Genomic DNA, 576,716 nt, shown 5'->3' on the forward strand with positions numbered 1-576,716 from the left:
GGCAACCTGGCTGTACCCACGCTTGCAGCCACCCCGACCTTCCTGCCGGGTCCCCTGTGCCAGGCATGTCCTGCCCCAGACATGACTGGGGCCTCTTCCCGCCCACAGTCAGGCGTCCTGCCCTCCCCAGTTCTTCCCGAATAAAGCCCCTCCTTCCACGTGAATCCAGCCCCAAACCTCTCCACCTCTGCACACAAGGCACACGCGGCCCAAGCAGAAAGCGCGAGGTCAGCATGGCACCACTGCAGAGCATCGCGCCTGTGGCACATGGACCCGAGGTAAGTCCCATGTCACCCTCTCCCAAAAAGCCTCAGGCAGAAGGAAAAACCACTTCCTCCTCGGTGTTCCCTGTGCTGCGTGGTTCATAGGTTATCGTGTTTAATCTTGGTAATGACCTGCTTTTAATCCCATTTTACAGAGGAGCCAGTGAAGCCGAGGCTCCCACGGGGCAGGAATTCGTCCGGATTTTCCTACACGTAGGTGCTGCAGACTGAAGAAGGGCCTGACACGGAGCCCACGGCCCACGGGTCGTGCTTCAGCATTTCCTCTTCTTATGCCTAAGCTTCACGCCTCGGCACCCGTCAGCCCGGCGGTCAGGGAGTGCTGCTGGGTGCCGGTGCTCCTCATTAGCAGAGCCAAACCCAAAGCGGCTGCGTCCAAGACGCCCACGGGCTGGTTCTCCTCCTGTGTACCCTGCAGTGCAGGGCCCGGGGGGGACAGTTCTCCGGTGTCATTTTTACCTGAGATTATAAATCGTGACTCAAGACAAATGGCCTCCCTCCTCTGCAGTCTCTGGCCTGGCAAAGGGAATCTATTTTAGGATTTCCCACGTCCGCTGTGGTTCTAAGTAGTGCTGAGACTTGTTATCTAGCAATTAAGCAAGAAAAGATGGGAAATTGTATTTACACTTTCCACACTATTGAACTTTCGGTTCCTAACCTTGAACACTTAATTCTGTGCTGAGTTATGACTCATCGTGGAGCAATGGTTTTATTTATAAAAAGAAAAATGAAGCTTAACTCTCAGAAGGACGACATTTACAGAGAAAAGAAAATACAGAAAGCATATCAAAACTGCCAATGACGGTGATGAAAAAGAAACTACTTTCCTCCTAAAGCATAGCTTTTCAGACCTTCACCCTCCTACTTCCTAATCTCTGCCAAAACAATAACCCAGCAATGGTGCCAATTCCATATTTCCACCGGCCTCGCCGTGATCCACGTGCAAAGCCTGTCCGCAGTGATGCCACCACCAAGTCTGTCCCCTTTGAGGGTCAGCCTCCCGCCGCTTCCCCACGACCCCCCTGCCCTCCTCTCCGGCCACATGACTGCCCAGGATTGAGCCCTTCCGTCCACTGTCGATATACAACTTCCTACAAACTGGAAACTACTTCAGAGTGAGGTTTTATCTCTCAGAACCACAGTTCCTGGACGCAATCGTGCAGCTGTGGGTATCGCTGCCATACATGTCCCCCAGCGCACTCCCTCTATCTTACTTACGGACACAGAGTGGAGACTCGAAAGATTCCCAACGCCTTCAACACCTAAGGCCGAATGCTGCAGTTATGCTGCAGTCGGTCTGTTTTCCATGGGAAATCTGTGACAGCATGTCCTCACGCCTTCATGTCCACGCACTGAGGTGAAGCTGGGCAGACACGGACAGGGTGGACACCCTAAGTCATGTGCTCGGAGGACATGCGGACACCTGGTTAAGTGTTAATTCTTCACAGGCCAGCAGGTGAGAATGATCTACTACTGTTCTAGTTTGCTAGTTGCCGGAATGCAACACACCAGAGATGGATTGGCTTTTAATAAAAGGGGATTTATTTTGTTAGTTTTTCAGAGGAAAGGCAGCTAACTTTCCACTGAGGTTCTTTCTTACACGGGAAGGCACAGGGTGATCTCTGCTGGCCTTCTCTCCAGGCCCCTGGGTTCCAACAACTTTCCCCTGGTGATTCCTTTCTGCATCTCCAAAGGCCTAGGCTGAGCTGCAAGTGCTGAGATGAGGTGTGCTGAGCTGCTTGGGCTGTGCCACGTTGAGCTCTCTCATTTAAGCCCCAGCCAATTAAATCAAACATCATTCATTGCAGCAGACACGCCTCCCAGCCGACTTCAGATGTAATCAGCAACAGATGAGGTTCACATGCCATTGGCTCATGTCCACAGTAATAGAACTAGGTGCCTTCACCTGGCCAAGTTGACAACTGACTCTAACTACCACAACTACCCACTATGCTTTGCTTTTCTGTCACTTCCAGACAATACAAAACTCAATCCTGAGTCCAGTCCAGTGGGCCCCAACCAGCTTGGCCTTAGACTCATCCAGGGAAATAACACAAATTCCCAGGCCCTGCATCCAGAGGCTGGGAGTCATTTGCATGGGGTGAGGCTAAGGCATCAGTATTTGTCAACCTCTCAAAGCAGCTTTCACACGCAGGCCAGGGGAGAGCCGCTGACGTAGGGCGCGGTTTATTGATTATTATCTCCCTCATAGGTGCCCCAAAAAGAAGATATGGCAGCCCCGCCTCCAGGATGCCTCAGGAAAATAGGGATTTCTTAGGTTTTAATGGAAAGGGGACAGTAGTAAAAGACACGGTCCTGGGCATGCAAATGCCCATGGCACTCGTGGAAGTCAGGCAGTGCAGCCTTCGTTCCTCCTTCCCTGCATGCGGCAACTCTGGACCTGGCGGGGTCAGTGCCCGCAGCTCTGGACATCAACCTGAATGACGGCAGGGCCTTGGAATTCATCCTGGATGTGGTAAACCAGTCTCGGATTGGATGCGCCATGTTTAGGTTTTCCTTATAGAACGAAAGCTGGTGACCGTGAGGAATAACTGAGGGAAAAATAATGGCAAAGAATCCAGTATGGAAGCAATTATAAAAGCCCAACTGAAAAATTTAAAAAGCAGCTGAGATCAACTGTTTGAAGATGGAATCAGTCATCAGCTGGGTTGGGTGAGGAATGGAGTGCAGAGAGCATCACCAGGGACCCTGCAGGGGCTTGGAGGCTGAGGGGTTCCTGGGAAAGCCCTGTAAGTGCCCGCAGGTGCCTTCCAACCCACAGCCCATGCTTCTAGGGAATTTCTACCCCATTTCTTCATGGAAATTCCCTTCGCGGTGTTTCTCTACAATTTGTCACTGAATTTGGGGGGCTTTTATTCACTTGCTTTTAAACTTAAGGCCCATGAAACAGTAATTGCTTGCAAAGGTTGGCACAGACCAAGCAGAAAGAAAATTAAAGCTGTGTTGGACACAGCACAGCTCCAACCCCAGTACTTGCTCGGATTCTAGCAACGACAGACAAGGTGACTTTGGTTTCCCATCTGTGAAACGGGTGCAGAGCTACTGAAGGGACGCATTGCAAACCGCCTAAGTGAGAGCAGGAGATGCCGGCTGAGTCTGTGTGAGGGGAGGTTAAAGACGGAAATATGAAGAGCCTGAAATGGACATTCAAGGGCAGTGGCTGTGAAGGAACTGGCCGCTGGCTTGGCTGATCGCTCCGGAGAGGAGCAGTGCACGACCACTCTTCCAAGTCCTGCGATCAAAGCACCTTTGGAGAAAGAACAATTTAACCTGATTCTATCCTTTAATTTTGTTGTCTTGACTATCCTCTCAACTTTCCCTCTTGGCGGATATTCCATTTTTAGCTTGGACATAAATAAACGTATAAATAAAAATCCGAAAGTAAAGGTTAAAGATTGATTATAAAATGTCAAGTCCTGAAGTGTTCTTACCACCCAACCTGAGACCCTGAGATGAGGCTGCTGGCCCTGAGTCCTCAGGCACCTGCCGGGCTCCATGTCTCTGCACAGAGAGGACCGTCAGGGTTGGCCTCACGGCCCATCGTCCACCTTGTCAGTCTCTTAGCAACTTCCGACAAGCGGTGTGCACTTTTCTCCGTCGCAGCGGCTGCCACAGGCACCGTTCCTGCCTTTGGAGAACTGCTTTGTTGCGACAGGTAATACCATCTCCTACGGCACCCTAACGTATTTGTGACATGTGCTAACTTTTCTTTGCAACAAAGCTGACTCAGTCAAGTTAAACCAATGCTCGGATAAAGCAATGTCCCCATGTCCTCACAGAAATAAGGAAGCACACTGTTTTTCAGTAAACACTGAGGAGCTTTTTTCCTTACTTTTTGTCCTGTCCCACCACCCCCACCCCCATCCCGGAGACTGCAGAGCTGGCAGAGGATGGGGCTGAAAACAGAGGAGAGAGTGCGCAGTCGGCGAAGGGAAAAGGGTGTAGGAGCGAAGGGGACGTTCCTCAAAGTCAAAAGTACAAGCACTTCAGTTCCTGAGGAAACAGGCCCCGATTTCCAGACTAAAACCAGTGCTGTGATCGCTGCTGTTCCAGACAGGAAGACAAACCTGCCTACAGAAAAGAAAGGAGAAATGCTGCCACATGACTTATTTCTACTTTTTGACCAGTCTTTTTGGTCACATCCATGTGTATCATGTGAAAATATAATTTTAAAATGGTCCTAAGTGAAAGGGAAGATGCAACCTGAAAATTTACATAGAACTGGTGGTGTTACTTCTCTCTTTTGCAAAATTGTCCTATTGTTATATTGTTCTTATAATAAAAAACAAAAAGGCTTTAGATACAAGGAAAGAAATTATGCTTTTGACTACAATTTCCTCTCCAATATGGCAAATATTTGTGGGGACAGCATATACATGCAAAAATAGCTTGTGAGTCAAAAATCATTCCTGCAGGAAGTGCTTTTAAAAGTGTGTAATTAACCTCAAAGAAAGGCAAGTGAAGGACAGCTCTCAAAGGGAGCCGTCCCCAGCCGTAGAATTAGTTCACTTTTCCCTTCCGAACACAAATGACTTTCTTTGATTCTCTTCCCACGCACTATTTCAGATAATCCATGCAGCATGAAGCTTTTTAAATACGGAGATAAGACTTCTCAAAGTCGCATTAACATCTGAAAACGGGCCTTTCACATTTCACAAACATTTAGAGATCTTGCACACAAATTCACCAGTTTTACCATTTTGACTGTCAGCTTTCTGTGATGGCTGTGCTCAGACGGTCAGGACGTGCTGAGTCATTGCACACTGCCCTCTCGTCCTCAGCAGCAGCAGCCGGATGGCGTGAGCGCCAAGGGGAGACGACACCCCACAGCAAGGTGTCAGGGAGGCCACCATCTCATCCAACCTGGGAACAGGGGCCAAACTCAGCAAAAAGAATTTCGGCAAAGTAAAATAATGAATATTTTAGTAAAGCCAGAGTCAGGTAGGTTACCCAATGACTGCGTTTGCCTCCTGAGACATGGGCCGTGGGCACAGGGCCACCCACGCTGCCTCCGCCTCCCCTCTTCACTGCGGAGGCCGCCCCCCTCCACCCCCCGGCCACAAGGCCCACCCAATGTGACCAACGCGGCATCAGAAATCAAGGGCTCTTTGTGGAACTGGCAACGTGTCTGTGGACAATTCCCACGTGTGCAGCCGACGGGGTCCACGGCCGGGCAGAAGCTGAGTGTGAGGCCGGGTGGACGCACCACGCCTCACCCCCTCATCTCCCAGCCTGGCCCAACGTCACCACCAGCAGGAGCTCCGCAAATGCAGATTCCAAGGCTGCCTCCGGGACCAGGCCCTCCTGGGGCATCAGAGAAGAGGGAAGCAGGGAGCAGCCCTGAGGCTCCATGCCTAGCCACCACGTGGCCAGAAGGCAGGGACCCGGTCCCTCCCCGCTGCTCAGACCCTTCTCTCCCGTGCCGCTGCAGCACTCTGCAGGCTTAGCCACGTCGGCCCACGGTGGCCAGGAGCCCTCCCTCCTGCTTCTGCTCCCGCCTGCCGAGGCCGCTGGCAGAGCCAAGCCCGGGTGGCCACAGCCTGTGTCCTCGGGGGTTCCGGCCGGGGGGCACGTGCTGCGAGACCCCATTGCCGCCTGGGGCTGCCGGTCCATCTTAACAGGGGCCCCTCGCTTCAGGCCGCAGCAGCCAGTGCCCACGCCGCTGCCCGCCCTGCCCAGGCCGCGGTCCCGTGCCCGGCCTCCCGCCTCCTGCCTCCCTGAGGCCTCTCAGCGCGGCCCTAACATTGCGTGAGCTTCCGTCTCCCAGAGAGGCCACAGGGAGGCACAAAGTCCGCACCCACAAATGAACAAGATCCACCCATCACCCGGGCTTGGGGGCCCCCTCCCTGACCCCACCCGGTACCCCCAAAAAGAAGTCATCGGTAACTGGGTTAAGGAACTACGAAGTTCCCTGCAGGAAAACCACTGAAAATGGCTCCAGGGTGGCAGATTGGGGAGTTCCCCCACCACCCCCCGGCTTTTCCTCCATAACCCATTTGGGGTGCCTGTACCTTAAGCCACACAGGGCGACGAACCCAGATTGGGGGGCCTCATCTACACCGCACTCCTCTTCCATCGCTGAGCCCCACATGCCATGTCCCTCTCACGGCCATGGCGTCACCCCCTCCGCTCATCACTCCTACTTATTTGCTTCACAGCCCTCTCAGGCATCTGGGGCAGCCAAGTTCATTTTATCACCCCCACAGCACATACCCACCTCTGCACGGCACCCTCACGTGCACCACCAGCCCCCACCCCAAGGCCCGACCCCCACTTTCCCCAGCCTGACCACAACGGCACTTGTGGGCACCTGGGCACGTAAAGCATCTCCGGAGGTAGGAAACTTCGCGTTCCTTCAGCCGCTCCCCAGGCCCGCCAGCCCAGCGCAGGCCTGGCCACCTGATACTTCTTGGTCACACTGACCTGGGCTGGGCACTGCCGGCTCCCACGTGGACACCCTGCCGAGGCATCCAGCCCACTACTTTCCGGCTGCCTCAGCGCTGCCACCACTCTCCGCCTGTGGCCACAGCGCCCTGAGCCCGCTCAGCCTCCACCAGCCCCCCACTCCAGCCGCAGCCCCCGACTCCAGCCACAGTCCCCCACTCCAGCCACAGCCCCAGGCCCCCGGACACTGGGCTGGCTGCTGCTTTTCCTGGCCCTCCAGTGTCTGTGATGCCACAGGGAAAGCAGCTGAACCTACAAAAGGAGGAATCACTTCAGTGAGGTTTCTTCCTGCTGACAAGAAGCCGCCACTGCAGAGAACTCCAGGGACCACAGGAGACGAAAAGAGAAGATGGAGAAACAGCCCTCTTCTTGTCCTCCAGGCAGGTGCACCTGCCGCAGGCTGGAGCCGCACTCAGAGCCACCACGGTCTGCACAAGGCAGATTGGACGACCATGGGAGCTGCGCCCGGAACCACGACTTCTCAGAGCAGGGCAGGAGGGACTCTGCCAGCAATGCACGACTGGCTGAACATGACGGGAAACGTCCACTCCCGGGCACTGCAGCGAATGGCTCTGGGGCTTAGATCCAGCCCCTGGGTCCAGGCTCGTGCCCTGTCCTTTTGACACCTTGAAAACCAGCAGTGCCCGGCTGCCAGCATCGGTCTGTCTGCCTGCATCCTTGTGCCCACACCCAGGCCTGGGCTGTCGTCCTGCCTGTGGGGGACTCTGGCACTTGTGGCACTTTCCAGGCTCTTAAGGATCCCTGCAGCTGCCATAAGCCCTGAGCCATGTCTATGCACAAATAAGAGGCCTTGTCACAGAGCCGGGCTTCCTGCCCACTCCTTCTCCCAAGCACAGCACTTCCCCAGAGGGCTCAGCCAAGGCTCTCAAGCCACAGGTGCCCAGCTCCACACGGCCCAGCCCCTGATGGCAGATGCACCAGGGTCTCCAGCTTTCCTCCGTGCATGAAGCTCCTTGAGAGCCGTGACCCCAGAGGCACATCCGTCTCCCTCTCCATTTCCCGCATGGAGAAGTTCGGCTGCTCAAGGCTCTGCTGCAGCACCTCCGCCTCCACCCCCACAATGGGCTCCCTCGCTCTGGCCGGAGCACGCAGGTCAGTGAGGGAGAGACGGATGTGTTCAAGGCTGACAGGGGTGTTGGGGTGTGCAGAGGTGTGCGTGTGCAGGGGTGTGCTGTTCAGGGCTGTGCATGTGCATGCGTGTGTGTGCATGCACAAGAGTGTGTGTGCGCATGCAGGGGTGTGTGTATGCAGGGTTGTGTGTGCACAGGGGTGTGTACACAGGGGTGTGTGTGCAGGGGTGTGTGTGCGTGTGCAGGGGAGTGCTGTTCAGGGGTGTGCGTGTGCATGCGTGTGTGTGCATGACAGGAGTGTGCATGTGCGCAGAGGTGTGCATGTGTGCACAGAGGCCTCTTGAGCAGGGTCCGGGGTGCAGGCGTCAGACCTGTGGCTGTCAAGTGCACATACCCAGCACCTGGGAACCTGCAGTGTGGACAGAGGGCTCCTCCTGAGAACCTCACCTGCGGGATTCACAAGCCCCCTTGGGGGCCCCAGGCAGGGAGCTGGGACTGGCCTATGGGGCATGCACAGACACGGGAGGGGTCCAACCTTCCCAGGGGGACAGCGGGGCTCTTTGTGGTGAAAGGCCTGATGCTGCAGATGCTGCCCCGGGCCTCAGAGCCTGCAGCACTTCACCAGCCTGGCCGTGAGGTCCCAGCTCTCGCAGATGCACCCCAGTTCCCACCCAGCAGGCAGCCCCCACCCAGCCCTCGGCTTCCCAGTGTCACCTCCTGGCCAGCGGGGAAGCCACTGAAGCCCATCACACCCCGTGGGCCCCCTGCCCCCGGCCCTGCCGGCAGTACAAAGCGACCCCCTCAGGCTCACCCTGCCCCGAGTGACCCCCAGGCTCCACCCGCTGTCCAGGGCTGGGCATCGGGTGTTTGGCCACCTCCCTCTGTCTGGGGGCTCCCCCCTCCTCAGCGGGGGTCATGGGGGCTCTCAGAACTGCCCCGACTGTGGTTGTCCCTCGTCCTCGCTGGAACATCCACCACCTGTGTGCACAGACGGACGGGCCAAGCTGCGCCTCTCAGAGTCGCAGGGGCCGCTGCCTCTGGGAGCCCCCCGAAGCCCTCCGCCCTCTTCCCGCAGAACTCACCCTGGCCTCAGTGCTGTCGCTTTTCCTCCAGGTTCGGGGAGGTCGGGATATCCCCGGGAAGGTTTCCAGAGACACTTTCGTGGGTTCCCACGTCCTCCCCGCCGCATCCCCCAGTCACAAAGCCGACAGCCTTCGCTCGGGGGGAGGTTCCAGGGGGAGCTGGAGCAGCCGGACCACAGCATTTCTCGGGGAGTCTAGAGGTGGCCTTGGCCTCTGCCACACAACTGGGCTCTGGCTGCAAACCTGCTCCCTTTCCAGGCAAGCACCGAGCACCCCCCATCACCAATTCCATCCTGTGGAAATCATGACCCTTCCTGCCAGCTCTGCACACAAGTGTTGACTCTGGAGCAGGCGAGAAAGGGCCTTGGCTGGCCTCACAGACCAGTTCCTATCCTGCTCTTAACAGTCACGTGTTCAGTGAACTTACACAGTTTTCTCCTACTTAATTGCACCTATTTCCCCAGTTTTAAATGAAAGCTTGGGCATGCTATCCCTAGGACGCCTTCCAGCCCCAAGCGATGCTAAGGCAGAACACAGACTCATCTCCCGTGGGCTCTCAAAGTGCCTGCTCAGAGGGAAGGTGCTAAGCCCTGGGTCTCAGACAGAGAGGGCCCACCCATCCAGAGGGAACCCACAACAAAGGGTGATAAATCAAAAGAGCTGGATGTGCAGGACACAGCTTCCCAAGCTGCCTCCCAGGAAATACCACCTCCCTGGAAAATAAATAGGCATTAGCATTATTTTTCAAAGTGTTCTATGGTTAAATTCGTTTGAAAAATATTCAGTTTAAAACTGGCTTCCTTTGCTACAGATCTTCTCAGAGTATTTATGCTCTATAGAGCAAATGAATTTCTACAGATTTAGCCCATTCTGCAAAAGGAGAATATATAAGTGTGTGAGTGTGTGTTTGTGTGTGTGAAGGTAGATGTTGAGCAGAAAGGGGTCGGGGATGTGTAGGGAAGGAAAACTACTTTACGTGTGTCCTCCAGACTAATGATCTAATTAATCCAAATTAACCATGGTTTAAAGTCATGTTGGGTGTCAGCCTGTGTGGTCAAGATGACATGAGAACGACAGTCGGCACGCGCAATCAGCGCTCTGTGGAGAGGCAGGACTGAGGCTGGTCCTTTAGGAATTTGATTAGTGTAGACCAGATGATAATCTGACACAACCGAGCGTGTAAGATCCATCTCCATTTATACGTTGAGAGCTGGCAAATTCGCCGTCACCCCAGCAGTGAAGGACTGGAAGTGCTGCCATGAAGCGCAGAATTGCTTTTCTCTACCTAGAGCCGACTGCAGTGTATGGCCATTTCTCATTTCCTCTTTAATACGCAATTCTTCCTGCTCCCCCCCCTCCAGTCTACACAATCAATCCACAAACTGCCCTCTCGTTTTCCAGATTCATGTCAGTTAATTCCCATTTCAAGCCCCAATTTATTGCCAGTCTCTTAAGAAATCCAAGAAAAATGCCAGTCCCTCATCATTCCTTTCCCGTGTGGAGCTCCTGAGATCATGCTCATGGGGTGTGAGCTTGGCACAGGGCTGGGGGGACCTCCAGCACTGGGGCCCATGGCCTCCCCACCTCATGCCAAAGAGCCCACAAGCTCTCTTTAGATGATGTCGCAGTCAGGTTCAGGTGCCAACCGGGCCAGGGGATGGTGCCCAGCTGTTCTGCTGCATTGGATCTGAATCATCAGCACGTGAACTTCATCTCCGGCTGGTGACATCTGTGGTCGGCCAAGGGGAGAGACTTCTGCAATGAGTGAGGTTTAAAGGGGAGGTCAGAGGAGAGAGCAACAGCTCAGCACAGCTCCGAGGAGCTCAGCGGCCAGTGCACCTCGGCTCAGTGCTCCATAAAAGAGCAGTTCAGATCTTGACATTTGGAGGTACCAGAGGAATCACCCCAGGGAAGGTTGTTTGGACCAGGAAGCCAGGAGAGAGGGCCAGCAGACATCACTTTGTGCCTTCCCATGGGACAGGGAAAGCCAGCTGCCTTTCCTCCAAGGAACTGTAAATTTGAGATTAAACAAATCCCTTTTATAAAAGCAGTCCATTTCTGGCGTATTGCATTCTGGCAGCCTTAGCCAGCCAGGACACATGGTATTTACCAGAATCAGTGAGTCGAGAACTTACCCTGGATAACCTCAGTAGGTCAGTGCATTACTCAAAGAGTCGTGCTCAGCCATTTGCCTGGTCGCTGTCTCCAGGACCACTTCCAGTGAGCCACGCCTCCCTCCACCCACTTCCTTTCATGGCCCCTCCCCACCGTCAGTTGCCTCTTAACCAGCAGAATGTGCCAGAAGTGGTGCAGGGTGACTTCTGAAGCTCGCGCATCTAAGGCCTTGAAGAGTCCGCCTTGGTGTCTTGGACACTCCCTCTTGGAATCCTCATGCAGCCCTAAGCAGTACCACCACCTGCGTCCATCACGCTGTGAGGACGCAAGCTTCTGAGAAGGATCTGAGATGAGATGCTGTGTGGAGAGAAGAGAGGCCAGCGGGGGTGGGGGCCCAGAGGTGAGTGAAGAGGTCATCATGGAAGGTCATCATCCAGCCTCAGCCATCCCAGCTGATGCCATGTGGACACCCAGACGGAGCCTCCTGAACTCCTGACCTCGAGTCATGGGCAACAGAGGACGGTTACCTGGCACCACTAAGCTTGGGTTAGTTGGTTACACAACAATTAGAACTTGCTGTCACCCGATCCAGGAGTTAACTTCAAACAAAGGACCACACTGAGTCAGTTTGGATTGCTGACGTCAGAAGAACTGACATAAAAGCCCAACTAACTGGCAAAGGCAACCTTTGCTCTGGCTGAAGGACTTCCATTTCCAATGAGAAAAGAAACTGGACATCTGGATTGTGGGCGGGAGGAGGAGAGCAGAAGGTCATGTGTAGAGGCCAGCTCCTGTCCCGGGCATGGTCAGGCATGCCATCCTGTACTGTAACACTGTTCAAAATGCCATTATTATGTTGGTCACGTCAGAGGTGAGGAAACTGAGGCAGAAACAGGTGCCTGGCCAGGCCCAGGCCTGAATGATCGAGCTGCTTCCCACTGGGAGGAAAGCAGCCCTGCATGCTGCCCGCCAGCTGCTGCCTCGAGTGCCCGCTCCACGTTGACCTTGGAAGAACAGGCGGCCTTAGAGGTGCCAGCCTGGAGCCCGGCCTGGACCTCTTCCAGGGGGGGCCTTAGGAGCGGGATGGGAAATCAAAGCCCCACGGAAAAATCCAATTTCAACTCCCAAGCTCACTCTGAGGACATTTCCCTCAACATGTGTCCATTGAGTGGCCATGTGAGCCGGGGCAGGGCCACTAAGAACTACCCTTGAGGCAGAGAACTCGCAGCCTGGTGCGGGGACATTCCTGTAAACAGGGACTTCACTAGGACACAGGGCCAGAGCGGGAGCTGGCCTGAGCCCGGCAGAGGGGTCGGGAAACGTGCCCGAGCAGCAGGTGGCCGCGCTCAGCTCTGCGGGCCGGAGGCCTGGGGGCGACGTCCCACCACCCTCTCTGCAGCCCCAGGAAGGTGCCATGGCGCTCTCCGCCTGGTGAACTCACACTGAATTCCAATACCACCTAGAAAGAAAGTGCCTGTGAGACGCTGAGGCTGGATGTTCAACTGAGGGAGCTGAATTCTCCGCGTGCAAATACAGTGCAAATGAACGTCCCTCAAACACGATGAGAAGTTTTTGTTGTTGTTGTTTTTGTTTTTGTTTTAATTTATTTTTTATTTTTTACATGGGCAGGCACCGGGAATCAAACCCGGGTCCTCTGGTATGGCAGGCGAGCCTTCTTGCCTGCTGAGCCACTGTGGCCTGCCCAACGATGAGAAGTTTAACTCTTCATTGCTACCTGTCCCTCAAAGCACACTTCAGACTCAGTTGGTTCCCAGCACCGGCTGAAATCTCCATTTTCTGTGGCTTTGCTGAGGTTTATTCCAAATGCTCCTCGCTTTCCCCAGGAAGCGCCATTTCTCATCTCATTTTAGGATGCTGGGTCCAACCCACCCAAAACCGGAGGCAAAAATACCAAGGAGGGAAAGGGCAATCACCTCCAGCTCTGATATCCCCTCTGCCCCGTTCTCTTCCCCTTTCTCCTCTGTCACGCTCCGAATTTCTCTGTGTCCATCTCTGCCTGTATGTCCATCTCTGTCCTTTCACTTCTCTTTCTCCCCTCCGAAACTGTGCATTGCCATGCCCCCCTCTCTCTTGTTCCACCCTTTAAAACACATAAAATTTAACGTGAAAAAAGTGCTCTTCCTGCATCAGCTTCTAGTCATGTTAATTCCAATCTTCTTCTAAACCTTCCCAGCACATTCACACTCACACCCCTGCATGCACACGCCAGCAGGCACTCTGTGCATTCTGCATTTGTCCTCTCACCCCTCCTCTCCGCCCTCACCAGTCCTCTCCACCCTCCCCAGTCCTTCTCCGCCCTCCCCAGTCCTCTCCACCCTCCACAGTCCTCTCCGCCCTCCCCAGTCCTTCTCCGCCCTCCTCTCCGCCCTCCCCAGTCCTCTCCGCCCTCCCCAGTCCCTCTCCGCCCTCCCCAGTCCCTCTCCGCCCACCCCAGTCCCTCTCCGCCCACCCCAGTCCCTCTCCGCCCTCCCCAGTCCTCTCCGCCCTCCCCAGTCCTCTCTGCCCTCCCCAGTCCTCTCCGCCCTCCTCTCCGCCCTCCCCAGTCCTCTCCGCCCTCCCCAGTCCTCTCCGCCCTCCTCTCCGCCCTCCTCTCCGCCCTCTCCAGTCCTCTCCGCCCTCCCCAGTCCTCTCCGTGCTCCCCGAAGGCCAGCTCACCTGCTTTCCTCCAGGAAGGCCTGGGTGGACTTGCCAGCTGCAGAGACCTCTCATCCCTTCGGAGCTCTGGGGACATGGATTTCTGTACCACATACCTTGGTATGAAATGAAACATTGTCCAGAATTGTTCTTGCTAAATTTTTCATCCTGAGAAAAGTGGCTGCTTCTGCAGAGCCAGCAGCCGCCTCTCTCACAAACCATTCCACTCTGCTCTCGGGAGCCGCAGCCTGCTGCACGTCTCAGACTCTCTCCGAAGCACCGTCAGCAGAGGAAAGCGCACACGCTCTCACAGGTCTGCGTGAGGCCAGGGCTCCCGCTCACAAAATCTCCTTAACATCTCATGGGTCAGCCTTAAAAATGCAAGCAAATTTTACATTATAACGTATAAGAAATAGGATGATGTATTTTATTCCACGGATAAAACTCACCTGCAAATACATGACAAGGTGGACTCGAGACCAAGAAGTCTAAGCAGCAGAGGCCGTGGCGAGGTGGGGTGCCTGGAGCTGGAGACCATAGTGGGGGCACGATGGTGCATCAGCGCCTCAAATAATATCCTGTGGTTCCCATCGCCTCCAGGACTCAGCCCCAACTCTGGAGCCGCCCTCCAGTCCCATCGCTGCTCAGCCACCACTGCTTCTCCGGAACCATCTGTCCTGGGAGCTGCCTCTGTGCACGGCACACCCTGCTCCAGCCACGGGAGCAACCTTTTCCCCACACCGCATGCCCCCCACGAGGGCCCCCATTCCAGCCCGAGCCGCCTGGGAACCACTTTCTGCACCCCACAGACGGACACCTGCGACCTGCACGATCCCACAGGCAGCAGGTCCTGTTCTCGCCTCCATGTCACACAGGACCCCGAGGCCAGCTGGGAGCAGAGTTGGGATTCCAGGACCTGAGCCCACATCCTGCGTCTCTCGACACCTTGCTCGGCCTCCCCCTGAAACCGCAGCTGAGTCCCACCGTCTCCTCCCCCCAGGGGGAACTAGCCCCCCCCACTTCTGTAAAACACCTCCACCTCCATGTTATTTCATTCATGGCTTAAAAAAGGGAGGTGGGGCACAAAGCTGATTGACATGATAAGAACTGGAGGGTTTAGTTAGAATGACAGGCAAGCAAAAAATTAGGTATAAGCAAAAAAGTCAACCTTTCATGAAATGGGGACTTCTCCCATAGTATAAGAAGTGGGAAAGGCATTTGAAGTCTTATATTTACTTTATTAAAAGCACCTCTGTGATTCTACAAAGTTCCATGCACTAGGGCAACTTTCCAGAAACCTACAACCTCCAGATGGGTCCCTGGGCCAAATAAGTCCTGAAACCCAGAGGGCCCAGCCTCTCCAGAACATGAGCTAGTTCCATCCCCGTCCCCCATGTTATCGACAGCCCCTTCCAACCTGAAAAGTTAGAATGGCCATAGCCCAAATACCCCTAAAGAGAGGGATAGAAAGATCAAAGGTGATGGTGGAGTCATACAGAGAAGGTCAGGTTTTACAAACGAATATGCATGCTGAATATATTATATTGATATTTCTTTTAGTCCTCAGTACTTTAGAGTAGCTAGAAGTAAAAACTTTAATTGTGGAATTGTAACCTATACCAAACTCTGAATTCTGCTCCCTAACTACTTGTTACCATGTACTTCGAAATGTATTGCTCTTTTGTGTATATGTTAAATTTCACCATTTTAAAATATTTAAAAAGCACCGGGTGGCAGGGCGGCGGGGAGCAGAGCGCGAGGCTGAGAAGGGTCTCACCTGCTTGGCCAGAGCAGGAGGGAGACACCGGGAGGGGCCCGACCTCCTCTCCAAAGCCGCCCTCCTCCCGGGCCCCCCTGGCCTCTCCGATGTGGCGTCACCAGGTGCTGCAGCGGGAGCAAGTGAGTTCGCCGTAGAGTCATTGCACGGACCCCAAGAGCTCCTACAATGGCACCCAAACGGCTGCCCTGTGCCCCGTGAGAGAAGATGCGGTTCCTGCTTTGGAGGTGGGCCTGGCACTCTTCGTGGGGGCGAACAGAATCCTTCCGAGAGGGGAGTTGATGCAAAGAATCGACCAGGGCTGGCTGGAGAGCTCAGATATCCGGCACTCACAGAGGATAGCCCTGGCCTCGGGAGTAGGGGTTCTCATGCGGAGTCACTGCCCACCCCCGCCGTGTAAACTGGAGAACGCTCTCCCCCAGTGAGGAGGGCGCACATTTTTGAGTTTCACCGAGACGAGGCCCGCACGTGATGACACAGGTTTGTGTTGATCCCCCAGGAGGCTGGGAGAGGCTGTGGTGGGCATCTTGCAGTGGCAGGATGCACAGCAAAGCTGAGCCAAGCGCCTGCCCTGGGCTGCAGGTAAGACTGACTCTGAGCTCCAAATCCAGGTATACTCTTTTCAAAGCACATTTTCCCTCTACCATTCCAGGAACTGCACCGACCTCACTGTATTCTGTGCTATTTTTAGTTACGATTCAAAGGCCAGTGAATTGATTGTCGTACACCAACCACTGTCCAAAATGTATAGTGGACTAGAGACCCACAAACCCGAAGCTGTAGACTGGCAAAACGCCTCTCCCTGAACTCACCGGGGCTGCAGCTCTCCCCACTCAGCAGCACCGGCTCCACGGTGAGCGCTTGGCCTCTCCTGCCCTCTCCCGCCCGAGGTTTGCCCGGGGCTACTTCTGGATTCTTAGCCAGCTTTCTGAAAAAAAGCAGCCCAGTTACCTGCTGAAATGGGATCAATTTGAGGCTAAGCATAATTAATTGCTAACCCTAGCATGCCCTGCAGCACCCACACTGCTAATGAGCTTCTTTTGGATTTTGCAAACAACCAATTAAAGAACTGCAACAGCAGTGGATCGCATAAGCCGAGTTGCTTTTAAATAACATTTAGTCATTGGTCTTGGCCTCTAACTCCTATCAGTCCCCATGTGCACGAAGATGCACAATTATAGGCAGATATTTCTCCAGAGTCTGCCTTGAGCCCAGCGTGCTCCTGGAGGGGCACAGGGCTCCCAGCCAGCACGTGGGCACAGACGCGGCCCAGAAGCAGGGTCACTGCGCAGAAGGCCTGGTGCCCGTGGCCCCGCTGGTGAGGCTGCAGAAGGGACTCCATGCTGGGTCGCCTGGACATTCGTGGGTTGCGACCCTAAGGGAAGTTTCTTGCAGGGCCCCATCCATCGTGAGCTGACTCCCGAGAGAAGGTAGGATTGGATCCGGAACAGTCAGTTCTAGGGTCCAGGCCGGGTCGAGGGGAAGCTGGGCACCTGGCCAGGGCAGCTGTGAAGACCCTCAGGTGTCAGGAAGACTTACAAGGGGCACAGAGGAGGTCTCTTCCAGGGGCCTCCAGGAAGGGCTGGAAGCCGTGGGCTGCACCCAACCCTAAGGCCCAGGACCACTACTCCAGGGCTGTGAAGCAGACTGAAGGCGGCCAGCAGGAAGCCGGAGCACTGACCAAGGAACACACAGGACTGGCTGGGCAGTGTGAGCGCACAGGGCCACGGACACCCAGGCACCTGAGAGAAGGCCCAGCCCTGCGGGTCCCTGGAGGCCGAGCTGCCGGCTCAACAAGGCGCCTTTGTGTGCACATGCCTGTGAACTCACCGCATGTGCAATCACTCTTGTGAAGACGTCTGTGTATCAGGCACCACTCAAAATGTCCCACCAGCATTTGCCTGTTTGAAATTAATAACAACCCTCTGAGGCAGGCACTATTATATTATTCTTTTTATAGATTAGGAAACTGAGGCACAGAGAAGGTAAGAAAGTTGCCCAAGGTCCCAGAGCTAGAAATTAATCATTATTTTAAATTTTGTCTGGGACATGGTGTATTAATCAGGGTTCTCTAGAGAAACAGAGCCAACAGGAGAGATCTGTAAATACGAGACTTTTAAAAGTCTCGCACAACTGTGGGGACGTAAGAGTTCAAACTCCCAAGGTCAGGCCACGAGCTGGTGGCCCCAGTGAAGGTCCTCCAGGAAGTCCCCAGGACACACGGCTGAAGCGGGGAGAGGGATTCTCTCTTCTGAACCCGCCTTAGAAACCTTCAGATGATTCGACTAAGCTTCGCTCGTTGCAGAAGACACTTCGCGTAGCCGACGGCAGACATCATCAGCTGTGGCTGCCGCCGACCTGATCATGATTTGAGCCCATGAAACGTCCTCACAGCAGCAGACAAGCCAGCACGTGCCTGACCGGACAACCGGACATCATCCCCTGGCCAAGCTGACATGTGAACCCAACCGTCACACCTGGCAAGGCTTTTCTACCGCGACACAACTACTTCTCAGTTCTATAAAATGCTGTACCTAATATACATTTTCTTATTGTCTCTCTATTCTATCACTCTGTTTTCCCCCTTTGGAATGACTATCATTCTAGGATTAGACATTTGCTTTTCAATCCTGTATCTATTATTTTCTCATTTAGTATTTTTATTTTGTCCCTTATGAGTTTGGAGAGAGTACTTCAAATTTCTGTCTTCTTTTAATATTTCACGTCTCTTTCTTCCATTTAATGCAGATTTTTATTCAAATACTGCATTTTGTTCTTCTTGGATTCTTTTGCGTCAGAAGAGGTGTTTATTTGGTGCAAAATTTATATTTTCTGAGCATAATATCTAATTTACCTTGATGATCAGTTTATTTGCACACCATAATTACATGGAACCTTGCATAGGAAGTGAGAGCTTGTTGGTTTGTACAAATACTCTGATACATCTAATTTGCCCAGGAATAAAAAAGTGTTGGCAAAGCCCCTTGAGGGGCAAAGGAAAAATGTGGAAATATTAAACTCCCTCACCTGGGGAATTCCTGATATTCTCACAAGCATTGAGGACAATCAGTTCAATAGGCTGAGCCCTCAATTTTGGGGTTTGCCTTTATGAAACTTATTGCTGCAAATGAGAAGTTAAGCCTATTTATAATTATGCCTAAAAGTCACCCACAGAGAGCCTCATTTGTTGCTCAGATGTGCTCTCTCTCTCTAAGCCAACTCCGCAGGTGAACTCACTACCCTCCCTGCTACATGGGAAATGACTCCCACAGGTGTAAATCTCCCTGGCAACGTGGGATAGAAATCCTGGGATGAGGTGGGCGCCAGCACCATGGAACTGAGAAAGCCTTCTTAACCAGATGGGGAAAGAGAGAAATGAGACAAAATGTAGTTTCAGTGGTTGAGAGATTCCAAACAGAGTTGAGAAGTTATCCTGGAAGTTATTCTTATGCATTATATAGATATCCCTTTTTAGTTTTTAATGTATTAAAATAGCTAGAAGGAATAGCCTTGATTTTGAACATGGTTGTGTAACTATACAGCTTTTACAGTATGACTGCGTGTTTGTGAAAACCTGTGGCTGACACTTCCTTTATCTAGGGTATGGACAGATGAGTAAATAAAATAAGGACAAAAAATAAATAAGTAGGGGGGATATGGGACATGGGATGTTTTAGGTGTTCTTCTTCATTTTAATTTTTATTCTTATATGTATATCTTTGGAGTAATGGAAATGCTCAAACACTGACTATGGTGGTGAATGTACAGCTACATGATAACCCTGGAGACCACTTTGCATGATTATAAGGTATGTGAAAATAGCTCAATAAAATTACATTAAAAATGCATTAAAAATTTATTTCATTTCAGCCAGGTCCCCTTTTCACTACCTTCAATGCAATTTGGTCTCTCCTTGTGACTTCATATAGCATTAGATGGAGACGGGCCAGCTTACCTTTTATTAAGTACATCGAGCAAAGGGTCTCTAAGACTGTCTTCTACTTTCTGAAGTAAGCTATTTTCTGAAGTCTCTTCTCTTCTGACTATTCTTAGATAATTCTCCTTGTTCAAACAGTGTCACAAGATGACACAATATGTGGATTATCGTCCCACCACCGCACCAGACACACACAGACCACATGAATCCAGCGCTCAGCATAAACATGGACTGGAGACTGATATGCACAGCCTGGCCCAATTCTAAGGCTATGCAATGACGTGTGGCTCCAGCTGGTCCAGTAGGAGGTGCTCCTTGCTGGGTGGCCTAGGAGGAGGTGCTCCCTCCCAGGTAGCCTAGGAGGAAATGCTCCCTCCTGGTGGCCTAGGAGGACGTGCTCTGTGCTGGGTGGTCTAGGAGGAGATGCTCCCTCCTGGGTGGTCTAGGAGGAGGTGCTCCCTCCCAGGTGGCCTAGGAGGAGGTGCTCCATGCTGGGTGGCCTAAGAGAAGGTGCTCCCTCCCAGGTGGCCTAGGTGGAGGTGCTCCCTGCAGGGTGGCCTAGAAGGAGATGCTCCCTCCCAGGTGGTCTAGGAGGAGGTGCTCCATGCTGGGCAGTCTAGGAGGAGGTGCTTCATGCCAAGCAGCTTAGGAGAAGGTGCTCCCTCCTGGGTAGCCTAGGATGAGGTGCTCCCTCCCGAGTGGCCTAGAAGGAGGTGCTTCCTCCCGGGTGGCAGGCTCCCTGAGACGGATTAGACACAGGCTATGGCTCTTCTTTGAACGGGTGCACGATGGCTGCTCATGGCCCAGCAGAGGTAACTGCGCAAAGAAACCCCAGGGGAAAAAGGAGCACCTGGGTGGAGAAAGGCAGTCCCTGATGGACCTGGCATGTCTTGAGGCAGAGAATTCAAAAAGTACCTCTGATTTATTCCATACTTAGAAAAATAAACAAGCCAGGCCAAGATCCAACTACCCTGTGCTTAGGCATCAGAGGCTGTCTGTGGTCCCTCCACAGTTGAGGGTTCAGAACTGTGGTCGCAGCCTGCCCCCCTCCCATGCACTGGGCTGGCCGGGCAGGGCAGCACCTGGCGTGCTCAGTGTCAGGGGCACCCGTGGCTGCTTCATGGCACAAATCGCTGTCCCGCTTCTGCCCAGTGCAGTCAGGCAGATGGGAGGTCGGCTCTCCTAAATGGGTCCTGGCGGATGCTGCACAGCGAAGCTCGTCCACTGCTGCGTGGCAGGCCTCTGGTCCCACGCGGGGGCTGCCCGCGAAAAGAGCTTCATTGAACATGGAACACTGGCCTCCATTCCATGCTTGTCCTGCCGGAAGCAACGGCCTTATGGTATAGAAATTCTTGGCGTGACATGTCAAAATCAAAACCCAGTTTCATGAAAGAATACAAATCAGCCAGATGGCCTTGCTGTGCTCGCCACTGCCAACGAGGAGCTGGTGCACAGCAGCCAGAGGGAGTGTCTCTGCTATTTAATTCAATTACTTAATTAGAACAATGTTCCCTCTTTAATTGTCACAGTTTTAATAAAACATAAAATCACAGTAAAGTTGCGATTGGACATTTTCTGATAAGCAGCACTCGAGTGTGTAGAAGAGAAGCCTCAACCAGTACTGCACGGAGTCCCAGAGCTGTGCCCCCTCCCTCTGCCCGTCGACTTGTTCCCATCAGGTGCATCAGAGCCGCCCCCATGGCGCGGGGGAAAGAATGTCGGCAGCAGGAGCCGCAACACTGAGCACAAAGTCCCCGGCGCGTGAGAGCTCCTTGGCCTTGCAGCGGGAACCCCCAGGCCGTGGTGGAAGCTAAAGGAACCTGGCTACCTCTTTGGAGCTGGGAGGCTTTTCTGCCTCTCCACGTTTAAATGCACACACGAGGCTCGGTGAGAGGGTCCATGTCCTTTACTAATTAAAAGTGAATTTTTGCAGGGACATAAGCCCCGTAAAATGGCGGGAGGCCTATGGAGGGAAGAAGGGACGGAGGGAAGAAAAGAAAGGAAGGAAGAAAGAAAGAAGGAAGGGAGGGAGGGAGGGAGGTATAGAGAGAATGAGGAAGAAAGGGGAAGAAAGAAGGAAAAAATGTCTTCCATCAACCGTGGGCCGCACACCTATGTTCCGTCAGGTGACAGGTGCAGAGCTGGGGGCCACGCAGCCACGGCACACCCGATGCATTCCGTGGTCCTTTAACTCACCCGGATCATCTACTCCAAGCCTCTGGCCAAGGCGCTGGGCAGGAGGCGTCTTCACATGCCCCAGGTGAGCCTTGCAGCAGCCTGGCCAAGAGTGACAGCTCCGCCAAGTTAGCCAGGACGGCACTTGGGGATTTAAGTCGCCCCGTTCGAGAAGGATCATCACGGGGAATGCAGACCCCATCCACAGCATCTGGAATTTCTTCCTAGTCAAGCTGAAAGTGAGCTGCACGTTAAAAAGAAGTGATGACTGGACTGTAGAGAGGCAAAGGCAACTTCAGTATTACTTAGAAGTGCACAGAGAACAGTTCACAGTTTTCCCTTTTCGAGCTAGGGCTGTTGGTGAGAAAGCCACCCTCGTGGCTGACACAGCAGAGCAGAGGGGCTGGCACTGCTGTCGGGCCCCCAAAGGCCTGCGATCGGCAGGAGAAAACGCCCAAACAAAGCAAAGCAAAGACACCAAATTCCACCTAGATGATTTTAATTCTTCAGCCTTTCTCCGACCTGTGCATTTACTTCGATTTACAACCATTTGGTAAGCAGTTGACTCTGTGGTTTCAGGGCATTTCTTTTGCCGGAAGGGTCAGCATGGTGCCAAGAAGCTGGAGGAGCACAATGGGGGTCAGGGGAGGAGGCAATATTAGGAATTGCTCGTTTTCTGTCACTGAATCCCAGGGGAACGATGTGGGGTACCCGAAGTGAAACTTGTTCCATACCCTCGGGAGATATTTCAGACATGACGACTTTCTCTGTGGTCAGCTGCACATCAGTGAATGCCCTGCTGGGGTCTGCTATGAGGACGCTGCTCACGAGGCTGCAGGAGCTGAGCCCAAAGAACAAAGAGGCACCAGGAGCTGAGGTGACCTGGAACTCGAGCTCCCAGGACAGGCTCCCGCAGGGCCTCTGAGCCAGGGCTGCGGCTGCAAGCCCCTCCCCTCCTGACTTGCAAACCTCCCACCACCCCCAACCTGCAAACATAGCCCCCCAGCCTGCAAACCTCCCCTGCCAGCTTGCAAACTTGCCCCCCACAAGCCAGCCTACAAAGGTCACCCCCTGGTCTGCAAACCCCCCGACCCCAGGCTCCAGGCCTCCCCTCTGGCCTGCAAACCTCCACCGCCCCAGCCTCCAGGCCTGCCTGCCCCCCCCCCTCCCCCCGGAGCCCTGCCTGCCCTCTGTCCAGGCCCCATGCAGGCGTGATCATATCTGGCCATTAGTCTTGTGAGTTGGCTTGTCCATTGTTTATACAAATTCTGATTGAGATGTGTAGTCTTGAGACAGTGATGACACCAGATAATGTCTCCAAAGAACATCTTCTACAGTTCACAAAAGGCTCCACAGGGCTTTATCCTGGATCGAAATCCCAGATGGCTCTGAGGAGGCCGCAGCCCCATTTCTCCTGGTGCTCGGCACGTGGACGTTTTCTACCGTGGATGTCAGGGCACTTAGGTAACAGCGACAACTTTCTCGGAGCACAGCTATGCTGGACGGGCCCCTTCCTCCCTGCTGACTCCTATGAGCCCATGTAGCTGCCTGGTCAGGCCACGGTCTATTATGGCCAAGGCACCTTCGGCTGGAACTGCCAACTTACTGACCTCGGCTCAGGGAAGCAGAGGTTGGCAGTGCCTGTCAGAGCTGGCAACACATGCACCCCCACGGGCTGCACCCCAAAGCTGTCCAGCAAACCAAGAACAGTCGCCAAGGGTGCCCCCCTCCCCATCGAGCGAGCGCTACTGTCTAGTCAGAGCAGCAGCCTCCTGCCTTTGGAGGATCGCCAGGCAGAAGCGAGGTGAGAATGCAGCCAAAAAGCCGAGAACACACACAGCCCTGTGGCCTGCAGTGCCCTGGACCCTGAGCAGCGTTCCCCGCCCTCCACAGCAAACAGGGTCCACTCTGTGTGGCCAAGGGATGCACTGCCCCTTGACCTTTACGAGTCCTGTGCAGTGGGAAGAGTGCTGGACGCTGAATTGTGAAGAGCGGATTTAAGTCCTCGCTCTGCCACTCACTACATCAGTAACCTTGACCAATTCATTTAATATCTTTAAATTTTATTTCCTGATTTGCAAAAGGGTGAAATACCAATGATCTTGTTCCCATATTAAAAAGTTCGGGTGAAAAGAAAATCTGTGAAACATAGAACAACATCTTGTGCATCAAAGATAGTCAATGAGTGTTGGCCATTGTTGTTTTCATCATTACAACAAAATAAGATAATTAAGAAACTGCTTCGGTCACCAGGTAGGTGCTCAATAAACGGTAATCATTAGCTGTGTTTACAGATAGAAGTGAGGTTCTGAAGCAGCGGCATCTCTATCATTTACAGAGTTGCTTATCACCCGTGCTCTCCCCTTGCCAAGTGGAAACGAGGAGAGAGTTGCTGGGAAGCCACAGCCCAGGCCCTGTGGGCAGACCTGGAGGGAAGTTTCCCTCTGTGGGAGAGGCCAGTGCATATTCTCTCATGCACTTACAGCGAATCGCCTATTACTGCCACTGCTACACTTTCCTTCTAGAAGCACAAATGTTATTGACATGGAACAAGTTAATATCTATTGAAGCAGGAATATCCATATGCAGCGAGACTTCCAACCAAACTGAACCGAGAGCTAGCAAATCTCAGAGACCTCTGGAGAAAGTGCCATGGAGAGCTAGCTTTCTGCTCCGGGTCTCAGGGGTGAGGACACGTCATGGCCTGCAGACCAGCCCCTGGGCCGCCCAGCCCCCCGACTGCCTCGTGGGTGAGGGGCAGCACAGGGGAGGGAAGTGATGTTCCCCCACAGAGCTCTCCTGCTGCTGCAGGGTTGAAGCTCAGAGCAAGGGGGCTCGGCGAGGAGCAGCAGCTGAGCCTCTGAGACTGGCAGGATGGGTGCGGCTGGTAGGTGGAGAAAAATAAACACTGGTAGACATCAGTCCACTTACTAAATCAGTTGGCTCTTCAATACTTGGGGCAACTTGTTTCTGTAATTTCACCTGTCTGAAGGCTGCTAAGACTGTTTTCTGATCATTCACATCTAAAAAAAGGAAGAAAACCAGAACCACACACCTGGGCCAGCCTCCTAGAAAGTGAAAGGAGACATGCCACCACCGAGCTGCCATCCCCAGCTGTGCTTTCCGTCTCCCATCCCTCATGGCTTCACAGCCACGACAATTACAGATCAGGCCATGCCACAGCTGTTCTAAGAGAAGCTGACCACATCTCCACCCTATAGAGGGAAAGCTCGGGGTGGGCGTTACATCCTGTGACACTCCATTTCCTAGCCTGAGCTGATAGAACCAAGTGTTATCATAGAGCCAAAGAAACCTAATCCAAATGGAGACAGTCATTTGTGATGTGGCCTGGCATGAAAACAGGGACCAGGACGTTCTCTCAAAAACTTGAACTTAAATCCTGAGAGCATGAGGGAGAAGTGGAGGCTACACCGAAGACATGCAATGAGATAAAGTTCATCATGCAAGAGAGAAAGGTCTAAGCAAGCAGAAGGTATGTGCAAGAGCTATGAAATACAGAAAACCGTGCAGGGCTGAAAAGGTGAGTAAGTAAGGCACAAATGCCTTAGTTACTTGGAAGTCAGCAAGTGGCTGTTTGAACGGACGTCCACAAGGCAGGTGAACAAGTTAAGGAGACGTGAAGGTGGTATCTGCAGCCCCACTCTCCTGAGACCAGACTGTCCAGCCTCTCCTGGTCTCCTGTGCACATGTGCATGTGTGGTCCCGTGTCCCGTGAAGTCACTGAGTGTACATGAGTAGATGAGAGCATATGTGAATATATGTGAGTAGATGTGAGTGTATGTGAGTAGATGTGTTTGTGAGATGTGTGAGATGTGATGAATGTGAGTAGATGTGAGTGTGAGTAGATGAGTAGATGTGAGTGCATGTGAGTAGATATAAGTAGATGTGAGTATGAGTAGATGTGTTTGTGAGTAGATGTGAGTGCATGTGAGTAGATGTGTTTGTGAGTAGATGTAAGTGTGAGTAGATGTGAGTGTTTGTGAGTAGATGTGAATGTATGTGAGTAGATGTGTTTGTGAGATGTGAGTGTGAGTAGATTAAGTGAATGTGAGTAGATGTGAGTGTATGAGAATAGATGTGAGTGTGAGTAGATGAGTAGATGTGAGTGTATGTGAGTAGGTGTGCTTGTGAGTAGATGTGAATGTATGTGAGCAGATGTGAGTGCATGTGAGTAGATGTGAGTGTATATGAGTAGATGTGTGAGTAGATGTGAGTGTATGTGAGTAGATGTGAGTAGATGAGAGTAGATGTGAGTGTACATGAGTAGATGTGAGTGTATGTGAATAGATGTGTTTGTGAGTAGATGTGAATGTATGTGAGCAGATGTGAGTGTATGTGAGTAGATGTGCTTGTGAGTAGATGTGAATGTATGTGAGCAGATGTGAGTAGATGCCATCACCTGAGTGAGTTTCTGTCCCTCGCATCCAGCAGGGGCTGACCTCCTCACCTCTTCCCCTCACCTGACATCCCTGCCCTGGAGCCACCCACCGACTTCTCCAGGAGTCCCATTATCTTCTGGGCTCACTGGGCTCTGGGCTGTGCCTTCAGCTTAGAAGATGCGGCTAATTTTCTTTCCTTCCACCTTGTCTGCTCGCCTTGCAGAGAAGAAATACCCTGTATAAATGTCAAACTTGCTGGTTTCCACCCAGCATTCTGGCCTCTCACATTCCTGTTTGATTCCACTTTGAAAGGCTCCCATCACCTGCAAAGTTCACGAGATTCTTACACAATACCTTCTAGATCTTAACTACAAATGTCGCCCAAAGGCAGCTCAGCAAGTTAATTCTCTAGCAACAGGCAATGTTCTCAGCTTTCAAGCCAGATATTAGTGAGGAAGTTATGCTATTGGCTGCACATAGGGAGAAAGGAAATTGCACACTACTTCCAATACTGCACTCTTCCTCAAAATAAATAGAAACGGCCTTTCAAAAGCTCCTGAAATGAAGTTAAAAATATTAAAAAAAATTCTTCCTTCAATAGTCGGAAGGCAAAAGGAATGTCTGGGCTTTGCTTGTTTATATTTCTATGAACTTTTGCTGTGAATTCCAAATAGAATAGGCAGTGTGAATATAAAACGTGGCATTTTGTAGGGCTACTCCCCAAATGTACCAAAATGTGCATATTTAACCTATAAAAATATTCACAAAGATGTGCAAATGCAGTTTGTTTGTGTGTGTGTGTGTGTGTGTGTGTGATAATGCTCCTTGCAGCATTATCTGTAATGGAAATCAGCTAAATAAATTTTGGTTCGTCCATATAATGGGATGCTGTGCAATCATTAAAAGACGACACGAGACAGGAAAAATCAGAAAGACAGCGAAGGGTGGCCGCCTGGAGTGGGACGGGGAGTGAGCACTGACTGCAAACAGGCACAGGGGAGACTCTAGGGACAGTGGAAATGTACAAAAACCAGATTGGCATAATGGTTATGCAATTGGATAAATTCATCAAACTGCACACAAAATCTAGGAGAATGGTTTCTAAGCTTCCAAAAGGAGTTTTCTCTGAAAGCGGGGATTCTGAAGCACTTTGAGCACAACCATCCTATATTATTTTAAATAGTACTAAATATTATGTTACAGGTAACTTATAATTTAAAAATGTTCTTAAAGAATATCTATCTTAAATCAATAAAAATAGCATATTTAGTGGTAAAAGCCCATTATCCCATTAATAATGTAAAGGTGATTGTACTAGCACTGTTTTTCAATGAATGAGGCACAAGTCGTAAAAATGAAAAGATATAATTACTATTGTTTGTAATGATTTGATGATCTGAAAAATGTAAGCAAAGCAACTGACAGACTATAAAATCTAATGAAGTTGGTTATGACACAAATGTTCATAAATCGATACTTACATTTTTGCAATAACAGAGAAGAGACAGTGAAAACAAAAACTAAAAAGTACTTTGGATGAACTCAGTGACAAATGTGTAGACCTAGGTAATGGAAACAGGCTTTTCTAAGGGCAATAAAAGAAACATAGCATCATGGACAGCATGCTATTTCCCCAGATAAGCTGGCAAGGTTTTTAAGAGGACAATTATATGCAGATTGATGTACAAATGTACTGTACAATAAAATGTCTACATTTATTTTTATAAATTTAAAAAGAATTCTAAAAGCAACTGCCTAAGAATAAAGGACTTTTCTAAAATTAGCGATTATGACCAATTTAATATTTATGTATTAGGCATTAAAATTCCTTGTGCAGCGCCCACAATTTAATGGGTAGCATTGGCATTCCAATTCATGGCAGACAGAGGAACTGAGTGTCAGGCCCCAAGTCCAGGTGAGGAGAGACGGCATTTCAAGGTCGGAGGAGAGGGAAGAAGTACTCAGTATGCGGAGTGGGACCCAGCTGATCTGGTAGAAAATCAAAGCTAGATTCCTGGTTCTCACTTTGCCCCCAAACCAAATTCCGCATGGGGCTTGGCTGGCACAGCCAGGCTGCAGAGGCAATGCCTTGGAGGTTAGGAAGGGACCCAGGGACAGCCCCAGTGGGCTCGCTGCACCAGGTCCAGTGTCTGACACAGGCCTGGGGAGCCAGAACACAGAGGAGCACAGAAAGTGGGGAAAGAAGTCGCTTCAACCGGCCAAAAGAAGCTGCTTCAACCGCCGGACAGTGTAGAGAACGGTAGAAACGACGTTTTTAAATCAGGCAGATGTTAACAGGCTCCACAACTTTCTAGGAAACTGCTCAGTCTTTCTCCTTGCCTCAGTTTTCTTTTCTATAAAGGAGAATAAATACTATATGCCACATTAGCTCATGAGAACTAAATGAGAAAGTCAATCCGAGGTGCCTGGCTGGCACTACTGTGTGAATGTGACTGAGCCCACTGCCTGTGCCACCCCATGCCACCCCCGTGCCACCCCTGTGCTACCCCCTGTGCCAACCCCTGTGCCTACCCCATGCTACCCCCATGAAACCCCTGTGCCTCCCCCGTGCCACCCCGCCCCCAAAGACAGCAGGGCAGGAAATGCTGATAACCTGCACAGCTGTGGCTTTTGTTGTTTTCTCTAAAACTTAAGGAGGATAAGAACAGTCACTGACCTGTTCAAAGGATGTTTAATAAGCACCTACAGTATGCCAGGAGCGCCACTGATGTGGACCCACCAGGCAGGTCCTGCTTCACGGGGCGCCCGCTCGCAACCTCCCCCCAGTCTGCCGGGTCCCTCCCTCACACCGCGATGCCCGCCCTCTGTTTGGCAGCCTCAAATTTAAGACGTTCACACTCCACGGTGTCTCCGTCCTGGAAAAAGCAGTGCAGGCGAGTGGGCAGCCTCAGGACCCCGCCACACGCGGGGACAGGAGGCCCGTCGGACCCAGGGCACAGAGCAGCTGCGGAGAGGTGCGGACGAGGCACTGCCAGCCGCGGCCTCCTACCCACTCACGCGCGCCCTAAGGGCCCTTCGGCGGCCTTGCCACGCGGATCGAGGCGCCAAAGCAGATTTACTGAGACAGTTCCTTCCCCTGCTCCCCACGGCGGCCTCGTGGGCGACACCTTCACCACCATGGGCTGCAAACGGGGTCCCGCAGTCGGGGCCCTGCGCCTCCGCCCGGGGGTCCTTTCGCTTCCATGAGAGTGACGCTCGCTCAAGGCAAAACCCGCAGACGCTAAGAAAGAGCCTGAAATGAAACAACAGTCTCGCTCCTTCTCTCTCCCATCTTTGCCCAAATCCTTTCCCGGGCCCACCGAAGCGGCCGCCCGGCCTGGTCCTCGCGGAAGGGAGGCCGCATGGCATGCCGAGCGTCTGGGCAGCCCCTGGGGGTAAGAAGGCGAATGGGCCCGTCTCGTAAGGGACGCTCTGCGCCCCCCTCGTGTCACCAACGACATTCCCTGGAGAGCTGCCCAGGTGAGTATGTGTCGCTCTACCTCTCTACTTTCATTTCTCCAGTACACAGCTGGCACTCAGGAGAGCCCAGAAAGGATCCAGCTTCCACCTCTCGTCGGCGGGTGTTTCTGCAACCGGCCTGAGGGAAGGTCCTGGCGCGGCGGCTGCGTGGAGGACGGCGCTGGGTCGGCATCTGGCCATGCCACACTCGCCCCTCTGCAGAGAAAAGGCATTTCACTCCTGTTTCCATGGACGCAGGCTGAGGACAGGGGCCCTTCCTGGAGCGCATCCCCAGGCTACCAGACACCCAGGGGCGTCTCATCCTCTCCTCAGCCCTTCGTGCTGCAGATAAAAATGCAGAGAACCCGGGAAGGCAGTGAAGGCCCCTTAGCCCGGAGGCGGAAAGACCAACCAACCTGCTTGCTATTCTTTTGAGTGGTTACTTTGATGAATACAGACTGTAAAAGACAAGTGCTCAGCCTGCAGGCCCACCCGGCCGCTCTCCGCCTGACCCTGAGGCAGCCTCTGCCGCAGGCACAAGCCCACGGCAGTGAGCCCAGCAGGGCCGGAGCCAGCGCCCCCAACTCGTGGCAAGAATAAGGAGACCTCACTTAGGGGGAAAGATGGAAACTGCTGCCCAGCAAACATTGACTTTCCCAGGAGCCCAAAGCCCGAGGTCACGACTCCCCTGAGCCAAGGGGCGTCTGGCCCCCAGTCGCCGGTGACAACGGAGGGTCTGCCCCGGGGCCACATGCCTCCTCAGAGCACCTCTGGGCCAGCAGAGGCTGATCCCCCACCCGCTGCCGGCCCCAGGGGAAACGCACTGGGAAAGAAACACCAGCTGGGAGAGCAGACGTGCGGACCGAGAGGGCCACAGAGCCGAAGGCCTAGGCACGGCTGGATGGTGCCGGCCACGTCTCCATGAGGTGCCTTTGCCACCAGCCTGCCTGGGCTCGGTGTGCTGGTTTGAAAGGACGTATGTACCCTAGAAAAGCCATGTTTTAATCCTATTCTCATTTTGTAAAAGCAGCCGTTTCTTCTAATCCCTATTCAATACTGTATGTTCGAAACTGTAATCAGATCATCTCCCTGGAGATGTGATGTAATCAAGATGGTTGTCAAGCTGGATTAAGTGATGACATGTCTCCACCCATTTGGGCGAGTCTTGATTAGTTTCTGAAGTTTTATAAAAGAGGAAACATTTTGGAGATTGGAGATTTGGAGAGAGCAGAGAATCTACAGCAGCACGAAGAAGAGAATCCATGAGCCAGCAACCTTTGGAGATGAAGAAGGAAAATGCCTCCTGGGGAGCTTCATGAAACAGGAAGCCAGGAGAAGCTAGCAGATGACGCCATGTTCACCATGTGCCCTTCCACTTGAGAGAGAAACCCTGAACTTTTTTAGCCTTCTTGAACCAAGATCTTTCCCTGGATGCCTTAGATTGGACATGTCTATAGACTTGTTTTAATTGGGACATTTTCTCAGCCTTAGGACTGTAAACGAGCAATTTATTAAAGTCCCCTTTTTTAAAGCCATTCTGTTTCTGGTGCATTGCATTCCGGCAGCTAACAAACTAGAACACTCAGGATGTGGGGACAAGACGCCATCTTCATGCGCGAAGGTTTCCAGGTGTGAAGTGGGAGAAAATAAGCTACACAATCACCATGCACTGTTACAGATGCCTGAGCTGAAGAAAGCCGCAGGGTTAACGTGGGACACCAGAGGGGCCCCTGATCCGAAATGCTCAGACAAGAGTCAACAGAACGGTGACGGCTGAGCCCTCACTGGAAGCTGACTGTACCGGCTGACTCAGGGGAAGGGACATGAGAGACTGAAGCGCTGCAGGGAGACGTGCCCCATTGCCTTTATACCTTTCCGCATGTTTTGAACTGTACAACCTTTGCATGAATTACCTACTCTCAAATTACTAATTAATTTAAGATAAAATGGTGGTAAAAGTGAAGAACAATAAGAATAGATTAGTCCCCATGAAGAAATAGCAATGCATTTGAATTTGTATAAGCATGTTTTAAATTAACAAACCTTTCTTTTATAACAGGGTCCCAGATTTTATGCAGTCAAGTCACAGGCTTAACAAAATACAACGTTGGTCATAGCATAAATTGGTGTAACCACTCATAAACAGCTTTTCTTTGATGCACCTCAGAGTCACCTGGAGGGCCAGTCAAAGCACAGATGCTGGACACCGCGTCCAGAGTTCCTGATTCCATAGGCCTAGGGCGGCGCAGCCATCTGCAGTCCTAACAGCTTCCCCTATGCCGACCCAGCGATGCACAGGCTTCGAGAACTGTAAGAGAAACTCAGGCGGGCGCCCACGAGGGCCCCCAGACAAAAGTGTTTACAGAAACATCTGCCATGACCCCCCGAGGGGCAGCCACGGTCAGCAGGAGGGCGTTCGGGTCGAGGGACCTCACTGGACCTGCACCCACAACGGGAAAGGAGCAGCCGCACCAGCTCCAGCACAGCTGACCCTGGAGGCAACACGGAGCTCAGGTCCCAACGCAGCGTACTCAGTGCGCCCTCGTTCCTAGAATGTTCCCAGGGAGAGGAACGACACGAACTGTTCACAGATGCAAACATGGGGCGAAAAGTACAAAGTGAAGAGAGGAAATGGACACAGAAGTCCGAGCGCCGTCCCCAGAGGGTGGGGTGGGGGCTGCAGCTGGGGGTGACACGGAGGGGGCGGGGGGCAAAGCACTGTCTCCCGACTTGGGTGGCAGAAAGCGCCGTGCTAGCCTGATGACTGTTTGCTAATGCACTTTTCTTTATGAACGCTGTATTAACAGTAAAAGAAAGCGAAAATATTCACAGGGGAGAGATCATTTAGATACGGGGAAGTGGGGAAAAGCTTCACAGAGATGCTGAGACAAACTTCAGTGAAAGAAATATAAGATTTTTAGTGAAAAGAACTAAGAAATTCTATTGAAAATAGAGTTGTTAAAGAATTTTTTTAAATATATTATTACATTGGTAAGGTGAACTTAGGAATTACCGTATTTTTTAACCAATAAAAGGTTTCATAAATTAATACCCATTTTGTCTTGTTGCCAAATCAACAGAAATAGATTTTTGAAATAATCTATTTTATTACTGCTTTGAGAATGAAAAAAAGTTTAATTTATTATTATTTAACACACTTTAAGTGTAGAATCTAGCTTCTTTCTGTGCTGGGCAGATTCTAGGTGCCAAATCACAAGGAAAGCCCATGCCTAGGATTGAGTCTGCTCAACAAATTATTACGTATCAACCAACGTGCTGTGATCCAAACTTCTCCCAGCACATCTTCCTCTCTTCTCCAGAAATTAGACAAGAACTGTTTTCCTCCTCAACACAGAATTCTTACCTTAATCCTACAGAGGTGAAAGGGTTTTCAAAGTACCTACCACTTCAACAAAAGTTTCTGGGTGAATCAGAGCACTTCTGCTGCATTTCTCATTTCACTGAATCATTCTGATTGTGCATCATGAGGCAGCATTTTGAAGTTGGACTTGCTTTTCCTTTTGATGTGCATATCTACAGAAAGGTGCCTTGACTAATTCTACAATTCAGAATTACCTTATTATTCTAACAATTGAAAGGTCAGCTTTCTCCTACTCTTCTCTGCCCCTTCCCAGACTTGGCCAGGAAAATCGCAGGTTAACCAGGAACCTGTGTGAGACGAAACTTCAGGGGCCAATACATCCCACTCCACGGGGCCCCCACAGACCCACTATTAAGTGCCCAAGCTTAGTTAGAAAGATAGTGGCCACTCATCCCTCCGATTGAAGATAGAAAGGCACTTGGACTCGGGGATCACATGATGCCTTGAGTCCTTGCACCGCGCCCCCCTCCCGCTTCCTCTAGGGTTTGGCCCACAATCAAATAATCAATATTCTCTCTCTCTCTCTTCCTCTCTCTCACTCTCTCTCTCTGTCTGTCTCTCCGTCATTTTTCGTTTCCTTCTTATTCTGATCCTTCTCTTCAGCCTAGACACATGCCCCAACCAAAACCAAGATAAATCAACAACAAAAATATCACTTATTGTGATGGCTTGGCCACCCAGAAAGACACGTTTTAACCTTGATCCATGCCTTTGGGTGTGAACCCACTGTAAATACGACCTCTTGAGAAGTTCCTTCGGCTGTGTGCGGCCCACGGGAATCAGGGTGGGTCTTGGTTCTGTTACTGGATTCTGTCCAGACAAGGCCACGGGGGCAGAGTCATGGTGTGGCCAGAAGGTGGGAGTCAGCAGAGCCCAGAGGGTAACGGAGAAGACAGCACCCCATGCGCCATCATGACAGAGAAGACAGGGACTAAGGGGTGTCTGCCAGCCAGAGGATCCCAGCCCCTCATAGAAGCCTCTGAAACCGGAGCCAACAAACTCCACAATTGAGCCATTGGACAGTAAGTGGAAACACTTTCATCCGTAACCGTCTCCGCCATAAAGCTTCTCGGACTCTAGTCCACAGCCAGTGAGTGCCTCCTCCTCCAGGGACCGGCCCAGACTCAGCTCCTGCCCGCAGGCAGGGTGTTCCCCGCATGGGCACCGCAGAGCCCCCCGGTCCCCACAAGGCTGTGGCCGTGGCTCCCCTGTTCACTGAGGAGGGAGGAAGAGGCCACCTTCCAGCCGTGTCCACGTCCACCCAGCACCATGACTGGTTCCCAAAACGCCTGAATGTAATGCCACTCCCTCTTAACTTCACCTGCCGCAGTCTTCCCCAAGCAAGGTGGAAGCTGAGAGCAGCCCCTACGTGTGGAGCACATCCGCCTTCACGGACGCTCAGTCACATGCCGCTGGTGAAACACAACGGGCAGAGCGAAGAGTGTTACAAATGCTGTGACAGGGCTATAGACGCACAGGCATGCAGGAGGCAGGAGGACGTTCCCAGTGGACTCGTTCGAGAGCTGAGAAGGGAGACTCCGGCAGAATGCCGCACTTTGCAGGTGATACCCCAGCCCCCAGCCCCATCACCCCAGCCCCCGACCCTGTCACCATGTCACCCCATCGCCCCAGCCCCCAGCCCCATCACCCTGTCACCCCAGCCCCGTCACCCCAGCCCTCAGCCCCATTACCCTGTCACCCCAGCCCCGTCACTCCAGCCCCGTCACTCCAGCCCCCAGCCCCATCACCCTGTCACCCCAGCCCCATCACCCCAGCCCTCAGCCCCATTACCCTGTCACTCCAGCCCCGTCACCCCAGCCCCATCACCCCAGCTCCCAGCCCCATCACCCCAGCCCCCAGCCCCATCACCCTGTCACCCCAGCCCCCGGCCCCATCACCCTGTCACCCCAGCCCCCAGAACCATCACCCTGTCACCCCAGTCCCATCACCCCAGCCCCCAGCCCCATCACCCCAGCCCTGTCACCCCAGACCCCAGCCCCATCACCCCAGCGCCATCACCCCAGACCCCAGCCCCCAGCCCTGTCACCCTGGATTGAATCCCTTGTGATTATTTCTCACTGCCCACTTCTTTTCAGTCAAATGATAATTCCCAAATGTTTTTGGAAATGGCCCTAACCTCCAGCCTTACCTTTACAACTGCACTGCCGCTGCCTAATACATTACTTCTGCCATGAAATCAATGACTGCGATAGACTTTTGGCTAATTCTTTCTCTTCCCCATCAATACATCTGATACAGTCTTTCAGGCGTTCCCACGGGAACCTCTAATCCTGTCACTTCTCTGCACAAATGCCTTCAATGACCCCACTAACCACTTAATAAACTTCCAGGTCCTCAGCCCGGCCTCCAGGTAGGGTACGACATGTCCTGAATCGACCACTTCAGCCTGATCTCAACTGCCCCTTCCCTCGACCCTGTGCTTCCAGCCAGTGCTGCTGCTCAGCATCCCCAGACAGGCCCTGCCCCTTCCTGCCTCACGTTTCATCTTTCTCCCTCTGCTATGACTTCCCGACTCATCTCCACCCGGCAGAGTCCTGGCCGGCTCACAGGAGGCACCCAGATATTTCAGATGTCACTTTCCTGATTAATCCTAGCCCCTGCTGGCCATCCTTCCTGCAAAGCAAAGCTTCAGGGAGGCCATGAAGGCGTCACTAAGGTTGGAAGTGTGGTCGTACCCCTTTTACTGCCTACAGCGCCCTGTGCAGAGGTGGCCCCAGAAGAGCACATGTTGGAGGAGAAGACACAGACAGATGCTACAGCTGAACTGGGTCATCAGGCAGGAGTCCCCTGGGCTCTTAGAATGCCGCAAGACCAGCTGAAGACATCGGATTCCTCCAGCCATGTGAAATACTGACCCGAGGGGCGTCAGCGAAGACCAGAGGTTCCCGGGCCTCTGAATCAAGGTGGCCGCGTCACTGCCAGCAGGACAGCTATCGGCCTGGGAAGGAGACGTATCCTGAGGGCCGGGGGCCTTCTCCTCCTTCAAGCAGTGCTCCCTGAATGAGTGCTCAGTGCTCTTTCAGTGGGAGTGAGGCACCAACAGATCTTCTACTAATAAGAGCTACATTCGGAAATAGATTCAATCACTAGCCCACTTCTAATGTCTAAAGAAGAGTTAATTTCTGGGGAAAAAGTAGGAAAGCAGTTCCTACTTTTTTTGCAGCTGTCTTGTAATTTTCCAAGCCAGACACATCCTGAGAGGCATATTAAAGGTTTGGAATTTATATAACAAAATAAATAATTCATTCTCGAGAGACAGAAGCATGCCTGCGTTATTTGGTTTCGAAAGTCCAGCTGACTCTGAATGATGATGAATGCACATGCTGCAAAGGCGGTCGCTGGGGCCAACACCCTTCTCCCAGGCAGAGAACACGGTGTAAGCTCCTACTAGATACCATCTACAGTGTCGGCAGGAGGAAGGATTTACACTTAGCCATTTTATTCCGGTGACATTTAACACCCTGTCTCTTAAACCCGAGAGTCCCAGACGGCTGCCCGCCGGCCTCCTGTTGGGCAGGGGGGGTGGAGGCCCAGGAGCAGGCGGTGACATCACTCTCCTCTCCTGTGCTGGTCTCCATTCCATGGAGTGAAAATCTGGGTCCTCGTTAAAGCCACGTCAGTTATCAACAGACGGGAGGTGTTGGGGCGGGACCTGCGTTTTGCAGGTCCGCCACACTGAGACCCCCTTCCAGGGCCTCCCTCAGAGGGGCTGAGAGCCGGGTCTGGAGGGGACGACCTTGAGCTGTACCCCTGTCCACTCACGACCTGGGGGTTCGTGGTGCGGACACAGACATCCTGCCTTTCCCGCGGCACGTTCTCTGCCGTCCCACCCAGGGCCTTGCTCGCTCATCTGCTGTACCCCGCCTTCCCGTCTGTAGGCACCCACTTTACATGCCCTTTGGAGGCTTGCCTGGCCCCAGTCAGGGCCAATGGCTTCCACCCCTCAAACGCTGGTGAGCGTCCTTCCATGCATCCATGTCGCTCACGCCGCCTTACAGTCTTCGTTCACATCTGTCTCCCTCCTGGACTGCAGTTCCCCGGGAGCAGAGAATATGCCGGTTGCATCTCTTCTCGTTAAAGCGGGCAGTCTCCTCCAAGCCTTCCATCCTCGGGGGCAGTGTCTGATGATCCCTCTCATAGACACACACCCTCATGAAGGAAATTAATAGAAGAGAAACTATTCAAGACCACCGTGGCCTCCTGGCCGTGACAGGGCCTGGCCATCGCTGCCGTAGGGCAGCCGCCGCTCCCGCCTTCTGAGCCCTTCCCTCCACAGCGCCACAGCCTGAGCCCTGCCTTGTGCGAGGATGACGACGGCGCTGCTGTGCCCTGGTCCACGGAGACCAGATGTGCAGCCAACTCCACGTGTCGCTAAGGAGACAGGAGGGCAGCCGGCAGGGACACGGCCTCTGCAGTCCACCTATCCCTGGTTTTACCAATCAACAGCTTCTTAATTTTGGCAAACTAATGTTTATATTTTCTTATGATGCACATTTCACAACTTTGGGTCAATAGAAACTGATGACTACTTTCTCGTGTCGGGTTTTATTTTTCCCTTAGTAAAAAACATAATAGATGCAATTGATTTTTTCTTTGACAACCCTGGCTTTATTCCACAATATGTATATAGCACTCTCCTTGTTATTAATTTCTCACTGGTATGTAATTGCAGTTTTGATTTATTCTTTGGCCAAATTTTATTTGAGAGAATTGGTTTTGTTTTGGCATGGCTCATTCTTATGAAATAGATTAGGTGGTAAGTTTTGTTAGATTTCCAAATTTATTTCATGGGGTTTTGCCTATAAAGTTATATATTTCTGCTACTTAGGGTCTTTGCTAAAATTGCTCCTTATATAATAAAGGAGAAAAAAGCCATATTCTCTCTTCTGGTTCTTTGGGAGACGGCCCTGTCGTGGCAAGTGGAAAGCAGGGCTCATACCTCACCATGCCACATGGGCAGGCAGCAGGTATACGTCTCAGCCCTCCAACCTCTGCTTCAGCCGCTTTGCTTTGATTTGTAGGCCAGGCATTTATCATCTGGTTAGAGTAGAAGAACAGTTCCTACAGAATAAAATGACCAGGCTCAGGCAAAAAATAAGTCTGGCAGCAAAACCCATTCAGCTATGAGAGATGTTAGACACTTGATACATTTCTGTCATTTAAAGGTTTTAAGCACCCTTTTAGAAGAATGTCAGTTCACATACTGATTTAACTGCTGCATTTTTATCTGATTTTCAGTCTGTTGCTTCTCTTACCACTTCTCTTCCTTTCCCTTTGGACTCTCTTTCGCTCCAGCTCAGCGCTTCTGATGTGCAATGCCTTATCCTTCACCTGCCTTTTCTAACGAACAGCTCTGAACCAGCATCGCTCCAAATGCACAGCCTCCACAGCCACCTGGTTAAGTCCCTGGCGTCCACCTCGGCACCCGGGGTGTCTCCAGCAACGACCCATAGTTCCTGCAGACACACCAAGGGCTCACACTCATCCTCACACCCGTGGAGGCCAGGCGGGGCCACTTAGCACCAAAACCCCCGGCGCCGAGGCCAGGGCTGACCTCAGCATTGCGGGTCTCTCCAGGGGCTTCCCAGAGCTTTCTTAAATCTAGAGCCACAAACTCTCAAGTTGGCAGAATCCTCAATTTTTGTTTTCTTAATTAAGAAACAATCACAGCAAAGGTGAGAGTCACAGCCAGGAAACAAGCAGCTGCAGCCAGCCTGACAGAAGGCTGGTCTCTGCCCCGGCTGGGTCTCCTGCCCTCCCCACAGCCCTCCCCAGCTCTCCTGCCCTCCCCACAGCCCTCCGCAGGTTTCCTGCCCTCCCCAGAGCCCTCCCCAGGTCTCCTAACCTCCACAAAGCCCTCCCCAGGTCTCCTGCCCTCCCCAAAGCCCTCCCCAGGTCTCCTAACCTCCCCACAGCCCCCGCAGCTCTCCTGCCCTCCCCAAAGCCTTCCCCAGGTCTCCTGCCCTCCCCAAAGCCCCCCAGCTCTCCTGCCATCCCCAAAGCCTTCCCCAAGTCTCCTGCCCTCCCCACAGCCCTCCCCAGGTCTCCTGCCCTCCCCAAAGCCCCCCCAGCTCTCCTGCCATCCCCAAAGCCTTCCCCAGGTCTCCTGACCTCCCCACAGTCCCCCCAGCTCTCCTGCCTTCCCCAAAGCCCTCCCCAGCTCTCCTGCCCTCCCCACAGCCCTCGCCAGGTCTCCTGCCCTCCCCACAGTCCTCCCCAGCTCTCCTGCCCTCCTCACAGCCCTCCCCAGCTCTCCTGCCCTCCCCACAGCCCTCCGCAGGTCTCCTGCCCTCCCCACAGCCCTCCCAGGTCTCCTGCCCTCCCCAAAGCCTTCCCCAGTTCTCCTGCCCTCCCCAAAGCCTTCCCCAGGTCTCCTGCCCTCCCCACAGCCCTCCCAGGTCTCCTGCCCTCCCCAAAGCCCTCCCCAGGTCCCCTGCCATCCCCAAAGCCCTCCCCAGCTCTCCTGCCCTCCCCAAAGCCCTCCCCAGGTCTCCTGACCTCCCCACAGTCCCCCCAGCTCTCCTGCCTTCCCCAAAGCCCTCCCCAGCTCTCCTGCCCTCCCCAAAGCCCTCCCCAGGTCTCCTAACCTCCCCACAGCCCTCCCCAGGTCTCCTGCCTTCCCCACAGCCCCCGCAGCTCTCCTGCCCTCCCCACAGCCCTTCCCAGGTCTCTTGCCCTCCCCACAGCCCCTGCAGCTCTCCTGCCCCCCACAACAGCCCTTCCCAGGTCTCCTGCCCTTCCCACAGCCCCCCCAGCTCTCCTGCCCTCCCCACAGCCCCCCCCCAGCTCTCCTTCCTCTGCCTTTCTTCCTGCACCACCTTCTTCCTTCTCGTCCATCTTTTCTTTCCATCTCCCTCCTCTCCTCCGTCCCTCCACTCTAGTTCCCTGTGAACTGTTCTGTGCAGTAATTTGTCACTTTTATCTACATCGACAAACTAGAACGCAGCATAAATTCTGACTAACTGCGCGCACAGGCCATCAATAACTGTAAGAAACTTAGTGTGGTTCCCGGGGCCCCAGGCTGTGACCCAGCGTCAGGTCGGGAGGGGCCCGCTGGGGGCCGGCCATGTGCTTTCACCATGACGCACAGCTGCACGAGGACGCTCACACTGCAGCACCGCCACCCACCTGCCTGGTGTGCAGACTCCCAGGTCAGGAGAGGAAGAGGCGCCTTAGGCCTCATCAATCCCGCTTTCCAGTGAAGAAACAAAAGGTCCAGCAGGTAAGTGACCTGCCAATAGGACCCAACACTGCACCTGGCCCCTGACCCCCCACCGAGTTCTCCCACTGCAGCCCCCCAACCCCCCGAGTTCTCCTGCTGCAGCCCCCCGACCTCCCGAGTTCTCCCGCTACAGCCCCCCAGGCCCCGAGTTCTCCTGCTGCAATCCCCCAGGCCCCGAGTTCTCCTGCTGCAGCCCCCGACCCCAAGTTCTCCTGCTGCAATCCCCCAGGCCCCCCAAGTTCTCCCGCTGCAGCCCCCAACTCCTCTGAATTCTCCCACTACAGCCCCCCTACCCCCCAAGTTCTCCCACTGCAGCCCCCATCTCCTTCGAGTTCTCCCACTACAGCCCCCCTACCCCCCGAGTTCTTCCACTGCAGTCCCCTTCCCGAGCCTGGGACAAAGTGCCCCTGAGCAGCAACTGAGCTGTCCCAGCCCTGAGCCTGGCCTGCTGCCAGCCCCACACACGGCGCTCAGCCGATGCTCTTCCCATGTGTCCTGCTGCCCTGATCAGGGAGCACTCCTGATCAGGGAGCACTAAACTGAGTGCTCCCAGACCCCGAAGGCCTTTCTTCTGGGGTAGCACCTGACTCATTTTCTCAAAGTCCCAAATGAGTGTGTCCGAAGAAGAAAGTCCTCCCTGCAGGGCCAAGTCCCTCAAGGCACAAGTCCCCTCTGCTCTCCGTGCTCTACTGCCTGCGTCCTCTCATATGCTCAGGTATCCTCACTGCCTGCCTCCTCCAGGAAACCTCCCCACTGCACTCCTCCTGATTTGTTTCTGACTCATGCACCTCCCCTGGGTACTGAACACTCACAGCTTTAGTTAAAACTCACTCAGCTTTGCTCCTTGAATGGACAGCCACAAGGGCCAGCTTTCCCTTTCCTGCCCCTCCCCAGCAGTGTCCAGGCCGTGGCTGGCCATGTCAGGGGCCAGGAAATGCTGAGGAGCTCAGGTCACTCACCAGCAGCAGGCTGGGGTCGATCACCAAGAGATGCGAGAGAGTGTCCCCTCCTCGCCCCCCACCCCGGCACTCTCTCTACCAGGTGGGCTCACGGTCAGCGCAGAGGCCAGACCCAGCCCCGAGCTGCTGCTGCTAACTGCACCCGCGGCCTGGGAGATGAGTTGAGCCCAGGGCAGGAGGCCCTGAACAAGCTGTCTTAGAGAGTCCCCCAGCTTCCACGATCCCCATCCTGTGCGGCTCCCCCCCCCCAGGCACCCAAGCATCCCTTCCCCTAGAACGTCTGGATTTGCCTGTTCAGGCCCCAAGGGGCCCATGTCCTCCCCCACCCCCCATGAAAAGCATGGCTGTCAAAGCGGGGCCCCTGCACAGAGAGGAACTTGGGGCGGGTGTGGGCAACTGGACAGTGGGTGTACAAGGTGGGGACCCCAGGCGGTGGGCTTGGGCTCCCAGGGCCCAGACTCCACAGCCCCTGCACCGGACCAGGCTTTCCTGGAATGTGACTTTCTCCCTCCTGTATTCACTTCTTGACCATTTAAACTTTCCCCTTTTCCCCTTTCTTTCCTTTTTCCTTCCTGTTACACGGACACTGAGGAGGCGCCTGTGGGGCTCACGTTACCAGCAAAGGCCGTGGATTTTCCACCTGACACACTCAATGACCAGTTCCTGAGAGCCGGGTTCAAAGAGAGAAAGAGTGTATCCCAGGCATGCAGTAGGAGAGCAGGTGGCCTCGTGGCCCAGAGTCTGTCTCCCCAAACTGCATAATTCGGGCCATTCAATTAGAGGGAAGGTGGGCAGGGCTTAGGGTAATGAGCACATGGCCCCAGATGATGTCATTAGAGGGGAACTGATTATTGATCACACACAGACTAACCACATGCCCAATCACAGAACCCAGAACGGCCACGGAATGCCGCCTGCAAACTTGTAGGTTAAAGTCTGAGCTTCTGTGCATGGCAGGAGGCCCGCGCTGGCTCCATCCATAGAGACAATTTGGGACTTGGGGTGGGTCCGTTCCAGGCAGGCCCAAGACCCTCACTAGCAAACACTAGGGGCTCTTCAGTGATCACAAACTCAAAAGCTGAAAAACTAGGTATGAATGAAGGCCAGTCCGAGGTCTTCACAATCACAGGGCAGATGATAAGGGCTGTACATCCAGAATCAGAGACCAAGGCAGCCGGGTTACAATTCAGAGACCTCAGGAATTTCCCTGTCCACTCCAGTTATAGTGGAAAGCAAAAAGGAATCATCCCTTAACTCCTGCCTTCGCGGTTGCATTTGCACCGACTGCTTCAGTGCAGAGGCCGTCAGGGTGCGAGCTCACCATAAACCAGAGTGGCAAGGACGGTGCAGGCTGTGCCATGTCGTGAACGTGAGGAACGCGGGGCACCCAGCCTCTGCCTGACCTCCAGCAGAACTGGGGCACGGGGCGGGGGCACCCCATTGCAGCAGCTACACCACACCCTCGTTTTTAACTGATACTTCAAGAACCAGATTCAGCTCTTGCTGGAAAGGAGTGGCGTGAGGTCGGTACAGAGCCAGGCCGCACTGTCCGCGGGGTCAGGTGCCTAGGACGGGCGTCCAGGCCCAGGTGGCCACACTCAGGGGCCAGGCAGGGCCACAAGGCTGAGAGGAGCGCAGCAGGCGGAGGGAGGGGTATGTCCCAGGAGACCCTCCTAGGCCTAAGGGGGTCCACCCAAGCTCTTCTTGTCCCTTCTAGCAGGTCTCAGGGTTCACAGACCCACATGTAGGGTGCTCAGGTGTCTCCCGGCCCTCACCCCAGAGCTACTCCAGAAAGGAGAGGTTCCAGTCGCTGTGCTGGCCTTCTGTCCCCGCACCTAACACAGGCGCCTTCACGGGCTCACCATGGGTGGCTAAGCGGACGAGTGGACGAGCTGAGGCCAGCTCTAAGGAACACTCAATGGCACATATGAATAAACTGTTACTGAGCAAAACTAGGCAGCCATTCATATTAAAAGCTTTGAAAACAACTTCTTTATGGGTTGGCTATGCCACTCCCCTCTGGCCCATTTTCCCTTCTGTAGGATGAGACCCATTTGGAATGCATTTGCATTGCTAATCTTGAAAAACCGGGCAGCTGTTCAAGGTGTGTCGTAAATCTCATCGAGGAGCAATAAATAAGAGGCTTACCGTTTAAAGGACCACAGTAAGGATACGGAAGGTCAGCCCCTACTTGGATATTCCTTGTCCCAGAATTTTAGTAGGTTTATGAATTTAGAAAGAGATCCAAAGGACATCCTCAGCGCATAAATCCTCTCCTTCTCCAGAGCCAAAATCTACCTCCGAGCTGGCCAGTGGGAGGGGAGGGGAGCGGAGAAAATGGAGCAGGACCTGCTGGCCAGGGCCCAGCTCAAGGACAGCCCAGCTCGCAGGGGCACCTCTGCCTGGGGTGGACAGCAGGGCCTCAGGGCTGCGGCTGGCAATGGGCTGTAGGCGCATTTCTCCACCCAGCACCCCAGGAAAGGACCCAGCCTCGCCCCGAGACTGCGGCTGGCTAGTGAGCCTTCTCCGTCCGTCCCCCTCGCATTGTAAAGGAGAAGGTGCACACTGGGTTCTGGTCTCGCCTTTCGTTCTACTCAGCTAACCCAACGCTCCCAATTGCAGATGACGAAACTGCGGCAGGCCCCAGGAGCTCAGCTGGTAATGGAGGTCACTGAAGGAGGAGACTCAGATGCCCGCCCTCAAGTTCGTGGGTCTCCACCGTCCCTCCCATCACATATTCCCTTAAAAGACCCTATCCGCCATTGCTTCCTGCCGCCACCCTTTCCTTCAGTCCCCACTGCCCTCCTCCCCCTCGACCTCCTCACCCTTTCTCCCATGACCGGGCCCTTCTCCAGGCCGAGACCAGAGCTCTGTGCACAGAAAGCCCAGCTAGAATTCCTCCCTCCATGAAACTCTGGTCCACAGGGCCCCTTCCCTTCTCCGGCACCTGAGCTCTGGGCCCCTTTGGCACTTGGCATGGACTTCCTTATATTTTTCTGTTGTCCTCGGTTAAGGGAAATGCTTCTCCTCACCCCCAGTGAACCTGCCATGAGCAGCCCCTTATAGGCATCTCTCTAGCCCTTGATCTGCTCCAGGACCGAGTAGAGTGGGGAAGAATACGTCTGCAGTGATAGACTCGGCTCTTCCCTTTCCTCTCAGAGAGAAGCTGTCCCACAGGGGCTGGCTCCTTTGTGACCACTGGGGAAGAAGCAGTGTGCCAGGGATGGACAGTGACCAAACACCTCAGCCTGGGGCAAGTGGCCTCGGGACCCTGGGCTGAGCCGCGTGCACCCTCACCTGGCCTCCATCCACTAGAAAACAAGGAAACGTGGCTCCCCCATGCAGCCTAGGTTTGTTTCATTTCTCAGTAAGCCCAGCACTGAGGAGAGAAGGTGTCACTCTCGAGGCCCACAGCATTCTCACTGCGTGTTGAAGGCTCCTGCTGTCATTCAATCCAGGGTCTTGCACCCTTTCCCTTCAGCTCTAGTATGACGTGCGGGGGTGGGCACTGAGTATAAGTTTTCATCCCCTGGAGCCCTCAGTTCAAAGCTTTGCATACAGCAGGTTCTCAATTGATTTCTGTTTAATGAAATATCTGTTGAAAAACACTTATACCTCCTAGCAATCAAGTAATTTTCCTAAAAGTGTTGTTACCATAATTCTACCACATATAAAGATCTGTAACCAAGGAAACATCTTTCCTTTTCTAGCTAAAACATATCCTGTTCTTTATAAACTTCTTCCCTGCGTGCCTACCCTCCTCCTCCATCATTTCTCTCCTTTGTCTTGTGGAAATAAAAAGCTCTACTGCGGTCTTGAGGAAGGAGCCGTGCCGACGGAGGTGAGGTCACTCTGACCACTCACCACCCCTTTTCATTCATCGTCCCTAAGATGTGCTGGCCTTTAGACCCTGTCAGCTCCGGCTGGCAGAGCTCAGGGCTCCTGTTTCTGCAGCAGCAGACCCAGCATCTGGGTAGGGACGAACCCCAGGCAACACTGCAGACTTCTGGTTGCAGCAGTCCCATCCTTCCATCTCAGGCTGCTCTCACCCAATCCCGGCGGCCAGACCCATTTCCTGGCCCGACTCGGTGCCCTGTCGCCCAGACCCAGTCCCTCTACTGCCTGGCAGTGAGTGTCACCTGCTGGCTGTGATGCTTTCTGTTCTGGTTTGCTAGATGCCAGAATGCAACACACCAGAGACAGATTGGCTTTTAATAAAAGGGAATTTATTTTGTTGGTTCTTCAGAGGAAAGGCAGCTGACTTTCCACTGAGGTTCTTTCTTACGTGGAAGGCACAGGATGGTCTCTGCTGGTCTTCTCTCCAGGCCCCTGGGTTTCCAACAGCTTTCCCCGGGGTGACTTCTTTCTGCAACTCCAAAGGCCTGGGCTGAGCTGCAAGTGCCGAGATGAGGAATGCTGAGCTGCTTAGGCTGTGCTACATTGTGCTCTCTCATTTAAGCACCAGCCAATTAAGTCAAACGTCACTCATTGCAGCAGACACGCCTCCTAGCCGACTGCAGATGTAATTAGCAACAAATGAGGTTCATGTACCATTGGCTTATGTCCGCAGCAACAAGACTAGGTATGCTCACCTGGCCAAGTTGACAACTGAATCTAACTAACACACTTTCCCACACGGCTCCAGCTGAGACCCCCGCCCCCCCACTGCCCCAGCATGGCAGTCTTGTTACAGACATCTGGCCGGACAGCACCTAATTTTGCCAAGACTTTTGGGTCTATGTGGGACCCCTGAGCAGTCTCTACTAGGACCTTCCTTTCTAGACAGTTGTTGTCCCAGCTCCCATGAGACATGCCCTTCTCTGCACCCATCATTATCATTATAGCCTGAGGCTGCCTGATTTACTCCAGAATACACCATGGGTGAGATCTCAGAATGAAAGAGAAGGAAAACTTTGAGATGTTCTACTCTGACCCAGTCCCCCTGTATTAGTTTACTAATGCTACCAGAAAGCAATATGCCAGAAATGGAATGGCTTTTAAGAAGGAATTTGATAAGTTACAAGTTTACAGTTCTAAAGCCATAAATATGTCCCAAGTAAGGCATCCAAGGAAGGATACCTCAGCTCAAGGAAGGGTGATGTGGGAAGGCACGCGGCTGGTGTCTGCTCGTCCTTGTTCCCAGCTCTGTTGCTTCCAGCTCCCAATGCCAGGGGTTCCGAGTGCTCCCAATGCCAGGGGTTCCGAGTGCTCCCAATGCCAGGGGTTCCGAGTGCTCCCAATGCCAGGGGTTCCGAGTGCTCCCAATACCAGGGGTTCCGAGTGCTCCCAATGCCAGGGGTTCCGAGTGCTCCCAATGCCAGGGGTTCCGAGTGCTCCCAATGCCAGGGGTTCCGAGTGCTCCCAATGCCAGGGGTTCCGAGTGCTCCCAATGCCAGGGGTTCCGAGTGCTCCCAATGCCAGGGGTTCCGAGTGCTCCCAATGCCAGGGGTTCCGAGTGCTCCCAATGCCAGGGGTTCCGAGTGCTCCCAATGCCAGGGGTTCCGAGTGCTCCCAATGCCAGGGGTTCCGAGCTGGGAGCGCTGTGCCTCCACTGCGATAATCTAATCAAGAGGGTTTCCACCCATGCTATTAAACCAGGGTTAAAGGACATGACTTTTCTGGTGTACACAACACTTTCAGACCAGCACACCCTCCCTCTTCATTTGAGAGATGAAGGCACAAAGGTACAAGGGGCTAAGGAAGTTGTCCAAGTGAGCCAAAGACAAGTCAAGACTTAACTCCAAGTCGCTGGACTACCAAATTTATATGTCAATATTTTTAAATAGATAGAAAAATAATAGCAACAACTGATATGATTTACCATTATTATATAAAAGAGAACTGCCAAAAACCATACTGATTTCTCACAAACCAGTGCCTGAAATGCAAGGTATTTGAGCATTGAAGATTGATTTTTGGCAGTCGTTATGAAATGGATATTAACCTGTAACACACAGCAAGGGCGAATGTTCCTCTATCCTAAGAGATCAACAATTCCGTCTTTTAATAGAAGACTGGCAGTAAAAGAAACTCTAGAAGCCTCTGAGGTCTTATTTTCCATTAGGAATATAAATAGCAGTTATAAAGCACAAAGCTAAAGGATTTCCACTATAATGTTAAAAGGAAAAATACTCAACAAAATAACATCAAGAAAATTTAATAAAAGGTATGACTCCGAAAAAAATGCAAATCCCTAAACTGCAATAAAAATGCAATGCGCTCCTAAAAACAAGAAAATCCTGTCATATGTATAATGAAATCATTTGACTTGGTACAAAACAAAATGCCTATCCTATCACCTTCTGAACACAACTTTCTTGACTATTCAATATTTTGTGGTGACATATTATAAAATTTATATATTTGCCAAAATGATGTACTATAAAACAAAGAACAAAGAATATCCCTAAGTTCAAAAATATATTTCCACTAAAGACACTCCACATTTTTGCTGTTAAATTCCCACTATCAACCCACAAACTGTAAATTAGTTTCCATCAATACAGCTCTGTGTTTTCGCAGTTAAATGACTCCAGTATCCCAATGTACTTATTGAAATAGTCCCCATACATTTCACATTGATAGGTAATGTTTCAATTCACACCCTAACCACCAACTATATGGGGGGGGGGGTTGGTTATGCACGAATTTGGGCTCTCAGAATCAAACATAGCCCTCTAATTCTGGGGAGAAAAGTGAACTGTCCTGACACGGCAGGTACGGCAGCAGCGGGCAGGGACTGGGGCGCAGCATCAGCGCTGGGCGTGAGCGGCAGGCGCACAGGGTCAGACACGGTTTCTCATTTGATCTGTTCCCTGAGGGGGTAAAGTGGCCCCTGAGCCTCTGCAGAGAGTGTATTTTAGGGTGGAGCCTCCCAGAGCCTCAGCGATTTTATCAGGCTGTCAGATCTCCACCTCGCAGTTACTCCCTGAGGCAGAATGATCAGGGACTTCACACTGGATTCAGTGCTTTAAATCGCATTAATGTACTTAATCCTCATTTTGCAGTTGAGAAAACTGAGTCACAGAGAGGTTAGACAACGTGCCCCAGACTAGGGGCAGAAACTGACTTCCGTCCAGCAGTCCTGCAACACCATGCAGTATGGGTGACCCCGAAGAAAAAGACTGCTTTAAAATAAAAGATTAAAGAGAAAAGGCTGGTGCAGAGAAAATGACAATTTAGAACAAACTCCTCAAAATCTCAGGACCTTCAAAAAGTTTCTCCCAACAAAACATTGTCTCCATTACTCAGCCTTCATAGCTGTAAAAAGCAAGAATATCATTCTGCTTTCATTTTTGGTGGCTGTAAGATCCAAAGAGCGTAACACATTTCTTCTGGAAGAGAATGTAGCGCGAGTCAAACACAGAGTTGTGTAAGAGCACCAGTGAGTCACTGTGGACGTGGGCTTTCGAGAGACACTAAGTGAAAAATAAAGGCAAATAGCAATTGCAGGTCAGCGGGAAATGCACCCCAGTCACCAATGTTCCAGTAAACACAATCCAAAGATGAGGGAAATTGGGGCTGAAGATCTCAGCTCTCCCGGAGGGGCAGCGCTAACGTGACCCCCCCACTGTCACAGAACCCAAGGTGGAACAAACACCAGGAGCCAGGACAGGCCTCCCCGCACCGTCCCAAACCCACCCCAAGATGTGTGACTTGGAGCAAGACCCTGCTTGGGCTTGTTTCAGTTTCCTCCTGTGAACACTCAGGCCCCTACCAGCCACAGCTCTCCTGTCCCCCAATCCCGGTGCCTGGTCGAGTGCCAAGGCTCAAGCGTGTCACAAAAACCCTACAGGCCATAACTTTGGGCCCCTTTCCTCGCTAACACTAAGGGCTGGCAAAACCTCTGCGATGGGCCACGGTGGCTCAGCAGGCAGGAATGCTTGCCTGCGATGCCAGAGGACCCGGGTTCATTTCCCAGTACCTGACCATAAAAACAAAAAAACAAAAAAACCCTCTGTGACCCTGAAGAAAGAGTAAAGAAGAGGCGGGTGGTAGGACCTAATCCTATAGGTTTGACCTCTTAGACGTCTCTCATATCCAACGTCCCCGAAGCCACGTGTCCACCATGACCCTGCCTGGTTTCTGGTCCATGTCCCTGTCCTGGGGATTCTGGCAGGAGTACAAAAGGCTCACAGCCAGGCCCTACATCTCCAGTCCCTCTGGACTATGCAGAAGTTTCCCTTGCCTCAGGGATCCCTGCAGATGAGATCTGATCACAGCAGGGTCCGTCCTGAACGCTGTGGCGTCAATGTACCCAACAGTGAAGTACCTTCTGAACTCGGAGATAAAAGGGTCTTCTGAAATAATCCAGTAAAGTATTATAAATGTACATTATAATTATAATGCATAATTACAGTTGTATGTACAATTATATAATCTTAACTAATTTATAAGGGAGGGGGCCAGGGCAGTAAGGTCAGGTAGGATTGTTATCTTAGTTTGGTTTCCCCAGGTAAGGACCCTGAGGCAACAGTCTGAGAGCAAGAAGTGCATTTGGGAATGATCTCAACATGGAGAAGTGACCCAAAAGCGGGAGGAGAGACACTCCGTGTGCACTCGTGAATCCATGATGGGTGTGGCCGCAGAGGCACAATGCCGGGGCACCTTCTGAAAGCATGCAGAGCATATTTCAGGATGTCGCACTGAGAGGCAAAGGGGTGAGGCATTTATCCACCATTCCTGACCCTCCTTGGTGGCACTTTAATTCTCCAGAATTCCCCTTCTAGCCAAGGCTCAGCAGGGCCCAAGACCAGAGAACACCCTCAAAGAAACACAAGAAGCCATAACGAATAAAAATTGTCTACAGAAGTCCTCTGGGGGGGGCGGGTAAGCCAGACACCAAAAACTGAGTAAAAGAGAAAGTAGTAACTTCCAGTGGTGTTAGCAGACCTGAAGGAAAATTATCAAGAGAAGAAAGGAGATCTGCATGGAGGCTGATAAAGGGATGCCAACAAGCAAATATGTGAGCATTTAGTCAAATTTTATGAAGCAGAAAAATATCAAATCATATTTTGCAGGAAAGTAGAAAACTGTAGTATGGCAATGTGCCAGCATTAATATTACCCGTAATCTGTCATCTTCAGTGCCGGCGTTGTGTTATACACTGAGGGTACTTTATGCTCATCATCTCCTTAGGGCAACGCAGCAAATAAAACTGTGATTTGGAGGGAGTCACTCATGTCTCAAAGTCCCAGCGCTCATAGATGCCAGTCCCTTACCTGAAGCCTCCCATGAAGTGGCGGGATTCTGTGGCCCCGGCTTTCCCCATCACAGAGACAACACTTCCAGGGGCTCTGACCGTGCTCCTGGCCCTGCCAGCTGCTACGTGCCTAGAATGTCCTATTTGAAATCCATACCTGGGTGAAGCTGAAATTCACCTATTCCTGTCGTAAGGACTTGGAATAGTGCCCTCCCTGATGCCTGTGAAAATCCAAGCTCTGTCCAAATCCAACGTGCAGGGTCTTTCCATTACCTTTTCCACTGTCCTCTGAAAAGCAATGTTGTTTTGAGACGATGGTCACCACACTTTAATACTGGGGGAAGCTGGATGGACAATGCAAAGTTTATCCTATTCAATTAACACAGATGTCCTGACTTCTTATTCTATGAGCCAAGTCATATGCCAGGCACATTCGGCAGCACAGAAACAGATAAGAAATGATTCCTGCACTCAGGAGATTGGTAATATTGAGGTAGGAGAGGAACTGCATAAATGAAAAGCTCTTTCTCATGCATTATCACTTTCAGTTTTCACAACAGTTCAATAAGGTCGAGAAGTAAATATCTATGTCATTCTTCGCCACAGGAATAGATTATTTCTCCCTTGTTCTTTACCCAGAGTTTTACCAAAGTCAAGTGTAAGACACTGGACTCATCTCATAGTTCCATTCATAAGCACACGGCTACAGTAAATATTCTCAACAATTTGCAAAACCCCACACTGATTCCAATTCGCAGAACCCTCAAATGGATCCTGACAGAATACAGAGTAAGAACTACCATGGTTTGAAAGACTAAAAAACAGCGTGAAGTTCCCCCCATCCCTACCAAAATACAGATCAGAAGAAGCACCGTGGAGGTGGCACACAAGCTGCAGCCTCAGCTGCGGTGGGAGCAGCCAAGGGGGGTCAGGGCAGCTCCCAGCAGCTGAGTCAACACCCAGACCACAGGGCAGGCCCCACTGTACAAGGTCCGAGTCCTGGGTTCCCGTTGCCTCCTCAAGGACCCAGAGCTCATTCGACCTGGAGGTTGCCAGGCGGATGGCCACACTGGCCCGCAGGAGCCGTGGCTAGTGGTACCCAGACCTGCCCGGCCTGGAGGGCATGCTCACGGAGGCGGACCAGATAGCAGACTCGGCGTCCAGGAGCTCCTGCCCACCTTCCATGAGGCCACAGCAGGACCTGCCTGGGGACAGCGGGCTGAGGGTACCGGCGACGCGCTCCAAGGTCAATGCAGCCCACAAGGACACCCAAGCTGCCAAGAACTTCCTTAAGCCAAACTCTAAGCTTTGCCATCTGCCGGTAAACTTGAAGTTGAGTTAAAAGCCAAGAAGATGAGCAGAAGAGGGAGGAGGCTCTGCTGGGCAGCCTGCCAGGAGCTCCGGGCAGCTTCCAGTACCTCGTTGGCCGGCGGACACCTGGGTCTTCAGCTGCGTCTCACCCACGCCCAAGAGGCGGCCGTGCCTCCTCGCCCTGTCCACTCCCCGCGCTCACACCCACCGCCCCATGCCAACTCTTCAGACAGCCTTGCTGGGGTGCTAGGGCTGCCCCATCCCAGTGGGAGCCGCTCCTGGGGACCCTGAGGTGGCTGGGTGTCTCGGCGCTCCTCTCTTCAGCCGTCACTCCTCTTTCCCCATATAGCCAGAACACACTGGCCTCTTTTTGGCCACCTTTTGCTTTTCCCTTATCCCTTTACCCTGAATCAAAGAGTGATGTGCTGTGTTAATTTGTACAGATACTTCTTCATTGTGGAGTCCTCTGTGCAAACAGAATACTCCCTGGAGGGCTGACATTTTAATGCTGCTTTTCCCTTAGGTGATTCTTCCCCACACCCCTTTCCTTAGTTTCCCATCCAGCGCCCCTGTGCGCATTCTTAGCCTGATGTGGCTGCTTGTTCTGGCATCTTCTCTCCTTTGGTGCCACTGGGGTTTCAGGGAGGGGGGTTAGAGCACGACCCACCCCCTGTCCACAAGAAAGTGGCCTCTTCCTTACAGGAGAGAAAATAGGGCAGTTCATTCCCCTCCACTGTCCTCCTTTGTCCAAGGCATTCCTGACGGGTCCACCCTCTTCTTTCCCCCTTATTCATATTTTCCCACTTCAGCCTTTTCTCATCATTAAATAACACAATGCTTAACTGTAAGAATGGAAGAATAATTAGAAATAATATTACTGAGTAGAAGTCCTTTTCAACACTGACTATACGCAAATTATACTACAGTAGATCCCGACGTTCCCAACTGAGAAATCCAGAACTTCCCAAATTCCCGAAATCCACGAGCATCGTCATCACCTGGCCATGTCCCAACAGCAGCTCCGCGGCGTGCCATGAAGCCAGTCTCAGTTGCTGATGCTCACACATGCTGGGCCGCATTGTATTAAAATCTATTCCTGACGTAATTTGCACTACTCCTCCTTTGTAACTGCCATCTTCATGGTAAAGAAAGCGTCTGCATTTCTACTTAGAGCTGTTTCTCATTAAATAAATTGTACAAAGGAACTTCGTCATAAAAAAAGAAAATTTGCATCCTTGGAGGAATCATAGAGATGGCGCCATAAAATCCACGAAGGGGACACGTGCTGCCTCCCGCAGCTCCCGCCCACCTTGCCTTCGGCCGGCTCTGAGCTTCAATGGGCCCGCTTGGCTCTGAACTGGGGTTTCTGGCACCTAGTTAGCAGTTACTGGCAGAGCAAATGCATGTTTATCCATTCCAGGGGATGGAGCTCACCAGGGACTCTGCCTCCTCCTAGGAGACAGAGGGTGCCTTCACTGTCCTAGGGACGCCAGCTGTGGGTGCTAGGGGGGTGTGCCAACTCTCCAATTCCACGCCACAACGTCCCCCAAGAGCCTCTCCCGATCCTCTAGGAGTCTACCCATTAAAGGGATCATGTCAATGGGACACAGGGTGCAGGAAGAAAAGGGAAATGTTTGGTTCATCAGACAAAAAGCCTCAAGCTGTGCTGGACTCCAGGGCAGGCTGCTGGGGTGTTCGCGCTGGTGGCTTCTGGGCCCAGCCTCGCCCCTCCCCAGGTGCCCTCCATAGCTGATCCTTTATGGAAATGGTTCCTAACTTGCGAATGAGCTTGGAGAAAGACTCAACCCGCAGCCACGAGCGCGTCAGCCTCTGCCCTGTGAACTTGCCGACCTCTCCGCAAGCATCAGCTGGACGCTCGAGCCACCTCTCCAGGCATCAGCAGTGGGCAGAACGCCCTGCTCACACCTGAATCACATGACAGCAGGACAACCATTCAGAGGCTCTGCCCCTAGGCTCATTCTCTAGGTTTGTGTTTTACACTTTTGTGCCAATACACTGCTGAAATAAGAACGCGAGAAACCTGCCGTTCAGCATACCCCCGCGTTGAGCGGCTGGAGCTCTGTCTCTGCAGCCTGCGCTCCCAGCCCTGCACAGTGTCACCTTCTCCGCAGCTGCAGACTCTCTGTGGCGTCAGGACCGTCTGCTCACTGGAGATAAGACCGGCTACTAAACACCCCTTTGTGGATTCTGAAAGCACACACTTTTCTCCTGGAACTAAAACTAAGAACCAAAATCCCATTTCACATATACCATGATGACAATTCCTGTAACACCTTGTGAAATATGGTGCTGCAGCAGCAGGAGCAAATAGTAATTACTGGTTTAATAACATCCAGCTCACTCGCACTGCAAAGAAAATTCTCCAAAACTTATATCCTCAGCTAGGAGGTGTGTGTAAACGTGCTGCCACTACAGGCTAAATACCAAAATGAACATTAACTTGTTAACAAAAGCAACATCCACAGGCATCTTAATCTGAATTTTGTCCATGTATTTGTCTTTTATCCTTGGGTCACTTTAATTACATTTAATGCCTAACACAAAAGGAAACAATGACCAACTTCACAGCCTAAGGAACCCTGGGGATGTTGTTATGGACACTACTGTCCACGCACAGCTTAGTCATAAAAATCCAGGACGGACAGACCTCGGAGTGAAGTCTGGAACCTTCCTGGCCATGCGAAGCCGAGTGAATGGCTGGACCCCCTGTGCATGCGGCGGTGGGTTTAAATGAGGCCACGGATGCTAAGGGCTCGCACAACCCCGGACACCAGTCAGACAGTCAACAAGCCACCCCTCGTGGCCACTGGGCCAGCAGAGCTGCTTTCAGAGGCCCCAGAAAGCTCAGGAGGGGACTGTCATCAACGCCGTGGACTTGCTCTTCCTGCAATCCTGACGGCCGATTTAAGTCCTGCTTCTGATTCGGGACAACTGGGCTGTGGCTTACAAGACACATTCCATTTCCAGATTACAGAATGCTTTACAGAAGTTCTCTCCCAGTCCCACTCAGCAGGATGCAAAGATTCACGAACCCGAGAATCTAAGCTGCATGCTCCATAAACAGTACTGGCAGGGAAACAGAGGCTAGGCTCTGTGGTCCTGACTGCTCAGGGCCCCTGGGCACCTCCAGAAGGAGCGGCACCCTGCACGGAGGACAGAGGGGGGGCAGCAGCCTCCTCAATCCCCTGTCCCCCAGCCTCCCTCCACCCCCCACACACCCCCACATGCCCCCAGTGTTCTAGTTTGCTAAAGTTGCCAGAATGCAACACACCAGAGATGGGTTGGCTTTTAATAATATGTAGTTCTTCAGAGGAAAGGCAGCTAACTTTCAAATGAGGTTCTTTCTTACTTGGGAAGGCACGGAGTGATCTCTGCTGGCCTTCTCTCCAGGACTCTGGGTTCCAACAACTTTCCCTGGGTTGATTCCTTTCCGCGTCCCCAAAGGCCTAGACTGAACTGAGAGTGCTGAGACGAGGTATGCCGAGCTGCTTAGGCTGTGCTGCATTGAGTGCTCTCATTTAAGCACCAGCCAATTAAATCAAACATAATTCAAAACAGCAGGCACACCTCCTAGCCGACTGCAGATGTAATCAGGAACAGATGAGGTTCATGTACTATTGGCTCATGTCCACAGCAACAGAGCTAGGTGCCTTCACTTGGCCAATGTGACACCAGAATCTAACTACCACACCGGCCTCCCTGACCCCCGACCTCCTCGGTCCCCCGGCCTCCCTGGTCCCTTTGCCTTGCAGAAACTATTTGTGGCTTCAGAGCAGAGGCATCAGTCAGGAGAGGCTCCTGCCACTCAGTTATTGATCAAAGCACTGAGAAAGGCCCAAAGATGTGTCCCTGTTTTTGAGCTCTGCACTGTATTTATATGCAAGCAGTTTTGTCATCCTCACTTCAAAATCAGCAATCAAGGAATGGACTTATTTTGGTGATAGAACTGGGTAGAGGGTTAAGACTGTGCTACTAGAGGCCCTGAAACTGCAATGACTGGACCCCCCTCAAGCCCAGCACCTGCTCCCCAGGCACGTGGCCCCTGTGGCTGTGATGACCAGTCTGATGTCAGCCTGGTGGGGTCCAGCTGTCCAGTCGGACACCAACCTAGATGCTGCTCTGGAAGCATTTTGCCAACGTGATCAGCTACAGTGAGCTGACTTGAAGAAAAAGAAATCACCCCAGATCATGGGGGAAGCTTCACCCAGTGTCTTGAAGGCCTTAAGAGCAAAATTGAAGTTTCCAGAGAAGGATAAACTCTGACTCAAGACTTCAGTTTTACCTTATTTGACTTTCCAGCCTGCCCTACAGTTTCATTCTTGCCAGACCCCACAATCACATGAGCCAATTCCTTATGTGAAATCTTTTTAGATATAAGTGCATGTGTACATGTGTGTGTATATATCTATAGATGAATAGATGGATAAATGGATGGACAGATGGATGGATGGGTAGATAAACAGGAACCCTATTAGTAGGAGAGTAGGCTATGCATGGCCTATTAGTTGTTTTTCTGGAGAACGCTGACTGGTTAAGATAATTTCTGACTCAGACTTTGAGCAGAGGGAGTCCAAAGAGCTGAGTGGGTGAAGCCCTGACACCTCAGATGTGCTGTCTTCAGGCCTCAGCACTGGGTTTCTGGGCAAGGGGTCCCTTCACCTCCCGGTGGGCCGTGACCTGGCAATGGAACGAACGTTCCTTTCCCGCTTGGCTCCTAAGGGCTATTATGAATGTTAGATTGCTAGGGTACGCATGTGGTGAGATGTTCCAAGGAAAGGGATAGTAACCAGAAACAGTTTAAAATATTTGGTGAAGGTCAAAAGGCAAATTTCATCAAGTATGTTCAAAGGACTGAGTACCAAGAAGAAAATGAAAACATGACACACAATTCCTGTCATTCTGAATCTCATATACTTGTCTTAATTAATAGGCAAGCACACCTCAAAAAAGGTAGCTGAGAAGCAATCCATGCAGTGAGCATGTGCCAGAGGGGACGTACATGAGAGCAAGGACACAAAGTATGGACAGACTTACAGACCTAAAGACAAATGGGAAGGAAAAGGGAAAACTCAGGCAGGTGGGATGCTTGAGCAAGGAAAATACAGGACTCCTCTGGAGCACTAGAGACCAATTTGCTGGAGAGCAGATGGTTTACCCAGGAAAAGTACAACAAATTAAATCAGAGATGGAAGGCCAAGAGCACTAGGTTAAGATTCAGGCTCAACCGCATATCTACAAACACACCCAGTGGGAAGGAACGAGGGAAGGGAAACCTCGCATATGATATAAGTAAATAAGTAAGTGGGCAAGTAAGACAGATAAAACAACAGGTCTAAATATGAACACAGACTTGACAGAAAAAGAAATACAAGTGTCCCTTTAATGTGAAAACATGCTCAACTTCATAATGCAATGCTTCCAATTAAAACTACACAGAGATACCATTTCTCACTTATCAGATCGTCAAAGTTTCCAAAGTTTATTCTCTTGATAAGGCTTTGGGGAAGAGTCTCATACATTGCTGGTGGAAATGCTAACTGGCACAACCCCTAGAGAACAGAAATTAGTAATATGTAGTAAAATTATACATGTCTTTACCACTGTAATCAGCAAGTTCATGTTGAGGACAGTAATACAATTATACACTGAACAAAAAATGACACTACATAAACACAAGGCTATTCATAGTGGCATTATTTTTAATAGCAAACTACTGGAAGCAACTCAAATGTCCACTTAATAGGAAATTGATTTAATAAACTATGGTACAAGATGGCAGCTCAGTGAGGTGCAGAATTTAGTTCATCTTCCAATTCATTCTCCAGAGCAGCTAGAAAATGGCTAGAAACAGTACAGAACAACTGCTGGGGCCACATCAGCGACCGGACACCCAGCGTCCACCAGTGTAGACGAGCTGGACCAGGGGAGACATCACCCAGAGCTGGAGGCCCTGGTAACAAAAGAAGAACTGAGACACAGAGAACCAGAGACCGTCCAGCTGGTGCAGCCCCTCCCGCATGGAGGCCCAGAGCTCTCGGGAGAGCACGGGCAGGGACACCGGGACTAGGAATGCGCTACCTCTGTGTGCCCCATGCTGCAGCCTGCTCCTGCGCTCCACGGTCTGCCTGAGCTGCACCTCATACCCATGGCCTCTGCACTGCCCCCTTACAACCCCACGACATGCACCTCACACTCACAGGCACCAGCATAGTTTCCCTCACCTGTGCCTACACCTGTGCTGCAATGCATCACTGTACCACTGTGTCCTGACCTGTGCCTCGCATCCTCTCCATCTCCACCCTGCAAACACAAAGCTTTAGACTACTGAAGGAAATCAACTCCCAAAGTAAAACCAATCAAGATATTTACAGGCCACTGAGAAAACAGAAGCATATCAAGGGGCAGACAGATATAGCCCAGCCTAATGACCAAACTGAAACATCAGGGGAGACACAGACTTTGGAACAACTAATCAAAAATGTTCATACAACTCTACTAAATAAAATAAATGTATTGGCTAATGTCAAAGAGGAGATCAAGAAGACACTAGAACAGTAGAAAGAGGAATTTGAAAGAATAAATAGAAAAATAGCAAATATCACAGAGATTAAAGATGCTGCAGACCAAATAAAAAATATACTAGAGGCACATAACAGCAGATTTAAAGAGGTAGAAGGAAAAATAAGTGAACTAGAGGACAGGACAATTGATTTTGAATGCTCAAAATGTCAAATGGCAAAACAGATGGAAAAATTTGACTAGGTTGTCAGGGAAATGATGGACAAAACAAAGAGGACAAATATAAGAATCACTGGTGTCCCAGAAGGAGAAGAGAGAGAAAAGAGCTAAGAAGATTAGTTGATGATATAATGGGGAAAGCTTTCCAACCCTTATAAAGGACAAGAATATACAAAGAAGCCCAACAAACTCCAAATAGGCCTTCCCCAAGATACATACTAATCAGTCTGTCAAATGTTGAAGAGAAGCAGAAAATCCTGAAAGCAGCAAGAGAAAAACAATCTACTACATACAAGGGAAACCAAATAAGACTGAGTTCAGACTAAACTGGGATCATGGAGGCAAGAAGGGAGTGCTGTGATGTATCTAGGATCCTTAAAGAGAAAGACTTACAGCCAAGAATTCTGTACCCAGCCAAATTGTCTTCCAAAACCGAAGGAGAGATTAAAATTATCACAGATGAACAAATCCTGAAAGAATCTGTAAACAAGAGACTGGCCCTACAAGAAATACTAAAGGGAGTTCTGCCAGCTGAAATTTAAAAAAAATGACAGGAGAGGGAGGTCTGGAGGAGGGCACAGAATTGAAGAGTACCAGCAAGGGTAACTTAAAGGATAAAAAGAGGTAGAAGGAAAAAATATATACAGATCTGACAAACAAAATCCAAAGGATAAGATGGTGGATTCAAGAAATTATTTTTCATGTAATAGCTTTGAATGTTCATGGACTAAACTTAAAATTAAAAGATACAGATTGGAGGAATGGATTAAGAAATATAATCCAGATACATGCTGCTTATGAAACTTATCTTAGACATAAGGATACAAACAGATTGAAAGTGAAAGGATGGAAAAAGATGTTCCATGCAAATTGTAAACAAAAAAATGCACGAATAGTTATATTAATATCAGACAAAACAGACTATAAAAGTAAAGACATCATAAGAGACAAAGGACACTATATATTAATAAAATATATATTATTAATATATATTAATATACTTGGACAATTCACCAAGAAAAAATGACAATTATAAATGTTTATGCTCCCAATCAAGGAGCTCCAAAGAACATGAGACAGACATTGGCAAAACAGAAGGGAGCAATAGACATTTCAGCAACAATAGTAGGAGACTTCAATACACCACTCTCCTTTATAGGTAGAACAACCAGACAGAGTGTCAACAAGGAAATAGAGAAGTTAAACAACTTGATAAATGAATTAGACCTAACAGATATATATAGGTCATTGCACCCCAAAACACCAGGATATACATTCTTCTCTAGTACCCGGTGGGATATTCTCCCAGATAGATCATATGCTGGGGAACAAAGCAAAGCAGGTCTTTATAAATTTAAAAACACTGAAATTATTCAAAGGTTAGGTTGTGCTAAGAGAGAAATTTATTGCCCTAAATGTCTATATTAAAAAACAAGAAAGAGCAAAAATCGAGGACTTAGCTGCTCACCTGGAGGAACCTGAGAAAGAACAGCAAATTAACAACAAAGCAAACAGAAGAAGAGATATAAAAAAATGTTAAAGCAGAGTTAAATGAATGGGAGAACAAAAGAACAACAGAAAGAATCAATAAAACCAAAAGTTGATTCTTTCAGAAAATCAATAAAACAATGGGCGACTAGCAAGGTTGACAAAGAAAAAAAAGAGAGAGGATGCAACTAAACAAAATCAGAAATGAGAGAGGGGTCATTACCATAGACCCTGAAGAAATAAAAGAAATCATCAGATGATACCATGAACAACTAACTATATGCCAACAGACTAGATGACTGAGATGAAATGGGCAGATTACTGGAAACACACAAACCAGTGACACTGACTCAGGAACAAACAGAAGATCTCAACAAACCAATCACATGTGAAGAGATTCAATCAGTCATCAAAAATCTTCCTATAAAGAAAATCCCAGCGCCAGATGGCTTCACAGGGGAATTTTATCAAACATTCCAAAAAGAAGTAACACCGATTGTGCTCAAACCTTTCCAAAAAATAGAGGAAAAAAGAAACACTAGCTAACTCATTTTATGAAGCTAACATCACTTTAATACCCAAACCAGGTAAAGATGCTACAAGAAAGGAAAACTACAGGCCAATTCTTCTAATAAATATAGATGCAAAAATTCTCAACAAAATACTAGCAAATCGAATCCAACAACACATTAAAAGAATTATACACCACAACCAAGTGGGGTTTATACCAGGAATGCAAAGATGGTTCAATGCAAGAAAATCAATTAATGTAATAATAGTACATTAACAAATAGAAAGGGAAAATTACATCATCATCTCCATTGATATTGAAAAAGCTTTCAACAAAATTCAACATCCTTTTCTAATAAAAACACTTTAAAAGGTAGGAATCAAAGGTAACTTCCTCAATGATAAAGGGCATATTTGAAAAACCAATAACACGCATCACACTCAATGGAGAGAGACTGAAAGCTTTATCCCTAAGATCGGGAATGAGACAAGGATGCCCTCTGTTGACACAATTATTCACATTAAACTGGAAGTGCTAGCTACAGCAATCAGGCAGGAAAAGAAATAAAAGGCACAGAAGTAAAACTTTCATTATTTGTAGATTACATGATACTATACTTGGAAAATCATGAGGAATCTATAAGAAGGCTATGGGCTGTGTTTAACAGGAAAACATCAGAACTATCACAGCAACAGCAGAGGTAGATAATGGGGGAAGGGACAGGAGTTAAGGGGACATTTAGATTTCCTGTTTGGTGAAGGGGTGTTTATTGGTTTTCTTTCTTTTGGGAACAATGACTATCTAAAATTGAGAGTGTTACTGGACTGTGGACTTTGGGCATTATACACGATGCCTAATGAAAGTAGGCGTTCATTATCATCAGTGTTGCACTGACTGAGAAGTAGATTAGTGAATGATGGTGAATTCGTATGACTGAATATTCTGCTGCTACTTGAAGGCCAAAAGCCGTGATGCCTGCCACACTGTGAATGAACCTGTGGGACATCTGGTGAGGCAAAATAAGCCAGAAAGAAAAGAACAATTATTGTATGGTCTCCTTTAGAAAATGCTTGTAAGAAAACAGGGGCCTAGACTGTAAGCTCTTGTAGCCATCACATTTAGTCCGGAGTGGTGATTGTAATTTCTGGATTTTTAGAGGCTATTTTATGTATGTATAACCTGGTGTTCAGAGATTAGAATAAAGCTGATCAGGTCAAGATTAAGGTAATTTAGAACACAGGGGTAAGGAAGACATTGTCTATATTTTAGAACTTCATCTACTCTTTGAGATTAAAGGAAGAAAGGTTTGTTTTGCCCAGAACCTAAATTTTCAGTAGCATGTAACCTAACTCAACCTATCTATACAGTTCATCTAAACAAATAGAAACACAGAGAGCCCAGAATAAAAATAAGGTCCTTTAATGCAGTATAGCCTAATGTAATATATGGATATATACTAGAATATACTAAGCAGATAATCAAAAAGTATTGGCAAAAAGGGTGGACAATGGCAGCTCAGTGGCAGAGCTCTCACCTGCCACGCCAGAGACCAGGGTTTATCTTCTGGTGCCTCCCCATTTAAAAAAAAAAAAAAAAAAAAAAATCAGTATTGACAAAGTCCCTTGAAGGGTGAGAAAAAATATGGAACTATTAAACTTTACCACCGGGGAACCCCCTGATACTGTCAAACATTAGGGACACCCAAATCAATAGGCCAAGCCCTTGATCTTGAGGCTTACTCTTGTGAAGCTCATTTAGGTAGCGGAGAAGCTTAGACCACCTATAGGATGCCTAAGAGTTACTTCTGGAGGACCCCTGTTGTTCTCAGATGTGGCCTCTCTCTAAGCCCTACTCTGCAACTGAAATCATTGCCCTCACCCTTTCGTGGGACGTGATATCCAGGGATGAAAGTCTCCCTGGTGGTGTGGGAGATGACTCCAGGGATGAGTCCTGACCAAAAGGGGGAAGAGAAGTGTAACTAATAAAGTATCAGTGGCAGAGAGAGTTCAAATAGAGTTGATGGACTACTCTGGAAGTCATTCGTATGCAAGCTTCAGTTAGACCTTACTACCTCTCATAACCTGCCAAACCCCAATTAGAACCATTCCAGGCAATCCTAAAGAATACCTAGGGCAATATATAAGATTCTGCAAAGGTTCCATGCACTAAAGTAAGTCTGCAGAAACCTACAACCTCCATGTGGGTCCCTGGTCCAGATAAGTCCTGAAACCTAGAGAGGTCAGCCTTTCTAGCTAGTTCCATCTTCTGACCTCTTATTATTGACAGCCCCTCCAACATGAAAAGGGTAGAACGGGCATAAACCCCTAAAGAGTGGGAGAAAAATCAAAGGTGGTGGTGGAGTTATACAGAGAAGGTTGGGTTTAATTAAAGAGTATGACTGCTGAATCATTATATCGATATTTCCTTTAGTCTCCAGTACTGTAGGACAGCTGGAGTCAAAACCCAAAAATTGTGGAATTGTAACCCATCCAAACTCTGAAATCTGTTCTACAACTAATTTTTGTGCTGTGCTTTGAAATGCATTGCTTTTTCTGTATATATGTTACTTTTCACAAAAAAGAAAAAAAGTGATGATAAAAAAATATGTATTTCTTCTAGCATCCAATGTTCTGGAGCAGCTAGAAGGAGAAATCTGAGAGGACCTTATGGTAGCCATGACAAACTCTGGGATTTGTCTTATAACTATTTGTTGAAGAGTGCTTTGAAAACTATTGCTTTTTTTTTCTTGCTTTGCTTTGTATATATGCTATATTATACAATAAAAAAGTTAAAAAAAATAAACTATGATACCTCTACACACTGATATGGAACCAGTGTATGAAGGAACAAGGAGTGTCTCTAATGCTGTTGTGGCATGAGCTCCAGGAAAATATATCCTGGAGTATATCACAGATGAAATCCAGTAAGTCTGGTATTTTTAATACCAATGTAAAGAGTAGGCATGGAAGAATTTTTGTGGGTGTAGTTCATGCCACAACAGTATTAGAGACAATAATATATATAAATATTATGTATCTACACACATCTTATATCAAAATAAATGGAAGCATAATCAAAATCCTAATAAACATAGTTACCTACATAGGGAGAGAGTAGAGTTTAAGTGATAAGCACATATGCAACACATCTCTGAATATACCTTGCTTTATTCTCTTGATTTGGAAATCATGTAACTGGCTTGCGAAACTAAAAACAAAATTAATCAAAAAGATAAAAATAATTTTTAAGCGTTGGAAACAAAAAGTAGCCAACAAATTTAACTGTGTACTGAGTTGGTTTTACCACTTGGAGGAAAATGATTTCACGTGACTTGAAAGCACCGTCATTTGCCTGAACGTCCCTGCAAGTCGATTATCACAGCGACGGGAAACACTGGGAAATGTTTCTGCTCTGGGGGCTTTGGCGGGCGCCGGGGCCCGTGAGTCAGCACTGTCGCCCGTGGGCAGCTCCGCGGGTGGTGCCGAGAATAAAATCCTCCCTGCGGGAGAAGCGCGATACACCTATAGAATCAGAGCCTAAAAACCCTGCAATGGTGAATTTCACTGAAGAGGTATCAGTATGCATTTATTATGTATTTTCTTTTAAAAATATACATTCCTACTTCTGTCAGCTAATAAAACTAGAAATAATGACCAAACCAGCGGTGGGGCAGCCCAAGGCCCAGGACTGTCTCTCTAGGACATTTCCCACCAGAGAAAACCACATTACCTAAGGGAAATTAAGGGTTCCAGGTCTGAGGCAATAAATGTACAATGTTTTTAATTTCAGAAAATCAAGGAAGTTATCAAAACCTGCTAGAGTTTTATCAAAATGACTCAGAAGCCAACTTGAAAAGGCTAGCCAAAAATAAAACTTGAACATTAAAATCAGTGATGTCTTCAAGAGACTTAAAGCCATCAAATATGTTTTTAGAATATTCTAAAAATAAAAATAAAAACCCAGCTCATTAGTCATCATTGGAGGATGCTAGGAAAACCAACACAAATTCTGAGAGCTTGTAGAAAATTGAACAAACCAAGCTTACATATACCTCAGAGTGACCAAACAGTTGATGATGGAAAGCTATTCTTCTTTTAATATTTTTATTCATAAATCTTCACACATAATCAGTCCATACATGGTGCACAATCAGTGGCTCACAATATCATCACATAACTGTGTATTCCTCACCATGATCATTTTTAAAACATTTGCATCACTCCAGAAAAAGAAATTAAAAAAAGAAAAAATTCATACATCCCATACCCCTTAGCCCTCTCTCTCATTGACCACTAGTGTTTCCATCTACCCAATTTATTTTCCCCTTTGTACCCCTATTATTTATTTATTTTTAATCTGTATATTTTTCTTACTCATCTGTCCATACACTGGATAAAAGGAGCATCAGACACAGGTTTTCACAATCACACAGTCACATTGTAAATGCCACATATTTATACAATCATCTTCAAGAATCAAAGCTACTGGAACACAGCTCTACAGTTTCAGGCACTTCCCTACAGCCACTCCAATACACCATAAACTAAAAAGGGATATCTATATAATGCATAAGAATAACCTCTAGGATAACCTCTCAACTCTGTTTGAAATCTCTCAGCCACTGAATTTAATTTTGTATCATTTCTCACTTCCCCCTTTTGGTCAAGAAGATTTTCTCAATTCCTTGATGCCATGTCCTGGCTCATACTAGGATTTCTCTCCCACATTTCCAGGGAGATTTACATCCCTGGGAGTCATGTCCCACATCGGGGGGAGGGCAGTGAGTTCACCTGCCGAGTCAACATAAAGAGAGAGGCCGCATCTGAGTAACAAAGAGGTTCTCTTGGGGTGACTCCTAGGTCTAATTTTTTTTCATTCAGTGTACTTATATTCTGCTACAATCAAGTAGAATTGTGCTATCCATTTCTGAATTTTTACAATCAGTCCTATTGCACAATACGTATTCCTTCAGCACCAATTGCCTCATCTCTACCCTATTTCTATCTCCTGATAACCTGGGTTCTTAACATCAATTCTCCAAGTTCACTTATTAATTTTAGCTCATATTAGTGAGACCATACAGTATTTATGCTTCTGTTTCTGGCTAATTTCACTCAGCATAATATCTTCAAGTTTCATCCACGTTGTTACACATTTCATGACTTTATTCTGTCTTACAGCTGCATAACATTCCATCGTATGTATATACTACAGCTTGTTTTGCCACTCATCCACTGACAGAAATTTGGGCTGATTCCATCTCTTGCTTAGGCCTAATTTTAAGTAGCTTTAGGCTATCCTTTGCAGGAATAAGTTTCATAGGGGTGAACCTCAAGATCGAGGGCTCGGCCTATTGATTTGGTCGTCCGCACTGCTTGGGAGAATATCAGAAATTCTCCAAATGGGGAAGTTGAATATATCCTCCTTTCTCCTCAGTCTGCCAAGGGGAACTTGCAAATATTTCTTTATTCACTGCCCATATCACTCTGGTATTTATTGGGGCTTCACACTAACCTGGACAAACCAACAAAATCTCACGCCCTATTCAAGATTCCATGCACATATGGTATTCAACTAAACTGACCATACACATTAAATTAGAAAATGCACTACCCAAAATATAAATTTTGCACCAAATAAACATCTCTCACCATTTTGCTTCACACAGAAGTTGAAGTTTTAAAATGTGGACGATATCACCCTTTATCCTGTACTCTGATTTACCTTAGTCCTATCCGGATCAGCTTCATTCATATCTCTACTCAAAGTCCGATCACTTTTTCAACATTTTTAACAGTTCCTGTATGGGGTACTGCTGACTTTCATAGCTTCAGAGCTCTAACTCAGAATCTCAGTTGTCACATAAATACCCAGAGATTGTGGGAATGAACAGGTTATAAACAAACTATTCAGAATCTCAGAATTTAGAAATAACAGTTACAACTCCTGAATAGATGTGATTGCTGTAAGAGTTTACAATATAGGACCTTTTACAATAGGCCCCAACCTGATAACCCATGCTCTCAACTTTAGTTCACCCAATTTTTATATTATGGTTAGTCCGTATGATTGAGGCATGATAATATATGTCTTTTTGTTCCTGACATTTCATTCAACATACAGTCCTTAAGGTTCATTCACCTACTTGCATGCCTCACAACTTCATTCCTTCTTGTGGTCACTCATAGTCCATGTATGTATGCACCACAGTTCCCACGTCCATTCCTCATTCTTGTACCTTTAGGCCACCTCCATTCACTGTGGATCAGGAACACTGCTACCACAAACACCAGTGTGCAAATGTCCACTCATGCCCCACACTCAGCTCCTCCAGGTATATACTGAACAATGGGGTTGCAGGATCCGATGGCAACCCCACCCCTGGCCTCCTGTGGACCCACCACACTGCCCTCCAAGGGGCTGTACCTCTCAGCTTCCCTACCAACAGTGAATAGGTACATTCTTTCTCCACATTTTCTCTGACACTTGTTCCTCTCTGCTCATTTTTAAACAGATTTGTTCACACATCATACCATCAAAACTAAGTGTATAGTCATTCCTCCACCACCATAATCTATATGAAGACATTTTCCTTTCTTCCACAAAGAATCAAATAAATGGAAGGGCATATCATGTTCATGGATAGTTAAGATGATAATTCTACCCAAACTGATTTATAGATTCAATGCAATACCAATTAAAATCCCCAAAACTTACTTTGCAGAACTAGAAAAACCAATAACCAAATTTATTTGGAAGGGAAAGGTGCCCTGAATAGCTAAAAATATCCTGAGAAAGAAAAATGAAGTTGGAGGTCTCACATTACCTGACTTTAAGGTGTGTTACAAAGCTACAGTGGTCAAAACAGCACGGTACTGGCATAAAGATAGATATACTGACCAATGAAATAGAATAGAGTGTTCAGATATAGACACTCTCATCTATGGACAATTGATCTTTGATAAGGCAGTCAAGCCAACTCACCTGGGACAGAACAGTCTCTTCAATAAATGGTGCCTGGAGAACTGGATATCCACATGCAAAAGAATGAAAGAGGATCCATATCTCACACCTTATACAAAAATTAACCCAAAATGGATCAAAGACCTGAACATTAGAGCTAAGACCATAAAACTTAGAAGAAAATGTAGGGGAATATCTTATAAAATTTGTAATAGGATGTGATTTCATAGACATTATGCCCAAAGCACAAGCACTGAAGAACAAAATAGGTAAAGGGGAGCTCCTCAAAATCAAACACTTTTGTACATCAAATAACTTTGTCAAGAAAGTAAAAAGGCAGCCTACATAATGGGAGACAATATTCGGAAACCATTTATCAGATAAGGGTTTACATCCAGAATATGTAAAAAGATTCTTCAACTCAACAACAAAAAGACAAACAACCCAATTAATAAATGGACAAAAGACATGAACAGACTTCTTCTCAGAAGAGGAAATACAAATGGCTAAAAGGCACATGAAAAGATGCTCAACTTCCCTGGCTATTAGGGAAATGCAAATCAAAACCACAATGAAGTATCATCTGATACCCTCTAGAAAGGCCATTATAAAAACAAAACAAAACAGAAAACAACAAGTGTTGGAGAGGATGTGGAGAAAGAGGCACACTTATCCACTGTTGGTGGGAATGTAAAATGCTACAACTGCTCTGAAAGGCAGTTTGTCAGTTGCTAAGGAAGCTAAGTACAGAATTACCATCTGATCCAGCAATCTCATTGCTAAGTATCTATTCAGAGGATATGAAGGCAAGGACACAAATGGAAATTTGCACACTGATGTTCATAACAGAATTATTTATGATTGCCAAGAGATGGAAACAGCCCCAATGTCCATCAACGGACAAGTGGCCAAACAAGCTGTGGTACATGCATACGATGGAATATTACACAGCTATAATGCAGAATAAAGTCATGAAGCACATAACAGCATGGATGAACCTTGGGACATCATGCTGAGTGAAATTAGCCAGAAACAAAAGGACAAATACTGTATGGTCTCACTAATATGAACTAACATTAATGAGTGAACTTGGAGAATTGAAGTTAAGAAGGCAGGTTATCAGGAGATAGAAACAGGGAAATTGGTGCTGAAGAAATGCAGATTGTACAACAGGATTGATTGTAAAGATTCAGAAGTGGATAGAACAATACTACCTAATTGTAGCACAATAATGTGGGAACACTGAGTGAAGATGAATGGGTATTTGGTTGAGGAAGAAGGGCTTCACATGTGCATTCTATCAGTCATTGAGGAAAGAATTAGTACCAGTCCCGATCAAACCTTTCAAAAAAATTTAAGAGGAGGGAAAGCTACCTAACTGATTCTATGATGCCAACATCACCCCAATACCAAAGCCAGACAAAGATACTACAAGAAAAGAAAGTTACAGACCAATCTCTCTAATGAATATAGATGCAAATATCCTCGACAAAATACTTGCAAATCAAATTTAGCAGCACAATAGAAGAATTGTACACCATGCTCAAGTGGGATTTGTTCCATGTATGCAAGCTGGTTCAACTCAAGAAAATCCATTTATATAATACACCAAATAAAAAAATCAAAGCATCTAGTCCTGGACTTTTCTTTTTGGGGACTTCTTGATGACTGATTTAATCTCTTTACTTGTGATTGGTTTGTTGGTCATCTATTTCTTCTCGAGTCAATGTTGGTTGTTCATGTCTTTCTAGGACCTTGTCCATTTCATCTACATTGTTTAGTTTATTAGCATATAGTTGCTCATAGTATCCTCTCATTACCTCCTTTATTTCTGCAACATAGTGGTTATGTCTCCTCTTCCATTTCTGATTTTATTTATTTGCATCCTCCCTCTTTGTCAACCTAGCTAAAGGTTCATCAATTTTATTGATTTTCTCAAAGAAGCAACTTCTGGTTTTCTTGATTTTCTCAATTGTTTTTATGTTCTCAATCTCATTTATTTCTGCTCTAATCTTAATTATTTCTTTCCTTTTGTTTGCTTTGGGGTTAGTTTGCTGTTCTTTCTCTAATTCTCCCAGGTGAACAGTTAATTCCTTGAGTTTGCTCTTGTTTTTTCTTTTTGGGGGGGTGGTGGGCAGAGCATGGTCCAGGAATTGAACCTGGGTCTCCTGCATGAAAGATGGGCATTCTAACCTCTGAACTACCCGTGCACCTCTTCTTGTTTCTTTTTAATATAGGCATTTAAGGCAATAAATTTCCCTCTTAACAATGCTTTTGCTTAATCCCATATGTTTCAATATGTTGTGTTTTCATTTTCATTTGCCTTGAGATATTTACTGATTTCTCTTGTAATTTCTTCCTTGATCCACTGGTTGTTTAAGAGTGTGTTGTTTAGCCTCCATATATTTGTGAATTTTCTGGCCCTCTGTCTGTTATTGATTTCCAACTTCATTCCGTTATGTTCTGAGAAAGTGTTTTTATTGTTTCAATCCTTTTAAATTTACTGAGACTTGCTTTAGATCCAGCAAATGGTCTAATCTTGAGAATGATCCATGAGCACTTGAGAAAAATGTGTATCCTGCTGTCGTGGCTGTAATGTTCTGTAAATGTCTGTAAGTCTAGTTTGTTTATCATATAATTCAAACTCTCTATTTCTTTATTGATCCTCTATCTAGATGTTCTGTCCATTGATAAGATCAGGGAATTGAAGTTTCCAACTATTATGGTAGAGGTGAGGTATCAGCGTTGTGAGTTTTCACCTCATGTACTTTGGAGCACTCTGGCTCAGTGTGTAAATATTTATGGTTATTATGTCCTCTTGTTGAATTGTTTCTTTTATTAACATATAATGTCCTTTTCTGTCTCTTCTGTTGTACATTTGAAGGCTAATTTGTTGGATATTAGTATAACTCCTCCTCCTCTTTTCTGATTGTTGTTTGCATGAAAATCTTTTCCCAACCTTTCACTTTCAACCTATTTTTGTCCTTAGGTCTAAAATTAGTCTCCTGTAGACAGCATCTGGTTTTTAATCCATTCTGCCAGTCTTTGTTTTTTATTTGGGAGTTTAATTTATTAACATTGAATTAATATTGTAAAAGCAGTACTTTCTTCTACCGTTTTGTCTTTTGGATTTTGTATGTCATATCTAATTTTTTTTTGTCTTTTTACCTTTACTGGTAGTCTTCATTTCTACATTCTTCTCCAGATCTCTGTCTCCTGCCTTTTCCTATTTGCCTACAGTGCTCCCTTTAATAGTTCTCGCAGAGCTGGTCTCTTAGTCACAAATTCTCTCAGTGACTGTTTGTCTGAAAATATTTTAATTCCCCCCTCATTTTTGAAGGACAATTTTTCTGGATATAGAATTCCTGATTGGCAGTTTTTCTCTTTTAGACTTTATATAAATCATACCGCTGTCTTCTCACCTCCACGGTTTCTGATGAGAAATCCACACATAGTCTTATTGGGCTTCCCTTGTATAAGACGGACTGCTTTCACCTTGCTGCTTTCAAGATTCTCCCTTTCTCTTTGACATTTGACAATCTGGTTAGTAAGTGTCTTGGAGTAGGTCTGTTTGGATCTATTCTATTTGAGGTACGCTGCACTTCTTGGATCTGTAATTTTACATCTTTCATAAGAGATGGGAAATTTTCAGTGATTTCTCCATTAGTCTTTCTCCTCCTTTTCCTTTCTTTTCTCCTTCTGGGACACTCACAACACATATATTCATGCACTTCATATTGTCATTCAATTTCCTGAGACCCTACTCATATTTTTCTATTCTTTCCTTATATTTTCTTTTGTGTGTTGGATTTCAAATGCCCAGTCCTCTAGTTCACTAATCCTTCCTTCTGCCTCTTCAAATCTATTGTTGTAGGTTTCCATTGGTTGTTTTTTTTTAATCTCTTCTATTGTGCCTTTCATCCTCATAAGTTCTGTGATTTGTTTTCTCAAACTTGAGTTCTTCTTTTTGTTTGCCCAATATTTTCTTTATATCCTCCTTCATCTCATTGATTTGATTTTTGATGAGAGTTTGCACATCGGTTTGAACATCCTGAGTTGATTGTTTCAACCCCTGTACCTCATTTGAATTGTTGGTTTATTCCTTTGACTGGGCCATAGCTTTGATTTTCCTAGTCTGACTTGATACTTTTTGCTGGCATCTAGGCATTTGATTTCCTTAATTAGTTTATTCTGGAGGTTGTTTTCACTCTTTTACCTAGGATTTTCTTGTTGGATAGCTTTTTCTCAATCTGTTCTTTGACATTCAGTTCAACTTATTCTAGACCCCTAGCAGAGGTTTTGTTTAACAGACCAGAATTTTTCAGTTCTTGTTTTTCTGTTTCTTGCCTTGCCTATATGGAACTTCTTTTTTTTTTTTTTTGAGGAGGGTCTCCTCAGGTATTATAGACCCCAGTCAGATTTTCCCAGACCAGACAGGCCAATGTCTCAGGAGAAAAGAGTCTCCAGCATCAGTTTTCCATGAGTGTGAGACCCAGCAGATTGTCAGACTTTCCTAGGAAGCCTCTAGATTCTATATTTTCCTTATCCTGCCCAGCTTGTGGTACTTGTCAGCCCACAGCATCCCATCAACTTAAAGTGGTGCAGTGCTTATAATTTCAGCCAACTCTCCTTGATGGGGCATGGTGGAGATGGAGGGGAGATATTAGGATGGCTTTACCTGCTTCAGTTTTCCAGTGCCCAGGGCCTGAATTCCTGAAGGAGGGATTCCACCTGAGCTGGGCCCCACCTTTCTCCTGGGGAAGGTATAGCCTTTAGGGAATTAACTTCTTTCTCCTGACTAAGTTACTTTGTCACTCAGACAAGCTTAATTCCCCACTTGCCTGGGGCAGTGCTGGAGCCTGAGAAGGCTTCCAGTTCTATGTAATGAGCCTTAAGGAGTAGGAAAAAAAGTCTTATCTGAGCTGGACCCCTGCTCCTCAGGTCTGTCAATCAAGCGTTTAAGTTGGTTCATGGCTCTATGTATCTCCGGGCTTTATGTGCCCACTTTTCTTTGTGTCCAGCCCTTTTCCAGTATTTTGTGCTGTCTGACTCAAAAAGCCTTTGCTTTTCTCCCCCATCAGCCCTGTCCCCTCTGTTGGGGCAAAAACTCCTTGTACCTTTAGTGCTTATTGCAGGTTTATCTGAGCTGGGGGTTTATTTCTACTAGTCAGAATTTTAATTAATTCCACATCTGGAGCTTGGTTGAGTTACGCCCTTGCTGCTAGTAAAGTCTGTTTCCTTTCCCCTTAGGGGACCAGACTGGGGTACGCTGTGTGTCTGGCCACTGGTATGGCCCCAGCAGTTATTCTGTCCTGTTCTTGGCTATTTACTAGCTGCTCTGAAGGACAAACTAAGTTTACACCTCACTAAGCTGCCATCTTGCCGTGCTATCCAAAGCTATTCTTTCAAAAGAACTATAGTTAATTAATAAATAACAATGCCACTTTGCAGCCTTTGGTGAAACAGTGATTAAAGCAATGGTCACCAGTGGCTCTGAGGCCATCAGGAGAGAAGCTGACGGGGCCCCGTAATGACTGGTTCCCACCAATGTCCATGGACCTATGACTGCTCCCAACCCCACAGACAAGGAGACAGGCAGCTTTGAGTCCCCAGGGGTGATGAAGTAGGAAGTTCTCACCACGACCCATGTGCTTGCTAAAAATTGAAGCTAAACCTGATCACACCTCAACAACAAATTATCAGCTTCAACCACAAAAAGTGCCAATATTTGACCATTTTGACCTAAAAAATTGCAGTTTCATTTGGTTTGACCTTATACGTAAATAGAAGAGCAATGAAGAATGTGAAATTAAACACCATGGGACTGCAACAGGCTAAACCCAGACAGGACAAATGATTTGGTTTCTGCAACAAAAGCAAAAACAAACTTACAAGGAAATTAAAAGGCAGTAGGGAGAACAATATTCACAGATTGAAAAACAGTAAAGAGATTTACAGATAAAGCAAGAGCTGTGAAGGCATTATGGTCCTGATTCTAACAACCACAATCTCTGAAAAAAAGAGACAATTAAATTTTAAAACTGGATATTTGTTGATAATAGGGATTTACTGTTTATTTTTAGGAATGTCAATAGCATTGTGGCTATTTTGAAAAGGAGTACTTTTCTTTCAGAAACATACACTGGGATGCATTACAGATGAAATCCAGCGGGTCTGGTATTTGCTCTAAGATAATACAGAAAGCGGGCACGGAAGAGAAGGAGACGTGGGGAGACAGAAACGAGGTGGACAATGTGTAAATAATCATGGAAGACAGGTACTGTACATGTAATTATAATGTATTTGTATATTCTATTTCTCTCCATTCTCTTTGTTTTCATATATACATATTTAATAGTTTTCATAATTAAAATTTGGAGAAAAAGAAGATCCATCCCATCACCATTTAAGAGTCACTGCAAGTCTCTCGTGAAGGGAAAAAGCAAACTCAACATCAGATTACACACATGACACACCCACTCCAAGGCTCTGGTTTATTCCTGTCTTGCATTTCTCAGGAGGACTTGTAGGAACCCAGCAGTTCCTTTCAAGCTGGCTGCTGGCAGCCCAGAGCAAAGGTATCTCCAGCACACTCACCTTGCAGCTATTGTTTTATTTTAAGAGAGAAATAAAAGAAAAAAGTCAGCATGCAAGTCAGATCTTTATGATTCTCTAACATTCCAAGAGATCAGCTGGGAAAAGCTTCCCCGAATAGACTGATGTTGTATAATTCAAAGTCATGAAAGGGTGTGTGAAGTGTGTGCATCTTTTGGGGGCACAACTTAAGAAGTCGGCAGCTTTAAATTGCCTGAGCAGAAAGTTAAACTGATACGTGATTTTGTCCTCTAAAAGAAATAGTTCTGTACTTTCACAGATGCTTAGTAACGTAAGACACGTTAACATATCCTCCCTGCACACTTGTTTAAGTTCTAAATTTTCTTCAGAAAGCCTCTTTCTAAAAAGAATGCCAGGATAAGGTTTGGACTTGATGTGTCTTTACCTTTATTTATTTAGAGCTCGCACAGAGCACCCAAGTATTTTCCAGCCTTGCAGCAGCAGCAGGTCGCAGGAGCAGCAGTCTCAGGTTGTCCTGGCTTCCCCCGAGAGTGGACAGAACCTGTGACGTGCTTCTAACAATATAATCAACAATGGCCAGGGCCAGGCTGCTGCTCCTGCGACCGGGTTACCTTATATGACCAAGGTGACAGACGCGCCCCCACGACTTGGTTCGAGGGTATAGTGTCCGACTCCGTCTTCCCAGCGTGGCCCGGGGAGACTTTCCCGCTGACCTGCGGCGAGCAGCTGCTGCGGCTGTGAGCGGAAAAGGCCCCACGCAGGGAGCTGCGGCAGCTCCAGAAGAAGCTGAACCAGCTACACCTACAAGCCTGGACGAGAACCCCAAGCTCTAGAAAGGAGCAGCGCCCTGAGTCCAGCCTTGTGGGCCCTGGAGCCCCGACGGCCCGGCTGAGACTCCTGCCCTCCGTGCAGCGTGAGACAACTAAGGAGCGTGTCTTTAACCACTAAGTTTGCGGTCATCGCGGCCACATCCGCACGGTCCCCGTGGCTCTTCCTGCTGTGCAGCTGTGCATCCCCCAGCACAAGCCTGAGCTTGTCCCTTCTGGTCGGCTCTCCGGCCCCGACCCCGCCATTCGCCCTGGCGGCAGCCTCTGAGGCCGGTGCGCCCTGCGCTGCTGCAATGCATGAGTGTGGCGTCTGCCCGCCCCTCCCAAACGCCGGGCTCTCGTTTAATTCATTTTGTCAGCAAGTGTTTCTGCCACAACGTGCTGGAGAGTGGGGTCGATGCTGCTCAAAAGACACAGACCATGTTTTATTCATCTTTACATTTCCTGATACGTGCACATCTTCAACAAACAAAAATTAAACTTGGGGGCTCTAGGTTATTTTGCCAGAAAGTCAATTTTCCAAAAGCTGTAGGACAAATGACCAACACACCAAAAATGGTCAAGCCCCTGAACTTGCCTTTTACAGCCATTTCACTATGAGAGACAGAAATGGGTTCAGGGTCTATCCCTGCAAAAGTTGGGAACTGTATTTAAGGAAAACTCCACTCCTTGGACATTGAAAACTACTGGGGCTGTAAACTAGGACTCCGATGAAGAACTGACATCTAGCCGTGGAGCTCTATGGTGAAATGACTCTAGCAAAGTACACAAAAAGGCCATTTGGTGACTTGCTTCGGGAATTTGGTCTGATTGGGGTTCCGATGCTTTTCTGCTGGGTAGAAACAGTAGGAGCTGCAGTGGATTAAGGACAAAGACCCGCAGGAGCTGGAGAGACCCGAGAAGGCACCTGGGGGGGGCCGGAACTGAGCTTTGAAATCAGAGATGAGTCCCAGTGAACGAGTAAAAGGACTTGAGGAAAAGCTGATAATTTACAAGGACAGTGAGGTTACCTTTCGCACTAAAGCAATTAAATTCAAATCTAATGAATAATTTATGCCCAGGACACATAATCATTTAAAACAAAGGGAATTAGAGTACAGAATTGCTCAAAGGGGGAAAAGCCCTGTGGGAGGGCTGCGTCCAGCCCCACTCCGATTTTGACTTGAGAACATTTAGAATGGGACCCAGGGAGACCCTGAAGTCTTTGCAAACCTCAGGCTTACTTTAAAAACAAAAGCAAATACAAAGACAGCCCCTCAGAGTATCACTCATTTTCTTTACTGCTTTTTCATGTCCACCGTCAGAGCTTTGTACATTAAACTGAGTGCAGACCGTTCCTCATGTTCAGTCGTGTTTCCTATTCTTTGGAGTTGTTCACGAAGTCCTGGAATTATTTCTTCCTTGAAACTGGTAGAGCTCTGATACAGCCATTTTGACTTGACACTTCCCTGCATTTATAGGGATTTTCAGGTTTTCTATTTCTTTCTAAGTCAATTCTGGTAAATTAAATTTCTCTGGGGATTTTTTTTCCTTCCATCTATGTTTTACATATTGGCATAAAGTTGCCCATAATATCTTTATATTATTTATTTAGTTTCTTAGGAGTTAAGACCTTTTTCACTCCTAATGACATTTATTTGTACCTGCACTCTCTTTTCATTGATCAAACTGCCATTTTTATTTGACAATTTTATTTTTTCAAGTAATAACTTTTGGCCTTGTTGAATCTCTGTATTCTATCATCATTTCCTATTTTTGTTCATTACTATTTTTTCCTTTATTCTACTTTTATTAGATTTATTCTGTTTTTCTTACTTTTGAAGTTGAATGTTTCACTTCTTTAATGCATGAGTCTTTTAGAGTCCATTTTTTTTCCTGGATGCATTTTTTCCTAGTGGCCTTCTAGTATTGATTCTAACATAATGTGGTTCATTTCAAATTTATTGAATAATGCTTTGTGGTCTAGCATGCTCCCAAACTTGAAGAATTTCCAATTTTGGGGTATAATATTCCAAATATATCCCTTATTCAAGGTTATTATTTGTAACACTCAACTCTTCTCTATCATTATTGGTATCTTTTGTTTGAACTGAAATACTAAGAGAAGTTTGTTGCAGCCTCCGTCTATAGTTAATTAATCTCTCTTGAATTCCACCAAGGTTTGTTTTATGTATTTCGAACATATGTTCTTTTGTGCAAACAAGCTAGAATTGTTATACTTCCAGAGGTGTTGAACATTTATCTCATTTCATATAGCTAGCTCAGTATCCTTTGGTTTGTTTTTGCCTGTCATATCTTTTTCATTCTTTTATTTATTTACTCTGTACCTTTATGTTTCATGTGTGACACCTGAAAGGCCACTTTTGCTCCAGGACCAGCATCAGCCTTGCTGGACTTCTTTAGAACTGCCCTACAGCCTAGGGTCTCCCATCCAGGCTTTCCTCCTTCCTTCCCACTTTCCTTACAGACGTCAGAACAGCACCATGGTCTGGCAGCTCCCCCAGGTGCCCCCCACGACCATTTTCCCAAGTAAATCCCTCGCACGCCATCGAATCCTACTTGGAGTCTGCTTCGTAAAGACCCCAGGCCAACAGAAGTGGTGCCAGAAGTGGTCCAAGGAAACAAGAAGAGGCTCAGCCACCACCCAGTGGGCAGAGAGGAAGCACCCTGCCTGGGAACTTCACAGATGAGCCCCAGAGAGGAACAGAGGTTCAGATTAGTTCAAAGAACTGTCACGGTAACTGCCGAAGGCCTTGGGAACCAGGCAACCTTGCTGTGGGAATTCTACCCACGCCACACCCCCATCCAGGCAGAAAATCAATGCCAGCAGGAAGGCACAGGCACCTCACTCTTAAGAGGCATGGAGGAGGAAGGGGGAAGAATCTGCAGAGGAGGCAGGCAGGGTGGAGCACCCACTGCCCAGAGCGCTGGCCGAGCAGTGCAGCGGCAACAGCAGAGCCCACCCCGCTGGCCTCTGAGGGGGCCGGCAGCCGGTTCCCAGCAGCCGGACCATGGGCAGGCAGGCTCAGGCTCCGTGTGCCTAGCACTGGGCCTGCGCTTCCCACTGGCCATGGTCCACAGTCTCTCCTTAGACCAGCGAAGCCGTGACCCAACAAAGCACGTGGAAGAGCCTGCCTTGCCAGGCACTTCTTTCCGACATTCTCACCGTAGATCTGATCCATTCATCTCACAAGCTTCCCTTTTCCTGCTGATTTATCGGAGGGTGGTTTGTGTTTGAGCGTTACTAGCCCAAACTGATTATCTAGGCTGAAAGCACCTTCTCCTGTTCTGCCATTTGCCTCATATATGTCTGTCTTTACTTTTATTTATGGTAAATCCTGGAGCCCTACAGACCTAGGTTCAAATTAAATTGCATGACTTTGGACAAGTGATTTATTAAAGCAGAAGTTTTAAACTTCAATTTATTCAATCTCTTGCTTTTCCTTTAGAGTGTATGCTTTTTTGTTTTATTTTTAATAAGTTTTTCCCTACCCAGAAGTTACATACACATTCTCCTCCATTTTCTCTAACAGTATAATTTTTCATCTATGAGGATTTAATCTCCTGGGGGGTATTTTTGTTCGGTATGTGTAGGAATCTAATTTTCTCCATATGGCTAATCAGTTATCTAAAATCAATTGGTCCCGTTTCCCCTTTCTGTTCATAATGCCTCTCTGTTATCTTCCAGCCCTCCTAGGCCGAGTGGTTCTGTTTCTGGACTCCACGCATCATTTTCACAAAGTTCCAGCTACTGTTGCTTTATTTTGAGCCTTGTCTTTCTCCCTGAAAATTGCCTATTCTTGGCCTTTTACAAATCCATATGAATTTTCAGATCAGCTTGTAAACATCTATGAAAAACTCTAAGGAGTTTTGTTTGGAATTACCATAAATCTATGGTATGGAAAATTCCCATGTGTCAGATATTAAGTTTTCCCACTCATGACTAGAGTACATCTCTCCATTTAATAGTCTTCTTTTATGTCTTTCAATGAAGTTGTGTCATTTTCCCCATAGTACCCCTGAAACCCTTTTGTTGGATTTATTTATAGGAACATATAGTTTTCCTGTTCTTTTGATTAAAGCTTTTATTTTTATATTATTTTCTAATTCTCGTACAAATACAGGACAGCTATTCATTTTTGCAAATTGACCTTATGTTTAGCAGCCTTGCTTTACTCTTTCATTAATTACGATCACTTATCAATTTTCCTAGCCTTTCCATGTAGAAAATCATATTATCTCTAAATAACTGCCAACTTATGAGCTGCACTAACTACCTCTTCTGTGCCAACCCGTTTAGATCTCTAACACTTTCTTGTATAATTTTGAAATAAGCAAATTAAAATCCCCCATTATCATATTTTTCCATAAATATACACACCCATTTTCCCATTGGTTTATTTTGAAACAATTTTCAGATATCATTTCATCCATAAATATTTCAGTATGCATTTCTAAAATAAAAGCATAACATTATTGGACCTAAAAAATGATAATAAATTCTTAACATCAAGAAATGCCAATGTTGGGACACCTAGATAATTACAAGAATAGAATTAAGTTGGACCCCTACCCTACTCCATACATAAAAATTAACTTGAAATAGACCAATGACCTAAATATAAGAGCTAAAACTATAATTAATGACCTTGGATTTGGAAGTGGCTTCTTCAATTTGACACCAAAAGCACAAGCAACAGATGAAGAAAAGAATTGATAAATTGGACTTCATAAAGTAAAAACTGGGGGGCCTCAAAGATCATTACCAAGATTGTGAAAAGACAACCTACAGAATGTGAGAAAACAGTTGCAAATTATGTATTTGATAAGGATTTAATATTTAAAATATATAAAAACCCTTATAACTTACCAAAAAGAAGACAAATAGCCCAATTTAAAAATGGGCAAAACACTTGAATAGACATTACTCCAAAGATGATAAACAAATGACCAATAAGTGCATGAAAAAATCTTCAACATCATTCATTATTAATGAAATGGAAACTGAAAACTACAAGGAGATACTCCTTCACATCCTAGAATGGCGCTTATTTAAAAAACAGAAACAACAAGGTCTGGCAGGGACGTGGAAGAACTGGAGCCCTAAGATACCACTGGTGGGGATGTAAAATGGCACAACTTCGATGGAAAATCGCTTGACAGCTCCTCAAAAAGTTAAATACAGAATTACTATATGACCTGTGAAGTCAATTCTTAGATATATATACATATATATATATCCACACAAGAAGAAACAAGCATATGTCCGTTACAGAAACTTATACAGAAATGTATATAGCACCATTATTCATAATTGCCAAATGGTGGAAACAACCCAAATGTCCGTCAGTAGATGAATGGATAAACGAACGGTGGTATAGGCATACAATGCAATATTCATGAGTCGGAATGAAGCATTGATACAACGGGGATGGAGAAACATGATGCTAAGTGAAAGAAGCCATGTACAAAGGGTCCCACAGTGTATGATGCCTTTTATATGATAAATCCAGCAGAGGCAAGTTCATAGACAGAAAGCAGATTTGGCATTACCAGGGGAATGGGAGCAATTGCTTAATGGGCAAAGGGGGCTTTATAGGGTGAAGAAAAGTTTTGAAACGAGAGTGGTCTGGTAGTTGCACAACACTGCAAACACACGAAATATCATCAAGGGTGCACTTCAAAATGGTTACTTGTATGTTATATGAATTTATTTCACGTAAATAAAAAATGCATACATACATATATATGGCCATAAATACACATATCAGTAAAAAAATTTCCAGTCAGGACTCCCATATTGGCAAATGTCTCATATATTTTAACAATTTGTTTGTTTGAATCAGGAATCAAAAAATATCTATACATTGGGATTTGCTGATAAGTTTTCTCAAATCCAGTTTAAACTATAAGCTTTCCCTTTAATTTTTTTCTTCCATGCAAATTATTGGTTGGTGACCCCAGGCCATTTGTCCTATAGAGCAATGGGGGTCTTCCAGACACCACAGGTGAAGGTTTAAATTGTACGGCTTTGGCAAATGCATTAGGAGCATCTGCTCCGGGCGACCAGCAATTGTACTGCAAGTTATTTGTCTAAAAAATGCATATATACGTGCACCAAGGAACATGTACTAGAATTTTCCAACAGTGCTAGTCAGAGTAGTGCAAAAGGGCCACCAGAAACGGGATGGATACGTATATTCACACAGTGCAACCGGGACAGCTGTCAAAAAGAAGGGACTACTGCCACACACAGCAGCCGGATAACTATAATAATCACAGTGTGGATCTAAAGAAACAAGACACAAGGGTGTACGTCAGGTACTATTCCATTCACAAAAAATTCAAAAAGGGGCATTACTAATCTGCGGCAATAGTGTCAGATTAGGTGTTACCTCAGAGAGCACAGAATTAGAAGGGCTGAGAGAGGCTGCTGGTGTTTAACTCTGCATAAATTCATTGAACTGAGCACCCAAAATTTTACAATTACAGCACCTACATTGTATTAAAGTAAAAAAACTTGTTTTAAATCTCATTGGTGTTTTCATAGAACTCAATAAACTGATTCTAAAAGGTATATGGAGGATCACAGTGTGACTAGTAGCCAGAATGCTCCAGAACAAAATCCAAGTAGGGAATCAGTATCGTCAGATATGTGGGCTTCTATAAATCTAAATAGAAAGCCACATGTCCATGTAGGAAAAGACCAGCGAGTGAACTGAATGGCCAGCCTCAAAAAGCCCCACTCACTTACGGAGCCCTGACACGTGGTGTGGCCATGAGGGAAAGGAGGACTGGTCGATAAACCCTGTGGGTAGCTGGTTATCTGTGTGGACAAAATAATAAAAATGGATCCCTGTCTCAAAACATACTCAAAAATCAAACTCAGGTGGATCCTTGAATTAAATGTAAAAGATAAAACATTTTAAAAACTAGAGGTAAATTGAGAAGAAAATATTAGAAAACATTGGGGTATGTGATGATTCCTTAAACAACATGAAAACTAATGCAAACCCTAAGAAAAAGGATACCTCTGACTACATTAAAATTAAGAACTACTGTTCTTTAATTGTACCATAAAAATGAAAATATAAGCCACAGACTGAAGAAGATATTTGAACAATACTCAAATGACAAATGATTGATATATGGAATTCATAACAATGTCCATTTAATAATATGAAAATGACTAACGGGCCAATTAAATTGGACAAAATATTTGGACAGACATGTCACAAGTGAGGACACTGAAATGGTCAATAAAAACACAAAAAGATGCTCAAGCTCAGTAGTTAGAGAAATTCAAATTGAAACTACAGTGAGATACAAATTCACATTAGCAACAACTGATTGCCTGACTGTAACAGGTGTTACGGGGACATGGAGACAGCAACGGGCAGCTGTGGTCCCTGCCGGCGCAAGCTTAGCTGGCCCAGCCACTCAGGCAAACACTTTGCGTTGCCCTGTAAAGGTGGCAAAGCACGTGGCCTGTGTGCTGGCTCCAAGCCCTGTCCCCCCGATGTGACCTTAAATGTGACCCATGCCCACGGGGGACCCTCGTAAATAGCACTGTTGATGAGGCTGGTCCATGAAAGCATGACCCGGCTGACTCAGGCTGGTCTAGAGCCCGTTAATGAAGGCCCTACAGGCAGGTCCGAGGGAGAGAGCAAGGGAAGAGCAGCAAGAAGCTGGGATTCCCGGGCACCCGGGGGAGCAGGGGCAGCGCTGTGTGCACGGCCATGTGGCCGGGAGCCAGGGCCAGGACAAGACGCAGCAGCTCCGGCAGGGCTCAGTCCCCTGAGAGACAGTGTCGCCTCCACCGCAATTGAGTTTGGATTTCTCCTAGCCTTAAAACTGTAGCCAATAAATCCCTGTTGTTTAAGCCCACCCACTGTGGTCAGGAAACTAAACCACCTCGTAACCTGGGCCACACCTTAGAGACACCTTGTTCTTATTTACTGGGAGATACACATTTATAACAGCAAAACACAGGAAGCACCAAATGTCCATCCACAGGTGAAATCTCACATAAAAGTGGTGGGAGAGGTTGTGCTTGTCTTAGTCCTGACTTTAAAGGGAATACTTCCAATAATATCTACCATTAAGAATGATACTCGAGGGGCGGGCCGCGGTGGCTCAGCGGGCAAAGTGCTTGCCTGCTATGCCGGAGGACCTCGGTTCGATTCCCGGCCCCAGCCCATGTAACAAAAACGGAGAAACAGAATACAATAAAACAAGAAAATGTTTAAAAAGATGTTTCCCTTTCTTCCTTCCTTCCTTCTCTCTGTCTTTCCTTTAAAAAAAAAAAAAAAAAAAGAATGATACTCGATGTCGGTTTTCATAAAGACCTTTATTTGGTCAAGGGAGTTTCCTTTCCATTTGTAATTGGCCAAGCGTCTTTTCATGAATAGATTTAAAATTTAGAAACTGCTTTTTCTATATACATTGAGACAGAACCTTTTCCCCTTAAAACTGTTGACTGGTCAATGGGTAGTGTGCAATCAGTTTTTGGGCCATGGGAGAAATTAAATTCAGTAATGCTACATCACCCTCTGTATCCATGGCTAGATCACATGTCAAATATCTTGCTGAGGATATCTGCATCTCTATTCATGGATGTGATAAACCTGTAGTTTTCATTCTTTATATAGAATTTTAATTACTAGATATCAAAACTATATATATCTCACAGAATTAGAGTCCCCCCCCCTTTCTCAGAATTGGAATTTTGAATTAAGATGCCACTATCTTTTAATTTTCATCATTGATGATGATAAGTTTCTTGTCCATTCACCTTGTGCGCTGGTTTGAATCTGTGGCATACCCCAGAAAAGCCAAGTTCTTTAATCCTCATTCAATATTGCTGGGTGGGAGCTTTTTGATTGTTTCCATGGAGATGTGACCCACCCAACTGTGGGTGGTAACTTTTGATTAGATGGTTTCCATGGAGACGTGTCTCCACCCATTCAGGTTGGGTTCCTTACTGGAGCCCTTTAAGAGGGACCATTTTGGAAAAAGCTTCAGAGCCACCAGAATGGACAGAGGCCCAGGAAGCCGTTGAAGCAGCCTGGAGAGGAAGCCTGCAGGCATTGGCACATGGCCTCCCAGCTGACAGCAACCCCGAACTTCATCACTCTTTCTTGAGTGATGGTAACCTCTTGTTGGTGCCTTAATTCAGACATTTTCACAGCCTTAGAACTGTAAATTTGCAACTTAATAAATTCCCCTTTTTAAAAGCCATTCCATTTCAGGTATAATGTATTCCAGCAACTTAGAAACTAAGACAACTTGTCAATACCTGGTTGCTTTAAAATTTTCCTTTCTGTCTCTGGTATTCTGTAAATTTTACTAAATTATGTCTAAATATGGGTTTGTCTACGTACCCTGCTTAGTTATAATCGAACTTCTTAAGGATTCATTTCTTTCATCAATTTTGCAAAATTCTCAGTGATAATTTCTATAACCTAACTTCTCCATTTTTTCCCCTTTTTCTTCTTTTAGAACTCCAAGCAGACCTACTTAAACCTCCTATGCTCTCTTGAGCATTTCCTTTAATTACTGTTTTATATTTTGCACTTCATCTCTTTGATTTAAATTCTAGATAATTTCTTTGGCTTTTTCTTCTATCAGGCTAATTCTTTCTTCATTTGTGTTCTAAATGCTGTCCAACCCATCGGCTGAGTTTTGTTTAATCATTATAATTTTATTTCTAAAAGTTATACTTGGTTCTTTTTTAAAAAATATCAATCTACATGCTAGCTATAAACTTTTTTTTTTTTTTTACATTTTTATGCCTTAACATCTACATTTAAAGTTTTTCTAAGCTGGTTTCTATTTTTTGTTTTGTTTTGTGTTGCTACTCTCACCATGATGCCTTGCTTTCTTATATGATTTATAGCCATTTACTGGTATATTGTATTTGGAAATATACATTCGGAAATGTATCTATGGGAATCCTTTGTCTGGGTTGACAGCGTGCTTCTCTGAAATGTATTTGCCTTGTGGGATGCCTCAAACTTAGGGGTTCTCCATTGCTGGAGTTTAGGAGTTCCCATTCATAAAATTTCCAGATATTGAAATTCTTTGCAACTTATTAATTTCTTTAGGCTTTTTCCCTCTTCTCCAGCAGATTATTTTTTCTGAATAAAATGTAAAAGCATAGATTACTGGACTCAGACCCATGGACTTTGATTTGGCCTGGAGTAGGTATATAAATATTTTCCAATAAGGGCCCTAGAAGATTCTAATACCGTTGTTCTAGGAATCATACTTTGAGACACACTGTACTAAGAACTTTGTATGTTTAACACACATTCAGTAGGGAACTAACAAACATTAATCAGGAATATGAACTCCTCAGCTTTAAAATTACTCTGATGTAACAGACAGGGAATGGTTTGGAGGCTGCTGGAGTTGTAATGAAGGGAGCACTGTAGCTGATAGCTCTGAAATCAAATGTACAAGATATGGTGACCAACTGGATGCAGGTACGGGACAGAGGGGGAGTCAGTGATGCCTTTGGAAGTTAGTCGTTTCATATTTTAAAAGTTATTTGATTTCAGGGCAATGAATTCTATGGAACTCAACTTTTCTATACTTAGAATTTTATATTTTCTTAGGAAATACTACTTGAATATGCAATGAAAACCACCTCATGATATTTTCTAAAGGAATATGAAACACACACACACGTCTATAAATAGAAAGCCACTTCACGGCCTCTCACCCTGGGTCTGCACTGAGCTTGGTATTTGGAAGGTAAATGTTATATATCATCATTATAAGGGTTTTCCCTTTTGGCATTTGGGAGAAGCACAACAGACTTTTTATTTTATAAAAGGAAAATTAGAAAAACTTACACAAAGCCCAATGTCATAGGGGGTCAAAAGTTTATCCAAGATTCTGTGACGATAGTTTGGGGGGTAAGATCAGGATTTTTTTTGAGTTTCCAAAGTAGCCCAGTGAAAGTGAAATATGCCCCAAATATACCTGAGCAGTGAGCCCCAAAGCACAGGCCAGCAGGTGCTGAGCTTCCTGCTCCAAAAAAGCATCCTGAGTGGTATTCAAAGGTGATTTCACTTCCTTAAACATTCGCTGGGAAGCGAGTCTCAGGGAAGCCGGCTCACGCCAGGAGAACCAAAGAAACCATAAGCCTTCCCCTCGCGGCCGCTTGCCCTCACCACCAGCACCTGGGCGCACTGCCTGGGCCCGGCATCTCCCCTGCAGGTCCCGCCACCCACACCTGCCAGGGCTCTGCCCCCACCCCCGCCCCTGCCTGCCCCCAGGGGGGGAGAACCCTGCACGGGGCGTTTCACATGACATCTGCTCTGAAACCCACAACTCTTCATTTTTCACAGGTTCTGCTTTGAGGGTCAGGAAATTTAGTGGAGAATTACAAAAATGTGAACTCTCCAGCCCACCTGGTTAAGAAAAAAAAAGGATTTTGAGTTGCCCAAAAAGAGGTGTCAGTCTTAGTTCTCGAACATGGGTTCTTTTTTGAAAAGTCAGCAGTTTTGTTTGTTTTTTAAGCTTTCTCTAACTGTTTAGCCAGTCTCTCCAAAGATTTTCCAAGCTGGAAAAGTTCCATAACTCTCTCGAATATGCTTTCTCTAACCTTGCTAACTCAGAAGAGCCCTCTGATGTTGAAGAATCGACAAAACCATAAGGGCCGACTGCTGCGAGAGGGGACTCTGGCTGCAGGACGGTTTCCTGGGTGCCCGGTGCTGGGGGGTGCGGGCCCGCCCGGCCACTGCTCCATGCCTCAGTTTCCTCAGCCTGCAGAACTGCCAGCTGACCATCTCACGAGGGTCTCCCGGGCAGGTGAGGTCACAGGTCACGTGGACCATCAGTCGGGGGGCTGCCACCCACCCAGCACTTTCCTCAGAGCAACTGGGAAGTTTGTCATAAGAGCTTGTCCGTCTCAGGACGGTCCTGTTCCCAGAGGGCGCCTGCGGCTTCTCAAGTCCCCACAGTGGCCTCCCCTGGGCCGCGCTGACCGCTCTGTCTCAGGAGTGTGTGGCTGAGGGTCCGGGCTCCCCCACCAGCCCGCCCAAGCTCACAGTTTCCCACACGCGCCTCTAAAGCACGGGACCTGGAGCCGCGCTCCACGATCAGGGCTCCACTTAATTCCTTTCTTACAATTTCCCACATGAGACTCCCTCTGCACACCTTACGTGACAATGGCAACACACCGTCAGTCATGCCTGTGACCGTCCCCCAGCTCTGCCATCAGCTGGACCTTCGGGTGAGTCACAATTCTCTGACCCTCTTTCTTCACCTGAAAAACGGGCGAATGGGGGTGAAGGCCGCAGAGACCAGCTGTCCAGGAACAAAGTCAGCATAGTGGCGGCGCTTGTTTCAAGGGGCCTACCCAAGACCCCCTTGCGCTGGTGACCCCGCACCCCGACACCCGGCTCCCAGTCTCACCCCGACATCCCGACTCCCCCAGCTTCACCCTGACACCCGACTCCCAGCCTCACCCCGACATCCCGACTCCCCCAGCCTCACCCCGACATCCTGGCTGCATGAGTTTTCCAATTTGTGAAAACGGAAACCAGAGGAACCCACACGGGATGGGTACTTGGTGGGAGGTGTGTAACAGTGGACAGGACACGCAGCTGGGCCAGGCGGATTTACCAACGCCCACTAGGTATGGGCTCTGGGCTCCGGTCGTGGCCGTGGGGTTTATGAGGGTAGCAGGCGGCATGCTGCGTGGGGGAACGGCCAGAACCCAGTGTGTGCAGAGGACCACGGCGCGGTGACCAGGAGGTTCACGGACCCCCACAGGGCCTCTCACCCTCCCCAGGCTGTACAGACCCAGGACCATGAAACTAGCTCCAGCGACCCTTCTCGCAGGCTCAGATATGGCAGCAGGAACTGCCAGCACCGAACTGCCTCCTCAAAGGAAGCGGAAGACCAGGCCCGGGCTGGCCGGAGCCAAGGTGCAGTGGCCAGTGCCAGAGCGGACCCGGGCACACGATGGTCAGCAGGGACATGGGAGGTGGGGCCGGAGCATCCACGCGGCCTCCCTGCGAAGCTGGGCCGCCCACCGAACGCCAGGCTGGCACGCTCCGTGTCCGCGGAAGGGCTCCAGGCAGCTGAGACAGAGTCCTACGTGGGCCGCAGAGCGGAACTTCTCGGCCTTTCAGCAGCTCTCAGGGAGGCAGTTGGCACCCGGGGCGGCCCCTCGGGAAGACGCTGCTGCGCGGCCTGGCCTGACCCCGTGACCTTCCACCTGTCGCCCCAAGGGACTGCGGCCGCTTGCCAGGGTGACCGCACAGGGGAACGAACTGGCTAGATTTTCAGGGACTACTAGACACCGGGTCTGAACAGACGTTAAATTGAAACCTCACTGTGGCCCAGAGGGCAGAGCAGGTGGCCGCGGGTCAGGGGCCAGCGCGCTTTCCCGCCTGAGCACCCCCTGCCTGGCCCCCAGGCGCCCCAGCGCCCCACGTTCTGGCCCAGGCTCCCCACCGCCGCCCCACCCCCCTGAACTCGAACCCCTGCCCCACTCGGCGCCGCCCCTACTGACCACCACGGCCCCTTCAGGGACCAAGACCTGGCTCTCTTCGCTGGAAAAGCTCCCAGGAAACCCACTCCAAGTGCAGAGTGGGTTTTCCAATTTGTGAAAACAGAAACCAGAGGAACCCACACGGGATGGGTACTTGGAGGGGGGGTGTAACAGTGGACAGGACACGCAGCTGGGCCAGGCGGATTTACCAACGCCCACTAGCTATGTGGGTTGGTAAATCCGCCCCCCCCCCCCCCCCCCCCCCCCCCCCCCCCCGCCAGACAAGGCAAGGCGCCGGGCCCTGCGGCCGCATCGCGTTAGGGGCGCGTTGATTCCACCCATCACATTTGGGGTGCCTTGATTCCACAGTGCCACACTACACATCCCATGATATATTTAACTAATTTCTGTATTTCTGCAAACAGTGCTTATCAAGTAATATTTTTACTCTGTGAGCAATGATTTAAAAAAAAACAGTAGCCATAAAAAAACTTTTTTCAAGAAGTGGATATGAACTAAAAGGAGCAAGACAAAAGGAGCTAAAGAAAAAACACGAGGAAAAAAGAGAACATGAACGGCCACCAAACTACAGCTATGTTGTGTGGTGTATTTTTTTAATAAATGTATGTATTTTTCCCATGTATAAACATGTTCATTCATCCTAACCCTCAAACTAAGTTGGTAAAAATCAAGGTACGATACATGTTTTTCTAAAAAATGCTTGATTATGTAATTGCGTTAAATGTTAAACATCATTTAAATATGGTGTTCAATGAGATTTTATTGTATGTGTGTATAAGTCAAATTATTTTAAAGTGAATTTACAGTATCTTGTGCAACAAGGAAAGTAAAGTGGAGGTTGCAAGGCGGTCACGGCGGCCTCTGCTCTGCGGGCCGGAAAGGAGGTGCTGAGCGCGGGTCTGCGCCTCCCCACCGGGTGTGCAGGGTGCGGACGCCTCGTGGTCCTTCCGCCCTGTCCTCTCGCCATGGGATAAGACCTCAGGCTCGCGGCCTCTGCAGCTGCCGGGCTTGGAACCCCGGGCTCCTCTGGTGGGGCCACCACAAGCCTCAGGACCGCCTGGGAGTGCAGCGGCCCCGCCTCCCCATCCCCATTCCCCCCGCCCCCCCCCCCCCGCTTCCTCTACATTCCCCCCACGCTACCCCCACGCTCCTCCCACACGCCCCCTCTCCCCTCCTCGCTCTCCCCTGCACTCCGTGCTCCCTCCGTTGCTCTCCAGCTCCCTGCGCGCCCCATCCCCGGCTCCCTCCGCGCACCCCCACCCCGCTTCCTCCGAATACCCCCTCTCTCTATGCCCTCACGAGTCTCACCCCACGTGCTGTGCCGCAGTGCCCGGCCCCTCCGCCCACCCAGAGCTTCTCTTCCTCACCCTCAGCCAAGTCCACCGGCCCCCCCAGCTCCCGTCCCCCAGGGGCGAGCACAGCAGGGTGGAAGGGCGCCCTGCATGGGCAAGGAGCATTCTCCAGGCCGCCCCACTTCTCATGTCTTCAAAGGAAAAAGCCCTCAAGGCAAAGTGGGCAGCCTTATCCTCCCCCTCGGTGGCCACTGATTTCATCCACGTTGAATGTTCGCACGAACACACTTTAGAAACTGTAGGTTCAGTCTCAGGGTGTCAGGCGCTGGCATAACCAGGCCGCAGTGCTTGTGGTTGGCAGTTTGGGGTACACAGCTTAAGAGACTCCGGGACACGTTGGTTTGGTCACCGAGTGTCAACCGCGAGAAGGAAATAATTTACTATCAAGGACATGCAGAGCAAAATCGCACAAAATGATGGGCCGGCCCCAAATCACTAGCGGTGCTGTCTTTCCCGGCGAGGGTAGGCAGGCAGCTCCTCTTGTAGTGTTTCTGCGTTGCTGCTCTCAGTGACGCTCAGCCCTGCAGAGGCAGCTCCGCGGTGCCGGGCCTTTCACCGGGACTTCCCTCAGGCTCCCAGCAGGAGGTGGCCAGGCCAGCACCTAAAACGGCACCCTCCCATCCCTGCGGAAAGAGGAAGGCCCTGACCTAGATTTACCAACTGCCTTCTCTGGGTTATTTTGCCATAGGAAGGAAGAAATCTTTTTTTTTAAAGTAACTATATCCAAAAAAAAGGTATTTGCAGAGTATATGGGGACTTCGCTTCTCAATAAAGCCTGGAACTTTAAAAACTGCCCTGCTTTACCTCCCTGTGAAAGGACCGATGCTCAGTGGTTTCAAAGAACAGGATTCCCACCCTGCAGAGGTGGCCGCCCTTCCCAGAGATCAAGCACCCCACTGCCCTTTCCAAACACAGCAGAGCTGTCAGGGCTGCTTCTGCTCAGGGGTCTCCACTGGGGTCTCAGTGGCTGCAGCTCCACCCTGACCAGTGAAGGAGGGAGGGGCCTTCCAACATGCCCCTGCCCACTCAGCGCACCCAGGTTTATCAAGGCTCGTTCTGAACAAAGTTGCCAAGTCACACCACACGGGGATAAAAACTTATTAACTGGTAGCCATTCAGGGAATTCAGAAATACAAAACAAAATTAAATAAACAGGACAGCATCCATTTACATGTCAAAGTAATACTTATAAAATGCAACAAGTATTGTAACCTTAAAAGGATGCATTACAAATATTCTCACTGGGGTACCGAGTAATGCACTGCAGACATCTGCTTACTCAGGCCCAACTCTAACACTAGGAAGAAAAATTTAAAACGTCACAGAAACAGACGTGGCCAAACTGAGGTGGGTTTGTTGCCATGTTACCATAACAGATCTTTTTCCAGATCATAATGACCATTGGTTTACTTTGGTTTCCTTACTTCAGAGAGTCTGAAGGACACAGATTTGGGATGTGCAGGTTCATGCCCAAGAGAAAAAAAATGAATAGATTTTCTTTGATTCTATCTTCTTCAGTCACTGAGTTTCACACTGCACTCCACACAGCGCCGTCAGGAGCTCTCCTCCCCTTGGAGAAGATCTCAGTTTTAACTACTCCTCACAGTTCTCAAGGCTTGTTGAATTAAAATAGATTCCACCATCTATGTAGATTCTCGAGGCTTTCCTAAAGTGAGATTTGAAGGAGAAAATGCAGGTATATGAGAACAGTAGAAAAGCGTTCAGTGCCCAGCCACCAGTAAGCTTTTCAAAAAAGGATAAGGAAATAATTAATTGAAATCGTAATTCCTTTTTTCCAGTTGACTATAACGAGGAAGGATAAGATATGATGAGCTAAACCAAACCCAGAGGCCAAGTAAACAGAGAGGAGTGAAAGGGATCCCTGGTCAGACCAGCTGCTAAGGACTGCACCAGGCCCTGGGACTTACTTGGACCTCCTTGAGCTAAAGTAAAGGGACACAAAATAAGAAGGGGCGCTTGAGGCATGCGTCCTGCAGAGGAGGCAGCAAACACAGTAAGAAATGATCAGGTCACACCCATGGCGGTGAGTCTCGAGCTGTAACTGGAGGAAGTATGACGGGGGAGAGGTAGAGGCATTATTTCTAGGTGAGGCTGATGTGGCGAGGTTCAGATGGATTTCAGAGCAGGAACGTTTTCCACACTCTGTCCCCGTTGTCCCTTGCTGGTGGAGCTCAGCCTCCGGCGACTTCAAAGGGAGTTCCCTGTCCCATGGGGTCCAGTCGGGTAGGCCGAGTGCATCTGGCCCAAAGGCCATGTGCCCCCCATCCTTGCCCTGGCAGAAGGTTTGCAGTACTCAACTGTGATACATTTACATTGACCACAAGGGACTACACAAAGGTGTAGTAAAAGGCTTTGGGACAGATGGTTCAAAGTAGGCTGAACATGAAAGAAGGTGTCTCCAGAATCATGACACGTTCAGTGTGCAGTGGGCAGTGTGCAGTGGGCAGTGTGCAACCTCAGTGTACAGTGTGCAGTGTCCAGTGCTCAGTCTCAGTGTGCATTGTGCAGTGCACAGCAGGCAATGTGCAGCCTCAGTGTGCAGTGCGCAGCCTCAGTGTGCAGTGGGCAGTGGGCAGCCTCAGTGTGCAGTGTGCAGTGCACAGCCTCAGTGTGCAACAGGCAGTGTACAGTGTGCAGTGCACAGCCTCAGTGTGCAGTGGGCAGTGTGCAGTAGGCAGTGCTCAGCCTCAGTGTGCTATATACAGTGCACAGCAGGCAGTGTGCAGTGCGCAGCCTCAGTGTGCAGCAGGCAGTGCGTAGTCTCAGTGCACAGCCTCAGTGTGTAGCGTCAGGTCCCACAGGGCAGCTCAGTAGAGGGCAGGGGGCGGCTTGGGGTCAGAGCATCTCCATGCAGTGCCCAGCGGGTCCTGTGGAGAGAGCACGCCTTGCTGAGTACTCGTCCTGCAGGTTTTTTCTGTGGGGTTTGGGGTTGTGGTTTGAAAGTGCTCAAAGCTTTCTCTCGTGTTAATTCTGGCTCGCTTGCTATTAAGTGTCATCTCTGAGTTTTGGTACATTTAATTTAAACTCCATTTTTCCTAATTAATAAGATTTTATTTTTATATCTTCACAGTTTTAATATTTTCTACAATAAATGGAATATATTTTAGTAATAAGAGAGCTTTTATTTTTCATATTATTGGGAATATGATTAATATAAAATTTTAAATAGAACCTTCCATCAAAAATATGGTTTCAACAACAGCAGAATATATGATAAATAACTAAAAACAAAATTTATTAAATGCATTACAGTCTCTTGTCATTTGTGTTAATTATAGGAAAGAATAAATAAGACCAGTCTAAATGAATAAAATCAGAAGACAGAAGTATTTTAAAACAAATCATTTAAAGTCTTAAGTTTATATAAATATATGGTACTATTAAATATTTACTATATTTGAATTGCTTAAGAACACAATGTCATCAATTTGTTCTTAAGCCAACATTTTTCTTACATGCTACTAGGTACGCCTCACCCATAAAGGGGAGGATGATATTTCCTTCCGAGGGAATCTGAAGGCCAGCATGCAGCGCGCGTGGAGTAGCGGCTGGCAGAGAGCAGTAAAAGCAGCCCACACTCTGCCTCTCCCTCCACGCCTGCCATTGCTGCAAACGCATGCCCGTTTTAGACACTTCACAAGAGAAGATTTACAAGTGGCCAAGAGCACAAGAAAAAGTGTTGCCAGGCGTCAGGAAGTGTAAATTAAAACGACAACGCGCCCGCTCACCCTTCTGAGCGGCAACGTTCACGAGATGCGGGAAGGGCCGGGCATCAGGCCTCCCTCGCCCACAGGGCTGGGGACGCGGCCACACTCCACTGCTGTGGGAAACAGTTTGGCAGTTTCTTAAAAAGTTAAACACCAATCTACCCTGCGAGTCACAGTTCCTCTCCTAGGCACCTATCAGGGAAATGAATGTGTGTATCTGTCACAGAGGCTGCCACAAAGTGTGCCCACGCCCTGTAGAGTCACGGCCTGGTGCGTGAAAGAGCCAAGCATGGCACAGCGAAGGGGCAGTGCTACTTGCACTGCAGAGCAGTGCAGGGCCGATGCTTACACAGAGGCAGCTGAATCTCCAACACACTGTGCCAAGCACAATAACCCAGACACAAAAAAATGTTAAAACTACATTAGTCCATTTGTTTGAAAGTCTAGAATATGCAAAACTAATCTCTAGTAATAGAAAGCACATCAGTGGGGTTTTTCCCCTGGTAGGTATATGTGGGTGAAGGCAGGGGAGAGAGCAGCGCTTCTCTCTCTTCTTTTTCTTGGGACCTGCCCAAAGTTTGTAATTTTTTAAGTTTAGAGTGAAAGGGAGGCAGATCTTTTCAACGTAACAGCTTTTTGTCATTGTCTTCTTTTTTAATGAAGGCTCTTCTTATCTTTATTAATTTTCCCATTATTTCTGGTTTACCATATTAATCATTTCTGCTAGTTGCATGTTTTTTAATATATTACCCCAATGTAAGTTTGAGTAACATCTCTTGAGTCCCATGCTTGGCTACATTTCTTTTATTTTGCTTGTCATTCCTAGATAAGTTTGTGATTCCACACTTCTTTGATTACCCAAATTTTTGCCCTCTAAGACAACGAGACTATGCAAACTAGGGCCTTACAGGAAGGAAGTGTTCTCACTCTGCCATCTTGAGCAGACGCATACATCACCCACTGGTATTCTTAAAACAGGCCTTCCTGCTCCTCAGTACTTGCTATCATTGTCTTAGAATTCTCAGAAAAATTCAGGATTTGTTATTTTAAAACACGTATTGCCCTGGCATCTGTTGTTCTATGCAAGATCAGCAAACAATCTTTTGTAACATATTAATGTGGAAAATCCAGCAGACACGGTTAAATGAAAACAGGAAGCAGAGAGACAGTAACAGTCTCCCACAGATGGAGAAAACAGAGCTTGTACGGTGGAAGCCAAGCAATTATCATTTTCCAAATGTTCCCAACGTGTTTTCATTTGCTTGTTGACTCCTTTTTATCAGAAAGGAACACTAAAGGCCCTCGCATCCAAAGGAGATAGAAGACAGTTTTTACTGAGAGCAATCACATGGCAATTGCTGGATGTGGGAAAGTCTTGTTGAAACATTTTGGCAAATCGGAAAGGAAGAAGTAAAACTCTCATTATCTGTAAATGACATGACACTACACTTGGAAAATTCTGAGAAATCTAAGACAAAGCTTCTGAGGCTCATAAACAAATTCAACAAAGTACTGGGATACCAGATTAACATGTGTGCTGGTTTGAAAGGAAGTATGCCCCCTAAGAAAAGCCATGTTTTAATATAAATCCCATTTCATAAAGGTAGAATAATCTCTATTCAATCCTGTGTGTTTGAAACTGTAATGAGATCATCTCCCTGGATGATGTGATTTAGTTAAGAATGGTTGTTAAACTGGATTAGGGGATGACATGTCTCCACCCATTTGAGTGGGTCTTGATTAGTTTCTGAAGTCCTATAAAAGAGGAAACATTTTGGAGAATGAGAGATTCAGAGAGAGCAGCACCATGAAGCAGAGTCCACCAGGCAGCGACCTTTGGAGATGAAGAAGGGAAACGCCTCCCTGGGAGCTTCACGAAACCAGAAGCCAGGAGAGAAAGCTAGCAGATGATAATGCCATGTTCACCATGTGCCCTTCCAGCTGAGAGAGAAGCCCTGACTGTGTTCGCCACATGCCTTCTCACTTGAAAGAGAGACCCTGAACTTCATCGGCCTTCTTGAACCAAGGTATCTTTCCCTGGATGCCTTTGATTGGACATTTCTATAGACTTGTTGTAATTGGAGCATTTTCTCAGCCTTAGAACTTTAAATTAGCAAACTAGAACAACATGCAAAAATCAGTAATGTTTCTATGTAATAACCTAACTGAGGAGACAATTAAAATATTCATTTAAAATAGCAACTAAAAGAATCAAGTGTCTAGGAATAAAGTTAACCAGGGATGTAAAGGACCTGTACACAGAAAACTATAAAACGTCCTAAAAAGAAATCAAGGAAGACCTAATAGGTGGAAAGAAATTCTGTGGTCATATATAGGAAGGCTGAATGTAGTTAAGATGTCAGTTTTACCCAAGTTGATCTACAGATTCAATGCAAGACCAATCTAAATTCCGACTTACTTTGAAGACTTGGAAAGGTTTGTTATTAAATGTATTGGAAGGGAAAGAGACCCTGATCAGCTAAAAATATCCTTAAAACGAAGAGCAAAGTGGGAGGTCTAACACTTCTTGATTTTAAAGCTTATTATAAAGCCACGCTAGTCAAAACAGCATGATAATGGCACATATATAAAAGTATTGGCCAACAGAATTAAATCAAGAGTGCAGAAATAGATTACCAAATCTATGGTCAATTGATCTTCAACAAGGCCCTCAAATCCACTGAACTGGAACAGAATAGTCTTTTCAATAAATGGGCATGGGAGAACAGGATATCAATAGCCGAAAAATGAAAGAGGACCCCTACCTTACACGCTATACAAAAATTAACTCAAAGTGGATCAAACACCTAAATATAAGAGCCAGTATCATAAAACCTCTAGAGCAAAATGTAGGGAAACATCTTCAAAACCTAGTAATAGGCAGCAGCTTCTTAAACTTTATACCCAAAGCACAAGCAACAAAAGGAAAAATTGATATAGGGGAACTCCTCAAAATTAAATACTTCTGTGCCTCAAAGAACTTTGTCAAAAAGGTGAAGAGGCAGCCAACTCAACGGGAGAAAATATTCTGAAATCACTCATCAGATAAAGGTTTGATAGCCTATATACATACAGAAATCATACAACTCAACTACAAAAGAGAAACCAACCCAATTATAAAATGAACTGAAGTTATGAATAGACAGTTTCCAAAGAGCAAATATAGATGGCTAAAAAGCACATGAAGAGATGTTCATTTTCATTGGCTGTAAGGGAAATGCAGATCAAGACTACAATGAGATACCAGCTCATACTATAAGAATGGCTGCTATTAAACAAACAGGAAAGCACAAGTATTGGAGAGGATGTGGAGAAATTGGGAAACTTATTCACTGCTGGTGGGAATGTATAATGATACAGCCACTGTGGAAGACAGTTTGGTGATTCCTTAGGAAACTAAATATCAAGTTTCCCTATTACCCAACAATACCACTACTCAGATGTCTGCAATAACACAAGCAGACATCTGCACATCAATGTCCACAGAAGCATCATTCGCAGTTGTCAAAAGATGGAAACATCCCAAGTGTCCATCAACAGAGAAGTGGATATACAAAATGTGGTCTATACCCACGATGGCATATTACGCAGTAGTAAGACGAGAGGAGGTCCTGAAGCATGTGACAACATGGATGAACCTTGAGGACATAATGCTGAGTGAAATAAGCCAGACCCAGAAGGACAGATGGTGTATGATTTCACCATTATGATCCGTGTAGAGTATAGGGGACCTAGAGATACACAGAAGATAGAGATGGGTAAACAGTTAGCTAATGAGGTTGAACCTAAATGCAAGGGAGGGGACAAACGTGAAGGTGGCTCATTAGTGGGCCTATAAGTAATATTGCCATATTAAAGGTGAGCATGATTGAAAGGGGTTGTATAGACCTATGCATCACACCAATCGACAGTACAAATATAACTAAGTTCTTGGATGAACAACTTCAAAGGTATGACTCTTGTACAAAGAGCCCATAATAGAGGGGTACAGGGGAAAACTACTACAGCATGCTATGCACAGCAATACCAGGTTAATAATTGGGGTGAAGGGACAAAAGGTGAGGGAAGGTTTGGATTTACTGTCTGGTGAGGGTGAGTTTATCTCTTATTTCTCCCTTCAGAACAATGAAAATGGTCTACAACTGAGAGTGTTGAAGACTGAACAACTTTGTGAGGATAGTGTGAGACACAGACTGTCGACTTTGGACATTATCCATGATGCCCAATGGATGGAAGTAGCTGAAGGATGCACCAACTGAGAAGCAGAAAGGTCAACTGTGGCATATACATATGATGGAATATTGTAGAGCTACAGAAAGGAATGAAGTAATGAGGTATGCGAAGAGGTAAAAGAACCTTGGGGACATAATGCAGTGCAAAATAAGCCAAAAACAAAAGAACAAATATTATATGGTCTCTTGTACAAAATACCTATAAGAAAATTGGGGCCTAGACTATAAGCTCTTTTAGCAGTCACATTTAGTCCAGAGCTGTATAAATGTTAATTTTAGATTCTGAGATGCTGTGCTCTATATGTATAACCTAGTATTTCCCTGGTAGTGTGGGTACCTATGTGACCCCTAAGACTCAGAGTTGGAGTTCTGCAGCTCTGTAAGTCAGCATTGCTACATACAACAACTGTTAACGAAACCAAAAATAAAGAGATCAGGCTTCAAATAAGAATAAGAATGAAGCTGATGTGGTCATGACTAAGGAAAATCAGAATACTGGGTAGAGGATGATATTTTAGAATTTTGCCTACTGGATGAGACCAAAAGAAGAGAGGGTTATTTTTGTCCAAAACCTAAATTTTCTGTAGCACATAATCTAACTCAACCTGTCAGGGTAGCTCATTTAAACAGTCCAAACACAGGAGCCCAGAAGAGGAGTGAGGGCTAGTAATTCTGGATAGCTTAATGTAACTCCCAATACATCCCAGAGTGTGTTGATTAGAAAGTGTTGGCAAAGTTCCTTGCAGAATGGGAGAAAAAACATGCAACTACTAAGCTTTATCACCAAGGGAACCCCTGATATTGTGTCAAACATTAGGGACACCCAAATCAACAGGCCAAGCCCTTGATCATGAGGCTTGCTCTTGTGAAGCTTATGAAGGTAGTGGAGAAGCTTAGACCACCTACGACATGCCTAAGAGTTACTTCTGGAGGACCTCTGTTGTTGCTCAGATGTGGCCTCACTCTCTCTAAGCCCAACTCTGCAAGGAAAATCATTACCCTCCCCGCTAGGTGGGACATGACATCAAGGGGTGAAAGTCTCCCTGGCAACATGGGAGAGGACTCCCAGGGATAACTCTGGTCCTTGAACCGTGGGATCAGCAATGCCATCCTGACCAAAAGAGGCAGAAGAAAGGTAACAAAATAATGTGTCAGTGGGTTAGAGAGTCCAGAGAGAGTTGAGAGGCTGCTCTTATGCAACCTTCAGCTAGACATTGCTAATTGCTATGATTTGCCAAACCCAAAACCATTCCTTTTAACCCTAAAGAACACCTAGGGTTCTACCTGAGCGTCTACAAAAGTTTCACGCACTTTTACTTTCCAGCAACTTACAACCTCCAGATGGGTCCCTGGACCAGAAAAGTCCTGAAACCCAGAGGGGCCAGTCTCTCCGGAACATCAGCTAGTTCCATCCCTTATCATATATTGTCCAATGTGAAAAAGTTAGAATAGGTATAACCCAAATACACCAAAAGTTTGGGGAAAGGATCAAAGAAGAAGGAAGAGTTATAACAGAGAAGATAGGATTTAACAAATGAGTATGACTGCTAAATTAGATTGCTATATATTTTGGTCTCCAGTGTCTTGGAGAAACAAGAAGGAAAAATCTGAAATTGTGGAACTGTAACCTATACCAAACATTGAAATTTGTTCTACAACTACTTGTTACAATGCACTTTGAAATTTATTTCTTTTGTGTATATATGTTATATTTCAAAATAAAAGAGATTTAAAAAAGATTATACCCAAATAACTAGTAAATTCATGAAAAGCTACTCAACTGCTTTAGTAAATATGTAAAAGGCAAATGAAAACCACAAGCAAGTCTCAATTTAAAACAAAGCAAAACACAGTCCCAGTTTTGGTAAGAATGTTGCTTAATAGGAACTTTCATACATTGTTCTCGGGAGTATAAGTTTTTATCAACCCTTTGAAAAACTACTTGGTGTTATCCAAAAAATTTAAATATATATGGACCCTACATATTTACTACAAGGTTTATGTACAGCCAACAGAAATTGTCCACCCACCAAAAGATAAATGCAAAAATGTCCACAGCAAGTCTTTCTGTAAGAGCTGAAATGAACAAGCCAAATGTCAAAAACCGGATGAATAGCGCATTCGTAAAACAAAATACAATATACAGCAATGAAACATGTTCCAGCCACACGTTATGATGCAGAAGAGTCTGATAAGTAATACACCGAGCAAGAGTCCAGGCCTGGCATACAATTTGCAGGTGCCATGTAAAATGAAAATGTGGGCACCCTTGTTCAGAAAGCGGGGGGAAGCTATCATTTACGGTGGTATAAGACTTCCCCACTGCCTGTCTCAACTTGTCTTATGCGTTTTATTTGCTATTTAAAATAATTCTGAGTAAAACAAAATAAAAAATTTAAATGTCAGCACACATTTTACCATTCATCTTTATAGCACACAATGACTGTTTTAATACAAACAGGAGTCAGTGCATCTAAGTCAGGTGCCAGTCACCAAAATTATCCAATTTGTATTTTGAGGCTCATTCCCAGAGGGCTTCCCTGGTTGACCAGAACAGGAAGGAAGAAGGATGGACGGAGGGGGCTGGAAGGAGGGGGCTGCAGTCCCGCAGGGCTGCCTGGGAGAGGCTCCCCGCAAAGACCTCCCCCGGCGACCAGCGCCGCCCCCAGCGGCGTGGAGCAGCCTGTGCCCCTGGCACCGCCAGCTGTAGCCTCCCAGCCCGGTTGGCACTGAGCGGGCACCTGGGTCCAGCAGGAACGGAAGCCAGGACCATCCACTGGGCAGTCCTCCGGCCACGGCCCGCTGCCCCAGCTCACGGCGAGGGCTCTCGTCCTGCGTGCTGGGTGTGTCTGGTACTGGGGTTGGGGCACTTGAGGGGCCGTCCCCGCCGTCCCCAGCTCGGACAGGCAGGCCAGCCAGGGCACGTACATCCAACCCTGACCCTGTCGTCCACACGGGGCCCCTACCAGGGCAGGGCAGCAGCCGGCCAGGGGCACGGAGGGAGGCTGTACAGTGGGACAAAGGCCCGTCACAGGGCAGGCAGTGGGCAGCAAGGTCCCACCCCAGAGACGCAGCGGCCTGCCGGATGGCCACGAGCCAAGGTTCTAAGCCTGCCCCATCAGGTTTCATTCAGAAAACACTAACGCAAAGATACATTCTCCAGAACTTCAAAACTGGGACCGCAGAACATCACACCCTAACCAGGGACCCTAGGCAGCACATGCCCAGGCAGCTGCCCTGCTCTAGACACAAAAGAACCTGCAGCAGACAGCAGCCCTGCACATTGCCTTAAAACCAGAGGAGGCCAACAATTCCAGAGAAGCAGGTGATTCCAGATCTGCAACAGGAGAAAGGGCACGGGACACAGGACCTACGGTGTCAGAGGTGAGGAAGTGCTCAAAGATAGATAAGGATACAACAACGAAAAGTGCTCGCAGCACATTGAATAAATGAAAATTCATGAGTACATTGTGATTCTCACAAAGAAAACGAGAGAGCCACAGAAGGAGGGCGGGAGGAACCCACGCGCTACTATCGGAGGCAACTACTGTGGCAACTCTTCACTCTGAAAATTGCTGATCAGTAAAAAATAATTAAGCATTGACCCTGCCTTTTTAAAAGTTGAACCATAGTTCACTGCCAGTTGAGTGAAAGCTCTTCTTTAGAGAAAAATTATCTGTAATAAAGGTAGAAGGAATGGTAGCTTTGAAATATAAAGGAATCATGAGAAATAATTAACCAGTCAGGATCCCCGTTAGATGAGAGGTTATGGGGAACAGGGTGTCCACAGCGAACTGAAGTATAACAATGTAGATGAAGCTTTACAAGAGAGATCCGGTGATTTTACCACCTTAACTAGCACCACTAATGGTGACATTTTACATCTCCCGATATGATAACAGGAGACTTGTGAAGAACTTGTTGCCAAAATTGCATAATTGAGTCTAATTGAGCCTTTGACCTAATCGTCAGCTGATAGGAAACACAGGGAACAGAGAAACAAGTGAAGGGACACATAGGAAGCAAACCTAAGTCCATACATGCTACAAGACACCTAGTCCGGACTCTTCCCAAATTCAATGCCACTCAATATCAAGGCCAAAATGGAGAAAGATATTCTAGTCTAAATCGCAACAAAATGCAATGTGAATTTTGACAGATTCCAGGTTCAAAAAAAGAACAGGTATAATAGCCATTTGCGGGACAGAGTTGGGAACTTTTAAAACATGTATTAAGCATTAGGTTATGTGTTAGAATTGTTCATTTTCTCAGGTGGAATAATAGTGTTTTGTCTATGTGAGAAATACCCTTATTTTTAAAAGATCACATACAATCTTCTCTTAGGGGAGCAAGTCTCTCTAAAATGATTCTGCAAATAGGGTAAAATGATAACAACTGTTGGATCTATACACAAGCATATGTACTATTTTTTCAACTTTTCTATGTTCCAAACATTTCCAGAATTGAAGTCAAAAATCTCACATAAGCTGGCGGTCCTCTTCACGCGCAGCTGAAGCCTTTCTTCAATCACAGCCGACCGGCGCACAGGAAGGGAGGCCGAGGGCAGCTGAGCTGTCGTGGATGAAGGTGGTGACCAACCCCCGCCCGCAGCTCCAAACCCACAGCTGAGCGGACTTCTCACGTGCGACAGGAGGGGCAGGACGGCTGCCAGCCAAGTACCCGAGGGAAAGGGATGACACGAGCTCAAAGAAGGAGGGGACATGGAAAAGGGAGATGGGAAAGGTATGTAGTGTGCGTGTCGGTGGTGCACATTTCACATTCCTGTTTCAGCTAGTCCTGCCTTAGGATACTCTGGGGGCCTTGGGTGAGTTCTCAGGGACGTGAGGGCCAATCCGCCCAGGCTCCACCCAGCCCTGAGAGGGGGCCTACAGTCCCTGGATGGCCTGGTGGGGCGTGGCACAGGGACAGACAGTCAGGCGGCCTCCTCTGGGCGCCCCGTGAAGGGCCCCAAAAGAAGGGCCAGGACAAGATGTAAAAGCCAGTTACTGCGCTTTAGTTATTAAAAACTTGAGACTTGATGCGGTCTCTTACAGAAACAGCCCAAATTAGACGAGTTCTCCTTTACTTGCTATTTGAAACACTTTTCACTTTAGGAAAATAGCCTACTAAATGTATGCATGTTTTAATTATGTGCTTTTTACAGCATAATTAGATAGTATGAGTTTTAATGAGTTACTGAGCCTTTATTTTCCCTCTTTTGTGTGCTGCTGGGTATGTGCGGGTGTTTATGAGTTCAGAAGCCTGACTCTTCCTTAATTAGTTCCCACCCACTCTGATCTTTCTCTGAAATAATAAGCCAAATAATCTGTTGTATACATCTCAATAGGTACAATTTTCTAAGAGACCAAGTTTTTCTGAACTAAATTTGTGAATTTAGTAAAACGATATTTTTTCTGGGTCTTGCCTTTGGATTGAGGCTCAGGTTCAAATTTCACACATCTTTGTCATTATCACGAATGCCTAAGAATTGCCTTTTTACAAAAATTGTAACTGGTGGAGTTCCTTTGGAGCATATTGTAAAAGAAATTTATAGTCTTCTTGAGTTTAATACTAATAATTTCTAAGATAATTTTTCTTAGTATCCACATTCTTTTGAAATTAAACCATAGACTGTAATGCAGTAAACAGCCAGGGTGTCCTTGTGTGGACAGCAAAAGGCGCTGGCGCCGCCAGCAACCCTGAGGAAGATCATCTCCCTACGGGAGAGGTGAATGAAGGGAGGAAAGCAGCCAACATGTATTGAGTGCTTGCTGTATGCTTCTCCTGTACATATATTGTTCTAGTTTGCTAGCTGCCAGAATGCAATATACCAGAAATGGAACAGCCTTTAAAAGGGGGAATTTAATAAGTTGCAGGTTTACAGTTCTAAGGCCATGAAAATGTGCCAGTTAAAGCAAGTCTATAGAAATGTCCAAATTCAGGCACCAAAAGAGGTCGCCTTCACTCGAGAAAGGCCAGTGAGGTTCAGGGTTTCTCTCTCAGCTGGAAAGGCACATGGCGAACATGGCAGCATCTGCTAGCTTTCTCTCCAGGCTTCTTGTTTCATGAAGCTCTCCTGGGGACATTTCCCTTCTTCATTTCCAAAGGTCTCTGGCTGCCTGGGCTCTGGCTCTCATCATTCTCGTGACTCTGTTCTGTTGCTCTCCCGACGTTCTCACACTTCCTCTTTTAAAGGATTCCAATAAACTAATCGAGACCCACTGGAATGGTGGAGTCACATCTCCCTCTAATCAAAGGTAAATACCCACAAGTGGGTGAGTCACATCTCCGTGGAGATAACCTAACCAAGTTTCCAACCTACAGTACTGAATAGGGATTAAAAGAAATGGTTGCTCCATTTAATCCCAACAAGATTGGGATTCAAACTGACTTTTGATTAGGATTCAAACACGGCTTTTCTAAGGTACACAAATTCTTTCCGACCAGCACATATATCATCTCTCTTAATTCTCATGACAACCCTACAGAGTAGATACCATTTCTCCTCTTTAAGTGCTCAAAATGGGATAAAGTACAACATGGGTTGTTTCCAAAATATCAATTATCATTATTAGAAATTAAAATTTAGTAAGATAGATGAGAATATGCCACACCTACAGAAAGCTGCATACTTGTGAAGTAAACAGTTTTTATAACAGATACAAAATCATAATGACAATAATTAAAGCATCAAAACAGATGCTTTTCAGCCTGTGTTAAAGCTTGAAGGGAGCAGGCACTGTGAGACAATGCAGAAGTTCTCTCATTTTTCTCAAGCTACAGGATTGAAACATTGAACACTGATGTTCTTTCTCTGTCAGAAGTGTCACGTGTTGAAGAGAAAGGGCACGACTTAGGAAATGTGAGCACCTAAAGGAAACATCAACTGCATAACGTGGGGGGCCCAGGGCACCACAGACCACCCCGGCCAGGGGCAGACCTGGCACTCTGGAGCACAGCGCTGCTGGGTTTCTCACTGGTAGGTGTATTTTTAGAGCCAACATGTGAGCCCAGAACAGCAGCAAAGCAATGGTCTACTAAAAATACAAGCACAAGCACCCTCCATCTGACACCTTAAAGGTGAGCCTCACACCTGTGGAGCCAGCCTTAGGGCTAACTGAGAGCAAACACATGGCAGCCACCTCGTACCTGACACCCCAGCTCCCCAAAGCCAGTTCCATGCAAATTCCTGGACCTTGTGAGTGTTGCTTTAACTGGGAAGAGGTCTCTGCAGATGCAATTCGAGATCTGAGATGAAAAGGTGCTCTAGATTATCCGGTGGGACCCCCTCCACACAGCCTCCCGCCGAGAGGAACACGGGATGTTGGGGGGCTGCTGGGAAGATGGAGGCAGCCCCCACTCCTGCAGGAGCTACAGCAGCAGGAAGGCCCCTCTGCAACCTGCAGGAGACGGGCGGCCCTGCCTCTCCCTGACCCCAGCTCTGGCCTTCAGGATGTGTGGAAATGAAATGCTGTGGCTTTGAGTCGCCAAGCTGTGGCCATTGTTGCTGCAACCAGGGGATGTCAGCCAGCCCTTGTGCTGCTCCCTCGAGCCTGCAGCAGGGCTTCCAACCCGCAGGCCAACGGCTGGGCCCTAAGACCCGCCTTAGATGGTGGCAGGTGGAAGAGTGATCCTGCTCTCGGCTGTTTCTAAAATCTCCCAAGGAAACATGACCTGGAGCAGATGGGGAGACCCACTGGCCGCGCTGCTTAGCCGGCACCTTCCCCTGGCCCTGAGCTCCGTCCGGGCAGGGCCACACTGCCCCCATCCTGCAGCCCAGCAGCGAGTGCGATGCCCGGCATGTGATGCTCTAGTGAGGAGAGAGTGTGCCTGGGCCCCTCCTGTGAGGCCCACATGGGCAGTGAGGGGACAGAGAGGCCGTCCAGGGTAAAATGCACCAGCTAGAACTGCATTTGTCTGCAAACGACAGAGGCCAGGAAACAGCACTGGGTCCAGATGTCAGCGCTGCCTCTCCCGCCTGGTCACAGGGCCGGGCCGCTGCTTTCTGCGCTCTGCCTGCTTTGCCACCCACGGCCAGGCCCCGGGGTGCTGGGTGCAGGGAGGGCCCGGGGAGGCTGGGCGCGGGGAGGACCAGGCCTGTCCCAGGAAGGAGTCCCCAGGGCCGGTGGAGACACCGCCCCTCATACCCCGACAGCTTGAGCATGGTCACACGGCCATTCCTAGGAGGAAGAGCGCCTGGGCCAGGTCCCCATTTCACAGCGGCCCACCCAGCTGGCCACGAGGGTTCTGTGCACCAGTGAGGAAGCGCAGGAAAGGAATATTAGGGCCTGGGCCACCGTCCCTGCGCCACGGTCACTGCAAGAGAACTGAAAGCGTAGAGGAGTCTCACACATCCTATGACCTGGGCACGGTGCCTGGGCGTGCAGAGACAGGAATCACGATGCCACTGCAGGCGCCCTGAGCTGGGCCTGCAAGATGAACAGAACTGCAGCAAGGTCAACAGTGCTGCAGGCAGAGGGAACACGCCGAGCAAGGCACCAGGTGGGAAAGTGAGAGAAGACAACTCGTCCAGGGACCGAGCGAGCATGGTGCAGTGGGCAGACCACAAGGCCCAAGCTTAGTGACCGCCCTGGGCTTCCTGGACCAGCAGCCTTGCCCAAATGACGTTCTAACATCAGAGGAGAATACGAAATACACTTTGCAAATAATAAAGCTGAAAAAATACATGGAGAGGATGAAACAGAAGTCCAGGGTCACTGAAGGACTGACCAATAAATGTCACACCAAGAACTCCGGATGTTTTCAATTAGTAATAATGAGATAATTGAGCATAATATTAAAAATCATTCTAGTCCTTCTTCATTGAAATTCCATTTCTCTGTGGTAATTTTAATAAAACATCTTGGTGATTTTAACTTAAAAAAACATTTGTTACAATGAAGAAATTTGCATACTACCTCAAAATTCTTTAACATCATTTTATTCCTCCTTTCAGCTTTCAAACCATCTAAAAGACACATGAGAAAGAAAAGTAAAAGACGTTTTATAAACTCCAGATGGCATTTGGACTTGACTCAGATGAACTATGAAAAGACATCCAGACATCAGGGTGGATATCCAGCGAGCCTATTCCATCTGACTCTGCGGAGTAAAGTTTATCACATTTTCCTAATTGCTGTCTAATGTGGACGTTCAGAAGTTACACTGCCCGGGGGCAGAGGCGTTGGGCAGGAAAGAGGGAAGGATGGAGCTCAGCAGCTGGTTATTCAAGCTGCAGGGCACGTGGCACAGTGCCTGGTTTATATCCAATGCCTCAGTTAAGCCAACGACCTTACGACCTAAATTTAATTGACGTTCAGTGAGGTTACGTGTCTTGCCTAAGGATTAAAAACCCAGTGGCCAATGAGTTGAAATACTTAAAGTACTAACAGAAAACAACTGTCAGTCAAAAAATTTATATCTGGCAAAACTTTCTTTCAAAAATGAGGGAAAAATTAAGACATTCTCAGATAAACAAGAGAGAGTTCCTCACCACCAGAGCTGCCCCACAAGCAATGCTAAAGGGAGTTTTTCAGATTTGAAAGAGAGAGCACTAGACAGAAGCTCAGAGCAGCACAAATAAATCAATCTGTAGTAAAGGTAACCGTTTGGGTAATTCTAAATATCAGTGTTACTGCAGTATATTCTTTGGTATATAACTCTGCTCCTTACCTCCTACACATACAAAAATGTATAAAAAGTAATGATAAATCTAGGTTTTTGGACATTCAATGTACAAAGATATAAGTGGTGATAAGTTAAAAAAAAAGGTGGGAAGATGGGGGAGAGGAGGGACAAAGGGGTATAGTAATAGTGTATGTGCTATTGACATTTAGCTGGTTTCAAATCAAATATGATTGTTACATAGTTAGGAGGTTAAATTTTAACACAATGGAAAACACAAGGCAAACATTTAAAAATGTATATCCAGATAGAAATATATATACAGTACAATATAGTACAATATAAAAAGCAAATGAATATAAAAGTAGGCATTAATGGAAATGAGGAACAAAAAAAGGTATAAGACATACAAAGGCAAAATAGCAAAAAGGCTGTGTATTTTCAGTAGTGACTTTAAATGTAAATGGATTAAATTCTGCAGTCAAAGACAGAGATTGACAGAATGGATTTAAAAAGCATGATTCAACTAAATTCTCTTTGCAAGAGATTCACCTTAACTTCAAAGATACAAGTAGTTTGAAAGTTACAGGATGGAAAAAAAAGTTAAAGGATACAAGGAAGAGCTAAAAGAGAACTGGAGAAGCTATACTAATATCAGATAAACTAAATTTTAAGTAAAAAACAGCTATGAGGAACAAAGATGGTCATTATATACTGAAAAGGGGGGCAATTCAAGTTTTTACAGCTATAAATATGTATGCATCTAACAGCAGAGTCTCAAAATATATGACAAAAATACTGACAGATTTGAAGGGAGAAATTGATGGTTCACTATTAACAGTAGGAGACTTTAATATGCCACTCTCAATAATGGATAGAACATCTAGTGAGAAAATCAATACGGAACTGAATTTGAATAATGCTGTAAACCACCTAGATATAACAGACACATGTAGCCCACTCCACCAACAAAAACAAGACACACATTCTTCCCAAATGCACAAGACTCATTCTTCAGGATAGACCATACGTTATGGCACAAAACAAGTCTCAATAAGTTCAAAAATATTGAAATAAAACACTGTGTATTCTATAGCCACAAAAGAACAATAACAAAGGGAAATGGGAAATTCACAAATATGTAGAAATTAAACAACATATCCTTAAATAATCAATGTATTAAGAAATAAATCAGAAGTAGAATTAGGAAATAATGTGAAACAAATGAAAGTGAAAACATAATATACCATAAAATTTATGGTATTCTGCAAAGGCAATGCTGAGAGGGAAATTTATACTTCTAAATGCTTACATTGAAAAAGAAGAAAGACTTAAAATCTGAAACCTAACCTCAAAACTAGAAAAACTAGAAAAAGAAGAGCAAAGTAAACCCAAAACAAACAGATGGAAGGAAAAAACAAAGATTAGAGTAGAGACAAATGAAATAGAAAAAAAGAACAGAGAGTATCTACAAAAAACATATTGGCTCTTTGAAAACATCAATAAAATTGACAAACCTTTAGCTAGGCTGACAAAGTAAAAAGCAAAGGATACAAATAGCTAAGTTCAGAAATGAAAATGAGGATATTACTATGGACCCTGCTAAAATAAAACGGACTATAAGAGGATACTGTAAACAACTGTACAGCAATAAATTAGATACATTAGGTGAAATGGACTAATTCTTAGAAACACACAAACTACTTATATCGATTCAAGTAGAAATACAAGATCCCAACAAACCAAAAACTAGGAAAGAGATTGAATCTGTGATTAAATCCTCCCAACAAAGAAAAGTCCAGGGGCAGATGGCTTCACAGGGAGATTCTACTAAATATTCTAAGAAGACTCAAATCCAATTCTACTCAAACTTATCAAAAAAAATTGAAGAGGAGGGAACACTACCTAATTCTATGGGGCCAATATCACCCTCATACCAAAGCTAGATAAAGATCCCACAAGAAAACTACAGACTAATATCTCTTATGAACATAGATGCAAAAATTCTCAACAAAATACTAACAAAATGAATTCAACAGCATATGAAAAGAATTACACACCATGATCAAGTAAGATTTATCCTTGGTATGCAAGGTTTTTTCAACATAAGAAAATCAATTAATGTAATACACCACAAATAGAGAAGGAACGAAGGGGGAAAAAAACACATGAACATCTTAATTGATACAGAAAAGGCATTTGACAAAATCCAGCACAGCTTCATGATAAAATACTTAAAACACTAGGAATAGAAGTATGCTTCCTCAATATGATAAAGAGCATATATGAAAAGCCACAGCTAAAATTATTAAGAAATAAATCAGAAGTGAAATTAGGAAATAATGTGAAACAAATGAAAATGAAAACATAACATACTAAAATTTATGGTATTCTGCAAAGGCAGAAAGCATTCCTTCTAAGATAAGGAAGAAGACAAGATGTCCACTGTCATTCAGAATTATACTGGAAGTTCTTGCCAGAGCAATTATGCAAGAAAAAGAAATAAAAAAGCATCCAGATCAGAAAGGAAGAAGTAAAACTTGCCCTATTTGCAAATGGCACAATCCTATATACAAAAACCCTGAAAAAAACTACAACAAAGAGCCTAGAGTAATAAAGGAATTCAGCAAAGTGGCAGGTTACAAGATAAACACCCCCAAATCTGAAGTGTTTCTATACAGAAGCACTGAAAAATTAGAAGATGAAATCAAGAAAAAACTCCATTCATAATAGCTACTAAAAGAATCAGATACCTAGGATTAAATCTAACCCAGGATGTAAAGAACTTGTACCCAAAAAACTACAGAACATTCCTTAAAAAAAGGCAACTAAGACCTAAAAATAATTGGAAGAACAGTATGTGTTCATAGATTGGAAGACTGTTGTTAGGAGCTCAATCTTTCCCAAAGCAACTGATAGAGTCAGTGCAATAAAAATTCCAACAATCTTCTTTGCATAAATAGAAAAGCCAATCATCAAATTTATATGAAAGGGTAAGGGGCCCTATATAGTTAAGCCATCTTGAAAATGAAGTACAAAACGGGAGGACTCACACTTTCCAATCTTAAAACTTATCACAAAGCCACAGCAATCAAAACAGCATGGTAGTGGCACAAGGACAGACAGATAGACAAATGAAGTTGAATGGAGAGCTCACAAATCAACCCTCACTTTTATGGCCAACCAGTTTTTGACAAGGATGAAAAGACTGCTCAACTGGGAAACAAATGGTGCTGGGAAAACTGATTATCCATTTGCAAAAAAAAAAAAAAAGGAGAACCCCTACCTCACACTATATACAGAAATCAACTCAAAATGGATTAAAAACCTTAATATAAGAGCTAGAATGATCAAACTCCTAGAAGAAAACGTAGGAAAGCATCTTCAGGACCTTGTGTTAGGCACTGGTTTCTTACACTTTATACCCAAAGCATAAGCAACAAAAGAAAAAAAAATAGATAAATGGAATGGCATCAAAATTAAATTTTTTGCACCTCAGTGGATTTTATTATTAAAGTAAAACAACAACCTACAACATGGGAGAAAATATTTGGAAACCACACATCCGATTAAGGTTTAATATCCAGAATATATAAAGAAATCCTTCAACTTAACACAAAAAGACTAAGAACCCAATTAAAAATGAACAAAAGGCTTGAATAGACATTTCTCCAAAGATGACATACAAATAGAAAGCACATGAAAAGGTACTCAGCATCATTAGCCATCAGGTAAGTGCAAATCAAAACCACAAGATACAATTCCACACTCATCAGAATGGCTGCTATTAAGAAAAAATAATGAAAACAAGTGTTGGAGAGGATGTGAAGAATTAGCAGCATCCATTTGCTTCTGGTGACAAAGTAAAACGATGAAACAGCTGTGGAAGACATTTTGGCAGCCCCTCAGAAATCTAACAATAGAGCTTACATGTGACCCAGCAATCCCACTAGTACACAGATACCCAAAAGAACTGAAAGCAGGGACTTGATCAGATATTTGCATATCCACATCCGTAGCAGCATTATTCACAATTACCAAAAAAATGGAAGCAACCAGTGTCTATTAACCACTGAATGGTTAAATAAAAATGTGGTGAAGACACACAATGGAATATTGTTTGTTTTTGTTGTTGTTTTTGTATGCTGTATGGCGGGGTCTCATTTCATGATTTTTCCATGTGAGTATCCTGTTATTGCAGCACCATTTGTTGAATTTTTGTTTCTTTCTTTTGCTTTTTATTTATTTGTTTGTTTCTTGGGAAGTGCATGCACTGGGAATCAAACCTGGTCTCCCACCTGGCAGGCGAGAATTCTACCCCTGAACTACCCCTGCACTCCCCATACAATAGAATATTATAAGTAAAAAGGAATGAAGTCCTGAGATATGCAACACTGTGGATAACCTTGCAGATATCATGTAGAGTGAAATAAGCCAAGCACAAAAGGAGACTGTATGAGCTCACCGATCTGAAATCTTTAAGCAAGCTCACAGACTTGGAGTCTAGAATACAGGTCACCAGTGGGCAAGGTGGGGACAGGGGCAGGAAGTTGGTGCCTAAAATGCACAGAGTTTCTGTTTGTCCTGATGGAGGCGATGTGGTGATGGATGGTGGTGCTGGCAGCACACGGCTGTGAACACAATCAATAGCACTGAAATATAACCTGAATGTGGTTAAAAGGAGCAATATGATATTGAATATATGATAACTCAGCACAAACTTTAAAAAAGAACCCATGGGAATACACTACACAAAGATTGAACCTAAGTTAAACCATGGATTTTAATTAGCAATATAACTATCTTTAAAAGTGCTATCATCAGATAGAACAAACGTTGCACACCAATGCAGAGTGGCGGAGGTGGAGTGGGACATGGGAATCCTGTATTTTATGCATGATTTTTTGGTAACCCTACAATCTGTTTAATAAAAAAAGTGACAGAGATCATAACCCAGTCTAACTTTAAGTACTTGCTTGTTCCACAAAGATGGCATGCACTCTCTCACTCGATCAATCGCTCACTACTTCCTATTTCACTCTTAACTCTACTTCCAGCTTATTTCATCAGGCTTCCAACCAAACCTTTCTCTCTTCTCTTTACAGACGTTCTCATTTTCAATATTCACTTATTTTTTTTCTCCAGTTCCAAGTTTTCCCACTTCCTGATTTATAATGTAATACAAAATCATTTCAACATTTAAGAAACAATCATACCAATGGAGTTAACATGTACCACTTAATCTGCCTTTGAAAGCTTCCCAGTATTCCCTGTCTTTGCATACACAGCTGCCAATGAATTTTTAAAGTATCTTCCTTTCTCTTTTCTGCAGGTGCTTCCTTATGCATCAGCAGTGGGCTGAAGTATATGACAACTCTATCTACTCAAGAGGAAAATTCATATCTGTCCAGACACTAAGCCAATTGCATAGCACCTAACAGAGACTTCCTTTATTCAAACAACAGTGGCAAGAGGGATGTGAGCCAGGAGTATGCAGCTTCTCTTACAGTCCTCACTTTCGTCCCCATGCTCCCGCTCTCTTTCCAGCCTTGGCTTTCCACCCTTCCCTCAAACAGATTATCACATTTGGACTATTTGCCATTCTTTAAACATTTCTCCCTACCCAGAAGGACCATTCCCAACTCACCTCGTAAGAATCCTACTCGTCCTACCACATTCATCTCAGCTCAGAGGCCACCTCCTCCAGGAGACCTTTCTGACCACACAGCTGGAAATGCTCTTTCTTTCTTCAAACTGCCATAGCATTGCATTAGCTTTTCCAGTTACTTTTACTAATCTTTCTATTGTACAATCTGCACAGACAGAGAAGTCCACACACACCACATGTTTGGCTTAATGCATTAATATTTGCATTATATTTATTTCTATAATAAATATTATTATATATTTATTTATATCAATATATAATAATTTATATATCTTGACATATACCTGATGTCATTCCCCATTTAGCAATTTCTATCTCCCAAAAATGTCCATACTCTTCAATGTGGCATTTAAGAGCCATTCTAGCCCTAAACCTTATCCTGTACCCCTCCTTTAACTAAATCCTCCCCTCTGGCCAATTTGGTCTACTAATACTTTGCCTCCACTGAAAACACACCCATCTCTTCTTTTCATTCATCAAATGTCTAGGTCAAAACCCTGATGAGGTGGCAGTCCCTGGGTGGAGACCTCACTGATCACGCCGGCCTTGGATTAGTTTCCCTTCCCCTGAACTCTCTCCTGAAAGTGCTTTATCTGTGTATCAGTCAATTAGTCCTTATCATTTTCTGGCTTCTATTATTATTATCCTCCCATATCCATGTGTCCATCTTCCCAACTACAGAGAAGAGGGTGGAAACTTTACTGTATCTGCCACTGTGTGTAGGAGAGTCCTAAATACATGGAGAAGCTGACGACATGTTTGATTTACTGCCCGACCATTCACAGGAAAACAGAAGTGAGCAGGTAGGCTCTCTCATTCCTTGAAAAGCAAACTCTAGCAGAAAATAAAGTGAACACATGAATTCTGCACTCTTCCATCAATTCACACAGGCTCATTTTAGCAAAAATGTAATCAATACTTTCTAAATTTCAATTTTTAATATTAAATAAAATAACCCCAACGTGTGGGAGGATCTTTCTCCACCCTTTAGCACTGTCATCGACCACACACGGAGGTGTACAGAACCCGCACTCAGAGTCAAGCCTGATGAGCTCTACCCGTGCTCTAGCCTATCCCCTCGCTACACCCCATGCCTGCCCTCACTGCCCGTCCAAGTCCACAAACTCGGTTCACAAAGTTAGTAATTCAGCTCTCCTGATGACCAAGTGGCCATACCAGACATCTCGATCAAGCCAACATCCCAGCAAAGTGCAGCAGACAATTTCCTCAGGAGGCATTTTCTGTGCATAACCACAAGAACAAAGTGGGTATGAAGAGGCGACACTGAAACACCTTTTCAGCTGGGATTGAAAGCGTACGGAAGGCCACCTATAGGCGTATTTGGGAAATACACGCACGTAAGTTTAGATGAACCACCTACCATGCCATCGAGATAATCCCCCCTATGTAGTCATGCAAGTGCTTCAATTTGGGATTGTAGCTCATTTACTATTAAACACCGCTTTGCCCTTTCATACCTGAACTTCTTAGTGATGGTGTCTATGCCCGTTCACCTTACTGTAGTCAATAGTGTTAAGTCTAAAAACTTCCATGCATGGTTAGGAGATCCAAGAGAAATGAAAAATCTTAAATTCTCAAACCCTGAAATATTTTAATCTCAAAGCTAAAATCTTTAAAGAATAATCAATATCGAGATAAACTCTCAAAGCTGGCCATTGTTATTTATCATATGCATGAATGGAATTGTTCTTGTTCAATACTGACCTTGTGCCAAGGCGAACAATTACAAATTCATTTCCACATGCTGAGGACAACTTCTCCTCACAGGAACACGGAAGGTGACTAGTCAAACATTTTCTATTGAAACAAAAGAACCTTCAAAGGCACAAGTTTCCCTCAGTAACATCTTTCCGAAAGGGACATCAGGAAGCAGAGGGAATATTTAGGGATAGAATATAACAGGGTCTTTTACGCATTACATGCACAAAAAGGATATGATGAACTTGATTCCACATTAAAGCGGCTACTTTCTCCCCCTAACCCTAAAGTGGTAGAAACACAGAAGATGGAGGAATAGCTGTCCAGAGGGTCTCATGAGAAAGACAAAAAGAGGTATTCTGAGAACCACTATTGGGAGAATTATTTATCACCTTTTGAGCCATTAATAAATTGTTTGTTTATTAGCACAGACAAAAGATGATTGCTGTGATGCTAAATCTGACCAATACTAAAAAGATACTCTAACTTTGTCATTTGACATGAAACTAACATCTAAAGGCCAAAATGGCCCTTGAAGCCCCTGAAATAAAAATACTAATAATAATCTATACCTAGTAATAATTTAATAATAGGAGGAGGAGAAGGTGAGAAGGAAGAAAAGCAGTTGTAAACGTGTGCCTGGTGTTTTACATAGATTACCGTATTTAATTCGTCGTAGGTCTGCAGGTCACTTGGGTAAGTTCGCAGCTGAGAAGTGCGGGAACGTGAGCAGGTTCTGAAGCCCTCGTGCCTTCTCCACGTTGAAGCCGCCACTGCATAAGGGAGGAGAAGGGCGGGAGGGACGCCAAGGAGCCGGCGGGCCACAGGTGGTGGCAGTACCCCACCTAGAGCTCCCGCAGCTGCCCGGGCCGCACAGGTCTGGCTCCCGCCCCGCCCCTCCCTGCTCTTGGCAGCAGCGGGCAGGTGGCCGATGGAAGGGAGGGGGTCCTGCAGCCCCCAACGAAGAGCACCGGGGAAGAGGCTAGCGGAGCTGCAGGGCATCTGCGGCGCCGGGACTCAGGGTGGAAGCGCGAGGGTTTGGTGACGCGTCCAAGTGAAGGAAGGGAAAGCAGGAACTTAAACCCCAGCACAGCAGAAAGGAGGCAGGGAGAGTGGTCCTCCTGAAAATCTCTTTCTATAGTTATTCAGAAATTTGTCTACAGCATATTGGGATTTTGCTCTAACTCTCTCTAGAGAATGCAATTCTAGACTTATCTTCTTTATTATCAGCTCCCATAGCCAAGACCCTATGCTCAACATATAATTTTTTATTTTAGTGTGAATATTTCCTTTTATTTTATTCTTATACATAATTTTTAAAGCAAAAATTTATAATAGGTTTATGACAAAAAAGCAGTTCCTTTCCTTGCTTCTCGATACCTCCTAGTTCCAAAAGCACTTTCAATTATTTCAGCGATTTCTTCTGATATTTTATATCTGTATTTCTGAATAAAATTTATATTGCCATTTCTTGATGTGTCAATTTTAGAAAGTATCTATTTACTTTCAATTTTAGCAGATCAATATTTAATATATTTTAAACTACTACTCTTACATCAGCTCATCATCCTTTATTCTTGCAGTACCACCATGTTACAATTTTTGTTAATTTAGTAGTGTTTAAATCATTGTTACATTGTACCTACTCATTAAAAAGCCAAATAATGTCCTAAAAGTCTATGTCCTTTGTTTATAGCTCCACCTCCACAGATTTAATAATTGCCATTTATTTCTCTTGCTTAGTTTTCCAATAAAGTTATCTGTGATTATTTTCAGATGCACCATTAGACAGGCATATAACCACTGCATTATTTTCAAATGCTCAGGAATTTCAAAACGCACATCTGTCCCTTCTGCCCAGTAGCCTGTCTCCCAGCACTCTGGGGCCGCGGTTCTGAGGCCTGAGGCAGAGCTGTCCTTCGGGCCCTCCTTTCCTCTTTCTCCTCGTGTTTTCTCAGCAATCACACAATACAGACACGATTTTCTCTATCCACTCATCCCTCTTCTGAAGTTTACTGTCTGTCCTCCAGTAGTTTCCTGATGAAGGATTCACGGAGGGTAGATTTTCAGGGTATTTGAAAGTGAAGTTGTTTTCCCCATAACCTCACACTGAACTAAACATTTGGCTTGTTATAAGATGCCGAACAGTTCGTCATTTTCCCTCGGACTCGGCGCTCTGGCCTAGTCTCTCCTACAGCTTTTCAGCGCTATCCAGTGAGCGCGCTGTGTGCGCTGTGGCCGGCGACATCTCTCCACGCTGCAGCGCGCGGTGAGCTCCTGTGCAGCCCGCGCCGCCCGTGCGCCCTCACCCGCCTCCGTTTGTCTCTTTGCTGGAGAAGGTGGGATGAGTTAATCCTGCACTGAATGAGCGTGTGCTCTAGCGACGCCCTGCATGCTCTATCACCTAAAGAAGTGGAAAGTTCATCTCGCTCCGGGGAGTTTTAGCCAGCCGTTGCTATAGTAGGGCGAGTTTATTCGTTTCATCAGGAAACTGGACTTGCCCGAGAGGCACGAGAGGCGGGTCCAAGAGATTGACTGTTCCGTGGCCTTGAGTTCCAGGGCTCACCCACCCGAGCAGCAGGTAGCCACGAGCTGCCCACCCCCCAGACTGCTGACTAGCCTAGCTTAATAATTACTTTGATATACTTGTGTAGGAAAGAAAGAATTTTTCAAATATTTATAGGAACTGCATTCAAGAAATATTTGCAGATATCTTTGCAGCTTTGTGATTTCACTTGAGCTGTATATCAATGAACACCTGAGAAAGAAGAGCAAATTGATTAACTGAGATTTTTTTCCTTCTCAGGATAGATTTTTGTAGTGGAGTGTAGGTTTTCCAAGGATTTTCCATAGCCAGATACTAATAGCAAAAAAGAGAGAGAGAGAGAAAGAGGAAGGAATTCCAAGAGAGAATAAAGAAAATGGAAAACAATGAAAATAGAGAAAAAAGAAGACATTGAAGAGAATGGTTATCATGCATTTTTTAATGAAGAAATACAATTTAAAAGGTTGGAAAGAAAAAAGTGATTAGGCAACAGAAGAAAAATGAAGCCATATTGCTGACATTTATGAGTCAGTTTTCAGAGAACCAGCTCTGAAAGAATGGCGCCACCCCAGCCCCGCACCTGCAGGCCACCCTGGGCTGCTCCTGCCTTCCCCAGATGGACGGCCAGCGGCGGCCTGGGGCAAAGGTGGCCTGGTCTTAGGGTGTGAAAGTTAGAGACAAGACAAAATTAAGTTGGCGAAAGCACTGAAGGAAGGATTAAGCTTCACTAACGGCTCTCTGCGAGGACTGAGCAACCATCCTCAGAGCGCCGGTGGACTAGAGGACTGGACTAAACAGCCTCCCTGCCCGGAGCACGTTCCAGGTCACATAACTGAGGTTCCTTCTACGTGCCGTGAAGTCCGGCCTGTGAGTGCAACTCGGTGGGTTTTCAGTAACTTCATCAGGTGCTGCATCCACCACCACAAATCAGTTTTGAACATTTTAGCCCCTTCGACGCCTTCATGCCCACTTAAAGCTGAACCCTTTTCCTACCCTCAGCCCGAGCAATCACTCGGCTACTTTCTGTCTCTATAAATGTGACTTTTGGGGCCATTTCCTATTAATGGATCATGGCCTAAGTAGTGTCCTGTGCTTGGACACATCCACTCAGCACAATGTTTTGGGCTTATCTAGACACAGCTGGCCTCTGGGGCTGGTTGCTCCTTAGTGCTGAATTGTGCTCCACTGTGTGGGTCCACCACACCTCTACCCACTCACACACTGAACTGTGTGGTGCTGTGCGCGTCCACCACACCATCTGCACACTCACGAGCTGAGGGGCCTTAACGGTCTTTCCGACATTAACCCCGAGCATGATGCTGCCGCAGCCTCTCCCTGCAGGTCTGCATGGACGGGGTCTCCATTGCTCTGGGGTCAATACTGGGGTGGAGTCACTGGATCATACAATGGTTTTATGTAGCTCTTCCATAACCATCCAAACTATTTTCCAAACCATCTGCACCATTTCACATTTCCACCAGCATTGTATGAGTGTCCACATTTTGAACATCCTTGCTAAGGCTTACTATTCTCTGCCTTATTATAGCCAGTTTAGTGATTGCAAAGTGACAGCTCATTGAGGATGTAATTGCATTTCTCCAGTGACTAATGATGCTGGGCAGCTCATAGCATTTTGAAGTTACATGATCCCTAATCAAGCGCCTTAGTTTACAAATTAAGAAACTGACAGCCAGAGAAGTGATTTACCTAAGGTGATTCAGAATTTCATTGCAAAAATAGAATACACACATTTTAGCTCTATCTGGTATGTACTTCTCTATGAACTAGAGAATAAAACATATTATAAATGAAGTTGAGACCCCTCAACCACTAGATCCCACCTCTGAAGCAAAAATGAAGATCTCTGTGTCTCAACTCTCAACTCGTTTTCTCAATCTCTCCCCTGGAGCTGTACAGACACATGTCAGGGGAGAGCTCCAGAAGTGTCTGTGTGAATGAGTTAAGGAATGAATAAAAGCCACTAAATGTTGATGCATACTATGCACCTGAGGAGAGACCACAAGATGACAGAAACACTTTACCCAAAATGTGTATGTGAAAATCAGGTATACCTTTCGATCAGCATGAGATGGGTCACTTCCCTGCTACCTCCAAACTGAACATATGCTCACTACCCCACTTACACTTCCCAAGCCAAGTATTTTACCATCTCTTCATTATGGCATGTCAACAGTAACAAAACCAACCTTCCTGCCTTCACTTCACTCCCAACCTCTGCCCATTTTGTAAAATAAAAGCGTGAAGTCATTCCCCTGCCTTAAACCTGCTGCAGTCTAGCTGGTATTCTTAAGATAAAATCCAAAATATTGAATATGACTTATAAGGTCCTTCACAATCTGATTGCCTCTGCAGCCTTTTTCTGGTAAATAACACTCATCGCTTCCTCTGTGAAACATTCTCTAAGCCTTGCAAGCAGTGCATCCAGCCCCTCCCCCATCCCAGCTATCTTAAAGTAGCCCATTTCTGCTTTCATTCCATTTATTGTAGTACATTTTAATGCTAATTTAATTGGTTTTCTGCAAACTTGTCCCCAGAACCCCACATGCTTATATCTTGAGGCAATATTACCATGCCTAGAGCACTATTGATGTACAGTATTGATTTAATGAATAAAGGACTACAAATTTCTAGAATAGAAAAGAGAGGCAGTTGTCACCAGAATCATTTATCCTAGTCCCAGAGGTGGGAAGAGATGAGTGAATAAGAAACAGACAAATGAGTATATGCTCAATACCACACTAAGCAGGTGCCTTTATGGTTTCATTAGCCTTCAGAAGGAGCCAAGGTACATATTCTCACCCTCCTAGAACCCCAGGGTACGAGACATGAACCAGTTTCCCTGAGGGCACTCAGCCAGTGTCACAACAGGGACGCACGTCCAAGTCTCCTGGATCCAAACCACCTGTCTTTAAGTGATACTATGTCACCAAAGCAAATTCATAGAACAAATCCATTTTTATAATTGAAATTACAATCCCCACCTAACAGTTTTCTGAGATAAGAAGAGAAATATTTACTTGGAGCAGAAGTTCTGTAATGTATTAGTTACTGATTCAACCAAATTGAGAACTTATTCCATGTAAGTCATTTTATAGAGGCCACAGGAATTTTCAAAAAGTATAAAACATGGCTCAAGGAGGTCATCCTCTAACTGAGTTATTCACATAAAGATATAACTAGAATGTGAAGTAATAGAAAGAAAGTACTGTTTGAATGAAAGGAAAGCAAAGGTATTTGAGAACCAGGACCAAATCAAGGGATCATATCAAAGTATGCAACTAAGTGAGTGAGCCTTAAGGGCAGTGTGTTGAATGAAACAGCAAAAACAAAAAGATAAATATCATGCTTCGTCCATATGGACTAACTATAATGTACAAACTTGGTGAACTGAAGTCGAGGGCATGGGTTACCAGACTGGGGCTTATTGCAAAGACTGTAAGATCTTACAGCAGCCACATCTATTCAGGAGGCGTAACTTCTAAACTCTGAGATACTGAGCTGTTTGTGTGTAACCTGGCCATTCCCTGGAGCTTTGGGTGTTCGGGTGATAGCCAGCACTCTGAATTAGAGCTCTAAAGCTATGAAAGTCAGTACCCTATACAGCAACTATTAAAAAGTCAAAAAAAAGTGATCAGACTTCAACTAGAGGTAGGAATGAAGCTGATCTGGATAAGACTAAGGCAAATCAGAACAGGGTAAAGGAAAATATGGTCCTTATTTTAAAACTTCAATAGCTGTTTGATACCAAAGGGAGAGATGCTTATTTGGTGCAAAGTTTATATTTTAGGTAATGCATTACCTAATTTAACTTGTATGGTCAGTTTACTTGAACACCATAATTTCATGGACTCTTGAATAGGGTGTGAGATCTTGCTGGTTTGTATAGGTTAGTGTGATGCCCTGATATATCCCTAGAGTAATCTGGGTAGAGAATAAAAAAGTGTCTTCAAAGTCCCCTTGTAGGACTGGAGAGAAAGGATGAAATATTCATCTTCCCCATCTGGGGAATTCCTGATATTCTTGCAAACAGTGGGGACAACCAATTCAATAGGCTGCGACCTCGATCTTGGGGATTGTGCTAGTTTGAAAAGATGTATGTACCCTAAAAAAGCCATGTTATAATCCTAATTCCATTTTGTAAAGACAGCCATTTCTTCAAACCCCTATTCATTACTACATGTTGGAAACTTTCATTAGATTATCTCCATGGGGATGTGACTCAATCAAAAGTGGTTGTTAAACTGAATTAGGTGGGTCTTGATTAGTTTACTGGAATCCTATAAAAGGAAACATTTTGGAAAAAGTGGGAGATTCTAAGAGAGTGGGACAACATAGCCACAAGAAGCAGAGAGTCTACCAGCCAGCGACCTTTGGAGATGAAGAAGGAAAATGCCTCCCAGGGAGCTTCATGAAACAGAAAGCCAGCAGGGAAAGCTAGCAGATGATGCCATGTTCACCATGTGCCTTTCCAGATGAGAGAGAAACCCTGACCATGTTCACCATGTGTCTTCTCACTTGAGAGAGAAACCTTGAACTTCACTGGCCTTCTTGAACCAAGGTATCTTTCCCTGGATGCCTTAGATTGGGCATTTCTATAGACTTCTTTTAACTGGAACATTTTCTCAGCCTTAGAACTAGAAACTAGAAACTTATTAAATTCCTCTTTTTAAAAGCCATCCCATTTCTGGTATATTGCATTCCAGTAGCTAGCAAACTAGAACACTGGTCCATCAAAAAGTTTGAATTGGATCTCAGGGAAATGATGGACAAAACAAAGTATGCAAATATGAGAATCATCGGTGTTCCAGAAGGAGAACAGAAGAGTAAAGGGCTAGGAAAATTAGTGGAGGATATAATGGGGGAAAACTTTCCAACCCTTATAAAAGACATATATATGCAAATCAAAGAAGCTCAATGAACCACAAAAAGAATAAACTCAAATGCCCCAAAACACATGCTAATCCATCAAAGAATGACAACTTTTGCAAATACATGGAGATTAAACAACACACTCTTAAACAACTAGAGGGTCAAAGAAGAAATTGCTAGAGAAATCAGTAGCTATCTGAAGATGAATGAAAATGAAAATACAACGTATCAGAACATATGGGATGTGGCAAAGGCTGTGCTGAGAGGGAAATTTATTGCCCTACATGTCTATATTTAAAAAGAAAAAGCAAAAATCAAGGCCTTAACTGCTCACCTGAAAGAACATAACAAAGAACAGCAAACTAACCCCAAACAAATAGAAGAAGAGAAATAACAAAGATTTAAGCAGAGTTAAATGAATTGGAGAACAAAAGGACAATAGAAAGAATCAATATAACCAAAAGTTGGTTCTTTGAGGAAATCAAAATTGACAGACCACTAGCAAGACTGACAAGAAATAAAAAGAGAGCATGCAAAAAAAAATCAGAAATGAGAAGGGGGTCGTTATCACAGACCCTGAAGAAATAAAAAAAATCATAAGAGGATACTATGAACAACTATATACCAACAAACTAGACAACTTAAATGAATTGGGAAAATTCCTGGAAACACATGGACAAGCTCCACTGACTCAAGAAGAAATAGAAAATCAACAAACAAATCACAAATAAAGAGATTCAATCAGTCTTCAATAATCTTCCTACAAAGAAAAGCCCAGGGCCAGATGGCTTCACAGGGGAATTCTATCAAACATTACAAAAAGAACTGCTCAAACTTTTCCAAACAACAGAGGAAAAAGGATATTACCTAATTCATTTTATGATGCTAACTTCACTTGAATACCAAAACCAGGTAAAGATGCTATAAGAAAAGAAAACTATAGGCCAATCTCCGTAATGAACATAGTTGCAAAAATTCTCAACAAAATACTAGCAAATCGAATCCAACAACACGTTAAGAGAGTGATACACCATGACCAAATGGGGTTTATACCAGGAATGCAAGGATGGCATAAATATTTGAATTTATTGAAGAAAACAATTAATGTAATATAGCACATTAACAAGCCGTAACAGAAAAATCACATGATCATCTTGATTGATGCTGAAAAAGCATTCAACAAATTCAACATCTTTTTCTGATAAAAACAATTCAAAAGGTAGGAATCAAAGGTAACTTCCCCCATATGGTAAAGGGCATATATAACAAACCCATCAAAAGCATCATACTTAATGGTGAGAGAGTGAAAGTTTTCCCTCTAAGATCAGGGATGAATCAAGGATGCTCTCTGTTACCACTATTATTCAACATTGCACGAGAAGTTCTAGCTAGAACAATCAGACTGGAAAAAGAAATAAAAGACATCCAAATTAGAAAGGAAGGAGTAAAGCTTTAATTACTTGCAGATGACCTGATACTATACTTGGAAAATCATGAGAAATCTGCAACAAAGTTGCTTGAGCTAATAAACAAATTCAGCAATGTGGCAGGATATAAAATTAATGTACAAAAATCAGTAATGCTTCTACACATAAGCAATGACCTCACTGAGAAGTCAATTAAGGAAAAAGTTCCATTCAAAATAGCAACTAAAAGAATCAAGTATCTAGGAATAAACTAAACTAAGAATCAAGTATCTAGGAATAAACTAAACTAAGGATACTATACTTGGAAAATCATGAGAAATCTGCAACAAAGTTGCTTGAGCTAATAAACAAATTCAGCAATGTGGCAGGATATGAAATTAATGTACAAAAATCAGTAATGCTTCTACACATAAGCAATGACCTCACTGAGAAGTCAATTAAGGAAAAAGTTCCATTCAAAATAGCAACTGAAAGAATCAAGTATCTAGGAATAAATTAAACTAAGGATATAAATGACTTAAATACAGAAAACATTGCTAAAAGAAATCAAAGAAGATCTAAATAGGTGGAAAGACATTCCCTGCTCATAGATAGGCAGGTTAATGTAGTTAAGAAGTCAGTTCTACCCAAATTGGTGTACAGATTCAATGCAGTACCAATCAAAATTCCAACAACCTAACTTGAAGTCCTGGAAAAGCTAGTTACCAAATTCGTCTTGAAGGGAAAGAGACCCCAAATACCTAAAAGCATCCTAAAGAAGAAGAATGAAGTGGGAGGATTAACACTCCCTGATTTTAAAACTTATTATAAAGACACAGTGATCAAAACAGGATGATACGTGATAAAGATAGAAGTATTGACCAATGGAATTGAATCAAGAGTGCAGAAATAGACTCCAATTCTGAAATGGTTTCTCCAAGAATTAAAAACTACTTGGTTATGTTTTATTATCAGTCTTTCTTGAGTGAAAGTAACCTCTTGTTGGTGCCTTAATTTGGACATGCTCTTGGCTTTAGAACTGTAAACTTGCAACTTAATAAATACCCCTTTTTAAAAGCCACTCCATTTCTGGTATATTGCATTTCAGCAGCTTACAAACTAAAACAGGTGGTATACAGGAATCCTGTATTTTATGCATGAATGTCTTGTAAACTCACAAATTCTCTAATAATAATTTTAAAAGGTTATTACAAGTGGGCAATGGTGGCTCAGCAGGCAGACTTCTCACCTGCCATGCCAGAGACCCAGATTCGATTCCCGGTGCCTCCTCATGTGAAAAAATAAAGGGAGGAGGGGGCATTACAAGAAAAAAAGCTACAGACTAACATCCCCCATGAATACAGATGCAAAACTCCTCAATATTTAGCAAAGCTTATGCAGTGATATTAACAGATAATAAAACATGACCAAGTAGTTTTTAATTCTTGGAGAAACCATTTCAGAATTGGAAAGTCATAATTACATTACTAAAATAACAAAAGATAAAACTAGCCAATCATCTCAATCAACACAATATAAACATTTGGCTAAATTCAACACGATTTTTTTAAAAATTTTCAGGAAATTGATAATATAATGGAACTTTCTCAATCTTTAAGGGACATCAATTTTTTTAAAACTTACTATTTTGAATATAATCCTAACAGTGAAAGAGTGAATTCTTTTCTCCTAAGCTCAAGAACTAAACAAGGATGTCTAATCTCACATGTATTCATCATGAGATCCTACCCCTGTGGCCCAATACAGATTGGAAAAGGCAATTTAGCCTGTCTACACAGAGACCAGTGGTTGTCTATGTACAAAATCTCAAAGAATCTACCAAAAGAAACTACTAGAGCTACGAAGTGAGGTTAGCAAAGTCACAAGCTATATCCTCAATATTCAGAAGTTAATTGTATTTCTATACAGTAGCAATGAACAATTGGAAACTAATACATGTATATCTATGCCTACACATACACACACACAGAGGCAGATATGTAATATGTATATCATAGGGAATTCTGTTTGCAATGTTTTGGCTTGTTTGCTTTTGGGGGAGCATGGGCTGGGAATCAAACCTGAGTCTCCTGCATGGCAGGTGAGAATTCTACCACTGAACTACCTGTGCACCCTGGAAACTTAAATTTTTTATACTAATTATGATTACATAAAAAAAACATGAAAGGCAGCTGGAAAACCAACAAAATATGTACAAATATGCTGAAAACTATAAAACATTGCTGAAATTAAAAACCTAAATAAATGAAGAATTACACCATGTCCATGGATCAAAAAACTCAATATTGTTAAATTGTCACTTTTCACCAAACCAATTTATAGATTCAATGCAATTTCAATAGAAATCTGAACAATATTCTATAAGAAATTTGCAAGCTGATTCTAAAATCTGTGTGGAACAGAAAAGTCAAAAGAATTTTGGAAAAAAGGAACATATTGGAAGACTCAAACTAACTGATCTCAAGACTAAAGGTATAATAATCAAAATAGTGTGGTGCTGACCTAAAGATAGATGACAGATGACAGACGGATATGATGAACACATGATAGCTGATGGGTAGATAGGTAGGTAGGTAGGTAGATTAACAGATAGATAAATGGATAGGTAGAGACAAACATGGGTGGGTGGGTCTGAGAGAGAACCCAGAAATAGACACGCCAATTGATGTTTGACAAAGGTCTAGGAAAATTCTAAGGAGAAAATACAGTCTTTTTTTATAAATGGTGCTGGAAAAATTGAGTATTTGTATTTTTAAAAAACTTTGACTTTTACATTTAATCATATACAAAAAATGAACTTAAAATCAATTATCAATCTAAACATAAGAGCTAAAACTATAAAATTTCTAGAATAAAACATCGGAGAAAGTCCTTATGATCCTAGTATAGGCAAAGATTTCTTAGCTAGGACACAAAAATTAAAAAACCAAAAGAGAAAAAAATTGATAAATTGGACTCCATCAAAATTAAAATCATTTGATCCTTAAAGACATTAAGAAAATGCAAAGATAAGTACAGAGTAGGAAAAAATATTTACAAAACAAATATCTGTTGAAAGTATCTAGAACATAAAAAGAATACTTACAACTAAATAAGAAGACAATTTCTAAAAATGGGGAAAATATTTGAATGGATATTTCATCAAGGCTAAAACACAAATGGCAAAAAGGCTCTGAAAATGTGCTCAATTATTAGTCAGTAAAGAAATGTAAAGTAAAACCAAAATGAGGTTTTTTAAAGGTTAGAAAGACTAATCCTAAAGAGATCGATATTATCAAGTGTTCACAGGGGTATGAAGGAACTAGAATGCTCACATACTCCTAGTATGAACACAAAACAGTATACTGTGCTGGTTTGAAAGGATGTATGTCCCCTAGAAAAGCCATGTTTTAATCAAAATCCCATTTTGTAAAGGCAGAATGATCCCTATTCAATTATGTATGTTTGAATCTGTAATTAGATCATCTCCCTGGAGATGTGATTTAATCAAGAGTGGTTGTTAAGCTGGATTTGGTGACGACATGTCTCCATCCGTTTGGGTGGGTCTTGATAAGTTTCTGCAGTCCTGTGAAAGAGGAAACATTTTGGAGAATGAAAGCAATTCAGAGAGAGCAGAGAATGCTGCAGCACCGTGAAGCAGAGAGTCCACAAACCAGCGACCTTAAAGATGAAAAAGGAAAATGCCTCCCAGGAAGCTTCCTGAGACAAGAAGCCAGGAGAAGAAGCCAGCAAACCAGAACATATACCTATTTGGGAAAATAAATTAGGAGTTTCTTTAACAACCCAGCTGTTCTAGCAATAGGTTTTTAACCAGAAGAAATTAAGCATATGGTTCCTCAAGAACTTGTACGTGAATATCTATATTAGCTTTATTTGTAGTAGCCAAAATTGGCAAAACCCAGATGTTCATAAATAGGTGATTGAATAAATAAATTATGATACAGTCACACAAGGCAACACTCTCCAGAAATAAAAAAGTGATATATGAAAACATGGATGATCATCGTTATGAGGAGTGAAAGAGGCTATGCCCAGAAGACTGTACACGGTGTGATTCCTTCGTGTGACACTCCAGACATGAAAAATTACAAAGAAAGCAGATCAGTGGCTTCCAGGACCTGAAGGTGACGGGAGAGGACTGACGCAAAGGGGCATGAGGGAACTTTTGGTGACAATTAAAATGTTCTCAATCATGATTGTGGAAGTAATCAAATAACTATATACATTTGTTAAAACTCACTAAACTATACACTTAAAAGTGAGTGTGTTTTCTATTTTATTATGCCTTGTAAAACGAATTTTAAATGGTACAGTAAAAAATTGATAATTCCTGAAATAAATGTAAATATTTTACTAAAAAATATGAGGAGAAACACTAGAAAAGAAAAACAATTCACAGAATTAAACGTGATTGCCTCTGGGAAGCAGGACTTAGAAGTGGGAAGAGATACTTCAAAGGATTGTTGCATTTCATAATTATTCCTTCTGCAATCTTTGATTTTGAAAATAGCTTTGATAAAAATGTTTAATGTTTTTAAAGTAAATGTATAAGAATACTCAAGAAATTTTTCTAGAAAAAAGAGGCAGGTGTCATGTTGGTGCAAGAAAAAATAAGTCGATGGAGCCCGGGAGTCCATCACAGAGCCACAAATACGTAAGAATTTGATGAATGATGAACATGACATTTTTAGATCATTGAAGAAAGGAAGATCAATTAAGTTAATGAATCTGTTTGACAAATGACTTTCCATGTGGATAAACATCAAATTAAATCCCTACATTACAACATACCTATTTATAAAAATAAATTCCAGGTGGAATAGAAACCTAAGTATTTTTCACAAAACTTTAATATTATTAGAAGGGAATATAGAAGATTATCTTTATGGCTTCAAAATAGGGAAGATTTTCTTAAACATGGTACAACAAGCAAAAATGAAAAAGGAAGCTGACAGAATTAACTATATCCAGACTAAAACTTTTGATGAAAAAAAATGCCCGTTAAAAAGAAGTTGGAAGACAAGAGGCACACTGCAAGAGAGTTTTCCAGCACGTGCAATAGCAAAAGATTTGTCTTCCAGATATAAAAAGAAATCTTACAGATAATACAAAACAACCCAATAGAAGAAAATGGGGACCAAAGATATAAATGCAATTCAAAGAAGAGGAAGAGGAAATGCCAATACTGAAAAAAATGCTTGAGTTCTCTGGCAACCAGAGGAGCATATCCTAAAACAACGAGAAGCTATTTTTCACACAAGACATTGAGAGCAGTTTTAACCATAGATAATCTCAGTGTTAACACATTGTGAGGCAGGTGCTCAACCAGTATGCACCTGGGGCTTACCTGTCCTGAGATGAAAACATGCTTTACCTTACCTTTAGGTATCTGCTCTAGAGGACATGTGCACACAGTTCAAGGAAATCTGGACACGTGCACTCACTGTGGCATTGTTTCCACAGTGAGAGACAGAAAATGAAATGCTCATGACATGGGAATGGATAAATAAGGTGTGCTGACTAGCTGCAGGTGAAGAGCCATGCCAGCCTTGTGTTAGAGAAGATGGAGGTGCAGGAAGAAAGCCAGGGAAAAAAGGTGAGCTCTTACCTGAGTCCTGCAGAACACTCCTGCTGTATGTCCTATGGAGAACTCCCTAGCTGGGTTTGGTTCGGGGCGAGGTGGGGGCCTCTCTGTTTCTTAAGAGCTTTGTCCAAATCCAGGTTCAGTGTCCACGTATCACTGCCTGTAGCTGGCCATCTCCAGTGGTCAGCGTTCAGGCTGAGAGCAGGTGCTGCGCTGTGCAAGGTGGGGCAGCAGATCTGCCCACTCCTGCTCTGGAGAGGACCCTGACGCATCCAGCAGGTGGACACCAGGACCGAGGGCCTCGCCCAGAGCTCTGAGGCTCGGGTCTCGTCAGGCAGACGGCCCTCACATAGTACACAGGGCTCGAGGGCGGAAAGTGGGGATGAGAACACCACAAGGAAATCACCACTCGAGGCAGGTTTTCAACCCAGCCCATAGCATCGCTTAAACACTCAACGTGTAAGCCCAGGACTTGCAGGCCTTCCTCTGCCTGTGAAAAACCAAATAAGTTGTCCTTTAATTGTCCTTTGTGCTGTGTGGGTGGGACGTGTGGGCATTTCTAGCAGAGGCTCCATCCCTATCCCAGAACCTTCTGTGCGCAGAGCCATCCTCACCCCCACCCACCCAAGTCGACTGAACGTGAGCCTCAAGCAGCAGGACGCAAGGGCATGTCCTCCGAGACAGCAAGCACCAACTGCAGAAACCCCACCGACACTTTTGTTCTTGAGCAAGGAATCCCAGCCGCGAGGACGACTCACCCCCCGTGTCCATGTGCATTTCACAAATACTAACTCAGATTAATGCATCCCTTTGCACTTGGCACGCGTGCCCATCCGTCAGAGCAACCGCAAATGGGATTGTGACAGAAGATCCATCTAAGCAGAACACCACGCTCCTTCCAAGTTCTGGACAATGTAACCCACGGACAGGCCAAAGTAAATACCGTGTGATGAGCAAGCATTCCTGCCTGCTCTTAATTTGTCAGATTCATTACATATGCTTTCAAGAACACCTCTAAATTTTTTTTTGACGACACATTTGATCCACATTTTTGAGTACGATTAGATGTAATTTCATTTTTGCCAAAGTTAATGCCTTTTTCATGGCTCAAAATGACCCACAAATTTTGTGAAATACCAAATAACAGAAATGTGGTGAAAGTTTTTAACAATATTTATTATGCAAGCCTTATTGAAATACAGTTATCTGTACAAGTGTTTTTAAGCATCATGTAAACTTGAGATATAATGGCATATTTTTGTAGACATTCCAGATGGTAAAACACCTAAAAATCCTTAAATAATTTTTAAACCATGGCATAAACAGTTTTTGCTGGCATTCCAGAAACCCACGCATTTTATTAGCATATGCCTCCTTGTCATGTTCAACAGTCCCTAATAATAACCAAAACACTTAGCACATAAATAGCATTGATAAGCTGAGCCAAACTATAAAGTGGAGAGACATTATGGTGCAGTGGCAGAGCCCTGGAAAAACACCAGGACAGATGGCGTCCAGTCTTGGCTTTAGCACTAACCGTCAAGTCTTTGACAAGTGTCCTCACCTTTGTGAGCTTCTTTTTCTTTCTCTTTTACAGGAGAGGTCACCACCAGGGTTTCCTGAGAGCCGTGGTAAAAGGTCTACATGCAAGTATTTTATTTGGGAGACAATCCCAGGAAGCGGAAGGATAAGGAGAGCGGAAGAGTGAAGGGGGCTCCGGTGGAAGGACACCGGCTACTGAGCTAACCGCTCCTTTGGGTGACTGGCGTGCGTGTGCTCCCGGAGCCCTGGAAACATCAGCGCAGCCCGCCCAAGGCAGCCGTTTCTTTCTGTGACGCACAAAGCATCTACACGCGGCAACGGGGACATAGCCACAGTCAGGACAGGAGAGGCAAAAGCCCAAATCCTGGGTAAAGCACATATGAACACCCCGTCTAGAGGTGTTGGAGAGGAGAATTAAGATGAGGGTCAAGTGTGAAGAGACAGCAGCCAAGGGCGTGGGGAGCGGGGAATCCTCGCGCTCTGGAGGATGTGGCTCCAGGTCTGGAGCATGCGGCGTGCAGGCTGGTCCCTCCACGCACAGGAAACTCCAACCGCTGCTACACCTCAGCCCATTTTCAAACTGTGTCAGAACTCCCTAAATGTTTGTCAACAAAACACACATAAATGCACACGCACAAGTGCACCAATTCCTAGAATCCTGCCCAAACCCAGTGAGTAAGAATCTCTGAAATTAGGATTCAGGATTATGCAGTTTAAATGAGATGAGATGATTGCTAATGTGCAGCAAAGTTTGAGAATCCAAGGTCCAGGCCACGGCGACGGAGCCTGGCCCTGACCCCACGGGTGAGGAGCTGCTGCCTGTTCCAGAGCGCGGACGCAGCCCAACCCAACCGGCCCTGCTTTCTCTGCAGCCCAAAGCCTAACAGTGTATTTCATCAACAGCCAGAAATACTTAAGATCAGCAATGCTTAACAAATTCAATTATGAGCCACCAAGAGCAGAGGAGAATGAGACTTAACGTTATTTAAAATATAAAATTTTCTCATTACAGTACAGTATTCCCTAAACCAAAACAAAAACCAAAAGAAGATTCATTGCATGTCCTTTTCTTACATTTTCATCAGCGTGTGCTAGGAGTAGATTAAAGTTTCTATATCAAAGCTTTTCAGGCTTCTGAAGTGCTTAGCCAGTATTGGAGAAGCAAAAACCATCAAGTGTTGCTTTTTGCTGTGGAATAAAAAAAAAAGCAGAAAAAACAGATTCTGTGTGATAGAAAAAGACCAACAAATCATGAAAGATAACAACCTGAATAAGAGTCAACAAAATAAGTTTTTTTTTTAAGTAGATACAACTGAAATTCATAAAGAAGGTTCAGGATTTAAGAATTATCAAATAATCTGTCCATTATATTCTACACCAGTCGCACACTCAAATATGGATCTAATTCTGGAGTCCTGATATACAAAAAAGAAATATGAAAAACTTATAAAGGACTCAGAGAGCTAGACCCTGATAATAGGCCTAGAAAACACTGTTTAAATCAGCTTAAGTAGTGAAAAAAATAAAAGCAATGAACTTATTTCATGTATAGTCAAGGAGAAGTATCTTGTTAAAGCAAAATTCTCTAAGAAATGATATTTATTTAGTCCTCTTGAGGCATCAGAATCTTGACTTCATTATTTAGCTAAAAACTCAATAACAACTTTTAGAAAGATGCTGTAACCCAAATCTTTACAAAAACACCAACTAAGGCTTAACTGAAAATCCACATAATGGAATAGACTTACATGTAATTTCATTTCCAGTGAACTTGGGCAAATTTATGCATATCTAACCATTTATGATACACAGGTGGGCTCTGAAGCCATTTCCAGTGCATTCATTCCACAACACTTATCAAGGAGTTATGTGCCAGGTGTTATTTCAGGTGCTATATGTAACGGCAGTTAGCAAAGCAGGCAAAAAACTGCCATCATGCAAGTCAGACAACAAACATAACAATGAAGTCAATTACACAGTATTTTAGATGGCAATAACCCAGTAAAGAATAAAGCTTGAAAGGTGGGAGAGAATGCCGTAAATGAAGTGGGGGACAGGATACCCAACCTGGATGGGGTGAAGACAGTGTGTCTCGGTGGGAGGGTAGGAGGTGAGCGAGGGCCGTGGGGAGAGAAGGGTGGGGCCATGAGAAAATCTGGGAAGGACTTTCCAGATAGCGGTCAGCAATTACAAAAGCCTATGGTGCGAAACCGATTGTCCGAGGAAAAGCTAAGGGGTCAGCGTGCCTGGGCCAGAATAAGCCAAAGGGAACAGGGCAGAAAATGAGGTCAGAGAGGCGGCCAGGGGGGGCAGGGAGGCGGGCAGGTGTGCGGCAGATGCCAGCCGCTGTACAGGACCGTCCTCGTGCTAAGTGTAGAATAGATTCGGGGAAGGGCGAGGGCTGAGGAGGGAGAGGAGGTGGTTCTAGCATCATCCCAGGGGAGAATGGAGGCTCGGAGAGTCATCAGGGCGTCTTCTGAAGGGAGGGCCAGGAACATCTGCTAATGGACCTGTACGTGGGGATTGAGGGTGAAAGGGGAGCAAGGGTGACCCCAAGGACTTTGGCCTGAGTGACTGGAAGGAGTTGAGATGAGGGGCCTTGAGAGGTGGCTGCTGCTTCCTGTTTCAGGGCTTGCTTCCATGTGTGGAAAGAACGAGAACGCCAACTGGCCAGCCTTGCCCTGTTTCCTTTCTGTCTGGCTTGGTTGGTTGGCTTTAGCTAATGTTAGATAAGACTGGTAGAGCTTAAGATTGGGAATTTTATAATTGTGTTTGGCCTTGGAACGTTCATTGGCTCCGATTCTGCAGAGGCTTCTTCAGAAGCTGGGAAATGACCGGTCACTGCTACGTGACAACATTAGAAGAAGCCTCCTTTCCCTGTGATGGCATGCTTGCACAGATTAACACGCTTGTACAGACACACATGTGCACATATACTCTTTCACAGTTTACAAAGCATAAAGAAATTTGTTGTTCTAGATACCTGTATCTTAACAGCAATATATGTTATGGTAGAGAAAACCCTGTATGGGAAATCCGTGCTGATGCTATAATTCCCCATGACTCCTTAGGAGACATACTTATTTTACAAAGTCTCAGTTTTCTCAACTATTACAAAAAGGAAATAATAACTAGCTTAAGGGATTAGGTGAAAAGTTACATGAAATATTTATAAAAGGGTCTATAGAACATATGAGAATTTTATTAAGGATGAAAATTTTATTGAAATGTCTATATGTTTTCTTTTTTAATCTTATTTTTTATTTTTGCAAACATACACACACTTCCTTCCCCCCTCTCCCCAGCTTCTGGTATCCTCTTATGCACTTCCCTTCTCTGTGATTTTGCAATTTCTTGTCATCCCTTACAGGTGATATCATACAGTGTGCCCTTGTGCACTTCACTTATGCCACTGAGCATGTTTTCAAGGTCCTTCCATGTTGCAGCACGTGTCAAAGCCCCATTCTTTCTTATGACCAAATAACATTCCATCGTGTGTATATACCACATTTTGTTCATCCATTTTTCTCTTGATGGATACGTGGGTTGTTTTCACACTTTGGCTACTGTGAATAATGCTGCTATAAACATTGATACATAAGTACTTGTTTGAGAACCTGTTTTTGCACACTTTGGCTGTATACCAAGAAGTGGAACTGCCAGGCTAGATGATAATTCTGTATCTAACTTTGGGAAGAATCACCACCTTGCTTCCCACTGTGGCTGCACCATTTTACATTCTCACCAATAATGCACTAGAGTTCCAGGTTCTCTGCATCCTCTCAACACTTATTTGCTATTTTTTAAATAATAGCCATCCCTGTGGGTATGAATTAACATCTCATTGTGGTTTTGATTTGCATTTCCCTAATGGCTAATGATGTTGAGCACCTTTCATACACTTGTTGGCCATTTGTTTACCTTCTTTGGAGAAATGTCTATTCAAGTCCTTTGCTCATTTCTAAAATTGGGCTGCCTAGGTATCTACTCAGAGGACTTAAGGGCAAAGACACAAATGGACATTTGCACACCAATGTTTATAGCAGCATTATTTACAATTGCAAAGAGATGGAAACAGCCAAAATGTTCATCAACAGACGAGTGGCTAAACAAACTGTGGTATATACATACGATGGAATATTATGCAGCTCTAAGACAGAATAAACTTATGAAGCATGTAATAACATGGATGGACCTAGAGAAAATTATGCTGAGTGAGACTAGCCAAAAACTAAAGGACAAATACTGTATGGTCTCACTGATATGAACTGACATTAGTGAATAAACTTGGAATATGTCATTGGTAACAGAGACTATCAGGAGATAGAAATAGGGTAAGATAATGGGTAATTGGAGCTGAAGGGATGCAGACTGTGCAACAGGACTGGATATAAAAACTCAGAAATGGACAGCACAATACTACCTAACTGTAATGTAATTATGTTAAAACATTGAATGAAGCTGCATGTGAGGTATAGTTTGTTTTTTTTCTCTCTATTATCGTTTTATTTCTTTTTCTGTTGTCTTTTTATTTCCTTTTCTAAATCGATGCAAATGTACTAAGAAATGATGAATATGCAACTATGTGATGATATTAGGAATTACTGATTGTATATGTAGAATGGAATGATTTCTAAATGTTTTGTTAGTTAATTTTTTTAATTAATAAAAAAATTGGGCTGCTTGCCTTTTTGTTGTTACATCTTTATATTTTCGGGATATTAAGCTCTTATCTGATAGAGGGTTTGCAATTATTTTTTCCAATTATGTGGATTGTCTTTTCATATTCCTGATAATTTCCTGTGATGTACAAAAATTTAATTTTGAAGAAATCAAGTTTATTTTGCTTTGTTTCTCATGCTTTGGTGTCATATCTACATTATCAATTTCAGATCAGGAAGAATTGGCCCTGTATTATCTTCTAATCGTTTTATAGGTTTTGCTGTTATATGCATGGCCTTGATCCATATTGAGCTGATTTTCGCATGTGGTGTGAGATTAGGGTCCACCTTTCATTCCTTTACATGTGGTAGTTTTCCCAAAACCATTTTTTCATCATTGCACATATTTGGCACCTTGTCAAAAATCAATTGGCCATTGATGTTTGACTTTAAATTCTGTATCGTTGTTTCGCATGTCTATCTTTATACTAGTATCAAACAGTTTTGATTTCTATAGCTTTGTAAGTACAATTTGAAATCAGGAAGTGTGAGTTCTCCAAATTTGTTCTTCTTTTTCAGACACTGTTTAGCAGTTCCATGTGAATTTGAGACTCTGTTTTTCCATTTCTACAAATATGACTACTTGAATTTTAATAGGGATTGTAGTGAATCGGTATATTTCTTTCAGCAATATTGACATCTTAATGATACTATCTTTTCCAACCTGTGAACATGGCATGTCTTGCCATTTAATTAGGTCATCTTTAATTTCTTTCAGTTGTGTTTTATAGTTTTCAGTATAGTCTTTTATATCCTTGGTTAAATTTATTCCTAGATAATTTATTTTTTAGATATTATTCTAAATGGAATTTTTTCTTAATTTCTTCTTTGGATTGTTCATTGCTAGTATATAAAAATACAATCATTTTTGCATGCTTATCTTGTACCCTGCTACTTTTCTGAACCCATTTATTACCTCTAATAGTTTTCTCATGGATTCCTTTCTTGCAGATTTTCTATAGATCAGATCATACCTGCAAATAGAGAAAGTTTTACTTCTTCCTTTCCAATTTGTCTGACTTTCATTTCTTTTTCTTGACTAATTGCTCTGGTAGCCTTGCTCTGTTAAAGTGCCATGGACAGAACACTGTATATTCCTTCCTAATTTGAATAAATATCGTTTTTTACTTTAAGTTACTCTCCTGGGCTAGTTGTATAAGTTGGAATTGATTTGCTATATAATTATTTAGTATATGTTACCCAGAGAGTTACCATAATTCCATCAAAACCCTGAGCTAGGCCAAACCTCAAAGCGCTAATCAAATAATGAAGAAAATGATAATTCAGAAATTGTTTGAGATTGCTGTCACTTTGGCTTGCTGCCAAGCCAACAAACAAGAGGTGCCAAGGCTGGGCCTAAAATAAGGTCCACGTGAGCAGACGCCCTAGCGCCTCTCTGGTCTTCACAGCCCAAACCTCGGTGGTGGGCAGTGCTAGAGCCTCTCGGCCTTGGGTTTGGGGAAGGGCAACATTGGCATCCACCCGCACCTGACTACTGTGTCGGGCACCTCTCACCGTCAAGTCATTTAACTGTGTTTCCTACTTGTCATGGGTCAAATAAGAGCCTGGAGTGAATGGTTTCCTCCTATGGAGTGGCCACTGGAGAGAGCTAAGTCCATGTTGCTGTCACTTAAATTAGCACGAGATTCAAAAACAAAGGAAACTATTTTAATTGCTTTAAGCGCCCCAAATCATGAATTTGCATGAATAATTCCTTCATATGTCACTAGCCTCAGGCCTGAAGGTCTCCTGATTTATGGAGCATAAATAAATCTAACGTCACAAGCACACACCTGGGGGGCTGGAGAAAAAACAGGAGTAGTTAATTATTCAACTTGTACTGTTGACTGACACAAAGGAAGGGGGAGTTGGAAAACTTGGCTTAGCCAACCAAGAGCATCTAATATAATGGTATTAGTCCCATTTATACATGAAGAAAAATAATCTTTATCTCAAAGAATTTAAAATAAAATAGCCAAGGTATGATCTTTAGAAAAGCCAATTTCATCACTGAAGAAAGAAGCACATGCCCCGGCTCCAAGAAAATAAGGTGGGGTCAGGAAAGTTAGTCTCAGTGTCTAAGTACCAAGGTTAACGGAGCAGAACTGTCTGGAGTCTATCAAAGCTTATAGAACAGGCCTCTGAAGTGATTTTCCCAGTAGCAACCAGTGGGCCTTTACCTTTTAACAGGAGCATTCAAGTCCAGGCGGTGCCATATCCAACCAGGCTCTCTAAATTTAAAAGATCCCCCTGGTTTCTAAACAAACATCACCAATATTATTAATAGTATTATTCACCAAAGTGAAAAAAAAAAGAAAACACTAAACACAATGGCAGGTATAGAAATTCAGCATTCTTGGAAAAGAATTAGAACTTACTGCCTGAGCAAAAACTGAATTGCAACTTCAGCTAGGTTTTTTTCAAAAGTAGTGGAACAAGTTGCAAATAACATGAAAACCGCAATATACAACTTCCAATTCAAAATGCAATATGGTAGAATGAACTCAACCTGTACTTCTCCCTCTGAAAATCCTATTGGATGACAGAAAGAATAGGAACAGAAAGGATGATACTGGTACTTAAAGGGATAATCTCATCAGATAAAACTGAATTTATGGAATTGGGCTACTGTGGAACCACCTCAGATGTGAGAATTTAAACAACTCAACATAGTTTAAAGAGGGAACCCAGGAGAAAAGAACAGAGATGAAGGGAAAACAAATTCAGAATTGGTAGATTGGTAGAATGCGTGAGTCTGGGTAAACACTGAGAAAGCACACAGGAAATGGGTACTGTCTGTAAAGTTTGTACATTGAAATAACTCTTGAGGTAAATTGGGTAACTGCTGGGCTGGAGAAGGCAGTGCTCCTAACTCTCAGGAAGAGGGAATGTGCCCTCAGAAATCATCGATCTCCTTTACAGATAGAAAAAAAATTAAACACAAAATCAGCAGGGTTGACTCAGCATGGCAGTGAAATCCCCTAAAGCACTTTATCTTCAGACTATTGCATTTCCTATATCCTCAATCTAGGGAATTCTTCAGATTGCCAACTTGTTCTTTCACAGTAAAACCTTCACAGACAGCTGGATGTTGGCATGACTCACGTGTAGCCACCACAAGGCAGCCATCAGCTGCCACGAGTGCTGGGCCTGTAAGAGGAAACCCAGAGTGGTCACAAGTACTCCGTCTTCGTCTTTCACTTGAAATTGTGATCCTACCAAAAAGTATCAGACATTTGGGGGAAAAAAACAAGAGACTGAAAGGGAAGAGTCAAATTAACTACTTGCTTAGAGAGGTAGAAAAATTAATCACCAAGAAAATACATAAATGGATAAAACAGAAGAAAACTTTTTTTTAAAATTAGTATTCTCTGAGGGACTCTAGAGACAATAAAATGAAAACATGAATCTGTGGAAATATGACAAGAAAAGATTTGGGGAACAATAACACATGACAGAAAAAATGTCTGTAGAAGGACAGGATGGTTGAATGGACACAATCAAAAACCTAGTTATTGATTTGAAAGGCCAAAGAGTATTTCTGAAAAATATATTAATCCTCAAACTGGAATCTTTTATAAGAGAATGAAATTCAGACAGAGAGGGAGGCAGCCACAGGAAGCAAGAGGCTAAAACGACACCCAGAAGAGAAGGAGAGGCCAGAAGCTTCCAGATGTGCTTGCCCTGTGACAGCGCCAACAGCACTGGCAGCCAGCGCAAAGCAACAGTCTTCAGAGAGAAAGCACCACTTTGGTGATGCCTTGATTTGGACACTTTCCCAACCCCAAAACCATGAACAAATAAATTTCCCATTGTGTAAAAGACAATTCAATTTAAAAGTGGGCATAAGACTTAGGGATATCTCCAAAGATATACAAATGGTCACAAAGCACATGAAAAGATGCATAACATCATTAGCCACCAAGGAAATGCAAACCAAAACTGTGAGATACCATTTCACACCCATTAGAATGATTGCTATTTAAAAATCAGAAAATAGCAAGTGTTGGAAAGGATGTGGAGAAATAGGAACACTCATTCATTGCTGGTGGCAATGTAAAATGGTGCATCATAAAATGATGTGGAAGACAGTTTGGTGATTCCTTAGAAAGTATAGAACTATTATCTGACCCAGAAGACCCACTACTCAGAATATATTCAAAAGACTCGAGAGCAGGGATTCAAATGGATATTTGCACATCAACGTTCATAGCAGCGTTATCCACAACTGCCAAAATGTAGAAGCAACCCAAGTGTCCGTCAGCCAATGAACGGGTAAATACAATGTGATATATACACACAATGAAATATTATTCAGCCATAAAAAGGAACGAACTCTTGATATATGCAACCACATGGATGAACCTTGAAGACATCATGTTGAGAGGAAGCATGGCAAGACAGTGGCATAGTGAGTGTGGAATTTAGTTTGTCCTCCAGAGCAGCTAGTAAATAGTTAGTAATTGTATGGACCAACTACTGGGGGAACATCAGTGACTGGACACACAGTGTCCACCAGTCTGGACGGGGTGAATAGCTGAGACCCCACACAGAACTGTAAGTTCCCAAGCCATGGAGTCCGGCAACCCTTCCCCATGGGCACAGTAGGCTCATTCCCCAAGGGGAAACAGTCTTTACTAGCAACAGGAAATTAGCTCAACCAGGCTCCAACTGTGGAATTAACAAATTCTGACTAATGAAAACAGGCCTCAAGTACAGATAAGCCTAGAAAAAGCACTAAAGAAACCAGGAATTTTCACCCCAGCAGAGGCTGATGGGAAAAAAAAGCCAGAGGCTTTTTGAATTGGACAACACACAGTATTGGAAAAGGGCTGGACCCCAAGAAAAGGGGGCACATGGAGCCTGGAGATAAACCAACTCAACTACTGATTGACAAATCCCAGGAGCAGGAGGCAGGCTCTGAAAAGGCTTTTTTTGCTTTTCTGTACTCCTTAACAGCTCATTAGATAGAACTGGAAGCACTTTCAGGTTCCAGCACTGCCCCAGGCAAGTGCAAAATTAAGCTTGTCTGAGAGACAAAGTAACTGGTCAGGTGGAAAGGGTTAATTCCCTAAAGGGGGTGTCTTTCCCAAGAAAAGGTGGCAGGGCTCAGCTCAAGTGAAATCCCTCCTTAAAGGAATTCAGTCCCCAGGGGCTAGAAAACAGAAGTAATCAAAGCCATCCTACTACTTCATCTCTGTCTCAGCTACACCCTTGGCAGGGAGAGTCTGCTGAAGTTCAAGGCACCGCATCACTTTATGCTGGTGAGAAGCTGTGGGCAGACAAGTGCCAATGTTGGGCAGGATGGGAAAAGCACAGAGTCTACAGGCTTCATAGGAAAGTTTGACAAATTTCTGAGTCTCTCCCTCAGGGAAAACTGATGCAGGCAACTCTTTCCTCCTGAGAAGAGGCTTATCTGTCTGGGAAAATCTGACTGGGTCTATAATATCTGAGGATACCCTCCTCAAAAAAAAAAAAGGCTACAAATAGGCAGGGCAAGAAACAGAAAAACAAGGACTGAAACATTCTGGTTAGTTAAACAGAACCTATGCTAGAGATCTAGAATAAGTTAAACCGAATGCCAAAGAACAGATAGAGAACAAAGCCATCCAGCAAGAGAAGCCTTGGTTTAAGAGTGAAAGCAACCTCCAGAAGAAACTAATTAAAAGAATGAAATGCCTAGATGCAAGAAAAACTTAATGAATCGTACTGAGAAATCAAAGATATGACCCAGTCAAAGGAAAAAACCAACAATTCAAATGAGATACAGTAGTTGAAACAACTAATTCAGGATTGTCAAAAGACATGGCAAGTCTCATCAAAATCAAACCAATGGGTTGAAGAAGGATATAAAGACATTGGGCAGATATAAAGAAGAATTCAAAAGTTTGAATAAACAAATCACAAAACTTATGGAAATGAAAGGTGCAATAGAAAAGATGGGAAAAAGACAGTGGAAACCTACAATAATAGATTTGAAGAGGCAGAAGAAAGGATTAGTGAACTAGAGGACTGGACATCTGAAATCCAACGAAAAATATGAGCAGGTTCTCGGGGAATTGAATGACAATATGAAGCACATGAATATGCATGTTCTGGGTATCCCAGAAGGAGAAGAGAAAGGAAAAGGAAGAGGAAGACTAATGAAGGAAATAATCACTGAAAATTGCCCATCTCTTATGAAAAACATAAAATTACAGACCCAGGAAGTACAGTGTACCCTAAACAGAATGGATCCAAATAGACATACTCCAAGAACCTTACTAATCAGATTGTCAAATACAAAAGACAAAGAGAATTTTGAAATCAGCAGAGAAAAGCAATTCATCACGTACAAGGGAAGCTCAATAGGACTATATGTGGATTTCTCAGCAGAAACCGTGGTGGCAAGAAGTTAACAGTATGAAATATTTATGATTCTGGAGGAGAAATACTGCCAACCAAGAATTCTATACCCAGCAAAATTGTTGTTTAAAAATGAGGGGGAGATTAAAGTATTTTCAGACAAACAGTCATGGAAGGAATTTGTGACTAAGAGACTGGCTCTACAAGAAATACTAAAAGGGTGCATTACAGTCAAATAGGAAAAGATGGAAGAGAGAGGTGTGGAGAAGAATCTAGAAATGAATACTTTCAGTAAAGGTAAAAAGAGAAAAAAATTAGATATGACATAAAATTCAAAAAACAAAATGACAGAATAAAGTATTGCCTTATAGTAATAACATTAAATGTTAATTGATTAAACTTCCCAATCAAAAGACAAACATAAGCAGAATGGATTATCTATTTCCTGTCTACAGGAGACTCACGTTAGACCCAAGGACAAAAAATGTTTCAAAGTGAAAGGCTGGAAAGATATTTCATGCAAACAACAACCAGAAAAAGAACAGAGACAGCTATACTAATATCTGACAAATTAGACTTCAAAAGTAAAACAATTAAAAGAGACAAAGGAGGACACTATGTATTAGTAAAAGGAACAACTCAACAAACCCAAAGCAAACAAAAGGAAAGAAATAATGAAAATTAGAGCAGAAATAAATGAAATTGAGAATAGGAAAACAATTGAGAAAATCAACAAAAATGGAAGTTGGTTCTTTGAGAAAAATCAATAAAATTGATGGACCCTTAGCTAGGTTGAAAAAAGAAAAGAAGGTGAGTATGCAAATAAATAAAATCAGAAATGAAAGAGGAGATATAACCACTGACTCTGCAGAAATAAAGGAGATAATGAGAGGATTCTATGAGCAACTATATGCTAATAAACTAGACAAGATAGATGAAATGGACAACTCCCTAGAAAGGCATGAACCACCAACACTGACTCAAGAAGAAATAGGCGACCTCAACATACCAATCACAAGTAAAGAGACTGAATCATTCATTAAGAAGCTCCCCAAAAATAAAAGTCCAGGACTAGATCACTTCACATGTGAATTTTACCAAACATTCAAGAAAAAATTAGGACAAATCCTACTCACACTCTTCAAAAAAATAGCAGTGGAGGTTATACCACTTAACTCACTCTGTGAAGCCAACATCACCCTAATGCCAAAGCCAGACAAAGATACTACAAGAAAAAAAATTACAGACCAATCTCTTTAATGAATACAGCTGCAAAAATCCTAAACAAAATACTTGCAAATCAAATCCAGCAGCAGATTAAAAGAATTATACATCATGGCCAAGTGGGATTTATTCCAGATATGCAAGGATGTTTCATCATAAAAAAAATCAATTAATGTAATACATCATATCAACAAATCAAAGCACATAAAACCACATGATCATCTCGATTGATGCAGAAAAGGCATTTGAAACAATTCAACATCCTTTCTTGATGAAAACATTTCAAAGGATAAGAATAGAAGGGAACTTCCTCAACATGATAAAGGGAATATATGAAAAACCCACGGTTAACATCATCCTCAATTGGAAAAGACTTAAAGCTTTCCCTCAAAGATCAGAAACCAGACAAGGATGCCCACTGTCACCATTGTTATTCAACATTGTGCTAGAATTTCTAGCCAGAGCAATTAGATAAGAAAAAGAAATGAAAGGCATCCGAATTGGAAGGGAAGAAGTAATTTTCTCACTATTTGCAGATGATATGATACTATATGTCAAAAATCTACAGCAAAGCATTAGTGCTAATAAATGAATACAGCAAAGTGGCAGGATACAACGTCAACACCCCAAAATCAGTAGTGTTTCTATACACTAAGGATAAGCAATCTGAAGAGGAAATCAAGGATAAAATTCCATTTACAATAGCAACCAAAAGAATCAAATATTTAAGAATAAATTCAACTAAGGTTACAAAAGGCCTATATATAGAAAACTACAAGAAATTGTTAAAAGAAATCATGGGAGTCCTAAATAAATGGAAGTGCGTACCATGCTCATGGATTGGAAGACTAAATATAGTTAAGATGTCAATTGTATCCAAATTGATTTATAGACTCAATTCATTACCAATTAAAATCCCAACAATTTACTTTACAGAAATAGAAAAACCAATGACCAAATTTACTTGGAAGGGCAGAGTGCCCCGGAATAGCCAAAAATATCTTAAGAAAGAAAAATGAAGTGGGAGGTCTCACACTACCTGACTTTAAAGCATATTATGAAGCTACCATGGTCAAAACAGCATGATAATACTAACCAATGGAATCAAATTGAGTGTTCAGAAGTAAACCTTTTTATATATGGACAACTGATCTTTGATAAAGTAGTCAAGCCAATCCACTTAGGATAGAGCAGCCTCTTCAATAAATGGTGTTTGGAGAAATGGATATGCATAGGCAAAAGAATGACAATGGATCTATATTTTACATCGTATACAAAATTAACTCAAAGGGGATAAAAAAAAAAAAAACATAGGCATAAGAGCTAAGACCATAAAATTTTAGAAGAAAATGTAAGGAAATATCTTATAAACCTTGTAATGAAAGGCAGTTTTCTACATATTACACCCAAAGCACGAGCATTGAAAAAAATAAATAGATACATGGGAATGCCTCAAAGTTAAACACCTTTCTGCAAAAAACTTTGTTGTGAAAGTAAAAAGGCAGCTACTCAGTGGGAGACAATATTTGGAAGCTACATATCGGATAAGGGCTTAGTATCTAGAATGTATTATTCTAGTTTGCTAACTGCCAGAATGCAATATACCAGAAACAGAGTGGCTTTCAAAAAGGGGAATTTAGTAAGCTGTAAGTTTACAGCTCTAAAGCCAGAAAAATGTCCAAATTAAAGCACGTCTATAGAAATGTCCAATCTAAGGCATCGAGGGAAAGATACCTTGGTTCAAGAAGGCTGATGATGTTCAGGGTTTCTCTCTCAACTGGAATGGCAAACGTGGTGACATCTGCTAGCTTCCCCTCCAGGCTTCTTGTTTCATGAAGATCCCCCAGGGGATCTTCTTCACCCCTGTGTGGGCTCTCATGGTTCTCGTGGTTCTCTCACGGCTCTAAGGTTTTTCCAAAATGCTTCTTCTTTTAAAGGATTCCAGTAAACTAATCAAGACCAATCTGAAATGGGTACAGTCACATCTCTCTCTAATCAAAGGTTAATATCCACAGTTGGGTAATCCACATCTACATGGAGATAATCTAATCAAGTTTCCACCCTACAGAGCTGAATAGGGATTAAAAGAAATGGCTGCCTCTACAAGATGGATCAGGATTAAAACATGACTTTTCTAGGGTACATGGCACTTTCAAAACAGCATATATATAAAGAGATTCTTCAACTCAGCAATAAAAAGACAAACAACTCAATTAAAAGTGGGAAAAAAAGACATGAGCAGACACTTCTCAGAAGAGGAAATACAAATGGTTAAAAGCATAAGAAAAGATGCTCAGCTTCACTGGCTATAAGGGAATTGCAAATGAAACCCACAATGAAATATCATCTGACACCCACTACAATGTCCATTATCAAAAAAACAGGAAACTACAAATGCTGGAGAGGCTGTGGAGAAAGAGGCACACTCATCCACTGTTGGTGGAATGTAGGATGGTATAACTGCTGTGGAAGGCAGTTTGGCAGTTCACCAGGAAGCTAAGTATAGAATTGCCGTATGATCCAGCAACCCCATTATTAGGTATATATTCAGAGGACCTGAGGGCAAGGACCTAAACGGACATTTGCACACACCAATGTTTATAGCAGCATCATTTATGATTGCAAAGGGATGAAAACAGCCCAAATGTCCATCAGTGGATGAGTGGCTAAACAAGCTGTGGTATAAAGTATAGAATACCAAGACGCTCTAAAATAGGATAAAGTCATAAAGCATGTAACAATGTGGATGGACCTTGAGGACATTATGCTGTAAAATTAGCCAGAAACAAAAGGACAAACACTGTATGATCTCACTAATATGAATAATAATAATGGGTGAACTTGCAGAATTTCAGTTAAGAATACAGATTATCAAGGGATAGAAATAGGGTAGAGATTGGACATTTGGTGCTGAAGGGAAACAGATTGGGCAACAGGAATGATTGTAAAAATTCAGAAATGGATAGCACAACACTACTTGATTGTAGTATAATAATGTAACTGCACTAAATGAAGCTGAATGTGAGTATGATTGATGGAGAAGGGCTGGGGGAAAATATGACACCAGAAGGAAAGATGGAGTATAAAGACTGAGACAGTATTTAGGAATACCTAGTGTGGACAATGATGGTGATTAAATGTACAAATTAAAAAACGTTTTGGATGAGGGAGAACAAATGAATGTCAAAATTACAAGGTGTGCTGGTTTGAAAGGATATATGCCCCCTAAGAAAAGCCATGTTTTGATATAAATCCCATTTCTAAAAGGTAGAATAATCCTTATTCAATACTGTATATTTGAAACTGTAATGAGATCATCTCCCTGGTTGATGTGATTTAGTTAAGAATGGTTGTTAAACTGGATTAGGGGATGACATGTCTCCACCCATTTGAGTGGGTCTTGATTAGTTTCTGAAGTCCTATAAAAGGAGAATGAGAGACTCAGAGAGAGCAGAGAATGCTGCAGCACCATGAAGCAGAGAGTCCACCAGCCAGCAACCTTTGGAGATGAAGAAGGAAGATGCCTCCCGGGGAGCTTCATGAAATAGGAAGCCAGGAGAGAAAGCTAGCAGATGATGCCGTGTTCGCCATGTGCCCTTCCAGCTGAGAGAGAAGCCTGACTGTGTTCGCCATGTGCCTTCTCACTTGAAAGAGAAACCCTGAACTTCATCGGCCTTCTTGAACCAAGGTATCTTTCCCTGGATGCCTTTGATTGGACTTTTCTATAGACTTGTTTTAATTCCCGGCCTTAGAACTGTAAACTAGCAACTCATTAAATTCCCCTTGTTAAAAGCCATTCCGTTTCTGGTATATTGCATTCCAGCAGCTAGCAAACTAGAACACAAGGTATTAAAAATGAACGGTATACAGGACAAAGTACTATCAACACAAGCTAGGGTCTCCAGTCAACAGTAACATTGTAATATGCTTCCACTGAATGTAATGAAGACATTATGCCAAACTTTTTGTCAACAGGCAGGTGTATGGGGAAGTGGTAAGGAGTCTTTGTAGAAGAAAAGAAAATGTCTTCAGATAGAGTATGGTGGCGAAGGCATGGTAAATTACTTAGGGTGGATTATATGATGTGCAAATAAAACTGTTTGAAAATGAACAGAGAGAAACAAGTGCTGGAGAAAATGTGGAGAAAGAGATGTACCTACTAACTGTTGGTAGGGAAGCTGAGAGGTGGCCTAAGGTTACAACAACTGAGGGAAGGAAGTGGGAAATGCGGTGTTTACATAAAAAGGACTACTGAGCAGCCACAAGAAGGAATGAAGTTGTGAGGCATGCATCTAGGTGAATAAACCTTAAAAGCTATATATAGAATGAAATATTAAAAACAAAAAGACAAATATTATCATGCCTCACCTGTAAGAACTAATCATAATATAAAAACTTGGAGAACTGAAGTTGAGAGCATGGGTTATCAAGTTGGGGCCTATTGTAAAGGGTCCTAGATTGTAAGCTCTTACAACAGTCATATATATTCAGGAGTAGTAACTGTTATTTCTAAATGCTGAGATTCAGAGCTGCTTATTTACAACCTAGTCATTCCCAGAATCTGCAGGTACTTATGTGACACCTGAGACTCAGAGTTAGAGCTCTGAAACTATGAAAGTCAGCAGTACCCCATAAACGAACTGTTTAAAAAGTGATAAGACTTTGAGTAGAGATATGAATGAAACTGATCTGGATAGGATTGGGGTACTGCTAGGGTACTGGGGTACTGCTGAAGTACTGGGGTACTTCAACTTCTGTCTGAGACTGAAGGGAGAGATGTTTACTTTGTGTAAAATTTATATTTTGGGTAGCACATTACCTAATTTAACTTGTCTGTTCAGTTCACTTGATCACCATAAGTACATAGAATCTTAAATAGGGCATGAGATCTTGCTCATTTGTCTGGATTAATATGATGGAGTAATTTGGGTAGTGAATAAAGAAGAATTTTCAAAATTCCCTCGGGAGACTGGGGAGAAAGGAGGAAATATTCAATTTCCCCATTTGGAGAATTACTGATATTCTCACAAGCAGTGAGGACAACAATTTCAATAGGCTGAGCCCATGAGCTCAGGGTTCGACCCAATGAAACTTATACCTGCAAAGGATAGGCAGAGCCTACTTAAAATTAGGCCTAAGTATCACCTGCAAAGAACCTCTTTTGTTGCTCAGATGTGGCCTTTCTCTCTAAGCCAATTCAGCAGGTGAACTCACTTCCCTCCCCTCAATGTGGGATACGACTCCCAGGGGTGTAATTCTCCCTGGAAGCATGGGACAGAAATCCCAAGTTGACCAGGATCTGGCATCAAGGGATTGAGAAAGCCTTAGTGGCCAAAAGGGGGAAGAGAGAATTGAGCCAAAATATAATTTCAGTGGCTAAGAGATTTCAAACAGAGTCGAGAGGTCATTCAGGAGATTATTCTTATGCATTACATAGACATTCGTTTTTAGTTTGTGGTGTATTGCCTAGAAGAAGGTACCTGAAACTGTTGAGCTGTGTGCCAGTAGTCTCCATTCTTGAAGGCAATTGTATAAGGACAGAAGGTTTACACTGTGACTGTGTGGTTGTGAAAACCTTCTGTTGATGCTCCTTATATCTAGGGTATGAACAGATGTGTAAAAAAAAATATATGGATAAAAAATAAATAAATAATAAGGGGCTCAAAGGGTAAAAAAATTGGGTAGAGAGAAATAACAGTGGTCAATGAGAGGGAGGCATAAGGGATATGGGATGTATGAGTTTTTTCTTTTTGTTTCTTTTTCTGGAGTGATTTAAAAGTTCTAAAAATTATCATGGTGATGAATACAAAACTATGTGATGGTATTGTGAGCCGTTGATTGTACACTATGTACGGAATGTACATGTGTGAAGATTTCTCAATAAAAATATTTTTACAAAAGGCATCAGGTTGAGTGAAATTAGCCAGAAACAAAAGGACAAATATTGTATGATCACACAGATTTGAAAAAATCACAATAAGCAAACTCATGAAGTCAGAATCTAGAAATAGGTTCCCAGAGAACAGAGTGGTGTCGGGAATGGGAAGTTAAAGCTTGAAATGTGCAGGGTTCCTATTTGGCATGATGGAAATGTTTTGGTAATGGATATGAACAGTAGCACAACATTGTGAACGCAATTAACATCACTGAAATACATACATGAAAGCGATTAAAAAGGAAAATGTTAGATTATATACATGGTAACAAAAGAAAAAAATGTTTTAAATCCATGGGACAAAATCCCATTAATTAAGCTGAACTGTTTCATGGTATTTGCTTGAGCAGCCTAGGAAACTAAAACACCAATATCCGATATATTTATGTTCTTTTCAAATGTTTAAATCATATTAACAAAAATCAATTATGTACTAAGCAGCAAAGAAAATCTTAAAGCATTATAATATGCAGAAATCATAGGCCACACTGTCTGCCTGTGGGGCAACAAATTCAGACATTAACATTCAGGAAGGTCATTAACTGTTGCCAAGCTTGGCAGCATCACCCTTTTAGGATGGGTGTAGAGATTTTCCCCCCTCTAACCTATTAAAGGTCCAGGGGCCTTATCCCCTATTCTTGATTTTAATGAGGTGATCTGAAAGAAGAAGATGTGAAGATGGGTTAAATCAGTGAGGGAAAAAAGAATTTCTGAGCCTGGAGGTCCTGTCAACCCCCTTGTTGTTTATAGGCTCCACAAGCGCAAGAAATTCCATTTTGTTCAATGATGTAATATATCTCAAATGCCTAGAACAGTGCCTGAAACATAGTAAGTGGTCAATAAATGAATTCTAATAGTTATTTTACTACTAAATAATAATATGCACTTGGACAACTGCTTCATGACAGTACTAAGTTAAATATTCATTGTTACTACTTATCCAATGCCTACCATGTACCAAGCATCTTGGGCAACTTTATCTAATCAACTAATGCTGATAACAGCCCAAAAAGATAGATAGATATTATCAACAGTTTGCAGATGGAGGGGCAGAGAGTCTAAGAAGCTATTATGAATTGGAGTCAGATTTCTCTAACTCTAAAAGTCCATGTTCTTTCCACTACAATATGCTGCTTCTACTTTCTGTTTTTTTTTTTTTCACGCTTTTTTGGAAATTCAAAATATAATGTAGCCAAAGTTCATAGCATGCATTTATTTTGATCTCTTAACTGATTCCCTTTTTCCACCATAAAACCACAGCCCAACTTGCTGCATGTGGTTCCATGCATCAGAGAAAGAGATTCTAGCCCACATTTTTTCCATAGTACTCAAGTTAGAAATGTTTAGGAACTAAATATTAGGTCAAAGAGAAGAACATTCAATATAGACTCCTATGTCATGAAGCTGAAAAGTAAAACATTCTCATTAGGCAAAAGGTTTTTATTTTCCCAGCTTGTTTCAGAAGAGGAAGATGCAGCAGGCACGTGTTGTCAAATACCGTATCTTCTAAAACTGAAGAGTCCTTCATGGCTAAATGCACAGCAATGTCACAAGGTTTACTTAAAGAGCACTGAATGTGTATATACTAACGAGATTTAAAGAATACTGAATATGTATATACTAGCAAGATTTAAAGAATATTGAACGTGTATGTCAATACATCCTTTATATTTGTTTAACTCCCATCACTAATACATTTCACTTTATATAGTAGGTAGTGAGGAAAGGGATGAGGTAATAACTCATTATTAACTCATTTTAGGGATTAACTACTGTTATGCAAAAATCCTTTGATATATTAACTTATTTATGAGTATTGCCAAATCTGGTCTTATTATTCTAATCTTGTCCAGTGACAACTTCAAAAACAAGTTGAAAAGTTGTGTTTCAATATTTTAAATCATATGCCCTATGCAATAAATTTTTGATGTTTTCTACCGATTCATCAAACTGGGTTTCAGGATAAGAATTATAATATATGCATAAAGTCCCTTGAGGGAATGGAGAAAAATGTGGAATTATTAAACTACCAACCTGGAGAATTCCTGATATTCTCTCAAGCATTAAGGACTCCCAATTTAATGAGCCAAGCCCTTGATCTTGAGGCTTGCCCTTGTGAAATATATCCATAATGGTGAAGCTAAGCCTTCTTATAATCATGCCTTAGTGTCCCCTGAGAGAACCTCTTTTTCGCTCAGATGTGGCCTCTCTTTCTAAGCCAGACTCTGCAAATAAACTTACTGCCCTCCTCCTACATGGGACATGACTCCCACAGGTATAAGCCTCTCTGGCAGGGTGGGACATGACTCCTAGGAATGAGCTAGGGCCCAGCATCACAGGATTGACAATGCTTTCTTGACCAAAAGGGAGAGGAAAAGTAAACCAAAATACAGGTTTCAGTGGCTAAGAGATTTCAAATAGAATGGGAGGTCATTCTTAGGCAATCTTCGGCCAGATATTGCAAATTGCCACAGTATGCCAAATCCCAACCCACAGTGTTCCTGAAAACCCTATAGAATACCCAGAGCTGTATTTAAGACTCTATAAAAGTTTTCTTTGTAAGTTTATTTTTTCAGAAACCTAAAGCCTCCAGATTGTTCCTGTGCATGATAAGCCCTGAAACCAGAGGTGCCAGTCTCTCCAAGAGCATCAACCAGTTCCATTCTCTCTACCCCATAAGGTCGACACCCCTTCCCAGCATGAAGTTAGGGGGCTCATTGCCCAGCAGCCCCTGAAGATTAAGAGAATTATCAAACAAGAGGGAGGAGGGATAACTGAGACATTAGGATTTAACAAATGAGTATGACTACAGAATAATTATATTGATATTTCTTTTTAGTTTCTAGTGTATTAGAATAACCAGAAGGAAACACCTGAAATTGCTGAACTGTTATCAAATGGCCTTGATCTTTAATAATGATTGTGTAACTATATAGCTTTTGTTATGTGACTGTGTGATTGTAAAAACTGTGTGACTGACACCCCCTTAATCCAGTATAAGAGTAGATGAGTGTGCTGGTTTGAAAGGATGTATGTACCCTAGAATAGCCATGTTTTAATCCTAATCCCATTTTGTAAAAGCAGCCATTTCTTCAAATCCCTATTCAATACTGTATGTTTGAAACTGTAATCAGATCATCCCCCTGGAGATGTGTGATTCAATCAAGAGTGGTTGTTGAGCTGGATTAGGTGATGACATGTGTTCACCCATCTGGATGGGTCTTGATTAGTTTCTGAAGTCCTATAAAAGAGGCAACATTTTGAAGAATAGGACAGATTCAGAGAGAGCAGAGTAGAACGACATAGCCACGTGAAGCAGAGCCCACCAGCCAGCAACCTTTGGAGATGAAGAAGGAAAATGCCTCCCGGGGAGCTTCATGAAACAGGAAGCCAGGAGAGAAAGCTAGCAGATGACGCTGTGGTCGCCATGTGCCCTTCCAGCCGAGAGAGAAACTCTGTCTTCATCGTGTGCCTTCTACTTGAGAGAGAAACCCTGAACTTCATCAGCCTTCTTGAATCAAGGTATCTTTCCCTGGATGGATGCCTTTGATTGGACGTTTCTATACACTTGCTTTAATTGGGACATTTTCTTGGCCTTAGAACTATAAACTAGCAATTTACTAAATTCTCCTTTTTAAAAGCCATCCATTTCTGGTATATTGCATTCCGGCAGTAGCAAACTAGAACAATGAGTAATAGAATAAAGACATGCATGAGTAATAATAATAGGTTGGGAATATGAGGGAAAATACCCCTACGTAAACTATGTACAATAGTTAATAGTACTACTTCAATAATCTTTCATCAATTGTAACACATGTAACTACTGTTAAAAAAATAGAATTACAAAAAAAGTGCTACCATCAATCATAACAAATTGTCCACAGCAACACAGCTGGTGGTGGGAGGTGCATGGGAATCCTGTAGCTTACGAATGATCGTTCTGTAGATCCACAACTTCTCTATAACACATTTTTCATTAAAAAATATATATGCATATATGTTTAAAGTGATAAGGATTGTGACCGTAAACAAATGGATTGTTTTGTGCAATATTTTGATTATATAATCTAATACGCTTGAATTGAATCTTCATATATTGGTCTATTTAGTAGTGTCTTCTTTCTTGACCATACTGGCAAGGTGCTAACATTTAATGAGCAAATAATACAGACCACATTTTCAGAGTTTGCTCATCAAATCCATAAAACCCTAATGTCACTTAATGTTAGGTCATGCCTTTAATGTCTAATATAAAAACTATTTTTAATCAGGGAAACAAAATTTAACTTCCCCACTAAAACTTTTCTCCTTTAAACCAATATTCTAAATTATGAAAATTCAAAATGTGGTTTCATGAACATAATTGTAAACAGGAAGAAATGTTTTAACAAGTTAAAGGTTAAGATATTATGTATTAAGAACAGATAAATCCCTGTTTTTTAGATTTTCTTTCTACTTCTTGTCTGAAAGAGCTAACTTTTTAGTGTATCACCCTATGTCTCCCCAGCCAGCCATCAGGCCTGAGATCAGAGACTGTATTTCATATTCATTTAAATTCAGGAGTCAGCCTGAGGTCATGTATACAGTAGGACTGCAGATTACTGAAAGGTCATTTGTTCTAGATTCTAGAATTTCAATATATTTTCTTCCTGCCAGAGAGCCTCTTTTAACTTTCTGATTTATTGCTCTTGAAAACACAAATTAAGTTCTCAAAACTAAGGAATAAGTTTTCATTATAAGAGATTTGACTCCAATTTATTTTCTTTTAATCTATAATCCCGCATAATTTTGTATAAAACATAATAAAGGAAAAATATACAATTAACCAATATAGAAATCTTCAGCTAAACTAATTTTTTGTCTTCATGTTGTTCTGAATACAATATATTCCCACCCTACTCTGATGCATAATTTTCAAAATTCTTTTAAATTTATTTCAAATACACTTGTTTATATAAGCATCCTCCCTCTTGCCAGTAAGAACTAATCAATTACTGCATTCCCATAGCACTCAAGTTTTTTCACTTTCCTGTATTATTTGTGAATGTTTTTCTTTCTAAATTAGATTAAAACTGTGTCTTGCCTAGCTTGTCTGTCTTTGTAACTGCAGCAGTACTTAGCTAAGTGCCTTGTCTAAATCAAAGCCTCAAAGGATGTTTACTTAACTGAATAGTGTGTTTTATTCACTAGAATCTGACACTTCCATGCTTGCTTTCATTTACCAATAAACAGGATCCTTCCATGCCTACAGAATGCTACTTTGTACATTTAATTTAATTTCAAGTATACACTATTTTATTCACAATTCTGTCTCACAATTAAACTTTCCTTCTAGGTTTATTGTCTTTGTAAGAAAAAGGTATTGAGCAAAGAAACTTCACAACCAAGTCCTTACGTCCCGAGCAGGTTTTTAAAGACATGGAGGGTGTGATAACACAGCCTAGAACCCTACCATCAAATCAGCTTGGGTGGAAAGCCAGAAAGAGTCACAAAAGTGAGATTTTTTCCCTTTTGTTGTGATGGGATTATGATGCTGCTTTGGTGTCAAAAAAAGAAAAACTGAGGAAAAAAAATGTATTTTAAACACAGGGACGTTCAAAACTTCCACATCCTTTTAACAGTCAGTTTTTGGAGTAAAAGGCCCCCCACGGTACCTGGTACAATATACCACCCATATCAAGGGTCCACAAAAGCGGGGAGGAGACCCCTCACGGCCGCCTTTGGAAGGCCAAGGCTGCGGCCAGGGCGGCAGTCAGTCGGCGAAGGGCAGCGCCCCATCCACCTCCCCAAGGCCAGGGCGCCATGGGCCGCATGAGGTCACAGCTGGGGGGCAGGGACATCTACCTGAGAAACAGCTGTGGCTGCTCCTGGGCCCAGCAGTCAAGGCCACCTCGGCCTGGCCTTCAGATCGGAGTCACCTGGGGCTGCGAGTGGACACCCGCTGAGATCCCTCCTGCCGTGGACACCCGCTGAGACCCCTGCCCACGGTGGGCACCCGCTGAGACCCCTGCCCGCGGTGGGCACATGCTAAGACCCCTCCCGCCGTGGACACCCACTGAGACCCCTGCCCACGGTGGGCACACGCTGAGACCCCTCCCGTGGTGGACACCAGCTGAGACCCCTCCCGCCGTCGGCACCCGCAGAGACCCCTCCCGCGGTGGGAAGGTGCCAGGGCTGGGCAGGGCCAGGAGATGCCCCACAAGTGTCCGTGACTGCCCCAGCGCGTGTAGTGCTTGAATCAGACCTGAAAAGGTAACTTCTGAAAAGCACATGTTCAATAAACACAATAAGAGAAAAAAAAAAAAAAAAGGAAGAATATGGAGTTCCAAGCATGCCTCTCCTTCACTCACCCCTGATAGGTGAGTGCTCTCAAGGCAGGAGACCCCACATTCATCGTGGCTGGTAGGCTGTCAGCACAGCATTGGCATATAATATCAGCCAAATACTGAATTGTATATTTGAAAGCTGTTCAAATGGGAAGTTTTAGTTGTATACAAGTTAGCAGGAGAACATTTTTAAAAACCATAGAACTGTAGGATGCAGTGGACCCTAATGGAACTATGGGCTACAGCTGATAGTGTAATTGCAACACGGTTTCATCAATGGTAGCAGAAGTGCCACAGTGACACGAAATACTGATAAAGGGGAAAACCTGGGGCAGGGCCCATGTGGGGGCTCTGCACCTCCTGAGTGATTTTTCTGTAAATTGCCAATGTCTTCAATAAAAATTTAAATATATATTTTTAAAAAATTAGAGCTAATGAAACTTCATTTTTTTCAAACCTGGGGAAAGTAGGCCACATCTACAGGACTGTTTTGAAAACAGACTTCAGAAAATCCAAGCAATAATATGGATCTTCTTATATTATTAATATGGAATACAAGTACATTTAAGAACAAATTCCTTATTATATCATTATACAATGCCAACCCATCCCACAGGTAGGTTCCGTTAAAAAGGAAAGGTGCTATATAGAAAGAATTGATAATATAACCTGAGTTTTTAAATGAGAGAATTTATAGAAATGAGATCATTTGTTCAGTTCTAGACCCTTAATTAATATTTGTTGAGGGCATGAATAAATGAATAAATGAATGATTTATTCAACACATCTTTTGATACTTCCTATTTGAGATGTATGAAAGGTAAATAATAATAACTATATTGATCTTATTTTTCTTTTTATCAGCCTTTAATATCAAATAAAAGTTATTAAATATCTAAAAAATTAAACATTATTTTTATTTACATTTAATGTGTTTCCCCCTTAAGATTTTTCCTTATATTTCCATTTAGTGACTCACAATGTGTTTCAGTTACAAAACAACATGAAAACAGAAGTTATTTTAGTAATTATATCATTCCAAATAGAAAACATCTGAAAACCAAGGTCTTGCAGAGAAAGTCAGAACGAAAGATCAAATCTCCTATTTTAATTGTTTGATAGGTTTTGCCTCTTAGATTTTGTCAACTAAAGTTATATACTCTCTAAAAGCAAGGTCCGTGGGGCGTATACACAAAACCCACACACCGCCAGGCAAACAGACATTGTTTGGGGTCTGAGTAAACAGTTGATCGTTATTAATGTTCACCTTAGAACTGCAGCTACTGGTAGTATTCTGATACTTGTGCCGCCCAGCATAACACACCACAGCAGGGACACACTAAACAGTCTCCGTGTAATGGCTAGCACTTTGAATTTGCATTTCTGGGCACTTTTCAAGCCTGGTATAGACTTTTGCAGCACACTTGTATTCTGACCATTTAGTGCATTTTGGCTCCTAAGTGCAGCTGTTGCTAACAAAATAGAGGATAAAACCTCCTTTGGCGCCATTATGTCAAGGCTTAAAATGCTTTGAAATGTCTCTGATCACAGGGAAGTTTATCAGTGTTCACAGTATATTCCCCTGAGGCTCAGAACCCCAAAAAGGAAAATCTATGACAAAAACTTTCAGAAGTTGATACATGGGCACAGCTGCTCTTTAAAATGAGTTTTAATGACTATGTTATTCCCTAAGAGAAAATGCAATGATAGAAGGCTAAGGCCTGAAATATTTGGAATTGATGTGTTCTTCAAGGAGACGATCCATCCCCAGAAAAGCTGGTATTATGAAAATGTTAGCAGTTTATTAAAACTGTGCTCTCTCATTTCTTAACAAGATTTTTAGTCTAGTATGAGATTGTTATATCTCTTCAGAAAAGCACATTTATAGCTCTAACTTCATAACATGGTATATTTATGAATTATTAAATTGTTACATTGTATTTCTTTGCAACCATCTCCAAACTTCTTTTTCTTTGTACACAGGTACCTTTAAAAACATTCCTAGATTCAATGCCATTTGTGGCATTCTAAGAAAAATACTTTGACAAATATCTTTCCTGGTTGTGATGGTTGGGTTCAGGTGTCAACTTGGCCAGGTGAAGGTGATGGTGCTCAGTTGTCTGGTCAGGCACTGGCCTGACCGTTGCTGCAAGGATATTTTGTGGCTGGTGATAAACGGAAGGCTGGTGTATTAAATTATCAGTCAGTTGACTTCATCCGCGGCTGGTTACCTCTCCCAACAACTGAGGCGTGTCTCCACAAATGAGAGAATCCAATCAGGTGGAGTTGATCCAATCAGTTGAAGACTTCTAAGGGGGAAGACAGAACTTTCTCTACTTCTTCAGCCAGCGAGCCTCCCCTCTGGAGTTGTCCAGACCCTTCTTTGGAGTTGCCAGCCTGGCAGCCTACCCTGCAAATTTGGGACTCTTCCATTTCCACTGTTGGGTGAAGCACCTTTATAAATCTCATATTTACAGATCTCTCCTGTCTGTTTCTTTAGAGAACACTGACTAAAACACTGGTAAAACATTAGATATTTCTGTAGTTTTTAATATTGACAGGCTAAAAAATATATGTGTGAATTGTCAGTTTTTATAAAAATAAGTCACAAAATGTACCTCAAAATAACACAATGGGCTAATTTCTACACTACTCTACCAAATGCAGATGAAATTTTCTGTCAGTAAGTTTTTAATTTTTCATGTCAAAAAAAGGGGGGGATTTGAAATAAGCTGAGGAATTTTGTGAAAGTACATCAAAGTATTTAGCAGCACTTCTAAAGTGATGAGATGAAGGAACATGCTGATCCACCCAAAACGCTAGGAAAGAAGCCCTTGGCTCTGCCCCTTGCAAATAAATGGCCACCAAATTTTTACACTAAATGCATATATCCTCTAGCAAGTTACCCTACCTCATAGAGCCCTTGATGAATGATAAGAATCACACACATCTTCATTAAGCTTTTGGTGAAAATCAAGGGATTAAAATAAGTGTGTAAGCCTATTTAAGTAGGTGTTAGTCATTAGAAAGCATCTATACTAGCACAGGAAGAGATGGAGAGGGTCAGCGAGAAAGGATGAAACACAAAAATATGCCAAAAAGTCCCATTGAATTTAACTGTATTTTCTTGTGCAAACCAAAAATGTCTACAAACTTACCAGACATCAAAAATATTAAGTCAGACACCAAAAATGAATAATTGTAAATCAGTAAATGCTTTTGAGTGCAAGACATTGAACAGTGCTTTAGAGACTACAAAGAACTTTCAAAAGTGTTGCCTAGCCGTGAGCTTAGATAGGTGAAGAGGCAGGCTGGAGTGATAAATGCTTGATGAGTGCATTGTCAAAGGAATAACTACTATTATTCAGAGGACATCACAATCAGGAACGATTCAATTAGTTGGAGGAAGCTTTATGGAGTAGTAGGAATTTAAGGATAGGTGAGATTTACATAGGTAAAAGAGAAGAGCATCTCCTAAAAGGAAAGATGCAGCAAAATGGAAAACAGATGTGTGAGACAGTGGGGTACTAATTCGAGTACAGTTGTAGGGAAATTGTGGGGTAGACATCTGGAAAGTTATATTAGGTAAAGCCACATTCTAGAGCCCTAAAGAACGGGAAGGAGGAATGGAGAGGGTAAAGAATTCCTTGGGAGGAAGAAGCAACAGGATTTGACACATAAAATAAATGTCAGGCTAGAGAGCTGGGCTCGATGATGACTGTTGGGTTTTGATAAGCTGAGGTGAGGTACGGCATGGTAAGGAGCTCTGACCTGAGCCAGACTGCCAGGGTTGACTGCTGAGTCTGCCACTTACTGCCATGTGGCCTGAGACAAGTTACTTAAACCAGCAGTATAAAATGGAGATGGTAACAGTATCTGATTATGAAGTAATTGAAGGGTTAAATGATTTAATATGTATTGTATGTATATAGTTAGAATAGCTCCTGACCCATGGTAAGAACTTAGAATTTGAAAAAGTTAAGGACTAGCTATAATTTGGTGCCAAACCCATAAAGTTGGTATGTTAAATGACCCATGAAAATCAACGAAATTTCTCGGGAATAAAATCCAGGAAAAAGGGCAAAAACCCACAGACTGCACTTTGAAATATGCTTGTATCTAAGAATCAAAAAGTGGAAGAAATAGTATGGTCAGAGAGAGAAAAGAGAAAACAAGGTAGTGCATAGTCACAAAATTTAAGCAAAATGAAAGTTTCAGGAAGAGCAGGCCGCTAGCAATGCAATGTAATAAAAGAAAATGCAAGTTGAAAAACGGTCGAAGTTCTCTGTGACTCTAAAGAGCTCTCTTACTGGAGAGAGGAGGCAGAGGCCACAGGAGAGAAGAGAAGGGAGGTGGGCAAGTGTTGATGGAAGTTCCAGAGAGAAGTGAGAAGAAATCAGAGCTAGTGTGTGGGGGGCAGTGAGATAAAGGAGTGACCTTTGAATGGTAATTAGCCAGCAGTAGAATCAATCAAAAACACTTTTAAAGGAAAATATAATTAAGCATGCCAACAAAGTTATATTTACTGAAATATAAAGATCAGGTTCAAGTAATATTAAGAATGTTTTCTAAAAAGTAAAAATGAGAAATTCTAAAGTTGCTTCAAAAATGAACGCAATTTTCAGCAGCGCAGGCTCTGGAGACCCAGTAGGGGTTGGGGGCTCGGCCCAGGGTGCAGAAACTCTGCTGAAAACAACTGAGTACAAGCTGAGTGAGTGTGAACTAGCGATCCTGTGAAAAAAACTGAAGAACTGAGGTGTCTGTCTTGCGGTTTTGGTGCATGCGGTTGATTATTTCCCATCTTTCTTAGCAATCGTGAACTTCAGCATGAAATAAATAAATGGAACTTTCAAATCTTCCTTATTCTGTGTTTTATGTAGGCATATAAATGGATTTATTCCTAATTGTAACTTCGGTTGAGACTTCATGATTGGCTTTGCTGGATTATTGAGGGAACACAAACTTATGGACATCGTACAGATTCATCTTCTAGGCATCATGTCCTAGAGTTTCATGTCACTCTTTCGAATGTAAAGTGACCCTGTTCACAAAGGTCCCTTCCCCTACATTTCCACTGCTATTTGTCATAGTTACTCTCCCAAGAAAATTCTATTTTTTCTATAAAAAGGCAGAAAATGAAAAAAATGCAAGGCAATAGAAAATACTAAAAGAGCATCTCTTTCCCTCATTAGTTGAAAGAGAAACCCTGAAAGTCATCGGCCTTGTTGAACCAAAGTATCTTTCCCTGGATGTCTTGATTTGGACATTTCTATGGTCTTGCCTTAATTGGTCCATTTTCATAGCCTTAGAACTGTAAACTTGGAACTTAATAAATTCCCCTTTTAAAAGCTGCACTGTTTCAAGTATATTGCATTCCGGCAGCTTGCAAATGAGAACAGGGGGAGATAGACAATAAACAAGATAGATAAGTAAAAAAAAAAAAAAAAATCATACGTCAATAGTGAAGTATCATAGAGAAAAAATGAAAGCAGGGAAGGGGGATACAAATGTAAACAGGAGGGAAAGTCCACAAAGAGAAGGTGACATTTGAGAAAAGTTCTTAAAAAGGGGTGTGAGGTAAGGCACGTATCTCCGGCCGAGAATTACAGGAAAGGAAAGTAGTGCAAGCCCCGAGGCAAGGGCCATGCCACACGGGTTCAGGAAACACCCAGGCCGAAGCCGTCTCAAGTGGAATGAACAAGGGGAAGAGTGGAGCGAAGCTCGGGAAGAGGCAAAGGATGGGATCATTACACACCTGTTATACATCAAAGTGAGACCTTGCCTTTCCCGCTGAGATGAGGAGCCATTGGGAGGCTTTGCGCAGAGCTGTGACATGCTGCTATGACTTGCATTGTAAAGGATCACTCAGATTAGACTGAAGGGGAGCAATGATTGAAGCAGGGAGGACAGTGAGTTAAAACTGATCCAATTCATTACACTGGATTTTCAACCCTGGTGCAGCATAATAGGAGCCCGAGGCCACAATGCTTGAGGAAAGACACCTTATTACTTGCAGGTCCTTGAGACTCAGAGCAGGGCCTTGAGGGTCCATGGTCAGGGGTGATTGAACCAGCAGCAGAGCAGAGGGTCAGTCCCGTGGGCTTGTGCCTTTATTATGGTCTGGGGGTAGAGGAGTAGAGAGTCCCACAGAGGTCAAGGATTGGGCAGTTTAAAACAAATGCCTGTGAAAAGGGAAAGTGACTGGTGGGGCTGGTGAGCTCATCTTTAGGCACCAGCTGGGGTTTGGGGTAAGATGTGTGCATGGTAGCTGCAGGGGGGTTGGCTCCGGGAGTTCTTGCCCCAGCACTAGAAAGCTGCTCACTAACTAGGCTGGAGGTCAGGCTGGGGCAGGAGGCCCAGCCACAGACAGCAGGTGTCCAGGCAGTTGGTAAAAAGTGTTGGAAGTTATAACCCTGTTGCAAAAATCCAGGTGAGAAACACTGAAGCTATGGATGATGAGAAAAAGAAGTGTCATGAATGACTCCAAGGTTTCTGACCTGAGTAAAAATAAGGGTGGCTTTCACCGAAATAGGAAAAACTGGGAGGAGCCATTTAGGAGAACATTAGGAGCTTAGTTTGGGGTGCATTAAATGTGAGACACCAACAGAGAGGATGAGTGGATAGCTACATGCGAGTCCAATTCAGGACAGACGTCTGCAAGGTTTTATTTTTAATCACATGCATTCCATATAGGTAGATTTTACAAAATTACAGAAACTTTAAAATTAATGACCATGAGCATATCCTTTTGCCCATAGCATGTATAGGTGAAATATTTTAATGATTATTTCTTCTAAATGCACTCTTACAGCATGTGCCTGTGCTTAAAATTATGAAATAGAAAAATCTATTAAACATACTTTCAAATAATTACATATATGTTATATATATTTTTGTATGCTGTATGGTGGGGTCTCATTTCATTCTTTTCCCATGTGACTATCTTGTTATTGCAGCATCATTTGTTGAATTTTTGGGAGTGGGTGGAGAGGATGGGCTAGGAATTGGACCCAGGTCTCTAGCATGGCAGGCAAGAATTCTACCACTGAACTACCCTAGCACCCCTTGCAAATAATTACATATTTTGTGAAAGAAAAATGGAGTAACTTAGACTAAGAGACTTAAAATGGAATCAGAGATCGGCACATACAGAAAAGCTCCTACACCACCCCCTCAAACCCCAAAACTGGTGGTTATAAGTGAAACCTAAACAGCTAACAAAACTATTCCCTCTCTGAAAAAACAAAACCTATTTCTAAGACTCTGGCCTTATCAACTTCTCTGTTATTTCTTTCTCTTTTTCCTTGTAAAAATCCTTGCCTGACAGCCCCAACGTGGGACACAATTTTGTTTACTACCTGAATCTGTGCTTCGTGAACTGCAATTCTAAGACCCCAAGTAAATGTTTTTGTTGTTTTACAGCCCAGTTTGTTATTTCTTGTTGACGATGTTTTACAACAAAATGGGGGAAATGAGGGCTAAAATGATTTCAGACCTTTCTGATATCTTTATATTCTTTTTCCCCTTTGCCCAAAGAGTTTTGTTTTGTTTTGTGGCAGTATAAAATCTACCACAGAGAAACTACTATGTATATATATAAATGAAACAATGGCTGACTCTATATTCATTTTATGTGGAAATTTAGATGGAACTTAGTATCCTCTTCACTGCATATATTGCGTTCCATTTTTCCTTAGCTAAACAAGGTTGAACAGATACAATTAACTCAGAGGATTGCGTACTTAAGGTACTATCAACAAAGCTTTTTCAAGTTGATTTAATGTAAGGCTCTGCTTCTTTTCTCCTGCTCACTGTTATGCACCCAAAAGCTTGTTACTTTAAACTGAAGTAACACTGAGCTTTACTCTAAAGTTGAATAAAAGCAAGTATTTTTTTAACTGAATATTTTTCTACTGGTCTGAAAGCATTCAACTTGTACATTTCAAGAACACAAAGATAGTGATAATAAGGTAGAAAGGGGATGGATTTCAGTCTTATATCCAGTCCCCAACGTAGCCCCTCCAAACCTGCCACTAAGACACAAAAACATAAGAAGAGCTAAAATGTCACCTCCTTTCCAAATACCAACTTTCTGCTTCCAGGGGCAGGACCGCATACATAGGTTGGAGAGAAAGATGGTGTGTGCGTCTGTGTGCATGTATGTGAGTTTCAGTAGAAGGCAGTGGGGGAAGGGATGCTTAACTGTGGCACTAACAGCAATAGGCTTTGCATTTTCGGAGGTGACATCCCTACAAGGAAATGCAGAGCAAAGCAGTGGTTGGCCAGTGGCACAGAAAAACACTGAGCGGCACAGCATGTGCTGGGAGTTTAACCTCATCACATTCGATCAGTTCAGAGTATGAGAGAGCAGGCAACGGTTGAGGATAAATATACCACTTATTAGAAAAAGGATGAAAGCCTTCTCGAGATCAGGAATAAGGCTGGAAGCACACAACCTGTCTTCGAGAAAAAGATCTGAGTAGAGAATTCAATATTTACACATGGTGAGAGAGAAGAAAGAAAAGAATCATCCAAACACAATATGAAGACAAACCTGATTGTGATGAGATTTACCTTGTAGAAAGACAAAAGAAAAGTCCAACATTTGTCCTATAATGAAAAGGAGAAGGAGGAGGAGGTGAACCCTTGTGGAAAAAAAGTAAAAGGATCTGCTTTCATATGTCTCAAAGAAATCACATACTCCTGAAAATAATGCAGGATCCAGAAAAAATTTCAATAAACAGTGGAGCGTTCTAAATAGTTATTCATTAGTAGTACTTGCTATGTATCAGACCTTTCCTTAAATTCATGATATGTATTAGCTCATTTAATCCTCACAATAGTCCCATGAGATAGTATCCTATTTTTAAAAATGAGGGTTTGTCCAAGGCCATAAAGTCATTAAGAATTTATAAATTCATTTACTCAGTGAATATTTTCTGAGTACTTGTTGGGAGACAGGTACTATTCTAGGCCCTTGGAAAACTAGGCCCTTGGAGGGAAACATGCCTGGCTAAATTCTAGTAGGGGGTAAATTACATAGAGTGTGAGAAAACGATGAGTTCTGTGGAGGAAAAAATAAAAGAAATTAGAGCAGGACATTGGAGTGAAAGGTGTGTGCTAGAGAATGTCAATAAATAGAGATGGATTCAAGCTGTTTTTAGTGAGTCTATGAGTCTTCGCTTGCAATAGGATAATTTAATCCAGTCACATTTATTTTGCAAATTGAGATATTTAGTCTGTCTTCTATAGGGATATGCTTTCTAGTTTTTATGCTTTCTTAATGCTTTCTTTTTTCTTATTTTATATTAATGAGCTTGTTTTAGTGTTACTTCTATGTCTAGTGTTTTGTAATATGTATTTTATTCTACTGGTGACGACCTTTGAATGGTATATATTTTTCTCCCAATTTCAGACATACAAAGTCAGCTCCCTGAAGGCAAGGTCTTATCCATGACTTCTCTATTCTACCACTAGCTCTAATGCAACACCTGGCATATAGCAAAGTATTAAAAAATACTTTGTTCTGGGCCACAGTGGCTCAGCAGGCAGAGTTCTCACCTGCCATGCTGGAGACCTGCGTTTGGTTCCCGGTGCCTGCCTACACAAAGAAAACAAAAACAAAACAATACTTTGTTCTATGAATGAGTAAATGAATAGTAGATATTAACTACAGGATCATAATTCTACTCCGTGGCCCATGCTAGGTAAATGCTAGAGGAGGAAATAAAGATAGAAAAAGAATGCAGAGCACAGTGGCCAGAATGCTGTAAGGAGAAAGGCTCTATCCCAAGCTGATACTCATCACATGACCTTGAAAACACTGCACCTCTATCTTCTCATATGATATTTGAGGGGAGTGGATTATAACAATGGTTTCTTACTTTTTTATGAGTTACAGATCCTTTTGAGAAACCTATAAAGGCTCTTAATGTTCTCCGCAGAAAGATCATATATATGCATAATAAAGAATAGTAAAATCAATATATTTCATGAGATCATGAAAAGCCTTTAATGTCTACATTGTTAATATGACATGACAATATCAATGAAATATTTTATAACATTTAATAATGAAAACATAATTCACACACACACAAATTTCCATACTTTATAATAGAGAAAACCCAAAAACCCCAATCTGGGGGACAAAAACACAAACATTTATCCAAAGAAAGTAAGAAAATATTTCTAGATGTTAAAAAATGCTTGGAAACATAAGAGTCCAATATCTTCATTTAAGTTCTTGTAACGTTTATTTCAGATAGGGATGAAGCTGTTTAAGCTTAGCTTTTCTTGACAAACCAATCCTGATTGGCCGACTGCATGTCTTAAGAGGGTATACTCTTGAAATTCCATGTGAAAAGTTGCTACCTAAACAGATGACAATAGAATTACATAACGGGGTAAAAATTGCCAAAAGTTTCTATGCTTTAAAATGTTACTAACTTCTAATCACAATAATAGCAGCCTTTACTGAGTAGCTGAGTGCTTTAAGTGCATTATTTACTTAAACCTGTCCCCATTTTTAAAACAGGGAAACCTAAGCACAGAAGAGTAAAGTAAATTGCCCATAAAATAGCAACTAAATAAAATCAGTATTCCGGTCAGGCAGTCTTCCTTAACAATAATGACACAACAATACAGACTTTAAAGTCAACCGGCTGCAGTGTCTTTAAAGAACATGTTTTTCTTTTAGAAGCTAAACAAGGCTATCTTGTTAATGGTTATGTTTAGCTTCTAATAGAGATTATTATCAATAATAGAACCCAAATTTTTTTCATCTGTTATACACCATGAAAAGCTTTGATTTTGAAATTTTTATTTAACATTATAGTATATAATTTTTAAAGAGGTTCAAAATATTTCATGGAGATACATCTTTTCTTAAATCAGTTAACCAAATGGGTAGGTTCAACTGCCCTTGATAATGAAATACAACAATACCTCTAGCTTTCACAGTGTATTTTTTTTAAATAAACTGTGAGGTACATAGTTAGAAATGTAAAGTTATAAATGTAAAGAAAGTTTTAATGAGTTAGTATGAACTTAATCCAATAGCACACTAAGTAAAAAGGATATAATCAACCCAAAGTTAAATGTGGCAAAAGGTAAACAGCATGATTTCTATTTAATGGAACCAAATCAAATCTCTGGGTGTATTTATGTAAATATTTCATATTATAAAATTTAAATTACGTGTATATGGGGAAAACCACAATAATAGCTATAAATCAACCTATGATACTTTATTCAACATTAAAATCATAAAGTTAATTATAAAGAGTTAGAGAAAAAGAATGTTTTATTGATAAAGACTTTTCTAAAACTTAAAAAAAACTTGTCCAAAAACAAAGCAAAATTGTTGGATCATATCTGATATACTAGGTTCTAATATAAATTAGAAAATTTCTGCAATTTATGCTATGCACTTCTTTATTATAAGATTACTATCTCAGAAAAAGCCAGGATTAATAACCTATTTGATTACTTTTACTAAGTATACTTTTCCTCTTTCATTTTCTAACATGATACTTTGTTAATTTTGTAACAAGTGAGAAGTCACTGAACCCATTTGTATCAACAGCAGGGCTTTTGCAAACCACATGCCTTCAAACTTAGTCATAAGTTGTGGTGGTGAGGGTGTGCTTCCTTATCTCCTTGAATTTCCTACCTTTTTATTAAATGGGTTATAATTCTTTTTATTATTGTTATACACTGAATTAATTTTTTTGCTTTACAGTATTTAAAAATTCTGGTCATTCAAGCATACTATCAGAAAATACTTGTTCTAAAAGTCAGTGTTAAAAAAATGTCAGAAAATGTGTTAGTGGTCTTTTAGAAATAATACTACCTCAATTATTTTCTAAATCCTTGCAATTAAAATCACAGACTAGGGTAGGTCATGGTGACTCAGCAGGCGGAGTTCTCACCTGCCATGTCGGTGATCCGGGTTCGATTCCTGGTACCTGCCCATGTTAAAAAAAAAATCACAGACAAGGAGCATCTTTATCTCCTGGGAGCTTGTTAGAAATGTAGAATTTTAGGTCCCTTCCCACGAACAAATCAAAATAATTTAATGAGATCTTCAGGTGATTCATATATATATATTACAGTTAGGAAAGCACTGGTCTAAATGCTATGTAAAGTACCTGGCAGACTGGCTGGCTGGCATATAACGCATGCTCAAAATAATTTCTACATATGTGCGAAATAATTGCCTTCTCCACACCATAGAGAAAAGACAGAGTAAAAAAGGGTGCACTGGAGACTTACAGTGGTAAAAATAAGTCACTTAAAAGAGAAGGCATCGTGATGGCAAGTGGGGAGGAATCAAGTGTTTTGGAACAACTGGGCTGTTCCGCATGCCTTTAAAAGCACGCTGTAAAAGCAGGCACCAGGGTGGGCCGGTACAGTGACAGAGTTCTCACCAGCCATGCTGGAGACCTGGGTTCGATTCCCAGTGCCTGCCCGTGCAGAAAAAGAAAGAAAGGAGGCACCCATCCACTCAGCAGTTAGTGCCAGTGCCTGCCCCTGTAAGAAAAATAAAGGGGGGGGGGGGGAAGCAGGCACCCATCCACTCAGCAGTTAGTCCCTTCTTGTTATCCCACTTCCCAGTAACTCCCAACTTTCCCCTTACACTATGGATTTGAACAAACCTCAGAAAGACAATTCCCTTTTTATGTGCCTTTAGAGTGAATTTAAGATAGCTATGCTTACACAGTGTTAAGTAATTGTGCTGACCTCACATTATTTTTCATATTTTGTGACAAGGAGGCACTGTGCCTTATGCAGAGAGAACCAGGTTATTATGAGTTTAGGTATTTCAAACAAATGAAATGTTTCTTTTCCTATTTGTGCACATACTTTAATTAATCTTCTTCATATATCTATTTCATTATCACAAATATAACAATTATGACGATATGGGTGGGTGCCCCTTAATCTTCCTCCGTTCCAAGCCAAAGTTATGTTCCTAAATCCAATCTTAGACTTATGGAGTAGTGCTCTCTCAATTATTTCATTGATTCAGGGAAGGAAAGATGATGTGTGTGCTCCTGAGCTTCCAAGGACATAGACTAATTTTTAAGATTATTTCATTGTAAGCTCAGAAGAGAGGAAAAGCAGCAATTCTGGGCTGACTGACTTCAGGGACCAGAGACAGCCTCTGCTGACGACGAGAAGCCCGAGAACGGGCGCCCAACTGAGGGTGACCAGGTAGTTACATTTCACCTCCATCACTATTCTTCTGGAAGCCTATTGTCACCCAATACCAGAAATCTCTGGTCAGACTATTGCTTTGCCTAGTTCCCTATTTTCAATCTTACTACTACCTGACCCCCAGATGTCATACAAGTTACAATCAATGTTAGGTTTCTTGTATCTTATTCTGATATCGTGGACCTCTTAGGCAAAGGCTAGAGTTAGCTGCCTAACTTTTCTTTAGTTTCATTTTTTAAAAAAAAAATAGCAGTCAAATGTCCATATAAAGAGCCCCATCACAATAAAAAGTACAGAGAAATATTGATAATAAATAAATAATTGGGAGTGGCATCTCATCACTGGAAACCCACTTAGACAAGAGCATTTTTGGTTTTGCAACAGAATGTTGCATACTTTAGAAGGTATGTTATATCCACATACCTACCATTCCACATAGTTACTGCAACACATCACTGCCAATATTCTAACACAGTTTGGAAGACTGTATTTCTCAGTAGTATTCTAAATGGCATTTTAATTTCTAACCAATTTTTAATCTATCACTGGAATTTGCATCAATATATTTATACATGTTTACAAAATAGCAAATCTTGGCATTTATTTTCTAACAAGTTAAATATCTGTATTTTCCCATGATAAAAATACAAGAATGCAATAATCATCTTAGAAGGTATTCTAGAAGATAACCAAAAATGTTACCTCTGTTAAGTGAATAATTCAACTTTTCTTCTTTACATTCGTCAGAAAATAAAGCATTTCTTTGAGGAAAAGATTTTTCACAATCTGAAAATTAAAATCAATGTATTATAGAAAAATAACTTTTATATAAACTGTTACTACTAAAGCAAATTATTTTTTCAGAAATATTTCCTATATTCACTCCTAATGTTTAAAGAAATGTAGCAGTACTCTTCACAGCTCCTTCAAAAAGTTTAATAACTTATTGACTTGCACTTCAGCATATCATTTAATGTTTGAATGGCCCTCATGCTCAAAATACAAGAATGCAATAATCATTTTAGAAAGTATTCTAGAAAATAACTAAAGGTTTTGCCTCCCTTCAATAAACAAATGCATTTATCATCCTTATGTTTGTCAGAAAATAAAACAGGTGTTTGAGGTAAAGATTTTTCACACTCTGAAAAAAAGTATTGATAAATTATAGCAATAAGTAACTTTCATATAAAATATTAACACTATAAGCAAATTATTTTTTCAGAAATATATCCTTCAATTGACTCCTAATACATAGAGATATGTAGCAGCACTTTTCAAAACCCCTTTTAAAAGTTGCATAGCTTGTTGCTCTTGACCTCGGTGTATTGTCTAATGTCTGAAAAGCCCTTTATGGGAAAATAACATTTATCAATAAATCTTGTCCTACAAGTAATCTCTATCTTCATTTGCCAACATTACATGTTTTGCCTACAAAAGAAAAGAAGCCGGACATGTCTTTTCTCAGGTGCAAGAACATTTTAAAACCACTGCCATACCTTCCCGGGAAGTGGGGTGGAGGGGTTCCTCCCCCACTGCTGGGGGGCAGCAGTGGGCCTGGGGCAGCCCTCGGGCCCCAGCCCTGGGCACCCCTCTCCACTGGAAGGAACTCGGATGTCTTCTGCGCACAGCAGGGCCTGCTGTAGTGTCCCAGAGCAGAGAGGCACGTTTTTCGTAATCCTTTTCTGCCTCCTTTTTTAACAGTGAGTCCTCATTTTCTCCCAAGCAATTCTCTTGCCCATTGTTTGTTTCCACAGTGCTCAGTATTTCTTTGTCCTCACTAATTTCGTGAAACATTTGAAGTTCCTTAAGTACCAAATCAAATTTACTCTTCATTTCAAAATCCTTTCTTATCATCAGAGCTTCTGTTAGTAAACACTTAGCAGTTAAGTCCTGAAAACATTCTTTGTTCCCTGCACTCAAATCAGTTTCAAGATGGTGATTAACACATTCTGTAGAGCCATTGTTTGGATAAAAACACTTTGAATTAGCTAGCTCACTTTCTTGCAGAATACTCTCAAATTGATTTTTGTCAGCTATGTTATTTTCATTAGCACATGTTTGGTTTTTCAGTAGAATTGCATCATCCACATTTAGTGTCTTATTCATTAATGAAACTGACCAAACAGAAAATGTGCTATTCAATGAAGAAGAACCACCTTTCTCTTTCTTTTCTGTCTCAATATCTTTATGGACAGAATAGTGGTGACTATTGGTTAAGCTTTGTGTGATTTTTATTTCCTCCTTGGAGATTAAGACCTGTTTTCTTTCCTTTCTTCCACCTGGGAGGTTACTGAGACCCAGCATGTGGCCTGGGGTGGTGGTGCTGGTGTGCATGGTGCTGCTGTGTGGGGTGCTGGTGTGCAGCATGTTGGTGTGTGGGGTGCTGGTGTCTGCAGTGCTGGTGTATGGGGTGCTGCTGTGCAGGGTACTGGTGTGCACATTGCTGGTGTGTGGAGTGCTGCTGTGCACGGTGCTGCTGTGCACGGTGCTGCTGTGCGCAGTGCTGGTGTGCACGGTGGTGTGCAGGGTGCTGGTGTCCGCAGTGCTGGTGTGTGGGGTGCTGGTGTGCGGGGTGCTGCTGTGCGCAGTGTTGGTGTGTGGGGTACTGGTGTGCAGGGTGCTGGTGTGCAGGGTGCTGGTGTGCGCAGTGTTGGTGTGTGCAGTGCTGGTGTGCAGGGTGCTGGTGTGTGGGGTGCTGGTGTGCGTGGTGTTGGTGTGTGCAGTGCTGGTGTGCGGGGTGCTGGTGTGCAGGGTGCTGGTGTGCGGGGTGCTGGTGTGCATGGGGCTGGTGTGCAGGGTGCTGGTGTGCACAATACTGGTGAGCGGGGTGCTGGTGTGCACAGCCTGCTGCCCCGCCCTGGGCAGAGCCTCACCTCGGCCTGCAGACTCGCCATGCTCCTGGGGCCTTTCGGTGCCTAAGTCCTGTTGGCACATATTTAAGTCACAAAAGTTTTCACGAATGGATCTTCCATTGTTCTGTGTAAACTGAGAACAAAAATTAGGATTGGTTTTAACGGTAATAGGACTAAAGTGAGCCAAATTTTCCACATTCACGACTTGTTCAGGACAGTGCTCATTCTTATAACCAAGTTCTTTCATCAGAGAAAGTTCATCCACGTCATCAGGATCTATTAGAGGAATTTTTTCATAAGTGTCAAAAATTGGAAAATGTGCATTCTGGGCAGCCCTAGAGGATGAATTGGTGGTTTCTTTCTCACACCCTTCCAAAGCATGTTCAGGTTTTAATCGTTTTCTTTTCTTTACCATAGGCTTCCTATTTTCTTCTAACATACTTGAAAAAGTTGAAATCCTCACTAGGTGTGCCGTATGATTTTCCACTATGTCTTTTTGATAATTTAAGTAAACTGTCCATTTGAACATGTACTCCTCCAACTTGCATTCAACTTTGGTTCTCGAGAAAGGGTCAGAGGTGGGGCCGGGCGCGCTGACCGAGGGCCCCCAGGGGCCGGGCGTGCGGATCGGGGGCCCCCAGGGGCCGGGCGTGCGGGTCGGGGGTCCTGATGAGCCGAGTGCGCGGATCCGGGGCCCCCAGGGGCTGAGCGTGCGGATCGGGGGCCCCCAGGGGCCCGGCGTGCGGGTCGGGGGTCCTGATGAGCTGAGCGCGCGGATCCGGGGCCCCCAGGGGCCGGGCGTGCGGGTCAGGGGCCCCCAGGGGCCGGGCGTGCGGATCGGGGGTCCTGATGAGCCGGGCGTGCGGGTCGGGGGTCCGCAGGGGCCTGGCGTGCGGGTCAGGGGCCCCCAGGGGCTGAGCGTGCGGATCCGGGGCCCCCAGGGGCCGGGCGTGCGGATCCGGGGCCCCCAGGGGCCGGGCGTGCGGATCAGGGGCCCCCAGGGGCCAGGTCTAGGGGCCGGGCCGGGCCCCCCGCGTGGGCCGCTGGAGGCAGGTCTGGGGCGCCCTGAGCCATCTGCGGGGACACCGGGCTGTGCAGGGCGGCCGCCCTCGCCGCCGGCGCCTCCCGGGGCCTGTGGGGAAGGCCGCTCCTCTCCCGCGGGCTCCGCCTGCTCGCGCTTCGCCCCGGGGCGCCTCAGGAGGCCGTGGCTGTCTCTCCCCAGCGGGCGCCCTACGTCGGGGCCTGCGGGGGTCCGCGGCCTCCCCGCGCCGGGCCGCAGAGGGTCTCCAGGGAGGGGTTCCTCGGGGGCGCCCCGAGTCTCCTCAGCCGGGACGGCGTCGCGCGCCAGCTCCCGCGCTTTCTCCACCTCAGCCGCGCCAGGCGTCGTCGCCCCGACACCGCAGGGAGCTCCCCGACCCGGACGCGGGCTCGAGGGCGCCTCAGCTGCCTCAGCCGCCTCAGCTGTGGGCGCCTCAGCGGGCGGGGTGGCCGCCCGTCGCCCAAACTCAGCCAGCCGTGGCCTGTGTGGCAAGAGCGACATGCCAGCACCTGAGGACGTCGGTCCGCAGTCCACGCACGTCAGCCTCCTCGGTGTCAGGAGGTGGCCCCGCCCTCTAGGCCCCGCCCCTCCGGGCCCCGCCCCGCCAGGCCCCGCCCTCTAGGCCCCACCCCGCCAGGCCCCGCCCCACAAAGCCCCGCCCTCTAGGCCCCACCCCGCCAGGCCCCGCCCCACAAAGCCCCGCCCTCTAGGCCCCACCCCACCAGGCCCCGCCCCACAAAGCCCGGCCCTCTAGGCCCCGCCAGGCCCCGCCCACCCCTGAGGGCGCCCCTCCAGGCCCCGCCCTTCTCAGCGGCTCTTGGTGGTCCCCAGCCAGGGCAGCCTGGGGCGGGTGGTCCCCGCCAGCGCAGCTGCGCGTGAAACTCTGGTGCGCCAGCTGAGCACCCCTGGAAGAAGTCGGTAGCAGCGTGTGAAAATTATTATCCAAGAGTTGCTAATCGTCGCTTAAGACGATAGAAACAATTTTCACATGAGCTGCAGGGTTGTCTTCTCCAATTTTCTACTTAAAATGACTTCACTTAGATGTAAAGTTTTATATTTGAACTATTCCATTTATTGGAAGCATAAATAAAATACAGTCTGACTTATTCAATAACAATTCTTTTGAAACATTTTTCCTTTTCATCTGCTTTGAGAATCATTTCTTTACGATTTCCAGTCAGTTTTGACTTTTGTGAATTCAATAATCATAAAGATAAATTTTCAAGATGTTTATTATTATCCACATGCTTATGAGGAGACATGGTCACCAAAGACCTCAATCCCCTTGGCTGGTGGTTGTTTTGAATTTGGTTTATTTTATGTTCCTGGAGATAAAAATTTGTAACTACAATTACATCAGGGCCCAGGGCTGCATATACGGTCATCACCACCAGCAGATGCTGTGGGTGTAAATGCTCTCGGCCTCGTGGCTTGTGCACTCTTACATACATTGTGTTTCCAGTTCTGGTCATCCGCTACTACTTTAGCTTGTAAATTCCTCACAGGACTGTTTGCTTAAACTAGTAGGAAGCCTGGCAGGAAACACTATAAGTAAGGCCGTGGCGGTGGCTCCCACTGCAGACCAGTGAGTTCTCACAGTGCCACCTCTGTGTTCCTATGTCCGAGGTTTTCCTTCCCCCAGACTGCCCACAGATGCACACTCCACACCGAGGCAATCTGCACTATGCCTGCCACCAGCCCTAAGAACTGACTTGCAGAGGTAAGGTGGATGTAAACAGTGCACCGGCACATTGAGTTTTCCATTTGTAAAGAAAATGCCATGTGCTCCGTGGTTTCTAGATTATTCTGTAACTTGGTGTTTGGCTTGTTTTGGGGGCTAGGAGGTCATGTTCCAGGAACAGAACCCGGGTCTCCTGCACGGAAGGTGCCCTCTACCTCTGATCGTCTGTGTGCCCACGTGTCTGACTTTGACTTCACTTTGCTGGTATGTCCAAGAACACCGAGCTCTTCCCAGACTGTTTTTTAGATTTTCATCACAACTTTTTTATTGGATAAGTTTACAGAAAAACCATACAGAGAATACAGAGCTCCCAGTTCCCATACATTCCCCTATTAACCCCTCGCATTATCAGTGTGGGACATTTGTTATTATTGGTGGAAGATAATTATCATAATTGTACTATGGTCCGTGGTTTACACTAGGGGTCCCTATTAGTTTAAAGAAAAAGAACTATTCATCATTTAAAGACTAGAATTCAAATAACCCCCTGAAATATTAAATTCAGTCCAACAAAAGTTTGAAAACTATGTTCAAGACACTGTTAGGCATACAGAAATATGCAGTTTGTTTCCTCTATCCTGAAGAAACTTAGAGCAGTAAATCCAGGAAAAGGAGTTTTTTCTTGCATTTACTTATTCAAACATTACCCTAATAACCATTCCTATTTCAATCAATGCCTATTGAAACTGTAAGTTTTATGCAGGTTTTTTGTTTTACTTTTTAAATGCTGTGCCAAAATAGACCAGTTAAAGGTGAGAAATGTAGAAAGGTGTAGCTTCAGCTCATGATATTCAAAATATAAATGAGGTGTTCAAATTGTACCCACCTTTCAAGTCCCATCTGAAATGCCATGTTCTTCTACACACTTTACCTGCCCTTTCTGTTAAAGCACTCAACTACCTTGTTTACATGAAATTGTCTTTAAAGGCAGTACCTGTCTGAGTCATTTTACCATGTTCAGACCTGAATAAATGAAAGAATGAATGAGTTCATGGGATAAATTCTGCACTAAAGACACGGCACAAGCTCTTGTTAGAGTTGTTAGAAGTTCACTCAGTAGCCAAGGTGGTCTGAAGTCCAATGTCCCTAGCATGCTATGTCAGAGCTCACAACAAGGCCTCACCTTCATCTTTCCATCTTCATCTTTATTTTTTCATTTGCTTCATGCTGTCTACACCATGCCATCTCATGCATATTCTCAATGCCCTCCTCTTTCTCCACCTTGCAAACTCCTATTCAGCCTTCAAGGTCCTACCCCAAATTTACCTCCACTAAAAAAGCGTCTCAACTCCTTCCCTGTCGTGTCTAATACCTGCGTGGAATTACTTGCTTCTCTATCTCTGCTGCCGCACTACCTTATTCTTAGCTGTATTGGAGCACTTCATCTTATTGTCATCAGCTGCTTCATGCCTGCTCCATTAAAGTCTGTTAATCAAAGACAAGGGTTTATTCATTTTATGCATCAGTGCCTCACACTAAGTCCCTCAGTAATGAGAAGAAATGAAATGGCATTATTGGTGATATACCTCCCCAAAGCAAGTGGATTTAATGTTGTCTTGAGAGTGTTTAAAGTTACTGGTTTTGGTTTGACTTTGTATTTTAAAATGGAGTTTTGCTTGACATTATACCACCATAAGGGCCAAACTTTGACTTTTAAGTATTACTGTTTTAACATCACTTCAGTTTCATGGTCTCCAGATAATTGACACAGCGTTTATTTTCTCATTTTTATCTTTTAACAGATCATGAATATGGTAAATAAATAAAATAAACCTAAAATCCTGTTACAAATGGAAAGACATTAAGATACATTTGAATACTTAATGACTAACAAAAATATTTAAACAAATATGAGGGGTTGCAGAGTAAAATAGTACCACTTACTAAAAATATTTTAAATAAATATTGAAGTATAACAAGTAGCACTTTTTATCAAGTCAATGATGAAGACCAGGTGAGATAATATCTAAAAAGCCACGATGCTCTGCATACCCGCATATGTAATTAACCTTTCAGCAGAGCATACTGGTAGATGAAGTGTAGTTTATAACAAACAGGTTGTAAATGAGACAACGGGCTTACAAATGCTCTAAGCGATTAACCACCATCTTATTCTCAATTTACATCAACAGCTGCATTATCTACCCAGTCTAGAAACCTTCGTGTTGTTAACTTTTTTCTTTTTTACCATCTTTCCCCAACAATCAACCCCCATGTAGCTAGCGATCAGATCTTGTAGATTCCCTTCAAATATGACCCTGAAATTAATCTTACCTTCTGTGCCGGTTTGAAACAGTTACGTAGGCCAGCAAAGCCATGCTTTAATCCTGATCTTATCTTGTGAGGCCAGACCTACTGTTTAGGCTGGACACCTGTGACACACCCAATTGTGGGTGTGACCCTTTGATTAGATGGCAAGGTGGCCCCGCCCACTCCAGTTGTGACTTGATTAGCTTACTGGGGTCCTTTTTAAAGGGGGAAGCATTTTGGAGGAAGCAGAGAGGCTTGGAGAGAGCAGATGTACATGAGACTCAGACATTTGGAGATGCAGAAAGAAATCGCCCCCTGGGAAGCTGTTTGAAACCAGAAGCCAGAGACCCAAACAGAAACCAGCTACATCCCTTCTGTACCCATCAGCCTTTCTTGAGTCAAGGTATCTTTCACAGGATGCCTTAGTTAGGACAATTTTACAGCCTTAGAACTGTAAACTTGTAACTTAATCGATTGCATTTATAAAAGCCAACCCATTTCTGGTATATTGCATTCCAGCAGCTTTAACAAACCAAAACACCTTCTTTATCCTTAATGCTTCAGCTTTAGTTGAGGCCTCATTGCCATTTGCTGCTACTATTGTAGCATCTTCTTTGTACTAGTTTCTGCTCAATTTCTGTCTGATCCCCACACTATACAAGAATTCTTTTCTTAAAGTGTAAACCACATCATGACTTCCTTACTTAAGAACTTCTCCTGGCTCTTTCATACTTAAAGAATAAAATGCAAACTCTTTAAGTAGGTATACAAAGTTTCTCATAGTCTAGCTCCAAACTGTTTTTCCAGGTACAATGTCTACTTATACAGCACCAGTTGCTCTCCTACAGCATTGGATTTGTCATTCCTTAAATATGTGAGACCCCATAGTTCCAGTCCTTGCATATGCTAAAGTGTATTTCAGTAAGCAGACCTTACTTAAAGTCCTCTGAAGTGATTCCAAAGTTTACAGTCTTCTTGTATTTTTAGACACCTACAATTTTATCTGCTACCCATTCTTTTTTATTTCTAAATCTTACCTCGTTGATGGACTATTACATTTTCTGCAAGCTTAACTAGTCAGAAAGTACCTTTTTCCTTCATGCACTAAGTTTTGGAAAACCAGGTGGGAATGTCGACAATTTACCACATCCATTTGATGTTCCAATAAATTTCAATTAGAGGATTCTTTGTCACTGAAATAAAAGCAAGAGTTTTTATTGTATCAGATTACCTGCAATTGAAAACACACCTCTTTTTTCAAATTACTGCATCCAGGCAGAATGAGGAGGTAGGGAGGGGAGACTAAGTGGCACCCAGCCAGTCTTCAGAGCATGTGGACACCTGCCCATGAATGAGTGAAAACCCAGAGAATTGGACAGCAGTGAACCCAAATGTAAGCAACTGACTGTAGGTAATTGTGTGTTTATATAGTTCATCGATTGTAATAAGTGTACTACATTAAGGTAAGATGTAAATAAGAGGAGAGCTATTGTGGAAGGAGAACTTTCTGTACTTTCCACTCATTTTTTCTGTAAACCTAAAACTGCTCTAGAGTTGATTAAATTTGAAAACATAATTGTGAATTCTTTTCAATTAACCTTCCACAGGAATCTTTTCAAGATTTTGAGAGGGCAAAATTTTGTTTTATATTTACATGGACTTATAATTACTTAGATTGATTTCTCATTTACTACAATTACCTACTGAAAAAATTTGTAATTCTGGTTTGGGATACTCCATTAATACTTAGCTGGACATTTCAAATACATATAACTTCCTGTTACTTCAAATATTGAAGGAATTAAAGTACAAAACACATTTAACATGAAAACTGCAGTGAATATACTTTAACTTTTGATCCTGACCACAATGTAGAATAGTCACTGGTGGGTAGGCTCTGAAATCAACTCAGTTTGAACATATGGTCCACCTGTGCCGAGCTGTGGAATTTGAGCGAATCGCTCATCCTTTCTGAGACACAGATTCCTCTGTGTGAGGGCTGTAAAGTAGAACATACCTCACAGGCTGTCGAGTGGACTAAATGAGATAAACCATGTTAAGCATTTAAAAGTGTGCTGGACACACTGCAGGTGCACATTTAAAAAAATTAGGATAGTTACTATTAACATCAAACCAACAGTCTGCTGGGGCTGTCCACAGACCTAGAGGTTCTGATTGTCAGCATCTTTCCTGAACCCTCATTCCAGTAACATCATGCCAGTTGCTTGATGTGGGAGTATTTATAGTGCTGGGATGAGCACAAATCAGAGTTGGTTTTTTTCCCTTCATTCCTGGAAAGCCTGTTAAACAGTTACCATCAGACTACTGCATCAAACTCTTACAATATCTTGCATTACTAGATAAATCTGTTCTCACTACAGGGTTGTAGCCATAGTAAGGTAGGCAGTTTGTTATATCTTATCTGGCTTATGCCAAAGATAGGCAGTTAGATTGATTTTATATTGATGCCAGAATATATTCTGAAAACTTCATTTAAAAAAAAAAAAGCTTTACTCTCAGTTTGTTTTCTTCTCATTTGATACTATTTTATAAGTGGAGAATTCAAAATGAGTCACATACAAATAATTATTTCAGTAGTATCAGTTTGTTTATAATTCTAGAATTTCAAAGGAAATGATGGATTAAAAGAATTTTCCCATATCATTATCAAATATAGAGTATAGGCATGGCTTATCATCAATCAATCAACACTATCAAATAAATAATATACTATAGTCTTTTTTATTTTTGCACAGGCAGGCAACGGAAATCGAACCCGTGTCTCCGGCACAACAGGCAAGAACTCTGCACTGTGCCACTATTGCCCGCCCAGTATAGTCTTTAAAATGCACTTTTAAAAGCCCTTTTAAATGGATTTTCTCATCTGATGATTTAGTAAGTTCTTTGGATTTGATGAACACCTATTATGTACAAGGAATTCTGGCAACACTGAAGTAAATATGTAGCATTAAAGTAAAATCCTTGTTCCAAAAGAATGCGCAAGAGACATGCATAGAAAAGAATGGCTAACAGTAGTTGGCATATCATGTAGCCTGATTAATCATGTCTTAGACTTTTTTTTTCTTATATTGTATTCAGTCACTTCATTGCTCTCTGCTCTGTTACATTACCGCCACACAAAACCACCTGCCCCCTGCCCCGCCCTGCACGCACGCCCCGCCCCACCCCACCCCCGTAAGCCCCACTCTGTATGCACGCCCCGCCTCACCCCCATACGCACGTCCCACCCCCGCACGCACGTCCCGCCCCACCCCCCACGCAGCCCCGCCCCGCCCCACCCCCGTAAGCCCCACTCCGTATGCACGCCCCACCTCACCCCACCACGCGACCCCGCCCCGCCCCACCCCATAAGCCCCGCCCCGTATGCACACCCCACCCCACCCCCACGCAGCCCCGCCCCGCCCCACCCCCGTAAGCCCCACTCCGTATGCACGCCCCGCCTCACCCCACCACGCGACCCCGCCCCGCCCCACCCCATAAGCCCCGCCCCGTATGCACACCCCACCCCACCCCCACGCAGCCCCGCCCCGCCCCACCCCCGTAAGCCCCACTCCGTATGCACGCCCCGCCTCACCCCCATACGCATGTCCCACCCCGGCCCAGAGCATCCTTGAAGCGCTAGGAGACCCTGACAGAGCTGTCTTCCTGAGAGCTCTTGAACAATTAAATGGCTGCAGTGCCTGAGCAAAGACTGCTTTAAAAAAGGGTAGAACAAGCTTGTGGCGCCCTTGCTGGCCCCTCCCCCACCCCTTCCCCAGCAAGGTGTGGCGCCCACCTGCACGAACACTGTGGGTCCCTGGGTCTGTCCAGAAGGGAGCCGCGGGAGCCCTGTGCGCATGCGCGGAGGTTGCGCTCCTGTGCCGGGCAGGAGCAGCTTGCAGCCAGCAAAGCAGTGTAAGAAACAACTGAGTCAAAGCAGCCTGGGGCGAGGGATTACATGCTGTAAGTCATACAGTAGGACACTCAGGAGGGGGAGAAAGTCTATTTCATGGTAGAGGGGGCATTCAAATGCCTGTCAATAGGGGAATTCCTAAGGCCACCAGCAAGCAGTAGCCCAGGACAAGATGCATACTCAGAAAGGACAGAGAATGTTCTTCATAGGAGGCTAAGCTCTGAAGGAGAACACAAGCCAAAAGAGAATCAGTTTGCAAAGACTGACAGCTACTTTCCATGTTGCTTTGCTTGTTCTTATGAGCTCCTGGTTCTCAAGGTTATCTCTGTTTTATCATTAGCTGGAGGCACACAGCCCAGGGACTAAATCTCAGAGTTAATACTTTAAAATAATAAAATGCACTATGTGCAACAAAAATTTACAGGACAAACAACAAACAGGAACACGGCCATCCAAAGGAACAAGATAAAAACCCAGAAACTATGGCCATCCAAAGGAACAAGATAAAAATCCAGAAACCATCAATGAAAACCAGACTTCTTAAAAGTGGTCCAGGAAAGACTTTTTAATATAATGAAGGAGATAAAGGAAAACACAGAGGGGGAACTAAATGACATCAGAGAAACAATGGATGAACAATATGAGACGCTCAATAAAGAAATAGAAATTTTAAAAAGGAACCAAATGGAAATACTGGAGTTGAATTCGTGAGAATTTTTAATCAACAGCAAAATGGAGCTGGTAAAATTAAAATCAGTGAACTCAAAGACAAGGCAACTGAAAAAAGGCAAGCTGAGAAATAGAAAGAAAAACAGATGGAAAAGAACAAAAAGAAGCTAAGAGACCTGTGGGGCACCATCACATGTACCCACACAGTCATTATGGAGTCCCAGAGAGAGAAGGGAAAAAGGCATATTCAAGGAAATAATGGCAAAAAATAAACCTCCCCAGACTTAAAGAAAGACATGATATGCACATTCACGAATCCCAGTGAGCCCTAAGCAGGATAAACTCAAAGAGAACCATGCCCAGACACAGCAGCCACATGGTGTAATGCCAAGGACAAGGAGAAATTCTGAGAGCTGTAAGAGAAAAGCAGCGTGTTATGTACAAGGGAACCCCCACAAGCTTAAGTGCCAGTTTCTCATCGGAAACCATGGAAGCAAGAAGGTAGTGGGTTGAAATACTTAAAGTGCTGAGAGAAAACCACTGTCAATAAATAATTTTATGTGAAAATTAAATTTTATGTGAAAGACTGTCTTTCAAAATGAGAGCGAGATTAAGATATTCCCGGATAAACAAGAGCTAAGGGAGTGTATCGCCATTTGTCATGTCCTGCAAGCAATGCTAAACGTAGTTCTTCAGACTGTAAGAAAAGGATACTGGGTGGGCAGTAGATTTAAGTGACATAAAGAAATAAGGCCTCTGGTAAAGGTGACCACATGGGCAATTATAAATGCCAATACTTTGTATTTTATATTTTTACATGTAACCACAATCTTGCTCCTCACCACTTCTAAAATACAAAAGCACAAAAAGTAATGATGAAGGAGTGCGAGGGTGGTTCCATGGTAGAATTCTCACTTGCCATGTGGGAGACCCGGGTTCGATTCCTGGGCCATGCACTTCCAAAAAAAATTCAACAAATGGTGCTGCAGTAATGGGATAGTCACAAGGGAACAAAATGAAATGTGACCCCCACCATACAGCATACAAAAAAAAGTAATGATGAGTCTATGGTTTGGGATATATAATGTATAATGATATAATGTGAAATAATTACGACAAAAAGGTGGGGGCCTCGGGGGTTAGAAAAACAATGTGTATGGGTGCTATTGAAGTTAAGTTTATATCAAATCAAACATGATTGTTATAGATTTAGAGTGCTAAATTAAAACCCATGGTAAGCACAAAGAAAATGTATAGAGAAAGAAAGGCAAAAGGACTTAAAATGGTACCCTACAAAAAATCAAATAAGTATGAAAGTAGACAAGAATGGAAGAACTGAAGGATAAAAATTTGTAAGAATTACAAAAGAAAAATAGCAAAATGGGAGATGAAAGTCCAGCATCATCAGCAGTTACTTTAAATGTAAATGGATTAAGCTCACCAGTCAAAAGGCTTAGATTATAAGACTGAATAGAAACGCATGACATCTAAATGATGTTTACAAGTGAGTCACATTAAATTCAAAGACTACACTTACTCCAAATGCAATAACAACAAGAGAAAAAATAGCTAAATGGAACTTCATCAGAATTAAAACTTTTGTGCATCAAGAGACTTCCCTATGAGGTGGTGCAATGGTGGCTCAGTGGCAGAATTCTTGTCTGCCATGCCAGAGATCTGGGTTCGATTCCTGGACCCTGCCCATGCTGAGAGAGAGAGAGAGAGAGAGAGACTTCATCATGAAAGAAGAAAACAACTTAGAGAATATGAGAAAATATTAGGAAAACAAATATCTGAAAAGGATTTAATATCCAGAATATATTAAACAACAACATATATGAAGTTCTGTAATTTCTGCCTGATTTCTCTGTAAACCTGCAGCTTCCATAATAAAACATAATTTTAAAACTTCTATTAAGATATGTGTACAAGGTACTGTTGAACTTATAACAAATAAAAAAGCAATATATTTAATATATTTGGCAATAACAGCAGAAAGTTGGTTGGTGGAAGCAAAGCTATATGGTCCAAGGAAATGATGTCACAGTGTAAAAGTAGAATTACAACAATGTATGACTGGGTTGTTAACATCAATAGGTGCAGTTTGTATAACAGTAATACTGTAAGAGGGAGGGAAAGGAAATAGAGCTATATAGGGGGAACATTTTACTAGTAAAAGATATTACTAGAATTAGGCTACTGTAAATTTAAAGCTGATTCAGATAAGTTAAGATGTGCATACTAAACTCTAAAGCAATAAAAAAACCTCAAAAACACTCAGTGAAAAAATTATCAATAATATTAAAATGCTACACTTAAATTTTTTCACTTAAGGCAAAAGAAAGCAGTTAGTGGAATAGAACATTAAAGGCATTGGACTTATAGAAGACAAAAAGTAAAATGGCAGGTGTAAATCCAAGAATATCAATAATAGCATTAAATGTGAATGGATTGATTAATAAAAGGCAGAGATTGCCAGAATTGATTTTAAAAATTCCATCCAAATATATATTATCTACAAAAGACATATTAGAGTTTTAAAGACGCAAGTAGTTTGAAAGTAAAAAGATGGAAAAAGATATATCCTGCAAATAGTGACCACTGGAAAGCTGGAGTGGCTCTTCTAATGGCACTTAAACTAGACTTGGATGCAAAAATTTACTAGAGAAAAGAGAGATATTTTCCAATGTTAAAAGTGTCAATCAGAAAGACATGACAATTATAATCTATATATCCACCTAAAAACATATGGACCAAAAACTGACAGAAAAGAAAGAAGAAATAGATAATTACATAATAATAGTTGATGACTTCAATATTCCACTTTCAATAATGGCTTGAACTAGATAGGAAATCAGCAAGTTAACAGAAGACTTGAATAACACCCTAAACCAACTAGATCTAAAAGATATCTCTAGAAATCAGCAAGTTAACAGAAGACTTGAACTACACTCTAAACCAGCTAGATCTAAAAGACATCTCTAGAACACTCCACTCAACAACAGAATACACATGCTTCTCCAAAGCAAATGGAAGCCTCTTCAACAAATGGTACTTGGAGAACTGGATATCCATATCCAAAAGAATGAAAGAGGGCCCCTATCTCATGACTTATACAAAAATTAATTCAGAGTGGATCAGAGACCTAAACATTAGACTAAGACTATAAAACTTTTAGAAGAAAATGTGGGGAAATATCTTAAAGATCTTGTGGTAAGAGGTGGTTTCCTAGACTTTACACCCAAAGTGCAAACAATGAAAGAAGAAATACATAAATGGGATCTCCTCAAAATTGAATATATTTTTGTGTCAAAGGTCTTTGTTAGGAAAGTAAAATGGCAGCCTATGCAACAGGAGACAATATTTGGAAACCACATATCAGATAAGGATTTAATACTAGAATGTATAAAGAGTTCCTACAACTCAACAACAAAGAGACAAACAACCCAGTTAAAAAATGGACAAAAGGCATGGACAGAGATATCTCAGGAGAGGAAATACAAATGATTCAAACACATAAGAAAAGATGCTCAACTCCACTAGCTTTTAGGGAAATGCAAATCAAAACCACAATGAGATATAACCTCACACCTTTTGTTAACAGCCATTAACAAAAACCAAAAACTATGTGCTGGAGAGGATGTGGAGAAATAGGTACACATTCACTGTTGGTTGGCATGTAGAATGGTGCAGCTGCTCTGGAAGGCAAATATAGAATTAGCATATGATCCAGCAATCCAATTACTAGGTATGTATACTATGGAGGAACAGAAAGCAGGGACAGGAATAGATATTTGCACACCGATGTTTATAACAGCATTATTCACTATTGCCAAGAGATGGAAACAGCCCAAATGTCCATCCATGGATGGATGAATAGATAAACTGTGGTCTATACATACGATGGAACACAGCTGTGAGATGAAACAAAGTCATGAGGCATGCAACAACATGGATGAGCCTTGAGAACATTATGTTGAGTGTAATAAGCAAGAAACAAAAGGAAATATACTGTTTGGTCTCATATGAACTAACTATAATGAGTGAACTCTGAGAGTTGAAGTTGAGAAAACAGGTTACCAGGAGATTTAAAAAAAAAAGGGTTGAGATTAGGCATTTGATACTGAAGGAGTACAGAATGTTCAACGGGATTGAGTGTAAAGTTTCAGGAATCGGCGGCACAATACTGTTATGAAAGTAAAATTAACAAAGTAAGTATAGTTGAAAGTAGAAGGCTAGGGGCATGTATGACAGCAGAAGGAAAGAGAGGATAAAACTGGGACTGTACAACTTGGCAAAACCTAAAGTGGATAATGATGGTGATTAAATGTATCAATATAAGAAGATTTTTGCATAAGGAGAAAAAAGGAATGCCACCACTGCAAGAGGTTGAAAACGGGATGGTGTTTTAATCTGCAAGCTGCTGGAAGGTGATGCACCAGAAATGGAACAACTTTTAAAAAGGAGAAATCATTAGGTTGCTAGTTTGCAGCTCTAAGGCTGTGAAAATGTCCAAATTAAAGCAAAGCTATAGGAACGTCCAATCTAAGGCATCTAGGGAAAGATATCTTGGTTCAAGAAGGCTGATGATGTTCAATGTTTCTCTCTCAGCTGGAAAAGCACATGGAGAGATCTGCTACTTTCTCTTCCCTGGGACTCTGTCTGCTCTGTTGCCTCTCATGGCTCTGTCATTTCTGGTGGCTCCAAAGCTTTTCTAAAATGGTTCCCTCTTAAAGGGCTCCAGTAAGCAACCCAACCTTGAATGGGTAGAGACACATCTCCATGGAAACAATCAAAAAGCTCCTACCCAACAATACTGAATGGGGATTAAAGAACTTGGCTTTTCTGGGGTACACAACAGATTCAAACTGGCACAGAAGGTATAGGGAAAAAATATAATTAGTACAAAGTAGGGTCTTTAGTTAACTGTAATATTGTAATATTCTTTCATTAATTGTAACAAGAGAAATATACCAAAGCTAAATGTCAATTAGAGGAGTATATAAGAGAGAGTGATGAAATTCTTGTTGTTGATGTTGTTTCTCCTTCTTCTCTTTTCCTCTTCTTTCATTATGGAAGAAATGGAAATTCCTCATATACATTGTGACCATGAATGCATAACAATGTGATTATCCTAGGAGCCATTGACTGTACACTTAGGATGGATTATATGGTGTGTGAATAAAACTGTTTAACAAATAGGCAAAATGATACAAATGTTGGAGAAAGTGTGGAGAGGGAGAGATGTACCTATTTAGTGCAGTGGTACAGCCCCTCTGGAGGGCAGTATGGTGGTTCCACAGGATGCTACATAGAGGGTTGCCATGTGATCCTGCAAACCTGTTATTAGGTATTCTTCTAGTTTGCTAGCTGATGGAATGCAATATACCAGAAACAGAATGGCTTTTAAAAAGGGGAATTTAATAAATTGCTAGTTTACAGTTCTAAGGCCAAGAAAATGTCCCAATTAAAACAAGTCTATAGAAATGTCCAATCAAAGGCATCCAGGGAAAGATACCTTGGTTCAAGAAGGCCAATGAAGTTCAGGGTTTCTCCCCCAAATGGAAAGGCACATGGTGAACACAGTCAGAGTTTCTCTCCCATCTAGAAAGGCACATGGTGAACACAGTCAGGGTTCTTCTCTCATCTGGAAGGGCACATGGCAAACATAGCATCATCTGCTAGCTTCTTCTCCTGGCTTACTGTTTCATGAAGCTCCCCAAGAGGTGTTTCCTTCTTCATCTCCAAAGTGCTGGCTGATGGACTCTCTGCTTCGTGGTGCTGCAGCATTCTCTGCTCTCTCTGAATCTCCCATTCTCCAAAATGTTTCCTCTTTTATACGACTCCAGTAAACCAGTCAAGATCATTAAGTGGAGACATGTCATCACCTAATCCAGCTTAACAACCACTCTTGATTAAATCACATCATCCAGGGAGATGATCTGATTACCTTTTCCAACATACAGTATTGAATAGAGATTATTCTACCTTTATAAATGGGATTTTGATTTAAACATGGCTTTTCTAGGGGACATACATCCTTTCAAACGAGCACAGGTATGTACTGGAAGAGCTAAAAGCAGGGACACAAATAGACACTTGGCATGCTGGTGTATGTCATGATGTCATGTGGCATGCAACCAGGTGAATGAACCTTGCAGACATTATGTTGAGTGAAAGAAGCCAGGAAAGAAAGGACAAATACTGTATGGACTCACTAATATAAACTAACTATAATGAGAAAATTCTGAAAATTGAATTTGAGAGTATGGGTTATCAAGGGATAGAAAGTAGGTAGAGATTGGACAATTGATGATAAGGAGTACAGAATGTTCAACAAGGCTCATTGTAAAGGTTCCTAGATTGTAAGCTCTTAGTGCAGTCATATCTATTCCTGAGTTTTAACTGTTAGTTCTAAATTCTGATATGCTGTCCTGTTTGTGTATAACCTGGTAGTTCCCTGGAACTTTGGGTATCTGTGTGACAACTGAGACTCAAAGTTAGAGTTCTGTAGCACTGAATGTCAGCATTACTCCATACAGCAACTGTTAAAGAAGCGGAAAAAGAGATCAGACTTCAATTAGAAATTTGAATGAAATGGACCTGGTTAGGACTAAGATAAATCAGAATACAGGATAAAAAATGATATTGTCTGTATTTAAGACCACAACTTCTGTGTGATACCAAAGGAAGAGATGTTTATTTTGTCCAAAATTTAAATTTTCTATAGCACATCATCTAATTTAACCTATCTGGTCAGTTTCTTTAAACAACATAATCACATGGAACCTAGAGTAGGGAATGAGAGCTTGTTATTCTGTACAGGTTAATGTAATATTCCAATACATTCCAGAATATTGTGGGCAAACAATAGAGAAGTATTTGCAAAGTCCCCTTGAGGGAATAGGGGAAAATGTGGAACTATTAAACTTCCCCACATGGGGAATTCCTCACATTCTCTCTAGCATTAGGGACTCTCAATTTTAAAATGCAAGCCCTCAATCTTGAGGCTTGCCTTTATGAAACTTACTTCTGCAATGCAAAGCTAAACCTACTTACACTTATGCCTAGGAGTCACCTCCAGAGAACCTCTTTTGTTACTCAGATGTGGCTTCTCTCTCGAAGACAACTCTGCAAATAAACTGACTACCCTACCCCCTTCATAGGCACGATGCGCAGGGATCTAAGTCTCCCTGGCAGTGTGGGACATGACCCCAAGGGATGAGCCTAGCCCTGGCATCATGAGATTGACAACATATTCTTGACCAATAGGGTGAAGAGAAACGAAACAAAATAAAGCTTCATTGGCTAAAAGATTTCAAATAGAATGGAGAGGCCATCCTGGAGGTTACCCTTATGCAATCTTCAGTCGGATATTGCAAATTGCCACAGTATGTCAAGCCACAACCCACAGTGTTCCTGAACCCCCTAAAGAATACCCAGGGCTGTATTTAAGACTCTATAAAAGTTTTTCTTAGTAAGTTTATTTTTTCAGAAAGCTAAAACCTCCAGATTGTTCCTATGCCTGATAAGCCCTTGAAACCAGAAGTGCCAGTCTCTCCATGAATGTCAGCAGTTTCATTCTTCTACCCCATAAAGCTGACACCCCTTCCAGCATGAAGTTAGAGTGGTCATTGCCCAGGTCCCTGAAGATTGAGAGAATGACCAAATGAGAGGGAGGAGGGGTAACTGAGATGGTAGGATTTAACAAATAACTATGAGTACTGACTCATTACATAGATATTTATCTTTAGTTTCTAGAGTATTAGAATAGCCAGAGGAAATACCAGAAATAGTTGAACTGTAATCAAGTAGTCTTGATCTCTGATAATAATTGTATAAACATAAAGCTTCTATCTTGTGACCATGTGATTGTGAAAAGCTGGTGACTAACACTCCTTTTATCAAGTGTTTGAGTAGATGAGTAATAAAACAAAGACCAAAAAATAATAATAATAGGGGGAGAAGGGGTATGAGGTGTTTTGTATTTTATTTTTCTTTCTTTTTTGAGTAATGAAAATATTCTAAATTGGTTCTGGTGATGAACGCACAACTGTATGATGATATTGTGAGACACTGATTGTATATGTTGGATGGATTATAGTGTGTGAATATATCTCAATAAAATTGCTCTTAAAAAAAGCAAATGGAACTTTCTGTAGGATAAGCCATATGCAAGGCCACAATAAATTTAAAAGGATATAGGTAATCAAAGTATATTCTCCAATCAAAATGTAATGAAATTAGAAGTCAATACCAGAGAACAACCTGGAAAAATTACAAATATGTGGAAATTAAACAACACACTCCTAAATAACCAAACAGTGAAAAAGAAGTAATAAAAGTCAATCAGAAAATACTTGAAGATAAAAGAAATGAAGATGCAATATACCAAAACCTAAGGGATGTACCAAAAGCAGTGCTCAGAGGAAAATTTATAGCTATAAAGATTTTATTAAGGAAGAGAATCTCAAATCAATAACTTCCACCTTAAGACACTGGGAAAAAGAGCAAATTAAACCTAAAGCAAAAACAAGAAAAGAAATAACAAAGATTAAATGGAATTAATGAAATAGAGAATAGAGGAATAATAGAGAAAATCAATGAAACCAAAAGCTGATTATTTGAAAAGATCAATAAAATTGACAAATCTGATGTCTGCCCATGCAAAAAAAAAAAAAGAAAGAAAGAAAGAAAAAACTGACAAATCTATAACTGGACTAGTTGAGAAATAAAGAGAGAAGATTCAAATTACTAGCATCATGCTCCTTTTATGCAGGGTATGGACAGATGAGTAAAAAAATATAGATAAAAATAAATGAATAGTAGGGGGGATAAGGAGTAAAATAAATTAGGTAGATGGAAATACTAGTGGTCAATGAGAGGGAGAGGTAAGGGGTATGGTATGTATGAGTTTTTTCCTTTTCTCTTTTAATTTATTTTTCTGGAGTGGTGCAAATGTTCTAAATATTATCATGGTGTGAGACAGAACTCCTGGTATCATTACAAAACTATGTGATGATATCGTGAGCCATTGATTGTATACCATGAATGGAATGTATTTGTGTGAAGATTTGTCAGTAAAAATATTTTTCAAAAAAATTACTAGCATCAGAAATTAATGAGGGAACATTACATACATAATTACATAAAAAATGAAACACACAGGGGTAGATTTAACAAAAGAAGTGGGAAACTTATACTCTGAAAACAACAGAACATTGTTGAGTGAAATTAAAGATATAAATAAATAAGAAAGCACCCTATGTTCATGGGTCAAACAATTTAACACTACTAACATGGCAATACTTCCCAAACTGATAAATAGATTTAATACAATCCCTACCAGAATCCCAGCTGATTTCCTCAAAGAAATTGACATTTAGAAATTATTCCAAAACATAAGAGTCCTGCAAGGGACTTTAAATAGCCAAAACTATCCTGAACATAAAGAATAAAGTAAGAGGATTCACACCTCCCAATTTCAAAACTTGCTACAGACATATAGATCAGTGGAATAGAATTGAGAGTCAAAGGCAAACCCATCCATTTACAGTCACCTGATTTTCCACGAGTATATTAAGATCATTCAGTGGGGGAAAGCAGAGTATTGTCAACAGATGGTGCTGTGACAACTAGAGGGCCACAAGCCAAAGAAGGAGATCGGACTGGCAACTCACAGCATGCAGAAAAATTACCCCGAAATGAAGACCGGGGATAATGTTAGAATTCTTCCTGCCGTGTGGGAGACCTAATCCAAAGGTCCTGTGCACAATAGGTCCCCACCCGCAATTCCTGACCCACGCACTTCCCCTGCAAAAAATTCAACAAATGGGCTGCAGTAACAGGGTAGTCGCGTGGAAAAAGAACGAAATGTGATCCTGTCATACAGCATACAAAAAATAAATGAAACAAAGCCTATGTGTAAGAACAAAAACTATAAAACCCTTCTGATAAAGCGTAGAGGCACATCTTCACGGCCTTGGATTTGACAAGAACTCACATATATGATTCTAAAAGCATGAGCAACAAAAGAAAAACAGATAAATCAGACTTAAAATAGAAAACTTTTGTGCTTCAGAGGACACTGGCAATTTGGAGCTATTCTGTACCCCAGAAAGGCATGTTCTTAAATTTCGTGCACTCTGTGGGTGCAGGCCTATTGTGGGCGGGACCTTTGGATTAGGTTATTTCCAGTGAGATGAGACCCCAACCCCTTCAAGGTGAGTCTTCACCCTCTCGCTGGAGTTCTTTATGAAGATAAAATGCAGAGAAGCTAAGAGATGAAACTCAGAGAAAATCTCAGAGAGGAGCCACAGAGAAGCTGAGAGGAAGCCACGAAACCCGGGAGACAAGGCGAGCAGACCTCACCATGTGCCCTGCTATCTGACAGAGGAGTCCCAGCTTGCTAGTAACCTGAATTCAGAGAAGTTATTGTCCTGTCAGGGCCCTAACTGGGACATTTTCACAGCCTTCAAACTGCAAACTTGTAAGCTCACAAATTCCATTGTTAAAAGCCAGTCTGTTTCTTGTAGGTTGCATTCCATCAGCTTTAGCAAACCAAAACAGACACCACAAAGAAAGTGAAAACACAACCTATAGGATGGATGAAAATATTTGCAAATCATATATCCGGTAAGGGATCTGTATTAGGAACATATGAAGAAATGTTAAAATTCAATAATAAAAAAGACAAATAACCAAAGTTTTTAAAAGGGCAGAGGATATGAATAAACAATTCTATAAGGAAGATATGCAAATGGGCAGTAAACATATGAAAAGATGCTCAACATCACTAGTTACCAGGAAATCAAATGTCTCTCCAAACCCACTAGGATAGCTAGAACCAGAAGTCAAATTACTAAAAGCATAGGTGAGAATGTGGCGAGATTGGAAGCCTCATGCGCGCTATGGGAATGTAGCTGACACAGCCACTTTGGATAACAGTTTGGCAATTCCACAAGTGATGAAAAAAAATAGGCATTCCACTTTTAGGTATACACCCAGGGAAAATGACAACATATGTCCATGCAGAAACTTATACACAGGTATGTGTGGTAGCAGTATCCATGACAGCCAAAAGGGAAACAACCCACCTGTCCATCAATTCAGGACTGGATGAACAGAATATGGTATAGCCATAAAATGGAATGTTTTTCACCATAAAGAAGAATGGAGTACTAATAAATGCTACAAAATGAATGGACCTTATTACAATAAATGGAATAAGCCAGTCACAAAAGACCAGATCTATAATTCCATCTGCATGAAAGTTCAGAAAAGGGAAATCTGTAGGGACAGAAGGTAGAAGGACAGTTGCACAGGGCCAGAGTGGCAGCGTCAGGGAGGGTGATAGCTGAAAGGCTGCTTTTCCAGGTGATGAAATGTTCGGACACTGACAGTGGTGAGGTCTTTACAGATCTATGAATATAACCCTTTGGATCACACACTCTAAGTCCATGAGTTGCATGTACGGGAATTGTATCTCAATACAGTTATAAAAAATAATTAAATAAAATGAAGTAGCATGTTTGCAACAAGCAGAAATATCATAATTCCATTCTCTCAGCTCTTTTTTGTTGTTGTTATTGCTGTTCTAACTATACATGATTACGGTCAAAATGGTATCATTTCTATCCTCTGTGTTACTTATATGTGCTCACGTGACACCTATAAATTCTTTGTGGGCATACCTCCTAACTCTCGACGAAAATTAAATCTCCTATCTCCTCTCATTAGCACAGTGGTTTGGTTTTTTTTTAAATATTTCAAATTGTGATTATCACCAAATGGCTCTAAGCAGTTACTCCTTGCAGATATTTTCTTTATTGTGTTATATGGTAAATTTTAATTCCAATTTTGGAAATAATTTCAAAAAATTAGCTTAAGTGTGAGTGGGCTACAGAGAATATTTAAATCAACAGCATATAGATTTCAGTGTCACATGCATGTAGTCAATCATTCTCATAGCAAATGATATTTCACTTAGAAGGCATAAGGGGGAAATTATTTCCACAAAGGCTTTTCAAGGAACCTACCAGATGAACAGTTAGAGAAAAAACTGAAACCTAGCACCTCCTTCATTTATCAATAGTAAAAAAAAAAAAAAAAGAACTACATAATGAAGAATATAAACATATTTCTTGGCTTTGAAATGATTAAGTCGAATGCCAAAAGATGGTTCCCAGTATCTACTGCCAATTGAAAAGTCTGTTGCCCAGTTAAATAAACCTAGAAACTCCCTCCTGTCAATTCTAATTTCCTTTTTCTTTCGACAATCTAATCACACGGTGTTCATGGAAATTAAGTCAAATGCTAACTCATTTCTGGTTTAAATAGTTTTCAAATATATTCCATCATAGCTGGTGGAAACTTATATTGAATAATGAGAAGCATAATCAACTGATGAAAGTTGTCAAATTTCCTCTTCAAAATCAGTATGAGAAACCACTTTCTACTGTTGTTAGTTCTGTAAATGGAGACTTCTGCACCACACCTAGTATACAATTATGAAGTATAATAATTATCAAGTTATAAAAATAATCCTACCAGTTATTAAAACTCAAAACTGAATTTTAATTCTTTCAGATAGTAATATCACAGAAAAAACAACCCACTGAGAATGAAAACTCGAGAAAGAGGAAATTAATCAATCAAACAATTGCTTAACTATTATGAAGGAAGATGTGGCATACTGAACTGCACAAAGTAGAAGTATGAGACAGCCTGTGCTAAGATTAATAATACACTTGGATAATAAAATTTAAAAGGAGAACTATGTGCTGTGGTAATATTTCTTTGACTCTTCTATTCATTTTAAGTCTACTGGGAATTGAAAATATCACTGTAGGACAGATAATAAAGTCTTCACGGATTTGAACAAGACCTTGGAGGATAAGCAGGAAATGTCATGGCTATCCAAATTAAGCACTGCACTGTAATCTGACTCCACTTGTGGAACTCTGATTATCTCAATGTTAAGTTCCTCATTCTGGGGCACAAGTTTGGCTGGGGCCCAGGGGATACTACAGATCAGAGGGTGGCAGCCCTTTGGTCTGGGCACACTCTAGCAAGTCAGAAGATCTTTCAGAGGACTTTGCTCTGCTCAGAATTATTTAGGGGGATCTGTAAATATGAGGTTTATAAAGGTGTCTCATGCAACCGTGGGAACGGAAGAGTCCAGAATCCACAGGGCAGGCTGTGAAGCTGGCAGCTCTGATGAAGGGTCTGGACAAACTCCGCAGGAGAGGCTTGCTGGTTGAAGAAGCAGAGAAAGAGGCGCTCTTCTTATTTAAACCCTGCACCTTATTGGATTATCTCATTGTGGGAGAAACTCCCTTAGTTGATGATGGCTGTGATCAGCCACAGATGCAATCAATTGACTGATGATTTACTATCCCAGCCTTCCGGTTTATCAACCAGCCATGAAACATCCTTGCAGCAACCATCAGACCAGTGCTTCCTGACCAGACAACTGGGTGTCATCTGTTGGTGATGGTGACACCAGCACCTAACCCTTGCAGGTATCTTTCCATTTCTTTTTACTATTTGAATAATATATGCTACCAAGGGATAGCAGACTTGTAATAGGATGGACTAAAAATAAATATTCAGAGGAGGAAGTACAAAGTGCACTCACCTGCTAGCATAATGGACATGGTATCTTAACTCCTTTAATGTTCCTGGATGAGGCTTTCTTAGCTTTAAAGTGACCTGACATGTTCTTTTAGCAGCTGCTTGAAACACAAGGATGGCTCCGAGGAAACCCAGGGACCTTAAGCCACAAACAGAGTAGGAATCCTGTATCCTTTCCTATAGACCAAAGTGGCAAATTGTTCACTCAGATTTTATGATTAAAAAGAATCCACTCATTAATAATATCATGAATATCCATTGTTTAGTTTGCTAAAGCTGCTGGATTGCAATATGCCAGAAATGGATCAGCTTTTATAAAGGCAATTTATTAATTTACAAGTTTATAGTTCTAAGGCCTTAAAAATGTCCAGACTAAGCCGTCCAGATGAAGGCACCCTGACTCCAAAGACATGCCAATACCTGTCACATGGGAAGGCACGTGGCTGTGTCTTCTGGTCCTTGCTGCTGGTTCCGTTGTTCCGGCTTCATTAGAGGAAACCAGTGGTTTCCTCTCCAAGCGTCTGTGGGTCTCACTCAGCTGTGCCAGGGCAACACTCTGGGTTTCATCTCTTAGCTTAGCATCTCCTGGGGCCAGAGATTTCTCCTCTTAAGTTCTGGCTATTCTGTGAGTCCTTGCTTTTAGCACCCGGGTTTTTCTGTCTCAATCTCCAAACGTCTGCGTGTGTCAGCTCTCAACTGTTTCTCTCTCCATGAGCTCTCTTAAAGTGGGGTCACATCTCCAGCTAATCAAAAGTTCACACCCACAATTGGGTATGTCACGTCTCCATGGAACCTAATCAAAAGGCCACACCCACATTTGGATGTGACACGTCTCCATGGAAACAACTGAATCAGGAGATCTCACCCTACAATACCGGAGCAGAACATGTCTCTTCTGGAGCACGCACCATTTCAAACCAGCACATCCATTCTCTCAGATTAATACATTTATTAGCTCTCTATGAAGAAAAAGCTTCCATCTATTTAGAAGTCTTTTTAGAAAGGCCTTTTTTAAAAATGCATGTTGAATCCATAAAGATCAAAAGAGTGAATTTTAGCTTTTTCATAACTTACCATAATCTGATGGTTTCAAACTGCTTTCAGAATGGTCATGATCTCAAGTCTCAAAGACTCATCCTTCAAGTGGTACAGTAACGTTTGAAAATTTTAATAATGCCTCAGATAGCAGGATTTTAATAGAATTTGGACTTTATAGATCCAATATTTGGGCTGAATATATTTGTGAATGACCCTGCAGGCTGTCATGATTGACAGTAATATGCTAAGGCACAAACGTGAGTATTATGCTACTATGACACTGGAGCTTGCAACTGAGTAACTAAATTAGCAAGTCTGGTCAGCTGATGCCCAGCATCTGCATTGCAGTATATTGCTGCTGTTATTCAGGTATTAATCATTTAATTCTTTATAAGTAGGCAATAGCTTGGGCATTTTATCAACAAAGCAATTTTATTTCAGAGTGCTATTCAGATATTGGGGAATCAGGAAGTTCTTAGGAACATATCTTTCATAAGTATTAAGGATCTACAGTATATAAAAGAAGTAATACAGTTAATCTCCTAGTCGAAGTAATACAGTTAATCTCCTAGTCATATATTTTATCCAATCCACAATCAACACACTTGAGCTTCTAATACTACTCTACAATCAGCAGAGCCAGAACCCAGTAAGGGCTACAGTCAATTAATGTTTCCAAAAATATTGTATGAATCACTGGCAAAGTGTCATATAAGTCTAATCTCAAAATATTGTTTAGCACTACAATGTTAGTAATACTCAATTTTATTAGAATATCCCATAAACTGCCCTGGGGGTCTTCAACAGACTTCGCAGTGCTTCTCCCCAGAGTCCTGTCATCAGTGAGCCCAGTCAGATTTCCATGAGCAACAATATGAAAGGGCTCTGAGGAAATTATTTTAAATGAACTTGAAACCAAACCATGAATTTATTGCAGTTTTCAATTGGAAGAAACTGGCTGACTATCATCTTATGTGCAAATTAACATTATTACCTTGCTATCCAGAATTTTGTAGGTGCCCAATATCTTGAATTTTTGAATCATGGAGCTCTAATCGAGGCATGAAGGGAGCTTAAGTGATTAGCCCAAGATAAATCTAATGAGTCTGAAAAGTTGATTCTTGAATCTAGGACTCGATTCAAATTCTATTGATCATCACAGAAAAAAAAAGATATCCGTGCGTACAAAAGAAAACCCATTCTTTCTGTTATTTCACTACCTGAATGTTCTCTATTAGAAACAAATCCCTTCATGGTGAATTTAAATATAATTGTCCACTTCCCTAAATGGTAATAGAGAACAGCTAAAAACCATCTTTTCTATCCTGAGCTATTTGCCCTTCTTTGGCTGAAACTTTTTTAAGAAGTTAACATTATGTAGTCCATTGAAAGGATCCTGAATTTGAGTCTTCACTGTCCTCTCCATGACTGACCAAATCTAAAAAATTTCAAAGTTAGGACGCGTTTTCCCATGGATTGGGTCAGTCATGTTAGACACTGTGAAGGACTGATGCTTGTCCCCCCGAGAAGGCGCGCTCAGGTCCCACCCCCAGCCCTGGAGGTGTGCACCCATTGGCACACAGGCCCTCTGAAGATGTTATCAGTCAAGGTGTGCCCAGGCTGAGAGGGGTGGGCCTCCAGCCAATGCGGCCGAAACTGAGGAAACAGGACCCAGAAGACCAAGCCACGGGAGGGGCAAAAGCCTGCAAGTGGACAGAAGTCAGAAGAGAAAGGAGAAGACACAGACCGTGAAGTCCCACGTGATGGCAAAGTCAAGGACTCCAAAGAACTGCTGCCTGGCCAGGAGGCACCAACCTTGGAAGAAGAGAGCCTTCCAGCCTAGAAACCGGGAGCCAATAAATTCCTGTAGCAAAGCCAACCCATTATATGGGATTTGTTTTAGCAACCAGGAAACTAATACAGTCAACTCAGGAGGAGAGGCAACGAAGGCGCTGGTTTATGGAGTAGGAAAACTCCACCAAAAGCATCTCCCACTGAACCCAGCTGTGAAAACAAAACTACACACACACACACACAAATATACATTTACATTATATGTAATACACTTACAATCTATTGCATATGTATTTATATGTGTGTATATGTTGATAAATTAATCATTATTTTAATTACATATTCATATTTTATAAAACAATTCAACCAGCATGCATAATTTGTAATTATTATATTATTACTATAATTATTAGTTATGGACCACACTGTCTTTCTGCTGTGTTAAATGCACCTACGAACACTTGACAACCATTGTTTTAATCTCACATACATTTTAAAAACAGTATGCTAAATGCTACTAGAAGATACCAAAATGAGTAAAATAATCATAACTGCCTAGGAATTTGCAAACAAACATATAGGGAGAAATAAGAAGTGCCCAATCAATTCCTCCAAATTCCTTCCCACAATCTTAGATGATTCCTAAAGCTCCCCCCTTCTTGTCCGTTCTCTTTCTTTCTGCCCCCTTGTCAATCCGTCTCATCTCACGGACTCAGCCACTAGGTCTGCGTGACTAGAGGCAGACCTCTCAACAAACTTCAGGACTTGGGTTTCGTGATGTGGGCTGGTCTCCTCCTGCTTGTGCCAACAGCCTTTCAGATGTGCTAACACGTCCAGAAGGCAAGCTCAGCAGCTTTCTCTCCTTTCCCTCAAATCTGCATATCTGTTCCCTTAAAACCAATACCATTGTCCCAATGACCCAGTTCCAAGTCTTACAATTGTGCTTTAATTAACCGTCTACTTATCTAATCAAGTGAGAAATTCTGTGGCTCCTACCCCACCAGTATCAAAGTCATACTCTTTCCATTTCTATAGCCACTTTTCTGGTTCAAGTGTTCATTACTTTTGATGTGATTGTAGAAGTTGTTCCTCCAGTTCTTTTTACCTCCTGTTATCCCCCTCAAGTTCCCCAGTGGTTTAAAAAAAGAATTAGCAGTAGGTACATGTTCAGAGGGCCTGAGTGCAAGGACACAGACAGACATTTGCACACCTATGTTTTTTGTTTTGTTTGTTTGGCCTGGGTAGGCTCTGGGAATCAAACCCAGGTCTCCGGCATGGCAGGTGAGAACTCTGCCACTGAGCCACTGTGGCCTAACCTGCACACTGATGTTTATAGCAAAATCATTTACAATTGCCAAGAGACGGAAACAGCCCAAATGCCCATCAGTGGACGAGTGCCTAAACGAGCTGTGGTATATACATACGATGGAATATTACACAGCTGTAGGACAGAGTAAAGTCATGAAGCACGCAACAACGTGGATGGACTTTGAGGACATTATGCTGAGTTAAATTAGCCAGAAACAAAAGGACAAATACTGTATGGTCTCGCTAATATAAACTAACATTGAGTGAACTTGGAGAATTGATATTAAGACACAGGTTATCAGGAGATAGAAACGGTAGAGATTGGGCATTTGGTGCTGAAGGGATACAGATTGTGCAACAGGACTGATTGTAAAAATTCAGAAATGGATAGCACAGCACTACCTGATTGTAGCACAATAATGTAAGTACACTGAATGAAGCTGAATGTGATATGATAGAGGGAGACGGGCTGGGGGTACATATGAAGCCAGAATGAAAGAAAAACAGAGGATAAAGTCTGAGACAGTATAAAAAAAAAATTTAAGAATGCCTAGAGTGGAAATGATGGTGATTAAATGTACAAATAAAAATACATTTTTTCATGAGGGAGAACAAATGAATGTTAATATTGCAGAATGTTGAAAATAGATGATATACAGGAAAAAGTACAAGCAACGCAAGCTAGGGTCTATAGTCAACAGTAACATTGTAACATGTGTCAATGAATGTAACAAAAGCAATATGCCAAAACTAAATGTCAACAGGCAGGGGGCATGGGGGGGATATGGAGTCTTTGAGGAAGAAAAGGAAATGTCTTCAGATGGAGTATGGTGGTGAAGGCATGGCCATACACTCAGGTTGGATTGTATTATGTGTTAATAAAACTGTTTAAAAATGAACAGAGAGAAACAAGAGGAAATGTGAAGAAAGCGACGTACCTATTCACTGTTGGAGGGAAGCTGAGAGGTGGAGTCCCATGCCTCCAAGGGGCCTCCAGTGTGGTGAGTCCGCAGGAGGCTAGGGGAGGGGTTGCCATCTGATCCTGAAACCTCGTTGCTCAGTATACCTGGGTGTGGGGACACGAGCGGACATGTGCGCACTGATGTTTCTGGCAGCGGTGTTTGATAACCACAATGGGTAGAGGTGGCCAAAGGGACAACGACTGAGGGAAGGAAGGGGGACTGCAGTGCGTACATATAGTGGACTACTGAGTGACCACAAGAAGGAATGGAGCTGTGAGGCATGCAACCAGGTGAATGGACCTTAAGGACTGTATGTTGAATGAAACGTCAGGAACAAAAAGACAAATATTATCATGCCTCACTCATATGGACCAACTATAATATAAAAACTCGGTGAACTGAAGTTGAAAGCATGGGTGTTCAGGTTGGGGCTTATCGTAAAGGGCATAGAGTGTCAACTCTTACAGCAGTCACGTATATGCAGGAGTCGTAACTGTTATTTCTAAATGCTGAGATACTGAGCTGTTTGTATATAACCTGGTCGTTCCCAGAGACTCTTTTGTTATTCAGATGTGGCCTCTCTCTCTCTCTCTCTCTCTCTCTCTCTAGGCCAACAGGGCAAGTGAACTCGCTGCCCTCCCCCTCCCCTACGTGGGACATGACTCCCAGGGGCAAACCAGGACCCGGCATCATGGGACTGAGAAAGCCTTCCTGACCAAAAGGGAGGAGAGAAAAGTGAAACAAAATAAAGTTTCAGGAAGCTGAGAGATTTCAAACAGAGTTGCGAGGTTATCCTGGAGGTTATTCTTAGGCATTATATGGACATCACCTTGTTAGTTTATGGTGTATTGGAGTGGCTGGAGGGAAGTACCTAAAACTGTTGAGCTGTGTTCCAGTAGCCTAGATTCTTGAATATGATTGTATAAAGATATAGTGTTTACAATGTGGCTGTGTGATTGTGAAAACTTTGTGTCTGATGCTCCTTTTACGTAGGGTATGGACAGATGGGTAAAAAATCAGGATAATAAATAAATAAATAACAGGGGGACAAGGGATAAAGTAAATCGGGCAGATGGAAATACTAGTGGCCAAGGAGAGGAAGGGTAAGGGGTATGTATATATGAGTTATTTCTTTTCTCTTTTTCTTTCTTTCTCTGGAGTGAAGCGAATGTTCTAATGATGAATCACAACTATGTGATGATACTGTGGCTGTTGATTGGACACCATGTTTGGAATGTATGTGTGTGAAGATTTCTCAATAAAAATATTTTTAAAAATTAGCAGTGATATATTTTTTTCAAATAAAGTCATACATGGAAATTAATTTTATTGAAAAGATTGAACTAAAACTGTTCTCATTATATGTCCTTTTTGCTGGTTTTAAATTTTGTTTCTCTCATTAAAATACAGTATATACTAAATCAGTCTGGAATGACATCGTCAACTGCATCTCTGTGATCAAATATCAGCAGATTGCCTCAAAAATTCTATAGAGTTCATAGCAGCATCTACCAAAATTTGTTATGTTTCAAACAATTTGAACAAAAGCAGGTTCCTTAAGACCTCTGAGTTTGGGGCAAAAGATGCATAAATTAAAATGCATTTGTAGGTGTATAATATGTGGTTTAAGTGTAAATGTTCATGGGATTAGACTACAAATGCTTACTGGAATGGCCAACACCCTCTGCTTTGTGGTTTCAAAGTACACTGGTTTCCGAATCCAGTGAAACAAAGAGCCAAAGTTTTCCTCTCTATCAGATTAAGGAGCGGTAAATCGCCTTCCTCCTAAACTACCGTCACTCCTGTGGGGTCTTGTCGTGCCCAAGGAATGCAGGAGCTGGGGCAGCAGACGCCAGCACGGGAGAGGAGAGACTGGAAACTAGGGGTGGAGGACTGACTGGTCACCCGTTCTGGCACATGAGAGCCGGATAACTTCTAAAAATACCATAATTTGGCCTAAGATGGTTAATAATCTACGAGTTAATAATATCACCTGTAAACTGAAGATAATGAAATGTCTCAGAATCAAATAATACAATGATTGAGATTGTGCAATCACTTAAAAGCTATAAAGTACAAGGTATTTTCATATTGTTCTGACCTTACAATGTATGCCTAGTGTCCAGAAAAAACAAACAAAAAGAATAACAGAATAAATGCCATTGAAAATCAATTCATTTAGGTGATGCTTCTGAATACTTTGAATGCGGATTAATTGTGTAACAGATATTCAATACGTGTGATAGTAATTTAACCAAAATGGAAGACGCTCACGTGGAAAGGTTGTACCATTCCTCACATCAGACCTGGGATTCTAAATTCAAAGGCCACGCACTGGTCAGAGCAATCGGAGTTTTGTTCTCACACTGATGGCAGATGTTCGTTTTGCCTTCGGAAGTAAAAAAGGGAGCGTATCCTTTCCTCCACCATGTGGAGGGGCCGACTTTCCATTCCTCACGTTTCCAGGGTGATACGCAGGCTGGGAAGGTCTCCCCTGCCCAGGTACCTGCCCCAGCGGGTGTGTGAACAGGACCCTTCCGCGAGGAGACAGCGCTCCGGCTGGACTGCAGGTTCTCGGGGCTTGGGAGAGACGCCCCAGGAGCAGCGAAGGAGCCTGAGCCCAGGCGCAGAGGCACCCTCTGCCCACCAGGGAAACATGGCCCGGCCCAGTGCGCACGGACCAGGGGCCATGCCACCGACCAGGGCCACATGCGCTGACCAGGGCCACGCCACCCACCAGGGGCCACGCCACCCACCAGGGGCCACGCCACCAACCAGTCTAGGTGCACCAGGGACGTGCAGGTGGCTACATGGCCAGTGGACAAAGCGCCCTGTGTGCCACGTATGTAATTTTGACTTTGGCTATTTACAGTGGGAAACTACAGAGGGTTTTCCTCGGGGGACGATGTGGTTCTGAGTTTTTCCAGCCCTTATGGGTATGAAACAACAAGCCTGAGCAAGGCACTGGAGGCCTGAGCTAACGCAAAGGCCGAGGGCATGGAGCCAAGGCTGTGGGCAAGTGGTGACTGACGGGGAATGAGAAAGGGGTGGAGAAGGAGGTGACTCTGGCTCGAGTTTAGAGGACTGGTGAAAGTGGGCACAACTACATCCCCGAAGCGCAGGGCTGCACAGGCTGGTGGAGGTGAGCTGGGGCAGGGGCGGGGAGCCCAGTGGGGCGATGCTGAGTTTGAGGTGTCGGAGAGAACCACGGGCAGGTGCTCTGCAGACAGTTACAAATAGGAAGTGGGAATGTGCAGCTAAAATGTCAATGGTCACTTTTTCTCTTCTTGAACCCCTCTTGGGTGGGGCCATCAAATGAACCTTACTGGAGGTTTTACACTGGGAAGCACCCTAAAAGGCGAGCTATTCCTCCGCACCTCCCTCCTTGGGTGGCGGTGTGAAGCAGGGATGCTGGGACATGCAGACCATTTGGGCAGGGTAGACGATTCTGAACACATGGTGTACTGGTTTGCTAGCTGCCAGAATGTGATGCACCAAAAACAGAATATCTTTTTAAAAGGGAATTTAATACGTTGCAAGTTCACAGTTCTAAGGCTGTGAAATTGTCCAAATTAAAGCAAGTCTATAGAAATGTCCAAATTAAGGCACCAACCAGAGGTTACCTTCACTCAAGAAAGACCAATGAAGTTCAGGGTTTGTCCCAACTGGAAAGGCACATGGCTACATCTGCTGGCTTTCTCCCAGCTTCTTGTTTCATGAAGCTCCCCCAGGGTGTCTTCCTTCTTCATCTCTAAAGGTCTCTGGCTGCGTGGGCTCTCGTGGTTCTATGGCTCTGTTGCCCTCTCGAAAATGCTTCCTCTTTTCATGGGTTCCAGCAAACGCATCAAGACCCACTGGAATGGGCGGAGTCACACCTCCGTGGGGATAATCTAATCAAGTTTCCAAGACATAGTACTGAACAGGGTTTAAAGAAACAGCTGCCTTCACAAAATGGGGTCAGGATTAAGACACGGCTTTTCTAGGGTGCATACATCCTTTCAAACCGGCACACATGGTGTAGGGATTTGCATTTTCTCAGCTGGAAACAAGTGACTGCTGAAGGGAAATAAAATTATCAGAGTATATAGAAGACGTACCTTATATAGGCGTCTGGCTGACAGGAGAGCAGTACGTTATACAGCTATAATCGAAATCTTAATTGAAGTGGGGTGTATAAGAGGGTGAAACCCAAGACCCCTGAAACAGGCATCTGGAGACACCACCGCTACCTGCTTCACCTCAGCTTCGCCCTCATTTGCATAATGGGTTATAATATAGGTAGAAAGGGTTGCTGTGAAATGGAATATTGCATATATTGCTCAGCACACTGCCTGGATTAAGTGGGAGCGTGACAGATGTTTGATGACTCAATAATGAGCCATGTCAAAAGGAATCCAACCAGCACCCATGACTAAGCATCACTTCTCGTTACTGGAACATTTTTTCTTTCTAACACTGTCCATTCACCCAGAGACTAAGGTACCAGCACCAAATCAATACCTGGGGGGAAAAAAGACAATCAAAGATCAAGACTATAAAGTGAATTGTGAGAATCTTTTGGCAAAACGATGTGGGTCTCGTGGATGGCCTTGGGAGGGGCGTGGAAGGTACTATCTTTACTTTCCCTTACACTTGACGAAAAAATTCTCGTTGGCATTGAGAGTTTCATCAGAAATTCAAAGGAACTGTGTGAAGGAAATGGAGCTTGAAGGGAGAACCCAGTCAGTGAGATCTGCTTGAGGCCAGGTCAGGCCTTTGAAAACCCTTCTGGGTCAGGCGGTGTCTGAGGTACAGGGGACCCAGAAAATAGACCCATGATTTTATCTGCATGGCATTTCACAGAATTCAAAAGAAGTGCAGCCAACCATTAAGAACTACCTGGAAAGTCATGGAGGAAAAGAAATAGGGGCATATTGATCCATCTCTGCCATCGTCTCCTTAGGGCTCTCCCTAGCAGTAGCGGTGGGAACACCCAGGTAAGAGCCCTGACCTGAGGCCCAAACGCAGAAGAGAGTGGAATAAAGCATTTTCATTCTTTAGGTTGCAGACCAACTCCATTTGTCGTGACCATTTCTGAGGCTTCAACAAACTTCCAGGAAACTCAGTGACTCATTTAGCAGGGCCTTAAGAAACATCTACTTTGTGGATTGTTCAAACTTTAAGGGAAATTGGGGACCACATCTAGAAAGTGGTCTTTCAAACAGTATTTAGGTCCACTCATGGATTTCAGAAATAAACTAAAATATAAGTGCCAGTACTATTGCTACTCCATCTTTGGTGTGTAACTCCACTTTTTACTTCCTACCGCATCTAAGAGGCAAATGCATGAAGAAAACTCATAAATCAGTGATTCCAGACTCATGATGTATAAATACAGAATTTGTGATAAGAACCGTTTAAGGGTGGGGGTAGAGAAGGAAATAGGAACATTGTATATGCTATTGAAGTTAAGTTGGTCAAAAGAAATGAAATTGTTATACATTTAGGATGTTAAATTTAAGCCCCATGATAAACACAAAGAAAATAATAGAAAATATACAAACTCCCGGAGACAGAAACTGAGCATAGGTTCCGGGGGGGGGGGGGGGCAATGGAGAGTTCGTGTATGAAGAGTGTGTGCGCTCGGCGTGAGTGGGTGGGAAGCTCTGGTAAGGGGTGGCAGCGAGGTGCTGTACCATCGTCAGGGTAATTAATCTTTGGTAGCGGTTGAGACGGGAAACTTTTCAATGTATGTTTCCATAATTCAAAAATGAAGAGCAACTAAAGAGACGATGCCAATTAAATGCAAGATGTGATCCTGGGCCAGATCTAGTGACGGAGAAATGATCCAAAAGGTCATTATTGAGACGTGAAAAAATTGGAATATAGATGATAAGCTTTACATCAATGCCAAATTTCTTGAATTTGATAACTGCACTTAAGGTGGTTGTGTATGTGAAAATATACCCTTAATCCTTAGAAAACGTACATGAAAGTATTAAGTTCAAGGAGCATGAGCTACACAACCTACTCTCAAGTGTTTAGAAAATAGATAGACGGAGGAGTGGGTAGGTGGAATGATATGGTGAATGTGGCAAAATGTTAAAATTGATGGGTCTGATATTTGGGGTGAAGGGTGTATCGGCATTCTCTGTATGGGTTTTGTATTTATTAGTTTTTCAGTTGTACTCTAAATTCAAAAAGGTATCAAAATAAAAAGTTGGAAGCAAGCAAGAAAGAAACCAGGGGAGGACAGGGAGAAATAGCCAACGGGGTCCAACAAATCCTAGACTGCTCACCCCTCCTCTGTGTAGACAGGCGTGGAATGGCCTCTGTCCGACTGGCAATCACAACTCCCTCACCTTGCCTTTTCCCACTTGTTTTAGAAACACATTCAGAAGAGTACAAACATGTACAATGAAACATGTTATGTACCAGAAAGTTTGCTGTGAAGTTGTATTCTAGGAGATGGCATCCTGTCTGACTTTAGGGGAGTTATTTTATTGATTCCGTCCATCCATATGTTACAAGTTGAGTTGTGTCTCCAAAAATACATGTGCAGGCTTCCCACCCTAATGCTGTGACCATAGCCCTATTTGGGAAAAGGGTCTCTGAAGCTGTGGGTAATGAAGACGAGACCAGTGCGCATGAGGTCGAGCCCTGTTTCAACACAGCCTGTCTCCATGAGAAGGGAAGAACGGACAGAGATGGAAGGAGGTGGCCATGCCGCCGTGGAGGTCAGGACCAACCCAGGATGGGAGGCGAACTGCCAGAAGACTGGAAGAGGCAAGGAAGGGTTTTCCCCCACAGGTTTTGGGCTTCTAATCTCCAGAACTGTGAAACAATACATTCTGGTCTCGCTAAGCCACCTGGTCTGTGGTGCTTGGAGGCAGCCTTAGGAAACTAAAACACCATACATTTTAAAAACAGGATAAAAAGTAAAGATACATGAAATTATCTTACATAACACTTCTCTGTAAAGATAATAACCTTAGCTTTTGGAATAAAGGCATTTTGCCCATACAAGAAAATTACTGCCATAATTCTTTAGGAATTTAAATGAATATCTGTTTTCCAATTCTTATCGCTTTTCATTTTCTAATGAGAACTTTAAAACACCTTATTTTTCTTCCAGTTTTCTAGCTGCCCTCATGCCTTAAGTTCTACAGTTCTTTCCTCATATTTATACACAAACATTTCTAACAAATGATATTATAATGAGATTGCAGAACCACAAGTTTAGACCTGTTGTACTGCTGGTATTTTCTCATTTTTACTGTCATTCTCAGTGTGTCCGTGCCACATTTGACACAATTGGGAATATTAAATGTGGCTGTGGCCATCTTTAAAAAGTATTCTTGGTTTGATTTCATTTTCTTTGCTTGAATCTTTGAAGGAGTGTGGTGGGAGTGAGGCTAGGAACCTGCATAAAGAACGTGATTTGCAACTGAGGAAAGGAAAATGCCTAAGTGTTTCTGGGCAACTGAGGAATTTCTCCCCAGACTCATGAAGGAATAAACAATTCCCTGCCCACAGCATCCCACTCCCCCTAAAATAAAATAAAATAAAAACCCTCCACCTGGACCTGCCTTGGGTAAAGAGAGACAGCGGCTGAGCGGCAGCCCCCACCCCTACTCCCACCCCGACCCCGCCCCCGGGCGCAGGCTGGGCCTGGCTCCTGCAAGCTCACCAGCGACGCGCAGCTCTGCAGCAGGAGAGGCCCAGCGGGCTCGGTCGGTTTAGATCCCTACTACGTTCCCCTTTCAAGGTCATGCTGCCGCCCTAAGGAGGGGAACCGCTTTCTGCAATTAAAGGACAGTTTAGAATTGGCTTCTCTAGTGTGGCTTCGTGCTACAAATAAAACTCGACCAAAGGGCATCTGAAAAAAAAACAACTGAACAAAAAAGATTAGGGCTCTAAAAGCCACAGAACAGCTGGCGATTAAAAATCAAGATATAGCATTAAGGGCTTCAAACCACGCTCTAATACAACGGAAACAACCCAACTTCAATTAAGGGGGAAAAAAGCCTGCCCAATCGGACAAAGCCGCCTTACAAAGGCGCAGAAAATAAATCCGAGGCGCGCGACCCCAGCACGGCGGGGCGTCGGGGGCACATCTCCCTGGACACAAGTTGAAAGGGAGTTGCATGGAACGAGGAAGTCACCAAAACGACCTCCGGGGCGAGAAATAGGGACATCTCTTTGAAGCAGAGAAACCGCCTCGATTGATGCCGATTGCGGGGGCGGGGCGCGGTGTTTGAGAATGTTTTGGGGAGAAAAACCGAAATGCCCAGGGCAAGCCGCTTCTGGGGAGGGAGCCTATAAAAGACGGAAGATTACTCCGAAAGCCTTGGAGACTGTCTCCCCAGCCAACAGAGCTGAGTTTAGCCACCCCCTCCCCCACCCCAGGAACCACGGGGCGCGCGCGGTGGCGGCGCGGGGAGCCCCGCTGCGCAGTGCGGACTGCGGCCCCGCAGCGCCGAGCCGCATCCCGTGCGCCGCGGCGCCGCCAAGGACAGTACCGCTGCCGCAGCGCGCCCTGCTCCGCGCCGCTCCGCGCTCCGGGTTTCCCGGGTCGCCGGCACCCGGCCGAGGAACCCCGCGGGGAAAGGCGTGCCACACGCCGGGTCCCCCGAGTCCGAGAGCGCACACCCCCCGCCCCCCACCCCCCACCCCGTGCGTCGCTTTCCAGAAGCGCGGGGCCAGCGGCACGCGGCTGGGTGCTGGGTGCTGGGGGCGGGGGCCGGGACCCGTCGCGCTTTGAGCTGGGACGCCCGAGGGTCGGAGCCTGGCCGCAGCCTTCGAGGCCCCGACGCGTGGAACCGCGTTCTCCAGGTTGCGCGCAGGTGGCCGGGATCCCTTCCCAGCTGGGGCCCCCAGGAGAGCCCTCCCCGGCAGCCAAGGTCTGCCACGAGAGACGCTCCTGGTGTCCCCAGCGCCGAAAGGTTCAGTGCCGTCTCCCCGAAGGTGATGGGGGAGGGCGCTGTGCAAACTGTCAAGTTCTCTACTTGGGGGGAACGTCCTTCCTCGTGGAGTCCACATCACTCCCCTCCCCCGGAAAAAGGAAAAATCTCGCCTGACTGTAAACGGCCAGTGCCCAGAAAAGTGCCTTTTATGGAGGCAGTGGGTGTCCGGGGTTCAGGCTGGGGGGCTGCTGCCCATGCGCGCAGCCTTGGGGTGAGCGAGCAGGCCGGGAACATCTGGGCAGTCTCCCTGCTTTCCTGGTAGGGCAACGAGCAGACATTTACTGGGCACGACTCCTTGCCAAGTCTTCTAGGCTTTGGCAGGCCATCGGGAGCGAGGCAGGGCTGGCACGCATGGGGTCGTTCAGGGACGCAAGGGGGCGTTTGGTGAGGGCCTGCACCCCGGGTTCGCAGGATGGGCCATCCCCTACACCCAGGCATATTCAACAGCGTTTACAAAAGGCATACAGAAGGCGCTCGTTTTTAAACCTTCGCTGCTGGCGAGCATGACTTGTTGAAGGTCGCACAGGGCAAGAAGCACACATTTCTCCCACGCCTGCTTTGGGCCGGGGCCCTGCGCCCCCAGGGCTCCAGCTGATGAGCCCGGGATGAGATGCCCCCGGCCAAAGTGCCCGGGGACTGTCCCTTCGGGGACCCGGCGCCCAGCTCACAGGCCTCCTCCGAGGAGTGTTTCTGCCGGTTTTCCTGCACCTCATGCGCCACCGAGGCCTGAGCCGGGGTCGGCGAGGCCCGACAGCGGCTGGAGGCAGGGTCCCCGCGTCCCCTCTCCGGCCTTCCGCGCCAAGGCTGGGTGGCCGCGGGGCCGAGCCCAGCCCGCCTCCCCGCGCGCGCGCGCCCAGGTGCCCGCGTGGCCCGCAGCCCCGCGCCCGGCGCCTGTCTACCTTCCCCGGAGTTTCTGCTAAAAGCTGGAGATGCGGATTCCGCGCGCGCCGGCCCCGAGCCCCTCAACTGAGCATGCGCCGGCGCGGGGCGACTCTGGGTCCCGCGCTCCCGCGCTCGCGGGCTGGGGTTGCGGCGCTGCGGGCGGAGGGCGGGCGGGAGGAGAAGGGGGAGGGGCGCGGGGGGAGGCGGAGGCTCATGCGCCTGCGCACCGGGCTCCAGGGCCCTCGGCTTTTCTATGGGATTCCGGATCTGCAGCAGACTCAGGCAGGCGGGCGCTACTGCGGAGCGAGTCCTGCTGCTCCAGAGCTCCGTGGGGAGAGGCAGCGCAAGAGAACCCCACTCGAGACGGCTTCACCGCTCACCCGAATTAAACACACCACATCCATACAGATAAAGAGCTGCTGAGTGCTCTCCTTCGCGGGAAGGGGCCCTGCGCAGCGCTGAGACTGTAAGTGGCCCAGGCGACTTGGTTGCCTTCGTGCGCGGTAGCGCAGGCAGCCGCCAGCGCGGTGCCTGGGCAGCTGGCACAGACCTCGCTTTGCACGGGTGCGTGCAGGCGCACGGGGCCAGCCCCTCTGGTTGAAGCTGGCGGCTGCAGGGTAGCGTGGGGGGGACCTCTCGGAATAAGGTGGGGGAGGAGGGGGTGCTGGCGGCGCGATGCGGGATTGTCTGAGGCTCGATTTCAGAGAGGGTGGTTGAAAGGCTGTTTGGTGCGTCTCCACGCAGGCGGGTTCTCTTGCCCAGATTTAAGTCGCTAATTGACGGGCTGGGAAGTTTTCCCGCTGCTGAGGGAGCTATGGAGCGGCCGCGGAGGAGCGCCAGCCTGCCCTCGGGGCTTGGTGCACGGTTTCCGTCGCGGGAAGAGCAGCAGGGGTTTGCTAAGCGAAGCGGAGCGGACGAGATGGTGTGCAAGTCAGGGCTGGTTTCTCAGCGGGCTGCAGGGTTCGGACCCACTGAGTGAGGCGCAGCCTGGGCACGTTCCTCTCCGTACCTAGAAAGGAGTCGATCATTTTTCTTTCTGATTGTTTGTCGCGGTGGTGAATAGGCAGAAAAAAAGGGGATGGGGGCTCCCGCCCAGTCGGCGGTGGGTTCCGAAAGGAGGCTGCGACTCGAGACGCGCGCTAGTTGGCTGCCTGCGCCTACCTGCCCCTGCCTGCGCCTGCCTGCTCCGGGCTGCGGGGCGCCCCGAGCCAGATGTGCCACTCTCGGGCCCTGGGCTTCCTTAAAGGAGAAAAGGTCGTTGGGATTTCGGTTCCGATGGGTGGTCCTTGCCCAGAAGCTGAAGAAGTGTCCTTACAAGGTCAAACTCCGCTTGGAAACCACCTCGGAGGCGCAATGGCAGCGATGGGGACGCGCGGGCGGGGGGCTCCAGTAAACGGCAGGTCCCTGCGAGAGTGCGGTGGGCGCAGGGCACTTCCCTGCGAGTATGCGGGGCTGCGCGGCGCGGTGGCCTGGGAGTGGCGAATCCATTTTCCTGGAGTTGCCTTCCTGTCCATATTTTGGAAACCAAAATAAAATGGAAATGCTGGCGGGTGTGGAAAACGCAAGCTGTGGACTGTCTGTGTGTGGCTTCCCACTTGAAGGCAAGAGGAGAGAGAGAGTTTTATTTCTACATATTAAAATTTAAGGAAAAATAAAGGAACTTCAGGTTAAGACAAATCAAAATGAAACTCTTGTAGAATCTCATTTTACCCCCACCCCGTCCAAGCCGCCTGCGTGTGCTGGGGGTGGGGCTGAGAGCGGGAGTCCCGCATCACGAGCATTTACTCGGTAACCCGCGCTCTTTAGGCCTCGCGTCTTCAACAAGCCCAGGAAAAGCTGCACTGGAGCAGCTTTTAGCAGACAAGGGAAGAGTGTGGCCAGTGTGTGATTCCCAGGGAAAGCTCGGGTCCAGTTTCTGAGATAAAATAAAATGAAAACTCCCCCAATAAGGCAGATCCTTCTTACAGGGATCCCTGTTTGGCCCTTTTATCCATCCAACTACCTGGAGCCTCTTACAGGAATTCATGATTTATTTAAATGGGTGGAATTTGAAGTTGCAAATTTGAGAATATCTCCTTAGAAACCCAGCAGTCATAAAGCCTACCCTGTCAGCCCCTTCCTCACTCCAGGTCACAGGGACCAGCCATTGTCACAATGGCGACTACTGCCTGCCCTCTCTTGAGAGGCGGCACCGGTTCCGTGAGGGGCAGGCTCCAGTGATTGATAGGTGCTGGAGGAAAGGGGAGCCCCGACTACATCACAGAGATGTTTGGTCTTGGATTCCCTGGGTCCTAGGCTTAATAAGGGTCAGATTGGGAAGAGACTTTAGAAGGCGTGAGGTCAGTCCCTTGTTTTACAAATGAGGGAACTGAGGCCCGGCGCCATGGAGCTGGAAAAAGAAATCAATTGACTACTAGTCTGTGGAATAGGAAATGAGTAAGTGATGTTGCGTGCAGTTGCCAGTGTGATGGTGCTGCAATCTCAAAAAAAAAAGAAAGAAAACCACCTCTGCTCCTGCAGCCCGTCTTTTAAGCTCGCCTCCGGGACCATGACAGCGCTCCCTCCTCTGCCTCTCTTTTCCTAGGAAGCTCTCCTTCCATCTCTTTTCTGTTTCAGCCACCGCCGATAACCTGCCTCGGCGGACGTTCTCTTGGCCGTTCCGGCCTCTGCATCTCGGGCAGGTTCTCTGGAACCCTCGGGGTGCTGGAGAGAAGGGGCAGATCAGACGCAGCCCCTGTTTGCCGGCGCGCGCCCCCCCCCCCCCCCGCCCCCGTCCTTCCCTGCCCTAAGCCCCAGGACCCTTCGGGGAGTCCAGCCTTCGGGACACTGCGGTGCCACCCCCGCCGTCCGACCCGTGCACCCTCTTCCCAAGCGGGCCTGGTGCCTGGGAGGCAGACCCCGCTCAGAGGCGCAGCCCTGCGGGATCCTCCGGACACGGCAGGTCGGGCGAGGCGGGCGAGGCTGCAGAGGCGGGAGGCTTAAGCGGAGCCCACGTGGGGAGCCGCGCGGCCATTGCGGCCCTGGGCTTCGGAGGCGCTGGCGCAGCTCCATCACGTTGAGTCTGGACAGGTGCAGCCACGCAGGACACCGGCCTTGTCTTCCCTCCTTTTCCTCTCTTCCTCCCTTTCTTCCCTTCATGAAAATTTCCCGAGGGCAAGCCCAATGAAATCCTGGCCTTCTGCGCCTCTGCAGGCACCGGGGAGGATGCCGCAGCCAGCGGAAATGCCTCCTGCAGGGAGACCTCCAGGATTCCTACCTGAGGCGCTGGAGCACCTGGAGAGGGCGGGGGGGTGGGGTGGGGTGCACAGCAAGGCGGAGTCTGCCCCTCCCGGGGAGATCAGGGAGGACTTGTGAGAGCCGCTGCGGGGGCTGAGGGGCGGGGTGAGTTTGTGAGTACCTCGGCTTAGCCACCGACTCTCCCTCGCGCGTGGACGGGCTCCTGTCCTGGATGGGGTCTGGGCCCAGCAGACGCTCAGGTTCGAGGCCCCTGAAACCGCGCGTGGCGGGACTGCTCTGAGCGCCCGCGGCGTCCGCAGAGGGCGAGGGGGCAGCGGCCGAGGGTCCTGCAGGGATGGGCTGCACCCAGAGCCCCGCAGGGGTGCCGTGGGTACCGGCGTGTTACCTTAGCAGGCTGTGGGTGCTCTCCTGCGCTGCATATAAAGCTCTGGATTCCAGACGGTGCTCAGCTGGGTCCGCGGACACACCAGCCGCACACCTGTCCCTCCTGACCAGCGCGGTGTATTTAATGTTGAGTGACTCCTCTTATTTAGGAAGGTAGTAAAGGCCCTTTTTATAGGAAATATCAAATTCAACTAACCTATTTAGGAATTAGCAATGGCCAACTCAGTTATGTATAGAATATATACAAACATAATTTTCCTGAAGTATCAAACGGCACAGAAATAAATTTAAAATGATTGAACTTTCTACTATCCCTGTGGTTAGTTCACATAATCAGTAGACTATATGAACTGGATTGGGTCCATATAAGTTACCTAATATAGCTCTCCAATACATAAAAAATACACATATATCTGTATAAGGGGAAATTTTATTTAGAGACATGTCTATGAATGAAATTATAGCCTGCCAGGGCAGAGATTTTAATGACTTTTTTCATATCCCCATGTATCTGAACAATGTCTATCACAGTAGGTGCTCTATAATTTTTGTCAATTAAATATTTGTTCTAATAAGAATAGATTGCATAAAACTTGCTAATTATATCAAGAAATTAAATCATCTACTAAAACTGCACAAATTAACATTGCTCCAACTATCTTTATATTACTAAAAGAAAAAAGCTGGACTAGAGACTATTGTATAATTTATTTTCTAATAGAAATATAAAAGTATTCTATTAGTACTTCTACAAATGCTTTTTAACCAGCATATATAATTCCAGTACCCCTCTTTGACCTCTTAATAAGTAAATATATTTATATTATTTGATCTATTTACAAAAGTGCCATTAATGGGTGACAGAGGGGCCATAATGGAGCGCACGGCCGCTGTCCCCTGCACATTCAGGGGCGGGTTGTTGGACTGTAGTTGCTTTGACCCACTCACTGTGAAGGGCCAGCACCTCTGCTTTCTCATTTACAGTTTGTTTCTAAAGATAGCTTCTGCTCTCTTAAGTGAATCAAAATAGTTTGAGTTGTTCCCAGCTTGATTCATTGAGAATTTACAAATGGAAGGAGATGAGGATGCTTTGGAAACTATTTCATGAATGAAACAGAAATGGAATAGCAAATCACTGAAGAATCCTCAAAGAGGTTTGACATGTTAATAATAAGGTGCCTGTGAATACATTAAAGAGACAGTCTGTACCCTTATCAGCTGATCTGGGAAGTCAGTTCTTTATCTGGATGCTTAGCTTTCTCTGCATTTCCCTGCTACCTTCCTTCTTGCATTCTTGCAGTCTGCTGTGCTAGCACAATTGACTAAATTGTCAATTCTAAATAAAAACACACTTCAAGGCATTTCCAACAGTTTGTTGGATTATTTGCACTTAGCAGTCCCTTCCGTTTGTGCTAAGTGGCGGTTGAGACGTGCAGTGTCATCGCTCACTGAGGGGCCTCCGTCCGGTGGCTGCTGAGCTTCCACAGAGCCCAGCCTCGGGGCCGCCCAGCCCAATTTCGCACAGCGCCACTGCTGAAAGACGAAGCTGTGCAAGTCCCCCAACTTCCTGGCAGTTATTTCAGATCCAGGGAAGGTCTGATTTTTTAAAAATTCTTGTTCAAATCAAGTCTTTTCTAAGTATAGAAATCTGTTGCTTTAAATATGTTATTTCTCCCATTCCTTTGGCTTTTGTTTATAATCTGTTTGGCTCTGAAAGACTGTGAACTTTAAAGGAGCTGGATGTAAATAGAGATTTTTGGCAAATCATTAACACATTAAATATGCTTTGGACACTGGGTGATTTTTTTCTTATGCAAATAACCACAGACCCCACTGATTCTGTGGTTTTATATTTAAGAGTGTTTATTACAAGTTATGGTTAAGTAGGACTCAAGTGTTACAGCAGTCTTGGTGTTTGATATTTTGCACTAGTTTTGTTAATTTGTGATTAGTGTGTTCAATTCTGGTTTCTTGAAATCCAATCTTAAATTATGAGTAAAATGTCCCAATGGAGGCCCATTAAGTATTATCAATAAATTTGAAATATTTATCAATATAATATTTATTTTTAATATACCACATGCTATAACAGTCTCCAACGAGTGATATCTGTGTGATGTAATTATTTGGCATTTGATGCTATGAGTTAATGGCAAACCATCAATTTTGTTTATTCCAGAAACAAAGTTCAGAAGTTCAAGTGTTTCTGAAATTGATATGCTGGGTGCTTGGTGATCTGGGTACGGACAGCCTGTCTCGTTCCTGTTTCTTACTCATAAGGGGGGGCTTCATGAAAAATAAATTTAAATGCTCTGTACAAAATTGTTAGTTTTCCTTCTAAATGGTATAAAGGTGCTGTTTCCTCAGAGTGAGAAGCGCCTAGTTCTGTCCTCGCGTTAGTCTGAGAGCGGGGAAAACCCGCACCCTGACCATGCCCGGCAACCCCAAGGGAAGCTCGGGAGGAAATGCAGCAAGTCTGGAAGGCGGACACCAAGAGACCCGGTTCCACGACGCGTCCGACCGCCTGGGGTGAGCGGGTCCACGGCTCAGCTTTGGTTTCTATTTGAAACAATTGTTCACAGTGATTTGATTGTAAAGAAAACAATATCATGCTTCCTCGCTGAAGCTGTCCACTCCATGATATCACTGCTGCTGCCCCTTTCATCGGACAGCGGGCGCTCCCAGAGCGCGCTGCTCTCCAAAGCGCGGCAGCACCAAGGCCCCGCAGCCTCTGGCGGGAAAGGGTGCCACACGCCACCCGACAGACGCGGGTCGAGTGGGCACGCCAAGCACGGCGGGCACTGGGAACCATGCAATAAGGCACAACTGCAGCCTTCAAGGAACGCGTGCCGAACAGAAAGGACAGGTAAGCGCAGTCCAGTGAGTCCAGGGAAATGAAAGGCGATGTGGGTGCGAGAGGAGAGGATTCTAGGAGCCATTGGGCTGACCCTCAAGCCTCCTGTCTCTCTCCTTCCTTCTTTAAACCTTCCCCTTTCCGTCCTGCCTTTTCTTTACCTCCGCCCCACCACATGATGCCAGCTTATAACTGGGTGCAATAAGCTATGGAACTGAAGACGATTTATAAGTGTATTTCCATGTTGAATACACTGGAAGGTTTTCTATTCACTGTTTTTCAGTGTAGATAAATAATGTGGCCCCTGCCTCCTCCTTACACAGTGAGATTTCTATCCTTCAATCCCTTCCCTAAAAAGAGTTTCTATCTGATACTCTCCCTTTACTTCCTCATTATTCCAACCCATTTCATGACTAATCTTTCAATGAACATCTGTGGGAAGAGTCTCATGTCATCTCTCCTTTCATTCTTTTCTCCCAGGGCTTTTGCAATAAAGAAATTATGTCTCCCAACCCCCCCTTACTACTGAAAGGAAAGCTTTTTTCCTGCCCCCCCCACACTCCCCAAACCCAAAGTGGCGTTATTCATTTCAGCACTTCTTAGAGCCTTTTTCAATCCCCCCACGTTTTTTTCCTTTCTCTGCCTCCTGAATTCCCTGTCTCCACCTCCCCTCCTGCCCCCCCACCCCTACCTCCTCCTGCCCCCACCTCCCTTCTACCCCCCACCTCCCCTCCTGCCCCCATGTCCCTCTGCCCCCACCTCCCTTCTTCCCCCCACCTCCCCTCCTGCCCCCCGTCCTGCCCCTCCCCAGCCCATTCCTGCCCTGCCCTGCTCTGGCACCTCGCCCTGCGTTCCCCACTTCTCCTACAGTCGGCTTCTGTGTCCTGCTGCACTCTTTCCAAGCCTACCTGTCCTCACTTGCTGTGGTTAATAACAGCCGAGGTGCGCACAGAGCAGTTAGAGGGGGTGGTCCTGGAAAAGGTGTGCCACCGAAGGCGTGCTGGAGCTTAGGCCCTCAGTGCCGGGTGCCTGGCTGAGCGAGCACTTCCATTCACCCCTGTCACACCTCCTGGGCTGTCCAGCCCATCCTGCGGCCCTGGGGCAGGTGACACACCGTCCGCACGATCCAGCGCTTTCATGGCAGCCTTCGTGCTTCGTGCCAGGGCACGTCCGCCTCTTCTGCTCGCCTCTTCCTCCAGCCTCGAGCCTTCTGCATGGCGCCCCTCCTTCCCCACTTCTGGCTCTAGCACTGTCACTTGTCCATCGAGTATATGTCCATCAACGCCAAATGAAAGGCAGAGGCTGGGGCTGCCCTGTGGGTGGCAGGACGCGTCCACTCGCTGGGGGGCCGCCGGGGCCCGGGTGCTGAGTGGGGAGAGGCAGAAACGGGGTCGTGCCAGAGGCGAGGTGGAGCCTTCATGCAGGAACCACCCGACACGGTCAGTTCCTGTGATAGGCGCTTTGTACATCTTTAAGCAAAACATTTTAAGAGCGATTAACTTTGTAACAAGTCGGCACTTGGGAGGCGACGCCGGAGGAAAGCCTGTTCGCTCAGTTAACCGCCAGTGGACTGCGTGGGAAGGCTCTCAGACTTTGCTTCTTTACAAGAAGGAACGTGTTTCCAAACTGTGTCCCGTGTGATTCACTGATAGGTATTTGCCCTCAAAACGTTTTGTGTCTAACAGTTTTGGGGAGCACTTGGCCACTGCGTCCCCCACTTGGATATTCTGAGTGCAGGTGGCGGTGGGAAGGGGCTGGCTCTTGTGGGACAGCCCACCGGGCAGCTTCGCCCCACTCACTCTGTCTCCAGACACGTCTGCCCAAGGAAGTGCCACTAAAATACACCCCCTGGCATGCCATCGTCACCTTGGGAAGCCACTTTGAGAGAAGAAAGCTGATCTTCAGGGTGGAAAAGGCACAGGCCCGCAGGCGTGCGGCACATTCAGGGCTCACCGACGTGCAGCCACGCAGAGGCCCTGCCTCGTGTGGAAAAAGTGGGCTGATCACCTCTCTCGTGGGGGCCCCAACGGGTGAACCCCCCGCACCAGCCAGGCCGGGCAATGACCGGGGCTCATTGTTCAACCTTAAAACATCCTTGAGCCGGTAGGTGTAATTTAAGAATTGAAGGTCTGGTCTTTGCAGATTGTTACCTCAAGGAGCTGTGTCCCTGCCCAGCCCAGCCCAGCTCCTGGGCAGATCGCCCGGCCTGGGTGATAACTACGAGCACGTCTTCAAAGCAAAACTGGAATGCAGTAGCCCTGCAGGGGAGACCCAGATAGCGTGAGGTTTGGGGTGCGTCTCCATCGTCCCCCCAGAATGTGTCGTGGCCTCTCTGAGTGGCGTGAGCGTGGCTGTTCCCAGGAGACACGAGGAGAGGAAAGCCACATGGCACGTGCCCGCCCCAGTGGGAAGCTTTGCAGATGAGACCTTTTGTCCTGCTGGCGTGAAGGGAAGTCTGGGGGTGACGGGGACCCCAGCCACGGAATCAGCACGGACCAGCTGCACAGACGGTGTGTGGGAGCAGGGTTCGTGGGAAGACAAGGGACCCCAGTGTTCAGGCTGCCACGGGGCACGGCCCAGGAACAGGCCTGCCGGGGCCAGGCCTGTGGGGACAGGCAGCGACCGGCCTCTCCAGGGGCGATTCTCAGCCAGCCCAGAGTCTCCGGGGCCAGCCGGGCCGAAAGCTGACATTCAGCGCTCTGGCCGCAGCCCTGCCCGTCCCCGTCGCAGGCCAGGCTGGTTCACCTGCATGCGCAGGGGCTCTGGGAGGGGACCGGGCAGCTCTGCTCCATGGCTGAGGCCATCGAGGGGCGCAGCGGGGCTTGGGAGGCTCTGCAGAACTGGAGAGCCGCGTCCGGGCATCTGGTGGCCAAAGGGGCCGTGCCAGGACCCACAGCGTCGCCTCACCAGCCTGGGCCCCTCTAGAAGCGGCAGAGAGGTGACGGGGGCGGGAAGCAAGCGGAGAGGAGGAGGGATGGTGACCCCCCCCCACCGCAGGACATGAGTCTCAGGTCGAGTGGATTTGGGAAACGAGATTGAATCTGACGTGGCCAGAAGTTTACGTGTAGACTGGGCCGGGCTTTTTAATACCCAGTAACAACTACTCTTCCCGTTCCTGAGGGTGACCTGGAGAGATATGGCTCAGCCCGTAACACCGTCCCTGGACAGGAAAGGGGGACGAGAGAGAAGCTGTGAGGCGTGACGAGAAGTAACGCTGTCGCCCGGCCCAGGCAGCAGCTGGCTGCGCAGGCTGATGCGAGGTGGCCTGGACAGGCTCTCGGGGCAGCCAGCGGGGCGGAGGCAGCCGGGGTGGCCGCAGTGGGAGACCCGGGAGGCCGGAGCAGCCCCACCTTCCCCCGAGGTGCCGAGAGGAGCGGGGCACACCGCCCACAGCTCCCGCTGCCCGCCGAGATGGCACGCTGGTCACTATCGGAAGCTTCCTCCAGGCGGGGTCACAGGTAGGCAGTGCGGGCAGGGACAGCATTTGCCTTTTCACAGCAATGGCCACCGAGCCTTTAAAGCACGTAGCAGGCGCTGAGCTTGGGTCTCGCACGTGATCGCATCCACTCCGCGTGACAGCGCCGCGAGTGGGTGCCACGTGCCAAGACGAGTGGGGCTCGGAGACGACACAGAGACCCGGCTCCTGGTCCAGCCCCGGACGCGCTCTCAGTCCACGCCGCCTTCCTGTTGCTGTGGGTCCCTTTCGTGACGGGAAGCTCACCCTTCTGGACACAATATCGAAATGGGCCTCCATGTACCCTTCACTTGTTATTAAGGTCACTTTTTTTTTGCTTCTCTCCCATCCTTCTTTGCTCCAAAGGATGTGTTTGAAGCAAATGAAACATTCTATACTTTCATCTGTAAGTATTTAAATGTGCATCTGGGAGAATTCTTAAAAACAATACTATTATCATACCCCAAAATACTAAATATCATCAAATATCCAGTTAGTAGTCAAACCTCATACATATTTTTATGCTTTGCTGAATCAGAATCCAAATAAAGTCTATGCATACGGTTGGCGAATGGACAGAAGCTTCTGCTATGTAAGTGCAATGGAGACACGAGACCTGCCTTTAAAGTCAGGCCCAGGAACTCTGGGCGAAAGTTGTCTACATTTTGAAAACTGAAAACGCTCCCTCTGAGATTAATTGCTTTGTCTGTGAAAGCACTTGGAATGCTGTCTGGCATGTACAAGGCCTTCAAGGAGTGGTAATTTCTGTTAAAAAAAAAAAAAACTAAACTAAATAATAGGCCAAAAGCTGTGGAAACTTCTTGGATTAAAAATAATAGAATAAAATTTAAATCTGACATGACATTCTATTAACAGAAGACAGCATTATGTTACAGAAATGACATAATTTTAAACAAAAACAAAAACTAATTGGAAAGTGAACCTGATTCGGATCTGAGCCCGCTGCTTCTTCATAAAGCCCATCTCTAGGGAGCGTTGGCTCCTTGGGCCATCAGTGGGAGTTCCGAATAAGGCGATCCAGCAACCTGAGAAAATGGAGACAATATTGGACCATATAAATCTGAACAAAATTTGAACTGTGACTACGTGGCCTTGGGCAAATAATTTAATCTCTCTGAACCTCAGTCTTCTCTTTTGTTAAATGTAAGTTACAACCTATCTCACAAGATTGTTGGAAGGACTAGAGATAATATATATTAAATACCTAGCACACCCCTGGCATTTAATTGACACTCAATAATGATCATTATCATGACTGCTATTTTTTAATAAAGAAGTAGTACTTGCTGTCCTTAAAGAGCCTTGGATTTAAATTGAGACGTTAAGTGAATGCATAACCGGAAGCATGGAGGCAAGCAGAGCTGAAGACCTTCTGCATCAAGAGCGTCTGAAACCACTTGTGAAGTCAGTGAGCACTTCGCCTAGAGCAGGTGTGTGAGTCAGACATTTATTTGTAAGGGCTCATGGCACAAAGATGTAACCATGCTCCTGAACGGCTTATGCCAACGAAATGCAAAGTTTCTTCCATGGTATGTGCGAACCACTTCCTAAATGCCAATGGGAGGTATGAAGTACTTGGATTTTGTAACAGTCCTGGAAGGGTATAAGTCTGTGAAAGGAAACGCATCGGCAGATGGTTTAGTAGAAGGAAAGTTGAAAGTCCATACTGAATTCCGGCTAGTTTCTGAAATTATAGTTATAGATTCCTGTGGTAGATAACGAGGGAATTGCATCATTTCTTTGAATTTGGGCCTAATTTGGACACCGCTGATTGTTATCATGGTGATTAAGATTGGTTTATTATAACAGAAACTATTCCAGCTTCGTGGAATTCCAGTTTCATGGTTACCTAGGAATACAAATAAGTACAGGATTTTTCTTATTTAATTGAAAGGAGATATAGCTTACTTTTTTCTTTCAGAAGATTTGTTTTCTGGTTTTACAAACTCATTTAACAAAACTCTTCTGCATAAGAACTAGACCCAAAGAAGGCTGCAGGTCCAGGTGATTCACCGAACAAATGTTTGGTTCTCCAAGTTCTTACTTAGTACTACCGCTCTCCACTGTACTTCCTGGAGAGATGGGGACTTGCTCTCTTTAGGTACACAGCTATGCCTTTAATGATTAAAAGGAGTAATCCTTGCTCATCATAGGGAATTTAGGAAACAAAGCTTATAAAAAAGAATAAAATCATCTATAATCTATTAACAGGTTCTATTTCCCTCCTTCGTAAATAGTTTTGTAGTTGAGACAGCTCCTTTCTTTAAAGTTTTCATTCTATTTTTTTCCCTTAACATTCCAGAGAGAATGTTAAAACGCTTTGCTGACGTAACTGTAGATACCTCGGCTACCCTCCCCAGTGTGACTGCCCAGAGGCCGCCCTCTCTGTTTATTGTGACACAGTTTCTTCTTAAAGCCCACTGAAGAGAGCACAGCACGCTGACTTGGGGCATCCTCCACGAGCTTGGGGTTGGGGTTGGGGTTGGCGTTAGGGTTGGGGTTGGGGTTGGGGTTGGGGTTGGGGTTGGGGTTGGGGTTGGGGTTGGCGTTAGGGTTGGGGTTGGGGTTGGGGTTGGGGTTGGGGTTGGGGTTGGGGTTGGCGTTAGGGTTGGGGTTGGGGTTGGCGTTGGGGTTGGGGTTGGGGTTGGGGTTGGGGTTGGGGTTGGGGCTGGCGTTGGGGTTGGGGTTGGGGTTGGCGTTAGGGTTGGGGTTGGGGTTGGGGTTGGGGTTGGCGTTGGCGTTGGGGTTGGGGTTGGGGTTGGCGTTAGGGTTGGGGTTGGGGTTGGCGTTAGGGTTGGGGTTGGGGTTGGCGTTAGGGTTGGGGTTGGGGTTGGGGTTGGGGTTGGCGTTGGCGTTGGGGTTGGGGTTGGGGTTGGCGTTAGGGTTGGGGTTGGGGTTGGGGTTGGGGTTGGGGTTGGGGTTGGGGTTGGGGCTGGCGTTGGGGTTGGGGTTGGGGTTGGCGTTAGGGTTGGGGTTGGGGTTGGGGTTGGGGTTGGCGTTGGGGTTGGGGTTGGGGTTGGGGTTGGGGCTGGCGTTAGGGTTGGGGTTGGGGTTGGGGCTGGCGTTAGGGTTGGGGTCGGGGTTGGGGTTGGGGTTGGGGTTGGGGTTGGCGTTGGCGTTGGGGTTGGGGTTGGGGTTGGCGTTAGGGTTGGGGTTGGGGTTGGGGTTGGCGTTAGGGTTGGGGTTGGGGTTGGGGTTGGGGTTGGCGTTGGCGTTGGGGTTGGGGTTGGGGTTGGCGTTAGGGTTGGGGTTGGGGTTGGGGTTGGGGTTGGCGTTGGCGTTGGGGTTGGGGTTGGGGTTGGGGCTGGCGTTAGGGTTGGGGTTGGGGTTGGGGCTGGCGTTAGGGTTGGGGTTGGGGTTGGGGTTGGGGCTGGCGTTAGGGTTGGGGTTGGGGTTGGGGTTGGGGTTGGCGTTGGCGTTGGGGTTGGGGTTGGGGTTGGGGTTGGCGTTAGGGTTGGGGTTGGGGTTGGGGCTGGCGTTAGGGTTGGGGTTGGGGTTGGGGTTGGGGCTGGCGTTAGGGTTGGCGTTGGGGTTGGCGTTGGGGTTGGCGTTAGGGTTGGGGTTGGGGTTGGGGCTGGCGTTGGCGTTGGGGTTGGGGTTGGGGTTGGCGTTAGGGTTGGGGTTGGGCTTGGGGTTGGGGCTGGCATTAGGGTTGGGGTTGGGGTTGGGGTTGGGGTTGGCGTTGGGGTTGGGGCTGGCGTTGGGGTTGGGGTTGGGGTTGGGGTTGGGGTTGGCGTTAGGGTTGGGGTTGGGGTTGGGGTTGGGGTTGGGGTTGGGGTTGGGGTTGGGGTTGGGGTTGGCGTTGGGGTTGGGGTTGGGGTTGGGGTTGGGGCTAGGCAAGTCATTTCCTCAAAGCTGGGCTCACTGCGCCGCGGGGAGGGTGAGCACACACACCTGGTTGCAGAGGCATTGAGACTTTGAGGAATTGTATCTAAGTGCGTCGGTAATTGTTAGGCTCAGGGGCGGTGCCTGCCTTCCTTGATAAGCCCTGGAAAGTCTGCTTTGGTCAGAACCTACCTGCAACTGCCTGAAGTTCCACTGTTTCTATTACATCGTTTTGGGGCATAAAACTGGGAAGAAGAGCAAAATCTATGCAAAGGTGCCAAAGCGCTGTTTTAGGCCGTTTCGTGGCATGCTTGGCTTTTATTTTCGTTGCTGTCAGTACCATCATCTTGTCCCTGCCGTCGCCTGCCTCAGCCCTTCTTGTCTTCCTCACCAGCCTGGAACCTGAGAGGGTGGACTCAGTGCCTCCTTAGTCCTTGGGTCTCTCCGTGGACTGGACCCTGTCGGACACTTTCAAAACCGAATTCATCCATGTACATTTTCGCTTAAATTATTTCACTGTTTTTCTCTCAAAAGCAAGTTGTATGAGATGACACTAAACACAAGACTGTGGGTTTCTAGCATGTAGTTAAAGACGAATTTCACGTGCTCGGAGTTGTGTCCCACGCCTGCCTCTCACCCCTCCCTGGCGCCCTGAAGGGCCTCATGGAGAAGATTTTCTCTCACCCACACAGCAAGCAGCTGCTGTGTCCCTGCAGCGGGCAGGGGTGGAAGTGGGACCCCGGGATACATGATGCCTAAGAAAACACTCCTCCTTCACGGAGGTCCTGGTCCAATGAGGGAGCGGCCTCCAGGGCCTGGGGCTTCAGTCTAGATCGCTGAGAGACTGCTGTTTGGCCACGCAGAATCCTGCCTCGATTATCTGACTTTTAAGACGTGGGATTGCACAAAATGGCGCAAGCACAAACACACTGTGGCCTTGTGTGGGTTTGGTGTCTGCAGGGTTGACACCCCCAGTCTGAAGGAGAACCCTTGGGGCCTGGCTGATTTTAAGGTTAGTTTTAGAAGAAATCTGTACCAAATGCAGGGAAGACCCAGCGTTTATGAGTCCATTTCTACATCAGGTTTTACAAGAAACACATACGTTAAAATGAACAATCGTAGACAAATGCTGCTTAATAAAAGGAAGCAGATGATAAAATAATGCCAGTTCACCAATTCTTAAATCAAGTAGACCAAAAAAGTCATTGGCTGGCAGACACATGGAGGAAAGAAATTTATGTCTGTAGTGTCACGTGGACCTGAATTCGAATCCTGTCATCACCATTCTCCAGCTGCATCGCTTTTGTTTTCTAGCCTATGAAATGGAAACAGTTCTAAGACTGTCTTGCGTGTTTGTCACAGAGAGTAAACTAGATTAAGCATGTGGGGAACCTACTGCGGAGCTGGGTAGAAGAGCGGATGTGTGGTACCAGGAAGCATCCATTGTTTTGTTTACAGTGCTGTGTGAATAATTAAGACCTCTACGTCTTCCCAGGACTGACCTATGCAGAGCCCTCAGACCGAGCGCTGCTTGTCTTTCAGATTCGCCCCCGTATTGCAGAGCCGAGTCCAGGCCAGCGTCCAGCATACTGTCGGTGCTCGATAAATGTGCATCAAGATCGAAGGACACCAAAAGGTCCCAAATACTTGTTGAAGAGATGGAACACGGAGGGGAGGGTTTCTGACCACATGGGGAGGAAATTTCAGGGCAAAACAACCTTCCGTCGCCGGAGTGGCGCCCTCTGAGCTCTAACACCTTTCACACGCCTCGTGTGCTCAGGTACTCCCAGACGCCTGCAGTGAAGCCAGCAGAGAAGGGACAGAGGGGGGGAAGGCTCTCTGAAATGCACTGTGTGTAGACACCCCTCTGCCTGTGCCACCTCTGCGTCCCAAGCACGTCATGCATGTGTTCCCTCGTCCATTTCCCCAGCAGTCCAGTGAGGTAGCCGTCTTCTTCCAGGTGAGGAAACTAAAGCTCAGGGGACTACCTTTCTCCGGGAGCATCGGCTTTGTAAGCAGCGGTTGCATAGCCCAGCCCACCTCCTTGTTGCTTCTTTTCTCACTGTTTTGTGCTCATGTGACGGCGTGTCTGCCCCATCCGTTCATCCCCTCCTTCAGCGGTCTTTCCCGGACCTCTCCCTTGCCTGACCCTGGGCGCTCGCGGCTGACCGCGCCAGAGGCCTGCCCTCGGGGGATGTCAGTCTAGTGGGAGAAGAGACACGAAAATCATCACAAAACAGCCTAAAACCACTGATGAGGTGCCGCACCATGGAAGAAAACACAGAGTGCTGGGAGATGTGTGTCTGGCTGTGAGGCGCTGGGCTCCACGGCACTCCCGGCAGGTCTGCGTTGGCACCTGCGCTCGGGCTGCGGGGACCTGCTGCCTGCTCCTGGGAGGAGTGCCTTGTTCTCAGCGGCCCCAAGGCCCCCGCAGCGCCAGCCCGGCAGCTCCGGCTGGGTCCCCCCACGGCCGCCCCGCCACGGGCATGTGGCACAGACACGGGCGTCTCTGGAAACACGGGGACTTCGGCCTCCCACGAGGTGACCGACGGCTCGGCGCTAACGAGTGTGTGTTAGGGAGGGGCCCGCTGGGGGACACGGGGAACGGGGAGGGACCAATGACAACGACAAGGAGACCTGGGGGCCGCGTCGCGGACTCCCAGGGTGGGGCGGCGGCGGGGGCGCGGCTTGAAGGGCAGGAGGCTGAGCGCGGAGGGGGCGTGGGCACAGGAGGGGGCGTGGGGACGGGGGCACGGGGGCGGGAGGAAACATGGGCACAGGAGGGGGCGTGGGCGCAGGAGGGGGCGTGGGCGCAGGAGGGGGCGTGGGCGCAGGGCTGCTGTGCGGGGGCAGGAGCCGAGGCGGTGGTTAAGGGTGCGGGACCTGGTCAAGCAAAACGGAGCCTTGCATCGGGCTTGGCTCCCGCAGCTCTGCTGCCTCCAGGGTTATGCGAGCCCTGTTACCCGTGCAGGCAGAGCGCCATCGCTGGGGGGCTTAAATGGTGATACTGACGCATGGGCATCGTCAGCCCCTGCCTTTGGGGGGCACATGGATACTACTGCAGAACCGGCTCAGGAGGAGCTTACAGCAGGGACGGCAGAGCAACAGGTGTTTACAATGGATGGGCACGGCTACTATGGGAGAACAGGTAGCAGAGAGACCCCGTCGGAGACGACCTGGCACCTGCGGACCCGTCGGAGACGACCTGGCACCTGCGGACCCCGTCGGAGACCACCTGGCTCCTGCGGACCCTGTTAGAGCCGAAGTGGCACCTGCGCTGAGATTTTCGTGGGGAGGGCGTGGGCCGGGTGGAGAGATGAGCAGAAGCTGCTCAGCAGAGGAAGGTTGTGTGCTCAGGGCTGACTCTGACCACGACCATGGAGAGAAGCTGGCGCTGGGAGAGGTGTGGGGCGCACGGAGGGGAGGCGGCACAAGCCGGCCTGGACGTCCTCGGCAGGGTTGAGGGTTGGTGGCAACCTCGGCACCTGCCAGGGCAGACCCTCTGGAGGAGGAGGGAGGCGCGGGAAGTGCACGGCTGTGCAGGCAGTGGCTGTGGTGCAGGTGGGATAATGTGGTCTGCTCTGCCTGTGGACATCACTTTGCACATAGGACTTATTTTAAGGATAAACATCAAAACTACACCTGGGGAGGCATCGGGATCCGAGGGTTCTGCTGCCGCTGCCCCCTTTCCCAGGTCCATGGGACGCCAGCTGCCCCCTGACCACATGCAGCATCTCAGCCTCTCTGCAGGTTCGCGGCTCTGCATCCACTCACGAGGCATGGTCAGTGCTGTCCACCTTGCATTCCAGGCCTGCAAGGGAGCAGGTCCGACTCCCTTGGCTCCCATTTGCAGAGCCCACCCTCACCCAGCCTCACGGGTCTCACTGCTCCACCCTCACCCAGCCTCACGGGTCTCACTGCCCCACCCTCACCCAGCCTCACGGGTCTCACTGCCCCACCCTCACCCAGCCTCACGGGTCTCATCGCTCCACCCTCACCCGGCCTCACGGGTCTCATCGCCCCACCCTCACCCAGCCTCACGGGTCTCATCACTCCACCCTCACCTGGCCTCACGGGTCGCATCGCTGGCCTGTGCCCGGGTCAGCCTCTCGCCCTGAAGAAGGACTCAGCTCAGCATCCCCAAGTGGAGACAAGGTCCCAGCTAAAAGCAGAGGTGGTGTTCTCTCATGCCGCCAGGTCAGGCGTGGTCCACTTGGAAGGCGGGAGGAGAGAGGAAGAGACTAACCTCTCTATGCCAAAATGGCCCCGGCCAATCTGCAGAGCAAGGTTGTGCCGGGTCCCCATTATCCCCGCAGAAGAGAGGAGGTCAGCGAGGCCTGAAGCCACTGAGGCACGTGCTCAGCCATCAGAGCCAAACCCGGTCATGCCAGAGCTTGAGTGTTTGAAAACTCAGGGTAGTCAGAGTGTTTGTGTGCGTATTAGTGGAAATGGAGAACATTCCCTCATCAGCTTGGCTAAAATTAGATAGTCAAGAGCACTTTTGAGGCATTAAGTAAATAGGTAATTGCTAAACATTTGAGGATCGTACACTATCTATGTAAACAGGTCTTTTAAAAAGTAATGGACATGGCAGGCCACAGTGGCTCGGTGGCAGAGTTCTTGCCTGCCATGCTGAAGACCCGGGTTCAATTCCCAGAGCCTGCCCAAGCCAAAAAAAAAGAAAAAAGTAATGGGCAGTTGTCATTATAAAGTTAAGATGATAATGATAAAGAATCCTGAAAATACTAAAGTAGGAATATCTGAAAGCATTCTAATATTCAAAGGTAATTATTGTGAATATTTTAGCATATTTCTGTTTTTTCCCTACATTTTTACACAGAGTTGTGATTATAAGATAGATCAAAAGATCGGCACCTTTTGCACTGCCTTGCACCTTCTTTTTGTTGAACTGATGTCTCATATCCCCATTCACGGCTGTTACGCTGTTTTTAAAGACACTTACCGCAGGGCGGAGGCTGCAGGGTGCCCTCAGCTTTCGGCCTGGCACCGAGCATTCCCGCAGGCCTGACCTGCACACGCAGCGGACACCGCCAGAAAGCAGCCACCAGATCAGGGCAGCGTCCTTGAATTTCCATGCTAACTTGTGATACCAAATCTGTATATCATGAGAATGGAATCATTTGAGAATTCCCAAGGGAACATCAAAGACCCGTATTTTTTCTGAACTTCAAATGGACCCGACTTATAGCTGCCAGTGGCACGTGTGGGTTGCGGCCGCTCCCTCTCCACGCTCTGCTCACTCTTCTGCCACATGCCTGGCGACTCTGCTAAGAGGCGGTGCCCCTGGCTGATCAACCCCCCAACGAGCCCAGTACCCACGAAGGGACTCGGGGTGCAGGAGAGAAGAAAAGTCCCAGCTGCAGGTGCAGTGGCCACAACAGAGATCATGGAAAAACCTTCCCCTTTAAATGCTTTAAAAGAAAATGCATTATTTCTATCGTGAAAAATTTCAAACATGTTTCAGAAAAGTTCAAAGAATGATAAAATAAATGTCTATTGATCTCCTGCCCAGAGTCCACAAATACTAATGCTGTCTTATGTTTCGACATTGCCTTTCTTTCCTCTCAGCCCTGCTCATTCCCTGCCCACCACCGTCTTCCTCAGAAACAACCATTGCCTTGAACTTGGTGGGCATTTTTCTCAGGGATATTTTTATTCTTTTTACCAAATATGTATTGTCATGGTCAGGTTCCTGGGTCAATTTGGCCAGTGGTGGTATCTATTTGTCTGGTTGGGCAAGTGCTGCCCTGTCTGTGGCGATGAGGACATTTCATAGAATTAAATCATGATCACATCGGCTGCATCAACAGCCGATTCCATTTGTAATCAGCCAAGGGGAGTGTCTTCTGCAATGAGTGATGCTCAGTCTGATCACTGGATGCCTTTTAAAGAGGATTCAGAAGAGACGGGCTGTCTTCCTGCTTTGGCTGGCGAGCCTCTCCTGTAGAATTCGTCCAGACCCTCCATCGGATCACAGCCTGCCCTGTGGATTTCGGACTCTGTATTCCCACGGTTACGTGAGACACTTTTATAAATTTTATATTTATAGATATTTCCTGCTGATTCTGTTTCTCTAGAGAGCCCTAACAAATGCATGTATCTATGTAGTATAATTTTGAATGTTTTTGATATTTAGGAAGGTATCATACTGTGTGCATTATTCTCTAAGTTGATTCTCAAATACTTTTTAGATCACTCTATTTTTATTCATACAATAGCATTCGTTCATTTTAAAATTAAAAATTTGGAGTTTTATTACTTTTTATCTGGATTCATTTTTTTTATTACCTAAGTTGTGGGTTTATGAACCATCCTGTATGCAATACAGGGGCCCATACCCTTCTGCTGCGTTGGATGCGACTCATGACATCGTGTTCCTTGAAAACCAAGGATTATCTCGTCAGATGCCCACCCCCCGTTCACTGCCCGTTTGATGGACATTTAGGTCACTGCCTTTTTTTCCCGTTTTGCTGTTACAGAGTTGCAGTGTACATCCTCTTCCCATGTCCCCTTGTATGTATGTGTTAGAGTTTCTGAGGGTGTGTACGTTGAGATGGAATTCCTGGATCATGTACTGTATATGTCTTCTACTGTGTCAGATATTGCCAAATTTTTCTCCAAAAAAGATATACCAGTTTATATTCCTGCCAGTGATATATTAGAAAGAGTTCCTATTTCTCTACAACTTTGCAAACACTTGGTATCAGCATTTAAAAAAAATTTTTTTACCAAACTGATGGTATAAAATGGTGTTTTGTGATCCTCCATTTCCCTAATAATCTTTTTACTGGCCATTTAAGTTTTCTTCTGTAAATTATGTTTGTTTTGCCTATTTTCAATAGCATTTTTCTATGTTTCTTATTCATTATTTAGAATTCTTTATATATTCTGAATATGAATCCTTTGTTATATCCATTGCAAAAAACTTCTTGCTTGTCATTTATTGAATCTTGTTCATAAATTTTGTCATAAAAACAAAATGAGGTAGTAGGATTTATCAGTGTTTTACCATGATTTGTGCATACTGTGCTTTTTTTGGTTTTTACTCTGAAATATATTTTTGTGTTTGGCATAAGGTTGGTATCTGATTTGATTTTGCCCTACAGAATCCGAGCACATTCTATGAGATAGCTTTCGCTTTCTCTGGTGTTTCTTTATGCCCCACGCATAAGGATACTGAGGACTTTTAGCTCTCTGTTCTTTTGCATGGTTTTGTTTCTCTTCCCTTGCACCGCACCACACTGTCTTAAGTGCCCTGGCCTTACAATAAGGTTCGATACTTGCAGAGCAGCGCTGCTTCCTTGTTCTCCTCCGGGCTTGTCTTAATTACTCTTGACCCTTTGCTTTTCCATTTGAACTTTAAAGTAATTTTACCAAGCTTCATGAAAAACCCATTTGGGATTTTTGTTGGAAGTAATGAGGAGAGAGTTAATACATCAATGTGATTTAATTTCCAATTTATTGAGATATTTCTGTTTTTTTCAATCAAGTTCTCTAATTTTCACCATGAAGTTTTACACACATTTATGAGGCTTATTCTTAATTATCTTACATGTTCTGTTCCTAATGTTCATAGGGTCTTACCTTTTATTAGATTTTCTACATGGTTAACACCCTTGCATAAGACAACTGCTTTTTTTCTTCTAAGACAATCCTGATATTTATCAAAATTTCTGACCTTTCTCTCATTATTTATAATTATTGCCATGAAGTATTGAATTTTCCTCTGTAGTCAATCATAACCTTATCAAATCACATCCTTATCTTTTCCTTTCGTGCCTTATAATTCTTATTTTTTTTCTTGTCTTATCACTTTAGCTTGGTCTTTTAGTTGTAGCAATGGGGACGGGATATCTGCATTTTTTGTAATCTTAATAAAAATGCTCCTAAATCCTCATGATTGCATCAGTTTGCTAGAACATTTTAAAAACAAACATTAATGGGTGCTTAATTTTATTGAATGCTCTTCTAACGATCATAGCTTTTTCTTCTTTTCTCTATTAATGATGCCAATCCTAGAAATAGATTTTATAATATGTATCAGCTTTATACTCCAAGGAAAACTATAATTAGCAGTGACATTTAAAAAATGTTTTGTTGTTTTACCTCTCTTTTCATAAGTTAGATTAGCATATAATTTTCTTTATATGGTTCCTTATAAATGGCGTATAGATGGATTTTTAAACAATTCAATCTAAAGCTTTTTATCTTTTAGTGGGTGGATTTAATTCAATTACATTTATTATGATTACTGATATATTCAGGCTTATATCCACCCTCATATTTTATGTTTTTACTAGGCTTTTGTTTTGCTTTCTTCTCTATTTTCTATTGAATTGAGCTTTATTTGTTCCTTTTTTTCTCCACTGAAAGGGAATTTTTAAATTTCATTTCTATCCTATTACTGGTTTTGTTATATTTTCAGTAGGCATGCTTAACAAAGTCTAAGGTTAATCAAAGTCTTCACTTGTCTCCTGAACAAATGAAGGGCCTTAGAATGCTTTCACTCTGAATTGCCCCTCCTGTCGCACATGCCACTGCGTCTTGCGTTTTGTGGCACCTTGCTTGCTTGCAATCCTCAAACAGTACTTGTCACTGTCCTTGTTTTACAGCAAATATGTATTTAGATTTACCAACTTGTTTACCTGTTTCTTTGCTCATTTGCTTCTGGCATCCGGTTCTTCACTTCAGCTTCAGATTCCTTTTCCCTGAAGTATACCCATTAACAGTTTCTTTGGCTAGGGTCGGTGATTGGTATTTTCTCTAATCTTCATGTGTATGATGATGTCTTCACCTCATTCTTATCCTTGAATCGACTGTAACTGGGTGTATCATTCTAGGTTCAGTTACTTTCCCTTTTCCTGGGGAAGTGAGCTGCATAGTTCTAGTTCCTGTTATCAGGTGGGACAACCTTTCCAGAGACCCAGCTTTACAAAGGAAATTCATTTTCAGCTCCCCATTCACCAAGAGCCTGGGACCCCAATATGCCTTCCCCAAACAGTGGCATTGAAACCCTCTCCCTTCCAGGTGTAGTCTCTGGGACTTAGCGTCTGAACCTAGTTCCTTAGTTCTGTCTTTATTCCTCAGCCTTTTTCCTTTCCCATCAACTTAAAGCATCGTGTCTACATGTTTGGAAGAAACGCATGCACAGTGGAAGAAAGGGGCTTCCGCTCGGGCTGCCATAGTAGCCCAAAGCCTCTAGATGCAGCGATTTGAATTATCTTAGGAAAGGAGAGGTGCTTGTGGAGCTGTAATAAAGCTTTGCAATATTTCTTATTTGTAAGATAGTCTTTAAAATACTTTGAAAATATTTTAAAAGTAGTAAAAGTATTCTCTCTTCTCTCCCACACCCATCTTATTTACCTTTGCAAGTTCTTTCACTTCGGTTTGCTTCTCAATCCAGTGATCTGACTTATCACAGATTCTAAATTTGTAGAATGCAGCCTGATGGGTGTTTTCTGTTACTGCTGTATTTAGCTTTTAAAACCTTCTGTTTTCATTTCACATTATAGACTTTCCCATGTCATTTATATGATTTGAACACATGGTTTCAAATAAGGATGTCATTTTCCAGCCTGTAGTGACTTAATTATTCCCTTAATTATTCCTTGCTTTGTTCCTAATTGTCAATGCCGTAAAGAACTTTAGCATGAGCACCTTTGTGTCCACTGAAGACAATTCCTCAAGTTAAATTCCTGGATTGAAGGACATGAAAGACTCTTAATAAATATTGTCAGGAAAGCTACATTTTTCGAGTTGTTATACTAGTATGCTAAGAACATCTAACATCAGGTATAAAATTAAACACCTTTAAACTTTTCTCTCCTCCTTACTCATGGTGGAGGATAAGAGCCTAGGAAATGAGGACGCTTAGCCGGACCTTTGAGAGTTCTAGTAATTGTCTTTGCAAATGTTGGATGAGGGATTTTTTCTGCTCAGTGTCAGATACGGGAGGGCACATCCCCAACTCCTGGCACATCTGTAGAGTGAGTGTCTCCCTTACGGAAACCCCCTTCATGAGAGCCAGTGAGTGTCCCCCCTTCTCGTCACACCCATCACCACAGGAGCAGAGGCTTCCTAAGGGGCCATTTCCACAAAAGAACACAGCTTCTCAGTTTGGGCTCTTGCTTTGTGACCTCGTAGGACAGACCTTACAGCGTGGGGGAGGGGGCTGGGGGTCCACAAGGCCAGGCTGAGGGCCGGTGTCCGCTGGGCCTGTGAGCAGGGGGCCCACCAGCCCCCATGACTCCAGTTCCTGTTCCCGAAGCTTCCCAGTCACTTTGCTCCATGGGCTTTTAGGGCCATGATGCAACAGACGGAATCTCATGTGTTGACTTTTAATACCAGGGTTCAGGGCCCTTGGAATCAGAATGTTTTGGGAGGTGGCTATCTATGATTACTGTTTCATAAAACTTTTTCCAAGTGCAGTAGGAAGGACGGACTGGTACAATCTGGTAAGACAAGCTTTGCGTTTATAGGGCGTTCACTGCATTAGCCCCCATGGCTGAGTTTTTACTTGTATTTCCTCTAGCTTCACAACAGCCCTTTTGTCAGGTGTTATCTCAGCTTTACAGATAAGAAAGCTGAGCCCCAGAGATGAGTCAGTTGTTGAGAATGAGGAGGCTAGCTCACCCAGAGTGAAGCACTGACCTTTCCACTGTCACCTTGCTTAATAAAACCGCCCAAAGCACTCGGCAGTAGCGTAGAAAGAAATCAATTGATAACCTAACAATATCCAGAACAGCAGGAGACTCTGTGGGAGAGGGTGTGGCTGGATGCGCCCCCCATTTACCTATCCCAGGAACTACTTACCTCTCAGCCCTGGCCCCAACCCCATACAACTAATTATTTTTCTTAAACAACATTGTAGCCTCTGGCCTGGCCTGAGGCAGTCTGTCTCAGCTCTCCCTGCTCTGGTTATAATTAAGAAATCTAGTGGCCATCGAGCTCCTTTGCAGGTAGCCAGGGGAGCTTGAAGTTCACCACACTTCCAAGCAGTTTGGCCAAGACAGCCTCTTCGTGTTGGCCTATGAAATGAGCATCTCCATATATCAAGCATCAAAAGCTGTCACTGATGAGAAAGCAAGGCTGTATTTGAAGGTGACATCAAGTCAAGATATTCACTTAACAAATACCTAGTGGGCCCTCACCAGGTCCCAGGAAAGGGAGAGGCCGGCACGCATGTACCTGAATAACTAGGGGTGCTCCCTGCAGGGGGTTCCCTGGTGGGAAGACCAGGACAAGGCGACGGGGCAGCTGCCCGCAGGGAGGACCCAGCCGAACGGTCCCCTGAGCCCCCACCGGAGCCCAGAGACCCTCGGGAGGGTGCGCTGAGCACAGGCCCGGGGTAGAGGTGCTCCTGGCCCTCTGTAGGGGGAGGGTGGTAGGAGGGGAAGTCATGGGAGTCCCAATGTCCAGTTTGCCCAGGACGGGCCTGTCACCACCCGCTGACCTGCTGAGACCGGCGGTGGCTCCTTCCACTGTCGGGGGTCCTGTCTGGACGATAAATGGAGTGGCCTGTCCATGGAGCAGTGGCTCGGGCCAGACGATTTAGGTGTGGACAGAATGGGAGGAACCTCACGGAAGGTCTGTGCCCCTCGCTCGTCTGGAGCCGTCGGTCCTGCAGGCGCAGGAGGAGATGGTGGGTGTGGGGGCGGCTGCAGAGAGCACCCCGGGGAGAAGTTTTGGGTTTGGACCGGGAGCGCCTCCCTCACTCAGCCTTAGGCTGCACCATGCACCTCACATCTCCTCTCCCCTGATCTGGGCGCTTCCCAAACCCTGCAGGAGCACTTAGGTATAGCTGGATCTATTTCCAGACTCTCCATTCTGTTATGCTGATCTATTTTTCTATTTTGGGGCCAATAAATCCTTCACTTACTTGAGGAGAGCTCAGATTTCCTCTCCTGAGCCTCTGCTTCTCCAGACTAAACATTTCCATTTCCTCCCATCGTGGCCAAGCCTCTGCTGCCCCACCAGGGCCTCCCGGGGACCCCACCCCTGCCTCCCGGGGGACCTCACCCCTGCCTCCCGGGGACCCCACCCCTGCTCCCGGGGACCCCACCCCTGCTCCCGGGGACCCCACCTCTGCATCCAGGGGACCCCACCCTGCCTCCCAGGGAGCCAGGCTCACAGCAGCTCCCCGGCAGGGAGAATGCGCATCTTTCACATTTGAATGACAGCTTCTGCCCTGGGGCGCACTCTCTCGCCTCTCAGTGGCTAAAAGCCCACCACCACTCAAATCTCATCTTCTCCACTGTCTTGCTATGTGAAATTTCTCGGTCTCCCTAGGCCATGTCTAAGGACACACATGGCTGCCCGCCTCACGAAGGTGAGGGGACGGAATCCATGAGCATGGTACGTTCCTGGTAACAGAAGCTATTATTACTGCTAACGCATTAGTCGTACAGATTTGTTATTTCATTTAACCTTTTGAGGTAGCTATTAATATACTCAATTTAGAGTTGAAGGAAGAGGGTAGAAAAGCCCATTCCTTCCCCACGAGCACATGCAGCCAAGCCGCCACCTCCCCTGCCGGCCGGATTTCCCGGCCTGGACTTCCCTGCAAACCGTGCGCTGCGGAGTGTGGGCCAGGGGCCTGGGAAGGGGTTCCCGGGCTTCTGTGGTGGTCACACAGGTGAACCTAAGAGCGCCCGGGCTTAGCGGAAGGGGAAGGGTCCCACACATGACTGCTTCAGAGCTGCCTTTTGCTCTAGAGCTGGACAGCCCTCGATTCATGGGAAAGAAGGAAACGGTGCCATTTCCACTGGCAGATTAGCCGACATGCAGTCGTGGCCCTTCAAGCTGAGAAGGACTCAACACGCTGCCCACGTGGCAGGGACAGGGACACAGGAGCACTGGTCATCCCTCACGGTGCAGGGAACGAGCACTCCTCACCTTCAGAGTGGTCACCTGTGTCCACAGGAGGCCTCGGCCAGGCTCGGGTGGAGGGTGCCGCCGGCACACGCTGCCGAGCCGGGCAGCCGGGAGGCCTGATTTTAGCCCTTTGACCTTGGCATTGTCCCTTTTGGAGAGGGACTTTTCATGCACCACAACGAAGTCTCTTGTCCCAGCCTTGCTGGGTGCGTCACAGAGGCCCTCAAGGATGGCGTGAGCTGGACACACATCAAAGAAAGCCCCCACTGGAGAGGCCAGTGCCCCTCCAGCTCCCCTCTAGCACCCCTCCAGTGCCTCCCAGCACCCCTCCAGTGCCCCTCCAACTCCCCTCTAGCACCCCTCCAACTCCCCTCTAGCACCCCTCCAGTGCCCCTCAGCACCCCTCCAGTGCCCCTCCAGTGCCCCCCAGCACCCCCCAGCACCCCTCCAGTGCCCCCCAGCACCCCTCCAGTGCCCCCCAGCAGCCCTCCAGTGCCCCCCAGCACCCTTCAGCGCCCCCCAGCTCCCCCCAGCACCCCCCAGCACCCCTCCAGTGCCCCCCAGCAGCCCTCCAATGCCCCCCCAGCACCCCTCCAGTGCCCCCCAGCTCCCCTCCAGTGCCCCTCCAGTGCCCCTCCAGTGCCCCCCAGCACCCCCCAGCACCCCTCCAGTACCCCCCAGCAGCCCTCCAATGCCCCCCCCAGCACCCCTCCAGTGCCCCCCAGCTCCCCTCCAGTGCCCCCCCAGCACCCCTCCAGTGCCCCTCCAGTGCCCCCCCCAGCACTCCTCCAGCACCCTCCCAGCACCCCCTCTTCCAGAGTGCAGGGAAGGGGCCGGACTGCCCTTCTCCTCCGGCCGTGCACTCCCTGCCTCCCACCTCTCGGCTGTCTGCCCGCTAATCAACAGTTGTCTTTCCTGACGTTTGCCGGGGTTGCAGTTTTCTCCCCCTTCTCATCTCCGACTCACGAAGCTTCTTTCCATGTATCTGGGTCTTGTTTTCTTTGCTGAGATGCCGTGGAAAGTGCATTACATTTAGAGCTGGAAGCACTTTTATGATTTACAAACTGCCTCCTATCAAAGTACCGGACACTTTGGGGAGACCCCAGAAAACTCTTCCAGCCTATTGCGGACTCTGGGACCAAGAGTTTGGGCCGAGGCCCAGCATAGGGGCTTTCCCCCACACACAATCAGCCATCACCTCCTCTCCCTGGGAAGGAGGCCGGGCGGGTCGGTGAGCCAGAGGCAGAGCCAGACACGGTACTGTCTCGGAGCTTCCTCAGACCTTTGCTCCTTCTGGAGATCTCCTCCAGCCTTCCCCAGACAACCCAGACCCAGGCTTGGGCAGCAGGCGTGCTGGCCCCTGGGAGATTCCTCATCCTGACTTTTCCGATTTCAGTCACTGGAGGGAACGTGGGCTGATGCTTTAGCATCTGCAAAGCTCCTTCCACTCTGCATCTCCTTTAGGTCTCGTGCTGATGCCCCCAGCGCGGCGCTGCATCGTCTGCCTCACTGATGATAAACGCGGACACAGAGACGTGTGTGCAGCTTGGCGGGCCCTGGGGGCACCTGACACGGCCTCCTGCCTCTGAGCCCGGTGCCTCCACATGGCTTCTCCTCCGGATGACAGGCTCGGGCAGTCCCAGCTGGTAGCAGCCCTGGGGCTTCTGCTCCAAAGCCACCTCTCCACCCTCAGACAAACTGAGGGGCCTCAGAGCCAAGGCCTTTATTTAGCCCGCAACTGCACCCTGAAATACTGTGAATTGGTTGGTCTCAGAAGGAGTTGATTTCACTGAAAGCACCATGAGAATTCTCTTCCCAGGTATCTGGAGACTATTCTATGACATTTTCTTTGTTAATTGGTTGAAATGGAAATATTGTGCCCATTTTTCCCGATTATAAATATTATGTCCTCATTATAAAAAGTGCAGAAAGATACTGAGGAGAGAGTGAATGCGCCATTTCCCACCGGCCCCTACCAGGTGGTTTTGCTGTGGACCCGGCGCTGTGCGGTCAGGTGCGTAGGGAGAAGCCGGACCAGGAGGCGTCGCACGCGGTTTGCTGTGACAGCTCATCGCAGATGTCTTCTCTCTTTTGTTCTTTCTTTGCTCTGCAACTGTATCATGCCTGAAGCATGGGGCGGGGCTGCACACAGCAGGGAGCGCGTCCTGAGTGGGAGATGGGCCTGAGTGGGGCGGCCGGGTGGCCGGGTGGCGAGATCTCGTGAGCTAAGGCCAGCACTGGAGTTCAGAGTGAGGGTGCTGGGGAGTCACTGAGGGTTCACTGTGGCTGGATGGGGCATTCCGGAAGGCCGTTCTCGTGTCGTGAGGAGGATGCACAAGGCTATGGGTGGGGAAACCCATTGGGACCTGGTGTCATGATGGAGCTGAGAGTCAGCATTGCCTGGCCTGGGGCCAAGAGAAGGAGATGGACTGAGAGAGAGAGCTGGGGAGGAAAGTGGGATCCACCAAGTACCTGATGTGATGATCGACTGGGTCTAAGAACGCGATGGGTGGGAAGGAGCCCGGATGGAGCCTGGGCTCTGCTTGGGCCCCTGGGTGGACTGTGGGGTCCTTTATCCAGAGAGGCCCACAGGAGAAAGGAGATTTCAGGGGGGAGAAGAAGAGGCAGTCACTTTCGGGTGGAATGTTGAGTATGATGTGCTTGTTGGCTCCGAAAGTGGAAATGTCTACGCGGCAGATGAATGAATGTATTTACTTCCCAGGAAAGGTAGGAGGGGCAGATTTGGGAACCGTATTTATCTTTGTTGTATATGATAATGCTGAGTAAAAATTTGTTGGATGAGTGAATGGATTTTAGTGTCTTCCTTCAAGTGAAACATTTAATTTCTGCAGAACCAATTTATTTGTGAATTTCTGAGTTCTCTGTATTTCAGACCACACAGGTGAGATAAAATATTTTCTTAGAATTATGGTAGAAATAATGCCCGAGAAGCCTGGTGTGTGCAAATGCTTCCGGAGAGGGAAGACAGGAGTGGGAAGGCTTGAGTGTAAGTCCTCACCGCCCTGGCTGGCAGAACTTGGTGAATCCCTTGGTCCTGGCCCCCCAGGAACCCCATGCTTCCGCAGCTCCCACAGCATCCTCAGCTCCCCTCCTTCCGCAGCTCTCCTGCTCTGCACTGAGCCTGGGTCCTGCCCGCTGAGCTTGGCAGCGCAGCCCGGAAGGCAAGCTGTTGGACAGAAGGCTTGTGACTTTTAATGACAGCATTTCCTGTGCCGCCTCCCAGAGCCGAGTGCAGCTTGGAACTGCCAAAGACGGGCTGTTTCCTTTCATAGAAATCAATCCTCAGAAATACACAGGATGGGCAGAGACTGCACACCCAGGGAACAAAGATCCCATGCAGAAAAGGGGGTGACCACGGGCGGCACCCCCTGATGAAAGGCCCCAGCGCGGGCTCGGCACCCTCTGGGGCCGGGTCAGGAGCCTGTTGCGGCAGCTGGGCGCGGTCAGGGTGTGGGGTCCTTGGAGGCCCCCGGGGCAGGTCGGACAGGGCGTGGGGTCCTCGGAGGCCCCCGGGGCAGGTGGGTCAGGGTGTGGGGTCCTCGGAGGCCCCCGGGGCAGGTGGGTCAGGGCGTGGGGTCCTCGGAGGCCCCCGGGGCAGGTGGGTCAGGGCGTGGGGTCCTCGGAGGCCCCCGGGGCAGGTGGGTCAGGGCGTGGGGTCCTCGGAGGCCCCCGGGGCAGGTGGGTCAGGGCGTGGGGTCCTCGGAGGCCCCCGGGGCAGGTGGGTCAGGGCGTGGGGTCCTCGGAGGCCCCCGGGGCAGGTGGGTCAGGGCGTGGGGTCCTCGGAGGCCCCCGGGGCAGGTCGGTCAGGGCGTGGGGTCCTCGGAGGCCCCCAGGGCAGGTGGGTCAGGGCGTGGGGTCCTTGGAAGGCCCCCGGGGCAGGTCGGACAGGGCGTGGGGTCCTCGGAGGCCCCCAGGGCAGGTGGGTCAGAGCGTGGGGTCCTCGGAAGGCCCCCGGGGCAGGTCGGACAGGGCGTGGGGTCCTCGGAGGCCCCCGGGGCAGGTCGGACAGGGCGTGGGGTCCTCGGAGGCCCCCAGGGCAGGTCGGACAGGGCGTGGGGTCCTTGGAGGCCCCCAGGGCAGGTGGGTCAGGGCATGGGGTCCTCGGAGGCCCCCGGGGCAGGTGGGTCAGGGCGTGGGGTCCTCGGAAGGCCCCCGGGGCAGGTCGGTCAGGGTGCGGGGTTCTCAGAGGTCCCTGGGCAGGTCAGCAGTGTTGTCACCTTGCATTGGAGTCTCAGCAGGGCCGGTGCTGATGCCAGGCCAGCAGCTGGTCACGTGGGTACAGAGGTGAACAGAATCGAGTCCTTCCCTTCGCGGAGTCCTGTTTGGGGGCCATACACGGATGGACAAATATGTTTGTGACATGGTGGTCACAGCCACACTCCTGGCTGTGCGGGCACCCCGCAGTGGGGAGAGCAGCCAAGGCGAGGCGCGAGGTCAGGGAGGCTGCACCGGACTCGAAGGAACTGGAGCTTGATCCCAAGTCACTAAAGGATTTTTAAAGCAGGACCCACAGGTCGGGTTGGAGTTTCCAGCGGTCACCAGAAGCACCAGCACAGTGACCTTGGGTGGACTTCCCCGGCAGGGAGGGGCCTGCGGGGAGGGGCCTGTGGGGACAGGGCTGTGGGAGAGGGCTGCGGGGAGGGGCCTGTGGGATGGGTCTGCGGGGAGGGGGCTGCGGGAAAGGACTGCAGGGAGGGGCCTGTGGGGACGGGGCTGCGGGGAGGGGGTTGTGGGGAGGGGGCTGCCGGAGGGGCTGCAGGAGGGGGCTGCCGGAGGGGCTGCGGGGAGTGCTCCAGGTTATCCCCGTGAGTCTCAGAGCCAGGGGTCCCACCCGACAGACACGGCAGGGACACGCCGCGGAGGCGACAGCTCATGAGAGGCCATGGATGGGGCAGAATCTGATCCCAGCTCTGACTCAATACAAGCCCCTCCCCCCCACTAAACTAAGTCCAAGTGAAAATAAGAGACGCTGGGTCCGACAGAAAGAGAAAATAAACCAGCAGAGGGGATGAGAGGTACTCTGAGTCTCTCCCACAGCGTCCCAAAGTCCCGGAGCAGCCCCCTCCACGCAGGCCCCTCCCCTGATGGCGGGCTCTTGGCTCCTTGCAGATCCAAGGACATTGCCTCCAAGCGCCGGGTTGGTTTTAGCTTGGGGCCACATAGTCAGCTCCAAGGACAAATGTCCACTGGCACTCCTGGTCACGGTCAGGGCTGTGCCATCCAGACCAGGCTCCAGGGTCCTCGCAGGTGCTCAGCTGCGGGCAGGCAGCTGTGACAGGCTCTTCCCAGCCCTGGCCACCAAGCCCGGCCAGCCCATCGCATGCCCAGGGCCCGGTAGCCAGAGTCCCGCAACCCTCTGTCCCTGACCTGCTGTGTCCCCTGGCATCGGCCCTGCACACAGCATGGGCCCTGAACAGGAAGGACCCAGGTGACTGGCTCCAGGGCCCACGTCTCCTTTTACCTTCCGTGCATTTGTTACACTTTCTGCAGTGGAACTCATCACTTGCTCTAACAGTGCCATTCCACTGCCATCAAAATATTTGTCCTCATTTATTATATATCAGTTAAATGCTCTTGGCTTCTCTTGAGGCCTGAGATGTAGTGTGTGTCCCCCACGTGCCGTACTTGGGGCAGAACCACAGCTGTGATCCCACAAGGGCAGGTTTTAAGGCCACGTTGCCACGGTGTGCGTTAGCAGGGAGCCTCCTCTCTCCTCAAGCTGCCCCGATCCCCAGAGACGGCACGAAATGCCAGCCTGTGATCCACGGCCTCTCTGCACCCTGGGAAACACTGCGGGGCACTTGTAAGTATTTGGCTGCCAGGAAGGATGAAAAAGAGAGGGAAGAAAGAAGCAGGGTGTTGGTTGGTTGTTTTTCATTATCAGACAAGGAAGCCCTACAAAATATGCTGGGCAACCTGGAGGCATGGTTCTCAGGGCTGTTTCACAGTCTCTGGAAACTAGCAACCTGATGTCATTTGTTTACAGAATCCCAGAGGGCTGCTGATGAGGTTGTTTCACAGCATTTCACAGAGGTCTCTGGTAGGCGAGTATGCTCAGGGCTCAGCGGGCTTAGCAGGGTGCAGCTCACTGCGGGGGCAGGCACCCGGCCAGCTCAGCCTGCACCATCCCGGAGAACCCAGAACCTTCCCGAGCCTCGAGTTCTCCCATCGAAAACCAACAGGCCTGAAACAGAAGTGCATCGTGGCAAGTCTTTCCAAGCTCAGGCCTTCCGGAGTCCCATATTACCTTTTGAAATCTTAATGCCAGTCCCCAATGCAAGGGACACTGGACCCAGGTCAGGGACGCCAGCTTGGGAAGTGAGGAGTCAGAGAGAACCTGGAATCCATCCATGCTGCGTTGGGTGCTTTCTCCTTAGACCAGGGACATGCTTTCTCCACACTCTACATCAATGTCCCCAAATCGGTTGATGATTGTATCCCCCGTGGCTTGTGGAAGGCGCACATTTCCAGCCCTGCCCAAGACCTGTGAAAGGATAACATTTTGGGAGGGTTCCCATCAATCCATATTTTTAACTTGGTGGCCAAGATTGATTCTCATCAGGCAAGTTTGGGGAACGCTGCTAAAGTTTTCTCTGTGGGACCAGTCCCAGGTGAAGCGAGCCTGGCCTGGAGGGAAATTGTCCGTCCTCTGGGTTTAGCTCCCTGCTATGATGTCCATCTCATCCTGCCCCATGGCCCCAGGCTTGTGCCTGTCTCCTGCAGCCAGTTCTGAGCCCTTCAACCTTAGCATCATGCACCCCTCCTAGCCCTCTGTGCATGCCCAGCTCAGGGCCGATCCCATGCAGGAAGCGAAGAAATACTGCCAGGTGGAGTTGCCAGAGGGTTTTCTTGCAGCTTTAGTTAATCGGGCCATGAATGATTATTTTTGCAAAACCATATATCAAGTACTGGGAGAAGAGGGGAGTAGTGAGAGCTGGTAGAGAAGCATCATGGAGAGGCAGGACTGGAACTGAGCCTTACAGGCGGAGCATGGTTTAGAGAGATGGTAAGGAAAAGAAAGGGCACTCGGGGTAGGTGTCTCACTGTGGGCAAGGCCAGGAGGGAGTGTCTCCCAGGCACTTCCTTGTGCAGCTGAGTCTAGACACTCACTCCAGAGAGAAGGCGTGCTTCACTCACAGTCACTGCCGAGCCGATGACTGGCGCTCGAGCCAGCCCACGTGCCATGGCTCATTCAACCCAGTCCACACCCAGAGCTGTCCTGTATTTCATGAGCCCATCCTGAGTGCCCAGAGCCCGTCTTTCTCCAGGGATGTTTGCCTGCCAATGTGCTGCGCATCTGCAGTGGGAAGGGTGGCTCAGCTGAAGCTTTAGCTGAAGCAGTCTTCAGCTGCATCTCCCCAAGACTGAGCCAAGCTAAGGGCTGGTTAGGTGGGTGCACAGCTCTATGTGCCTTGGGGTGCTCAGCAGGTCCAGGGACCTGAAGAAGGTGGTTTAGATACCAGTGTGGGTAAGGGACAAGCCAGGACAGCACCCACACACGCGGGTTTTATTTGAACCCTTTTTAAGACAATGATGGCTTGTGGAGAAGAGGGTCTTCTCCCCTGCTGGGTCCTTTCACCCTCCAGGAAGTTCTCCGGGCCCTCCCCTAAGGGCATTTTTTGCCTGTTCTGCCTTTTTCGCTATGGAGCCATGCTGTCGAGGTAGGGAAGGAAATGGAGGAGAGGCAAGAGCCAAGGCAGGAGGCAGGTGCAGCCTCCAGCCCGAGCAGGTGAGGCCTGTGCTGGGAAGCAATGGGACGCTGGAGAGTCACAGCCACTCTCACCATGTGTTTTACCAGCTGACTGAGCCACGGTAGATTACTTACTCTCTCTGCGCTTTGCACTTCTCATCAGTTCAGTGGGGATAATAATTATCCCTCTCTTACAGCATTGTAATGTAGGTAAAATCTTGTTGTGCAAAAGCCTTTTGTCCACCATTAAGTACTGTGTGCGCTGCGCTCATCTCTGGGTAGGGTTTGCAATGAGGCAGAGCCACCTGTGCCCCCGGGGCTGCCCCTCGGCCTGTCCTGTCCACCTGCGCCCCCGGGGCTGCCCCTCGGCCTGTCCTGTCCACCTGCACCCCCGGGGCTGCCCCTCGGCCTGTCCTGTCCACCTGCGCCCCCGGGGCTGCCCCTCGGCCTGTCCTGTCCACCTGCACCCCCGGGGCTGCCCCTCGGCCTGTCCTGTCCGTCCACCTGCGCCCCCGGGGCTGCCCCTCGGCCTGTCCTGTCCACCTGCGCCCCTGGGGCTGCCCCTCGGCCTGTCCTGTCCACCTGCGCCCCCGGGGCTGCCCCTCGGCCTGTCCTGTCCACCTGTGCCCCTGGGGCTGCCCCTCGGCCTGTCCTGTCCGTCCACTGCGCCCCCGGGGCTGCCCCTTGGCCTGTCCTGTCCACCTGCGCCCCCGGGGCTGCCCCTCGGCCTGTCCTGTCCACCTGCGCCCCTGGGGCTGCCCCTCGGCCTGTCCTGTCCGTCCACCTGCGCCCCCGGGGCTGCCCCTCGGCCTGTCCGTCCACCTGCGCCCCCAGGGCTGCCCCTCGGCCTGTCCTGTCCGTCCACCTGCGCCCCTCCAGTGGCCCGGGGTGAGGCCTGGCGCTCAGCTGCTCGCTACTGCAACTGAAGCTGTGAGAAACTCTTTTGGTTTGGGCTGGGCTGGTTTTTCTCTTCCAGCCTGGAACCCAGCTTGAAAGGATGCACCCGGGTTTCTGTCACCTCCTTCTTGGGGAGGAAACTTTCAGGTCCTGGAGGTCCCCAGGCAGAGCATCCACAGCCACCGCTGCTGCCCCTGAGTCAAGCCAGTTCAGAGTCGTGACTCACAGCGTCATATTTATGAAAAGTGTCTCGCAGTGAAGTGAGTGGTAGAGCTGGAAGCCCTCAGACACGGCCTGGTCCCCTCACTGACGGTCCAGGAGCCCGAGTGGCAGGGAAGGGGCGCTTTCCCGGGATCACAGAGGAGGGTCAAGGCAGGGCCGGGCGCAGCCCCTCCACACCACGTCGTGGGGCCTCACTGGGGAGGCCGGAAGTGTCACCGTTGTTCTTCGTCTCTGTCACCCCGGCCCCGTAAGGAAGGGTGCTGTTGGCCCTGGCGTGGCACCCACGGCGGGAGAGGCGTGCAGGGTGCGTCCTCCCCCAACACCGTCCTTCCGTGACCAGGTGCTGCGGCACCCCCGAGCCTGCTGAGAGGGACGAGCCCGGCCCACCATAGGGCGCTGGGCAGACGGGCTCCAGGAGCGCTGTGGCCCCCGCTGCTGCCCGCATGTGACGTGTGCACAGAGGACGGCACCCCTCCTCACAGAGAGCGTGACGAGTCGATTTTCCCTGGGGGAGACATTTCAAACGCCACCCCCTGCTGACGGGGCCGTGGCTCCTCGCGGGACACTTCACGGCCTCTGTGTCTCTAAAAAATGTTTGTTGAGCAGCAGGATGGAACCAGGCCCCAGGGCAGGTACCAGTGATACGAAGATACACAACGACTGCTCTGTCCCAGGAGGCTGTGACTCCAGGAGAGAAACAGATAACGGTCACCGGACTTTGTACACAACCAGGTTGTAAGAATTTGAGAGTTTTGCCATGCAAAGGAGGACTCCAAGAGACGTTCTCTCATGCAACACACAAGGGGTTTATTTACCACACATGCGTGGGGCTCACTGAACACGCAGGAACAGAGAGCCCCGAGCCTGGGTTTGGAGAAGCTTTTAAGGGATAGGAGGAGGGGGTGAGGGTCGAGCATGGGTCACAGGTGCTGCTTCATGCAAGAAGCAGATAACAAACATTTTTCGCGCATGAGTCATGGGAGCTGCTTCATGCAAGAAGCAGCTGTCTCGTTGTGCAAAACTCCCTTACTCAACCTTCTCAGTTGCATTCTTAGATAAACTTCCTCCGGCAGTTACAACCTTGCATAACCAAGGCAGCAGATAACCGCTCCTGGGAAGTCCCGGGTTGTTTTTCTTAGCCTGATGGGGCCCATAACTCTTTTCTTTACAATTCTTAACTCACACCAAATGCATAGCAGTGAATATAAAATGACACAAATGCTTTTGCTGGATATTTCTATCATTCCGAAGCTAAAATATATGTAAATAGCTAAGTTAAGCAAGAAAAATTAGCTACTGTTAAGCTTTATAAAATCCTTCTTTACAAGGTCAACGTCTCGGGAGTCTGCCCAGTCCGTGCGGGCTTCCTGGAGGCGGCGGCGTGTGAGCGGGGACGAGGCGGGGGAGGGAAGAGAGCTGCCGGCCAGACAAAGGGGGAGGCAGCCTCTGCGAGGCCAAGAAGGTGGGAAAGCCAGCAAGCCCAGGACCGGGCATCGTCGATGGAGGAAAGGGGCGCCGGGGGAGGGGCCGCCCGCCTGCGACTTGCGTGGCTGAGGAGGTGGGCTGCAGCTGCAGACCCGGGAGCCAGCGAGGGCCTTCGGGAGGGGCAGACGGCGATCCGGCCCCTCAGGCGCCTCCCGCGGCGGCAGGTTCCAGGGTGGGATGGCGTCGGGGCGGCAAGGGGACGGCGCAGCACCGGGCTCTGTGTGGGGCTCCCCTGAGGGCTGATGCCAGCCGTGACCCGTAGCCCGGAAGCAGTTCTCTTGCGGCTCCCCTGAGGGCCGATGCCAGCCGTGACCCGTAGCCCGGAAGCAGTTCTCTTGCGGCTCCCCTGAGGGCCGATGCCAGCCGTGACCCGTAGCCCGGAAGCAGTTCCGCAGCCCAGTCCCCAGACGGTGGCTGTCGGCCTTGGCCGGGCCTTGGGGAGGAGCACAGCGGGGAAGGTGAAGGCGCCCCGGGGCTCCGCGGAGCTCCCCAGCCTGCCCAGCCGAGAAGCTGACGCGTGGCGGAGCTTCTGAAGGCGCTGGGGGTGGTGGTGGTTTTGAAGGAGGTTTTCCCGCCCTGAACACAGACGTCTTCTCCAGCCTGTGGGTTGGTAGAGCTGCGTCTCTGCCACACCCAGCCGGGCAGGTGGCCGGCGCCTCTCGCCCGGGCTCTGGCGCAGCTCTTCCGGGCCTCCGGGCCTCGGCCCCTCCCACGGCCCCGCCGGCTGAGAGGTGACGCGGCCCCGGCGGGCCCCGGCGGGTCAGACGGAAAGGGCGGGGCGTGCTGGGAACGGCGCCCACCCCAAGGCCAGCCCCGCGGCCGCGGCCGTGACCGCTAGGAGAGTCCGTAAGAACTTCACGGGAAAAGAACAAGGAACTACTGAGCGCCTGGGAATGCGTCTTTTGATTAAAGAGAAGGCCCTTTAATTAGTTTTCTCACCCGGATTAATTAAACCTGACACCTGAGTACCCACTTGATTGCCATATCGAGCTGTGAAATCCTTCAGTAACTTATAATTAAGCCACAGTTGGCTAAAAGGATCGAGGAACTTGAAATTAAGAGCAAAAACAGGTGGAGAAGTTGTCTGGAGAAGGGAACAGCTGCTGGTCCCGGGGCCTCTGCTGGAGCAGACGCGGCTCTTGCACCTTTCCGGAGCCTGCGACTCTTCTGTGCGCGGCCGGACTGCGGCCCAGGAGGACGCGTTCCCTCCACGTGGCAGGGGTGGTCGGTTCCATTACAGGGAAAGAATTGTTCAGGGTCAGGGCGAGTTACTGACAAGGGCGTGGAATCCTTTGAAAGAGAAGGTAAAACAAACAGCAGTAAAAGTGAGGTCTGGGACGAGGTTAGCCCTCCTCCGCTCTGCAGGTTTAGACCTGCGTACAGCCTGGGAGAGAATTTGTGTCTCGAGCACGTTGCAGGACGTGAGTAAGTTCTTCAAAACTTAGTTCTTTCTCCTCTAAGAGCATTTTAAACGTCTTCTGGCACTTTCCTCATTCTGGGGATCCTTCACTTATTCGAGTTTAACTTGACTTCTTTAACCAGTCTGTGGTTACTTTGTTTTTGTTTTAATTCTTTTGTTTTTAATATTTATAATACAAGACAGTAAGGGAAAAATTTTTTTAAATCCTTAATTTCCCCACAGTGGTACTACAACTATTTTTTTGTTAGAGTGTTCTTTTGGTCTTTGTTTACTTATTTCTTACTAGTTCTGTTATTAAGTCTGCTTTATCAATGAAGAAACTGAAGCATAAAGAGGTTAGTTAATATGACCCTAAGTAGGTAACATTTGGAGCAAATGGCCGAACAGGGAGTAAAAATCAAGAGTGACTCCAAAACTTGTGCTCTGTTCTTACCCCAGCAGTGGCCACACAGCCTGGCCCGTAATCAACGTAGGCAATGTAAATTTTTCCACTGTTTTTTTGTTTTTATTTTTCATCATTAATAAATGTAGATCAGTAAACCATAAACAGCGTAGAATTATGTCAGCCAATCCCTAGAAAAAGCCACCAAGAGTTGCCAATTTTGAAGGCATTGTAGGAAATCTCTGAAAATGAGAGGAGAAAAAGAGAATAAATGTAAGAACCAGATGTTTTCATTTGAAAAAAAAAAAAGCTGCAACCTTAGAACTAGACCAGCTGAGACTTCTGCCATTGCTGATCAGATTTTCGAAGCCATTTTCTGAGCATTTGACTATAAAACCTTCTTATTATTCTTGTCAATAATCTAATTTAACATCTCTGCAAACTCAACATGGATTCAGGCACTGGGGCAGCTGGGCCAACGATCTGTAACCCAGAGGAGGCGTCGAGGGACGGCCTCTGCTTCCTTTACGCCAGCAGCATAAAGTGGGGTGATGCCTCACTGCAGGAGTCAAGGCCACGTGAATGTGACAAGATGAGGCAGTAGGATAAGCTCTGCCATTTTGAACTGTCACAGGAGCCCATGCTTGTTTGTTTGTGTTAGAGACATTGTATGCTTACAGCAAAATCATGCAGAAAATAACAGAGTTCCCATATACCCCTCCTCACACAGACAGTGTTTCCTATCATTTACCCTTTGCATTAGCACGGTACCTTTGTTAGAATGCAGGAAACAACATTATTATAATTATACTATTAACTCCAGCCCATAGTTTCCATTATTGGTCACTTTTTGTGTTGTACAGCGCTTGTTTTTTAAAAAACATAAATGCTTATTCTAGTAACATAAATATATCCTAAAAATTCCCCCTTTTTGCTGTATTCAAATAGATAATTCAGTGGTGTAAAGTACATGCACAATGTTGTACTACTACCACCACCATCCCAAGAAACTTTTCTTTGATCCCATACAGAAGTTCTGTACCAAGTAAGCATTAGCACCCCAGTTCTGTCCCCAGGTCGGTGCTTGGTAAGCTGCATCCCAGTATCTGATTCTGGGAATTGACTTATCTATTTCATATCAGTGACGTCATGCAGCATTTGTCTTTGTGCCTTGCTTCTTTCATTCGACATCATGTCCTCGGGGTTCCCCTGTGTTGGCACGTGTACCAGGGCTTCGCTCCTCTGCACAGCTGCATAACATGCCCTCGCAGGCAGGCGGCGCGTTCTCCCCTACGGGGGACACCTGGCTTCTCCCTCTTGCCTACGGTGCACAGCGTGCGGAGAGCTCTAGTGTGCAGACACCTCACTGAGCCCCTGCCTTCAGCCCTGTGGGGTGTAGGACGAGAGTGGGACAGCGGGTCTGAGGAAGCCACCTATCTTCCCGAATTCCAAGAAGGAGGCAGGCCTGGGAGATGGATGAGACCCTGTAGGGTGCCACTCGTGGGGCCGGCTCGGCTCCTGATGGCTGGCAGGGCCGCACTGTGGTGCTGACTGTGTCCGTTTGCTCTTCTCCAGGCAGGATGGGGAAGCAGACCAGCAAGCTGGCCCCGGAGGTGCTGGAGGACCTGGTAAAGAGCACCGAGTTCAATGAGCACGAGCTCAAGCAGTGGTACAAAGGCTTCCTCAAGGACTGCCCGAGTGGAAGGCTGAACCTCGAGGAATTCCAGCAGCTCTACGTGAAGGTAGGGTGTGTTTCCACCTGTTTTTCTGGCCAGAAAAAGTTTTCTTCATGAAATGTAGCTGAGGATGGAATTCTCACTCTACGTAGCCAAAATGCAGATGTGTGAATCTTGTTCCCAAGAGAAGTTGAGCAGTTTCTGAACCACAAGAGCCAATCAAAGCACTGAGTAGGGTTCAGGGATGACAGCGCCTGGTGGAAGAACTAGGCACATCTCAGCGCGTCGTCTTTGCTGCTGCTGCTGCTGCTGCTACTGGAACCGCTGCGAGTGACAGCGGTGTCTGCCTCGTTGTCCGCCCCTCTGGCTTGGGAGACTAGGGAGTCCTGGAGGGCCCTCTGCCCACGAAACGCCCTCTTCCTTGCATATAAGAGCTCACATTCCCCCGCAGCCCATCTGCATGGGCTGGACACACATCTGGGCCTCAGTACCGGTGGGTGCCCTTCATTCAGCATGTCGTCCAGTTTAGACGCCATGCTTTCCTGGGCCGCACGTGTGCAGCATTGTTCTTGTCTGTCCAGTTTTCAGGTCACATGGGTTCTAGAGTTGGCATGATCCAAATTCCGTTTTGTGTTTAAATATATAAAGTTATGCTTGCAGAAGAAATCATTTTTCTTTGAGCTTTTTCTGACTAAAATTCAAGTTAGAAAATACTTATTTTATCATATGATTGTAATGGTCATCCAGATGCACATGTATCTGGTGGCTGTGTGAAAAGTCTCCTCAAGTTGAACTTCTCACACACCCCGTGACCCAGCAACTCCACTCCTGCTAGAAGGGTCATACACGTGAATACTTCTAGCTGCTCCGCTCACAACGGCTGAACCTGGAAATGGCCCAAGTGCCCATCAAAGGGAGAGTAGAAATAAACCGGCATAGTCACACAATAAAATGTTGTACAGCCGTCAAAACCTTTGTACTATAGCAACCATAAAACGTTAAGTGCCAAGAGTTAGGCTGCAAAGATTCTGAATTAAGCACAAAGGAAACATAAATGTATTGGATGGGACTGCAAACAGACGCAATAAAATCCCACACAAAGGGAAGCGAGGAAGTTGATGAGCTGGACGGAGGGTAGCCTCGGGTGGGGAAGAGGCCTGTATGGAAAGGGCTCACCCACCTGCCCGGGTGGCGATCCCTGTCAAAGTCCAGCTGCGATCTGAGAGGGCGCTAACGGCCCTCGAAACAGCCAAAGGCGGGGCGCTGCGTAGGGCCCCCATGCCTGCTGGGAATGCAGCAGCGCGCCCCACGCGGTGCCTGCACCTGTCGTCCTTAGGGGTGAACGGAACCGCCCCTTCCACCTGTGTAGAAAGGTGCACACACAGCTGCCTGTGCCGTGCTGTCCTGTGGCTGGCATGTTCCGGAAGCTCCGAGTCAGTCACTGTGAGCATGGAGACCCTCTGAAGCAGAAGCGCTGGGGCGGGTGTCTGCTGCTGGCTGGATGCCAGGCCACAGAGGGGAGGGGGGTCAGGTCCTAGGCTGGCGGGCGGGCCCAGGGTTGGGGCTGCGTCCCCGCCGCAGCGGTCGTGAGGGCTGCCACCCTTGTTCAGAGCGTCCTGTGTGCCTCGCTCCTGGCGATGCTTCAACGTGAGGGTTTGCCTCTGAGTGGGGATGCAGGGAGTGCATGCCCTATGCAGCCCATGGGTGCCCAGCTGCGTGACCCCAACCTCGGGCAGGGCGTGGAGATGCTCCACCTGCCCCCCCCCAACTGCTGCCGGAAAAGGGCCCGCGTCTTCCCCCACCAGCGGCGCCCGGGGAGGGGGCGGTTCTGGGGGGTAGGAGGGGGACGTGGAGGGGGAGCGGGCCGCGACCCTCGCCCAGCGCTGGGCCCTCCTCAGCACCCCGCCCGCCCCTGATGTGTAGATGGAGACACCGCCTCAGGGAGGTCCTCCTGGAGCATCTACTGCTGTTGGCCAGCCCGGCCCAGCCTCTAGGAGAGCCACCTCTGTGCCGGCGAGGGCGTGGGGGCAGGTCACAGGACAGGCCCTGCAAGGCCAGCAGCCACGAGTCCCGAGTGTGCAGAAACTCCCTTACCAGCTCCGTCGTAAACTGTCTAAAAGGAGGCTCAGGAAAACCAGGTAGCACAGGACCGACCTAAGGGCATGGCGCTCTGCGCTGATCCCCCGCCCTGGGGGCCCCTTCGGTGGGTACGCAGAGTACCTGCAGCTGGTAGGGACCAGGCAGGGCCCAGCGCAGGCCCCGTGTTCTCCCCACGGCCCCACACGACGGGGCGGCCCTTCAGGGGCCCGAGGAGAAGCGGGAGGCTGGGGGAACCGTCATGCGGTGGCCGGGAGATGCGCGTGTCTGTGGGAGGTGTCTGCCGAGGGGCTCCCTTGCACAGCGTGGGTGTGCCGGACGCTGAGGCCGGGTCCGGTTTCCAGAGGAGGAGACAGGGCCAGGGGAAGAGGCAGCTCTCCCAGTGTCCCGACTTCGCGTACCCCCCTGCCACGCCACCCCCTCCACGCAGCCCGCTGGAGCGCGCCGGGATCCGGCTTTGCCTTCTCAGGCATGGACCCCCCCAGAGCATACTCGGCCGTGCGCCCCAGGGTGGGCGGAATTCTGAGCACCTGCCGAGCCATCCAGGTCCAGAGCTGCGTGGCAGAGGCGCAGAACCCAGGAGGTGCGGGTGGCTGGGAGCCCGAGCGGGGCTGAGGGTGCCGAGAACGGGATGGAAGCGCTGTGCCGATGCGGCATGGAGGGGCATTTCGCTTTGGCCTTTGAGAAGATGAAATGTCTCCGAGTAGGCATTGTGCTCCACGTTTTTCTAGCTTGGCACCTTTTCCTTTCTGGGGTCCGAGGGCGGCATTTCTTGTCTCTGACCACAGAAGTTATGGCACATGACCCACCATGCTTGCCACGGCCTATGCCAGTGGCCTGGGAAGGAAACTTTTGCATTTGTCACCAGAACCACCTACGTGATTCTCCCCAACCCACTGCGGGAACTTCTGTTTCCAGCAATCCTAGTGTTTGCCAAAGTGAAATCACAAGTTAGGGTGCAGAGTGTGCAGGAATAGCTGAGTTGTCAGAGACACAACCACAGCTTTAAGAGAAAACTGGCGCTGGGGGAGCAAGCAGCTGTGTGAGGGAGACATGTCCCTGCCCAGGCCCCCTCTGGGGCAGCCTGATGTGGTCCCCATCTTGAGTGGCCACAATGACATCTGAAGCCAAAGGAGCAAGAAGCACACCTGGTAGAGCCGGCAAAGGGCCCTGAACAGGTGCTGGTGTTTGGGATTTGACTGTAGAGGTTATTTTCATTAGGAGCCATTTAGACGGGCTCGGATTGAGTTGACAAGGCAGTTGCAGGGTTAGTTGTAAAGTCCTGGGGGTTGGAATTGGCCAGAGCTGAGAGTAAATCAGCTGTGCCATGTCTTCTGGTTCTCACTTCTCCGAATTTCAGTTTCCCGTTACCTCACATGCTGAGTCTTAAATGGAAGAATGAAATCTCAAATGGTTTGCTACGATAGCAGAATTGTTTGCCATCATGCCTGATGGTCTACTTATTTACTCTCACAGAGTCAAGATGGAAAATAGGTTTTCCTTCTCATGTCAGACCCAGCAGCAACACCGACTGGTGGACAGAGAAGGACATGCGTTTCGTCAAGGTTAAAGAGGAAAAGACTCCCTCATCGGGCAGAGCCGTCCACCAGATGCTATGGCTGGGGCCACGGCAGGTCGCCCACGGGCAGCTCTGCCACTCCAGTCCATGGTAGACTCCGAGACACGAAGCACTGTGTCTCCCGAGCCAAGGCCTTCCAGGGCTCGCTGCTGGCAGACGGGACAAAATCTGGGCCCCAAGGCCTTCTTTATCCAACCTCTGCTGGTCAGCAGGTGCCTGGGCTTCACTTGCCCCCGTTGGAGAAGAGACAACCTCACCTCAGCCCCACTTCTCACCACTCTACAGATGAAGAGAGCGATTCTGCTGGGCAGAGAATCCTTCTGAGAGGATGCAACGGAGAGGTGCACCTGAGCCGGGCAGGGGGTCCTAGAGTCCAATCCGATCATCCCTGAATCAACATATTTCATGTAATGAAAGAGCCATTCCATGTCCCCCCAGGTGGTAATTTCCTCAAGAGCTTCTGTAGTCTGGTCATCAGAAGATGCATTTCCAGCTTCTCCACCCAAGCGTGGGCTCATTCATCCATACACTCATTCATTCATTCTAACACCTTTTCTTTGTGCTTTTGGTGGGACAGGCTCTGTCCTGGGCACTGCCCTCAGGAAGTCAGAGCCTTGAGGGCAAGGTGTGTCATCTTATTTTTGGATAATCTTTTCACTTCACAAAACCATCTTTATTTTACAACACACTCTACAGGTAGAGTTCCATTCTATATGAAATTTTCTAGACAAATATTTCTAGACGCAAGGCTTTGGAAATACAAGTTATGTCAAATACCATTGACATTATGTTATTGACATAACTGCCTAGGGACACGTCTTAAAGCAAAATAAAAATAAATGTCATTATATTTGATTCCTGGACCATGCACTTCCCAAAAACAAAAACAAAAAGCAAACAAGCAAAACAAACAAAAACCAACCAACCAGACAAAAATTCAACAAGTGGTACTGCAAAAATGGGATGATCACATGGAAAACATTCCAGGTTCCATGATAGCAGAATTATTAGATCTTAATTTACACTAAGATGAATGAAGAAAAAAATCCCTTCTAAACTAAACTTTCCAATAAAAATTTACTTGGCATAAGAATAATCATATGTTTCTAATCTGCACTTCATTAAATCTGCTTTCAGTTTATAGACGATACTTTCCTTGTTCATACAGGGCCCATTACTTGAGTTTTCATTTGTCTAGAGTTCCATGCTGATGCAAACGGGGGATCCCCGAGACGGAAGCTGTGATTCTGCTTCTCGTCCATTCTCCTCGCTCTCTAGTGAGTGCACTGAGAAAAGCCGCTGCCCTTAGGCAGCACCTGGTCTGTTGCTTGCCTGGGGGGCTTATATATATATTAGAACCAGAAACCGCTGGGCAGGGGAGCTCAGGGTTGGTTTGTGGGGAGCTGACATGAAGCTGATCCAAGCAGGGGCTTGGACCTAACGGACTGTCATTCTGTCTGGAAACTCAGAAATCTCATTGACTAGAATCACAAAAGCTGGATTAAAACATAACTGTTGTGTCTTCAAGCCCTGTGCATGATCTCAATAGGAAGCCCATCAGCTTGAGTCTGTTAGTTTAAAATGAATAAATAAACCCAAACAAAGAACCAAACAGAACACCTCTTGGCAGTCCTGCTGCAATAGCCCGTTGAATAGCCTACTGAAGAGAAAGCTCGTGCACTCCAGGGGCTCCCGCCGCAGGCCCCCTCTTTCCTGCCCCTCTCTCGCCCTCTTGTCTCTCTCCCGTGGCTTTATTCTCTTCCTTTCTTATCACTGTCAAGTGCCTCCTCTAGCCCTCAGCACTCCTGACTCACCGTGGCCCGAGAACCAGGCTCTGGAGGCAGCAGCTCCAGGGGCTAGAAGAGTCTGGAGACCTTGTCGAGATTACTGAGTGGACCGCAGAGACAACACTGGGGTCTTCGGCCAGCCAGCATTCTCTCCACGTTCTGTGCTTCCTGAGGTCTTCAGCTTTATTTGGGAGCAGATATCTGAGAGTTTCTCTGATCTATTTTGTTGGGAAGCAGAATGCGTCAAAGCCTAGCCATCCTTCCAAATCCTAGCCACCAGCAAAAGCTTCTCCCTCAATAAGCCTCCCTTGAGCTCCCCAACTCCAAAAGCCCCTCTTTTCCCGTGACCTTATTTGGGCCCCCTTTTAACAAGGCCCTTCTGTGTTTACAACAAAATTTAGCAAGCTTCTCTCACCTTCTCTTGGTAAAGCCCCTCCTCACTTCCTAGAGCCTGGTACTGCCACAGACAGCAGTTTTACCCGAATACGGGTAAATGCAGTGCGTTTTAACAAGAAGAGCCGAATGTGGACCTGGCTCTACCTGCGCTAGCTCCATGAAGGTGGGAGAGTCATTTAGACTTAGAGGCTTGTTGAATAAACAAGTTTCCAAGCAGTAAAGCAGGGAGAATCCTCTGAGCCAAGCTGTTATGGCGACAAGAAGGTGGAGAAAGGAAAGTGCTTTGTGGATTGTGCGTGGTCCTGCCTGGGTGAGGCTGCTCGGGGGCGGCTTGGTCTTAGGGACCTGGACATGGAGGGTTCCCGGCCGCCAAGCACCCAGGCTGCCAGGCTGGGCACCGAGGGCTGGCTCACCGCCAAATGCTGTATCAGAAGCAATTGTGACAGCGATGGCTATCATCTCTTCTCCACATCTGATTCAAATCCATTTTGAAAATACAACTCTTGCCTAAAAAAAGACATTCTGCTGATTGATTTTCAGGGATTCAGATTCTACATGTTGATAATAGGTAATTAGGAGTCGGCTTTATTAAAAATTTGTTGGGCAGAGCTATACACAGAAGCGTTTTAATTCCTTGGGAAATAGACATTACATAAGATCCAAAATGTCATCCAGATTGAGCTGGCGAGGATGTTGCAATTTTTAGTGAGAACCTGGGAACTCATTTCTATTTGGAATGTTTGCCAACATGGTTGAGGCTGCACTTCAGCCTGAATTAATGTGGAAAACAAGAGCTGGGGTCTGAAATCTCAAGGAGGAGGTGAAAACAACGTTACAGTTCCAGGAAATCAGTCTCCCATATGAGGCTCAAAAAGGCGTTTCGTTACAGTGAGAGTCTCCGGGCAGAGCCAGGTGGTGGTGTGTCTTGAGAAGTCCTTACCCCAGAGGGGTGAGGAGTGAGCCTTACCCGGTCTTGTGGGGTGTGAAATGGTTTGGGTGGCTTCCACACTTTGGGACTTTGCTTCCCCATTGTAGAGCAGGTTGCCAGTTCACGGGACAGCAAGGCTTATGGCAGTTATGGAATCCCAAAGGAGTGTCTCAGGTGATGCCTCCATTTCTTTGTCCCCAACATAAGATTGGAAAGAACTCTTTAGAAGTCTCTTGCTCCATCCGCTTCACCCTGTCCCCATTTTACCAACGAGGAAACTGATACCCTGAATGGGGGAAGGGCTGCCCAAGGTGACACCATTTCTTAATTGCTCTAGTTACTTACATCCACTGGGGTGAGTATGTCCACTCCAGCCTTATCACGGGTTTTAAAAATGAAGGACCTACTGTTCTCCTCTTCGTTGTTCTCTACAGCTGGTGGTTCAAAGGGTAACCCATTTCTAATTGGAAATAGAGCCCAAAAGGCACATCCTGTTCCCATGGCAGAACTGGACTTGAGGATAGCGAATTGTGTCTTGGATCAGTAAATATAAAGTTGGTTTTCATCACGGGGTTTTCCTGACTGTTTGAGACATGTGATGTGGGCTTGGGTCTCAGATGGGGCTGGTGGCCTCGCCTGGATGGAAGCAGGTCCTCTCTCCTCTCCGGGGATGACCGAGTGCCCTCTGGAAGAAAGCACCCTGCACCACTGGTTCTTTTCTCTCGGGTCTCCACGCGGACAGCTTCTTGGGCCACCGAGCATCTCTCCATGAGAGCTTTCAGTGGAGCCTCTGGGCCCACCTTCCTGACGCCAGCAGCCTTGCCGGGGACAGGATCCTGTGGACTCTCGTCCCCCGCAGGCTCTCATCCCCCGCGGGCTCTCGTCCCCCGCGGACTCTCGGTCCCCCGCGGACTCTCCGTCCCCCGTGGGCTCTCGTCCCCCGTGGGCTCTCGTCCCCCGCGGACTCTCGGTCCCCCGTGGACTCTCGTCCCCCTGGACTCTCGGTCCCCGTGGACTCTCGTCCCCCCTGGACTCTCGGTCCCCCGTGGACTCTCGTCCCCCATGGACTCTCGGTCCCCGCGGACTCTCGTCCCCCCTGGACTCTCGGTCCCCCGTGGACTCTCGGTCCCCTGTGGACTCTCGTCCCTCGTGGACTCTCGGTCCCCCGTGGACTCTCGTCCCCCACGGACTCTCGTCCCCCGCGGACTCTCGGTCCCCCGCGGACTCTCAGTCCCCACGGACTCTCGTCCCCCGTGGACTCTCGGTCCCCACGGACTCTCGTCCCTCGTGGACTCTTGGTCCCCTGTGGACTCTGGTCCCCCGTGGACTCTCGGTCCCCCGTGGTCTCTCGGTCCCCCGTGGACTCTGGTCCCCCGTGGACTCTCGGTCCCCGTGGACTCTTGGTCCCCTGTGGACCCTCGTCCCCTGTGGCGTGAGCTCTCAGTCCGCTTCTCCCCTCCCAGGTGAAATCCAGCCCCACCTCATCTGGGAGAGAGATGGGAAGCTCAGCCCCAAATAGGTCTGATCTGTGTCTAGGGGTCCTGGGGCCCCATCAGCCCCACCTTAGGGGACCCACTTTGTGGGCAGTAATCCAGAGAAGGACTCGCAGCCACGCACGGTGGACAAACTGCGGAAGGGCGCCTGAGAGCACGTCTTTACCAGGAGCCGTGGGGGATGTGAAGTTGGGGTCAGCAGGGGACATCAGCTAGAAACTATGACCCTCTGTGTGATTAACTAAAAGATCAGATAGAGAGTGACGTGATATCGGCCCCAGGACAGGTGCAGATGTTCTAGCCTCGGAATGTCCATATAAAAATCTTCATGGAAGATTTTAAGATGCTTTGAAACAGAGAGGGTTTGCCGCCGCCGGGATGGATTCCTACAGGATGGCAACAAGAAGGACGCACAGGAAGTCGGTTGGGTCGGGCACAGCAGGTGCATCTGTAGGCTGGAAAGTGAGACACCTGAAGAGCAATCCCAGCAGACGACGCTGTGGCCAAGGTGGGCCTTAGGTCCTCGAGTGCTCTGGAGGGGGAAGAGCGGAGTGACCAGGGCCGGGCTCCTGAGTCAGTGAGGCTGTTGAAGCTGGGCTGGGGTCCAGGGGACGGGGTGCAGGCTCATGGGGCTCAGTGGGCGGGGAGTGGGAGGAGCAGGGGGAGGCCCTGAGAGGGGGCTTGTCCGCTGGCCACATCTCTGCCTTTCCTGGGGGGCCGTGGGTTAGGCCAGCCCCTCCCCACCATGCAGGGCAGGCCAGGCCGTCCTGCCATCATGCCCCTGGCTCCCTCCTGGTGGTGCTGCCCGCTCCAGCCACCCACGGACTTAGGGAGCAGCCCTTAAGCCTCGTGACCGCTCTGCCCGCAGAGGTGCAGGGGCGACTCGCCAGGAAAGAACCGGGTCCTCACCTCACCACGCTATGCGTCCCCCGCGGTCAGCTCCCACGCAAGAGGCCACGCCTGTCTCTCCTGAGAAATCGCTTCCCCCTGAAATTAAAGACGCGAGCGCTCCATGTGGGCAAATGGGCTGCCTTGTCACAGCAGCTCCCACGGTTTCTGGAAGAAGCTCCAGGTGCTTAGTCGTGCTTCTGTGGGCGACCAAACAGCGCAGACACGGGAGGTGACGCGGTCCGCGGCATCATTTCAGGCTGGGTTGGCTCTCGACAGTGACAGAGAAGCGCTGGGGCACCCCAAGCCTCCAGGTGGAGCAGCTGCAACCGCGGAGAGTGTGGCCGTGGGTCACACTTGCCGCCTTGCGCCCGTGGTTGCCGCCAGGGCTGGGCAGGTCGGTTGGGAGCTGTCTGTCCAGGCTCCGCCGCTGTCGGAGGACCCGTCAGAGGCCCCGACCCCCTTGCTCGCCTGCCAGGGACGGTGCGTGGTAACAGCAGCTGCACAAAGGAGACTGCCTGATTTCTGGGGCCACATGGCTGCCAAGCCACCCTCTGCCCGAGACCTTTTGGCTCTGTCCAGGCTGACAGCCCCCGGCCTTTGCCTGCAACTCCTGTGCCACCACTGTGCCCGGCCTGGGTGGGAGGAAGGGCACTGGTGAGGGCAGCAGTGCAGTGTCATCCCCTCCCAGAGCGCCCAGGCCGAAGCTGCACGGCCCTCGGGAGAGGGGCCCTAGGGCCCCATGGGCGTCCAGGCTGGAGCTGGGGGGGGGCATGGCGCAGCCACCCCACAGGATGACCAGGGCGGCCCCTGCACTGTCCCCAGGCTTCTGCCGGTGACAGGGACCGTCACCCCTGCAGTGGAGGGGCAGGGCCTGGGTTTGACCTTTCAGCTAAATTCCCTCGAAACCAGGCACCTCGAGTCCTCTCTGGACTAAACCAAGGGATGGCCAGCTGGACAGATGGACAGATGGCTGATCCTGAGAGCTGACGGGAGAGGAGCATGCCCTGTGCCAGGAGTTGGCAGCATGTTAACTTCTTAGTCTTCACAAGGCCATAGGGAGGGATGTGCTGACCCCACCCCCGGTTTACAAGTAGGGACACCGAGGCACGAGGATGGTACGGGGGCCACGCCATGCCCACCTCGGTGCCTGGCCCCACTGTTGGGCCCTTGCCCCCCTCGAGGGTGCACTGCTAAGTGCCTGGGCTCTGCCGTGCAGAGAAGAGGGTCTGGGTCACTTGCTTCCCTCTGCTCTTTAAGCAAAGCAAAACCAAACAAGGACTGAGGTGGCTCGAGGTGACCTCCAGGGCACACTGGGCTGTCCACCCGCGCTGCTGCCGGCGGGGCCTGTGTCTGCACCCGCAGGTGGAGTGGCCTCTAGGGCACGAGTGGACACAGTGGGGGGCACTGTCGGGGCCCACCCTTCGGGGCGGGGCGTGGGCATTGCTAGGAAGGGTGGTGGCCGGAGCATGCCCGTGAGGACGGACCATGGCTCATTCCAGCAGGCCTAAGGCCACCACCCGGGAGCCATGCCGTGACCCACCCCCACAGCTGTCCCTCTCTGGCCCAAAACCACAATGCATGCTTTCCTGTGTGATGTGTTTCTCAGACATGCCCATTCCTGGCCAAAAGGGGCCTGAGAAGAGTCTGCAGGGTGCAGGTGTTGGGGGAAGGGGGAGCAGGTTCTGGGACGGCTCTTCCTCCCCATGCTGGCTTTTGGGGTGTCTGCATCTGGGTCTGGGACCCCGTCTCTCGGCCCTATGGGGAGGCAGTGCTTCCAGGCTGACCAGGGCGGTGGACAGCAGGAAGAGCCTGAGTCCTGGACAGTGTCCCTGAGCTGCCAGGCCCTGGACAGTTCCCTGAGCTGCTGGGTCTGGGCCACATGCAGGCAGGATGGCCGGCCCTCAGGCCGCAGCTCGCTGGGGCTCCTGTTTCTTGCAGCCAGAAGACTCTTACCTTCTGGGAAGGGGAACGGGGTCTGCTGGGGATGCTGTTGCCAACAAGACATGGGATTCTGGGCAAGTGAGAAAGCTCTTTGAGTTGCAGGGTCTTGGTTTACTAGTAGAGGCTAGCAATGCCGGCCCCACCGCCTTCTTGGAACACTGCATTTAGCAAGCAGTTCTTAAGCTCTGCCTCCTATCTGATCTGGAGGCACAGAGAACATGGCACGCCCGCGCGGGGAGTGAACTCCAGCTGGAGGTGCAGAAGGAAGGCAAGCTGGCTGAGCAGAGGGCAGGAGGGGCAGGTGGAGAAGGCAAGTCAAGAGAAGCAGGCCCAGCCTGAGTGCCCCCACCTACACTCCTTCCAACGCCAAGGGCCTGGAACCCAGCCAGAGCCGCCTCGGGGCCTCAGCTGGAATGCCGTCCAGGCCCTTGGGATTGTGGCCGTTTCCCTAAGTGCCTGTCCACAAGGTGCAGACACCTCTCGGTCGTCTCTGTCACCCCAGCACCCAGGAGCAAATACGAGGTGGTTGAAAGAATGAATTAATAGATGAACAAAGATCTCTGTCTTGAGCTTCACTGAAATTCAATTCAAGATAAAAATAAAAGTGTGTTATCCAGAGCAATAAAGCTACCAGATTCACAACAAACCTCCCCCCATGCAGAGGGACTAAAGAAGCAGAATGCAGCTCAATATAGCGAGGAGGCAACGTCCTCATGCACGGCGCCTTTGTGGGCAACGGCCAGCAGGAGAGTGGTCAGTGAACTTCTTTAAATACTTTTTCCCAAAGAGAAGATGGAAGTAGGAGAAAATGTGGAACTCAAGATGTCCAATATGAAGCAATCCAGGACTTGAAGACGAGACTGCTTAAATTTGAGCTCATAGTGAGATTGTCAGAGAAAAATGTAAGGACTTAAAGGATTTTCTTTTAGAAGCCATAGACGGTCTCTGAAAATAGATAGCCATGTCTGCTCTCTAAGTAAATCTCATGGCACAGTCAAGGTGAGACTTATTTTTATCCATGTTCTTTTAAAATATGTGACATGTCTGTAGGAGCATGATGGAGGGTGGCACGTAGAGCTGCTGTGCTGTGGCTCATTGCCCAGCTCCATCCCATCTCCTGCAGCCCGAGGCCTGTGCCCGACACATCTTCTAAGATGTCCCAGCTGGTTGCCAAGGAAACGCGCTGGATGAGGATGGCTTTGGGAGAGATGACGTAAGACGAGACCCACTGGGTAAGGTCACGGGCTGCCCTGGGGGAGAACCTGAGGCTGGTGTGGGCCCGGCCCCCAGGGTGAGAACCTGGGGGCGTCCCTTGGGAGCACCCGCAGATGCTGGGCTCAGCGTGTGACTGCACATGTCCCAGGGACCAGGCCGAAGAGGAAGGGGCCAGCTCTGAACAAGGACCAGCTGGCGGCTGTGATGGGACTGCCCGGTTTCCTAAGAACTGCGTCAGTTTCCTAAGAACTGCTCTCAACATTCTTTTTCGAATTTCAAAGACGTTGAAGATTTCCTGTACTGTGGTGTTGGGGACACGCGTTAATATGAGCTTATTCTTCAAATGGTCCTGGAAGGACCAGGCTCTGTAGAATTAACAACTTCCCATGGAGGAGACGTGAAGAGCCTGCTGAGTGAGTGTGTGTGCGTGTGTGTGCGTGTGTGTGCGTGAGCGTGTGTGCGTGTGCGTGAGCGTGTGTGCGCGAGTGTGCGTGTGTGTGCGTGAGCGTGTGAGTGTGCGTGCATGTGCGTGCGTGCGTGTGTGTGCGTGTGTGTGCCTGGTGCATTGGTTAGGGTTTGGGTTCTGCTGAGTGTAACGGAGGCGCAGATGGTTGAACAGGACTGGAGATTCTTTCTTTCTGGGCAACTCTGCCCTACACCCCGGCCCTCGGGCTCCTCCTCACCCGCTGCCCCTCCTTAGGGGTTGCTCTGAGTGTCATAACCCCAATGCTCCCTGCAATGTCCCATCTCCAGCTGGTGGGGCAGACAGGGGGGCCCTTCCCTTTAAGGGCAGGATCCAGAAACTGCTGATATCCCCTTGCCTGTGTCCAGAACTCCTGATGGCAGCACCTCGCTGCCAGGGCCATGGGGGACATGGCCTGATTTGAGTGGCCATCTGTCCAGCCACAGAGCCCGTCCCCATGGGGGGAGTGGAGAGAAGATAAGGAGGGACAGCCAGCAGTCTCTTCACAGTGGGAGTGTTTGGGGAGGTTCTGTTCTGTGTCTCCTGAAGGTCAGGAGCAGAGCGTGCTGTTTAGGGATCTTCCTTGGGGTGGGATGTGAAGCCTTGGAAGGAGGAGTGGGCTCGCCTGTGTGCTCCTGCTTCCCCCAGAGTGACTGCTGCCAGGGTGCTGGGGGCTGTGCGGTTGTCACCGAGGTTGAAACTGTCGTTTCTCTCCTGGCGTCAGCTTGGCAGCCTGGCACTCGTTCACCCACCTGCCGTGAACGTCACACAGCGAGCAGATCTGCAGTGGCATTAGACAGGCATGGCTCTGAGCAAGGAACAAAGACCAGCAACTGCTGAGAGTCACTGAGTCCTGGGCGGGGACCGGTAATGACGTGCCTCGTAAGGTTCCTTCGTGCGGGGTGACCGTTTGCTCTTTCATTTCTTCCATCCAGCTCTCCATCCATTTGTTCCCCCGCTTACTCATTCGGCATTACTGAGGTCCACTTCCAGCCCTGAGTCGAGGGCTGGGGATGCTGAGAGGAGCCAGGCAGGCTGGCCGAGACCTGCTGGCAGAGAAGGGGTGCTGCGGGGTCAGCCCGGGGCCCACCGTGTGCCCTGAGAGGTGGGTGTGCGGGGAGAGGGTCAGGAGCTGCCCAGGAGGAATAATGCTCAAGCCTTGTCTTAACAGAGGCAGCAGGTGGGGGTGAAGCGAAGGACTCCTGGCAGCAGAAAGCACTTGCCATCTTTTTGTCCTGCTAAGATTTCTTTTTTCCTTACCCTGGTGCACAGCCCTAAATATTTCTAAGTAACTTTAAAAGCACACCCATCATCTAACAGAAACAGACATGCTGGCAGGCGTCCCCCTTCCTGCCCATTAGCCAGCCCCATGTCCAGGAGCTCGGGAGGACGGGCCCCGTGGGGGTGAGGTGGAACTGGAGACACGGGCGCTCAGGACCATCCTGCTGGGTCCCGGGAGTCCCAGCCAGGCTGGCCGCAGCCCGAGGCCCCACTTGGCGCCTCCGTTTCTCAGTGCTCTTCCCCGAGGCGGACAGGACGCTCCTGCCCAGCCCCGGTCTGCTGGGGGGCACGGCCACCAGACCCCCTGAGCCCCAGCCCCTTCCCCTAAGAGTGCAGGGCCCCCTGCCAGGGCAGCGCCAGGCCCCACGAACCACGTCCAATGGTTATTACTCTTCTACCGAGAGGCCGCACTTGGAGAGGGGCGACTTGGAGGTGGAAGTGCTGTGGTGGGGGCCCAGGGCCAACCCCAGGCTGCTTCGGGTGGCCTCTCCCTGAGCTGGGGCTCCAGCAGCCACAGGAGACCCCTGCCCAGCAGTGTAAAGCACCATGCAGGGATGCTGAGGAGCCCCCAAGGAGGACAGTGATCAGCAAGGTTTGGGATAGGCCCTTCTGCCCCCAGACTCCCCACTCCCATGTTTCAGTGCTGTTCCCTGCTCCAGAGAGCCCACCCAAGGCCCCCTACGCCACTCTCGTCCTCCCCTCCCCCAACCTGCTATCCCCAGTTTCTAATCCACTTATTTAAACTGAAGTGTTGATGACTAGACATAATGCAGTGGTGGTGAAGTGCAAGGCTGGAGCAGGGACCCATGTTCTGCAGAGCCCTGCACACCGACACGGTGCAGGCAGGCCTTGGTGGGTGACCTGGAGGGTGCAGCCAGCCCCCCCAATGGGTGGCCAGAGGAGGGACCGGGCAGCGGAGGCTGTGGCCTGCTTTGACGTTGGGCACAGACCCTTCAGCCAAGGACCGAGACGCGTCAGCCTCCAAAACCCCGCCGAGGATGGGAGCAGAGGCCAGGGCTGCCTGACTCGCCTGACCCCATGGAGTGACTGGCAACCCCCACCCGAGCTGCCCTGCCCTTCGCAGGCCCCTTCTTCCCCAATGCGCATCCCGCCATCCTCATCAGAGGCCCTGGGGACGCGGGGCCCCTTAGCCCCTCCCCAGTGCAGCTGTCCCAGAGAGCAGGGGCAGGACGATTCTGGGAGGTACCCTGAGCACCCACGCTGTCTCTGGTGGCCATGAAGGAGCAGCCTCCACCACCTGCCGCCTCGAAAATGCTCCCCCTGCCACCCCCAGCCCTACCACCCCTGCAGCAGGACGCACATTCCTGCAGTTCCTGAGGCTGCCTCAAGGCCAGGCCCCCACTTGGTCCTCAGTGGGGGGCACAGAGGTGGATGAGACAGCTGGCCCCGCCCCAGGAACCACAGTCCAGGGAGGCCCCATCCTGCCTCCCGAGGCCATCCCCCTCTCTGAGGCCATACTGCTCTGAGGACCCTGCCCCAAAAGAGTGCCAGCCAGCTCTACCAGAGCATCACTGAGGGTTAGAGAATGGGGTGAGACTGGAGAACAGGCCTGGAGAGGTGGCTGACCAGGAAGGCTTCCTGGAGGAGGTGGCATCACAGCCGGGCTCTGAACTGGGATAGAATTCCAGCAGGACATAAGTGGGGAGGGCACTTTGCAGGGAGGTCCTTCTACTTGGGTAAAGCCCCTCTGGCACAGAGCTGAGCACGTGGCAGGAGTTGGGGTCCCCCCAGCTGCACACATGCAGCATCTGAGCTGCAGGTCACCCTGCTCTCCTGCTGGCAGAGTCCCCAAGGACAGCATGTGACGCGTTCCTGGTGAATCCTGCTGGCAGCTCTCCACAGCTGTGGCTCCCGGGCATGCCAGCGACAGCATGGTCACCCCTCCTCACTTCCGTCAGTTGTCGTTTTCCCAAGAGCTGTGGCGGTGCCTCCGCCTCTGCTCCACAGCCGAGGAGCCCAAGGGGCTGCCTGCGCCACACCCCGCCCGCACCCTGTGGGGGCTGGACCCCTCAGCGTAGGCTCTGAAGCATTTTGTCCTCTCAGCAGGACCCGCCCATAAGAACTCTCCAGGACACACTTCCGGTTCTGCCTTCTGGGGAGCCCAGACCGTGGCATTCGGCAGCAGGAGACGTGGGCGCTCCCAGGGCCTCGTCACGGCCAAGAGCAGGGCGACTGTGCACTGATGGAGCCCGGGGGGCCGCACAGTCCGCTCCCAGGACGCTGGCAGCACCTCTCGGGGACCCCAGGCCCAGTTCAGTGTCTGAAAGCACCGTTCCCCTGCTTGTGTCCCTCCCCCAAGCCCAGCTCCGGAATGCATAGCTCTCATCAGGCCAAGGACGCCACCGTAAGATGCCACGCAGAGAGGCCCAGCATGGCCCACCTCTGCACCTCTGCTAAATATGTACACGCGCCTGTCTCTCTTGCTGTTTCTGTCAATCTCCGTGTGCACACACAGTCACATCCAGAGCGATATGTTTGCACGTGGGTTTGTACAAGCAGAACAGGCAGGGTCAACAGCAATTTCCTCCTGGTATTTCACTGCAGAAGCAGGACTGCTGAGAGGGAGGCCCGCCACCTGGACGCTGCTGACTGTTCAATCATTTCCAGTGTGCGCATACTTCTTTTTGTTGTTAGCTCGTTTTAAAAGCCCTATTAGGATTTCTTCACCTCTTGGAAAAAGTCAAACTTGTATTTCCTTGCACTGGACTGTATCAGTGACTTAAGTAACAGGAAATCCAACAAATGGTCATTTCGACAGACAGAAGTTTATTTTGCTTACATAAAAAGAAGTTCAGAGTGGGCATCTGTTTATGTTGGGTCGTGATGTGGGAATGTCTCTGAAAGCGCTTGGCCTTTCCCCTCATGCCAGACAGCTGCTGCAGCTCCAGGCATTGCATCACTATTCAAGTCTGGCAGGAAAAGGGAAAGGCTCCCAACTGCACCAAAAGGTTTCCAAAAGGTGCCTCCTACCCACCCACCTCCAGCAGACTTCCTCTTCTGTCTCTTTGGCCTAAATGATATCACATGGCAAAAAGTTAAGAGCAAACAACCAAGGACTAGGATTCCCAGAGTTAGTTCTAGTCCAAGCCGCAGCTCTTGCCTGGGCTGGGGGCCTTGTCCCTTAACTAGGCCCAGCTCCTTCACCCAGGGCTCAGGGCCCCCTCCTGCCCCACCGTGCCGTTGGTCCTGCTAACACTAGCTGCTTAGCCCCCCACCCTTCTCCAGCATGGCCTTCCGACCTGCCCCACTGTGCCATTGGCCCCAGCCTGTGACGGGCCCAGCGCCCACACCCTGGGGGTGCCCCTGCCCACTCCGTGGCCCCTGCTGGTGGGGCTCTGGGGTGGTGAGCTTCTGGGGAGTGGCACAGTGGCCACAGCATCACGGGCATCCCCCAGGGAAGTGGGCCCTGCACGTGGCCTGCCATGCCACCAGAGCACTTCCCCAGAGGCCTTGCCAGCAGGGTGTGAGCCAACACTGACCTGCCTTCTGACCCAGCTGGCCTGCCTGGTGGCCTCGTGACTGTCCCAATGCCCTGTGACCATGAGCTCCTGGGGGCTCTGCCAAGGGCACCAGGGGCAGGCACCCTTCCTGCTCACCTTGCTCGGGCCACAGCTCGGTCCCGGGGCAGAGTGAAGGCACCAGGCCCTCCAAGCTGGGCAGCCGCGACCCCAGTGGCCAGGACAGTTCCGGAAGCCCCGAGACGCGGCCGCCAAGCTGACCCTTCTGAGCACCGCCTTGTCCCCTCGCTGGGCTTACGGCTGCCCCACAAACGTCAGCCTTGGGGGTCATCCTGGCCACCCCCTGCCCCTGCTACAGCAGTGGGGCAGAGACTTTCACACAGAGGCTGTGAGCCACCGCCTCTCTGCCCTCTGAAGCTCGCTTCCTGCTGCCAGCTGAGCTCGTGCCTGGGGCCACCTCGTCTGCCGGGGTGGGGGGGGCGGAGGGCGCGGTGTTGGGAGCACACACAGCAAGCACAGCCAAGGTCCCAGTCTCCATGGCAACTGCCTTTCTCCTGGGCCCACTAGCTTGGGGCCTCTGGAGTTGAATGGGGCTGAGCTGTGCACCATCATGTTTGGTTGTTTGAGTTTGGAGCACCCTCCATGTACACACGCACACATGTGCACACACGCACATGCAGGCACACATGCACATATACATGTGTGTACACATGTGCACACACATGCACATGCAGGCACACACGCACGCCTGCATGCACACACGCACACACTTTTCTCCTGGACCTATGCCTAGGGAAAGGCAGCAGTGGTTCCCAGTGGCAGTGTCAGTCATGGCAGCCCCTTCCGAGCCCCAGGCAGTGCCAGGGCCCCAGGGAAGGGCCTGCAGGGGGACGGAGTGGGGGCAGCTATTTCCAGGTACTTCCAACAGGCAGAGTGGGCGCTTGATGGTCGTTGCTGCTGGTGGTGCTGGAGGACCTGCCCACCTGCCCCCTGGAACCTGTGGGTGTCGATCATACCACAAACCCCGTGGCTGAAAAGAACAGTTCTGGGGGCCCTTCGTCTGACGCACGTCAGGGTCAGAGGGTTGCACCCCATCTGGACGCTCACAGGGAGAAGCCATCCTTGCCTGGCCAGCTTCCAGAGGTCACCTGGTTTCCTCGGCTCAGGCTGATCCCATTTTCAAAGCCAGAGCATGGCGTCGTCTCCCCACCTGCCTCTGCCGTCATGTCGCCTTCCTTGTGGTTACCTGTGGTTACCTGTGATCACCTGGGGCCTCCCCAAGGTCCTGGGCACAGGTGGGGAGGAGGAGAGGCAGAGGCAGGAACAGCCCCAGGTGTACGTGATTCTGAAGTGAACACCTGCCCTTATGTCACCCCAAAATTCTCCAGCACCTTAGGCCCATGAGGGCCTCGTTGTTGTGCTCTCAGAACTAAATGAATGGGGTGCTGGGGGAGGGGCTGGGGGGTTCGGGGATGGGAGAGGTTTGCGAAGGCAACTGGTGGATCGGGATGAGACAAAGAACAAACACTGAAACCTCCTGGGTGCCTGGGCTCCCCTTCATGTTTTCCCAGCCGCCCACAGCCTGCCTGGGCTGGGGGCGACCAGCACCCCAGGGGACCGAGGGGCCCAGCAGCGCCCGAGCCGGCTAAGCAGCAGCACAGCCACAGTGGAAGGCCTGGAAGCCGGTCCACTTCTCCAAGTGCAGGGCGGGGCTCCTTCCTCTCCTCTCCCCTGCCGAGGCCCCCGGGAAAGGCAGCTGGGCTGGGCAGAGACTGTCGCGGTCCATCTGCCCCAAATGCCCATTTCACGTGAAGATTGCAGGGGCGTAACTGGCAGCTACTTGTACACATCTCATGTTTGGAAAGGGGACACTTGAGAGAGTGGGAGGCAGATTCCACATAAAAATAAAGTGAGGGGGCAGTGCGGGCCTGCGGTGCCCCCAGGCCTCTTCCTCTGGCACTTCGGTGGGGCCCTGCGCAGGCCTGGGCGAGGGTCTCCCCATCTGCTGCCTGGCAGCGGCGCCTTGCAGGGTGGGGGGCGGAGGCACGGAGTCTCGGGCGCTCAGACCCGACCCGCCACGTGTGCCCCTCCCGGCAACGGGGGTATCAGGCCCCCTGCTGCACCTCGAATCGTGCTGACACCGGCGGTTCAGAGACGAATAGTTTCAGCCTTTAGAAAAGAGACAGGGAAGCGGATGCAGCTTTCAGGGAGCGCGAGGTCCTCGGGGCTTCTCTTGCCGTGCTGCAGGCCTGGTTGCCCAGGCTGGGGGGAAGGTCACTGCGTGCTCCCTGCGGGAGCCTGGGGCGAGAGGGGCAGGCCTGAGGTGGGAGCTGCCTGCCGGCCACTGGGAAGAGAGCAGCACATGCTGCCGGAGCGTGAAGTGTGCCCCGGGCAGGAAGGGACCCCGAATGCAGGGTGGGGACTGAGGCACGCCACTCCCAGCCCAGGGGCCCCTCCCACAGGGGGTGCACGGCATCCCGGCAGCAGCGTGGGCAAGGGTGGGCCAAGGAGGGGGCAGCTGGTGCAAGGGGGACCCGGGAGGGGCGAGGGGGGACGGGGTACAGGGCCCCTGCGCCCCAAAGGCTTGGGGAGGGCTCCATGGCAGTCCTGGTAGGAAGGTGTTTTGGGCAGAGGGGCTGTCCCCGGCCCCCTGCTTCTCTCGCCACGGTCAGGTGGTCATGTGGAGCTGGCCAAGCCACAGGACCCCGCCCCGGGGGAGGAGCGGGCAGCTGGGCTGCGTGCTGCCCACAGCTCTCTCCTCTGAGAAGGATTCCACACCCACCACTGCCTTTTTCTAGGGACGTTACAGACAGGCTCAGACACTGAAGAGGGTGCGGCGTGGAATACCTGCACGTGCTTGTGCCGGAAACCAGAGTGACCTTGATAGGGTCAGAAGGGAACAGTGGAGTGACACGTCGCAATTTAAACTCACTGAGGAAGGCTGATTTGAGTCTTACATTGCTTCTAAGGAATGTAATTTTAACCCTCTCACATTCAAGCTAAGAGAACATCCATGTAACCGGATGCTAGTGAGCAGAGTGAGCGGGAGAACAGGAGCCGCCGGTGGGCGCGTCCATGCAGCCCAAGTTGGGGCCACCTCGGCCCTCCCTGGCCAGGGGCTGCCTCACCCTGCCAGCCTGTGCCCGCAGCCGGCCCGGGGCTCTGAGGACGGTCCTGGTTTGAGGGTGGGTCTTCCTGGGTGGCTGGGAGACCCTGAGGCTCCCAATGAGAGGGGGCTGCACAGGGGAGGCTGCCTCGCACCTCCGTCCCCCTCCCCAGTCCCACGGTCCCTCCTCCCTGCCTTTCCCCTCCCCAGTCCTGGAGTCCCTCTTCCCTGCCCTTCCCCCTCCTCAGTCACGGGGTCCCTTCTCCCTGCCCTCAATCCTCCCCAGTCCTAGGGTCCCTCCTCCCTGCCCCTTCCCCCTACCCAGTCCCACGGTCCCTCCTCCCTGCCTTTCCCCTCCCCAGTCCCAGAGTCCCTCCTCCCTGCCCCTCCCCCCTCCCCAGTCCCAGGGTCCCTCCTCCCTGCCCCTCCCCCCTCCCCAGTCCCGGGGTCCCTCCTCCCTGCCTTTCCCCCTCCCCAGTCCCGGGGCCCCTCCTCCCTGCCCCTCCCCCTGGAGGATCCGCATTAGCTGTCTCCTTCCAGCCTGTCTAATTACCCTGGCACAAGCTCCCCTCTGCACATTGATGTCAGATCCTCAGTGAATGCTGGTAATCCATATTTAGGGCATTCTAAAACAAGTGTTTGCCATATCCCGAGATTTAAGAATAATTTAGCATTAGCTGTATCAAAAACTATAAATACTCTATCATGTAAGTCATTAAAGGAAGAAAAACATATAATCACTTGAATAGGCACAAATTAACCACAGCATCTCCTTCCTGGCGACCCTAAAGCACCCCCAGGGCTCTGTCTCAGGCACTGTGAAGGCTCCAGGCACTACGGTTACTTTCCAGAAACCCACAACCTCCAGATGGTTCCAGGCCAGATGGTTCCTGAACTAGAGGCCCAGCCTCTCAGAGCATCACCCAGCCCATCCTGTTGTCCCATATTTTTTTTACCCCTTTACAACATGAGAAAGTTAGAATGGGCAGAGCCCAAAGACCCCTATGAGTGTGAGAAAGGTCAAAGGAGAAGGAGGAGTTATAACAGAGATGATAGAATTTATCAAATGAGTATGAGTGCTGAATCACTGTATTGAGATTTCTTTTAGCCTCCCATGTTTTGGAGCGGCTAGAAGGAAATACCTGAAATTGTGGAACTGTAACCCATACCAAACTCTGAAATCTCTTCTGCAGCTACTCGTTAAAATGTACCTTAAAAATTATTGCTTTTTCTTTTTTTGTATACGTTATATTTCACAATAAAAACATTAAAATATAAAAAAAAAAAACCAAAACAACAGCATCATCTAAAAGAAAAAATCTTTACTATTAACCGAAGGCTGTTTTCAGGTTGAGGAAGGTTTGCTCCTGATGCTGACATCGGGGCCACTGCTAACAGTGACCATCGTTTAAGATCAAGGCCAAGTAAAGGGCAGCCTTGGCCTCCCACCTCAGCAGGTGTCCCAAGGGTGAGTCTGTGAAGGCATCTGTCCTTTATTGCTAAGATATACTAGAGATGGCTTCTGACCATAAGCATTCATAGCAATTCTTCAGTCGACTTTGATGTAATTCAATGTCAATTTAAAAGTAGTCCCTGTGCACCTAGGAGAAGACATAGCTGTGTCCAGCTGACATCCAGTAGGGGAATTCTTGTTCTGTCAAGTATGAGAATGTTTTCTAACTTCAGTAATTAAGCAAGTGTGGCTCTGGTGCCCAGTGGAAAATGGAATGAATAGTTGAGGTGCAACCGTTTCAGGCATATCTAAGAACTGCGGGTCGGAGGAGGTGCCTTTGCCGGCCAAGGACCCCTGACGTCTGGCTAGCTTTGCACGGGGAGAGGATGGAAAATGTGTTCAGAGCCTCTCCTCTCCCAGACACCAGATAAGTTCTTGACAAATTAGCTGATTGTTTAAATTATGTACTAAGAAAGCTATAAAGAGATAGAAGTGGTATTTATTGGTTCTCTGGATGCGGGGGACCCCAAGAGCAGAGGGAGCGGGGCTGTCTCTTAGGCCACTCTGTGACCACGTGCAGATTCCAGAGACACCCGTTCCGCCGGCCACGGAGCAAGTGGGATTCTGCGGGGGAAACACGCTGGGTGAGTCATCCAGGGACTCAGGAGCTCACCAGAAAATCCCTCCTGTGAAGCCAACCCCAGGAAAGGTTTTCCCCCATGTTCGTTTCCAGAGGGACCTGGGCTAGGCAAGGTCAGGCCCGGGACTGCAGGGCCAGGCCTTGGTGTGGGTGCCTGTTCCTGGGAGCCGCACCACCTCTCTGGGCCTCCCGCCTCTCCGGTAAGGCGGGCGACAGCGAGCGTGGGAGCAGTCTCACCCCAGAACCCGGGAATACGCCAAGGCTGCGGGTAAGCCAGTGAGGCTGGGGAGGTAGCCCCGACTTGTGGGTGCATCCGGGGGCAGGTGAGGGGCAGGGAAGGACCAGCGCCTGAGACTCCTAGGTTTAGGGTGCTCCCGCAGCCAGGGCTGCCCCACGACGAGTGCTTGGTGCCTGGGGGCCTAGTGGGGGTGCCCCACCCACTGGCAGCAGCAGCCCAAATGGGAGCATCTGCGTGGCATGCGCGTGGGAAAGGACTTCTCTTCTTCCCCCTGACCCTGCATCCCGTGATGCTGAGCCCTGGGTGTGCCTGTCTCAACAGCACCTGGTGAGGTTCCGTGAACTTTCAGTCACTGTTGTTGGTCATTAGCAGGGCCTCATCTCAGGTACTTACGGCTCGATCCTGTTCATTTACAAAATCCCACGGCCCACGGTCTTCCCCACCCAGCACGGACCAACTTGCCAGGCTGCTTCGGACAGCTGCCAGGCCTGGCACAGGGGCTGGGTGGGGGTAGGCTGGGCTGGAGACAGGGCCGGGCGCCGGGGGTTGGCAGGGCCAGGGTCACTGACGGGCTCTGACCCCCACTTCCCCATCCCCTACTCCCCACCGGCTCCTCCAGCCTTCCTTGAGCAAGGTGGGCCTGCAGCCTCCCTTCCTGACCCCTGGTTCTGCTCACTGCCCGCGGGCCTGGGGAAGGCTGCCCGAGCTCAGGATGCCCACTGGCCCCAAGCCAGGCAGTCTGGGGTGAGCTCTGACCTGGCTGGCAGATGCAGGCTGCCCTCCCGGGGGGCTGCATGTCCCTGCGCCGGGCCCCCAGGCCACCTCGTAGGGCAGTGGGCACAGGACGAGAAAGGCTTGGCCCCCACCCTCCCATGCCCACCCCCAGCCCCCTTCCCACAGGGACGGTCTGGGCAACCCTCTGCCGGGGAAGGGGCTGCCGGCCTTTCTTCACAGGAACTCCACGTCCTCTCTGGTGACTCTCCGTAGCCCCGTGCCCTGGCTTTGGGGGTGGGAAGCACTCACCCCCACTACCTTGTGGGAGGGAAGGGGCCGCCGCATGCTGAGCTGAGGGCTGGTAGAGGGAGGACTGGGTCATGCTCATGCTGTGCGAACGCCCCGCTGTGTGACCGCCCCGCGCCGTGGCTGGCCTGGACCCCTGCTGCCCTCCCCCGGGGCAGAATAGGGGTGCTCAGCGCCTTACCCTGGTTTCAGGCCCGCCGCAGTGCCAGGGCTCTGCTTAGAAGCGCAGGAGGCGCCGGCAGGCTCATTCCTCACTTCTCCTCCACTCCAGCCGCTCGGCCGGCCAGCTCAGCCTCGGTGGGCGAAACCCCCGCAGCGTCGCTAGCAGTGGAGTCTGGGAAGGGCGAGTGTGCCGAGGCCCCCATGCTGACCCGCTCTCAGAGCCAGAAGGGAAGCTGAGGCCCAGGGGCACGCCGGTGCAGGGCCAGGCTGGGTTTCTGCAACGCCCACCTGTCTTGGTGTTCACGGGAACGGCTCGCGCCTGGCCCTGCCAAGAGATGTGCAGGGCGACGAGGTGGCCTTCCCCTCGGTGGCTTTGCCCGGCCCAAGGGCCACTCAGGCCAGCTGTGACCCAGGCACCCCAGGCCAAGGGTGCAGAGGAAGTGAAACAAAAAGGGGAGGCTGCAGATGGGGAGGCCCAGCCCCCGGTTCCAGAGCCAAGAGGGGCGGCAGCACCTCGTCCTCTGTCCGTCCACTGCAGGTTTTCCGCAAGCCTGCGCAGGGACGGGGGGGGGGGGGGGGGTCCTGGTTTCAGCTCGCCCTGACCCCGTTGGCCTCAAGCCCCCACTCGGCCACCCTGAGCCCCCGGCGGTGGGTATGGCCCTGACAATGCAGCCTGGGTGGGGGAGGTGGGGCTCCGGGGTCGGGGTGAGGGGAACAGGGCCCCAGGAGGAGCCGCGGAGCAAGGGGCGGGGGGAGGGGGGGGACGGAGAGGATCAGGGTCAAGGAAGGGGGGCTGGGGCTGGGCTCTGCCCCGGGCTAGGAGCCCCACTCAGGGTGGCGCCTCTGTCCGACTGAACAACGCCGAGGAACAGATGGGACGTACCTCGCGGGGAGGCGGGTGTGGAAGCGGGTGGTGCTCCGGCCCGTCCCCTCGGCAGCTCGGTGGGAGGGGAAGGAGCTGCGGCTCCCCTACCCCGGCAAAGAGGAGCCCTAAGGACTCGGAACTGCGGATGCTGTTCTCCCGCCTGAGCATCCCGGCGCAGCAGTGTCCCACACAGCCGGCAACTGGCCTCTACTGTGCCGCAGCACTGAGGCAGGACGTGATGGGGATTTGGAGAAAGCCAAGCAGTGCTGGGGGTGGGGGTGGGGCAGGAGGAGGCGGGAGGAGGGACAAGGGTTTGAAGCCCCCAGGACTTCTTTCTCCTGTCCTCTAGGCCAGGGGGGCCTAAAGACGTGAGGGCGGCTGGGTCTGCGCCCAGCGCTTTGGGAGGAGACCCACATGGGACGTGGGTGGGGGCGGGAGCGGTGCTCAGGGGCTTTGTTCCCGGGGAAGACCTGTGGGCACTGCTCTGAGCCAGGTGTTCGGGCGCACGGTCAGATGGCCCGGCAACCAAAGGCTCAGGACACCCGGGACGAGGTCTCACGGCCAGCCCAGGAAGGAAGGCACTGAATGCCGGCTGAGACCCGCGGACAGGCGGACAGGCGGGCAGGACCCGAGCACAGGGGCGCGGCCGGGGTCCCCCAGGAGCCAGCCCTGCTGCGTGCTCAGCGGCCGGAGCACCACCCGCTTCCACACCCGCCTCCCCGCGACTCTGCGCTCAGGCACGTCCCATCTGTTCCTCGGCGCTGTTCAGTCGGACAGAGGCGCCACCCTGAGTGGGGCTCCTAGCCCGGGGCAGAGCCCAGCCCCAGCCCCCCTTCCTTGACCCTGATCCTCCCCACCCCCCCCCCCCCCCCGCCCCTTGCTCCGCGGCTCCTCCTGGGGCCCTGTTCCCCTCACCCCGACCCCGGAGCCCCACCTCCCCCACCCAGGCTGCATTGTCAGGGCCATACCCACCGCCGGGGGCTCAAGGCCAACGGGGTCAGGGCGAGCTGAAACCAGGACCCCCCCCCCCCCCGTCCCTGCGCAGGCTTGCGGAAAAACTGCAGTGGGTGCTCCCGCAGTCCCCTGAGGTGGGCCTGGGTGGACGGCAGTTCACCGCGCCCAAGCGCACGCGCGCGGCAGAGGGCATCGCTCCAGAGGAGGCGTATTTAGTCCTGGGGGGCATCTTCCTAAGTCCTTCCTCTGGGTACTCCCCCGAGGTCCGTCCCCTCGGCAGCTCGGTGGGAGGGGAAGGAGCTGCGGCTCCCCTACCCCGGCAAAGAGGAGCCCTAAGGACTCGGAACTGCAGATGCTGTTCTCCCGCCTGAGCATCCCGGCGCAGCAACTCACCAGTCTCACTGGCTGCTGCTTTGGCGCGTAGCCTCATTATTCTGAAGGTTCAATAATATCTGAGAAAGAAGAGTGCGGGGCATGCCCACGACATTCCGGAACACACTGTCAGCCTGCAGTGCTAAAGCACTGTGAATAACCCAGAGGAACTGACTGACAGCCAAGAAAACAGAATAAGAATCAAGTATAGGTCTACCGCATAGGGTCACTGGATGGCGACAAAGGTGGCATTTCACATCAGGAAGGAAAGAATGGACTCGACTACATACAAATTTTAAATTCTGTCAAGAAAGAAAAAATCATAAGCAAGTTTACTTTCCTTTTCTCAAAGCAAATAAAAATGATATACCACTTCATGAAAACTCAGACATGCAAACATGCTTGGGTGATAATGGCGGCTTGGTTTTCATCTATCAAGGAGGAGAGGGGAGAGAGAAGGCTGAGACTCGGGACAGTCACACTTGGAACAGCTGTTGGAGGGCCGCTGGGCAACGTGACTCAGAATTAAAAGTTGTATACTCTTTAGCCAGCAATCCATTTCTAGGAGATAATCAGATTAAATTCTCTAAACAAACATTTCTACTAAGACACTGATAACAGTGAAAACAGTCTAAACTGCTGTCAGAGGCAGACGTGGTTGGACAAACTGTGGAACACCCTCATAATGGAACATTAGTAGCCGTGTGAAAGAGGCCAGACATGTAAAGCCAGTGAAAAGTTGGAAAAGTTTCATAGCCTCACTCAATGAAAACCTAGTTAGCCACTGCAGATATGTGTGTATGTGTGTGTGTGCGTGCAGAACCCGCAGTGCATATACATGTGGCAACAAGCACGAGGGCGGCTCTTTGTCAGCAGGATTTCACAGATGATATGATCTTCTATATAGAAAATCCCAGAGAATCCCCAAGAAAGCTATTTCAGCTAATCAAATTCAGCAAAGTTGCCGGGTACAAGATCACACAAAAATCAGTTGTGTTTCTGTATTCTGGCAATGAACCATCTGAAAAGGAAATTAAGAAAGACTAGACATCTCTCCAGAGAAGATATAGAAATGGCTGATAAGCACAGGAAAAGATACTCAACATTATTAGTCATTAGAGAAATGCAAATCAAAACTCTGAGATACCACTGAACTAGAAGGGCTATTACTAAAAAGTGGAAAGTGACAAATGGGTTGGCAAGGATGTAGAGAAATGGGAACTCTTCTGCATTTTCAGTGGGAATGTAAAATAGGTCAGCCAGTGCAGAAAACGTTTTGGTGATTTCTCAAAAAGTTAAACATAGAATTTTCATATGAGCCAGCAATTCTGCTTCTAGGTATATACCCTAAAGAACTGAAAGCAGATACTCAAACAGATACTTGTGCACTGATGTTCATAGCAGCATTGTGCACAGTAGCCAAAAGGTAGAAACAACCCAAGTATTCCTCCGGAGATGAGAGGAGAAACAAAATATCTATCTATATAAGGGAATATTATCCAGCCATAACAGTAATGAAGTTCTGCTCTGACAGGGATGAACTTTGACAGCATTATGCTCACTGAAAGAAGCCAGGTAGGAAAGGACAGATATTGTATGGTCCCACTTGTATAGGGTATTTAGAGTAAGCAAATTCTTTTTTTTTTTTAATTAGGTAAGAACTTTGTTAAGTACACATGCAGAGAAAAGGAGCATATGAGCACTCTTGCAAGTAAAGAAAGATGGAGGGCAAGATACTATAGGCAATGTGGGACCATTTGCTTTTCTTTTTTAGAATTTTAACTTTTTAAATTTATAGTGTAACATATATACAAAGCAAAGAAATTTAAAAAAGCAATGGTTTTCAAAGCACCCTTCAACAGGTGATTACAGGACAGATCCCAGAGTTTGTCATGGGCCACCACCCCATCCTCTCATTCTCGTTCTTTGGTGGTTGTTGAGATCCACCTTCACCCCACTGTGATCAGAGAAGGTGCTGTGAACAATTTCAGTGTTTTATGTGTATCAAGAGCTGTTTTGAGCCCCAGCTTATGATCTATCCTGGAGAAGGTTCCATGCGCACTAGAGAAGAATGTATAACCTTGTGTTTGGGATGCAATGACCTATGTATGTCTGTTAGGTCTAATTCATTTATTAAGTTATTTAACTTCTCTATTTCCTTGTTGATCCTCTGTCTGGTTGTTTTCTCTGTAGAGGAGAGTGGTGTATTAAAGTCTTCTACTATTATTGTTGAAACATCTATTGCTTCCTTCAGTTTTGCCAGTGTCTGCCTCATGTACTTTGGAGCTCCTTGATTGGGAGCATAAACATTTACGATTGTTATATCTTCTTGGTGAATTGACCCTTTAATTAGTATATAGTGTCCTTCTTTGTCTCTTATGATGCCTTTACCTTTAAAGTCTATTTTGTCTGATACTAGTATAGCTGCTTCTGCTTTCTTTTGGTTACAACTTGCATGGAAAATCTTTTTCCTTCCTTTCACTTTCTTTTTTTTTTTATTAATTAAAAAACATTATAAGAAACAAACATTACCAACACATACACTCAGCAATTCACAATATCATCACATAGTTGCATATTCATCATCATGATCATTTCCCAGAACATTAGCATCAATTCAGAAAAAGAAATAAAAAGACAACAGAAAAATGTAACAAACAGAAAAAAAAAAATTTATAGGCCATACCCCTTACTGATCCCTTTCACTGATCACTAGCATTTCAAACTAAATCTATTTTAACATTTGTTCCCCCTATTATTTATTTTTATTCCATATGTTCCTCTCATCTGTTGGCAGGGTAAATAAAAGGAGTATCAGACACAAGGTTTTCACAATCACACAGTCACATTGTGAAAGCTATATCATTATACAATCATCATCAAGAAACATGGCTACTGGAACACAGCTCTACATTTTCAGGCAGTTCCCTCCAGCCTCTCCATTACATCTTGGATAACAAGGTGATATCTGCTTAATGCACAAGAATAACCTCCAGGATAACCTCTCAACTCTGTTTGGAATCTCTCAGCCATTGACACTTTGTCTCATTTCACTCTTCCCCCTTTTGGTCGAGAAGGTTTTCTCAATCCCTTGATGCTGGGTCTCAGCTCATTCTAGAGTTTTTCTCAATCCTTTGCTACTGAATCTCAGCTCATTCTGGGATTTCTGTCTCACGCTGCCAGGAAGATCCATACCCCTGGGAGTCATGTCCCACGTAGACAGGGGAAGAGTGGTAAGTCTGCTTACTGTGTTGACTGGAGAGAGAGGCCACATCTGAGCAACAAATGACGTTCTCTTGGGGGTGACCCTTAGGCTTAATTTTAAGTAGGCTTGACCTATCCCCTTTGGGGTTAAGTTTCATATGAACAAACCCCAAGACTGGGAGCTCAGCCTATAGCTTTAGTTGTCCACACTGCTTGTGAGAATATCAAGAATTCAACTTGGGGAAGTTGAGTTTTCCCCCGTTCTCACCATTCCCCAAAGGGGACTTTGCAAATACTTTTCCACTCACTGATCAAATCTCTCTGGGATTCATCAGGGCATCACCTGGACAAACCAACAAAATCTCATGTCCTATACAAAGTTCCATGTACTTAAGGTGTTCAATCAACTATCTACATAAGTTATATTAGGAGATGCACTAGTCAAAGTATAGATTTGTACCAAATAAACATTTTTGCTTTAGTCTCACACATTAGTTGAAATTTTAAAATATGAAGTACCATCTATTTTCAGCACACTGCAGTAGTGACATTCTTTTGTTCTTCCTCGTGCAAAAACATTTTTTAAATTTGTACATTTAGTCACTATCATTATACACTCTAGGCATTCCTAGATTACACCATCTCAATCTTTATCGTCTTTCTTTGTGATTTCATTTATGTCCCAGCCCTCCTCCCTCTCCTTTCACTTTCAATCTATTTGTATCCTTGCGTGTAAGATGAGTCTCTTGTAAGCAGCATATAGTTGGATTATGTTTCTTAATCCATTCTGCCAATCTGTATCTTTTAATTGGTAAATTTAATCCATTAACATTCAAAAATATTACTGAAAATGCGTTTCTTGATTCTACCATCTTATCTTTTTTATTTTATTTGTTAGACCTATACATTCTTTTCTTTCTTTCTCTTTTTGTTCTTTAAATTACCCTTAGTGGTACTCTTCAATTCTGTGCCCTCCCCCAGATGTCCCTCTCCTGTCTTTTTTTTTCAGCTGGCAGAACTCCTTTTAGTGTTTCTTGTAGGGCTGGTCTCGTGCTGACAAATTCTTTCAGGACTTGTTTCTTTGTGAAAACTTTAATCTCTCCCTCAGTTATAAAGGATATTTTAGCTGGGTACAGAATTCTTGGCTGGAAGTCTTTCTCTTTCAGGATCTTGAGTATATCATACCATTCCCTTCTCGCCTCCAGGGTGTTAGTTGAGTTGTCTGAACTCAGTCTCATTTGATTTCTCTTGTATGTAGTAGATTGTTTTTCTCTTGCTACTTTCAGAATTTTCTGCTTCTGTTCAACATTTAACAGACTGATTAGTATGTGCCCTGGGGAAAGCCTATTTGGATTTATTCTGTTTGAAGTTCTTTGGGCTTCTTTGACTTGTATACTTATGTCCTTTATGAGGGTTGGGAAGTTTTCCCCATTATATCCTCAACTATTCTTCCTAGCTCTTTACTCCTTTCTTCTCCTTCTGGGATACCAATGATTCTTACATTTTTGTGCTTTGTTTTGTTTGTCATTTCCCTGAGATCCAATTCAAATTTTTCCATCCTTTTTGCCATTTGCTGTTTTGAGTCTTTGAAGTTAATTATCTTGTCCTCGTCCACAAAACAGAGTTCACAAAGTCAGGTCTTGTCGCAAGTAAATAAAACACGTACTTGGAGGGCCTCAGAAGCGAGCCCACTCTGGTGCTGTGTGAGGCTCATGAAAGCATCCCCAGCCTTTTGCTTTTCTCCTTGTGACTTTTAGAAAAGTCTTTTCCACTCCAGTGAGCATCTCCATAATGGGTGCCAGCCTCAGTTTCCCCAGCCTCAGTTCTAGGCATGTCTTTCAATTAGAGAGGCATTGTGGACTCACCGTTCCCAACACCACCCTGGGGAAACGGGGCTTCCGGCCCACCTGAGGCCCTTCCCTGAGGGGCATGGCCAGTGCCTGGTTCCTGCACGTGTGGCATTTCACCTCTCTGCTTTCGACGTTCACCCTCGGAGGGAGAGAACGGCCCTCCCTGCTCCTGCAGCCTCGCTGCCCCAGGCTGACGATGGGAGAATTACCATGACAGTTTCTAGACCTTTCCAAGTCCACAGTTCCTCGACCATAAAATGGAGCTGATGACAACGCTTTGCAGGAATAGTGCCAGGACTGCGGACATGGCACAGAGAAAAGACAGGTGCCACTGGCCACATGTGGCCATCTAAATTTATGTGGATGTTAAATGACATCTGAGAAATTTCGGTTCCTCAGTCACACCAGCCACATTTCCAGTGGTCAGCAGGTTCATCTGACTAATGACCCCCGTTTTGGACACAGCAAATAGAAACAATTTCTGGCATCATGGGGAGTACTGTGGGGCAGGGCTGGCTGGAGTATAATAAATACTCCATCAATGGTACCTGTGACTAGCTCAGCTTTTGGTCCTGATTACCTTGGAATTAGCACCTTAAATGCTTCTTTCATTTGGTCCTTCATGAGATTTTTTCCAGCGGCTACCTGTGCATGCCTGTAAATATGAGCTGTGCAGACAATGTGAGCAAGCCAGCTTTGCACTCTGGAATGTTCAGTTCAATAACAGGCATTAAACAAGCATCTAAATAAATATGGACAGGTGGCACCAACACCTCTGACCTTAAAACCCGCTTCTCCATTACCAAACAAGAATTAAGAAGAGCCAAACTGTCCCCTGGGTTGTGAAGGTACTGAAAGGTGTGGGATGTGTGATCTGATACAGCTGCACCATGCAGCGATCAGGAAGGACAACAGCAGGAAAGAATAGTAAAGAACAGTTCACTCGTTCACCCACTGGTTTTACTGAGCAGATACGATGTGCAGATGAGCCAGGGAACAAAACAACAGCAGCCACGGCCCCTTGCCCTCCCGCAGCTGCCATTTCTCAAGGAGGGAAATGAATGGTGAATAAATATTTAAAATATGTTCACATGATGTTCTTTTGGAGAAAGCACAGCAGGGAAGGGGGAGCTGCGGAAAGAAGTGCCCAGTGGCAAACAGGATGGAGTGAGATGCTGCCCGGGTCTCTCTCTGGGAGGCCAAAACCGAGAGCTGTGGGGTGAGAGGTGAGCCGCTGCCCTGTAGGAACAGAGACAAGAACAGAAATTATTATAATCTAAGGCACAGTGCTTGGAAAGATTCTTCTAGAAATAAATGAGGCACAAACCACATGATCACAGCAGAGGAGAGATTCATTCCAGTCAAGAAAATAGCACGTTTCATGCAGATGACCCCTCTGAGCTGGGCATAAGTTGAGAGAGAGGAAAAATATGAACTATGACAACAAGAGCTTGTGTGGTACACCTGGGCACACGGATCAGGCGGGCACACGGGAGATGCCACCGAGGCCCAGGTCCAGCATGGCTGGGGGACCAGCTGTCCCTGCTGCTGGTGGGCAGAGAGAAGCAGGCTTTAAGGCGTATGTCGGCTCAGATTGTGGAAGCTTGAGTGTCAAGCTGAGGAGTTTAGATTCTATCCCGCTAAGTGTTTCTGAGAACTGAAATGGCGGGATCTGAGCTGTATTTTAGGAAGCTTAATCTGGCTCTGGATGCTGGGCCTGGCAGAGGCCAGAGGCAGGAGATAATTAGGAGATGAGGCAAGAGTCCAGTGTGAGGGGAAGGAGCTGAAGCAGGCAGAGGGGGTAGAGAGAAGGGGCGAGTTCCTGAGCAGTCCAGCACAACACCCTCCCGGGGCAGCCTGCATGTGGAGAGGCAGAGGAGGCTGTGGGCTCTGTGGCATCGGCTGAAGGACAGTCACCGAGGGAAGTGGTGAAGGAGCTTCTTTGGGAATTTCTGAACACACTCTCCTCAGCAACGCCAAGGAATTAATGGTCCATTGTCTGATATTTGTGAACTTTCCCAAGGGACACAGGCTGACCCTACTCTGCTGGGAGCTGCCGAGGGCTCAGTGGAGGGGTGCTGGAAGACTCCCCCCACCCCAGAACCTCAGGAAAAGAAAGCAGTGAAGGCAGCCCTCTTTGTCTCAGCTCCCCACAACCTGAAGATGGCACAGTGGCCACCTTAGACAGAGGCACACTTCCTCTGCTTGCTCATCTGCAGGAAGAGAGCAGGAGTCCACAGCAGCAGCTGTGCTCCATGTCTCCCGGGCTGATCCTGCTCAGGGGCCCTGCCTTGTGGAACCTGCCTGGAAACTTGGGGTCCCTTTCCTCCCCTGAGAGATGGCTGGAGGGCTGTGCTTTCCTTGCTCCCTTCTGCTCCTGGCCCAAGCCTGGGCATGAGCAAGGAAGAACCAGGGGGCCTCCCCTGGCTGGCCTCTTCTTAAAGCCTTCACTCCTCATTTCCAAGGTTCTCTTCCTGAGGGGATGCTATCCTTCTGGGGCCCCCCACTCTAGGCTGTGCCCACATCTTCCAAGTAACACCTCCCTCATTGGGTTAACAAAGGCTATGTGGGGAACACAGAGCTGAATGAAGTAGGGAATTCATGGTACTGCAGAGCAAAGAAGCATGTACAAAAATAATTCTAAAAGAAGGGAAGAGTGGTCAGGACATGTTTGTAGAGAAGGTACTGTGGGAGGAGGTACTGAGGGAAGAGACAGCCCAGATGGTAGGGAAGAGGTAGACCAGATGCTGGGAAAGGGAAGACCAGATGTTGGGAAGAGGTAGACTAAACAGTAGGAAAGCGGTAGACCAGATGCTGGGAAGAGGTAAAACTGAGCAACAGGGGAAACAGGCTGAAAGATGCATCCACAAGTAAGCCCAGGGCATTTACTAGGATTCATGGGTAACTCCACTTGGCCCCTACATAAAGGTTTTGTTAAAACCTTTTTTAACATAGTTGAAAAGAAAAAGGGCATGCCCTTGAAATTTGTAATTTGTTTTTGGTTTTGTTTTGTTGGCATTAGGGTTACCTTTTCCTACAGATGCTGTGCTACCCTTGGTGGTTGAATCTATTCCCACCAGAAGCCAGCAACCTCCAAGGCCTGTTTCCTGGGAGCGTAGTGGGTGCTGGAGCGGCATGGACCTGAGGCTAGAAGGTCACCAAGGTGGTACCTTCTGCTGGGGGCCTGCTCCGAGCCCCCAAGCTCCCCAAGTGGAGGGCTGTGGGCCTGCCCTGGGGCACTGGCTCTAGAGGGAAAGGCCACTGCCTCCAGAAAGCCACCTCAGGTCGGCCATCAGCCTCTGGCCCCAGGGAGCCTCGGGCCACCAGGTCACCGGCAGCCCCAAAGAACACTGTGTCCAGAGCTGGAACTGAAGATGCAGTGCTCATGTTCCCAGGGCTCAGCTGGTTGCCTGCCCCACTGCTAGCCTTCTCTCCAGTGTCCTTGGGGCATAGGCTGCCCCTGCCAGTGCCACAGAATGGGCTCTCACTGGTGGGGCATGGGATTCCCTGGCAGACCTTAGCTGATGGTCGCCAGCTGCCTGTTTCCCCTCTTAATGGAAATACAGGAAGTGATAGTCTGGTGCTGTGTGTGCCCCAGAAAAGCATGTGCTGAAATCCAGCCCCTTCCTGTGGGTGTGAGCCCACTGTAAGTGGGACCCTTAGCTGAGGCTACTTCAGGTAAGCGGAGGCCCATCCCAGTCAGGATGGATTAATCCCCATCCTGGAGCCCTTCGGAAGCCGAGTGAAATTCAGACACAAGCGAAAAAGAGAAAGCCACAGGCAGCAAGAGAGGCTAGACTTCCTCAGACCCCGGAAGAGAAGAGAGAGCCCTGGAAACCCTGCCATGTGCCTTGCCACATGACAAGCTAAGGCCCATGGCTCCTGCCACCGTTTTGGGGAAGAAAGCATCACCTTGGTGGTGCCTTGATTGGGACATTTTCCTAACCTCAAAACCGCAGCAAATACCCACTGTTCAACTCAGCCCATTGCATGGTATTTGCTTAAGCAAACAAGGAAACTGAGACACAGGATATACTTGAGTCAAATTCTTTTGACCAGAAAAAGAAAAACCAAGTGCGCGTGTAAGTCCATATGCATAAAAGACAGAAAGGCTGAAGTCTGTGGACGATAGATGAGAGAAGGCAATGCAGCTGTGAAAACTTTTCATAAATTTATCTTCTTTCAAACAAGTGCAGTGTAGACCTATATATAATAAAAATATATCTAATATATACCAAAATACAAATTTTTAAACTTCAAAGTTCTTTTTTCATCTATTAAATTAAAAGGTTTGTAGATTGTCAATACCACCAAGAATTATTTCCCCATCAACGTTTAATACAGAAATTTGAGCCAAATACAATGAATTTAAGAAATAAACTTGGAGCAGCACCGTGTAAAGTACTGCCCACCTGGGCACCAGTGTCCTTGAGAGAAATGGAGCTGCTTTCAACAACCCTGACCTCTTCCTAAAGAGACGGAGGGGGCTGTGGCTTCATTTTCCCACAGTGAACTGTCCACAGAGGCATTATTTCATCAGAAGGAGGAGCATACTCCATCAGAAAAACCATGAGAACCCAGAGGGAAGAATTTTCTACAGGGAACCCGGGCCCCAGCACCTGAGGACTCACACTGGAGCCTTCAAGGTCAGGAAGGAGGTCCCCTGCAAGGCACATGGGAGGTTCTCATCCCCACCCTTACAATGGATTTTCCCCTCAAGGATTTTCAGATGTAAATTAATTGCTAAAGTATTGACCTAAGGTGGCCAGCTGCTTTTAAGTCAAACTGTCAAATATCTGGTAATTTAGAGGGACGCCTGAGAATATGAACTCTGTTGGCTTTAATTGCCCCTAAACGACTTTCTAATGACAGCGGTGTGGCCTGCCCGTGGGATGGTGCGTGTGACAGGTGCAGCTGTGCTCTCATCTTTTCTCTCACGTGCACGCGCACGGGCATGTGAAACAGGAGGGCAGGCTTACACGGTAGTCTGCAGAGCGAAGGGTCTGCTGCCAGCAGGCCGTGGTGCACCGCGCCGGCACAACCTGACCCGGCCGAATAAAACCAGAAGTATGTTTCAAAAAAGAAAGAACAGGCCGTGCGGGACGCCAAGGTGAAGCGGTCCTGGCCAGAACCCCGCGCTCGGGCGCGAAGACGGGGTGGGGGGCTCAGGGCCCAGGCCGCGAGGCCACGACGGTCCCGCGATGGGCAGCGCCACCTCGGCCGTGCGGTCGTGAGGGCAGGAGCCGCCGGCGCCGGAGGGGGCCCGCAGGGGCCTCCGGGACTGTGGACGAGGAAACGGAAGAATCGCGCACGCGAACGGCTGCCGCGGGCAGGAAGGGACGGGCAGCCGGGGAGCAGCGAGGGGCAGATTGGGAGAAAAGACCTGGTGCCCAGACGTGAGTTTCTGTGATGATGAATCACGGCTGCTTTACGCCGCCGAGTCCTGCGCCTCTGTCCCAACGTGGGGAGCCCGGAGCCGCGAGGGGATCTTAGTGGGGTCCAGAGCAGGGCTGAGGGTGGGGTGGGGGCTCAGCGCACCCCGCCTGCTGACCGCCCCGCCTCCTCCGCGGGGCCTCTGCTGGCTCCGCACGCGAGAGGTGGCGGCGTGGACGGCGGGCGTGGGCGCGGGCGGCCGGCCCTCCCCTGGCTGGCGCTCCCCTGCGAGCTCTCTGTGCGCCCGCGGGGAGCCGCCCTGCCCTGCCCTTCCCGGGCTTCTCGCTTCTGCTAAGAGGCAGCCTCTGTGAAGGAAGCCGCGGAGCAGAGCCTGGCCGCGGAGGCGGCGCGCGAGCTGGGGAGGGCTTCGGCCCTCCTTGCTGGCTGTGAGCTCCGCGCCCGAGTTCCTGTGCCCACCCTGCCCGGAAGGGAAGGGCCCCCGCCTCGGCCCGGGCCGGGGACACCGGAGGACCCGCCCCCCCCCCCCCCCCCCAAGATGAGCACGGGCCGCCCGCCTCCCCCGGGGGGCCTTGGAGACCCCGCAGGCCGGGAGGGCTGTGTCGTCCGGCCGCGCCCTGCCCTGTCTCCGGGCCCCGCCTCTCCCCCCTGACTCTGTCTGCTCCCTAACCCGTAGTTCTTCCCGTACGGAGACGCCTCCAAGTTCGCCCAGCACGCCTTCCGCACCTTCGACAAGAACGGGGACGGCACCATCGACTTCCGAGAGTTCATCTGCGCACTCTCCATCACCTCCAGGGGCAGCTTCGAGCAGAAGCTGAACTGGGCCTTCAACATGTACGACCTGGACGGCGACGGCAAGATCACGCGGGTGGAGATGCTGGAGATCATTGAGGTGAAGGGGGGCGCGCAGGGCCACGTCCCTGGGTGGGGGGCGGGCGGCTGGGGCGCAGGGCCATGTCCCTCGGGGGGGAGGGGGCGGCTGGGGGCAGGGCCACCTCCCGTGTGGGTCTGAAGCGGGGATCCCCAGCTGGCACAACGCTGGGGAGGCGCGGGACCCCCGCCCCCAGCCATACCCGGGGAGGCCTGAGACCCCTGGGTTTCCAGGATGCTCGCGGCCCTTGTTGGCCCCGTGCTCACCCTTCTCAGGCAGCTCCTCCGGCCTTGGCACTGCGGCCCGGTGCATCCATCCTCCCTCTGCACAGAGCAGGTGCCTTTGGCAGCTCCCTTGGCTGCTGCCCCCTCCCGGGCCACGCAGCCCGCGCTGCAGCCCAGACACCCGGGCATGCTGGTCCCCTGCTCCCAGGCTTGTCACCTTCTCTCCCTCTACTCGAAACCTGCGCCTGCCTCCCGGGTGCTCTCCCTTCACTCACCTCTGCTCTCCTCTCATCTCCCAGTCCCAGGCCCACCCCAGCATGTCTCAGGATTTTATGTTCACAGCATTTACCACACTCCAAGTGCCCCATAGGCTGCAGTGTGAGGACAGGACGTAGAGCAGTGTCTGGAGCTGGCAGGCCCCAGCCAAAGAGGAGCCCTTGGCGGCCCTTCCTTCAGTGGGTGCCTGGGGGTGTGTGCGGCTGCTGCAGCCACCTCCAGGACCCGAGGAGGGAAATGCTCTTGTTGCCAAACGCCACCGCCAAGTGTTCCTTCCCCAAAATTAAGCTGAAGCACAAACATTGGACGCAGTTTCCAATGAAAACTGGGGACGTTTGCAAAAATTGGTAGCCGAAACCAGAGTAAAGCAGCCAAACGCTACAGCTGGCCACTGCGGGGCTTTCTTTCCTCCCCAGTGCCTCTGGGGGGGTGTCTTTCCCCCTTCCGGCCTCTTGCAAGAATTCTGCCTGCTCCCTAGCCCCATCCCTTAGCATCTCCAGTCTCTTCTCCTTTGGCTCCTTCCTATCTTCTGTGCGTGTTCTCCTTCAAACAGGTCCTACAAGCCAGTTATCTGGATTCTCTATACTTCCTTCAACTAAGCCTGTGCTTCCAAACAGGTTATGAGAAAAACACAGCATGAAAACTCTAGATTCTGTCATAATTTGAGCATCTCTCTCACTCCTTACTCTGATCCATTCCTTCACTCTTCTCCTGGCTCTTACCAATATCTCCAGGGCCTTTGTACCAAACAGGCTTTTCCAAGTTTATGCTCCTCTTTGACTTCTTTCCCCTTTTACCTTTGAATGACTAATTCTCCCCCAAACTCTCTTCTCTAATCCTTGTCAATGGCCTTCAACCAAAGCCCACCAAGAGCATAGGTTCAGTTGAACAGATTAAGTTTGTCACTCATCCTGGTGAGAAGACTGTGGGGTAATTCAGTAAGAGGGCATTAGAAAGGATTTTTATAGGATTTAGGCTTTGTTGTAGAGATTTGGGGAAGGTCCAAGGAAGCAGGGGCTAGCTCTGGATTGGGCACTGTCAGAAAGCAGGGACGATGCTAGAAGTGGGCATGTCCAGTCTGCTGTAGAAGAGGTTCCCAAGACCTGAGCCCCGGGGCGCTGCAGTGCTCGGAAGTTGGGTACCTTAGTGGGAACCAGGAAAGGAGAATGACAAAGAATGGCTGGTAAAGTCAAAGTAAGAAAATACGAGTAGTTCTGGAAGGGAAATAGGGAAAATGTTTCAAGGGGAAGGAATGTGTAATCACATGAAATGCTGCCTATCAGAGGAGTAAAAAGACAACTCATAGCTGTTTCGTGGATTCTGAAGCCTGGAGGCCATTGGCAAACTCGCTGAGAAAACTTTCAGTGGCCTGATGGGCAGAGTCTTACGTGGAGTGGCCGAGAGAATGGCTGCGGGGAAGTGGAGGCAGTGGGCACAGAAACCTCTTTCGAGGAGCTTTGCTGGGAAAGGAGAGGAGCAAGCACTAGCCCTCCCCAGACGGCCGCAGGTAGGACCACTGCCCACCGCTGCCCCGCCCAGTGCCCTCACTGTTCAGAAACTCCTCGCGGCTTTCACCCGGCCTGGGTGCAGCGTTTCTTCTGCCCAAGGTTGTAGGAGCTGTGGGGCCTCTGGGCATCGCCTGCTCTCTGCTTCTCCCCTGCCGACGGATGCTAGCTGGTTCTGCCTCCCCAGCCCCCCATCTCTGTCTCATTAAGTTCAGGGAGACCCGGGGCCCTGCGTGGGCTCCTCCTGCGCCCAAGGCTGCATTCCTTCGTATCCTTCTTGCGGAATCACAGGCTACACTGACCACCCGGCTGACAGCAGTTGCCTGCTTTTGCCTGGGCTTCCGCTGCTCGGTGGGAGGCGAGTCTGGGCTGGTCATTCCGGCTCGGCTGCAGCTGCAGAGAGGGTCAGAGCCCGGCCCTTCACTTCCGGGCGGCGACCTGAGCAAATGACAAACCAAGCGCAGGACGGGGCATACACGAGGCACTAGCCGCTGGCGGAGGGGAGCTGCTGCCGCGGGCCCCTGCTTTGCTCCCCGGTGGCCTGCCTTGGAAATGCCGTTCATTCTGCCCTCTCGTCTCAGCCCGGCCCCTGCCCGTTTCCCTCTTGGAGCGGCGCCCGGATGCATCCCATACCCCGCCCCGCGCTCGTCTGGCCTCGCGCCCCAGAGCTTCTCGCCAGCCGGCTTGTCTTGGGCCCCGCTCGCTCGGGTGGCTGGCGCCCCTCCCCAGCCCCCGCCCCGCCCCCACCGGGCCCCTTGGCTGGAACGTTCCCGCCGGCCTGGAAGGTGCGGTGGCCCTGCGCCTGTCCAGCCGAGTCTGTCCTGAGCCTCCCCGCGAGGTGGCGAGGTGGCGCGAAAGGATACGGCGCCTGCTCTCAGGCGCTCGCTGGCCCCCCACGGAGCGACACGGGTGTGGCCGTGGGTGTCACGTGCCAGGAGAGAGGAGGCCACATGCCCCCTGCTCTCCACCTTCCGGGGCAGCCGAGCCCTGTGGCTCCGAGGACGAGCTGGGTTTAGCCAGGCAAGGGGGGAAAGGACAGCGCTTCAGGCGGACGCAGCCACCCGGCTCCCCCGCCCCTGTGCGCCCCGTCTCTCCCGAGCTGTGGCCGCTGGGGACAGCGCACCCAACCTGAGCGCCTGCGCAGGCTGGACGAGACCTCAGGTGCTGCCTTGAGGCTGGACTAGGAAAGCATGTGCGTGACACCCCAATTTATGCTGGGGACGCACCGGGAGCCCCCAAAGCCGCGCGCAGCGGGGTCTGTTCTGGCGGCCCAGCTGTAACGTTGGGGTAAATCTCACAGTTGCATCATGTTTAAGCTTCGTGATTCGCTGCCGATTTCTGAGTTGCCGATGAGCGTGCGTCTCCCGAGTCCGTGTTCTGTGCCCAGACTTCGCGAACTGCGTGGTTGTTGAGGGGCTGGCAGGGCATCCATCATTTACTCCCTTTGCGTTTCACCTCTGAAGGGTTGGCGGGCAGCGGCGGTCCACGCGCGCCTGGGGAGAAGCCCCGGCCTCTTCTAACGCTCTCGCCCTCCGCAGCCTCCACTTCTCCGTGCAGCTGCCGAGTGTCCACACAACCAGACGTGTCAGTACCTGCTTCTTTCAAAGTCAAATTTCTTAAGATGTTTCCACCACAAATGAACACACTCTAGCCACAAACATGAATAAAAAACATTTTATGTCAACAGACATTTTAACTTGTTAAATAAAACACTTACTGATGGTTTATTATCTCTAATTGGCATTTTAAGAAACTTTATGGAGATATAATTTATATCCCATAAATTCACCCATTTTAAGTGCACAGTCCAAAGATTTTGTGTAGATTTGCCAAGCTGTGCAGCCATCACCCTGGCCGGGTTTTACACACCCCCATCCCTCGTGCTGGTTCTCCTTTCCCACCCGGACCTCGGCCGGCTCTGCCTGTCCCTGTGGATTTGCCCAGACATGTCACAGGAATCCAGCCGGGCAGCCCCTTCTGGGTCTCGTGTTTTCACGTTTCTTTATGTAGCATACTTATTAGCATTTCATGCCTTTTCATTTTTAAATTGTGTTCCATTGTGTGTGTGTGTGTGTGTGTGGGCGTGTGCGTACGTGCATTGCTGACCTGTCTGCCAGCTGGGGAACATTTCTGTGCCCTCATTTTGGGGCTGTTAAAATAATGTGACTGTGAATGTTCACAGCCAGGCTTTGGGCAGATGGGCATTTATTATTTTAAGCACTTTTATATTGAAGAAAATTATTTCCACCTAGGAAATTACTGTACTGAGAACTAACTGGGTGCAGTTAAGTGAACTGAATAACTGGAATCTTCTCTTCACTCTTTAGCATATGGACAGAGTCCTCTGATCCACAGCTCTCCCTAAACTCACCTCTTTAAAGGCTAAATTTTACTGGTGCATCTTCTTGACTGTTTTTACAGATTGTAAGTTCCTCATCGGGGCCATATTTCATCTTTTCTTAGATCCTCAAAGCCTCGTACTTATAGATCTTCTCTATCTTGAACTCAGTGTTTAAAACTGAACACATCACTTTTCCCTAAACCTGTTTCTGTTTCATGATTCTTTTTTTTTAATAGAGAAGTTTTAGGTTTTACAAAACACTTATGCATGAAATACAGGATTCTTATATACCCCCCGCCCCCACCAACAGCTTGTCTTGGTATGGAATATTTGTTACAATTGAGGGTACCACATTCTTGTAATTGGACTAGTAATTGGAGTTCTTGGCTTAACTTAGGGTTCACTGTGTAGTACAGTTCTGTGGATTTTTAAAAAATTATTCTGTTGTCTTCTATACAATCTAATGTCCCCTTTTTAGTTGTATGCAGATATGTATAATTCAGTACTATAAATGTGTTCACAGTGTTGTGCTGCCATCACCGCCGTCCATTACCAAGACATTTCCATCATGCCAGTTGGAATCGCTGTACATTTTACCTTTAACTTCCCTTCCCTCCCCCATCCCATCCCCTAGTAATCTGTGTGCTACATTCTGACCTTATGAGTTTACTTACTCTATTCCTTCAGTACAGAAAGATTATACAATATCTATCCTTTTGTGACCGACTTATTTCACTCAACATGATGTCTTAAGGTTCATCCATGTTGCCGCATGTGTCAGAACTTCATTCCTTTTTACAGTGGAATAATATTCTATTGCATGTATTACTTATTACTTATTACATGTTTTACTTATCCATTCATCACTTCCTGGACACTAGGTTGTGTCCATCTTTTAGCAATTGTGAATAATGCCACTATTCACAATTATCTGTTCCAGTCTCTGCTTTCAATTCTTTGTGGCATATACCGAGCAGTGGAATTGCTGGATCATACGGTATTTCTATTCTTAGCTTTCTGAGGAACCGCCAAACTGTCTTTCACAACAGCTGTACCATTTTATATTGCCAACAGTAACGAATGAGTGTCCCGATTTCTCTGCTTCCTCCTTAACATTTCTTTTCCATTTCTTTAATAACAGCCATTCTAATGGGTGTGAAATGATATTTCATTGTGATTTTTATTTACGTTTCCCTGATAGCTAATAATGTTAAAACATCTTTACATGTGTTTTCTGGCTACTTGTATACCTTCTTCGGAGAGATGTTTATTCAAAACTTTTTCTCTTTTTTTTGTAATCATGAAAAATAACATATATACAAAAACAATAAATTTCAAAGCACACCACAATTAGTTGTAGAACAGATTTCAGAGTTTGGTATGGGTTACAGTTCCACAATTTTACGTTTTTCCTTCTGGCTGCTCCAAGACACTGGAGACTAAAAGAAATATCAATATAATGACTCAGCAGTCATACTCATTTGTTAAATCCTGTTTTCTCTGTTATACCTTCACCTTCTCCTTTGATCTTTCTCCCACTCTTTAGGGGTGTTTGGACTCTGCCCACTCTAACTTTTTCATGTTGGAAGGGGCTGTTGATAGTATGGAGTCGGGGATGGCACTAGCTGATGCTATTGGACAGGCTGCTCCTCTGGGCTTCAGGACTCATCAGGTCTAGGAATCTGGAGGTTGTAGGTTTCTGGAAAGGAATCAGAGCACTTGATGTTCTGTAGGGTTGGCTGGAATGGTTTTGGCTGGGGTTTGACAACCCATATAATAGCAATGTCTAGCTGAAGCTTGCGTAACAGTAGACTCCAGAGCAGCCTCTCGACTCTATTTGAACTTTCTCAGTCACAGATGCCTTATTAATTACACTTCTTTTCCCCATTTTGGTCAGGATGGAATTGTTGATCCCACGTGCCAGGGCCAGATTCATCCCTGAGAGTCATCTCCCATGCCACCAGAGAGACTTTCACCCCTAGATGTCATGTCCCACGTAGGGGGGAGGGTAATGGTTTCACTTGCAGAGTTGGGCTAAGAGAGACTGAGGCCACATCTGAGCAACAAAAGTGGTCCTCCAGAATAACTCTTAGGCATCTGTAGGTAGACTTAGCTTCTCCACTGCATGAATAAACTTCACAAGAGCAAGCCTCGAGATCAAGGGCTTGGCCTATTGATTTGGGAATCCAAAATGTTTGAGACAATATCAGGGCTTTCCCTGGTGGTAAAGTTTAATAGTTTCATATTTTTTCTCCCATTCAACAAGGGACTTTCTTTTGGCCCCTTGTCAAAAATCAGTTGGCCATAAAAAAAGTCAATTGTGATGATAAAAAATGTTTAAGCCCTCTAGCCTCCTATATTCTGAAGCAGCTAGGAGGGAAAATATGAAGAGATAGTATGGTAGCCCATGACAAATTCTGGGATCTGTCCTGTAACTCACTTGTTGAAGAGTGCTTTGAAAACTATTGCTTTTTTATTTCTTTGCTTTGTATATATGCTATATTATACAATTAAAAAAATTTTTTTTTAAATCAGTTGGCCATAAATGTGAGGGTTGGTTTTTGAGCCCTTAACTCTATTCCATTGGTTGATACATCTGTCCTTGTGCCAGTACCATGCTATTTTGACTACTGTAGCTTTAAAATTGGGAATGTGAGTCCTCCAACTTCACTCTTCTTTTCCAAGACGGCTTCAGCTATTCAGGGCCGTTTACTCTCCAATATAAATTGGATGATTGGCATTTCCATTTCTGCAAAGAAGGTTGCTGGAATTTTGATAGGAATTGTGTTAAATCTGTAAATATCTTTGAGTAGAATTGACAGCTTAACACTATTTCACCTCCCAAACCATGAAAATGAATAACCATGCATTTATTTAGGTCTTCCCTGATTTCTTCTAGCAATATTTTGTAGTTTTCTGTGTACAAGTCCTTGACACCCTTGGTTATATTTATTCCTAGATATTTGATTCTTTTAGTTACTCTTGTGAATTTTTTTCTTGATTTCTTCTGATTGTTCATTGCTTGTGCATAGAAACCCTACTGATTTTGGGGTATTGATCTTGTACGCTGCCACTTTGCTGAATTCATTTATTAACTCGAGGAGTTCTATTGTGGATTTTTCAGGATTTTCTGCACATAGGATCATATTAATTGCAAATAGGGAACACGTTACTGCTTCCCTTCCGATTTGCATGCCTTTTTATTTCTTTTTCTTTATGAATTGCTCAGGCAAGAGCCTCCAGGACAATGCTGAACACCAGTGCTGACAGTGGGCACTTATCTTGTTCCTGATCTCAGAGGGAAAGTTTTCAGTCTCTCAGTGTTACGCAGGATGTTAGCTGTGGGCTTTTTATATATGCGCTTTTTCATGTTGAGGAAGTTTCCTTCTGTTCCTAGTGTTTTAAGTGTTTTTATCAAGAAAGTATGCTGGATTTTGTCAAATGCCTTTTCTGCATCAATTGAGATAATCGTGTGTGTTTTTCCCTTCATTTTGTTAATGTGATATATTACATTAATTCATCTTCTTATGTTGAACCAGCCTTGCATACCAGCATAAATCCCAGTTGATCATGGGTTATATGTGGTTTGCTAGTATTTGTTGAGGAATTTTGCATCTATACTCATAAGAGATACCGGTCTGTAGTTTCCTTATATTGTGGTATCTTTTTCTGGGGCTTTCGAAGGAGGGTGATGCTGGCCTCATAGACTGTGTTAAGGAGTGCTCCCTCCTCTTCAGTATTTTGGAGGCGTTTGAGCAGAACTGGAGGTAAGTCTTCTTGGGGGAATTCGGTAGAATCCCCTGTGATGCTAGTTGGTCCGGGGATTTCCTTTGTTGGGAGTTTTTTTGAATGCTAATTCAGTCTCTTTATTAGCACTTGTTGGTTGAGATCCTCTGTTTCTGCTTGAGTTAGTGCAGGTAGTTTGAATGTTTAAGACTTCTTTTACTTCTACTAAGTTATCTAGCTTATTGGCATACTGTTGTTCATAGTTTTCTTTTATCATCCTTTCTTAATTTCAGTGAGGTCAGTAGTAATGTCCCCTTTTCATTTCGGAGCTTTACTTGCATCCTCTCTCTGTTTCTTTGTCAGTCTAGCTGAAAGTTTGTCAATTTTATTGATCTTTTCAAAACACCAACTTTTGCTTTTGTTGATTCTCTCTATTGTTTATTTATTTTTTGTTTTATATTTCATTTATCTCACCTTTTAGCTACTATATCAACAGAAGAGTAGAACATATGGAATAAAAATAAATAATAGGGGGAACAAATGTTAAATTTAGTTTGAAATGCTAGTGGTAAATGAAAGCGAGGGATAAGGGGTATGGTATGTATAATCTTTTTTTTCTCTATTATCGTTTTATTTCTTTTTCTGTTGTCTTTTTATTTCTTTTTCTAAATCAATGCAAATGTTCTAAGAAATGATGAGCATGCAACTATGTGATGATATTAAGAATTACTGATTGTATATGTAGAATGGAATGATATCTTAATGTTTTGTTTGTTAATTTTTTTAATTAATAAAAAAAGTTCTAAAAAAACACCAACTTTTGCTTTTGTTGATTCTCTCTATTGTTTATTTTTTGTTTTATATTTCATTTATCTCCACTCTAATCTTTGTTTTCTCCTTCCTTTTGCTCATTTTGGGTTTAGTATGCTCTTCATTTTCAAGTTATTCCAGTTTTGAGGTTAAGTTTCTGATTTGAATTCTTTCTTCTTTTTAAAATAATCATTTAGAGCTATAAATTTATGTCTCAGCCCTGCCTTCTCTGTGTCCCATAACGTTTTGATATGTTGTATTTTCATTTCATTCACTCCTGATTTCCTCTTTAACCTATTGGTTGTTTTAGAGTATGATGTTTAATTTCCACATGGTTGTGAATTTTCCATTTCTCCCTGCTATTGCTTTCTAATGTCATTCCATTGTGGTCAGAGAATATACACTGTATGATTTCAGTAATTTTGAATTTGTTGAGACTTGTTTTGTGACCCAGCATGTGGTCCATCCTGGAGAATGATGTGTGTGCCCTTGAGAGTGTGTGTTCTCTTTTTGTGGGTGCCGCGTTCTCTATATCTGTGGGTCTCATCAGTCTAGTGTATCGTTCGAGTCCTGTACTTCCTATTGGTCTTCTGACTACAAGTTCTATAGATTATTGATAGTGGTGTGTTAAATTCTCCTACTGTTCGTGTAGAACCATCAACTTCTCCCTTCAAATCTGGCAGCATTTGCTTCATATATTTTGGTGCTCTGCTGTTAGATGCATATATATTTGTAATTCTTTCATCTTCCTATTGCATTGTCACCTTTGTCATTATATATTGGTCATATTTGTCTCTCGTAACTGTTTTTGACTTAAAGTCTATATCCAGTATTAGTATAGCCACCCCAGCTCTCCTTTGCATGGCATATATTTTCTCATCCTTTTACTCTCAACTTACTTTTATCTTTGACTTTGAGGAGAATCTCTTGCAGAGCATAGAGGTGGATAATGCTTTTTTATCCATTCTGTCAATCTCTGCCTTTTGACTGAAGAGTTTAATCTATTTACATTTAATGTCACTACTAATAATTCAGGACTTTTTTTTTGCCATTTTGCTATTTATCCTTTGTCAGTCTTATACTTTTTTTTGTCCCTCACTTTTGTAATGCCTTTTATTTTTATTTGCTTTTTGGTGTTTTGAGTGCTGTTTTAGATTGTTAAGGCTGATGAAATGCAATATACCAGAGATCAGTTCATTTTTATGACAGGAATTTATTAACTTACAAATTTTGAGTCCTGAGGCCATGAAAATGTTCAGATCACAGCATCAAAAGGTGATGCCTTCTCCTCAGAGACCCACCACCAGTGGTCCTCAGCACTGCTACGTGGCATCTGTGTGTCCTTCTCTTCTGCATTTCATTGCCCTCACCTTCAGGCTTTTCTCACTCAGCTTCTCTGGGGCTTTTCCCTCTGAGCTTCTCTTGGGATTTTTGTAATCCTCTCTGAATATTCATGTCATCTATAAAGGACTTAAGTAGGAGTAACAAACCTGCCCTGAATGAGGTGGGTCACACCTTAAGACCCTCCTCGTAAGGTAAGTAGGATGATCCTGTTTGCAGTGGGTCTACTACCGCTATACATCTACACCCACAGAAATGGGGTAGCTTTTAGAATATGATCATTTCTGGGGTATATAAAGAGCTTCAAACCATTACAAGTGCATTTTCACTTCTATCTGGATATGCTTTTCTTCTATTTTTCTTGTAGTTACCATGGGGTTAAAATTTTACATCTTAAATATGTAACAATCATATGGTTGGATAGCAATTGAACTTCAGCAGCATGCACGTATACTTTTCGTATACCTCTCTATCCTGCCGTCATGTTTTTACATGCTGCCACTTGTACCTTTGTACATGGTATGTCCAGAAGCCTAGATTTGTCATTATGTTTTATGCATTTTAGCACCTGTAGGAAGGAGGAAGTGAAATTACATAAAAAACAGGACAATATAATAATACTGGCACTTATAATTACCCTGGCTATTTTTATTGCAGGTCTTTATTTCTTTATTGAACTGCTGTCAATTTCCTCTCCTCTCAGTCTGAAGAATTTCCTTTAGCATTGCTTATGGGGCAAGGCTAGTGGTGATGTGCTCCCTCAGTTTTTGTTTATCTGAAAATGTCTTAATTTCTCATTATGGAAAGACAGTCTCGCTGGATATAAACTTCTTGGCTGGCAGTTGCTTTCCTTCAGCACTTTAAGCATTTCAGCCCACTGCCTTCTTGTCTCCACGGTTTCTGATAAGAAATTGGCCATCAATCTAATTGAGACTCCCCTGTACATAACATGTTGCTTTTCTCTTGCAGCTTTCAGAATTCTCTGTTTGTCCTTTGCATTTGACAGTGTGATCAACATGTAACAGGGCATACTTTTATTCATGTTTATCCGTTTGGTGTTCTCTGAGCTTCTTGGATGTGCATATTCCAACTTTTGCTAAATTTCAGAAGTTCTCTGTCATTATTTCTTTGACTATTCCGTCTGCCCCTTTTTCTTTTCCTTCTTCTTCTGAAACTCATCCGTTGTGTGTATTGGCCCACTTGATGGTGCCCCAGAGTTGCGTTAGGCTATTTTCTCTTTGATATATATATATATTTTTTTTTTCTTTCTGCTCCTCAGCCTGACTCATTTGAAGTATCTTGTCTTCAAGTTCACTGATTCTTTCTTTTGCCAGCTCCAGTCTAATCTTGAAACCCTCCTTCGCGTTTCTCATTTCAGTTATTGTGTTCTTCAACTCCAATAGTTCTTTTTTAAAATTTCTATCTCTCTATTGAGACTCTCATATTGGCTCATTTGTTGTTTTCCTGATAACCTTGAATTCTTTCTCTGTAATTTCTTTTATCTCTTTGAGCATTTTTAAAATCAAATGTTTTAAAGGTTTTTTTTTGCTATGTCCACATTCTCATCTTTTTTTTAGCATTTTTATCCTCTTCCTTTGGGTGGGCCATCTTTTCCTGTTTCTTTTTTTTTTTTTTTTTGTCTTATAATCTTGTTGCACGCTGTACATTTTAATATTTTAGAATGTTAACTCTGGATTTACTCTCTGGGACGTCTTTTTCTTGTTTCTGTAACTAGCTGGTGATAAGACAGATTTTCTTGGGCTTTAGCCATCCCGTCAGGAAGGCCCCCCCAAAGCGAATGTGGTGTGCAGTTTGTCCTGCCGTCTGGGCCTCTGTCTTGTCCTGGGCGTGTGCTCGTTGGGTGTTTGGAGCTCCCTCCCCCTGTTTGCGGGAGTCTGGTTGTCCCCTCTGCTTCCCAGGAGCCAGGTACTGGCACAGCAGGCCTTTGTCCCAGGCTGTCTGCTTCTCTGGTTTTGGACGCTCCTTTCACTGTCTGAAGCTGCTTTTGCCTGGAGGACAAAGTCTGGGACAGGCAGACCCCGAGAGGGCTCGCCCAGGTGGGTCCCTCCCAGCCACAGCAGGTTCCGGGACCCTCGAGGGTGCAGAACGCGCCAGCGTGTCCTGTGGAGGGCTCCCGAAGGCGTCAGGAGTTTCTGTGATGGGTCCCCGCAGCTCTCTTGGCTTTCCCAGCAGATGCAGCCCTTCAGTTATGGGCCGCATAGCCCCAAGGGAACTGCGTCCTCCCCCCACCCCCCCCCCCCACCTCTGCCACCCTGTCTGGGAGGATTGAAGCACTGGCTGCCGCTGCTTTGTCTGCAGTGGCTCAAAACAATACCTGCCCTCAGAGCTGCGATCGGCCATCGGCCAGGCCCACCCTTGTTGATGGAGAAGAGGGATATTTATGTCCCTTTCTGTCTCTAGCGGCTGTCCTAGAGTAGACCCCCTGGCTGCCGTCCTGAGGGTGTGGACAGAGGCCCATGGCCCGCACGCAGGGAGCGATGCCCTGCTCTTTACTCCAGCGTATCTGCCTCTTCCTCCTCTTCTTCCCTGGGGTTCTGGGGTTCCCAAACAGTTGTCCAGACAGCTCCCGCCCTCTAGTGTTTGCTCGGGGCAGGAGGGGGAGGGGGGCTGCCCCACGATCTTCCTGGGAATCCGTGTCGCTCTTCTTCCTGGGAATCTGTGTCGCTCTTCCTGAGCTCAGCACTGCGCGTCCCTTCCCACCCATTTCCCCTAAACAGAGCCTGGGATTCATCCAGAATTCCTGGATGTCCAGCTGGTCACGAGGCGTCCACACATCTGATTGTCATTCTTAATTAAAGCCATGTGAGGGTCCTGCAAAACAAAGCTAAATGCTTTGTCCCGTCTCAGGGGGACTTTAAGCCTGCTTCTTGCCCACCTCTCTCCACCCTCATCTCTCGGCAGCATCTCACTTGTCCCTGCCTCCTCTTGCCCCCGAACCTGTTCCCCACATGCCACTGTCTAGCAAGTGAAATGGAGTTTTCCATTTCATTGGTGTTTTCCGAGGCGGCCAGGTGCACGGCGGACGCCTGCCCCCCTCCTGGGACGTGCCCTCCAGTGGGCAGAGGAGCCAGCTGGGATGAAACGTTCCCGGGAGTGTACACAGGGAAGCAGCCTCTTCCTTCTCTCTCCCAAAGGCGTCGAGTGCGCAGGGGCACGGCGGGGAGTCGGGTGAAGAGGAGGCGAGCTGGGCGCCCCCTCGTCCGTGCGCCCAGACAATACCACCCCGATGCTCTTTTCCTCAGGCGATCTACAAGATGGTTGGCACTGTGATCATGATGAAGATGAACGAGGATGGCCTCACGCCTGAGCAGCGAGTGGACAAGATTTTCAGCAAAATGGATAAGAACAAAGATGACCAGATTACGCTGGACGAATTCAAAGAAGCGGCAAAGAGTGACCCCTCCATTGTTTTACTTCTGCAGTGTGACATTCAGAAATGAGCTGTCAGTGCTATGGACTGCACGGAAGTCTCAACATACCATTCAGTCTGCAGCTGCACACACACACACACACACACACACACACACACACAATATTGCTTGGACTACCTATTAATGGACTTGCTTCTTGTGTTTGAAACACTTTGTGTGCATGAGAATGTCATTTGCTAATGAATTTTAAAGCATATATTCTAAAGCAAAGAACCCGCCACAATGTGATATGTGTAATATCATTTCATAAACAACCCTCCTCCTTAAAGCCTGGGCAGAAATGTACTGCAAAGCGTAACCTGATCTCTTGTTCCTATTTTGCGAATGCTGTGTCTCCTTGGTTACCTAATGTTAGTGGCACTGAGACCCCCGTGGCAATGGAACTTCTTATGTGCTTCTCACTCTCCTGTAGAATAGCATTGGACAGACACACAGACGGCCCTTCGCCTGTGCAGCTGGTGCGCCCTGGAGCCTGTGCTGTCAGTGAATGTAAACCGACCACGCGCGCCCGCCCTTTAGGTTTGCCTGAAGTCTCACCTCATTTGCATCCTGTCAATGTGGAAAGAGCTAAGTTGGATGAATGCAGTAGAAAACTTAAAAATCCTGCTAAAATGACTCATTAATTAAGTATATTTCTCTATATATAGATATGCACAAAGATATTATTTATTAGAAGTAAAAAAATAAGAGATGGAAGTGTATGGATTTCTGCCTGAGTTTTCAAAGGCTTCCCAAGAGGTTGCAACAGATGTAACAAATAAATTTATAACATTTGACTCCCCATTCTTTTTTTATAATTTTAATTTGAAAAAGATATTCACACTAATCAAGGGTTGGCTAGCTACAAATTACAGAATTTGCCTTGAAACACACAACTGTAGGATTTGAAAAATTAATGACAAGGGTAAAAAAAAAACAACTCGGGGCTTTAATATATGTGAAGTTTAAATAAAGTGTAAGACTCATTCATGTGTGTGAAATGCTCAAACTTTAACTTAGTGTGACTGTGGTACTAACACCACATTATGTCCTATGCAGCTCAGCCAAGGACACGTTTAGGGCACTGAGAAGTGCCCCTCAGAAGAGTCTAGAAGAAAAGAAGACTTCTGCCTCTCCAAATCAAAAGTATGGTCTTTGTCATTTTTAATGAGGGGATGGGATCCGACGCCTAGGCCAGGCGGGAGGGCAGGAGGCGCCATCAGGAGCCGTGCGGGTGCCTTTGCTTCCAGAGCCTGCCTGGGAAGCCGCCTTTCCTCGCGCAGGTGGATGGGGGGGGGCGGGTCTGAGCTGATAGAAGGTCCGAACCGCTGCTCCCACCAGCCACCTCGGGTTACGGGGCACTTCAAATATGCTAGCATGACTGAACAGCAAAATTGTTACTTTAATTTTATTTTAATTCACCTAAATTAAATGTCCATGTGGCCAGCAACTATAGCATCAGCAGGCATGGTGTAGGCTTACTGAGCACCCCTCTTTCTTCCCTCAACACTCCTCTGCCTGTCTCAGGGTCGTTGGTGAGACCAGAGGCCAGGCCTCATGACCCCTTCGTCCGTGTGACACGAGCTGTGGCCAAGCAACCGTCTCTGCACGTAGGACAGTGGCAGCTGGCACACTCCCTAGGGTGCAGAGCTCTCCACAGGGCGTACAGGCCAGTGGGTGCCCGGCTCGGCCTGGGCTCGGTGGGCTGGCCTGACAAGGGAGGGGAGCCCCGAGGTGCAGTGGAGGGGGGAGGGGGAGCCCTAAGGTGCAGTGAAGGAGGGAGGGGGAGCATCAAGGTGGAGTGGAGGAGGGAGGGGGAGCCCCGAGGTGCAGTGGAGGAGGGAGGGGGAGCCCCAAGGTGCAGTGGAGGGGGGAGGGGAGCATCGAGGTGGAGTGGAGGAGGGAGGGGGAGCCCCGAGGTGCAGTGGAGGAGGGAGGGGGAGCCCCGAGGTGCAGTGGAGGAAGGGGAAGGAGGCTCGGGGCGCTCTGCCGTACCCCTTCTCCGCTGCAGAGCTGGGCCCTGCTAAGTCCGACCTAGGAACCCGTTCACAGCAAATCCTCACTCATCACCCACTTGCAGCCAACACCTGACTTCAGAGCGAAGCCAGACAGCAGAGAGAGGCACTGAAGTCCAAGCCAAAGCGCCCGCAGTAGGACTCATGCGCAGCAGGAGAGGAGCGCGCGGGGCCAGCCCCCTGGGCCGGGGCTCGGGGACAGGGTGATGTGGAAAACAAACCCTCCAGCAGGCTCACCAGCTCGTTTTCCGAACAAAACGTGGCCGTGGGCCAGCGAGTGGGCATCCTGGAAGCGCGACCCGCACTGGCCGCTCCTCATGGATTGGGCAGAGGCCTTGGGGGGTCCGATAGGACCCCGCGGGAGACACGCTCATGTGCCCCAGAACCCCGTTTCCACTCCTCGGGACACTTCCCCAAAGAACGCCCAGGGAGGCTGCTCAGAAGCCGCTGGGGGCCCAGGGCGCCGAGGGGGAGGCACGGAGGTGACCCGGGGCCCTGGGGACTGGGGAAGGGGCGCACGGGCCATGGGAGCTGGCGGCGGCGCTGATGTGCGCGCAGGCACATGGGCGTATTATGAAAACCCGATGGGAAGGAAACAAACAAGTATATTGCGTAGACATAGATACGAAATAGAAATGAAAAATGCATTCTCACAAAAGAATTTGAGGACACAAAAGAAGCTTCCCACTGTCATGGCTTCTACTCGGGTTGAGGGGAAATGGGAGCGGCCCAGTAATGATTGCTGTGTAAAACTTACCCCCAAAACTTTTATTGGAAAATATTCACGCACATACAGTCCATCCACAGGATACGACTCACAAGATCATCACATAGTTGTGTATTCGTCACCATGATCATTTTTAGAACATTTGCATCAGTCCAGAAAAATAAAAAGGAAAAAGAAAAAACTCATACATCCCATCCCCGACCCCTCCCTCTCATTGACCACTAGTATTTCAATCTACCCAATTTATTTTACCCCTTACCCCCCCCGTCATATTTATCCATATCTTTTTACTCATCTGTCCATACCCTGGATAAAGGCAGTGTCAGCCACAAGGTTTTCACAATCACAAGCTCACATTGTAAATATTAGATCTTTATACAGTTGTCTTCAAGAATCAAGGCTACTGGAACTCAGCTCAGCAGTTTCCGGTACTTCCCTCCAGCAACTCCAATTCACCAGGAACTAAAAAGGAACATCCCATATGATGCATAAGAATAACCTCCAGGTTAACCTCTCAACTCTATTAGAAATTTCTCAGCCACTGAAACTTTATTTTTTCTCATTTCTCTCTCCCCCTTTTGGTCAAGAAGGCTTTCTCAATCCCATGATGCTGGGTCCTGGCTTATCCCTGGGAGTCATGTCCCACATTGCCAGGAAGATTTACATCCCTTGGAGTCACGTTCCACATAGGGGAGGGGCGGCCAGTGAGTTCACCTGCCAAGTGGGCTTAGAGAGAGGCCACATCTGAACAACAAAAGGTTTTCTGGCGGTGACTCTTAGGCATAATTATAAGTAGGCTTAGCTTATCCTTTGCACGAATAAGTTTCATAAGGGTTGAACCTCAAGATCGAGGGCTCAGCTTTTTGACTTGGGTGCCCCCACTGCTTGCAAGAATATCAGGAACTCCCCAGATGGGGAAGTTGAATATTTACTCCTTTCTCCTCAGCCCCCCATGGGGACTTTGCAAACACTTTTTTGTTCTCTACCCAAAATACTCTCGGATGTATTGGGGCATCACACTAACCTGGACAAACCAATCAGATTTCACACCCTATTCAAGATTCCATGTAATTATGGTGTTCAAATAAACTGACCATACAAGTTAAATTAGATAATGTGCTACCCAAAATATAAATTTTGCACCAAATAAACATCTCTCCCTTTGGTCTCACACAGAAGTTTAAGTTTTAAAATACAGACCCTGTCATTCTTTATTAGTCTCATCCAGATTAGCTTCATTCATATCTCTACTCAAAGTCTTTTTTTCAACTTTTTAAACATCCTTTTTGGGGTAATGCTGACTTGCAGAGCTTCAGAGATCTAATTCTGAGTCTCAGGTGTCACATAAATACCTAGAGTTTCTGGGAACAACCAGGTTATATACAAACAGCTCAATATTTAGAGATAACAGAACTCCTAAACTGCTGTAAGAGCTTACAATCTATGACCCTTTACAATAGGCCCCAACCTGATAACCCATTCTCTCGACCTCAGCTCACGGAGTTATCTTACAGATGGTTCATCTGAGGGAGCTATATTTGTCCTTTTGACATTTCATTCAACATACTGTCCTCAAGGTTAATCCACCTAGCTGCGTGCCTCACTTCATTCCTTCTTGCAGCCGCTCAGTTGTCTGTTGTATGTACACACCACAGTTCCACCTTTCTTTCCTCAGTCGTACCCTTTGGTCCACCTCCACCCACTGCGGATCACAAACACTGCGTGTGAACGTCCATTCGTGTCCCCACACTCAGCTCCTCCAGGTATACACTGAGCAGCAGGGTTATAGGATCCCACCCCACCCCCAGCCTCCTGCGGAACCACCACCCGGCCCTCCAAGGGCTACACCTCTCGGCTTCCCGACAGTGAATGGATACATCTTTCTCTGCCTTTTCTTTAGCACTCTTCTCTGTTCATCTTGACAGTTTTATTTGCATACCATACAATCCAACGTAAGTATGCAGACTCACCTTCACCACCGTAATCTTTATGAAGACATTTCCTTTTCTTCCATGAAGAATCCATACTGCTCCCCCATGCCCCCTGCCTGCTGACATTTGGTTTGGCATAATGCCTGTTACACTCAGCAGAAGCATTACAATGTTACTGCTGACTATAGACCCTAGTTTGCATTGCCTGTACTTTTTCCTGTATACCATCCACTCTCAACACCTTGCAATGTCGATGTTCATGTTTCTATGTCTGTATATTTAATCACCATCATTGTCCACTCTAGGCATTCCTGAGTTATACCATTTCCATCTTAATCCTTTCCTTCTGGTGTCCTGTGCCTCACGCCCTTCCCCCCCAGCCACACCAAAGGCCTGTGCACCAGGGGGACAACGTACCCCCGATGGGATCCAGCAAAGGTACAGGGACGAGACATCGGGCAGCTGCCACTCACTCCCTGTCCCAAATGGAGAACGGGGAGCACACCGCCGTCACTGGTCCCCGACAATCCTAGAATCCAGCCAAGCAGCTATCATGCTACTTGATTAGGACTTGGTCCCCCCATGTCTGTGGCCCTGGGCTCTGCCTTTCCTGCTTGTCCCCCCAGAAAAAGTAGCCTGCACTTACAGCTGAGTGGTTTTCTTAACCTGCTGTGTGCCCATAAAACTTTCAGGAGTCCTGCTAAATGGAGAGGACCTGCAAAGGACATCCTTAGAAGGCCTTTTGTCTGTCTGAAAGTACCTAAAAGTGCTTCCTTAGATCTTCTGAGGTCCTAATAAGGGATTTTACTTTAGCGCTGAAGTAATTTCTTCATGTGAAAATCACTTGCCATCTGGGAAAGTCTGGGGATGAGAAACAATTCTGGCTCCTTTAGATTCAGTTGTTTGTTCTTCAGCTCATCTCTCCATGGCAGAGACTGCCCTTCTGTCATGGGCAGTAAGAACCAGGAGGCACCTACCGTATTCGACCAGACGTCACGCTGGCTAAAGTTATCTTGTTTGTTGGGCACATTTCCCAGCTCCCATGTGACCACAGGCAGCAGTGCTGCCAGACTTCCCACCACTACCTCACAAGGAGACCCGTCCTCCTGGCTCCGATTCTGTACCTCCCCTTTAGCCCTCCGGGCTTCTGCTAAGAGCCTCCTCAAGCCCCTCGAAGCCTCCACTAACATTTTCTTCCAGGCCCTTCTAGGCGATGTCACATGGTTAGATTTTTATTATGGTTCTTCTACTTCCAGAACCCAAAAATCTGTTCCAATTATTACTATGTAAAAAAATCACTCCACTAACATGGTCCTTGTCCACAGACCCAGCCCTCTTCATCCCACCATGAAAAACCCTTCACTCATGTATTTTTGATAATTGAACTTCAAAAAGTAATATTCTGAAAAGCAAAACTAAATATAATCAGGTGCTCAAATTTTTATTTTAATTCTTACAAAATACAGTAGAAAGGAACCCAAACTAAACATATATGTACATGTACTTATGTACAAAACTTTACCTCTGAAAAATAATCCATAAAAGTAGATGGTTAAAAAAACCAAACTTAAGATTTAAAACCAGTTCTATGCAGTTGGTTCTCTCAAAGTAAATTAACAGTAATTTTAAATCACTGGTTATTGTCAGTTTTCTAGGCTTATTTACACATTTTATCGTAGTCATAGCTCATCTTTATGAATGAAACCTTCAAGTTTCATTTTGCTTCATCAAATAGTCCGGAATTTTTATTCCCCTTTACAAATCTTTCAACGTGAGGACTCGGCATATTAAGTTACAAAATCAACTTGGATCGTCGTCTTCCTCCTGAGTCACGGGTCGGAACGGCAAAGTGGTTTGTCCTCTTTCAGGGTCAGACATGCGAAGAATTCTAATCAGTTTACTTGATGGAAGTGAGCTAGAGAAAAGAAAATTACTCAAATTTCCAAAACAGTTCTCATACATATAAAAAATTCTAATTCTACCTTAAGAAAATATAAATTTAAATGACTTTTATCTGCTAATGGGGGGGGTACATTTGATAACTAGAGTTCTATAAGAAATACAATTTAGCAATGAGGAAATAATTTGCTTTTTAAAAAAATTAACTTCCTGCTAGATGCCATGGGTTTTCTGTTCAGAGGAAAAAGAAAGAGGTTTGCAGAGCATCTATTTCTAATTTTTCTCCTTCTGAAGCTGGGAAAGAGTGTCCTGGTTCTGCCCAATCATAGACAGACACCCACAGGGCAGACCACCGAGGGACAGATGCGGGCCCACGGTGGCACAGGGGGGCACGGGGCATACGGGGGAGCATGGTGGGGCACGGGGCTCTTTGTTTAGAGACTGGCATGTGACGTCACCCAGAGAAGAGCCCAACTAGGGACGTCAGGGACGGTTCTTTTTAGACTAGACAAAATCCCTAGAACGACATCTCCATGCTTGGCCACGACAGAGGGTAACAGGCCAACAACCATTCACAGCAGTGTGCTCCGGCCACGGAAGGGAGAGGACACGTTTTAAACACCTAAAAAGGAAATGCTCCTCTATCAGCCTTTCATACGTTTACATTCAAAAACTAAGGCTGTAAAGACTTTTTCTCGCTGTTGTATATCGGTGACTTATATTTACGGGGCGCCGCTGGCGGCTACCTCATGCTCTGCGGCGTGAGCAGGACGAACTGCCGGAAGCGCTGGGAGTCAGCCATCTTCAGGATCATGTCCATGGCGATGCGTCGGTTCACCATGTCCTGCGGACAGAGCCAAGCACAGCCTCAGTGCGGCACCGGCGACGCCCGGACATACCCAGGGCCAGGCATCACCCGACCTGGGATGCCAAGGCATTCACAAAGGTGAACATCAGGGATTACTAGGGAAAAATAACTGGATAAATGTATCTTCTGGTAATTTCTACAAAGTAGTTTTATGTATAAACCCCTCTCTCAAGGATACCTGCTAATCAAAATAACCAGAAAATATTCAGAAGATGGAACTAAATATTACAGAATGAATTTAATTTCAACAGTGATGGTTAATCACTGAGGATGATGGTAACCACAGTGGACAATCTCATACTTATGAAGGCTCTCAAATCTCCCTCTCCAATTAAGGCATTTTAACACTCCACAGCCCCACTGCTGCTGCCTTCTTTCTACATTTGTATACAATAAACCAGTTCGAGTTTACAGACTAATTTACTCACTGAATCTTTAAAATTGAGTGAATCTGCATACATCAGTGTACAGAAAAAGAACTACTCTGCTTAATTATAATAGGCTTTGAAATTACATGAATTAAATCTTGTGCTTACAGTTTTTGGTTAAATAACACAAAAAGAAAAACAATCAAAGTACCCTTCTTTGAACACTCCTGGAAACTGAAGCATAGCCAAGTGAGAACACGTGTTCCTGAGGGTCAGTTGGAAACGGCCCGTGGCAGAAGAGCACGGGATCCAGGGCCGACAGGACACCTGAGTCCACTGTGCCACCCAACGGCTCTCACTCGACAGGCCTACCAGGTGCAACTGTAAAGAAGCTGATAACGACGACGAGAACGTGCCCAAAACAAACGCTGCCCTTCCACAGCAACTGAGTGGGGAGGCCTGCCACTTCACAACACTGCTATGGCACCGAAGAACACTCATTTGCTTCCTTTGGAGTAGCTCAGAACTTGGGGACATTCCTCTGAATAATCTTAAAAGGGGAAAATCCCATTCTGAGAAGCTCTAAATTTCCAAAACTGAAAGATGCTGTTCGGAATTAAATTTGACAAAGAAGGTGGACAATTACACTGCACAGTGGCATTTTGGATAAATACATGGCATGGAAAGAGTGATCTCTTACCATTGTGAATCAGCTTTGAAATCAATTGTCAAGAATTTCTGGCCCATGTCAGCAACAGTTTATCAGGAAAAAATGACAGTGCATGATTATACAACACTAACTTAGAAATATAAATTCTGATTCCCGCACAACATTTGCTAAATATTTATTATAGGCTAAGCATTAGGAAGTACAAAGCTGAATAAATTACAGCCATAACCTCAAAAAGGTTAGGGTTAGGGTTAGGGTTAGGGGCTGGTAGGAGATTCCAGTAGGGAAGCAGCCACTGGAATGGGAGATCACTGGTCCAGTGTAAGCTAATGTAAGGTGGCGTCGGAGGAGCTCTGAGAAATCTGTACTGCCCCTCTGACAGTGGATGGGGGTCATATTTGAACCTAGTCTTAAAAGATGAAGCTGGAATATGACCGAACAATGAGAAAGGAGCCTATGGGCAGAGGCGCGGGCGCGGGGGCGAAAGGAGGAGGCGTGGCAGGTCTGCAAAGTCACGGACAGCTCAGAGCAGCTGAAGAGGAGGCACATGACAAACACAGAAGGATCCTAAAGGTTCTCTACAGAACTGAACCTTTAGTCACTGAACAGCTAGTCACTGAAGGGTTTAAAGCAGGCGTCTGACCACAGGTTTATTTCAGAAATAAACCTGGAAAAATGGTGGAGGAAGAAACAGACTGGGGTCTGAGAGCACGGACGGGAAGCTATGATACCAGGCAGGAGGTGAGGAAGAGGAGATGACAGGTAAGAAAGTTTCAGAAAGGGAGGAGGAGAGGATAAAACTTAATGAGGGAGCAAAAAGGAAGCATCACAGATTTTGAAGTGATTGGGTTGGTAAATGACAGTTCACCCTTAATCTAAGTAGGGGATTCAGGAAACAAAAGAAGCTTTGAGAAGATAAATTCAGTCTCTGACATGCTCAATCTGTCTGCTAGATGATGCCCAGCGGGTAGGTGGGCATACGGGGCTTGAGCTCAGAGAGAGATGCCAGGATGAGTTACTTCCTGGGGACCATGTGAGTCTGTGCATGGAGGGTGGGGTGGGCAGGGCACAGAATCCAGGAGAATCAGCCACTATACAGAAAAACCCAGAAGACCCCAGTTACTTAAGGACAAGAAAATCTGAGCAGACAGCTTAGCAGACTGAGAACAAAGAGGAGAAGACAGGAGAATGAGGAAAGAGGAAATGGAAGATGGCAAGAAAAGGCATTTTAAGAAATGGAGGATAGGTCTGTGGAGCCAATTTTATTTCAGAGAAATAAGTAAGAAAAAGCACTCATTTCTGATCTTTACTAAACAGGCTTTGCTGAAGCAATGTAGTTTAAAACCAGATTAGAATGGATTTAGGAACGAGGCATGAAGAAGCTAACAATGAGGGGCTAACGTGTGAAGTTTACCAGGTGCTACAGCACAGAGAGGGCATTGCACGTAGGACCTCATCTGAACCTACACCACCCTACAAGGTAGGAAATATTAATAGCCTCATTTTACAGATGAAGAAAATAAAACCCACAGAGGATAAATCCTTTACCCAAAGTCATCTGGGTGGTTGATGGCAATAACTAGGTCTTCAAGCCTAGATCTTTTCACTTCAAAGTCAGATGCTCTTGCTCGCTCGTATATAAACCCTTCCTCTTAAAGGTGTGGCTGTGAAGGGAAGGAGGGAATGAAGGGCAGCTACAGCTCAGTGAACTGGTTGAACTGATTACACTTGCATTAAAACGGAAGAGCCTGAACAGGTTTATAGGTTAATGGAGATAAACTGAGGAAGAGACTGAAGGAGAGCGAGAGTATCTAATGGAAAGTAAGGATATCCACAGTAGGAGAAAGGAATGGAATCCAAGACAGGGTCTCTGGGAGAGTACCAGAATGCTTTAGCTTTTTTTCACACACCTCACCACAGATGTAAGTGTCAGGGTAGGATCTTTTCTGTTTGGATAAAACTAAAGGAACAGTTACTTCTTTTCAAACATACATTTCAAACAAACAAACAAAATGTATGGAATTTAAATTTAAACAATACCATGTAGACATCAAACTCATCCAGGCATCTGAAAGGGGATTCAGCAATGGACCACAGAGAAAGGATGAAGCAAACTGTGGAAAAAGACCGTTCACCTCCAGATAAGGCTCTCATGTCATTGAAAGCAGCTCTATTTCCCTCTCCAGGCTGAACCTTGAATACAATGATTTAACAAGGAACAAATAAGTAAACATAGAAAAAGTCATGTTAAATTCTTTACAATACAGTTTGGCTAATATTAAGAAGAATGGGCCCAGTTGGTTTTTCCTTTTTAAAGGCAAAAATGAAATCATTTAGTGAAATGGAAGTGTCATCTATCCGACTTAAAATATTTTACAATGAAAGAGTGGGCAATATAATGACGTTGCTGATGTTTTTTTAAGTTTATTACAAGAGAATCAAATTGAAAACTTTTCTCATCATAGCTGAATCTAACATAAAAAAACTCCAAAGGCATAAACATTAGTGATCAAAAATAAGTTAATTTAAACTAGCCCTTTTGCAGCTGTTAAGAGTTCAAAGGCTTACAAAAGCTGAGTTAATCTTCTGTTACTGGAATCACAGTGACATCTAGTGGTCACAGCAGCTTTACAAGAATTACTGAATGGCACAAGGACACAGGAGCCAATTCCAAGAGGCTCACATAGGCCAGAAAATGACCGCAACCAGGACTGAACACAGTTTATTTTAAAAATATGCATGTTACAATGACAACTTCTTAAAAAACAAAAAACACAACTCAACTAAATAAGGACTCACGGGAACAAAAAAAGAGTAGAGATTAATAATTTTTTTCACGTTATTTCCTGGCAATACAGAATATAACATTAGAAGATCCTATTTTTTGACACAATTCCAGATATACATATGTAGCTACAAGGAAAAAACAGAGCACTAACCAGTTTTATATCATGAGCAGAAATATCTCAAATGTTTGCAATTTAGTATCTGAAAAACTATGTAGCTCTCAAGTGAACATTATTTTTTCAGGTTCTAAGGGTTATAAATATTCTGAATTTTTAAAAATATACAATGAAATTTTGTTATTTTTTAACAAAAAAATCTGAAATCTTCTATGAAAACTCAAATGTAAAAGCAATATTAATTTAAGTAGCAAAAAGCTAAACCAAACAAGCAAAAATCCTAAAAGCAAGAACTAAGAATAAATACCAGGATGCAATGCCTTATTCCAAAACTGCACTTGACACACAGCTAGAGAATGAAGCCCCAGATAAACTGTGGAGACCTCAAGTCTACCCTAATCTATTAGGTACTATCACGGGACTTCCCTTATAAGACCACTTAAAGATCCTTAAGGTAAGAATGCTCCTTTGTTGCCTTCTGCAGTTAGCCCTGGGGATAAATTATTCAAATACGACCAATGCTTTCTTCCATCTTCGTTTCTAGGAAAGTATAATTTATATATGGTAAAGAGCATTAAGGTTAAGTACACAGCTCAGATATCTTTTACACCCACCCATACCCGGGACACACACTCAGGCGCAGACCTGCCTCTCGGGCATCTCAGCAGAGCCCTGTCCTTGCCCAGCCAACATGGGTCTCACTGCCCTCAAAGGTCAGTACTATTCTGGTCTCAACCACCAGACACTGGTTTTAACCGTATTTTGAACTTCATGTGGACATACACACACTCTTTTGTGTATGTACTCTACATGAATATACAATATGTAATATTCTGGGCCTGGCTTCTTTTTTAGGGGTGGGATGGGGCTGTATGGTACGGGAATGGAACCCAGGTCTCCTGCGTGGAAGGCCAGCATTCTGCCTTTTAGTATCTGAAAAATTATGTAGCTCTCAAGTGATCATTATTTTTTCAGGTTCTAAGGGTTATAAATATTCTGAATTTTTTTTTAATATACAATGGGATTTTTTTTTAAACAAAAAATCTGAATCTTCTATGAAAACTCCTGCACCCTTCCTTGCATGGCTTCCTTCACTCACCTGTCAGTGAAATTCATCTATGTTGTTTTGTGTTCTTTTATTCTTCTCAGTATCCTATTACGCAAAAATACCATATTTTGATTTACCTATTCACTTGTGGGTAGATATTTAGGTTGCTCAGTTTTGGGCTATTCTGGATAAAGTTCCTATGCATATTATCAGATGTTATCTTTTTTTTGTAGATCTAAGTACTCATTTCTCTTGGGTTTATCCCCAAGAGTGGGGAACAATGCCAGACAGATTCACAGATTAGTTCTATCAAATGAGAACACCACATTTGCACCAACACAGGATGATGTCAGTACTGCTAACTTCAGCCACCCTAATAGGGTATGGCAGTAACTTATTGTAGCATAAACTTGTGTTTCTCCAAAGGCTAACAATTCTGAGTACTTTTTCATGTGGTTATTTGCCATTTGGATATCTTAATTGATGAAGTTTCTTTTGACCATTTTTAAATGAGTTGTCTTTTTAATTACAGTCAGTTCTTTAAATATTCTGCATGAGGCCATTATTGAATATATGCTTTGGAAAAATCTATTCCCAGTTTGTAGCTTAACAGTCGTTTAATGTTTATGAATGAACAGAAATTCTTAATTTTAACAAAGTGAAAGTTATCAATCTTTTGGGCAGTTTTTGTGTCCTGTTTGGAAAATCGCTGTGAAAGAAAATGAAGATATTCTCTTTTCTTCTAGAAGCTTTATTTTATTGTTTTACATTGAATTCTAATTACATTTTGAATATGATATGAGATAGGGGTCAAAGTATACTGGTTTACTCGCTTGTTATTTTTCTTTTTACCAAAAAGATACCTAATTTGATGTAACACCATTGTAAAAACTAGTTCACAATGGGCTCTGTGCTATAAACCAGACAATATAGCTGTGTCAGTCTCTGGACTCTTCATTGTGTTTCTCTGGTCTGTGTGTCCCTGCTTATGCCAATAAATCAATCTTTTTTTAAATTATTTTTTATTGTGAAAAATAATATATATATATATATATATATATATATATACAAGAAAGCAAGAAATTGCAAAGGACACCACAACAATTAGTTACAGAACAGATTCCAAAGTTTGGTATGGGTTAGTTTATTTCAAGTTTTTCCTTCTGGCTGCTCCAAGACACTGGAGACTAAAAGAAATATCAATACATCTGTTAAATCCTATCTTCTCTGTTATGATTCCACCTTCCCCTTTGACCCTTCTCCCACTCCTTAGGGGTACATGGGCTATGCCCATTCTAACCTTTTCATGTTTGAAAGGGCTGTTGATATAATTCTTATTCAATAATGCTGGGTAAGAGGTTTTTGATGCTTTCCATGGAGATGTGACTCACCCAATTGTGGGTGGCAACTTCTGATGAGATGGTTTCCATGGACATGTGTCTCCACCCATACAAGGTGGAGTTGCTTACTGGAGCCCTTTAAGAGGGAACAATTCTGGAAAAGGCTTTCGAGCCCACACAGCCAGAGACCTTTGGAGATGAAGAAGAATCACCCCAGGGTGGCTTCAGGAAACAAGAAGCCTGGAGAGAAAGCTAGCAGTCTTTGCCATGTGCCCTTTCAGTTGAGAAAAACCCCAAACTCATCAGCCTTTCTTGGGCAAAGGCTGGTGCCTCAATTTGGACATTTTCATAGCCTTGCCTTAATTTGGACATTTTCATGGCCTTAGAACTGTAAACTTGCAGTTTAATAAACTCCCCCTTGGAAAAGCAGCTCTGTTTCTGGTGTATTGTATTCTCGCAGCTTGAACACTTGAGGTTTCGCAAACCATGATAATTAGTAACATCTCTCGTATCAGAGTAGCCTCTGGGCTCTATTTGATCTCTCTTCGCCACTGATACCTTATTTGCTACAATTCTTTCCCCTCTTGGTCAGGAAGCCATTGTCAATCACACAGTACCAGAGAGGCTTTCATCCCTGGATGTCGTATCCCATGTAGAGGGGAAAGTAATGGTTTTACTTGCAGAGTCGGGCTTAGAGAGAGAGGCCACATCTGAGCAATAAAAGAGGTCCTCTGGAAGTAACTCTTAGGTATAACCATAGGTACATTTCTCTGCTTCATCAATAAGCTTCACAAGAGCAAGCCTCAAGATTAAGGGCTCGGCCTATTAACGTTGGAGTCCCTAATGTCTGAGACAGTATCAGAGGTTTCTCTGGCCATAGAGTTTGATAGTTCCATATTTTTAATCCCATCCCTCAAGGGACTTAGCCAATACTTTTTTTTCCCTTTTTCGCCAATACTTTTTAATTATCTGCTTAAATACTCTGGGATGGATCGGCATTACACTAAACTATAAAAGGTTACAAACCCTCATTCCCATACTATGTTCCCTGTATTTGAGTCGTTTTAAACCATCTATCCAGACTGGTTTAATTAGTTTATGTGCTACAGAAAATTTAAGTTTTGGACAAAATAAACCTCTCTTCCTTTAGTCTCCTAGTGTAGGGGAAGTTCTAAAATACGGACAATGTCCTCCTCACTCCTGAATTCTGCTTTACTTTACATGCAAGATGGAGATAGTTCCTATCTCCAATTGAAGCCTGATTAATTTTTCAGTGTCTTTAATAGATGCTGAGTGAATACACAGTATTTAATAATTATTGCTTTAGAATAAGTTTAGGTATCAACTAGTGTTCCTCAAACTAATTTAGCTATCCTGGGACCTTTGCATTTTTATATCCACTTTAGAATCAGTTTGTCAATTTCCACAAGAGCCTCACAAAGATACCAACTGGGATTGCCCCATATCCAGAGATCAATTTGGCAAGAACTGAAGCCATTATATCAAACCTTCCGAGTCTGTGAACATGGTACAGCACTCATGAAGGATTTTTAAACATTTCTATCAGATGCAAATGTTCAAAAAATGATCCTGGTGATGAATCTGATTGTACACCATGCATAGAATGTATGTTAAGATTTATTGATAAAAATATTTAAAAAACAAAAACAAAGAATTTCTGTCAGCAATGTTTTGAAGTTTTCAGTGTAAATGTCAGATTTACTTTCATTTCACTTTTCCATGTTATTACATAAATTTTGTTTCCCAATTATTTCTTGGTAATACATATAAATCAAATTTTTTGTATATCAACTTTGTATCTTAGTGAAAGTGCTAAGTTAATTTGTGACTTTTGATCATTTTTAGATCCTTTTGGACTTTACACACACAATTATATTCTGTATAATGACAGTTTTACTTTATTTCCAATCTTTTTCTAGACTGACTGGCTTGGAAAGGACATTTAGTAAAGTAATACATAGAAGTGGTGACAGCAGATATCCTTGTCTTATTCCCAGACTTGAAGGAAAGTGTTTAATGTTTCAATATTAAGGATAATGTTTGCTGTAAGCTTTTCATATATTCCCTTCATCAATTTAACGATGTTTCTTTCTAACATTTGCTCAATTTTTTTGTTTTATTAGAGAACATGTACATTTATAGAACCATCATGCATAAAAAACAGAATACCCATACAGCATCCTACTGTCAACACTTTGTACTGGCGTGGAATATTTGTTATAATGATAGCATTTTTTTAATTTAGGGTTCAATGTTTGCGTAGTGACATGGAGTTTTAAAAAATTTTTATTCTATCACTCTATATACAATCTAATATTTCCCTGTTTTAATCATATTCAGCTATCTATTTCACTGTTATTAAACCATTCACAATGTTGTGTTACCATTACCAAAACATTTCCATCATTCCAAACGGGAATCCTGCACATTAAGTGCTAACTTCCCTATCCCCACACTGTTCCTTGGAAACCTATATTCTCTGACTCTATGAGTTTACTTATTCTAGTTGTTTCAAAACAGTGAGCTCATACAATATTTGTCCTTTGGTGTCTGGCTTATTTTAATCAATATAATGTCTGCAAGGTTCATCTATGCTGTCACACGTGTCAGGACTTCATTCCTTTTTTTTTAAACATGGGCAGGCACCGGGAATCGAACCCGGGTCCTCTGGCATGGCAGGTGAGCATTCTTGCCTGCTGAGCTACTGTGGCCCAGGACTTCATTCCTTTTGACGACCAAGTTATATTCTATGTATGCATATAACACATTTGGTTTACAACCATGAAATATGCTGCTATGAACATCAGTGTGCAAATATCTGTTTGAATCCCTGCTTTCAATTCTTTTGTGTATTTAAGTAGTACTGAGACTGCTGGGTCATACAGTAATTCTAATCTTAGCTTCCTGCGGAACCACCTGTCTTCCATAGCACTACACCATTTTACATTGCCACCATAAATGAATGGATTCTCCTATTTCTCCACATCCTCTTCAACACTTGTTATTTTGCATTTTTAAAATAACAATGACTCAATGGGTATGATATGGTATCTTTTCATGATTTTGATACACATTTCTGTCCCTAGTGGCTAATGACACTGAGCATCTTTTCAAGTGCTTTCTGACCATGAACTTGTGTATATTCTTTGGAGAGATGTCTATTCAAGTGTTTTGCCCATTTTTCAATTGGGTTGTTGGTCTTTTTGCTAAGTTGAAGGATCTCTTTATATATTCTGGATATTAAAACCTTTATCAGATATGTTGTTTTGAAATATTTTCTCCCACTGTGTACATTGTGGTTTTACTTTCATGTTAAAAAAAACCATGAGGTACAAAGCCTTTCAATTTTGATGAGGTTGCATTTATATATTTTTCCTTTGTGCTTTTGCTCTGGTTGTAAAGTGTAAGGATGCGTTGCCTAACACAGGGTCCTGAAGATGCTTCTCTATATTTTCTTACAGGAGTTGATAGTTCTAGTTCTTATACTAAAGTTTTTTATTCATTTTTAGTTGATTTCAGTACATGGTGTGAAGTAGGGCCATCCTTTTTAGCAAATGGAGATCTAGCTTACTCAGCAACATTTATTAACAAGACTTTTCTTTTCCAATCGAGTGGTCTTTCCCCCTTATCAAAAATCAGTTGGCCATAAATGTGAAGGCTGATTTCTGAGCTCTCAATTCTGTGCCATCGGTTGATGTCTGTCTTTGTGCCAGTACCAAGCTGTTTTGATTACTATAGTTTTGTAATAAGTTTTAAGATCAGGAATGTGTGAGTCTTTCAACATCACAAATCTTTTCCAAGGAGGCTTTAGCTATTCGGAGCCCCTTATCCTTCCATATAAATTGGGTGATTAGCTGCTTTCCACTTCTACAAAGAAAGCTGTTCAAATTTCTATGGGATTGCACTGAATATGTAAATTGCTTTGGGTAGGATTGACACCTAAAAAATGTTTAGATGAAAAGGAATAATCTTCCATTTATTTAAGTCTTCTTTGATTTCTTCTAGCAATATTTAGTAGTTTTCTGTGTACAAGTCCTTTACATCCTTGGTTAGATTTATTCCTAGATATTTGATTCTCTTAAGTTGCTACTGTGAATGGAGTTTTATTCTTGATTTCTTCTGATTGTTCATTGCTCGTATTCAGAAATACTGATATTGGGGTGTCAATCTTGTACCCCGCCACTTTGCTGAATTCATTTATTAGCTCTAGGAGCTTTGTTGTAGATTTTTCAGTACTTTTTGTATATAGGATCATATTAACTGCAAAATAGGGAAAGTTTACTTCTTCCTTTCCAATCTGGATGCTATTTTCTTTTTCTTGACTATTTGCTCTGGCCAGCACTTACAGTACAATGTTGAAAAACAGTGGGGCCGTGGGCATCCTTGTCTTGTTCCCCATCTCAAGAGAGGAAAGCTTGTTGATTTCTACAGCTAGCTGGTTGGCATTTTGATGAGGACTGTGTTGAATCTATAGCTCAATTTTGGGAGGACTGGAAATTTTTTGAGGACTGAAATACTGAGTTTTCTGGTGCACAAACAATACCTTTCTCCATTCATTTAGATATTCTTTAATTTCTCAATAATGTTTTAGGTTTTCATTGTTCAGGTCTTGCACATCTTTTGTTAGAAAATACCTATTTTTTTTCTGATGCCATTAGAAATGGTATAATTTAAATCTTAATTTCTGATTGTTGCTGATATGAAAAATATAATCCATTTTTTTACATTGGTTATATCATGCAAACTTAAATTCATCATAGAATTTTTAATGCCATATACCTCATTCCCTCTTTTAATGCATTTGACTCTCAAAGAATCCACTGCCACTGCCTAGACCCCATAAAGTTGGGTGCAGTAACTTGCTCTATTCAAAAGAGTCCGTATCTAGAAACAATTACATGGGGTGGAACATCCTTTGAGATATCCATTTTCGGCTTAAGTGAAATAACAGACTATGGATTTTTTACAATGACCCACATAATTTGAAAAGCCACATCAATTTAAAAAGTGAATCAGTAAGTGGGAAGAGAAGGTAAACACTTGCGACTTATAATAAAATCCCTAATCATCATTATAACAAAACAGTTGGGTTGTCTGAGAGGGAAAAAAAAAACATAACAAGATAATTTTCAACACTCCAGCAAAGACTATCCTTAACTTAAAAGTAAGTCCTTTTGTATTCCAAAGACAACAGGTTAAAACTTAACGTGGTTCATCAAAAGAAAAGAAACAGCTAACTTTCCTACAATTATGATGCAAAGAGTTAATATACTTACTGATATAGTAAGAGTTTCATTTTTGTGGTCAAAATTCATTTTTCCACAATAGGCCCGCTGAGATAATAAATTGTCGAAGTACAATTTGCACCTTAAGGTCAAACATCTTGAAATAAAGAAATTAGGCACATTAAAGAAAAAAGTACAGAGCCACATATCAATATGAGGTAAGCATGTGAGAAGACTAGCCAAAAATATGCCAATATTAACCCTGATTGCCCATTTAATTGGTAGTATTTTGGGTCAAATTATTCCCTGTGCATATTTCTATTCCTTATATATGTCCACATTTCTACCAGCTCATTTACTTTTATAATAACTATCTATAAAACGAATAAGATGTCATCCCACATTTAATTAACTCCATTTACATTAGTCAGTCAAAAGGAATGTGTAAGTCATCAACTCATTTATATAAGGCATTACACCAGCACAGGACACGAATCTTGTCCTTGACAGGCTTCAACTCCAGGGGGGACAAGATAAGTGGACTGACCGCCTGTTCCTGCGTCTTGTCTCCTCGACCGTCTTAAGAGTGAACAGAAGGGTAAGGACAATCTCTAGTTCCTTCTGTACCTATACACCTTATGAACTGTCTGGTACAACGTCAACTCCATAATTCCTTCTCTATTTACTTTAAGGAAGGACTTTCTCTTACTCAATTATTCACTTAGTTACCTATCTTTCTATTTATCAGTACAGGCTCACAGATTCCTATTTGATTCATTGTGTTATCATCCATTACTATACTAATTATTTACTTTGGGCCTTCAGTTGTCCAGGATTTTGTAGTTCAAGGTAGCTCCTGGGTTGATTTATCATGAACCCACTTTTGTCTGTTTATTTGTTTTCATTACTTTCTGGCATAGCAAGTGGCTTATCTTATGCCATCCCTGCCCAGCTCGGGAATCAGAGGAGCCGTGGTCCCTTTTAATGGGGACTGGGGTCTAGAACATAAGATCTGGGTGACAGGTGACTGGATAGTTTTCATAACATCTTTGCTCCTTAACGAGCTTAAGGCTTATTCACTTCTTCAGAGCCACTATCATGTTATTCCTTTCCCTTCCAAATCCCTCCCCTTCAGTTTTTAAACCACAGTAAATTCCCACACTAGAAAATACTGATATCCTTGAGGGTTTTTTTTTAATTTTTATTTTTTGCTGCCACAGCAATCACTTTTAACTTGTTTTCTGAACTTTTCATTACATTTGAAACATGGAGGAATGCTCTCAGCTCCCACTAAATCTCATAATAAAGGCTTTAACTTTTCTTTCTTTCAATTCTAATAATGTATTTTTCAGTTGCACCCATTCATTGGATGTCTAGGAGACTGTCCGCATAAAAAGGCAGGTTTCTCCAGGGTAAAGGGATGACCCTCACCATGCTCTGAAGACTAGGGAAACAAAACGACACATCAGTGATGAAGGACCTTACCAACTCTAAGACCAATCTATCGCAGAATACATTTTAAATAAAAATGTTCTGGATACTGATAAAAACAAATTTTATTTCTGCTTCTGGAAAATAAGGAAGGGATAATAGGAATTGAATTTGCTCTTCTGCCCAAAGAACTACAAAACTTGGAAAAATATATGAAAGAAGAGCTTTCAAACTCTGGATATCAGAGAGCTCAGGGCAATGATCTCTGAAAGATGAGAAAAACTGAGATGAGCTCCAAGACTGTCCGACCTTACTACTTAAGGAAAGAGTGAGGGGGAGTGGAAACTCAGGTGGAGTCTGACAGTTTTCCTGCTGGAGAAGTCAGAGCTGGAGGTCCAAGAAGACCAAAGTTCACAAGGCAGAGGACAAGACAGGAGAAAATTGCAGAGAGAGGACTCTGGAGCCGCCACAGCAGGTCCTGCCTGAGTCTGCAGCTGAGAACCGATCATTCTATGTGTGTGAGGACAGTGCTTGTTGACACAGGGAAAGAAACCACTGAAAGAAGGGGAATAATCTCTCAAGCTCACAGAGATCAGGAATAGTTCATGTCCCCACTGTCTAGAATGGAAAAACCTCATACTTCACAAAGTAACAGAGTACTCAGAGGAGTATTGCTTCAGACAGGAAAAAAATAGCCCTTACCTAAAGTCAGCACTGGTTCCACATCTGATCAAGCTTAAAAATCAACCTCAAATGGTTAAAAACGAATACTGTCTGAATGACACACCTGGAAAACTGAAATACATCTCAAAAATTCACCAAGTGTGTAGTTTTTAAAGAATATAGTAAAATGTGCAAAACCTATTTCTCTATGGCTTTATCTAAATTTCCCTGTATGTATTTTATTTATATGGTCTTAGATGGCAGAGTTTTGAGTATAAAGACAGTTAAGAAGCATGTCACCAAGGGAATGCCACTGGGGGTGGGGATGGGGACTGAGAATTAGAGGCTAAGTGCGAGGGTCTGGGTATATCAAAGAGCCATCTCTTCTGTGAAGGGTCTTCTGGTCAATTTCTGTTGCTTATGCTTTTAGTTGGGGTTATCTACCCATGTGGGTCTGCCCGTCTATGAGTACATTTACAGTATCCAGTTTCCCGGATCCAATAATCATTCATTCAGCAATATATGTCAAGTTCCTATTATATTTCAGGCACAATTTTAGGCACTGAAGCTATAGCAGGAACAGAATTTCTGAATTCAATGAGCTACACCAATTTAGTAGATCACAGTAAATCAACTGAGATACTGTCTGAACAGGGACTTCCCAAAATTCATATGCTTTAAGGAGATGCAACGCTCAAAGGTAAGAGGCTACATCAGAATCAACGAGCTTTCATCCAAAGGACCTATTTAAGCTGAGACTGAACATCCCATGAGTTTCCTAGTAAAGGATATCTAACAGAATGAAAATGTTAGATTAGCTTGTCACAAGGGTCCTATCAAACTCAGAATTCTCTGATTACAGTAATGCTAAGTATTAGCTGGAAAACCAAGTACTGCCAGTTCCATCAACAACGGAATCACAAAAAACCTCTTTTAATTTTGTTATTTATAAAGGATATTGTGAAAACAAAGGAAACATACAAGTATATAATATGTGGTAATTATTTTCTTAAGTCACTTACCTTCTAAATTGCTGATATGTTTTGTATCTATGGGTCATTATTTCTTCAAGTAACTTAATAAACCTTTTTAGAGTTCTTACTTTATTATCCAGATCAAGATAGGTCTCTCTCGCTTCTTGGTATTGCCTATTTAATGAATAAAATATCCCATAAAAACACCATTCAAAAGAAACATAAAAAAAGTACAATCACAAACATATTTAAATGAGGTAGACCAGGTCGAGCAGTAAATAGCAGCTCCCAGAAATCTCCGACCAAAATACATTCGCAGAGTGGGAGTGCTGGTCTGAATGGGAATAACCACGAGTAGGGCTAGGAAAGAACAAAGTCTACGCCTGGTGAAGGCAGGGAAAGTATACAAGGGATGGCACACCTCAGAAAATGCCAGCAAATGTACACCTCAAAGCAAGGGATCAACACCGGAAGGCAAGAGATCTCTCCCTTAGTGACAGATGCCAATGACAGAATAGGGGAATGCGGGGTTGGCATCAGAATCCCTTCTGCCTGAATAAAAAATAAGAACAAAGAAGAAGAGAAGGTATGGCTATTACTATCATGGAGAGCAACAGTCTGCTGCTAAGGTGAGACAGCAAAAATCCTGAGAAACAAATGATAAAAGGCAATCTTGGTGGAGGTTTCCTTCCCACAGCTACTCCTGATTCTCCTTCAATAACCAGTCCAGTATAATCCAACTTTAAAAAATGAACTAAAAGACCGTATCTATCCACACATAGACATTTATGGAAAAAGAGGTTTAAAAGAGCTGCAAAACTCTCCTATAGACAAAGAAAACCTAAAAGAATAGTGGTGCCATAAAGCACATGAACAATGCTTTAATGAACACCACGAATTAAAAAGAAAAAAAAATCACGAGGTAAGTGTTACCAGGAAGGAATAACTCAAAGCAAAAATAAAAAGTCAAAGAATGGATAGGTAAACAACAGAAGACGATAATCCGACAAGAGGAAGTGGTGACATCAGAACTTGCAGAACCCAAGGAGAAAAGGCAGACAAAATATAAATACAGGTAAGAAGACTAGAAGGTACATAGAGACAAAGAGAAAACATATTAAAGAACAGAGAAAACAGAAACAAAAGCACACAAAATCTTAAAAAACCACACACACAAAATGGCTAGACAAAATAATAACTAAAGGTGATAAATAATATCCAACATATGTATAGTCGAAGACTTCAAAAAAGGAAACGACAAGCACATTAAATATGTGATCCTAAACTGGATCCTATTCTGGAGGAAAGACATCGAGAAGTGACAAAACTCCAATCAGACTGTAGATTTTATCGACGTTAAAATTCCTGCATTGTATAATTGTATCATGGAATGTAAAAGAATACTTTTGTCCTTAGGAAATACAGGCTGAAATGCTAAGAGGTAAAAGCATCATGATACAGGCAACCTACTCTCAAAATGATGAGGGGAAAAAAGTAAAATATGTGTGTAAACAAATCTATGTGTATGGATAAACTAAATACGTATAGTATTCAGTAATGTTTAGAGCCTTAATATTTGTAATAATGTAATATAAGTATATGTCAATTAAATCCAGGCAGTTTCTCTACCCAAAGTATTAATTCAGATGGGAAAATTCATTAGGACTGAAATTTTGTTTGAGTCCCAGGTGCTTCATAAATTATGAATATTTGATAACAGATAGGAAGAGAAATATATCATCAGTGTGATTCTTACAGCACGAAATTAGTTTTGCACAGAGAAATGAATGTAGTTTTTTTCAGGGTAATTTCATTAAATTACTAGAATTAGAAAATACATTATAAAGCCACAATAACTAAAACAGCATACTTTTTAATATCAGTATGTGAATCTACAATTATCTCAAAAACTAGTTTAATTTAAAAAAGAGTAAGTCTATAAACACATGAAAATTAATGAAATAATTTAATGAAATTAAAATGTAAAAAACCACGAAACTAATAAAATTAGAAGATGAGTGGATTCTTTTGTAGTCTTAGAGTGGAGAAGACTTTTAAAATTAGTTCAAAATCTCTTGGCCATAAATGAAAAAGTGAACAATTAATACATAAAAATTTCTGTATAATAAAAAACACATGACAAACTATTAAAAAAACATGACAAACTGAAGGAAAAAACTTGTGACTCACTTCTTAAAATTTGATCTCTTTAAATACATGAAGACCCTTAGTAACCAGTAAGAAAAAAATTCATGGAAAAATTAAAAAGTACATGAGAAGTTCACAGAAAAAAATATATAAATGGTCCTTAAGACACAGAAAGATGTTCAACCTCATTCAATATAAAAGAAACGCAAAGTAAAACTCCATGAAGATATCTGCTTTTGGGAAACATATCAATGAGCTAAATAAATCTAAAAGTATCACACAGTTTAGTCTGTGGGGGGGCAGGTACTCCAACACACGACTGATCTCAGTGCAAATAAGGACAGTCCCAGAATGGAGAACTTGGGAAGATGGAGTTTATCCTGTGGCTAAACCTGCACATACATAAGGTGACAACGCATAGAGTAATTCACTGTTTGCTAACATTTGCAAAAGCAAAAGAACAGATAAAAATCAACTATCCATCAACGACAGATGATTAAATACTGTGAAACTGTAAAAAGCAATGAGGAAACTCATCTCCAAAATATATCATTAAATTAAAGAAAACAATAGTAAAACAGCTTTTTTGGTGTGCCACCTTTTGTATTCGCTGAGGATGAAAAAGAAAACATATTCTTATCACCTTGCCTTTGAATAAAGAAACACTGAATACATATTTAATAAGTTAATAAAATAAAAGGAAAAGAAAGAAGGGATAGGAATAATGAGAAGAGAGAGGAAGTGAAGCTTTTCATTATTGCAATATTATATTGTTTTTATTTTTAAAACACATGATGTGTTATTTGTCTCAAACAAAATATTTCTCTTGCTATTTTGATGTCTCTTCCCATTGTTTTCCAGTGTTTTTTTTTTTTTTTTTTTTTTTTTTTTTTTTTTTTTAAAGAGAGAGGGAGGAAAGGAAGGAAAGACAGAGAAGGAAGGAAGGATGGAAGGAAGAAAGGGAAACATTTTTAAACATTTTCTTGTTTTATTATATTTTGTTTGTTTGTTTGTTTTTTACATGGGCTGGGGCCGGGAATCGAACCGGGGTCCTCCGGCACGGCAGGCAAGCACTCTTGCCCGCTGAGCCACCGCGGCCCGCCCCTGTTTTCCAGTGTTTTTGAAAGTAGAATTGAGATCACTCCTATTCCCAGACATGTTTAAGACAAGAATTCTTCATCAAAAATTTCCCACTGTAATGTAATGATACTCCTATTACTGCACACTATTTTGAATTTTTCCATGTTATAAATAATGATGCAATAGACACCTGATCACAAATACTGAAATTTATGAAGGCTTTTGAAATATACTACCTAAAATGCTTTCCAAAAAGACCTCATAATACCTAACTTACTGTGTTTACTATTTATTCTTTTATTATGATTTCATTTAACCTTCAAAACAACCCTGTAAAAAAAGTCCTGTAAATATACCCATTTTATAAATGAGAAAATTAAGGTTTGGAGAGATGAGATAAATTTGCTAAAATCACACAATTAGGTAGTGGTAGAATTAAATTCAAACCCAGGCACTCATACTTCAGAACCTGTGCTCTCACTGTAGTACAGTGCTTCCATTTTTAGTGGCAAATATGAAAGATCCATTTCACTAAAACCTCACTGACAATGAGTATTAGTATTTTTTTTCCTTTTATTCAATCTAATGGATTTGAAAAATGGTTTTTAATCGGTTTGATTTTCATTTCTTTGATTACTTGTGAAGCTGGACATTCCCATGTCAACATGTCTTAACAGCTTAAAAATGCTGTTAATATTCAAATGCCATGCCGATGAGTACTGTAGTAATTCAAAAGGAAAAAAAGCTATTGTTTATTTTTAATTACACATATAAAAAAAGTTCAATTAGAACTATCTGCCATAACACTTCATCCAACTTCCAGATTTATGTAACATTTATTATTTATGCCTGGATAATATATATGAATGTTATAATAAAGTAGAAATACATACCTCATTATTTCCTCTCGATCTCCATGACTAGCATGTTCTGCCTGTATCTTTTGTCTTAATCGATTAATTTCTTTGTCTAGAATTGATGCAGATTTTTTTACTTCTATCCGCTCTGGGCAGATTTGTCTTGCTTGTGACATTTTCTCCTAAGATAACAGATATTAAGTATCTTTAAAATTCTTCTTTGATAAATCAATTCATTGTAATACTTGTGCCAAAACATGCAAAGTAAAATTCTGAATTTACGATTATATATGAAATTTAATGTCAATGTTATTTTTCTAGGTTTATATTGAGGACACAGGTCTAAGTCAAATCTTCAAAAGAAAATTGCAGTACTGTGTACAAGCTAATTAACCATCAAATCTCTCCAACTTTCTAGTGAAATAAATTTCAAGTAGTGGTTATAAAAAGTTTGACATAGTTTTCTGAGGTCGAGTATAGCTTTCCATTAGTGTTTAGATTAAACACTTATGGTATTAAAAAACACAAAGACCCTCATATTTGTAAATGATTAAAGCACTCAAAGCACTTTAATACATTATACTTATTTTATCTTCACAACATTCAGTATCATAAGTCTAAAACAGAAAAAGCAATGGATTACAGAGTTCAAATCACTTTTCATAAAATATACAAGAGCAAAGTTGGACTTCATCTCCTATAGTTAAGGCAAGGCTGCCTTCAACTCCCTTTTCTCTGACGACAGGGCTGCTGCTCTGTGGTGAACAATGAACGGCACCGAGGAGGAGCTGAAACGCAGTCCACACTTCAGCTGCTTGGAGGAAAGGGCACCTCTGTCCGACAGAAAGTGGCTATCTGCCTGCCCAGCAGGGCTAAGGAGCAACCTCGGCCAAGAGGGGCGCCGTTTTCCAACCACTTGGAGCACCGTGCGTGACTGCCGCAGCACGCTCTACAGCCCTCTTCATATCATCGCCCCACTCTCATAAGCCTCTCAGGTGATGATCTACTGAGCCATAGGAACATGTATTTAGACAACTTTTCTAATTTGGAAACATGTCTTTTAGGAAAACACACATTAATAATCACAGCTAAAGTTGTAAACAAAAGAAAGAGAAAGAAAAAAATGGTGCATAACCTCCAGTTCTTTCTCTTTCATATCCAGTTCTCGTTTCTTTTTATTTAAGGTATCCAAGTGCTCTTTCTGCTTATCTTCATAATGCTGCTTTCCTCGTTTCTGGTTATCCACTTCAGAGTCAGCAAGGTTCAATTCATCCTGTTTGAATAAAGCCAAAATAATCCATAAAGAAAAGATTGTTCAAAGTAAAACAAACAAAAAAACCCACCAGCATAGATATGAAACTAATTAACAACTCTATAATCAGACATGATTATGTTTCTTGAAGAATTCATAACCATGTGTATGAAAAATGAGCATTCTCAAAAAACTAAGACATCACCTTATGTTCAAATTCTAATTTGAAGTCCTATGATGCTTTCAAATACTTTTGGTAAACTACATGGTTTTTGTTTTGGGAAACCACTTCAGCCTGAAAGGACTTAAAATAATGCAAGTAGTGGATACCTGGAGGTCACCAACAGAAATAATTTTTAAAAAGATAGGCTGGGATAGAGGAGGAAAGAATGCAAAGAAATATAAAATTGGCATTTAGTCATTATTTCTGGAGGTATAGCTTCACAATTTTAGTTGCAGAACTAGCTGTGAAGAAAGCTTTTCTAAGGTCACTTTTAAAATAAATTTAGTATACTAGGTAAAGATACATGCTGTAATGTACGCAACCACTTAAAAAAATAAAATAAGAAGTGCAGCCAAAAAGCTAGCAGAAGACATAATAATGGAACATTTAAAATTATTTGGTTCCAAAAGTAGGAAATAAGAAAAATTGGAAGAAACTGGAACAAGTAAAATGATGACAGACATAAACCCACCATATTATTAATAATCATATTAAATGGAAACTGACTACAGATTCTAATTAAAAGGCATGTATTGTAAGATTGGATTAAAAAAGGAAAAGCGTTTACAAGTAAAACATTTTAAAGCCAGAGAGACTGAAGTTAAAAATGTAGGAGAATTTGACACTCGCACAGTGATCCTGACAAATGTCGGTGTGGCAATGACAGCATCAGACAGGACAAGGAATGTGACCAGAGGTAAGAAAGGACATTTCATAGCAATAAGAGGGTCAAATTCCCAAGAAAATCTAACTATCTTGAAAACACACACATCTCATAACAGACACGAAGCAAAAAAGTGAAGGACTAAAGGGAGAAACAGACAAATCCACAGTCATCGCTTGAGACTTTAAAACCACCCCTCAGTAAATAATAGGATACGTCAACAAAAAATTCATTAACTAGAGAAGACTTCAACAGTATAAATCAATTGGATCTAAGTGATATAATTTATAAAGTACTAACAAAAGGACAGAACATATTCAAGTGCACATGAAACATTCACCAGGATAAACCAAATGCAAGGTCATAAAGTCATAATATATTTCACAAAACACTGAAATCATTCAAAAGTTGTTTTCTACCAACCATGGAATTAAATTATAAATCAATCACAAAATGGTATCTAAATACTCCCTAAATATTTGTAAATTAAACAAAACACTTCTAAATAAAGCAATTTCAAATATAAACTCATGAGAGAAATTAGAATATATTTTGAATGAATGATACTGAAAACACAATATATAAAAAATTTGGGGATACAGCTAAAGAAGTTAGGGTTGGAAGAGAGTACGCTCAGTCGAAAAACAGTACCCTCAAGAAACTACAAAATAAAGAGCAAATTAAGCACAAAGTAAGTAGACCAAAATTAAAGCAGAGATCAACAGACAAGCAATAGAAAAAGATCATAGAAAAAGGTTGTTTTTTTGAAGGAGTTAGAAAATGGACAAACCTCTAGCAAGACTTATGAAAAGGGGAGAAAACATCACCGCTACTGGGAGTGAGGGTGAAGCATCACCACAGACAGCAAGGGGCTGCCAAGGTCAAATCACCAACTTGCGTACCATCAAATTTAAAACTGTGCATAAAATGTCCTAATTCCTTGAAAAACAAGAACTTTCTGAATATGACTTAAGAAGAAATAGAACACATGAATAACTCTGTACTTGGCAAAAAAATTAAGTGATAATTGACATTCTTTTCACAAAAAAAACACTGAGAGCCCCATGGATTCACTGGTGAATTCTACCAAACACTTGAAGAACAACTAATACCTAGCAAAAACTCTTTCAAAAAATAGAAGAAAAGAATACTTTCCGACTTATTTTATATGGCCAGCATTAGTCTGATATCTTTGGTTTTTGGTTATACAATAAAAAAGATATTACTGACAAAAATGACCCACAAAGCTAGGTACAATTTTTGTTTTTTAATTAACAAATAGAACACAGCAATTTATAAAAAGGATAATATATCTTGACTAAGTGAGTTTATCACAGGAATATGTGTTTGGCTGAACATTTAAAAATCTGCTACCATTATCACTATATGGAAATAAAATCATATGACCACCTCATCGGATGCAGACTTCATTTGACAAAATTCAAAATGCATTCATGAAAACAAATCACACTAACGCAGGAATAAAAGTATGAAAATAGTATCAATGGAAGACCAACAGCTAGCCATACACTTCGTGATGAAATACTCAATGACTCTTTTAATTGTGAAATATAACATCTACACAAAAAAGCAACAAATTTCGAAGTACATTTTAACAAGCAGTTATAGAACAACTTCAAAGTCTGGCATGGGTTATAGTTCCACAATTTCAGGTTTTTCTTTCTAGCTGGTCCAAGACACTGGAGACTAAAAAGAAATATCAGTATAATGATTCAGTAGTCATACCCACTTACTAAATCCTAATTTCTTGGTTATAACTCCCCCTTCTCCTTATTTTTAGCGATGTTTTAGTATTGCCCATTCTAACTTTTATCGTGTTGAAAAGGGTGCCAACAATTTGGGACAAGGGGATGGAACTGGTTGACGTTCTTGGAGAGACTAACGCCTCTGAGTTTCAGGATTTACCTGGCCCAGGAATTATTCTGAAAGTTGTAGGTCTCTGGAAAGTACCTGGTGTGTACAACTTTCGTAGATCTCTGATAGGGCCCTGGGTGTTCTTTAAGATTAACAAGAATAATGTTGGTTGGGGTTTGGTGAACCATGGCAATTAGCTGAAGTTTGCAGTATGAACAGCCTCCAGAATATCCTCTCGACCCTATCCAAACTCTCTTAGCCACGGACAACTTATTTTGTTACACTTCTTGTCCCCTTTTGGTCAAGAAGGCATTATCGATCCCATGATGCCAGGGCCCAGCTCATCCTTGGGAGTCATGTTCCAATAGAGGGAAAGGGAACAATTCTACTTGCAGAGTCGGGCTTAGAGAGAAGCCACATCGGAGCAACAAAAGAGGTTTTCTGGAGGTAACTCTTAGGTACAATTATAGTAGGCTGAGCTTCTCTACTACAGAAATAAGTTTCATAAGAGCAAGCATCAAGATCAAGGTGTGCTGGTTTGAAAGGACCTATGTACCCTATAAAAGCCATATTTTAATCCTAATCCCATTTTGTAAAGGCAGCCATTTCTTCTAATCCCTATCCAGTACTGTATGTTTGAATCTGTAATTAGGATCATCTCCCTGGAGATGTGGCTCAATCAAGAATGGTTGTTAAGCTGGATTGGGGGAGATGTGTCTCCATCTATTTGGGTGGGTCTTGATTAGTTTACTGGAATTGTATAAAAGAGGAAACATTCTGGAGAAAGTGAGAGATTTGGAGAGAGCAGAGAATGCTGCAGCACCACAAAGCAGAGAATCCACCAGTCAGCGACCTTTGGAGATGAAGAAGGAAAATGCCTCCTGGGGAGCTTCATGAAACAGAAGCCAGGAAAGGAAGTTAGCAGATGACGCCACGTTCGCCATGTGTGCTTCCAACTGAGAGCGAAGCCCTGACCGTGTATGCCATGTCCCTTCTCACTTGAGAGAGAAACCCTGAACTTCACCGACCTTCCTGAACCAAGGTATCTTTCCCTGGATGCCTTAGATTGAATATTTCTATAGACTTGTTTTAATTGGGACATTTTCTTGGCCTTAGAACTGTAAACTACCAACTTATTAAATTCCCCTTTCTAAAAACCGTTCATTTTTGGTATATTGCATTCAGGCAGCTAGCAAACTAGAACACAAGGACTTGGCCTATTTTAACTTGAGAGTCCCTAGTATTTGAGAGAATATCAGGGGTTTCCCAGGTAGAAAAGTTTAATGGTTTCACAGTTTTTTCTCACATGCTTCCAAGGCTTTGCAGCATTTAGGATATACATATTGTACAATTCCACTAATACAGAACATCCAGAACAAGCACAGAAACAGAAAGTAGATTAGTTGTTGCCATTGGCTGAGGGCAGAAGAGAACAGGGAATGACAGCTAATTGGTATGGATGTTTTTTTCAGCTGATCAAAGTATTGTAAAATTGATCATGGATGTGCACTCATTTGTAAATAGGACCTGAGTCAGGGTAGGCCTTAATCCAATGATTGGATTCCTTAGATTTCAGAGAAAGCATGGTCCTGCCAACATCTTGATTTCAGATTTCCAGGCTCCAAAACTGTCAGACAGCAAACTCTACTGTGGTTTGAGCCAACCCCTCTGTGGTATCTGTTACAGCAGTCTTGGCAAAGAAAGGCAACAAGAGCCATTAGACCTAAACGCTTCAGCTCATCAGAAGACATCACTGGGCTCAAGCCGAGGCACAGCATAATCAAAGTGCTGCAAGCTCATGAAAATGATCCAGTCTACAAAAGCAGCAAGAAAAAAATGACATTTCCTACAGAGAAATAATAATCTAGTAAAGGGCTGACTTCTCATTAGAAACAATGGAGGCCAGGAAATATAGAAGCATTATCTGCAAAGCGTTGAAAGAGGAAAACCAAAATTCTGTAGCCATCAAAAATGTCCAATATTAAAGGTGAAATAAATATATTTTCAGATAACAGAAATCTTAAAGAATTTGTAATCAGCAGACCTATACTATGAGAAGTGCCAAAACAATTTCTTAAGGCTAAAGGGAAATAATAATACCAGCTGGCTATATGAATCCTTGGGAAAGAATTATGAATGGAAGTGGTAAACGCAAAAGGTTATTTTGCATTTTTTTCTCTTGACTTTAAAATACATATAGTAATACTGAATCTCTTATGGGGGTTACAGTGAAGGTAAATGTAACACATGTAAAAATTGTAGCATAAAGGACAGGGAAAGATATACACTCATATAACTCTAGTATTTGTACTTAAAGTGGTACAATATTAACTGTAAGCGGAAAGTAAAATTAAGGTTGTATATGGTAATCCCTAGAGCAACTTCTAAAAAATAATTCAAAAGAACATTTAAGCTAAGACAAAAATAAAAAGAGAAGCCCGAGAAGTATGCAAGTATTATCAATAATAATAAAGCAAGAAAATAGGAAGAAAAACATTAGGAAAAAATACTAAAAGAGCAGACCAGAAATAAACCATATTCGTTAATGAACTAACTCTACAATTAGAAGGCAGAGGTTTGTCAGGGTGAATTTTAAAAAACAAGACCCAACTACGCGCTGTTTACAGGAGATGGTGCACATATAAACACACAGACGGCTGAAGGTAAATGAAGGCAACACACAAACACTAAGCCCAATAAGGCTTATGTACAACACCCGATAAAACATATGCTAAGACAAAAAGCATTACCTGAGATAAGGGACATTTCATAAAAGGATCCATTCATCAAGATGATGTATGAAACACACCTGTGCATGTACCTCTTTAGCGCTTCAAAATACAAAAGGAAAAATCTCCAAAATTATAGGCGGAAAATAGACAATCATAGTTGGAATTTTAATAGCATTCTCTTCCCTAGCTACAGAACAGCCTGACCACCCCCCCCCAAAAAAAAATCAGCAAAAATAAATGGTCTAAACAATGCTACCGACCAAAATGACTTAATGTTAACTTATGTAACAGAATGCATATTCTGTTCAGGTGCATATGATATGCTTTACAGAATAGAGCAAACTCTAGGGCATAAAATGATTCTCATAAAGTTCAGAAAGACTGAAAACATAAGAATATGTTCTGTCCACCTGTAATTAAATTAGAAATCAGTAACTAACTAGGAAATCCCCAATACAAGAAAAATTAATAGACTTCTAACTAATCCACAGTACAAAGAATTCACAAAGAAAATTTGAACATATGTTGAACTGAACAATAAAGAAAATAAAACACTAATGTGTGAGCAGTAACTAATGCATAGCTAGCTTATAGGGAAATTTATAACTTTAAATACTAATGTTAAAAAGGATGTCAAAAATAAAATGAACTGAGTTCCCATCATTAAAAATTAGAAAGCAAATCAAATACAAGGTAAGCAGTATGAAGGAAGTAATAATAAAGATAAAAGCAGAAATCAAGGGACTAGAAAATAAACACAGAATAAATTAATAGAACACTCAGTTTATTCTTTGAAAAGGTCAATAAAATTTATAAGCCTTCAGCTAGAATGAATGATCAGTATCAAAAATGAAGTAGGAGCCATTACTTCAAATACTGGACATCAAAATTTGACACTGTGTCAAAAATGTGACCACTTAGGTCAAATAGTAAATTACTTAAAGTAATTTTAATCAAATTACCAGTGTTGACCTAGAAGAATAGCTCAGTATCAACTAAATAAACAGCATTCATACGCAAAAAATTTCTCAAGGAAACCCCAGGTCAAATTGCTTCATTGAGGAATTCTATTAAGCAAAAGGAAGAAATCATTTTAAATTTATAAAACTTCCTTCAGAAAATAGATGAGGAAACTATGAGGCTGATACATGCCTAATACCAAAAACAAAGACATCCAAGAAAAAAGAATTCAGACCAATGAATACAGAATCAAAAATACTTAATAAAAATGTGGCAAACAGAATCCAATTATTTATGTATGGAAAATAATTATGACCAAGTGAGATCTGTCAAGATTTTAATATTTGGTGAGAAAACAATATTCTCCATATTAATAAGAAGGAAAACCATAATTATTTCAACAAAAATCCCACTCTTAGTAATTCCAAGAAAAGTGAAAACTAATATTCACAAGGAAACCTATTTCTGAATGTTTCTAATACCTTTATTCATAATCAACAAAAAAGCTGGAAACCACTCAAATATCCTTTTGGTGAATGGTTAAGCAAACTGTAGTACATCCATATACGACAATCCTACTCAGTAATAAAACGAACAGATTATTGATGCATATCATAATATGGATAAAACTAAAAAACTTCATGCTTTTTAAATGAAAGAAGTCAGACACAATTCTATGCATTCATCATACAAGTGTATGGCAAACAGTAAAATGTGAATAAAAGCAAAGCATCATTTCTAAATGTTAAATATGCCATTTTGTATATGATTTTGTGTTTATGCCTAGCCAAGTTAATACAAAGAATGTGATAAATACACATTTGATTATTTTACTTCATTTTATAATTTCATATATGAATGAATGATGGCCAAAATATTTTCCTGTCATTGCGGAAATAGGGTTTTTAAGATATATACTCTGCATAAATTTCTTTAAAGGAGGCAGAGCTTAGTGAAAAGATTTCTGAAGATGATATATACACAGTCATCCAATGTAGCAGCTACTCACAAACACTGAACCACACTGTTGGCACCGGAAACAATATGAATGAATATTACAATCAAAAGAAATGTTTTATTCTAGTCACTCATTCTTTCAAAATATATCTAGTAAATATATTAAGTGCCCCCAAAAAAGCAAAAGTACATAACATATGATTCCATTATGTATACAATTCTAGAAAGTGTGAAAATACCAGCAATAGGAAGCAGACCAGCAGTTGTTTGGGGACGAGGGGCGGGGAGAGGAGAGGAAGGGACTACAAAGGGCCATGAGGAATTCTGGGACAGGATGAATACGTCCATTATTCTGACTGTGACAATCGGGTCACAGATATGTACACGTCACAACTTATCAAGCTGTATACTTACATATATATATTTGATGTATATCAATATGCCTCAATACAATTTTAACAGATTAAAAGGCTGGTGATTTAATAACTAGCAAATTAGGGTTTAGTCTGTTTATTTGGTTTATGAGGTCTTTAAAAACTGCTGATTTACAGTAAGCTCTAAGCATTTTCAAAAGCTCAGGCACATCCATGCAAATGGGTTCTACCCATGTCCGAAACTGAGAGCCTGGCCCTCAGATACTACAGATCCTGCATCTGCATAAGCTTCTGCTGCTCCCTGTCGAACAAATGTAGTTTGCAACAAAACCATTAAGTTTGTAAACGTAAATCAAAATAATCACCATTCAAGTAGGAAAATATTCCCTATGCCAAACTTTCAGGGACTACATATGGTAAACAGAGCACTCCATAGCCTCATTACCACTGCAATACAAAACAAACACAAGTTTTAACAGCAAACAGATTATATCTAAAAGCTGTTATTACAAGGACTACAGTTTCACAGGAATTAAATTTTGTTAGCCAACTATTCTTGGTCCTTCTCTTATCCACGGCTAGTGTGAAGTGATACTTAAAAGGAAGAGCCTCCTGTCTACTGACTGCACACAGCTTTACTGAAGGACTCAGCTCCTAGCTTTCAATTATTTGCAGCTAAGGCAGAGTTAAAATTAAGAATCCTTCCTGCCTTGTGCCCATATTCTCTGCTCCTGAACTCAGGGACTCCTAATTCCAGGAGTTGCTCTATCTAGATAACCCTAAAAGAACAGAACATAGCTTATTCTTTCATCATTTCTTGATTTAAATTTTTCTGGGATAAATAACTTAGGAGCTAATCTTTCTTTTTCTATATAATATTGGCACATTTTATCATTTTGATTTTCATTTACCCTGTTAAGTTCTTTTATCCATTGCTTTTTGTTTTTTTTTTTTGGCATGGGCAGGCTCTGGGAATTGAACCCGGGTCTCCAGCATGGTGGGGCAAGGTGAGAGTTCAGCCACTGAGTCACCACTGCCTGCCCTACCCAATGTTTTTTTTTTTTTTTTTTTTTTTAACTTACTTTGTCGAAATTTTCCTGCTCCAATTCCAAATCTGAATCCTACCTCTATTCTTGACAATTTTAATACTGATTTCATTCTTTACTTTAAAACTAATTTTATTTTTTCAATTCTTGGACTGTATGAGCAACTACAGAGAAATCCAATCGTACAAACAGAAAAGCTGTCTCTATACAGCTGTTCTTCCAAATTTAATAGTCTATCAAGATAACTATATTTGAATTCCTATGCATACAAATTCAACTTTTAAAATATTCAAATACATTTTGATTCAGAGAGTAATTTTCTGCATATTAGAGTGATGTCATCAACACAACCTCATACTTTTTAATATATAATATTAACTCTTCTCAGTGTCTTATTGATAAAATTTGAAGTTCTGAGAATAATTAAGAGCTATTCATAAAAATGATACTGACAACAAACTACCTGATATCTGAGTTATTAGATGATATGGGGAAATTTATATAATTTAACTGATGAAAATACTTCATTTCCCAAAATTTGGTCTCAAAAAGCATTTGTTAAAAACGTCAATTGAGTTCAACCTGGAATGTAACTGAGATGTGCTATTAAACAGGTGTTTGGGAGTACTTTATTTCTATTTGGCTTTCAGAGCAAGTAAATTCTTAGGTTGTCGAAGGAAAAATGGAACAATGGAACAGGTAAGTAAGCAGTGTAAACAAACCAGGTGTCCCTCCTGGTAATTAAAAACAAAAAGAAGTAATAAAAGTGCAATTCTGGGGGGAAACAGAAAGAAGATCAGTAAGTTTATTCTCCTAGAGGCATGAGCAGAAGCGTTTTAATTCTAAGTGCTTACTGATGAATATCTGGTTCTTTCCATGCTTTACATCCTATTTTTATGTGGTTATGTTTACATTTAATTAGAAATTCTTTAAGGGCAATATTCAACAGCTGTGCTGTGGATGTAACACTAAAAGACAAAAAAGCACATACAACAGAACAGCAACAATATGTACATACCTTAAGTGGGTCTGCTAGCTCTGATAGCTGATCAATTTTCAATTTAATAGCGTCATACTTGTTTTCTGCTTCCATTTTCAAACTTTTAAGATTTTCCATATTTTCTTTTTGTTGTTCCATACTTTTTTCAACTAGTTTCATTTTGTTTTTATTTTCTTGAGCTTCATCTTCCTGGCAACATTGAAAGAGCATATAGAGTTAACTAAAATATGGAAGTTATCTGTAGAAAAAGAGCCTAAACAATTCTGAAAGAGAAATAACAAATTACAGGCAAACCAGATCAATGACAAACTGTAAGTTTAAGTTAGGCAAGAGAAGAGACAGGAAAAAAACCTGAAAGAGCATTTCATGAAAACGTCTGTTGAATAATAAGTGCAACAACCTTTAAACATTTAAACAAAAGTTAATCCTGGACTTCCGGAGAAGATGGCGGCTTAGTAAGACGCGCGGATCTTAGTTCCTCCTCCAGAACAGCTACTAGGGGAGTAGAAACGATACAGAACAGCTCCCAGAGCCACGACAGAGATCAAAAAGACAGCGTACCCCATCCTGGCTGACTGGCTGAGAGAACCCGCTCTGGTGAGATCGCCGAGGGGCGCGGGCTTCCCCAGGCGGGGCGGCAAGCGGCTGGAGACCCTCCCTTTCTCCTTCCTGGGCCAGCTCGCAGAATTGGGCAATCGGTCCCCTCAAGCCGCGGTGGCTGGCGCCCCCACCACGCGTGGCCCCCCGAACCAACTGAGAGAATTGGATTGGAAATCCCCAGGCCGAGGAGAACAGTGACTGGGGGGGTCCCTTCCAAACACGTGACTCCCTGGTCCGGCTGGGAACGGTGCACTCTCCCGGGCCGCGGTGGATGGCGTCCTCCCGCCACGCTTGGCGCCCCGAGCCGACTAGGAAATTCGGACGGGCGCTCTCCCGGGCTGCGGTGGCCGGTGACACTCCCCGCGTTCGGACCCCCGGGCCGGTTGGCACTCTTCCAAGCTGCTTCGGCTGGCGAACTTCCCCCACAGCGAGAGTTTTCCAAAGTTAAAAGAACCACAGCACCTTTTACTGACCCGCAGACAAACGTGTGCCACGAGCGCCACCTACTGGGCAGGATAAGAAAAACAGAACCCAGAGATTTCACAGAAAAATCTTTCAACCTGTTGGGTCCAACACCCAGGGAAATCTGAATAAATGCCCAGACGACAGCAGAAGATAACGGATCACGCTCAGAAAATTGAAAATATGGCCCAGTCAAAGGAACAAACCAATAGTTCAAATGAGATACAGGAGCTGAGACAACTAATGCTGAATATAAGAACAGAAATGAAAAACCTCTTCAAAAACGAAATCGATAAATTGAGGGAGGACATGAAGAAGACATGGGCTGAACAAAAAGAAGAAATAGAAAAACTGAAAAAACAAATCACAGAACTTATGGAAGTGAAGGATAAAGTAGAAAAGATGGAAAAAACAATGGATACCTACAATGATAGATTCAAAGAGACAGAAGATAGAATTAGTGATTTGGAGGATGGGACATCAGAATTCCAAAAAGAAATAGAAGCTATCGGGAAAAGAATGGAAAAATTTGAACAGGGGATCAGGGAACTCAAGGACAATATAAACCGCACAAATATACGTGTTGTGGGTGTCCCAGAAGGAGAAGAGAAGGAAAAAGGAGGAGAAAAACTAATGGAAGAAATTAACAATGAAAATTTCTCAACTCTTATGAAAGACCTAAAATTACAGATTCAAGAAGTGCAGCGCACCCCAAAGAGATTAGACCCAAATAGGCGTTCTCCAAGACACTTACTAGTTAGAATGTCACACGTCAAAGAGAAAGAGAGGATCTTGAGAGCAGCAAGAGAAAAACAATCCATCACATACAAGGGAAACCCAATAAGACTATGTGTAGATTTCTCAGCAGAAACCATGGAGGCTAGAAGACAGTGGGATGATATATTTAAATTACTAAAAGAGAAAAACTGCCAACCAAGACTCCTATATCCAGCAAAATTGTCCTTCAAAAATGAGGGAGAAATTAAAACATTCTCAGACATAAAGTCACTGAGAGAATTTGTGACCAAGAGACCAGCTCTGCAAGAAATACTAAAGGGAGCACTAGAGTCAGAACCGAAAAGACAGAAGAGAGAGGTATGGAGAAGAGTGTAGAAAGAAGGAAAGTCAGATATGATATATATAATACAAAAGGCAAAATGGTAGAGGAAAATATTATCCAAACAGTAATAACACTAAATGTTAATGGACTGAATTCCCCAATCAAAAGACATAGACTGGCAGAATGGATTAAAAAACAGGATCCTTCTATATGCTGTCTACAAGAAACACATCTTAGACCCAAAGATAAACATAGGTTGAAAGTGAAAGGTTGGGAAAAGATATTTCATGCAAATAACAACCAGAAAAGAGCAGGAGTGGCTATACTAATATCCAACAAATTAGACTTCAAATGTAAAACAGTCAAAAGAGACAAAGAAGGACACTATATACTAATAAAAGGAACAATTAAACAAGAAGACATAACAATCATAAATATTTACGCACCGAACCAGAATGCCCCAAAATACGTGAGGAATACACTGCAAACACTGAAAAGGGAAATAGACTCATATACCATAATAGTTGGAGACTTCATTTCCCACTCTCATCAATGGACAGAACATCTAGACAGAGGATCAATAAAAAAATAGAGAATCTGAATATTACTATAAATGAGCTAGATTTAACAGACATTTATAGGACATTACATCCCACAAAAGCAGGATACACCTTTTTCTCAAGTGCTCATGGATCATTCTCAAAGATAGACCATATGCTGGGTCACAAAGCAAGTCTCAACAAATTTAAAAAGATTGAAATCATACACAACACTTTCTTGGATCATAAAGGAATGAAGTTGGAAATCAATAATAGGCAGAGTACCAGAAAATTCACAAATATGTGGAGGCTCAACAACACACTCTTAAACAACGAGTGGGTCAAAGAAGAAATTGCAAGAGAAATTAGTAAATACCTCGAGGTGAATGAAAATGAAAACACAACATATCAAAACTTATGGGACGCAGCAAAGGCAGTGCTAAGAGAGAAATTTATTGCCCTAAATGCTTATATCAGAAAAGAAGAAAAGGCAAAAAGGCAGGAATTAACTGTCCACTTGGAAGAACTGGAGAAAGAACAGCAAACTAATCCCAAAGTAAGCAAAAGGAAAGAAATAACAAAAATTAGAGCAGAAATAAATGAAATTGAGAACATGAAAACAATAGAGAAAATCAATAAGACCAGAAGTTGGTTTTATGAGAAAATCAATAAGATTGATGGGCCCTTATCAAAACTGACAAAAAGAAGAAGAGAGAGGATGCAAATAAATAAGATCAGAAATAGAAGAGGAGACATAACTACTGACCTCACAGAAATAAAGGAGGTAATAACAGGATACTATGAACAACTTTACACTAATAAATACGACAATTTAGATGAAATGGAGGGGTTCCTGGAAAGACATGAACAACCAACTTTGACTCAAGAAGAAATAGATGACCTCAACAAACCAATCACAAGTAAAGAAATTGAATCAGTCATTCAAAAGCTTCCTAAAAAGAAAAGTCCAGGACCAGACGGCTTCACATGTGAATTCTACCAAACATTCCAGAAAGAATTAGTACCAACTCTCCTCAAACTCTTCAAAAAAAATCGCCTAATTCATTCTATGAAGCCAACATCACCCTCATACCAAAACCAGGCAAAGATATTACAAAAAAAGAAAACTACAGACCAATCTCTCTAATGAATATAGATGCAAAAATCCTCAATAAAATTCTAGCAAATCATATCCAACAACACATTAAAAGAATTATACATCATGACCAAGTAGGATTCATCCCAGGTATGCAAGGATGGTTCAACATAAGAAAATCAATTAATGTAATACACCATATCAACAAATCAAAGCAGAAAAATCACATGATCATCTCAATTGATGCAGAGAAGGCATTTGACAAGATTCAACATCCTTTCCTGTTGAAAACACTTCAAAAGATAGGAATACAAGGGAACTTCCTTAAAATGATAGAGGGAATATATGAAAAACCCACAGCTAATATCATCCTCAATGGGGAAAAATTGAAAACTTTCTCCCTAAGATCAGGAACAAGACAAGGATGTCCACTATCACCACTATTATTCAACATTGTGTTGGAGGTTCTAGCAAGAGAAATTAGACAAGAAAAAGAAATACAAGGCATCAAAATTGGAAAGGAAGAAGTAAAACTATCACTGTTTGCAGACGATATGATACTATACGTCGAAAACCCGGAAAAGTCCACAACAAAACTACTAGAGCTAATAAATGAGTACAGCAAAGTAGCAGGTTACAAGATCAACATTCAAAAATCTGTAACATTTCTATACACTAGTAATGAACAAGCTGAGGGGTAAATCAAGAAACGAATTCCATTTACAACTGCAACTAAAAGAATAAAATACCTACGAATGAATTTAACTAAAGAGACAAAAAACCTATATAAAGAAAACTACAAAAAACTGTTAAAAGAAATCACAGAAGACCTAAATAGATGGAAGGGCATACCGTGTTCATGGATTGGAAGGCTAAATATAGTTAAGATGTCAATCCTACCTAAACTGATTTACAGATTCAATGCAATACCAATAAAAATCCCAACAACTTATTTTTCAGAAATAGAAAAACCAATAAGCAAATTTATCTGGAAGGGCAGGGTGCCCCGAATTGCTAAAAACATCTTGAGGAAAAAAAACGAAGCTGGAGGTCTCGCGCTGCCTGACTTTAAGGCATATTATGAAGCCACAGTGGTCAAAACAGCATGGTATTGGCATAAAGATAGATATATCGACCAATGGAATCGAATAGAGTGCTCAGATATAGACCCTCTCATCTATGGACATTTGATCTTTGATAAGGCAGTCAAGCCAAGTCACCTGGGACAGAACAGTCTCTTCAATAAATGGTGCCTAGAGAACTGGATATCCATATGCAAAAGAATGAAAGAAGACCCATATCTCACACCCTATACAAAAGTTAACTCAAAATGAATCAAAGATCTAAACATTAGGTCTAAGACCATAAAACAGTTAGAGGAAAATGTTGGGAGATAGCTTATGAAACTTACAATTGGAGGCGGTTTTATGGACCTTAAACCTAAAGCAAGCGCACTGAAGAAGGAAATAAATAAATGGGAGCTCCTCAAAATTAAACACTTTTGTGCATCAAAGAACTTCATCAAGAAAGTAGAAAGACAGCCTACACAATGGGAGACAATATTTGGAAATGACATATCAGATAAAGGTCTAGTATTCAGAATTTATAAAGAGATTGTTCAACTCAACAACAAAAAGACAGCCAACCCAATTACAAAATGGGAAAAAGACTTGAACAGACACCTATCAGAAGAGGAAATACAAATGGCCAAAAGGCGCATGAAGAGATGCTCAATGTCCCTGGCCATTAGAGAAATGCAAATCAAAACCAAAATGAGATATCATCTCACACCCACCAGAATGGCCATTATCAACAAAACAGAAAATGACAAGTGCTGGAGAGGATGCGGAGAAAGAGGCACACTTATCCATTGTTGGTGGGAATGTCAAATGATGCAACCACTGTGGAAGGCAGTTTGGCGGTTCCTCAAAAAGCTGAATATAGAATTGCCATATGACCCAGCAATATCATTGCTGGGTATCTACTCAAAGGACTTAAGGGCAAAGACACAAACGGACATTTGCACACCAATGTTTATAGCAGCGTTATTTACAATTGCAAAGAGATGGAAACAGCCAAAATGTCCATCAACAGAAGAGTGGCTAAACAAACTGTGGTATATACATACGATGGAATATTATGCAGCTTTAAGACAGAATAAACTTATGAAGCATGTAATAACATGGATGGACCTAGAGAACATTATGCTCAGTGAGTCTAGCCAAAAACTAAAGGACAAATACTGTATGGTCCCACTGATGTGAACCGACATTTGAGAATAAACTTGGAATATGTCATTGGTAACAGAGTCCAGCAGTAGTTAGAAACAGGGAAAGATAATGGGTGATTGGAGCTGAAGGGATACAGACTGTGCAACAGGACTAAATACAAAAACTCAAAAATGGACAGCACAATAATACCTAATTGTAAAGTAATCATGTTAAAACACTGAATGAAGCTGCACCTGAGCTATAGGTTTTTTTTGTTGTTGTTGTTTTTTTTTTTTTTTTTTTTGTCTGTCTGGTTGTTTGTCTTTTTTTTTTTACTATTAGTATTACTTTTATTTTTTTCTCTATATTAACATTCTATATCTTTTTCTGTTGTGTTGTTAGTTCTTCTAAACTGATGCAAATGTACTAAGAAACAATGATCATGCATCTATGTGATGATGTTAAGAATTACTGATTGCATATGTAGAATGGTATGATTTCTAAATGTTGGGTTAATTTCTTTTTTTCCATTAATTAATTAAAAAAAAAAAAAAGTCCAGTACTGGGTTAGGGTTAAATCACTTCAAGTATTTCTGGCTATTCTAAAACACTAAACACTAAAAATAAATATCTACATAAAAAAAAAAAAGTTAATCCTATTCTAAAAATCTAGATATAACTGCAGACTGAAGTAGCAAGATACACCTTGAAAGAATATTAGAATTTTCATCTCCCTAATAAAAAATAAAGGAAGTGGAAGAAGACACATTCAAAAATAAGAAGGGGAAACACTTAGGACACAAGTTATAAAATTTCCTGCTTGAAATTATAGTCGAAAGAAATAACCTTTGTTCTACTTACTTTTTCTTTCAAAATATACTTACTCTATATAAATATATATATATATATATTGTGCCAGACAATATGTTAAGTGCTGAGTAAACAATAATACATAAGACAAAGTCCATACCTTTAAAAAATTCAGTCTTTTGGTGAAAGGAATAAAAGCAGGAAAATAAAAAGTAAAAAACAAAAAAATAATAAAAATAAACAATGAAGGCAAGTCTCGCTAGAGTAATGTTTCATCAGAGCAGGGACTTCATCTATTTTGTTCCCAGCACTTAATACGGTTCCTGGTACAGAGGAGGACACTCAATAATTATATGTTCACTTTAACAAGACTTTGCAATCTACCGAATTCTGTTTACTGTAATTCAGACGAACTAAGCTGAGTGTCTTAAAAAGATGCCTAAAAAAAAAATAAAGAGCAACAAAAAGGGGGTGAATTAAAATGAAAGTCATTACCTTGGGAAAAAAGAAAACAATGTAGAAGACAATTACAACTGAGTCAAAAATGGTATTGCTGCCTTCGCTCCTTAATACTGATGCTGATTAACCCTTAAAATGTCTATATGAACAAACACTTTGCTAGGCAATGTTTTTGGATGGGCCACTGTTCAGAAGCACATTAATTTTTGATAAAGTTTTATTCCATGTGATAGAAGACAAAATCAATTATTATGCATACAAGTGTACATTTAAAATATCAAGGAATTTGAAGCCTACATGCCAGTTTCTGCTTATTTGTAAATGGAGATAGCAATCCTAAAGCACAGCCTCAGTTAAAAAGATTTTTTTTTAAAACCTGAGAGTAAATGCCATTACCCTAAATGACAGTTTTATCCTTTAACATTACGATTAAATTGAAGAGAAGCAGTTTTATCTTTTAACATTATATTTAAATTGAAGAGAAGCATCTCACCAGTGTTGCAATATCTACAGACTGGTGTTCTTCTATATTCTCAAGTTCCCGAATTTCAGAAAGACTTTTTCTTACTTTCATCTGAAAGAAAGAACTGATTTCAGTAATAGACATAAGTTTAAAAAACAAAAACCTTGGAAAGAACGTTTTAATCCACAAAGTTCTACTATGCTATGATACAGAAGGATTCTGGATTCAACCAAAAGGGCGCATCAGAATTGGTAAAGGAACCAGAGAAGGATACACAGAACCGCTACCTTCTGCCATGGGTGACCCACACTACTAATCTGACCTCCATACCACTCAAGGTGAAAAAATGTAAGTAATCCATTTTTTGCATTCAAAATCATGACAATTTTGGATTTAGAGAAAATATTTTTCTGAAACATCTTAAAGTCTAAAATTAAGGAAAGACTAATTCAGCAGTTTTCAAAGTATGATCCATGTTCTCTGAGACTCTTCAAAGAGGTCTGTGAGGTCAAAACTGCTTTCATAAAAATACTAAGACGTTAGTACAAGATGTTTCATAAATACATGACATGTAATATCACAACAGACTAAGAGAAATGGGTAGAAGAACTCGGTTAAACTTTATTAAACCAGACATTTAAAAGGTTGACAAAAATATTAAAAATGCCAATCTTCTCACATTTATTTATTTATTTTTAGTTTTGGAAAAAAGAACTATTTTTTGGAAAACACAGTTATTTTTAATGAAGATTGTTATATTAACAAAACGAGTTTATTATTTCTTTAAAAGGAATTAATATATATTTTAAATTTTCTCTTTCAATTTTTAGCCACATAAATGAAAGCTCTGTAAAGAGTATAAAGGGGCTTGAGACCAGAAACACTTAAGAACCACTGCTTTAAATGAACAGGAGAATCTTAAAAATGACTTGGAGGTGGTAAATTGGAAAAATAAAACGATGCTTTGTTTTTTTACCTTTAACTCTTTGTAATGTAGTTGGCATCTTTTAAGAAATTCCTCATTGCGCTGAATATCCTTTTCAAGGGCAGACAAATGTTGTTGAAGATTTAATAACTGTGCCTTCTTATTTTCAACCTCGTTTTCCAAGTGGCTTGATGGAGTGGAGAGGATAAAAAAAAATACTTTAAATCTACTGCTCAAAATTATAAATACTTTAAAAACTTTAAAAAGAAAGGCTTGTTGGTAATCACATAAGCAAAACCCTATACAGCTAAACCAGCCCAGTAATTTTACCAAGTTGCTAATAACAAAAACATCCTGTAGAGATTTTTAAAAACTAAACTGAAGATTTACTTATCTCATTACAAGTACTTATGATATGATTGCCATGTGGAAGGCATCATGCATAGTAGTGGGCAGAGAAACAGTATTGAGATATGACTCATAAAAAGAAAAAAAAATCAGGGGAGTAAGCCTTACCAGTAAAATGTGAAAAGGACACTACTACCATATATCCATGGTACTAACCAGGGCATAAGAGTGAGTCTGGGAGAAGTGACAACCAAATTGCAAGTTTTCATTAGTGAGGCAAACTAGGAGAAGATGGAAAGAAATGTATCAAGGTATAGAAGATGAAAACGGAATGATCAAGTCAGCTCAATTTTTAGTGTGGACAAATAAATACTCAAAAAGGGTGGCGAGTGCAGGGAAGACTCAGAGGACAGAGATGGAAAAAGGAGGCAGATGCCTGAGCCATAAGGGCCTTCTGTGCTAGCAGAGCTGACAGGCTTCAGAGGTGACGGTGGTCTGCCTCACTGATCCAAGTATCTGCTTCCAAAGCTGCATATCTGAAAGAAGAGGAAAACCTCTGATGCTAAGAAAATCTTTCTCTGGTTCAAGGTGTCTGTTCTAGTTCACTAAGATGCATATTTCCATTACCTTTTAATATCCCATTTCTCTGAAACCATCTTTCACTCCATAGCTAAATTAGCAGCATTTTTTCTTTCTTATAGATAAAATAATAGAGCACCTTAAATTTGATGAAACGTAACTATACCACCTTGCTAGAATTTTCAAACTAAAAAAAATTTCATTAATGTTAGGTGAATGAATGATAAATGAACGACAAAGTAGGGAAAGGAGAACAACTGTGATTATTTCTGTGAAATGGGGCCAGATGCAAAAATTTTACAGTCCCTTAGGACTCAATAAGACAAGTTTATCATCTTTAAAAATGTATCTTTATTGACATACAGTAGTTCTGCTAAAAGTAAAAAATTTACCAAGTAATCAAACTTGAAACTTAAAAGCCTAAATCAAAAGTAAAAGCCAGCAAAAGTGAAGATATTATTCTTTTATGCAGTTTTCCAAACTTTGAGAATAAATATAAGCAATCAACATAAATTGCATTAACAAAATTGCTAAATTTACTTCAGCTTCTATTCTGGGAAGAACTAATTCAATTACACACCTTCACAGAGTGTCCTCCTTAGCTTTTAGTTTTTACATAGTAAACGAACATTTGTTCCCTACTGAGAGATACATCACCCTGTGATAAGATTCCTTATGGCTGTTTGTGAGCCATACATACATTACTTTATCTGCCCGCCTACAACAATACATGTGGACCCTCTACCTGTCGCTCTGATCTCTGTGTCTCTGTGGAACTTTTCATCACCTGATCTTGTATTTACCTATAGGCTAGCTCCCACTTCTCCAAACAAGTCCTTGAGAGATACTCTGTGTGCTTTGTTTCCTGCTGTATCTCGAGTGCCTAGAAAGGTGCTTGGCATATTAGGCACTCATCAAATACTTGTTGAATGAGTAAAAGAATAAAATTTGAAAAACACACTTCAGAAGGTTATATACTCATGCTACAATATTCTGAAAATCCAAAAATCCATAGGCAATTTTCATTATTATTTTTTTATTTCAGGAATTTATTGGCAATTTTTAAGATGATATTATGTAAAGCAGTAACAGCACTGCTAATTATCCTCTAATCGTATGTGCACATTTCCCTGCATTCTCTGGCACTTTCACAATGGAAAACTGCAATGGGATAATAAACAAAACCAAGACAATACCTATAATTACACCTTTCTGTTCTGTATGAATTTCCTGACCATATACATATAACAGTTTCATTTATTTAAAAAATGTCAACAGAGACTAAGGATAAATGGGAATATGAGCTACTTCTGTTTTCCAATTAATATTTTTCTGCATTTTTTAAAAAAAAGAGGCTGCTGACCCAGCAGCCATAGTCACGTCAGTGGCCTTAAGTGGTGAACTGGCCTACAAACAGCACCTACCAGGAGTACAATTTCTAACATTCACTGTTCTAAAACTATAAGTACAACAGAAAAATTACAAAATTTTAAAACCACAAATTACAGTTCTTAAAACTATCCTGTAGAAATCTGATTCCTGATGCTGCAAGCAGGTAATCCCTGTTAACATGCATGTATGTAATTCCAAGGACAGGAGAAAGTAAAAAAGCAGTAACCACCTGTCAAAAGTCAGGAGGTGGGCCCTTATCTTGCAGTTTATCTCACACACTTACACAAAAATTAACTCAAGATGGATCAGTGACCAAAATATAAAAGCTAAAACCATAAAACTCTTAGAAGAAAACACACGGGAAAATTTTCAGGATCTTGTATTTGGAAATGGATTCTTAGACTTTACAGCAAAAGCACGAGCAACAAAAGACAATTTAAATGAACTGGATTTCAAAATATTAAAAACTTTTGCACAACAAAGGATATTATCAAGAAAGTGAAAAGACAACCTAAAGAATGGTAGAAATTAGTTGCAAATCATATTAAGGGGTTGATATTCAGAATATATAAAGAACTCCTACAACTCAACAACAAAAAGACAGTCATCCAAATTTAAAAATAGGCAACGGACTAGAAGAGACATTTCTCTAAAGATATACAAATGGCCAATTAGTACATAAAAAAGACACTCAACATTTTTAACCACCAGGAAAACAAATCAAAATTACGATCAGCCACCTACTAAGCTGGCTATTATTTTAAAAGTGGAAAACAACACTTTTAAAATAATAAGGTGAGGATGTGTAGAAAGTAGAACTCTCATGCACTGCTGGTAAGGAATGCAAAATGGTGTTGCCACTGCGGAAAACAGTTTGGCAGTTCCTCAAAATGTCAAGCAATTCCACTCCTGGATACCCAAAGAATTGAAAGTAGGAACTGAACAGACACTTTTAGGGCAATATTCATAGCATCGTTATTTACAATAGTCAAAAGGTAGAAATAACCCAAATGCCCATCTACAGATGACTGACCAGAAAAATGTGATCTGCACATGTAATAGAATATACATGGATGAACCCTGAAAACATCAAGCTAAGTGAAAGACACAAGACACAAAAGGACAACCCTTGTAGGATTCCATTTACATGAAACAGATTCAAAGAGAGAGAAAGAACTTCAGAGGTTACCACCAGCTAGTGCTTAGGGGATGAGTAGTTATCCTTTATGGTGACAAAGTTTCTGTTTTGGATAATGAAAAAGTTTTGACAATGGCCAGTCATATTGGTAGCATAACACCATTAGACTGTAATTAATGTCACTGAATTGTGGCTTTAAATACAGTTAAACTGGCAAATTTTGTTATATATACACATTACCACAATAAAAAAAAATTTTTTTAAGCAAGTAGGTGAAAAAGTTCAGATGATCAGAACACACTGCGTAGCAGAAAATCATGGTGAGGAGGGGTTGAACAGGTTTCTGGAGGACAAGTCCGAACTGGCCAGCACCCTAAGTTCTTTCCCACCTTCTTGGGAGAACAGTCCATGCTGCTGGATTTTGAAGGAAGGAAGCCACAGGCCATGGGGGGAAGGTAAGGACCTACGAGTGGAATGAGCGGGGAGGAGCAGGGGGGGCACAGAGGCAGCCCTGGCCATCCACATGTGCCTACAGACACAGGTGCCCAACCTTAACAGAAGGAAGGAAGCCACAGGCCATGGGGGGAGGTAAGGACCTACGAGTGGAATGAGAGGGGAGGAGCAGGGGGGCATGCGAGGCAGCCCTGGTCATCCACATGTGCCTACAGACACAGGTGTCCAACCTTAACAGAAGGAAGGAAGCCACAGGCCATGGGGGGAGGTAAGGACCTACGAGTGGAATGAGAGGAGGAGCAGGGGGGGCACGGAGGCAGCCCTAGACATCTACATGTGCCTACAGACACAGGTGCCCAAAACCTACCTTAACAGACCCAGATTAGCCCGCAAAACTCAGAAATGGAAGACTTAAAGCCAAAATGATGAAAAACCTGAAGCACAGCAGATGTATCAAAAACGCTTAACGATGTGGCAAAAGGAAATTAGGAGGAAAATTCCTTTACTTGTGTTGCAGTTTTAACACAAAGCAGTACCACCTGTTACAAGATCTAGTTTAGGGAAGTTCCCTAGAATTAGTCCAGGTGCTTATAGGACTGGCACCTGACAGAACTTGTGAATTAAAAAAGAATGTCATTTGCTGTATGAAGTCACTGTACTCTGGTCTAATTAAGTTCACATTACCTGTTAAGTACTTAGAGGTTTGTGGATATTGCTCTTTTTTAATGCTATGTGGTGGGGTCTCATTTCATTCTTTTCCATGTGACTGACTATCCTGTTACTGCAGCACCATTTGTTGAAAGAATTCTGGGGACCGGGGGGAAAGTGCATGGGCTGGGAATTGAACCCGGGTCTCCCGCATGGCAGAATTACCCCTGAATTACCTTACCTGTGTCCCTCTTAATGTTTTTTTGAAACAAATGCGACTAGCGTAGATGTACTTCCCTATAAATTAATCACTTGCTTTTGATTCTCTGACGAGTTTTAAAACTAATAACTCAGTAGGCAAGAAACAACCAAATGGTCTTAATCCTTCAAAACATTTTATCTGGTGACAGCTATCTTAAAACTTGCAGTCAATCAATTATGGTTACATGGCATTTATCTGTGATACAATTAAATATTTCTAATTGATATTCAATTAATATTAAAGATGTTTGCATTTCTGAAAATAATACATTTTTTTAGCTTTCAAATATCAAGCAACTATCATATTGCTTCTAGTCAAACATGACAGAAAAATCTTTTAAATATCATTAGAACCTGGATTATTTTCTGTAAAAAAAGTTTATCAATGTGGGAAATAATTTTTTAAAAACCATTTTTCCATTAGTTTTTAAAACAAAGGCGTTGGCCACTACATATCAGCATACATGCTTTTTAGCTAAAATTGAAGCCAAAGATCAACTACAATAAGTTTCTGACCTCCTATTACTAAAATGGTAGAATCAGAGATCCTGATTTGCTTGTGAAATACATTATGAGACAAGCACACTATACTTTTCGACTTGCGAAACAAATGCATGAACCATTCTGAATTACAGAGTACTACTACCTCAATATTGTTTTTACATATTCAAACTCATATTCATTTGACTACATACAGTTCAGGATTAGACAGTTAAATTAGGAAGGCCTGTGTTATGACACATTGAATAAACATTTATTACTCTAGAGGTCACTATTATACAGACGCATTCAAACACTATGGACTTCCATCTGACCTACCACAGAAGCTCAGTCAGTTGAATGCCATAACATCAAGATGCTGGTCATTTAACTTTTTTTTGCATGGGAAGGCACCAGGAATAGAACCCGGGTCCTCTGGCATGGCAGGCGAGCATTCTTGCCTGCTGAGCCACCGTGGCCCCCCCTCATTTAACTTTTTTCTGTTGTTAAATGAGAAGTTTCACTGAACTTTGTAATGTCCACTATAGTTATTTTATGTGGCTCACATATGCACCCAAAAATGACTATTATTGGAACACATAATTCTCATTTCCATTAGACAAGTTACTGAGAATACTTGCCAACATTTGTCAATTTTCTTAAGCATTTATTCTACTTTAGTTCTAAGTTCTACTACTTAAGATCTAAGTTACTAATTCATATTCAATCTATCAATTTATCAACTGGAGTAGCTCAGTTGGAAAATCATGTTTAGTACCTGACATTCTTTTTGCATGCTTATTAGCTTTTCATTCAAGTTCCCAATCTGTCCCTTCCAGCAGCTCTACTTCCTGGGCACGTGTTTTAATTGTTCCAGCTGGACTTTCTTTGGAAGCACTGGCGCTCTTGCTGTTGCAGAATGCCCAACGGCAGCAGTCCAACAGAACAAAAGTAATCTCTATCCCCAAGGGCAAGTGGTTCAACAGCTGGGGGGGGGGGTGCAGCATGTTCACAAAGGCACCACAAGGAAGCCTTCCTGAGTCTGTCTCTCCCCATCCTTACACTTGAGGACAAGGAGAATGTATGGCTATATTCAGCTCCTTCCCAGACTCAAGCACGACTTCTGCTGAGCTTCCTCCCAGGGACCATGGATCTTGGTGGGTTATACTCTTTCCAGGATTCACTCAATTCCAGCCTCCCCTAAGACTGATGCTAGCCCCCAGCCTTTTCATAACTCCTAACGGAGGAAATACAGCACCGGTGACCTGCATTGGGACAAACACACAGGACCAAGCCGTATTTATACCCAGATGTCCTGGGGTCACAAAATGAGAGGCAAACAGACTGGAATTGAGTAGTGGGTGGCAGTCAATTTGTCATCTCTCTAAAACAGTGAAAACCAAAGCACCAGTCAGAGAAATGAGAAGGAACTTGAGCCAAAATATAAACCAGGACATTTGTTCCCTTCCTGAGGAAAATCAGGAGAAACAGTGGGCATAGTGATGTAAGCTGATTTACACTGAGTTAAACTTTTTATCTCTGCAGACACGGAACAGACAATAATTAAAAAGGTGGTCCTGGGAACACATTTCTAAAATGTGTTTAGAGCACTGCTCTAAAATACTCTCAGCCCAGAATATTATCATCCAAGTGATGACAGAAAATGACTGTCAACCTAGAATTCCATATTCAGCTAAATGATCTTCTGAGACTAAACACTGAGGTGGACCTCACTTAAAGATCTTCACTGAAAGAACTATTAAAAAGCGGAACAGGAAAGAAACTGAACCTAAAAGGAAGTCATGGGAATAAGCCAGTAAAGCTAAACTTCACACCAACCTTATTTCAGAATCCACATCTCTGCTTAGGAACTTCGGTCTTGTATTTTCAGATGAGTAATAACGTCCTGCAAAAACCTGATCACCATCAGCCGTAAAAGCTTCTCTACAATTCCTGGGTGGCTTCTGGGATTGCATTACTGCACGAGCTACAGAGTTGTTCTAAAAGAACCAGTAAAATACATTTTAACAATTATGTCATAGCATTTCTGATGCACAAAATTTCAAAATGTTACTAATCCTCATTATTAAGATAACTTAAGTTATCTATTTAAACTTTCAAATGAAATAACTCCACACTGCTAATAAGAATTTCAAAAAATTTCAGATAATCAAAACTATTAAAACATTTTTTACAGTACCACAATACTATAATTTTAAAGTCACCTTTCATGACAAGCCAATCATTTTATTTTTTAAATTCTAGTACTGATATTCACATAAAATACTTTAAGAATATTTTACCCATTTTTCCACATGAAAACATTCATTCTAGACTAGGTCTTATTTTTAAAAATGACTTTTATAACTTAGAAAAGATATGACTGAATAGCAAATCCAATAAAAGATACTTTGATTTATGTAGGGAAAACCTGAAAACAATATTTGAACTCTGGAGGAAGTGAAAGGGATTTGACTTATCAGAGGCCTAGTCATCTTCTCTGGGGACAGACCTTTACAACAGGATTTTATTGTTTCATTTCAAGTATCGTTCTAAAAATCTGAGTGAGCCAAACTCATAAATATTTACAATATCAAACCACAATACATACATTTGGATTATCAATATCACCACTTCTCTCTTTTTATCAATGAGAAAAACAGACTATTAACGTTTGTCTTGACTAGAGATTACTTTTTCAAGGTTCTTGTGGCTTCTCACCATATTTTGCCAATAGATGCAACCCAATATGGTGGTCAAGTTAAACAGGAATTGACATAAAAATGCATATAAAAACAAAGAATAAATACTGATTTTTTTACAGAGCTCAAAGTTATAAGAAAAATAATTTTTAAAATATCAAGTAAAGTACTTTTAAGAAGTATAAGAAAGGGAATTATGCATCTGCAAGGGCACAGACAAAATGGACTTGGTAGTCAAGTAAGAATGAGCAAGAATTTTTATAACACTATGAACCAAAGGAATAACATCCATTTGCGAAATTATGAATAGTCTAAAGTTGTAAAGCCCCCTAGAGTAGAAAAAGCACAAACCAACCAACTCTATTAAGATTACTATATAGATTTCCCAATGATAAAAGTACAACGCTTAGGGCGGGCCATGGCGGCTCAGCAAGCAGATCTTGCCTGCCATGCTGGAGATCCACGTTCAATTCTTGGTGCCTGCCCATGCAAAAAAACAGTACAATGCTTAAAAATAACTCCATTATAAAAGAAGTGAAATACAAGTTGGCATAAGTATCTTTGTTTTGAAAATTTTAAATAACATAACACACAGCAAGCACCTGGACTTACTTTGATTAACAGCACTGTCTCTATTCCCCTCATGTCAATCAGGCTATTGGCAACGACAGCATTATCTATTTCTAAAGCTGTCAGAACTGTTGGAAACTCTGGATGATAAGCAGCTCTAGGAGACAAAAATACAAAAGGGTTAGCTTACCAGATTTTAATGAAATATATATTTTAACTGTGTATAGATTATAGGTAGTAAGACCATGGAAAATACCTGAAAACATACAGGTAAAACGTTTATTTTGTTTACATAGCAAAATTTATGCAATACTATGTGGCAGGCACTGATCTAAACATATTACAAATATTAACTGATTTCACCCTCATAACAGCCCTAAGTGTTCGATACTATTCTGTCTATTTTCTTACAGGAATGCTGAGAAAGTGTCAGAGTTTATTAAGTGCTTCAACATCATTAAACTAGTTAAGAAGACAGATTAGAATTTAAACCAGACAGCTCAGCTGTACAACCCAGAATCTTCGCCATTATGCTCTGTTGCCTTGTTATAAGTATAAACTTCCTTAAACACTTTACTGATATCATATGCAAAAGTAAATTAGTTAAAAAAAAAAAACTTTAAAAAGCTTAATTTTCCCATTACATGAGAATTATATGAGAAACAAAATAAACAACAACAAAAAAATGAAGTTTATTATCATAGCAAAGGAAAGATGAGAGAGAAGAGATCCCTATGAACTGCAACTTGGAGCTCACTAAAAGACATTCAATATCTCAACTAAAAATTTCAGACCTGTGAGCCCTTATAAGCACTGAAGGATGGATACGCCAAGAACAGGATGGGGCAACGATTACATAGTGGGGACGGTGGGGACTTTCTTAGTCCTAGAATTCCAAAAATCAAAAGGTCTTTGTATATATGTTTTACATTTATTCATTCATTAATTCGACATGTCCTTACCGAGTACCCACTCTATGACAGGTGCTGTTGCAGAGGACGCACGTACAGCAGTAAAGAAAACAGACTATGTCCCTTTCCTCACGGAACTCACATCTCTCAAAGAGCAGACAGTAGAGAAAAAACGGAAAAATGGTATACTATTTTTATACAAAATGGTCAGGAAAAGTCTCACTCTCAGGTGATACCAACCAGACTGCGCATGGGCATCCTGAAGAATTGCATATCAGGAAAAAGGAACAGCAACCACAAAGGCCCCCAGGGGTATGAGAGGTGAGAGGACACCGCCTGCTACAGCAGACTGAGGAGTGAGCCAAGTGCTCCTCGGGGCAACACCGGTGAGAGACGGTGAGACCAATCCTGGGGGCCACACCAGTAGGTCCTAGTAAGGCTTACACTAAGGGACTCAGGATGTGAAAGTTTGAGCAGAGCAGTAGTATGATCTGACTTTACTCTGGTTGCTAAACTGAGACTGGGGATAGCAGAGAATCAGAAGCAGATCATGTTTCTCAAAACAGACATGATGATAGCTCTTACGAGAGTGGCAGCCACAAAAGTGTTTAGATCCTAGATAGTTTTAACTTCAGGAAACAGGATGTGGGGTGGCAGAAAGGAATCAAGGATGACTGAGATTTCTGGCTTGAGCATCTGTAAAATAAAGATGGAGAAAACTGAAGGAGCAGGTTTTAGGGAAAAATGTAGGGTTTGGCTTTTAGATGTTAAGTCTGAAATTCCTGTTGGATATCTAAGTGGAGAATATATTCTGAACACATTATGCTCTGGAATTTAGAGGAAAGAACGAGATAGAGATGTAATCTGGTATTCATTGGTGAGCTCACCCAGGAAGTAAGTGCACGGAGAAAAGAGGCCTGGAGCAATGATACATTTAGGGGTTCCAGTTAAGGAGGAATAAGAAAAGAATAGTGAAAAAATAATACTTAGAGAATTAGGAAACCCCAAAGAATAAGATCCTAGAAGCCAAGTAAAAAACATTTTCAGGAAGAAGGAGATGATCGACGAAGTCAATCACTGTGGATGTGTCATCAGTGTGTAGTCAACACTGACTACTAAAATAAGCAAAGTGAGTTTCACTGGTGTCCTGAAGTGCTGTCTGGTATACAGCAAAGCCTTCAAAGCCTAAATGCAGCAAGTTCAAAAAAGAATGAGGAGAGAGAAATTAAAGACACAGACAACTCTTTTGAGGGCGTCTTCCTATAAAGAGAAGCAGAGAAATGGGATGGCAGTACCTAAACCACCTCCTTGGGATAAGGTTCAAGTAGAAGTAAAAGCAAGGGTAGGAAAGAATAGGAGTGTTCTAGAAATGTCAAGTAGCATCAGTGAAACCTCGCAGGGAGTGAGGATGAGAATGGAAACGGTGTGGGAGTCTAAGAGGGCCAGCACATTTCAGGAGATTCTGGTGAAAAGCAGAGTCTTGCCAGTCTGTTGAAAACATAGGTGTCTAAGCTAGGAAGCAGTAACCATTTTTTGAGCAGACACATGCCAATATATAAAATGAGATGCTACTATTAGCTTGCTCTAAAGCACCAAGTCACAACCACTCCTTCCTTCTGCTACACTTCTCAAGGATTTACTTCATACTGGAGTACATCACAATTATCATATGCTAAGAGATGCTATAAAAGCAGTAGAAAAGAACTAAAAATAGAAAGGAATAGTAGCAATGAGAAGTCAGTGACAGGAGACAAGGAATGGTTACCATGAAATAGGTTCACCAAAGCCAAGTAGCAAGCCTAAAAAGGACAGGAAGGGCACATAAAAGCCAGGCACACAAAATGAGCTTCACTGGTAAGGCGAGTTAAAGATAGGCTCTGTGACAAAACAGTCTTCTAAAATTCAAGCAGAAAAGAAATACACCATGATCAAATGAAAATATAGAATAAAAACATTTAAAATTTGCATTTTCATTTTAATGTTTTCAAATATAAGAGCTTGAAATCCTAGAATTTTAATGAAGAGCACCTTCTTTGTACCTGGGAATTCTGATATGCCCACAAATGCATGAACCTGTTTGCAAGGAGGGAGCGTGCCAGCCACTCAAGAGGAAATAACTGCTCACCAGGACAACAGGGGTAGCTGGTAAACCCCCAGCATGCCATCCCTCACCAATTTTGACCCCCATCTTATTTCATGGCAAAGTTCTGAACTAAGAAGGAATGGTGAGGGTCTCTACTCTCCTTCAGCAAGCCCGGCACTCCTGAGAACGCAGCACTCTTTCCAGACTCACCTCCCCTGACACCATGCACTGCTGCACGGCAGTCACACCCAGTGAGGCAGACTCACCTCCCCTGACACCACGCACTGCTGCAAGGCAGTCACACCCAGTGAGGCAGACTCACCTTGCCTGACACCACGCACTGCTGCACGGCAGTCACACCCAGTGAGGGCTGCCCTGCACCTCACACACTAGACATCCAATACAATTCTGCCACAAAGCGGAGAATGCAGGATGAGTTACAAGAGGAAGGCTGCTGGCATAATAAGACACAGAATGAACGGAAACCTGAGTGATGAGAAGGGTGGCAGGGTGACAGAGAAGTAAAAAATGACTTAGTCTTCCGTATCCTTTAAGCTGATGAAATTTGAGCATTCCTACATCCTAGCAATGGACCACGGTCAAAAACCTCATCTTCTCTGGTATTTATATAGTATTATATATATGGGGACCAGATTATAAAACAGCAGGAGACATCAACATACAGATGGTGGTTGTGAATGGAGGGTGGGAGATGAGGAGGGAGCACTTGGGGCTCTGGTGACTGCGAACAAAGTGACATTCATGGAGAAGAAAGAGGAAAGATCTGGCAAAGGGTAGGCATTCAACATTGGACATGTCACATTTGAGAGAAATATGGAACGTTTACATAAAAAAGTCTAAATGACTCATAAAATTCAAGAAGTAACAACAACAAAAAAAGAAATCTGGGTTTGATTTCAGCTTTTTTGCAAGATGTATAACAGAGGCCAGATTTACCCTCTCAACTGAGCAACAAATAACCACATAAACTTAGGAAATCGGTTTAAGAATGGTGAACATCAGGCAGTTGAAGGACAGTGATTTCTGAGAAATGGGAAAACAAGAGGAACCCTACAGTTGCCCCAGCTTAGAGCCTCAACAGAGGCAAGGCCAAGTGCAGGAAAGGGATCCCAGCAGACTCACCAAGTTGAAAACATGGGGCTGTGAGTCCAAGATCAAGGCAGCTAGAGTACATAAGATAGAGCACCAAAGAGAGAACTGAGAGGTCTGCAGAGGGTCCCACTTGAGCACTCAGCAAAGTACCCATCAATGCGTGCTGGTGAGGAAATTACCTGGGGCTCAGGAAAGAACCACTAGGAAGGATTAGAGACAACAGTGTCTGGTGCTTACACTAGGTCTCAAATAGTGCCTAGTCTCACTAGTCAGACTGGAAAAACTGATAATTTACAGGGTGCTGGGTAGTGTACCCAAGAAACTCTCACCTCAGTAGTGGGGGGAACAGTTAGCTCTAGACTGAGCAGTATGCATCAGACCCACCTAAATATCATAAAAGTAAGACCTGTGAGAATCAAACTGTTTCCAAGGTAAGTATGTCCTAGAACAAAGCTCAGGAAGACATACAGAGATGCAAAAATATATGATATCCAAAACAGGGTAAAATTCACACTGCCTGGCAACCAATCAATGATTATCAGGCATGCAAGGACATGAGAAAATACAATCCATAATGAGAAAGAACATTTATCAAAGCTGACCCAGAAGTGACATATATGTTAGCATTATTACAGACATCAATATAGTTATTATAACTATGTGGTAGTTAGATTCAGTTGTCAACTTGGCCAGGTGAAGGTACCTAGTTCTGTTGCTGTGGACATGAGTAAATGGTATGTGAACCTCATCTGTTGCTGATTACATCTGCAGTCAGCTAAGAGATGTGCCTGCTGTAATGAATAATGTTTGATTTAATTGGCTGGTGCTTAAATGAGAGAGCTCAACATACCTCATCTCAGTACTTGCAGCTCAGCCCAGGCTTTTGGAGATGCAGAAAGGAATCACCCTGGGAAAAGTTGTTGGAACCCAGAGGCCTGAAGAGAAGGCCAGCAGAGATCACCCTGTGCCTTCCCAAGTAAGAAAGAACCTCAGTTGAAAGCTAGCTGCCTTTCCCCTGAAGAACTAATGAAATAAATCCCCCTTGTATTAAACCAATCCAAAGAACAAAAAAATAAAATAAAATAAAGAAAAAAGCCAATCTGTTTCTGGTGTGTTGCATTCTGGCAGCTAGCAAACTAGAACAGATTGTATACCATTTGTTCTTAAGACACAGAAGAGATTTTTTAAAAGACTCAAATTGAATTCCTAGAGAAAAAACAACCATATCTGAAATTAAAAATAGCCTAGATGGGATTAGTGGAAGATGAGATAATGCAGAAAGAAAGACTTGCGAACTTGCAGGCATGGCAATGCAAATGAATAAAAAATGAAGAAATCAAGGAGGAAAAAAGAGCATCAGGGAGCTGTGGGATAACAATGAACCACCTAGTACAGGTAGTTGGAGTCCCTGAAACAAAGGAAAGGGGAGAAAGAAAACTATTCAAAGAAATAATGACTGAAAAAGTCTCAAACTTGATGAAATCTAAGTTCACAGATCCAACAAGATTGACAAATCCAAAACACAAGAAAAATGAAGAAAACTACAAGGCAGGACATAATCAAACTGATTAATGCTTATCTTAAAATATCAAAAGCGATGCTAACTGGAGCACTGAGCAAGTGGGAAGTAACAAAGCTGCGAGGGAACACCAAAATAAGAAGAAATAAGTGATAAAGAAAAGCCCATAAAATAGGCTGGGAAACATCTAGCAGGTGGAAGGAGAACCAAGAAAATGGTGTCATAGTAACCGAAGGACCACAAGGTTTCAAGGAAGATGTATTTAACAGTATCTAATGCCCAAAAGAAGGTAAATATATATATATATATGTATATATATATATATATATATATACAAAAACTGTATATATATATGCATGTGTGTGTGTGCATGTGTATGTATATAAAAAATGTATACACATAACCAGTGGATATGGCAATAAGGACAAACTGGAGAATATACTGAATATATTAGGGGCCAGATAATAGTGGCAAGATGAGTGAGTGGACATTCAGCTCTAGTGATACTTTGTTTTTAAGATGGTAAAGGCAATCAGTGACCTAAAAAGCATATTTAAGTGGGGGAAGAAGTCAATGGAAGAGGAAAATTTAAGGCTCAGGAGAAACTTGAAATAATTAAAGGAAATGGTTCCCAAAGCCAGCAGGAAAGCATGAAATTCAGAGCACAAGGAGAATAACTTTAGCTAGACAGACATCTCCTCTGTTGAGATGGGAGAAAGAAGTACAGGTGAGACATTTCTACAGGTAGATAATAATGAGGTGAGTAGCAAGGAACTTCTGCTTTCCCTAAAAATAGGGGAAAAAGCCACTTTTATAAGAAAGGAAACTATATTCCAAAATATCTCCTTGGGGCCAGGAACATTTCCATTTATCTTTGTAGAGGTTATCTAGTATAAACCTTTCCTGGTCGAATCTGTTGTGTTCCCCAGAAAAGGCAGGTTCTTAAATTCCAATTCATTATTGTTGGGTGGGACCTTTTGATTATTTCTATGGGAAAGCAGCCCACCCAACTGTTGGGTGGTACCTTTTGATTAGGTGGTTTCTATAGAGATGAATCTCCCAAATTGAAGGTGGGGTTGCTTTCCCAGGTGACAGAGAAACCCCAAGCCATCACTGGCCCTTCCTTGAGTCAAGGTATCTTCTCTGGATGCCATGGTTTGGACATTTTTAAGACCTTAGAATGTAAACTTGCAAGATAATAAATTTCCTCCTTAAAAGCCATTCCATTCCTGATATATTGCATTCCAGCAGCTTTTGCAAACCAAAGGAAAAGAAACACCTAATGAAATGAGTCCCAGGTGTCTGATGCATTCTAATATTCTTAACAGTAGTATTTTATGGTACCTTCCCACATTAAAATAACCTGTTCAATATTTTTGTTAGTTTTTTAAAATATTTTTATTATAAAAACTTAACACGCAAACATATATTCTTAACATAAAAATATTCCATACATGGTATAAAATCAATGGCTCACAATATCATCACAGTTGTATATTCATCACTATGATCGTTTTTTGAACATTTCCATCACTCTAATAAAAGAAATAAAAAGAAAAGAAAAAACCCATATATAACATACCCCTCCCCTCTTCCCCACTGACCACTAGTATTTCCATCTACCTAATTTATTTTGCCCTTTGTCCCCCCACTATTATTTATTCATTTATTATTATCCATATTTTTACTCACCTGTTCATACCGTGGATTTAAGGAACACCGGATACAAGGTTCTCACAATCACACAGTCATATTATAAACATTATATCTTTATACAATTGTCTTCAAGAATCTAGGCTATTGGAACACAGCTCAGCAGTTTCAGGTACTTCCCTCTAGCCACTCCAATCATCATAAAGCAAAAAGGGACATCTATATAGTGCATAAGAATAACTTCCAGGATAACCTCTCAACTCTGAAATCTCTCAGCCACTGAAACTTTGCCTCATTACTCTCTTTCCCTTTTGGTCAAGAAGGCTTTCTTGATCTCTTGATGCCAGGTCCTGGGTTATCCCAGGCTTTTTGTCCCATGTTGCCAGGGAGATTTACACCCTTGGGAGTCATGTCCCACATAGGAGGGAAGACAGTGAGTTCACATGCTGAATTGGCTTAGAGAGGGCACATCTGAGTAACAAAACAAGTTCTCTGGGAGTGACTCTTAGGCCTAGTTTTTCATAGGCTTAGCCCGTCCTTTGCAGGAATACGTTTCACAGGGGCAAACCCCAAGAATGAGGGCTCGGCCTATTGATTTGGTTGTCCCCACTGCTTGCGAGAATATTAGAAATTCTCCAAAATGGGGAGTTGAATTTCCCCCCTTTTTCCCCATTCCCCCAAGGGGATTTTGCAAATACTTCATTATTCACTGTTCAAATCACTCCGGGATGCATCGGGGCATCACAATAACGAGGACAAATCTTCAAAATCTCATATCCTACTCAAGGTTCCATGTACTTATGGCTCAATTCGCAAATTCAGTGTTTGAACCATAACCACTGTCAAAGTTCTGCACAAAAACACTCTTCAAAATGTTTACAAGGCAGCTAAAGTTGAGAGAATATTAATTGTACCTAAGATTCCTGTCAATGTCCTATCAACAAAAGGATGACCATGCAACTTCTGCTATTCCAACAACTTATATTTAGCAGCCTATTCTTAAAAGCCAAAACATGAACTTTGCCATCACCTGTTCTCCTCATCTGTTCCATTAATCTCTAATTTCCCACTCTCACCACAACCTTTAATCCTTCCAAGCTTTCCATGTTTGTTAAGCCTTAACTTCATCCACTTTGATCTCAACATTTTCTCCCAGGCCTTACTTCCTTTCCTATATGAAGTTTCCCTTCTCTTCTGTAAATATCTACTGTGCTGGTTTGAAACCCTGATGTACTCCAGAAAAGACATGTTCTTTTAACCCTAAATCCAATCTTGTTGGGGCAGACTTGTTTGGGTGGGTCCTTCTCATTAGATGGGGAAGTGACTCCACCCATTAAAGGTAGGTCTTAACTAGTTTACTGGAGTCCTTAAAAGAACCAGCGGAAAGAGCAACAAGATGAAACCAGACATTTGGAGATGCAGAAGGAAAGCCCCCAAGAGAAGCCAGAAGGACCCAGAGGAGCTGGGAGGGCCATTTTGAAGCCAACCCAGGAGGGCAAACAGATTTCACCACGTGCCTTCCCCTGCAGTAGAACCTGGGTGCTGCCGACCCTCAGAGACGGGATCCTCTTCTCAGTGCCTTTGGACATTTTCACAGCCTTAGAACTGTAACCCTGAGAATTTACTTAATAAATCCCTGTATAAAAGCCAATCCATTTCTGGTACACTGCTTTCCAGGAGATTTAGCAAACCGAAACACCCACCAACCCTAAAACTTTCTAAGCCTGCATTAATCCAACAGTGCATTTCATCCACTCACATAAACATCATTAATGAAATGATCTATAGCCACAAAACGTTTGGACTTAGATTAATATCATCTTTCATTCTCCTGAGCAGCAGCTAGTCTAAACCCTTAAACAGAATTATTTCTGAGCTTCCTACCCAATTCCTAAAGCCTCCATTCTCAACACATGAACATACCTCCTACTTTCAAGAAAACTCACATTATACTCTACAAACTTGGCTCAGCTTCATACCTCTTTATTCAATTATAAACACACTCACTCACTCACACACACACACCCATCTGAAAGGATTCCACCCTCCTCATGCGTGCAGGCAAACTTTTAGCCTGTGCTATTTGCTATTGCCACTTTAGGGGATAGTTTTCTATTCTCTCTCCTCAAAACTTCTCTTCATTCTACCTCCATTTCGACTAGTCTAAATTCTTGAAGTCTTTTTTTTTTTTTAAAAAACACGGGCAGGCACCAGGAATCAAACCTGGGTCTCCGCATGGCAGGTGAGAACTCTGCCAGTGAGTCACAGTGGCCTGCCCTTTAAAATTTTTTTTTTCTCTCTAAGTCTTTTAATTGAAGTCTAATATATATATATATATATAAAACACTATATCAATTGTTTCCCACTCATTCCCCAATCCACTGCTTTTCTCACCTTATTCCAATGAAAATATTCTTGATGAGGTTACCAATATTTTGATTGTCAATTTCAATTTAAACTTTGATTCAATATTATCCCAACAATATTAAACAATAAGTGATTTCCCTTCTTAAAAGTCTTATTTTCCTATATTTCTATGACATTACTCTCTCTTGGTTAACCCCATCTCTGAATTTTCATTCTCAGATCTGGTATCTTCTTCCTCTGATCACCCACTGACTTTAAAAGTTCTAATTTCAGTTCTTCCTGTTCTCACTCATTCTTAAATTTTTCCTCAATTCCATCCATTCATGAAACTCAGGTACTAACTAGTGATGACTCCTGAAGCATCCAAGGTGAAAGAAAAACAAGGGTGTCTATCTACTCACAAGAGATCTTAACTACTTTCAGGAAACATTGCCCTACACAGGATAAGAAATACAACATGTCAGCAGGCTGTGCTAGGCTTCCCTTCCCGTGGGAGTCCTTCACACAGCTATCTGCCAACTATTCTTTTCGGTACCCAAGAGACAGTTCCAATGCAAGAGGATATCGGTCACAGAAGCCAGTATCTTTCATAACATTCTCACAGGAATAGCTTCCATGGTCCTCATAAGGGAAATACCTCTTTAAAAGAGTGACAACATTAGCTTCCCACCAGGTATTTAGAGTTCTCCAAGTTCCAAATGCAATGAACCAATCAAGAATCATTTTTACCACAAACAATGTTGCTTGCAAACCGTTGAAAACTGACTTTTATCCGGTTTTACAAGCCAAAGATAAGATGGTGGAATCAAGAAACGCATTTTCAGTAATAACTTTGAATGTTAAACAGACTAAGCTTACCAATTAAAAGATAACAGACTGACAGAATGGATAAAGAAACATAATCCAGCAATATGCTGCTTACAAGAAACTCATCTCAGACACGCGGATACAAATAGATTGAAAATGAAAGAAAGGAAAAAGATTTTCCATGCAAGTTGTAAACAACAGAAAGTAGAAGGAGCTATACTAATATTGGACAAAATAGATTTAAATGTAAAGACATCATAAGAGACAAAGAAGGAAACTATATACTAAATAAAGGGTCAATTCACCAAGAAGATGTAACAATCAAAAATGTTTATGCTCCCAATCAAGGAGCTCCAAAGTACATGAGACCGACATTAGCAAAACTGAAGGGAGCGATAGACGCTTCAACAGTAACAGTAGGAGACTTCAACATACCACTCTCCTCTGTACATAGAACAACCAGACAGAAGATCAACAAGGAAACAGAGAAGTTAAATAACTTGATAAATGAATCAGATCTAACGGACATAATATAGGTCATTGCACCCCAAAGCACAAGGTTATAAATTTTTCTCTAGTGCTCATGGAACATTTTCCAGGATAGATCATATACTGGGGCATAAAATAGGTCTTTATAAATATAAAAATATTGAAATGATTCAAAGCACTTTCTTTGATCACAATGGGATGAAGCTGGATCTCAATAACCACCAAAGAATGAGAACATTCACAATATATGGAGATTAAATAACACAACGAGTGGGTCAAAGAAGAAACGGCTAGAGAAATCAGTAGCTATCTGGAGATGAATGAAAATGAGAATACAACTTATCAGAATTTATGGGATGCAGCAAAGCTGTGCTAAGAGGGAAATTTATTGCCCTACATACCTACATTAAAAAACAAGAAAGAGCAAAAATTGAGGACTTAACAATTTACCTGGAGGATCTTGAGAAAGAACAGCAAACTAACCCCAAAAACAAATAGAAGAACAGAAATAACAAAGATTAAGATAAATGAATTGGAGAACAAAAGAACAATAGAAAGAAACAATAAAACCAAAAGTTGGTTCTTTGAGAAAAATCAATAAAATTAATGGGGTGCTAGCAAGACTGACAAAGAAAAAAAGAGACAGAATGCAAATAAACAAAATCAGAAATAAGAAAGGGTGTGTCACCACAGACCCTGGAGAAATAAAAGAAATATAAGAGGATACTATGAACTATACACCAACAAACCAGACAAGTGAGATGAAATGGACAAATTCTTGGAGACACACAAACAAGATACCTAACTCAGGAAGAAACAGAAGATCTGTACAAACCAATTACAAGTAAAGAGATTCAATCAGTCAACAAAAATCTTCCTACAAAGAAAAGCCCAGGGCCAGATGGCTTCACATGGGAATTTTATCAAACATTCCATAAAGAACTAATACCAATCCTGCTCAAATTTTCCAAAAAACTGAGGAAAAAGGAACTCTAGCTAACTCACTTTATGAAGCTAATACCATTTTAATACCAAAACCTGGTAAAGATGCCATAAGAAAGGAAAACTACAGGTCAATCTCCCTAATGAACACAGATTAAAAAAAAAATCTTAGTAAAAGATTAGCAAATCAAATTCAACAGCACATTAAAAGAATTATACAGCATGACCAACCCGGGTTTATACCAGGAATGCAAGGATGGTTCAACACAAGAAAATCAATTAATGTAATACAGCACATTAACAAACTGAAAGGGAAAAATCACATGATTATCTTGACTGATATTGAAAAGGCATTCAACAAAATTTAGCATTCTTTTCTGATAAAAACACTTCAAAATGTATATGAATCAAAGGTAACTACCTCAATATGATAAAGGGAATATATGAAAAACCGATAGGTAGCATCATACCCAAGGGAGAGAGACTGAAAGCTTTACCCCTAAGATCAGGGACAAGACAAGGATGCCCACTGTCACCAGTATCATTCAACACTGTGCTAGAAGGTCTAGCTAGAGCAATCAGTCAGGAAAAGGAAATAAAAGGCGTCCAAATTGGACAGGAAGAAGTAAAACTCTCATTTGCAGATGATATGATACTTATACTTGGAAGATACTGAGAAATCTACAGCAAAGTTACTTGAGCTAATAAACAAATTCAGCGAGGTGGCAGGATATAAAATTAATGTGCAAAAATCAGTAACATTTCTAATACACAAGCAATGACCCAGCTGAGGAGTCAGGGAAAAAATTCCATTCAAAATAGCAACTAAAAGAATCAAATACTTAGGAATGAACTTCACTAGGGATGTAAAGGACTTACACACATTGCTAAAAGAAATCAAAGCAGATCCATATAGGTGGAAAGACATTCCCTGCTCAGGGACAGGAATGATGTCAATTCTCCACCAACTGAATAACAGATCCAACATAGTACCAATAAAAATTCCAACAACCTACTCGGAAGATTTGGAAAAGCTAACTATCAAATTCATCTGGAAGGGAAAGAGATCCTGAATAGCTAAAAGTATCCTAAAAAATAAGAATGAAATGGGAGGATTAACACTCCCTGACTTCAAAACCTGTGATAAAGCCACAGTGTTCAAAACAGCATGGTACTGGCACAAACACAGAAGCACTGACCAATGGAATCAAATTGAGAGTGCAGACATTAGACCACCAAATCTAGGGTCAATTGATTTTTGACAAAGCCCCCAAATCCTTTGAACTAGGACAAAATAGTCTTTTCAAAAATTGGACATGAAAGAACTGGATATCAATAGTCAAGAGAATGAAAGAGGACCCCTATCTTACACACTAAACAAAAATTAACTCACAGTGGATTAAGCACCTAAATATAAGAACTAGAGCCATAAAGCTTCTAGAAGAAAATGTAGGGAAACATCGTCAAGACCTAATAATAGGAGGTAGCTTTCCAAACTTTACACCCAAAGCTTATGAATAACAAAAGAAAAAATACATAAATGGGAACGCCTCAAAATGAAAAGCTTCTACACCTCAAAAGACTTCATTAAAAAGGTGAAGAGGCAGCCAAATCAACGGGAGAAAATGTTTGGAAATCACACATTGGAGAAAGCTTTGAGTTCCTATCTATACAAAGAAATCATTCAAGTCAACAACAAAAGAACAACCCAATTATAAAATGGGCTAAAGATATGAGTAGGCATTTTTCTGAAGAGCAAACACAGATGGCTCAAAAGCACAAGATTATACCATCTCAGTCTGCCTTGTCTATCTTTCCTTCATTTCCTTCCTTTATTATCTATCTTTCATTTTCTTCATTCCTAATGATAATCTAGGAATGTCTAGAGTGTACAACGATAGTGACTAAATGTACAAATTAAGAAATGTTTTTGCATGATGAACAACAAAGGAATATCAATATTGCAGGATGTTGAAAATAGACGGCAATTCACATTTTAAAACTTAAACTTACATTTAAGACTAAAGCAAAAAATGTTTATTTGATACAAAATTTATAATTGACTAGTGCATTTCCTAATATAACTTATGTGGACAGTTTAATTGAACACTGTAACTAGATAGAACCTTGAGTAGGGCATGAGATTTTGTAGGTTTGTCCAGAGTGATGCCCCGATAAATTCCAGAGTGATTTGAACAGTGAATAAAAGAGTATTTGCAAAGTCCCCTTGGGGGAATGATGAAAACTCAATTTTCCCATGTGGAGAATTTCTTGACATTCTCAAAAGCAGTGGGGAAAAACAAAGCAATAGGCCGAGCCCTCAATCTTAAGGTTCCTTCACATGAAACTTACCTCACAAAGGATAGGCTAATCCTACTTAAAATTAGGCCTAAAAGTCACTCCAGAGAACCTCTTTTGTTGCTCAAATGTGGACTCTCACCTCTCAGCCAACAGGACAAGCAAACTCACTGCCCTCCCCCTCTATACGTGAGACATGACTCCCAGGGGTGTAAACCTTCCTGGCAACATGGGACAGAAATCCTAGAATGAGCCGGGACTCAGCCTCGAGGGATTGAGAAAACCTTCTAGACCAAAAGGGAGAAGAGACAGATGAGATAAAATAAAGCGTCAATGGCTGAGCAATTTCATGCTGAGTCAAGAGGTTATCCTGGAAGTTATTCTTATGCATTATATAGATATCATCTGTTTAGTTAAGGTGTAATAGAGAGTTTGGAGGGAAGTGCTGGAAAATGTAGAGCTGTGTTCTACTGGTTATGTTTCTTGAAGATGACTGTATAATGATATAGCTTTCACAATGTGACTGTATGATTGTGAAAACCTTGTGTCTGATGCTCTTTATCTACAGTATGGACAGATGAGTAAAACACAGGGATTAAAAATAAATAAATAACAGGGGAAACAAATGTTAAATTTAGTACACTGAAATGCTATTGATCAATGAAAGGGAGTGATAAGGGGTATAGAAAAAAATAGGGGAAGCAAAAGCTAAAATATATTGGGCAGATGGAAATAGCAATCAATGAGAGGCAGGGGTAAGGGTATGGTATGTATGAGTTTTTTTTTTCTTTTTCTGAATTGATGCAAATGCTCTAAGAAATGATCATGGTGATGAATGTACAACTGTGATATTGTGAGTTATTGATTATATATGAAGAATGGAATGATCATATGGTAAAAACGTTCATGGTTGTATGTTCTGTTTAAAAAAATAATGAAATTTAAAAAAAGCACATGAAGAGATGCTCATTTTCATTGGCTATATGGGAAACACAGATGAGATACCACCTCATACCTATAAGAATTGCTGCTATTAAACAGACGGGAAACTATAAATGTTGGAGAGGATGTGGAGAAACTGGGACACTTATGCACTGCTGTTGGGAATGTATAATGGTGCAGCCACTATAGAAGATGGGTGGTTCCTTAGGAAACTAAATATCAAGTTGCCCTATGACCCAGCAAAAGCATTACTTGGTATATACTCAGAAGAGCTGAAAGTGACAACACAGACATTTGTACATCGATGTTCATAGCAGCATTATTCACAGTCGCCAAAAGATGGAAACAAACCAAATGCCCATCAACAGACGAGTAGATCAACAAAATGTGGTATATACATACAATAAAATATTATGCAGAAGACAAAATGGCATCCTGAAGCACATGACAAGATGGATGAGCCTTGAGGACACAATGCTGAGCGAAATTAGCCAGACATGAAAGGACAGATACTGTATGATTCCACTTTTATGTGCAGCATAATGGTATAATCAGAGGCTTATAACACAGAATATACGGGACTTAGAGATACATAAAAACTAGAGATGGGTAAACCATTAGCTAATGAGGTTGAACTCCAATGTAAGGGAATAGATAGGCGCAAAGGTGATCCTCTAGTGGGTCTAGAAGTAATATTACCATATTGAAGATGAACAAGATTGAAAGAGGATGTACAGACCTACGTGTTCCAGTGATTCACAGTAGAAATATGAATTAGTTCTCGTAAGAATTGTGTAAATATACAATTATTGCAAAAAGAGTGCTTAAGTTCAGGGTACAGGGGGATAACTGCTATTGCATGCTATGTGCTATGTTCAAATGGAAACCATGAGCACTACCATAGCAACAGCAGAGGTAAATAATGGGGGAAGGACAAGCGTTAAGAGGAGGTTTAGATTTTCTATTTGCCGAGGGTGTGTTTATTGGTTTTCTTTCTCTTGGGAACAATGAAATTATCTAAAACAGAGAGTGTTGATAGACTGTGGACTTTCGGCCTTCTACATGATGCCCAATGAACGCAGGTGACTGAAGGATGCAATGACGGAGAAGTAGATTGGCGAACAGTGGTGTACACTTATGTATGAAGGCTGTGCTGCTACAAAAAGGAGCAAAGTCGTGAGACATGCAATGATGTGAATGAACATGTGGGACATTTGGTGAGAAAAAATAAGCCAGAAACAAAAGAACAACGATCGTATGGTCACCTTTAGAAAATGCTTATAAGAAAACAGGGGCCTAGATTGTAAGCTTTTAGAGCAGACACTATAAGTCCAGAGTGGTGATTATTATTTTCGAATTTTGAGGCTGTTTTATATATATAACCTGATATTTAGAGATAAAAATGAAGCTGAACAGATTGAGGTTAAAGTAATTCAGAATACAAGAGTAAGGAAGACAGTGTCTATATATTTTTGAACCACAAATACTCTTTGAGACCAATGGAAGAAAGGCTTGTTTGATCTGGAACAGAAGTTTTCTGTAGTGCATAATCTAATTCAACCTATCTGTATAGCTCATTTGAACAGCTGAAACACAGGAAGCACAGAATAAGAAAGAGGTAGTCTACCCAATATAGATTATTGTAATGCCTGGATACATCCTAGAGTACAGTAAGCAGATAATCAAAAAGTACTGGCAAAGTCCCCTGAGGGACGGGAGAAAGAATATGGAACTATTAAACCTTACAATCAGGGAGTTCCCTGATACTATGTCAAGAGAATGAAAGAGGACCCCTATCTTACACACTAAACAAAAATTAACTCACAGTGGATTAAGCACCTAAATATAAGAACTAGAGCCATAAAGCTTCTAGAAGAAAATGTAGGGAAACATCGTCAAGACCTAATAATAGGAGGTAGCTTTCCAAACTTTACACCCAAAGCTTATGAATAACAAAAGAAAAAATACATAAATGGGACACCCAAATCAATAGGCCATGTCCTTGATCATGAGACTTACTCTTATGTAAGTAGCAGAGAAGCTTAGACTACCTATAAGCATGCCTAAGAGTTACCTCTGGAGGACCTCTGTTGTAGCTCAGATGTGGCCTCTCTCTAAGGGCAACTCTGCAAGTGAAACCAACGCCTCCCCCCTAGGTGAGACATGACTTCCAGAAATGAAACTCTCCCTGGAAACTTGGGCGATGACTCCCAGGGAAGAATCTGGACCTGGTCCATGGGATCAACAATTCCATCCTCACCAAAAGGGGGGAAAGAAGTGTAATTAATAAAGTATCTGTGGCAGAGAGTTCAAATAGAGTCTAGAGGCTTCTCTGGAGGTTGCTCTTACGCAAGCTTCAGGTAAACCTTGCTACCTATCATAACCTGCCAACCCCCAACCAGGACCATTCCAGCCAATCCTAAAGAACACCTGGGGCAATATATAAGATTCCACAAGGGTTCCACGCACTAGAGTAACTTTCCAGAAGCCTACAACCTCCATATGGGTCCCTGGACCAGATAAGTCCTGAAAACTAGCCCAGCCTCTCCAGAACATCAGACAGCTTCATCTCCCTACCCCATATTAGTGACAGACCTGCACAATATCAAAAATTTAAAACTGCCACAGCAAACAACCCTAAAGAGAGGAATGGAAAGATCAAAGTTGATGATGGAGTTATACATAGAAGACAGGATTTAACAAATGAATATGAATGTGGAATCATTAAATTGATCTCTCTTTTAATCTCCAGTATTTTAGAGCAGCTAGAAGTAAAAACCTAAAATTGTGAAATTGTAACCCATGTCAAAGTCTGAGATATGTTCTACAACTAATTGTGGTGCTGTGCTTTGAAATTCATAGCATTTTTGTATATATGTTTTATTTCACAAAAAAACAAAGGAAAATAAATTGATTGTGATGCTAAAAAAAAAACTTAAGCCCTCTAGGCTCCTATATTCTGGAGCAGCTAGAAGGAAAAATACCAGAGGATCGTATGGTAACCCATGACAAACTCTGGGTTCTATCCTGTAACCACCTGTTGAAGAGTGCTTTGAAAACTACTGGTTTTTATTTCTTTGCTTTGCATATATGTTAAACTATACAATAAAAAAAGTAAAAAAAAAACAAAAACCTCACTTGATATGTGGTTTCCAAATATAGTCTCCCATTGCATGGGCTGCCTTTTTACCTTCCTGACAAAGTTCTTTGATGCAGAAAATTGTTTAATCTTAAAGTATAGCATTTATCTATCTCTTTTCTTATTGCTTACACACTGGGTGTAAAGTCTAGGAAAACACCTTCTCTCACAAGATTTATGATATTTCCCTACATTTTCTCCTAAAAGTTTTATGGTCTTAGCTCTATTGTTCAGGTATTTGATCATTTTGAGTTAATTTTTGTATAGGGTGTGAGATATGTGTCTTTCATTCTTTTGCATATATGGAAATCCAGTTCTCCAAATACCAACTGTATGAGCTAGGGTTCTCTACAGAAACAGAATCAGCAGGAGATAACCACAGATATAAAGTTTATAAAAGTGCCTCATGTAACCATGAGAATGTAGAGTTCAAGGTCTGCAGGACAGGCCACAAGCTAGTATCTCCAATGAAGGTCTGCAACGAACTCTCCGGAGAGGCTGGCTGGACAACTGTGGGAATGTGAGGGTCCAAGGTCTGTAAGGCAGGCCACAAGGTGGAAACTCTGGTGACGTTCCTCAACGAACTCTCCGGAGAGGCTGGCTGGACAACTGTGGGAATGTGAGGGTCCAAGGTCTGTAAGGCAGGCCACAAGGTGGAAACTCTGGTGACGTTCCTCAACGAACTCTCAGGAAAGGGTGGCTGGACAACTGTGGGAATGTGAGGGTCCAAGGTCTGTAAGGCAGGCCACAAGGTGGAAACTCTGGTGACGTTCCTCAACGAACTCTCCGGAGAGGCTGGCTGGACAACTGTGGGGAAAGAGAAGTCCAAAATCTGTCCACAGATGAGTCCACAGCACAGCTTGTGAAGCTGATGACTCCAATGAAAGGTCTGCAGAAACTCCATAGGAGAGGCTCGCCGGTTGAGGCGGAAAGGAAAGACTCTCTCTTCTGACTCCTCCTTAAAAGCTGTCCATAGTGATTAGATTAATTGTCACTCATTGCAGGAGACACTTCCCTTAGCTGATTACAAACACAATCAGCTACGGATGCAGCTGACATAATTATGATTTAAGTCCATGAAATGTTCTCATAGCAACAAACAGGCTAGCACTTGCCCAACCAGACAAATGGTTCATATGAACCTGACCATGACACCACCTATTAAAGAGGTTGCTCTGTACCAGTTGAATTGGCTTGAACACCTTATCATAAACCAACTGTCTTTAGATGAGAGAGTCTATTTCTGAACACTCAATACAAACCCATTGGTCAGTATATCTATCTTAATGCAGTATCAAGCAGTTTTGACCACTAGCTTTGGAATATGCTTTAAAGTTACATAGTGTGAGATCTTCCATTTGATCGTTCTTTCCCAAAATATTTTTAGCTGTTTGAGGCACCCTGCCCTTACAAGTAAATTTGATTATTGGTTTCCTATTACTGCAAAGTAAGTTGTTGGGTTTTAATTGGTACTGATTTAATCTACAAATTAACATAGGTAGACTGACATCTTAACTATATTTAGTATTCCAATCCAAGAACACAGCATGCCCATTTATTTAAGTCTCCCATGATCTCTTTTAGCAATTTCTTGCACTTTTATGTGTACAGGTCTTTTGTGTCCTTGGCTAAACTTATTCCTAGATATTTGATTCTATTAGTTATTATTGTAAAGGGATTTTTTTCTTGATGTCCTCCTCAAATTGCCCATTAGGAGTGTATAGGACACTACTGATTTTTGGGTGTTCATCTTATACTTTGCCACTTCGCTGAACTCATTTATAGGGTCTAGTAGCTTTGCTGTAAATTTTTCAGGATTTTCATCAAATAGCATCATGTCGTCTCCAAACAATGAGAGTTTTATTCCTTTTATTTCTTTTGCTTGTCTAATTGCTCTGGCTAAAACTTCTAGCATAATGATGAATAACAAAGGTGACAGTGGGCATCTTTGTCTTGTTTCTGATCTTAGAGGTAAAGTCTTCAGTCTTTCCTCACTGAAGATGAGGTTAGCTATGGGTTTTTCATATATTTCCTTTATCCCGTGTTAAGGGAGTTCCCTTGTATTCCTATCCTTTAAGTGTTGAATTTTATCAATTGCCTTTTCTGCCTCAATCAAGATGCTCACGTGTTTCTTGTGCTTTGATTTATTAATGTGATATATTATATATTAACAGATATTCTCACATTGAACCAGCCTGGAATACCTGATACTTGGAATAAATCTCACTTGATCATGGTGTATAATTCTTTCAATGTGATGCTGGATTCAATCTGCCAAGTATTCAGTTGAGGATTTTTGCATCTATATTCATTAAAAAGCTATGCTTGTAATTTTCTTTTCTTGTAGAATCTTTGTCTGGCTTTGGTATTACAATGATGTTGGCTTCACAGACTGAGCAAGGGCTTTCCCTCCTATTCGATTTTTTTGAAGAGTCTGAGCAGGATTTGTACTAATTCTTTCTTGAATGCTTGGGAGAATTCACATGTGAAGCCATCTGGTCCTGGACCTTTCCTTTTTGGAGCTTCTTGATGACCGATTCAATCACTTTACATGTGATTGGTTTATTAAGGTTGTCTATTTCTTCTTCAGTCAATTTTGTTTGTCATGTTTTTCTAGGACATTGTCCATTTTATCTACATTGTCTAGTTTATTAGCATATAGTTACTCACAATATCCTTTCATTATCTCCTTTATTTTTGTGGGGTCCTTCAGTACGTACCTTCTCCCATTTCTGATTTATTTGTATCCTCTTTTTACTTTGTCAGCCTAAGGATCCACTGATTTTACTGATTTTCTCAAAGAACCAACTTCTAGTTTTGTTGATTTTTTTCTACTGATTTTATATCTCAATTTCATTTATTTCTGCTCTAATCTTCATTCTCTCTTTCCTTCTGTTTGCTCTGGGGGTTCGTTTGCTATCCTTTCTTTAGTTCTTCTATGTGAACAGTTAATTCCTCGATTTTTCCTCTCATTTTTTAAATACAGGATTTCACGGCAATAAACTTCTCGCCTAGTCCCACTTTTGCTACATCCCATTACTTTTTATAGGAGGTGTTTTCATTGTCATTTGCATTGAGATATTTACTTATCTGTCCTGTAATTTCTTCCTTGTCCCACTGGTTGTTTAAGAGTGCGCTCTGTAGCCTCCATATATTTGTGAGTTTTCTGGCTCTCTGCCTGCTATTGATTCCCAATTTCGTCCTATTTTATGACCTGAGAACGCATTGTGTATAATTTTAATCTTTTCAAATTTATTGAGATTTGCTCTGTGACCCAACATATGGTCTATCATGGAAAATGATCCACGAGCACCTGAGAGAACTGTGTATCCTGCTGTTGTGGGATGGAATGTTCTAGAAACATCTGTTATGTCTAGTTCATTTATTGTATTAGTCAAAATCTGTTTATTAATTTATCCTCTGTCAACATGTTTTATCCATTGATGAGAGCAGTGTAGTAAAGTATCAAATATTATTGAAGTGTTTATTTCTCCCTTCAGTGTTGTGTCTGTCTCACGTATTTTGTGACACTTTGGCTCGGGACATAAATATTTATGATTATTATGTCTTCTTGATAAATTGCTCCTTTTATTGATACACTGAGCCTTTGTTTCTTTTAACTGCTTTATATTTGAAGTCTAATTTTTCTGATATTAGTATCACTATCCTTTTCTGGTTGTTGTCTGTGTGAACTATCTTTTTCCAGCCTTTCACTTTCAATAGGGTTTAGTCCTTGGGTCTAAAGTCAGTCGGCGATAGAGAGCATATAGATGGGTCCTGTTTTTTCATCCACTCTCAGTCTATGTCTTTTGATTGGGGAGTTTAATCCATTAACATTTAACGTTGTTACTTTAAAGGCAGTATTTTTTTCTACCAATTTGTTATTTGGATTTTGTAAATCATACTATTTTTCTTCTCTTTTAACCCTTCTTGATAGTCTTCATTTTCATGATTTTTTACAGATCTCTCTCCCTTGTCTTTTTCTACCGGCCTATAATGCTGCCTTTAGTATTTCTTGTAGAGCAAATCTCATATTCCAAAACTGCCTTACAGAGGAAAATATTTAAAACACCCCCTTATTTTTGAAGGACAGTTCTGCCAGGTATAGAATTTTTGGTTGGCAGCTTTTCTATTTCAGTATATTAAATATACGCTATTACTGACTTCTAGCCTCCATGAGCTCTGCTGAGGAATCTGCACAAGATCTCATCAAGCTTCCCTTTTATTAATAGATTGCTTTTCTCTTGCTCCTTTCAGAATTCTCTCTTAGTTTTTGATATCTGACAATCTGATTAGTAAGTGTCTCAGAGTAAGTGTTCTTGGATCTATTTTGTTTGGGGTACATTATAATTTTAAGTCTTTAGTAAGTGATGGGAAATTGTCAGTGATTATTTCTTCCATTAGTTTTTCTGTCCCTTTTTCCTTCTCTTCTACTGGGAAACCCATAACATGTATACTCATGCACTTCATGTTGTCATTCAATTCCCTGGGGTCCTGCTCATATTTTTCCACTTTTCTCTACCTGTTCTTTTACGCGTAGGATTTCAGATGTCCTACCTTCTAGTTCACTAATTCTTTCTTCTGCCTCTTCAAATCTGCTATCATAGGTCTCCACTGTGTTTTTAAAAATCTCTTCCATTGTGCCTCTCATTCCCATAAGCTCTGTCATTCGTTTTTTCAAACTTTGAGTTCTTTCTTAACAGCCTTTATTTTTTTTTTTTGCCATATCTTTCCGCAATTCAGTGATTTTTTTAAATATGATTTTGCATGTCTGTTCAAACATCCTTAATTAGTTGTTTCAACTCCTGGTTCTTGCCATGCCTACATGGAACATTTCTTTTGAGTAGAGTCTCCTCAGATATGATTGCCTTCAATCAGATTTTCCCAGACCAGACTGGCCCATGTCTCAGGAGGAAGGTGTAATCATTATCAATTTTCTCTGAGGTGTGTACCAGCAGGTTATCAGACTTTTCTATGAAACTTCTAAACTTTCACCCTTGCTTAGGACAGTGCTGAAGCCTAGGAATGCTCACAGTTCTATCTCATGAGCTGTTGAGAAGTTATAAAAAAATAAATAAATAATAAAATAATAGAAGAGAGAGAAAATAAGCCTTTTCAGGACCTGATGCCAGCCCCTGGGTTTGCCAATCAAGAATCAGAGTTGATAAATGGTTGTGTGCCTCCTTTTCTTGAGGCCCAGACCTTTTCCAGTAGTTTGTGCTCATCTAATTTAAAAAGCCTACGTTGCTTTTTAAAATTTTCCAACAGACACACCCCTTCTCTGCTGGGATGAAATTTCCTGGTTTCTTTGGTGTTTACTCCAAGTTTATGTGGGCTCCTGGCTTGTTTTCAACAGTCTAAATTTGTTAATTACACAACTGGAGCTTGACTGAGCTACCTTCCTTGCTCCTGGTAGTGTGGGCTTCTTTGGGGAATCAGCCTGTCATGCTGATGGGTAAGGGAAGCCAGCTTCCACAGTCTGGGAGACCTACAGTTCTGTGTGGGACTGCGGCTGTTCCCCCTGTTCCAGACTGGTATATGACATATGTGTGGTCACTGACGTCCCCCAAACAGTTGTTCCATATAGATGTTATTTACCAGCTGTCAAGGAGGACAAACTAAATTCCACACCTCACTATGCCGCATATATGCTCTTGCCCCACTTATACCCTTTATGCTTTTTGCATGTAGCATTCCATATGCCTGGAAGGCCACAAACTCCTTCCATCAGTTGACAAACCTTCAATTAAAACACTGATCATTTATCATCCTTTCTCAGAATTCATCCCTGACCTATCTACTAAGCATTAATTACTCCCTCATCTGAACTGCATCTATGTCTTCAAAACTGGATCAATTAAAGCAATGTGTCAATGTGTCAGAGACAATGTGGCAGCTTGGTGCAATATACCTCAGAAAAACAAGCTGTTTGACTGAACGCATCCCTGTGGTTGTGAACTAACCGTAAGTAGAGCTTTTCTATGAGGCACTTCAGTAAGGCCGGCCCCAACCCAACCAGGATGGGTCTTGATCCTGTTACTGGAGTCCTTTATATGCAGATTGAAATTCAAACAGATAAGAGAGAAAGCCAAGGTAAACAAGAGCTGAAGATCAATGGAAGCAGAAGGGAAGGGTAAGACAAGTAGAGGCTGCCATATCCACCGCCATGTGGCAGAGGAGCCCAGGACCAAGGACCACCGGTAGCCAGCCCCAGAAGACTAGTCTTCAGGAAGAAACTATCGCCTTGCTGACACCCTGACTTAAACTCTTCCTAGCCTCAAGACCATGGGCTAATAAATTCCCACTATTTAAGACAATTCATTGCATGTTATTTGCTTGAGTAGCCAAGAAAATTGAAATAGGCAATTAGTTATGTTTGCAAGCAAAGTTACTCAGATATGAGGGACACAGATATGAGGGATAATTAGACTTATCAATAAACAAAACTATGAAAGAAGCCAGTGCAGCCTTGAGAAGGTTGGCTAGTCATTAAAGAAATCACATCTTCTGTTTATGGATTCTGTGAACTATACTGAGAGTCTATCTGCAGATAGACTATATCCAGGTAATGAGTAACAATGCCCTTCCCTGGGGCCTTCATCTGAATTTGGCTAGGTCAACATCAAACCCTTCAGTATAATTTTAATAACTGATATAATTATAATTATCAGCATAATTTCCATGCCATAATGTATCTTTTAATCTGTATTTTCTCCCACAATAGACCATAAATACTTCAAGCTCAGGGATTATCTCTTATTTATGTATCTCAAATGCCAAGAGCTAGCACCCTCTAAAATTAAAGTGATTTGATGAAATTAGTATGGATATGATCAACATTAAAAATGTTTTAATTTCATCTGAATTTCTACATGACTGAGCAAAAGCAGAAACAGCATTAAATTACTGGTGCATTACCTCTGTCTTACATCATACATATCACTCCGAAACTCAGAAACAATTATCTGTGGCCGAGAAGTCCCTGGTGAATAAAACCTTTTCATCAGTGCCTGAAGTACTCTTTCATCAGCATGATTATGGCAACAATAGGCTTGCAGAAGTCCTTTTAAGCAAGATTCGATAGCCAAAGCAAGCTCAGGGTCCCGAAGATGAATGCAAGCTCCTAAGTGAAAGTAAGGTATGTAAAGGTTCATAAATATTCATGCTGAAATATCAATGTAATTCTGATTACTCGTTCATGAATGACTTAAAAAATTTTCAAATAAAGCAGTTTTAAGTGATATTACAGTTCTTATTTTAACTCAAGGGAAAATTCCAACACAGCTACTCCATATACTGGGGAGAAAACCCACCAAAGCCTACAGGAAAAAAAATTCTCCACTTCTAACATAAATCAACAGTGGGCTTTTTTATGCAAGCTCATTCTACTCCAGCCTCTCAACAGTGTTCTGAAAATAAAGCAGATTCATCACTATTTTCTGTAAAGCTAATTAATATTGGGATTTTAGATTTAGGAGGGGATAGAAACTTATTCATTGAAATGGATCCCAATATATATGTATACCTCATTTAAATGAAGAAACAGTATATACTTAAATATAATACTTTACTAACAAAATGCTTTTATTTATAGCATCATGTTAACTTAATGTACAGAATTAAGAGATTACTCCCCAGGAGAACATCTTGATGAAATTAAAAAACTATATATCATGTGTATGTATGGGATAATAATATAACCACAGGAATTTACAGTTGAAACAGAGACTCAGAAATCCTTTGTCTAACCTAAACATAAAAAAAATTGAATTAAGATTACACAAAACCCAGGTGAGTGTTTTTTTCAACTACATCCTGAGGTCCCTGGGGTTTTCTAATGAGTCCATGGGGTATTCTAATGAATAAGTGAATGAACTAATTTGAATTAGTTTATTCACTCATTCAGGAGGAAAATCAGAATCACATGATTCAAAACTCTGTAGTTATTTTTCCTTTTCCTAACTTCTCATTATCTTGACTATTTTATACGTAAAAGAAAAGCTACAAAGATTAAAGTGATTTTACCATTGTTTCTTAATATAGGTATAATTAAAGTCCACATACAACTAGACAGCTCCTTGTTAATAAAGTTTTAAAATGAAAGCAACAGACCCCTTTCTGAAAATGAAAGCATATTTCTAATATTTATTATATTTTCATTAAATGGTAACCAATACCTAAAGGGCCTACAGGTTTGTAGGTAAAATGTCCTCGTCTATAAGCATCATCTATTGCTTCCAGAAGAGCTGGAACGTGAGGGCCAAATCTTTTTAGTCGATCAGTTTTACTATCTTTCAATTCTTTCAGTTGCCTCTGATTGTAATTCAGTGTATGCTTCACATCTAATTCTTCTCTTCTAAAAGCAAAATAGAAACATCATAGTTATACAAAAATATTCACTCCTTGCCCATAAGACTTGGATGCCAACAATGACACAGCTACTCCAAAAATTTAAAGCAGAAGTCTTTATTTGATAATAATTGTATTTCCAGAGAATAACAATTGGAAGTCCTCAAAACGTGGCATAAAAAACGTGATGCAGGGCGGGCCATGGTGGCTCAGCAAACAGAGTTGTCACCTGCCATGCCAAAGACCTGGGTTTGATTCCCGGTGCCTGCCCATGCAAAAACAAACAAAAAAGTGATGCAGTGATAGATTAGCAATCTCAGACAGTGTCTAATTCTAACAATCTAAGTAAAGTCTTAGAGCAATAATTTTTTTAAAAGACTCCTTATGGTACAAGAAACACGCTGTTCTCTCCATACAAAAAGCAAAACTATATGATATTCAAGCAATTTTAAAAAATCATTCGAAGGATTACTTAATTCTAACTTACTTAATTCTGTCATGTTCTTCTTTGTCCTTTTCTATGGCTTGTTGAAATTGTTCGATCTCTTGATTAACTGAATTTTCCTGATCCTGTAGGGCCTTTATTCTCTCTTTTAACCAGCATATTTTTTTTTGCCTTTCCAAACGTTCAGGTTCCAATGACTGGTCGGTACTATTACAAAATCATACAAAGTGGAAACTGTTAAGTGAAAAGCCTAACATTTTAAAAACACATACAAACCAATGTGAGAAAATTCCTTTAGCAATACAAAAATATATAATTCTCTATTTTGCCTTGATCACCATATTACAAAATAAGGTAATCAGGAAAATTACAAAGTAACTATCTCACCTTTTTTTTAGTTCTTCAATCCTTTTACAAAGCTGTTCATCATCTTTCTTTAATGCTTTATATTCATTTAGTGAACGGTTATATAAAACCTAACAAAAAATTAGACACGCTTTAATAAAATGAGAAAACAAATACCTATTCAAGTCACTTTTGACAAATCTTCAAATCAGATGCTAAATAAACACAAATAATATTTTCGAAATACAGTACATACAGGTCACTACATATATGTCATTACATTTTTTTAAGTCTGAAAGGAACATATTTCAACCCAATTACAAAACCTCTACTCATAAATAAGTGCACAGTATTTACATTTGATACAGTTTTACATATGCTGGATTTGAAAATTTCTCTCACCTCAGCTTCATTGTAGGCCCTTTTCTTTTCAATAACATCTGCTTTTAATACCATACATTCCGGTGCTCGTGCTTTTGTCTCTTGACTAATTTTTTCAAGTTTATCTTGAATATCCTTGTACTTTTTTTCTGCTTCATTAAGCCTGACCTTTAAGAAAAGAATAACTTGCTGGAGCATATTTCATCTTTCTTCAATAAACAGAGAAAAATTTTAAAAATAGTTATATATATATATAGTCCACATTCCACTAATACATTTAATTTCACTTTGACTAAATAAACCCAAGGCATGAGGTAAGTAAAATTACATAAAATGTCAAAATATAACAAATGTGCTATTCTCTCAGGATACAAAGAATAAAAATTGTCTTCAAATTACAGGATTAAAGAGAGACACACAATCTGGCAGGGAAACAGACACACAAACTGTTAATTTGGTACAGAGAAGGAACCCCTAGGTTTATCAGAAAACTGTGTATGCCTGCAAAGGGAAGGAGCACGTGACCCACGACCTGAAAGGCGAATTTACACAAACGAGGAAGATCATCACAGGTGCCTGGAGAACACGTACAAAGTCACAAACACCCACTTTAAGAATTAAACGTGCTACTGGCGCACGTGCTGAAAGGGTGGCAGGAGATGAGATGAAGGGCAGAAAGGCTTGAATTGCAAAGTGAAGCCCTTATGATTACATCATCTGGTCAACAGGGAGACAAGATACAACAAATCTACATGTTAGACCACTCCAGAAGTACTTGCAAGACAGGGAAGAAAGGGAAAAATTAAAGGGAAAGGATTTCAGTAAGAACTCAATACAATATTGTAAGGTAAAAAATATTTTGGGACCAGAATGGGGAACTGACAACAGAGATGTATTAGAAGACACAGATATGAGAACTATACAGAGCAGGATCAGCAAGCTTTTACTGCAAAGAGCCAAATTTTATGTATTTTAGGCCTTGTGGGCCACACAGTCTCCATTACAACTACCCAAACTCTGCCAAAATGAGCATGGTTGAGTACCAATCTGACATTATTTGCAAGAAACAGGCAGCAGACCACCAAATCTGGTCCAATGGCCAGTTTGCTTACCCTCGCTTTAGAGGATTTGATTACTAATGGATATGGCAAATAAGGGAGAAAAAGAGAGACTGAGGATAATTATCCAGATTTCTGGACCAGGAAATTGGGTAAACTGCAACACCATGTATCAAGATAAGTAATGCAGAAAAATAAGAATAGATTCAGTGTTAGACATGCGAAGTTTGGAGTGACTGGGATACACAGGTAAAGATGTGAAGACAGATATTTGAGTCAAGTGTTTAGGACAGAAGTTTGGATAAGAGACACAGGTTAAGAAGCTGTCCATATGTAAAATATCTTGGAAGCACCAGACACAAGAATGGTAATGATGCTCTATCGTTAAATCACCTGCAATGTATACTCTGCTTGTTTTTTCACGAAAATTGAAATTAGGTTCAAGTACTACATAAACTAAACATATATTTTCAGTTTAAAATTAGGTTGACACAAGTTTAAATCTGCTTTAACCACTATTTCTTCAGAAACCTTCCATTAAGTAGTCATTTTCCAAGCAATGATCATGCATATTCTATGTGAAAGTTTTTGTGTAAGTCATAGTGGGAAGGATAAGAATATAAACTAAGATCACCCTTACCTCCAGAAAATTACCACTTAGAGAATACACAAATGCTTTAGTGGAGCAGAGACCCACAGAACTAAACATCACCCAGCCTCAAGACCCTCCTTCTCCCATTTGAGAAAAAGTGCATCTATTACACATACTGAATTTCATTTTTAGACTGGGAAGTATCCACATAGAAAAAGAACTTAAGGTCTTCCCTATAAAGAGCTCAGAAATGCAACTGAGAAGAGAAAAATATTTGGCAAAATTTTCTCTCAGAAATGGAAATCTGAAGGAGGAACGTGGTTCCATTTACTACCTAAAAGGGAGTAAGAAACTCAGCACAGAGACCACTACGTAAATGCACTGTCTTCACCACGGCTGTTCCAATATTCTCATCCACTACCCCGACAGAGGATTACCACATTTAACACCCAATCAACTTCCACCGCTATTCCCAACTGGAAGACGTGTAATTTTCCTGATTCTTACACAGAAGAGTTTTTATCTGGGCTCTTCAATCCCCAGTTGGAACTAACCTTAACCGAAGGAGCAACTGACCTTCCCTGTGCTCCACCTACATGAAATCCTCTGCAAGTCAATCTCAGTGAGTCCCACCAGCAGCCTCCAGGCATAATCTTGGGGCTGAGCTCTTGCTTTCCTGGACACTTGGCCTTAGTCCTCCTCTCGCTAAAGACCATTATCATTCTGGCACATCTTTTTCCTTCTGGTCACTTTGTGATTTAGTTTCTTAACGATTCTAAGAGTAGAAGTTCCATCTTCTAGGACTTCTAGTTGGTAACAATGTTCCACTGCCCACACGTGTGAATTTAAGTCTTCTACAGCCCTGGCATCAGGCACACTGATCACATCCAAATATAATATTTGCTTGCGAAGATAAATGCCACAATCGTCGTCCTTATCAGAGCACGAATTCAAACACAAATACATGTAGAGAGGCTGAAACTGCCACTTTTGTGGGTCAAAAATAGCAATTTCATAACCTAATTAACCTATATGAAAACACTAATTACCTGCTGCTCCTCCATTTTCCTGTCAAGTCTAGCAGCACGGTCTTCTCCAATTCTGATATTATCTCTGACAGCGTTCAATTGTTTTTCAATCTCATTGACCTAAAAATAAATTATATAGCAAGTTATTTGCAAAACTAACTGTATCCAGATATAGTCAATATACTACAAATATATTGAAGCAAGTAATTAGTGGAAATTTGGAAATTACCACAGCCCAAGCCATTTCATGTTTCAAGTTTTCTAAATTAGTCTTCATTGTACTTAAACCAGCAATACTTTGAAAACGTTCCTCTTTCTCCAAACACTGACGTTTTAGTTCAGTAAGTCGCTAGCAAAAAAAAAAAAAGATATTTCTCATTAACATCAAAGACAAATCTTTTCACAAATTGAATGCTTTTGAAAACAATGCCTGAACAAGTATCACATGAGAATTTGTTAGTAAATGTCTTCTTTGAAGTGAAAATTTTTGGTACTTTGGTATATAACTGGTTCTTAGTAATAATTTTGTTAATTTCTGCACTACAAAAATGTCCAAATATTCTTCAGATGAAGAGCAAAGGAGTAAAATGCTCAAGACCACACAAGTACAGACAAATTCCACAACTTTTCATTTTCTCTCTTGAAGCTTTATCTGATAGACTGGTCTGTTCTTCCTGACCAACTATCCCATTTCAAAGATAAGAGAAGTATCAAAAGGAACTTATTCCCAAAAATCAAAGAAATTGACATTTTGCTTATCTAAATTATTTTCTCTCTTAATAATAAACAAAATTACCAGACAAATACATGACATCACAAGAGCCTCTGAAGTGCTTCAGAGTCCATATTTTACATACCTAGCTAGGCACCCTCTCTTCTTCATTCGCACTATTTTCCACTAGGGCCTTAACACTACAAATCTTACCATGTTGCCCTATCCAACTCACTTTCCTGTTTGCCAGGATTACTTCAATGCATTATCACTCTTCAAACCTCATAGCCTCAGCATTTTCCTTCTCTCACTCGTGTCTCCTGCCTCCTGCCTTAGAATTCAGAAGCCATAAAACAGGAACTCCCTCCAACTTTCAAAAACCTTATGTACAAATCTAAGGCAGTGATCTCTTCTTGCGACGGAAGGAAAGGTGGCCTCATTACATTACGTCCAACGCCCACTCCCTACCTATATTTATGGGCCTTTACTCCCTCCATTTCTGCCTCCTCACAGGTCTAAATCCACTAATTTGTTCATCTGTCTTTTAATCTTTATGTTCCACTTCTTCCTTTTCAGACTCTTTTGCGTTACCAGGTTTAAATCTCTACTTGCTTATCTTTCCCACTGACAAACAAAACCAGCACCAATCATCCCTTACTGCCACTTCCTTGTCTAACATTCTTTTTCCCCTTCCATCCAAGTTCCTTGAAAATTATCTCTAGCTCCTTTATTTCCTCACAATTTTTAGCCCTACAAATTTGGTTTCTGCTTTCACCATTACTAAAGCTAATCTTGCCATCACCATCAAGGCAGACTGCTGTCACCAAGTCCTTCTGTTTGTCCTCTCACTATTCTTGACAGCCATACCCACTTCTCAAACCTACTCCTCCCTTCGTCTCTATGAACATCTCACACATGACTCAGTCTTAGGCCCACTTTTCTTCTCCCGAGGTGACTTCTTTAACCCTGTGACTTAGAAACCAACATATACTATGGTTTCTAGTATTTTTTTTTCAATAAAGGTCAGAGTTCATTTCTGTATTTGGAGTTCATATCTAACTTCCCACTTAAAACTTATATGCTTTATAAGTTCCTCAAAATTAATGTGTTCAAAATGGCCTCCAACATTTGTCAAAACAAACAAACAAACAAAAACATCTAAAAAAAAAAAAATTAGCTCTTCGTCCCAAATCTCCCATCTCAATAAACTTACTCTCCTGTGCTCAGGTCATTAACCTGGAGGTCATTCACTCACCTTGAAACCTCCCCGTCTCACCTTCACTCCTCCATCTCTCATACAACATCTGTCCAGATAACTTCAAAGCTCCACCTCATACTGCTGACCCAACACTAACTTTTAAGGGAACATCATTTCTTTGGACCAGTCCTTCCTTACTGGTCTCTGTACAACTATGTTGTCCTTACAGTAACTTCTTCAGCAGAGTAATACGGGGAGAAGATGCACCCAATCGAGCCACCCACTTCGATAGCCCTCTTCTGCCTTCTACAGGGCCCTTCACAATCTGACCTTTCAGCTCTCACCCACGTCTTCATTATAAACTACACACAGAATTCTTTCAGTTTTTAAGAACACTGTGCTATCTCTTGTCCCTGAGACTTCAACCATGCTATCGCTAAGAACACCCTTCTTTATACTCACCATCCTTTCCCTGGAATTATTCATCCTTCAATTCTCACCTGAGACACCACTTCCTGAACAATCTGCACATCCCCACTCTCCACTTTTAGTGGACTATTAGGTGCTGTCTGCAACTCCTTTAGCTGTATTGACCACACACAAATTATTTAACATCTATGTTTCCTACTGGACAGTTAGGACTACCTCCAAGAATCTTGATATTTATTTGACACTATATGCTCATGGCCAAAGCACAATGCTAAAGACATGGTAAGAACTTACTATTTATTGGTTGAATAATTTCTATTTTCTAGCCTTCCCATACTATCTCTGAAGACTTAACGATTCAAATCCTGAATTTAATTTGAGAATACAGGGCATTTAATTAAAGTAAAAGTTCTCATTAAGCACATATTATGCATAAAAAACTCTGCCAACACAAAGGGAACTGCTTAAAACCTCACAATCAAAATACTTTTCACTGAGGACAAAGTAGACCATGGAAGAAGGGGGGTGTTTAACCCTCACTTGTCTGTAACAAACAAATTTCTTCAAAGTTCTGATTTATTATTTTTAAAATAAATATAGCACATGCTACATTTATTATATACTTGACATGCTACATTATTATATACTTGACTGCTTAAACAGGCAAATATTTCCTTTCCCCAATAATATTGAAACTCCAAGAATGTGTGTAGAATTAATTCTGTGATCCACAGTACTTCCTTGTACTCCACCACATACCCCAGGTTGAAAAGGAAAATGCAGAGAACAAAAACAAATACACTCATACTTGCTGCTTTTTGAGTTTTTACTTGATAAACTACACAACTATAGATCTAATTTTACAACATGCATTCATTAAAAACTTGAAGTAAAAAGATCAACATAACATTTAGTAAACATGATTGGGTCAATCATTAATATACTTCTATCCAAAAAGGACATATTGAAAGCTTCCCTGGTGATAAAAAACTAACTAAATAATAAATTAATAAGACATGAAATCATGACAAAATTGGTGGGACTTAATGTACGGAATGGTCAGCTAGACAAAAGGCTGGATCTTCAGGAATCTGAGGAAGAAGTATATGAACAAAACATAACAGATGTAAAAACAAATTGAAGTCATGATTGGCTTGAATGATTTAAAAGTCATGCAAACCCGCATGGTTGCCAAGGTGATTACAGTATAGTTACTACCAAGTTATCAGTTGCTTGAAGGATATTAACATTAGTGTACTAAAGAGTCCTCTATCGGTTGCAAGTATGAATGCATTATCACATCCACTTTCAGTTTAAGGCTTTTGTTTATATCTCAGCAAAAGAAATGTTACACATTTTAAACTACTTATAGTGGGAATTAATGATACCTTATTGTGGAACCAATTAGTCAAATATCAAAGGGTAAGTATTTAACATTCTATTCTGTCCTCCAGAAGTTTATAGTCTAACAGGAGTAAGATGTACATATATCCATTATCATGAAACAAAAAAGTAAAACTTAATAAATACCACGAATATCAAAACCATTTCCTACACTTCATAGAGTGCTAGAAAAATGTTTTGTGGGTGTATGTGCATGTCATTTTACAATTCTATTTCACTTAAGGTAACTAGAATTTGGTTGGTCCCCAAAAGATTTATACATTAACAGTTTACAAACCTCTTCTCCTTGATTTATCTGCTCCTTTGTCCTTTCTTTTGTTTCCATTATGTATGAATAATCTTCCTTCATCTGTTCAAGTTGAGTTGCTTTCATAAAGAACTGTACAGTAAAAAAAAGAATGCTATTAGGAGTTGGTAAACTTTCACAAAGCTATGAAAAAAAAAATCAGGATTGGTCTCCAAAACTGTTTTAGACCAATTTAAGTAAAATGACATTTAAAGCATAACGTAAACAACTACACATAAGCACAAAAGAATATGTGCATTATTTCAGTTCTAAAATTAATTTACCTAACTTGCTATGTTCACATCTATAAGTTATTTGCAAACACTTAAAAATCCATTTTAGTGTGATAATAATCACATCTTGAAAGCTTATTTTCACTGATTCTCCCATTCTTTATGTGGAAATGACAAACATGAACCTCAGTATCTTTGATCTTAGCCCATCTCAAATTGTTTTTAGAATAGGAAATACCAGAACTCATTTATGTGATAAATTTCAACAATAGTCAAATATTTTAAGCTTTTTAAGTTTTAAATAATTTAAGATTTAAAAATTACGTACTTATGACCAACTGTTCCCTTCAATTTCCTTAAAGATTAAAAAAAAAAAAATCCATTCTTTCAAGATTAAAAGCCAGAAAGTGAAAACAAGGCTTTACCAGGAAAATTACACTCCCATCCTAACAATTTCTTAATTTGGTCCTACTATGTTATTTTAAATAGGTAGTTTAAAAAAAAAACCTTCCATACCTACTATGTTAGCAAGAATTATGTTTAATATTTACACTTAATCTATACATGTTTTTCTTTTTTGTGGGTTTACATCTAGTTTGGTGCCCCTTACTTTATATTTGTCACCCTCATTTTTAGACTGCAAGAACTGCTTGCTCATCTCTTGCGTTAGAACAGAGACAGGATTATCTACCTGAAACAAGAAAACAAAACAAAGATTATTTTTTAACACTACACTTTAACGATTGAAAGATAAATGAACTGAAACATACATCATAATTGACCTATGGTGCCATCAAGTTATAACATTATGCTGAATATACAAAAAGAAAATGGTAGCAATTTTTAATGTAGAGAAATGTTTCAAAATTCATGTTAGTAAAAGAAGTAAATACTGTAGTTAAAACAAATATTCTGTATTACACGAGAACACTGGCACAACAACCCTCTTCAGAAGTATTTCATTAGAAAATTTTTCATTTCTACCACATGCTCTATATCATTATAGTCCTCTGGCTGAAGGACAACAGAGTATGAAAATGTTTGAGCACTGAGGTCAGGTGCCTTCCCCAACTAACCACCAAAAGCCCAACTAATTAGAGTTACTTCTAATCAGAATTATGTTGACAAGTGTTGATTGTTTTTCTTATAGTGATTCTCCAGATTTCTCATTTTTCTACATTTCTTCATGAAAATATTGTGAAACAAATGGAAATATTGGAGTCTTTTCTTTTGAAGGGGGAATCAGTTTAAATAAGCCATCAATTAACTTAATCTGCTTTGACTTAAGTTAAAACTAACAAAATACAGATAAAAAAGTTTAAAAAAAAACTTGTTTCAAAAATGATTCGTGGTTACCACTCAATTACATCTTCAGTAAAGCAATTTATATTCTAAAAAATAACCTTGTTTGTTGATTATAGATTATGTAAAATACAGATTGTGTAATTTGTTAGTAGGCCAATGGTAAAAAAATTCTAAGTAAAATGTTGGATCAGTTAAAGATAAGGAAAAGCATCTATGTATATAGCCTCAACATATTTTTATTATATAGGTAAAACAGACTTGTAATATCTCAATTTCACACTGCATTTGACTTTTTAAAAGAACAAATGAACCAGCTTTAACAATATTCGACCACCAATTTTTGATTAACAGCTTCATCAAAGCTGACAATGTTTTTTCTATACCCCTTTGATTGTTTCTGAAATGGTGTTCCCAGGCCCAACGACTCTAGGGATTACCTGAGAAACTTGTAGCTTTACCTGCCAGTACCCTAAAGCAAGCAAAAGGCAACACAAACTGGTAAACTGCAGACGAAGGATAAGAGGAGACACAGCAAACAAATACTAATCAGGTGCTTATCAAAGATATTAAATATTCTTCTCCCTCCTGGTGATGCTGAAAGAAACAGGGACCCCACAATACTGCAAGGGTTAGGGGGAAGGGCACCCTCCTGAAGGAAAATCTACAGGGCTTTTTTCCCCCCCGGGTTTAACACCCCTGCTGCCTTTCTTGATGAGCAGACACTGCCTCTCCTGTTACTTTTATGTTATGTATTTGTGCTAGTTTGTTTATGTACCTAGAAAAACCATGCTTTAATCCTCACCCAGTGTTGTGGAGGCAGCCATTTCTTTTAATCCCTATCCAACCATAGGCTGGAGACCTGGTTAGACTCTCCCCAGAGATGTGGCTCACCCAATGGTAGGCATCAACCTTGATTAGAAGGAGATGTGACTCCACCCATTCCAGTGGGTCTTGATTACTTTGCTGGAATTTTTTAAGAGAGCACATTTTTGGAAAAAAGCTTAAGAACCACCAGAAGCAGAGCCAAAACAATCACAAGCGCCCACACAACCAGAGAAGAAGGACAACACCCCTGGGGGAGCTTCATGAGGCAAGAAGCCCAGAGAGGAAGCTAGCAGACACCCCCAGGTTTACCATGTGCCTTTCCAGCTGAAAGAGAAATCCTCAATTCATTGGCCTTTGTTGAGTGAAGGCAAGATCTTGTGGTTCCTTAATTTGGATATTTCTATAGCCTTGCTTTAAAGTGGACATTATCAGGTCTTAGAATTGTAAACTAGCAACTCAGTAAATTCCCCTCTTAAAAGCTGTCATGTTTCTGGTATGTTGCATTCCGGCAGCTTGTAAACTAGAACAGCACTTTTTAAAATCTTCAAACCAGACTTTCCAGGCTTAAAAATCTGTTTTCCTTTAGGGAATCATATAAGGACTTAGTCTTTTCTCATATGATGTCAGAGTCTACTGGAATGTCTTTTTTATGACAATCCTGCACCCAACAGAATGTTGTGCCTTCTACGAGATGCAGACCTCGTGGTTTATGCAAAGGCTCTGCAGTTGTTGGTGTACCTGCAGCAACAGTTTCACAGATTTCCTTCTCTTTTTTCGTGATGCGCTTTACTGTCAACTCATTAATGCCTAGTAGCAGCTTCCACAAAACTCCCCCAAAATTCTCATTTGATTTCTTGTGCCAACCTGCAATATTGAGGCTGCGATGGGGAAAGTTGCAATGTTTAGGAGTTAATTATACATGCAAGCCACACATAATTTTAAATGTTCTATTAACCAGGTTGAAAACATAAAAATGGGTACAATTAATTTTAATAATGTATTTTAATCTATATCCAAAATATTATAATTTTTAGATGTAATCAACACAGAAAATTCAGTTATTCCTTCTTACTAAGTCTTCAAAATCCAGCCTGTATTATAAACCTAGAATCCATCTCGATTTGGACTACACAAATTGCAGCATCTGCATGTGGTGAGTGGCCACCGTACTGGACAGCAGAGCACGAGACCTTCCATAAACCATGAACAAGGACTGAAGGGCTTATGATGACAACCCTCAACTACTTCAAAGACAGTAAACATGTTTTTCATTCCCTAAGGGACTAGGAGCTTAGAGAAATAGGCTTTATTCTACTTTCCGCACAATGAAAACTTTCTAGTAAAATACATGTGTTCATAAGCAGAGGTGATTTTCCTACCGCTATACATTCAATCACAAGCTGAAGCAATACCTGTACAGATTCTCCACAGAGTAAACACGCATAAGGTAAGCATTCTACAAAGTTATAAAACTGTACTGGATGCCCTTCAAGATTCTCCTTAAAACTTTACAATCCATAAACTCTAACTTTTGATTATCCTGATTTTGCTTAACAAATTCAATTCTATTGTCCTGCATTCCAAACTGAAGTTTATTTGCAGTACCAACTTTTCATCAGAATTTAATAATTATTTTCCTGAACCTATGCAATCCCATATGAAGGCCAATAGCCACATGGGGATATTTTCAATTTGCACTAACTAAAATTAAATAAATTCAATTCAATTCCTTGGTTACACTAGTAACATTTCAAATGATCAATGGCTACCCGTGCCTAGTGGCTATGCTACTGAACAGCACAGATTAAGAGCATTTCGACCATCCCCAAAAGTTGTACTGGACAGCTTTGTTTTAAACCAAACTGGAAAGAGACCCAGACTCTGACCATTCTCTCTCCTTGGTGACTAGTCCTGTGTCCTCAACCCTGGAAGACAGTATGGTGCACTGGACAGACTCCTAGAATGAAGCAGATCCTACCATAACCAGCTAAACAATCACGTAAAAATAAAACTTCTCTTTTCTCTCAGCTTCTCACTTCCAAATAAAGGATGTGGATTAGACGACATATTAGTGTTTTAGAACTACAAGTACCCTAATAGCTTTGCCAAAGCATCCTTAACTAAAAGGACCAAAAAAAAAAAACCCACAAAAAATAACCAGTTGCATGAATTAATCTGAAACTCAAATTAAACAATTACCTACCTGTATGTTAAAATGATCAAGAATTGCAATCAGCTCTTCTTTCCTTGTAGAAACCACAGCCCCTAGTTTGGAGAAACAATCAAATCACCAAACTGTTTCTAGGGCAATGATACAGAAAAATTATTTTTATCATATCATCAAGAAAGGTACACAGAATGTATATAAATCTGAAATGGAGAAACATCCTAAAGATGACAGAAGTGTACAGAGTGGAGACACACAGGAGCAGCGGCACTGCTTCTCTCCCTCCCACATCAAACACTCCATTTAGCTCTCTGTCCACCTCTTCTTCCCCAACTCTTAACACTCACCTTGACGTCCGTCCTTTATGGACTTTTCCCATCTTTTGCTAAACATCTCTTTCCACATGCAACAGAAATTACAGGAGGAGAAAGACGGCTAGCAAGTGAGAACAAAATGGTATATAACCTGTTTCAAATTGACCTAAATTTTGCTAATGATGATGGTTTTGTTACTATCATGTCTTGCTGGTAAAACAACTCTTTGTAACATGCATGCAGGGGTATGTTTCCATGTGTGTGGGCATACAACCAATCGTCTCACAAGAAAGAGGCAGTTTCAAGAGATGGGTAAAAAGAGCTCTCTCACTGAACCAGCACAATCACATACTCTTTCGAATCAGGTATTTTCTAATATTTTAGAAAATATTAAGACATATTTTAAATATTTTTAATAAAAATATTGAAATAAATTTAAAATTTAAATTTAAATAAAAAGACATAAAAAGAAATGAACAAACCTGCTTCACTTTTCAGTTTGTAAGATCGACTTCCGTCCACGCTGATGTGCTGCTGCACAATTATAGAGTCGCCATACACATTTGCTCTATATGCATCATCTCCTCTGTTCCTTAAAGTTATTGAGATATCTGCTGAGCTGAAACATGAGACAAATCTAAATCACATAAAGGTACAGTACAACTGCAAGAATTTTCAAATATTTTCAATTCTCCTCCTCCTAATAATTCGGCTAATCCATTTGAAAACTAACTTTAAACCTGCAGCCAATGGTTAGCAGTCAACTACCAAATGTTAAAGAGGGTAGGTCTAACAAGTAAATAAAGTTGGGAATGACAGAACTCTTATAAAAAATACTTGACTACTCTACCCAAAATGAATACATTTGCACAAAACCCACTAAGCTCTGGTTGTTTCAAAACATGTGGGCAAATTAGACATTACCTTATATAGTATTATACTGCCTATTATGAATTGCATAATAAAGGTGACAGTAAGCCTTTAAAAATACAATGATGAAGAATCATGGTAAAAAATAACATTTTCTAACAAAACTAATTTTTCAATTACTTGGCAATAAAAACGGAAAATACTTGGTATCAGGAAATGTAAAACAGAACTGAAAGTCTCTTAAAGCTTTATTGGTATTACAAAGTAGTATGATGCAACCAAACACACATATGAATGTTAATAGTTTAAGCCTACCTAATCAATAACCTCTGTTAGAGATTTTAAAGTTTTAAAGAATGTTAAGGCATTTACAACCATAGGTTTCTAAGATACTGTAGGGAAAAAATTATCTTTTTAAAATCTCAGTTTACATTTCCAGCTTTTTTTTTCTTTAACGTCTACTAAAATAAAGCTTTGTAGAAAAACAAAGATGTTGGTGAAGAACATTAATACATACATACATATAAGTTGTTTAAACAGAAAATATTTCTCTAGTTCACATGAACTGTGACACAATGCTAAAGTCATTTATATAAAACTTTTAATTGGTAAATAATGAAATCTTTAATAGAACATTTTGATGAATCTATAATCATACTCTAAAATTGTTCCCACTTGCAGGAAATGTAAAAAAAAAAAAATACCAAAGATAGGTGGGCCATGGTGGTTCAACAGGCCGAGTTCTTGCCTGCCATGCCGTAGACCTGGGTTTGATTCCTGGTACCTGCCCGTGCACACAACAACAACAAAAAAACCCAAAGACGTACTTCCCTGTAAATTACTGATATTACAACAGACTCATGAGGGGTTTGCCCAGCTCTAGCTGCCTCAATGCCCTCTCTGCAAGTGTCCAAGCAGAAAGAGAGGGCTCACACAGCCACAGCTGCACAAAACGTCACCTCTCCACTCTGCCTTCTAAGGGACTGGGCTAGATAAAGAAATCTGACCCTAACTGAGCCAACCAGATGCTTGTTTAAAAAAATTCAAATTAAGAAAAACTGGTAGAATCCGAATAAAGACTGTATAACTTAGTTAATGACATGGTACCCATGTTAATTCTTAGCTTTGTTAGCTTTAATAATATATCTTAATTATGTAAGATATTAATATCATGGGATAATGGGTGAAGGGTATACAGGAGCTCTCTGGATTATCTTTGCAGCAACATTTCCATAAACTTAAAATTACCTCAAAAAATATAAATATTTTCAAATTAAGATGCACTCAAGTCCCAAGAGGGTGATTTCCTGAACTACAAAGTCGATGAGGCCTCTGGGACTAATGAAACCAACGTGGGGCGTAATAATCTGATGGACAAAGGAAAAAGTGCACAGACTACAAAGAGTATAGGACAGATAAACCAGCAGGAAACTACTCAAACAGACAGATAGATTTACATACCCAGAGATACTGGAGAATGAACCAGAAACATGGAGAACACACAACGACTTCCCTACACAGCCACAGACGAGGACAGTACGACATCAATACCTGCCCACACAGAGACACAAGGAGCAATAAAGATCCAGCTAAAGAGTGAGAGAGCACAGGTAGTCCAGGGGCAATGAGAAGGAGAAGACACATTCACACATCCACACACTTGTCCTAAAGAGAAAAAGGGAGGGGCGAGAGTACACAGAAGTGCAGCCATTCAAAAAGGGTGCGAAGGAAGTGGTACAGTTGCAGGATGGAAGGACAGTCCAAAGAAAGGGACAGGAAGACAGAGGCCCAGAAAGAAAGACACCCAGAGAAAGCCAGAAAAAAAGACCCAGAGACAAAAGCTACCTGCCTCCCGAGGGTCTCTCAGTCTGGTCCTCAGGATTCCTACTTGCGCTTCCTCCCCACAGCTTGCAAGATACATATATGTGAGTCTTTAAGGTAATCTTTTTTAAAAAACACTTGGAGAAGGTTGGTGGAGTGTTTTATTTTTGTTTTTTAACAATCCCCAACTGAAACAGAAGTCTTCCTGAAAAGCTTCAATTCATGGTTTTTCAAAGCTTCCCAATGCAATGGGAGACAGTATTTAGAAATCACATTATTAGATAAGGGTTTAGTATTCAGAATATATAAGGAGATCATTCAACTCAACAGCAAAACGAAAAACAACCCAATTAAAAAACGGGCAAAAGACACTTCCTAAAGAGGTAATACGAATGGCTAAAGGGCACATGAAAAGATGCCCAACTTCACTAGCTATTAGGGAAATGCACACCAAAACCACAAGTTATCACCTCATACCAACTACAATGGCCATTATAAAAAAATAAAACAAAACAACAAGTGCTGGAGAGGATGTGGAGAAAGAGGCACACTTATCCACTGTTGGTGGGAATGTAAAATGGTACAACCGCTGTGGAAGGCAGCTTGGCAGTTCCTCAGGAAGCTAAGTATAGAACTGCATGATCCAGCAACCCCATTACTAGATATATATTCAGAGGACCTAAGGGCAAGGACATAGATGGACATTTGCACACACCAATGTTTATAGCAGCATCATTTACAATTGCCATGAGATGGAAACAGTCCAAATGTCCATCAACAGATGAGTGGCTAAACAAGCTGTGGTATAAAGGATGGAATACTAAGAAGCTGTAAAACAGAATAAAGTCATGAAGATGTTAACAACATGCTTGAGGACATTATGCTGTGAAAGTAGCCAGAAACAAAAGGAAAAATACTGTATGGTCTCGCTAATATGAATAATGTTAATGAGCGACCTTTGAGAGCTGAAGTTAAGAAGACATTATCAGGAGACAGAAAAAGGGTAGAGATTAGGCATTTGGTGCTGAAGGGATAAGATTGTGCAACAGGACTGACTGTAAAAATTCAGAAATGGATGGCACAATACTACCTGATTGTAGCACAATAATGTAAGCACACTGAAAGAAGCTGAATGTGAGAATGACTGAGGGAGAAGGGCTGGGGGCACATATGAAACCAGAATAGACAGAGGACAGAGACTGAAATGCTATTACTTAACAATTGTCCTATAGTGAACTATGATGGGTCATTAAACATACAAATATAAAAACATTTTTCACATGAAGGAGAACAAATGAATGTCATCCTTGCAAGGTGCTAAAAATGGATGGTATACAGGAAAAAGTACAATCAATGTGAGCTAGGGTCTATAATCAACAATAAAACTGTAGTATGCTTCCAATGACTATAACAAAGGCATTATGCCAAAACTAAATATCAACAAGAGGGAGATACGGAGGAGGGGAAGGGATTCTTTGAGGAAGAAAAGGAATTATCTTCATATAGATTATGGTGGTGAAGGCATGTCTATTTACTTAGCTTGGATTGTATGATACATGAATAAAACTTCAAAAATGAACAGAGACAAGAGCTAGAAAAAAATGTGGAGAAAGAGACACACCTATTCACTGTCGGTAGGGAAACTGAGAGCTGCAGCCCCTTGGAGGCAGTGTGGTGGGTCCACAGGAGGCCAGGGGTGGGGCTGCCGTAGGATCCTGAATGCCCAAACTGAGTGTTGGGACACGAATGGACATTTGGACACTGGTGCTTATGCCGGCAGTGCTCACAACGGATGGAGGTGGCCTAAGGGGAAAACGACTGAGGGAAGGAAGTGAGGACTGTGGTGCGTACATACACGGACTATGAGTGACCACAAGAAGGAACAAAGTTGTGAGGTATGCAACTAGTTGAATGAACCTTAAGGACTGAATGTTGAATGAAATGTCAGGGACAAAAAGACAAATATTATCATGCCTCACTCATATAGACTAACTATAATATTAAAACTCAGTGAAGATGAGAAGATGGGTTATCAGGTTGGGGCCTATTGTAATGAGTCTCGATTCTAAACTCTTACAGCAGTCATTTATATTCAGGAGTTATGTTATTTCTAAATTCTGAAATACTGAGCTGTTTGTATATAACCTGGTCATTCCCAGAAATTTCAGGTATTTATGTGACACTTCAGATTCAAAGTTACAACTTTGAAGTTATGAAAAGTCAGCAGTACCCTGTGCAGAAACTGTTCAATAAGTTGAAAACGTCATCAGACTTCTTCTAGAGATATGAATGAAGGTGATCTAGATAGGACTAAGGCAAATCAGAATACATGGTAAAGGATGATGTGGTCTATATTTTAAAACTTCAACTTCTGTGTGAGACTAGAGGGAGACATTTATTCGGTGCAAAATTTATATTTTGGGTAGCAGATTACATAATTTAACTTGTCTGGTCAGTTTAACTGAACACCATAAGTACAGAGAATCTTGAACAGGGAGTGAGAACTGGTTGGTTTGTACAGGTTAGGGTGACACCACCATATATCACAGAATAAACTGCGCAGTGAATAAAAAAGTATTTGCAAAGTTCCCCTCAAGGGACTGGGGCAAAAGGAGGAAATATCAAACTTCCCCATTTGGGGAATTCCTGATATTCTCACAAGCAGTGGGGATGATCAAATTAATAGGCTGAGGCCTCAAGCTTGAGGTTTGACCCTACAAAACTTATTCCTGCAAAGGATAGGCTAAGTTTATGCCTAAGAGTCACCCCCAGAGAACCTCTTTCTTGCTCAGATGTGGCCTCTCTCGCTAAGCCAACTCAGCAAGTGAACCCACTGCCCTCCCCTCCAGGTGAGACACGACTCCAAGGGGTGTAAATCTCTGGCAATGCAGGACCCAGCTCCTGGTGATGAGCCAGGAACCGGCATCATGAGATTTAGAAAGTTTTCTTGACCAAAAGGAGGAAGAGAGAAATGAGAAAAAGTTTCAGGGGCTAAGAGATTTCAGAATCCAGAGGTTATCCTGGAGGTTATTTTTAGGCATTATATAGGTATCCTTTTTTAGTTTATGGTGTATTGGAGTGGCTGGGGGGCATACCCAAAACTGTTGAGCTGTGTTTCAGTAGCCTTGATTCTTCTGTAAGGATGTAAATTTTACAATGTGACTATGTGATTGTGAAAACTTTGCATCTGGTGCTCCTTTTAACCCAGGTATGGACAGATGAGCAAAAAAACATTAAGGATAAAAAATAAATAAATAATGGGTGGGCAATAAAGGGTTAAAATTGGGTATACTGAAATACTGGTGGTCAATCAGGAGGCATAAGGGGTATGAGATGCCTGAGTTTTTTCTCTTTTATTTCATTTTCTGGAGAGATGCAAATTTCTAAAAATGATCATGGTTGATGAATGCACAACTATGTGATGATATTATGAACCACTGATTGTACAGCATGTATGGACTGTATGTGTACAAAGATTTCTCAATAAAAATATTTTAAAGAGCTTCCCAAGTTGATTCTAATGAACAGTCAAGGTTGTTAACCACTAACCACAGTACAAAATGGAAGTAAAGCTGGCCTGCAAAATGGCCCAAAACTTATTGTATTTCACTAACTAGTATGATCATCTAGTGTGGTAGTTAGATTAAGGTGTCAACTTGGCCAGGCAAAGGCACCTAGTTCTGTTGCTGTGGACATGAGCCAATGGTACATGAACCTCATCTGTTGCCAATTATATCTGCAGTCGGCTGGAAGGTGTGCCTGCTGTAATGAATGACATTTGATTTAACTGGCTGGTGCTTAAATGAGAGAGTGCAACATAGCACAGCCCAAGCAGCTCAGCATTCCTCATCTCAGCACTCGCAGCTCAGCCCAGGCCTTTGGAGATGCAGAAAGGAATCACCCTGAGAAAGTTGCAGGAACCCAAAGGCCTAGAAAGAAGGCCAGCAGAGATCGCCCTGCACCTTCCCACGTAAGAAAGAACCTCAGTGGAAAGCTAGCTGCCTTTCCTCTGAAGAACTAACGAAATAAATCCCCTTCTATTAAAAGCCAATCTGTCTCTGGTGTGTTGCATTCTGGCAGCTGGCAAACTAGAACATCCAGTATTAAGTAAATGTACCTTGTGAAAATCATGAAAACATTTAACAAATAAAGCAATCTCCATTTGCTCTCTGTCATCAATCACGTGGGCTTGATTACCAAATGATGACTTTATTATCTTCATTCTTAGCTACTCCTTGCATGAGATCTATCTTTCCAATAGTGAGAACATCAGAGGTACTGATATCCTATTGCTACATGAATTTACTAAATATAAGGCAGGAAAGTTTTTAGAAAATTAAGGTTCATGAAAAAGTCTCATAACAAATTCCTCAAAAAGTGTGTGCAAGGCAGGGAAAACTGGGCTGGTCAATAACTCTGCCTCTCCCCTTCCCCCACCATACTGACGTAGCCTTTGCCGATGTTAAACTTCAGTCAAAAGCCACAGAGCCCAATGTTTGTAAATACAGGAGATCTTTAAGTGGAAAGACAGACTAACAATAACAGTTCTTCCAGAATGGAAATAAACATGCAGTGTCACAGTAAGAATTTGGCTTCATTCTCAACATTGAAATAATGTACAGAGGTTAACTGGCAAGAACCCACATGGATGGGAACACCGAAATAGGAAAATCCATGTAAAAATATGATATATCTGCTCCTTCTGTGGGCAGCCAGTATGAGTTCTGCACCTTTGGCTAAATAAATCAGAAGTATACAGCAGATCCCTCTGTAACTCACTCATTATTTCATGGCTAATGTCAGAAGTAAGTTTGATGCAAAAATCCCAGCACCACCAGGCCAGTATTAGGAAAGCTGAGTGAGGGAAGAATGAAGCAAAATGTTCAAGTACCTGAATATTCTTTATGAACATGAGACCTAGGGTCACTGAGAGAGGTTTTCATGGGAGGTGCTACATTAGAATTCATTTACCGCCCACTGCGAAAGCACTGGTGGAGGGCTGAGGCCCAAGGAAATTTTCTGGGTTCTCTGAATCATATTAATCAAGCATTTCCAAGGAGAACTGAAAGGAAGTCCAAGTTTGGACTAAAGCCCAGATGCCACAAATGGGTCTCCTGGACTCTGACACTGTGCCCTAGTGTCTGAAACGAGGTGGGATGTGGGGGAGGAGGGCAGTCTTCAGGACAATCTCAGCCCTGTGCAGGACTGCAGGCCTTCTTCAGGTAGAGTGGGATACTGCAGGGAGTAGTCGTAGGACAGAGTAAGAACAGATCTGAAATCCTAAGGGAGCCAATTCTGTGTAAAAGTGACGATAGAATCAAACTATAAAACAAGGGGAACTTTATAGGTACCAAATGTTTTTAATGACAGGATGATATAGGTAATATATATAGATTGGAGAAGCTCTGTTTTTTAGCTACATTTTCAGGCAAGGTCAGTAAAGAGGAGAATGAGCTCAGGTTAAAGTTTTTAACTGTTATCAACTGTTTTTAAACATCAATTTTCTCCTCTAAAGGCAGCTGTGTCCTTGAAAGTCAGTGATTTGTGAGAGACCTTCTTTTTCCTTCTTTTAATATTCAGAGGACAGGTCTCAGTTTCAAAGAAATTTCTGCTTTGGTCTGGGTACCTCCCATATTAAAAAAAGAAAAAAGAAGTTTTTAACTGAGACATAAAGCATTTAATGCTATATAAAGTATTTTCTTCCTGAAGTGTCTATTTGAAAGATCAATATGTTATCAGAAGAGGTAGACCAGGTGGTTGTTTGCCCCCCAAAACAGACAAAAAACAACAAAGAAACGGATAATTAAGTACAATGAGTTGAAAAAGAGTTGAAATAACTCACCAAAGTGTTAAAACAACTCTTCATACATTATTTTCCTGGGGCATTGGAACGGAATCAAGAGACCTTGTTCAAGGTTATGGGGCCGAAATAAGATAAGTAGATACAAAAAATACGTGGGGGAATTGGTAATCAAGTAGCTCTTTTCCAAGGCCATTCAGCACCGGAAATGATTTGCTATGTTTCTCCCACTCCCATTTCTGTTGAGTCAAGATGGAACCTTGGCTTACAGCCCCTAATCCTGATTCACAATTCGCCCCCCTTCATTTTTAGTAAAAAATAAGAAGCTAAATGGATGAAAGACAGAGAAGAGGGAAAAAAGATGCAACTGTTAAGTACCAAGGTTCAGAATACCCCAGGCACTGGACACCTGAGAGCACTGTGCAGTGGAAGTAGCCTCATTATTACAGCTAACACAGCAGCGTTGGAGACAACCAGCTGTCATGAGAAACAAAGTCCCTTCAAAATATATTGGGTAGTACTAAAATGAAGAGAGACCTGCTAGTGGTCAGAAGGCCATGAGTCCATGATGATGCAAACTAGATGATCAATACAGGGTATGTGAGGATAAGCTATCTCAAAAATAAATACAAATGTAAAAGTAAAGAGAATGGTTATATGACCATTCACCAAGAGTCAGAACAGGCCACAGACGGACTTGCAATTGTGGTCCTCAAATCAAACTCAAACTTAAGCACCTAGTTAAAGGGTATAAAAGTAGTAAGAGGGTGGAATATTTCTGAAATTCTTAGAGTTGGAGACAGAAACTTTGTGTGGGGATACCCTGGTTGGTCATCAACTCTGCTCTTGCCCCCACTGAACTGATGTGGCCTTGCTGCTATTCGTTTGACTCAAAGGGCAGGAAAATCCAATTCTTATAAATATTCTCTTAAATCAACATATATAGATTTACTGCCACAAGCTTTTCCAGAAAGACTGACATAGCCATGAGTACGTGAACAGTTACACACCAATAATCCACCCAAGCTATCTGAGAAGAGAGAAAAGCAGGCAGCGGTGGCTCACGCTGGCAAGGAGGGCCAAGAGAAAGGCATGAAAAGACATGATACTGCTGCTCCTGTGCTGGAAAGTTGCTTCGTTTCCATTAATGTCTACATGAAATGGGATTCTAGAGTAGGTGAAAAACAGAGAAAGGAATGCCGTACTTCAACTTTACCTCTAATCCACAGCCTAATCACCAGTGCACGAACTTGCTTTCCTATTTTCTTTTGAAAAGAGCTACTTCTTGCTAAAGAATTGAAAATACATGTAGAAAGTAAACACTTACTTCTGTCCATCTTTCACAAAACCCTTTAAAGAAGATCCTCTATTAGTAGCGACTGCTTTTCCACCAAGACCAACTATGAGAGCTGTGAGTACTGCACTCTTTCCACCTAAAGAAATAGGTGTTGAAAAATTGTATTCATTAAAGTGAGAAAAGAAAAGCTAACTTCTACAATCTGAGGCAGTAAGATTTCTGAATGAAAATGTGAACTGGTTTCATCCTAAATAAAATTTTATAATGCGATTATCATTTTCTTCCAGTGATAAAGTAGCAAAAATATTTTTAAGTTGTATTTATCCTGGTTTTATTAGAAAATAAATGTATTTATTTTCTGCTATTAGGAAAAAAAGTATACATTACAGTAATCAAATTTTTACCAAAGGAAATGGGGAAAATGAGTGTAATACCTCTTTAATCTTAAACTATCAATATATCTTAAAATAAAATTAAATTAAATATTTTATTTAATATTAAGTAAAATTATCACTCTATCTACACATACATACTTAACCCAACCAGTTTTTGTTGCACTCTAATTTAATTACAATTACTATTTACTTTTGCAGGAATTCTCAAATCAGGAATTATTAACAACCCCAGAATGTAAGTTCCATGTGGATAGGAATGTTTCTATTTTGGTGTATATATCCAATACCAGCAAATAACAGGCACTTTCATATTTGTTGAATAAATGGAGAAACAAATAGGAAAATATTAGCAGTCATACAGATGTTTTTATGTAATATTTTGACAATTACTATTCCAAATTTGAACACTTTGATTTGTGTACTTCTTTCTACCCTAACAGGTATAATAAAATGTCACAACTTGACATTACAATACAACAATGACCCAGAATATGGCAGCCATTTTCTGAAGCTCATGATCAACTATTCCGATCAATTCTTAACAGTCCATTATCTTTGACAGAGGACCCCCAATTAACCAAACACACCACGGACATAATCCAATTCACTCCTAAAATGCCTTTCAAGTGCCTTCTCTAACTCACCTCTTATCGTCATTATGAAATTCACTGCCTTCAGTGAATATAAAATATATATTTTTATAAAATATAAAAAATACTTCATATTTTTCTCATTGTTTTATTAATAAAATCAGTTTCAAAAGTTAAAAAGGAAAAAGAGGTAGAGGTGGAGAGAGGGAGGGAAGAAAGAAAAAAGGAGAGCTGGATGGAGGGAACAAAGGAAGGAAGAAGCTAACTGTAGGATCTATCCGTCTTTTCTCACAACTTACTCTGTGGGATCTCTCCGAGGCACGTCTTTTTGTCTATACACCCCCTCCTTCCAAAAACTGACTTCTACTTGACTAAATGGTAGAGCAGGGAACACAGTCACTCACGGACTGTGGCGATAAACACGCCCGGTTTCATGTCCCAGCCCTGTCCCCAGGGAGCTGGGAGACCCCAGCAGGCCCCCCTTCCCTGTGTGCTTCATGCCGGCCAGCCCAGCACAGGAGGGGTCGACCTAGTCTTTCCGCCTATGTTTTCCCTTTAATCACTATTTCACAACGTGGTCAGTTAGTGTCACAAATTCTAACCTTCCACTTTGTCAACCCTTTACTCAAAAACATTAATCGGCTCCCCACTAATTACTAATTACAATTCCAAAATCTAACCTTCCAGATCCTCCACAGTGTGGCGAACAGACAGCCTCCAGCAGCTGTGTGTGAGCCTCTGTCCACCCTCTTATGACCCTGCACTACAGCCACATAAGGCTCTTCACCACTCTCCACACACTCCCATCGGCGACCCTCCCAAACCTTCCTGATGAGCAATCTCTGCCTGGACAGCTCAGCTTCTTTTTCCTCAATGAGCCAAAAGAATCTGTAACTTCCATTCAAATACTGACACAAACGCTGTATATCTTAAAGCTTTCATTAGCCACAACACTGACAATTAGTAACTTCCGCTTTCAGGTTCACAATCCACTTTATTTATGCTCAATCACAATATTTAACAGAGGTAGACACAGGGTGGTCACAACCGCAGTAAGGATTATGTGTCCACTCTTTGGTGGTACAGATTTCAAGGCAAATCTAGAGTTAATTTAGTATTTTCTCAATGTACAGACTGGCAACATATATTAAGAATACTGGCAACCAGACATAGATCTATAAACTGAAGTCTTATCAGAGTTAATAGCCATGTATTTAAAAAAGTAAGAGCTGCTGAAAGTCAAATTAGAAGAGGGGGAAAAACACACTTACTTCCATTGTTTCCAACGACAAAGTTGACATTAGAACCAAATTTAAAGGGCCCAAGCATCGAATGACACATAAAGTTTCTTAGCTGAATACTCTCTATTATTCCAACTTCTGCTGCAGTCTATTAATAAAAAACAAATGGAAAAATCAATATGCTTAATTCATTCCTTATAATTACTGAAACATTTACCATTAGAAAAAAAACCGGCAGTAACACCAATGAAAAAAAAGTTATAGAAAGTGAATGTTAACTTTAACAAAGGAATAAGACGAAATTAGATAGGAAACATGTATTAGTATACCAATTTAATATAACAAAAAATTCACTTCCCAGAGTCTAAACTTTCTATAATCTTTAAAAGATCTAGTAAATGCACCATAACTGTTCTTAACCTTGATAATACTAATACTTCTTACACCAGATATTTTTTTCTTGTGAGAGGTTGTCACGTGCATTCTAGAAGATTTAAGGCAACCCTAGTCTCCACCCACCACTTGCCAGATGCACACACACCGCCCCTCAAGTTGTGACAATTAAAGTTATACCCAGACATTATCAAGTAGTCCCTGGGGAATAAAATACTTCTGATTGAGAACCGTGGTTTAGTGAAACTTACTGCAAATTATATTAAAAGCATCCTTGTCAGATGATTAGTCAACCATGGTTTGAACATAGAATTCACTATCTGACACGGTGACATAAATGAACAATTTAAAGGGTAAGAGTATATATTATTCTTTTTTGTTTTTAAAAGATTCATTGCAGGTTTCCAAAAAAAACATACAGAAAATAGAGTTCACATATACCCCACGCAAACACTCTCAGATTTCCCTATTATTAATATTTTGCAAAAGTGCTGTTGCCACTGCTGTAAGACAATAGTTATAATTATGTTATTAAGCATAGGCCATAATTAATCATATCAGGATTCATTCTTTGTTATTGTACATTTCTATAGGTTTGTTTTTCTTTTTATTTTGATAATATATATACAACCTACATTTCCCATTTTCATCACTTTCAAGTGTGCAATTCAGTGGTGCTAATTAGACTCATATTCTCATGCTACCATCACTATCATCCATTACCAAAACGTTTCTACCACAAAAAGAAACTATTAGTTAATTAACTCCCACTTCCCCACCCTACCCCTGGCAAACTTTTATTCTAATTACTATGATTTGCATATTCTAATTATTCCATATCAGTGAGATCATACATACAACTTTTGTCCTTTTGTGTCTGGCTTATTCCACTCAACATGATGTCTTCAAGTTTATTCATGCTTTAGTACCAAACTTCATTCCTTATGGCTGGACAATACTCCATTTATTTATACATATACCACATTCTGTTACCCGTTTTTCCATTTGTGAACAATTGGGTTGCTCCCACTTACTGGCAACTGAGAAAAACACAGTTTGCAAATATTTGTTTGGACTATGTCATCTGCAAATAGGGAGCTTTACTTCATTCCTTCTAATTTGAATGTCCTTTATTTCATCTTCTTGCCTAAATGCTCTGGCTAGAATTTCCACTACAACGTTGAATAACAGTATTGACAGCAGGCATTCTTTTCTTGTTCCTGATCTCAGGAGAAAACTTTAATTTTTTCATCTATTAACATAATGTTAGCTATTTTTCATACATGCCCTCTACATGTTGAAGTTTCATTTCATTCCTAGCTATGTGAGTGTTTTTACCAAGGGTGCTAGACTTTGCCAAAAGCAGCTGAAATGACTATGTGTGGTTTACCCCCATCGTTTTAAAGTTTTACATTAACTGATTTTCTTATATTGAACCACCTTTACATACCTAGGATAAATCCCACTTGATATTACGTTGCACATAATTATTTTAATTAACATACTGTTAGATTCAGTATGCTAGTAATTTTTTGAGAACTTTTCCATCTACATTGATTTAAAAAAATACAAACTAATATTAATTGTGGTATCTGTCTAGCTGTGATATTAGGGTAATGGTGGCCTCACAATGAGCTAAGAAATAGTCTCTCAAATTTTTTGGAAGAGTATGAATAGGACTGGCATCAATTCTTCTTTGAACATGTAGCACGATTCATAAGGGAAGCCATGTAGTCCTCCTGGGAAGTGTTTGATTACTGAGTCATCTCTTATTACTTGATAATGGTCTGCTGAGATTTTCTATTTCTTCTTATGTCAGTGCAGATAGTTTGTGTGCTTCTAGGAATTTGTCCATTTCATCTAGATTAATTTGTTGTCATACCACCTTTATAATATCTTATAATCCTTTTTCTTTTTTGGGGGGTCAGTAATATCTCCCTTTTCATTTCTGATTTCTTCTTCCCTTTTTTTTTTTTCAGTCCAGGTAAAGATTTGTTGATTTTATTAATCTTTTCGAAGAACTTTATTTTTGTTGATTCCTTCTACTGCTTTTCTCGTCTATTCCATTGATCCCCATTCCAATCTTCGTTATTTCCTTCCTTCTGCTCACTTAGTTTTTCACTTTGTTTTCTAGTTCATCAAGGGATGAAGGTAGGTCACTGATTGGAAAAGTTTCTTCTTTTTTAATGAAAACATTTAGAGCTATAAATGTGCCTACTCAGCACTGTCTTTGCTGCATCCCATAAATTGAGATATGTTGTGTTTTCATCTTCATTTACCTTAAGGTACTTCCTAATTTTAATTTCCCTTCACGCCTTTTATTAAATTTGGGAAGTCTTCTATCACTATTACTCTGAACATTCCTCCTGCCACTTTATTTCTTCTCCTTTTGGGACCCCCCCATAATGTATTTACCAGTATCCTTGATGTTGTCCCACAGGACTCTATGGGGTCTTTTCATTTTTCTTCACATTTTTTTTTCTTTCTAATCCTCAGTATAAATCATTTTAATTATCTTCAAGTTCACTGATTCTTCTGCCAACTTCGATTTGTTATTGAGCACCTTTAGGGAATTATTTCAGTTATTGTGGACTTCAGCTCCAGTATTTCTGTTTGGCTAAGCATTATAATTTCTGTTTATTGAAATTTTCATTTTTTTATCTTTTTCCTGATATCCTTTAGTTCTTTTTCTGTATTTTCCTTTAGTTCCTCGAGAATCTTCAAGGCATCTTTTATTATTTTTTTTTTTTTTTAGCTATGGAACATAAGTTTGGTAGGGGTTACAGATTCATGATTTTTCACTTTTTCTTCTATCTGCTCCACAACATTGGAGACCAAAAGAAATATCAATAGTGATTTAACAGTCATACTTGCTTGTTAAATCCTATCTTGTTATACTCCTTTTATCTCTTTTTTGAAAAGTAACATATATACAAAAAAAACAATAAATTTTAAAGCACAAAGCAGTAATTAGTTGTAGAACAGATTTCAGAGGTTGGTATGGGTTACAATTCCACAATTTTAGGTTTTTACTTCTAGCTGCTCTAAGGTACTGAGGACTAAAAGAAATACCAATATAACAATTCAGCACTCATATCCATTTGTTAAACCCTACCTTCCCTGTATAACTCCACTATAATCTTTGATCTTTCTCCCACTCTTCAGGGGTATTTGGGCTATGCCCATTCTAGCTTTTTCATATTGGAAGGGGCTGTTGCTAATATGAGACAGAGGGATGGAACTAATTGATGTTCTGAAAAGGCTGGCCCCTCTGCATTTCAGGACCCATCTGGAGGTTGTAGTTTTCTGGAAAGTTACCTTAGTGCATGGAACCTTTGTAGAATCTTATATAATGCCCTAGGTGTTCTTCAGGATCGGCAGGAATGGTTTTAGTTGGGGTTTGGCAGGTTATGATAGGTAACAATGTCTAACTGAAGCTTACATAAGAGTGACCTCCAGAGCAGCCTCTTGATTATTTGAACTCTCTTAGCCATTCATAGTTTGTTATATACTTCTTTCCCCTCTTTTGGTCAGGATGGCATTGTTGATCCCATGGTGCCAGGGCCAGGTTCATCCCTGGGAGTTATCTCCCACGGCGCCAGGGAGACTTTCATCCTTAGATATCATGTCCAGTGCAGGGGAGAAGACAACAGTTTCAATTGCAGAGTTGGGCTTAGAGAGAGAATGTCCACATCTGAGCAACAAAAGAGGTCCACCAGAGGTGATTCTCAGGCATACCTATAGGTAGGCTTAGCTTATCCACTACATACTTAAGCATGAGACTATTTAGACTACTTTTTAAAAGTTTTTGTCTGGTATGGCTATAGTCTGGTATTCTTTGTTGATGGATTCTGAATTTTTATCTTTTTTCCTTTCAACCAGCCAATCATTTCTATTTGTTTGTTTACCTTGTGATTTTTTTAAATTGCACTTTCTTAATTAGGTGCTCACCAAGACACTGCAACCCTTTATCTGTTTTCTGGAGCCCTGAGGACAATGGCTCTGCAGGTTTTGGCTGGTTATTCAAAGATAACATGGAGCCTATGTCTTACACCAACATCTTAATCAGTCAGCTGAGTACACACTCTTGAGAGGTAGTTTGTTTTTCTTGTGATTTTCTGCATCTGTCACCTATTATGATAGCTTCATAACTTTTGGCAATATATAAAGAATACAGTTTCCTAATATGTAAAGTGGAAATAATTCTTATAGTGATAGGTTAAAATTATATTAAATATGGATTATAAACAATTTAATGAAGTCTGGAACACAGTAGTCACTTGGACTTTGTAGTTATCTAAATACCCAAATAAATTATTTTGCCAGATAATGCTCTTTTTTGAAGACTCCTGATATTTTTATGTTTTCTACAAAAATATTCCCTGGCTCTCTTCTTCTGGACACACATCTTACTAAAAACCAAAAAATATTTTCATTCCTGTACGAATAAAATACTGACATCAAGGTAAAAAGTACTTTCTTTTCTTTGTTTTTTTATATTATTAGAAAGCACTTTTTACATCAAGTTTTTATTCTGAGAACTGTGTCTTCTCATGCAGCTCTAAGAAATAATGGCGAGAACCTATGTAACCTTTACCCAACTTCTGAATATGACATCTTACAAGAGCACAGCACTGTATCCAACCTGGACACTGCTACGGATGAAGTCACGAAACAGAACATTCCATCACCCTCATGTCATCCCTGCACAGCCACACCCACCTCAGGGAACACACAGCTTTGTTATTCCATGGCACACTGTTCTGTTCTCCATTTCCGTAACTTTCTCATCTCAAGAATAAAATCTAAGTACATTCAAATAGAATATAGTCTTTCCTTCTGGCATAAATCGCTAGAGATTCATCCAGCATTGTTGCCTACATCAGTAACTCAATCGTTTAATTACTGAGTAGTAGTCCATGGTATGGAATATTTCCAGTTTTTGACTACTATAAATAAAGCTGCTACAAATATTCATATACAAGTTGCTGTGAGGAGATAAATCTTAATTTTCTCTGGAACAAATGCTTTGGCATGAAATTACTGAATAATATGGTAGTTTTTTAAGAAACTGCAGTTTTTCAGAGTGGCTACATAATTTTTGCATTCCCATGAGTGATCTACTTTCTCTGCGTCCTCATCAGCACTGGGTGTTGTCACTAACTTTTATTCTAGCCATTCTGATGCTGTGACACACCAAAGGGGGGTACTGATATTGTGGTTTTAATTTGCATTTCCCTAATAGTATATGATGTTGATCATTTCATTTGTAAATTCCCTGCAGTGAAATGTCTCTTTGTGTCTTTTTCCCAATTTCACAATGGGTAAGTTTCCTTTTGAACTGCTAATTTTGAGAGCGCTTCATATATTCTTTCTTCAGAGAAAGTATTGTCCTGTTGATTTATTTAGGTCTTCTTTGGTTTCTTTCATCAGCACTGTATACTTTTTAGCATACAAGTCCTATGTTTATTTTTCTAGATTTACATGTAATATTTATTTTGTGGTGATTTGTAAATGGTATTACATTTTGAAATTTCACATTGTTCATTGCTAGTGTATGAGAATACAATCAATTTCCAAATGCTTATCTTATATCCTGCAATCTTGCTAAATGCACCTAGTATTTCTATCAGATTTTTGTGGATTCCTCAAGGTTTTCTATGTAGAAATCAGTAAATATGCAAATAATTTATTTTTTTCCTTTCCTAATTGGTGTATCTCTTTTTTTTGTATGCTGTATGGCGGGGTCACATTTCATTATTCTTCATTGTGAGTATTCCATTACTGCAGCAAGATTTGTTGAATTTTTGTTTGCTGGGGCAGGCTCCGGGAATCAAACCCGGGTCTCCAGTATGGCAGGCGAGAATTCTGCCACTGAGCCACTGCTGCATCACCGGTTTGCTTGTCTTTTGATGGTTGTTTTGCTTGTTTGTTAATATTATTTCCTTACGATCTTTTTGATATTTGTAGGGTCTGTGGTCATCTTGTTAACACCGACATTGGTAATTTGTGTCTTTTCTTTTTCCTATTGTCAGTCTCAGTAGAAGTAAGATCATTTTATTGATCTTTTCAAAGTACCAGCTCTATATTTTTCTTCCTTTATTAATTTACTGATAACATAAACCTCAAAATTGCTCAGAATAGGTTTGTTTGGTTTTTTTTGTTGTTGGGCAGGCACCAGGAATCAAACCAGGTCTCTCGCATATGCAGGCGAGAATTTTGCCTGTTGAGCCACCGTGGCCTGCCCTCAGAATAGGTGACTTAACCTCAACTTTAAAAAAATCTTACCACTTTTCCTGATTTTGAGTTATCAAACAGTACTATATAAAAACCAGATATGAGAAACATAATAATCAAAAAATCTTAATTTTGTACCTACCAAAGTAGAGGTACCATTAGTGAAAGAAACTGTACATTCATCTTCATCACCATCTTTATCAAAATCTTCCATTTCTTCCTGTCTTGGTCTTTTGGCATTTTCAGGAGACAAGAAATTTTCTTCCTTTCTTTTGGCCATCATCAGGTCTGAACAGATATTTACGGTAATAATAAAGTAAATGAATTATAGTATCCATATTATTGTCTCATATACATTAAACTTAACAATAAATCACAAAACCATATTACATTTTAAATACTATGCCCCATCCTTTTTTACTTTAAAAGTTAAAAACAAAAAATCTTCATGCATAATCTACAATAGATTTCTAACTTACTCATGGCCAAGATTTCATCTATATGAACTTATCTACGTTTCAAGTCCTAAACTCACAAAAGGGAAATTATTTAACTATGGTTTCCGATTTTTAGATCTATTATTAGATATGGTATAATACCATCTGAATTCATTTCAGAGCATCATCCAATTTTCACAAGTTACAATATAATAGCAAATTAGATAACATTTTGATTGTTAAACTTTTTCCCCCAGACATATTTTGAAGTAGTGTTGCTCAGCTTAACTGCTCCCTAAAGAAACAGTACACAGTGATTGCCTATTTTTTGCCAATACAATGTAAAAGTTGGACATAGGAACTTTACTGAAAATTATACAAAAGATTTTGTTAAACATGAACATACCTCAAGTCAAAGTTAATGGTCTGTGACAGAAATTAAATTTTATGATTACTCTGATTATTACTTTTATTTTTCTTTCTTCTTGATTTGTTTTTCAATCATTTTTATTGTTTCCATGGAGATGTGACCCACCCAACTGCGGGTGGTACCTTTTGATGAGTTGGTTTTCATGGAGACATGAAACCACTCTCACTGAAGCCCTTTAAGAGGAAACTGTTTTAGAAAGAGCCTACAGTGCTGACAAAACCCATATAGCCAGAGACCTGTGCAGATGAAGGAGGGAAACACCCTTGGGGGAGCCTTAGGAAATGAGAGAAAGGTAGCAAACATCACCATGTGCCTTCCCAGTTGAGAGAAAAACCACAAACTTCATCAGCCTTTTCCCTGGAGTTAAGGTATCTTTCTCTGGACGCCTTAGTTTGGTCATGTTCACAGCCTTCGAACTGTAAATTTGCAACTTAATAAATTCTGTTTTTAAAAGCAGTCTGTGTTTCTGATATATTGCATTCTAGCAGCTTGCAAACTTAAACAAATAGGTATCTAATAATTGCTTGCCAAATAAAGGAAATAAATATCCATGACACAGATACTTAAAATCTTACACGATGCGAGAAAAGAACAGGAGGCGTTCTAGCCTCAACTTATTTCATAACCTTTCACAGCACTCTTATCTGTACTACGTATCTGCTTCTCCACCACGGCAGTAGATGGAAGGACAGTTCTCCCTGCCACGACTATGGACCAAGATTCTACTGTCCGTCACTGGAAGAGATGTAGCTCTATTTGATGACCGACACACAGGCCAAGAGAGCCAGTTTTAAGAGCTGGTGGGAGAGATGTTGGGGACAAGGGGGTGTGCATGGCGTCCAGGAGCAGGAGCTCAGACACCAGATGAAGAACACAAGAGAGAAAACTAGAGCCAGGAGAGGAACTGCTCTTGTGGGCTAACTTATCAGGGTTTGGTATAAAGACAATGTGTATTTCATTAAGTGAAATGAGAGATTTTTCCATCTTTTTCATGCTCTAAAATCACTTTTACAGCATGACATTTAAAATGTATTTTAAAACTGAGAAAGAACTAAGCTTACAGTGGAAACTGCTTCAAAGTCAGTTGTATGAAATCATTTCTATTTCCTTGAATCTTCAATTTTACAGTTACACAACTTTCTTGAATTTTTTGTTTCAGTTTATTTTCCAATAACCTGCATTTAAAGCCTCAACTTTATTCACAAAATTAACTTGTTTTGTAAAATCCCTATCTGCAATCATGACTTCTTTCACGCAAACCTTATCTGAATAATTAAATTTCAGAGCTATTTTAAACATTTTCTCCAAGAACTAATACTTTGCTTTATCAAACCTAGTTTTTTTAATGCGAGTATTTTGATGTTTACTCAAATATTTTCATACAGTATTAAGCCCCAACAAAAGCTTGTATTCTCTAGCCTAAGAATCAGCAAAAGGGCTGTTTAGCAAGAGAAAAAAAATTATATAATAACCATTCTACTCCAGACAACTACCACAGGAAAAACACATGGTCCCAGCCCATTCCCTCATCTGCAAAGGCCAGGAGGGAGTCTGGACTTCCCCTCTGGGGAGTTCCTAAGGAAGAATCACAACACCTTAGCTAGGGTTGAGTCAGCAGAGGTAGTACTGCTGTCTCCTCCCCCGGTGGCATCAGAGGTGGCCTAGTGGAGAGGCAGGACCTTCAGCACTTCCTAGTGATGCTGTGAGGACATCCCGGCCCCAGGAATCACTGTGACTAAGGAAATAGCTCTGGGCACTTCCTTCAGTCCCTGTGGTCCTGGCTGGCCTAACCATGAAGGGTAGTAGTTCTTAAATGTTGTAGCCCCTCAAAAAGTACAGAGGACCCCAAAAATCTTTTGTTCACAGCTATCAATATTTACCACATTAGAATTTAAAACTGAGAAACTTTTAAAGAACATACAGTTCACATTCCATCAGTGGTCAGAGCACCGATACCACGTCATGAGACCTCTGAAAAACTCCACTGTACACTAGTGAGCAAATTAGAGTATAAAAGACCATAATGTCATAGTATTATGAAAAATTTTGACCATGCAGACCCCTTGAAAGGGGCTTGGGTCCCCTGAAGGTACCTAAATGACACTTTGTAAGCTGCTGCTGTAGGAGATACCATAAGCCAGTCCATTAGACAGTGCCATAAATGAGGGGTAGAGTTGGCAAGCAATAAAGCAAGTTAGAGGTAGGTAAGAAGGAGATCACAAGAGGACACTGTGGTGCAAGGACCAGCAAGCAGCACTTAACATCTGAAAACTTGTTAGAAATGCAGAATCTCAGGCTCCAGTCCAGAACAAGTACATGGGAATTTTCATTTTAACAAGATCTTGGGTGACTCAGATACACATTAAAAGTTTGAGAACTGTTGCAAACTATGTTAAGAATTTGGATTTAATCCTAGTATGAAAGCAATAAAGAACCTAATATGAGAAATCAACTAACTTTTAAAATATATATTAACATCCAGAGAAGAATATCTAACTTAAACAAATGCCTTTCAAGGAAGCGTTACCAGTAGTCAAAACTTCATAATATTCAACAGCTTTTCACAAAAAATTTAAATTAACGTTTATTTTGAAATCTTGAACTCTTTAGAGAAGTAAAAAATTCAAAATCAAACATATTCTTCAAATCATTTAATAACAAGAATCAACGTATAACAATTTCAGCTTAGAATACTAAAATAGCAGTGGAGACTAATAGCAGGCTGTTATTTTCACAGCAGCACATTCTCCGACCTTTCTCAATTACTGAGTAATTTATTTATTATAGAACAGCAAAAATTTAATGTTGGTTTTCCCAGCATTAAATTTCCTTTTAGACATTATCTTTATCAGTGCCCAAAACAAAATGCTGCACTGAGCAGACACTCTAGACATCAACTGACTGATTTCAGTATTTTACCATAAGAAACGTTTTTCCAAATAAAATTGGGTGGGAGGGAGGTGCCCTAAGGTAAATGTAAAGAGTTTCCAACAAAGAATATGGGATTCCACACTACAGAGAAGACATGCAGCAAACACTGTGAGGATGATGCTTTTTTATTTCCTGGGCTTGGCCTGGGATTTGCAGTATGCTATTAGGTTTCCATGGTAACGTACATCTAATTGAGACTGTAAGACCCTAACTTTAAAATAGGAATCATTCTGTAGTTTGATGATGGTGGATTTTTAAAAACATGAATGGCCTGTATCATTCACATATCACATAGATACACTTCAAAATACTGTTTCCAAAAAGTTAAAGAGACATTAATAGATGCAAAGAAAAATACTTTCAAATATTCGGGGCAACACCAAGAAAGGAAAAAAAAAAAAAAGCTCCTCTGGGATTTTCAATATATTCCCAAAGCTCTTTGTAATTTTTAATATTTACTTATTTACAAAGAAAAATAGGAATTAGGAAGACAACATTTCTTCCTTAGAGGAAGCAAATTCCATCAGTACGCAAACAGTAATAGATATGCTGATACCAATAAATGAGTTTAAGAAAAATCAATAACCAAGAGTTTATTATATGATGCACGTGCATAGGACATTTTTTTCTAAAATGTAAATTTTATTGTGAATATCTATCAATCCACACTTCCCATTAATACCAAAGTAGGGCTAAAGCCAGTAAATACAGACATAACAATTAAAATTATTAGTAAGAAAATGGTTTTTTAAAAAAGGGAAATTGCTGCTACTTCTGAATCTGCCCTGCATTGTGTTTACCTCAGTCTCATTTCGACTCCTCTCACTGGACATATTCATTTTACATTAAACAATCTTTTTAATGTTCTGAATTAAGCACACAGCTTGAAATATACCATGAAATCATGCGAGATGTAATAAAAATAATATGAATATTTAAGGGAAAAAATGACTAAAGTCTATTCCATCAAAATTCAAGATCAGCAAAAATGGGAAGTACAAAGCACAGTATGTCAAATAATAAAATTCGAGGAATATGATTGTCTTTCAAACACCCTGTGGTCAACACAGAGGACAGTTAAAACAGAACAAAAATAGTGGCAAAAGAGACTGGAAATGATGTGAGTCTAAGCAGTGGCAATCAGGGATGAAGGGAGAAGAGATGAAACCAAGAGATTTAAAAGACTGGATAAAATGGGTAAATAAATTAACATTTGTTGAGTAACTACTTCCTATGTGGTTAATTGTTGAAATAAATGCCTTATTTCCTCTCCTTCTCAACATCTTTATGTGATACCCTTACTTTACAAAAGGGGAAACTGAGGCTAGGGTAGACATTTGCCCACACTTACGCAATTGTAATTAGTTGAGCCCAGATTCAAACCAGGTTTGTCGAAATTCAAACTCAAACCTAATATCCAGGTTCTTACTGGCATGAACAAATGAGTTTAACTGATAGTTTAATTGTTCATAGGCAGTGAAATTGACTATGAATCTGTTCTTTATTTTCTCATCTTCTATTTCTTTCATTAACCTAAAAAACAAAAAGGATCCTACTGTGATATGTTTCTTTAATGCTATTACTAAAGCCAATAAACTTCATATGTGTTTAATTTTCAGAACTAATCTTCATACTTAATGCTGAATGCCATTATAAGTACGAGCAGCAGGGATGGAAAGGAGGGAAGATAAATGACAAATTTATTTTGTTTGAAAACATTGATTTTGAAGTGCTTCTGAGATACTGAGATGGAGAGCCAGTAGGCAGTAAAATATACACTGCAGCGAGGTGATGTGGGAGGGGAATCTAGAGAGCCGCAGAAAGGAGTTCCAGTCGGACCAACCGGGACCACCTGGGAGAGCTGACGGACCTGCTGAGCCAAGAGCGGCAACATCAATACGTCCCTGCACTCGATGCTCGGTCATCGCGACTTACAGGTTTGTGTACACAGAACTGTGACACTTAACTGCGTCGTGGTAAAACTACGAGTTAATCGTTTATTAATTCCTGAAAGGATGCCAGTGTAGCTTTAATTTTCCTAACTTAGATCTGAAAACAGTCAAATTTTAGACATTTTACCTAACAAACTAATGACTCTATAAGATATACTCAAAATAACCCTTTGAGGGATAAAACCAGTTTTTCACTTGAACACATACATGTGATTACCTTTTGCCAGGCTCAACACTAAATCCTTCATACAGTCACAAGAATTTGTGAGTCTGGCACTGTGTTCTGTTCCCCAATATAAAGAAGTGAAACTTAGACTCACCCAAGGTCACGCAACTTTGGCTCTGCCTGATATGAAAACATGTTTTTAATCAGTATACTAGTGGTCGCCAAACTTTTTGTAGATGCACCCTGTTCTAGTTTGCTAGCTGCCAAACTGCAATATACCAGAAACAGAATGGCTTTTAAAAGGAGGAACTTAATAAGTTGCAAGTTTACAGTTCTAAAGCCATGAAAATGTCTCAATTAAAGCAAGTCTACAAAAATGTCCAGTCTAAGGCACCAACCAGAGATTACCTTCACTCACTCAAGAAAGACCGAAGAAATTCATGGTTTCTCTCAACTGGAAAGACACATGGCACCGTCTGCTAGCTTTCTCTCCAGCTTCTTGTTTCATGATGCTCTCCTAGGAGCATTGTCCTTCATCTCCAAAAGTCTCCAGCTGGTGGACTCTCGTGATTCCACAGCTCTGCTGCTTTCTCCAAAATGTTTCCTGTTTTCAAGGATTCCAATAAACAAATCAAGACCCACTGGAATGGGTGGAGTCACATCTCCCTGTAATCAAAGGCTAATAGCCCAATAGGGTGTGGAGATAATCTAACCTACAATGCAGAAGACGGATTAAAAGAAACAGCTGTTCCACGAGATGATCAGGATCAAAACAGGGCTTTTCCAGGGCACATCATCCTTTCAAACCGCACACACCCACTCAGGAAAAAAAAAATTCTTTGAATACACGTTCCGATACAAACTCATTTCTGTACACTTCTGGCACTAACAGAACCAGTTAAAGTAAACCCAGATGCCTGCCCTCTCCCGTGGAAATCTGGTGAGCGCCTTGCTGTCGCAGCCCTCTTCGGAATCGGACTCCTGAGGCTCCCCTGGCCGAGCCCCAGCACGGCTTCCAACCAAGCTAAGCATGCAATGCGGCGGGCTGTCCCCTGCAGGCTGTCCCCTGCGGGCTTCACCCACGGGCTGTCCCTGAGAGCTCTACCTGCGGGCGTCACCCGCGGGTTGTCCCTGAGAGTTTACCCGCGGGCTGTCCCTAAGAGCTTCACCCGCGGGCTGTCCCTGAGAGCTTCACCCGCGGGCTGTCCCTGAGAGCTTCACCCGCGGGCTGTCCCTGCGGGCTTCACTGGGGGCTTCACCCGCGGGCTGCCCGTGCGGGCTTCACTGGGGGCTTCACCCGCGGGCTGCCCGTGCGGGCCCCGGCATGCGCACACCGGGCAGGCGTTCCCTGCCCTTCCGCACCCTCGAGGCCGCTCTCCGCACTCGCCAGTCCATTTCCGCAAGGAAACAGTCCAGAGAAAACGCCAGCACAAGTCCCTCGCACATCACAATTGAAATCTCTTAGACCGCGCCATTTCCGTTGTCAGGAACCAGACGAAAGCGGTTTACCTGGCATCTCCAGACACGCTGGGCACGGCGGCGATGGCCAGGCTCCGACAAGCGCCCCCGGCAGCAGACCCCCGGCCCCGAGCCCCCGGCAGCAGACCCCCGGCCCCGAGGCCCCGGCAGCAGACCCCCGGCCCCGAGCCCCCGGCAGCAGACCCCTGGCCCCGAGCCCCCGGCAGCAGACCCCCGGCCCCGAGGCCCCGGCAGCAGACCCCCGGCCCCGAACCCCCGGCAGCAGACCCCCGGCCCCGAGGCCCCGGCAGCAGACCCCCGGCCCCGAGGCCCCGGCAGCAGACCCCCGGCCCCGAGCCCCCGGCGCCGAGCCCCCGGCAGCAGACCCCTGGCCCCGAGCCCCCGGCAGCAGACCCCCGGCCCCGAGGCCCCGGCAGCAGACCCCCGGCCCCGAGGCCCCGGCAGCAGACCCCCGGCCCCGAGGCCCCGGCAGCAGACCCCCGGCCCCGAGGCCCCGGCAGCAGACCCCCGGCCCCGAGCCCCCGGCGCCGAGCCCCCGGCAGCAGACCCCTGGCCCCGAGCCCCCGGCAGCAGACCCCTGGCCCCGAGCCCCCGACAGCAGACCCTCGGCCCCGAGAGCAGGCCCCTGGCCCCGAGCCCCCGGCAGCAGACCCCTGGCCCCGAGCCCCCGGCAGCAGACCCCTGGCCCCGAGCCCCCGGCAGCAGACCCTCGGCCCGGAGCCCCCGGCCCCGAGCCCCCGGCGCCCACCAAGTTTCCCGCGGCCGAGGAGACGCGCCGCCTGCAGAGAGGGCGCCAAGATTCCCGCCCGAGGGAGCCGACTCCGTCCGCGCCGCAGCTCCGGAGCCCGCGGCCCTCAGGGGTCGGGGCGTCGAAAGCTCGGGGGGCCCGAGGCAAGGGCAGCGGCAGCGCGCGCCCCGACCCTACCTCGACCCGGTCGAGACCTCCCGGAGGAGGCCAGTCCGCGGGGCGGTCGCAGCGCGAAGCGACGCCGGGGCCACCCAGGGCAGTGCCGGCGCCGGCGGCCGCCGTTGGCTAACCACAGGCACGCGCGCCGCAGGCGAACGCAGCTGCCCCGGCGACCCCCGCGGGACGCTCCGTGCCTGCGGCCCGCGCCTGCGCCGTCTGGGGTCTTCGCGCCGCCGGCGTCTGAGAGGAGGGACAGGAAGTGCCGTCTGAGGGCGGGAAGCGGCTCTGCGGGCCGACGCAAGCGCGGGAGGTGGGAGCGCTGTGCCGAGGGAGGGGGAGAGAAGTCGGCGGCCACGGCCCCAGGCCCGCGCATGCGTGCGCCGGCCGGGCGCGGCGTGGGGCGGAAGGCGCTCCCCGGAAGGGGCGGGCCGCGGCGGCGGGCGCGGCGGAAGCGCTTTCCGAGGACCCGGGGACTGTCGGGAGAGGAAAGTGGAGAAGATGCAGATTTAGAGGCCCAGCAGCTGGCACACGACGGCCGGTCGGTTCCAGACCCGTGGAGGGGTCGGGGGAAGTCCCGCCCGTGGGGCCCCGCAACGCCTCGGAGGCCCCGGGAGCGCGCAGACAGTGGAGGGCCGCGCCCTGCGCCGTCGCCGCGGGCCGCGCCCGCCCATTCCCACCCGGCTAAGGCCGCCTTCCTGCTCGCCCCTTCCAGAGGGGCGGCTGTCGGCCTTCCGGCCTTCCCTCGACCGTACGCTCCTAAAGGTAATCGGATATCTCTGCTTTATTCCTCTGGTGGCCTCGCCTAGGAACAGTGACCACCGTGACGCAGCCAAGAGACACGGCGCGTGGGGGTTAGAGCCAGCGAGTGCCCAGGGAGGCGGCGGACGTTAGGGTAGCCGGGGGCAGGACTGGGACACCAAAGAAAGGATCGACCGGGTGGCCTGGCAGTGGCTAGGATAGCTGGGACGCTGTGCTGAGGAGGGTTTCGGACACCTGGCTCCTGCTCCTTGTGACAACCGCTGGGAGCGCAGATGACTGTGCTTAGCTGCCGCCTCCTTAAGGAAGCCTTCCTGATTGCCCCGGCCTCCTGATCTTCATGCCCGTACTTGCCACACTGCACAGCCTAGCCCTGCTAAGGTCCTCGGATGCAGGGCTGGATGCGGACAGCCTCGAGCACCTTGGAGAGTGCCTGGCAGATAGGCGCTTGATAAATACTAGTGGACAAGAAAGAATAAATTAAGCCTTGGTTATAGTATACTTAATAGTTAAAAAAAACTTCGTATCAAAGTAAAACCAAAGAAATAATAAAATATAGCATTAATTATTGAATTACTTTGAAAATCCCATCCAATACAATCCTCTCCTGAATAAAGTTTACAGCATTTACCGATCTTTATATAAAAATGTAGTCATCTAAATGGGAACTGGGGAATTTGACATAATTCTCACTTTATTGTTAAGATAAATTTTCTCCCTAATATTTTGCTTAAAGCAAATAAAATTGGAAAACTGTTGTTTAATAAAATTGCGTCTATATTTGCATACATCAAGGCACTAACCTTTTTATTTTCTTTAAATTTGATTCATTAGTGGTGTTAGCAAGGTGCTGTGCTTTTCTCACCCCATTCAGTTTTATAATTAACCAATAAAAGGTTATTAGCTTTTAAGGAAGTTTTAGAAGCATGAATTGATTTATGAGCACCATATGGTTACATCAAAGGGTTTGTTTTTGACCTGATGTGGATGCTTAAGCTTTTTCTTTAGAAATGTGTGGTGTCTCTGCTAAGCACTAAAGTGTGGAATAGAGTGATTTCTTACACAGGCTATCCAAATTGGTCATGGAATTCAAAGAGTATTAGAATGTTATAATTCATTTGGTTCAGCCCCCTCCCCCAATTTTATAGCTAGGTTAGTCTTTCTAAGGTCATACAGCTAATTACTTGAATAGCTAAGACTGAAATCCCAAGCTTTCTTATCCTCAGTTCAAGTGAGTGCCCTTTTCACTAAACTAAATTGGAACCACCAGTAGGATAAAGTCATGTACCGTGTTCTGCCTTTGTTGATTCACATAGCTTTTCTTTTGTTACAAAATTTGAAAATTAAGTATGAAGGTTAGAAGAGTCTTTTTTATATGTAGTATATAGATTGCATGATCAAACTGAATTCAATAAAATTACTATGTTATAGAAGGTATGAATAGGGACTCATCAGATTCCACACCCTTTTAAAAACTAAAAAGCAGGACAAAAGTGTATGTAGCTTTGGGTGGATTTTACATGCATGTTATTAAATTTTTACTTCATGCTAAACTGCTTTCATTGAGTTGATTATGACCTCATGCAAGAACCCTCTGTTCTATCCTGCAGTGTTACTGTACTTAAATATCTTAAAAGTTGTTGCATTCTGCCTCTTTTGGTAACTTTATATTTGCTTTTACAGTCCTGCCATTGCTACTTAATGTCACTTCAGGAGAAGAGCTGCTGCAAAGAAAGTGACAGAATGGAAAACAGTAGATGAAAGAAATAGATATTTGGGATCTGCTTTCCTAGAACAAGTTACAGCATATAATTTGACTTAATTTTTTTCCTTTTAGATCTGTTGTTTTAGTATTCTGCTTTTATGAACTGTATTCAAAAGGAACACTGTTACATTAGTATTTGTTGCGTAACTGGCTACAGGAATTAATTAACAGAAGTTCATGTCACCTGTAAGAAAATTCACTATTCATTCACAAAAAGTGATGATTTTTTAACAAGATCACTCTGGCTTCTCTGGGGAGAATGCTTGTGTGGAAGCGGGAGTAGGGGTAATAACAAGTGAAAGCAGGGAGACTGATTAGAAGACCATTACCGTTATATACAGGCCAGAGGAGAGAAGTGTCTTTAGAGAAGGGGATTTAGAATGTGTTTTGGAGATAAAGGTTTTGGGGTTCAACTTGGTGTTAGAACCAAAAAGAACTGCTAGATTTTTGAACCTAAATAACTGAGTATTTGGGAAAGACACCAGTTTTGTGGAGAAGTCATGGAATCAAGAATTAAATGCACGGATCATGCATCACGTGGGGTTGATAAATATACAGTTGGATGTTCTGCTCAGGAGCTCAGCAGAGAAGTTAGAGGATGTGGGATAAACAATGCTAGAAAGGGACAGGAATATGAAGAGAACTGCAGAGGGGACTCAGCAGTAATGTCCTTTCACGTTGTCTGCCTCTTTAGCTGACTGTCCACATGTTCTTCCTATGTAAGTCCACTCACTCTCCGATCCCCACACCTACCCCAAGCCTTGCTTGGCATAGTCCTATTTTGTTATTTTTTAAGTTTTAAACTACTCAAGGCTATCTAAGTCTTACATTAATTCAAGATCTAATAGACGTTCACTGATGATGAGGTACTGAGGGGACAAAAGATTCAATGAGACATGACAAGATGATAAGCTCCCATAAAAATGTCCTCTTCACGCCCATCATTCAGAGGAAATAATGGAAAATAAGTGTATTTCATGATAACATTCTTTTCTCCTCATAAAAGAAACAACATCACTATGCAGAACTATACTTGCAGAGGAGAAGAGAGACTAAGCTTTTTCAAATCCATTTCATTAGAATTTTGGGGACTAGATAAAGCACCAAAGTGGTTAAAAAGTCATCGAGATTGACTAAAGAATATGGTGACCAGAGGATTGGCAATTAAAGAGACATATAGTACGTAATGGAGAAGAGAACCCTTTAGTTCAGAGTTAGTAACCCAGATTTTACTTTCTGGGACCCAACCAACAATTCTGTTACGATTTTTTCTGTGTTGTTTATACCAGTTGTCTTTAAGAAGCCATTATTACAATTTTGTATCTTTATAAAATTACTGATATCTATTCGACTATCATTGTAATTCTGTAATATACCATGGATCCCAGTCATTAAACCCTGCTTCTTTCTGACAAAGAAATTAATACAGTAAAAATTAAGTTTTAAGTATAATAATCCCATTTGTGCTGGTTTGAAATTATGTATGTACCCTAGAAAAGCCATGCTTTAATCCTAATCCCATTTTGTAAAGGTAGCTGTTGCTTCTAATCCCTATTCAGTACTGTATATTTGAAACGAATTAGATCATCTCCCTGGAGATGTGATTTAATCAAGAGTGGTTGTTAAGCTGGATTAGGCGATGACATATCTCCACCCATTTAGATGGGTCTTGATTAGTTTCTGGAGTACTATAAAAGGAAACATTTTGGAGAAAGAGAAATTCAGAGAGAGCAGAGCAGAACGACATAACCACGAGAAGCAGAGTCCACCAGCCAGCGACCTTTGGAGATGAAAGAGGAGAATGCCTCCTGGGGAGCTTCATGAAACCAGAAGCCAGAAGAAGCTAACAGATGACACTGTGTTCACCATGTGCCCTTCCAGATGAGAGAGGAACTCTTGAGTGTGCTCACCATGTGCCCTTACACTTGAGAGAGAAACCCTGAACTTCATCGGCCTTCTTGAACTAAGATATCTTTCCCTGGATGCCTTTGACTGGACATTTCTATAGACTTGTTTTAATTGGAATTTTCTCAGCCTTAGAACTATAAACTAGCAACTCATTAAATTCCCCTTGTTAAAAGCCATTCCGTTTCTGGTATATTGCATTCCAGCAGCTAGCAAACTAGAACACCATTATACTAGAGCTGTTATAGGCTTAATTAAAAACCTTGTTTGTCTTGTTTAACGGATCCAGTCTGTGGGAGACTTAATATATTAATATAATCTGTTCTGTCCTTGTTTTTTCACAGGCATAGCTGCCATTGGTGAATAATATATTCCATTAAAGTTTTTATAAAATAATCCTAATATGCTTGGAATATTTAGAAGATTACAATTTGTAAAATCAAGAGTCTACTACATCGTTGTACCTCTTTTTTTTTTACCACAACTTTGAGAAAGAATACGGTTTACATCACCATCCTGTACATAAATGTGTGTATAATATTATCAACACTGCACTAGATGGCAATCTTCATTACTTTTCAGTTCTGTCTGTGAGACCAATTTATATAATGAAGCATTACAAATACTGTAAAAAGAATTGAATCATCAAAAAAGGTTTTGCCTTGCTTAAGACCACATGACTAGTTCTTAGGCAACTTGAAGGAAATTAGAACATGTGAATCTCTTCAAAAAAAGCCATGCCGAAGTCATAATTAACATTTAGATACTCATAAATTTGCCAGAACGCAAGACCTATACCCGTATTTGGTCACTTAAAATTTAGGCAAGAAACGGACCACTTAAAGATTTTAGTTTATTTCCTCAACTTGTCTTGCAGACGGGACTATGTTTTTTAAAACTTTTAATTTGAAAAGTAATACATCTACATGATTATTTTAAAAATCAACATATGTACAAAAATTAATGCAAAGAAATATACTTTGTAGAGTAATTCTTTCATCCCTGATCTTGAGTTATCTCTAATATATAATCTTTTTCATTTAAACTTAATCTGATTTTTTCAGTACATATAGATCTTTCCCATTTTTTTTATTTGCTGAATCTTGCATTCCACTTTTTCAACATAACCATAATTAACTGTTATGTTATTGGTAGACATTTGTCTCTTCCCCGTCTTACTATTATAAACACTGCTGCAGTGAATGGCTTTGTACATAAGTGCACACACCTAAGAGCTTATCTTAAATTCTTAGACGAAGCATTGCTAAATCCAAAGTTACCTGCATTTAAAATTTTGCAACTAGCAGCAGAACCACATTTGAATGGCATAAGATCACACAATAATGTTCCTGCAGAGAGGAATTGCCTAATTTCCTTCAATAACAATTCAGTCCAGTTCCCAAAATGAGTTACAGCTTAAAGGACAGCAAAACTACCCAAAAAAATTTTCCTCTCAAACTTTCTGGTTCTGAGTTTTACACATGATGGTTCATAATTTCTTACTTCAAAAGTCTCATTCACTCCTTCATAACAAGGCCTTTTCCAACCCTTTTATTTCCAGAGTTACAAAAAAAGTAAACCTTAACTCACAGTCTGTGCCACAGTGCTACATGCAGGCATTGAAACTTCTTGATGTTCCCTAGACAGTCCTGGCATGGAGCCACCATTAATGCTATCTCCTGCTTTCTTTACCTTTAACCCTGTAGATTTCTCTTGATAAAGTGACAGATCTGTGAATATTTGTGCAGTCATTCATAAAAAGTAGCGATACTCATGGTGAACCTGACCACATTTAGAAAAAGATTGAGAAAAGTACAGAGAAAATGCAGCAATAGTTCATTCATTTACTTTGCTACCATGTACAATTCTAGAAAATATACTTAGAATGAACTCTGTTAAAGAAAGAGACAATACAGTACTTCTTAATGAAAATGGTTCTGCATCGTGGTCAGAATCTTTGATATCTTTGTCTCCTCCCTTGTGATTGAAAGGTATTAAAGTCATTCGGAGGATGATAATCTGGATTTTATTTACATAGTTAGACCAGATCTTCAGTGCAGGCATTATGTATTTTTATCAAGTTATAACATAAAAAAAGACATTTAGATGTTTAATAAGGGAAAACTGGATCAGAAAATACCAGTGTTACAACAGCAGAATTGAAGTCAATTTTGTTTTTAAAATGCATATGTTAACTATGCATGGGGGAAAAACTAACGTTTTTCTTTGAGTGTAGAACTATACGTGATCTTATTTAAATTTTTATTGTTTAAAATATTTTTTTTATTTTACCACAATGAACGTTTGTGACCCTGCGATATATAAATCATGTCCTTTTTGAAAACATAATTGTATATTCCCCTCGTTTTCTGCTCGTTTCTTCACCTGTCCCCATTTCATCAATTTCCTTCATTAACCACCTTGTTTTTTCTTTAGTTTTGTTTGCATGATTCCTTTTTTTTTTTTCACATGGGAAGGCACTGGGAATCCAACCTGGGTCCTCTGGCATGGCAGGCAAGCATTCTTACCTGCTGAGCCACCGTGGCCCACCCTGTTTTGTTTTGTTTTTCCTGATTTTCTTAGGGCTAGTTCTCTTCTTTCTTCAGGTATATAAATTGAGAGGTAAGTTGTCAAGTAGAGTTTTCTACCCATTTCCACATTTTTCAGTTCTTGTTATTAGCTAGTCACCACCATTTTTTTTAATGTTGTAGGTATTTTTGATGCATCTAGAAAAACTGACTTATTGGAGAAATAAAGAGAATCTTCTATTTACAAATATCTGGAGCCAACTTATAATGAATTGTTTAAATTCCTGTTCTGAACCTGTTTTTGTTTTTTTTTTTTTAAACAATCTTTTTAAAACTGTTTCAGATAACAGCAGCTGATCCTGAGAATGGGAGTGAATGATTTGTGGCAGATTCTGGAGCCTGTTAAGGAACACCATTGCTTGCACAGTCTTGGTGGGAAAACCATCGCAGTTGATCTGAGCCTCTGGGTGTGTGAGGCACAGATGGTCAAAAAAATGATGGGAAGAGTCACGAAGCCCCAGCTCAGGTAGAGGAAACATTCTCAGAGTATAAAGGTGTGGTTGCACAGCACTCATGAGGTCTTGGTTTTGTTTCCACTTTATTTCTTTTACATTTTGAGATTTTTAAATAGATTAACATGTCTAGATCTGTCTTTTTGTTGATGGCTCACAAATTTGTAACTCTTACCCTTTGAGCTTCAGACTCATATCTAGCTGTCTATTTAACATACCCACTAGGATGCTTTGGTTACTAAAAGCCAGAAATTTGAAAGTCATTTTCTCCCTCTTTTATCTCGCCCTCACATACAATCCATGAGTAGGTCTTGTAAGTTCTATTTTCAAAATGTATTTGTGTTCACACACTTTCCCTCCATGTCCACAGGCACCACCCCTGTCTAAGCCAACATCATCTCTAACCTTTAGTGCTGAAGTGACATCTTAACTGGTTTCCTGCCCTCTACTTTTTATTTCTTCCCCCAAACCATTTTTTCCATAGCAATTAATCATAAATCTCCCTGGATTTCCATTTCGCTTAGAATAGAATCTTAACTTTTGTTTTTGCAGACAACTAATTCAGCATGCCTATTTTCAGACATATTGTATGCCAGAACATACCAAAAATCAGTAGCCACAATGGCCTTCTCAATTTCTAAAGAATGCAAAGTATTCTCCTGCCTTGCCCTTTTCACATGCAGAACCCTCTGCCCAGAATGTGCTTCCTACCTCTCTTCAAATGACTATTTCATTTCCTTTCTTTGATTATCAACTTTGGAAAAGCCTCTCTTGTCTGAAGTAGAGTTCCCAATTCATGTAGCCATTTTCTGTCAGCCCTTTGTTTACTTCCTTCAAACACTTCTCACAATTTAAAAGACTAATACTCTGTTTTATTAATAAAATAAATTTTTCTTTCTCCCCTGCAAACCACAAGCTCCCAGAGTGCAGAGGTTCAGTGTTGTACCTCCAGCGTCTGACACCACGCCTAGCACAGAGCAGGGGTGCTCACTAAGCAGGTGTTGAAGATCTGTGTGACTCTGCCCATGTCTCTGAGGTCATAGCTATTTATAATAATGAATAATAAACAGTTTGTTGAAGTGAATATTCATAATTTCAACAAAAGCTGAGTAGTAAGTGTCCTTGTGCATTCTTACAGTGCTGTCTTTGGGAGGCATCTTACCATTACTAAGTGCTGTCATATCCATTGTCCCTTGCCATTGAAGAACCTAAACTGGGTAGTTGTTTTTATTCTCATCTTATAGATGAAGGAATTGAGGCTCAGAAAGTGAAGTAACTGCCCAACGATCACACAGGACAAGTTGGTGGAAGAATCCATGATCTTTGATACTAGTCTCATGTTCTTTCCCTCTGCACCATACGGCTGTTTTAACTTTTGCCACTAATATATGAAGATTAACATATTATTAATTTATATATTTTCAGGAACTTGTTTTTTCGTGTCTCATTTTTAACACTAATGGATGTAAAACTGGTGTTCGTAATGGAAGGGGAACCCCCAATTCTGAAAGCTGATGTCATAAACAAGAGGAATCAGAATCGGTATGGGCCTTCTGGAAAAATGCGGTTTCAGAAAACTGGGAGATCACATTTTAAATCAGTCTTAAGAGAGGTAAGCATTTAGATTTGACTCAGTTATTCTGATTTTAATTAAATGATACATTGTACTCAGATAAAGTAAGTTTAAAACTCATTAACTTTAATGTGTCCAGAATTAAAGTGAAATTGACCTGGGTTCAAGGTTTGGCTCTGGTATTTAAGCTCCAAGACCTCAAGCGAGATTATTAACCAAATCTTGTTTCTTCCTCTGTGAAAGGGGGCATCTTTGAAGGGATGTGGTAAAAATTAAAGTATATCTAAAAAAAACTAACGTATAATAGGGACTAATAGGTGTACCAGTTTGATAGGATTATGGACCCTAGAGAAGCCGTGTTTTAATCCTGATCCATCTCATGGCGGCAGCCATTTCTTTTGAGCCCTCATGGGCACTGTAGGTCAGAAATTTGATTAGATTATCTCCACAGAGATGTGACACGGCCAATTGTGGGTATTAACCTTTGATTAGATGGAGATGTGACTCCACCCATTCTGGGTGGGTCCTGATTAGTTTACTGGAATCCTTTAAAAGAGGAAACACTTTAGAGCCACAAGAGCCCACACAGCCAGAGACCTTTGGAGATGAAGAAGTAAAATACCCTGGTGAAGCTTCATGAAAGAAGCCTGGAGAGAAAGCCAACAGATGTTGCCATGTTCGCATGTGCTTTTCCAGCTGAGAGAAACCCTGAGCTTCATCGACCTGTAACCTCTTGTTGGTGCCTTAATTTGGACATCTTATAGATTTGCTTTAATTGGAACATTTTCACAGCCTTAGAACTGTAAACTTGCAACGTAATAAATTCCCCCTTTTAAAAACCATTCTGGGCAGTTCCACGTCCAAGATGGCCGCAGTCGGTAAGGGGGAACGTCGCTAAGGCGTTTGCCTGAGGCAAGGGGATTCTAACATTTTCAGAGAACCTTCTGGAAAGAACAAGTCTACTTCAATAAATGAAGGAGAATAAAGAAAATTCAAGCCCTTCAGTCTCTTCGGCAAACCTGGACCACACAAAACCATGTTGGTACTGGGATAAGAAAGACTTGGCTCACACACCCTCGCAACTAGAAGGACTTGATCCAGCCACTGAGGCCCGCTACCGCCGAGAGGGGGCTCGGTTCATCTTTGATGTGGGCACTCGTTTAGGGCTACATTATGATACCCTGGCAACTGGAATAATTTATTTTCATCGCTTCTATATGTTTCATTCCTTCAAGCAGTTCCCAAGATATGTGATCCATTTGGAAGAACTGGAGAAAGAACAGCAAGCTAACCCCAAAGCAAGCAAAAGGAAAGAAATAACAAAGATTAGAGCACAAATAAATGAAATTGAAAACATGAAAACAATAGAGAATATCAATAAGGCCAGAAGTTGGTTCTATGAGAAAATCAATAAGATTGATGGGCCCTTAGCAAGATTGACAAAAAGAAGAAGAGAGAGGATGCAAATAAATAAGATCAGAAATGGAAGAGGAGACATAACTACTGACCTCACAGAAATAAAGGAGGTAATAACAGGATACTATGAACAACTTTACGCTAATAAATACAACAATTTAGAGGAAATGGACGGGTTCCTGGAAAGACATGAACAACCAACTTTGACTCAAGAAGACATAGATGCCCTCAACAAACCAATCACAAGTAAAGAAATTGAATTAGTCATTCAAAAGCTTCCTAAAAAGAAAAGTCCAGGACCAGATGGCTTCACATGTGAATTCTACCAAACGTTCCAGAAAGAATTAGTACCAATTCTCTTCAAACTCTTCAAAAAAATCGAAGTGGAGGGAAAACTACCTAATTCATTCTATGAAGCCAACATCACCCTCATACCAAAACCAGGCAAAGATATTACAAAAAAAGAAAACTACAGACCAATCTCTCTAATGAATACAGATGCAAAAATCCTCAATAAAATTCTAGCAAATCGTATCCAACAGCACATTAAAAGAATTATACATCATGACCAAGTAGGATTCATCCCAGGTATGCAAGGATGGTTCAACATAAGAAAATCAATTAATGTAATACACCATATCAACAAATCAAAGCAGAAAAATCACATGATCATCTCAATTGATGCAGAGAAGGCATTCGACAAGATCCAACATCCTTTCCTGTTGAAAACACTTCAAAAGATAGGAATACAAGGGAACTTCCTTAAAATGATAGAGGGAATATATGAAAAACCCACAGCTAATATCATCCTCAATGGGGAAAAATTGAAAACTTTCCCCCTAAGATCAGGAACAAGACAAGGATGTCCACTATCACCACTATTATTCAACATTGTGTTGGAGGTTCTAGCCAGAGCAATTAGACAAGAAAAAGAAATACAAGGCATCAAAATTGGAAAGGAAGAAGTAAAACTATCACTGTTTGCAGACGATATGATACTATACGTCGAAAACCCGGAAAAATCCACAACAAAACTACTAGAGCTAATAAATGAGTACAGCAAAGTAGCAGGTTACAAGATCAACATTCAAAAATCTGTAGCATTTCTATACACTAGTAATGAACAAGCTGAGGGGGAAATCAAGAAACGAATCCCATTTACAATTGCAACTAAAAGAATAAAATACCTAGGAATAAATTTAACTAAAGAGACAAAAAACCTATATAAAGAAAACTACAAAAAACTGCTAAAAGAAATCACAGAAGACCTAAATAGATGGAAGGGCATACCGTGTTCATGGATTGGAAGACTAAATATAGTCAAGATGTCAATCCTACCTAAATTGATTTACAGATTCAATGCAATACCAATCAAAATCCCAACAACTTATTTTTCAGAAATAGAAAAACCAATAAGCAAATTTATCTGGAAGGGCAGGGTGCCCCGAATTGCTAAAAACATCTTGAGGAAAAAAAACGAAGCTGGAGGTCTCGCGCTGCCTGACTTTAAGGCATATTATGAAGCCACAGTGGTCAAAACAGCATGGTATTGGCATAAAGATAGATATATCGACCAATGGAATCGAATAGAGTGCTCAGATATAGACCCTCTCATCTATGGACATTTGATCTTTGATAAGGCAGTCAAGCCAACTCACCTGGGACAGAGCAGTCTCTTCAATAAATGGTGCCTAGAGAACTGGATATCCATATGCAAAAGAATGAAAGAAGACCCATCTCTCACACCCTATACAAAAGTTAACTCAAAATGGATCAAAGATCTAAACATTAGGTCTAAGACCATAAAACAGTTAGAGGAAAATGTTGGGAGATATCTTATGGATCTTACAACTGGAGGCGGTTTTATGGACCTTAAACCTAAAGCAAGAGCACTGAAGAAGGAAATAAATAAATGGGAACTCCTCAAAATTAAACACTTTTGTGCATCAAAGAACTTCATCAAGAAAGTAGAAAGACAGCCTTCACAATGGGAGACAATATTTGGAAATGATATATCAGATAAAGGTCTAGTATCCAGAATTTATAAAGAGATTGTTCATCTCAACAACAAAAAGACAGCCAACCCAATTACAAAATGGGAAAAAGACTTGAACAGACACCTCTCAGAAGAGGAAATACGGATGGCCAAGAGGCACATGAAGAGATGCTCAATGTCCCTGGCCATTAGAGAAATGCAAATCAAAACCACAATGAGATATCATCTCACACCCACCAGAATGGCCATTATCAACAAAACAGAAAATGACAAGTGCTGGAGAGGATGCGGAGAAAGAGGCACACTTATCCACTGTTGGTGGGAATGTCAAAGGGTGCAACCACTGTGGAAGGCAGTTTGGCGGTTCCTCAAAAAGCTGAATATAGAACTGCCATACGACCCAGCAATACCATTGCTAGGTATCTACTCAAAGGACTTAAGGGCAAAGACACAAACGGACATTTGCACACCAATGTTTATAGCAGCATTATTTACAATTGCAAAGAGATGGAAACAGCCAAAATCTCCATCAACAGAAGAGTGGCTAAACAAACTGTGGTATATACATACGATGGAATATTATGCAGCTTTAAGACAAGATAAACTTATGAACCATGTAATAACATGGATGGACCTAGAGAATATTATGCTGAGTGAATCCAGCCAAAAACTAAAGGACAAATACTGTATGGTCCCACTGATGTGAACGGACATTCGAGAATAAACTTGGAATATGTCATTGGTAACAGAGTTCAGCAGGAGTTAGAAACAGGGTAAGACAATGGGTAATTGAAGCTGAAGGGATACAGACTGTGCAACAGGACTAGATACAAAAACTCAAAAATGGACAGCACAATAATACCTAATTGTAAAGTAATCATGTTAAAACACTGAATGAAGCTGCATCTGAGCTATAGGTTTTTGTTTTGTTTTGTGTTGTTTTGTTTTGATTTTACTATTATTACTTTTATTTTTTTCTCTATATTAACATTCTATATCTTTTTCGGTTATGTTGCTAGTTCTTCTAAACCAATGCAAATGTACTAAGAAATGATGATCATCCATCTATGTGATGATGTTAAGAATTAATGATTGCATGTGTAGAATGGTATGATCTCTAAATGTTGGGTTAATTTCTTTTTTTCCGTTAATTAAAAAAAAAAAAAAAGAGAAGGGATAATTGGAGATGAAGGGATACAGACTGTACAACGGGACTGGATATAAAAACTCAGAAATGGACAGCACAATACTACCCAATTGTAATGCAATTATGTTAAAACACTGAATGAAGCTGCATGTGAGGTATAGGTTTTTTGTTTTTGTTTTTTTTGTTTTTTTCTTTCTATTATTGTTTTAATTCTTATTCTGTTGTCTTTTTATTTCTTTTTCTAAATCGATGCAAATGTACTAAGAAATGATGAATATGCAACTATGTGATGTTATTAAGAATTACTGATTATACATGTAGATTGGAATGATTTCTAATTGTTTTGTTAATTCTTTTTTTAATTAATAAAAAAAAAAGAAAGAATGAGAATTTAGACCCAAAATCAAAAAGAAAAAAAAAAAAAAAAAACCATTCTGTTTCTGATATATCACATTCCAGCAGCTAGCAAACTAGAACAATAGGTATTACCTGTTATAACCTCTTCAGCACTTCAAAAAAGTCTTAGAATACATGGGTCTTATTCACACTTCACTCATACAGCATTTGTGATGGTTCATATGTATAATACATATTTGGCTTCCCCTTGGGCATTGCTATCTTTGCAATCTAAAAAAGTAATTATTGTTATGTGTTAAATGTACTATATTTTTGTATTATAAAATTGTTATATATTATATCCTCATAAAAGTTAGGAGGCAAAATCACCTATAAAAAGTATAATATAATTAAAACAATAAGGAGCTACTACTCTTTTTTAATCTCTTAAATGTATGTACTCTGGAAGAGTTGCTATGATAGTGCAGTTTTTACCTTGGACTTTTCATTGAATATATCATATCCGTATTTTCCTATTTCCACATTCTATTCAGAATCATAACTTGTAATCGTTGTACAACATATGTGAAGTTGTTAATTGTTCCTTGTGATTGTATTTATTGCTTGTGTGGTAGTTAGGTCCAGGTGTCAACTTGGCCAGGTGAAGGCACCTAGCTCTGTTGCTGTGGACATGAGCCAATGGCATGTGAACCTCATCTATTGCTGATTACATCTGCAGTTGGCTGGGAGGCGTGTCTGCTGCAATGAGTGACATTTGACTTAATTGGTGGGGGCTTAAATGAGAGAGCTCAACGTAGCACAGCCCAAGCAGCTCAGCATACCTCATCTCAGCACTAGCAGCTCTGCCCAGGCCTTTGGAGATGCAGAAAGGAATCACCAGGGGAAAGTTGTTGGAACATAGAGGCCTGGAGAGAAGGCCAGCAGAGATCACCCTGTGCTTTCCCATGTAAGAAAGAACCTCAGTTGAAAGTTAGCTGCCTTTCCTCTGCAGAACTATACATTTCTAACTAAATAAATCCCCTTTTATTAAAAGCCAGTCCATCTCTTGGTGTGTTGTATTCTGGCAGACTAGAACAGCTTGCTTTTCAGTTTTTCACTATTATATGTGAAATTATGATGAACATTTTTGGTGTGTTTAGCTTTTTCTTGTTGTTTGGGATTTTGAAATAAAATTACCCTAAGTGGGATTAATAGTAGGCCAAAGTCTAAGAATGATATTATAGCTCTTGCTAGAGTACTTTGTTCAGTAACAATAGGAGATAAGCAGTTTCAGTGCAAATACCAGACACTGGATATTAGGAAGTTGATTTTTGTGCTGTTTAGTAACCAAAAATATAGTTCATTTAATATGTATTTGTCTTTTATTGTTGAGGTTAAACATTTAGCCTTAGTTGTAGATCCCTCTTTAGGTAATGGCCGTCATGTTCTTTCCCCACTTACCTCTTGAGGCTTTAATTTTTTCTTCTTGTTCAATTCCTTTATCTGTTAAGGATATAGACCTTTTAGCATCTTTGTTTTGACTTCACTTCCTTGCTTTTCTTATTAATTTGTATTGAAAGTTGCATTACTTTTAAAAGGCATATAATGTAATCGGTTTTCTTGTCTTCTGAAATTTTGTCTGTTTTATTCTTAGGTGAGTTTTAAACATTGTCTCTTTGTAGTAAATGTTTCACCTTAGGACCATAAGTAGTTTGTGCTGTATTCCAATTATTTCTTGTGTGGAAACATCATGGATCGTGGCAATAATACCTAAAGCAAAAGGTGTCCATCTCTTCTTGAGAAAGTGGATCCCTTCCCATTCCTTTATTACAGTAATTGAGATGTTCTTGGGCATGTTTCACTTTTGCTTATCTATTGCCCATTTCCATATTTCTGTGTACTCAGTTCCTAGGCCCTGTTTCCTCCTAATCCATTGCCATCTTTTAGGTGTAAGTATGAAAAGCTCAAATTAGTCCTCCTAAACACTACCTCCACCCCACTTGATACAGACTAGGGTATGGAAAATTGCACCCGTCCTTATCACAAGTTCTGTTCTGGCTCTTTGAAACAAGTTAGAATGACAGATGGTATGTGTAACTGAAGTAACTTTCAAACTCAATCTCTTATTTTATTATGAAAGGATACTTCTCTTCTAGGGGTAAGATAGTAGCAACTACGGTACAGCCAGACAATTCACCTGTCATCACACTGCTTCCCTACTGTCATTTGATCAGAGTCCTAAAAAGTATCTTTTGAACATAGTACTTAGTCTTTTTGTACCTTGTCCAGTTTGAGCAATATCTAGCAAGGATTTCCATTATGTTATGTAGCATGAGAATTAGTCACAGCAAGAGGTGGTATTCTGTCAATCTCTAGAAATTAATTAGCCCCTGTTTCTCACCACATCCAATATTCCCCAATACAGAGAGACAGAATGACATATGACAAGAAAGAAATACACTAGGCTGTAGGGCTAAATAAACTATAAACTACTCAAATGGGTTAAAATCATAACCCAAAGAAATCACGGACTGTTTTTGCATCAGCAAAATGACATTACCATCTTGCATAAACATTTGGCTTCCTGGGAAGACACTAATAGCTTACCCTTATTGTGCTTTCCCCCAACATAACAGTTGTATGAAACAGGTGGAAGCAAGATGAAGAGGAGATGTTTAAGGCCATAAGCCAAAATCGTGTAATAGCATCTTTGCATGAGCTCATATTGGGCTATCATGTCAGAGAAATTATTTTAGTTTTACATTTGTAAATCTTACTGTGATTATTTTCCAGAATCTTAATATATTAGTTTTGACCATAACAAATATTGTGTATGAATTCTTTTTTAATTGACATTAAAAGTTCTGAATTTTTTATTATAGACAATTTTAAATCAATACAAAACTAAACCATCACCAAGCTTAAACGGTTATCAGCCCATGGCCATATTATTTCTTCCATAACCTCTAACCACGCCCCTGCTCTCACTTGCTTTGAAGCACTTTCCAGACGTAGTATTGTTTCACACTCAATATTTTACTACCTTTCTCTAAAAGATAAGGACTTTTAAAATAAAGTCAGCTACTGAGTCAGTGTTCAAATTTCAAATTTTTGAAACTAAATAGCTGCCCTCAATGGTTACAGAAGTTAAACATCAAAGAAATTAGCAATTAAACATCTTGCATGCACTTTTTCTTTTCAGTGCCTTGATATGCTAAACTGCTTAGGAATTCCGTGGGTCCAGGCTGCAGGGGAAGCTGAAGCTATGTGTGCCTACCTCAATGCTAATGGTTATGTAGATGGCTGCCTCACCAATGATGGAGATGCTTTCCTTTATGGGGCACAGACTGTTTACAGGAATTTTACTATGAATACAAAGGTACTTTTTTCTTTCTCCTTTATAGCATTTGTTTTTATGGTTATCTTTTTTAAAAAGATTAAATATTTAAATGAAATAAGACATACAGTGTTTAGCATAATGCATGGCATATATCAAATGCTAAATAAATGTTTGCTATTATTAAAAATATCCTTGCCATTTCGTTTCCTTCTCTTTGAAGTGGAGATTTCTCTCTTAAAGTCATGACTTGTTTCACATGGCTTAATTTTAAATTAATTTCAATAACATACTGCTAAATTACATATGAAACGAATTGCTTTGACCCAGAATCTCCACTACTAGTAATTAATCTATGAAAACACCCTCCAAATGTAAGAAGGCACGCACAAAACCATTCATTATAGCTTTGTAAGCAACTCCAGAAAGCTGGGAAACAACCAAATGCCAGTTGATAGGGAAATGGTTAAATGGTTCAGAATAGTGGATCTCAGTCAGAGAGGTCCGATCAGTGGGATTTTGGGTGTAACAATTCAGGGTTGGGAGGGGAGGCTATTTTAGATAGGGGGGGTGGAGCAAGGTTAAACATCTTGCCAGCAATTACATTTTCTCTACCCAAATGCCAATAGTAACCCCACTGAGAAACACCACCTACGTCCAGCTGCTGTAACCCCAAAAAGACATTGAAAAGATATGTATCATTGACACAGAAAGATATCCAGATGTATTAATGCAAAAAGTTTCAAAATAGTATTTTTACTTGGTCCTTTTTTCATATAAAGAAATACCTGATAATAAGTGTGTTAGTATATATAAATGTACCAAATAAAATGTTTTTTGGAAGAATCTCCACCAAGTTGGTAATGATAGTCAGCTTTAGATGATAGAGTTATGGAGAATGTTTACTTTCTTCGGTGTATTTTACAATATTTAACTTCAGAAATGAAGGTGTACTTCTTTAGACAAAGAGCAAGAAAGAGGAAGTTGACTACTATAATTTATTTTTTAAGCCTTTTTTGAAACCGTGACTTTGTTTCCTGATGTTGACGTTTCAGATTCTATGTAGATTCTAGAGATCAGGATAGTATTTCTGTTTAAATTTTTAGGAATAATTTAACATTTAAAAATAATTGGTCAAATTATTTTTTGTAATGCTGTTTAATGTATAAATGTTTTTTTTGAAGATTAAATCTGTACTTACTTTTAGGACCCACATGTTGACTGTTACAAGATGTCGTCTGTCCAGAGTAAACTGGGCCTGAATAGAGATGCTCTGGTGGGACTAGCAGTTCTGCTCGGCTGTGATTACCTTCCTAAGGTACGCGTAAGCCATCATACGATGTGCTCTTCAGCAAAAGGTGTCTTCTGGTACCTTATGTAGGATACAAATATGAATATAGTATGGTTAACTAACCAAGAAGCTAGTTTAATATATACTTTTAGACATTGTATGCTATTTAGTAACTGAAATAATCAGCCTTTTAAAGAGCATGAAGAAGCTGACATATAAACTAGAGTAAGGCATGCCACAGCTTGACACTAAGTAAACTGGTACTCTTGATAAATATAATAGATTCACGTTCAAGTGGGACTATGCTTTTAAGGAAATCTAGGAATTAGTCTTTTCTTTATACCATGCCAGTATTAGTCTTTAATCACTGGTTTCTTTCTGTTTTTTGGCTTTCAGTGTCCATTGTAGCATTTGAACTGTGCACACGCTCAGTGTTGTTACTGCTGTTGTTAGGCAACATGATTACTGGGCTAGGCCAGGCATCCTTTTCTGCTGCTCAGCTTTATATTAGACTTTGTCCAGAAAAACATTTTAATTCTATCTTAAGATGCGTGATACAGTACTCTGTAATAAAGAGGCATAATAGGTGAGTGATGAGTTTAGAATAAAGATAACCCCATTTTCTTAAATATAGTATCTAAAAAATGTAGACTGTCTCTGCTGATAATTCTTTATATTTTTAATAAATGCCTCTATCCCTGAGAGAAGTTAAAAGAGAAAAGACTTATGATTTTCTTTACACCTGTGCTTAGAATAAAGGGAAAGAATAGCTGCATGGTAAAAATCATTAAACCTGATCAGTGATCAAATAGATAAATCAATATTTCTTTTAATTAATAGGAAAAGGTTTTAGAAGGAAAGAAATTTTTATATAGGACAAAAATTATGCTATTGTAATTCTCATTCTGAAATAAAAGACCTTATTTCCAATATATAGTTATAACTAAAATCTATAAACCATATAATGTGGAATTTAAGAAAAATTAGTAAACTAATTTTCACATAATTTGAATTTAAGAAACCAACCTTAAGTACAATGTCTTTATGTACCAAAATTTCTATCTGTTTACATTGCTCTGTGTAGATATTTTTAAGACTATGCACTAACATGGAATTTACATTTTCAAAATTTTAGGTAAAGCTTCAAAAAATTTAAGGTATAGGTAAATGCTGATACAAGAAGAGTAGTATTTCAAAATATCCGACAACTGGCATGCCAAAGCTATACTCTTCCAAGAAAGAGCAGGGCTCCAGATGCCTCTGCTGGGCCACGTGCTACCTTTTTAGGAGCTGGGTCCTGGGGGAGGGTGGGTTGGTGTAGAGATTCCTGTGCAGGCAGGCACCCAGGATGCATGGAGGTAATGTTCCTTACTAACCAGCATTGGAAGTATTTTAATGCTGGTATGTCTGTATTGGTCCATATTGGATAAATAGCAGCCCTGCTTATTAAAGATATATTCATAAACTTTTTTAGAAACTGGGAGACTCAATTTAAACCAGAATTAGCAATACAAATATGTGTTTAGTGTGCATGTGTATACTGAGAACTTACACTGGTTTTAATTTTAAGATTTTTATTTCAAGTTAACTTGAAACTCTCCTTTTTTCTCTTTTGCTGTCCAGATTTTGGGATATTAAATTTTGATATTGTGAAATGATTTTTCTTTTCTCTGACTTCAAATATAATATGAAGTTCTGTAAAATTACAATGTCACCAAAATAATTAGCATGGAAAATGAAAGCCTCTAAAATTGTCCCTCTCTCCCCTAAATAAACACTTGTCTGTGGTTGGTATATAACACTCAGAATTTTTTGTTTACACAAATTAGCATTGTAATTGTTATTTAATTTACACATCTAGATCATAACATGTACTCTCTTACAATTTTCGTTTTACACATAACAGTGTATCTTTTTTCCTATCATTATATAAAGAGCATTTTTTCTTTCAGAGGCATAATCTTCTATTGAACAGATGTATGACACTTTAATTACTCCCTAGGATTAATATATAATTTTTTTCCCCCACTTTCTGAAAGGGAGTCCCTGGAGTTGGAAAAGAGCAAGCATTAAAACTTATACAGATTTTGAAAGGGCAAAGTTTACTTCAGAGGTAACTAAAACTTAGTTTTTCTTATGACATTGGGCTTTGATTCTTGTTGAAGTTAATATGCTAAGTGAATATGCTAAGAAGATTATGCTTTTCAAAAAAGGGTTTTGTATTTTAAACTAATCTTTATTTTCATTTAAAATCATTTTTCATTTATTATGAAGTTTTCCAATGAAAAGATCAGAAAATAAGCTCTAAGCTGTATTTTATTTTGTAGCATTTAAGTTCACTACCAGCACAATTATTAATGTCAGATGCATTTATTTATAACCACGGGTATTTTGCCACAGGCTCTTTCAGCTATTTTAAAACTGAGTAAGGATAAACATGGTATTAAAATAATTTTGCATTTAATACTTTGACAGTATATTTCTTTTCTATACATGAACTGCCTATACTATGTTACAAATACTTAATGGTCAACACTTGATTAGAAAGTTTGCTCGACTGCCCTTTTTTTCTATAGCTTTCACATTTAACAATACATTAATTCCAATAATTTTAGTACCACAGTTTGAGAATTCAAGATATAGGTTATTTTGAAGTTTACAAACTATGCTATTTAATATCTAAGAAGCATGTGAATTATATATACATGGTGAAAGTATTGTTTTTAAAATAGTAATACTGATGGTGAGAAGATAAATAAGAAGAAAGAGACCTAGGATGCCGAGAGGCTTAAAGCAGTCTTGGCCTCGGTTTTAGTTTATAGGCTGCCAGAAAGTGGTACACCAGAACTGGAATGGCTTTTTAAAAGGATATTTAAGAAATTATAACTTTCCAGTTCTAAGGAAGTGAAAGTATCCAAATTAAGGCTCCAGCAAGAGGTTACCTTCACTCAGGAAAGGCTGATGAGTCACTAACCCCTCTGTCAGCAGTCACGTGGCTGCGTTTGCTGCTCTCTTGCTCCTGGGCTCCATTGCTTTCAGCCTCTGTTCCTGTGGGTTCCTCACTTTACTTCTCCAGGGCTGGCTTTCATCTCTTGGCTTCCCTTGGCTCTCTGCGTTCTGGCATGCTTAACATCTGATAGGGACGTCTGCTGGGCTCCAAACATCTCCGTACATCCTTGTCTCTGCTCGCCATGCGTCTGCGTCTGTGTCAGCTCTGCTGTGAAGTTTCTATCGGCTCTAAGGCTTCTGTCCTTTCTGGCATTTTTGGCTCTCCAAAATGTTTCCTCTTTTAAAGGATTCCAGTACACTAATCAAGACCTACCTGGAATGGGTGGAGTCACATCTCCATAGAGATAATTAATGTTTCCAACCTGTAGTATTGAATCATGATTAAAAGAAACAGCTGCTCCCACAAGATTGGGTTAGGATTAAAACGTGGCTTTTCTTGGATATTTAATACATTCAAATGGGCACAGCCTCCAATAGGTTTGAGATGATGAGTGCTTGAAAAGCAATGTTAAGTGGTAGAAATGAAGAAGGAATGGCCATGAAAAACATTTCAGGTCACTGTTCTCTGTCCTATAATGCTTCACTTTCAACTATAAAACTATTGACCAACCTAAGATTTTCATAAAACCTTTATCGACATCAGGAATTACTGTGCCAAAGCAGGAAAAAAAAGGTTTACTTTGGTATGAAGTTAAGGAATCATTGGGGGATTATAAAAAGTACTTTCCTCCCCAGTTATTTTTAATTTTTGGAGCTCTGTTACTTATCCAGCAGAAATTAATACTCATTTTTAGCAAACTTATACTTGGCTTTCTATACTTGAGTTAGAAGTTCCAAGAGCTAAATAATTACATTAAATAGCAGATACTATACAATGAACTGAATTAATAATGTAGCTTTTGTTTCTTTGTTTATTTTGTCTGTTTTGTTTTTTTTAGCATGGGCAGGCACTGGGAATCGAACCCGGGTCTCTGGCATGGCAGGCAAGAACTCTACCTGCTGAGCCACCATGGCTAGCCCCGATAATGTAGCTTTTTTAATATAAACTTTAATGTCTATAAATAAAGGAATATAATTAGAACATTTGTTTTATGATTAATACCTAACAGTCCCCTTGGTGGTTTTAAGTTAACTTGGAACTTTAGCCAAAAGTGAAATTAATTTCAGTTAGTAAATAGACAGTATAGTATTATACGTATTTTCAGAATCTTTCATTAAAAAGCAGTGTTGTTTGTTGTATGCATAGTAGATTAAGAAGATGATAATTTTCAATAATTCCTGATATTGATAATGGTTTCAATAATTTTTGAAACCGTTTTTTTTACATAGAAGATTAATGTGCTGTTTAGAGCTACACTTTACCTTTCACTCTTATTTCTAATATAAAGAAATATTCACTTACATGATTCAGTTTGTTTTATTTGGCACACGAAATCAAAAAAGGACAAATGCAAATTATTTTACACATATATTGCTGACTTACAAAACAGCTGAGTGTGTGTGAGAATGTATGTGTGGGCGTGCACGCACCTGCTCCTTCCCCTCTTGCAGTTCTGCTCTCTGTACTTGAGCCCCATTTAAAAATTGAGGTACACAGACTGAGAGTTCTCCCAGAGAAAGTTGGGTTAGCAACTGTCTACTTCTACGGGGATAAGAAGTAAACAGGTGAAAGGGAACAAAATAGTCTGATATTTGTGAATATGGCATTTTTGTGACCTCATTCATTTTTTCTTTTTAAAATTATTTTCTATTAAAGGTTTAATCAGTGGAATGAGAAATCTTGTTACTCTGATCCACAACTGCTAGTTGCTAAAAACCTGGCTCATTGCTCTGTGTGTTCCCATCCAGGTAAGCGACCTAGGGAATGAGACCTCCAGAATATTAGTCTCTGATACCCATGTTTTCATCTCTGCTCTTGTCGTAGTTTCTACAAACCTATATAAGCCTTTTACAGTGTCTTCCCCACTAGATTAGAAATTGCTTATAATTAGGAGTTGTCACATATATCTGACACAGTATGTTACATAGTAAGCATTAAGTAAATTATCTTGAATGAAATAATGTGACATAAATAGTAAAATATAGGGTAAGTGCAGTTTCAAACGGTGATAGCAAATTACTTAGATCTTAAAGCTATCATCTGCTTTTAATGTAGAAATCCATTTTAAGAATAAAATATATACTAATAAATCTCCTGGGAAAATGGAACTGAAACCAGTTATTTTTATGTTACTGATTTATATTCACATACTTAAATGATTCTTAGGGGTCCTACAATGCATTTTTATTGTGTGTAAAAATAGACTTTAATTTCAACTACATATACACTGTTTTTTAAAATAGCTTGATTCCTCTTCAGTAGTCGTGGGAAAATAAAGTTGTCACTCAATGTGCTCTACAAAAATCCTTTCACTCCCACAAGAGATTAGGAGATACTTTTTGAAAGAAACTCTCCTTCATCTGTTTGTCTTAATATGTTTTAACACTGTTAAATTGTAGATGGGATGATGGAAGAAATGAAATGTTTTTATAGATTAGGATGGATGCCATCCTGTGGTTTTTTGATACCTAATAAATGATAGTTTTAGGTCATATGAAGTATGTATGCTCTTCCAAATTCTCAAAACAATGTTGAAGTGATTTGCACTTTCTTTTTAAAGGAACTAGGGCCCCACACCTGTGCTACAGTCATAATTTGATCCTCTTCCAAGCATAGTTTGAAAATGTGTAGATCATTGAGAATAAGATACTGGCGAAGGTAATTACAGCTGTATACTTTTCGTATGCTCATTAAAGAAACCATTTCACGAATCTGTTAAGTAAATAGTCTTTTTTGTACTAAAAATTACATCCTCCTTTTTTTGTAATAGTTTTAGTCACACACCATACAATCAATCATAAGTGAGCCATCAAGGGCGGCTCTCATAACCACATCATTGTGCACTCGCCACCACAGTCGACATGAGAGCATTCCCATTTCTCCTGGAAACAAAAAGAGAATCCCATACCCCTCCCTTATGTCCCCTATTATTGACATTTAGTTTAGGTATGGAGCCTTTGTTACCATCCTACCTTTCCTGCATGTAGCTTCCACATAAACCACGAAGTTTTCCATTGTTACTTATTATAAATGTATGATTTCAGATAGAACAGTAAGTTGCCCTCCACCCTCCCAAAAAATAATGCCATGTGATAGTAATGGCTATAGATCTACTTTATCCTAGGAATTACTGCCATGTTCATTTCTCTGTTCAACCAAAATATGTGAGAAGCCTTTACGCTAGGCACTGTGCTGAGCACTTACTATTTTTTGAAAGTTTGGATAAGAGCATACACATGCAAAATGTACGTGGAAGGTAATTGTAAAACAAAGTGGAACCCATAGTTTGTCCTGTCTCCGCAAAGGTTCACCTAAGGATCATGAGCATAATGGATGCAAATTATGTGAAAGCGATGGATATTGTTTACTGCCTGATGGTGAGTTCTGCCCTCCCAGCGAGTGGCACTGCACAGAAAGTGATAATCAACCGAGTGCACTAGAGAACAGCATTAGAAAGTAAGTTTTCCCAGGCTTTTCAACCCATGTTTTCAGTCGTGATACACCTGTGTTTGTATTGTCCCCACCAACATCCCCATGACATAGCTGTGGGCAACAACCGCAGGCAGGACGCCAGCCGGCCGCCCAGTACACTGAAGCCCTTGCGCCTCACCCAGACCCCCACCGCTGTTGCTGGAAGCTGGAGCCCTCAGCTCAGCCTGTGACCTGCCTCAAGAGGTATGGTTCCTGCAGACCCCGCAGGCTGATGGCCTCTGTTGTGAGGGGAGCCCTCTCCAGGTTCCAAAGTCTTCCCAGGAGTAGTGGGCAGAAGGCATGCCCTTCTGTGACCAGGGCCTGGCTGCCCTCAACACCCACAGGGCTCCATTCCTACGACTTCAGCCTTTGATGTTGGGTCCACTGGAATGGGCAGTAGCCACTTCCTCTGGAGCTGTGGAAAGCGCGGACAGGACTGCAGCCACAGGACACAGTTGTGGGGGCCAAGTACCTCAGAGGCTTGGTTGCATTCTGGCTCTGCCACTGCTACCACAGTTTTGATTAGGAGATTGGGGTAGGGGACTGTCTGAAGTGCTTCCATCCTAAAGCCACCATAAAAATATTCTCCCTCTATTCCCTACCCTATACAAAATACACTGAAGAGTTCTTTGTTTTCTCTTCAATAAATAGGGTTTGTTTTTCTCTCAAATGTCCTTATATCCTTTTATTCCTCACTGTAGCGAGTTTTAATTCATTGACTGTGCATGACCTGGTGGTTTGAATTGTTTTTAGTTCAAGTCATTGGCAAAACCTAGGCTTAACAAGATGAGCTACCATTTAAAGTGAACTGTTCTGTTTAATTCATTAGAAAAATGAATCCTTTTTCGGAGCTGAGGATCATCTCCCAAACATAACTATCCATGTAAAGGACAAGATGTATGTTCTTTCCTCCCCCTGCCCAGTAGCTGCATCTGCTTCACTAGGGCATAGCCTGCTAAGAAATTCAGTACCTGTAGATCTCAGTGACAGATGCTTTAAAGCTTATCTTCCTCGTGACCCTCCAGATCTGTGAGTTGAACAGATTTCTTTTTTTTTTTTTTTAACACATGGGTAGGCACCGGGAATCAAACCCAGTTCCTCTGGCATTCCAGGCAAGCGTTCTTGTCTGCTGAGCCACCGTGGCCCACCCTGAACAGATTTCTTGATGCAGATTTACCTTTAAAGGTAATTTTCCTGCAAAGGAAGAGAAAAATATGTTGAGGAATGTTTCACATTCTCTCAGGGCTAGTGGTTCTAGCTTTGTTGTTGCTGGCAGTGTTATCTCAGAACCCTCAAACAGGAAAGAGTGAGTGCTTGCTTTATCTAATGTGGATCTCTCTAGGAGGAGAGAGAAGAGATAGATGATCAAGGAGAGAAATAACTATGGTACTAGCCACCTCTGACCCCCAGCCCCTTGAAATTAACAGATGTGGTATCTGTGAATGGTTTTATTTTTGTCTTTTTTAAGCTGAGCAATTTTACCTTGTTTACAAATGTATTAACACTATTTGCTTCAGGACATGTTCCTCCCTTTTTTATTATTTATTGGATTTCCTCTTCACAAAACTTTTAATGAAAACAAGCTGAAGAAATAAATGCATTAAAATTGGTCCGTCTGTTGTCTAAGCCCTCTAGATTGACTTGCCCATGTGGCAGTAGAGTTCTGGTATCTGTAAAAAAGGGAGATTTGCTATGGTGGAAAGTGTTTATTGACTGTAGGGAAACAGTATGTGCCTTTGCCTCTTTTTGCATGCTAAGTGCAGAAGACCAGGGTGAAGGAATATTTGCTTCCGACTTTTAAAATAGTATAAATAAGCAAGTTCTTAAGGAAAGATTTTTTTTTGTAACAAAAAAAGGTGCTTGTTCAATGTGATGTGCCACTCTGTTGTAAAACCTGACCAGACATATGCGCCTACTGCAAAGTATTTTCTCCAGGAATGCTAAAATTGTCTTATTGTAGCTTCACATTCTGGTGTGGTAATGCCCTTCATATATGCAGTTTGAAAATAAGTTCTAGATATGCAAATGATGTTTTCTTAAAAAAGCGTTCACAAAATAAAGTGATTTTTTTTGTAGCACACTAATGAACCTGTATGGTTATCAATTTCTGCCTTTTTTTAATTCTATTGCAGCAAAATGATTAACTTACAAGGCTTGTTGATAGTGATGTATATGGTTGTTTTAATGTATCTTGGAGTACATTAAACCTACAAAAATTCATTCTGGCAATAGGATAATAGTAAAGGAAGAATTGTTTTTCAGAACTTTATTATGAAAAATGTATAGTCCTCGATTACAAGCAAAACCAAGGTGCTTTGCAAAAGAATAACTGAAATTGTTGCAGGCCAAAACAGCAATAAGAGGGCGGGCCATGGTGGCTCAGCAGGCAAGAATGCTTGCCTGCCATGTCAGAGGACCCAGGTTCGTTTCCCGGTGCCTGCCCATGTAAAAAAAACAGCAATAAGAACAGGGAAACTTTGGGTTCACTAATAAATTGAGTAAATTAATGGTAAAAACAAAATTAACCTAACTTTTAGTGAGCCACAAAGGAAAGAATACATTTTCATTATAGAAACAAAATGTGGTGCAGAAAAACGTTGCACCTCTGTGCATAAGCTGTTCACCATGACTGACTTCATGTGCTACTGTGTTTTCCATGTATCCCTGCAGTGTAGACTGTTTTGGTAACAACTGTGGTATAAAAGTTATTTTCCCTGGGAAAGACAAATGAGCACAATACTATTAATCATTTGACTTCTCTCTTAAATGACAAATACAATGGTTGGCTCTCATGGTTGAGAAATTGTCTGTCTAAATACCTGGCTTTTTATATCTTGAGTTAGGTCAGTGGCAGTTATGTTAAAGGAAAACAGTATTGTGTACCTGCCTGCTAAAAAAAATTCTTTTTCTAGATTCTATTAAAAAATTAGCTGTCTCACAAGGTGGTAATTCAGAAGTTATTCAACAGAATCTGGATGGCTGTTGGGGATTCCGTACAAGGACATCTTCATAAATGGAAGGAGTTGGGACGAGTTGATTTTCAAGTCTGTCTGAAATTGACTGATTTTTTTGATAATGTGTATGTAATTTATTTTCAGAAAAGCTTGCAGTTGTGAAGGCTTCCCATTCCATGAGGTAATAATATTTCAACTATGTGTTTATTTTAAGACACTCTTTTAAAAATTGAAAGTCTCAATTCCTGTATTCTTTTTTCTTGTTAGGTTATTCAAGAATTTCTTTTGACCAAGGATGAATTGGTGAAGGTAATCAGGTACCAAAGACCTGATTTATTATTGTTTCAGGTATCTGAAAATGCGTCCTTACTTTATAGTACGGAGTTGCCTACTGAATAGGTAGGGTGGGCTTATTCAGTTTGTTTGGTCTGAGACGTAGTTTGAAACAGACAGCTATTGATTGCCCATATATGATCTTCAGTCCTCTGCCACACGAGACCATACTTTGCAGACAATAAGCAAACCATAATTATGCTTTTCTTTAAAAGACTTATTAGCTATAAACAGTTATGTAGTATCTAGAGATATATTGAGGGAGGAGGGGCTAATAACCAAAGAATATCAGAATCATGTATACGACTGTGGAAGGCAGTAGAGTTTATAGTGGCACTGGGTCTGTAATCAGTGACCCAAGTTTAAATTTGGAAGTCTTTCACTTTACTAACTGAATGATCCTGGGTATGTGCTGGCCTTTAAGTGGAAATAATATTATCTCATGATATCACCATGAGGATTAAATTCAATTATGTATTTAAGCCTCTAGTATAGTAGCTAGCTAGGGTCACAGAATAGCTCAGAAGATTGTAACTACCTGTCCCTAACAATAACACTGATAATAATGATGGCCAACATATATTGAACACTTTAAATTTCCTATTATAGTTAGCACACTACATGTAATTTCATTTAATCTTCAAGCAAGCTTATATTATCATCTCCATTTTACACATGGGCAAGTTGAGACTAAGAAAGGCTAAGTAACTTACCCAGCATTAAGAAATGTCAGACTGGGTGGGATTCAAGTCGGAAACCTTCACACTTAATCTTGCAGTACGGCCTCCTTAGGAAGCTCAGTGTTCTTTCTGGAAAAATCCACATTTGATTAACTAGTGTTAATTCTGAAGAAAAGAAATATATACCACCTCAAAACTATTTGTCTTTAAGAGGTACAGTGAAATCTTGTTTTTATTTTTATTCTGTTTACAGAGATTTACTCTGGAAAAAATGGAGTGGCCCAATCACTATGCATGTGAGAAATTGTTGGTGCTTTTGACCCATTATGACATGATAGAAAGAAAACTTGGTAGAAAGAACTCTAATCAACTACAGCCAATTCGGTAATATAAAGAGTTGTACAAAGAAGTTTCTGTGTTTCCATTTGTATATCTAATGATCTCAAACATTCTCCTTAATATCTTTAATAGTGGGATATATAGCTCCTTGTTTTATACAAATGGAGGAAAGCCCTATTAGAATATTGAAAGCTTATTCATGGACTTGTACAGTGAGTTCATGCTTTGACATACTTCTCTGCTTCAAACATACAAAAATGATACATTATAAAAAGTGAATATGCAAAGTATAGCCAGGCTTAACAAGATAACTATTTCAGTGGACCAAAAAGGGAAAAGTGTGAAATGCATGTGGGACTGAAACTATGGACTTGCAGAACCCTGAATAGATCCAGGAGCCACAGTCACATTCAGGGGGTAAGTCCCTGTAAGGTAGAAGACGAACAGGGACCAGTGTCCAGGATGGCAGTGCAGTCCGGCTTAGTGTTTAAAATCCACTGCCTTAGGTGGAATTCCCCTGTTCCTAGAAGGAAGCTGGATAGAGGATTAAAAACTGTGACCAAACACTGCCTGAGACCCAGAAAGCCTGCTGGAAGTTACCCAAAATAGAAATAGAGGTGAGGACAGAGCTAAAAGAAAATACATGTAGAAATATGATGTTAGAAAAAATTAGAATATAAATTCACTCGGGTTTTTTTGGGGGGGGTTAGAATGTTAGGGTACTCAATGAAACGATTAAAGGCATATGTCAAAAAGCTGAGAAGATGGAATTATGAAACAAAAGTGACAAGAAATGATTTTAAGTGAATGGCGATAAAAAATGAACTAGCAATATTAAGAAAAATAATCATTTAAATAAAAAGCAATAAATGGGACTCTGGCTGACCTGGTCAAAAAGAATTAATGAATTGGAAGACAGTGCTAATGAAGTCACATAGAAGGCAGCACAGAGAGTTCATATAAAAGAATACTTGAATAGTTGTAATTGCAGAAGGTATTTTGAGATGTTCCAGTATATTTCTAAATGCCAATAGAGGAAAAGGTGGCTAAATAATTTTTGAAGAGACGATGTCTGAGAGTTTTCCAAAATTTAAGACAGACAGATATTCTCAGGTCAAATTACACAACAAGTAGAAACAGGATAAATTTTAAAAATCCCACCTGAAAATATAATTATTGGCATCAAGGATAAAGGGAAAACCCTAAAAAGGACCAAATCTACCAGACAAGAATCATCAATGGTTGTTAAAGCCATTGGGTAAAAGATTGCTGGAGAAAAAGTGAGTCTAAAGAATCATTCTACAGATTGATAACAAAGGAAAAATGGTACCTTAGAAAGAGGAGACAGCAGTGCAACAGTGGCTCAGTGGTAGAATTCTAGACTGCTGTGCCGGAGACCTGGGCTCGAGTCCCGGTGCCTGCCATACAAAAAAAAAGGAGAAATTGAGAGGTCATACACAATCATCACGGTCTCAAGTATCGTGTCACTTATTAATTACAAAGGACAAACGGCTACCATGAGAAGTGAAGAAATACAGCAGACACCACAATAAAATGTTTAATATAGGACAATAAACTGACGTGTACCTCTTAATGTGGTGCACTGAGAAAGATACTGCACCATTTATGTTTAATATTTAATCTGAAAGCAATTATGAGACAACAATCAGATAAATCAAATTTGAGGAACAATCTATAGAGCAGCTATCCTGGACTCTTCAAAAATATGATTGTCATAAAAGACAAAACAAGCTAGAAAATGTTTCTTGCATAAAAGACATTAAAGAGAAATAGCAAAGCAATGTATTATGACCCTGATTAGATTCTGTTATTATTTTTTAAACCATAACATTTATTTTAGGACAACTGGGGAAAACTGAATAAGGGTTGTATATTAGCTGATAGTATTGTTAGCAGTGTGAAGTTTCCAGAGTGTGATGGGGCATCACACCCATGTAGGAAATTACCCTGCATAGACAGGCTGCAGTATTTAGTGCTGATCTGTCACAAGACATACCTGCAATGAACTTTCAGATGGTTCAGGAAGTAAGTAAACAGAACAATAAGAGAAAGCAAATTGAAAAAAATGTTCATTTTACGTTGTTCGTTGTACTATTCTTGTAACTCTTCTGAAGCCTTGAAATTTTTCAAAATAAAGATTGGGGGAATGTATCAAAGAGAATAAAACCTACAAAGAAATGGCAGCCTGATGGCATACATCTTTTATAACACTAATAGATGCCAGAAGGGGATAGAGCAGTTTTAAAGTATTGCACAAAAATAATTGGCAACCTAGAGGTCATTAAAGTATCATTCACATAAAAGACTAAGGGAAGTTACCACTCACAAAACCTTGTTAAAAGCCCTATTAAAGGATGTACTTCAGTAAGAAGAAAAGTGAACCGAGGGAACATGTTAATACAACATATTTGGCTAATTTAATACACTGGAAAAATACACATATAAATATTTCATAATTCTTGAGACATAAATGATGATATTAAAACTCCCAAAGCATGGGTGTAAACATTTAAGGGTAAGCATTAAACCATTAGAAATACAGTCTCTTCCAAACCAGCAAATTTGAAATAAGAAAATAAAATTTTACTAAGCCCAAAGATTGATTAATGAATGTGAAAATGCATAATAATGAAAATAATATATTGAGAGAATCTAGCAACTTTTGCACCTAGCAACAAAATTATTTTTGAATGGTCTAGTCAAATGAATAACCAGGAGATAGTTCCTAATATTTTTACTTAGAATAAAAATAAGTGGAGACTGGGTCATTCAAGTCTATAAATTGAAAATTTCCAGATAACTCATGCAATTAGACCTCAGCATATGAATTTATTTTTCAGAATTGTTAAGAACCGAATCAGAAATGGAGTTCATTGCTTTGAAATAGAATGGGAAAAGCCTGGTATGTAGAACCTTTAAGCAAAATGTTTAATTTAAAACATATAACCATATATGTTTAGCAGAGAATATATACATGTAAAATATTAGTGTGTACATTAAAAATATAGAGCATATCATATGTATCATGGATAATTTCATAGATTACTGTATTTTAAATCACTTTAACTAATGGTAAATATGATAAATTAGTTATTTTATCCTAATTGAAACTTTAAGTGATTTTATTTTAATGTCTTAAATTGATGCTTTTTAAAAATTGTTGTTGAAATAGTTTTGATTCTTATCTCAAGAAAATGCTTTTACAAATGGTTTAGTCATTGGATTTCATACATAGCTGCTTCTAAGGAAATTGAGTTGCCAGGTAGTGTACTCTTGTTCTCCTTTTTTATGCTGTTTATTTTCATGGAAATTTGTAGTTGTCAGTTTAGTCTTTTGCTATAAACAGAGATAAAGTGAATTCTCAGTTAGCTCCAAAATCAAAGGCATAGATAATTAAAAATGAAAATCTCAAATCCACTTCTACTTGGTTTTGAAATTAGATTGTGTAATTATGTTTGAATGGGTGAGAGAGTCGATTTGTTAGATGGTTTAAGGTGTACATAATTTTGAAGAATGAAAGTATAAAAACTAGATAAACCATTCCAAGCAGTGATTGGTAAATAGAAGGCTGAATGTTGAAAAGTGTTTAAGAAATGTTCCACCAACGGTAGTATATTTTTAGGAAAGAAAATTATATTAACCCTGTTTGGCAGTTGATTTCCCCTGTCTAGGATAGAGGACCTAGGATCACTTTCACTCTTCCTTTTGGGAGCCATCCCTTATAGGAGAAAATGTACCCCAAGCCAGTTGTAGCTAAGAAGCACTATAGGATCACCAATTTGCTTTGTTTCTGCTTTAAATCATCCAACATTCTCATTATAATTTGGCTTCTTGTACAGTTTCACTCACATATAGAGTAAATACAAGGATCTAATCTATGTAGGTTATTATATATTATTGTAAATTTGTGTACAAGCGCTCTCATTGTCATTTAGCAGACACTTGTGAGTCCAGTGAGCCTAGGAATATCCTCAAGTGATGGATAACCTCTGAATCAATTCCAGGAATAGGAATATTTTTTATTATCCTTTCCATTCTGTTCTTTTAAGAAGTGACCACAAAAGAAAGCTAATGTTTGAAGTTTTAGGAAACAGTCTATTCCCATTACTTATCCAGAGTTATAACACTTCTTAGACTAAATTAAAACAATTTCTAAGCTGCCCCTATCATCTTTGAAGCAAGTTCTGATTTTAAAAAGAATCTCTTCCCAGACAAAAGAAAATCAGTTTTGTACTAGTACCACGCATTATTAAAACAAAGGTACTGTAAAGCAAGATAAGCAATCAATTATCCATTGTGAATGACTTAGTTTACCTGGTAAACTCCAGTTACCTGGAGAAAAATGGAATTTTTTAAATCTGTAATTAGAGCTGTTTTATCCTATTTTTAATCTTTTAGAACATTATGTCACAGAAGATGAACAATATGGAGAACTGGCTCTGCGCACAGTAGAAGAAGAATCGTTGTTTGAAGCAGCCTATCCTGAGATTGTTGCTAGTTATCAGAAACAAAAGTTAGAAAAGAACGGGAAGAGACAGAAAAGTAAGTACTGGGTTTGTTGGTTGCTTAAGTTACCCACAGTTTCAGAGAGCCAACTTTTCTGTTTCAATCTGTCTTGTCTCAATTTTGCTGTAAGTTCTATAAAATCAATAGTGAGGATTGTGCTCTTGTTTTCTGTATCTTTGCCTACTTTCTTTCAAAGCTGAAAAGTCAGGAATAAACACCGTTCTGTTCTGTGTCTACTTATTAACCTAGTGGTAATAGTAATTACTATACTAACAAATTGTTGAACAACTGCTATATGTATCATATTTTTGGTTCTAGGTACATTTTATTTTCTAGAACTTGATCAGGAAAACAACTTGGTTATAGTTTTGTTTCCGATGGAAAATTCTGTATCATATTGTGTTATATAACAGTTTCCAGAATTACATTGAGGCCAAAAGAAAGTGAAAACTGTTCATATAGAAGATTTCTGATATGAACTACTCAGTTTATTTTTTAACTGATATTAGGAAAATATAATAGATTTTAATTTTTTTTTCTTTTCAGGTACGAGAATTAAACCTAAAGGAAACTATATGCCTAAAGAATCAGATGATACAATGAGTTTTTCATCTCATGTGACTTTAAAACCTACATGTGAATCATTTCCTAAACAGAATTCTAAATTAAATATGGAAATTTCACCTGATTCTAGATTGCCCCAGGAATCTATTTCTGAGTCAATGAACAGCTTGCTTTTACCTCAAGATGCTTCCCATGTGAACCCACAAGAAGAATTAAGATCTCCAAGTCCTTTGACTATACCTCAAATTAAAACTATCAGTAAATCCTTCATTTCAGAATCTAGTCAACCCAACATTTCACCTCATAATATATCTGTGATTGCTGATCTGCATTTGAGCACCATCGACTGGGAAGGTACTTCTTTTAGTAATTCTCCACCTATTCCAGGGAATGCTTTCCCACACCAGTCTAAGTCGGAACTTAAAGCAGCCATCAGCAATAGCTTTGAAAATATCCCAGAACATCGGTCACATGAATCCCAACAGTGCACCACAAACATCAGACAAGTATTGGATTGGAATCTCCACAAGGCTAGTTTTGAAGAACACCTTCTTTCTGGCATTACTCATTTACAACTTCAGGATTTGCCTTTAAAGGAACGAATACGTTTAAAATCATCCTATTCTCTGGATAATGTTCAGCCAGATACTGACCTGAGAACTTTGTCCCTATGTGGGATGAAAGAGCCTTGTATTGCTAACAGCAGTTCTCCCTGTCGGTCACGTCTGTCTAAGGGTCTTCCAGGAATTCACTTGCAAAATGAATCCAGAAACTCTAAAGTTCTAAAAGGAGACCAGCTGTTTCAAAAAAGCTATGAAGTGAACACTTCTATATCTCATTCTGTCCATAACCCAGTAGTAAAGGCCTCTAGTGTTAGAATTGGTCTACCAGATACTACTTTAAATCATGGTAGAAAAGTTAACGACCAAAGCACTGGGGGAGTTGCAGCAAAAAAGACTGTTTGCCTTGACAGATATTCCTCTGATGAAGAAAGTGTCCCAGCATTTGGGAAAGCTAAGTACACTACTGAGGAAGGAAAGCAGTGCTCTCAGAAGTATAACCTGTTCCAGTTCGAGAAAAGCGACACTAGCAGATTGAGCAATCCTCAGACGCATGTTGAAGAAAGTGAACAGCGTGTCCAGGCTCCTAAAACGGCTGGACATGAAGAAAAGCGTTCCTCAGATCCAGCACAGAGCTCTCTGAATTTTTTGCAATGTCAGAAAGAAAAAGATGATTCTCATACTTGTCTGGATAGTCCCCTTCCTTTATGTCAGAGGCTAAAACTAAGGTTCCAAAGCGCTTGAAATTAAATTTAAAATATTTAAGAATAGTTTATTTTCCTAGTATCGTCAGCTTTACCAAGAACAGAGAGGTGTTTAATATTTGGTAGAAAAGTGTAATGTAGTTTTATATGTCCTAAAACACTTCTCCCATTTTAACCAAAATTGTAATAAAAACTGTTACCTAAAACTCCAATTTTAAAATATGATCCTCTGTGGTGAAAACTTCAGATAATATATTTTTACCACACACTTATATCCTTATTGGTTAATGTGTATTTGTAGCTTTAAAATTTTACCATAGTATTAGCCAATAAATGTCCCATGTATTTGCTTATTTTTATTTGTTCCTTCCAAAATCTTGTTCAATGTTTGTATTCTGGCTGACTCTTTATAATTGCCTGCATTCACGTAATGTCCTCTGTTAATGCCTTTATTGAGAGTTATGTTTTCCCCCAATGTGAAAATACCTGTAGTGTCCTCCTCCAGGTTTAGGATCATCTTTCTCCTTTGTGAGGGGCAAAAGTGGACAAGGAGAGGGTGAACGATATGTGTAGTAAAATCACAGTTTTCAAGGCTGTATAACCTGAGGAAAGCTACTCCTCAGGTACCCGCACAAGTCCGCAGGCATGTCTGACGGAAAAAGAGTTTGGAAAGTGGAGCTTAGAGCTGGGCCACACACTGCTGACGCATTGTGGTGCAGGAACGAGAACCCAGTGTGCGGTCTCTTAATTCTGGGGCCTGTTTTTGGTTTTCATTTTCTTCTCTAGCAGTTTTTTCTTTCCCTAACTTTTCTTCATAAAAAACTAATCTAAGTCATATATGTTGTATTTATTTTATAATTATTGCCTCCAAATATTAAGCTGTGCATTAATTTATGAAGCACCCTATAACTCTAAAGCCATCCACATTAGAAAGAAGCTAAACACTCAGTTGCAGATCGTACAGTTCTATGTATAGAACATCCTAAGGAATCCACTAAAAGAAAAATCTAACAAATGAGTACAGCAGGGTTACAGGACACAAGATCAATGTATATAGAAATCCACTGTGTTTTATATGCCTGCAGTGAATAATCCCAAAATTAAAACCTTATTTACAATAGGATCAAAAGGAATAAAAGATACGGGAATAAATGTAGCATATAGAAGTATAAGCTCATACTCAGAAAACTACGAGATACTCTTGAAAGAATGCCTAAATAAATGGTGAGACACCCCATGCTCCGTATCGGGAGACAATGTTGTCAGGATGGCGCTCTCCAAACTGATCTGTGGTCAGTGCAGTCCCCATCAAAGTGCCAGCTGTCTTTGCAGAAATTGACAAGGTGAATCTAAAATTCATATGGAATTTTAAGGGGCCAAGAATAGCCAAAACAATCTTGAAAAGAAAAATTGGAGGACTCACCCACCCTGATTTCAAAACTTACACTATAGGGCTGCAGAATAAAAACTGTGGTATTGGCATAAGGATGGACATATGGGTTAGTGGACTAGAACTAAGAGGCCAAAAATAAACCCTCATATTTATGGTCAGTTGATTTTTGACAAGGATGCCAAAACAATTCAGTGGGAAATATGCTTACAAAAAATGATGCTGAGACAACAGAATATCTACATGTGTTTTATACACTTGGAATGAATGGTATGAAAATGGTAAAGAAATAAATTTGGATACCGTCTCACACCATATAAAAAGGAACTCAAAATGTATCAAAGATTTAGTTGTAAGTGCTAAATCTATAAAACTCTTAGAAGAAAACATAAGCATAAGTCTTTGTGAACATGGATTAGGCCAAGGGTTTTTAGGTATGATAACACAAGCACAGGAAACAAAAGAAAATAAATTTGACTTCCTCAAAATTCAGAATTTTTGTGCTTTAAAGGACACCATCAAGAAGGTGAAAATACAGTTGACAGAATGGGAGAAAGGGACATTGCAAATCATTTATAAGAATTTGTATCTAGAACATAGAACGCTTGCATTCAATAAAAAGACAGCCTGATTTAAAAATGGGTGAAGGATCTGAATAGATATTTTTCCAAGAAATAGGTACAAATGCCAAATAAGCACATAAGTTCCAATAGCATTAGCCATTAGGGAAATGTAAATCAAAACCATGATGACCTACTTCATCAAACCTAGGGCGGTTATAATCAAGAAGAATGAAGTGGTGGAAAGGATGTGAAGTAGTTGGAGCATCCCTAACCCTGCTTATTCCTGTTGGTTGGAATGTAAAGTGGGGCAGTCACTTTGGAAAACAATCTGGCAGTTCCATAAGGAATTAAACAGAGTTCTCATATGACCCAGCAATTCCTCTCCTAGTTATTTACAAAAGAGAAATGCAAAAAACAGTCCCCACAAAAGTTTGTGCACAAATGTCCATCAGCTGGTGAATGGCTAGACACAATGTGGTCCATCGGTACAGGGGAATGTTGGCGTTAGAAATGACGTGCCGCGAGAACGAATCCCCATCGAGCTGTGGATGAAACTTGAGAACACGATGCCAAGTGAGAGGAGCAAGTCGCAGGAGACCATATACTCTGCTCTGATTCATGTGTAATAACTGTACAAGCAAATCGAGACACTGTAGTCCACATCCTGTTGCCTAGAGTTGGTGTGGGGGCTGCAGTAGAAAGAGGGGCATGACTGCCAATGAGTATAAAGTGTTTGGGGATGATTGAGGGGGAATGATTAAAATGTTCTGAGATTGTGGTAATAGTTGCACAACTGTATATTCTAAAAGCCATTTAATTGTACAATTTAAATAGGTGAATTGTATGATATGTGAATTATATAGTAAAGCTGTTGTTTAGAAAATATATATTCTAGAGAATTTTAACCATCCAAAATATTTTTTTATTAAAGAAGTTGTAGGTTTGCAGAAATATCGTGCAGGGAATACAGAAATACCATATACACCACCCCTTCCCCCATTATTAACACTTTGCATTAGGGCGGTACCTTTGTTACAGTTGATGAATTATTTACTATTTACTGGAGTCCGTAGTTTATTAGTACTCGCTGTGTTGTCCTGGCCTGTGTTTCCTTTCTCAACAGCTTGTATACGATGTAAAACTTCCCCTCTAACCACACTCACATATACAGTTGAGTGGTAATTACATTCACCAGCACTATCCATTACCAAGCTTTTCCATCAGCACAAACAAACTCTGTGCCAGGTAAACGTTTATTAACTCCCCATTCCATACCCCCACCCTCAGCCCCTGTAACCTGTATTCTAGTTTCTGACTGTGATTTTGTTTTTCATAATTATTTTCTATCAAATCATACAAGATTTTTAAAACTATCTGAAAGGCGTATATTAAACCTTGCCCTCATACACAGTGCTATTTTCTAGATTAGAAAACAGGTCCATGGAGGTGAAGAGATTTTTCCCAAAATTGCAGGTAAACTCTAGGTTTATTAATTTAGTATTTATTACATTATTCTGTGTTGCAAAATAGGACAAATTTGGAGTACTTTAAAATTTTTATTTTTCTGAAGTAACTAAAAATTCTATATAAAATGCTTTGAATCAAGTTTAACTTTATTTTAGAAAATTGTCTTGTCTGTAGAGCACGTGTATATAAAACACTTCAGGGGAAGGGGAATCCTCAAGACAGTTTCTCTGCTTTCAAAGAAATTTTCTAACCCGGTGGAACTGATCATTTATTTTCGTAAGTTATTTACTTGTCAGAATTGTGCTTTCATGTGGTTAATTAAAAAGTTGATATGTACAGGGTGGTGCAATGGTGGCTCAGTGGCAGAATTCTCAGCATGCCAGAGACCCGAGTTCAATTCCCAGAGCCTACCCATGGCAAAAAACAAGTTGATACAGTACAAGTAACATGGAGTGAAAAGGTCAGTCTCCTATCCTCATTTCCCTGCATCCCAGTGCAGCGCTAGCCCTAGTTCTCTGTGTACCCTTCTGGAGGGATTCTGTGCATCTGTATTAATACATCAGAAACTATTCCTTGTCAATCAGTGAGCTCTGTGTCCTCCAGCAGCTGTAGTGCTCCTTCACTCCACCTTTGCACAGAAGCCTGAGGATGTCTAACATGATAGAAGCGAATGTCATATATATATTTTTTTAACATGGGCAGGCACCGGGGTCCTCAGGCATGGCAGGCAAGCATTCTTACCTGCTGAGCCACCGTGGCCTGCTGCGAATGTCATATTTGACCTAAACTGTTGATAGATGTAGATTAGGACCAACTAAATCATTGGATGTCAGATACATGAATAAATCATTTGGGTGCTTACTAATTTATATTTGATTTTGCTATAACTTTTTGTTTTAAAAATTTCTTAGAAGTCCTTTAATGGTTTAGAATGATTGTAAATAGTATATGAAGTTACTATACACATGAAAATAATAAATTCACTTTGAAAAATAGGTAATCGAAAAATGACAATGGCTACCGAGTGATATTCCCTTGGTGAAATCACCACAGTTTAGTGTTTGCTCAGTTTTCAGCTCATGTTCAAATATTGTTGGTAATCTCATGTACTGTCATTTTTAATTTTTTAGAAGAATCCAGCTTTTGACATTAATTGCACCTTACTACATAGATAAATGTACAGTTTTCTCTTAAGTTCTAAGGCTGGAGTTGCACAACTAAAGCAAAATATCAGTACTATACATTGAAGGGAGGAGGGTGAACTATTCAGAGTAATAATCTGATTTTGTATTTCTCACCTTTATCCACACCCAACATTTGTTATCTTGATGTCTGTTCTCAGAAACATCTACAAATAATTTCTTTTTTAATTCACTGAGTTTTTGAGGTATACTTTCCATGCAGTAAAATTCACTAAGTGTAAAGTCTGATATGTACAGCTTTATAATTTCAAACACAGCAGAATATAGAAAAGTCCCATCACTCTAAAAAGTTTCCTAATGCTCCTTTTGCAGGTGATCCTCTCATGCAAACCTAACTGAATTTTCAGGTCTTTTTGTTAATGTCCATTTTCATTTCTCTTGATAAAAACCTAGCAGTAGTATTGCTGGTTAATATGTTTAATTGTATAGGATAACGCCATTTATTTTAATTGAGTTTTTCTTGTTATTAGGTGGTGAGAGTTCTTTATTTTGTGATACAAGCCCGTTGTCAGATACATGTTTCACAAATATTTTTACTTATGCCTGGTTTGCATTTTATCTTTCAAAGTTAGTCTGTTTTTATCAATTTTGGCTTTTAGTAGCCTGTTTAAGATAACTTTGTCTAGCACAAGCAACAAAGGAAAAAATAGATAAATGGAACCTCATCAAAATTAAAAACACTTGCACCTCAAAAGACTTAATCATGAAAGTAAAACACCAGCCTACTCTCAATAGGAGAAAAATTTGGGAACCACATACCTGATAAAGGTTTAATACCCAGTAAATATAAAGAAATCTTTCAACATGACAAAAAGACAACCCAATTTAAAAATGGGCAAAAGGCTTGAACAGACAGTCTCCTCAAAGAAGATATGCAAATGGCCAGAAAGCACTTGAAAAGATTCTCAACATCATTAACCATCAGGGAAATGCAAATCGAAGCCACTAAGAGGTACCATTTCACACCCACAAGAATGGCTACTATTTAAAAAAAAAAAAAGGAAAATAATTGTTGGAGAGGATGTTGGGAAATAGGAACACTCAGTTCCTTGCTGGTGAGAATGTAAGGTGGTGCGGCCACTGTGGGGGACAGTTGTGACAGTTCTTCAGAAAGCCAAGGATAGAATCACCATGTGACCCTGCAATCCCCTAGTGGGTATACACCCAAAAGAAGGGATTCAAACTAATGTTTTCCATTTTCTTAGCTCATGTGTTAGCAAGTTTGAACTGTATCCTAATATTATGGATAATAAATTGTGTCGATTCTGAATTCTGTTATTTTTCTCAGTGAGTGTTGTTTCTTTCATTTCAATTATCTTGATGGAGCTTGAGTTGAAAACTGAACCCTGAGTGGCAGCTTGTCGCTTAAGCCAGATATTTTGACTTCAGCTGAGCCACATGGAGTTCTCCCATGCATTCGTGGTCAGGGCGTCAGTCAGAGAGGTAGGCAGAGTCTGGAGATCCTCTCTTGACTCTTTCTTTGTCAAGTTCCTCCATTTTCTCCAGTGGCCACGGTTCTAGAAACTCCTTGCTCTGATTTCACCAGCTAGAAAGACTGGTTTTTCCACTATCATTGGGTTGCTACCCTGTCAACTGCATTTTAGCCCCAGACTGAAAACCACAAACACAAGGAACTTTCTTTTTATAGCCTCTCTTCTCCTTTCTAAATGTGTACCCACCACCAGAGTCTGTCTTTCTTTGCACTCTCATGCTTTTAGTATTGGGCCTAGTTTTTTAGTTTTCTCTGTGGTGGAGTTGTCCAGTAGAATTTTTTTCTGTCATTACCCATGATATTTTTAAGTGCTCATTCACTTGTACAACCTCCATTTTACTAAAATCTTTAGGCCATTAAGGGCAACCATGCTTACACAACATAGTTCAATAAAATGACCATTTTCCAACTCAAATATTCTCTTTATTAAAGGATTTGGGATGCTAGAGATGTCAAACTCTGGTTTGCACTATCTGAGAACACTATGCCCCACAGATGCCATTGTCTTTACAGCTGCATCATACTTTATAACATCGACCAGTAAAGAGCACAACTAACCTTCCTTGCACTCATTGTACAATGCAAGGCTAACTTTCAGTTCCATTTTCCATTATAGAATAACTTACAGGGAGAAAAAGTTGCGACTTAAAAATGGTGTCTTGTTTGCTGATAGGTATAGTTTTACCTAAAAGTAAATAGGCATTGTTTTGTTTGATCTTGAAAGGGGAATGATATTAGGGAATATTAGGACTCATTGTGAAGCCCACCCAGCTGCACCGTCGAAATGGGAGACGAGCAGCTCCACGGTGGCAGCACTTTGAGAACAATCTTCAGTTGAGAGTCATAAGCCTCAGCCTTTCAGGTCCAGAAATTCCGAAATCATATCAGTGTCCAAAATTAATAAGATTCAATGGATGTTGACATACCTGAGAAACAGATGAGTTAAAGAAAGCTACTTTTGTCATTTATTGCAGGTTACAAGCTCAAAAGCCTGTGGTAGCCAATCAGTTAATACAGTGACTGAAGGAGGTGGGTGGCGATGGTGGTGAACCGTGAAAGCCACATCCCCCAGCTGAGGGAGGGCACCGGCACTCTCTACATGGCAGTGTGAGTTCAGTGTCCTAGCGGGACCAGATTTTCCAGCTTTCCACAGGAAATCAGGAACAGTGGGGCTTTTAGAGGAAATGCAAATCCTTTGCAAACCATCTTGATTTCTAGGTGTTGACAGCTGATTCAAAAAACTGTAACTAAGCAAAATATGTCTGGAGGCCAGATTTGGCTTTTACTGCCAGTTTGCAACCTCTAAGCTTAGCAAAAGATGAATTGGGCTGATTGACCAGTTTATTCTGTCCATGTAAGAATACCTCTTAGAATTAGGCAGCTCATTTTGATTTGGAACGATGATCAAGCATTGAGTTTTATTGATTCCAAATTGTGAAGTGTAAGTACTATTTAATAACTAAATATCTTTACACATTTAATAGTTTATCTGCCTTTATATTTGGGTTAGAATTAGGTGAAGGCAGGCAGTATTTACAAATCCATGCCCAACCTTATCCAGAACCTCAGAGCTTTCCAGCCACGTCTCTGTGTGCTCTTTGGAATTCCCTCCTCCATTCTGACCAGGCCAATTTACCGCTCTGACCCTCAATTTCATTATCAACTGTAGAACGGTATCTTAGAAGCCGTGGTGCGGCAGGCTGGGAAGGGACCCGAGAGGGGAGAGAAGATACAGAGAAGCAGCCCTTGAGCAAGGGGTGTGACCAAGGTGGGGGCCTGTCCTGCACAGACACCTGTTGGGGCTGCCCCTTTGCAGAACACCGGGTAACCTGCCCCAATACGCCCCCTGCCCCAGGAGCTACCCAGGGCAGCAAGAAGAGTCCTGAACAGGGAGGGGGAAAAGTGAGGCGAAGAGTGAGAGGAGATGCCTCAAGTGCCGAAGGCCTCTTGCTGCTCACGCTTCCGTTGTGAGAGGGAAGGAACATGCTTTCTTCATGTTACTTAAGAAACGCTCCACCTGCTGGTCCTTGAATTCTTTCTTGCGGCATGGCCAAGAACCTAGGAATTCAATTCAGAAACAGTTTTTAGGGTCAAACAATTTCCTATAATAAGTGTTTAATGTGTATGACACAGGAATAAAAATGAATACATATAGTCCCAACCACAGCAAAGCGCTATCTTAGGTGCTTTGCATAGATTAACTAATTTAATTCTCACAACTTATCATTGGTCCATTTTACACATGGGGAAAATGAGGCAAGGAGGAGCTAAGTGAGTTGTCCACAGTCACACAGAAAGTGGGAAAGCAAATTCAAACCCAGCTCTCCGTTTCTAAGGACCGTGTTTTCGATGCCACACCTGTCTCTCAGTTCGCAATCCTGGTCACATGGTCACTGTGTGTGGGCGTGGGCCAGGAACAAATAAAATAACCCTTGCTGAGCACTTAGCACAGTGCCTGGCACGTGGTGGATGATGGGAGCTTTTATTACGGTGAAAACCAGCATCGCCACAGCTCCAGTTTCCGCTTGGGCTCTCGTTCTTCACGGCCCAGCGTTGGGAGTGTTTCTTTGTCCACTATCTTTTTCTTGTCATGGTCAAGAATTGTTGACTTGTTCCTAAATCTAATTGATAACCCGCAGTCCGAGATCTCCTGTATCCCACGGGGTTCTCCAGGGAAGCATCTGACCGGAGGCATCAGGCCCAGCTGTCCCCGGAGTAACATGCTGTCCTGCCGCCGTGCACGCCCCTGAGACGGGGCCACACGCCCTACCCGCCCCAGGGCCCGGCCGCGGTCCACGGGGCTGGGCCCTGTGGGGACTGCAGGGCTACGGGCTCCCCCAGGCCAGTGACCACAGCTAGGGCTCTGCCCCCCGCTTCCTGCCTGCCTCAGGCCCAGGGTGCCGGGCACTGCTCAGGTCTCCAGGGACGCAGCCCTGGCGGGTGGCCGTGGTGACCTTTTACAGGCGCCCATGGCTGTGGGGAGCAGGTTTTCAGTGGGAGCCCCAGAGAAAGGGCTGGGGTGAGGACAGAAATTCTTTCTCGAAGCCTTCGGCTCGCCCTTCAGGGCCTCCATCTGTCTGGCAGGCCCCTCATCAACCACAGACACAACGACTCACTGTGATTTAAGTCCACAAAGTGGCCCTATGGTGCATCCAGGCCAAGGCCTGCCTGGCCGCCGTGGCCATCACCCTGCCACGCAAACCCGTGGGTAGCTGCCCTGTGACTTCTCTGCAGAATGTGGCACCACTGAACTCTCTTCTGACAGTTTCTTTTCCCCTGGTTTCCTTGTCCACACTGCCTCTTGGGTTTTCTCCCTCCTATTTGGCTGTCATTTTTAACTCTGCATAGGTGGAAATAGTCATGCCTTTAAATCTTGGTGCTCCCCATTTTTCTTTTATGGCTGTCTACTTTTATTGTATTCATTCTTCCCCATACTATTTTCTGCTCTCAGGCTTTAACTGCCAAGGTGCTGATGACGTACTTTTTTTTTTTTAATTTATTTATTAATTAAAAAAATAAAGAAACAAAATAAAACAACATACAAAATCAGTAATTCACAATATCATCACTTAGTTGCATATTCATCATTTCTTAGAACATTTGCACCGATTTAGAAAAAGAAAAAGATAACAGAAAAAGAAATAAAACGATAACAGAGAAAAAAAAGTTATACATACCATACTCCTTACCCCTCACTATCATTGATCACTAGCATTTAAACTAAATTTATTTTAGCATTTTTCCCCCTATTATTTATTTTTATTCCATATGTTCTACTCGTCTTTTGACAAGGTAGATAAAAGGAGCATCAGACACAAGGTTTTCACATTCACAGAGTCTCATTGTGAAAGCTATATCATTATTCAATCATCCTCAAGAAACATGGCTACTGGAACACAGCTCTACATTTTCAGGCAGTTCCCTCCAGCCTCTCCATAACATCTTAAATAACAAGATGATATCTACTTGATGCATAAGAGTAACCTCCAGGATAACCTATCGACTCTGTTTGGAATCTCTGAGCCATTGACACTTTGTCTCATTTCCCTCTTCCCCCTTTTGGTCGAGAAGGTTTCCTCAATCCCTTGATGCTGAGTCTCTGCTCATTCGAAGACCTCTGTCCCATGTTGCCAGGAAGGTCCACACCCCTGGGAGTCATGTCCCATGCAGAGAGGGGGAGGGTGGTGAGACTGCTCGTTGTGTTGGCTGGAGAGAGAGGCCACATCTGAGCAACAAAAGAGGATCTCTTGGGGGTGACTCTTAGGCCTAAATTTTAAGTAGACTTGACCTATCCTTTGTGGGGTTAAGTTTCATATGAACAAACCCCAAGACTGGGGGCTCTGCCTATAGCTTTGGTTGTCCACACTGCTTGTGAGAATATCAAGAATTCAACTTGGGAAAGTCGAATTTCTCCCCATTCTCACCACTCCCCAAAGGCGGCATTGCAGATACTTTTCCACTCACTGATTGAATCACTCTGGGATTCATCGGGGCATCACTCTGGACAAACCAACAAAATCTCATGTCCTACCTGAGATTCCAAGTACTTACGCGTTCAATCAAACTATCTACATAAGTTATATTAGGAAATGCACTAGTCAAAATATAAATTTTGTAACAAACATTTTTTGCTTTAGTCTCACACAGAAGGTGACATTTTAAAATATTAATTACCATCTATTTTCAGTACCCTACAATAATGACATTCCTTTGTTCTTCCTCATGCAAAAACATTTTTAAAATTGTACCTTGTACATTTCACTATTATTATACACTCTAGGCATTCCTAGATTATACCATCTCAATCTTTAACATCTATCTTTCTTTCTGATTTCATTTGTGTCCTCAGCCCTCCTCCCTCTATCATTCTCACATGCAGCTTCATTCAGTGTTTTAACATAATTACATTACAGGTAGTATTGCGCTGTCCATTTCAGAGTTTTTGTATCCAGTCCTGTTGCACAGTCTGTATCCCTTCAGCTCCAATTACCCAATATTTTACCCTATTTCTATATCCTGATGGTCTCTGTTATGAACAAAATATTCCAAGTTTATTCACTAATGTCAGTTCATATCAGTGAGACCATACAGTATTCGTCCTTTAGTTTTTGGCTAGTCTCACTCAGCATAATGTTCTCTAGGTCCATCCATGTTGTTACATACTTCATAAGTTTATTGTCTTAAAGCTGCATAATATTCCATCGTATGTATTTACCACAGTTTGTTTAGCCGCTCGTCTGTTGATGGACATTTTGGCTGTTTCCATCTCTTTGCAATTGTAAATAATGCTGCTATAAACATTGGTGTGCAAATGTCCGTTTGTGTCTTTGCCCTTAAGTCCTTTGAGTAGATACCTAGCAATGGTATTGCTGGGTCGTATGGCAATTCTATATTCAGCTTTTTGAGGAACCGCCAAACTGCCTTCCACGTGGTTGCACCATTTGACATTCCCACCAACAGTGGATAAGTGTGCCTCTTTCTCCGCATCCTCTCCAGCACTTGTCATTTTCTGTTTTGTTGATAATGGCCATTCTGGTGGGTGTGAGATGATATCTCATTGTGGTTTTGATTTGCATTTCTCTAATGGCCAGAGACATTGAACATCTCTTCATGTGCCTTTTGGCCATTTGTATTTCCTCTTCTGAGAGGTGTCTGTTCAAGTCTTTTTCCCATTTTGTAATTGGATTGGCTGTCTTTTTGTTGTTGAGTTGAACAATCTCTTTATAAATTCTGGATACTAGACCTTTATCTGATATGTCATTTCCAAATATTGTCTCCCATTGTGTAGGCTGTCTTTCTACTTTCTTGATGAAGTTCTTTGATGCACAAAAGTGTTTAATTTTGAGGAGTTCCCATTTCTTTCTTTCTTTCTTCATGCTCTTGCTTTAGGTGTAAGGTCCATAAAACCGCCTCCAATTGTAAGTTTCATAAGCTATCTCCCTACATTTTCCTCTAACTGTTTTATGGTCTTAGACCTGATGTTTAGATCTTTGATCCATTTTGAGTTAACTTTTGTATAGGGTGTGAGATACGTGTCCTCTTTCATTCTTTTGTATATGGATATCCAGTTTTCTAGGCACCATTTATTGAAGAGACTGTTCTGTCCCAGGTGAGTTCGCTTGACTGCCTTATCAAAGATCAAATGTCCATAGATGAGAGGGTCTATATCTGAACACTCTATTCAATTCCATTGGTCAATATATCTATCTTTCTGCCAGTACCATGCTGTTTTGACCACTGTGGCTTCATAATATGCCTTAAAGTCAGGCAGCGTGAGACCTCCAGCTTCTTTTTTTCCCCTCAAGATACTTTTAGCAATTCGGGGCACCCTGCCCTTCCAGATAAATTTGCTTATTGGTTTCTCTATTTCTGAAAAGTAAGTTATTGGGATTTTGATTGGTTTACATTGAATCTGTAAATCAATTTAGGTAGAATTGACATCTTTACTATATTTAGTCTTCCAATCCATGAACACGGTATGCCCTTCCATCTATTTAGGTCTTCTGTGATTTCTTTTAACAGTTTCTTGTAGTTTTCTTTGTATAGGTCTTTTGTCTCTTTAGTTAAATTTATTCCTAAGTATTTTATTCTTTTAGTTGCAATTGTAAATGGAATTCGTTTCTTGATTTCCCCCTCAGATTGTTCATTGCTAGTGTATAGAAACACTACAGATTTTTGAATGTTGATCTTGTAACCTGCCACTTTGCTGTACTCATTTATTAGCTCTAGTAGTTTTGTTGTGAATTTTTCCGGGTTTTCGACGTATAGTATATCGTCTGCAAACAGTGATAGTTTTACTTCTTCCTTTCCAATTTTGATGCCTTGTATTTCTTTTTCTTGTCTAATTGCTCTGGCTAGAACCTCCAACACAATGTTGAATAACCATGGTGATAGTGGGCATCCTTGTCTTGTTCCTGATCTTAGGGGGAAAGTTTTCAGTTTTTCCCCATTGAGGACGATATTAGCTGTGGGTTTTTCATATATTCCCTTTATCATTTTAAGGAAATTCCCTTGTATTCCTATCCTTTGAAGTGTTTTCAACAGGAAAGGATGTTGAATTTTGTCAAATGCCTTCTCTGCATAAATTGGGATGATCATGTGATTTTTCTGGTTTGATTTGTTGATATGGTGTATTACATTAATTGATTTTCTTATGTTGAACCATCCTTGCATACCTGGGATGAATCCTACTTGGTCATGATATATAATTCTTTTAATGTGTTGCTGGATTCAATTTGCTAGAATTTTATTGAGGATTTTTGCATCTATATTCATTAGAGAGATTGGTTTGTAGTTTTCTTTTTTTGTAATATCTTTGCCTGGTTTTGGTATGAGGGTGATGTTGGCTTCATAGAATGAATTAGTAGTTTTCCCTCCACTTCAATTTTTTTGAAGAGTTTGAGCAGGATTGGTACTAATTCTTTCTGGAATGTTTGGTAGAATTCACATGTGAAGCTGTCTGGTCCTGGACTTTTATTTTTGGGAAGCTTTTTAATGACTGATTCAATTCCTTTACTTGTGATTGGTTTGTTGAGGTCATCTATTTCATCTTGAGTCAAAGTTGGTTGTTCATGCCTTTCTAGGAAGTTGTCCATTTCATCTACATTGTTGTATTTATTGGCATAAAGTTGTTCATAGTATCCTGTTATTACCTCCTTTATTTCCGTGGGGTCAGTGGTTATGTCTCCTCTTCCATTTCTGATCTTATTTATTTGCATCCTCTCTCTTCTTCTTTTTGTCAATCTTGCTAAGGGCCCATCAATCTTATTGATCTTCTCATAGAATCAACTTCTGGTTTTATTGATTTTCTCAATGTTTTCATGTTCTCAATTTCATTTATTTCTGCTCTAATCTGTGTAATTTCTTTCCTTTTGCTTGCTTTGGGGTTAGTTTGCTGTTCTTTCTCCAGTTATTCCAAGTGGACAGTTAATTTCCGAATTTTTGCCCTTTCTTCTTTTTTGATATAGGCATTTAGGGCAATAAATTTCCCTCCTAGCACTGCCTTTGCTGCATCCCATAAGTTTTGATATGTTGTGTTTTCATTTTCATTTGCCTCGAGTTATTTACTGATTTCTCTTGTAATTTCTTCCTTGACCCACTGGTTGTTTAAGAGTGTGTTGCTGAGCTTCCACATATTTGTGTATTTTCTGGTGCTGTGCCTATTATTGATTTCCAACTTCATTTCCTTATGATCTGAGGAAGTGTTTTGTATGATTTCAATCTTTTTAAATTTGTTGAGACTTGCTTTGTGACCCAGCATATGGTCTATCTTTGAGAATGATCTATGAGCACTTGAGAAAAACGTGTATCCTGCTGTTGTGGTGTATAATGTCCTATAAATGTCTGTTAAGTCTAGCTCATTTATTGTAATATTCAAATTCTCTGTTTCTTTATTGATCCTCTGTCTAGATGTTCTGTCCATTGATGAGAGTGGGGAATTAAAATCTCCAACTATTATGGTAGATGTGTCTATTTCCCTTTTCAGTGTTTGCAGTGTTTGCCTCATGTATTTTGGAGCATTCTGGTTCGGTGCATAAATATTTATGATTGTTATGTCTTCATGTTGAATTGTTCCTTTTATTAGTACTTCTTTGTATCCTTCTTTGTCTCTTTTAACTGTTCTACATTTGAAGTCTAATTTGTTGGATATTAGTATAGCTACTCCTTCTCTTTTCTGATTGTTATTTGCATGAAATATCTTTTCCCAACGTTTCACTTTCAACCTATGTTTATCTTTGGGTCTAAGATGTGTTTCCTGTAGACAGCATATAGAAGGATCCTGTTTTTAAATCCATTCTGCCAGTCTATGTCTTTTGATTGGGAAGTTCAATCCATTAACATGTAATGTTATTACTCTTTGGGTAGTACTTTCCTCTACCATTTTGCCTTTTGTATTTTATATGTCATATCTAATTTTCCTTCTTTCTACACTCTTCTCCACACCTCTATGTTCTGTCTTTTCATATCTGTCTCTAGTGCTCCCTTTAGTATTTCTTGCAGAGCTGGTCTCTTGGTCACAAATTCTCTCAGTGATTTTTTGTCTGAAAATGTTTTCATTTCTCCCTCATTTTTGAAGGACAATTTTGCTGGGTATAGAATTCTTGGTTGGCAGTTTTTCTCTTTTAGTAGTTTAAATATATCATCCCACTGTCTTTTTGCCTCCATGGTTTCTGCTGAGAAATCTACACATAGTCTTATTGGGTTTCCCTTGTATGTGATGGATTGCTTTTCTCTTGCTGCTTTCAAGATCCTCTCTTTCTCTTTGACCTCTGACATTCTGACTAGTAAGTGTCTTGGAGAACGTCTATTTGGATCTATTCTCTTTGTGGTACGCTGCACTTCTTAGATGTGTAATTTTAGGTCTTTCATAAGAGTTGGGAAATTTTCAGTGATAATTTCTTCCATTAGTTTTTCTCCTCCTTTTCCCTTCTCTTCTCCCTCTGGGACACCCACAACACGTATATTTGTGCGCTTCATATTATCATTCAGTTCCCTGAGTTCCTGCTCATATTTTTCCATTTTTTTCCCTATAGTTTCTCTATCTTGTCAGATTTCAGATGTTCCATCCTCCAGTTCACTAATCCTAACCTCTGTCTCTTGAAATCTACCATTGTGGGTTTCCATTGCTTTTTTCATCTCTTCTACTGTATCTTTCATCCCCATAAGTTCCGTGATTTGTTTTTTCAGACTTTCCATTTCTTCTTTTTGTTCATTCCTTGCCTTCTTCATATCCTCTCTCAATTCATTGATTTGGTTTTTGATGAGGTTTTCCATGTCTGTTCGTACATTCTCAATTAGTTGTTTCAGCTCTTGTATCTCATTTGAACTATTGGTTTGTTCCTTTGCCTGGGCCATATCTTCAATTTTCCTGGTGTGATTTGTTATTTTTTGCTGGTGTCTAGACATTTAATTACCTTAATTAGTTTATTCTGGAGACTGTTTTCACTTCTCTTACCTAGGGTTTTCTTGCAAGATGAATTTGTTGTCTATCTGTTCTTTGACCTTTAGTTCAGCTTTTTCTGGGCCTCTAGCTTAAGTTTTGTTTAATAGAGGGTAATTTTTCAGTTCTTTTTTTCTTGTTTGCTGCCCTGCTTGTATGGTGCCTTTTCTGTCCCCACCCTTAGGAGGGTCTATGTAAGTATTATAGACTCCAGCCGGGTTTTCTTGGACTAAACTGGCCTCCTATCAGGGAGAAGGAGTCACCTGCTTCAATTTTCCCTGAGGGTGAGACCCAGCAGTTTAAACCACTTTCCTATGAAGTCTCTGGGCTCTGTTTTTCTTATCCTGCCCAGTATGTGGTGCGTCTGCCTGTGGGTCGCACCAGCAAAAGATGTTGCGGCACCTTTAACTTTGGAAGACTCTCCCTGCTCGGGGCGTGATGGAGATGGAGGAGAGGTTGTAGGCTAGTTTTAATGGCTTCAAATTGCCAAGCCCTGAGGTGTAAATTCCTTGAGAGAGGGATTCCACCTCAGTTGGGCTTCACCCCTCCCCTGGGGAAGGCACAGGTGGGAGACAGCCCTGAAAGCAGCCCATTTCTGCCTATGCCTGGGGCAGTTGCAGCCTGAGAAGTCCTGCCGCTGAATCCAGAGGCTGCCAAGTCTCTGTAGAAACACAGCCACTAAAACCTCTGTTTCCTCCCCCTTTCCTCTTTCTCCGTGAGCCGAATGAGCGAACTCTGCTTGACCAGGTTTAGAGTCTCTTTCCTTTCCCTCTGGGAAGCTGCCTGTGGGGGAGGGTCACCGGCCGCCACGGCTTGGGGAACTCACGGTTTGGAGCAGAGCCTTGCTGCTCCTGGTCCCAGGTTCCAAGTGGAGTCAGTCAGGTGGTCCATACTTATTCATGCTTTCATTCATACTTCCACATTGATTCAGGATCAGTTGTGCATGAAGATTTTGTGCATCAATTTCCAGGTAATACAACATGATATAAATCCCTATTCCTACCTGCAGGGAATGGAGGTTTGGGAGCATGGTAGGGAATCATGTAATATTTACATACAGTAATAAGCGTGGCATAGTATTAACTATTAGCTGCTAAACGAATGGGCCAAGCGGTCGTTCAGAGGAGGGAAGATTCTTTTGGCCAACATGGGGTTTGACTGGGCTTTTAAGTACGGGCAGAAATTTGGCAGAATTGGTGCAGCATTGAGAGCAGAGACATTTCATTGGCTGAGGGAATAGCTTCAAGTGACCCCAACTTGGAACAAAGAACAAGAGTCAGTATGCTTAAAGAATGACGAATAATTCATTGTAACATTCCTTTGGAGAGCTTCTTATCTTGGTTTGATTTCTCTGGGCATCATAATCCAGGCTGTGACAATCAGTTCTGGACCATCCATCCAAGTGAAGGCTGACAGCACTAGAGGGGTCCTTGATTTTGGATTTTATGGGCTGAGAACAGCAGGATTGGTTGGGTATAGCTGATGTGGACTCACTTTGCTGACCAGCTAATCCAGGCGCAGTGTACCAGCTCTCAGTTCCCCCTCAGCCACTCTTCCTCCTCTTCTGCTTTCCAGGTTATACTGGGAACATTCTTTAGCATCCCACGCTCTTGCCCCTTGCTGGTCTGGCCCATGATGTCGCTCGTAGGTAGACTTCCATCCTCCGGCTGCTCGTGGACTCGTCAGCCTTGTGGACGGTCTTCAGAAGGGGGTTTCCCTTCCCTCTGGACCCTCAGATCCTCTGCAAGGCTGCCTTGGGCACCGTGGAGCCGGGGGTGGAGCGCTCCCTCCCGTGCCACCCTCTGGTCCTGCCGTGCCCTCGTTGCTCCAGCTTTGTGTGGTCAGTCTGATGTCCTTGCGAGTCTCCCCTCCAGGTTTCATAATGAGGAGGGCACTCCGTTTTATCCTTTGGATAAAATGCCTCACGCTTTGTTCTCATACACTCCTGGCTTCCAATTCTTTCCTGCGATAGATGTGCTGTGTGCCCCTGAGGACACCTCCTAACTTTTCAGGGACTCGCTTATTCAGCAAGCATGGAATGCCTGTTAGGTGACGGGCCCTGCGTGGCCTGGGAACACAGTGGGGCGGGTCGTACCTGTAAAGCACCTGCAGCTGCTGAGCCGTCAGTAAGTGGTGGGTATGGAAGCTGCTCTCGCGTGGATGAAGAACTAGTGCTCAGAGTCGGGCTAAGCCAAGTACAACCAGGCACCGTCCTTTGGGTAGTACAGTACAGGGCCAGGGAGAAGGACAGAGACGCATTTTCAGACAAAGGAAGCTCTTTCTCCAGGTATGCTAACCTGATCACACTAGCTCAGAAAAGGGATCCTTTGAGCTAAGGTTACAATATTGGATAAAGAATGTTAGAAGAGCATGCCTGCTCAAGTCCAATTTGGTATCTAATGTATTACTCAGCCAGTCGCCTAACATATTTATTGAGTGTCTACTTGGTGAAAAGCTTTTATGCTCTTATGCATATAATAAATAAATTAAAATATTTTTTCCAGGTCACCCTGCTGGAAAAAGTCAAAGCTAGGATTAGAACTCAGTTCTCCCAATTCATTAGTGAGGGGAATGCCCTCCAGGTATGTCTCTATGCTTTATTCAGGTCTTAACTCAAATGTCACCACGGAGTCTTTTCTGACCCTCTCACCTAAAATAACTCTCCATCTGTCACTGTCCCCTTACTCGACTACATTTTTACTTAGACTTCTCAGAACTTCACGTGATAATTTTCCTTTTTGTTTTTAAAGTCGCCTGTTTCCCAAACTAGAACACAAAAACAGCAAGGGAGGACTCATCTGAGAACCATGCTTGAAGCAACAGCAGAGGCCTGTGGACCGACCCTTTGCTGGTAGAGCATGTCCCCAGTGCTCCAGCCTGCCCCGGGCTCCCGCTTCCGCCCTGGGCCGCCACGTCACGTGCCTAGACCCTGCGCTGGTTGTTCCCTGAGCAGATGCGCGTGCCTTCGCACGTGGGTTTCCTTCTGCGCACCAGACTGCGCCTCCCTTAGAGCTACACAGACTCCTCTGTACTCGCCAAGGACAAGCTCTCATGACATCAGGTCCCTCCCCCAAGAAGAATCAATCGCTACGTTGTGTTTCCAAAGAAATTGCATATCTCCGGAATAGCATTTATTACATTTCATTCATTCATTGTTTGAACAAATATCGCATGCTTATCAGGTAGTGGGCACGATACTCCCTTTTTTCTTTCTAAGATAGCTATCCCCCTTAGGCTAATTTGACGACTCTTTGAACATAGAAATCAAGTCTTCCTTACTTTTGTATCCCCCTGAGCCCTGCACAGGGTTCCACGCAATCCCCTTTTCTGCGTCCGCAACTCTTATTTCACCCGTGACGCGCTGTCTGCAGAAAGCAGACTGCTTCTGAAGGACCCACTGCTCCCTGTGGGTGCCCCAGAGCGTACAGGGACCACTTGTCCCCAACTTCCGTGCTTGTCGCTGCCAGACTGGGGGTGCTGAGGGCTGAGGCAGAGTCTCCAGCACCCAGCAGAGAAGCTGGCAGAGAATGCTCCCGGGCACGGCGCCTCAGCCGGGTGGGGACCTGAGTCTCAGTCCTGCAGTGCCCCTGGCGCTGCGCAGGCTGGAGGACACACACCCCCTGGGTGCCTCCCTCCCCACTGGGTGCCTCCGTCCCCCTGGGTGCCTCCCTCTCCAGTGGGTGCCTCCTTCCCAAGCTCCCCAGGAGGTGCTGCCTCATCAGCTGTTGGCTGTTCCTGCTGTGCCGGTAGCATTTGGGGTGAAACCCCTTAATTACCAGGACTGGAGCCAGCCTCCTTCATCTGCAGATTGGCGTGGCAGCACAACACCTTCTCAGCCGGGCAGCTGTCAGCAGGCTCAAATAGCAACCGGCATTTGCCTCTTACAAAGACTTGCCACCTTGGCTTCCAACTGACCTGCTGTGCTCAGCCTGGTCACCGCCGTGGCCATTTAGCACCCCCACATGGCCCTGTCAGGACAGAGGGGCCTGCCAAGCATGCGGCCCTCCTGGGACCAGAACCGCTTTCACCGCGTGGTCGCTGGACACATCCCTTTACAATCACCGAAGCAGAACGTGTTGGCAGGAATTCAGTGTCTGAGCCTCCTCGAGGTCACGCTGTGCCAAGACTCGGGGAAAAGGTCAGCCTCCCCACCACGGCAAAAGCTGCCTGTGCGTGCCGAGTTCTCTGATGGAAGACCAATGCCGGGATTCTAAGTGTGCATGGTGGTGAGGTGGCTGTCTCCACGTGCACCCGCCAGCTCCCTGCCTGTCCACCGGAAGGAGGGCAAAGGGCTTAGAGACGCTCGGAAGGTGAGAGGAGCCAGCGAGGGCAGGCGACAGGACCTCTGCCCCTTTGAACAAATTCTCCAGTACTGGTCTCAGCAACACTTGCGATGTGGCTGTGTGTATGGACCCTTGAAAAGCCATGTTTTAGTCAAAATCCCATTTGGTACAGGCAGGATAATCCCTATTCAATATTGTATGTAATTAGATCATCTCCCTAGAGATGTACCCCAATCAAGAGTGGTTGTTAAACTGGATTAGGTGATGACATGTCTTCACCCATTTGGGTGATCTTGATTAGTTTCTGGAGTCCTATAAAAGAGGAAACATTTTGAAGAAAGAGAAATTCAGAGAGAGCAGAGCAGAATGACACAGCCACGAGAAGCAGAGTCCACCAGCCAACGACCCTTTGAGATGAAGAAGGAAAACGCCTCCCAAGATCTTTGTGAAACAGGAAGCCAGGAGGAGAAGCTAGCAGATGACGCCGTGTTCGCCATGTGCCCTTTCAGCCGAGAGAGAAGCCCTGACTGTGCTCACCATGTGCCTTCTCACTTGAGAGAGACCCTGAACTTCATCGGCCTTCTTTTTTTTTTTTTTTTTTTTTTTTTTTTAAAGGAAAGAAAGAGAGAAGGAAGGAAGGATAGAAGGAAGGAAGGAAGGAAGAAAGGGAAACATTTTTAAACATTTTCTTGTTTTATTGTATTCTGTTTCTCCGTTTTTGTTACATGGGCTGGGGCCGGGAATCGAACCGAGGTCCTCCGGCATAGCAGGCAAGCACTTTGCCTGCTGAGCCACCGCGGCCCGCCCTTCATCGGCCTTCTTGAACCAAGGTATCTTTCCCTGGATGCCTTAGATTGGACATTTCTATACACTTGCTTTAATTGGGACATTTTCTTGGCCTTAGAACTGTAAACTAGCAACTCATTAAATTCCCCCTTTTAAAGGCCATTCTGTTCCTGGTAGATTGCATTCCAGCAGCTGGCAAACTAGAACAGGCTACTGCGGTGAGAATCAACGCCTGCCTCTGTTTGGTTGGCAGCACTGCTCTCGGGAACGCCCGGGGCCAGCAGTCACTTGCAGGGTGTTGGGCACAGACGCCTGGTGCCAGCTGTGCAGGCGTCTGAGGAGCTGCCCCCCCACACCGCCGGGGGGCTTTGGGGTGCCCAGGCTCCCTTTTCCTTCCCCTCCCACCCCATTGTGCACGGAGAGTGACCGCCTTGGAGGGACACGGAGCTCCGTCCTCCTTTACCGTTCCTGGTTTGTGTTTGTGAAACCCCATTGCTCTGCAGATGGTGTCTTTAAACTGTGCCCCATTACAACCGGTATAATCCGCCGGGGGGGGACTGTTTCTAACTTACATATGAAGAAAAAGAAAAAAGAGAGCCACCGAAAAGGAGTGTGGGAGGCTGCACAGGTGGCTGAAGGGGACGCCTAGGAGGAAAGGACTGGGAACGAAACCAGCTCCCACGGCTTCACAGGCCTGTTGGGGCTCTGGAGGGGGTGCCGGGGCAGACTGAATGTCCACCTCTGTGTCCACACTTCCCTCGTTCTCAGAATCCTTCCAGCCCATGAGCAGCGCTAGGTGGGAACTTTGCTCTGCCGTTCAGATGTGAGGCCAGCACACGTCAGCAGAAGGTTGAACCCAGAGCTCATTCAACTCCGAAGCTTGCTCGGCAGACCCTCCCACCCCCACCATGTTTCTCTGGCAAGAGCTAAGGCTCCTTCCCACTCACATTTAAGGGAACCACTCTTCAAAGAGTGGCCAAGACCTCTACTAATCTGCTTTATAGAAAGCTGATCACTAAACAAGAGTATTCAGAGCCCCAGAAAAGCTTTGCTTTTTGCAGCAGTACTATAAACCATTAAGAAATTATCACAACATTTATTTTAATTTTTCAGAATTAAAACATAACCTTATCAAGCCAGCACTGTTGGCTGGGGGATTTCAGAGGCTGAGAAGAGTTGGGTGAGAAGGCCGGGGCAGCGTGCTGAGCAGGGCAGAGCTGGGGGGATGACTGGGGTGGCTGGGTGATGGCCACTCCCCCTCGTGCCGGGCTGCAAGTGCGTTTTCTCTTCTCTTGAAAGGAAGCTCGTGGAGCCAACCGCACCCTTGGCACAGGCCTTGGGTCCTGCCACTGCCCACGAGCGCAAGCCCAGTTCTCTCACAAGGTGACAGAGCCGCCTTCTGGTGTCCCTGTTGTAATGCACACAGCCTCGCGCGTCCACGCAGACCCCAGGAAGTACTGAGAACGCGGATCACGTTCTAACCTCCCCTGTGCAAAACTCCAGGGCTCCCCTCACACCCGAAGTCCTGGGCTGAGCCTGAAAGCCCTGAGGGGGACGCTGCCTGTGCCCCACCTTCCCTGCCTGTCCCCCACCTTCCCTGCCTGTGTCCCACCTTCCCTGCCTGTGTCCCCCCTTTCCAGCCTGTCCCCACCTTCCCTGCCTGTCTCCACCTTCCCAACCTGTCCCCCACCTTCCCTGCCCGTGTCCCACCTTCCCAGCCTGTGTTCCACTTTCCCTGCCTGTCTCCCACCTTCCCAGCCTGTCCCCCACCTTCCCTGCCTGTCCCCCACCTTCCCTGCCCGTGTCCCACCTTCCCAGCCTGTCCCTCACCTTTCCTGCCTGTCCCCCACCTTCCCAGACTGTCCCCCACCTTCCCTGCCTGTCCCCCACCTTCCCTGCCTGTGTCCCACCTTCCCAACCTGTGCCCCACCTTCCCTGCTGCCCCTTCCACCTTCCCTGCCATGGTCCTGCCACACTGGACCTTCTCCCTGGAGCTTAGTGGGCTCATCCTCCCTCCGGCCCTGCCTGCCCTGACCTTGGGCCTCTGTGTGATGAGTTCCTCCTGCCATCCAGGTCTCCCCCGCCCCCGCTGTGTGGCCACCTTCCTGCCCGCCTCCTGCCCTTCTCTCCCCTCCCCTACCCTGTTTTACTTTCTCCAGAAATCATTCAGAGTTATTTGTTTGCCTCCTGTTGTTAGAGGAACCACACAAGGGAAGAAATTTATCTTACTTGTTGTATCCTTAGAGCTTTGCGTATGCACTGAATATTTGCTGAATGAATGAATGAAGCTGACCTTTGAGCCCAAAAGCCACCGGATGGCCCCTCTGTGCTGCAGTTGTCCACTGCTGACTTGGGTAGACCCTGCACCGAGCCAGGCCTGCCTCCCAGATGCCCAGACACCCACAGCCCACTGCGGTAACAGGGGAGAGCATTGCAGTGCGGGGAGAGCATTGCAGTGCAGGGATGGCATCGCAGTGCGGGTAGGGCAGTGTGGGGAGGGCATCGCAGTGTGGGGAGGGCATCGCAGTGCGGGGAGGGCATCGCAGTGCGGGGAGGGCAGTGTGGGGATGGCATCGCAGTGCGGGGAGGGCAGTGTGGGGATGGCATCGCAGTGTGGGGAGGGCATTGCAGTGCAGGGATGGCATCGCAGTGCGGGAGGGCAGTGTGGGGAGGGCATCGCAGTGCGGGGAGGACAGTGTGGGGATGGCATCGCAGTGTGGGGAGGGCAGTGTGGGGAGGGCATCGCAGTGCGGGGAGGGCATTGCAGTGTGGGGAGGGCAGTGTGGGGAGGGCATCGCAGTGCGGGGAGGGCAGTGTGGGGAGGGCATCACAGTGCAGGGAGGGTAGTGTGGGGAGGGCATCGCAGTGTGGGGAGGGCAGTGTGGGGAGGGCATCTCAGTGCGGGGAGGGCAGTGTGGGGAGGGCATTGCAGTGCGGGGAGGGTAGTGTGGGGAGGGCATCGCAGTGTGGGGAGGGCATTGCAGTGCAGGGAGGGCAGTGTGGGGAGGGCATCGCAGTGCGGGGAGGGCAGTGTGGGGAGGGCCAGGGAGGAGAGGGTGAGGCCAGAGATGAGTGGCCTCGTAGCAGCGTCAAATGTAGGTGCGACTGGAGAGGGGGCGGGAAGGCCATCAGGTTCTCGAATAAAACTTAACTTAGAGAGTCTGGTGGGTTTCTCTAGAAAAGGGTCAAACAAAGCTTAGGGCATTCCAGCCCAGGGACAGTTTCTGGAACCTTCTGGCTGGAAAAGAAACTTGCTCACCCATTACATCCAAGTGCAGTAATAGGCTAGCAAGAGCGGCGGAAAAGGGAGCCAGGAAGTGGGGACTCTGTTTCTGCCTTACAAGGCAGGGGGCTAGTGAGGGGACGAGCATCTGGCACACAGTGGGTGGCAGTCACTGCTGGCTGGCGTGGTTGACTTTGTAATGCACCCTGGAAAATGTGACCCCAACCTAAAGCCATCGCGTTGGGTGTGCCGAGGCCCAGGAGGAGACGAGCTTCTTAGGCCACACAAGGCAGGAGTTGCTTCCTGGTCACCGGGGGCCACAGAGAGGAGCCATAGGAGAAGCAAGAAGTCAGGAGGCCCGGGAGAGAGAGACAGGCCTCCCTGCATGCCGGAGAAGTGGGGCGCACCCCGCGGTCTTCAAGATAAAGCACTGCTGCAGACACCTGATTTTAGACTTCTAGCCCCAAACCGTGAACCAGTAAATTCACGTTGTTTAAGCCAAACCATTGCAAGGTGTTTTCCTCGGCAGCTGGGAACTCTGATGGTCATCTTTCCCCTGAGGGTGTTCTTTGTGCAGTTCAGCAGGAATTCCACCCTTTTTCTGTAAACAAGTCCTATATGGGGGCTGACGAGAGAAGGCCATCTCTTTGGGGTCAGAGGTTAGGGCAGAGTACTCTGCATCCAGGTTATGGGCTGCACAGTGCCCCCAATAAGGGGCAGAGACCATCCAAGAGTGTCACAGCAGCCCCAGCTCCTCGGAGGAGGCCCCCTCCACTCAGGGCTCCCCCAAAAATGCAGGGAAGGCAATGCCTGCAAACAAGGCCCCAGCCAAGGTAGATGACTTGCCATGCTTCCATCCATCCATCCATTCGTTCACTCATCCATCCATTCGTTCCCTCTTCCATCCATTCCTTCACTCTTCCATCCATTCCTTCACTCCTCCATCCATTCCTTCACTCTTCCATCCATTCCTTCACTCCTCCATCCATTCCTTCACTCTTCCATCCATTCCTTCACTCTTCCATCCATTCCTTCACTCCTCCATCCATTCGTTCACTCCTCCATCCATTCCTTCACTCTTCCATCCATTCGTTCACTCATCCATCCATTCCTTCACTCTTCCATCCATTCCTTCACTCTTCCATCCATTCCTTCACTCCTCCATCCATTCCTTCACTCCTCCATCCATTCCTTCACTCCTCCATCCATTCCTTCACTCCTCCATCCATTCCTTCACTCCTCCATCCATTCGTTCACTCTTCCATCCATTCGTTCACTCATCCATCCATTCCTTCACTCTTCCACCCATTCATTCACTCTTCCATCCATTCCTTCACTCCTCCATCCATTCCTTCACTCATCCATCCATTCGTTCACTCATCCATCCATTCCTTCACTCTTCCATCCATTCATTCACTCCTCCATCCATTCCTTCACTCTTCCATCCATTCCTTCACTCCTCCATCCATTCCTTCACTCTTCCATCCATTCCTTCACTCTTCCATCCATTCGTTCACTCATCCATCCATTCCTTCACTCTTCCATCCATTCCTTCACTCCTCCATCCATTCCTTCACTCTTCCATCCATTCGTTCACTCATCCACCCATTCCTTCACTCTTCCATCCATTCGTTCACTCATCCATCCATTCCTTCACTCTTCCATCCATTCATTCACTCTCCAGTGAACTCTCCAGGCAGGTACTCTATGCCAAGCCGCATTCAAATTGCAGGGGCTCCCTATATAGCATGGAACTAGACATTTCCTTTCCTTAAGGAACTCAGGGTCTATTTACAAAGAAAACCAGTTTTTTTTAACTCTCTATCGGTGCTGCTAGGTCTGGTTGGAATGAAAGCATTGATGACATACCCGGCCTGAACATAAAACCACATATACCAACCCCCAACACTGCATGAAGGGAAAGCCTGTGCTTAACTACTTTTTTCTCAAGCTCTTCCCAGAAAGGTGATAATGAAAGATTTGGTACCAACAGGGCCACAGGCAAAGGATTTGCATTTTAAAGTCTGACAGATATTTATGGGCCTTTTGATCTCCTTTCTCTCCTCTACCCCCGCTCGCTTGCCTGCCTCCTCCTCCCCACCCGCCCCACCCCCAATTCTTTGCCCTGCCCCAGGTGGGGGGCGAAGATGCCCCCTGCGCCCACTGTTCCACTCCGGCCACGCAACTCCCAGGTGTCGGACACAGCACGGACCAGGCCCCTCGCCCCTACGCCGTGGCCACTCAGCAAGGTCCCGGCAGCTTTCAGGGAGGAGGACAGTGGGGCGTCCACGAGTTAAAGAACCTGCCCCAAGTCCAGGGTGGGAGGTGTGTGGCAGAGCTGGGCCCCAGCCCTCTGTGCTCCACTCCCACGGCCTTCCCCGCTCCAGCTGGGCCCTGGTGGACGCGGCTACGGCGGCCTGCACCGCTAAGAGCCTCCTCGGAAAGGTGACCCTGCTTTCCAAGGCTCCTGCCGGGCATTCTGGAGATAGCCCGATAAACGTCACGGTTTGATTGACTTGGGGATGAGCTTGCAGCCGTCTTTTCCTTTGCCGCTCTGCATGCGCTGACTTTTCCATTCCTGCTCGCCGCCTTTCACCCACGGCTGTGGCCAGCAGCCACATGTCTCGGTTTGGAACTGTCCTCGGCAGCCCCGTGGAGCTGCTGAACATGGCTTCTCCTGCCCAGGGAAAGCCTGCTGGAAACAAGAAAGTCTCAGACCTAGCTATTTCTGCAGCCAGGCATTCTGAAAACACATCTAGGAAACAGCTTCAGAGAATGAGTTATACAGGAGAGCTGCAGCCAGATCTAGGAGAACACATTGTGTGTGCAAGGTTAAAAGTGAAAGACAAAGAAGTCTCAAATATGAATTCCTCGAGGTGCCAGGTGCTTGGTCTCGTTTAATCTCCTCTGCGACCCGTCAGGCGCAGTTTCTAGCCGTCACGCCTGTGGATGGGCTCGGCTCAGAAGTCACTGCCGTGGCACCCCCGTGCAGACCCAGTGGGTGAGGACGTGTGGTCAGGTGGCCCCACACCTGGCAGACCCTTCCCCATGGGGCTCGGGCATTGCCCGCTGAGCGACTGCCCTGCCTCTGGAACGTGCTCACACCCCACGAGCAAAAGCCAACTGAGCCAAGGGATGGGCTCGGTCATCTTGGACTTGAGGGAGTCAGGTCTAATCCAAAACCACTGGGCTCAGCAGCCAGCTGGACGGCAGTCACCTGAAAGCAGGCCACGCTCGCCGGCTGGCAGCTCTCCCCAGACCTTCTGAGACTATCTGCCATCAGCCCAGAGATTCTGCAACTTTCTGTCATCTTCGGAAAATCCATCCCCCACCCTCAAAGAGGGGCCTTGGCATTGCCAAATTCGGAGCTGTGAGAAAGTCGCTGCTGCTTGCTGAGCCTTTCCTGCAGGGGTTGAGTGAGTAGGTTCAAAGCTCAAGCCACAGCTTCCCACCCCCGCTGCTCCCGTCCCCTACTCCCCCTGCAGAAGGCTCTGAATTGCGCTGAGCTGGGGGCCGGATGGGAGCTGGAGGCATCCACGGTCCCCACGACCACCCTGACCGCCCTCCGGGCACCTGGAAGGCTCCTTCTCAGAAACCGGCTGCAGAAGCACCTCCCTCCTTGGCACCACAGTACATCTGGGTGGACATGGGCCACCTCCAAAAGCTGTCTTGGACGGGGCCCCCGCCGGCCCGCAGCTGTGGGTCCCACCTGGGAGCAGCGGGGGGGACACGGCTGAGCTCTGACACCTACCTGACAGCCGGGCGCCTTCAGGGCAGCCAGGTCCCTCCCGGCCATGATGCCCTCTTTGCCCACGCAGAGGGAGCTGCGCCCCCAGGGACACCCGCGCCTGCCTGGGGGAGGGGACGCTCCTGCACCTGGAGGTCCAAGGGCATCCACCCACCCCGGGTGGCATCACCGACAGCCCTTCTGCACATCATTTGGCCAGCTTGCCAGGGGTGGCATTTTCGTGTTGTAAAAAAGCCCTCATCATTTTTATCAATCCATTCAGTAGCTTTTAGCCTTTTGTTGTTGTTATGCAAAACCTTAAAAACCTTATGAAATCTGCAGAGACCTTTACCAATGAGATGCACACGGCCAGAAGCAATTACTTTTGCATTCCGTGAGGGACCCCTGAAGCCCAGGCTTCCTCCGCGTCACACAAGGGCCATGCCGAGTCTCCGTAAGCAGTGGGGTTTCTGGGAACCGGGTCTCACATGGGACGCATTAACCAATCTGGAAGCCAGAGCTGGCTGGTATTCACAAAGGAGGGAGCTGCTCTTCTCCCCAATAAAAAGGGGACCCGCAAAGCTGCGCTTAGGGAGGAAATGAGGGGGACAGAGTGTCATGGTTAGGGACACATGTCAACTTGGCCGAGTTGTGGTACCTGTTCATCTGATTGGGCAAGCGCTGGCCTGTCTGTTGCAATGAGGACATTTCATAGGATTAGGTCATGATCACGTCAGCTACATCCACAGCTGATTCCATTTGTAATCAGCCAAAGGGGAGTGTCTTCTGCAATTAGTGATGCTAAATCCAATCATGGGAAGCCTTTTAAGGAGGACTCAGAGGAGACAGGTTGCATTCCTGCTTTGGCTGGTGAGCCTCTCCTGTGGAGTTCATCCAGGCCATCCATTGGAGTCATCGGCTTTGCAGCCTGCCCTGTGGATTTTGGACTCTGCATTCCTACGGTCACGTGAGACACTTTCACAAATTTTATATTTGCAAGTGTTCCCTGTTGATTCTGTTTCTCTAGAGAACCCTAACTAATACACAGAGGAACAAACCCGACCAGCCCGGAAAAGGGCGACGTCTTGGGCAGCAGGTACTGGGTCAGGTGCCCCGTAAGCAATCCTGGGGATGGGGACTACCAACTTCTAAACGAAGAGCTCCCACATCTCCCTTCCTAAGACTCGTCCGCAGAGTGTTAGAGAAGCAGATGATTGGGCCCTACCCTCATGGGCTCTGGCTTGGGCGGTCTTGGAACACACTTAGAGAAGCAGAGATGTGGGGCTCTGGAGAAAGAAGGGAGGAGAGGTGAATGAGAGTCCGGATCCAGTTGCCAAAGCACGGCCAGAGTGACACAGCGCTCCCTGTCCTCTCCCCCTCCTTCCCCCTCTCTCATTTTATCTTCCTCTTTTTAATCAACTGTGGCTATGAAGAGCTTCTGAAAGCGTCACTTTACAGAGTGTGAAGTGATCAAGTAGGGGCCTGTGGCGCTCTCTTTCTTGCGGAAGCATTATTTTCAGCCGAGGCCTGTCCTTGCATAGAAAGAGGTCAGCCACCGAGGGGGAAACTGAGGAAGGAACAAGCTTGTGAAGTGTGACTGTGAGAAGGGCAGACCCACCTACAGGGCCAGCTGGGGTATGTGTTTTCTGAGTCAGTGCTTCTCTCTGCCGACAGTAACAGGAAAGGAAGGTCTCGGGCTACAGCTGGTCCAGGGATTGCTGAACCCCAGAGAGAGCACTTTGCCCCAGGTTTCGCCGAGTGCAGTTCCCGAGATAGGCCTGAGGACCGCGGAAGGCTCTCGGAGGAGTTTTGCAAAATGTGGATGTCAGGCATCACACCCACTAGTTCTTGGGAATTAAGTTTGGGGTGGGATCCAAGAAGAATCTACACTTTCAAACCCCCCAGGAAACCGTGGCGGGCAGTCAGGCTTTGCAACCCGAGTTGGTTATCCAGCTGGCTGAGGTCCGCACCCCCATCCTGGAGCTTGGCTTTGGCGCTCCAGACCTCTCCCACAATCTGATTTCAAGGCTGGGCTCTGATGGCACTTTTTCCTGCAAGCCTCTGTGGGCCCCCGACAGAAATTTACGCCTCCCTTCCCTCTCCTTCCACGGCACGTTTGCAGTGTCCTCAGAACATTTTACAGCCTCAACGCTGTCCTCACGTGAGCATACCCACCAGCTCTACCCAACAGACGTGCAACACCAACCACGTGCATCACCGTCGATTTTCTAGTGGCCACATTTTAAAAAGTGAGCAGGTGCAATAATACCCTTGATTTGACTCAATATACCCCAAACACTGCTATTTCGACGTGTGATCATTATAAAAATTAGTGAAACATCTACATTTTTAAGTTCATACCAAGCATTTTCGAGCCAGTGTGTACTGTGCAGTTCTCCCACATCTTGGCACTGACCGGCCACATTTCAATGCTCCTTGGCTGGGTGGCCCATCCTGCTGACCTGGGAAGCACCACTCCGGGCTGGAGGCTCGTGCAGGCAAGGCTCGGACTTGTCTCTGGGTCCTCAGGCTCCGGGGCGTGGGGGAGCTTGGGGGGGACTTGTCTGCATCCCTCAAGACGCAGGTTCCTCCGTGAGCGCGCGTCGCCTCGTGCCCGCATCAGGGAGGGCCTGAGTGGACAAGGGCACCCCACGAAGGAAGGGAGGGAGACACCCCCGGGGCAGGCTTATCTAGAGGGAAGCAGGCAGCCTGGAGCCGAGGGTCTGATGGGCCCCCACCTGCCCCGCGGCCCTGAAGCCGCCCCTCCTGTTTCCCACAGGTGCCGCCCGCCTCCTCTGTCCTGCCTGGCCCATGCCTGGGTGGCCGCTCCCGAGGGACAGTGATGCCAGGTCCCCAGCTCAGGTGCCTCGCCCCGCAGCCCCAGCAGGCAGCTGTCCCCTCGGGCCCACTGTCCCCGCCCTCCCCAGCTGGCCACAAAAGCCACCCCAAGACACCGTGTGCCACGTGCTTCTGGGAGCGCAGCTATCCCCTCCCCTGCGGCCATTCAGCTCCGGACGTGCTCAGGGCAGCGCTCCAGGGTAGAGCTGAGCTCCCTTGGGGTGTGAAGCTGGGTCCCACACTTCTGGGATGCGGCGCCTGGGGGGATCATTGCCCAGCACAGAGGCCGTGGTGAGGCCACCTCGGGCTCCCCCATCAGGCACTGGACGGGCAGAGACGGGCTGGGGGCGCAGGGTCCGGCTGTGGCCGGTGTGGCTGGAGATGTCGGTGGTGACCAGGGGCCCTCGGGAAGGGAGGCTGCCCGGGCTCAGCAGAGATGTGTGCACAGGGACAGTGGGGCCTCCCAGGAGGCGCCGAGAGGGCTGCGGGGACCAGGGGCCCCGGGGGCTTGGACACGTGGCCTGAGTGATGAGCTGCCGGGCTGGCCGGAGATGCTTGTTTGTCCTGCCTGGTCCTGGCCTGCGGGTGTGGTTAGGGGTGGTTGTGTCACATGGTGGTTATACCACATGGGAGGTGACAGTGACACGGGTGGTTGTGTCACACAGTGGTTGTGTCACACGGATGGTTATGTCACACGGGTGGTTGTGTCACATGGGTGGTTGTGTCATATGGGAGGTTGTCACATGGGTGGTTATGTCACACGGTGGTTGTGTTACATGGGTGGTTGTGTCAAATGGGATGTTATGTCACACCGGTGGTTGTGTCACATGGGAGGTTATGGTGACACGGGTGGTTGTGTCACATGGGTGGTTGTGTCACACGGTTGTGTCACACAGATGGTTATGTCACACGGGTGGTTGGGTCACATGGTGGTTGTGTCATACGGATGGTTATGTCACACGGGGTGGTTGTGTCACACGGGTGGTTGTGTCACATGGGTGGTTGTGTCACACAGTGGTTGTGTCACACGGGAGGTTATGGTGACATGGGTGGCTGTATCACACGTGTAGGTAAGTGGCGCTGTCAACTTCTGGGCCCCAGACCCGGGGTGAGGTTTCTACACCAACTACCTGCTCCGATTGCTGTCACCAGAGCGTGCCACACTAACACGCAGCCTTTTTTTGTGAAAAAAATGTAATGGGATCAAAATACTGATCGTATGCATCTTACTTAAAAACTAATATCAGATTGCATCTCCCACATCAAGTATTCCTCCCAGATGAGAGTTTCACGAGCTACAGAGTATCACGTGGGGCCGAAGGTCTACTCAACTCTTCTCTGCTGTTAGATACTTAGGTTAAGTCGTTGGGTTAAGTTGCCTCCAACTTTTTATCACCACAAATGGTTAAAACTAAATTATTTATCAGAAGTGATACAAAGATGGACTCTGTTCCGTCCTGTGGAATAAATGCCTTAACTCAAGGATACTTTAAATTTAAAATGCATTTTAGAGACAAACATTTTTTTGAACGCAGCCGGTTTACCCACCCACAAGAGGGAAGGCCATTTCCTCGCCCCCCTGCCAACCGCCTCGCTGCTGTCATTTACGTGCTTTGATGACTGCTGAGGCAGACGTTTTCCTCACGTTTCTCAGTCACTCACTTGTGTTTCTTCTTTCGTGAGTGGCTTATGCATGTCCTTGATCATTTCCTCAATGGCAAGCTTGCTCCTTTCTTACCTGCACACTCTCCCCAGGAGAGCAGGTTGAGAGTGAAATGTAGGAGACTTATTTTCCCAAGTGTGTCCTTTGCCCTGTGTCTGCTTCTGACGTGTCAACCAACTCGCAAATGTGGAAATCTGAATTAAATGTGGTCAAAAGGGGAGGCCAGAGTTTCTGAAAATAAGCGGGCTCATTACACAAACACCCTACTAAAAACACTGAGTATGCATCTCCCTGAGAGTGATTTTAGTGCATGAATTACTGGCCTCGGAAGGAATAAAGAAGTAACTTTGTACTAGTCGGCTCTTCAGGCTGGTAAAAACAGAGGGAAACCTTGGCAAACAACCTCTCTGCAAATTGCTTTCAACTTTTTTTGACATGGGTATTAAAATGCCACCCCAAATACCAGTGGTAATAAAGAACCCAACTTAAAAGGGGGTCTAGGTGTAAATGTAACACCTGGGACCTGCTTTATCCTGCTGGCCAGTTGCCCACGGGTCAGTGGTGGAGCCCCCAGAGCTGCCCCCCCAGCCATGGAGAAGAGCTGCGTCTGCGAGGCTCAGTGTTGTCACGGTGGGGTTTTCGAACTAAGACAAAGCTGCTCATATTTCCCTAAATAAGAATAACCCAAACGTTCTACCCTGGTGCTTGCAAGGGAGAATTAGCTCTGCTTCCTGTTTTTATTACCTCTTCCGCTGCTCTGAAGTTTCTCCAGCCCACACATTGCACCTCCTGTCTTCCCCGTAACTGCCCATTTTGTGCAGAGGGGGTGACTGGACTGTTTTCACTAAGGATCACACAGGCAAGCCTCTGAGACATTGCAGGTTCGGTTCCAGCCCACTACAGTGAAGCAAGTATTTCAATAAAGCAAATTCCTTGGTTTCCCACTGCATATAAAAGTTATGTTTACACTATACTGTAGTTTATTAAGCAATCAATAGCATTACGCCTAAAAAAATACTTAACCTAATTAAAAAGACTTTTTTGCTAAAAAATGCTAACCATCACCTGAGCCTCGGTGTTGCTGGCTGCTGATGCTTCAGGTTAGAGGTGGCTGAAGCTTGCAGGGCTGGGGCTATTTTTTACTGTAAGGCACAGGGAAGTTTCCACATCAATTGACTCTTCCTTTCACGAAAGATTTCTCTGTAGCGTGTGATGCTGTTTGCGAGCATTTTACCCCTAGTAGATCTCCTATCAAAGTTGGAGTCAGGCCTCTCGGAACCCTGAGGCTGCTTTGTCAAGTAAGATGATGCAATATTCTACATCCTTTGTTGTCATTTCCACAATGTTCACAGCGTCTTCACCAGGAGTAAATTCCATCTCAAGGAACCACTTTCTTTGCTCAATCATTCAAGTTTTATCATGAGGTTGCAGCAGTTCAGTTACAGCTTCAGGCCCCACTGCTAATTCTCGCTCTCTTGCTATTGCCACCCCATGTGCAGCTACTTCGCCACTGAAGTCTTGAACCCCTCAAAGTCATCCCTGAGGGCTGGAATCAACTTCTTCCAAACTCCTGCTAAAGTTGATATTTTGACCTCCTCCCATGAATCACAAGGTTCTTTCTGGCCTCTAGAACGGTGAACCTTTCCAGAAGGTTTTCAACTGACTTTGCCAAATGTGTCAATGGAATCACTATCTATGGCAGCTAAAGCCTTGCCAAACGTATTCCTCAAATAATAAGACTTGAAAGTCAAAATAATGCTTTGATCCATGACCTGCAGAATGGATGTTGTATTAGCAGGCATGAAAGCAACACTCAATGCCACTGCACATCAGAGCTCTAGGTGGCCTGGTGCATTGTCAAGGAGCAGTCATGTTTGGAAAGTATCTATGCCAATTTGAAAGGATGTATGTACCCTAGAAAAGCCACGTTTTAATCAAAATCCCATTTCATAAAGGCAGAATAATCCCTATTCAATACTGTATGTTTGAATCTGTAATTAGATCATCTCCCTGGAGAGGCAACCCAATCAAGATGGTTGTTAAGCTGGATTAGGTGATGACATGTTTCCACCCATTTGGGTGGATCTTGATTAGTTTCTGGAGTCCTATAAAAGAGGAAACATCTTGGAGAATGGAGGAGAGTCTGAGAGAGCATAATGACACAGCCATGAGAAGCAGAGAGTCCACCAGCCAGCGATCTTTGGAGATGAAGAGGGAAAATGCCTCTCGGGGAGCTCCATGAGACAGGAAGCCAGGAGAGAAAGCTAGCAGATGATGCCATGTTCACCATGTGCCCTTCCAGATGAGAGAAACCCTGACCATGTTCACCATGTGCCCTTCCACTTGAGAGAGAGACCCTGAACTCCATCAGCCTTCTTGAACCAAGGTATCTTTCCCTGGATGCCTTTGATTGGACATTTCTATAGACTTGCTTTAATTGGGACATTTTCTCGGCCTTAGACAATAAGCTAGCAATTTATTAAAGTCCCTTTTTTAAAAGCCATTCTGTTTCTGGTATATCGCATTCTAGCAGCTTGCAAACTAGAACAGTATCTTTATTTTCTGAGCAGTAGTTCTCAATATTTAAGTGGGCTTAAAATAGTCAGTCAATCATAGTGTCAACAGATGTGCTGCCCTCCAGGCTTTGTTGTGTCGTTACAGGGCACAGGCAGAGGGGATTTAGCATCCTTCCGAAGGACCCTGGGCTTCCTGGCATGGTGGATGAGGACTGGCTCCAACGCCAAGTCACCAGCTGCACCAGCCCTGGACAAGAGAGTTAGTCTGTCCCTTGAGGCTTTGAAATCAGACACTGGCTTCTCCTCTCTAACTAGGAAGGTCCGAGAAGGCATCTTCTTTCTATATACGGCGTTTCATCGACATTGGGAATCTGTTGTTGGTGCAGTCACCCTCATCAGTGACCTTGGCTGGGTCCTCTGGTCAGCTTGCAGCTTCTCCATCAGCACCTGACCCTCACCCGGCCTAGCCCTTTAATGTTACAGAGATGGCTTCCTTCAACCTCACGCACCAACTCTGCTAGCGTCAGACTTTTCTACTGTAGCCTCCGCAAACCTCTCAGCCTTCCCAGGATTGAGGAGAGTTAGGGCCTTGCACTGGGTTACGGTTTGGCTTCAGGGAATGCTGTGGTTTGAGCTTCTATCCAGACCAGTACAACTTACTCCATATCAGCAGCATGGCTGCTCTGCCTTCTTGTCATCCGTGTGTTCACTGGAGTAGCACTTCTGACTTCCTTCAAGAACTTTTCCCTTGCACTCACAGTTTGGCTACCTGGAGCAAGAGGCCCAGCCGTCGGCCTTCCTCCACTTTCTGCCTTCCTCACTGAGCTTCGTCATCTCTAGCGTTGATTTAAGGTGAGAGACATGCGGCTGTTCCTCTCCCTTGAGCACTCAGAGGCTGTTGTGGGGCTCTTCGCTGCCCTAATTTCAGGACTGTTGTGTGTCAGGGAACGGGGGGCTGAGGAGAGGGAGCAGCGTTTGTGGCTGAAGGTCGCTGTTGCACGTGGACATGACTTGTTCCAAAGCACTCACAACGGTAAGACTGGAGGTCACCCGCACTAATAAAGTAATTGTGGAATTTTGACGTTTCCAGAATGTGCCACAGCACCCCGAAGGAGCACGTGCCCCTGGGGAGCGGTGCTGCAGCCCCGCCCGGGGCAGGGCCCTCCTGGGTGAGGGGCAGGCCCAGGAAGCCTGGGCGCAGGGAAATTTCCCAGAGAGGAAGAGGCCGGCATGTGATTGGAAACTTAGGAACCGGCACCCAGAGGCTGATGCTGAAGGCGTCCTTCAGAGGCCGCCACGCTGCCCGGGCTGTCAGCAGAGGAAAGTCCCTCGGCACAGGCTGGGCAGCGGGTTACAGCACGTGGCCTCGTGCTCAGGTGGCCAAACGCCTGCTCCGGGGCAGGCTGCAGGCAGGCGGGAGGATGGTGGGGCCTGTGGGGATGGACGCTGGTGACACATGGATGCTGGTGACACGCGGATGCCAGTGACACACAGATGCTGGTGACACGTGGATGCCGGTGACACATGGATGCCAGTGACACGCGGATGCCGGTGACACACGGATGCCGGTGACGAGAGGGCAATGCTCCCAGAACAAGTGGCTTCGCTGAAACTCTCACGGCGTCAACAGTGTGGACACTCTCAGGCCAAGTCAGAGAGGTGACTTCTCTCTCTCCCAGCTCAAAAGCATAAGGAAGGTGCCATGCTGCACATGGGTGTTTTAACACATACACCTATACACACACACCGATACACAAATGCACACGCACATACACGTGTGCACACGCCCTATGCCTCTGAAGACACACCAGCTTTGTGGGCTGGTCACTTGGTGTCAGCCCAAGCATGGGACAGGGGCCGGGGCCAGGTGTGAATTCAGCCCTAAGTGTCCAGAAGCTGGCGCCTGCCCTGCGGCACCGGCCAAGGCCATCTGGCGGGGGGGTGTCTACAGAGAGCACCGCGCCGGGGGCAGGCAGGGACCCCAGGGCCAAAAGCGGCGCCGGAAACCAGGATGCACAAGGGTCTGCGTGAGGAAAGAGCAGAGCCGCGGGTCGGCCGGAGGCAGGGGGCGGGTGCTGCGCAGCTGCGGTGTCTCATTCCTGGGCAACAAGGAGGGCTGAGGGGAGGCGGGGCCTGGAGAGGGGCAGAGGGCGGAGGGGAGGGGGAGGGGAGAAGGGGGGAGGGGGAGGCCATGCTGGGAAAGAAGCGGGGAGGGCCCCCCACGGTCCGGCCTTCGCGCCTGCGCCCTGCGAGGGGAGGGCAGCGCCCGCCTGGCCGCAGCTCCGGGACCCTAAGCTGCAGTACGCGGCGCGCGGTGAGCGCTGTCGGTTCCCAACAAATGGAAACACTTATAACTGTCAGACAATAGTACATTTTTGTTTAGAAAATAAGTGATTCATTTAGAAAAGCGCAAAGACGTTCCCTTCAGAAATGTGGACAGTGCGACAGCCCACTAGTCCTCACCCTGTTCGTGGACCACGGTGGGGCGTGGCCCGGGGGAGGTGGGGGGCAGGGCAGGAAGGGGCGGTAGGGGGGCGGACAGATGTCCCGCATCCCGGAACTGTGACAACTGCAAGCCCCCCACCTGCACGGGGGGCCCTTCCCAAGTCCCCTCCCCCGCCCCCACCCCGGGGCAGGAGGTCACTCCTGGGGGCCACTGCCCGCTCTGCCCGGGCCCCTGCTGACTGTCGCGGGGCGGTGGGCCAGGCCCCCAACATCCCTAAGCCGTGTTTGTTTCATATGTGAAATGGGGAGCAAACTAGTGCTTTCCTTACATGCTTTTTAGAGGATTAAATGCAGTGAACCACAGGACACATGCAACACTCTGCGATGGCAGTGGGCATGAGCCAGACGGGGGCCTCTGCCCCCAGGGGTCACGCGTGCGCACACACAGGTACACTCACACACAGAGCTTCCTTTGCACTGTAAGGATGCTGCCTGGCCACTCAGCAGAGCAGGACGGAGTCACGTGGATGCCTCGGGGTGGACCAAGCAGCCCGGGCGGGACCCAGCCTTCGGGGAAGGCCGGCTACATGGCTGCTGGGGCCTGCCCGAGTCTGGTGGGGGCTCGCACGCCCACCGCGGGGCCAAGGCCTCTCCTGGTGCAGCCGCCCTGAAGGCAGCGCAGGCAGGGTCGATCCTGCTCTCTAGATTCTCACCCTGCTCCCAGCGAGGACGTGTGCAGGGGAGGCTGGCCCTGGCTGCTGTCACGCTCTGTGCTGCAGCTTGGGCTGGGCAGTAGGGTGGGCCTGCGATTGCTGCCTGCAGAGTCCCTGCCTCTGACCCTGCGCCGTTCACACGCGCCCATGGGGCAGCGCCCCTGGCCGAGGCCATCTGTTGCCCTCTCCTCAGAAACGCTCACCATCTAAGTCAGGTCTGAGCAGCTCCGAGTCATACGGACAAGACCGCCTGAGCTCTGCGCTGCGTCTCGCTTGGGCCCCACTGCGGCTCTCAGTGCCTCGTGAGCCCCCAGGAGTGTGGAAGTGCCAGGAGCTCCTCGTGACCCCCCAGGAGCGTGGAAGGGCTAGGAGCTCCTCGTGACCCCCCAGAGCGAGGACGTGCCAGGAGCTCCTCGTGACCCCCCAGGAGCGTGGAAGGGCCAGGAGCTCCTCGTGACCCCCCCAGAGCGAGGACGTTCCAGGAGCAAATCGTGACCCTCCAGAGCATGGAAGGGCCAGGAGCTCCTCGTGACCCCCCAGGAGTGTGGAAGGGCCAGGAGCTCCTCGTGACCCCCCCAGAGCGAGGACGTGTCAGGAGCTCCTCGTGACCCCCCAGAGCGTGGAAGGGCCAGGAGCTCCTCGTGACCCCCCCAGAGCGAGGACGTGCCAGGAGCTCCTCGTGATCCCCCAGAGCGTGGAAGGGCCAGGAGCTCCTCGTGACCCCCCAGGAGCGTGGAGGGGCCAGGAGCTCCTCGTGACCCCCCCAGAGCGTGGAAGGGCCAGGAGCTCCTCATGACCCCCCCAGAGCGTGGACGTGCCAGGAGCTCCTCGTGACCCCCCCAGAGCGAGGACGTGCCAGGAGCTCCTCGTGACCCCCCAGGAGCGTGGAAGGGCCAGGAGCAACTCGCACAGACTGTGCTCCCCAAAACCTTCCAGCCAAGCCCAGAATGCTCCTCCTACCTTCACCGGGTAACGCCTCAAGAACCAGTCAGTGTGCTGCTTAAACAGCAGAGCAGAGGCAGCCACATGTTCAGAAAGCCTTCGAGACCCTCTTTCGTGCCCCCCATCTGGGTCACGGCAGTAATAAGGACTGGCCCGGGCTCCACTGGCCTCCAGCGGCTGCACTCGTATCTGTGCACCAGTGTCTGGACACCCATAAAGGAGACCCACCCCCCGGGGCTGCCGGCGGGTCTGGCCCCATGGCTCGCCCACCGTGGCACGTACGGACTGCGGTGTGGGGGCTTGGACTCCTCGGCTCCACCGCAGTCTTCCGAACAACCTGCAGGCTGGCTCACCTTCCCTAACCTTGTGTCCTCAGCACCCAGTCCTCAGTCTGTCTGGCAGACTGTGTGGGCCAAACTTAACCCTGTGGACTGAATGGGCAGTCCCTCCCTAGCTCCTTGCACGTGCAGGGACCTAGTACGATATGTCAACCGTGCCTCTAGGGAACGGACAGCCTAACCCGGGTAACAAGTCATAGCGTGGGAATAAAGAGCCAGGACACCAGGCAGAGAATATTAACGTCAATTGAATGGACCAAATCTAAGTACAATCAATCAGACAAAAGAAAAAATTGTTAAGATTAAGACAGTCAGGGAGAGCTTCCGGGAGGAGGCAGGATTTGAACCAGTCCTGGCATCTTGTCGATATTGCCTGACTACATTGACCACACCGGTTTTAGGGAGGCAGGGTGGCATGGTGGAAGGAGGCGGGGTTTACAGACACATTGCTTCCCGCCTTTCGGTCTTCTTGCTGTGTGTGTGTGCTAGCTGCCTTGTAAACACACAATGCCTCATCTTTAGAGTGTGGATAACAGCCTCTGCCTTACGGAGAGGTTGAGATAATTAAAATGAGTTAACGAATCGAAAAGAGACCAGTTTGATTCCCCATACATGCAAGGGATTCCATAAAGAACAGTTCTCATCTTATTTAGGATCCAGGGTTAGATTTTAAACTACTGACCAGGTAGTTATGAAGCAGCAGTTTTCTGGAGCATCACAGCAGCTTGGCTTCACCTGAGCAAGTGGTACACACACCCCCTCTAGTAGGAGAAAGAATGTGTTACACACAAAATGGAATGGCTTTTTAGAAAGGGGAATTTATTAAGTTGCATGTTTACAGTTCTAAGGCCATGAAAATGTCCAAATTAGAGCACAGCTGTAGAAATGTCCAAGAAGGCTGATGAAGGTCAGGGTTTCTCTCTCAGTTGGAAAGGCACATGGTGAACATGGCTACATCTGCTGGCTTTCTCTCCAGGCTTCTTGTTTCATGAAGCTCCCCCAGGGACATTTTCCTTCTTCATCTCTAAAGGTCTCTGGCTGCGTGGGCTCTTGTGGCTCTCAAGCTTTTTCCAAAACGGTTCCCTCTTAAAGGCCTCCAGGAAGCAACCCCACCTTGAACGGGAGGAGACACAGCTCCCTGGAAACCATCTAATCAAAAGGTCCCACCCACAACTGGGTGGGTCACATCTCCATGGAAACAATCAAAAGGCTCCCATCCTGCAATATTGAATGAGGATTAAAGAACATGGCTTTTCTGGGATCCACAACAGATTCAAACCGGCAGAAAGACCCTCCCCACGGTGCTTCTTGAAGGTCTGAAGCTCCTTCTCACACACTTTCCGTGAGCATGTGCCGTCTTCCATGCAGATTCACCTGGCATCGTGGAGCAGGGCACTGTGGCCAGGTTTGGCACAGATGATTTCCTTTCTGACTATAAATTTTTTAATCTTGGAAATAACATATTCCTTCCACCCTCTTCACTGTTCAATTTTTATTGTCAAAAAATTTTTTTTAACTTCAGAACAATATGGTACAAATAAATTGGGTAGGTGGGAATGCTAGTGGTCAATGAGAGGGGAGGGGTAAGGGTGAGTTTTTTCTTCTTTCTTTTTCTTTTTCTGGAGTGATGTAAATGCTCTAAAAAATTATCATGGTGATGAATATACAACCATGTGATGATATTGTGAGCCGCTGATTGTATACCATGTATGGGACATATGTGTGTGAGGATTTCTCAATAAAAATTAAAAAGCAAAACAAAACATGGCATGTAAGACCATCCTAATACCCGTGGGAGGGGGACCCGCCCCAGGCTCCACGGGGAAGCAGGGCTGGAGCTGGAATGAGCCTCGGGGTCCTGAGCTGCTCCCCAAACTTACGGGTCACATCTACAGCTCCCCTTGGCAGCAGCATACCCGGAAGGGATGTCAGCTGCAGCACGGCTCATCACTTTATCCCTGTCATTGTTCAGAACTGCCACCACCGATGATAGGGAAAAAAGACGCCATTTTTGTCAGCTTTATCATTGCTTTTCAGTGATCTATCGACAGCTGCCCGCCGGGGGCTGGCGGCCCCCAGACCTGCCCTTGGCACACACGGCACTTCGGCAAGAAACCGCATCTGCACCCCTGCCAGAGGGAGGCTTCGTCTGAGCTGAGGAATCTGGCTTCCCAAGCAATGACTCGAGGTCAAGAGGGGGTGGAGGGTGGAAGGGGGCTACAAGGGGCCCTGAGTTCCCTCGCCTCCAGGGGCTGACCATTTACTGGGCTGCAGATGAACGACGAAGGCGACATCCGTCACCACGGTTCTCTGCTCAGGCAGAGACGCTGAGGCTGAGAGAGGGGCTTCTGGCCACGACCGCAGTCACCCGGAGGCAGAGGTGCCGGGACCCAGGTTTCTTCCGACTCCAGCCTGCACTCTGGCCACAGCCACGACGGCCCGTCTCTCCACCAGTGTTTGAACAGCCGCTGGTCTCCTAGAGATGCTCATATCGCAGGGGGGCCGCCCCTCATGCAGGCTGCACGCGGTGCCTGGGGACGCAGGGGCTAGAGGGCCAGCTCTGCGGGCTTCGTGGTGGGCAGTGGCCGGAGGTGGCTGGAGGCAGGACACAGCAGCTGCTGCCTTCTGTTCCTTGTCCTTGATGGCTGTTTGCCTGTCCCCTGGAGGAGCTTCCTGGCCCTCGGCAGGAAGGGTTGAGGTGGCCGCGTCTCTGCCCTGGTGACCACTGGGGACGTAAGTGGTACGCCCCCAGGAGCTCATTCTTCTGAAAATTAGACACCAGGTCACCTGTTGACCCGTGTGTCAAGTCCTGGGTCGTCCTCAGTGGGCGTCGCTTCCAGGAAAGAGGCAGACAGAGGCCTGTGCACGGGGGCCGACACCACCGACTCCTCTGTGCCGCTCTTTGGGAATCAGTGCAGGAACCTTGCAGGGCCCCTGGAGATTATGTCTTGGTGGTGGGGGTGCTGGAACAGTGGGGGGGCCCTGGAACGGTGGGGGGCCTGCTGGAACACTGGGGGTGTGCTGGAATGGTGGGGGGTGCAGGAACAGTGTGGGGGTGCTGGAATGGTGGGGGGGCTACTGGAGTAGTAGGGGGTACTGGAATAGTGGTACCCCACTGACCTTACCCTCAGCTCTGTCATTTTCTTCCCTAGAAGCTGATGTGCATTAGGTGGTAGCACCCTATATCAGGTATGCTAGCTGTGTCCCATATTGCTGAGTTATAAGCCAAATATTTTTATGAGTTTAAAAGTCATTCACTCACCAAACATTTATGAACTCCTGTGACTAGGATTGCAACAGATTCCAGCAGCTCCCCACCGTTCCAGCAGCCCCCCACCATTTCAGCAGCTCCCCCCACTGTTCCAGCAGCCCCCCACCTTTCCAGCAGCTCCCCACCATTCCAGCAGCTCCCCCCACCGTTCCAGCAGACCCCCCACCTTTCCAGCAGCCCCCTCCACCATTCCAGCAGCTCCCCACCGTTCCAGCAGCTCCCCCACCATTTCAGCAGCTCCCCCCACTGTTCCAGCAGCCCCCCACCTTTCCAGCAGCTCCCCACCATTCCAGCAGCTCCCCACACCGTTCCTGACACATTTGGGGTGACCCTGAGCAGGTGTGTGCCGTCTCGGGCACTCGGTCTGTTCTCTGTGACCTGAGGGGCTGCCTGGGCTCCAGGACCTTGTGCTGCCCCTTCGCCCCCACCCATGAGATCTGGAAGGGGTGGGGTGAGGCTCTGCCCCGACCTCATTTTCAAAGCTCTTCATAAATTAAAAACAGGTGTGCCGCCCTCCTTTGGCCTAGTGAATACAGGAGGGGAGGCTGCTGTAAAGGAGGGGGCTTGCTCAGTTCCCCAGGACTCTGGCAGCCCGTGTGGCCTGGAGCGCGCAGTATTCCCCCAGGGCTGGAAACGCCCTCAGGGCTCCCTACTCCAGGCCCGAGGCTGCAACACGGGCTTTTCTGATGGAGATAAACGGGTAAGGGCAAGCCTCATTTTACTTTATTTCCTACAAGGAAGGGAGGGGGAAGGGGGAGGGGGAGGGAGGGGGAAGGGGAGGGAAGGGGAGGGTGGGGGAGGGGGAGGGGGTGGGGGAGGGGGAGGGAGGGGGAGGGGGTGGGGGAGGGGGGAGGGAGAGAGGGAGAGAGGGAGAGAGGGAGAGAGGGAGAGAGGGAGAGAGGGAGAGAGGGAGAGAGGGAGAGAGAGAGAAGACCGTGGTGGCAGCGGTCAGCCAGGCCCCCCTGCCCTGGCTCCCTGGGCCTCTCTGCGTCGTGGCCTCTGCTCTCAGCCCCACAGCCTTGTTGACTGATTTCTCAAAGTTCCAAACGCAGAAATTTCACCTAAATGAGACAGAGAACACTTGCCAAATGCTTGTTGCAGTGTGTCCACTTAAATGGAGCCTGGTCCGGTCGCCTCCTCCGCCTCGGCCACCTGAGAACAGAAAGGAGCATTGAGGACGGAGCAAACTCAGCACAGAACGAAAGGACGGGCTTTGGGGCCTGACAAGGGTCTCGGCTGCCCCCTCCCGCCAGCTGCCTGCACCGGCCTCGCCCCGTGGAACCTCCAAGTAAATGCTCTTTAAGTGGAGATTAGTGAGAACGTGTGTAAGCGCAGAGAACGCTATCAGCAAGTTCTAGGATTCCCAACAAGCGCTGAAGGAAGAGGGACAAGGGGGAGGAGTCCTTGTTGCAGCTAGTGGGTTTCCCCGAGCCCTGGCTAAGACTCCTCTAGGAATGGTCAAGGGAGGACACGTTTCTTCCCTGAAAGCCTGCGAATGAAAACACCGCCCGTCTTCTCACTGGGCCATGGACATTTCCTCTCAGCAACTGCACAGAGATTTAAAAAGGCCACCTTAATATTACGCTCCAGTTTGATTTGCTACGATGCTAATAATTGGTGGAATCAGTCCCAGATAAGACAAGGTGGGTTCACTGGACAAATGGAGAATGAGAGAGCGCTCTCCCCCCACAGGGGGCCTCTCCCCAACTTCAGGGCCTCTCCCCAAATGCGGGGCCTCTCCCCCCACAGGGGGCCTCTCCCCAAATGCGGGTCTCTCCCCAGATGGGGGGCCTCTCTGGCCAGGTGGGAAGCAGGGCAAACCAGTCAGACCGTCCACCCTCACTCTGCTGGGGGAAGAGGCTCCCTGGCCAATTTCACACTTCCTCTCTACATTTCAAGAAACAAGGTGTGATTCTGCCCCTGGATTTTAAAGAGCCCTCCAGAAGGCTCAAAACAGATTCTGCAGCCTCCTGGCCAGCTTTCTGCTTCCTGCTGTCTGCCTGCCTGGGGAACCAACCCTTCCCAGAGGCAAGCAGGTCTCTGGAGTTGCAGCCGCTGCCCTGTGCTCTGGGCGTGCCGCTGGGGGCCTGGCTGCCCCGGGAGGCTCGTGGCACAAGAGGGAAGGGCTGTGGTGCAAACCCCCGCCCCCCCACCCGCGGGAAGGCATTGCCTGGTTGTTTGCAGCTGAGGTTTCCCTGTCCCAGCTGCACTGTGCCTCCTGCAACATGTGTCTTGAGCCTGGAAGCTCCTGGAAGTCCTGTGGACTGGGGAGGGGGGGAGCCGCCCCCCCACCCCCGCACCCTCCTGGCTGCCGACTGCCCTGGGCTTGTTTTCTTTGGCTCCTTCATTAACGAGTTCCACAGGACAATGCTAAGTCTAGTTATGCAGCCTTAATTGGTTTAGTTACAAGGAGATAATTCCTTTTTTCTTCTCTTGGAGGCCTTTCTGTTTAAAGACATTTTAGCTGGAAGATGCTAATTATCAATGAGGAGAAAGTGACACCTGCAGAGTCCATCCTTCCTTCCCCTTTGAACTCCCTCTCGGGCCCCTTTCCCACTTCCCAGGCCCGGTCATAAAGGCGCGCCTTCCCCCGGACGCAGCACAACTTTCTCCCACGGCCGCCTCATGGACGACCCGCGCCGGCCCTTCCTCGGCCTCCAGGGCAGCCTGGGTGCCGCGGGCAGCCCTGCCCTGCTGGGCCCCTGGGCCTGGGGAGAGCGGGCAGCGCCCATGGAGCTGGGCGTGGTCTCGCCCCCTCCGAGCCTGTCCCCCGCGCCGTCGCCGGGGTCCCCTCCTGCCTCGCCCGGCGTGGCCCTGGCCGCGGGCCCCGGGGGAACGGCCTGCCCGGTGCTGGCCTCGCAGCCTCCCCGCCTGCCGGGCGTCCCCAGGGCCCAGACGGGCGCCAAGGTCCGGATGTCTGTCCAGCGGCGGCGGAAGGCCAGCGAGAGGGAGAAGCTGCGGATGCGCGCCCTGGCCGAGGCGCTGCACGCCCTGCGCAGCTACCTGCCGCCCGCCTACAGCCCGCGCGAGCAGCCGCTCACCAAGATCCAGACGCTGCGCCGCGCCATCCAGTACATCCGCGAGCTCGCCGAGCTGCTGGGCCGCGCGCAGAGGGCCTAGGCGCGCGCGGGGGCCTCGGGACCACCGCCCAGGCTGCGTCCACACGGCCGGCCCGCGGCCTCGTCGGCACACTCCGAGGGGACCCCGGGGAGGCCGGGCGGCCGCCCCGCGAAGCTGCAGGCGAGCAGGCGCCACCTTCCCCTCGCTTCCCGGGACGCGTCTTTGGCGGAGACAGACACTTTGTCCCCCCTTCTTCTGTTCAAGGTACCCGAGAGGGGCAGCGATCTTAAAGGCGTTTTTAAAGCCACGTGACGGCATCATCATTCATCTCCCTGCGCTTCTGTGCTGGGCCTTCTTTCCGGTGCTGCGCCGTGTTCTTACAGGATCCCTATGGCCGCTCGATTTCTGTCTGCAGAGATGGGCACGAGCAAACAGCTGTAGCCTCCGGCTTCATTTCCTCTGTGCATGTGGGTGTGCATGACTGCGTGTGCATGTGCTGTGTGTGTGACTGCATGTGCATGTGCCGTGTGTGGGTGTGCATAACTGCATGAGCACGTGCTGTGTGGATGTGCGTGACTGCATGTGCACGTGCTGTGTGGGTGTGCGTGACTGCATGTGCACGTGCTGTGTGGGTGTGCATGACTGTGCACGTGCTGTGTGGGTGTGCATGGCTGCGTGTGCACGTGCTGTGTGTGGCTGTGCATGACTGCGTGTGCCGTGTGTGTGTGCATGACTGCATGTGCACGTGCTGTGTGTATGTGCATGACTGCGTGTGCACGTGCTGTGTGGGTGTGCATGACTGCATGTGCTGTGTGGGTGTGCATGACTGTGCACGTGCTGTGTGTGTGCATGACTGCGTGTGCATGTGCTGTGTGGGTGTGCATGACTGTGCACGTGCTGTTTGTGTGCATGACTGCATGTGAACATGCTGTGTGTGTGGGTGTGTTTGTGCACGTGCTGTGTGTGGGTGTTCATGACTGTGTGTGCACATGCTGTGTGTGTTTGACGGAAATCGTGTCTTTATCTTTACAGGGACTGAACTAATGTAAATGCAGGAGAAATTGGAGTCATGGGAAATAGTCATAGGCAGGGAGTCCTCGCTATGGCAGAGAGAGGGGCCTCCTCTGGGGGGGGGGAGGGCAGAGCAGGTCGCGGTGGGGAAGTTGGGGGAAGGTGGGCAGCAGCTCCGGGCTGGGTGGGCTGCGGAGACCCTCTCCATCTCGCTGAGCAGCAGGGAAGGCCGGGCGGTGGCAGCTCAGGCCTGGCCTCCCTCCATCCCTTCACAGACCACAGTTTTCTCTGAGGTGAAGGGAGTGGCTCAAAGACGAGAGCTGCTTTAGTGCCAGACCGCAACAGGCTTAGGGTGAGGATTCGTGTCTGTCCATCCCCAGCTCCTTGTCCGTCACCCGACTGCCCCACCCCCACCCCCACAAGACCCCGCCTGCAGGGAAGCCCTCCCGGACAGTCTCACCACCCACTGAAAAGGGTTTTGAACTAAGGAGAGTCTCAAAAACCACAGGCTTTGAAAGGCTGAAATGGATGGTTATGAGCCGTGCGTGTTTGTTTTTCAGGGAGTCGTCTGTTCACGTCTCCTGTCATTTTTTACCCTTGGTGATTTTTTTGTCCATTTTCCTGACAAATTGCAAAGGCAGCGGACGCATCCACAGTGATTGCGTGACAACGCCTGTTTTTTCCTCTGCTGAGACAAACGTTCAAATGAATGAGGCACATGCAAGCGTTTTAACGTGGAAGACTGAGATGGTCTATTTTAGTTTACAGATCGCTTCCCCTCCCTTTTTTATACTTAGAGACGCCCAGCAACAGTCCTACCAACTTAACACAAGTGAACTCGTGAGCTGTCCCTGTTGTCTGGATGTCGTGGAGGAGGAGATGGGAGCACAGCTCTGCCCCGAGTCACGCGGGTCGGCAGGCCGGGGAGGGCCAGGCGGTGCCCCACAGGACAGGCGTCGGCCCCGCTGACGAGCCTCCTCCTGAGTGACAATCAGGCCATTTTCAGTTTTTTAATTACAAAAACACTTTAACATCATAGACAAATACCTCTATCCTCCGATGCTTTAATTAGATCAACTCCGGAAAGGGAATTCCTGGATCAGAGTGTGTGCACAGTGCCAAGGGGAACTGGTGCTGGGACGCTTTCCTGCAACACCGTGGCTGCTCCCGCACCCCTCGCCTGGCTGGCAGCCCCCAGCCCCAACCGCCCGACTCTACTGGATAAAAACCTGTTGTCACTCGCCTGCCGTGCCGGAGACCTGGGTTCGATTCCTGGTGCCTGCCCATGATCACTTAAAAAAAAAAAGCTGTCATTGTCGCATTAGTTTTCATTTCCTTAACTACCCATTTGAGATGGAACGTCCAAGTGTTCATTTGATGTGATTATTGTTCATTTGCGGGTCCTTTCCACGACGTGCCCATGTATGTCCTCTGCCATTTTTCTATTGGGTTGTTTATCTTGTTAATAATTGTAAGGAATTCTTTGAACATTATAGGGGATGAAAATTTTTCCTCCCAATTTGTCATTTTATGTAATCTTGGTTTATGGTGTCTTCTATTTATTCTTTTGATTATGGTGTCTTTTGTTCGTTGAGGCTTTTCATTTTTATGTGACCTAATGTCCCACTCACATGCCTCCTGAATCTCTTCCTGGGCTCAAGTCTGTCCACGTGCTCTCCAGACTCGTCTGTATTTTTATTGTTTTATTCTTCACAAATGGATGTTCACATACCTGCAATTCATTTGTGTCCGTGGCGTGAGAAAGGAATCTAACTTTTTTTGACGAGCGTCTCTAAGGAGGAATAAGCACATCGCGTCATCAGGCAGTCGTGAGGGGCGCAGCTCTAGGACGCTGTGGGGGCAGTGAGCCTCCATCGACTTCTCGGTGCTTTAGAGAAGAACCCAGAAAATGTGAGGGAGCATCAAGAATCCTCCCAAAGGACCCGCCCCTGTGCACATCCAGGTGTTCACGTGTGTGTGAGCATCACACACGTATCTGTGTGTGTGCACTGTCTCACGTGTTAGGGGAAGAAGAGTAGAGAGGACAGTCATTTGAGGGGGTCTCTGGCTGTTGATCAGGTATTAGGTTAATTGTTATTTTTGTTGCCATCTTTAAACCCAAGCGGTTTTGGTTTTTATGCCCCGCCATTGAGAGCTGTATAACTGGCTCAGGTGAGTTGGGCTGCCGTGTGGCCCCGGTGCTGAGTGGGGCGTGGTGCCTGTCCCTCCTTCCACAGCACCTCCGGAGCCCCAGACGCACCTGCTGGGGGCTTCCCCGACTCCTGCGGGGCCCTCTGGCTGGAGCCTTCTGGAAAGCAGGAGCACAGAGGGCTCGAGCAGGTCCCCGTGTGTCTCCAGGGAGCATTCAAGAGCTTTAGGCCCAGACAAGCTCAAGCCAGGGAAGGGGCTGGGATCACGACGCGCAGGGGCCCACCGTGCCAGGTGAGCATTTTCACATTGGCCGTGAGCACAATCACCAGGCACCAGGATGCCCAGGGAGGAGGGCGTCCTTGAGGAGGGCACCTGGGGGAGGGCACCCCATACCCACCGGGCGAGGAGGACACGGAGGGCGGCTGGCACTGCACGCCTCCTGGGGGCCTCAGCGCCAGTGGGGCTCCCTCCCCGGTGGGTGGGGTCACGGCCCTCCCTGGGCACGGTGAGCCCCCGGGCTGCTGCGCCCCTCCCTCCCTGGGGCCACTCACCTGGTCCTGCCACGACTGCCTTTGAACTTCGGCCTCCGCCCCATGGCCCCTGGCAGCCCCCCTGGCTGCGGTTCCCCCAGTCTGTGGGGAAGCGGCCCAGGCTCCCTCTGGCAGAGTAAATCCCCCAGTTCTCACCTGCTGAGGTGTCTGTTCTTTTGGTCATTTCTGCCACACTGGCAGGTTGGGAGACCCCTGCCTGGGGCTCAGTGGGAGGGGCCTGGCCAGCCTCGGTGCCAGACCCACCGCAGAGCCAGAGCGCGGGTCCTGCGGGTCCTCCTGGGGACCCCACCCGCGCCCCCACCGTGCCCGCAGCAGGAGAGGCCTGGGCTTGGGCGGGCGGGACCCCAGGGCGGGCTGGGACCCCAGGCGAGCGGGACCCCCAGGTGGGCGGGTCCCCAGTGGGCGGGCGGAGGGACCCGGCCGCGTCCCCTGGGGCAGCCCCGGCTCTCCAGCATGCGGCACCGGAGCGGTGTCTGGCAGCAGCCCGGGGTGGATCTGGCTGGCGGTCCAGGAAGCCCCTGGAACTCTGAGGAGGTGGAGAAAAGACAGTTGTCTGTCTGTCTCTTGGGTTTGGACCCTCCCTCCTGTAGCTCCTTCTCAGTGACCTCCAAGGAGCACCATTGGCCTCCGATTTCCCTGCCTGCAGATCGCGCACTCCCGGAGCGAAGGGGGCGATCTGCTGGGGCTGGATGGGGGCACCTGGGGGGGGGAGCGGTTCCTAGCCATCGGGCCCCTCACGTGGGTGTGCGGCTCAGCGCCGGCTGGGTACACATCTGCCTCTGGACTGATCACCTCTGCAGTGCCAAGGCGCTGGGGCAGCGCAGCCAAGTTCCAGACCCAGGTCTCCTCCTGGGGCTGCCCGAGGCCCCCGAGGTCCCCGAACACGCTGGAGGGAACGCCTCTGCCCCGACTCTCCCATTAGCCCATGATGTCACTGGAAGAGACTTGGCACGGTGTGCAAACGATTTGCTAGAATTGCTGCAGGCTTAGCCCCTCGACTCTCCTCCCCCACAGCCTGGAGCTTTTCCTTCTTCTCTTCAAACTCGCCCTCTCTTAACACCAGATTTGAGAAAAGTGTGAGAGTTTTGCAACAACTTTTGGCGTGTATTTCTAGCCTGATGGTATCACAAACTGTTTTCAGTAGTGCCCGATTTTAGGGGGTACCCCACAAACACCTTTTCCTCCAGTTTCTTTTAGGCACATAATGATAGAGCTGAAGGTGGCAGTAAAAGTAGCAGTTAACTAATATCTATCGGGTGATTGCTTTAGGAAAGACTCTGTTACTAAGGCTTTACATAATTTAACTCCTGTAACCCCATAACACCACTACAAAGTGAGTGCTGAAATCATCCCCATTTCATAGACAAAGAAACTGAGGCACCAAGCGGTCATGCAACTTGAAGCATGAGAGTGACGGTTCAAAGCCCACAGGCTTGTTCTACAGCGGGCGCGACGTTGTGCAGCTTTAGAGACAACAAAGCGCCGCACGTGTATTATCCCATCCCTCACGGTGCATGGGTTGAACAGGATGATTATGTCCATTTCACAGATGAGGAAACTGAGGCTCAGGATCTCCAGTATCACAACATTAGTAAGCGGCAGAGCTGGTTCCAAAATCCAGGTCTTTTGAGTCTATCACCTGGTTCCTTCTGAGTGAAATGTGCCATCTCCACAGGAAAGCCCACCGTGCTGACATCCTGTCCCTGGAGGCATCTCCCAAAAGCAGAGCCCTGGAAGATGCTTCACAGTGTGAAGGTGGATTTTCGGCCATAAATGTGGATGTTTGCACTGAGCCTTGCTGAGTCTGAGCAGCGTGCATTAGTGATGCAGCCGACAGCCTCGTGTGTGGCTGTGGTGGAAACTTGACCTCCAAGTTTGATTCCTCGTCACAGTTCAGGGCTCTGCGCCCTAAGAGACCCCTTCACTAGTTTTACTGCACACCTAGTTATGTCTCCGCCATCAGAGCAGGTGGCATTTATGTTCCAAATTCCAAGGACACTAGCAAACATGGAAAGGCTTTGCTGCATTCCACGGGCAGCTGAGGCAGGCTGTAGGAGGCGCGCGTGGGCCTGGCATGGAGAGCACAGAAGTCACCAGCCGGGAACCCTAAGCCTGGAGAGGAGAGGGGGTCAGCGCACACCGGGGTCCCCAGAGGGCCTGGGACTGGACCCAGTCAAGGGGATGCCGAGACTAGAGCCTGTGGCTGAGACCCCAAAGGCGGCAGGACTTGAGAAGACCCGGCCAGAACAGCGCACGACCAGTGGGGTGCAAAGGGGGGCGGGCGAAAGGGGGCGGGAAAGGGAAGGCTTCACACGTGGGGGCTCCTAAAGTGGCCCCTAGGTGCTCCATAGCAAAGGGTATCTTTTTTTTTTTTTTTTTTTGCATTTTATGGTTATTTATATATATTTTTGTATGCTGCACAATGGGGGCCACATTTCATTCTTTTTCCATGTGAATATTCCATTATTGCAGCACCATTTGTTGAATTTTTGTTTGTTTGTTTTGTTTTTGAGAAGTAGATGGACCAGGAATGGAGCCGGGTCTCCTGCATGGCAGGCGAGAATTCTACCACTGAACTAGCCTTGTACCCCCTATGGTTATTTTACTTGTTATAAAAAAGTAAATGCTCATTTATGAAAGCAGAAAGATGTATAAAGGAAACAAATATGACATGACCCAGACATTGCACCAATGTTAACCTTTTGATGCACCCAGTTTTGAAAAATTCTTTGGACCCATTTGTACCAGTGCTGTACCATCTCTTCACCGCCTTTACTCATCATTTCCTCCCTTCACTCCCTAGACAGTTTTTAGTCATGAAACACTCTCAACTTTAAATATGCCTGTTGCTAACCCCAAAGTTTCTATTTCCGTCTTCAAACTATCTCTGCACTGACTCTTAATTCCAGCTCATACCTGACTCCTGGATATGTATTAGGCAGCTCATTTTAACAGGTTCGTTTCTGAACCTGCTCGCCCACAAAGGGCCTCTTGAACAGAGGACACAGCACGTGCATGAGTGTGGAGGGCTGAAAAGCTCTGCGGGGGGGTGGGGGGCAGCGGGGGTAGTGCTGGCATGACTGCAGCAAAGTCCCTCTGCGGAGGGACCACAGAACTGGCAGGCAGGGGCCAGGGGCTGGGGGCCGGAGGCCAGGATGGTGTCCTTCCAGCTGCAGGAGACAGACTCTCAACCTTGGAGTCACTGGTTAACACAGGTGGACATGGGTCTGGGGCCCAGCCGAGGCGTTTCCCGAGTGACGAGCGGTTGATGCTGTGGCCCTGTGTCTCCTTACTCCTTACTCAAGTTTTCTCCCAAGTCACTTCTTAGCTGCACTTCTTCACATGCCCACCCTGGGAAAACCCAGGCCTAAGCAGTATTTCTTCAGTACAGGTCACAGCTTATCCCTCTTTTTCCAAACTCTACAAAAAATTTCTCCCTAGCCCTCGCTACTTGTCTCTTGTCCTTCACCCCCACCCACACGTGGCTGGCATCTGCTGGGCCCTTGCTCCTGGGCTCCGTTGCTTTCAGCCTCTGTTCCTGTGGGTTCCTCACTTTACTTCTCCAGGGCTGGCTTTCATCTCTTGGCTTCCCTTGGCTCTCTCCAGGCTCTGGTTTCCTTAACATCTCATGGCGACGTCTGCTGGGCTCCAAACATCTCCACACATCCGTGTCTCTGATCTCTGAAGCAATTGTTCTCTAAGCATCTACATCTGCTCACTCTGTTGGCTGAGGCTCCTGTCATTTCTGCAGACGCTGTCTGCTCTGAAGTTTCTCTCCACAATGTTGAAGGATTCCAGTAAATTAATCAAGACCCACCCGGAATGGGTGGCATCACAGCTCCATGTACTCAAAACATCACACCCACAATTGGGCGTGTTACACCTCCATGTAGACAATGAATCAAGTCTCCAGCCTATAGTATTGAACAGGGATTAAAAGAAAACAAGATTGGATCAGGGTTACTATGCAGCTTTTCTGGGGTGCATGATCCTTTCAAACCAGCACGACAGGTAACATTGTGTTAGGGTTCGTTTGGTCCCTGGGGCCTGCTCACAGTATTTGCAAACACCATGCAAAAGGACAACCTGTCCGCGAAAGGGGGCAGGGGCACCATGCTGGCGGGAGCAAAGGTCACCTGCCCTGCCCCACCGTGCCCCGCCCCTCAGGCCTTCCGGTTCCCTTTCCTGCAGCGCCGCTACCCTGGAAACTCCATCCCTGCCGACAGATGGAAACCCGCCAGAAAGGCTGCCTGACGCGAATGGGAGCGTGGCTACGGTGAAACGGGAGAGGCCTGTAGGGAGCCTGGGCGTGGGAAGTTGAGGGTTAAGAGTTTCTGCCGGGGCCCATGGGTCCCAGAGGGCGGTCCTGCTTCTGAACCCCGGTGCTTGTTGGGGGTTCGCTCAACCTGGGGGGAGGGCGGGTGAGGGAACGGGTGAGCCGGGAAGCGCCCAGCTGCAGAAGTGCAGCTCGCGGACCCCGCCCCGGGGACGGCTGTGGGCGGGGTGGAGGTGGGGACTGCGCCCCTGGGGAAGGCTGGGCCGTAGGTTCCTGCAGCCGCAGTGTCTTCACCACCTTCTTCCTCCTGCTTCTACCTGGTCTGAGCCCCTGAGCCTCCCGGACCTGTCGGTCCTGGTGCTGCCGAGTCCCAGGCAGCCGGAGCAGCCGGCCAGAGTCAGCCGCCACCTTCCTCCACTGCCCCAAAGTGCCCTGGCCAGGCCTGCGCGCCCCTGCCCGCCCCGGCTGCTCCCTCCTTCAGGGCACCAGGCTTCCTTTCCATGTCTCCCCACCCTGAGACCCTCCTCCCTAGTGGATGGCAGGCAGCACTGCCCAGGTGCCAACCTCTCCCCAGCCTGTGCTGGGCTCTGCCACCACCAGCTCGCCTGCTGCAGGCTGCTCGTGATGCTCTGAAGTTAGCTTGCTCCCCTGAGCCAGCACCTTGCTCTTTGAGTGTCCCCACACGAGCCACAGCTGAGCGGACAAGGCCCGCAAGCAGCAGCGAGGGCCACATGCGGCCATCACAGGCCACCCGGCTCCAGACCCGGTGCATTTGACCTTGGCTCTGTGCACTTGCCCGTGAACAGTTGTCTGTCCATTCCCCAGCCGCACCGGGAGCGGGAAGGGCTCATATACTTCCTGTTTCGGGCCAAAATGCAGTCTGCCTGCCTGCGTGCGGTCCTCGTGGAGCCTGTTTCCTGGAGCAGCGCAGACGCCCCGCGGTGGACGGGGCCGCAGGCCGGAGCTCGGGGCTGCAGGCTCGGCTCGCGCTCCCCAGCGGCTCGGAGTGTGTGCAGGAAGAACAGGACTGTCTGAGTTCCTACTAGTCTAGCAGGTTCTAATGGCTTTTTAAATAAATACTGAGTGTGGGGTTTGAGGCGAGTGGACGGCAAGGCCCGGCAGAAGAGCGGTCTCGCTTAGAGGCTGTGTCCAAGGACTCGAGTCCCATCCCGTTACCGATGGACGGCGGCGCAGCCACGTGCCCAGACGGCCAGAGGCGGAGCGCCGTCCGCAGAAGTGGCCGCGTTTACCCAAGCGCTCAGTTTGCGTTTGACAAATGTCTCTGCAAGACAGACGTCCTCTCCTGCGGCAGGAGCGTCTCCCTGGGAGGAGGGGCGGGGGCCGAGGGGGCGGGGGTGCGGCAGTCCCGGGAAGCGCGGTGCCAGCGGCTCCCGCCTGCGGTCTGGGCATGGTCCTCCTTTGGGGAGATTTCTTTCGTTTTATGGACCTTCGTTTCTCCATGTGCTATTTTCTGGGAAAAAACAGATCCTTCTAAAAAAGGTTTGCAATCCTTCCTGCTCAGATGTCCGAATTCTGGTTCCTCAGGTCAGACCCTCCAGGGAAGCAGCTTTATGCAGAGGAGGGGGCAAGGCCCGTGTGTGCCCTCTGCCGGCTGATCTTGTTTCCATCTTGTTTCTCCGGAGAAACCGCGGAGGGAGCCACGGGGGGAGACTCCAGGGAGGGAGACGCCGCGGAGGGAGACCCTGCCGGCCTCGCCTCCTGCCACTGCCTTGCACGCTGGCACAGGGCCTGGGGCAGACTCACCACGCCTCGCGTGCTGGGCACACACCTGCTCGTGCGTGCACACCGGTGTCGGAGACGCGCGCCAGGGGAAGGACAGCTGCGGGGAGGAGCCGTGGCTGGTGGAGCGGGTGAGGCCCTGGGCACTCCGACCGCCGCAGGGAAGCGCATCTGGCCAAACCCTGCTCTGCGTGGATGAGCCGCTCCTGCCTCAGACCAAGGTGCGGAGGTCCCGGCAGGTTAAACGGCCAGCTTTTAGGTCTGCGCATTCTTGCGTCTGGGAAGGTGACCAGCTGCCGTCCATGAAGGTTACAGAGTTTACATGCAGATGCTGCTGGGCAGCCCCCAGACAGATGCCATGTACCAGGCGTGCAGAGACTCCCCCCCGATGGTGCAGCCCCTGGAGGACAGTGTGGAAGTGACCTGTGACCTGGCAGCCCCATGGCTGGGATTATCCCTGCAAGAGGCCAGAGCAAGGACCCAAACAGAAGTCTGCCCACCGGTGCTCACAGCACCACTATTCACAACTGCCAAGGCATGGAAACGACCTTCCTGTCTGTCAGCTGATGAGTGGACCCGTGAGATGTGGTCTGCGCACACCAGGTGACGTTATCCTGCCATAAAAAGTAACGAAGTTCTGATCATGCAACATGGAGGAACCTCCAAGACAACAGCTTGAGTGAAATAAGTGAGACACAGGAGGTCAGCTACTGATCGCCATCTCACTGGTCTGAAACAGAATAAGTGAACTCAAGAGTCGGAATATGGAACCCAGGTTACCAAGGGATGGGGTGGGTCAGGGAATGAAAAGTTCAAGTTTAACATGTCCAGGGCTCCTGTTTGGAAATGGTTTGGCAATGAATGGTGGAGATGGTAGCCCAATGTAGTGAAGGTAATTAACAGCACTTAAGTATTTATCTGAATGTGATTAAAAGGGGAAATGTTAGATTTTATATATATATATAAAATATATAAATAAATATAAAATATATAAAATAAAACATAACATATATATATATGTTAGATTAAAATTCCTTGAAAAAAAATCCATGGAACTATACTATGCAATCTGTGAACCCTAAATTTAGCCACAGACTATAGTCAATAGCACAGTTATGAAAGTGTGCTCTCAGGTTTAACAAGTGTGCCACACTACTGTAAGGTGATAAGAGGGTGTTATGTGGGAATCCTGTATTTTATGCATGGTCATTCTGTTAACGCACAGCTTGTCTAATAAAGAAAAAAGGTTAACTGGTCTCATAAGGGCCAGTCTATTTTATTATGTGATCTCCAAAATTAGTTTCTTAGTAGTTGCAGAGATGTGACCATGTTACATGGATTCTCAACAGGAGCTGAGCACACAATATAGTTTGTAGCCTTAAGGGGTAAGAGTTCAACTGGCCAGATTTCTGACCATTAGGCAGAAAAGTAAGTGTTGTATTTTTACTAATTAGTTTCCTAGGTGTCTGATATAGCGCATATTCTTTGTGACAATTCTCACGTTTCAGGTCTCTGCTCAAATGCCATTTCTTCAGGGAGTTCAGCCACTCCCCGGTCACCGAAACCCTTCAGACAGCTGCACATTCCTGAGGGCACCACACTCTGTCTGTCCAACGGAATGGTCTGTCCACAGCGGTGTCCCCGACACATGGACAGCACTTGCCACTCTCGGGGCTCAATGAGTCTGTGTGAACAGACCCTTGCCCCTGAGACACCCTCTGCTGAAAGCGAGGCTCTGGGAGAACTGGACTCAAAAAGGAACGTCTCATGCTCCACACACCTACCCTCCCTCTAAGTCCCAGGAAGAAGCCAAATATTTCAAACTGAATTTCTACAAGATTTGGCTGAAGACAAAGAACAGAAAATACAAAGAGAGTGTGTGAAATAGTTTAAGTTAAACAGAAAATGAATTAGGGCTCCTTCCACCCTAAGCCTCTCGAGCAGAGGCCTGACTTCACTGCATGTGAAGTGTCCTGGCACCCATGGGCAGGCTGACATGGCCACTTACCCACTCGTGATGGCCTTTCACTGCAGGCTGCGCTTGGGGGCTGGGCCTGGGGTAGATCAGCAGTCCCACAGGAGCAGCTCCTGCTGTGGACCTTCAGAGCCCAGAAGCTCAATTTCAAACAGACTGCTTCTCTTAAATGCTCCACCAGGGGGTACCCCACATCCTTGAAGAATTCTGAGTGCAAGGAGTCTGGAAGAATCAGTTTGGAGATTCTTTTGGTCACAAGTTTAATGGAATATTTTAGGCTTAAAAATAACTCAGAGTTCAGCAACTGGAATGTAATAAAAATTAAGTTAGAATCAGAACCCAGATGTGAGGACACATCCTAAGATATGCGCACACAGAGAGGAATTCCAGCACCCACCCAGAAAACACCGCTTTCCCAGAGTTTTCAGTTTCAAACCATGCCACATAGATACTTTCATGTAAAGTCCTACTCAAAACAGATGCATACAAAGTGAGACTACAAAGAAATCTGAGTGTGAATAGGGGAACAGGATTATAGTCCTATTATCTGAAATTGTAATTTATAAAGTCATTTTCAGAAGTTGATATAAAAAGTGTCAGACATGAGACATATCCAGGGCATCATCCAATGAGAATAAACATATATGAAAAGAATCAAATAGGCATTCTAGAAATTAAAGTGCATTAGACTCGGAAGGAAAGATTAAGGGATTAAATAATGTAGAGGAACATGAGAGAAGTGGAGGATAAATCTGGAGAATTTACCTAGAATGCAAAAGACAAAAATGTGAAAAAGACAGGACATGGGAAAATAAGAGCTCAACAAATATCTAACAGGAGTTCTGAATGAGAGAAGATAATAGGTAAAGTACTATTTGAAGATACTATGGCTAAGAATGTCCTGGAACTGATAAAAGGTGTGTGCGCACTCACTGCAAAAGAACATAAATACCCCTGAGTGTGAATCTCTATTTGTCTGTATCATGTTAAGCCTCGGATATTCTTGCATTAGTAGTTATCCCTGCTTGTGCTTCTGGTAGTCTCAAATCATCCTGAGTATGAGTAGGTCACCTTTCAAACTGACCACTGCAGGCAGGGTTCATGGGGAGAGAAATGGGCAAAGGATGAGACTGAATTGTGTGGCGAGGATGACCAGCAGTCAGCTTTCATCCACATCTGGTTGGCAGGTCTTTAAGAGTTTTCTTTCATTCATAGAGTTAGAGATTATTTGCCAGGCAGAAAGTTTTCCATTAGAAAAACATGAAGAACTTACCTATTAATTCTTCAGAGGAGAAGGGACAAGTAATAGAAAAGTCTCACATCTGCGAGGGTTTGATTATCCTTCAAGCATAAGTGTGGCAGAGCAGAGATTCCAGAGGGACTTACGTCCTAAGAGAGTGGAGACTATTTGGAAAAGATCTCCAAAGTGATTTAATGGGCGCAATGAAGGAGGTGGTGAAAAACCACTTCTGTTTTATAGCTATTGCAGCGCTGCCTCCACTCACCCCATGCACAGGTTCTCAGGCTCCCTGGCAACCGTCCAGGCAGCCTCGAGGGAGGGCAGAGATGTGGGTGGGCTGTGAGGCCAGTCCTGACACCTAATGGAGGGAAATCGCGACCCCGGATGCACAGGTGTGCACAGACAGCTCCAGTGTGGCGTGTAAGTGCCGGAGCTGGGCCGGGTCTGGGTGATGTTCCAGCATCGCCTGCCAGCCCTGTCGCTTTTCTCAGCAGTTCAGTAAAGCCCTTGAGTACACTGCTGGCCACAGGTCATTTGGATTATGGGCAACATGGCAAATCTGACTGGGAAGGAAGACATTTCCGCCAATGGATGCCTTGTCACGGGAAGTCTAGGGGACGAGCGCAGAGCCCCCGGGGTCGTGTGCCGAGAGCGCGGGGCGCAGGACGAGGTGGTGTGGTGGCCAGGAGCTGGCGGCTGTGCGCCCGTGCAGAGTGGCGCGTCAGGTGCGAGGAGGAGAGGAACGGGAGCCGGTCCCGGCCAATGCTGCGTCTCATGATGGCCAGGGACGGGGGGTTGGCGTCGCAGTGGCCGCCAGCCTCGGGCAGCACTGGAGCAGAGTGGCCAGGGTCCGTCCACCCTCCTGCTTCCCCCCACCCCCACCGCGGGAGTCTACACGGCTGTGCGTAGAGGCCTCGCGCACCTGCGCCTCGGACGGGAGAGGCTGTGACACCGGGACGCAGAACGTGGTCGGGTCCACGTGGAAGGTCCAGGCCGTGTTTGGGGCAAACGTCCTGATGTCCTCGCGCGAGTCCTAGAGAGAAGACTGCCTTAGGGTTCGGAAGTTGCGAGAGAAGTCACGACAGATGGTCCCGATACCTCCCTCTACCCCTGTCCCTGGAGCACCGAAGCCCACTTCCAGGGTGCGGGCACCACTCCCGTTAGCGAGCGCGGCCGGGTTTAGGCTGTAGTCGGATGCCCCAGGCACTGTGGGGAGGACGTGCACGGGGACGCTCTCAAACCGCGCATCCAGGAGAAACGATCCCGCTGTAACCTGGAGAGGCCCAGGCTGGCGTTGGTGCTTAAGGGGAGAGGAGGAGGCCGCTGAGACCCTGCATGGCCATCACCACGTGGTGAGACGAGACGGGAACCACGCACTGGTAGCCAGATTACTGTCGATGGTCACGGGTTCCTGGACGCCCAAAGGAGTCGGCACCCCGTGAGCGCAGTGTGCTTGGTCACTCCCCAGCGCCCATCTGCCCATCGGTGCTCCAGAAACAAGTTGGTGCTGTAAGTTACCCCACAGCGCCTGCTTCTCACGTGAGCATAAGGGGACAGTGGGAACGAGAGAAACCCAAGTGTCAAGGCAGGTTCTTTATAATGAGCTCAATTTTCTACCCACCAGCAGTACCTTTAGTGATAAGCACGTTAGTAACATGGACTCTAGTCTTGATGAGTTATCAGCTTCATACAAATTCTCAGGTTCCTTTCCATCCTTGTATAACAATTCAAGGAGATATCCAAGTTTTTCTTCTCTAGTGCTAGAAATACGAATTCCTTCCACATTCTAGTAGTTGGAAGCTCATAAACCCTATACTTAGCATCCTTGTTGCAGTGATGTCTCGGTTTACAGCAATTCATACCTCCTTGGACACGGCCCAAGAAGGGCATGGTGATACCTGTGCTGCAGCCGTCCATGTTGGACTGAGGTGCCAGCACACTGGTTTCCATCCCTCCCCCACCTATACTTGTCCTGGGGTTTCTGTGGCTGCATTGGTGCCTCATCTGTCAGCTGTGGTCAGTTTACTGACCTTGCAGTGACCACCTTCTGCACCAACAGGATGCTCAATGACAAGTGTGCTGTCATCGCTCCCCAGTCCGTGCTTCCTGGACACTCTGCGGGCAGTGGGCAGTCTGGGGAGATCCACTCCCATCTCTACAGAGAGGTCCTTGACACGGCTGGCCCCGATGAGGAGGGGCTGATGTCCTTGGGTGTGGTCCACGTAACAGTGTCCTCAGAGTGGCTCACGCCACCTGAGAGAAGAGGCAGCACATGGGATTTCTTCTATGCACAAGTATTCAACTTAAAGTGGCAGAGTTTGGGTATTGTGGAAAGAACATCTGTGCCAGCAGTGAGGGTGGAAATGGGGCTGGGAGGGAGGCGGTTCCTGAGTCAGAGGGATTGTTTGAGAGACAGATGAAACAATTAGAAAACAGTCATAACTCATTTGGTTATGGTTATGATAAAAAACAGTTACAATCTGAGAGGTTTCCGAGGTGTAGCAGTCACAATAACCTGGCCTTGAAGGATAGTTCTAGGAAACGAACAATGCCAGACAAGTGAAGCAGAGCCTTTGGGTTCCGGGGATAGGAGCAGAGGGGTGGAAGTTGTGAAAGGCAGGCACTGACGTGGGAGAGGCAAGACGAGAGACCAGGCAGCCTGGACGATGTGTGCAGGGAGCAGAGGGAAGGCGACACCGGTAGCCCGAGACTACGGAAGGCTCTGGAATTTAGACTGTCCACAACAATAAGCACTTGGGTATCTGAGTGGATTTCTGTTTCGCGTTTCCATCAGCCACCTCTCTCGAGAGTTGTCCTTTGTCCAGTTCTACCCATGACCGTTTTACCTGCCATGGGAGTTGAGGTTAGACTGCTGGGGCGGCCACTCAACCCTAGCTCAAATAGACATACTCCTGGCCATAATAATGGCCACTGGGTTGTTTAGGTGATAGAGGCTGGGCTTGTTAGGCACCCCAAGGACACTTCTGCTTGCACTTTTGGGATGGGGCATTTCTTTTGGGAACTTCAGCGATCACTGAGATTAACCTAGAAGAGCTTGGGGTCATCATTGCCACAACAGAGACAGGGCCTTTCTGGGAGTGAAGGAGATAAAGAAAAGGTGCATGTAGTCGCATCTCAGGCTACCTTAACCCTGGGAGTTTCAATTTTTGAATGATTAAGTTTTGTCTGATTAGAATTCGGTATTGGTTGATTGCAATCAAGATGGAGGGATAGTTCCTACATGATAGAAGAGGCCAGTACAGCCAGCTATTCTCAAGGAACTGCTACGAAAACTCAACTTTTCTCTTACCCATGGGCAGGCCTAGCTGTGTCTGCCATTGGAGTCATCCAGCGCTGTTTGTAGAAAGCGCTTGGTCTCACAGCAGTGAAAAGTGTGGCTGAGCGTCTGTGCCTTGGCACTTCCACCACGGGGGCCGAGCTGGGTCCAGAGCACGGGGCAGTCGTGCAAGCGGGGGGCACACAGGGCTCCTCGTGGTGCAGAGGCTGGCGCTCAGGAGCTTTCCAGGAAGTGGCAGCTGCCGTAGCACAGATGCCGACGGGAATAAGTGATCCAGGGGCACACCGAGGCCCTACGTAGCTTCTCAGCAGTCACACCGAGCACAGGGGTAGCTGCCGCCTGGTGGTTTATTTAAAATATTTTTATCCGATTGTGACAGCTTTGAGTAGGAAAACCCATGAAACGGCAGTGCCTTCATCTTCCCTTTGTAGGCTGTGAGCTGACTTCTCTCTCCCCGGACCTTCCCCCCAGGCATAAGGCTGCAGCCCCGGGCCCTCCCCCACCCCCCACCTTGGGTGCGTCGGCCGGAGCCACCACTTTGGGCCCTGGCTTCACACAACCAGACAGATCCAAGCTGTTTCCTTCCTGGTAAAATGGGCGACATCTACCCCGTAGGCGCTTCGTCCTCCTGGGGACGTGCCCTGCTGCTGGCACATGGAAGAGGCTCACTACGTGAGGTCCGCGAAACCTGCCGTTGGGCCCACAGGGAAATGAAGCGCCCACGGGGCCGCGCTGACCTGCTGCCCATCACACCCCGAGACCACCGCGCGGCTCTAGTGAGGGACACACCTGCGTCTCCCACTAGACCACGTTCCCCGCGGACCCCACTCTTCACCTTCACGCCAGCCCCTCAGGTGGGGCCTGACAGGGCCTCTGTCACCCAGGTGGGCAGGGAAGTGGAGTGGCCGGTGACAGGGCGACCTGACAGTGTCTGCAGCTGGGGACTGTGTCTGCGGGGAAGGACATGGGAGGCGACGCGCGCAGGGGCGCCAGGGTCCTCCCCATGGGGCTGCCCCTCCTGGCGGCCGCTCCTCCTACCTCCACGCAGTCCGCCTCACGCACGGCCTCTCGTGGGCACCAGCGCGGGCCGGGGCAGCTCACGCTTTTCTGATAAGAGACCACATCCGTCCTGCCGGGATCGGTGGCAGTATCGACTCGCATGGTGACAGTGAAGTTGACGTCACTCTGGGGACAAAGAATCCTGACCTTGTCAGAGTGTCACGCCCGTTTTCCACTGGGGACGACAGTTAGTGCGAGTGTTTTAACAGAGTCAAACTCGACTGGCTTCATGCTGTGTGCCCACTGCACGGTTCACCCTTCCCCTCCCCTATCCCAGCAGACCAGAGCCAGGCACTGCCGACCCCCTGGGGCAGAGGAGAGCCTGTGGCACGGGGCCTGCGAAACAAAGCGCCCAACTGCACTTTACCCCTGCTCACACTGCACTCAACTGCTCTTCACCCCCTACTCAGATGGGACCTGACTGCACTTCACCCCCTACTCACACGGCACCCGACTGCACTTTACCCCCTACTCACACTGCACCCAACTGCACTTCACCCCTGCTCACACTGCACCCGACTGTACTTTACCCCCTACTCACACTGCACCCGACTGCACTTTACCCCTACTCACACGGCACCCAACTGCACTTCACCCCTGCTCACACTGCACCCGACTGTACTTTACCCCCTACTCACACTGCACCCGACTGCACTTTACCCCCTACTCACACTGCACTTGACTGCACTTTACCCCCTGCTCACACTGCACCCAACTGCACTTTACCCCCTGCTCAGATGGGACCCGACTGCACTTCACCCCCTACTCACACGGCACCCAACTGCACTTTACCCCCTACTCACACGGCACCCGACTGCACTTTACCCCCTGCTCACACTGCACCCGACTGCACTTTACCCCCTGCTCACACGGCACCCAACTGCACTTTACCCCCTGCTCACACGGCACCCAACTGCACTTTACCCCCTGCTCAGATGGGACCCGACTGCACTTCACTCCTGCTCACACAGCACCCTTAGTCGCCTCTTCCCAGGTCCCTTCCGCACCACAGGGGTGCTTTCAGAGTCACTTCATTTAAAACCCGGGATGGCTGGGGAAACTGAATGTCTCAGAAAAGTGAGTGCAGCAGGTGGCAGGGAGCCCAGGTGGGTGCCAGCAGCCCCTCTGCACTGGGAGGGTCTTCAGCTAACCAGGTGAAGCCAGGGTACTTCGCTGCCAGGGATCCCATCCTCTGTACACCCAGTTAGGGAGACCCTCTCCCACCTCCCAGCAGGTGCACTGACTTGGGGCAATGCCCTTCCCCGGGGCAGCACCAGAAAACCAACCCAGAGTCGCTGCTCGTGTGTCACACAATTGGACTCATTCAAAGTGAACTCCTCGCATAGCGTCTCACACGCCAGCACTGGAAAGGAGGTTTGGGATCTGACTCAGCTGGTGTCCTTTTCCCAAGAAAGGGCTTGGGGGAAGCCAAACGTAAGCTTCCTAACATGCCAGTAACCCAGGGCTGGTCCCCAGGCAGGGGTGCCCCATCAGGCCAGCCCGTGGGGGCGGGCGCACCTGCGTGGCCGCCGAGCAGCTGAGGGGAGAGGCCCACAGCTCCGCGCTCCCCCAGCGGTCAGACATGGTCGTGTAGCCACGGGCAGCCAGGGCCTCGTGGATCTTTCTTCCTGAACCAAATCTGCCTGTAAGGAGAGCCCCGGTGGCCTCTTAAACACCCTCCCTCCCTCGCTCCAGGCGCAGCCTGCCTGACAGTTGGGGAAACCAGCCCAGAAAGTGATGGTGCCTGAGCCCCGTGCAGGGCGTACAGTGGGGAGACCTGCAGGCAGGACGTGGACGCCGCCCTTTCTGTCCTGCTGGCGTTCGTCCGCAGAAGCTGCGTGCTGCCCACCTGCCCGCGGTCCTCTCTTCAGCCTCCAGGAAGTGCCTGGAGCACCCCGGGGCTGAACCACCTCACTGAAGAAATGTTACCATGCTGTGACAGGGACTGTGCTCGGCAAATGCCTCATCTGCTCAGCCACTGACTCTGCCAGACACGCCACCCTCTCCCGTCCTGGGGAGCTGAGGATGGACAGGGGAGATTCCCTCGAGGTCCCATGGCGGTGGGGGGTGGGGCGCAGGGGTGAGCCGAGGGGTCCGCCCGGGGCCGAGCTCCCCCGCAGGGTTTCTGTAGGGCGCACAGCTGCCCGGGAACAGGGGCTTCCGAGCACTGACAGTTAACTATGGACACGTGTCCCCCCCAAAGGTGGGGTCGCCCAGCCCGGCTCGGGGGAGGGCCGAGCCCCGCGGCACGCCACTCCTCTGGGGCAGTGAGCCGGGTCGGTGCCGAGTGCTCAGGAGGTGCCGGGGCCCCAGGGAACGGCGAGTGGGGCTCTCCTCGCAGGCATGACTGAGGCCCTGGTCCGCCGGCCGACTGCGGCCCCCCAGAGGCCCCCAGGCCCCCGTGGGCGCTCCCAATGGCATCAACGTGCAGGTGCTCGCCCCTCACCGCACCGCACCAGGCGGACCGCACCGAGCTGCCTCTACGCACTGCCGCCGGGACGCTGGGGCCTGCGGGAGCCGGGGAGGGCACTGCGCCGAGCACCAGTACCCCCACGCCCCAGCCCTCCCCCGACCCCTCCCCCAACTCCCCAACCCACCCCAGCCCTCCCCCACTCCACCCAGCCCTCCCCCAGCCCTGGGGGCCCTCAGGGCGGCCGGCCAGCACCCCCAGGAGAATGAACCTGCAACAGAAGGCGGCGCGCAGCTCAAGCGCCTCAGCCGCGTTTCCCTCCTGCGCGGGGCCGAGGGACGACCACCGCCCAGCCCGGGGGGGTGGGGGGGTGGGGTAGAAGCACAGACCCCTTGGTCCAGAGCCCTTGCGGTCCCGGGCCCCCAGTGCACACCCCACAGCGCAGCTCAGGGCTGGGTCGCGGCAGGGGCCCCCGCGCCCCTCGCTGCGGCCTCTTATCTCCGCAGACCTTGCGCTCCCACGGCCGCTGGGGGGCTGGGCCGGGCGGCCAAGCACAAGGGCCCAGCCGCCCCGCCCCCAGCCGCCCCTCCCACCCCGGCCACCTGGCCAGCTTTCCTGGGTCTCCCTCCCCTGCTCGAGCAGGACCCTCCACTTTGGGGTGGGCAGGAATACACATATTTTCCCAATTAAAATTTTTTTTTACCTCTTTTGATCAGCTTTGCAAATTAAGTGGGTGGCAGAGAAAGGCGTCTTAGAAATCAGGCGGGGACTAGGTTCACCTGAGCACACTTGTGTCCCTTGCGGGCACCTCCACACGCACTAGAAGGGGAACTTTTCTCCCGGGAGAAGGACGCTGTTTCTAAAACAATTGTAACGAGGACCCGTCGTGTGCTCGGCTGCGCCGGGGACCAGCGCAGGGGATGGCAGAGCCTGTGGGCTGAGGCTCCCCGCTGACTCAGGACACACGGACCAGCGGGGCGGTAGCCGGCTCATGCACCCCCGGGGCCCACCCAGAGGCTGGGCTGGGCCTGCAGACAGGGGAGGGGCAGCCCCCACCCCACCACACGCTTTTCACGTCTGCTTGCTGCTAGCGACGGGCTGGACACAGGCTGAGGTCTCCCCGCCTCCGCTTCCATGGCCCTGGGACCGGCCTCGGGCTGTGGGCACCGCAGAACTGCCTCTTCCCGAACCCACCGAGGGCTTGGGAGGTTCCCGCCCCTGACTGGGGTGCAGTGTCCTCAGAAGTGAAAGCAGCATTTTGGGCGAGGTGACCTTTGAGGCTGGGCCCCCTGAAGCACTTGTGCCTCTGGGTAAGGGATCTTCCCCCAGGGGGCCGTGATGGGCAGAGGCCCCAGGCTCTGGCGGTCTGTGGGACAAGGTTTCACCAACTCGGGGCGTCCAGGGGGTTCTCCCTTCGCTCACCCAACAGGGGAGCATGGGCAGGGCCGAGGGGAGGGTGGGGTGGGAGTGACTCCCTGCAGGGATGCGGGGAGCCCGCCTGGGGGCAATGGGGGGCTGGAGCCCTGCTGGTTGATGTGTAAAATCCATCCAAGTAGCGCTGAAAGCCAGCCGGACTGACGCGGTGGTTGCCCTGTTTCCAGGGGTGGGCAGGCCCAGTACCTCTGAGAGTCAGGGCGGGGGGGTCAAGAAAGTGTGTGCTGACCTGGCCCCGACAACAGCTGGGCGGCCTGGGTGACTCTTGAGCCGTCCTGTGCCCGAGGCTTCCCGCGAGTCCACCGTGGGAACCACGCGCCGTGCACCACTCAGGCCAGCGGCTCCTTTTCTCCTACCCAGGAGAGCAAAGGATCCCCTCGAGGCCGTGAGGGAGGGAATGCGAGAAGAAAGAAACCACAGTGTAAGATAAGTGATTGATCCTCAGTCTCTGAGCCCACGTCACCATTTCTGTGCAATCATTTTTCTAGATAGAAAAATGCCCAAGCCTGGTGAAATTAGAAAATTAGGTTGTCTTGGGAAGTTAGGTGAAAAAAGGAGACTTGCACGCTTACCTCGATCATGGAAAAGCTACCGGAAAGAAATGCAACCAAACGTCCCGGCAATTTCCCGGGAGGTGGAGTCACCTGGCCGCTCAGGTGCGCGCCTGCGGGGCGGTGGGGGAGGCTGGTGGCCAGCAGGAGCAGCCTGTGTTGGCGTCCAGCACAGCAGTGGGCAGCCGGCCGGGCCAGTCCCGGGAAGGGCCCCGCCCCGAGGTGGGATCCACCCGAAGCCTTCCCCAGTAGCGCGGTGGGGATGGAGGGAGTGTGATTCCGGGCGGCGCGTCTTCTGCGCTGCCTGGCCCCTCCCCTGGTCCCGTGTGGGTGACCCAGAACGAAACTGGAAGGACAGAGGCGGGAGACGCGCCCACTGCCCACGGAGGGAGGTGCAGCAGGGCTGCTGAAACCCGCGGGTCGCTCTGCCCTGCCCAGCCAGTCCTGCCACTGCGCCCTGCTGCAGAGGGGACAGGAGCGCCCAGCCCTGCAGCACTGGCACCGGGCCCAGTTGCAGCCCCTTTCAGGGCCCCCCAGGCCCCGGGGGCCCCAGATCGCTGTGAGCCGGAATGGTTGGGTGCCCTGCACCGGGGCCTCATGGGGCCAGGAAGCCCAGTTCTTCTATTCACTGAGTACACGTGGGTGGCCAGGCCTGGGAGAAGCCCCTGTGGCAGGGGTCAGCACATTGTTTTCTGTAAAAACTGGATAGTGGGTATTTTAGGCTTGTGGGCTGAAGTTGCCCTCACCTGCCAGGGCTGCAAGGGCGGGCCCACAAGCTGGCTGGGGACCTATTTACTCGTGGTTTGGAGGCTAGACTTCCAGGCCGAGCAGGCCACTCTCTACCCCAAAGTCTCCTTGGGGCTCCTGGTTGCAGCTCTGCCCAGTCACCTGTGCTCTCCCTGCAGCCGCTCCTCTGGCTTCTGCTGACCTGTGCTTTCTCCTTCCTGGGCTGCCCCCTCGAAGGCTCCAGCCTGCCCACTGGAGTCTGTCGGGACTCAGCCTGGTCACACCTGAAGGGGACCTCAGAAGACCCCACCCAAATGTGTCCACGCCCACCACAAAGGGCTGAAGGGCGTGGGTGAACACGAAGCGCCTGCCTTCCGTGGGGTCAGCGTCAGTGGCTGTGAATACTCAACCCTGCCCTGGCAGCGTGAAAAGCGGCCACAGATGAGCTGATGCCACGGGAATGAATGGCTGCAGCCCTGTCCTTTTAAGCTTTGTTTATTGTCAACAAAACTTGACTTTATTATAATTTTCATGTGTCACAAAGAGTACTCTTCTTTTTGATGTTTTCCAGCCATTTATAAATAAATGTATGAAAGCATGTTGTTTCACAGCCTGCAGGCTGTCGTTGGCAGATTTCTGCCCTAGACAGGTTCCCCTGGGGCTCACGCTGACCGGCAGACACTGCCGTGGGGGTTCCCTGTAAATGGTTTCCCTGAAAAACACGCAGGCGGGTGCAGAGCGGGCAGGGAACGTCACCGCTGCCCCCCTCTCCGTCCCAGCCCGGGGCCTCAGCAGGGGATCCACGGCAGATGCCCCCCGCGGCGATTCCACCGTCTCCCACTGGTTGGGACTCCCACGACTCATGAGGCATCCAAAGACGTGCGTGTGCTGCCGTCCCGAGACCTGCAGGGGCTCGTCCCATCTGCGACCGCAGGGCAGTGGTGAGCCCAAGAGCACCGAGGGCGCGGGGCCGGGAGAGGCCGGGGCGGGCTTACTGCGCTTTGGGGGCGGCCCGCGGCTCAGCGCCCCATGGGGTGCTGTAGGACAGGCCCCCTCTGTCCAGGGGCAGAAGCAGGGGACAGCGCTGCTTCTTAGGCCGCCAGCCTCGGGCGTGGCACCCCCTCCCCATGCCGCGGGCTTCACAGGCCTGGCCACTATCATTTGTTTAATTAGTCCAGTCCAGTTTGAAGTGCCGCCTCACTGGTGCTTGGACTCTCTTCTCCTCACCCATCTTAGGCCATTTCTGTGCTCAAAGGGCTTGGAGTGGGTCCAGTCACAGTCTGCCCTCATTCTAGTCCAGCAACGGGATGGAGCAGGGAGGAGGCAAAGGCGACAGGGCCGAGCTGGTAAATGTTTAGTGCCCAAACGCGCTCCTGTAAAAGACACCCTGACTTAGAGTGTCTGCTGATTTCCATGAGGTCAGCCATCCCACGTGACAGGTTCCAGGCTCCCGCCATGATGGCACTGGACAGGGCTGAGCAGGTGGTGCAGGAGTACACTCTCCAAGCTAGTGTGAGCTGGTGTGAGCTGGTGTGAGTGGTGTGCACACCCCCAGCTGAGGGATGGGGCAGCTCCTTCCCCTGCCTGACCAAACAGCCTGCTCTGCTGTTGTCCCAGCTGCCCTGGCAGACACTGGGCCTGGCAGGGTTTCGAGGTTGAGCAGGGCCTCTCCACCGCTCATTCCCCTCATGTGGAAGACCCACCTGTCCACTCCTCCGTGGGTCCTGCCACTGTTGGCTTCGTCCAGGGGGCTGCCTCTGCCGGGTGGGCAGTCCTTAGGGGCTACCTGTGAGATGGCCCAAGCTGATCTATCCTCCATCACCTCCACTTGACCCTCGGGGACACCCCGCATTCCCGAAACATCGAAGGACAGGCGAACAGGAGGCTCAGCCCCTTATCTCTCCCATCTGCCCACACCTCTCTCTGTCTTCTTTGCCTTCATGGGATAAGCACAGGGATCGACTGACAAGTCTGCAGCCCAAGGGGATGTCCAACCAGGGAATGAGCCACTCACGTCTTGTTCTTGTAGTCATTCCCTCGTAAGAGAATGCCGGGGAAGGTGGGGAAGCTCCCCTTAGAAAAAATCATTTATTTGCTCCTTCATTCGAAATGCATTGTTTGAATACCTCCTTAGCTTTCTGCTAGGTGCTGGGTGTAGAGGGGAAGGAAGAAAAATGGATAAGACATGGTTTCTGTCCTTGATGTACTCTTGGTGTAGTAGGGAAATGCATGTTTTAAAAGTGGCATGACGTCTGAATTCCTTCCGCCTGAATCCCCTTCTTGAGGCGTATTATCTGTTCTATGGCCTCCCCTTACTGGGGTCAGGTCAGGCACCTGCTAAGTTAGGATAACTGAAGGGGGACTTTGGAATACTAGTCAAAAGGAACACTTATCAAACATTTATTATGCCAGATCTTTTTTCAAAGTGCTTTACATATACCACCCCAAGAGGCAGGCACTCTTGTTATCCCCATGAACTCTGAGTGAAGAAACGCCGTTTTCAGCATGCGAGGACTTATGCTAAGAAGCGGTCCTCTCACTCTTGGTGCTGTGAAATGACTGAGTCTCAGAGATTAGAGAACTATTTTCCTACCGCTTGTCTTCTTTCTGGGTCCCCGAGGAGTCTGATTTTCCCTTGCAGTGAGGCAGAGGATGTGAGATGGGCCCAGCCGACGGGGCGTGAGCGGAAGCGCTCAGCACAGCACTGAGGGTGGCCGGGAAGTTCTTTGTGTGGTTTCCAGTCCCCTCCCTTTCTGTGGAGACTGTGGAGTGCATTTGTAGAAGGGGGCATTGCTGCAGGAAGGAAGGGGCACTGAGATCTTGGGTTGTTTGTCACAGCAACTAGTGTTAATTTATCCTGACTAATAGCTTTGCTTCTCTCCTGGAATTTATTTTTGTAATTAAATGATCCTTTATTTTTGTTTTACTTTGAATCTCTTTGATCACTCGTGACCCTAAACTTTGCCATTAACTCGTTTTCTAGTTTGATTTATTATGTGTGAATTATTTCTTCAGGTCCGGTGTTTTTGGTGGGCTTTTGTTGTTTTTTTTTAAATTGTGGTAAAATAAACATAACATAAAAGTAATTTTAACCACTCTAAGCGTACAATTTTGTAACACTAGGTGCATTGCAATGTTGTGTGATTCTCATCACTCTATTTCCAGAACATTCTCATTATTCCAAATAGAAACTTGTAGCCAGTAAACAATAACTCCCCACTCCCTCCTCCCTGAGCCCATAGTAACCCTACTCTGCTTTTCGTCTTGATGAATTGGCCTATTCTAGAAATTTCGTATAAATCATAAAATATTTGTCCTTTGTGTCTGGCTTATTTGCTGCATATGGTCACTGGAAGGTTCATCCGTGTCGTCACACCTGTCAGAACTTCGCTTCGTTTCCTGGCGGAATTCTATTCTGTTGTGTGTGTAACCCACACTCATTATTCATTCCCCTGGGTGCCCACGAGCACATGAGAAGGACGTGTGTCTGTGGCTGGGCGGGGGTCGCCCACACGTCCTTCAGGTGTAATCGTCAGTGTTGTGTAAGATTTCCATTTCCTTATGGATCTTCTGTCTAGATGTGCTATTAATTATTGAAAGTGGTATACAGAACCCTCCAACTATTATTGTAGAACTTTCAATTTCTCCCTTCAACCTGCCAATTTTTCTTCCTATATTTTGGGGCTCTGTTGTTAGATGTATATATGTTTATAATTGCTATATTTTCTTGCTGGGTTGAATCAAAACTGATCAGCATATAACGTTTTTTTATCTTACAAACTTTTTTTGATTTAGTCTATTTTGTCAGACAGAAATAAGTCACTCTAGTTTGCTTTTGGTTAATATGTGCATGAGATATCTTTTTCTATCCTTTTACCTTCAACCTCGTTTTGTCTTTGTATTTAAAATGAGTCTCCTGTAGACCTCATAAAGATGGCTTGTGTTTTTCGTCTAATCTGCCAATCTCTGTCTTTTAGTAGGATAATTTAATTTATTTATATTTAAGGTAACAATTGATAAAGAAATATTTATTTCTGCTGTTTAGCTCTTTGCTTGCTGCATATGTTGTATCTTTTTGTTCTTCAATTACTCCACTATTGACTCTTTTTTTGGTATTTGATTTTTTGTAGCATAGCATTTTGATTCTTTTTCTTTCCTTTTCCCTATATATGTTCAGTTATTTCATTAGTGATTACCTTTGTGATTACAATTAATATCTTAAACTAATAACAACTAACTAGTTTGTAAGTATAATGCAAACTTAGTTTCAGGAGTACACAAATGCTCTACGCCTTATACATCATTATCCGGGTATTATCTCAGATTACATCTTTATACATTGCATACATATTAACACAGGCTTTAATTATTGCTTTATGCATTTGCCTTTTAAGTCTTATAGGGAAAACAAAAAGCAGTTATAAACCAAAAGTGCAACAATACGGGATTTTATATTTACCTTTGTATTCTCCTTTGCCACTGTTCTATGTTTCTCTTACAGCTTCTCGTTACTGTCTTGTGCACTTTTATTTCAGCCTGAAGGATCCCCTTTAGCATTTATTTTAGGGCAGATATTATGGTAATGTAAGCAAGCCTTCAGCTTTTGATTACCTGTGGATGTCTTGATTTGTCCTTCATTCTTGAAGGATAATTTTGCCAGATATAGAATTCTTGGTTGAACAGGTTTTAAAAAAGGATTTAAAATATGTCAACCCCCTTACCTCCTGGCCTCCAGCGTTTCTTGGGAGAAAGTAGCTGTTAATATTATTTCTTGTATGTGACAAGTTGCTTCTCTGTTGTGGCTTTCAACATTCTCTCTTTGTCTTTTGACAGTTTCACTTTAATGTATCTTGGTGTGGATTTCCTTGGGCTTATTCTGCATAGAGTTCATATGTTCTTGGATGTGCGTATTCATGTTTTTCTCCAAGATTGGGACATTTTTGGCCAATATTTCTTCACATCCTTTTTCTTCCCTTTTCTCTTTCTCAGGCCATTCTGGACCTGTGATGTGACTGTTGATATACCTGACGGCTGGGTGGTGTCTCACGGGCTCCTCAGGCTCTGTTAATCTTTCTTCATTCTTTTTTCTTTCTGCTCCTCACACCGGATAATTTCAGTTATCTTGTCTTCAAGTTCATTTATTTTTTCTTCTGCCTGCTTGAATCTGCTGTCAGATCCCTCTTGTGAGTTCTGCATTGTAATTCCTGCACATCTCAATTCCAGAATTTCTGCTTGGTTTTAAAATAATTTCTATTTTGTTCAGACAACATTTTCCTAATTTCATTTAGTGCTTGTCCATGATTTCCTTTAGCTCACTGAACATATTTAAGGCAGTTTATTTAACATTTTTGACTAATAGTTTCAATGTATATGTTTCCTCGAAGATAGTTTCTGTCAAATTCTTTTTTTCCCTGGGAATGGGACATAATTTCCTATTTCTTTGTGTATTTGGTAATTTTTTACTAATAAATTGAAATTCTGAGTTTATATTTGTAACTCTGGAAATGGAATTCTCCCTCTTCCCTGGGATTGCTTCAGCCATTAGTTTGTGACTTTTTCAAACAATTTTTCTCCCAAACAGGAAAGGAAAGGAAAAAGGCACTGTCTCTTAATGACTCTTCTGTCACTTCTGCTTTGGGAGTGGAAAGAATGGCTGCCCTTTGCCAGCTCCCCAGTGATCAGAAGCTGCGGTTATCAGTTAGACCACAGTGTGGCTCGCCAAGTGACATAGTTGGGGAGGCAGGATGGTGAAATTCACCAGTAGTTACTGAAATTTACCAGCCTCTTCATCCAGCTTTTCTCTACATCAGCAAGAGCTTCACTAGACTCCAGAATTCCAAAATAGTAGCCTTAGACAGTTCCTGCAGGTTCAGTACTTGTTTTGATGGAAGGACCTATTCCTGGAGCCTCGTAGTCTGCCGTCTTCCCATAATACTCTCTCTCATGGGGAGAGACCCTGGAGATGTGTCTTCTCTTGTCTTTCTTTACTCCCACCATGTGCTTGAATCAGAAGCTCCTTCAGACCTTTATCTAAGAATAAAAATTGCTTAGAATGGAATGTCTGATGAGTAAATCTAAAGGCTTAGAAGGAAAAGAGGCAGCCTTGTATGGGGAGGAGGAGCAGAGATGTTTAAGAGACCGAGGGATAGCTGGGAGAGGAGGGTAAGAGAGAAGGGATCTGTAGAAAGGGCAGCTGCTGGAGAGACCAGGAGATGGACATGTTTGTGGTGGTCTGCAAGGTAAAAATAAAGTCTAGTACACCTACTGAAGTACAGGTTGGCTGAGCTGAAAATAGTAGAGAAGTGAAATCTGACCCCTCTTAAAGGTAGGCTATGTATGACCTGCAATGGAATGGCTTGAACCCAAATTAAAGAATTTTCAGCATATTTGTCTGGAGACTATGTTTACAATTGGGTGGGAGTACTTTTTGTATTGACTTGTGGGTCTGACTGGCCTTTCTGCAGGTAGGGGAGCTTATCTGTGATTGCTGAAACACGAGACAGTATCCAGTTATCTCTAAATTGGAGCATACCATAGCACAGAGGTATGGAACGTCCTGTTAGGGCGTTGAAGTTGAAAAGCAAGGAGTCACCTGGAGATGGGATGCGTGTCTCAGTTCTGGAGCTTCCTGGAGAGTAGACGATTCACCAGAACCTGGCATCATGCTCTCCTGTTTGCATTTGTCAGGCTGCAACCTGCACAGAACCTCCGGTAGGAGAAATTGGCTTATGGAGAGAATTTTATAGATGTGTCATTCACCGTGGGATAGCTAGAGAGAATTGGATTCCTTCAGGAGAGAGGAACTATCTTTGGCAAAATGGCAGGATTAGCAAAACCAAGTGAACAGCCGTAGAATTCAGTGGCGGTCACTCAGGTAGCCTGGGCAGGTTCCAGGACAGGTGTGCACCTGGCTAAGGATTGTGAGCATGTGAGGGGAGTGAGGGTGGGCAGGGCAGGGCATGTATGGAAGAGTAGGTTGGAGGGAGGTTTGCAGATTTAGCAGGAAAAAAAAAACATATATATATATACGCACACATAAATACCCAGTTAAATTATTTAGTATAAGTATGTCTCATGCTACATTTGGGACGTCTTCTGAAAGAGACATTCTGTTAGACAGCAATAATTTAAGGGAGCTATGGAAAAAATCAGTAACAGTAAATGCAAGTCTTAAAATTCATATGCATCTCCATTTGTATCTGAATGCAAAAAAGGACTGAAAAATTGAGATTGGGGCGGATGATTGGACACTGAATAAACGGGTTAAAATGGCCCCAGAATTGGAGTACTTTAATCTGGTCGGTAGCGGATCCGTGGTTTTTGGCCATAGAAGTTAGATGTCAGTATTACTTCCACAGCTGAGGAAGAAAAGAGTAGCCTTGATTTATTCAGTAGGGTATTATTATGTTTTCCATGTTGTCTGCTCAGAGTGGGCGGCCCCGTTCTAGCGGTTGGTCAGTTGGATGCTGGGGAACATGCAGTGCTTGGTGGTACCTGTTCAGGCCATTTCCCTTGAAGGAACTGCAGTGCCGCTGGACCTGAGTCTCTGCAGTGCTGGCCTGCACCAGGGAGACGGGGCTGGTGCTTCCTGGGCAGGTGCTGACCTTCTGCCTTCTGAGAGCCACGTGGCAGCCGGCTTTCCCACATGGCAGCCGGCTTTCCCACAGCGAGGAGCCCTGGCAGAGAAAAGGTTTCTTCCCTCTCCCCATGGCTTTGGCTCACTGACCTAGAGAAGTAGCTACATTGGGAAGGGGTGGTCAGAAGGGCCTTGGGGCAGCTTGAAAAGAATAAACTTGGGCTGTGGCTTCTCAGCAGCAAGGAGTGCCCAGGGTCTCTGCGGGAGGACGCGAGTGGATCTGGACTCCAGGGAACACGAGTCTAGGGCTCTGCAGTGACATTTGCTGCCCGGAAGCCTTTCATAGCACCTGCCAGTGTCCACTTCAAAGGCTGGTGCTGGGGTCCTATGGGGGAAATGTGAGGACAGGGATACTGTGGGGTCTGCAGGTGGACTTGTCTCAGGTGAGCGCCAACCATTCCTAATGTGGAGCTTTCAGTGGAAGATTGGCTCTTAGCCCTCGCCAAGGCCAAGCAGTGGTGGGAGGCCCGTTGGGACACGGCTCGTGCACGTGGGGACGTGGGCGCTGGCCAGCCTCAGGTCCAGGGAAAGATTTCGGGTCCCATGGGTCCCGCCTGCACCGTGACATGCCCTCCAGGCGAGGACGGCTCCTCTGACAGCCAGGGGTGGCGTGCTGGAGACTGGGGCTGCTCCGCACAGCGGTCACTGCCCCTGCCCCCACCTGCCCATGGCAGGAAGACAAGGTCGGGAAGGAGCCCTGGGGAGGACTCGGCTGCCCCGAGGGGAGGGATGGCCATTCCCGCGGGGAATTAGATCAACTTCTTGGCCGCCAGTGACTGGAAATAATGCCCAGCTGTAACTAGAGTAACTTACTGGGCACGCACGGGGCTCACGGGCTGAGGATGGCACTGCGTGGGCAGGGGCCCAGGGGACGTTCAGTGGGCACGAGGTGAGACAAGGGCTGACCGCCACTGCCTCGGGACAAGAAATTCATAGACTGTGAAAAGGAGTCAGTACCTATGAGAAACCTGTGTCCACAGGGACCAAACACTTCAGGCGAAGGTAGAATAGGGAAAAAGAGCCGTCCACTGGCAAGGGAGCCAACGAGAAAGTTCGTCCCCCTCGTTCTGACCTGGGAGACAGGCCGGGTAGGGTGGTTATTAGAGGAATGTACAGAGAAAGAAGCTCAGAGTTTCACTTTTGATTTGCAAAGCAGGCTGTTTTCATTCTTATTTTGATTTATAAATCATTCATACATGGTACATGGGGCTCACCCTAAAAAGATATTCAAGTAAAATCAGGTGCTGTCTGGGCCTTTAAAAAATGAATTTGGGACTTAAATGAAGTTTTTTAACGTGATTCTTAAAATTGGAAGTTGTAGGCTTACGGAAGGTCAGGCAGGAAGCACGGAGCCCTGCCCCCATTATGAACACCTCGCAGCCGTCGAAGCCTCCGCCGGGCTCTGAGCGCATCAGCACGGGACGGGAAGAGCCGTCTGGGGTGGGCCTGCGGGGCACCCGGGGTGCAAGGTGGAGGCGCAGGGCCCTGGGCACCCCTCGGGGTGGGGAGTGAGGTGGCGGCCCCAGGCCCGGGAACCGAACGCACGCAGCACGCCCACGAGGGCTGCGGGGCCGCGGGGCCGTGGGGTCAGCTGCGGGCGCGCAGGGCGGAAGGCCGAGCAAGGGGGCGCGAACCCTGCTGCAGCCCGCGCGATGCCGTCTAGACCGCCGTCCTGGCCCGCCGCGCTCCTGCGTGACGACAGTCGGGTCCACCCAGACGATTCACTAGCTCCGACTTCATGGGGAGAGTGGAAACATCTGTCTAGTATTTATGAACCCGGAGTTCATTTTGCTTCTGAGGAATTCCTCATACACATGTGGGCAGTAAGGGCAGGAAGGAAAGGGGAAGATAATTTACATTTCTTCCTGCTCTGGCTTGGTGGGGGGTGAGGGGTCAGTATTAGCATTACCCTCATTTTATCAGCGTCAAGTGTGGCTTTGGCCTGTGCACCGGCCACCCAATAGACTGTCAGATGTTGGTTGAATAAAGTAATGCGTGAAAGTGAGTCATGGGCCCGAGGTCACAGGACCAGTAAGCGGGGAGTCCGGGTCGGCCGTAAGCGACACCCCCGCGGCTGTGAAGCGGTGCGAGGGCTCAATCAGTTACTTGGTGATCGACATTAAAATGTCGTCACCGTGGCAGCGCTTTTGTTCGTCATTATTTTGACTCTTGAATGTTCGTGGGCATAAACCTCCTTCCCCAACGCTGTAGGAAGAGGGAGAACACGGACGGGTCAGAGAGGCTTCAGGGTGCACGGGTGAGAACGGGGAGACCCGCACCTGTGCTGTGTTCTCCGGGAGGGGCCGGGTCAGCTGCCCAGGAGGGGATCCGGGAGATGGCCCCCCACAGTGGACAGACATGGATGGGGCCCTGTGGGAAACGTGCCGACGAGAGCTAAGTAAAAGCTTTGCTAAGTAGCAGACGGATCCCCAAGTATGTAGTGAGGGGCTCATCACTCACTGACTCCTGAGGGCAGAGGTTATCGTTCCCACTTGGTGAGGAGAAAATTGAGACTTTCCCAGGGTTCTGCAGGTAGCAAGTGGCATTTCAGATTTGTGTCAACCCCTGTAATTGTCCAGAAGTTTTTATGGAATTGGCTCTCCATATTTATTTCTCAACTCAATATTTTATAGACTGCACATTTCTTGTCTTTCTGTCTTTTGTCTTTCTGATTTCCAAAGTCAAAACACAATGTGGAGTGCACAGTGGTTCAGTGGGTACAGGAGACCCTGGGCTTGATTCCTAGCCCATGCACCAAAAAACCAAAAATAAAAACAAACCTCGATGGGCAGAGTTCTGGGATCAGGCAGAAGCCATGCTCCAAGAGACACTGGAACTCCCAAGCGGTGAGCAAATCAGCCGATCAGCGCACTGAGGAGGAGGGCAGCAGTCAGCTGCAGGTCGCCATACGCTCTCAGGGACCCGACCCCCAGGAGGGTCGGCATCCGGATGCCCCTGTCCCAGCCACCAGGCCGTCCTGTCCCTGGAACCCGGCTGCGCCTGGTCTCCACGCACCCACCTCCACCATCAGGGATTAACGCCCAGGATTTCTTTCTCTTTATGACTCTGCTCCTAGCCTGGTCCGCGAGGGTGTGGAAAGCAGGAATGTACAGCATCTCGTGGCTGGTGAGAGGAAACCCGAGGGCGTGATGACGCGCAGAGCCTGCCTTGGGCGTGGCATGGGGGGTGTAAGCGTACGGGGCACCTGTGTGGTTCCTGAGCACATCCTCTTCCACACACACGTGTGTGTGCATCAGTGGTGTGTTATGAGGGGTGTGAGTGTACGGGGCACCTGTGTGCTTCCTGAGGCACATCCTCTTCCACACACGTGTGTGTGCTCCAATGGCGTGGCATGGGGGGTGTGAGTGTACAGGGCATCTGTACGTCTTCCCGAGAGTACATCTTCTTCCATGCACATGCCTGTGTGTACAAATGCACACGTGTGTGAATGAGGGAGCCTGTGGTCACAAGCCCCGGGCAGCTGACGGACTCTCTTAGAAATCGACTTGCGGGTTCAGAAGAAAGTCTGGTAGGATTTCCCAGACTTTTCAAGTTGTAAGAAAGACTTAAGCCAAAACTTTGATTTGGATTTCCTGAAGCTGGTTGGGAAAATATCTTCCATGCCCAGCATTGCAGTAAAACTTGATTTTTTAGAAACTAAAAAGTTTCTTGAAGAGGCTTGCTTTTAGAAAACCTCATGAGATTTTCAGGTGCTAAGAAAATAGTGATTATGTATAATGCTTATTAATGATATATGTTTGTTATATCAGTTAGGATTGGGAGCAGTTCATATAATATACACAGAAATAAATTAGGTGTTTATCTTTCTCTTACATAAGACATGCAGCAACAGGGACTCAGATAGCTACTTACAGCAGTGCCCACAGCAGCTTTATTCACAACCCATGCGTGCACCGGAGATGGTGGATAAACCACTGTGTCCAGGCGTGCACCGGAGATGGTGGATAAACCACTGTGTCCAGGCGTGCACCGGAGATGGCGGATAAACCACTGTGTCCAGGCGTGCACCGGAGATGGCGGATAAACCACTGTGTCCAGGCGTGCACCGGAGATGGCGGATAAACCACTGTGTCCAGGCGTGCACCGGAGATGGCGGATAAAGCACTGTGTCCAGGCGTGCACCGGAGATGGCGGATAAACCACTGTGTCCAGGCGTGCACCGGAGATGGCGGATAAACCACTGTGTCCAGGCGTGCACCGGAGATGGCGGATAAACCACTGTGTCCAGGCGTGCACCGGAGATGGCGGATAAACCACTGTGTCCAGGCGTGCACCGGAGATGGCGGATAAACCACTGTGTCCAGGCGTGCACCGGAGATGGCGGATAAACCACTGTGTCCAGGCGTGCACCGGAGATGGCGGATAAAGCACTGTGTCCAGGCGTGCACCGGAGATGGCGGATAAAGCACTGTGTCCAGGCGTGCACCGGAGATGGCGGATAAACCACTGTGTCCAGGTGTGCACCGGAGATGGTGGATAAACCACTGTGTGCATATGTGCAGTGGAATATCGCTCATCCACTCACAGGAATGAAGTTCTGACCCCCCACAAATTGATGAACCCTGAGGACATTGCACTAAATGAAATGAGCCAGACACAAAAGGATAAAGGCGTGATTTCATTTAGATGAACTATCTGGACTATCTAGGCAAATTCATAGAGACAGAAAGTAGAATCGAGCTAGGGGCTTGGGGCTTGGGCTTATATTTACTGGGTACAAGGCTTCTACTTGGGGTGACGAATAATTTTGGAAATAGTGATGACAGTTGAACAACCTTGTGAGTATAATTGCCACTGAGTATACACTTCAAAATGGTTAAAATGGGAAATTTTATGTTATAAATATTTTACCACAAAAAGTGCAGCGATTGCTAAGTACACGGCATTGCAATGGCAGCTTTACGAGGTGTCAAAGGCCCCAGGTTCTGTGGGGCTCACACACCCTTGTTCTCATGGCCCAAAACGGCTGGTAGAGCACTGGTCATCTCATCTGCATTCCAGGCAGGAGGTTGTTGGAGAGGAAAGAAAAGGTCATGCCTGCTCTTTTAAAAATTTTTTACATGTCTCCCTACATACATGTATTTCAATATCTATACATACACACAGAGGCAGACACGTGACATGTATATCATAGGGAATTTGGTTCACAACTTTTTTTTTTTGGCGCATGGGCCAGGAATTGAACCCTGGTCTTCCGTAGGTGGGTGAGAATTCTACCACTGAGCTCCCCGTGAACCCATGCCTCCTCTTTTTAAGGGGACTCCCTGGAAATGTCACAGAACACTTTGGCTTGCATCTGACTGTTGAGCAGTTGGCATGGCTCCACGTGAAGTCTTTAGATGGGCACTTGATTGCCCTGTCAACTGGGGTTCTGTTACTGACACAAAAGGAAAGAATGGGGATTGGGTGGCAGCCCCAGGCTGTCACCCGAGTAGTGTGCTCTGACCTCCCAGCTCCATTATTCTGCTGTGTTGTCTTAACACCCTGCCTGGTGCATACGGCAGACTGCGTCTCCAGCTGAGTGGACTCTTTCAGAAAAGAAGTGGTTTTTTGCTCCTGTTTCTTCAAACCCCTTCTTTAGCTTCCTATCTGGCAGGCTAGGAAGTTCAAAATCCCCTTTTTACAGGTGAGAAAAGAGAACCAAAAGGTGATGAGGTGACTTACACTGCAGGTTAATGACGAGTGGAGACCAAAACCTCAGCTATTGACCACTGCAGAGCTGTCAGGGACTCCAGAGAATTGGCATCTTTTTCATGTTCTTGGGGATTTCAGGAGGAAAGTAGTACATCTTTCAGATTCTGGGGATGCAGTAATGCAGTCTGAGCAGTCACCATTTCAATTATGAATGACAGACTTTCTTGTTATGCAAAGCAAACAGAAGTCATTTTTCTGCATGCTTTTCCCTTTTGGCAAGGAAGGCCTGAAGCCACTCAGTCTGTGGTCATTTTTTCCAAAGGATTTTAGATATCTCCCGCCTAGGTTCTAGCAGCTCCTTGTCTGCTGGCTAAGCTCTCTTTTGCTTTTCTCTTTCCTGGCATGGGAGCCTACCAGATCCAGGCACCATGCTGGGCATTTTATGTTTATCAGTCCCCGAAATATTGTCATTCCCTGAAGTGGGTTTCCTGGTGCCTGCTTTACTTGGAGGGACTGCTGCAGGGAAGGTGCTGGCAACACAGCCAGAAGGATGCTGAATTGAGCTACATTGCTCAATGTCACATCATTATCTGATTAGAACCCTGCTCTTACCTTATAAAGGAAGAGACTGAGGGTCAGAGAGTATGTCAGTGCCATCCCACTAAAAAGGGACAGCGCTAAGGGAGAACTCAGCACACTGAGTTCAATGCACTTTGCCCGCCGGGCAGCTGCATCTGGGGCTGGTGGGCACGTGGCCACAGCCTGTGGCTCCCTGACCTCTGGGCCGGACAGGATCTCGGTAAGGCAGCTGGGAAAGCAGCTGGGTAAGTAGAGCCACAGGCTTTCTGCAGCTCTGAGAATTCCTTAAAGAAAGCACAGGAGACTGGGTCTCTTCAGGTAAGTGTTTGTTGCTTTTTCTGCTTGCTCTGTGGAGAAATAAAGACTGGGACAATCAAATTAAGACTCTGCATATTCATGGGTGATATTCAAAATATTTTAACAACTGCTGAGAAGACTGCCAGTTCTAGGCGGGCCAGACATTAACCCTTTAGTTGCTGTAGTTGCTGGATGATGGAATGGTCTGGAGGGTCTGGGGGAAGGGACCGGGCAATGGGGGTGGGGCCAGGAAGCTTGGCGGCCCAGCTCTTTATCAGCCAGAATTCCAGAAGTTCAGTCCAGCCCTGCTCATACCTGTGAGCAGCAATTCCCCGCCCAAATTCCTATCCAGGCCCGTAAGGTGCCATGTGCAAGGCTGCTTGTCCTAGTGTGACTTGTGAGTGTGGGCGCTGGGGGCACTTTGGGCACCCAATGCAGAGCGTGTCTACTGCACACAGGATGAAGAGGAAGAGGCCAGAGGAGCAGAGCAGCAGGCACGGAGCCGGAGCCCACCCTGCGTCGTGTGACACGCGTAAGATGGGGGAGAGGAGGGACCCGCCACCACCCACCCCCTGGGCAGGCACGTGGGATCCTATGCGTCCCACGAGGAAGCGTGCAAAGACGGGCCACCCCGCCGCTTTCTATGTGTCCGTGATGATACGCCACAGCAAAGGGACGTTATTAATTCACCTTCTGCACCCAAGGAAAGAAGAAGGAAGCAAAGGTGGACTCAGCCGGTGCAGCCGGCCAGCGCCCGCAGAGAGGAAGGGGACGCGCCGGACCGGCCAGTAGCCATCCCTGACCGCGGGCTGCTGCTGCCCCCCTTGCTTCTCCAAACGTCTTTAGGCTCCTCCCACCACTGTTTCTTGACGGGGTGCAATTTCCTCCCTCCTTCTATTCAGTTGAGAAAAGGTGTATTTTTGAAAATAACTTTAAGAGAAAATGAAAATGACAAAATAGGAAGAGCAGAAACAGAAATTGTGTGCGGTATATACATTCTTAGTCCTAAGAAAGCAGCATCCTTGCTGCGGAGCTGTGGGTCCTGGCGTCTCGGCCTGGCCTTCAACCTCTCGTCCCTCACCCTGGCCACCCTCCCTTGGGGAGAAGCAGGGCAGACGCACAGCCACCCCCGGTCCCGGCAGAGGCCCTCTCCGGCTCAGACGGAGGACGGCGTGATGTTTGTCCCCACAGACAAAGGAATGCACAGACAAGGAATGCACATGTCGCCCTTCTAGGCCCTTCTAGGCATCTCATTTGCATTTCAACCCAGGTCTTCTGGAGACATCCAGGAGGACCTCAGGGCCTGATGACATGAAGGAGGGCAGCACACAGCAGTGACGGTCATTTCCATTTCCATCGTAGCACAGGGCAGTGAGTTTGCTGGTTCCTGCAGATAGGCTGAGGGAAGGTCCCACCCAGAGCCATGGACTCTGAGAGCAAAGGGCAATTTCAGAACCCCAGGGACGAGGAACACGACGGTGAGTGAGTGCCTTGGCTAGAGCCTAGGTCTGGGTGCCACATCTAAGACTGGCATCTCCCCAGGCAGGACACTGGCCCTTAAGATGAGGTTCAGCTGTGAGTAGTGGAAACCCCCAAAGAACAATGGCTTAAGTGGGACGTGAAGTTGGTTTCCCTGTCACGTAGACACAGGCAGTCCAGGGCTGCTACGTTGGCCCAGCTCTTTCTACCTTCTCGTGCTGCCATCCTGGCATGTAGTTTTACCTGTGCGTACAGGTGTCCACTTCAGATCCAGCTATCTTCTCTGTACCTCAGAGGGCAGAAAAGCAGCGACAAGAAGCTGAATGTGTCACTTCCACTGGAAAGAACTCAGCGATATGCTCTCCCCTACCTGCATGGGGGTAGGACATGTAGACTTAGTTTGGGCAGTATCTTGTAGGATGCCTGACTGTTCTGGTTTGCCTGGGAATGAGGGGGTCCCGACTTTCAGTTTTAAAACCAGATAATTCTTGTACCCAGGTAGCTTTTGTGAATACCATGACGAAGGAAGCAAAAGAGCATATTTTGGGCGTGCACTCAGCAGCCTCCATCACAGGGATTCTCTTCGCTCTTCTGGTTGGAAATGAAATTCCATCATACAAATAGATTACTAAAGAGGTTCAGAATTCCTCCAAAGGAAAATTTTTGAGGTTGACATATCTGGTCTTTGGTGCTTCTGGGTTGGCTTTTCTGCGTCCTCCCATGCAATCTAAAGGCCTCAGTTCATCCATCCACTCATCCATTCATCATCCACCCATTCAATCATCCATCCACCCATTCAATTATCCATCCGTCCATCCATCCATCCATCCATCCATCCAATCATCCATCCACCCATTCAATTATCCATCCATCCATCCATCCATCCATCCATCCACCCATCCATCCATCCATCCATCCATCCAAACATCCACCCATCCAATCATCCATCCACTCATCCATCTACCCACCCACCCAGTCATCCACTGTTTTTCACTCTTACTGCATTCACTGGACATTTCTAATGGACCAGGCTCTGAAGAGAAGGGCTGCCATATGGTTTCTGCCCCTGAGGAGCTCATGGCTTAGGTACCTCATTCAAAGCAGGTGATGATACTGCAGGAATATAACTGTAATTGGAGACTTATGCAAAGTATAATTGGACACAGAAGAGAGAACGCTAAATTTGGGTTGTGAATCAGGAATGCTCCCTAGAGCGGGTGAGATTGTACTTGATATTGGGGGCTACATAGACTTTGCCAGATGGGGAAAGGAAGCTGTAGAGGACAGGACAGAGGCAGTGCGAAGGCTTGGTGGAAATAAAGTGGGCACGGTGGGAAGATGGATCTCTTCTATCAAGGCGGAATGTGAGGACAATGTACATATGAGGAGGGGAGGGTCTGGGGAATAATTAAGGCAGAGAGAAAGAAGCAAAGAGTTTAAAAATGTGATGGTGAAGGGAAATTTGGCCAGATTATGAGCAACCTGGAATGCTATCCTTTGGGGTATTTTTATGGCTTGACGGGGCATAAAATAGAGCCTTTAATATGCTAATATACAGGCACAAGAAGGATGTAGTACATATTTACCCAAAGCTTCTGATAATGGGGCAGGTGTTCTGTGCAACTCACCTTGGGAAATCCCCGAGGGTCCTCAGACAGTACCTTACAGAGCAGAGAGTCCCTTTATGCCTGGAGACATAGGCTGTATTCTGTCACAAAGTGTTTTCCTTCTTTAATAATTTGAACACTGTCCCTCTTTATCTCTAGAAATGCAATGCTTTTGGAGCTGGCCAAGACCTTAAAACTCATCTGGTCCAGCCTGAAACTGAGAGCCAGAAAGGAAATTTCATGGAACTGAATGAGGGCAGAGGCAGGGTTAGAACTCACGTCTCTGGGCTTCAAGACCATAAGGATTTAAGGCTCTTCCCATTTCAACATAATACAGCAAGGCAGTTAAAGTAAGCATGCCAGTAAGTTTGTGAAAGGAGAGTGATCATTGCAGTGATAACCTGAAATGACAATATTCTCGCTAATTAAGAGCTAAATTTAGGCCTGAGCTGCCTGGTATCCAAGCAAAGAGAGAATTTATATGGTCTCTTTTAAATTCTGATAAAAGGCAGCTGAAAAATAAAGGGGTTAAGGTCCCATGAAGAGCACGTGAAACTAATGGGCAGCCCCATGACAGCCCTATTGACTTTGTCAACATTTAGATCCCAGAAAAGGCCCAAGAAATGTTTTCGAGTGGAAGGCAGAGACAAGTAAGCAATTAAAGTACAATAAGGTAGGTGCTATGAAGGAGGGAAGCAAAGATGGTGAGGGAGTATGGAGAGGCAGCCCACAGCCAGATGGGAGGGGGGCTTCCCAGACGGTGGTGAGTCTCCATTGAAGGGTCTCCCATGGGAGAGGGCATGTGCTGAGCAAAGGGCTTGGTGGCTGGGAAGGGATTTCCTAGCAGAGGGCGCACAGCAGTGAAAGCAGGCAGACATGAGAAAGCCTGGTGGGTCTGGGGAATTGCAAGTGTTTTCGTAAGTTCACACTGGCTAGAGTGCCTGCCCTTCAGGCTGATGGGTAGGAAGTGACAAATAAGGAGCATTAACCATTCTTACTAAAACCTGCTTCATTGTCCACCTTCCTGCCACAGACAAGAGCATCTTTGTTTTCACATGTAGACTTGTTCCAGTTTAAGAAGCAAATGAGCACTTCCCATCCTTGCAGCTGGTTTCCTGACATTTGGGCTTTAATGAGGACGGAAGGTCAAGGGCAGCATTGGGTGGGGAGAGGGGAGGGGGCACATGGCGGTGGGTAGGTGGGTAGGAGAGGGAGAGCTCAAAAGGGGGAAAGGGTGCCGGTCAAGTTGGTCACGGAAGCCTGGAAGGCAGCCTGCTCCCTGTCCACGTGTGCTCGGACATCCCTGCGGACTCTGCAGGTCCTCTCTGGAACACACAGAGCCAGAGCCATTCAAGATGTGTTCCTCTTTTTCTCCTATTCCAAGAGAGGGCGGGATATCACGGCATGGGCAGAAAGGCATTTTGATGAGGGAGGACGTAGGTGTGAGTGGAGGGAGGCAGTCAGGTCATAGTGTGCCCTTTGGTGATGGAACAGGCTCTAGAATGACAGACACACAGGTGTGTGTGTGTGTGTGCGTGTGCACATGTGCACCTGCAGGGGCGAACTCGTGGGAAGTAGACAGACTTTTATGGTTTTTAGTTGCTCCTCCTGACCACTGTGGGAGGGGGGAACTTTTCTTATTCTCCAGCAGAGGAGACCCGGCAGCTTTGTGACTTGACCCCAGGGCTCCCCAGGGGCTGCGGCGTGAAGACCCCAGGCTGTGGGACTCTTACTCCTGGTCCCTTCTGCACCCTGCAACATGCTCTCAGTGGAGTCTGGCTCCAAGCCTCCCCCCCACGTCACTTCTGTCCTTTGGGACCCCCTTCCGCCACCATGTGTGCTTTTCATCCAGGTCACGGCACTGAGACCCTGTGAGAAGGACGTCTCTCCCCTCCTCCCTCTTCTGCAGTGCAGATGTCTCTGCAGTGCTTACGGACTCTGGACATGGTTCATTCTCAAGTAAACAGGGTGGGACTTTCTGGATAAATTCAATGATTTATAAATGACTGAACTACTAACTACTGGGACACATCTGGGAAGGTGCTTCCAAGGTGCTGATAAAATGCAAACCTATTTTTAGGGTCATCTTAGATCTTATGCTAACGATGATGAATTGGGTATGAGAATTACCTTCGCCAGCCCCTGGAAAGCAGCCGTGTAACCACACGTTTTGGACCCTCTTACACAGGAGAGGGGCAGGGTCAGGGGAGCAAGGGACAGTGGGGCCCGAAACACCTCTTCTCCACCTTGCCTTCGAGAAGCCAAGTGGAAATGCTCGAGCCAGGAGGTCCTGGGGCCTCAGGAAAGCCGGTCCTGGGTTCAGCTCCGCCGCAGACCCTCCCTGGGGCACGGGGGCGAAACTAGGGCCTGCAAGGATCGCGTTCCTGTCCGACTTCCACTCTGGGTTTTGACACAACTAGAAAACCCAAAGACCCCATCCGGGACTTCTCCCAGCGCAGAGAAAGTGTCTCACCTTCGACACACCCGCCTTCGCCCCCTCCCCCGCAGGCGGCTGGCGTGGAGCCCGGGTCGGGACCCGCGGTGTGGCGGGTGCGGGAGGTGAGCGGCCGGCGGGGGCGCGGCTGGGGCAGCTGGCGGAGCTCGCGACGTGGAGTGGAACACTGGGCGCCTTCGGCTTGGCGGCAGCTGGCTCCAAGAAATTACTGCAAGTCTGCACAACTTAAAAATCTGCAGTTTGGTGGCGGGAGGGGGAGCGAGGGGTGGCCCCCGAGCATCGCGGCTCTCCTCGGCCCCGGCGCGCTCGCTCAGTGCGGAGAGGGCAGCGATGCCGTCTGCGCCACGCGCCGCCTCGCCGGCTCCGGGTTCGCGCCCCGCCTCGGCCAGGGACAGCTCCTGCTGACCCTCTGTGCGTCGGTCCCCTGGACCCGATTCCGCTCGGGTCGTCTGTCCAGCCTCGGGTTCCGAGTCGGTAAGTCGAGGAACTGGGCATGGAAGGCAGCTTTGGTGCGCGGCGGGCTGACTTTGCGGGCGGCGGGGCTGCGGGGCTGCGGGAAGCGCATCCGGGGCCGGGGCGCCCGCCTCCCTCGCACTTCGTGTCACGCACGCTGGGGCCTCGCGGCCGCTCCGAGCATCCCCGCAAATGTGCACAGCGTCGCGGGGGCCGCGACTTTGGAGGAACCGCTGGCCAAGGCGCCGCGGCCGCGAAGGGAGTGGCCGGCCCCGGCGGGCGCAGGTGGGGGGCGCGGGCGCGCTCGGCCGGCCGCTCCGGGGGTGACTCTGCACTTGGGCCTCGGCCCGGAGCGGCCCCCCCGCGGCGCCGCTCGCCTGTCGCTGGGTCTGACCGGCAACGGCAACTACCCGCGCCGGAGGACCGCGCCCTGGGCCCCGAGCACCCCGGTCTGCGGGCCGCGTCGGGGCCAATGGGGCGGCGGCCGAGGGTCCCGCCCCGCCCCGCCCCGCCCCGCTGCCGGGGCCGCGTTCGCGCCGAGCCTCGCGGGCGGGACCGACAGACGGACGTCCGCGGGGCCGGCCGAACCTCCTCGCCGCCGCGGTGGACGCGCGGTGAGGCCTGATCCTCGCGACGCGGAGAGAGCCAGGCGCCCGGCCTCCCGCAGGTACCTGCCCGGGTCCCGCCTCCCCGTGCGCTCCAGCCGCTACCCCGGGAGACCCCGCAACTTTACCGCCTCTCCCTGCACCTCTGCTGTCCCCGCCGCCGGTTCGTCCAGGTCGCGGGTGCCCGCCCCGCAAGGGACTTCGCCTCCCGCTGGGCTCCTGTCCGGGGTTCGGGCCCCCGAGCCCGCCGTCGCTGCAGCCCCAGAGGCGCCGCCTGTTGCGCGAGCCGCGGGCAGCCGAGCCGGGGCCCGGGGTCCTCGAGAGCCTCCCGCAGGGACCTGCGACCAGCTCCCTGGTGGGATCTGCGGGGAAGGAGCGGTTGGACGCGGGAGACTCGAGGAGCCGGGGAAGGCGGCACCGGGCGCAGGGGCAGCCCCGGGGCGTTTCCCCGGCCGGGAAGCCCTTCCTTCCCTTCCTCGAGAGGCGGCGCTTCCTTGGCGAACGTCCCTGCCTCCTCGGCCGCCTGCTCCGCCCTCCTCCCTGCCTCCGTCCCCTCCTCCCTACCCTGCAGCGGCACCCGGCGCCCCGCGACAGCGGCAGGAAGCGCTCACCGGAGCCCTGTCCTGGGGAAGCGCTGCGCCCGCGTGGGGGCGGCTGGTAGCGCGGAGGATCGCTGTGGGGTCGCCCGCGGCCCCTCGGCCTTCGGCTCAGTGGCCGTGGTGGGGGCGGATGCTCCAGGACCGGGAACTCTTGGGACAACCGGGCTGGCGCGAGCCGGACCTGCCGGCAGGGGCCGCGGCGAGCCGGGCCGGGCGCCTTTCGCATTGCGGGCTTGTAGTGCGCGCCCGCCGCTCGGTCCCTCCTCGTCCTTTTGGGAAAGGGGCAACTTTCGCGCCTTTGGGGTCTCCCCTGGCCCCGCGAGGTCGAGCCCATTGCTGCAAACAAATGTGGGGGTCCGAGGCGGGGCCAGAGGCCAGCGGGAGCTGCCTCTACCGGTTAGGGTGAGCAAGGGACCCTGACTAGGGGTGGGGACTGGGGGGAGTCGCCGGGCTCTGGGCTTGTGTTTCTCCCACTACCCTCTAAAGAGAGTGGGGCAAGTGAGGAAAGCTGGTCAGCAACCTTTCCAGTCCCTTATCATTTATTTGATTAGGTGATTTTGCACAACCATTCCCTTAGAACTGTGTTACCCTTAGCTGCCTCCCCCCCTGCCCCCCTTTTAAACTCTCTGCAAATACCTGGCCAGGTAAACAGGAAGCAGGCGTTTTCCTGCACTTACCCCCTTGGTAAAGGCAGATAGATGACTTAGCACGTCTACCTGCACATCTCAACCTGCGTGGAATTGCCTCTGGCTGAACTTGGGGTCAGGTGCACAGTCTACTCCTTTCTAGGGTGTCGTCTCCTCAGGGCAGCCCACCCCGGGGAGACGCAGTGGGGGATGGCATGATTTCTCCTTCCAGCCCCCGGACTTCCTTCCTTTTCCTATTCTATGATTAAATCTGTCCTTTGAAGAACTAGGAGTTGTAAATATTGGGATAGGGAGGAGAGGATAATGCTGAAAGCTTAAGAACTCTGATTCAGAGCATATTGTCAATATTGTAAAGAGACTAGTGGGATGGGTTTAGTTTAGAAGCTTCTCTGGAGTGTTAGTGCCTGAAAATTCAGTGTCTGAATAAAGCCATTCACAGATGCAGCCAAGCAGAGCTCTTGCTGGCCAAGTTTCTGAGAGATGGGAAGCAGCGTTGGTTTGGTTCTGAAATAGTAAAATATTGAAAAACCCAGTGCTCTCAAGCTTCGACTTGCCAGCCAAGCACTGACGAAGTATTGGTTTCATTTTTTTTTTGAGAAGGAAGGGGTGAGAATGGGGGCTGCAGCTGCTTCTTGTCCTTCCCCGTGGCCCCTCCCAGGCTCTGCGCCCTCCCCTTGGTGGGTCCCGGCCTGGACCTGCAGTGCTTGCTGCCTTCCAGAGACAGGCGCCACGGCATCCTACCCCTCCTCTTTCTCCTCCTCCTCCTCTTCTGAGAACAGATAGCACCCATGGGCGCATACTGCACGCTGGGCGCTGTCCCCGGCACTCTCCCAGCCACTGTCCCGTTGCACCCTCACAGGGGCCGCAGAACCAGCAGGAGCTAGAGCCCCTCCATCTGCCTCGGTGCATGAGTGGGTGGGAGGCCAGCAGGACGGCGTGGCCCGAGGCTGGCCTGAGCAGAGGGGACAGCCGTGCAGGGAAGGTGGGGATGGAGGTGGGGTTGTATCCTCAGAGGCCCCCTTTGTTCCTGTCCCTGGGAGGTGTCAGAGTGAATAGACCAGGATGTGGGGTCCAGGTTTCTGCCCTCCTCTCCCTCTTGGTGGCTGCTGGATGTAACATACGCCGCTTTGCTTCCATGAGTCTTGGGATAGAGACCACTGCTGTCCGTCATTGCCTGGGACCAGTCCTGCTGAAAGCTTTCTGTGTATTAACTCCTTGCATCCCGATGACAGCCTTAGGAGGTGGGCTCTGTTTCTGTCGCATTTCAGGTGAGGAAAAAGACCAAGAGAGTAGCCTGTGCGGGCCACACAGCCAGGAAAGCGTGAGGCCGGACTCAAGCTGTGCAGTCTGACTTGAGAGGCTCTGCAAGCCTGCACGTCCCCTTATCCCTCCAGCCCGTCATCGCCCTCTGCTCAGTAGGACCTCGCTCTTGGACCCCGTGTCTAGTCCTTAGAAGGAGCCTTGAAGACCAACCTAGAAAGATGTTCCTTTTGCTTTTGCCAAAGCTTTCCCCTGGAATTCTGACCACCTGGTTGGGAAAAAGGGAGACTGACCACGACGATCACAGGCTAGGCAAACATTCCAGAAAATGTTTTTTTTTAAATCAATATTAGAAACCCAGAAACATTCCAGAGGACTTTGCACTGAGCCAGACCCAGCCAGCCAGCCAGTAAGCAGCCCCCACTGGCTGTTATGGGGGTGCCCCTGCCTACTCAGCTGACCCCCGGGCTGAGCAGATTCCGGGATGTGGTCTCAGCTGCAGCTGACAGTGGCTGGAGAGTCAAGTTCACAAGCGTGAAAAAAGGCCAGACCCGATGCTTGACACTGAATTCCTGATAAAGGCACCAGGAGGCTGTCATGCTTGTTTGCACTGTTATAGTTTGCAAAAACTTTCCCCGGGGTTTCTCATTTCAGTCCTCCTGACACTGAGAGTGGGAGGTAGGGCAGGGGTTCGGGTAAGGGAAAACGATAAAGCGGAGGGAGCTTTGGACTTGGCTGAAACCAGAAGCTTTCTGACCCAAGTCCAGCGTCCGCCCGTCTCCCCTCTGGTACTGGGCTGCTTTGAAAAGGAAGAGCAGGGCCCTTGCGGGTGCTGAGCCTGAATTTCCTCGAGAAGCTGGCCTGTGCCTGCTGGTCTTGGCTAGTCAGGCTGGCACTTGCTGTTCCTTTGAGCCACCAGGGAAGGGAGAAGGACGTGGTGTTTTTTCTTCATTCAGGACCGGAAACCTAGAGAGAGACCTGTTTTGGTGAACCCAATAACAAAGTTTAGAATGTGCCGTAAAATGTGGACACTGACCTAGGAGAGTTTTCACCCTTGTCTCCCTTGGTCATTTTTCTCAGTGACCTTTTGAAACTGCATCACGTGCGTGTCCACCCCTGATGAACACAAACACTTCTTGAAAAGCTAGAAGTAGTTACTGGACCAGATTGTGGCATTCTTCTTTGAGAGCAGGGCAGTCCCGCTCTCTTGGGAACCCTGCAGAGCCTTGTGCCATGGTTGCTTAGAGTAGATTCCTTATGAATACTGTCTTTAATTGTACACACGTTGGATAAGGAAGGCCCACGCTCTGCTTTTAGCCAGTAGCAGTTCAGTGAAGCGATTCTCGCTGCAGCTCCGGGTTCCGGGGGCCTTGCTGAAGACCGGGCACCTGCCTCCTGCCCACGGCCCCTGCTCAGCCGGCCACGCAGCCAGCAGCTGCTCACCGAGGCTGACAATGATTAACTTACAACTTGAGATGTGTTCTCTTCACATACACACATACTCATCAGGTGTTCAGCCAAGGGTATTTATTTCTGCTGTGCTGCGCATTATGCTTGGTTCTAGGTGGGCTGCGGGAAAGGAAGCAGATATGGGGAGGGGTATGTAGGAGACAGACCTTGAACCCCTCAATGCAGAAATGTCAGTGGTATTGATGAGTGCTCTGAAGAGCTCCTGGGATTGCAGGAGTGGGAGGGTCCTGGAAGACTTTTCTGAGGACGGGACATTTCGTTCTGAGGGATGGATAAGAGTTGAAAGAGTGGGAGATGGAGAATTCTGGGCTGCAGGTGTACGAGCATCTAAGGCAGGGTGGGCATAGAGTGCTGGAGGGCCTGGAAGACGGACATGCCCGGGGTCTGGGGCATGAGGGGGTGTGGGACGAAGCTGGGCAGGAGGGTCATGGCCACACTGTCCTCTTTGTGCCAGGTGACGAACCCTGTAGTTTATACCAGAGGCCGTGGGTCTGTCGCAGACGAGCGTCATGAGCCAATTTATATTTATCCCAGCTCCCGCGGTGTGGAGCAAATTGGAGAGTACTAGATCGGAGAGTGTGAGAGTGGGAGCTGGGCGCCCCGTCGGGCGGCCTGTGGGTGAGGGGGCCTAAAGCCGGACTGGACAGGGTGAGCCGCGCCTGGGGGCGGTGGTGGGGCACGGGCCCTGCAGGACCTTGGCGGCTGAGGCCCCTGGGCAAATCCAGTGGTCACAGCCCGCGTGTGGAGTGACCCAGCACTAGCTGTTCCAGAACAGCAGGGATTGGAGTCCTAGCCCTGGGGTCGCCGCCACGTGGCTGTCACTTTGGGCACAGCTTGTCCTTCCCTGTGTCTTTTTCCACAGACTGATGATTCTGTGATTTATAAAAAAAAATAATAACCTCCCTACACATGTTCTTCTTTGACGGGGTCATCTGCATGTGTTTTTATCTGCTGACTTAGGAGAATGTGACGAGGCGTGTGGGGACCCTGGTGGGTGGAGTCTGAGCACGGGCTCTGTCCTGACCGGCAGGAAGCCCCTGGGAATTGGCTCGAAGGTCAGGAGGCAGTGGCCCCCAAGGCTGACGGGGAGAGGCCCCGAGGGGCGCCGCGGGCAGCTCCTGCCGACAAGGCGGCCGTCGTGCCCGGCAGAACCTCCCTGGCCCGCCTTCCCCATGCCTGCGACACTTCCTCTCGACCTGTGGGGGTCTTGTAGAAAGGAGCGAGGGAGCCGGCGGGCCTGTTTCAGCACACGCGTGCCTGTGGGTCAGCGGAAGGCACCTCGGGCACCGAGGGGCCTGGGGGAGGGCTGCGCCCCACCACGTCTCTAGGGAAGGGGGTGCAAGTAGGAGCATAGAATTAAAGCTACTCCGAAGGTCAGCGTCCACTGCTGCCTCTAGAAGACTGCTTCTGGGAATGCTGACTTATGTCCTGGCAAGTAATCAAGTGCATTGGGGTAAAAAATGCAACAGATTCAATCTTTAGGCTGGAACATGCTTACTTTTTTTTTGCTTTCACTATTCTGTGGACTGGTTTGGCTTTGCTAAGCCCCGGTTGATGTGCCAAGGTGAACCTGAAAGCATTTCCTGTGACGTACTTGAGGTGAAGAATTTAGTTGGCCAAAGAGATGGGAGAGCTTCGCGGTTAAAGACTGTGGTTTGAAGCTTGGAAGGAGAGGCGAGGTGGTGCTGGCAAGGTCTTTTCCACGTTCTTGTCTTTGAGGCCAATAAGTCGTATTTCATCAGGGCATTGCCACCTCTGTGGGTTTTTAAGATCCCTGCTTCCCGCGTGCGGTGCTGTCCTGCGCCGCCGGCCGAGGTCCTGTCCCGGGGCCGGCCTCCCGCGTCCCGCGTCCCTGGCACTGCTGGTGTCTGGGTTGGGGCTGCAACTGCAAAGCGCTGTCGTGTGGCCGCCAACATCTGTCTTTCTGTCTGCCTGCGGATCAATTCGCCTGTTTTTGCCAAATTGTAAAAAGCTACCAGTGTCCCCACCACCGCCATCATCTCCTCAGGTCACAAATCCTGCGCGACGGCGTCTGGAGGTGTGAAAACGGAGCTTGTCAGCTCCTGGGAGGCCCTGCCCGGCTCCCGGTGCGTCTCTGTGCTGCGCCATGGCGGCCCAGCGGATGCCGGCCTGCGTCTTGGGTTCTGAGCCGTGAGCTCTGTTTTCCTGGCTCCTGTTCACGCTCTGGCATACTTTACCTTTTCCTCAAGGCCCCTTTTATTTTATTTATTTATGTATTTATGTATTGTGAAGAATAACATATATGCAAAAAAATGATAAATTTCAAAGCACACCGCAACAATCAGTTATAGAACAGATTTCAGAGTTGGGTATGGGTTACAATTCTACAGTTTTAGGTTTTTCCTTCTGGCTGCTCCAAGACACTGGAGACTAAGAGAAATGTCAATATGGTGATTCAGTGGTCATACTCGTTTGTTAAATCTTATCTTTTATAATTCCATCTTCTCTTTTGATCATTTTTAAAAGTTATTTATTTTTAATTCATATATATTACATATTCACATACCATGTAATCATCCAAAATGTACAAACAGTAGTTCACAGTATCATACAGCTGTGTCTTTATCCCCACAATCGGCTTTTTCTTCTTTTGTGAAAAATAACATATATACAAAAAAGCAATAAATTTCAAAGCACATTGCAACAGTTAGTTGTAGAGCAGATTTTAGAGTTTGGTATGGGTTACAATTCCACTATTTTAGGTTTTTAATTCTAGCTGCTCTAAGATACTGGAGACTAAAAGAAATATCAACTTAATGACTCAGCAATCGTATTCATTTGTTAAACCTTGACTTCCCTGTACAACTCCACTGTCACCTTCGACTTTCTCCCACTCTTTAGGGGTATTTGGGTTCTGCCCGCTCTAACCTTCCCGCCTCTTCCAGCACCTGTTAGAGCGAGCTTTTAAATAAAGGGTGCAGGGTGCGCTGCGGTAGGGCCCCGCTGGCGGCTACCTCCCGCCGTCCTGCTCCGGCCATTCTGACCGCCTGCGTCAGCTGAGCCACCAGTTCTGGCAAGGCCTGCGGGCGACCCTTCGTGCCTTGGAGCGTGAGTAGCTCAGAAACTGTCCTCCCTGACACATCCTCAGACACCGCGCTGGGATTCAGACTCGCCCACGGAAGCAGATTTCAGTCCGAATGAGAGGAAACGTTTGATGGGAGCCCACGGCTGTGTGGGTAGAAGGGGGAGACGGCGTTTGCTCTCCTCGAAGCAGGTCACACACCTGTGTGTGCTCACACACACCTGCAGTGCATTCACCTGCTCATGTGCACACCTGCACGTGCTCACACTGCACACACACACACCTGCACGTGCACACACCGCACACACACACCCGCATACACCTGCACGTGCACACACTGCACACACACACCTGCACGTGTACACTGCACACACATACCTGCACACGTGTACATACTGCACACGCACACACCTGCACGTGTACACTGCACACACACATCCGCACACACTCACAGAAGCACACCTGGGAAGGAAGAGTGGTCATTAGTGTGGATTGTTTACCTGATTTGATATAAGTAGACAAACCACAAAATGTGCTCTATTATTTTTCCCCATTTCAGTGACAAACACCCCCCACCCCTGCCAAGCTGTTTTCCCCATTCCTTTCATTATTGACTCCCTCAGAAATATCAAATTGGCCAAATGTGGCACTATTTTGAATTTCCTTTGCTAGACAAATTTGAGTAGAAAGCTCACCAGCATGGAAACTGGAAATCAGGTAAAGAAACCCATTCTTACTCCAGGGCACACAGAGTCTGCCTTCCCAAGGGAGACGTCCTTGTTGCTCCAGCTTCTCGGGAGGAAAGGTGGGTCCGAGCTCCCGCTGCCTCGGCTGTGCTGGCTGGGTGGGGAGCTCTGCCTGGGGCCCTCTGCTCCGCCCCCTCACGTGGAGAACCGGGGAACTCGGAGAGAGCGGGGTGAGTTTAGGAAACGTACTGGGGAAAGGAGAGGTGTGAAAATGACTTTTAGTAAGTCAAATAGAAAATTCTTTTGACTTGCATTGTCTGGGGATCTCATTATTTTATATTTTTTGTTTTTCATCTTGATGAAGTATGGATTTAGTCAGAACAGATAGTTCTGGGGCAAACTGTTAAAAAAAAAGATCCTCCCAGGGTGACTTCCAGGAGCTGGGGGTATGTTTAATGAAGCATGGAAACAGCCTTCCTTTGTGCTTTCCAAATAATGGCCTAGATGCTGTATAAACCACACAATTTATTATGTCTTTTAGAACGTTAAATAAATATTCCTACAGGCACTGACAGCAGAGACTCCGATGCTCATGCAGCGAAGTTCATAGCAGCTGCGTCCAGCAGCGCTGAGTGGGAGACCCAACGCGCTGCCCCCACCGCGGGCAGCCATCCGGCTGTAGGAAGCCATAGGGCCCCGAGCCTGTGACAGCAGGATGAGCCCTGAGGACACTGGGTGAAATAAAGACAGAGCGGGCAGATATTTATGACCTCACTGAGCTGGAATAATTAGAGGAAACACACTCCCAAGGTCAGAATGCGGACTAGAGGCCAGCAGGGACGGGTGGGGTGGGCAGTGTCCCCTGAAGGGACCTGTCCGGGAAGGTGGAATGTTCTGGTGACGGAGGGTGGGATGGCGGCGCGGCCCTGTGAACCAGCAGCTCCGCAGAAGGTTCCTGAAGTGCTGAAAGGGGAGGTGTTAGGGTGTCCAGACGGTCTGAAGATAAAAACAAGAAAAGAAACCCATGGGCCTGTACTGTGCCGCAAGCCTAATGCTGCCGTCTGTGCCCCAGTGTGGGGCGTCAGTGATGGGGGGGCGCGTGGGGTCCAGTGTTTCATCCATGGTTGTTCTGTAAACACAGCTTCTGTTAAAAACAAGCTAGTTTCTTTTCACTGCATGATAAACACAGCCATGGAGGCAATTCACAGAGACGAGGCTCTCTGAGGGCTGCTCTGTTAAGGACGCTGAGGATTAGCGTCTGCTCTGTTGGGATGTGGGCAAAGGTGGCCCCGTTACAGGCAGGGGCAGTGACCCCGGCCTGGCATCCTCTGGGAATGCCAGTGCAGCCGGTGCCTGGCGGGATGCACAGCACCAGGGGCCCCGCAGCCCTCACCCCAGCTCCTGGCTCCCGCGGCCCCGCAGCCCTCACCCCAGCTCCTGGCTCCCCCGGCCCCCCCAGCCCTCACCCCAGCTCCTGGCTCCCGCGGACGCCCTGGGGGCCCTGGGGGCCCTGGGGGCGCAGCTGTTGCGATTGGTCCCCGGCCAGGTGTGTCGCCTGTGGGGCCTGGGCAGCAGCGGTTCAGGTGGCCCTTGTCCGGGCGACGCCCATGGGCCTCAGCCGTGGGACGCGGCCTGGGAGGTGGCGTTGGGTGCAGACAAGGCAGAGTTAACCGGACAAGGAGGGAAACGAGCCCGCGAAGCCAAGGGAAGGTGCCGTGAGTAAGCTCACCAAGGAGGGGCTCCTGGAAGAGTGCTCCAGCAGGCGCCGTCGCGAAAACTGAAGGTGCTGGTGCGCTTGACCGGGCTGTTGGGGTTTTCAGCAGCTGTTCCCAGGACACGGGTGGTCACGAGCCTGGGTGTCGCTCCCGCCCACTCGGGAGATGGCCCCGAGCCTGGTCCGTGCGGGCACAGCGGCAGCAGCAGGGCAGGGGAGCTCAGCCTGGCCTGGCCGCCCCTGCTTCGACCTGGACTCCCTGCTCCTGCCCCTGCCCTGCCCCTACCCCTGTGTCAGCCCCTGGCCCTGTCCCTGCCCCTTCCCCAGCCCTCGGCCTTGCCCATGCCCATGGCCATGCCCCTGCCCCTGCCCCTGGGCCTGCACCTGCCCTGCCTGTGCCCCTGCCCTTGCCCCTGGCCCTGCCCCTAACCCTGCCTCTGGCCCTGCCCCTGCCCTGCCCCTGCCATGACCCTGTCCCTACCCCAGCCCCTCTTCCTTCCCTGCCCCTGCCCTGCCCCTGCCACAGCCCCTGGCCCTGCCCTGCTCCTGCCCATGTACCTGACCCTGCCCATGCCCCTGCCCCTGCCCCTAGGCTGCCCTGGCCCCTGCTCCTCCCCCTGCCCCTGGCCCCTGCTCCTCCCACTGCCCCTGCCCTGCCCATGTCCCTGCCCCTGCCCCTGCCACTGCCCCAGCCCTTGGACCTGTCCCTGCCCCTTGCCCTGCCTCTGACCATGCCCCTGACACTGGCCATGCGCCTGGACCTGCCCCTGGCCCTTCCCCTGCTCTGCCCATGCCCAAGCCCCTACCCCTGCCCCTGCCCCTGCACCTGGCTTTCCTCATCCACCAGCAGCAGGTCAGGGTGATGTCCGCCTCTCTGGGGTGACCTGGGGTGAAATGAGACCCTCTGTTCTTTCACTTTTCTTGCTGGGCATTAGGGGCGCAAAGAAAGGGGGCAGAGAGCCCCGCATCTAGGGGTGGGGCAAGGTTGGAGACCCCCAGGGACCCTCGGCTGCAGTGCGGCCGTTCAGCCCCCTGAGGCTGGGGCTCCCTCTAGGTGGGGATGGCCGCAGCCTGGCTTCGGGCAGCCACACGCCTGGGTCAGGGGCGTGTTTGGGGAAATAAAGTAGTGCTGGGTTTTAAATGCCATTCTGACCTGACATGACAAGCGCAGAGACCTGGAGCCGTGAAACATTTGGAGAATTTTAAGAAATTCTTTAAAGCTCTAGCATTTGAGCTGGGTTGTCAGGTGATGGTTATGGACCAGAAATAATCATAGTATAAGAACGACAGCAATAGCTAGCATTTTACTGAGCATTTACTATGTACTAGGCATAAAGGGTTTTATTTTTATCTTACTTTAATCCTCATAACTGCTTTGTATGGTATGTGATATTTATTATCCATATTTTACAAAGCTTAACATCCTCTGATGGCTCCTGTAACCTTCTGACCGTCTCTGTCTGAATCCCAGCTTCCCATGCACTAGCTATGTGAGCCTGGGAAAGTCCTTCACCTCTCTGAGCCTGTCACCTTGCAATGTCTGCTCTCCTCTGTCCCGTCACCTGGAAGTGTCCCCTCTCTTCTGGCCTGTCACCTGGGAGTGTCCCCTTTCTCCTGGCCCATCACCTGGATGTGTCCCTTCTCCTGGCCCGTCCCCTGGGGTGTCCCCTCTCCTGGCCCGTCCCCTGGGGTGTCCCCTCTCCTGGCCCGTCCCCTGGGGTGTCCCCTCTCTTCTAGTGTCTGAGACTCCCAAGTCCTCTTCTGAGGCCACTAGTGACCTGGAATAAGGCCCAGCCTGGCTCAGATGGCCACGCCCTCACTGTAAACAACACCTGCAAGGTTTTCCACTTGCACATGGCATCACGCCCACAGGAGTGGGATCAAGAGCTGGAACATGTTTGTCCCTGGGGTGCGTGACTCTACCAACCGCAGGAGCCAGGGAGGCCAGAATAAGGCTGGAGGCTGGGGGAGGAGGCCGTGGGTCAGGGGGGCACACAGGACGGGGCCAGAGTCCGGTGTGCGGGTGGGCCAGCCTGAGGGGGCATGCCGTCTGCAGCAGGACCCAGGTGGCAGACACAGGGGACTGAAGCCAGCCCCGTTTTCCAGGGTCTCTGGCTGTGAGCTCCGTAACCCTTTGTGCACCACGGACCCCTTCGCTGGTCTCAGGAAGCCCAGGGGCTACCTTTCAGAATGGCATGTTATTTTATTTTACTTTTAAAATATTTTTGTAGTAAACAACAAACATTCAAGCGTTCCTGACATGGTTACAGTCAATGACTCACAATATCATCACATAGTTGTATATTCATCACCCTGATCATTTTTTGAACATTTGCATCTCTCCAGAAAAAGAAATAAAAAAGGAGAAAGAAAAACTCTTACATCCCATACCCCTTACCCCTCTCCCTCATTGACCACTAGTATTTCAATCTACCCAGTTTTTTAACCTTTGTTCCCCCATTATGTGTTTATTTCTTATCCGTATTTTTTACTCATCTGTCTAGACCGTAGATAAAAGGGGCATCAGACAATGCCACAGTCACACGGAACCGTTTCAGATGCAAAGACCAGGTCCCACGGCCAAGCGGATTGAAATGTGGTTTTCACAGTCCTGAGACATTTACAATTCAGTGATGTATGTTCTGTATCAACTCATTAAGACCTAGCAGTAGGGCTGATTACAGAATTTCAAAGTCAGCATGATACCTGTAAATGACATTTTGAGGTGTCTGAGTAAGTAAATTGAAATTATCTGAGATTTCTATTAGTGCAAAGTCAGGTCCTGTTAAAATTGCTCTGGACCAAGGAAGGAATTGCTAACTTTCGATTAGAGGTCAGTGAAAATAAAGATATTTTCTCCTTCCTTGGTGTCCCCTTTCCACCCTGCTGTCCTCTCTGTGGGAGCCACGCGGTCCTGTCCTGCCTCAGTAGACGGGCTGGACTGCCGGGCGTGTGACTCCACGGCGGGACGAGGCCCAGCGCGGGCAGCCCGGACGTCCCCGTGCCCAGGCGGCTGGACCTTCACTGTCCGGAGGAGAAACAGGGCCTCTGCAGTCTTAGGCCCCTGCGCATTTGCAGCGGTTACCACGTTGAGAGGATGACACAGGAGCAGAGACTGCCCCGATTCCGTCATCCCGAGAGAACACGGTCCCGCGCTGCGGTGGATCACCGGCTTTTCTTCTCGCCCTGCCGAGTCAGCGCATTTCGGCCCGGGGCTGCCCCACGTGGTTCTCCCGTAGTGTGCGTGGTCCCTGCTCGGGGCAGCAGCTCGGCAGGAACGGCCTTCACAGCTCTGCCGGGCCGGCCCCGGTGCCCGCCGGCCTCCCCGCTGCCCACTGCCCCGGCTGCCGAGGGGCCCAGGGGAACCCGCGCATGCGGCGTGGGGGTGCGGGATGCGCGGAGCCGCCCGGGCGCTGGGTGTGGGGGCTCCGCCGACCTGCTCTGGCCGTGGCCCTCTCCAGGAACAGGGACGTCGAGCGCGTATCGTGGGGCGCGGAGCCCCCCACGCGTGGGCTGTCCCCTCCGGATCCTCTGAACTGCGCACCTGGGATTCTGGGGCGCCCCCACAAGGTGTCCTTGCCCCGCGTGCACAGCTGCTTCCGCTCGCCCGGTTTTCCCCGCGCCCCCAAGCGCCTGCCTGGGTGGCCCCGAGACGCGGCCGCGGGCGGAGGGTGTCGGGACTTCAGGGACCTTGCTGTCGTCCGGCCGCTCGGCCCGCGGGACCCCGCTCCCCCCTCGCCAGCGGGCGCGCAGTGAGCCTGGGGCATCCGGCTGGGGCGGCTCCGAGGTCCCGACAGGGAAGCCCCTCGGGACAGCCCCTCAGGGAGCGCAGGACGAGGCTCTGCTCTCCACCGGCCTGGCCTGGCCGTCTGCGCCCCTCTCTGCCTCCGCCGTGCACCAGCTGCCTCCCATTTCTACCCTGATACCGTGACCATCTACTCTCCACTCTTGCTGGCTTGGGGACACGGATTGGGGTCAGGGGACAGTCGGGGTATCAAGATCAGTGTTAAGACGCTGTCCCTGGTCAAGGCCTTCCTGGTAGTGATCGGCCGTTCTAGGAGCAGGTAGCCCGGCAGGAGGGGCCCTGGCCCTGGTGGGCCTTGGCTGCTGCTTTTGCGTGTCCGCCTGCCTCTATCAGGCACTGACTTCAGAGCTTCATTTTTGGAGAGCAGCGCAGCCCCAGGAGAAGGAAACCGGGGCCCATTCTGTGACCTGTCCACTGTCCGCTGTGCGTCTGCTTCCTCCTGGGTTCTGTTCCACAGGGGGCCAGGTTGCTGGGGGCGAAACACACCCGTGTCCCTCTGCCTTCCTCTTTTCCCTTGCAGAATAGAGGCTATGACATTTAAAAGGATTATGTATCCCAGAAAAGCCATGTTTTAATCGTGATCTAATCTTGTGGGAGCAGCTGTTTCTTTTAATCATGATTCAACATGCCAGGTGGAAATTTTTTATTAGATTATCCCCGTAGAGATGTGTCATGCATACTTGTGGATGTGACTTTTGATTAGATGGAAATGTGACTCCACCCATTTCACGTGGGTCCTCATTAGTTTACTGGAGTCTTTAAAAGGGGAAACATTTTGGCGAAACCTAAGAAATGACAGAGCCGACAGAAACTTCAGAGCAGAGCTGATACAGATGCCGACACCTGGAGAACAGAAACACAGATGTTTGGAGATGCTTGGAGCCAGCACACATTGCCATGAGATGATAAGCCAGAACCTGGAGAGAGCCAAGGGAAGCCAAGAGATGGAAGCCAGTCCTGGAGAAGCAAAGTGAGGAACCCACAGGAACGGAGGCTGAAAGCAACGGAGCCCAGAAGCAAGGAACCAACAGATGCAGCCACGTGACTGCCCAGCTGACCGAGGGGCTCCTCACCCATTGGTCTTCCTTGAATTAAGGTATCTTTACCTGGATGCCTTAGTTTGCACATTTTTATAGGCTCAGAACTGTAAACTTAGAACTCATTAAACTGCCTTTATAAAAGCTGTTCTGCTTCTGGAATATGACATCTGGCAGCTGGCCCACTAATACAGACGTGGTCACTTTGTCCGTGTTCAAATGGTGGAGTTGCCCCACCAGGAAACGAAGCGAGGCTGGAGGGGGCACAAGGACCATGCAGGGTGCTTTACCTTCATGGTGAAGAGAGGGATTCTGCAGAGGGAAGGAACACTCGAGTGAACTTGGGAGTTCTGCCAGGATCCTGTTGAATCACTTCCCAAAGTCGGAACCTGCTCAAGTGCCAACTCACAAACACTTTTCCCGTCTTTTCAACAGGTCAGCACTGCTGGGGAGGGGACGGCTAGAGAAGTAGAGATGGTCGGTGGGCTCGGCGAGCAGGAAGGAGAAGACGTGCTGGGCGTGCACACGTTCTTCCCCAAAGCCCTGGTTTGGGCCAGGTACTCCCTACCTCTCCCAGTTCTCGCCTGCCCTTCCCCAGCGACAAGGGCGTCTTGATTTCCCACATTGCTGAAGTCAGGCAGAGCTGAGCTTGAGCACTGGCTGTGGCACTCATTCGGTGTCCGACTTCGGGCAAGGAGTTTCTCTGACTCGGTGTACCATCCATCAAATGGGAGCGAAGGCCCCGACACTGCTGGGGATGGGGTGCTGGGCGGAAAGGCCTTGGAAGGCATCTGCCTGCATCAGGGGCTTGGCAGATGCCACTCACCGTGTCGTGTTGGGAGGTCACCTTAGACTGCGCATGCCCTAAGGAAGGTGTGAGTCACATAAATTCAAGTTTTTTGGGTGAGACTGGTGGAGGTGGGCCATGGGACAAGGCCCAGGAGTTCTGAATTTGGGGGGAAGGGAAAGAGAAAGGGACAGCATAACAGGGCTCGTGGTTTCTTAGATGTTCTGAATAGCCCAAGTGCTTTCCTTATTTCTTATTTAGGAATTAATACAGTGCCACCAGAGCTGTTTACAGGTAGTTAATTACCTCCCAGCCCCATTAATCTTACCTTGCCCCCAAATGTGTTACATTGATAAAGGTGCCGGGCAGGGAAAAGGAGACTAGAGCTGTGTGCTGTTCTCTTAACAAGTCGTGGCAGCATTTCTACTTTTGACTGGCACTTGGCTCTGGGAGGCCGATCCCATGTTGGGCTGCTGAGAGCCTGTGAAGGACAAGGATGATTTTAGTTCCTGAATTTATTTTGTTCATCTATGTTAAGATTTTTCTATCTCTTCTACCACGGGCTCCTTCTCAGATGGTCAGGTTTGGGCAGGGCTGTGTTTTGCTTCTGGATCCTCTCTTTGTCATCTCTGCGAGGGGTGAAAACTCCCTCTGCAGAGCCCATGTGCACGCACGGATTGTTCCGCCCGCGCTGGAGGCCAGCTTGGGAGTTGTGACCCAGCTGTGCTCCTGCACCACACACGCTGGTGCTGTCAGGACATGGCCACTTGCTGGGCTCTGTGAGCACAGAGGTCAGAGGTGCTGGGCGCTAAGCTCTAAGGAATGTCTGTCAGTGACCAGCACAAGTAGAGGCATTTCCTCCAAGCCCTTCAGTTCCCTTTTGAAGCTCAGACTCAGCCCTCCCTCCATCCCTCCCCTCTCCCTCCTTTCCCCTTTCCTCCCTCCCTGCCTCCCGCCTTCCTTTTCTTCTGGACCCTGGTGCTGATTGGAAACCATGAAAGTCAAGGGTGGGGCTCAGACCCTGGGCCATGTGCTGGAGATGCAGCACCAGGAGGCCTGGCTCACCTGGATGGGCATGGAAACTTTTCCACTTTCCTTATTTATTCAGGAAGAGTGGCCCACATTTGTCTGTTATTTGTTTTGATGCAACCCTAGAGCAGTCCCCATTCACGCTTTAAGCGGACACTGAGGCGTTTCTGACTGTGGCACGTGGTAGGGGGTGTGTGTAGCCTTCTGCAGGGCTGGACTTTGAGGCCCACTGGTTTCAGGTTAGAGCCGCGGTGTTGATTCTGTTAGGGCAGCTGCGCGGAGGGCTTGGTCTCAGGAATGGATCAAGGCGCACTGTGTAGGAGTTGGCCGGCATAGCCCTGGTGAGTGCGCTAAGGAAGCGGCACTCACTGGTCCTGGGCTGACCCCAGCCCTGACCCCTGGGCGTGGGTGGTGGGTCTGCTGCTGGCGGATCTGCCCACCCATGGGTCTTGGGGGAGGGGCCCGGCGGGAAGAGCCCACCCTCCAGGGGAGTGGGCGGCCAAGGGTCTGGGGTGGGAGCCCCAGGCCCTGCGATGGTTTCTCCTGCAGGTGGGCGTGAGCACCCCCCACCGCCGTGGCCACCGTGCCCGGAACAGGCTGCTGCTGTCTCCGTCCCCGTGTGCGGCTCCGACTCCGGTGGGGGACCGGGGCACAGCACCCACGCTGGTGATGGGCATTGGTCTGGGCAGGATGTGCACTGGCCACCATCCCCCCACCCCGCAAGGGTAAGAGCTGCCCCCTGCGCCCTGTGCCCTGCGCCGTGTGCCCTGCATGCTGCGCCCTGCACCCTGCACCCTGCACCCTGCATGCTGCGCCATGCACCCTGCACCCTGCGCCCTGTGCCCTGCCCTGTGTCCTGTGCCCTGTGCCCTGCATGCTGCACCCTGTGCCCTGTGCCCTGCACCCTGTGCCCTGCCCTGTTCCCTGAACCCTGCACCCTGTGCCCTGAGCCCTGCACCCTGCCCCCTGTGCCCTGCCCTGTGCCCTGCACCCTGTGCCCTGCGCCCTGCCCTGTGTCCTGTGCCCTGTGCCCTTCATGCTGCACCCTGTGCCCTGTGCCGTGCCCTGCACCCTGCACCCTGTGCCCTGCCCTGTGCCCTATGCCCTGCACCCTGCACCCTGTGCCCTGCCCTGTGCCCTGTGCCCTGCACCCTGCACCCTGTGCCCTGCACCCTGCGCCGTGTGCCCTGCCCTGTGCCCTGCACCCTGTGCCCTGCATCCTGCCCTATGTCCTGTGCCCTGTGCCCTGTGCCCTGCACCCTGCACCCTGTGCCCTGTGTCCTGCGCCTTGCCCTGTGCCCTGTGCCTTGCCCTGTGTCCTGCGCCTTGCCCTGTGCCCTGTGCCCTGTGCCCTGCCCTGTGCCCTGCTCTGCAGCCTGCACCCTGTGCCCTGCGCCCTGTGCCTTGTGCCCAGTGCCCTGCCCTGTGCCCTGCGCCCAGCACCCTGCACCCTGTGCCCTGCACCCGGCACCCTGTGTCCTACGCCCTGTGCCCTGCGCCCGGCACCCTGCGCCCTGTGCCCTGCACCCGGCACCCTGTGCCCTACGCCCTGTGCCCTGCGCCCGGCACCCTGCGCCCTGTGCCCTGCACCCTGTGCCCTGCGCCCTGTGCTCTGACCTGTTCCCTGTGCCCTGCACCCTGCACCCTGCCTCCTGCGCCCAATGCCCTGTGCCCTGTGCCTTGCCCCTTGCACCCTGTGCCCTGCATCCTTTACCCTGCATCCTGTGTTCCTCTAACTTTCCAGAGAGGAGGAGAATGAGGCTGAGGGCCTCGCTGGAGGCCAGGGCCGGGGGAGGGGGCTGTGACACCCGTGGGCAGGGCGGGCAGGGAGCGGGCCAGGCTGGGCCGGGTGGCCGGAGAAGTCTTGGTGACCAGGTGAGCCCGTCTTGGAAAATTCCGTAGTTTGGGTTTTTCTTCTTCTGGACATCTGGAGCAAGTCGTGGGGAGCAGCTGCACCGTTTGTAGGGCAGGTTCCATGGCTGTCTGTGCACGCCAGCCTGGCTTCAGATCAATCCTGGGTGTGGGAAGGCAGCCCAGGGAGTGGGGAGGGCAGCTAGTCACTGGCTGGGGACTCGCGGCTGTTTCGGCCCAGGAACTTATCGGAGCCACGTAATGTTTAAAGCACGTTGGATTAGTTCCAGGTAGACTTGCACGTCCCATGTATAAATTGGGGCTCCTGACGGGCTCTGGACCGCAGGGCCTCTACCCTTCGGATGGGTGTGGTGGGCCCACCAGAGCCCACGCTGGTCTGGAAGGTTCTGCTCCTCCTGGACAAATGTGCGGCAGCCTTTGTGGACTCTAGATGAAGATGGAAGCTTTTACGAGGCTGGGGGCTGTGCAGACCAGGCAGGGCATGGAGGTGAGACGTGGCCTCTCTGGGGCAGTCAGACGGTCAGCAGGAGGAGGCGAAGGAGAGGAGGCTGCTCCAGGGCTGTGCAGGAGTGAACAGGAGGTCACTCTGAGCGTGACCTGTCCCCCGACAGCAGGGCTTTACTGTCACGTCTGTCCCTGCATCCCTCCATGTGGCTCATTTGCGGACGTGATAAGGTCCTGTGGCCAGGTTAAGGCTCCACTTGTAGCAGAGTCCACATTTTTCCTGTTTCCAGTTGAAAAACTATCACCTGAGATCGTTTGCTGTTGACAAATAGAGGGCATCGCTATTTGGGTCACTCTGCTGCTCGGCCCCTGGAGCAGCCCTCTGCTTGGTGCTGTGTGACCCACAGAGATCCCTGGAGCTCCCGAAGAGGAGCCAAGTGGAGACCAGGGAACAGATAGGTGACTCCGACGCTGGGAGGAAGAGAGGGAGGGAGGAAGGCTGCCATCTGAGTGGATTCTTTCTGGAATAAGGTTTTTTGTGTATCTTGTGCTTCATGTTTTGAAAACACTTCCACATTTGTTACTTTGGACTCCTTGTCCGCCTCCTTTCACAAACCAGGGTTTGCCCCTGCGTGCTTGCGTGGCTGCGAAGAGGCAGCGTGAACGCACATCTTCCGAGCCTCGCCCTCCTCTCCTCTGCTGCCTCCGACGGTTGAGCATGAATAAGAGGACACATGGGTTGACTTTGTTCAGGTCCATATTTAAAAGTTCTGAAGTGGGTGGACCTGGGGCCCAGCCATTCCTTGGGCCTGTGGCCGGCTGTGGCTGAGGCCAGGTGGGGAGTAGAGTGAGCCTGCGGGCAGCTGTGCCGCATGGGAGCAGACACGACGGCCAGGCTGCCGGGGGGCCCGGCCTGGAGGGCCGTGCAGAGCTTTAGGGAGCCCGGGGCGTGCTAACTCCCAAGAGCAAAGACTGACGTCCACCGGCCTCTGAAGTTGAACGTGCTGTGCACGTGTGCTCTACGTGTGCCCTTTTAGAGCTGCACAAACAGCTGTGCTTGTGAGAATTGCACTATTTCAGGTGCAGTAAAATTACTGATTCACTGCCTTCCCACCCTTTGCCCACCTGGGCTCCACTCCCTGCCTCGTGGTCACGCGTGCCGCAGCCCGGGGACCTGCTGAGAGCAAACATCCCCACAGGGGTCTGGCCTGGTGGGAGGGTGTGGGGGCTGTGGGCTGGGCTAAGCTAAGATGTTCAGTTTTATTATGTTGGCTGGGTTTTATATAGAATATTCTCACATGGCATGACCAGGAATCGGATTTAATCTGTCCTTCCCTTATTAGAAACCTAATGATTTTTCTTTTAAGTTTAATAGAGTGAAGTGAAGTTTTTTGTACAATGTTCCAAAATGTGGCAGACTTAATGCTGAAAAATGCCCCATTTCTTTGGTGAAAGAACTAGTGTAGATTTTGGATAAGGCAGAAGGAGAAAGTAGTCTAGCTTTGCATTTACTTTGATGAAATTGATTTTAAAAAGTGATTCTGTTCAGTAAAGAAACTGGCTTGTGTTTGTTATGCTTTTGTCACTTTTCTGGGTGAAGCGAATGCTTGGTCAGAGACACCGAACCATGCACACGTGTGCACGCCCGCCTGGAGAGGACACCACTTGGGGAGTGTTTGTTTAAGTGAGTTGATAGCATGAAGCAAATGAAAGGAAAGTGGATGAGGAGTGGCGACTGAGAGGCCAGTGGCTGTGGGAGGCTCGGCATGGTGCCACTTGGAGAGAAGTGCCAGTGTAGCTTTTCTTCTAAATTGCTGGTGAATATCTTGGGTTTTTTACCTCTTTTCTCTCTCTGCGGTCTTGTGAGCTCCAGGTGTCAGAGGGAGGCCACCGGCCCTGTGTCGGGCACCGGTTGCGACCACAGTGGTGCTCATGCCCAGCTCTTCCTGGGTGCTCTCAGCCACGCTCTGCTCTGGGTGAGTCGGCAGTGGGGCAGGCCCTGGTCCTTTCTGGCCGGACGCCTTTTGTTGCCACAGAGGGGCCTGCTGTGAAGACCCCTGGGCCCCAGGCACACCAAACCAGCACCCTTCCCAGGGTGGCGACAGCCGGTCCCGCCTCCTTCCTCAGGGGTTCTCCTTTGGCGCGGTGGAAAGAGCCCGGGAGCAGGGCGTGAGTTCTCGTGTCCACGTCCCACCTCATAACAGCTGAATAATGTTGGCCAAACCCTGAACTTTGGATTCCTCCTGTGGCATCACGGAGCATAAGCTCTGCGGCTAGTGCTTCTACTGCTGTCTACTCCTTGGGGGGAACTAAGAGAAGTGACACCGGATCCGACGCGGCCCCTCGTGCTGGGCACGCGGGTGAATGCCAGCCTCAGTGGAAGCACCCACTGCACATCATGGCCCCGGGCAGTGCTTAGTGCGTTTCTCTGGAAACTTTTTTATGGAGAACTGTAAATACGCTAATACTAGACAGTCACTCATTGTGCCCCCCGGCTCGTCACGAAGCGGCAGCAGTAACCAGCCTGGGAATCTTGTTGGAGACGTATCTTCTTCCAAACCTTCCCTCACCCCATAGATTAAAAAAAAAGAATCCCAAACATCATATAATTTTATCCATCATTTCGGTATGTATTTCCGAAAGATCAGGTCTGTTTTAATGGGTATAATTATAATACTGTTAGCACACTACAAACATTAACAATGATTATTTTATACTCTGAAGTACAGAGTTAGGATTCAAATGTCCTGATTCTCACCACTTTAAAACACTTTTACGTTGCCTTGTTAGGCTCCGAGCCACACCGTGTCCACCCTGGTCCCTTGTCCTGTGCTTTCCCGTGGCCTGGAGTCAGCTGTCCTGGGACAGGTTCCTCTGAATCTGCAGCTGTTGGTCTGGTAGACTCAGGCTTGCTCAGAGCTGGGGTCGGTCTTTTGGGTGGGGTGGTGAAAACCCTGCAGAAATAGCGTATTTACTTTCATAAGGAGGCAAATCACAGCTTGATGTCTCTTTTTGTTACTTTAGGATTAATCTGTGGGTGGGTTCAGGTGTTGTTACTCTGATCTGCTGTTATAATGTTTCCCATCAGTTAAACATTTTTTTAATTAGAAAAGCTGTAGGTTTGCTGAAAAACCCTGCAGAAAAGACAGAGTCTCATGTATGCCCCTCCCCCATTCTTGACACTTTGCGTTGGTGCCGTACCTTTGTTATAAGTGGTGAGGGAATATTGTAATTGCACTATTAGCTGCAGTCCAGTTTGCATAAGGTGTATTTTTCCTGCATACCACTCTCTTATTAACGCCTGCATTAGTGTTAACGCTTGTTACGCTTCATGGAAGAACGTGTTTATAGTTGTCCTCTGAGCCGTCCTGTTTCACCTTGTAATTTTCAGTCGAGGCAGACAGACTTGCCACCGTCCCTTAAGTAACTAGCAGAGATGGTGTTGCTCGCCCCCAAGCCGCCCCCCCCCCCCCCCCCCCCACTTTCCAAAGCTCTGCGATCAGCCCCAACAGGAATCCTGTACAATTCAGGCACTGGTTCCCTGTTCTCTCCCCTGACCCAGCTTCCAGCTTCTGCTGGGCTGCATGCTGGATTCTGACCCTGCTTATTTCCCAGCAGGGTCAGAATCCAGCATTTTATATGGGTCTTAGCAGCCTTGGTGACCGCTGCTGAGATCTGCTAGTTTGTGGTGAGTTGCAGGATGGTGACGTTTTAATTCTATCATCTCTTCTTATACATGAGCTGGAATGCTTTCCTTTTGTTTTTTTTTTTTTTTTGCATGGGCAGGCTCCGGGAATCGAACCCGGGTCTCCAGCACAGCAGGCAAGGATTCTTCCACCGAGCCACTGCTGCACTGCCTGAAATGCTTTTTTAGAATAGTGGCTTTATTGCAATACAATTCATGTACTGTAAAATTTACCATTTTAAAGTGCACGATTCAGTGGTTTTTAGCATATTCATAAGTTTATGCAACCATTGCCACTATATAACTCCAGAGCATTCCATTGTCCTAAAAAGTAGTCCACTGGCTATCTCCTTGTTCCTGCATTCTCCCAGGTCCTGCAAGCCACAAATCTACTTTTTTGTCTCTGTGGGTTTGCCTGTTCTGGGCATCTCGTATAGATGGAATCATACCACGTTTTGTGCCTGACTTCTTGCATTTAGCAAACAGAAATACATACGTATATTTTCAAGGTTCAGCCATGTTGTAGCAGTATCAGTATTGATTCCTTTTTATGGCTGAAGACTTTTCTATTGCAAGAATGTGATATTTTAATTGGTTATATACTAAGGATATGTACTATTTAATTAATTGGTTGATGGACATTTGGGCTGTTTCCACTTCTCGGTTACTGTGCACCCTGCCACTGTGAGTGCTCGTGGGAGGGTTTTTCTGGACGTGCTCTCAGCTTGGATGTGTTCTAGGAGAGGGTTGCTGGGTCCTTTGGGACTCTGGTTCAGAGCTTTGAGGAATGGCCAAACTGGTTTTCAAAGCAGCTGCACCATTTTATATTCCCACCAGAGGCATGTGAGCTCCCAGTTCTCCGCACGCGTGTCTGGTTTTTATTCGACACCCTTGTGGATGTAAAGTGGCACCTTGCTGTTGTGTGGACTTGAATTTCCCTGATGATCGATATGAAGCATCTGTCCATGTGCTTATTGTCCATTTATATGTCTTCTTTGGAGAAATGTCTATTTAATCCTTTGCCCATATTTAAATAATCCTTTGCCCATTTGTCTTTTTTTTTTTTTTTTTTTTTTTTTTTTTTTTTTTTAAAGGAAAGACAGAGAGAAGGAAGGAAGGATAGAAGGAAGGAAGGAAGGAAGAAAGGGAAACATTTTTAAACATTTTCTTGTTTTATTGTATTCTGTTTCTCCGTTTTTGTTACATGGGCTGGGGCCGGGAATCGAACCGAGGTCCTCCGGCATAGCAGGCAAGCACTTTGCCCGCTGAGCCACCGCGGCCCGCCACCATTTGTCTTTTTATTGTTGAGTTGTAAGAGTTCTTTATGCATTCTGGATAGTATACCCTATTGGATATACGACTTACAACGTATACCCTATTGGATATACAATTTACAACTCTCATTCTGTGCATTGTTTTCACTCTCTTGATAGTATCCTTTGAAGCACAAATGTTTAAATTTTGATGAAGCCAATTTATCTCCTTTTTCTTTGATTGCTTGTGGTTTTGATGCCCTATCTAAGAAATCATTGCATAATCCAAGGTTGCAAAACTTATGCCTATATTTTCTTCTAAAAGTTTTATAGTTTTGGCTCTTAACATTTAGAGTTTTGATCCATTTTGTGTGAATTTTTATACAACGTGTGAGATAGGGGTCCAAAGCCATTCCTTTCATATAGCTATCCATTTGTCCCAACACCATTTATTGCAAAAAACCATTATTTCTTTATTGAATTGCCTTGACATCCTTGTTGAAAATCAGTTGACGTAAATGTATGCATTTATGCCCAAACTCTCAATTCTGTTCTATTGTTCTATATGCAAGATCGTGTAGTCTATAAATAGAGATTGTTTGACTTCTCCCCACCCCCCCTTTTAAGGTTTTCTTTAATTTCATTCAATAATTTTTAGTAGTTTTAAGCATGCAAGTAAGTGGGCACCTTTTTTCTTATATTTACTCCTAAATATTTCATTCTTTTTGATGCTATTGTAAGTGGAATTTTTTCCCTATGTTTGGTTTTGATTATCTCATTGCTAGGGCTTAAAAATTTGTGTATTGCGTTTGTATCCTGCAGCTTAACTGAACTTATGTATTAGCTCTAATAGGTTCTCTTGAGTGTGTGTATATGTGTATTCCTTAGGATTTTCTACGTAAGAGCCTGTCATTTGCAAATACTTCTTCATTTCTAATCTGGATGCTTCTCTTGTGTATTTCCTGCTTCACATCTGGAACCAGCCATTTCTTCAAGAAGCCCTGGTTCTTTTAGTGATAAATGGCATTTAGGGGCCTCAACCTGAGCAGACCAGGAAAGTTCATTATTCCTGAGCTGTCTTCAATTAGATTTCCGGGGAAATAGAAGACGACAGATTTATGTCATGATGTTTGCTGGGAGGTGCCCTTGGGCTCGACAGCCTGGGGAAGGAAGGAAGCTGGGTTGGGTAAGGTGGGCCGGGGTTAGTGCTGACCCCGGGGAGTTTGGAGCTGAGTTGACCCTCCTGTGGCAAAAGGGCTGGTCTTTATACCCCTCATGGCCAACTCGTTGAACTGGGGAGGTGTGGCCTTGGGCAAGGCAGGTCTTGACGGAGAGCCCTTAGCTGTGGACACTCCCAGCACCTGGGGCCAGACATGAGGTGGGCTCAGGACCACCAGCCACTCTCATTTTGTGCTCAGTCTTTTCAGTGCCAAAGCTGGAGATGTTGTTGTTTTTTAAACAAAAGGTGAATCCGGAGTTCATACTAATATTTCCAATTCAAATTTAGGATCATGGACTTCTATCTAATTTTTGTGATTTTTATCTTTGTTTCTCTTTTATTTTGCACCCCAAATCCTGGGGTTCTTAATGGCATTCAAATAATAACTTATTTACACGATCCTGTGTACAGATATAAAGTTTCAGAATAATTATACCAATGTGATTAAAAAACATTTTAAGTACTCTTTTTGTCTTAGGGTATATCCACTGTTAGAGATACACAATCAAATATTATATTTTAAAATATATTGAAGTACTTAATCTCTCTGAGGTTAAGCCACAAGCTTGATGCACAGTAAGGTTCAACTTTTAAGAATTAACTTTTTAATTTCCATTTAATTTTGTATCATAATTATGTAAACCGTTTACGTGGTCCCCAAATCCAGTTTAGTGCAGCTCTCTTACTGTCCCTAGACCCTGTTCCCTCCCTCCCCATACAGGAAAACATTTGATGAGCTTTTCTGTTCAACCTCGAACTGTTTTTTTAATATAGGCAAATATCTGTGTATGTGTCATAACTCCCTTTTTTAGATAAATTGTAGCATCTTACGTACACTTTTCCCTGACTTGTTTTTTATTTTGCCATTTAATATCATAGATGGGAAATTACTCCATTGCATTATGTAGAGATAGTCTTTGTTCTTTCTTAGGGTTGCATTATGTTCTCTTTTTTAGGGTTGCATTATATTCCCTTATTTGTATATACCATAGTGTACCTCAGTTTATTCAGCCAGTTTTCTATGAATGGGCATTTCGGTTATTTACAGTTATGAAAGTGTTTTAATTTTTTTGCCTCTTCATGTTTGAGAGAGAATTCTAGTAGATGGATTGCTGGATCAAGGGGGCAAATGCCTGTGGAGTTTTAGTAGATTTTACCAAATCCCACTCGGGAAGGTTCCCTTTCACTCCATTTTGGCCGGCAGGTGTGAGGGGCCCGTTCCCCCATAGCCTACTGAACGCGAAGGAACAGTTTTACTTTTTCCAATTTGGAAGATGAAAACTGATACTTCAGTATAGTTTTAATGTGCATTAATTTTTATTACAGGTCATTTGCATTTTTTCTGTGAACTGCCTGCTCGCACCTCTTGCCCATTCTTCTATGTCTTTACTGCTGTTTTCTGTTTTTATATCTCGGCTATCTTAGTGTTCTGTGATTTAAACTACAAATATACATATAAATTTTTTTAACATTTTTTATTGTGAAATATAACATATATACAAAAAGCAATAAATTCCCAAGTACATTTTAACAAGTAGTTCCATGAAAAATTGTGGAACTGTAACCCACACCAGATTTTAAAATCTGTTTGTTGTATAGCAAATATATTTTTCTATATACTTTTTTTACTTTGCTTATTGTATGTTTTTCCATGCAAAAATATTTTTCTTTTATATAATCAAATTTATTGATCTTTTCTTATTTTCAATCAAATTTAGGAAATTTTTCCCACTTCTGGCTTATAGAGGAATTCACTCATTTTTTAAATTTAGTACTTGTGCTGTTCATTTGTAAATACATACTCTGATCCAGTCCCAGTTTTCTGCGTAGGAAGGGACGGTTGCCGTCACATGCTTGCCCGGGTATAGGAATTTGGAGATAATGATGTTAAACTCAGAGCTTGTGTCCAGAGGCCAGGCCTCCCCCTCTCCGCTCCAGCAGCCGAGCGCTGCTTGGTCACCTCTTCTGACCTTGCGTCTTCGTCTGCAGGACCCCTACTGGCAGGTGACACCGGGGAGCCGGTGCCATGAGGACCGTCTGCAGTTGGCGAGGGCCTCTGCCCACGAGGACCCCGGTGGCGTGTGTACAGGAGGCGCCCCTTCCCGCTCACGTCAGCAGCTCTGGGCCCGACTCGGCGCGGGAACCCACGCTGCGCGACACGGCTGCAGCGATGCCGGGGCTCAGCGTGGCCTCTAAGCAGAAGCATTTCATCTTGTCAAGAGATGCTTTCCACACCTTCCCCGAGTCCCATAAGAACCCCTGATTTTATGGCGTGCGTTGCTTTTATGATCAAGCTTTGTGGGATATGTAGACCTTGAAATGGGCTCTCTTTCCCTGGCGTGGAGGGAAGAGAAAACCAGGGCTGGAGCAGGAGGACGGAGTCACGGCAGGCCAGTGTTCTTGGAGGCACGGGGCCGGGGCCTGGGGGCGCTGATGCCCTTGGAGTGCGGGGAACGCAGGCAGAGTGTGGCGTGCGGGAGGGCGTGCTGCCTGCCGCAGTGGCTCTGCAGTATAGCCGAGGAGGTGAAAAGTAATCCACCAGGAGACAGCTGCCATTCCAGCCATAAGGTCAGCTAGCGAGAACTAGCTCCCTGGAAAGGTTCACAGTGACATGCCGTGAGCATGAGCTTTCGGAGGTCCAGAGTTCTGTAAATGTCTGGGCCACGTCAGGAGCTCTGGGTTAGGCCCTTCAAAGACACTGTCCAAGTAAAAACAGAAAGCAGAGGGGACAAAATCCAGTCTATTGAAGAGGCCAGTGACTCTATTAATGGTCATTTCAGACCGTGCTGTGGTCTCTGGTTTCATGCAGCACATTCTTTTCTGGTGCCTCAACAGCAGATGCCCGGGAGTTTATCTTTCATGACTGCAGGTGTCCTTCCTGGGTGGATGAGCAGAGGGTTGTATTTTTAGGCTGTGTCTTCTGGTGGGTCCTTTTCAGAACAGGAAATTTGTCTCACCAGTAGACTTGGCTTTCCACTGTATGCAAGAAAAGAAATCTCCTTTTGCCCGTTCTGCTTCGTCTGATGGTGTCACTGTCCTTTCACTTCAGCAGACTAGAAATAGACCCAACTCGTGCCTTCCTGCTTCTTTACTCCCTTCTTTCCAATCGGTTACCAGGTAATGTCTCTTGCATTGGCCACTTCCTCTTTATATGCACCGCGGCTCACTGCTATCTCAGTTCAGAGCCTCACCTCCACGCACCTGTCCCCTTGCAGCCCTATCTCGTTGGCCTCAGGCTTCCCCCTTTGGGAAATCTGCATCAGGCTGTTGGAGAGTCTAAGTCACAGCCACAGCAGTACAGCCATGTCTGTTTGTTGCCTAAAACCCTTTAGTGGTCTTACCAACTCTTACCTGTAGGTCAGAGTTTAGACTCTAGCTTTGTGTACAGAGTTCTTCAGAATCTGTCACTGGCCCACCTTTGGTTGCCCTTCTGTTTGGTCAACTGTGCTTAAACCTTCAAGGTTCGAGCTGAATGTGACCTCTGCCCTGATGCCCTCTAGGCAGAGGCCTTTGCTTTTTTCTTAATTTCAAAGACTTTATTCTCTTGTACTATGGCGCTTCCCACATTGAACAGCGGGCTACGTGGCAAGCGGGGCGGCGGGCGTGGAAGAGTTTTGGGGACAGTCAGACCTGGGCTTCAGTTGCGATTCACCATTTACCAAAATGTGTGGCGTGGGCAGGTTATGTGACTTGAGTGTCTCCGGGAGGAGTGAGTGAGATGTTCAAGGAGCTGATGGCACCTGTTAGGAACCCGGAACAGGACAGTGTCCTCTTCTTTGCCCCACCTGCTCCGAGGAGGCGGCCTTGTACTGCGTGATTGCCAAAACCTGGTATTTCCTGTCTGAGAAATGGGTCTGGTGCATCCTGGCTCCTGTCTGAACTAAACCAGGCAATGTGCTGGGTCCGTGTGGACTTGGGTTTCTATACGAGTTCCCTAGGTGGGGCCGTGGGAGAGGGCGGGATGCGAGGAGGTGCTGGGAGGAGCCTGTCGGTGGTAGGAAGCAGAGGTGTAGTCGCCTCAGGAGGGCTCCCCTGGGCAGTTTCTTTCCATGTGGGAGAGCCTGCAGCATCGCCCACAAAGCAGGAGCTAGTGATGGCCTCTCACCTGTCCTGTTCTGTCCAGACACGGGCACTCGGCTCCCTCTGCAGGGAGTGAGTGTTGGTGTGTCGTGAGACGCCGCCCTCTCGGCCGCATGTGGGTTGGCAACGAGAGGTAGAGTGCAGCAGGGCTGGCGGCAGCAGAGGCTGCTTCTGGGGTGTCCTTTCGGGGTGCATGGCCGGGTCCCAGGAGGAGATGCCAGCAGCAAGGCCGCAGCCACTGGCAGATGTCGTCCCAACCTAACAGGCAGCCGGGCCATCAGGGGAGCCCCTGGCAATGCAGAAATGGTGAAAATGATTCACAAAGCTTTGTGTGTGTGTGTGGGGGGGGAGGCGGGGGGTAATTTGAGATGCTCTATTAAATACAGCACTAGAACTGAGTGTTCATAAAATTTAATATTGCAATCTTTCCTCTTTTTACCTCTTTCTAGAAAATGAATTGATAAACCAAAGACTTTGGGGAAAAAAATCAGTTTTAAGTTGGTTTTTGTCTAGTCAAAAATGTGATAGTGTATTTGGTATTTATTCCATTTCCTGCTTTGCGTTTAATTGAGCCCAGCCTCGTGGAAAGACAAGCTGGGGGGGGGGGGGTGCTCGGGGGCCTCCAAGGGCTCAGGGGCTTTGGGGGTCCCAGGGGCTCATGGTGGTTGGGTTCCTCGTGAACTCTGGGGGGCTCATGGGGCCCTGGGGTCTCTCGGACCTTGGGGAGACCTGGGGGCTCGGGGGCTTGGGGTGCTCCAGGGGGCTCAGGGACCTCCAGGGGCTCGTTGGGCTTGTGGGTCTCGGGGGGCTCGCTGGGTTTGCGGGTCTCGGGGGCTCTGGCGCTAATGCCTCGTGCTCCTTTCAGGCACAGCGCGAGGCCCCCCGTCTCCCTCCCGAGCCTGCGCCGCAGCCCCCGGCCCCGCCATGGTGTTTGGTGAGCTCTTCCACGCCGGACACGACGGGGAGCTGGTCCACCTGAACGTGGGGGGCTTTAAGCAGTCGGTGGAGCAGAGCACCCTGCGGCGCTTCCCGCACACGCGGCTGGGGCGGCTGCTGGCCTGCCGCTCGGAGGACGCCATCCTGCAGCTGTGCGACGACTACAGCGCGGCCGAGCGAGAGTTCTACTTCGACCGGAACCCGTCGCTGTTCCGCTACGTCCTGAACTTCTACTACACGGGGCGACTGCACGTCATGGAGGAGCTGTGCGTCTTCTCTTTCCGCCAGGAAATCGAGTACTGGGGCCTCAGCGAGCTGCTCATCGGCTCCTGCTGCAGCGGCCGCTACCAGGAGCGCAAGGAGGAGCCGCGCGCGCCCGGCTGGGAGCAGAAGAGCGACAGTGCCAGCAGCGACACGTCTTCCCGCGACTCGTCACTTTTCGAGAAGGAGCTGGAGAAGTTCGACAAGCTGCGCTTTGG

The 576,716-nt window shown here is 45.5% G+C and overlaps 6 protein-coding genes and 2 long non-coding RNA genes across 23 annotated transcripts in view; 4 read left to right on the top strand and 4 right to left on the bottom strand.

Moving 5' to 3' along the window:
- Nucleotides 1-22,070: 22,070 nt before the first annotated feature.
- LOC143675919 (uncharacterized) lies at nt 22,071-130,742 on the bottom strand. The gene is made up of 4 exons (XR_013171680.1): nt 130,523-130,742; nt 115,173-115,285; nt 22,313-22,419; nt 22,071-22,198 (listed from the first exon to the last, which is right to left on the bottom strand). It is a non-coding gene; the product is annotated as an uncharacterized LOC143675919 (long non-coding RNA).
- A 34,407-nt stretch (nt 130,743-165,149) lies between these two features.
- RAD51AP2 (RAD51 associated protein 2) lies at nt 165,150-172,667 on the bottom strand. Its single transcript, XM_077152962.1, has 4 exons — nt 169,772-172,667; nt 168,978-169,061; nt 166,988-167,023; nt 165,150-165,428 (listed from the first exon to the last, which is right to left on the bottom strand). Exons 1-4 carry the CDS (start codon nt 172,665-172,667, stop codon nt 165,310-165,312), a joined length of 3,135 nt encoding a protein of 1,044 aa, XP_077009077.1. The 3' UTR covers nt 165,150-165,309.
- A 36,871-nt stretch (nt 172,668-209,538) lies between these two features.
- On the top strand, nt 209,539-302,288 carry VSNL1 (visinin like 1). 3 transcript variants are annotated; one of them, XM_077152130.1, is made up of 4 exons: nt 209,539-209,769; nt 249,665-249,831; nt 287,247-287,462; nt 300,928-302,283. In XM_077152130.1, the coding sequence occupies exons 2-4, from the start codon at nt 249,670-249,672 to the stop codon at nt 301,123-301,125; spliced, it is 576 nt and encodes a 191-aa protein (XP_077008245.1). In that variant the 5' UTR covers nt 209,539-209,769; nt 249,665-249,669; the 3' UTR covers nt 301,126-302,283. The 3 variants fall into 3 exon arrangements, with proteins under 3 accessions (XP_077008245.1, XP_077008246.1, XP_077008247.1); XM_077152131.1 differs by lacking the exon at nt 209,539-209,769 and adding an exon at nt 247,024-247,591 and having other exon boundaries at nt 300,928-302,288; XM_077152132.1 differs by lacking the exon at nt 209,539-209,769 and adding an exon at nt 247,608-247,708 and having other exon boundaries at nt 300,928-302,288.
- Nucleotides 302,289-307,193: 4,905 nt separating this feature from the next.
- SMC6 (structural maintenance of chromosomes 6) lies at nt 307,194-421,947 on the bottom strand. Of its 7 annotated transcripts, none has more exons than XM_077152135.1 (27): nt 421,840-421,947; nt 413,662-413,807; nt 406,920-407,037; nt 404,694-404,799; nt 395,358-395,494; nt 394,594-394,659; nt 390,875-390,951; nt 390,023-390,124; nt 386,232-386,351; nt 386,024-386,122; nt 383,346-383,492; nt 382,986-383,074; nt 382,641-382,805; nt 381,982-382,160; nt 380,723-380,927; nt 355,584-355,698; nt 354,109-354,269; nt 347,022-347,157; nt 346,076-346,156; nt 338,365-338,535; nt 328,399-328,536; nt 327,300-327,445; nt 323,227-323,352; nt 320,162-320,267; nt 311,614-311,766; nt 308,414-308,511; nt 307,194-307,683 (listed from the first exon to the last, which is right to left on the bottom strand). In XM_077152135.1, the coding sequence occupies exons 2-27, from the start codon at nt 413,800-413,802 to the stop codon at nt 307,569-307,571; spliced, it is 3,297 nt and encodes a 1,098-aa protein (XP_077008250.1). In that variant the 5' UTR covers nt 413,803-413,807; nt 421,840-421,947; the 3' UTR covers nt 307,194-307,568. The 7 variants fall into 7 exon arrangements, with proteins under 7 accessions (XP_077008250.1, XP_077008254.1, XP_077008249.1 ...); XM_077152139.1 differs by lacking the exon at nt 421,840-421,947 and adding an exon at nt 421,663-421,683; XM_077152134.1 differs by lacking the exon at nt 421,840-421,947 and adding an exon at nt 420,945-420,968.
- Nucleotides 421,948-422,232: 285 nt separating this feature from the next.
- Nucleotides 422,233-461,748, top strand: GEN1 (GEN1 Holliday junction 5' flap endonuclease). Of its 6 annotated transcripts, none has more exons than XM_077152141.1 (14): nt 422,233-426,775; nt 429,119-429,301; nt 430,713-430,899; nt 438,958-439,134; nt 440,300-440,410; nt 442,423-442,496; nt 445,149-445,240; nt 446,798-446,948; nt 450,062-450,098; nt 450,185-450,265; nt 451,184-451,314; nt 454,131-454,192; nt 455,689-455,832; nt 456,343-461,748. In XM_077152141.1, the coding sequence occupies exons 2-14, from the start codon at nt 429,141-429,143 to the stop codon at nt 457,662-457,664; spliced, it is 2,730 nt and encodes a 909-aa protein (XP_077008256.1). In that variant the 5' UTR covers nt 422,233-426,775; nt 429,119-429,140; the 3' UTR covers nt 457,665-461,748. The 6 variants fall into 6 exon arrangements, with proteins under 6 accessions (XP_077008256.1, XP_077008255.1, XP_077008257.1 ...); XM_077152140.1 differs by having other exon boundaries at nt 422,233-422,583; XM_077152142.1 differs by having other exon boundaries at nt 422,233-422,583; nt 450,185-450,226.
- A 41,300-nt stretch (nt 461,749-503,048) lies between these two features.
- On the top strand, nt 503,049-503,543 carry MSGN1 (mesogenin 1). Its single transcript, XM_077151689.1, has one exon. The coding sequence runs from the start codon at nt 503,049-503,051 to the stop codon at nt 503,541-503,543; it is 495 nt and encodes a 164-aa protein (XP_077007804.1).
- Nucleotides 503,544-538,178: 34,635 nt separating this feature from the next.
- LOC143676888 (uncharacterized) lies at nt 538,179-546,156 on the bottom strand. Of its 3 annotated transcripts, none has more exons than XR_013172263.1 (3): nt 545,632-546,156; nt 542,552-545,525; nt 538,179-541,921 (listed from the first exon to the last, which is right to left on the bottom strand). It is a non-coding gene; the product is annotated as an uncharacterized LOC143676888 (long non-coding RNA). The 3 variants fall into 3 exon arrangements; XR_013172265.1 differs by having other exon boundaries at nt 542,552-543,369; nt 544,163-546,156; XR_013172264.1 differs by having other exon boundaries at nt 542,552-543,369; nt 544,157-546,156.
- Nucleotides 546,157-576,185: 30,029 nt separating this feature from the next.
- The window catches only part of KCNS3 (potassium voltage-gated channel modifier subfamily S member 3), a 5,773-nt gene continuing 5,242 nt past the window's right edge, over nt 576,186-576,716 (top strand). The window contains exon 1 of the mRNA XM_077151690.1: nt 576,186-576,716. This exon is cut by the window's right edge and continues 963 nt beyond it. Within this exon, the coding sequence (XP_077007805.1) occupies nt 576,226-576,716 (491 nt within the window). The 5' untranslated portion in view covers nt 576,186-576,225.

The sequence above is a fragment of the Tamandua tetradactyla genome, chromosome 3, assembly GCF_023851605.1.
Source record: "Tamandua tetradactyla isolate mTamTet1 chromosome 3, mTamTet1.pri, whole genome shotgun sequence".
Lineage (NCBI taxonomy): Eukaryota > Metazoa > Chordata > Mammalia > Pilosa > Myrmecophagidae > Tamandua > Tamandua tetradactyla.

Bases quoted from the DNA above. Each gene is read 5' to 3' on its own strand.
- GEN1 (XM_077152141.1), top strand. From the start codon at position 429,141: ATGGGAGTGAATGATTTGTGGCAGATTCTGGAGCCTGTTAAGGAACAC. The intron at 429,302-430,712 runs GTAGAGGAAACA...ATATATTTTCAG, and splicing joins GTCACGAAGCCCCAGCTCAG to GAACTTGTTTTTTCGTGTCT. The intron at 446,949-450,061 runs GTAAGTTTTCCC...ATTTATTTTCAG, and splicing joins CTAGAGAACAGCATTAGAAA to AAAAGCTTGCAGTTGTGAAG.
- VSNL1 (XM_077152130.1), top strand. From the start codon at position 249,670: ATGGGGAAGCAGACCAGCAAGCTGGCCCCGGAGGTGCTGGAGGACCTG. The intron at 249,832-287,246 runs GTAGGGTGTGTT...CCTAACCCGTAG, and splicing joins TCCAGCAGCTCTACGTGAAG to TTCTTCCCGTACGGAGACGC. The intron at 287,463-300,927 runs GTGAAGGGGGGC...TCTTTTCCTCAG, and splicing joins AGATGCTGGAGATCATTGAG to GCGATCTACAAGATGGTTGG.
- RAD51AP2 (XM_077152962.1), bottom strand. From the start codon at position 172,667: ATGTCGCTCTTGCCACACAGGCCACGGCTGGCTGAGTTTGGGCGACGG. The intron at 169,062-169,771 runs GTATGGCAGTGG...TTTAATTTTCAG, and splicing joins CCACCCCACTTCCCGGGAAG to ATTGTGAAAAATCTTTTCCT. The intron at 165,429-166,987 runs GTGAGAACTCCG...TCATCTGTTTAG, and splicing joins CCGGATCACCGACATGGCAG to GTAGCAACTTTTCACATGGA.
- SMC6 (XM_077152133.1), bottom strand. From the start codon at position 414,786: ATGACCAAACTAAGGCGTCCAGAGAAAGATACCTTAACTCCAGGGAAA. The intron at 390,125-390,874 runs GTAAGGGGCACC...TTTACTGTACAG, and splicing joins ATGAGGGTGACAAATATAAA to TTCTTTATGAAAGCAACTCA. The intron at 311,767-320,161 runs GTAAGTATATTA...ATTGTATTCAAG, and splicing joins ATGAAACTCTTACTATATCA to GTTCAGCCTGGAGAGGGAAA.
- MSGN1 (XM_077151689.1), top strand. From the start codon at position 503,049: ATGGACGACCCGCGCCGGCCCTTCCTCGGCCTCCAGGGCAGCCTGGGT.